The following is a 467,731-nucleotide window of genomic DNA, read 5'->3' as shown; positions in this document are numbered from 1 at the left end:
AGGATTAAAAACAACTGAAGTACTGTTTACTGTTGTTAACTATGGGTAGTGGAGTTAAATGTGGACACTAGGTGGCGCTAGGTTTAAGTACACGTTTCATTTGTTGATAGTTTTACTTGTTGGCTACTGTAGTAAGGTCTGCCCAATAGTTGCCTAATCCCGATAATATTGAGAAATTCTTACCCAGTACAGGTACTAAATTTGATTTGCACTGAAACATATATCGTCGTTTAAGTTTAATTACCAATTCACCACGTAAGTAATTTTTTGTCAGTTTTGACAATTAGATGTCATTGCCTCATTGGCTAGAGAATCGAAAGACGAAATTGAAATTGGTCTCTTCTGAAACGTTGCTAAAAATGACTTACGTGGTGATAGAACTTAAACAACGATAATAATATGTGTTTTTGATCGCAGTGCCACAAAGAACTAAAACAGGCTACGACATAATCTTGTAAAGTTATACAAAAATGGAAAGAAGTTAAACTATTGTGCATATAAAATCGAGTGACGGTACACTTAAACACTCTTAAGCCACTGTCTCCTACATAAGTGGTCACGCAATGCTCTATGGGAGTGCTAATAACGGTAGCAGTTAACGTTGCGAGTGGCGCCCTCTTACGTCTTACTAAAAGGAACAAAGACGTGAGCGGAGGTAAGAAAAACAATCGTTTAATGGCGTCCATCGTTGTCTTAATGTGTAAAAGCCATTGTCTGGACTGAACTGTTATTTAGAGTGCAGTGTGCTCTTGGGATTACTATTTATGTGTTAAAATGTTCAGGTACCTACACTTTTGACTGTCCTTTAGTCTGCTGTTCTCGCTTAAAACCGCTTTGTCGGACGACTAATCATTTACATACATAATATTACTTCAGTTTTTCCCGAAGGTATAGGCAGATACGTATGTTAAACACCCGCGTACGTATTAGGCTAGGTACCTATGATCTTATGGCCAGTTATCGGGCTCTTTACCAAAGTCCGTGTTGCTATCGAAAAATATTGTAATACAAAGTAGAATCTCCGGTCTCCACTTCGTACAACCCGGGAATCGAGCTCGGGACCTTGTGGTTCGCTGTCGGATAGACTACCGACCGCGCCACGGGGGCAATCAAAGAAGTGTTTAAAGAATTACGGTATAATTTCGTTCTATGCGTTCAAAGAATTTAGAACAGTCTGATTGCACTTACACAACGCCCACTGAACAAATATTGTTCTGGTTAAGTCATATTTTAATGAACTCTCATCAAGATTGTTACGAGAAATCAGTAGCTCTACCATGAGTTGGCGTAGTTAAATCATCTTACTTAACTAGAGTAGTTAACGTGAGAACGCAACTACAACAGTGGGCTTAAATGTTCGTACCATGAGTTGTGTTGACGTTAACTACTCTCGTTATAGTTAAAACTTTATCATTCGTAGTAAGATTTTTAATCTGTGGTTTTTGACATAATGTCAACATTCAATCTGTAACTTGACTAAGCTTGAGTGTTGTAGTTCTATCTCCTTCTATTCACATAAGACAGACAGAGAGAAAATACGACACACGTTTGAAATTGATATGGTAGTATTAACCAACAAAAATAAGAAGTCGTCGCTTACATATAATTTGGTACGTTTTCGTGTATTTTTGATTTTGTGTTATTGCTTTTTGTTTATTGTCAGCCGGGGACAAAAGAAAACACCTCAGTTACGTTTTAGTGCTAGTGCAAGGATTCTAATTAACAACTAATTTTATTTTCATCTTTGTTTAAATAATCCTCTTTCCTGCCGCGTCCTAGGAAACTTTATGAACATGTTTGCAAAAACTGCATGGTTTAAAGCTGAAGTAACTTTTACAATGATCACCCTTGTGGCCTCTTGGGAAAAAATGGCTCGCCTCCCCAACAACACGCTGATACAATATACATACATACAAATCAAAGGTAAGCTTAACAGGCTTACCTTCGATGCTAATGAAACTCTTTGAAATGATTTTAAACCCGTGTGTTGACATAATAAATCACAAAATTCTATAAACACTTCTTTGTTAGTCGATATAGTTTTGTAAACTTTGTTTTACAATTATTGAGAGATTGAGGGGATTTCCACTTAATTCCCGCATACCACTTTGAAATGTCTTTGTTCACGTCGTTCATCTTTGAATGCAGCAGTTTCAAACATATCACAACCAATATTTGTTCTATCGAACATTTTTTTATTGGAAAATAACTTCAATTATTTGTAAAACAATACGCTCTCACGAAGCTAAAAGTCGGTGAGTGCCGTAACTACTATAGTAATAGTTCGTTACTACAGCATCTGTCAAATTCGTAACTCATGGTACCATTATCGTACGGAAAGAATGAACGACAAAGCCAATCTACATTCACTATTGTTTAATTTAACTACACGTTACTAACTGTGGCAACTCATGGTAGCAATGTTGGTACCTTAACTATCCGCTAGAGGCGCTGTTCAAGTTTTCATACATTTTTTCAACTACAGTGTCTGCGGGAGACTATAGTTGCCAACTCATGGTAGAGCTACAGAATAAGCGCTGTCGACAGATTCGACACCCACGACGTGACTTTTTCGGTCACAAAAAATAGGTGTGCTTACTGAATTCAGTGCTTCTGAAAAAGGGTATAAGTCCGGTTTTGTCGAAAATGACCTACGTATACAAAATGTTCAGATAATACATTTTGTGTAATTGTATGTGTGGTGTCATAACAGAAATACATAATTTGTGAAAATTTCAGCATTCTAGCTATCACGGTTTATGAGATACAGCCTGGAGACAGACAGATAGACAGCGGAGGCTTAGTAATAAGGTCCCGTATTACCCTTTAGGTACGTATCCCTAAAATTGATCTATCGATTGGTGAAAACAGATATTGTTTATCATTAAAAATGTGAAAGTTAGCAATGTGCAAAAGAGGTTAACTTACAATAAAAATATTGCAAACGTGAGATATAAGTTTAGTCTAATTTCTCAAGAAATTTTCGTCAAAATTGGACTTATCCCCTTTTTAAATTGAGCTACAGAATTACTGTTTCAATGTATTAAAAGAGATAACATTACGACAGCATGATGTGATCAGGAACAATGTTATCAGCGTCCCGAATTCCCGTGACTGTTGCATCACAGCAAGACGTGTAGAGGATGGTTAAATTGTGTCAATTTTCGAGATTCAAACAAAACAGTTTATGAAGATTTGATGAATTGTTGTTTATTATTATATTATCAAAACATTATGTCAATGCTCATGAAATCAATTCATAATAGTAATTATTAAAGGATTACATATTGTTGAGAAGCAGAGACTTAACAATGTCGTCATAAGTAATGTTTTTATTTTGTAAAGAGTTAAAAAACCTTTTTGAATTTTTTATTTTCATTTTCAAAATATAAATTGACACATAGCACATTCCCTTGTACAGAAATAATTGAATATTACATAGTCTATTATTATATTTTTCTTTTGTCGTTTTGTTTTTATATTTTTGTCTTATTATATTTTTGTTTTCGAAAGTTGATACGTACCTATAGAGACAAGGAAAGTAGGTTACTCTTTACCTGACTAACTCTAAGGTTAGTCAGTAAACGGTTGTCTCAGTGCCCTACCTTTCCCGACATAAATCAAAACAGTTAATCGTAGAACTACATTTTAATTGCAAAGCCATTGCTTATTTGCTAGGCAGTATAGTCAGCTACAAAAGCAGTTTACAATATAAATACTCTCTATTTCGAAGTAGATACACATGGTGCTACACCTTCAGAAAACAATTGAGATTCATTGAAATTGTTTATTGCAATATTGACATCAATTTTAGATGCCTTTGTTTACATATAAAAACTGCAATGAAAATGTGTTAAGACAATACTGAGTAATTGAAAAAACTGTGTTGATGTTTTTGTCGTGCGCTATAGTAAAAAGGTATTGTGAAAATTGAAAAGTGCTGCATATTAGATCGTTTACAAAGCTGTAGACTTTTGTTGCACATAAATGTTCCTGATTAGTTATTAAGTTCTTTCATCTTTGCATTTTCTATGTGTGACAAAAAATAAATATTTTAAATAGTTTTAATTCAGCGACTCTCGTTGTTGATTGTACATATTCCTTTCTTCAGATAGTAGGTACAGTCGACCTGAAATCAGAAATTAGCGTGCGAATAACCAATTTGCTTCCACAAAACGTATTTCGAAACCCAATTTGGCGTTCATTGAACATTAATCAAAACGATATTATTTGCCCAATTTCTGTTTTTGTTTGATATTAGGTCAACGAGATCTTAACTAAAGCAGTTGATTGGTTAGAAACAATATAGGTACTCTTTGAGAAATCTACGTTAGTAACTTGAAAATTAATATTTGATTAAATTGTGACTGTCGGAGATAGGTAAAAACATATATTTCTTCTTGTACTTAAGTCCGTAAGTAACTTTTTCGTTTTTGCTTTAACTAAGTAACATATTAACTACCATGAACATCTCGGTACCTACTCATAAAGGCAGGTACTGTCACGACCTAACGACTAAGATCTGAGCTGACTTTATGTACAAAACAGGACATGTATAGCGTGGTTGAAACAGTGTTTGTTTGTTTGTCGTATGGTTAGTGGTCAACCTAGTGTCAAAGTTGTTCAAGCCGCCCGAGAGGTCTTTGACAAGACTTAACAACTGTTATCTTAGTAGACTACAGCCGGGACCGACTTTTTACGTGCCCTCCGAAGCACGCCACCGGTCACTCATCTATGGAATGACCGCGCCAAGGGTTGCTTAACCCACAGATTGTTTACCGGTGAACGCAACTGGCTATGGACGCCAGCTGAAACAGTAGCAAGGATAGATCTTTATGTATTTTGCTTTCGAGCACATTGGTTGCTATAACCATACCCTAACTTAATTATAGGTACAAAATAGAATTTTTCACATTGATTCAATAGTCGTGTTTTTTACTAAGTAGAAGTTATTTCAACCATCTATTCAATCTGTGCCAATCAATATCTCTACAGCGCAGTTATTACATATCTATTCGAAATACTCGTGCCGTTCGGGACATATCAATAACACTAATAAAAATATCGTACACTCAATGAGGACTCATTGGTGATAAATTTCTCTACGGGCGAACACTTGTGCAATTGACACAATCGGCTCTGCCTGACCTCTGACACCACTCATCACCGACCACTTGGGCTGTGGATTGTGTTTTCGTCTAGAAATATAGACATTGTAAAATTATAATGTTACACCAGGGTCTTCGTTTTCGAATCTATATTAACCCCTTCTTAATATGTATTAATAATATATTATACTGTTATTTTATTATACGAAAGTCTGTCTCTCTGTTGTCGCTTTCGCGGCTTTACCACTAATGACTAAAATATTTTTGATAAAATCTGACTTACAATTGGCCATAGTTAAACGGAAACGATCCAACCCACACAGACGTAGTTTCGAGATATTTAACTTTTAAGTTCAGATCGTATTCCGTCATTGATTCTCCACTTTAACTTTGGGGACTAACTCAGGACTATAACTTCATGGTGGGTTTGAATTAAAATTTTAACTTCAAGGAGTGTTTTGGTATACATAACTCATTTTCGGCCGTAGTGTGGGTTGGATCCTTTCCGTTTAACTATGGCCAATTTGAAGACCCAAGTTTGAACGAAAAAAGTGAATTAAACAATCACAACAAACAACTTAGTCCAAAATTATCCCATAACTAGCTGAAAGAGAGGATGAATTTTAAACGTAAGTGGTGCTGCGCGAGTCACCTAGTTTATGATAACTTTTACAGATAGAAATTGGAAAGCAGAAATCAACAAATCGATTTTTTTATAACTTTTACATAAAAATTGTTTGGTAAGCACGGATCAGCTTATTAAACGAGTTCTTAATCATAGGAAGGAAATGTTTATATAGCTCTTTAAGTAAATAATCAATAAACAGTGAAATAGAATTGGGACTGGGAGGTGACCTAAAACGAAACACAGTTCATTTGACAAATAATTTAGGTCACAAAAGCTGACCAACGATCCGGAAAAGTGTATTGAATCATTGAATCGGATTGATTAAGTTTATCTTACATGTTTAATATTAAACCTCTTTGTTATTTTTGTGTTATAATTGTCTTTTGAAGAATATTGGCAATGGTACATAATGTGCCTATGTGTATGAAATTATCTAATCGGGGAATCACCAAACAGTTTAGGTGTAGCGCAGCCCAGGCTCTTCGCGGAGCTCATCTAGAGCGTCTCAGGATAGAAAAAATTGCGTGATTGACTAACGAACTTCCATTCAAACTTTCGCATTTATAATATTACCTAACTAGCCGACCTCGTCCGGAGATAGTATATCCCGTAGATTCCACACTTATGGGAATTTTGATCCCATTGATTCCATACAAACCTTGTTCCGACAGTAACAAGCACATTAAAAATGAATCTTCTCATTTGGTTTAGTTGTACAAAAGTTATGCGTATACGTACTTAAATGATTCATTTTTATTTATGTAGATATAGATTTCACTAATTAGAAGGAATTGCAAAAACGAAACAAGGCATTGTTATAAATACATGACTTTTACAATTCTGCTGTTCGTGGTACATAGGTATAGGTATATCAGTTAGACAGTTCGCAGTACCTATTGTTGTTTGTACTCTACGGCACTAATATTGCGTTTGGCCGTCGCCGCAGGGAGTTCGGCACACGACAATATTGCATTTCTGCGCTCACAAACTATTTGTTTTCAATAGCCTGGACTATTGTTCACTATAAAATATACCCGCTGCGCTTGTAGAAACAGATTACTGTATATTCTTTCATCATCTCAGCCGGGAATCGTCCACTGCTGGACAAAGGCCTCCCCCATCGAGTGCCAATAGGACCGATCCTGGGCCGCCCTCATCCATCGGACTCCGGCAACCCTTACCAGGTCGTCGGTCCATCTTGTGGGGGGCCTGCCAACACTACGTTATATATATTATACTATATTCTTTACTTGGTATCTATTGCTACATTGTAACAGGCTTTTAGGGCTTATCTAATGCTACTTTTCTACTACTTTTCCTTTTTACGGGAATTCTTTTTGCATTGGAAAGTTGCTAGACGGATTGATAATATGGATTTCGCAATTAACTTTATTTTATCGATATTTAATAGTTTAATCTCAGAATCTATGCTTTCTATAAAGGGTATTAGAAGTACTACTACACACTACTATACAGTACTATAATGTAACGAGTCTTTTGCGCCATTAGAATGGGGTGATTAGTCAGCCCGTGACCACGATCAGTGTAACTCGATCGAAACGTGGGGTAAACAAATAAATCGTAACCTTTAATCGTTAAGGTTAGTAAATGTACTTTTATTAAGCAGACTGCTACTTAAGACTCCAACGATACAAGGTGTCTTTCTGTCCTAACCCTATCCACAAAGTAACAAAAAAAACTTATATTATTGTTACCAAGCGTGGTGTATATTAAATTAGTTTCTTCCCTCGAGTTTCAACAGAGTAATATTTGTTCGGGCGATTGAACGTGGCCCGCTGTGTGCCCGCAAATACTGAGAGTCAACTAGATAATTATTGTTTGCCTACGTCCTGCAAATAGTGCGTAATTGTGTATTAATAGAAAGTAGGAGAGCTCTCGTTTTGATTAGTGCAGTGCGTCATGGAAAAAAGATGGAGGATTACATCATGGTGTGTTTAAAAACATTGCTATTATCAAACTTTAGTAGCAAAAAGTACAAAAGTCTGGTCAGTCGCAAAGAGAAGCTTTTGAAAAGCGTTAATTATTAGCTAGAAGAGATTTTGACTTATTGCGATGTTAGTACTTATGTACCTAGTTTTAAAAGATTGTTTATAAAAATCAAAACTTGATGAATTGCTTTTCCTTACCCTTGCTAGATTTAAAATCCATAAATGTCCAAGTATCAGTTCAGACACCAAAGACTTGAGGTTGATATATACAGATATAAAAACAAAACACAATGACACTATATCTACCTATCAAAGAAAAGTGCTTCAGTAGCCAAGGTCTGGTATTTACGAGTACGGAAGTAGTTATTCGTCGCCGCCGCAAGATGCTCGCAAAAAGCAGGATGATTTGACGTTCCCAGAAAGAAGGCAAGAAAAAACGTCCGAGATTAATGCGAAAACACAGGGAGGCCTTTGTCCACTCGTCCACATAATATCACATGACTCCTAGGTCAGGAACCTTAAGCTCAAATAGTGCGTAAGTTAGCAATATGCGTAACTGTGTACATAAACAGATAATGAGATATGGCAACTATTTATTTTTGCATTAATGCACAGATAAGCGTGGTTACAAACACATGATCTAGCCTTTGTGGTCGGGGCGGCAGTGTACATGACTGTTGACTAGTGCTGACGAGGTTCCGGGTTTGATTTCCGGATCGGGTAATCTTTTCTAATTGAGCTAGAAAAATATCGTCGATAGTAGCCTGGAGTTTGGTGTCGCGACTGATAGATGGCAATAGGCTCTCCTCAAATTACGGGGCTAAAATTGTAAATTACGAAACCCGGGTGTATTTCATTTACCTCTTGCTGCCTACACTTTTGAATATAACAGGCGTGATGTGATAAAAAATAATTTCATCTAGTCTTAAACGAGATTCTTGCGTGTGTTTGTCTGTCCCATCATGACTTATAAACAAGCTGAATTAAAGATTAATGGATCAAAGTAAGCCGCGTATTATTTGCGTCAGGTTTTATGAGATGTTGTAATCATAAAAAAATAGGTGCAAAGTCGAATTGTTCAGTCATGTGATTATTGTTTGAAGATTATTAGCGGAAGATGAGACTAATTAAACGCAAACGTAAATGCCTGTTAAATAGTACTTTAAAAACCCCGCAGCTTCGCTTGAGTACTTATACCATATTTCATCACGTTATGCCGATTTTTGGAAAATTATGTGTCAATGTTTGATTCAGGATCTTACAGTGTCCTCTTGCTACGTTCCAATTGTTCCAGCGTAAATGGGTAGACAGACAAGCTTTTATAGTTATATTGTTATTTGTGGACTAAAAGGTTGAAAAGGATAAGGTAGGCCTTTGCTCAGTAGCGAGACACAACAGAAGACTAATGAAAGTGATAAAGAAAGCTGAAGAAAATAAAGTGATACCTAATTTACTTTTAATTTCAGTTCTATCTGACAGTCAAATGACAGGAGATCACAACTGTCAAAATTCCATTTGACTAGCTATATGATACTTATTCAGAAGTATCTTAAAGCTACAAAAAATATGTTAAAATACAATATGGAAGATCTAAGCAACACAGTTAATATTTATAAAATAGTGTCGATAATATTATCTTGAATGTCATCGCGATCCAATTTTATCTGAGTCAAAGAAATCAATAAGCTCTTGCGTCGGTGGCACTCGTAGCCTGAGATAAAGTCACCCTTGACCGCAGTGATAGTGGTAAGTGTGTATGTTTATTGTTATAGCGAAAATAATCTCGTATTCGTTCCGGGGTGAACGGTTCAAGATAAAATGTGTGTGTAACATTTAGTTTTTTGATTTTCATTGCGAAAGAGTGCTATTTCATCAGCCTAGCTTTTTTCCAACTATGCTGTAATCGGCCTTAGGCCCACCGGATGCAGTTAAAGTATTATACATAGAACGACTGCCTATCAAACCACCACAACTCAGTTACCCTCGTAATAACACGAAAAATGCCATCTAGTGTTATATTGGCGAAATTTTTACCTTAGTTTTTGAATGAAGATTGTTCCACAGTAGAAAATTTTGGTCATGTCCGTGGTGTAGCAGTTGGTGGTCCTGAGTTCGAATATTCACGGAACAAACTTTAATAAATTTTTATTAATTTTACTGTGTCACCGTTGTTTTTTATATTTGTTAAACCTAAATAGCAATAGCGAGATAATATAGAGTGTTGACCAGGGTTGATAATTAACGAGCGTAGCCCAAAAGAAGATGAAACTGCAGATCGTACTTTAGACTCCAAACTCGCTGAAAAATCTAGACTAATTGTAAAGATGAATTAAGCAACGTAGGTGTATGTTAGACAATATGCTAGAGTATGATCTCAGTTAATAATAGTCACATCCCACGATGTAAGAGCGACTAATGGAGCGTATTCAGTTTCCACCTAGTGCTTGCTATTTTTAATATTACTATGACAGACCTGTATCAATTTTTAAACTTGTATCGACAGTTTGACATTTAGAATGTTCGTAAAAAATACCTGGTAAAGGGCACGCTAGGATCAAAGTCAAAGTCAAAGTCTTTTTTTGAAATCGTCAAAATATTTTTTATCTACCACCGTTTCGGAAAAGCTGTTGCTCGTGAGAAGAAACGGCAAGAAACTCACGGCTTGCAATAAATTTGTTTTTCACAAAACATTTCTCAATAGCCATTCAGTAGTTTTTTTTACAGTTATCGTTGTTGTCGAGAACAGAGGTGTTGCGGCGAGATATGAAGGCATGTGAGGTTGAGGAAGACGTCGTCAAGGATAGGGCGAAGTGGAGAGAGAGTATCAGTTGATTCCACCACCATGGGACGAATAAAGAGGAAGAGAGAGAGAGCTAGTCCATAGCAGTTTTCTTTGCTGGATATTAAAGCAAACACCCAAAAACGGGAAGATATTTTTTAAAATATACCTTTACATACAGCTAGGCATATTTTATTTGGATATACTATTCAAGCACATTACCAGAGTTAAAATATTTAGTAAACAGCTTGCCATTTTTTCGTTAGGTACCTATTTAAAAATGCTTTGTAATTCCATCCGGGTATTACCGGGGGTAAGTACATAAAGTACATTATGCTTTACTGTATTTTTTTACCTATTATATGAAATGTCCAGTATATTATGTAACAGAGATGGAAAGGTGTCTTATGTACGTCAGGGTATCTATACTAATATTAAAAAACTGAAGAGTTTGTTTGTTTGTTTGTTTGTTTGAACGCGCTAATCTCAGGAACTACTGGTCCGATTTGAAAAATTATTTCAGTGTTATATTGTTCATTTATCGAGGCTATAGGCTATATATACATATATCATCACGCTACGACCAATTGGAGCAGAGTACCAGCAAAAAATGTTACCAAAACGGGGAAAAATGTCACCCATTCCCTTTTATGTGACAGGGTCAGCTAGTATATTATAAAACCTACAAAGTTGCACAATGTAGCTTATTATTTCGTATGTGACATTCTTTAGGGACGCTTGCAACTATGTAGAAGGGAATTACTATTGCGCTTCTTTGTAGCCCACAACGGTTGCTATTACGAGTGGCCCTTATATCATTGTATTGTATTTTTTTATATTCTATTTGGAATTTCACAGGTAGATCAAAAATAGATACACTATTTTTGTATTCTGCTTAGCAAAAAAAAAACATTTCTTTGCCAATGGGCTTTGCACAAAATTCAAAATTATAATAGTCCAATAATTTATATTTTAAATAAATAAATACTTACTTAAATTCGGGAAATGTCATTACTGTAAGTAATCAATGTCCCAAATGAAAACCTTAAATGTAAATGGCTCTACGTTCACTCATCCTTAACTAAATCGCGCGACTTGAAATGTTTTTACGATCACCCATCTAAAACCAAACCGCTTAACGACTACAACACTACACTCTCATAACACACCGAAGAAATGAACCTACCTTAAACAACAAACAAAACAACATCAGAAACAAAAGCCAAGATAGCAACACAATTCTTTAAAAAACCCACTCACCCATTTAAACCCCAGTTACATCATTGAGGATAATCTGAATGTTTAATAAGTAGAGCTACCCCATAGTGACCCGCTTCCAAAGGTTGTTGACCGGCGGGTCAGATCGCCTCGGTATAATAACCCCTATACGATTCCCATGACTGTTAGGCCGTTTGCAAGTGAACTAAGATGTTATGTAAGAACGGTAACTGCAGTTTTGTGGGGTTTTATGGGGTTCGGTTAGACTGTAGGTGAAGATGGAGGTATGAAGCGAATGTGTGTGGATGATTGTTTGAACAGTGGGTTATATTGATTAGGATTGTGCACTAAGATCGAGAGAGATCTTCCTATATGGTATCTTATTTCATCACTTTTATAAGATACTAGTTTTCCGTCTGCAGCTTCACCCATGTAGAATTTCACCCCCTTCGGGTGGAATTTTTTCTTCTTCCGGAATTTTCATACTAAATTTCAACTTTCACGCTCAGTAGTTTCGGTTGTGCGTTGTCTATATTCATCCATAGTCAGTCAGTCACTCAGCAACGGAATAGTTTTTTTACATTTTTATCTATAGAGATTGCTGACCCCACTCTCTCTTTAGCTTTATTTAAGAAACCTCATCATCTAGGTTTTTATGTTTTGTAGCATCATCAAGATGAGTCTTCGACTTGAATTTGAAAGTACAAATACATACCATAGTCATTACAATGTACTAAGTAGATATGTAAGTTACTCTTATCGTTGTAGGTACCCGTATATAATATGTATACATAAAATAAAAACGTAAATAATAAGTACACATTTATAAATCGGCATGTATATTGTAAATAGCCTAACGGTGTTTATTTTCCAATGTGGCCGGTACTATGACGCCAGACGGCTTCACCCGAGCTGCCAAGAATTCTCATTTCCTTAGTATGTTTCACATTAATACTTATTATGTGTATCTGACGGTATTTTTCCGACTCGGAGATGTATTAGCTGAGGAATTAGAACGTTTTAGATGTATAATCATGGAGATGTAAAGGAGATTAGAATGGTGTTATCAATTTGTTGATGGTGACTAAATCAAGAAAGGAAGTGGATTAGTGGCCTCTTTTTTGGTTAATTGGATATGACATAGCATCGAAAGTAATTTGAAACTATTTGAACATAGTATCCCATATCCCATTTGAAAGTCTGACAACCAGTCTCACCGAAGGGTATTGTGCTATAACACAAGTAACTGGGTTGTGGAGGTCAGATAGGCAGTCGCTCCATGTAAAACACTGGTATCCAGCTGCATCCGGTGAGACTGGAAGCCGACTCCAACATAGCTTGGAACTAAGGCTAAGCTAATATATATCCCATACATTAGTGTTCAGAGTATCTACACTCACTCGGACACTGTATTGAATACAAGCTAACATGTATGGCTCCACTTGTGTACAAGCTTTAAATGCTAAGTATACCCTTTTTAAGTCCCATAAAAACTCGTTTTTTAAAAACGGGCTTTATGAAGCCCCTGATCCTCCACTATAGTGATTGGTCCAGCAATTCAGTGTAACAGCCGACATAAAGTCTTTCGTGTTTGTTATTGTTAGTAGGTAAAGTAAGAATTCTAAACTTTAATGCTGGTTTCGACTGAGAAATTGAGCCAAATATCTTTGTTTTGTTTGTTTGTCGTATGGTTAGTGGTCAACCTAGTGTCAAAGTTGTTCAAGCCGCCCAAGAGGCCTTTGACGTGGCTTAACGACTGTTATCTTAGTAGATAACAACCGGGACCGACTTTTAACGTGCCCTCCGAAGCACGGAGACGCCCAGTTTTAAATACCACTATGCGGTCACCCATCTATGGAATGACCGCGCCAATGGTTGCTTAACCCACAGATCGTTTACCGACCGGTGAACGCAACTGGCTAGGGCGCCTCTATCACTTCTTCACATCACATCTTTGTGACCTTCTATCACTGTTTCTATGGAACACGCGATTACAAAGTGCTCGAGTAGGTCCTAAATATTGTAACTAAGTACGCTCTAACTTATTCTATGAATAAATAATTAACTAACTAATGCTTTACAACTAATGCCTTTGCGTGACTGATCATTGAAAAGTCAAGTGTGGTCCTTTTTATCTTTATATCTAATGTCAATTTAATGATATCTAGACACCAGTAATTACAATAAAATGGTGGTTTTGTTTCTTCATTATTGTTTTCAATATGAACAATTTGATACCTTTGAAAAATAAATAAATTACGAACAAGCTACCTACTTAACAATGTTAAATTGTTTGTTTATTAGGTAGATGCTATTTTAAACATATAGGTATATCTGGCTCACACTAAAAATGTTTTATAGTAATAAGATTAAGTATTTTACAATATTAAACATCATCACGGACTTATTTACATAGCAAGACACCACCAATAAATCAAATAAAGTTTTAAATCAAAACGTTTCCACGAAAAATTAAGCACAGGCGTGGCGTAATAATAAAATAAATTAATTTCATTAAGTGAGATCCCTAGAGTAAAACACCATTGTAATTTCTCATTCTCTATGGAATTATCAACGTATGTACAAAGTTATTTAAAAAAAAAAACAAGACATAACTTTATACTGAGGACAAGCGGCCAATTACATGAAAATTATTCCTCTAAACAAATATACCAGTCCCTAATCCTAAATAATGTTACTGGCCAATTTTCAATAGGTACATATCAGTCTGCCCAGTAACAGAACAATAACGAACTCTATTCATGTAAATATCCTTAATTTTGTCCAATAATCACATGCCAATCAGTTAGTAATTCATGAGAAATCAAGAATAATGGATAACTTAAGACATGATTATACTAATACATTGATATACTGATAGAATAATACTGATTGTCGTATTTGTTGAAGACATTTTATTTCAACGACTATGTTTTTCTTGCTATTAAATATTTATTGTGTCCTTGTGCTTTGAGAGGGTGAATACTGAATAGTAAACCTACTTATCTATTATTTATATCCAACATCGTAAGATTTTAAACAATTCTTTACTTAAAAAATCCTACGTCTATTCTCTCAGGTATATCTTTAGGTTATAAACAAGCCCTAGATTTGTGCATCATAGACAGTTCGGTGCCATTAAGTGATTCCGAACGATCATATTTACTGCAGGTAACAATTTCATCTTAAAACCAGCTGTACATCCATAAAATGCTAAAACGCAGATAAAAAGTATAAAATCAAATCAATGATGCACTGAAACCGTCTTATCTTAATACAAACAACAAAAAAGTATTTGTTTAAAGTCACGTTTATCTGGCTGAATCACGAACGTATCTGGTCCTCATCTGAAAAAAAAGAAACGTCAGTTTTCCCGCGCTCGGTGTCGCGTCGCGCGTCCCTCTACGCATGCCTCTCCCAGTATTGAATGGACACGCTCGCATCACAGACGGGTGGACTAAACAGAATGCTACACTTATCGATCGACGCTCTAGTGTAAAATTTTAATAAAATAAACATGTGCCAGTGATTTTATAATCTAGGAAAAAACACAGTGCCTTCCGGGAGTGTTGTATATCGCTATATAACTCGGGTAAGTAAAGTAGGTCATTATCGATTACTCGACGGAATTAAATTGTGTACAATCGAGATGTTTTTGTGTGATTTTTTTGTGTTTTCAATTTGTTGGGTTAATGACGGTTCGAAGGAGGTTTTGGAGGTTCAGTGTTATTATTGTTTACGGAAGGAATTTTGTATTGATTGTGAACCAGACAGCCTGTGCCTGGCACAAGGGATTACGGTTTTTCGCGAGTTTTTCAATCACTCATAGGTGTAGCATCAATCATTTGCGGTTTATGAACCAAACAGTCCATTAAATTGCTGGTTGTCGGTAAATTTTGCGTATCAGGGAATAAATTGAAGCTGCAATAAATGATACAAATAATAAACGTATATTTATTTACTTTTCGTGACGCGATTTTAGTAATGTTTTTAATAAATATCAGCGTATTTTATCTTGGCTTATTTACAAAATAAGATTTATAATTGCGATGCACGATTACGTTTTAATTGAACGAAAACATGAGATAAGATGATGTTTTGGTTAAAGAATTTCGAAAACAAATCATTAATCTACTATATTACGTATTTTGTGATTAAATTTATTTCTACAGTGATTTAGTATTCGCATTCAGTTTTTCCTTGTCAAATATAATATTGATTATTAGGTATTACGTATTCGTTGTTTATTTAAAAGCATTGTTTCTGACTTTATCTGTTTATTTTGTTATATGTTATCTACAGGTCACGTTATTATGTGCAATGGCCATTTTAGATAAAGAAGAAGATATATTTTATTTGTGTGTTTAAATTCTTTTTATTTCTTTTGTGTTTTTCGCGAGTGAATATTATCTTTTGTTATTTGAGTCTGGGCGTAAATACTTTCAAAAATATATCTGAATTAGGTATAAATCAATTTTTGGAAATTTCCATAACTAAGAAATGTTAGGTACTCTAAAAGTGAGATTAGTTTTTAGGTAGAGTAGAGGTTTTTTTGAAGATAGTCACATTAATCTTTTATTATGTCTAGCTATGACTAGCACCGTTCATATTCCACAAATTTCTTTACTTTTAGTCAAGTAGAGACATATTTATTAATTATTTTTAAGGTCATTAGCCTTATATCAATTATTTTGCGAATACTAGAAATGTTAATGTCACCCGCGATGCTAACGCTACGGCGTAGCTGTCTACGATGTAGGACACAGGCTACGGCGTAGCATGATCCTTGGAATTGTGTCAAAGCCCTCTTGGGTTTTTAGTGTATCGAATATCAATACTATTTAGGCATATTCTGGAACCTTTACTAAAAATAATCTAGTATAGGTATTCAGCTTTTCGGGAACTTTAGAAAGCTGTTTCTAAGAGAGGATTGTACCTTCAGTTTCGTAGCTAGTTTTCGTATTTCGATTTCGTTTTAATATTGATGGTTAAATTAATATCGAAATCATTTTTATTGGGCTTAAATGAGACTTATTCAATAATTGTGAACATAATGATTACTTTTACGTTAGAAACCGAATATGTTTCAGAACTGGCTGTTACTAAGCCGTTCTTATATCAAAGCTAGTAGTCATTAAAGTATTATTGAGTAGATCTAATTCATTATAGAATATTCCGGGTATATCGTATACTTACAAAATTAACACATCGTAAAACACGTAATACGAATTTACACAACGTAGGAAATATTTTGTAAAATCCATTCTTGAAAACTCACCATCCAATTCCAAGCCGGAGCAACGTTACATAACTTTATATTGATACACTGTCTGTTTCTTCAGTGGTGCATCCACAGTTCGCAAGTTTGTCAGGTCGATCACTATAGCCTATTTGGCAGGTTGCCAAGTTTCTGATTAAAATTTCAGCAGAAAACCCTTCTTGAATGAAAGGAACTTGAAAGACTGATCAGACGTTTATTAATTTACTTCCCTATAGTATATCTTAGTTCTAAAACTGTTTAAAACCCTAGACGACTGCTGGTTTGATGGAAGTTACCGTATCGACAACAAACGACAACAAATTACAGAAACGTTTGAATGAAATTTTGTACTAAATACTAAGCTGCGCTTTTATGGTATACTCATTCAGTCTTTTCCTTTTTAATGGTCAATATTATCAACATTTTTAAGACCGCCCAAAGCCCTTTGACGTGATTCAACGACTGTGATGTTTCTCAACATCAATCAGACCGAATTTCACGTGCCCTCTGAAGTATGCTTCAAATGCCATTATGCGTGTACTCATGTATGAAAACGCGACGCAAAAGGTTCTTTACCCCACTATACCATTATAGTAACTAATAACCAATTAGTGTGTGCAACTACCTATAAAAACCTCTTAAAGAATAATGAGATGTTCATAAAGTAATATCAGTATATTCTCGACAAAAGATTTTATAATACGCTACAGAAAATAAAAACTCGATCCTCCTCGCTTTATGCATCAACAAAGAGGTACTTCGAATGAAATAAACCTCTTTAAAACATCTCCTGTTTTAATTAGAGCTTGATATTACTACTTTATTGTAGTTCGACCACTTACTAAAGAGCCCTAGTATGCGCTATTAATCTAGATTATAATAAATAAATATTTTTGGACAACTCACACACGGTCATCTGATTCCAAACTAAGCAGAGCTTGTACAATTGTAACCAGACAACTGATAAATATACTTATATACTTCTTAATACATACTTATATAGATAAATTGACATAATAATTTCCATAATAAAATGACTATAACACAGGCAGCCTCCAGCTGCATAAGCCTACGGGTCACTGATGATTTTGAAATTTGTATACCTCAATCAGTCAGGTACCCTGTATACAAGGCTTTCCACAAACTTGTTAAACTATAGTATCTGTAGTTCAATTCTCTATTACTATCGACAACCGACAACCGACCTGTCATCGAGAAATTTTGTATGAAAATCTGATCAGCGCCTCTGACGGGCGTCGTAGAAACTTTTTTTTGGCAATACATTCTAAATGTTATAATGTCGATAGCTAGCCAGTTGTCGGTAGTCGATAGTGGTAGAGAATCGAGGTACTGTTCCACAGGACTTAATTAAAAACAATACCTATCTGCATACTTTATATTAAAACTTTTCCAACTCATATTTCAGCTTGAATATAACCTATTATGGATTCATTGAGATAAAAAATACTTGGAAATGTTATAATACCTTTTGAAAAGCTGTTGAACATTTTTCATTTCATTTTCCGATGAAATGTGTACGCTTCACTCGCTTGTTATAAGTGGGACTTTAATATGTAGCGGTACGTGGGTTTAATCCTACCCTTTCGTTCATATTTGTGATTTTATATGTGAAAATGTGTTGCTTGCTTCGGAGGGTACGTAAAGTCAATCCCGGTTATTGCTATTAAATATAACAGTCGTTAAGCCATGTCAAAGGCCTTTCGAGCGGCTTGAACAACTTTAACACTAAGTTGACAACTAACCATACAATAAAATAAAACAATATGTGGAACTATAGGTATCTTTGTCTCGTCTTATTCATCATCATTGTTCAAATAATTTGGGATTGGAAACTAGTGAATTAAGATTGAATTTAAAATTGTTTACGGTGTAATTGTCATCAAGACTTCGGTGTTAAAAAAATGTGATTTTAGATCGACTGTAAATGCTTATGATGATTAGGTTTCTGTCATATATTACTGCTTATACTTTGGCGGCTTCACCTGTAAAATATCTATCTGATAATAAAAATCTAGTCAACATAAAGAATACGGTTTGATATTGATATAAGCTTTTTTAATATCGGATCGGTAGTTATTGAGATTGACACGTTCAAACAAAAATACATATTAAGCTTTACCAACTACGATAATATAGAACTTTAACTTAATCAGCTTACAATCAAAATGACTAATTTAAAAGCTCATTTATACTAAATTATGTTCGTAACCAACTCATTAATCATACAAACCCATTCGTTTTAATTAAAACTATTCGACGCGTGAAATATTATTAGGTCGTTCACATAATGACAGCCGTGGTGATATGGAAACGATTTGGATACATTTACCTAATGGTGGATACAATTATTTATTGATATTTGATGTGTTTATAACGGAAAGGCATATTAACTGGCTGAATCATTTACTATGGTATATTTTGCTTTTTCCTGATAGTAAATGTTATTTATGTATATGCATATCCTAGCTGATTTTGTATTAACCTCACTTGTTTGTAGGTATGGATGTTTGTTTGTGTCTCTTTAACAAAAAAACTACGGGACGGATTTTAATAAAATTAAGTTCATTGATGACATATAATCCTGATTAAACATAGGATTTATACCTCAGGAAATCTTTATACAAAGTTGCGGGCAGAAGCTTGTAATATTATGAAGTAACTATCTTAATACTGTAATCTGTAACAGTAGTTTTCTCTATAATATTATAAGATTTTTGCCTCAAAATAGGGCTCACTTGAAACGTAATTTACAATTTGAAGTATACATTTTCGTTGTTACAACTACTACTTGTACACAATTAATATTTTGATTTTTGTATCTAAAGTAAGAAACATAGAAACACAAGGTTACGGCCAAGAAAAACCTAAATAGTAATCTAAGAAAATTGTTGATCATAAATATTTAGTAAGATATCAGGTTTCTTTCAATTGTCGACTATCTTATCGCACTAGTCGTCAGACTCATGGATTTTCACTTTCAGACAATGCTAATAGTGACATGATAAGAAAAGGAATTTCCTCGTTTTGTAACGTAATGACATAAAAGTGAAAATGTATTGAAGTGCGACGGATTTTGAGGTAGTAAGTTTCTAATTTTTTATCGAGGTACATCTAATTTATAAAGTTCATAGATATTTGAAGGAATATGATGACAAATTCTGTTCATGTAGGTTTTTAAAACAGTTTTTTGTTTCATAATTGGAAATTGGTATTTCCTTCAAATAAATTATGAGCCAAATAAAAATATATGCGAATATTTAGCCTTTGATATTAATAGAATGAGTACTCTCAGTATAAAGTTTCCATAGAACTTCTATACTTACGCCCAAATCGATTTCAGACTAGCGACCTTTCAGCCTTAAGTTCTAACTAAAAATAAATCCATTTAAAATTCATCAGCCCACCCTTTCACTGGGCACGCCGTAATCTACTCAAGATACGTACACGGGATGTCAATAAACTCTAGCTGCAGGAGCCTGTCCTTTTCACTCACCTTGCAAAATGGCTTTGCGAGAGCGAGAGGTGCGAAATTCGATGAAAATTTGTGATGGTTCTCTTGCTAGTGCATTGAAACTATCCTCATAGACCTTGTTACTAAACCTCGTTTGACACCGCTTGCATTGCGTGGCAAAGTCACGTTCATGCTATGTAAATTAAAACCATTTTTCTTTCATAGTTTTCACGATAAAGTCAAATTGTGAAGGTCAGTTATAAAGTTCATTTGTTCGTGTAATTTATGCTGAAATTAAATTGTGTTTTTTATCTAAATAATGTTGAAGAAAGAAAATAAACAAGTTTTTAATTAATTTACAGTTCAATGCATTATACGTGATGCACGCTAATTGATTAACTGATGGTCTGTTGCGCATTTAGTCAACTTGATGTATTCTAGCCAATTTATCCACAAAATCACTTTTTTTAACACTAGGGCCGATTTTTCACGCATTAATTAAAATACTAAATTTCAATTGAGTACTTGACAACAGTCAAGTCAGCTCTTAATGAAGTCAAGAACACATTTTAGTACAGAAATACAGTGTAGTGACGTCACAATACCGTATTTTCGTTGTAATCTAAGGAGTGCTTAATAAAATGTTTCACTCTGGAATAATTACAATTTCAACATTATTTACGAAAAAAATAACAAAGCGTGAGCATTTTAGATGAACCTTTTACGAGTATGAGTTTAATAATTTTCGTAAACATAGTCAAGTATTAAATTTTTTGATACTCTATAGATATAATATTGTAACAGCAATTTTAATCGAATATATTGCTTTACTAAACAAACAGAATTGGTCAACACTCACAACTAGACAATTACGTCCACTTTCAAACAACCTATTGTCAACATATACAATTATGGTTGAGACAGTAATTGGTACATGCTATGTTTAATTGAACCTTGTACACGCAGGGCCTATTTTTGAACTTTCCTCATGAATTATGCAAAGCGTCTACAACAATATAGTCTCACAACTTAGTAGAGAGCCTTGTGTGCAACGTTCGCGGCTGTCGGAGCTATACAAAATTCAGAATTTTTAACATCAGTGATAGCCATATACAACTGACGGTTGCCTATTTGATACAGCAGATATATACATACACAAAATCATGGTTTCCTCCCATAGGAGTAAGCAAAGACCAGATAACGCCACTTGGTACAATCCTTACATACTTCCTTTGCTTCATTCACATCCACACATTTTGTCATATAGATATCTTTTAAATTATCAGAATTAGGAATTATAATCTAGATGAATTGTGGATGCCCATTCTCTCTATTAAATTGTCGGACTATATTTGACGTCATCCCAAAAGAAAAACTAAAAGCAATTGATTGATTTATTTTTGTTCGACATTGAAGTTTTTTATGTCCTTGTAACCTTGTACGATTTATATTACAAGACGTTCGAACCGATTTGGCAATCAAAAGTGCATCTCCCTGATCGTAAAGTTGATAGTTCTATTTTTTCGTTGAGTCTTTTGGAAGTAGTGTTTTTTCAATAAGAATCACCTCACTTATTTTACTGTAAATGGAATGAATTCAATCTAATCAAATCACTTATTCATTTAGGTAAATACTGACAAATATTTTGGTCAAGAGTTGGAGTCTTAAACTGTGCTTTATTTGTGAACTATGAGTGCTAATCTTATCAATAGTGCACCTTGACTAACCGATTCATAGTTTTTTAAAAACTTATCAAACCTCTTAACTATGGATACACTTTCTCTCAGTCCTTCACCAAGACAACTTCAGTGTATTAAAATCTATTTGGTTGAAAACACTTTATATAAAATTCTAGGAAGAACACTACCTACGAATACATTAAAAATGAACAACCACTACCTTCCAACCTTCGTCTAAACGGATTTGCACCCCAACAGGGTACATTTAAATTGAATTTATTTATTTCAAAACACTTTACCTGCCTTATCTCGATGTTTTCTTTCTAAAGGAAGCTGAAGACGGAAGCTGATTTCCTCGCAGTATTTTTTTATAAATAAATCGACGTTGCAAAGGTCTGTGCTATAAAATTCAAAGCGAGGTTTTATTAGGTTTCCTAGGATACAAGCTCCTTTGAGGCTGTTTGCGCTCTTTTCATATTTTCTAAAGATTTCGTTATATTGACTACGTCTGTAGCGCGGTGGTGGTGTATCTGTCTCTTGATCACAAGGTCTTGAGCTGGACTCCCAGATCTAAGTAGTTTATAATTTATATTAGAACTAGCTGACTCACGCAACTTCGCATGCGTCAAAGTTATCCCTGTCTTTGTAACATTTATTACTGGTTCTCTGCTCTGGTCGTAGCGTGATGATATATAGCATATAGCCTTCCTCGATAAATGGGCTATCTAACACTGAAATAACTTTTCAAATCGGACCAGTAGTTCCTGAGATTAGCGCGTTCAAACAAACAAACAAACTCTTCAGCTTTAAAATATTAGTATAGATTTCTCAATAGTAGCCTGGAGTTTGGTAACGTGCCCAATATATGGTAATAGACTCGCCCCCTATTACATAAGACTCGGAAAGTTATTGGTGAAACGTGGGTATATTTCATACAACTATGCATACACCTTCAGATACAACAAGCGTGATATTATAAAATACTTTTAAGTCTATCTGTGTTATAGTGTTCGTAATTAGAGTGAATAATGGCTAGATTGACAGTAATTAATGTAGAAATTATGCCGTGATAAGTTATCGTTTAACGTGTAGATAACGGTTTGATGTTTGAAGTGTAAATTAGGTACTCAAATGATGCCTTGAACTTTTTTTTACTCTGTGGTTTGAGTAGTATTTCACGATATATATTTAACGTGAATTGTCGAGTAGGATAAAGACAATATATTTTGACATTCCAAAGTTAAGCAATTAAGCATCGTACTGTTATGTGCAGTGACTTTTTTCCATTTTAAACCGATTTAAAAAGTCAGATTTCACGCGCGAAAGAGTGTAAATGCACTTATTGAGTATTTTTATTGTTTGAAAGGTGGTGCTTTCAGATTTGACAATAAGTTTTTTAATTGTAATTGCGTGATTTGGTTATGGTTGTTCATGGCGACCAAAAAGATATTTGGCTTTGAAACAAGCAAATTGGATTACGACTTTTTGAATGTCGTTTTTTTGTTTCAATTTGTCAATATAATTTATGGTGATAATATGTAACTTTAGATTATATAAGAGAAGGTTTAAGTACCAACACCTTTACATTCCAGAATAATAATATTAGTGTAGAACACAGTCGTGACCTTTGGCAGAAGCCTTGCAATGTCTAAGGCTACCTTGTACACAACGCTAAATCTACTTATATAGCTTGTTTCTTGACTTAATACAACTAATTATTCGTGGTGTGAGGTGATGACGTATGTAAAATTTATTGGTTTGAAAGGTTAAGAAGTGTTGTGTAATTCTAGATGTAGATGGGTGACCGTTTTATGTAAATACAAGCGTGTATTTCTCAAGACTTTTTCTGAAATGTATTACGATTGATGGTGATACTGCGTTCTACTTCGTATCAAGTGGTCGCAAAAGTACATTCCTCATTCTGATTCATTTTAAGTCATAGATAATTAAGGTTCCGATTATAAGCCTAAATTACTATATATCTTTTAGATAGATGTCCGGAATCTTCGAAACATATGTTTGCATTCACGTCATACTTTATCTAAGAGTTAACTATACATACGTAAGCCTAAATAAACTCACAAAAAAATATATTACTCTACAATATAAACACAACATTTCATCAACTTACAGGTGACTGACACATTGACAAACAGACAAACAGACAAACAGACATATTCCTCACTTCCTTGTACTAAGATAACAGCTGACATTGAAACAAAAAAGTTGTTCAGTTGTTCCTCCCATGGAATATAACATGCAAATATAAACTGAATATGCGATCTAAAAAGATTTTATTATCAATCCCGGTTGGATCGAAGGTTGGATAAGACTACGGCTTTATAAGCGCGGAGTTATCAGCGGGTCGGTGTTCTTGCGGCTTCCATTTAACTGTTGGAAATATTCCAAAAATGGAAGCCGGATCTAGGTTGTGTTATTGACTGGATCTGTGGTTAAATGATTATGTCGTTTTTAGGAGTGTGATTAGTATGTTGTGTGATTTTTGTTCTTTTTGTGTCGTTTAGATAGCCGTTATAAACATTATTTTATGATTATTTTCGTGTCAAATTTCTAATTGAAAAAGAAAAGTTGTTACCAAGTTAAAAACAAAATATGAAAGCGCACCAAAACACAGTTTTGAAATTTAAAATAGCAATTGGGTACCACTTAGATTTCTTAAACGATTTTGATAATTTAAAACTATGTAGTCACTTTATTTAAAGTTATCAGATGCTTCAAATCAGCCCTTAGGAGTAATGCGGCATTTCTCTATCGTTACGAATGCCTCGTGCGCTACCTACTTAGCAACTCGATAAAAATACCTATATCTCATAAAGAAAACGTTTACTCTAAGTAGGCACCTCACACGTGTTTATTGTTACGTGAAAAGCACGTGTACAATCGTTAAGCCGATTGATACTATTGTAAACAGTTAGTAATTTGATCAACGGAAGCCGGAATTTAGGTGACAAATATACGTCACTTAATGTTATATGACTTGCAGTTTTGTATTTGAGTGCAAATATTTATTAAAACGTAAAATAGGCTGTTGACAGTTCGTAAGGTTTTTGTTTATTTTATTTTATGGTTACTTCCTTACCATGCTAATAAAATATGTTCCCTAATAAGCGTAAAGACCAATTTTTAAATTGTCAAATAACTTTTGTGAGAAGAAAATGTTGACTTTTTGACAATGCTGAAATTACTACGGATAAATACCCACTATGGAGGAAACAATGGACCCTTAATGTAAAAGTTCGTGGATTTGTTTGAACCTTGATAAATGAATGAATGAATAGTTAAACAAAGCCATATGGGATATTTAGTTTTTATCACCGCAATTGTTTCAAGTTTTCAAGCACAACTGCAAAATTTGTAGTAGTAGTCTTTTCGCTTTCGTAGCCGCTCCGCTCGACGCTCCGTCTGTCTTAAATGCCGACCTTGTTGTGAATAAAAATATTTTCATAAGCTATAAATACATGGTTTAATGGGCAGTTGCTTTTTAGGTAAGTGAACACATTCTTATATGGGGTGTTTGTGCATCTTGTTATGTGTATCTGTTGGTAGACGTGCTCTAGACATTGTTTGTAATTTCATTACGTGGAAATTATGGAAAATCGTTAATTCCAAAATGCCTACAGACTTTCTACAAACAAAAAAGGACAAACACAATTGCAACATTACGAACTTCTATTTGTGCGAAATTCATAGCCAATTACTTTTAAATCACTGTTTTGAGTTATTTCTCTATTACTCAGACACAAATCAATAATATAAATTTACCGAGACGGGGCAACAATATCATTAAAACGAAACATTTCTAGGAATGTCTATATTCCCTCTGAAATACAGTGAAGGGGAGGCAGAATGCCCTCTCTTCGCCGCAGGCAAGAGCTAATTAAAAGGCTCCCGATTTGAGTACTCCCCAGTATTTCTATCAAGCGTTCCCTCATTTCATTCCCTCGGGAAGGCATATTATTCTTTAATTCCTCGGCGCCGTATATATTTGAATTATAAACAGCATACTTGCGGTTTCCTGTCGGCATCTCAAATTATCCGTCACGTGTGGCTCGGATTAAATTTAGTAATTCATAAAGTTCATATTGTATACAGGATATTTGTCTGTCAGACGGCTGCCTCGTTTCTTTTGGTTGAAGGAATTCCGTTGGATATTTTCTTTATGTTGTTTATTCATTTTAGATGAGCTTACGGGTACAAAATGCTGGTGAAACCCGTATAAGGAATATTAACACAAAAAGAGAAACGTAATTCAAGTATTTACGTACAAAAATTATAAGATTGGCTATAAAGAAATTGTTTTTTTGTTGACAATATACTAAAAAAGATGACAACTCGCGCGATTTGTGTCTTCGGACTTATATTATGATAACTTAAAAGCCTTTTTCTTTTGTTGTTATGTAAACAACACCACAACATTGTACAATATAGCGTGCAACATAATTACAAGTTACAGCTCACCTCATTTGTCGCTATTAATTAACCGATCGATTAACCACACAGCACTACACACCTTTTATCGTGCGACCTTCAGACAAACATGTGCTATACTTGTGTATACGTAATTGTATAATTAGGGGCGGCACTTGGCAAATATAGGGGTAGCGGAGGAGTAGAATTTTTTTCATGATCGAGGTTGAGGATTTGAGTACGGCATGTATTTCTTATAATTGTTGTTTAAAAAGACAATTCACGCACTAAGAATAGTTTTTTTGCTGCGGGGACTTTTAAAAACATACAAACAACAGATACAAAGTACAACCACAGTCAAAAAACTATTTGTGGATCGCACAAATGGTTGCTCCTTGCGGGAATCAATCCCACGACCTCCCGACGCAATGGTAGTAGTGTGGTGACCATTTTAACTACTGTGCCACGGAGGGCGTCATTTTATTAAAATTGTATGTAAGGAAAATGTCGAAGGGAAATCATGTACATGGAATTTGTTTAACAAGTCATCTTGGGTAGACAGGTAGTGGAATTGTTAGAAACAGTTTCCGAACTGACTGTCGAGTGGATTTAATATTAGCTGGTAAATCTTATATTTATTTATATAAATAGTATTTTTATGTTAGCTGGCAAATAGATGGTGTCCTTTTTTATATTTTTCCTGTTTAAAATTATAGTGATTAAATAAACACTGAATAATTTAGATTATAATATTTTTAAAATATAGCGTTATTATCCCTAAATGATGCAGAATTTTATTTTTGTTTCTATTGCTTTTTTCCTGTGTATGTTAGTAATCCGTTTGCTACTGGAAATATCCGAAACAGAAAATACGCAACGCTTTATTTGATTTGAAGAACGGAACTCAGGAATTGAGGAGGTCTTCAATTTATAAGTTTTACATATTTATACATTATTATAATGATTCCCATTTATTATGATGTGCAATGTGCATTCATTAAATTAAATAGAAAATATAGTCTTCCTTGTTACCTTGTGAGTAGTTATCCTTCCTTTTTTACATGTTAGAATATCTTAAAAAAGACAAATCTTTTTAGGGGTCAAATTTCAATTTACCCAACCAGTGATGACACGATTCATACCGTTTTGAAAACTATTAAATATCGCCTCGTTTTCTTTTCATTTTAATTCCGTATAACTAGATCAGAATACAGCTATACAAACAATACAACATATTAAAAAGCAATCAAACAATATCAATATAGTAATAAAGAACAACTTATCTTCTCAATTAAGAGAAATAGGCTAATGTCAGTAGTGGGCGATAAGATGGCGATCTGTCAGTACATTGTTATATTCACTAATGTATTTATTGTTGTTATTTATTGGAAAGATTGGTAGGGTCAATGAATTGGTAACAGACCACTTAATGCTAGATTCTGATTTGTGTATTTTTCAGTGGCGCTCTGATAATCACTTAGATGTCTTACCCCCGGTTTCTGAGGTACATTTAACGGTTCTTATCATATCTTTTCAATAGCGTCAAATCAATCAGTCATTCAATCCGTATAAATTTCATTAAATAATTCTCTCTGCCTGCTCAAGCTTTGCATACTTTTTGGCTAGTGTTTATTTTCCATACTCATTGAGATATTCAGCAGAGTGATAGATAATATCCCAAATAAGGGTATATATAGAAAGACATTATTCTCAAAAGTCAAACGAAGTGAAGCTTGGGGCAAAAGCTAGCTACTATAAAATTAGGATGACCATAAAACTATATCTATCCGTTACAACTTATACTACACTAGCTGACCCGCGCAACTTCGCTTGCGTCAAATAAGAGAGAATGGGTAAATTTTTTCCCCGTTTTTGTAACATTTTCTACTGGTACTCTGCTCCTATTGGTCGTAGCGTGATGATATATAGCCTATAACCTTCCTCGATAAATGGGCTATCTAACACTGAAATAATTTTTCAAATCGGACCCGTAGTTCCTGAGATTAGCGCGTTCAAACAAACAAACAAACAAACAAACTCTTCAGATTTATAATATTAGTATAGATATTATTATGAAACTGCTGTTACGATTTAATTGAAATTTCTAATGAAATGTCTTAAAAAAATGTCGTTTAAACTGGCGGGTAGACTACAAAGAAGAAAATAACATATTGTTTCAAAAAATTACGCGGAGAGAGTCAGGCAAAAGTGCAACATTATACGTTATAAAAAGCATATGCTTAAGTTATATAAAATAAACGATTAAATAATAAAGCTTGGTGGTTTGTTTGTCTCGACAGTTTCGTTTGTATTACCACATCATTAGCCCGGGTTTGTGGTTGATATTTAAAAGCCGACCCATTCTGCGGTTTACGGTCTCATGAGCTTTTTAACATAATGTGTGGTTTATATACGACTAAATGATTAAAGTATATGTTACTCATTAAAATTGACAATTTGTCACAACTAGACGTGAAGATTTGAGAAAAAAAGCTTTGATTTGAGGCTGTGAGTGCAAAAGCGGCCTAATACTCAATGTTTCTAAATTATTCACTATAAAATTTTAAAATCACGCCTAAATGTATAGCAAAACTGGAGTAACTCTTGTTTTGACTATTGTTAAGGAGGATATTAAAATTTGCCTGTCTGTTTTAGGATTAGGCCACTTTGGCGCTCACAGCCTGATTTCTCAAGCCTTTTCTTAATATTAGCAACTCTACCACTTTCTAAACATTGCTTAGTCCTAAAAATAATTCAGTAAAGCTCTGTGTAAGAAGGAAAGAAAAATATTGTTTATTTTGAACAACATACACACCACGCAAACATGTAATAGTCATTATCTTAAGAAAGTACATTTGAAGTTTAACCTAATCTGACATTTTATCGTCACAATCAATGTATTTTCTAACCGCCGATTCTACGTTCGCAAATCTACAAATCTATCTACATTTTGAGCTTAACGTATATCATCCGAGAATACCTATTATCGAAAAAGGGATTAGGTACTTTCAGAAGTAGGAAATCTATAAAAATATATACGTAATATATTTTCATTTGAAACCTTGAAACCTATTACATATTGAAATAACCTTCATATTTATAAAAGCTAATAAATCTGATATCTCAATGGACGGACAGAGGTCATAGTTAATACACATCTGAACTGAAATATCATGTTGATAGTAAACATCGGTTTTTTTCTACTGCGTAGTATGAGTCATAACATAATGCTTGCGGAGGAGATTTAAAATTCTTTGTTTAATAACAAAGAAATGTGTTGTTTTTTATATAAATAGTTCGAAAGATCTACTTACATCAAATTTTAGATTGAAGATGTCCAAATATTTGCAGATATAGTGGTCAGTTTACCTTTGGAAAGGTACTTTTGAAAATAAATAGGTAACATGTGAGTTAAAGTATGTTTATAAAATGTAGATTTACTTTTTCTTCTTCTCTTCCTGAATTTGAGCGAGGGGATAGACCTTGAATCCACCTGACAAAAAGTTAGAAAATTTTGGTGTCGTGAGAATTTGTGAGAATTTCCTGTAAAAGCGCCGTCTCCAATAAAACTCGCTGAAAAAACAGGTTTCGATTTAAATATTAGTTTTCTAGGATGAAATATATTACCTACTAGCTGACCCGCGCAACTTCGCTTGCGTCACCTAAGAGAATGGGTCAAAATTTTCCCATTTTTTTTTAACATTTTTCGTTGCTACTCTGCTCCTAATGACCGTAGCGTGATGTTATATTATAGCTTATAACCTTCCTCGATAAACGGGCTATCTAACACTGAAAGAATTTTTCAAATAGGACCAGTAGTTCCTGAGATTAGCGCGTTCAAACAAACAAACAAACAAACTCTTCAGCTTTATAATATTAGTATAGATACTTTTTGTTCTTAGTAATATAAGTTTGTGCTTAACAAAGATTGATTTACAACAAAAACCACTCGTCAATCGGGACTCGAATCCCACCTAGATTTCCATTATTCAATTGTTTCAAGGGAGCTCCTTTCCATCTCATTTATCTGAATGATAAGGGTTAAACTACCCGAGAGGCGAGGAAAGTGTGTGTTTATGTAAAATCCATAATATTGAATATTACATGCGGTTCCGACGTACTGTCCTGCTTGTGGTGATACATACATATTTAACTGTTTAAGACGACTAGTCCTATCGTATCTTATCACTCAAGTTAATAATAGAATACCTACTTAGTGTCTTACTAATAAACGCAGTGTAAGCTTTTTTTAGTTATACAGCGTTTTGCCTCTTTCACTCATATACAATAACTAAGTGACAAAAAGTGCATAATTACTATAGCGTGATTCTCTAAAACTGGAACAAACGAGCATCGACAGTCTCAGTCTCACTACAAAATGTAGCAGGTTCTGCAAAAATAGTTCCTACTGCGTCCGCTAGAGGCGCTGATCTGATTTTTACAAAGATGAATTTATTGCGTAACTGTGTACATAGGATGTTACAATTTATCCATAGCGTATGTGCAATTATTTTACGTCAAATATCGACAGTCGATAGTTGCAGGAAGTTGTTTATTAGTAAGGTAGTTAGATATTATTTTTCGTTTGTAGAGCTTTTAAACTCTACTATAACTAAGTGTTTAACCCCCAATAGATCGATGATTAGTTAACTTTGATCGTTTATTGTCAGATTAACCATTTGTACCTAAAACACCGATTGATATTCCGTTCTATCAAGGACGATCGAATCGACGATCGGTTTGTTGTTGTTTTTATATTCGGTACAATTACGGTCGATCTGTCGCTAATAGGTAATCGACAGCTTTATATAAAACTACGTGAATATCTTCGAAATTTTAGGCCTTAATTACGAACTTCGACTTCCTGCATACAACTCTGTTGTGTGCTGAACAACTAGGTTATAACTGCTTAAACAAACACACAACTTGTCATAATATAGGACAGTATGTAGATAGTTTGAACATGTTAAATGGACAAAGTTTCAATCGAGCGAAGTAGGAAGTAGAGTTGTGACAACTAAATCAAAACTAAATACTCGTAGTATGCTAATACTCCACCCAGTTAACCGCAGTTATAACGCGAGGCTACACTCCAAACTCACCCTCACTCGCTACTCAATTTGTTGAAGTACTACATAATTTATTACCGCTTTTATACTAGACAATGTTCCACTAAAAGCTCCATCAATTAATTTCGCATTCGTTTCCACGAAATGAAAATAGCTCGTCGCTAACTGTCTTCAGATACCTACAACCTAAATATATGCATAAACATGACACACACGCGAATACCAAGTAGGTTCTACGACCCCTTTACAACTAGATTACGTGTTTTCCGCCACGAATCACATTTTACAATGTAAATCAATAAGCTCAATCACATACAATAAGACAATCTGCATCGACGTCTATACATAAATTTTGCATGCATGCACGCATCGCGACACGCGACGTACCATCTTGCACGCGTGCAAACACATGGAACACGCAAACGAATAGCGGCAGAAGCCATTAGAATTCGCAACCGAGACATCACGTCAACTCGGTCAGGACATAAACAGTCGTAATAAATACCGAGCACGTAAGGCTCTATGAAAAAGAATCACGAAAGTATTATAAAAACGTCGTTCAGAGGTAATCGTGCATCGTACATTCGCCAAATTTTATGCGCATCTTTATTTAAACGGTGATTCGGAACAATTGGATCGATCGGCCGGGCACGCCAACGCGATAAATTACTTTTTGCTAGAGTTTCGAAGAGAGCGGTGCATGGTTTGCAAGCAGTCACTCGTGTTAGCACGCGGCCGCCGCTCGTCTCGAGCCCCACTACTGACACGTGCTCTCGATACAATCGATTCACGATAGCTTCCCGCGCTCGTAAAACTGGCAGGTGTCCCCAGGGAAGCTCGCGACATCCCCTTGCGGGCGAAAAGTGTTTGTCTGGCGGAGAGGCCGCGCTCCAAGTATGTTCGCGCCGTTCGCAGTGCTGATCCTAACCGCTCACGTTTTACTGATAAACAGTACTTTAGGAGCCGGCCTCCCTCGGCGGCCGATATTAAACGACGACAAAACAGTGTAGCTAACGTGGTTGTGAAACAACAAAATAGAAAAGTGGTGGAAAAAGTTCCGTTCGCGGTTTCCGTACAAACTTTGTCAATACCTATGAAGTACGCGGATGAACCTCAACCTAGGCGCTCAATCTCCAAACCTCCTCAGAACCAAAACAATCGTCGGATCGATGTTAACAAGACTAAGCATTATAATCCTCCTAAACAGGTCAGCGACAACAAGAGGCTGTGTCAAACCGTCGGCTGCGGGAAAGAGACGCAGAACAAACTGTTGGTGCAGATCAGTGAAGCCGAACAAGTGTCTGACTTTGAAAGGATTCTTAATTCTAATGCAATACTGTGCGAGCGAGTGCGCGGACACGTGTGGCAAGGTTGTGTTGCCGCGCAGAAACGATCAGCATCTGTGTTGCCGAGGCCCCGCTCCGCCTACTCGCTGTACGCCGTGAGCCAGGCCTACCACTACCTGTTCGGTCAGCACGAGGAGTCGCTCGAGCCGCTCATCGAGCAATACCGCCAGGGAAACACCGACGACAGCAAGACTCAGCCCAGCATCTTAGAAAATAACTGGTACGAGAACCTACGCAACTTATCCGAATTTTATGAAGACGACCAAGTGCTGAGAAAAGAAGTCGATAGTATAACAGATCGGATTATCACTGACAAGGTCAAGTCTGCAGAAGAACAGCAACAAGCGAGTCGAAGAAACCGAAATTTTAATGTTAATTTAACCGATTTGATCGGTTTGCATTTGACCGGAGAAGGGTTATCTCCGACTCGCGACGATCACGGGCCGTCACCCGACATAGACAAGACAGACGCAGGAAACGAGGAGGAATGGCTCGCACCGAGTATGAGCGCAAACTCCGATGACCGCCACCCTCAGAACGACAACAACGTGGACTGTTTGGCACAAAACTTGGATTCTGTGAAAATTGACAGTGATGCAAAAGTACCGACGATAACATTCAGCAATTGTTGCGACGGGTACGCGAGGAGCGACCTGCCGAACAATAACGGAGTCGACATTCATCTGGCCGTGCCCGCCATTGACAGTATTGATGAGACGCGCCCGCCGATGATGTGATACACCTTTATTCTGCTGACAATCACACAAAGAAGTAATCAAGCAAAATGATCGCTTTAGAAGCGGAACAGTCCATTGCGACTGAGGAGCGGATGCCTAAACCGGAGCCAACCACATCACACCCACAGAGAACACTGACGCGATCGAGCGCCGTCAGCCAAAAATCTGTAGAAATAATGGTCCACCCGGAGGGCTCAAACAATCCCTTACATAGGTCAAAACTAGCTCCAACTAGGTCAAGCTCAGAGACGCAATCCTCTGGCAAAAAAATGCTTAATTTGAGAAAAACTAAAAACTCATCAATAGAATCAACAATGAGTTTACCCAACCAGAAGTCTCTAGAGAAAAAACACGGGGGGCTGAGGCATCAGAAAGCTGTGGTGGGAGCTCATTCTGACATAACTTTAAGCACTCAGCCTTCCATATCGGACGACAGGAAAGCGCTGAGGGAGGCGTTGTACCAGGGTATCTTCCACAGGCACAGGAGGACGATCTTCGCGGTGGGCTCGTTCCTGAGGATGCTGAGGAGCAAAACGTCCAACTATGATTCCATAAGGTCGGACTCCGACGAGATATAGCACCCGTGACTCGTCTAAGTGTATTTTTAGTAAAAAATGGTGCCACAGACTGATTGTGCTTTGTAAGGAGAGAAAAAATGTTATAAATAGTATATAAGAACATTGTGTTTGTATTAAAATGTTCCTAATTAGTTGTGACTGAGTTTTTGTTGACCCCGCTTGGAGAAGCAGTAGTATACGTATATAATGGTTGTTATTGCGTGTTCGCAACGCGTTCGACTGGGGTGACATTGGTTTCATTATGAAATACATTATTCAAGTGTGAATACTTTGTTTGTAGTCGTTACTGTTGACGCAGGTCACTATTGATTATAAATAACGGTAAACATACTGTAATAGCACTCGTTGAACAAACAGCTACTTGACGTATATGTTCAGTTAAATAAATGATGTTTATAAATCCTGTTTTCCCGAGCGTTGTCGTCATGTGTCTTATCTTTAAGAAAACATTATTCACAATGTTTTAAATCACGCGCAACCTTACATTACTTTGTCAAATGATCTGCTAGAAAGCTCCGAGACGAATAATTTTACCATGTTTCCATATAAATGAGACTGTGTTTAGAGGGGACGGTATCTGTGAGGGGGCCTTGGTGCTCGTATAAATCAGAAAAATCTGAATGTAACAGGGTACATATAATATGGTAATAAATAGTTGACAACTTGACATGGTATTATCATATCGCGTGAGTCTCGTTCAAGGGCGCTCGCCATCCGATCACCTTGACTTTTTCAGGCTCATAAATTATATGAAAATCCATTTTCGTAAAAATACGATACTTAAAGCTCCGCTCACAATAGTTTCAAGTCTGAAAGGTATTTTACGGCACCATAAAGTGTACAGATAAAGAAGCTAGCGAAGTTTTAATGAACCAAATGGCTTTGTGCCGTGGTCTAGTTTTTGGCTATAATTTTGTATCATTTCTACTTTGTAAATACTCATTTATTGCATCTAATTGACTTAATTTAGTTTCATGGATGTAACTTTATAACAACATTTTAAAAACTCGATTCTTCTAAATGTGTTTCGAAGTAACTAACAGTAATATCTCATATTTAAGTCGTATCATGATGTTACCGACTCAATAAATATAAAGATATTGAGTTTTATTATTTGAAATGAAACAATGAAATCAATGTTATTCCACGGTCAAAATGTTATAAAATATAAGTAATGTGCGTTTAAAAGAAATATTTGATGGTTGATTCGTCGTAAACTCGAAATATTGTTGGCTATAGTGCATACAATTATGCTATAAACGTATTTTAAAAATAGCACGAAGAGAAACTAGCAAGAAATGTTGAGGTAATGGTCTACAAATACAAGTGTTCGGAACGCCGGCGTCGACCTACAATAATTATTCAAATCCAATGTTTGATTGTCAGACAATAGTTGGCTCGACCTGAATACTGAATACAACCCTAATGTGGCTGACGAGGCGTTAATGCACTGTCTATTGACTGACATGATGAATTGCATTCAACCACTATACTACCCCTATTCAAACCTTTACACAATGAGCGTCCCCATTCAAATATTTCTTTGAAACGAAGTGGCGCTTTTAAACGAATAGAGAGCTTAAAAGTAGAATCCATACATATTAAATATTATTTAGAGTCATCATTTGTTTTGCAATGGTTGTTAGTGATATTAATATGTAGTAGTTATCTAGTGGCGGAACAATGGATTGTTGAATACACATTTTTGGAACATTTTATGCACTTTTTTATATATTTGTACATCCGAAATGAAATTTTGTACAACATGTTGTTGTGAAATGTAGGAAATTTATTAAAATGTATACGTTAATCGATGGCATGTGGCGATTATTTATTATACCTTTACATAAACCATCCTCTCCTTGTTTTTGTTTCAGACCATATAAATAAAGTCAGGATAACCGGTGCCCTCTAAATCCGGTTAAATTTTGTCTCTCGGCACTGCGGCTATCAACTAACGCAGTTATAATTGGGTGTCAATTACGTTTTCGATGTGCGCTGCGCCATCACACCTACGCTATTTGGAAGCTCCATTTCTGCGACAGATATCATTTTCACTGTAGCACAGCTTTTACTACTGAACTTCGGTTTTTCACCGTATACAATAAAAATATCGTTTTCCTTCAACAGGTTTTTCCCAAATTTCACTCATGTTTAGGTACTCGACGTAAATCTCTCTGAATTTATTATAACACAAAATGTTCGTAGCACTCACGGACATTTGTAATACAAATGAAAGTTTACTCGCGAACGGAAAATTACAAGATGCCGACAAAAACACAGGTAACATAAACTGTGGGCGTTTTTGTGAATAAGATTCAGGTCATGTTAACGTGTGTCTTGTCACATTACTTTCTTGTCATTTTAGCGATATAAAACACGTTATTTCTTTGCATAAAGTATTCACTTTGAGATTAGGTACACGTAGATGATATTAAATTCCTTTCGATCGAACCCATAAAAGGTGGACTTACAAAGCATTCTCCCATAAAAAACACAAGAAAAATGTATCGTTATTGGAAAAATATTTGAAGGAATTACCGAAAGGATTTTCGTATCTCACAAGTAGATCGGAAGCCTCCAGAGAGAATGCCTTCAAGTTGAGTTTGGTCGTCCACTTGTGGGGATTTGTCCCGCGATCCCCTCTGTCCCGACTCATCCCACTTGTGTTCCGTTTTATCCGGTATTTCGTAGACTTATTGAGATCGATAGATGCTTAAGAATTTTTATGTAAGACTTCCATTTGATGTGGTATTTAGATGTCTTCGAACTCATCTCCTGCCTTCGGTCCTTTGAGGTGAAGGATTCTCACAATATCCGCCATTTATTGAAAACACGAGACGACATCGATTTAAATTATAATGAAACTAGGAAATACGTATTGAAGCGAATAATTCCTGTCATTTCATTCCTTTGATAGAAATTCTTTTCCCGAGAAGCTTTACAAGAAGAAAAAGTTTAATTGAATTGTGGAAAAACAAATGTAGATGTCACCGTTTTATCAAAAATTTCTTACAAGTTGTTAAAGTCACTATGCCATCGTAGAGCGTATGAAATACTTGAAAACATGAGCTTTGTAATTTTATTATGATAAATAGCTTTTTTACACTAGACAGTTAGTTTTAATTTTAATATTGTATCGTTTTAAGCTAATGTAATAATTTTGCGCAGGTCGTATTTATACAGTTAGGGGCTGTGATAGGGAGGAGGGTATACACATGAACCAAAAGGTTAATTAGTAAAGAAATAGACCCTTTACTGAAAAGATTTCATTGAGAATCATCCTCCATTGTATGAACGGGACCGTATAGAAATTTATTTCAATTCTTATTTGCAAAAGGCTTGCAAGCTTTTCAATTTAGTTGTAATCTCGTAACGCAATTCAGTCTGTAGAATTTATTTGTATTTCTGTATGTTTTGTATTTTTGTTACTAGTATTAATGTTAAATATGTATTTGGATAGTTATTGTTTGCATTGTCTATATTCATAACAACTGTGTAAAATACTATAATTTTTGTGTAAAATATTTGAAATAGCGTTTTTCACGCTTCAAAGGAGCTTGAACGAAATACGGACATAATATCTACCATATGTATTTTTATTTGAAAAGACGTAGTGACGTCAATTCATTTTTTTCCCTATTATTACTGTTAAATTGTAATAATAATTTGTTAGTTGCATTATTTGTTAAAATTGTAGATAAGTTAGGTAGGATTAACTAATAATGTTTACATTTAGTTTGTAAAATAGTTTTTAATTTAAACTGTAAAATAATTTCGATATTATTTCGTAATGTAGTTACATTCCGTAATGCAATTTTCTGTAGAAAAGTGAATAAATAAAAAAACGTAAATTAATCTGTCCGTTTTGAGAACAGTAAATATATAAGACTGCGTAAAAATTATGAAAAAAAAAATTGTTAGCCATTAAAAAATTATGTTGTCTTCTGTATATTTTTTTTCATTATGTGATTACAGTACTGGTATTATATAAATTGTTTTATTTATTCCTCTAGCTCAGTGGTCCGCGGACCACCAGTGGTCCATGGAAGTCAAAGTATGGTCCGCGAATTATTTTAAAATTAAACATTTTTAGGATGATTATTACACTTTAATTTTAATATCATTTTTTTTTTTTTTTTTTTTTTTTCATTTTTAAAAGACAACTCCCGCACTAAGAATTGCTCTTGTGTCGCGGGGACTTTTACAAACATACAAACAACGGACACAAAGCACAACCAGACCCGAAACAATTATTTGTGGATCGCACAAATAATTGCTCCGTGTGGGAATCGAACCCACGACCTCCCGGTGCAGTGGTGTCGGCGTGGGGACCTAAACCACTGCGCCACGGAGGCAGTCAATATACTTATGAAGTAGTCCCTGCTAGCAAGAATAATATAAAAGTGGTCCCGGACTAAGAAAAGGTGGGGAACCCCTGCTCTAGCTGCTCTGTAGTCCTATGGTAGAGATGGTAACTGCAGACCACATGGTCTCGGGTTCGAATCCCGCGAACGGTAAAGTGCTACTGAGTTCATTTGGGAAACGATCTAAGTTCTCAGTTGGCCATAGGATCGTATATCATGGGGCCAAAATTATACAAAGTTTTGTGTATATTACATCTCTGTTTACGTCTTCCAGTGTAACAGGGGTTATAATAAAAAGGTAATTATTATTTATTCCTGTGTTAGAAGCTGACCCTGAATGGAATTAATAGAGTAAGTACCTATGGAGGGGAGAGGTGACTTTGTAACCTTCGTGACACGATACATAGATACAGATCTGTAAGTATAATAAAATGTGGCTAACTATTGGACTTGGAAATAATAGACTATTATAAATTATTCTATTCATATTTCATAGAATGTAAATAGAAATCGGACTATTCTTCCCTTTATGTAACTGAATTTAAAATTATTTAGACTACTGAGATCTATTTTTTAACTTGTAGAACCTACAAAAATGTCTACAGATCTAGTTGGAATACTTAGCTATAATTAAAAACCTTTACTCTTAAATAAGGTAGTATAAACGAGACAGTAGTTACATAATTATAGCAATAATTGTATAATTCGTTAGTTCAATCTACGAGCAATTCCATTTACACACCCATCACTTAAAACAATTAGGAAATTTAGCAATTTGTGAAATTGGATAAAGTATCACAGATAGTATGTAACAGGTAAGTACTTCACTTATTGCACACACTCGCAAACACACACTCGCAAACACACACACACACACACACACACACACAGACGCACACACTCTCTCTCTCTCTTTCTCACACACATACACACACACGCTCACGTACACACACATTTTCTCTCATACACAAACAGGCACAAACCTTTAGCTTTTTGTAAGTAGCAAACGAAATTGATACCTAAATGCATTTTAACAATATCAAATTTACTTTCTAGCATGTCATAAAAGTTAGACAACTTAGGTAAGCTAAAAGGCTATAAATTACATCGTAATTTGAAAACTAGGCTTGATAGACATAAAACATGGTACTACGGCATAGAGTCCCGAACAAAACAACTAAATCGTTCTCTTTTTATGGCGCAGTCACGAGACCTTACCGTCAATCACTCTACGTCGACGTATAATTGGAAATCTTATCGTTTCGACATGACGAATGCGCATAACTTTGTCGACAAATTATGATATTAGACGAAGTATAGCTGGCTGGTTGGATACACGTAATATGTTAAGTAAAGCTTAAAAAGAAAACATCTTTTAAACTTCGAACTTAGCGAGACTACGGTTTAGAGATTTTTTCTATGAGTTGGTAGAATAATTGATTGAATAATTGATACAATAAGCAAAAATAATTTTAACTCACAGGCACAGAAGGTGTAACAACATTGTTATATTTAAGTGTAACGTCTTTTATAAATTATTTGAGACGACATCTTAAACAGAATAAAAGCTAATAATAAACCACTTAGCTATCTTAAAATGGAATGCCTCATTACACTAACTTGATAAAGTCTATTTTTGTCATGGAATTCATGTGTAATTCTGAATCTAATTCTATATCGCTTTTCTGCTTAATTTCCCACAAAGAAAACTTATAACAAAAAAAATACCTACCTATATCAAGATCACAAAAGTAAACTGCGTCTAACAATAGGTGTACATATAATAATATGTAGCTTATATACTTAGTATAATACGAATGAGAATTCCATTAGGATGGTGAGCATAGCTTTCACGTAATGAACGAGAATGACCGGGAACGCCCTGACAAATAATATAATTACTGCCAGTACTGGCACGTGCGAGTACATTGTACGTATGGTCATACAAACAGAGCGAAAAAACAAACCAAACTCTGATGGTAGTTAGTTTTTCTTATTAGTAGTCTAGTTAGTAATAAAGTACCTAGTGATAAAGTTATTTAAGTTTTAAAGTTTTTGAAATGGCGTGACTGATATCATAATTTATATCAATCAGGACTGTAAAGGTGTCCCAAAGCACGCAGACGTTCACCACTATGCGATCACATCTATAGGTTCTCTACGCCACATTGTTTTGCTACTAATTCTTTAGTTAGGAATTTTTAGTAGCGAAATGTATTGTGAACAACACGAACATATCTCGCTTCAATTTGCGAGCACTCATTCGACTGAAATATATGAAGTTTGTTGCGTTGGGTAGTGCCTAACAATTGTCACATCAATCTATGTCCGTAAAAAAAAAAACGACGAAAAATTCCAGAGTCGAAAATACGGGAATCGTGTCTAGAACCGAGGGTTTTTGGTTTTAGTTTCGCCGTATTTGTTTCACTGCATAGTACAAAGTCTGTACATGCAGGTATGCTGTCTAATTTCGAGTATCCGACAGCGGAAGCGGAAGGAAGGTGCATTGGAAGTAATTGAATAAAGGTACCAGGTCCTGTGAGCGTGATTTTAATATTGATGTGTACTAAAATTCAATTAATAACTAAACTGTAGAGTCACTTTAATGAAAAACAATAAGAGTGATTTTTACGTTTATGCTTAAAATTGTTTTGTTAAACGAGTATTAAAGGAAAACCTATTAAAGAATATGTACCTATTATTATTAAAGATCTTATTTGCTCTTACCAGCCAACTAAATTGTACCTATCCAATTCTTGCGTAGATATTCTCACTTTCAGAAATGCAATAGGCAGTATTCCTTGTAGGGGTGTAGACAATATCTTGTCCAAAGAAATACTAAGTCTAGTTTTACTGCACGAAGAGTCACGATTTAAATAATTTCAAATATGTGGTTTCGGTTCTAAGCCTTTATTAAAATACCCGACAAAATAATTCAGCAAGCTAAAATGAAGGCCAAAAAGAATTTACTAATTTCAGAAAAGATTTTTACTCGTTCAAATAGTAAACGAAACCTCAATCAGTGAATTCCAGGAGACATTTTCATTTCGTACAAACGACGTATTTACGTTCTTGTAGAACACATATTGACATATCCGTCGTTTATATAAAAGCTTGCCGTACAAAGTTTCCGGGAAAACAAGCCTTTGACCTGTGATCATACGTACATTCATTTACAACCACATGTACGAAATATTGCAATGTCATTAAATGTGTACGAAAAGCCGGTTCGATTGTAAATATTTGTGGCTTTTGCAGTTGTTTGAATTCAGGCTTTTATTGAAATCGTGCTATGTTATTCATTTGTGGTTTCGACTTTTGTGTAAATATGGCCTATGTTAGTGGTTAAATGGTATGCTTGAGTTTCTCTTTGTCTGAAGATTACGATAATTTTACCGATAAGTAGTAGTAAGATTGCACGAGTTGTTTGAGCCTGTTTTCGTAGATTTTGTAAAGAAATACTAAATTTTTTTTCGCGTGGTCCCATGTGTGTCTACACGATCTCAGGTTCGATTTTCGTATTGGTCACTATGGTGTTGATCGTCAATCTTCTTCAAAATCTTTTGGAAAGAAATTGGTTTATATTTCAAGATGGAGCAGGTGAAATTCTTTAAAAAAATGTGCATTATCTTTGCCTAACCTAAAACAAATACCTACTTAGGTCTTAAGGCTTATTACCTTAATTGACATTTCAATATGGATATGTCGCAGTAAGATAGATAAAGCCGTAACATAGTTATATCCCTAGGGATATAATTATATGCCGTAACATACTTAGTTATAATGAGAGTTTGAAGATGTCGCCGGAGCCCCGCTTCGCGGGGCTCCTCCTTCTGGGTGGTTTAAAAAAAAATAACCACGAAGGCTTCTAACCTAACCTACCCATGTCGGTTTGCCCAAAACTTCTTCTTTATAACTATATTACGGTATATAATTATATCCCTAGGGATATAACTATGTTACGGCTTTATCTATCTTACTGCGACAGATACAAAGGGATAAATAAAAGATATAAATAAAATAATCTGATTTTATTTGACGTAACTTCATTAACTATGTCCAAGCATTATTGGCGTAAACATATATTATACATATAGTAACTACACAACAATATAATTATTTTTTTTTACTCTATCAGCCAAATACAAAACCTTTGGTTACTAGCTTATTAGAAAATTTACATTAAAATTGGTGTTTCTACCTTGAGTATTTATTTCTAGTTTTGTCTGTTGAATTATTAAACAAAATTATTAAAAGCCAATATTATTCATAATAATAATTGTCGCATTCAATGTGTACATTAATATATTTCAGAACGAATACTTTTATAATCTGTGGAACTTGTCAAAGTTTAAAAAAATTGCTAGTTTGAATTGAAATAAACGTTCGTATCAATAACATACAATAGTTTTGTCAAAATATTATTAATGATTACTTTCGCATTATTTATTTCAAGTTCTTACGAAAGCAAAGCTTTAACCGAAGTCCATTGTAAACGGTAAGGACTAGACTGTCACGTTTGCAAGCATTTGTTTACACTTAAAAAGTTAATACAACAAAATTATACTAGGATACAACAACGTAATGATTATCACATTATAAAGAAAATCATCTATGATGAATATTTACATTGCTTAAGGCACAAATTATAAAATGGCTTTAAGCCGCTATAATGTGTGAATGTTGAAGCCAACGACGGGAATACGGGACCAAGAAAATATAACTATAGTTTGACAACTTAATAAAGAATCTCTACTTTCATGACTTATCTGGATAACTATTCAATTCTGTTTTTTTTTTCAAAATAAAATAGCTTTATCAAACAGGCCACCGTTGCAGCATAAGCCTGCGGTTCTCTGACGTTCCGAATTCGCTTCAAACCTCTCTACTAAGTTGTTGGACTATAGATAAAAGCTTTATTTTTTGTTGTTTGATCTCAAGTTGATCCCAAAATGAATGTCAATTTGATCCCCATCGCTAACTTCTCTCACCCAGGACTCCTGTACAAATAATTTGCCCCAAAAATAATGCTGTTGATAAAGCTTTAAATCTAATTTTACATCACACTGAAATGTTCATCTATTTTATTCAATTTCATGGCTTAATTTTTTAGTAATCCACCTATTTACCTGTACAATTAGTTAACTATGTAAATAATAATTTAATGAAAAGGGTGCCAAATACATTTTGGATAATTGTTACTCTACTACATTCGGACCGACATTTCGTGCGATGTGCACACAAAAATATACAAATACAATCTATTTTTTTGATTTTAATATTTTTTCTATATAATAATATTATTTGAATATATTATTTACCTCTAGCCTCGGACAGTCTTTCCGTACTATATTGCTTCACAATCACAACTCTCATTCAATGATGAATTTTGGATAAATTTAAAATAATCAAATGTCACTTATTTAAGATAGTGTGACTGTCAGCGACAATGTCAAGAAAATATAGAATACAAGTAATCGATAAAGATGTCTGAACTCATAAGAAATATCAAATAAATAATACTTCATGTGAATGCAGCAATATATTTGCGAAATATGGCTTCATTACCTAAGACATAATTAAATAGTCGTCGTTATATTATCTACCATCTATAGTAAATTCACTGACAGTCAGACTATTAGGTATACATTAAATATAGTAAGCAACAGAGATCATACCAAATATCTCCAAGCTCCACTTACTACTACAACATCGTCTATATATACAAAATAGAACATCCTCTACAATATGTAGTATAGCACACTTTTCGTACATTTATTAGAAACTAGCGTGTTTTATTACAACAACATACCCTTTGGAATGATTGGTTTTTGTAATTAACGTTAACTTGTAATATATTGCTACTGCAATATCTATTTTAACTTGATGATATTCCGTGAGAAAGTCTAGTTTAGACACTACAATGATGATAATATTTTAACAAGAACCCTCTTATTCATAAAAACATATGAAGTTATGAAAGGCTTGTAAAGTGTTTTATTTCTTTCACTCCTTAGCGATATGAAAAAGAGAAAACATATTATAGTAGCTTTTTAACTAAAACAGCTTTATAGTGTGTTTATGAATAAGAGGGTTAGTATTTAATTTCTTTATAGAAATGTAGATACAATTTCTCACTGATGTATATGACTGTATATTTTGGCATCTTTGAAACAATAACCAATATGGAACACTACCGGTAGGTCGTGTGTGTAAAATCACGCTGTTTTCATACCCTTGCTCCCGTTGTCCGGGAAGATATCTTTGTAGTCTGTGAGAAGAATGTCGACGACGTTGTTCTGTTGTATGCAGTCTATTGCTATGTTGTGGGCTTGCTCTGCCGGGGCCCATAGGAGTGTTGGCCCGAAGACGATCGCTAGGTTTGCTGTGTGCATCCTGTTTCGCTCGCTGTATTTTGTTACCCTGTAATAATTGAATTTGATATTAATTTTTGATAAAAATCATACTGATTGCTAGTGATGACGTCTAGAGTTCGATTCTCGAACTCTAGACAGCATGCAGCATGTTAGAATATTTCTCTATAGTAGCCCAGAGCTTGGTAATTAGGTATATTGGAATAACAATTTTAATGGATGAAAAGTGGGTGTATTTCACATATCTTAATTAAACTTCGGGTTTCTGCGTAAATGGATCATACAAAATTGGTACAAACTTTACACGGAATTTCATTTCATTAGCATTATATTAAATCAATACTTGACAACAGATTTGGATAAAAATAGGCAGAGATTATGACGTAGTTACAATTGGCATGATTTATATCTCATAACAATACAGGAAACTGTAAGTATTCAAGATTCTTAACGCCAATATTGATAACAATAGCGTATATGATGCTTATTATCAAAATTTACTATCATTTAACAAAAATAATGATAAAGTTCATAATCTACGGCAACAGAATTTTGGCAACTATAGTACAACCACTTTGTAGAGAGCCTTAGCATGCACAATTTATCTAGTTTATAATTAATAATCCTGTATATTTCCGATACTAGGTAACTGTATTAAAAATGCCACCATCAACTGCATAAGCCACTTTCAATCTTACAGATTGTCTAAATTGGGTAGTTGACTGGGTTAACGAAAAATAATTAAACTTGTATTCGTAAAAGGTTCATATAAAATGCTCAGGCTATGTAATATATCTGGTAAATAGTGTTGAAATTGTAATTACTACAGATTGAAACATTTTTTTAGGCAACAGTTTCGTACTTACGTAGGTATCAAATGAGTATTTGATACCTACGAAAGTACGAAACTGTGACACTATTTCGTATTTCTATACTAAAATTTATTTTTGACATTTCATAAAGAGAAATTGATTTGACTGGTAGTCATCAACCCTATCCTAAATTTCATCAACCTTGCATAAAAGACTCTGTACAAAGTTGTCGGAGTTGTCTATACATGTAAAGGAACTTACCTCAACAAATGCTCTAATAGATACTGTAGTGTGTCTCGATTACATTGTGGTAGAGCTTGAACTATCTTCTGAAATTCTTTGATCCTTGCTTCTCGCGGCTTTATTGCTGTAAACAAAAAATACATTCGTTATCTACTTTGCTTTATAAACTTTCCATTATAATTTGATATACTAATCTATGTATATAAATAAAAATGAATCACCGAAATGTATGTACGCACATAACTTTTAAACTACTAAACTAAATTGAATAATTATTTTTTTAATATGAAACTGTCGGGACATGGTTTGCATGGGATCGACGGGATCAAAATTCCTACGGGAACAGCATCAATGGGATAAAGATAGATGTAGAATACTATACCCGGGCGAAGTCGCGGACAGCGGCTAGTCTATGACAATAATATAAAACTGAAGAGTATGTTTGTTTGAATGCGCTAATCTCAGGAACTTCTAGATCGAATTGAAATTTTAGAGTTTAATAGTCAGTTTATTGAGGTAGGCTATTGGCTATACGTCATGCTATGACTAATAGGAGTAAAGCTATAAACTAAAGCCCACGTGAACGATATCTTATATAATTTTAACTTTAATTATTTTGTGATTCATCAATTCGTTCCTTATCGTGTTTTGCTATTCGGTTGGTGTTATCCAGATTATCTGTTAAGTATCATCAAAATTGTTAGGTGGCAGTTTTGAGTGATCGAAAACATAGTTTATCATAATGTTCATAATTATTGAGCAATATTACGTATGTATTTTTACTATTTATATGTTATTTTATGAGTATTGTCAATGCGTATGCTTGTAAACTATTTTATTCCTCCTGTAACAGAGTTTTGTATCAACAAGTTAAAGTTTGGTACTAAAACGATTTTACAGTATTGACAATATTTATGGATACACAGATAATATGAATAAGATTTCATCCATTCTGAATAAGTAACGATTAGTAAATTAGGTATCGAAAGAGCTGCCTAACTTTAATTTTGACAGGTGTTTTCATTGCTTGTAACCACATCTATCGGATATACAACACTTATACTATAAAAAGCAAGCTTTAAGAATTAACTTCTCAGTAGGTACATAGAAAAAAAACCTTATACAATATCTTGGTAATAATAAAATTGTAGGAAGGTAACTTACAGCAAGCGGCGAGGACTCTGTCGAACATGTTGCAGGGGATCAGTGGTTCCTTGAGCTCGCGGAAGAACAGCTTCAGTGAACCCGTCAGTACGTGGATATCTGTGTTGTTCTCTATTACTGACATCTTGTTCTGGTCAACCTGTAATCATCAACAAATACTCATGGTTATTGAACGGTACTACATGATAAATAATCGCTTGATTTGCTTTTATATAGCTAAAGTAAGATTAAGGAAAGATAGTGTTTACTAGGGTGTTTCGCTGCAATTTTTTAATGAGCATCTTTAAACCGTATATTTTACAATTTAAGTAATGTTGTATCAAATGAAACGCTATTTGGTTGTGGAATACTATGGTTATAGAAAAGAAATTGATAGTTCTAAAATTACAGTCAAATTGAAAACCTCCGCCTTTTCGAAGTCGGTTAAAAAAATCTCTACTTCTAAAACAGTAGGGTATAAAAAAAGTTTATAAAAGACAACTTCAACGTACCTCCAGTCTGATCTTTTGCACCTGGCTAAGGTTCCCACTGGCCCGGTACAGTCCATCGGTGCACATATTCTCCTCGCTGCTCTCGATCTCCTTGACGCACGCCACCACGAACTCCGGCACGCGAGGGCTGGAAACTGGACACACCTCGTCCAGGTTCCTCCCAAATACTGGCTCATCTGGAATACAAACACTGTCAGTTATGCTGAAGGAAACTAAGGACTTTATGAGGATGAAGAAACTCTATAAGAATTACTGTCTAGTAAAACAAATGGTCGTTTACAATTGGGTGATGACAATTTATGATGATCGTATTTATTTACTGGCTTATTTGAGCAGTCAAAATGCTCAGAATAATATTTTTGGTAAACAAATAATAAATAATGAGGTTATTAGTTCTGTAATCTGAAACTGCGATCAGTGACAAAACATAATAAAAAATGAATCGATATGATATCGTTGTAGTTTACGCGATCAACGTTTTTGAATTACGAGGCACGGCACACGCAAAATATGATGAAAGGATAATCATTACACAAATATTGCAGAATGAATGAAAGAGAAATTGGTAATAAAAAATAATACCAAAAATAATCGAAGAACCACGATGGAGACGATATTTCTTTCTCACAAACGGATGCCAAATAAAGACGGATATTTTCATCGTCATTATCAAAACAAACTTAATATAACATGACCGAAAACCACTATTGAAATCACTGTGCTAACTTTTAATTGTTCAATGAACGAAATATATTAGCTACAGAATATGTTAAACATTATAATTCTACAATTTACGTTTAAACCAAACAAAATTGTAATATTTTGTGAACATTAGGACCTAAGAAATCATTCAAAACAATTGCGTCACTATAGGACGATGATTTTCTCAAGAATTGTCACGTATTTCATTAGCCACAAATTATTTTATATTGTGAAATCCAGAAACGTTTGATATAGACGTTCTATTTTGTACGTCACGTCACACGTAATGTAAAGGGTTTTCATGAGAAAAACCACAATGAAGATAGGTATATAATAAAATAAATGCACCTAATAAATTAATACGGATATTTTACTGATTTCCAGCGTAAATCTACGTACTGTTAATACGTTGTTTGTACTAACATATTTTTTTTTATAATACTTTATTTACAAGTCTAAAAGTACTTAAAATAATCTTGTACGAACTCGAAAATAAAGTTACGATCAACTTTCGAGCGAAACCATCCAACAACATGGTTAATATAATTTTCAGATTGTAGCAAAATTAATGTTATTGTTAATTCTAGGACTATTTCAAGGGACGTAATTATATTAGGTAAACGGCAAACCTAGCTTAGTGCAATGTACAAAAACACAGAAATATCAAACCGAAACGAATTAATAATATAATCAGTATGTCCATAAGTATTTGTAACTTCCAGACGCACATATAGGTACAAATAAAACACCAATACAATTTACATAGCTAATTGTTATAATACATATGTGTGAGGAAACAAATTTACAAAAATATATACAATAAACATAATATGCAATCCAAACGAAAGCACTTACCTTCCTGTTACAAAAGCACTGAGGAGAATTTTGAGTTAAATATAACTGTATCAAGCAGGAAAACCAAGCAACCTTGCAAAATTCCAATCTAAAAAAATCACTCCAAACAAGATTTCAATTATAATACAGATTTTCCTCTGGTTAATCGTTTTTCTTCTAATGATTCAACCATCCAAACAGTCACCGTTTTAGCGTTAATATCAAAAACCACTTCATCCACTTTGTTTAAATCTAGCGTTAATTTAAAACCATGTGTCTTATCATCTAATTCTAAAACTACGTCTATAACGTCTACTCCACTATTTGTGCTACACACACCGTCAAAGATCAAATGTCCGAACCTTTGTAAATCCCTTTCTTGACCAGTTGCTCCATTGCAGGTCTTTTTGCGAAGAACTTCCTTAACCTACTTCTGACATGTGATCTCTGTGTGGCTTCAGTGGAGTCGCTCAGATCTTCATTGCTGCTGCCTCCTGCTGGAATGTACAACATTAGAAGTAGAATACGACAGTTAGTTAGCAGACAGATAGAGGTTGAAAGTGAAGCAGGAGAAAGGCTACTTTTTGCAGTATACTTTGGTTTTAGTTTTGCTGAACATTTGAATTAGTATTTATTAGAGTTTGCTCCAGAATATTTGAAGCGATGAGCAACAAGAATTTGTATAAACAATAGCTTTGCGTATACTACACTTGGATATAGTCAAACTTGGCAATCATTGAGAGAGTTTAATTCAATTAAATATGATATGTTTATTCTTTATCTGTGTAAAGCCAAATTTGACGTTGCAATAAAGTAGCCTAATAAAAGGTAACGGTTACATGCTGTCATTAATGATAGTATGACAGCGCAAATGTAAATTAACAGAAGCATCTGCGATGAAAATAAAGAAAAGCGAAGGCCTGATTGACAGAACTGGAACAAAAGAAATATCGACGTATGAAAATAGGCTGAACCTAAAATATGCATAGGAACTATTCTAAGCGCTCGGTTCATTTCTTATTCATCGCATATGCTTTGTAGACAGTACATTATTGATAGTACCCCATACCATAGCAAGATAGTTGGTTTCAAAGCCATAACCAGACAGGCGAAATGTATTTCGGATATGGATTAATATTACGATAGAGTTATGAGGCACAGAAGTTAGAGTAAATTAAAGTCAATGTACCTACCTAATAACACATAACACGGATATGTGTTAAAGAATAGTTTAAAGAAATATTCTGGTGTACGTATTTTACATGAGACTCGTCCCGTTTGGTGTTAATGTAACGACCAAATTGGAACGAGTGGCGTAAATAACACAGATAAGGGTAAAAGGATAAATAATATAGTAGGTGTCAAAGTAGCACATAATGGTTAAACAGTGCGTCACTGATTGAACCAATAGGAGTTTTTAAACGTAAAACAAATATAACAAGAAGAATTCGACTTTATATTTGAAGATGAAGTTGTTATCAAATGAGTTCAACATTCAATGACACATACGAGTTAGGGAACAGGCAATCGACGTACACAATATTTCGGAAAATTGTTTCATTTTTATTTACCTTCATTGCCTGACTCCTTTCACACCATTCTTTAATATACCAGCGAATAACTATTAACTCTTTTATCCACATGGAATCACTAGAATCGACAGAATATTTTAAATGTATCTTGTTCATAAACATATAGTTTATGGTTTGGAGATACTGAAATTGAAATTCGTCATGCCGTAACAGATAGACGATAAGTTATCGAACATGAATAGATACGATAAGATGATATCTGCACTTTGTTAATTCGCTGACGATTAGAATATACCGCCGTATATATTATCCGCTCCAGAGTGCTTCTATTTATGTTAAAAACGAGTCTGTGGAACGTCGATTAGTATAAACACGTGAGAAAACAATTTGGTGATGTTATACGTGATTTTTTTTTCAATCTTTTCGAATTTTTTACACGAAAAATACACATTGTCTAAGTAAAATTTAACACGTTTTTGGACTAAGATGTTTTTTAATAATGTCACAGTGATATTGGTTGAGATAACTATTGTTTTTTTAAGTCCGGGATAGTGATAGACAGTTGAGATCACAAACACAGTCCATGCTCCTTATTATCTCTTAGTCACTAACAACCACACCCAAGGGAAGCAATGGACTGAACTATTGTCAGTCAAATCACAATTAAATCACTCTGACCGTCTACAATAGATCATTATATCGGCAGGTCGTCCGGGTAACAATGGCGACCACAAAGCCACTTGTAAATAACAATAGATAAAACAAACGGATTAAAGGGAACATCGATTAGTAAACTAGGTGAAACGAGCTATAAAAAATATACAACAAAGATATAACAGTGCCTAAAGAAAATATTCATAGGTACTTGATTATATCTCTATGTAAAATCTATAGCAAAAATTACGTTACGTTTGTGACGCAAGTCGTGGTGTGATCCGAAGATATTTCTGAATCTATGCGATTTCTCGGTGGGGCTTTTCTTTGGTGTCATCACAATATCAGTCTTTTTCCAATGCAGACAGTTGACCGCTTCAATTAATTGATATTCCATTACAACGGACATAATTAAACACTATAACATTCTGGTGAAGTTCACACAAACGATAAACGTCTTAAGCCACACTTGATACATTGGTTATTCACAATATTGCACAGATTTTAACACATATATTAATTTAATTGTAAGATTATGCCATTGTGTCTGTGAACACTGAACGATTGGCGTATTAATGATTGTTCGTTATCAGTGTTCCGTGTTATCAGATAATGGTTTAGTTGGCGAGCATTTGCGAATGTTTGTTGATATAAAGTGATAATTCGTACGAAAATTACTTGCTATAATTAAGTAAGTACAAGGATGTGGAGATATATGTTATCTGTTTTGATATTGGACAATTTTGAAAATATATTGATTGAGTAAAGTACTGCAGACATTTGCACTGCAGTGATATAAAGTTATCATAATGCTGACGAGTAACGACTATCAAATTAATCCGATATCGGGAGATGTTAAATCGTACGCAGGTCGGAAATGCCATGTCTGTTTTTTGGAAATGTATAATATATGTAGATTTTTTTATAAAGATCATATCATTTTACAGCCGTGTGAGTTTAAGGAAGTAAGTACTAGTTACTTACTTCCTTAAACTCAACGGCTGTAAGAAATATATCTAGATTTCGACTAGATATCGAGCTCGTATTGCAATTTCTCAGTTAAGAACTTTTTAACTTGATCCTAGCTCGTAAAATGTATGGTTTAGGAAGCTCTCGGGTTGAACCAAGTTGGAATGAGTGTGTATACACAGGTCTCGTGTTGAACAAAGTCGTGATGAGTGTTCTCAAAAAAACACGTGTATTGTATTTTAAAGAAAATTATTCAAACAAAGTTCATCTGTAAAACATAAAGAGCGTGGGTGCGCCTCCACGATTTGCTATGATTCTTCGAAGCGGAGATAAAAATACATAAATTCAGTAGTAATTGGGAATACCAGTCAACAAAATTCGCGTTAATGCGTAACCGCGGTTCATACACAGTTGTATTGGCAACAAGATGAGGTTTTTAATACAAATCATTATTCCGGGTACTTACATGAGTACTTAAAGCTAAATTTAGATTTTATTTAGTAAAGATTGAATTTGAAATCATAAATAGGTTAGACGTGGATTTGAATCAGAGTTTTGCACAATGATTTTGTAGTTCACAAGACAAAGACTTAAAGATTAGTTTTCGTGTATTTCACCTGCTGGGCAAGGGTCTCGATTTCAGAGTGAGAGAGGGGCAAGACTTAAAGTTTATCTGACTAGCCAAGTGTCGATTGGGAACTCGGTATCCTTACATGATTTTTTTAAAGGACACTAATTAGTTATCGAAGATTTCCTCATGATGCTTTCCTTTGTTGTCAATGCAAGTGATCATTATTCCTACATAGAAGTATACCTATGAGACAGTCTTAAACTTCTACGCTTGTTAACATCGTATTACTCATACAAGCATTGGTTTAATGATTGCTATTACCATGTACATTTATGTGTCCCTGAAATGACGTCAATCGAAGGAAAACGTCAAAATTGTAGACCGCAGAATTAATTATATGATTACTTAATATATTGGTAAAGGTAATGTGTAAGTTAGTAAGCAAATATTGCATAAGCTACTAAAGATCATAGTAAAACAAAATTTGGATCTGCTTGAAAAAAAAGAAACGGGGTGTGATACCAAGGGCTTGCTTCGCCTTCGAGCCAACTTACTGCTTTCTGAATTACATTTACGGCACCTATCTACTATGAGAACTTGTGAAAAAGTTGTTTTGCAGTACAAATACTTATAGAAATGATAGACTTATGCCTCGTTTCTAAGGTACATTAAGTGGTAGTTTATCAATTCAATAGCGTTTAAACTTATATAAAAAACTCTATTGAATAGATAAACTACTGCCAATTAATTAAGGTACTCAGAAAGCGGGGGCCTGAGCTTAATCGCTATAGTACCGATAAATGTACCTCAGAAACCGGGGGTTAGCAATATTTCCATGCCATCGAGTCGTCTTCATATGGAGCGTTTGACATGAATGACATGACAAAATTTTAGTTCTCTCGAAATACGCTAGGGGCGCTAATCAATTTTACCTGTAAAAATTGTTAATTCCTACTTAATAACTGGCTAGATTTTATTTAAACTACTACTACTTAGGACAAAGTACAAGAAAATTAATTGAACGGAATAAAACAGATGTTTGTTTTTACCTATTCAGGCAGTAAATAAATAAAACGAACCGCAATTAATTGAAGTAGGTACACAATAAGTACATGTGTATTTAATTACATCATCCATTTTTTATTTGCGATGTATTTTTTTCCTAGTAACGGTATGCAATGTATAAACATTTATTGTTCTTGAATCTTAAGCTTGATTGTGATCAATAATTTCTATTGTCAACTAACCCCCGGTTTCTCAGTACATGTAGCTGTAGTTTATGTATTAGGTCGGGGAAAAAGTCTTTTCGCATTATAGTATGTATGAACTTGTAATAAAATCTTTTCTCTACTCAAAAAAGCTCGATATTTGGGTACCTCACGAGCTCACTGAAAGAAACCTAATGAACCGTGTACTCATTTGTGATTCTTGGAGCCAAAGAGATTTTATCAAAGTTCATAATACTAATGCTAAAAGACTTTTTCTCCGACCTAATATCTAATTGCGTTTTTTTGTATGAGTTTTAACGCTATTGAATAGATAAACTGCTCCAAATGCACCTCAGATACCGGGGGTTAGTCTCTGAACTGCACTTTGCCAGCATGGTGGACTCAACGCCTTCTCCCCTTTTTTCCGAGAGACCATAGCCTAGCAGTGCATTAGTAATACTCTCAATAAATAAATAATATCAGTAATTAAATATACCGCGAAACACAGTTTTCCTCAATTCTTTGTTAATGATAATATACCTTTTTCTCTTTGATTGCGTAATTGATGATGTCAAAACAATGAACGCATTTTAAATATTGTTTAACGTAGGCATACTTACAGCGCCTGAGCGTCTTATCCTACCACAAGACTGTAAACAAAAGACTGACGCCGATGGGAAAAATAGCCGGTTAACGTATCTAAAGATAAATTGAGAGAAAACTACAAAAATACAAACACTTTTTGAACCAATGTATAATTAACACGCCGATATCGGGAATCTTGCTTCAATAGATATTTACCAAGTAAATTATTGTAATAAATAAATAAAAATGTTCCTTACATGAGCTCATACGACTGTAGGTGTTCGATATACAGCATAACACAGTCATAGTTCACGGAAACACTGAATATAAAGTTTATAAAACTCACTTTTGAACTTTGTTCATCATAACTTTGGCTTTAAGTTCAAACACGAGCAGTCCACTTTTTTACGTCTTAATACACGAACAGTTGCTCACGAACTATCAGCTTAATACACGAACAGATACTGTCCACTTTAATACACGAACTATCACTTCAGAGATGTAAATAATCACCTTGGCATTTAAATAAACCGTCGTTTACTCGCTTGCAAAATGTTTACATATACGACTGAACGCAGCTACTGTGAACGAACGATTGAATGAGGAAAATGTGTAAATACTAACTGGTTGCATATATACCGGGATTGAGTTAGTCATGGCTAATCTGGGAAAATGGTATAATTACTTGGAAATACGTAGTTATGTTAGCGTTTACTGACCTTAGACCACACCGTATATGAAAAAACCTTATTGCCTTTAAATATACTCTATAAGGAGTGTATAAGGACCTGATAGGCTTAATAAAGAGTCAAATGCAGTGAAAATCATAAATTTTCTGGTTTTGGGTAAAGTAGGTTTTATTTAAATTGGCGCTAGTCTGTTGGATGTTTTTCAAAAATGTGCTTTATTTTAAATGAATATGAATATCATTTTGTTTACTTAAACTATATTAATATGAGCCGCGATTGGGTCCCGGGCACATTTAATCAACTTTTTGGGGAAAAAATGCGTAAGAAATATAAAGATTTTCATACTCCAAATGGTGAATATGAGTTTAAAATAAACTCGCCCCTTTTCATAGGAGATAAAGTGCCTGATAAAGGGTTATAGATAAGTGTTTGAAAATCTATCTGACAGATTGATAGCAAATGTATAATAATAACAACTGTGAAATGAGTGAAATGAAATTTCACCTGTTAAGCTAATCGGTACTTATTCAGAAGTTGAAATCGGGGCTAAATTATTCAGAGGAAAAAAGTATGTTTTGTAAAGAGTATAAATACTTAATACCAATTGGTGTTTTAAAGTTTATATTTAAATAATGTAAATTTTGCCCTTATGGCTGATTCATTCGTAAGACAGCCAAATTGTCGACGGGGTTTTTCGCTTGGAAATATTGGAAGCAAAATTTCTTTATTTAAGGAAATGACGTAAAGAATAATTGGTTTACCCATTTAAGTAATAAATAAGAAAGATTACACACTAGCAAGGTCTTTTTCAAGGCTTTTATATCCATTTTTACTATATTAAAAACTTTAGCGCGATTTGCAGTTAGCATCCAGTAACCAGCGTTTAAAACTTATAAATAGTTCTTGAGGAACACGCTAGGGGGTTTTCGAACAAAATATTATTCGTAACTTTTCTGTTGTCAGTTATCGATGGTCTTGGGAAATCGCTCCTATGAGACAGTAGGTAAAGCAATCCAAATTTAAAGTCCTCAGGGTCATTGTTCTAAAATATTTTGTACTTGTATTTGTTGCCTAACAGTATAGTGAGTTTATGAAACTAAATGAGTGCCGATAGCAAGTAGTGAGGTGAGGTAAAGCTCAATTCTAATTCAATTGCTAATTGCAAAGCAGAAAAATAAAGATAATTGCACACAAGTGCTAATTTTTGATAGGTTCTATTGAGCATTGACTAGAACAGAAGTTTTTATTATGTTCATAGTTTTTAAGGGCGATTTCGTTTGAGAAAAGAAACGTAGAGTTGCTTTAAAATTTGTTCTTTACAAGAAAAAATCATAGTGTATTTTGTATTATGAATAATCTCAAACACTAGTCAGTTAAATATTTTCATATTTGGACGATACTTTGGTATTTAGTTAATTAAAAATAAAGGCAATTAGTGGCAACGACCAACATAATTTTTTTTATATGGACTGCAACCTACCCTTAAAAGTAAAGTAAAAGTTTGACTTTTTATTCATTTTAATTATAATTGTACGAAAATTGGTCTAATAATAATAAATTACACCTAAATTATGTATTATGTGTTTTATATGTCATAGTACCAGAAAGTACCCGGCTAGTATAAGCGGTGAGGAGGTAGTTACCTTTCTGTTTGTTCCTGTTGGCGTGTCGCGCGGCGGGCGGCGTGCGTCCCAGACTCTCCAGGTCGGTGTTGCTGCTCTGGTACGTGGAGGGGGGCGAGTCGCCTTTCTGTGGCCGTGGGTACTACACAAAACACCATTTTTCTATACAATACTTGAATTTTACTCATATCAGATATGAATTATGTATTTAATGCCAAAAACGCTCCGGTATCGAAATCATTTAGAATTCAGTGCTGTTATTTTCATCATTCATAGTCAGCCAGCTTGGTAGACTTAAGGCCTAACCCCTCTCCTTCGTTTGGGAGAAGACCCTTGTCCAGCAGTGGGACAGTAATGGGATAAAAAAGAGTCTAGTTCTACCTACTACTGAGTATATGCTCCACCTGCCATCACCTAGCTGTACGAAGTGATAGCCTATTTTAAACTCATCATTCGAAATTACTTGAAATAAAATAGTTCTTGCGGAATACGCTAGGGGCCAGAGAAAACCGCACCTGTCTTGCAATATAAACCAGGTTCTTAAAATAAAGAAAAACTTACTTTCATTATTTTAAGAAACTGGTGCGGGCGAGAATTTGCACCAAATGGATCAGTTTTATTTTGTATGCCATGAAACCTTAGCTTAGAGACTTGTGATAAAAGAAGGCAACATACTAATCATATTTTTGAAGAAATACTTGTACTAGTTCTCTAAAGTGAGTAAAATTGTAAGCCACGTCAAAGGCCTCCGGGCGGCTTGAACAACTTTGATACTAGGTTGACCACTGACAATACGATAAGAAGAAAAAGTAGAATAGTAATGGTAGTACTTACCAGGTTATAAATGACTTTCTTGATCTCCTCAAACCACATTTTGGCACCGGTATCTGTTGCATCTTGGATGAGGTACTGGTCACAGCCCACGAACAATAAAATTGAACGTTGATGCCTGAGAACACAAAAGGTAAGATTAGTAATGTATTAAGGAAGAAACATTATTGTTTATGTAAAAATCTGTTTTTTAGACATTCATTATAATTATTTCAGCTCTATGTTGTATCGATTTAACTAAAATAACTACATTTACTTAGCGTTCGAAGCGCGATTTTTTACAGTCGGTACTATCGAGAGTTTGACACGTAAAATGTACCTAAAACTAGTTCTTCTGCCACCCGCTAGAGGCGCTGATACGCTTTTCATACAAAACTATGTCAGTAACTGACCGGTCCATAAAAATAGGAAATAGTGCTACTGTCGATTCTGCTAAAACAGTTCTTGAAGGTATGCAAAGTCCCTAACCCGCAGTGGAGCCAGCGTGGTGGACTCAAGGCCTAACACCACCCTCATTACGGGAGAAGGCCTTTGCCCAGCAGTGGGACAATAAACGTTAAATTTATTTATATTTATAATGTTTACCTCTTAGTATATTTCTGTGGGCACTCATCAGCGTGTGCATTGCGCAGTGGCAGCACAAGCTCGGGTAGAGGCGCGGACGGCGATGGAGGGGTCCCCGGCTTTGATACTTTCTGTAAGGGAAAATAGTCATTAATAACTACCCAACTAAAATAACCTTTAAATCGGTTTACTAGTTATAAAATGACGTACGCTTTTGAAGATCTTTATGAAATATAACCGTTTCAGTTTCTAGCACTTTTAAGTACATATTCTTAGATTATAGACTGCCTCTGTGGCGGAGTGGTTAAGGTCGCCAAGCCGTTACCATTGCGTCGGGAGGTCGTTTCGATTCATACAAGGAACAATTACTTGTACGTGTGCGACCCACAAATAGTTGTTTCGGGTCTAGATGTACTCTGTGTACGTTATTTGTATGTTTGAAAAAGTCCCCGCGACACAAGAGCAATTCTTAGTAACACTACTCTTATTTTAGTCCTCACTCCACACCAAGTAACACGTATCTCCGAGACTCCAGGGTATAACGTTTCATCAAAAAGTTTTTACTTACACCGGCATAATACGTGTTCTGATCTTTGTAGAAGACTAGCGCCGTAGATGTGAGCACCGCGTAGCACTCGATCCAATTCTTCTTAGTCTTCTTAGCACCTTCCAAGAATTTCGTGCGCTTTATCGGACCCTCCATAATCATCTAGGAAAAAGGGAAAAAAATGAAAATTAATCTTTTTTGACAATTTTTTTCAAAATTATAGGGCAGCCAAACGACTTTGTGGTTCTTTCCTTTACTGTTAGGGGAAATATAGGGAGTTAAGTCATATGGATTGAATTTTAATGTTAAACAGCAGACAAGATAAGCAGATAGTTAGTGTAAACTCTATCTTAAAATATTACACAAAATAATTAGGATAAGTTAAGTTTAGAGAAATATAAGATCTGCATGCTATATCCCCGTCACAAGGCAACAAAGACAACTATCAATTAACTTATGTATCAGTTCTAGTAATTGTTCTACAAAAGAACTAAAACTTGGAAAATTAGGAATATACCATGAAGGATAACTTACCCCCTGAGGCTGTAAAGTCAACCTCGGTGCCGGCACAGGTGATCTCATGCGATGTTTGGGAGCTACCATCGACCGTGACTTTCTATTCCTTGCGTACGCTGGCTGACGGTCCCTGATCTCCACATCCAGACTGTCTCCTGAAGACGAAGGTGGAAGCATAAGGTGACTTGGTCTGCGAGGATTTGCCAGCAAATTTTCTGATGAACCGCCTGAAATATCAACAAATAATCACTTAGTTTCTTGTTTTGTTCGTCGTATGGTTAGTGGTCAACCTTGTGTCAAAGTTGTTCAAGCTGCCCAAGAGGCTATGGCTTAACGACTGTTATCTAAATAGACAACAGCCGGGACCAACTTTTTACATGCCTTCCGAAGCACGGAGATGCCCAGTTCAAATACCACTATGCGGTCACCCATCTATGGAATGACCGCGCCAAGGTTTGCTTAACCCACAGATCGTTTACCGACCGGTGACTATGGCAACTGGCTGTGGGAGCCTCCCTAACTAAGTACACTTGCGTGTGCAATGGGTCAAGTCCTGCGTTTACTAATCAGAAAAATATTGTTATTTCAATGCCTAATAAGGATAACACTTTATGAGTCATATTATTATTTGAATAGAGTAATTAAATTTTTAGTCAAGAAGGAAAATGTTGTAAAACTTACACAGTGAAAGACCCTATGTGGTTGTAACCTCATAACAAAACCACGAGACAGCTAGTAAATAGTTTTCAGACTCAAAATACAGTACAAAATTAATTACTTTGTCTTAAAAGAAAGACCTGGCAGCATAGGTTTAAGGTTTTACAATAAAAAAAAATGGTTGGCACAAAATTATGTGATTTTGTATGTGAAGAATCTCGGCAAGTTCTGTCTTAGTTTACCTAAGCCAATATTAGTACTATAATATTTGGCACCATTTGCATGACACACACAGTACATCCTACCAATCTTAAATCCTACTAATATTATAATGTGAAAGTTTGTAAGTATGTATGTATGGATGTTTGTTACTCTTTCACGCAAATACTACTGAATCGATTACGATGAAATTTGGTATGTAGGTAGCTGAAGACCCAGAATAACACATAGGCTGCTTTTTATCCCAGAGTTCCCGAGGGATCGGGATTTACACGGGAAGAGTTTCCACGCGGACGAAGTTGCGGGCGGCCTCATAACATAAAAAAAACTGTAATATATGCTCACCTAGCCGCCTGTTGATCCTGACCAAGCCCGCCCTGCCATCGGAACTGCCTTTGCTGTACGCGATGTCGAAGTCCACGGGACATCGCTCCGAGGTTGGGCTCCAATTGTTCAGTTGCTCGTACCCGCGGCCCTGGAGCGAACCTTGCTCTGGTATATTCTCCTGGAATAGAAAAAAAAGACATTAGTATATCGGTCTGATTCACTTTTATGTTACCCTACGTACCCTACGTACCCTACGTTCACACGTCACTGATGTTCTTAAGTCTGAGTTAAAAACCTTGTGTTGAAGGCTCTCTACTAAATTGTTGACTTTAATACGGGCGACATCGTGAAATGTGTAGGACTAGAATGGATGAGAAAGCGCCGGTTCGTAAAAAATGGCGTATTGGGAGGCCTATACTTAACAGTGGGTAGAAATAGACTGAATAGATAATAGACGATGATGGAGGCGATGACTCTAGGCGCTAATTTCCCCAAAGTCTGTCCTCTAGCCAATTTGATGAAGTTAAATTTTTCACGAGATTCGAGATACAACGAATATCACAACAGTAATGTTTCGAGTTGATGTATGAATATTATCGTTTGTGACTGTATCTACAATAAAATGTATTTTAATGAAGTGAATTAATTGGTGTCAGTCCGGCTTTTGCGGTAGTAGTATAGATAACATTATTATTTAGTACTAGACGAATACTCGTAGCACGAGACCACTAACAAACATCCCTGATAAATAACTGTTATAAAAAACTAGCGCAATGACAAATTATTTTTATGTGCAAGTATGAAAATCATATCTTCGAAATTCTGACGTTCTATTCTGACATTTGAGACATCTAATTAGTTCCTTCGAGGTACGCTAGAGGCGCTGCATGATTGTTTACCTAATCTACGATTGTTAGGGACAGCTCACAGCTTATGAATAACTATCAGATAGCATATTTGCTAGATATAGTGACAGAAAATGTATGAAAACAACAAAATATAGTGAAACTGGGCCTTTCACGTTGAAAGAGCTGCATAGATTTGTGCTCACGCAACAGTTGATGGTGAATTAAAATAAACAAAACGGACAGGTCATTAGCATCGGAAGTCACTTATCTATAAATGTTAATCGAAAAGCATATATTTAATTTACTTTTAAATAAAGTCAAGGCCGTAATAATACGTATTATTAGTCAGCAAAGGACCCATTCAACTACCTGTGACATTATAATATCTTAGGCCTATAAAATTCGTAGCTGTTGTTTTGCTTTGACGAAAAAAAATACATTATATAGGAAGGATTTGTATGTACAAAAACATACGCAAAGTAAACCACAGCCGACGATGTCTGTAATAGCTACTTACTACTTTTTTTATAACCTACAACTCAGTGGCGCCACACAGCGGTAAGATTTTGTAACTTTAGATAAAAATATACGAAATATTTCCCATCGTTTGATCTCTATTACCAATTACCGCGATTTATTTGCGCTTTTCTTTGATTTCACACTCAAATAACGCTTTATGTTTATTAAGAATCATTAATAATATTTTTTTACCTAATACGTGTCACAGTAACGTTGAATTTATGAGCAAATAAGGAAAAACGGCGAGTTACCGTGTCCGGTGCAGTCTGTAAGCTGTTTTATCGTCCGTACAACATAATATCGTGCTAATTGGACCTATTACCAAGCATATTTTAAAAATATTTGCTTCTTTTTAACTACAGATTAACGATTTTGAACTAGGTACATAGAAAATTCAACATACGTAATATTTCATTTTGTGTATACGCTTCTCAAACTTCAAGTTGCATAAGCGAAAATCACAGAATAACTTTCAGTAATCGGTCATTTTTAAAACATCATATGAGAGTATAGACGCGTTTCTAACTAATGATATGAGTTTCCTCGTATATTTTAGGTAAATATATACCTATCGAATGATGGGAAAGTACATAGCTATATACACTTATAGCTTTGCTGAGTAAGTACATTTGATGTCCCATCGGTGTCAATGGCACTAACAGCTGATTGTGAGATCGATACCCAAGTGCGACAGGAAATCTTAGCGTGATGTTTGGAGTCCACCGATAGATGGCGATGGGAACGCTAAACATCACTTGTAACTACATTAAAAAGCGATATTTGATTGACGTTTCTTACTAATTTATTACTAATTGTGTTATATTGTACACAGTTAAAGGTATTTAGTCATTTTATACAAAGTTTCCTGTACAACAAATCGAGCGATGGACTTCGGAATGCTTTGCCTACCCCACCCTGTTGTTACACGTTTTTACCGTAAACACTACAATTATTTAGCATTTCTACATTTTATTTAATAATACTAACAATGATTTAAACGAATAGTATGATGTAAAGTTAAATTGTCGCGTAGATAAGTAGGTATTGAGTGACGGAAACACATGGAAATATTCACCACATTAGTAATGTAATGTACATTGTTTTCTATAAATAAACGTGATAATAAACCCATTACCTCTCGCACCCATGTCTTGCCGCGTTGCAATCTGAACAGATTCATAACTCAAACTTATCACAAACTTTTATCAAACTTGTACGCGCACTCAACACTATGTTCTACATTCTTGCATTACATTTATTGAATAAGGTTCACAAATGAGTTAAATAAAGTAATATTTAGAAGGAAAATGTGGATTAATTCGTGTTGTGCTCAGAACGGGTGACACACTAACTGAAGTTGTGTCATTTGAATTGATATATTGTAGTGATGGGAAAACGTCGAGGGTAAATATCGATACACTATACTCGTAGTTTAAACTGAAATTGACTTACGTAATATTTTCTTTATAAGGAAAAAAATAATGCCCAATGACTACGGCGGTCACAGTGAAATATGTGAATCATTAATTTGATTGCTGTTTAACGCATTTCTCTACGCAAAATGTATGGATACTTTAAGGTAATTCAAATGATTAAAAAACAATGTTGTATTCAGTATATCTTTACAAAAAACTTCGATAATAAGTGGTTTCATAAACAAAATCATTATTTTATGATATTATAGTAGATTTATTAAGATTGCTTAATTTTGTAATCAATAATTCAAAACAATTTGGTATCAGGTGGACAAATTTAGAATCGGGGGTGGTGTTTCCTTTACAATTTCCTTCCTCAACCTCAACAGAAAAATATAAGAATAAAATAAAAAAGTAACAATTAATGAACGTGAATCGCGTTTTTTTAAATAAACCTTCTATATAAAGCGATATTTTGTATATGTATATTTATAATTAATAAAGCATTCAAAGTTATATCTAGGTTAAGCGGTGTTAAAATAAACGTTTAATTAATACACACAAAGTAGGCAAAGTTCTAATTAAAAATAAATTATTACAATTCGTATCCTTATAACACAATGACATTAACTGGGTTTAATAAACTTTAAATAAGTTTAACCAAAGAAATAATGCTAACGCCAAAGATATAAATAAACGGTAACATCTTAATTAAATTTCGAATATGAGGTAGGCATATAAGAAATAACTTAAGAAAGAAGAAGCCTGTATTATTATTTTTAGTCTTCGTAAAATATTCTATCCGCCTGAAACTTGTCTGAAGAAATTTAGCTTACATTTTTTACATTTAATTACAGATTTACAGACAGTAAGCCAAATTTCTTCAAAATCCATTCAGTAGTTTTAATGTAAAAGTGTAACAAGAATAATAGTAAGATTAGGAGAATATTAATTTCTTTTTCTATCTTAACATAATCAATATAAATATATAAAACTCTTCCGTTACTGACTTATTGATGGACAACGCACATTCGAAACTACTAAGCATAGAAAGTTGAAATTTGGTATGAAGATTACTTAGGAAGTGCAGAGAAGCATTAAAAATATTTTTTTGTAATGAGGTAAACCTCCATTTAGGCAGAGCTGCAGGTTAAACACTAGTCAATGCATACAATAAATCTGTAGAGGTGTAAATTCTGTACATTGAAAATTAAAAAATAAATCAGATACAGTATTACTGCATTATTTTGTATAGAAACACGACAATCAACTAATTAATAAAGCTAGAACGGAACAAACAATTTCCCCTCACTACTCGTTATCGGCGGTCGGTCGTCGATTCGATGTTAGGAAGTGTATTGTTATCTCGCTTATATTGCACTGATTATTGCGGTCTGTTGGCAGAGAATACACTGAAACCTGAGAACTGACATCCCACATCTGTGCGAACACAGGAAACTGTTTGCTTGCATTTCCTACTTAAATCACCGGGTAGTTTTAACTGTAAGTAATGCGTAATCGTAAATTTAGTTAAAACTAGCTGACCCGCGCAACTTCGCTTGCGTCACATAAGAGAGTATGTGGATCATAATTTTCGCCGTTTTTGTAACATTTTTCGTTGCTATTCCGCTCCTAATAGCCGTAGCGTGGTGTTATATAGCCTAAAGCCTTCCTCAATAAATGGTCTATTCAACACTGAAAGAATTTTTCAAATCGGACTAGTAGTTCCTGAGATTAGCGCGTTCAAACAAATAAACAAACAAACTCTTCAGCTTTATAATATTAGTATAGATTTCAAAAACTGCCTTTGTGGCGCAGTCTTTAGTGCAGTGGTGTTCGCGGTTTGGGCAACCTACTATTGGTTTTTTTTCAATGTATATTAGTGTTCTTTTCAATAGTAGCCCGGAGTTTGGTAAAGTGCTTGGTAAATGGCAATAGGCTGGCTAATACATAGGATTAACATTGTTAATGGCGAAACCTAGGTGTACTATAACCTCTGCCTAAACCTGTCCGTCCTAGAATAAGCAATAAGGTAAGATAGGAGTATTTACTTACAGTTTCTTCACGCAAATATTGCCCTGTTATTTTTCTTTTTTTAACCAAACAGGAGCTCTACTTTTTGCGAGAGACACGATAGCTTTGTGAAAAATCAAAAGCTGTTATACTAGGTAATATAACTTTAAATATTTTCTTCGAGTTTCGTTAATGTTAATATTGTTTTCTTATATTAAGTTATGGCCTTAATTGGAGTTCATTATGAATAAGAACGTGACGTCAAAACAAATGTTGTTTTTAGGGAACCTAATTTACTTATATCCCTGTGACTAAAGTGTTTATTCATAAACTGTTTAAATTAAAAACTGTTGTAATAAAATTGAGGTTAAAAATGTCCAAATAAAGAGCGTAATAAATTAATATTTAACGTGATTGATACGTTGTTGAAAAATAAACTAATATGCAATTTTTTCAGTAGCATTTTTTTTAAGTTAGTCTAATTTGTACACAAAATTATAGTTTTCGGTGTCGGTAAATAAACGACATCACCTGATCATTACCATGAAACTCTATACAGGTAGAACGGAGGCATATTTGGAATACATAGATACAAAGCTCAAAAAATAATTCATTAATTCATTATCATAACATGATTAGTCGTCAACCTAATGTCAAAGTTTTTCAAACCGCCCGGGCACCCTAAAGCCATTGAGATGGCTAAATAATCGTAAAAGACAACAACAGGGACCGAATTTTTACATATCCTTCGAAGCACAGAGACGCTCAGTTCAAATATCGCTATGTTGCCTCTCATCTTTAAAATGTCCGCGCTAGGTTGCTTAATCCAGACATCATACACCGGCCTGTAAGCGCCTCAAGAACCAAAGAAAGTCCATTCGTTTTATTATGCTCAAAGTAAAGCATCTCGCAAAGGCCTCAAGCTAATCTTTTGTAAACGAGCCACGTTTTAGACACGTTTCAAACGTAAACAACAGTTTTATGAGTGCATATAGCGAGTACCGGTGGAGAATAAATTATTATACCCGTGCTACACACGTGACTGATGTACTATACTACTTGTAGTCTTGTGATGATGTGGGATTATGAATGGCATATAAATCTGTATCTCTTGATGGCTTTTTTGATTGGCTTTAGGAAGGACTAGGGCCGACAATATTATAAAACCTGGGCTTGCACGATTTATAGGAAATAACATAAGAGATAATGTGCCTTTCGCAAATAAGTAAGCTTAATCAACAACCGTCAGCTGCATAAGTCTACGGGTGATAGATGTTCTAAATTTTATATTTTGTATATCTTAGCCGGCCGCGGACTTAGCTTTCGAGACTCTCCTAATAAGAATTTGGAATATAGTTTCTTCGATGTTTTCATGATTAATCAAGATAAGTTTTGACAACAGTGCATTTCAATGGTAATAAAGTTATTTTCTGTTAAATTCAATGGTGTATGTGACTAGAGAATGCAGAACCTGGGCTCCCATGCATTAGATCCTTAGCAGCTAGTACCAGAAAGTTGATAGGTAAGTACTAATGGAAATATCAAGATCCGAGATCACTATTAATTAGTTACGTTTCTTAGCCCAACTTTTGTATTTATTATTTTGTAGCATAATTAAGCATTCTAAGCATAAAATGCAGGAATGAGTCCTTCATAAGTAAAAGGATAAGGTACTGCTACAAAAACAATATTTTAAACGACAAAACTAATTAGTATTCACAGTAGGTACATATTTAATGCACAGTACCGTTCTAAATACTAAACATTATGTAAATCACGCGACTTACTGTGCATTATTTAATAAGATTTATGACTAAAGTTCTGTTGTAACATGACGTAAGTAATGACAGTATAATTCTTTTTAAATTATACCTGTTTGATTTGATTCAATCACCGTTATAAATGAGTATACGTAGATATTGTTATCAGTAAAACAATATAATTGTTATTAAAGATTTCCTTTTCTTCTTCAGTAATAAAAAGTAGAGTTCGCCCTTAACCCTTAACTGAAGTCGTGAAAAATAATCACACTTCTATAGTCGTGGGTCCAGGGGACCCATATTCTACTTTTGATGTAATAAAACAAAAAATATTTTATATTTTACGCATTTATATTTATTAAACCCTACATTGAAACTTTAAGAATCAGAATCTTAAAGAAAATCAACAATAGGAACTTTAATTCTCTCCTTAAATGGCTCTTTTTTACAATCAGTTGTTATTCAATTAACCTAAAAACATATATTTTTTTAAAAATCGTAAAAAATATAAACGTAACATAAAAAAACTAAATACAACTTTTTTCGTGTACAAAAAATAACAAATTTAAAAAAAGTTATCATAAAAACTAAAAATCTTCTTCCTAAAAAAAATTGACATATCAAACTGAAGAACAAATTATAAGCATGAATTGCATACATTCTTTGCACAAGTCATACAAATAGGTAGTTTACACTTAGGACATAAGTGTAGGCTCTTCGCTCTCTTGTTGTGTGGACAAACAGAACACCTGTTCCCTTTATTTCTCTCCAATTTCAGGCTTTCTTTATCTGCAGATGACGAAGTTGGTGCTGGTTTTAGATTGAGAGCTGTAGCAAATTGTCCTCAGTTGTGTGGGAAGTTTTTGGTTAGGTATAGCATTTTTCTTACATGTAAGCTCACACAATATTTTTGCGAGTCCTTTCGAAAACATCATCCTTGTCATCTTTGCAGCTCTTTCATGACTTTGCTTGATGATAAAAGCATTCACCGCACTCATGTCCAATACTCTAAACAAAACAGTCGTTGGAGCATTATTTCGATATATGGGTGAATTTCCACTAGTTTCATCTTCATCATAATTCGATTCTGTGTTCAACCACTGCTCTATTATATTATCTATATTTGTAGACATATCTCTTTGGTCTGACATCACAAATAACCGAAAAAAATAAAATAGTAAAATTAATGAGTAACAACTAAAAAGTTACGTTTCTATAGTCGTGGGTCCCATGGACCCACGAGCTCATCAAAACTCACCTTAGCAGTTGCGAGCGAAACGCGTCCGTTCTCCCCTGCGCGCACCGGCGTGCTGGCGGAAGGTACCTAGAAGTGGGAGTCGCTAAGGCACGCGCCTTATTTTTTACACGCGTTTGAAGATTGAATATGGGTCCACTGGACCCACGACTACAGTTAAGGGTTAAAAGTTAAGGTTGCTTCAAACTGGACATCGTGTTTTTTAAGGTTTTTGATCGTACAGACAAAAATTGCGATGACTTATCTATTTATTTATCACTAATACGCACCATAACATAGGATACAGGCAAAATTCTAATACTTTCAGCACTTAAAAAAATCTTCGGCTTAATTTTCAGAATTTCGAAATTGGCGTTCTCACAATCCCAAGAGTTGCCGTGTATAGTAACTCATCCAACAACAAATCAAATAAGAAAATCTCATTACAGAAACGTGGCAAGTCTTACTCAATCATTACCATAATGAATCCCAACTATCTACAATCTTAAATGCAAAATAAATTCACCATTGAGGTCTGTTTTCAATGAAATCTGTCCATTTGAATTTGGCGAATGAATCGTGGCCATTGAATCGATACATCGACAAGGGCGCGCCGGATGCACGTCATTGGACCAAGAACACGACGCCATGTTACATTATTATAATGCAGTTGTTTTACAGAAATACAATTATGTCATTGATTTGAAACTATTGTAATTTTTGTGCTTATATACTATACTATATGATAAAAAGGGGTATTACAAGTTTCGATATGTTTTTTATGTGAGTAAATGTGTGTTTGTCTGAAGAATCGTAGCTCTTAAACAAAGAACCGATTTTGATGCGTTTTCTTGCCTGAAAGTGAAGTCGCGATGATTCTAAGCTATAGTTTATTTTAAGATGTATTCAGGTGTTTTTAGAAGAGTAAGTAATAAGTAATGAAATAGATGACAACTTTCTTCTGGTTTAGTCATAGCTATTTTTCCTTTAAATAGACTAGATTTGGTTACATGTGCCGTTCGATAATTAATCTTCTGCAACTCAAAGTACTAGTATTTAGGTACAGAAGGAAGGATTGCAGAAGGAATTTATTTATTTGATTCATTAAACATTACATTCATAACAAATAACAATCGTCTTATAGTCTATTTATACACATTATAAAGGCAATTTATTTCCTTTTTACATTTAGGTACTACAATTGTGTTAATTTCAAACAAAAAAAATAGGTAAATGACATTAAGCGGTTCTTTGAACAGCTATAAATAATAGCTATTTAAATAATAAATAATGTACATTTAAACGAGAGCTAATCACATTTAGAATCGATGTAAATCAATTCTGTTTTCATTCACCTTAAATATGTTAATTACTGCCTCATTTTGAAGCTGGAGAATTTGCAAAGCAAACGATTGTGGGAGTTAATTCTGGACTGGGAGTCAGCGAACAACGCCATGAATGAAAACTATTAGAAAATATCTAAAAATAGAAAGATTGTGTAATAACCTTGCTTATCTGACAGAATGGTTCTACAAGGTCGATGGTGATGGTTGTCGGTTCTTATTTATTTTACATGCTTCAGCTTATTATTAAGAATAAAGGACCTTTTCGGGTAAAAGGACATATAGTATATGGTATAATTTGTCGATAAGAATAGGATCCAAGTGATTTAGAGAAAAAACTACAATAAATTGTCATAAGAACTGAATAGTTCGTTTACTGCTCCTTAGAGTTACGAGTAAGCATTTCTATAACTGACATTGACATAATCAGGACTCAATCGGTGCTATGTAGCGTTTCTGCTATTTATTACGATGTATTTAAGAATATATTTCTTTATCATGCTGAATGAATTACAATAATTTACAGCAAAACATAATAGAGGCGACAGACAGTCTGTACGGACTTGTCTTTCTGTTACTCTCCTACGCACTACTGGCGGCCATATTAGATCGGGTGAACAACACATTGTGTGCGCACGCGCATAAATTAATGACACGACAAGCAGTAATCGGACAAATTAACACAACGCTATGGCCCTGCCGTCCTGTTCTGACTCACACCCTGGATTTCAGCCATCTTTATTTTGTATTTAAATAAGGAAAACGTGCATTCTAATAATTTTGACGTTAGTATCCTCGTGAGAATTGGTTACAACGCCCTCTAGTTGTTGTTTCTAGAATTAGTGTGTTGATTCTTGTAAACTAAATTATTTAATTATTACAATGACATGTTGTGTTGTCTACAAGGCTTTATAAACTGGTGTGATTAGTTATACTATGTAATACATAACAGGAATATTGTTGAATTTGTCATTAAGCATTATAGATAATAATAATACATAATACTATTATAATTATTGTAATAGCAAATTAGGTTTACCTAAGTTAAGGTATATTATATATTATATAGTAAAAGTATATTAAATCTGTTGGGGAGAAACCACGGTTGAGTATTTTAAAGATGAGAGTTAGTAAATGATAGATTTACGTGTAATATGAACAATTGTTATAAATTATTTATTAAAACTTATTACTTAAACAGTTTCAGCTCACTTTCAAATTATTGTTATTTCTCGCAACGGCGGACTAATCAAAGAGCGAAATCTAGCTCACAGCGGGCCTTCCATTCTATGGACCTCAAAAATCAAAAGTAAAGAAATGGATAGAGAGTCCCCGCTTCGGACAAATTTCCTCTCTGGCTACTCTAGTGAATAAATGATAATAATTATATTCCTACTTATATTAGTAGGTTACTGACCTAAATCCTAGGCTATTATTATATTTCAATCTATACTAATATTATAAAGCTGAAGAGTTTGTTTGTTTGTTTGAACGCGCTAATCTCAGGAACTACTGGTCCGATTTGAAAAATTCTTTTAGTGTTAGATAGCCCATTTATCGAGGAAGGCTTTAGGCTATATAACATCACGCTACGACCAATAGGAGCAAAGTACAAGCAAAAAATGTTACAAAAACGGGGAAAATTTTGATCCATTCTCTCTTATGTGACGCAAGCGAAGTTGCGCGGGTCATTAAGTATAATTGTGATGTATTTGTACCTTTACGTAGAATTACAATGTTGTAATCAGTTCCCGTTATCAGTGGTTACGTTCGCTAAATATATCTGCCGGTAAATTGTTTCATTGTCGCTGTTCTGACTAGTTGTATTGTATTTGTAAATATAACTTTGATAGATATGTACTTAATCATGTGTGGCTGTAACAGCTTTTAACTATATGTAATTTATTTTTTAATTTCTGTTTATTTTTACTACTGATTTTGAATCGATATGTGCGAGTCAAAGGCACTAATTCGATTCAAAGACTCAAGTTCTGTAGCTCGATTCTCTACTACTATCGACTACCGACAACCAACTTTTCATAGAGAAATTTTGTATAAAAACCTGATCAGCGCTTCTGACGGGCGTCGTAGAAACTATTTTGGTAGTACATTCTAAATGTCAAACTTGCGATACTCGACATTGCCGACTGTACAAAATCTCGCTACTACACTCTAAAAGTAATCGGTAATAAAAATAAACCAAACTAAAATATATAATGATTTGTTATCATGTTTATAATATAGTAATACGCCCATTTTCCGCTTTATTTACGATTCTGCATTGAAATACTTGAATTATGTGCTCTTTATTCAATCGTATATTTCTGTTGATTTGATATAAAATAAAAGAAAACGGAAAATAGATAACGGAGATCAAAAGCTTGGAAATACCAAACGATATGTTATTTCAGGAAATACCGTTTTCGAGTCCATTTCTGGGTATTGTACTTTATGTGGGGTTTTTATTCAATATTATGAGTAAAAGCTGTGAGTTTCACTACTACTTTATACTGCCGTGATAAAGAGATCCTGAGAAGAAAAAGGCTACAAAAAATATGATGCGACAATTTGGACATTACAAGGGTAAATAAAGTATGGTTACTTAAGTAAAAGGTCCTTGTATGTGTACAAGGGACCCCATACTTAATCAACAGTTTAAGAGACCTTCATCTAATAATGAATAGGACTGTTCATGTTTTATACATATAGGTACTATAACTGTCTCTGTTGTCATTTCTCCTTACCTTACCTTACTTAACGAACCTCTTTAATTGATTGCTGAGTAAAGAACAACTCGTAAGAATTTTTTTCTATATTCTTACCTCATGATAAGCCTGTATGGGCGGCTGTCTCGGCCGTGGTGTCCTGTACTGTGTGATACGAGGGATGACAAGCGGCGGCCGCTGGTCTCTGGTGTACACCGCGCATTCTTCCGGCGTAATCCACTGTGGACAAAGAAAGGTAGACATTAGCCACTATCACTACATAATTATTATGAAACAAAGTCTTCCTCGGCATTTGTCTGTCTCCCTGACTGACTTAAACTACCTACTGAACGAGTATTTTCATGCATTTTTTATATCACTAATATTATAAAACAAAGGGTTAAAAGTTATAAATACAAACTATTGAACGGTTGTTCTTGCAGTTTTACCCATAAATTAAACGAATTGAGTATTTTTACAGATAGAAAAAATAAAAAAGAGAGAATAGAAAATAAAAAAGTAGCAGATTAGAACTTTCTCGTTTTTCTGAATTCGGTTCAATTATTATATGAATAAAGTTTTAGAGCATAATTCCTAAGGTTTTGTGTACATTGATTAAAATGTGACCATGATTTAATTTTATCCATTCACGTAAAATATTAAAATAATCATAGAGTTACTGCGATCTTTGATCGTGATCGAGTAGAAAAAGGTCTGCCAGATGCATTAGTAACTTAAAAAGCAACTCTTCTAAGAATTATTGTTAGTAGTAAGTATTGGAGCCGTTTCCCTGAACCATATTTTTCCGCATCAAACAAAAGTTTCCTTGAAAGTGCAAGTAGTTCATGCTCTGGGCAACAGATGGCGCTTATCTATGTATGTTACAGCTGCAGTATTAAATAGTGTAGAGTGGTATAGAGTTGTTACATTATTTTAATATGCAAGTAATGTTCTTTGCGGTGGTACAATTATGGGCGAAGCATATTATTATTGCGTCGTAGAACGAAAATGGCAGGAGCGCTCAAAGTTTATTTATTCAAGTTTAATTCAAAGGTGATTTTTATTTGAAAGTACATTAGCCCACGGCTTTTGTATCGCTAGCTAACATTAAAAGTAAGCAAATTTTGTTTAAGTTATTAACATTATTGGCAAATACATTACCGTAAACGCTCTTCATTGGGGCGTTCTACCACAGATTAATTAAGTTTGGCTCTACGCTGAAACTGAAAGCGTGGTGATGACATAATTATAAATTTTAACCTATTTTTTACGTAGAAAGCCTAGGATATAAACCTTCAAATAATTTTGTATACTTACTTGGAAAAACAAAAATGTTTTTTATTTGTTATTTTTTGTTGCAATGAAAACATCTGCAGTTTAGTTTTGATTGAGTGATTTATAAAATTCATCTAATAACCTTTTTGCATTTAAACTGTACACTACATGTATTCGTCTTTCATATTTGCAAGTTAATCTGTACACAAATAAATCATATGGACGTATAATGGTGTAACACAATGATTTCCTTTCACGATCATGTTTCAACGCACTGTTCCTTGTTGCGCATCCTGTGAGGCGCCAGTACAGTTATGTAGCGAGCTCTTAATATGTGTTGCGAAATATATTTATTTATTAAATAATTGTAAGCCGCTACATAGCCGATAGTAGTAAAAAATATGGCCTTTTCTTGATTCAAATTATTATGTAACGGGTCTTAAACGCGTTTGAAAATGAATATTAAGATAACTTATTTATTTACCCGACGTTTCGGTCGTGTTACATCTCGTCTTGAATTAAATTTGTAAACAAGTTAACGCGAAATTCAATATTTCGCGAAGAAAGAGTTATCTCATGTGCTAATCATGTAATAAATTGTCTATGAACAAATTTTCATTAGAATCCGTTCAGTAGTTTTGGTTATTGTGTAACAAACATCCATAAGATCAGTAAGATAATATTTTCTTTACCTATTGGTTAAGTATAGCAAATAGATGAGATAATAATGAACTGAAAATGATAGAAATACAAAAGCTAAAGTTTTTATAGAAGTTGATATCAACGAAACGGTATTGCGCTTTTTTTAACTTCTTATTATTCCTTAGTAACAGTTAATCGTATTATTATTAGTTTATCAAAAATAAATGTAATAACTATCATTTTAATTCGTTCCAGATGTAGTCAGAATCTTATAAAACATTAACATGTTGATATTATAATAATAGCTAACAGCATGTGCCATTTTTATAGTATTCTTTGGAGGTCAATGACATTGGAGAAGTTATTTTTACTTTATAGTTTTTAAGTAAAAGGATCATATAAATAATTTCAATACATGAAGATTCTAAATAATATAATGCTTCGACTTATAAGTTTACATTATCGAATCTATTGCTTCATAGCTTTAGCACTTGTTTCATGGTTTTAGAATTAGACTAGGATTTAAGCCATTTTGCCCATCTTTCAAACATGACAGAATTATAGATCTTCAATATTACCCAGTTTTATAAAAAGTAACACAGCCCGGTGCGTAATTAAATATAATATATATTATCTATATTATGCATTAAGTTATTTATTAAGACCAAAACAGTGCATTTCAACATTCTTAATGTCAAGCTGACGGAAAAGAAACCGCTTCTTGAAACCTCAATACGTAGATGTACAATATTATTATGTATACCAACATAATTGACATGGAAAGCTTGTCTGTACCTCAGTTGCGTAATAGTAATGATGAGCGTATAACTCATGTAGACTACAATATAATTACAATAAAGATCACAGCGGCCATTACCGGACAAGTTTCAATAACGCAACCATCTTCTGACATTTAAATCACTTGTAATGACATCAGGAAATTGCGTAACTTATTACAGATGATATTTTAGCTGTGTACTTATTATGAATAAGCCTACGCTTTTGGTAGGTGCTCTCGTAAAAGGCCATGATTTCACCGAATTGTTAAACCAATTTTAATTAAATATAGTGCAGTTTAGAGGAGATTTTAGGCGTTTCAATCTGTGTTGATCTTTATTCCAAATCAACCACTCAGTTTTTGCGTAAAATGTACTTAAATAAACGGAATATAAGTAGGAAGATAATTCCCAGCTGTCACCCTGGGGGACAGTGTTAGAGGGAAACTGAGAATATACCAAATAAACAGACGTAAACATATATTATTATCGAACCCATAAACATAACGCAGCTACGAACTTCTATATGACCACTAAGTCTGGCTTTAATTTAATTCAGTGAAGGGTTGTCTAGAGTTTCAATTATCAGTTACAACGATGCATTTTCTGTTTTGCAGTAAGTTATATAGTGCAATCAATGGAATATAATACAAATGATGGCATCATCAGTTATAGCGTAATCGATGACTGTCAATTCTAAGACCGTTTTTGTACAAGCATAAGAAACATTATGCAGTCATTGTGATTTGTAATTTTAAGTATTGCAATTTAAACTTTAGAAACTAGCATCATACAGATGCAGGTAAAACATAGCTAGATATCTGAGAATTTCCCAAATTAGATAAGTAAGTTAGGATTCGAATATGGTTTGAATAGTAGGTAACTGTGTTAATTATTTTACGTTCTTTGCAAATTTATTCCCAATAACGTATCATCTCAACTTTTTATTACTGGCTTAAGTAATCAATTTAAACAAAATCCAGAAATATCAGTCAGATCCATTAATAAATTGTCGTTTAATAAATAATTTTAATTAATATAAAACAAAATAATTGCTCATTAATTTAAACTTCATAACAAGGAAGCCGGATATTTGTTTTTGTGGTTTTGACCTACTAACGTTTGTTATGACCGCTGATTCATACATCCTAGACTGAATGTGACAATACCTTTGTCGATAATGGCGTAAGAAAAAAACAACAACTGTTTAAGCGCGAAAATTACAAGAATATTTTTTGTAGTCAAGTTTTTCAATGATTTTTGATGCAATAGATCTTTTGTCATAATATATTTAGACATGACAACTTTATGTGCAATATTAACATTAATAAATTGTTTACTAATCAATAAATAGTGGAAACAAAACAATCCTTACCAACTTATTGAGCGCTCTAAAAATTAAGAGATTGTCCCTGATCCTATAAAATAGTTACCTACTACTAAGTATTACTTTAAAATATATTTAAATAAGAAGTTACATACATGCTTTATTAATATTTCGTCAATTTGCTCATAACCTTTGCCTCTACATAAAGTCATCGACGCAGCGACGCCGCCATTTCCTCACACAAAGAACGCATATTCATAAACAAGAATCAACTTGTCAAAAATTAATCATCACTGACTACATCCGGTCACAAAAAAATCGCGGGGGTTTTCTCGACATTAGACCTTACGTGTGAATGAAAGAATGTCGACACCCAATGAATGAGTCACGAACGTGAATGAGACGCATCATCAAACCGGTCTGTCTCCTTGACCCCGTCTACGTCTGTAGGCGTTTGTTTTGAATTTGGAATAGTGTCTATGGTTATTGAGACTGAACTATTGCCATTTTTTTAAAATGCCTGTACTCTTATATAGCTCTGAGTTTTGAATTTTTTTAAGGATGCGTGAAATTTACTTTAGCATGCACGTGAATTTTGCTATGACGTATCTAGTCTAAGCAGTTAATGAGATATTACTTAAGGTGTAAAGCTATACTGTTCCAATTGGCATGTATTTTTCAGTGTTCTAAAGAAGAATAGAATATTATTAAGAATACATTAGTCAACAGCTTATGTGTGTATGCGCCATCAAAATTGTTTCCAAGCTTTGTTTCTTTCTTTTTAACATCAGTATTTCTTAGAATCCAAGAAAAAGTGTTAATGACTATAGAATGTGGGCTGTATTATGAAATTAACATTCCTTTCAGTTCGTAGAATACACGTGTAATACGTTAATAACATCTACTGCACTTATGCGTGACCAGAATGTGAATTAAGAGATTAACTGAACAACATGAACGTAGGGATAATGTTTGAAGAACGATTTTAAACTCGTTACAATACGGCTATAAAATTTTAATGTTGTATGAAAATCGGTCTTTACTGAGAAATGAGGTTTTAACTTTTTACGAAAATCACTCTTACTGGCACGTTGCATAAAAAAACATTTGCAATAAAAAAACGTAGTAGGTACTCCTTACGAATTACGATAAAATTCAAAAAGAGAATTTCATTTAAACTAGTGATGGAAGGAATGGTGATGAAATAAAAAATACAATTTGTATTTTTTCTTAAATTTGAAGCCAGTGGCGTAGGTGATTAATTTCAGAGAGGTCGAATATCAGGCATAGATTCTTTTAAGAAATCGGCATTTTGCTATATCCGTTTTCCGCAGCTAATTTGTCTAGAGTCATAATTATAACTTTACATTAAGTAAAATCCCAGACAAGTTAAGTTAGCAACAAGTAACAAGCTATGACTTTCCTTATTAAAATACCCGGCAACACTACCAAATAAACTATTTTAAAATTGTGTCTTTACAATAATAAATCATAAAATGAGGAGTAAAATGCCTCTCAGTCTAACCAAGCTTCCGTACCAGTTGTTATCTCGTATGTACCTTGATTGCCAAGCCCAAAGGTCCCGACCTACTGCTATCTTCGCTCAAATGAATTTACGACAATCTTTCATTTGACATAACAAGTTTCCGTTTGCAAAACCGGACCCTGACTTGAATAGATAACTAAATAGTAAATAGTCTTTTTGTTATTGCTTTTGTTTATTCTTTACATAAACGATCTCCCAAAAGCCACATCAAACCCAATAACGCTCTTTGCAGATGACTGTACAGTTACAATTAAATGTAATAATATTCTTACATACGAGCAGGAAATAAATAATACAGTAGGAGATATAATAAAATGGCTAGACGCAAACAATTTGCGAATCAATATTAGCAAAACCGCCCTTATGACCTTCAGTCAACGTTTGGTTCAAACGCCGTTAAATATATGTCATGGTAATCAGCCAATATGTGAGACACAAACTACAAAATTTCTTGGGCTCGAAATAGACAGTAAACTTACATGGAAACCACATATTGATGCGCTCTGTAAAAAAGTCAGTAAGTCTGTATACGCACTACGTGAGCTGTCACAAATATCTAATGTAAATTCTGTTGTTACTGCGTACCACGGATTGGTTGTCTCAATACTGAGATACGGTATTATTTTTTGGGGAAATTCAACAAACAAAGATCTTATCTTTAAGATGCAGAAGAGATGTATTAGAGCTATGTTTGCATTGAAAACTACAGATAGCTGCCGTCCATATTTTTTAAAGCATGAACTTTTAACCTTGCCCTGCCTATACATACTCGAAGTAGCTGTTTTTGTTAAATGCAATCCAAATTTATTTATGTTAGCATCAGATTTTTATAACAGACGACAACGAGATGTGAGTCGACTATGTATACGCAAAACAAAAACTGCACTGATGCATAAAAGCGTTTTCCATATGGCATCTCTAATTTACAATAAACTGCCAAAATCAATCAAGGAATCTGACTTACATATGTTCAAGAAAAAATTAAATGAATTATTAATAAATAAATGCTATTATACACTATTGGATTATCTAAATGACAATTTACTCAATTATATTTAATTTATTTCAATTACAATCAATTTATTTCAATTACATTTTTTCTTTATTAATTATAATTTAGCTTTATTAACAATAGCAGAATATCTATTAATTATTCAATTCATCCATTTATTGTGACATTTATATTATTTTTAATTTTGACATCTGACTTTATGTCCACTATATTTTCCTACCATATAACATATTTCATCATTTTGTTTAGACTTTTTCTTGTACATCACTTAATAAACTCAATTCTATTTAATATTTGCATGCCACTGACAGGCCAAGATACTTGTAACTATACTTATTGTAACACCATTTATCACAGTATTTTTGCAAATAAATTTGATTTTGATTTTTTGATTTTGAGTCTAAGCACTAAATTAATATAACAATGTCAAACGCGAAATATTTAATGCTACGGAAAACATTTATTATGATTGTAGGTATAAATCAGTTTGTTATCATTGTTTATAATTGGAGGTATAGAATAGTTTGTTTAGTGCGTATATACAAGGGTAGAGAGAGATGGAAAATTTTAGACATGTGATGTTAGACTTTGACTCAAAAAAAATCTCAGGCGAAAGACAATATGCAACGAAGTTTTCTGAAAGGAAAAGGCCGTCTTCCAATAAAACAACACATAATCAGGGTTTAAAGGATAAAAGGATTTACAAAATATAGCCAAAGAAAAAAAATAAAGAAATACAAAGAAAGGCGATAGTAAAAGAAGTTAATAATGTTATCAAAAAATGGTTTGAGCGAGGAAAACGGACAAGCATTTTAGTTTGACTCTATACCTACAGTCTTACAACTATGTACTAGTTTAAATAGTACTCAAGAATTAACCTAGGTGTGGCCACAGCAATAATGCACTGACTTACAAAGTTTTTATGTAAATTGCCTTCAAAATGGAGTAAATAAATAGATTGTATGGATATTGCATTTAAATATCTCGACAGATAAGCGAGGTCGAACAAGGAGTACTTTAGGGCGTGGTACCTATGAGCCGTAATGAGATTCCGAAGCAATGAGTAGAGAACATGATTAAATATATTATCCGTCATACTATAAGTTGTACTTAAATAAATAGTCTAGTCTAGAATAAGTGCCATCATCAATACAAATTAATCAATAATAATTATGTTAGTAAGCAATTTTGTATATTGTGTACAAACCGCGAAAGTTGAAAAAATCTGTCAGTCTGTCTGAAATACTTTCGCAGTTAAAATACTGAATCAGTTTTGAAGAAATTAAGCATAGCGCATGAAAATGATTGAAGACACATTGACAAGTTCAAACACAGGCAACTTTACATTGTTGTATTAATATTATTTTTATCACTTTTACTTAATAAAGGAGCCATTAATAATTCGCTATCGTACAGTAAATCATATCAAACAGTTATCTCTTCTTTCAATAGCTCTGTCTCTTTCCCTCTAATGACCTTTGAAGTATGAATGAGCGTGACGATGCGGGTATACAATTGATGGTTAAGGAGAAGTTTTTGTTTTTCAATAAATTATTTCAACGTCTCTTTGGTTTAATATCTTGATGCAACTTAACAGGAGACTATTGTTATTAAGCTATTTGATTACATTGATTAAACTTATAATCCTTTTATAAAATAAGCTGACCCGCGCGGCTTACGTGGCACTAGTAAGTAAATAGGTTATGAAACTTTAAACCCGGGTTTTCGACTACTACCATGGTTAATTTCACCGAAATCTGTTAGGCCGTTTATCTGCTTAAGCATAACAAACAGAAATATCTTAAGGTATGTAAAAACAGCCTATCACAAAGTTGTTCATCTCAAGATACAGTAGTATTACACAAAGTATGTCTCATACATATATGTATTATGTATTTATTTACCTCGTATGGTGGTCTTTCTACATTCGCAAATAGTAAAAATAAATAGTTTCACGATATATTTGTTTGTCTTTGTTTATTTATACACAGGATACATAAAACTACGAAAGTAGAGCACGCTAATGTTTTTGATATCGAATACCTATTGCGATATAAGAAGGATGTTTGTTTTCAAAATAAGGGCTACGTAATTCTATGTTAAGATACTTATGTGTTTGTTTTTAAGGGTTTGTTTATGTAAATAGTGTTGGGAAAGATGAAATTTAGAGAGACGAGTGAAGTAATGTAACGTTTGTAGAGATTGTAAAAGGTTTTCAGTAAAATCCTCCGAATTAAACGGACAAAATACATGATTGCGATGTAGTAATATTGTGTAAATTTTCATCTTTTTGTTAAAGTAAGCTTAGTAAGAAGGGTTTGTTTTTCACGTAGATAAAGCTTAAACACAGAAAGACAACAATTTAATTCATACATTTCGTACAAAACATTAGCGACTTACACAATCGGCCAATTTATGCAAGTTACCCTCAAGCAGATACCCAAAGAGCAAGAAAATTAAGTAACATTATCCCATAATTCGTTCACATTTCCACAATATTCGTAAGTAATCATTACCTTTCACTTTCATTTTCTTTATTCTTTTAATACCCCTTAATAGCACGATATCACGAGTTGAACCACCTTATTGACCTCACAAGTCAACGCGACTGGGACTCAATGAGTTCTCCATCCCTCTCGCACACACGCGCCCGCGCATCGTGGGAACGAGACGTCAAATGTCAATGAGTGTCAATTAACCATAATTCTTAATTGGATTCGCTGTATGATATTTTCGTATTCATTGAATGGTTTTTTATGGATGTGGGAGTAAAAAGTTGACGGTTGATCCTGTCGAGCTCATTTTAAAATGGACGTGCAGTTTAAGACTTGTTTTAAAGTTGTTTCTTGCTGACCCGGTATTCATGTCTAGTGCTTAAATGGTGTCGTGGCATGACAATTTTATTGCAAGCTATTTCTTCATTCGTATATACAAATGTAGAAATAGCTTGCAATAAAATAAATATAAAGGTGTACTTAACGTACTTATCCACACAAAATTAAAGTTCCAATTCGAACCAGTAGTTCTTGAGATTAGCCGTTCTTACAGAATCAACAGGATTATTGAAATAAAAGCTTAGATGTATCTGTTTTCTATCAAACTTCTAATCAAATCTATCGACCTAAAAACCGAATTCAACGACGCGACAGAACGCTTTAACCCTTGCCTAAATCGTATAACTCTCAAGCTAAAAATGGACATAGAAAGACAATACCCAAAGTCTCTGTGCAGGAGACAGGAGCACTTAGCACTTATCGAAATAAACAAAGAGTTACTCAAAACAATGTGTCAGAGAGATATCGATAAAATTCTGTTGGAACTGAGCTTCTGATGACAGAGTTATTACATACTGAAGGGTTTATTACTTCCTAGTGACAAAAGTTGCAGTAAAATTGTGTTATTTGTCATACTCTTGTTCTGTTTCATGACAATTAAATGTTTTTTGGTCATTAATAGTTGTATTGCTTTGAGTATAGATTTTAAAATGGTAATATTTGACTTGCAAAAATGTGGTGCGTATCTACAATATTAAAATTTTTGAATAGCACCTCTATAGTTAAACAGATATACAAACTATTTGGACGAAATTCGAATATTATGTTCTATAGCTGAAATGAAGAAGAAAAGTAACCACGATTTGAATTATTCAAAATTTGGAACACCAAGCGTTCTACAGAGCTTTCTTTAGCCCTGAAAAACATTGGATTGCACTTCGAAATCAAAACTCAAACCTTCAACACACAGAAAAAATAAAAAAAAAAATAAAAAAATTCAAAAAGTGACAATCGCAACCTCTCATAATTTTCAGTATTTTGAAGAGACTTTAATAAAGATTCCAAGATGCCTTGCTACCCGTGCTGTGGTCCTCCTTGCTGTGGCCCTCCATGCTGCGCGCCGTGCTGCTTACCATGCTGTGGTCCCCCTCCGTGCTGCGCCCCATGTTGTGGTCCATGCTGCGGACCATGCTGCGGCCCCTGTTGCTGAACGGGGACGAATAGTGGACCTGAGGCCTGTGGCGTAGCGGACGCGAGCTGAGGCCTTCGACAACGTAGAGCTGGTGCTACGCTCCGTGGTACTGCTCCTCGGCTACGAGTCGAGCACTCACGTAGAGCTTGGCACTGAACCGGCACCGTGCTTCAAATCTTCAAAGAGCGCTCTGAAGCTGACAGTCCGGTGTCGCATCGCGCATGTCGGATGTCTCAAAGATGTCTGTCAAATACAAGCGCCTTATGCAGGCCTGTCCAACGCTGTGGAATTCTTTCGTTCTCGGTCAAACCATGTACTATGAATTTTGTATAAATATACGTTCAGGTCACGATTTCTGTATTTTATTTTACTTTTATCTAATCTTAATTTAGACGATGCTCGTGAGTAGTGTGTATAGAGGACCCGGAGAAGCTGCGTCTGAGCGTGTAGAGGGACCAGAGAGGCGTTTGTGTGTGTAGAGGGACCAGAGAGGCGTTTGTGTGTGTGTAGAGGGACCAGAGAGGCGTTTGTGTGTGTAGAGGGACCAGAGAGGCGTTTGTGTGTGTGTAGAGGGACCAGAGAGGCGTTTGTGTGTGTAGAGGGACCAGAGAGGCGTTTGTGTGTGTGTAGAGGGACCAGAGAGGCGTTTGTGTGTGTGTAGAGGGACCAGAGAGGCGTTTGTGTGTGTAGAGGGACCAGAGAGGCGTTTGTGTGTGTGTAGAGGGACCAGAGAGGCGTTTGTGTGTGTAGAGGGACCAGAGAGGCGTTTGTGTGTGTGTAGAGGGACCAGAGAGGCGTTTGTGTGTGTAGAGGGACCAGAGAGGCGTTTGTGTGTGTAGAGGGACCAGAGAGGCGTTTGTGTGTGTAGAGGGACCAGAGAGGCGTTTGTGTGTGTAGAGGGACCAGAGAGGCGTTTGTGTGTGTAGAGGGACCAGAGAGGCGTTTGTGTGTGTAGAGGGACCAGAGAGGCGTTTGTGTGTGTAGAGGGACCAGAGAGGCGTTTGTGTGTGTAGAGGGACCAGAGAGGCGTTTGTGTGTGTAGAGGGACCAGAGAGGTGTCTGTGTGTAGAGGGACCAGAGGGGCGTCTGTGTGTAGAGGGACCAGAGGGGCGTCTGTGTGTAGAGGGACCAGAGAGGTGTGTGCGCCTTTGAGCGTGTGAAGGGTGTAGAACAGGACTATAAAGGACGTGCATTTCGGACCCTTCATAGCAAAATGTACAACAAGCAAAATGAGCACGGCACTTAAAATGTACAAATCGCATAATGTGCAAATAGCAAAAAGAGCAAATCGCATAATGTACAATACGCATAATGTGCAATACTTAAAATGAACACTATACGCAAAACGAGCAAAAAGCAAAATGTACATAGTCGCCTTCGTTCACACTAACCACTTACTGCCGTTTCTTAGTTTGGGGTTTGTTGGATTCATATAGCATTGTAATAAAACAACTTCACATTCAATATAAGTTTATTTATATATTAATAAAGGGAACTTAATGAGGCGTGGTATGAAATCCTTGAATCATCACCAAATAACAAAGCAATGAGGACTTACACAACAACTAATTCTGTTGAAATTATATTATTTATTTAAACTTAAAAGAAAACAAACTAAAATGCAAGTCTTGTATATATCATCTGTAGAAGAAATTGTTTAACGGAAATACTTTTAATATGCAAACTGTTTAGTATTTTTTTATACTTTTTATCAAAGACGATGTCTGCTTTTCTCCTATTTTTCATTGCCGGCTCAAATATGCTTTTTTTAATTTTATTATCACTGAACACACCGATTTTAGGATACTAACGATCAAATAAAAAAATCTCCACGAGTCGGTCTTGTAAACATGCCCTAACAGTATTATGTACATTTTGCTTTTTGCTCGTTTTGCGTATAGTGTTCATTTTAAGTATTGCACATTATGCGTATTGTACATTATGCGATTTGCTCTTTTTGCCATTTGCACATTATGCGATTTGTACATTTTAAGTGCCGTGCTCATTTTGCTTGTTGTACATTTTGCTATGAAGGGATTTCGGATAGAGGGATCTGCGTACTCGATGTGAATCTATTTCCTTCTCTAGATGTGAATTAAAATTATCGCATAAAATTATCTAGAACTGGGTTAAAAGAAATTCCATATTATGAGGTCGCGGGAAATAATCAAATAACAAAGAAGACAAAACGTAAGTGTACGTAACAATTTAATTCCGTATTAGCTTCAAACAAAAGCCTACAAAATTCTCAGTGATATTGTAATTAATAGTAGATTATGATACATTTGGTTCCCTTCATAGCAAAATGTACAACAAGCAAAATGAGCACGGCACTTAAAATGTACAAATCGCATAATGTGCAAATGGCAAAAAGAGCAAATCGCATAATGTACAATACGCATAATGTGCAATACTTAAAATGAACACTATACGCAAAACGAGCAAAAAGCAAAATGTACATAATACTGTTAGGGCATGTTTACAAGACCGACTCGTGGAGATTTTTTTATTTGATCGTTAGTATCCTAAAATCGGTGTGTTCAGTGATAATAAAATTAAAAAAAGCATATTTGAGCCGGCAATGAAAAATAGGAGAAAAGCAGACATCGTCTTTGATAAAAAGTATAAAAAAATACTAAACAGTTTGCATATTAAAAGTATTTCCGTTAAACAATTTCTTCTACAGATGATATATACAAGACTTGCATTTTAGTTTGTTTTCTTTTAAGTTTAAATAAATAATATAATTTCAACAGAATTAGTTGTTGTGTAAGTCCTCATTGCTTTGTTATTTGGTGATGATTCAAGGATTTCATACCACGCCTCATTAAGTTCCCTTTATTAATATATAAATAAACTTATATTGAATGTGAAGTTGTTTTATTACAATGCTATATGAATCCAACAAACCCCAAACTAAGAAACGGCAGTAAGTGGTTAGTGTGAACGAAGGCGACTATGTACATTTTGCTTTTTGCTCGTTTTGCGTATAGTGTTCATTTTAAGTATTGCACATTATGCGTATTGTACATTATGCGATTTGCTCTTTTTGCTATTTGCACATTATGCGATTTGTACATTTTAAGTGCCGTGCTCATTTTGCTTGTTGTACATTTTGCTATGAAGGGATTTGGTTCATGTTATTTTGCATGAGGAACTAAAAATGAACAACTTGGTATCCGTTAATACAACTTTAATTATTATTATGTACCTAGTCTATTACACAAAGCGTCGAAACTTTATCCTAAATCATAAGTAAATTTTATGAGATTTTCATTCAAAATTAATAATTACTCGCTTATTATTTGCCTGAATACCTGAATTTAGAATAGAAAATTAAAAATCTTTTCATGTGTACGTAATCGTTACATTCAAGAAAAGTCCCGTAAAACGTTTCAAACAACAGTTATCAGTTCATTTTATTTAGCGAGCGCAAACTAATGTGCTATGATTCATGGCCCTACAGTGAGTACTTGTTTACTGTACCAAAAGAGCAATAACCTACATCGCTGACCTTAGCTGCTAACACGGAAACTCGACAGCGGTTGAACTTCATTCGAGATGGGGAATGAGATAAGAAAATTACTTAATAGTATAGATCGTATGATTGAGAGTATAGTGATTTTATAGTCCAAGAAGTCAGAGCCCTTAGACTTATATCATTGAGCAAAGCTGAAATTAACAAATTTAAATACGAGGTTTTCTAGCTTAACGTAGGTTTGGGGGTTCTGAAATCTTACTTTTACAATGCAATTTGAGTAAAATACTGCTGTTGATAAACTTATAATATAAGTATAATTTTATGTAATTTTAAATTATACACGGTGCCACGGTGCTCTACGTCAGCTCTCATTAAGTTTTGGTTCAAAACGCTTTCCCATAGCTACATTTTCATTTTTAAAATCTTAACAAACGAAACTTTAGCGGACAACTATGTTAAAGAAATTGAAGTACAGTTTACTATACTATCTCTGACCAGTTTGCTATGCTTCAGTCAAATTTTCTAGCGAACGAGTTCCACTGGTAACCTATTGAGTTGTTTGCTTTAACAATACAGGAAGTAAGGGCGTTACCACACGGCGTGCATTGACGTGCGCTGTTTAAAGATGCGAGAGCGCAGGTAGACGAACTAGTCACAGTATAGTGTGAAAGAGCCCTTTGTTCAAGACTATGAAACGCTAATTAGTGGTGCTAGTTTATGCAGTTTAAAGGTTTAAACACTGTAGGCTACCAATATACTATATACACATAAAATGACTTGTCCTGACTGTCCGAATGAACGATTGACTGAAAATCATCGCAGACCCTGAGCTAAAAAAAATGAAAGGGGATGAAAGCTTGTACGGAAGTTCGACATTTTCGGAGCTAGCAACATGAAATTTCATATTTAAACATGACGAATTTCAGTGTTTTTTGGGATATTTTCTCCTAGGGGGTTAAAATAGGGTATGAAAGTCAACTTTTATTTTTCTTAACTTGTAAGCTAAACTTATGACCTATACTCTAAACAAGAACAAAGGCTACTATTTTTTAAAAAAGATACAACTTGGACGGAACCGCAGGCATAAGCTTGCATTAACCGATATCTTGTAATAAGCATACATTTTGCGATAAAAACACTCACCGCTTAGCGATAGCAAAGGAATTGTTTGCAGAAACAGCGATGACGTTAACACCGTTCCAGTGAACTACAGCGACATTCTGGTGATTTCAGTGTGGCCGGCGCCATTACCATCACGTATACCAAGCGATTAAATACTTTGATTATGACATCAATCATGATAGAGTTAAAGGGACATAATGACGTATTTTTTGACAGCACTTTAACATAAATTATGCAAGAGAGTATAAGCCTTGGTAAACTGGACTTATAGAAAATAAAGCCTTAAAAGTTCATAAAGTTAGTTATCCAAATACTTTAACGTTACGTAAAGCTAGTTATCCAAAAAAATATGTTTCTCCATATTCAAGAAATTTCATTTCTAAAATAATTTAGATTCCATCTTTCAAAACTTTGTATGACATATAACTTTAATGAAATTGTTTAAAATATAACAGCTGTTTTCTTGTGCTTTAACAGATTCAAAATCAATTCTACCATCAAAAACTGTCACATCTTTGCTATATTCCAGTAGTGTTTGAACACAAAACCCTTACACACAGTAGCCAAGTAAAACAAAACTACAGCCAACAAAAAAAGGCCCCTCGCCAAAAGAAAATGTGTACATGGAAAGTGCGTTACTCAGTCGTTTGCTTTAATAATCACTGTTCACGTCTTGTACCAGTGAGTTACCAACATAGGGTATAATTAGATACTCATACTATAGTGCAGTCGGACAACTGAGTAGAGAACCTTGGCATGTTCTATTTATGTAGATTATAATGAATAATCCTACGTTGTTTTAAAAAAAGGTATTACCTTTAGTTTCTGCCTACTCCTATGGGAAAAAGGCGTGATAATTATGTATGTATGTAGTTAAAATATAAAGTTGCTGTATCATATAGGCCATCGTCAGCTGCATAGGCCTGCGGGTTACTGATTCTCTAAATACTAAATGTTGTATCAAAATCAAATTATCTTTTCATATAGGAAAAATACTGACACTTATGATACAGAGAACGAATTCACCGCCCGTTTGGAAGGTAAGGCTAATGAGAAGAGCTGGCAAGAAACTCCAGGCCACTCTTTTTAATCGCCAACTAAATTTTCATATTTCTTCATTACAAATCATTGAATGTTGCTAGTAGCTGCCACTTACATAACCAAACTCAGCCAGTATAAATAAAAAAATCAATCAGGCTAACATATCATTGTATACTTCAAGTATACCACCACGAGACGTGAACCTTGCATACAAGACTCTCTAACAAGTTGTCGGGCTATAGCAAAGCTCTGTTTATGTAAATAGCACGTTATAATTGATGGATAACTATCGGATGTATGGGAAATCGTGAAACAAAGAGTTATGTATGGATTCCGATCATGAAACGCACTTGTCTGTACATACAATACATGTATGCATTATTTATGTATGTATACATAAAATCAGGCATTTTTCTCATGGGATAGGTAGATAACACGTGTTATTACGTAAGTGCGTATTCCGTACTTCATTCCCATAGAAGTAAAGAGGCACTTAGAGCACTAAAGATGTAAAATCAATTTTTTTCGTCATAACTTCAGTGCCCGCTAAGGTTACCAATATTACCTATTATATGTAGAGGATTATTACTATTTTAAAGACCTGTATCTGACTTTATAGGGCTTTCCGTTTTAGCACTATATCCATACGCAATGTTATTAATTCAAGACTACAGGTCATCAACTCAACGCTTTTTTTATTCTTTTCTACTCTACTTCTTTATAAAAAGCAATTCAAACGCGAGCAGAGTTGTAAAATAAAGTGCATAAAAATTTCTTATGTAGCAATTCAACAGTCACCAGTATTATTAAAAAGCCATACCTCATAAATGAAATAGAAACTCTTTTTCTCAAAGTAATTCATGATTCATTGTTCGATATCAGACGTAACTGGCTTCACTGCCACCCATTGTCATGTTAATTGTGTGAAATCATACCTGAGTAGGTTGGTTATGTATGAAAGCGAGGTTATTGTGACCAATTCTTAAGACCTTATTGCATTATAGTGATACTTAAGTAACAAATGTAGTCAAGAGATAGACAAAAATTGACTCTTACCCTTAATCTTGACATATCTATTCAATAGCGTTAAAACTCATACAAAAAAAACGCTATTGAATAGATAAACTACCGCTCAATATACTCAGAAACCGGGGGTAAGTCTTTAATTGGTTTAAATGTATGTAGAGTAAGTCACAAAACTTTAATAGATTGTGCTTTAGAGCAAGCTGATACTGGTTTTTAAGTATATAGATATTAGATATTCTAACTTTTACCCGCGACTTTGTCCGCGTGGTTTGTGACTTAGGACAGAATTTTCATACAAACTAACAACGAAAAGTTTTCTTAGCGGATGCCTACGGCATAACAATTGCGATAACTCATACACAAACCAACGAAGTCTACAGCTATTTTGTAGTTAAAATCACGTCAACATTATGCCAATTATGGTAACAAAACATCACATAAAACATTTCATTCTTTATCACCCATCTTCAACTCAAAAGTAAAACCAAACAGTTTTCTATTCAATCTACATAAATAACAGTACTACTTAATAAGTTCAACACCACAATTTATTACTTACTAGCTGACCCGCGCAACTAAGCTTGCGTCACTTAAGAGAATGAAACAAAATTTTCTCCGTTTTTGTAACATTTTTCGTTGCTACTCTGCTCTTAACGGCCGCAGCGTGATGTTATATAGCATTTAGCCTTCCTCGATAAATGGGCTATCTAACACTGAAAAAAAAATTCAAATCGGACCAGTAGTTCCCGAGATAACGCGTTCAAACAAACAAACAAACTCTTCAGCTTTATAATATTAGTAGGATATCAATGCATAGCTCCTAAATCTCATTAGCACCGCGAAGGGGAAACCCATGGCATAGAAGGAAGCAATATTATAACACTGTAATACACAATGGAATATTAACATAGTGCTTAAGACGGTTACTTAGTATTCAAATGATATTGCAATGTGTTCACGATGTTCTTTCTATGGGAAGGTATGGGTGATAGGGAAAGCGATTGGCGATTGAATTACCGCTCGCTCGCCAGCGTTATGGAAAGAGAAAAGTTTTGACATGGTAAGTGCTGGATATCCTATAGCTAGGTACTAAATAGTGGTAGTATTTATCATTATTGTATGTATATATAATAATATTTTTTTCAGTTAAACTAACGTATAGAACCTTTATAAACGCGCGGTGGTAAATTCCGTAAAACGACAAATTTTATTGCAAAAGAAGAAAGGATTGCTTGTGAAAATTTTATGTTATTGATTATTGAAATATAGAAACCATTTTTTTGCAAACAAAGAGACTTAATAATATTAAATTTAATGTAGGTAATTAAACATTTGCTTTTAAACTACTTTTTTTTTTTACAAAACGTTACAAAACGTCCTTATATTTTTTTTTACAAAAGTTATTTTTGTTTTTCTAAATGCCTGATAAATAAAGCAGCACTATCTTTTATACTCCGCTTTTAAACAGCACATACTATGTAAAACAGCTCCGTCACTCGCTGTCACTTCGACCTCACTCATTCACCATACAAATGCAAAGACGTACATTATCCATATCGGATACATTAGCTATGAGCTCCATGCAAGGCGTCTGTCAGTCTGTGTGACTGTATACGTGAGTGTCGGCAGGGTTTAACTATACATTGTTTCTATTGATAAAGATCTTACTTGTTTATTAATACTAAGTAACACCTGAAGACGTCTATCGCTTGTGAACTCGCGTCCAAGAATGATTTGAGGTTTCAGTCAGAATTAATTTATTTAATAACACAAAGCTGAAGTTCTGCTTTAAACTGTGTATAAATGATTGAAGAACCTATCAAAAATGTTAAGATTGAGTCGTGGCTAGAATCATGATAGAATAGAACTCATGATAGAATACTTTCTGGTGCATGATAATAGATTTCTCGACCATAGATTTTGGTATATCAAACATTTTGAGCATCTTATACAAGTTGCCACAGTGTCTACCAGTGTGAACTATTTCTCATAAAAATGATGAAGAAATAAAGACTAACCCATGATCTAAAATAAGCAAAACGCAATATAACACAAATACATTGAGTGAGCCGAACGCATAAGATTTCAAAATTAATGTCAGTCTGTTTCAAACTAACGAAGCTCTCAACATCATTCAACAGAAAGTTTCACAATTTAACATCCAAGCAATAACTAAACGTATTAGTATTCAGGTTAACATGTAATAAACAAAAACAAACTGCATTCTCAGAAGGGATACGAACCGACTCTTGCGCAATGAGAACAAATAAAAATGCTATTCTTGAAATCAGTAATCAGTTGGAAGGATCGCAGTGCGCATGTGCAATGCAAATGTCAAATCGTGATGCGCAGATGACAGGGATTAATCGCCATCTTGTTTTATAATTATAACTGTGCGAAATAAATATTTGCACAAAGTAATCAAAGAATATTTCAAGGACTTATTTATTTCTGTCTTGGAAATAAACGGTCATATACGCGACATTGTATTTTCAAAAGCTCTTAATGCAACAAAATTGCACTAAATAATATACCTGCATTAAGCATTCACAAAACGTAGCCATTTGCAACCCAGGTAACGAATGAATGAATAAAATATCGTCCCTTTGTACAGGCCGCTAAAGAACCGTTCGGAAACAAAAAAAGTCAGGCCGTTTTAAATCTACAATGTTGATGTCATTCTCACAAAGAAGTTAAAGTTTGTTAATGATTTACTCAATATTTTTATGAGTCAGTAATGATAATTTTAATTGCTAAATAAAAGACAGTGTGTACTCTATGGATTCTGTGTCATAGAGCATGACGTTGTGTTGTGGTTTGATAACAAGGCACAAACAATGTCCATTCAGCCTATCTGCCATAATGTTTACCAATCGGGAGTAAGTAACCAGATGGTGTTACGTCATAACCTTTCGAAGAAAATCTTTTTAACAATATATAATACGCAACAGTCTTTATAAATTTACAGAAAAGCTTACTTCTTTGTAAAAGACTACTTTTATTCTGGTCAAATTCTACTAAAGAATTCTCTGAACTGTAAATTGTGTCAAGTCAACACTTCTAGTTATATGCTTCTAGTAGTTACATACGTAGGTACAGGATTCTTTTCAATGTATTATTAGAAATGCCTTAATAATATTGCTGTTGTTTATAAGAAATAGGAGAAATATATGAACTTTATAAAAATACAATGGTTGATCTTACTGAGAGTAGTTTGCCTAACAATGTTTCAAACAAGAAAGATGAATATAAATCTCTTTAGAAGAAAATGCCAAAATGCCCTGAAAGACCTACAGTATTTATTATGAATGCGAAGTTATGAGGCTGTTTGTTACTCCTTAATACAAAATCGGATTTAGATGACACTTAGACAATAATGAAACCAGTTCAGTACTTGGTAATTTTAGTTGATTCCCAGTACTACGCATTCACATAAATTATAATAAACATCCATATCGAGGCAAATGTCGATATTTGTTATTATAATGTCCTAGTATTACGACAGTGTCTGTAGCAGATGGCAGCGCGACCTACTTGCGAGATAAGTGCTGATGGCATGTAGCTGGTTATTGTAACTCGATGATAGCTGTGTACTGGTTTAAAAGAGAATTAGTATTGGCTATTTATTGATGACTATTGGCATTAATCGATGACTTAAATTAGTGACTAATTCTGAGAAAAGATTTTGTGATTAACTTTGAGTGTGGGAAGAGCTACTGCGACACCCTTGTGTAGAGACTTACGTGTCCCAAAGAAAGATTTCACTGTAAAACTTTTGTAGAAAGATTGAGATAGAGGGCAAAGGATTTCCTCACAGGAAAAATGCTAGCATTTCAACACTCATACGCGAATGACAACTGCAATGGAATTCTCTATGATTTTGCTAAGCAACCTACCTGAATCCGTGATGCAATATGTTATTTTTGATATTTAAAATCTACATAAATAGCATTTCTAATAGTTTAAATAAAGAAAAGCAAATATTTTACAGGCACCTGAAAACCTAACGATTTTTTGAAACCTTTAGTAAAAAGTAACAAAGCAGAATAAAACACTAATTTCTTACATTCACACAATATAGACAAAATGTATGTATATAAGACTATCTTAAAAAGCTTCCTACAATAATTTCCATATAAGCATCGTTGTTCAGCCCACTCGTTCGTAGTCTCAACCGTCCTTCTACTCAATTAAGCGATTAATATCTGAAAGTGCGCGATTAGATTTATCAAAGCTTTAGCCGCACGTTGTTAACCGTGAAGCGTGAACTAGCCCTTAAGAATAAACCTTTTGAGTGAAACTAACACTATTTATAGTGAAATTCTCGGCTTATTGCTTGGAATCACAATAGTAGCCTAATAAAGTATGTAGAAGCAATTTTTCGTGTAAAGTAGTTGTATATAGAGCAATCAACGGGGTGTTTGTGTGTTCGAAGAAGATATGTATAATTCGAATAACTTAGTTGGTATTCTAACCCTTAAATAAGAAAAAGAGTTGTCTTTTCTTAGTTTTGGTCAAAAACTTTTATGTTTCCAGGGTTATTTGTTTTAAAGGCCCATTTTTGTGTAGTCGATAAAAATTCAAAAGTATCTTTTAGTTGTAGACTTAATTTCTTTAAATCATCTGTCAAACATTCCTTTCCGTTTAAGTTATCTGACGAAACCAAACTCAAATCCAAATACTGCGAACAACATCATAACTGTCAAAACAGCAACACCAAACATACAAAAAACAATACACACATATAAACCCAAACACAGCTTAAAAATCAAGGTATCATTACATAACGATACATTGTCACTCCTTACAATGACGTCATAGTACATAAAGAGGAGCTCGTTGCTTAGTTAACAACAGCCCCGCGGATCGATCTCTGAGGTTAAGCTACGCTTGCTGATGTTGTTCTGTGGATGGTTGACCTTATACATATCGAGTTATATGTGTATCTTATTGTTGGAAGAAAAGGCTAGGCTGATATACGTCATAGCACATGAATATTTTGCAAAACACACACACATGCAGCAGTCCTCATTAGCAGTCAGCGATTGTCCAAACGCTTCCTGTCCTTGGGGTCCACATGCCCGATCGACCGGAACATGACTGCTACCCAATTACTCCTCGACTTCTTGATAGATTTATTGTGTGCAATATAGTGTGGAATTAATAAATTGATACTTGGAATTTTCGAGGTTTGGATTGGATTATTAGGAATGAATAGTTAAGTTAGGCAAAGTAAAGACGAGCTTCGTGGCGCAGTGGTTAAGGTGGTAGCTATGTAAATACCATTGCTTTGACGTCGTGGGTTCGCTTCACACACTGTGCAAAAAGTCCTCGCAACATAAAAACTTAGAGCGAAAAAAAGATAGCTATCTGCTCCGTCCACTTTTAGCCATTCTGTTGAGCATAGAACCTCCTCTTGCCACCAATCTATATCTACTATTGAAACGTCTTTACAGAAAATGTTTTTACGTTCAGTACTATAGAACCATGGATTACGATATTAAATAACAGAAAACCAATCAAAAATAGTCATAATAGACCTAAATATTATAAAGATTGCGTATAATCCAGTCGGAAAACAGACATGCTACATACCTATTAGTTACACACACACAAAAACAAACTAAATCCACTTAAAGAAACTAGGTCTTGTAACTACATTAGTTTTTCTCACAACATAAAAAAATCAACGCATAAACCAAGCTAATTTGCTAACACGATATACATAATGTATGTTAATATTTATGTACAAGGAATTACAACAGACTGCCTATTTATCGAGCAATGACTCCAGTATACTGTGACCATTTTTTTTTATTTCTTTTCTTGCGAAGCGCTCGGCCAACTGCACGTTTTCTACCTAATCAACAATGTAAATATCTGTGCACTGTAAATGACTTATATACTCCGGCAAATTAGTAGAGAACCTTAGCATGGGCCATTTATCTAGATTATAAGTCATATTAATAATCTATACTAATATTATAAAGCTGAAGAGTTTGTTTGTTTTAACGCGCTAATCTCAGGAACTACTGGTCCAATTTGAAAAATTCTTTCAGTGTTAGATAGTCCATTTATCGAGGAAGGCTATAGGCTATATATCATCTACGCTACGACCTATAGGAGCGGAGTAGCAATAAAAAATGTTACAAAAACAGGGAAAGTTTTGATCCATTCTCTCTTATGTGACGCAAGCGAAGTTACGCGGGTCAGCTAGTTTTAATATAAAGTTACTGTATCAAACAGGTCATCGTCTACAGTATAATTTTGTTTCATTGATATCCTGAAATTGTGAATTTAGTATACGTTTCAACCGAGAACCTTGCATATAAGACTCTTTACTAAGTTGTTGGTCTATAGTCAATAGTAAGGTGCCTTTAATGAGCTACATATTGACTTAATGACATCAATAGGTATACAACAAGATACGGCCATGCTTCATTCAAACCACAGATAAGGAATGAATGTATTTTTTTATTGTTTTCGTTCAATGAAGATATGTCACGTTTGTTTTTATTTTTTTGTTGATATCGTGTCGTAAAAACGTGAATCTGTTTTGCCTTATTGGTCGTTTAGATTAATTGTTATGGGTATACTTTCTTGCATATTGCATAGTAACTAGAAGAAGTAGAGAATGAACCAGAGGGCAATCACGTATTTCAGTTGACAACTATTTGGAAATCACTATGCTGTACATTGTTTTCTCCCTAAGATTCTTGTGATTAACACGTAACGTCAAGGCAGCAATGTACTGAATAGTGACTATCAATTTGATGTATATAAGTTGTAAACTGAAATACGAGAAAAGCTGTTTAAAGGGTTTTATTGTGTAAAAGCTGAATGAAAAAGGGTAAAGTAGACTTACACGGATATTGGTGAATGAAAAATTGGTGTATTTTAAAAATAGGTTTGTAAATAAATTGCTATTTTTTATAAAATAAGCGTTAAATTATATTGACTGTCTGCACGAAGTAAAAACGTGATATTCCCCATTTATCTGCGACCTCTAAAGTTTTCGTGACTGAAACATTACTTTCGAAATTATTGAACAGTGTACGATATTTCAACACTTTAAACCGTTCCCAATTTTATTAGGACTTAGAGAGTCGCCCTTTTATACACAACTAGCTGAGCCGCGCAACCTCGCTTGCGTCACATAAGGGAGAATGGACCCCAATTTTCCCCGTTTTTGTAACACTTTTTACTCATACTCTGCTCCTATTGGTCGTAGCGTGATGATATATAGCCTATAGCCTTCCTCGATAAATGGGCTATATAACAATGAAATAATTTTTCAAATCGGACCAGTAGTTCCTGAGATTAGCGCGTTCAAACAAACAAACAAACAATCAAACAAACAAACTCTTCAGCTTTATAATATTAGTATAGATTAGTATAGATATCACAGACTTTACGCTAGATTTATTAAATGCAATAACGCTCTACAAATGTATTTTACTGTATTCACATTCAAAAATCATAGAAACCTACTGATTACAGTATAGTAACTTTTCTATTTAAAACAAACGATAAATCAATACCGCTTCATCCCTTTCTTAAATCATCAATCAGGTAATGCTATCTAAATTACATTTTTAACAAGCATGAAGGTTAAATTTATCAATGATTACGATCGATACGAGTCTTGGCGTAAGACTGGTATAATAAAACATATTGAATATGATTGTTATTGAAGGCCTTTACAATCAAAACCCACGCATTTTGAGCCATTGTTGAAATCGATATGCACTAACCGTTTTAAAAAGTCTAGCGTTTATACAGCGTGTTTAAGAACGAGCTAAAATCAATGTCTAGAATTATGTTTTCTTTTTTCATAGAAATTTCCTTGTTGGCGTTTGCTTAGTTATTTGTACGAAGGATTTTCCGATATTTCATCAACTATTTTTGAAATTCTTTTGCCAATAGGTTACATTGAGTTAGTCAGAATATTTACATAGCCACTACGTGTTGAATAAGTGCAGAAAAGATTTAAATTTACCATTTAACTCTTTCGGAATCGGACAGAAATTTAGAAAACAGGTAGATGTTATGACGTAGACATCCGCTAAGAAAGGATTTTGATCAATTCTAACCACAAGGGGATAAAACAGTGGATTAAAGTTTGCATGAAAATTCTGTCTTAAGTTAAAAATCTCGCGGAAGCAATCGCGGTCAAAAGCTAATAGATACATAATAATATGTTATAATGTTTTAGGTACATACTATTTACACCCTGTATTAATTCTAGTTCAAAAATCTATATTACCTAAGTGACACGGCGATGTATTAGTCCGGTCAAATTAGACCAAAAAATCAGTAAACCCACGACAAATTCAGGGGAAGCTGAAAATTCTTAAAATTGTTTAAATTATAATTATAAACATTGTCTTAAAAGTCCCAACCGATCCCATGTAAGGAAAAAATTTTAGCGGGGTAATAAGGTCCAAAAAATGAGTTTTTCGCGATTTTCTTGAAAACGGTAAGTTTTATCGCAAAATTACCCCAGACATAATTTGTAGATCAGGGAATTTCCTACAAAAAAGGTATCAATAATTGCAAAAAATTGCGAGCGTCATAATACACTCATACACTACTTCAACTTGCTTTAGCAATTATAATATTAAAAGAAGTTGAAATCGATGACATCATGGATGCTGATTTAATAATTAATATCGAAAATATAGTAGATAAAATTTTTTCATACAATGATATTGAAAATGATGAAATATCTGGAGCTTTACTTAATAAACTGAATCAAAAACTTAAGGATTATGAGGAACGAGGACCAACAGCGAAACTTTGGATTCAATATTAAGTTTTTTTTTCAATTTCCGTTTCAATTCTTAAAGAGTTTTTAAGAGCTGAACGTATGGGGGATTGGAAAGCTCATTTAAACTGCGTCAAAGAAATGCTTCCTTACTTTCACGCGTCTGGACATTTTCCGTATACTAAGTCTGCACACCTATACTTGCAGGATATGCTACAATTAGAGAATTTCATAGATCCTGAAGTCTATAAAAAATTTTCAGAAGGATTCTTCACTGTGAGACGTTCAGACAAATTAAGCTGTGGCACTTCAACGGACATGGTAATTGAGCAGTCTATGATGAAAGCTATGAAGACAGATGGAGGTATTGCTCGAGGAAGAAGCACAAAACAGAGTGTCATAAGTAAATGGGTTTATAGTATGCATGCAATGAATACAGTTTGTGAAAAATTAGAAGATCTGGCTAATGTTAGGATGGATACGACCGAGCAGCATGTTGATGCAAGAGATTCACGAGTAAAAAAAGATGCTAAAGACTTACGAAAACTTTTGGAATGGTTCTCAATACATAATCCTTTTCCAGAGGTTTTGCATCGTTATATCTCAGAAGCGGTGGCTTTTAGGGAAAAAATTATTGATACCTTTTTTATAGGAAATTCCCTGATCTACAAATTATGTCTGGGGTAATTTTGCGACAAAACTTACCGTTTTCAAGAAAATCGCGAAAAACTCATTTTTTGGACCTTATTACCCCGCTAATTTTTTTTCCTTACATGGGATCGGTTGGGACTTTTAAGACAATGTTTATAATTATAATTTAAACAATTTTAAGAATTTTCAGCTTCCCCTGAATTTGTCGTGGGTCAAATGTCTAAATTGACCGGAGTATATGTATAGTCAGATAGTTTCGATTTCATTGGCACATTGAAATTCGGTCGGTTTGCTCAATGTTCGCGTGCATTGCGATATGTGCCCGCTCTAGTAATTAACGGGGACTATGATAATTGATTATATATGTTACGACATATGTTGTACTGGAGTTTAAAATGGACATGAATTTTTGATAAAGTGTGGCTTTAAAATTTAATGATAGTTGTTTCCGCCAAGTGCAATTTTTTTTACATATTTTTTCTTGACGTACCATTGTTCTTGTGTTATAACAGTAAGGTCTTATACAAACATAGAAAAAGGGACACATAACACTTAAACTACTACACTTCTTTCGCTCAAAAACCATCGACCAGCGTAATAAGTTTTGTCAAAGTGTTTTCCAGTGGTAAAAAATAAGTAGAGACTTTTTTCAACAATACAACTTTAGCATACAAAATACTGTCTTTTTATATCAAAAAACCTTTGCTCAAAAATCAAATATTTATAAATAAAGTACTTATTATTTATACTCAATGCTACACGTAGAGCGATGACATAGTACACAGACACGCCCACCGTCGCCAACTATTACAATAACAACGGTGATGTATCACAGATTACTCATAAAACAATACTAAACCGCGATAATCCTTATTTAGCACAATTTAATACGCAAAAAATTATATGACTCTTTAAGTAATATTTTTGCCAGAATTTCAACGAAATGTTTAAATAGGCAATTGAGTGGTAAATTATAAAAATGTTTTATTTTTTATTCATTTTATAAACAAACTGCTTTTTTGATGTGTGATTTGACAATTTTATAAGAGGAATTCAATATTTGAAGACTTTTGCAGATAATGTTTAAAAAAAACTGTAAAAATCTTTTTTCCGCAACCAATTTCTTCGTAAATAAGTTCTTGGCAAATGTTTCGTAGAAGAAAAAAATGCGTAAAATTAAGAATCTCCTCCCTTTTAAAGTTAGTTAATGAAAATGACAAAAATAAGCACTCATTCTACAAATACTCTTGGTTAGCATAAGCATTTTTTTAGAGTTCAATGAAAAAAGGCATACTAAATATTGTAATCATAGTAGCAAATTCACTTTTTTATCGTACAATTTTCCTTTACCGACTAATCAGTCACACATAATTTGTATGTCACAAGTACACGTCTTTAACATAAATGTAAGTATAATCACTGTGATTAAAGATGGTAAAAACTACGCCAGTTTTCAACTACCTGAACATACATAATTGTTCAAGGAAACGGTCCACTTAGGAAGTCGTAAAGCTTCAGGTAAAACCCAGAGATAATAACCCCGTAACCCAGCATTAATAGAATACTCTTTTTACATAGAACAAACCCCAGCAATAATAACCCTGTAACCCAGCAGTAATAAACCCCTCATTTTACATAAAACCCTTTTTTTGTATACGATTTCTAGTATTTGTATTACACAAATAGGATTAAGATAAGGCCCTTGAAATCCGTGTTTCAGTTTCTTAGACTTTTTGATGTGATGTGTGATAGAAATTTTCTAAGAAAGCTTAGGGTGTTAAGTAGTATTTCTTTGTTTCGTGTGTTATTGTTGTGCATTATAGACTATTTAGTGAGTATTATAGGTATACCTAAATGTACTCTATAATTTAGTTGTCAATTACGTAGTACTCGTAACCGGCGGTCTTGTATGACAAGATGTATGGATGAGAATGAAGCAATACAAGTTTGAAGTGATCGTTACAAGTAGAGTTCTCTAATCTCTGCCTACCCCCTCGGGACAAGGGGAGTTTAACTGTATTTTAAGTTCTTATAAATAACTGTTTCTACTCAATTCTAAAATGAAAACAAATCTTTAATATTCCCATATCATTAAAACAACAGTGCTCTCCATGACCACAATACTTATCATATACCATTGTTCTTAACCCATTAACACCCATATATTTTCCCCTACATAGCAATGAACAACCACATAGTATTATAGTCCGACAACTTAGTAAAGAGCCTTGTAAGCAAGCTCTCTGTATACAAAATTCAGAATTTAGATCATGAGTGACCCGCAAGTTTGAGCAGCTGACGATGGCCTGTCTGATACTGCTTCATTATTTTAAAAATAGAGAGAATTTTTAATTATAATTTAGATAAATCGGGCGCGTGAAGGTTGTCTACGAAGTTGTCGGACTATATAAAGTTTTAATTGAACTGCGCGGGCGCAGTCTATGACGTAAGTGAGACACGTCATCCAATTTTGTCGCCTTCTACCATTGTTCCGAACAAATATAGTTACGCATAATTTTTATATATTAATCATCAAAGGATACCGGTATCCTTTGATGATAAATATATATTTTGTTGTTGTTGTTCGATGTTTTGTTTGACTGAATAATAATAATATTTGTGTAATTAAGGTTGAGGCTGAATTTCGAAGGTGGACTCTATAGTAAAAGTGATTTTAGGATAATGAGAATAAAGTTAAAACTGAATTTTAATATAAATTAATATAAGTGTACTGGGAAACCAATTAACAGGAGCCTAACAATGAAGTCTAAGAAATACAAATCTAAAAGATATAGGTAAGTTTGTTAATTTATTGATAAGAGACACCGATTTCAATAATTCCTAAATTTTTAAGAAAATACTTAAAAAACTAGTCTAAAAATATGTTGCCTTCAGCCTATATCTTATACTAAACCTCAATTTCTAAAACAGAACGAGAAACACAACTGCAATTCTAATTAGAATTTCTTAGAAATTCAATATAATCAAATGGTATACGAAAATACCGATATAGGTCACAGTAATCGCAGCGAACTGTATGTCTGTTTAGTGCATCACTATCGGAAACGACTGTACCGTTGCACGTGGCTCTAATTGCCACAGCTTTGTTTGTACTCGTAACAGTTTGTTTACCTCTGATTGTAGACTTGTGTACTGTGTGTGACTTATGACAGTTATGAAAGAAAAATGTGTCGTGTTTGACATGCAACAATGTGTCAAAATATGACATAATTGTCGCAACAAAGCGCGATCGTTTGATCAAGTTGTCAAATACTCAATTTTACACGTTAAAATGTCATTTGTCATATTTTACTTATGAACTAACCTAAAGTAAACTTTACTGGCATATCGTTTTAAAAAAGCTTATTAACTAACTACCACATAACAGATTTCAACCTGAGAGCAGCCTTTAAGGTTAAAATCTCAGATATGCCTTGTCGTATGGATACCTTAATTCTCTTTTTCTATGTTAAATCTATGATACGCCTTGATATAATTACAGACAAGTACCTTAATCCACTCTTTATATTTTAGTTTCAGAAAATTGAATCTTCTATATTTTTTCTAAACCTAAATCCATTGATCTGCATAGTTGAATGCGCACGGGCAATCCCTAAACATCAGATCGTCCGCTTGAATGAACAATTAGAATCGTTTGAACGTCCTGAGAATGACATTGACATTATTTGTGTGTCCCATTGCTTCCATATGGTCCCGGTTTATGTGTGACGCACCTGAAGATGACAGCAGATGTTTTTAAAGGGGACCATATGCTCATGGTACAATTAGAATACTGTAAAGGTCATTGTAAAGGCAAAAGAAGAATAAGAAACGAGAGGAACGAAAGTTAGTAAAGTTTGATAGACTTATTTCATGCTTCAAAGAATTAACTACAGTCTATAGTCCAAGAAGTTAGTAAAAAATCTTGTTTGCAAGGTTTGCAGGGTGGCAGTGGCTCTCTACTATTTTTTGGACTATAAGAGGTAATCTTAATACTGGAAGAAAGTGAATGCATACCTACTGTATTATATGTATTTCGTGCTTGAAAAAGTAGCTCAGATATCATTTAGTGGAAATGCTTTGTACAATTTGTAGAGGTAACTTACTTTGTCATATTTTGGTATATAACCTGCATAATATGGAGCTTTCTAGAAGCTTGAAGGGCTTAATCCATGGGTACAAATGATGACTAGTTTTATACGGGCTTTGGTTTTTACGGGTTTTCTTTACCGAAATCCTATGTCTAAATTGTTGCGTGATTGTATGGTACTAAAGCAAATAGTGATATGTTAATCTAAGTGTTTATAAAGCAAGGATTTACATATCACAAGGATTCTGAAATTTTCAGGCACTTACGAAAGATTTACAAATCATATTGGATATCCAACCACGCGTATAAAGTGTTTTACTAATTGTAATTGAAAGTCGATGATGCGTTCAATATAATGCAATTAGCAGGACAGGTTGTATACATTAATTCTAGGACAAGTATTGTGTGGTCAATCTATTATGCCGAGCATTTTTACGCATTTTTCGTAGAATACACATGTATAACAAGCCTTTATTTAGTTTCATCTGTACCGGTTTTGTTTCTCTGTAAGCAAATCTTGCAAGTTTTTGATGCACTTTCCGGCTACCGATAGATGAAATTTTTATTAAGTTGTACCAAGGTTGTAAAATTTTAGGATACCATGTACCATGTGCACGTCAAATGTCACATTGTAAATATGTTCCCGATACAGGCATTTAAGAATACTTTAAAACTATTAGACCTTCTCTAATTAGAAATGCGCTTATTCTAAAGTAATGGCGTGTAATACTCTCAGAACTCTAGTTGCCTAAATACATCATTATTGTCAAACTTTATTCACGTTTTTAATTCAAGTTTGACTGGCGTCATGTAGACAAATAATTCTTTAATATATTAGCAACATGTTTATGTTATTTAAATCTGTGTATCTCACTACTTATCGTATGTACCCGGAGATTAATGATAGGTCATTTTAGTATCAAAACTATACCTACCGGGTTTTTAATAACAAAAAGATTTAAAATAATTGTCACAGAAAACAAAATGGTATGGATTTTTCGGTAAACGGTTACGTATTAGAAATAAATTAAATGGTAAAAAACATTTTGGTAAAACAGGCTTCTATTATGCCCTCATAAATAGAAAATTAGCTACGAATAAAATATCGTACCTAAAATTTTTATACTAGTAACATTTTTTAATGGCAAAAAAGCCTATTACAAGATATTAAACTAAATTACTATAAAAATTCCATCTCACAATTATTGCGTTACAAATATGTACAATTAAGTTTGATTCTCGCACGTGGTAAATAATAGTACAATTCACTAATTATGGCCTATTTCGTGTCTATAGCCAGTCGAAAAGTTCTTAGAAGAAATCTTCTGTTTCATAGTTACATCATAGTCACAATTTAGTTATTTCTATTCAAGTCGCTTTAATCTTTTTATCCTCAGATATATATTATCTGTTCATCTCGCTGAAAACAACATGCTTCAAGTTTTTAATTTATGTTCCGAATGTCTTTGGTTATTAATAGACAATATTATAAAAATAAATCAACAGAGATAATGGATGGGCGAACAAATTAAACTAACAAAGAGAGCTGCTTAAATTAGCAGTCGAATTCGATATACTACTAAAATGATATTGAAAATCGTTGTTATTTGGTCAAAAAGGTTAATTCAATACTGCTAGTTTACCTCTATAGAGGTATAAGAGGTAGACTAAAAAATATATTTATATTTTTTTTACAGTAAGCCTAGCTCCAGTCATGACAATGCTTACAGTTTTCGACAATAATTACTGCTTAAATATAAAGAATAAATTTTCTAGTGACTTTAAACTATTACAATTTTTATTTTAAGAATAAATTCTGACTATAAAACACGTTTAACATTATGATCTCGACAAAATTAGTATTTTGCATCAACATAAAACAAATTAATAAAAGTTAAAAACGAAACTTAATTTTCGTCACAAACGCCGCGCTATTTAGTTCAATCTCTTAACCCCAACTTATCTTAAAGATAAAGCTTGACTGAGCACCTTTTAATGTCTCCCTAATATTCCACTTAAGAATCCTTTAACTATTTACGACATTAAGTAATGGCGTCTTGCAAATAACGATAACTTATCATTATACAAACATAAGTGTAGACGAGACGGAACTTCGTACACGCTTTCTTTGTGGCACAATTTAAATAGTATACTAGCTTCTACTCGTGACTTTGCATGTGTCGAAACATTTAATGTTGGTATAAAATTACCATAATCTGGAAATATGAGTGACACCTGAAAATCTTTGGCAGTTTTTGCGTGGAGGTGTGACAAATGGCCATTAATTCAGACAGATTTTAGCATAAATAGTACGATGTGTGTTTAAGATATGAATTACCAATTAATTGCATAATGATATTTCACGAAAAAGAGTTACTTCAATAGTTCTTAAAAGGATATTCAACGCATTTAATTTTAGCTTAACCCTTCAAGCCTCAAGTCCCCGCGACACAAGAACAATTCTTAGTGCAGCAGTTGTCTTTTTGAAACTCAAAAATTACGCAGCACTAAAGTTTAAGGATCATTTTCAGTTTGCAAAACAAGCATCAGATAACTTATTCGATAGATAAAATGACAGCAAACGTATGAAAATAACTGTCAAAATTCCACCTAACAAGTAGTAAAATTAAGGACTGAAAGTTCCTTAGTATCCTATGCCTATTTTTGCACATCTTATGTCATTTAAAAACGATTTACCTAATTCATTATAAGGCTTATAATTAAACGGCATTATAATATGAACAATTATAATTGTTTCGCGTTAGTCATTTAGTTAGAAGATATACTACAATAATTGTTAGTGACGCATTGTGTACATTAATTACTTATCTGTACACGTAATTATTTGTAGTTCATTTAATCAAATGTTTATTAGAAATTAGTCATATTTGGGTTTTAATAATATTTGGTTTAAGAAATACATACCCTACTTATTTTGGACGTATAGATGTTTATTTCTTTTTCTAAAAAAAGTAAGTATTATTAGAGTTATATTTTGGTAATATATTAAATTTTATAACTGGAGTACTTGATCTAAACTTATGTTTTCATGTGTCAAATCGTATTTAGATACTATTTTTTAATAGGCATTTAGACACGCTAAAATACCAGCTTTATATTTGAGCATTCTTATTGGGTCTAGTTTTTAAAAAATCATTATTGCGAGGAATAATTTTGGTACGACGAAAAAATATTGAATCTCTGTCATAGAAGTGAATTACTCGAAATAGGTACCTAAAGAAGAATCAGCCCTTCTTATAAGGAAAAGGTCTATGGTACCTAAATATTATAATTGACCGTAGAAATACCAAAACTATATTTAGTTACAGTATCGTCTTTTATGTTTAATACCTATGAAGTATGGCTATTTATGTGTTCATGTACATATTAAAATAAAATATCGTTTATTTACCTTAAAACGTAGCATGTATTGTGACTGCAATTAAATGACAAACTGACAGCGCCTCTATCGGAATCTTACGGAACAAAAACCATATAATTGACATATGAAATAAAAAAATGGGCAGAAATAAATAAATATTTATAAAATCTATATGTTAATCGGGGAAGCCCCTGCCCAACAGTGGGGCAATATAAGCATATAAAATAGAGTCGTTATTGGTGTTTTAAGAGTAAAAAAATATATATATATATTGCACGGGTTTAACCTAGTAATGCAAGTTGTTTTAGCCTATTAATCGTTAGGGCTGTTAAATGGTTAAACATAAAATATAGAGAAACAAACTTCGACTGTCACTTGTGGGAAAAAGGGTAGAGCTCATAAAAGGAACTTAGCCGATACTGAAAAGGATGAAGAGGCTTTTATGCAGATTATGTTGGTATTATGAGTATCACTTTCATTATAAAAACTGTCATAAAACTCATTACTCGTCATGATTCATTCACGTTTACAACGAAATATAGAGTATTAAGTTCTCTCTCTACAACAAACATTAAACCGTTGCTAAACAAACGCCTCCATTAATCAAGCTTAAACCTTTCCGTGTTTCAAACACAATGACCAAGATATTAACACATTACGGCAATTTACATTCCATTTTAAGTCGTTCAAACAGGACGCCGACTCATTATACTCAAGGATAGCCTTTCTACGTTCACGAAACATAAACATTTATGTAAATAAATAAACACTTACTTCGTCCTCCTCGTCATCGTTGTAGTAAGGATCCTGGAGGAGATTCTTCCAGTAGATCACATCAGCAGGTATCGCGTAAGCATCATGATCCCTCAAATTCGCGTACAAGGGACTGTCCCGTCCAACGCCCTCGGAACTAGCACTTATAGAATAACTTTCCACTTCAACACTACCACCGCAAGAACACCCCTCGTCCGTGTAACTGTAGCCATATTCGATCTCCTCGTAGATATTCTCGTCGGTGAGTGCGTCCCGCACCGGCTCGTAGCCGTCGTCCGTCGGCTTGTCCGGCGTCATTGCTACTGAGCCTCTGTCAACACACCTGTCCTTACATTCTCCCACCTCGTGCAACGAGTACACAGAATACGAATCAGGTATAAAGTCGCTGGCCGTGTCGAACGAAAGACGCGATATCGTCGCGTGGTGCTGCGATAATACGCGCCGTAGTATCTTGTCGGAATTGTGAAAGCCGGTGGAGTGCGCCCACACCTCCGCGTAGGGGGTGACTTCATTCTCGTCCGTACTGCACTCCTTGTAGCTCCAACACGTGCTCTCTGAATCACTGTCAGACACACTGTCGCGGTTGTTCGACTCCATATCCGACATGGAGTTACTGCAAAATGATTTTAATCGAGTCCTTCGTGGCGCTACCGGGGTGCCGTCACCCTTATCAAATATCTTGTTTACGTTGTTCACTTTAACACCGGCCGGAGTGCTCGTCACGAACGAGATTTCCGATAGGGTCGATTCACATTCACTCTCACTGTTTTTGATCGGTTTTTCCTCCGCCATTCGCTCCAAACACTCGTCGAAGATATTCAGGATACTCAACGACACTTCCTTTTCAGACGGTATTAAATTGCGTTGGTACTCGTCGAGCTTGTATATTTCCTTGCCGAGTTGCGACAGTATTTCGTCGAACTTACTGTCAGGAGTGTCGGGCTCGTCGTCGGGCGGCGTGACTGTGATCAGCGGGTCGTACTCCTCGATCGCCTGGCGAATGTTCGTGAGCCATTCGATAACCGGCTGCGGTGTATCGGCGCGCAGTGTGACCGCGACTGCGTTCGGAATCCAACTTGCTAGTTCACACATTTTGCTCACCGTACACGATAACCGGTGTATGAATCAACACGCGGGATTCCGTGAAACTAAGCTTTGACGTTTCCATAGCAGTATTGTGGAGCGCTCGGACGATATCGACGACATTTGCACTCGACCGCGATCGCTTATCATTATTTTCCTAATTATATTCGACGAACGCATATTTGACCTCTAAGATACGCGACTATTTTGGATCATCTTAATTTTGGTGAAATAACAGCACAACATTTTGTTATAACAATGGAACTCTTTGTATTGGTACAGTACACATCAAAAGTTATTAAAAAAAAATAAAAACAAACTATTTTGACAGGACGTTGACAGTTGGTATTCGCGCGCTTTTTTATTTTTAATTTTAAAATGTTGTAACGGAAGCGTCCGCGCGCGGCACGTCCACACCGATAGTGGTGCGCCGTCCGGCAATTAATTCGATGCGTTCATTCTGCGCCTGAGTCTGTGTGACCGATATTCTACGTTATTTCTGTGGCGTGCCGAGCATGTGGCGCAACCACACTCCAACTAAATGCAATGTGCATTAGATAAGAGAGATCAGGCGCCGAGACGATGTATGTACATCTTTATTGTTATATGTCTAATATTGACACTAGCAATAGAGTCGTCAGCTTCCGCTCACAAAGATTGTTTTGTCCATAAACATGAACACAGCGCGCTCGCAATTTACTTTGCATTTTCCTGTATGTGCTGTACGTTTAATTGTTGCCGATTATCAACTTTATTTACTTGTCCGTAAAGATCATAATAGGTTTTAGAACTAGAGAACAATACTGTTGGTTCAGGATAATCATGAATTGGCATTGAATAGTAGGTACAATGTTTTAGTTTTATATTTAAAGATATTAAAATTAACAAAGGGTTAATTTTCTGGTAAATACCAAATATTTTCCTTCCCATATCTCCCAATGAAAATAAAACAAACAGATCAATTTAATAAAGTAATTATGATTTAAACATCATTAAACTCTGTCTCTATAAATTGTTTTGTTTAACAGCTAACCGAGGAGGTGTGTTCATAAAACGTTTTTATAAACGAGATGTAATTTATATTGTGTACAGAAATAAACTGTAGAACATTTGTTTCGCAATACAACACTACATCAAACGTTTTAACGTCTATAGTTTTTCTCCAAATCTTACTTTTCATGTGGTTGTACGGGAGATAGGATGACCATGATTTTAGAACAATTAAAGATATTACTTTCATAATGCTTAAGTACTTATTTGAATCACTTGCTTTTCTTGTTTATCACCATATCTACTGCTCAACAATAAATAAAATTGGTCATTACTGGCCCTCACTGGTTACTGGTCCAGGGACTCCTTTCAGAATGAGGCAGTTGCTAGGACTGGAAGCTTTACAATAATGTAGATCTGATATTTTTTGTCTTTACTATAAACCGAAATTACCTTAAAGTCAAGCAAACGTCTCGAAAATAGATGATCTTGTTTACGCACATACATTAAGCCTCGCCTATTTCCCGTAGGGGTAGGCAGAGACCAAAAAACGGCACTTGGTACTATCCTTACAAACTTTCTTTCCTTCGTTCACATCCATACATGTTGTCATACAGAACCGCGAAGTACGAACGAGTTCATTCCCATGTCATATTAAAAAACAATTGCACAATATAAAGACATATCATGCACAGCATTTCCATGAAATGCTAAAGACCTTATAATTGTAATCGATATACGATTCATGAACTTCTTTCGTTCAATAAATCTATTACATAAACAGTTCTGAAACGATTGTGTGACATGCGAATATCGATTGTTGAACGATTAATCGATTGGTAAACGATTTCTAATTACGTAACAAGATATATCTGGACTCTTGCATATGTATCAACTTTTCCTGAAAGACTTATTTGCGAAATCTGAGCAAAAATGCAATTGTCATTAAGTTCTGAATGTTTCGGGGCTTAAATTATGATTATTTTATTTTAAATTTAGTTTATGGTTTATCAAATGTACATTGTATAAAGATTTGTACTTCATATACATACGTACAGACGCAACTTTAAAAATATGTAAGTTAACTCTTTTTGGTTGACAAACTTTATTAAAAATGTTATGCATTGAAATCGTTAGATTTTATTAGGAGTCTTTAAAAACGCAAAAGAAATATGAATCTTTAGTAATCGGAGATATACCACACGTTATGCACAGAGGGCATATTTAGTTCTACGACGAGACGGTCTATGCCTCAGTACTTTTTCATTTTCTCAAAGGATGTCACAACATCTAGGAGTGCCTATTCGATCGTTTAACGATGCATGACACCACGTATCAATGAGTCACGAGATTACCGTCACATTTATACAACGTCGTGACACATTGGCCGTCATTCGAGTTTCCTTCCATCTTATTATCCTATTGCTATCTTTGTGAGCAGTGGCTGTGGGTAAAAGGTCGATTTTACTTTACGATGATTGAGTATATCTAACTTTAGTTAGAAGACTATAAAATTTATAAAAGTAAAGTTGTTGTTGTTTCTTGTGGCTAGGATTTGTACTTGAGTAAATTGATTGGTTAAAATGTGTGATATTCGTAATTTCGTAAGGACCAAATCTTCTATCAGTAAAATAGACTTAACCCAGCAATGTCCCACTGCTGGACAAGGCTCTCCTCCCAAAAAGTCATTGGTGAGTTGCTGCAGGTACGAAACCTGTAGCTCTAGGCAATCAGCGCTCTCAGTCTGTACAGAAGAACACTTTAATTTTAACAGATTCTCCAAAGACTTTCTATCAAACGAGTATTGTAAAATCGGCTCTACGTGTATACTGTAACTAGAATTACGGCTATTTAAAGATAATCTACCTATAGTATCTATATAGAGGAAAATTCCAGGATCCCAAAATTCAAGTGCAACATGGTAACACTACAATTGAATGAACAAAGTTAACTGCAGATTACAAAGCCCATTCATGTGGAATATCAAACTTGGATCTTGCCACGCGATTACCAACATTATAGCAAACTGATAAGGTTGTATTTGTAATGATAAATATTTAGGTGAGGTGGTGTGAATGGCCACTGTTTCAGGAGTTCGCACATGCGCGTTAAGTCGGTTACGCACTGGCCAGTTTGTTTTTCATTATAAATAGAATACGGCTTTCTCTTGTTTTGGTTTTCTTCGCGGAGATTTTTGGTTTGTTCTTTGTTTAAAACAATGTAGGTATTGGACAATTGTATAAGTAGACCCAAGGTAGACTGGCAGAAAATGCCCCTGGCATTAAGTCCGCCTTTATACAGCCCTGTATATAAAGTTTGAAATAAATAAATAAATAAGTGTAGCTTTTAATGGCATACCCTAATCTCGGATTTTTCTTTTCTACCAAGGGTATAATATTGATCTCCTGTGTTACGGCTGGAGTATAATTTTGTTCTTAGACGACTCAAGTCCTAGTTTCTTAGTAAAAATGGTTTAATCGAGAGGTTGTTTGAAAAATATGTAGTAAAGAAAATAGGATACTTTCTTCAATTATTGCAGATATCTTTAATGTATATTAATTTAATAGTTTAAAGAACGAATCCTTCTCCGACAATCAAAGCCAATAAGAGGCAAATTTTACGAGCACAAAATCATAGAAACATAATCTGCGGATCAAACAAATCAATAATCATATAGCCATGCCAACATACCAAACTCCACTCACTACAAAGTAAGCCCAAACACTCGTGACATACATATTATTATATATTTAACTTCAGCAAGGTAATTAGCAACTACAATATTAGCGTTTCAAAATACCTCCAAAAGTCACGTATAAAGAACTAGCTGACCCGCGCAACTTCGCTTGCGTCACATAAGAGAAAATGGCACATATGTTTCCCTGTCTTTAAAACATTTTTTACTTGTACTCTGATCCTATTGATCGTAGCGTGATGTAGTATATAGCCTAAAGCCTTCCTCGATAAATGGGCTATCTAACACTGAAAGAATTTTTCAAATCGGACCAGTAGTTCCTGAGATTAGCGCGTTCAAACAAACAAACAAACTCTTCAGCTTTAGGTATAACTAGCTGACCCGCGCAACTTCGCTTGCGTCACATAAGAGAAAATGAATCAAAATTTTCCCCGTTTTTGTAACATTTTTTATTGCTGCTCTGCTCCTATTGGTCGTAGCGTGATGATATATAGCCTATAACCTTCCTCGGTAAATGAGCTATCTAACACTGAATTTTCCAAATCGGACCAGTAGTTCCTGAGATTAGCGCGTTCAAACAAACAAACAAACAAACAAACTCTTCAGCTTTATAATATTAGTATAGATATTAGTATAGATATCTTAAGGAGAACCAAAGTACATGCGTACCTACTATGTTGTGTACGTCGCGATGATTTTCACGCTCTGCTAATAGGAAACTATGTGAAACTGAAACCAATCTCAGGTTTTTTTCTAAACTCGTTATTCATTCATACTCCGTAAACATAATGAGGCCTACTTTTTGATAGAGAACTTGCTTGTTGCCAGGACTTATGGATGTAAAACACTACCTAGTCACCTCGCCGTGACTGTCTGTCTGTCTGTTTGTCTGTCTGTCTGTATGTCTGTCTGTTCGTGATAAACTCAAAATTTACGGCACTAATTTTCATGTTGTTTTCACCAATTGATATAGCGATTCATGAGAAAGTTAGGTTAGGTTAGTAAGTAGTAAGTTATTTGTTAGGTGTATACCTAATTTGTTAAAGTTATCCGTAAAATTATCTTTAAACCGGTCAATGCTAGAACGGTCTGCTACATTTTCTGTATAAGTATGTCAATCATTTGCCTGGATACACAAGCTCTGTTTAGTTTTGAAATCAGATAACTGTGTAAGATTTTATCCAATGATATTTATTATTTTTCTGCGTGTTTAACTTTAGTTTATAAGACGTTGAATAAACGCTGTTATTGTGCTGTCACAGTGACTTAGTCATGAAATATTACGACAGCAATACTTTTGAGAACTACTTAGAAATGACGTTTTAGTACGCCGTGATGCTAGATTCACCGATGATTCAATTCACCGAAGTCCTTGGACTTATTGTATTTATTTATGGATTCATCAACACGGATCGATACCTATTGCCTACTTAACTTAAGTATCCATCCATATCTTTAGAGTAATTGCCCCAAGCTGGCCTTCCATAGAGTTCAAAATGGACTACGGTCACAGTCTATGTTTTGCTTGAATCTTCCTTACTTTGTTAAGACTTGGTCTTTTCTAATCAAACGCCTTTTTAAGACATTAACCCGCACTTAGCTAGTTCAGCCAGCGAGGTGTACTCGAGGCTTAATCCGTCCTTTTTGAAAGAGACTATTGTCCAACAGTGAGACAGAAATAGATCAAAATTATAATAATTCTACTGGACACAAGGCCTAAACTCTCCCTCAAATTTGAGTAGAAATTCTTGCCCAGTGGGACAAAACGGGTTAAAAAAAGATTCTTCCAATAAAACCTGGCTATTTTTCTCTTAGTTTGTTGTTAAAAATGTGTATAATGTAATAAAATATTGTGTGCATTTCACTAGATCATAGAACAATCATAAATGCTTAGTAATATAATGCTTGAACGATTTTTATAGCAAAATTATCTCTTTGCATTTTCTTTCACATATATCTTTATGTTTTTCTCGCACTAATAATTTCTTCAGCACGGGTAAAAATTAAAACTCCATTCGAATGAAAATTACAATCGAGCTTCAAAAAAATCTTCGACCAAATAAATTCCCACCTTTTCGACTCTCGACCATATTCCTTATCACATGACCCGCGCATTTTCACGTAAAATTTTCACCCCCTATTTACTCTATAAGCGGTATTTTTTTGGAAAAAGGTATGCCTATGTTTGATCCCGGTTTTCTGCTATCCCTATGCCAAAATTTATCAAAATCGGTTCATCAGTTTAGCAATAAAAGCTCAACAGGCAGTCAAACTTTCGCGTTTACAATATTAATCTATCTGTATATATAAAAATTAATTGCTGTTCGTTAGTCTCGTTAAAACTCGAGAACGGCTGGACCGATTTGGCTAATTTTGGTCTTGAATTATTCGTGGAAGTCCAGGGAAGGTGTAAAAGGTGAATAGATTTGAAAATGCACGGTATTAAATAAGAAACAAGAAAGCGTGAGCGGAGCTGCGCGGGTCAGCTAGTACGAAATATTTCTTAATTTCAGAGAATCTTCATAATCATATTGTAAAGTCGTTCGTAAGTGGGGTGGAGCAAGTTATTCTTGGCGTTTGTTTAAATTTCGGGTGTTTACATCTCGCCCTTCACAGCCGGTCATGGTCATCGTCCTTTCATAATAACATTAATAACACAGGTAGGTACAGAGATTGCGATGCGTTCTGCGTTCAATTTCCGGTCAATTATTTAGGAATTAAAACGTTCTCTAAATGGGTGATTACTTTTTGTGAATATATTATATACGCCATTTTTTATTCATCATAATCTTTACGCCATTTTTAATTCATCATGATCCATAATAATGTAACGTTAGTCTGTCACACTTTAAAGGCTAAATTGCTGGATCGGTTTTGATATTTTTTCAGTACTACAGCCTTTACTTTGGAGTATGACGTATGCTATATTCAAATAAATTCATGCGAGTAAAGCAGAAAATGCAAGCGAGATATGACATTATTAAAAATATCCAACGGCAACTTATGGCCTAAATATTTAGAAAAATATGCCACTATAAATAAATATATAATTGAGTGTTTAACAAGAGACTCAAAAAACGTCCTCTAATTGAACTATATTGGTTGCAATTAGAATTGTAGGAGTTTAAATTGTCTGAATTGGTGCCTCTGGGTGACTAAGGCTGCCAGCTGTCTGTCCCCACTCCCCACTACACTTCACATAGATGGTATAAATAACAACTAGACTATAATATAGCTTCGATTAAAATTTGAGGAGTAAAATGTCCAGGGTGTAGGGACATCACTTATGAAAACAAAAGCTGGTCAGTGGTCGTAGGGTATAGAAGGGATTTTGAAATCGATACCAATAAAACAACGCGAAAAATATTAGAACAAAAATGTTTTTTCTTAATTTTCATGTATCATCAGTATTGCCTGTTAAAATTAAATAGTCTTGGTAATGGTTTTTAAGTAATATAATTTGTAAATTACAATCATTAACTAATGTATTCTTTTGTTTTGCATGACTCTACGTCATAGAATAACAATAGGATATTTTAGCCGCTGGTCTTTCCCGTTTAATGTCGAACAGTAATATGTATTGATATATCAATTTAATACGGATAATACCTATTGGATCAGGGATATTTACTCTTAGCCCGGTCTGCTACAATACAAAAAATCATAAACACTAACAATAAACTTACTTACTTATCAAAGAGAAAATTTACAACGTCGCGAGCGGAAACTAGTACCTACTTTATAAGCACTTGCTCAAGTGAAATCTGTTCAGCAGTTTTGGAGATATTCACAAACAGACTGACAAACACAGAATTGGACTTATCTTTTAATACGCATTGATGCTTATAATATCACTTTTATTCGCGACTCAATCATACTTACTTTAAATAAAGATATTGAACAGTGAGTCCCCCTAAATGCCGATGCCACGAGGTCAGACCGCTGACCGCGAACCCGCATACATTTGTATCACAGATAACATATCACACATCGAACAGACCAATAACACCGACAGCTGGCACATGTGATTGCAACTATGTACTTTAATTGTATATTAACCTCTCGAGCGCCCCAACGTCAAAATTCAAATATACCGTTAAGCGTCCGGGCCAAAAATGGCGCGCGAAATTGAAATGGCGGTTGGCGTTTAAGCGTCGATTCCGTCATATTTTAATACTAACACCCTAGGGTGTTAGTATTAAAATATGACGGAGATTTAAAATATATAAGGTATGTCTAGACATACCTACCTTATATATTTTAAATCTACATAAAATTTGCTATAGATTAAAACAATAAACCACAAATAATATTTGATAGTGGTAGCACAATAGTCGGTTTAATCTGAATATTGTGTGCTTTAGGCATGTGTTTGAAGAAAGTCTAATAAATATTTTTAGGCAAAAAAAATAATATGACGAAAGGTCTTATCGTGTAGTAAATGAATAATGACATTAAAATCCAACTGTAAAATATGCTCAAATCTTTAAAATTAGTTAAAAAAAGTATTTACAATATTGGTCATAAAGGAACATGTCGTTGGGTCAGATGTTGTTTATGGTGCTCTCTGGCCTATATCAACCACTTATTCAAGTGTGTGCATTAGATCGTCGTCTCGTTTCATCAGCTTCAATGTCAAATATGTTTGAAAGGGATAAAGATAGTTTTAGTATTTCTTTTCTACGTTTTTTAAATGTAAGATCGTTTTGCCGTACCACGGTGGCGGGACGCTTGACGGGGGTAGCACATTCAACCGTGACACGGTGGCCGGGCGCTTGAGAGGTTATAGACATAGAAATAAACAGTGGCCGTTTACCTTAGTGTATTCTTGATAGTATGTTATGACTTAACTTTTCTATTTAAAAGTTTAGCTAAATATAGTAATAGCAATGATGTTTTCTCTACTAAGATATTTTTCCCCCCATTTCTATCCCACTGCAGTTTCCTCCCAAACGAAGAGAAGGGATTAAGGCCTTGAGTTTGCCAAGCTGGCCAAGTGCGGGCTGGGGACTTTGCATGCCCTCAATAATCACGCAGCGAACTAATCAGTATTAAATAGGTACTGTCGTCATTATTTTACCTTTGAATAGTAGGTATTAATAGAGACAAAAAATATAATTGAGTTTGCGAAAACTTTTGTACCACAACCAGTGGGACCTAGGCTGTTAGGAAGCGAGCCACTTCGGTGTGTGTTATTTTAATACAAGTTTATGAATCTAAAATTCACAACTTCCAGATAAATATCACATAACTTAACCAATAAATAAAGTAACTGCAAACGTTTGAAAAAGCCTGCCAGATTTTCGCAAGCTAACTATTATTCAAAGTAGTAAAACTGGCCGTCATTGTGTAAATAACAAAATCATTATACAATGTAAGCGAAAATACATATAACTAGGTTCAATGTAGTATTCCCTGTCTATTTACAAAGTAATCAAACCGTACATAGCGATAGATTTAATGGTACCCCATTAATGTATCAATTCGATAGCTCGTAAACATTTTATTGGTACCAGGTACAGTCCATGGAGTATGGACTCCATGACCATAAACCTACACAAATATCATAAAGTGTAAGTGCTTTTTTACAGGTCATGTAATTATTAGATACATTGTACGGAAATATATTTTATGTACTTAATAAAATATGTAAGAGATAAGCCGACTCAGGAAGATTTTATTAAACTCTAGCTGATGGCCGCAGCTTCGTTCGTTGACTTTTTTATGTAATCGCGCATTCTGACCCCGCGAGAATCCTGAGATGGGAGCCTGTATGATGGCTCCACAATATTTTTTATCTTACAGCGAAAGTCCCATCAAAATCGGTTCAGCCAATCCAAAGTTTATTTAAGGTCTATATAAACTGTCCTGCGACGAACCTATATGCCACATAGTGGTATTTGAACTGGACGTCTCCGTGCTTTGGAGGGTACGTAAAAAGTCGGTCCCGGTTGTTGTCTGCTAAGACAACAGTTGTTAAGCCATGTCAAAGGCCTTTGCTTGAACAACTTTGACACTAGGCTGATCACTAACCATACTATTACGATTAAATAAAAAGTAATAGTGTAATGTTCTACCGCCACTTATGTATACTTACGAATTTATCGTGAACAGTTTAACGAATGGATGAAGTGGGAGTTTATTTCTTCAGTATATGTATATTATATACTATAGTAATGTACCGAAGACTATGCAAATATAAGAAAACGCCCCAACATCTAACATTGCACAGATCATATTGGCAATGATATTCCATGTTCCATTACAATTATCTAGAAACTAAACAAACATGAAAGTGATGCGTGCAGAACTAGACGGGAATCGGTGCGTACGTATGTTAAAGATGTTACTATATTAATCTATCGACTATCGATCGATGCCATTGATTGAATACGATCGAGCAAAATTGGTGCCAGGGTTCAAATTGATAGATAATATAAGGATGGAAAAGGAGAAATTTCTAAAATCTATACTAATATTATCAATGCGAAAGTTTGGTTGTCTTTATGGATGTTTGTTACTTAATTACGCCAAAGCTTCTGTAAAATATATACGGTTACACTATAGCTTATACTCTGTATCACATAATACTTTTTACCTTAAAAATTCATGTGGACGAACTCAGACAGAAGCTTGTTATCAAAGGAATTAAATGTCTTAATAATGTAGAACCCTCATCTGCGATTACTCCAGTCTTATCGACCGATGATCGATAGAATTATATATTTCTACCTTAACTCATAAATATGTATGTATATCGGGAAGTGTATAGCACTACTGCCGTACAATGTACACCCTCATTATAAAACCGAGTCTACACTGATGAATAGTGATAAGTAAGTGTTTTTGTCTAGTAATTAGTAGAGCTTAGTACAGTTCCGTATATAATTCTAGGTATCTCATGCATTCATAATGCTTTCTTTTTTTTAAGACGACTGCGAATGGAAATATTGATCCCTTTTGTATTATTATTAACATATTTATGCCCGGTTTCTGAGGTACATTTAGCAGTAGTTTTTCTGTTCAATAGCGTTTTTTTTTAGTTTAAACGCTATCGAATAGATAAACTACCGCTAAATGTACTCAGAAACCGGGGGTTAATGACGGCCTATAATGTGCTAGGACTACCTTTGTGGCGCAATCGGTAGTGTATCCGAGTGCTGACGCAGAGCTCTCGGGTTCGATTCCCCGGTCGGGAAAAGTACTATCGGTCTTTTCAAATTTAATTTACAATATTGAAATGAAATGCCAAGGGCGCATCTTGAGAGACATATGTCGCGTAAATTATAAGACGAAAGTTAAGCATTGTACTCCCGTATATTTTGAATAAATTGAATTGAAATTGAATTGTAGAGTTCTTAGTTCCTACACACGCTTTTATTTAAGCAAAAACCGCTTTACGCTTGTGTTTTCGTACAAATATGTTAAGCGGATGATAAATTCTATTCAGTACCTTGTTAATTAAAAATAGGTGTTAATAAACAAAATTCACGCATCACAAAGTAAAGGGGATACTTTTTAATCGTTTCGATTTCGTTACACCCGCATATCTGACATCAAAATAAAATATATCACTATATTTTTATAACATAATTAACATACGGGTAATAAAATATAGACGTAATTATTTAGCTTAGTTGGGATTATGCAGGAGAGGGAATAAAATTATTACCCTTCTTGTATACCTACTTAGTTTTAAAACTGTTCTAGGACTACTCACTCGGTTAATATTATGATAATCTACTGTTGTAATATGACCTGTATCTGTCTGGCCTGACCTGTACCTGTACCTGTCTCACTTATTATTAACTTCAGTTTAAAAAGGTAGGTTTAATTCTAAACAAACACAAAAATCTAATCTTTTTATACTGATGGCATTGACAATAAGATCAGAAATATTTACATTTTTCTAAGAAAGAGTAAGTGAGAAAATAAGAGTGTTATGTAAACACTCTTATTTTCTAAAAGAGTTAAAAAAAATACTGCTATTTTTTATCTATGTATCAGACATAAATATAGAAAAAAAATATTGCTCTATAATCTGTTTAGTATCCTTCTAGCACCTACCTATAAATTTATTTAATCTTAATTAAATACTATAAATAAGTAATTATAATTAAAAGAATGCAATAAGAGCAAGTCACATGACTGTTGAGGTCGACGGCATTCTTTATAAAAGCAATGAGAGACATGCACAGAGAATACATACATACAGACATACACACATACATACTCGCATGATCGATTACTATGTAAAGACTACATTACCCGCTCTTCATACATACATAAGTAGATAAATGGTCTTGATCGGATGTTGTTGACTTACCTGGAAAAAAGAAAAATATTATTAGTTACAAGTCAATATAGAATAAGCTTTATATCTAGATATTTTATTTTGCTACAACACTGGCGATCATTTTATGGATAATTTTTTGTCATGTAATCCTAGGTAAAATTAACATAAAAATAATTTATCTATACTAATCTATACTAATATTATTAAGCTGAAGAGTTTGTTTGTTTGATTGTTTGTTTATTTGTTTGTTTGTTTGTTAGTTTGTTTGAACGCGCTAATCTCAGGAACTACTGGACCGATTAGAAAAATTCTTTCAGTGTTAGATAGCCCATTTATCGAGGAAGGCTATAGGCTATATAACATCACGCTACGGTCATAAGGAGCGGAGAAGCAACGAAAAATGTTACAAAAACGGGGAAAATTTTGACCCATTCTCTTAGGTGACGCAAGCGAAGTTGCGCGGGTCAGCTAGTTATAGTATATGAGGTAGGATGACGAACTGTAAATACATTATTGGACAAAATAAACCTTTTGGAAGAATCTTTTTTAGATATCAAAAATCTAATATATAATACAAAAGAATATGTCATGTATCGATTGATAAAATGAGTGGCGTATTTGGCTTTTAATATTCACAGTATAGTTTGTGTTATTGCGCACGTAATAAGATAACTACGGGCATAATTAAAATTAATCGCAATTTAATTCCTGTTTCAATTCAAGGACGAAATGAACCAGATAAATAATACTTACATGATAATTTTAACATGATCATGTAAACAGTCTGTTGAAGTACTATTACTTATTCTGTGATATCACGCAAAATATATTAGTATGGTTTTCAACATCATTTCGAAAAAATCCTTGGAAATCTTTGACACTTAATGCATAAATAACAAATACAATTGATTGAAATTGATACAAATACTATGTTTTACCCCCGATCTCTTTAGCTATCTCCATAATAAAATTCAGAGAAATCGGTTTAGAAATTTAGCCGTGATAGCGTAACAGACGAGCAGACAGAATTTAGCAATTAATTAATTATATGACTATTGATTATATTATAATTTGTTATAATCGATTTAAGAGTTTAACCGAAAAAGACAAACAGACAGACTTTAATATTAAAATTTAATTACATGACTATTGATTATGATAAGTTTGTTAAAATCAGTTCAGAAGTTTTCGCATAAGCGTAACAGACAGACTTTTTTATTTATATCAGTATCGCTGATTACAAAGTTCTTTATTGCAACAGCCATTATTTTTAAACAATTAGTTATTGATACTGTATGCATATTAGATATATTTGCATACAAACGTGTCTGCGTGCAAATGAGCGTACTTGACATAGTGCACACTGCAATAATATGAATATTAAATTGTAGTATCATCTCAAATATATGTAATTATCAAGGCTTTGCTCTGAAGGTTATACTGTCTTAAAGCAAACTTAGAGGCAATAAAATAAAAGCCTTTTATTTCTAGACAGTAGGAATGTAACATTTATTTTATATGTAACAGTTAAACTAGTAGATAAAATAAAATTATATACAACTAAATTAAATAAAAATAAAGACTTAAAAAAACTACTTTAAACTTAGAGGTAAGCAGTATAAATAGTGCGTAAAATGAATGTATTTTGCGTAGGATTTGCCTGAAATAAAAACGTTCGCCAATTAGTTTTGGTAGTATAATTATACGTTATTTGCTAATTAATGTTTTAGTTTAACCTTTAGCTAAGTACTATTACTAGCCCTTTATCTGAAGTTTGGTCTAAAGTTTTCTAATTTAATAAAGTCTATTGTCCCCTAACCCAGGATATGGTGGACTGAAGGCCTAACTCCTTCATCGTTTGGGAGGAGACCCTTGCCCTGCAGTGGGACAATAATGGGTTGGAAAAAATTCTAAAAATATGTTGGCTTAAAATGTCAAAAGAAAAATCATTTGACAATACAACTAAATGTAAAATAGATACAATTCTTACCTACAAGTAACGAAACGACTAACGAAATAAAAAAATATCCAAAAATGGCTGAACCTCAATCTCTCCAATTTTATCATAACAGTAATAAAAGGAACCAATGAATCTATCACGTTAAATCTATTTGTGTTGTCTATTATTAGTGCACGTCCGCTATCGGGCACGTGTTAATATAATTTATGGCTTCTATCCCCCATGGAACATGGGAATCGATCGTGTGCTCTCCGAGAAAGGATGTGGCGATTGCCCGCTATTTGGGTGGCCGAAACACTTTTTTAATATGATTAGTATTGCTATTTATAATCGCGTTATAAAACAAATAAATATTATAGAATTAATTTCTATTTTTTTTTTCATTATTATGCAGAAAGACCTTCGTAATTATTAGTCATTTATTAACAGGTACCAATGTTCAATGTTGTCCAGTCATTGACTCATTGTCCTTACTCATGAATAATATTTAGATACAATTAATTAATAAAATGAGGACAATATATTATTATTATTAAACAAGCAATAGGATAGGTAAATATTTTATTTAAGAACTGTTCAATGAAAACTGTGTAGCAGCGCTATCTAGCGGTTAAGCTTAGAACTAAGTAGTATCTTGACAGAGTAGCGCCAACGCGCTATCCACGAGGTTTTGATTTTTACTAAACTCAACTAGATGTCAGTAGTAGTCTTGCGAGCTTAAAAACACTTTTTCTTCTAGTGCAATAAGATGAATGATATAAAATTGCCATATTTTATTGTTTACAGTAGAAAGAACTAACTAGTAAGCAAATAAATGATTATTATGATTATTATGATATTATTATTATTAGTTTTTGCTGTAAAGTATTGTAAAAAAAATTTTCATTGAGATTTTTACATAAAATTACTTTTCAAAAAATGAAGATTAACTGCAATTAACCGCGGATTTTGGTTGGTATATTTATTGAAAATACCAATTATAAAAATGTTATACTTCCTTTTTTATGTAAGAAAATCTATACAATAATGAAATCATTGGAATATCAGGGTGGTCTCTTCAAAATAGCTAGACCACACCGCACTATGTAAATCCTCGATTGACAAACACATTTGGCAACACTATAGAAACGTAGCGTCAATTACAATACAATACAGGTTCAAAGCCTACTCAGTAGATAGCAATTCAGTAAGAATACCTACTTATTTCATTGGATGAGTCTAGCATGTTATGAGGAAGCAACGATTATTACGACCTTCGCTATTAGAATTCCGGTTGAAAAAACTTTAATGCATAGTTTTGATAAGCAATTGTTTTTATGAGTTAGTTTTAACTTTTTAGGTTGTCCGTGTAAGGAGTTTGACCGCCTCTGTCTCGCCTATATAATAACCTATATGAATAGGTACAACTGCAGATCGCGAGGTCCCAGGTTCATTTCTCAGGTCGGGTACAGTATTAAGGTATAGGCTCCCATTTCTTAGACTGGCATAGGACTGACATTGTGAATGACGATACGTGGGCTGTCTATAGATGCCTTCCTGAGATTATGTTAAAATAGGGATGTCTTTGTCTTAAAATCAAGTTGATCAAACTGGCGTTTTTTTTTTCGCGTTAGAAATCCGATCACCCATTAATCTGTGCTCTACAATCACACGCTATTATAAAAAATCACCAACAAAAAACACCTCCATGCTCGAAACATAGTAAACTTTTAAACCACAATACAGCCTTAGGCGCCATGACATTTGCCCTCAGTATATTCACAAATCATGCTACATACTACATTACTTTCTCCCATCAGAACGGGTCCTTTCTAACAAATAAATCATCGACCTTGCTAGGTCAACGATTGCGCAATGGTCGATCACCGGCTGGCAGCGGGCGGCGGCCAGTCGTTCCGGCGCGCGCGCACCCCACCAGCTATTTATTCAATTACTCTTGCGCAAGACAAGTAATTGATCTATAAACGGTGATTTATTTGATAATTGATGTATGTATGTAGCTGATATTTGCACTAAGTAGAAATCCCTGATATTTGCAGTTGATGAGCCGACAAACTTTCGTCTTAAAATACAGATTAACTTTGGGATTAGAACCTAACCTTAACGATTGCAAAAGATTTTATTCAAATTGGGGAATTATTACACATGCACGCTATCTAAAAAGCAATTTTATAAAAAAAAACAGTCGAAATGTTGTACCTACCTACTTATCTAACGCAAATATAAAATTTATATTCAAACAAAATAGGTATCGTAGACTGCACAATATATTGTGCGCATTCCGCATTCGTCTGTCTAAATTGTAAGGATACCTACTCGGTATCGATCCAATTTAAAACAGTAAAAAAACTCAATTTACAATTGTAACAAGCCAACGACCCATAACTAACAAATGATTACTTTTTTAGCTCCCTGTTTGGTAGCCCGTAGGTGTGGGTTTATGTGGGCATTTTAGTTTTTAGTATTAGAATACCTTGTTTAGATAGTAGTAACATAATACATGTTGCTACCTACTAGAACATATCTATACTAATATTATAAAGCTGAAGAGTTTGTTTGTTTATTTGAACGCGCTTATCTCAGGAACTACTGGTCCGATTTGAAAAATTCTTTCAGTGTTATATAGCCCATTTATCGAGGAAGGCTATAGGCTATATATCATCACGCTACGACCAGTAGGAGCAGAGTAACAGTAAAAAGTTTTACAAAATCGGGGAAACATTCTTTCTTATGTGACGCAAGCGAAGTTGCGTGGGACAGCTAGTGTGCAATTCAAAGCTATTTGGTATACACGGAACTAATTGCGAATACATTTTAATTTAAATAAGTAATCAAGAGTTTTGTAAAGTTGGTTGTGACTTGTGAGTAAGTAACAACAATCGCGCGGATTAATCTCTCAGGTCTCTTGCCGAGGTTGATCAGTGGATAGAAGATGGGTAGGTAGAGCCATGGGATTGAAAATAAAAACGAAATGATTTCAATAAGATCGACATTTCAACTTACCTAATATTAGGTAGAGTTCGTGGTAACAAAAAATATAAGTACATCTACATCACTAGTTTCAGATTACTTCAAAAATGTGGCGCATTTCCTATTATAAATATCTGAAATATGAAAAACGTCATAGAATTATGCATAGTGCAATTCTAAAAGTAATAGATCTCTACCTACATGGTTTCTTTCTATAGGCTCTATAAGGAAACACATGTTAAAAACTAGCTTCATTGATAGGAAACCGTACAAAGCCTATTATTGTTTAATTGAAAATCGATTCGCGCCGGAAATACGCAAACGTCCATGTTGTTTTCTTTAAACTGAAGGTCAATATAACTAATGCGATAAGTTCTACTTAATTCATTGTTTGTACAGCGAATATTAATTGAAGAAAATATCTTACCCCCGGTTTCTGAGTACATTTAGCGGTAGTTTATCTATTCAATAGCGTTTTTTGTATGAGTTTTAACGCTATTGAAGAGATAAACTACCGCTAGATGTACCTCAGAAGCCGGGGGTTAGTCATAAGATAGGTAAGTATTTAGTACTTCGATGCGACAAAAGAGTGCTTTGTTATGTTAGTTTGATTATTAGTTACGTTTAAATTGATAATTAAATATTTAAGTTTTCCTTTTAAGGATACATACAACATCAACTTCTCGGTAAGACTTGTTGTCAGACTTAAGCTTCTGATTTCTGTTAACGACTGTCAAAGATCTTCGAAAATGACAGTCGGGACCCACAAATTAAATTGTACACGTAGGAACTCGATGTATATAATATGGTCACCCATCCGAAGAACAACCTCGGCAAGTAGATTACCCTCAGAGATTGATCCGAGCGGTTAGCCACGAGCTCATCACGAGATTATCATTAGTAATGGGATATTATTAATATAATAAATTATATGTATGGTTATTGTTTTATGAGCTTCATTATAAACTAGCTGACCCGCGCAACTTCGCTTGCGTCACGTAAGAGAGAATGGGTCATAATTTTCCCCGTTTTTGTACCATTTTTCGTTACTACTCCGCTCCTAATGGTCGTAGCGTGATGATATATAGCCTATAGCCTTCCTCGATAAATGGGCTATCTAACAGTGAAATATTTTTTCAAATCAGAACAGTAGTTCCTGAGATTAGCGCGTTCAAACAAACAAACAAACAATCAAACAAACAAACTCTTCAGCGTTATAATATTAGTATAGATAAGCTTCATTAATATTCATTATAATAATAGCATGCTTAAGAATAAACTTTGTTATTGGTAATTCAGTTCAAAAACACAAGTTTATAATGCCATTATCATAATAAAGTACAAAGTATAAAATAATAACACAATATAACCTAATCTTGTTAGAACAAAGCGTTGCGGTTGAAAATACCTAAATAAATAGACAATATGATGAAGGAAATAAAATATAAACAAACTTTATTGTTTTATATAATTAATAATAATTTTATTATCCTACTAATATTATAAGTGCGAAAGTTTGTATGGATGTTTGTTACTCTTTTACGCTAAAACGGCTGATCAAATTTATATGCGGCACACAGATATACTTATAAGTATATAACCCGAAAGAAAGCGTGGGGTACTTTGGTACACTTTGTGGCGCAGTGGTTTAGGTCGCCACGCCATTACCATTGCATCAGGAGATCGTGGGTTCGATTCCCACACGGAGCAATTATTTGTGCAATCCACAAATAATTGTTACGGGTCTGGTCGTTCTTTGTGTCCGTTGTTTGTATGTTTGTAAAAGTCCCCGCGACACAAGAGAAATTCTTAGTGCAGAGTTGTCTTTTACTAAAAAAAAATCGCGGGCAGAGACTGTTGTTTAATAATTTTAACATTAAAGATTTATAGACTGTGTTGTTACATTTGGATCGCCAGGGAGAGATAACTACTAACTATATAGGGTTTTCCCACATAGCAGAATATGTAATGAGTTTATAATATATGTTATTCCATACTGGGTTTCACTTTGTTAATAAAATCGATATTATTCTGCATCGTCAGTAATCGTGATCATCCTTGAAATCTAATTAAGTCCTACCGTAGAAGTTAATTGGATCTGAAGGCAACTCGTGTCTGGACGTAGAACTTTCTCATTTACGGAAAGAATTTAGTAATAATCTTTACGCAGTTTTGTTGTCGTTAATAGATAACACGATTTCAGTAGTACACTTATGAAAAGTACTAGATAAACCCAATATGTAGATGACATTTTTTAACCAATTTTTTATGAGATATTCTACCATACGAATATAATAAATGTTTACATAAAAGATCTTGAGTAAATAAGGCGCACAGACAGTTAAGAACTTGGATCGACACATAGATAGAATACTTTTTACACCAACAATTTCACAAGCATTATATTGCTTGCAAAAATGGCTAATACAATAAACGTAAGAGTTAAAACAATCATTTCCTAATAATGAAAATCAAAACACCGTTCATCCATATTGAACATAACAGGCTTTCGAACCCGTTATCCTTGGGCCCGCTTTCCAACTGGCTGCACCACAAGGATGTCACAAGGTCACTGTACACCGATAGCATAAACCTCAGCATCTAATATGTATGGAGATGCGCCCACACACGAGCGACCGTAATCTACACGACGCGACGCGACGCGACGCTCTATGAAAGTGATCGCTTGCGGTTGGTATATAGAGTAGATTGGCTGTAGGAGATACGATTTAGATTTTAGTTTAAATTAAAGTTTCAGTATCTAAGTCCATATTTTTCTAAATTTTCCGTTGAAATTTTAATCAAGTTATTTATTGTTTATATTACAAAAACAATTCAACTGATTTCTCTATTAGTTTGTCATACGTCTATGCATAAGATACTTTTTTAAGAAAGCTGTAAAAATGTAACTTGAAAATTATTGGTTAATGATGTTATGCTATTTTCTTTCCCTAATTTACAATGTCCCATTTGATAGGCAAAGATATAAAACTCCTCTTATATCGAGATGGGACCCCAAAGATGCATATTGTCTAATAATTAAAGCTACTTTGGCTAATCTAATAAGAAAGTCGTACATTATACATAATTATATTCCAAGTAAACACTTCATTATACACACAAACTGAAAACATGTGTACGTACCTTTATATATTTACATCGTGATTAATTAATAATTCCGTGGATATTGATTTTACGTTAGTTATTTAGTATCATGTAAGTTGAAGGCTGTATCGTTATTTCAGTTAAGTGCTTCAAATATTCATTATCGAATTGTATTATAAGTTAGCAAAGATATTTGACTTTGCACCCGTTGATTGTAATTTAAAGTCACCTGCAAATTTTTAGCCAGACTTCTAGCTCTTCTTCGTAGCTCTTTTTTTAATAATTCTCATTAACTACAGTTCAAACCCAGACTGAAACTGAAATATGAAAAAAAAAGAAACAAAATCGATTCCCCCACACACATATATTTTTCAAATCTCCTTTAAAAAAGCTTGCTACTTAAAATACCATTCATTTAGCCACAGACTCCCTATATAATAAACAAAAGCTATTGTGGTGTAAGTCGTGTTATATCTAACGATCTCAACACATACATATTATAATCTAGTCATACAAACACGGTAGCTGTAGCCGACAACAGAGTATTACGAGGTGTTACATGGTATTACGCATTATAATATAACCCGTACATCACAGATAAGCATATAAGTACGTTATGATGTAACTGATATTCTTCTAATTTTATTTGGCTTGAATATTTTGTGATCGAATATCGAATTTTATGAATATTTTTAGCGCAAAATTCGTGTAAAATTTCCCTTGCTGTTAATTTTATTATCGATGTTTTTTCAACCCTTTTAGTTTTAATTCAAAGCTCATTCTATAATATCAATCATTTCGTATGTATTTATATATAGTAGCGCTTGTCCACAAATAACTCTACAAACAAAATACAACACGCACGCAGTCTTTATTAATTAATAAAATTAATTAATTTTATTGTTGCCAAACAATCTGATAGAAACTGCGCTGAAAATATTAAAGTTTATTGTATTTTTAACGTATTTTTGTGTGTAATAAATCAATGCAACTCAAACCGACATCCCATTAAACACACCAAGCGTGAATTGGAACATAATTCTCAAATGTTACTGAACCGAACAAAATTAGCTATTCAGAGCATTTTCCGAATACCACTTTTCCACTTTACACTACATTAAGTGACTTCTGAAAATAAAATACGTTTAACATTCCATCGATTTTATTTCTAATTCGGAGACTAGTGGCCAACTACTTGGTAAGGCGCCAAACTGTCTGTCCCAAATACTTGTCGTTTTATTTCTACCCTAACAACTTTATCCATACTTAAAACAAAGAAAAATCAACCGTAACATGTGAAAATACGACTCAAATTTACTCGACAATAAAATTTACTCCTGTATTATTCCCCAGACAAAAGAAATTACATTTTATATTCAGAGAAATACAGTTACTTTTCCTTTGCATACATATTAACTGAGTTAAAAAGTCAACAAACAAAATTGAGCTCTGTTCGTAGCAAAATACGATTCAAATTCAATAAAAAAAATCAGTAGAGTTAAAATAGTTTTGACATTTCAAAATTAGTGTTACACAACAGAAAATATTTGTAGAAATAGGATTATTACATTCGTTCGGAAATGCCAGAAATTGTATGATTTTATGTGTTCTGTAAAAAATAATCTATTTTATTTCTACTGTCAAAATAATTCAGCCTTTTCGCGGTTCGTAGTTTTGTAGTTTGAGATTGGAAGTCTAGCTTGTTTTTTGGTAATTGAAAAACTGTTACGAGGTACTCAACTTTCAATAATTTATTTAATCACGCAATACAATAATTAATAATGCAATTACGTTCATATTAAACAAACTTATCTCATTTAAGTGATCTATAATTATTATTGCTTAATATATTGCCTGCATATTTATGTAGAGAATCATAAATAGATTAAGAATTTTTATCAAACATTTAGTAATAAAATAAACTCCAAACTTGCCTCTTTCATTTATAGAAATTGTCAAATACTGCAACCAACGAATCAAGTCTCACTTCAATGAAAAACAAGTGGGCCACGAAACGGCACTTCATCGCAATTTCAAACAGCCATACACAGTAAACAATAAACATTAATAAATTAAGATTACAGTTATTGACATTCAAGTTTATCTGCGCCCACGCAAGCGAACACACAGACAGACAGACGCTTGGGAACTGTGCCATAGTTATCTATGCATTGATTTGTGCCGCCATTCAATTGAGATTGATAACATGGCGGCCGCTGCACGTGATCCAAAGTATAATTAATGTTATCTCAACTTGCATTTTGCATTTTCCACGAAAGGGCACCGCTTGTAAACAGTTTTATCGCTGTTTACTTAGAATTTGTTGCTTGTAAGTTTAGAAATAGTTTACTTGGTAACAGTAAAAGATCCGTGCTATGCTTTTGCTGTAACTACGCTTGGCAGCCACTATAGTACCTTGGCGGAAAAGTAGTGAAATAAAAAGGTACAGTGTACCTAGAACACAGATCATATCGGTGATATCTTGCAAAAAGTCAGGTAGTAACCGGTGGTCCTGTATGACAAAATGTATGGATGTGAATGAAGCAAGGGAAGTCTGTAAGAATCGTACCAAGTGGCGGTGTTTGGTCTCTGCCTACTCCTATAGAAAAAAAGGTAATTTTGTGAATGTTAGTAGTACCTATCTAAACTAAGTTCAAAACCCGATAGCACTGTAACATGTATAAGTTATTGTTATTTAGATAATAGGATCCGAAAGAACTGTTTAGTAAGCCTAGAATATCTTTTACTTAAAGCCATAATCCAATAACGATAAATGGACTATAGCCAATACAGAATAATAGAATTCTCCAAATTCCGTTCAGTAGCTACCAGAAATTTGGAGAATGTATCATGAATATTAATGACCTCTATACTAAAGTTAGGTTAGTCATAGAATAAAGACATGTGTAGGCGACAATCTTAACCATCGGCTAGTTGAAGCCAAATTGGTGTATACGTGGGTGGTTTTTATAGTATCGCATAAACGCCGGTAGCTTCAAAGGCAAAGATGTAAAAACTAGTGTATTTATTTATTTATTTAAACTTCTTATACAAAGTTGTATAAAGGCGGACTTAATGCCAAAGGGATTTTCTGCCAGTCTACCTTGGGGTGATGCAAAGATTAAATGAAGTAGGTGTTAAAAATATAAGGTGGCAGAAAAAAAAGGATAAAAAAGAAAGGGTTACATTTAAAACTATCTATTTTCTTATCACATGACTGTCCCGCTGCTGGACAAGTTTCCTACCGGACGAGGGAAGAGTTAGGGCTTGAGTAAACCACACTGCCATTGCCATACCTTTGCATGCCGTCGAGAAATGTGTTACAAAACTTTTTAAGTCTTAGTTTCATCAAAAAAACATTACAAGAAAACTTCGAAAGTTTCAGAACGTTTAAGACATTCTTACATGCCTTTATCACAGTTCTAACATCACACGGCACGCCGTGTCCTATGGTAGTTGTTGAAGTTTTACTGATAAAGTTTCTGTAGTTGGAGGAGAATTTTTACAGCTTAAAAAGGCTGGTGACAGATTGGACACCACACGATGGAGATCGTTGTCAAGGCCACGACGCAGGTGACATGATGATTTAATGGCATTTGCGGGTCCATCGTGGCGGAGCTTGGCACAGAATAGACAGGTTTGGAAGGAAAGAGGGGGGGGCCTTGTCCAGCAGTGGGACACAGAAGGGGCTGATAAAAAAAAGGATATCTTCTGAAGTCAAATGAATAGATTATTACGTCCATATGTCATAACATTACCGATTAACAATATTGGTAGGTAAGACATCAATGTCCAATATACCCAATACCGTATTTATATACCAGAAAATGATAAAAATATGTAAGCAATTCATAAATTCCTGGTTGTATTGTAGCTATGCGCAGTATTGCGCAGTTCTCCCGAATAGCACAGGAGATTGAATTGCGTAACGTCGTCCTGGTATTTCAATAAACGTAGCGCAATACCTAGCTAGCTAGATAGGTATGATTTATGAAAGAAATGGTACCTGACTCAAATGTTTACGATCAGCAGTAAAATGCTAGTTTATGTTGATTGGGAAATTGGTATTGTGTAGTGAAAACTAATTATAGTTTTCAAACGCTTGAACATCATATCATAGAGAAATTCTTTTTGACGTTTAGTTAGCTTTCGAGAGCAAAGGTTCAGCTTTATAAAAATGCCGTACCCGCAAATAGTGAATAAGGAGGAGAAGTAATATTACCAATAATAACATTAAAAGCTTGGAAAATAGATCCGCTAAACACGAAAATAACTACAAAACATTCAGGTTAAATGTAATTCAAAGCCTAGAAAACATTAAGAGAATAAAACGAACTTGCATTCGTCTACAACCGCCTTAAAAACCACTTTCATTCAAGTCCACAAAAAAATCAATATCCCTACTACACTTGCATAAATCTTGACCTTCACAATATTCAAGGTTCAAACATCAATACTAGACCGTCCTAGTGTTATCCAGTGTCGTTCGGAATCCGTCAGACATAGTCCAGAATCTTCGCATGCCTGTCTCAGCCCGTCCCACTGACCTTTACATTTCTAAGTGTCTGCTTCGCTCTGCGGTAGCGTTTATAACATTTATACGTGTTAAGAATATCTTTAAGTTAAACTAGCAATTGATTGAATAGTTTAATCGAACATTTATTTATCTCGTAAACAGAACCATTATTAATGGTAGACTTTTCTCTCAACCCATAACCGTCCAATTGCTGGGAAAAGGTCTCCTCAAAAATGAGGGAGGGGTCAGGCCATGAGTACGCTGTATGAATGGTAGATTAACAGAATATACTATAAATGGAATAAAAAATTAAACACTATTTGATTCTGGTAATCTTGTTTTGCATAAGAGCAACAATCATAGATTCTGGTAATCTTGTTTTGCATAAGAGCAACAATCATAATAGTAGATAACAGTCATAATGGTAGTGTCTTATAGAGAATTTATCTACAGGAAAAAGGGCGCTTGTGAAGCAATATAAAAAGGAATTAGTAATAATTAAAAAATTTAGATATATACGTATGCAAAGGAAAGAACTTATTCGTAAAGGTGGACTATCGCAAGATAAAATAACCTATAAGTACCCAGTACCTAGCAATATTGATATCGCAATAGTGTAATAGAAGTTCATTCAAAAGTCAAATAAATGCCAAACAATGTTTATCAAACGATTCCAGTGCGAATGCACTAGCTCGAGTGCAACGCGTTTGGCAAACATTCGACTAATTCAATACATTATGACCTACTTTGATGTGTTATTCGACTACTAACAGTCAAATACTTGTATCGATACATCTTTGTGCTTATTTCCGACGACCAAATTGACATATGAACCAATATGGATGTTATTTTATACGTGACTGGATTTTGAGCAGTACCTAAGAATATTTTGAGCCGTTTGTTGTGTATAAGCAATAAAAATATACATAACATAACACGTAAAGATACTTTTGCTATAGAAAAAATTCGTAAGATACTTTTGCGTTACATGAAGATGCTTAATAATTTGTTATTTCGATAAATTCTAGACACGTAAAAACTAGTAAGCCAAGCTAAAAAAATGTGACTAGCGACGAAGCAGATTTTTTAATTTGCCATTGTCTTAAATCAAATAACACTTTTTACCATAAAGACATATGAAGTACATCAAATAAAAAGTGCATTCTCGTATAACAGAAAATATTTATGCCCGGTTTCTGAAACACATTTAGCTGTAATTTATCTATTCAAACTGTTTATTTATATGAGCTTAAACGCTATTGAATAGATAAACTACCGCTAAATGTACCTCAGAAACAGGCGGTTAGTGCATTTTTTTTTATAACGACAAACTGGCCATAGACACAACAAAAATTCTCTAACAACAAAAAAAAAACAAATGCATTCCAAATTCAAATACTAATAAAAAGCGCATAAAATGCAAGAGAAAGTCGTTCAGTGGGGTATCAATTAAAACCTGTTGCTATGTGTATTTAGTTACATCGGCATATAACGGTGCTTTGATAACGGCAGGTTGAAACAGGTTTCATGTAAGGTGTAGGACAAGTAATAGTGATATCCCGTTGAGTGTAGGGTTAGAAAGCTGCCTTGGCCGTCTGGAATTGGAGTGCGTACTGCGTAGTGACTTAAAGTCGACATTAGTTACCATTAGGTTACAATTATAACTATAATCTAGTTTTAAATTAATTTGTGCGTGTTATGTATAAAAACTATTATATTTTTATGTTATAGTAAAAAAGTATTATTTTGAGTTTCAAAGGTTGTCAAAACGAATAAAAAAATGGGATGATAAATAAATAAATAAATAAATTGTAAAAAGTACAGCGAGTTTTGTCTATGCGTTCTTTCCGAACCTATCAATCGAGTATGTTTTGTGATAATAGGTGCAATTTTTTTCATAAACTATGATTATTTTCATGTTAAAGCAGAAATAGTTTGAAACTGTTCTAGACAGCAAAAGTATTTAGCGCCATATCATCTAAGCAAGTATTTTCAACTCACTAAAATGCTTATCGAAAACAACAAACACAAACTATTTCGCTTTATAGTTAAGCTAACATACTTTAGCTCCAAAAAACCGAGCACATTTAACATTGTTATCTACTAATATCTACACTACAAAAGTTTTAATGGCGTCGCGTTACAAACTACGTGGCCTAATTATTTAATGACAGTTCATTACAGACCATTGTATCACTGTTTCTAGGTATTTATTGTACCAATACCTTTAACCTTAGTACGCAATGTTGACTATAGTGGGTCTCGCTTGCTAGTCGGTAAACGATCAAGTTGGTTAAGCAACTTTATCGCGAATATTCTGTAGATTGGTGGTCGCGAAATCGATTTGAGCCCACTATAGAAACTACGTACGTAGCATACTTAGTATTACTAGACATATCTATACTAATATTATAAAGCTGAAGAGTTTAATGGTTTCTTTGTTTGTTTGAACGCGCTAATCTAAGGAACTACTAATTCGAATTGAAAAAATATTTTTGTGTTGACTAGACCATTCATCGAGGAAAGCTTTAGGCTATACATGTAATATCACGCTACGGCTATCAGGAGCCGAGTAGCAACGAAAAATGTTACAAAAACTGGGAAAATGATGACCCATTCTTTCTTATGTGACGCAAGTAAAGATGCGCGGGTCAGCTAGTACATAATATTTTCTTAAAGACGTCAAATTCCGCACTTCCACGATGTCCTAATGCTAAAATAACAGTCTTCAGAATCATCAAATTTCATGAGATAGAAGCACCACTCCAAACATTTAATTGCTTCAGATCGTTATGTAAAGTGTCCCAGTGATTTGATATTTTAAAAGTCCTTCACAACTCTCAAATGTTCCCTGTTCCAGTCTAATTAAAATACGAATAAGCCCTAGATTTTTCAGCCGACATTCAAGTTCATTAAATTGAATTTTTTGCTCCATTTTTGGTAGTCTTCTCTATATTTTCCAATTAACTTGGCTTTTTTCAACTGACAGTAATGAGTACATTTCCAACAAAGAGGTTTTTTATGCTTGTTACGTACAATACTTGACACAGTAAAGAACTAAAAATACTGAACACGCCTGCTCTGGGCTTGTTGTTTAAAAATATTTTACGTCTTTAGTAGCCCGAACAAAAGGTCGAATGAAAGAAAAATGTATGTTCTATATTTCTAAAAGTAGTTACTAAGATTGAAAAAGTATGATAGTTCGAAATTAATATTTTATATTAACGCAGAAATTAATTAATTTAGTCAATAAATTCAGTATAATTTTTATTCAAGTATTTTTAACGGTCGCGGCATAGCTGAAAAAACAACATATTTCCTTGTTCCTACGTACCTATTCCATTTCAAACGATTAATTATTTTTATATGCTTACGTAGGTATCATGGGATTTTTGATAAGATATTGGCAGGAAAAAATCCTGAGCCCGTTTGCAAAAAACATTTTTATTGAAACATTAATTCAGACAAATTGTAATATGGTTCAGAGTACAACAATGATTACAAGACAACAATCGCAATTCGCAATAAAGCCATAAAATTCATGTCTTACGATATTTTTACCGCCATTTTATGATAAACAATAAAAGAGATTGGGTCAAACACTGGCCAGTAATCAGATTAGCTGTTTGTTAACAAGGCCGGTCCGTTATATTGCTTTCGCATCGATGTAATTGTAGACTAAAGGTCGTTCGACCTGCCATAATGGCGCTACCAGAAAATGGCCGCTTCTTTAAACACTGCAGTTGCGTTCGGTCTAATTAAATGGAGAGTAGCGCGCGAAATTGTTGCGCCATTAGAGATTTTTTTTAATTTAACATTTGGAATGTTGAATGCTGATTTGTTTTTTTCCTTCTTTGTGTAGGGAGGTACTAATAGTTTTAAGCCTATACGCTTTTCATTGCCAAGTGCCTGTTTTGAGATGATTTTATTCAAACGATTTTTACTTTTTTATAGGCCTCTACAGACAATCTATCAAAACGTCAAGTTATTCCTTCTTATATAATTGGAGAAGTCAGGTGAGTCTTGTTTACATTTCCAAATGAAAAGGGGCGTAATATACACATCAGATTATGTCTACAAAGTTTCGACTTAATAACCTCTATATTAAGATCCTAAAATATATACGAAAAGGGCTGAGAGAGGCGGGCTATTTATCATCCCCTACGTTTCCGAACGGGGAGGCTGGGGTTGCCAGCGACAGAAATATATTGTACAAAAATATACCGACGCTCGACGGAACAAACTCTTCGTGTGAACTCTCCTGAGATTGGCAGCCAAGCTCAGTGGTAATACGTCCCTGGATAATGTAAAAAAAACGTATATTCTTCTGTCTGACTTTTTGAAAACACAAATAACAGCCCCAAAAAGAAACCAAATGCAAAATAATACCAAATAGTTGTTCCCTGTGGGAATCAATTCCACGACCTTTGCCTTAATCACCACCACAAATTAGCACTGCTACAGACAATATCCTTTTTTTAACCCATTGCTATCCCACTGCTGGGCAAAGGTTCTCCTCCCAAAAAAGGGAGGGGTTAGGCCTTGAGTCCATATCCTCACGTGTTAAAAATACCTCTATAATACCAAGCCTTTTAAAAAAGCATTTAGTTCGTCTATAGTTCTTTGTTTACAGAAATTAGGACAGCTACAAGCACTTGGAGTCACGGAAACATCCAATTCATCAATGAATTCCCACTAATCGTTTACCATCAATCATTCATTGACAGCCGTCGGCGGAACGTTTAAAACCTCGTTTGCTGTTCGTGAAACTGCCTGGTTCTGTATTTATAGGATGGTGTTGGTATGTGTGGTCACGAGAGAGGTCACAACGTTAGTTTATAATATCATCATCATGTCAGCTGAAATATTAAATTGGGCCTTAGACTGCTGGCGAGACTAAGGCCCAATTTCAACCTAAGTCATAATATTTCTAAGTTCTTTAATTACTACTACCTTTAATTTACTCCTGATACTGGCACTATTGAAAAAAGTCTTTGGAAAAGGGTGTAATTAGTCAAGGTTTTTATGAGTTGGTTATAAGATTATTGTTATAGAAAGGTCAAACGGAATCATGGTCCGACAAATGGGTTGAAAGCTCGGGCAAAATAGAATTTAAAGCGCCTATATGTAATTTAATAAAAACGTTCATAATGAGATGTAATTTATTTCTATAATCTTTATAAAACAATCACGTGCTAGTTCCACGATTTTTTATGTTTTACAAAATCTGTCGTTACCAGATACACTCTCATTAAATGCGCGGTGCTAAACCCGAGGGAATTCACCATTGCCGTAATGGATGGAAAAATAGTCTGGTTTTTCCGCTTCCTCTGATATTGTGAATATTACATAGCCTTGAAGTATATACCTGTTTGAAAACGTAAATGTGTTGTCTTAGTCCATTGGGATTAGGAGAGATTACAGGACACGAAGACTTATGAGAAACGTGCATGATCTAAAAGGATTTTCGCACTAACTGAGCATCGTACTAAGGATACTTCAATCAGTAACACTAGCCGGCGCTGTTCGGGTGCAGCCTTCTCTGCTGATTTAGCCATAAAAACTTCTATTTTCTATGTTTTTAGCCACTTGTATTTTCCGTTAAAAGATTGCATCAAAATTCGTTCGGCATTTTTGATCGATAGATTTCTCATTTATAACCACATTATGGACGAATTCCCTAAACTGTATTGTGTCGTTGTCTCAACCGTAGGTTTTAGACAAACTTTACTGGGCTCTCTTTGCACGCCGCACCCTATAAGTATATTTTTAGTCTTCAATCCACTACTCTATGTAGTAAGGAAACCGCGATTAGTTTACATATTCATTGAAATGCTCCCTGAAGAGAACGTTAAACGTAATGTGTGCCAGTTAGACCATTGCCAACGTAAATGACCTTACCACCTGCTTCCTTAGTTTACTTCCAATATGCATGATTATTGTTCCGTTTGTATGTAGGGTTTGTTATTCAAGACAACTTTAACTGTCTAACCCCCGGTTTCTGAGGTAGGTCATTTAGCGGTAGTTTAGCCATTCATTAGCGTTAAACTCATATAAAAAACGTTATTGAATAGATAAACTGCCGCTAAATGTACTCAGTAACCGGGGGTTAGTAGCGAAAAAGGGAAGTGTATGTGACTACTACTTATCACAAAATATTGAGAAACGGCTTAAGCCGAACATATTTCTTGAATGAAATGCTAGCACGTCAAAGATTGTAGTAGTATTGCTGCAATATTCTTATAGGATAATAAGTCAGCCGTGCAGAACAGTGTTTAGGTAATAATCGTCTCAAATACAAAGTAAAGGTAAAATTTAGATAATTTATATCTAACCTAAATTTAAAACGATGGTTCTGTTTTATCCTTGGTACAGAATCATTTCAAGAACAAAGCTTTACGTACAAAGCAAATTTGAAACCCAATTCACAGGCGGAAGTATACCTACATTCATAATTCATGAGCACACAATCTAAAACCGCTGAACTCAATCAATTTAACATAATAATTCCATATTAAACGTAGTATCTATACATGTATTTTGGCAACCCATGCGGCGGGGAGGGCGGGAGATTCACCCCCTCCTCTTTTAGGGGGTGGATGCTGCAGTGTGCGCCAAGGTCCCCTCGACCTTGACATTTAGCGGGGTCAGAGGAAATCCCTCCCTGAAAGCCTCCACTGTTTTTAGATAACATTGTGGCCAGTGCTTTTTGATTTGAGTAGGATCTTCGGGTCTTCAATAGTTTGTTATTAGGGATAAGTGGTTTTGAACTTGAGCTAGTTTGATACTATTTCAGAAAGAGAAAATAAGACATGATTGTACTTTAGGAGTGTAGAACTGGTTGCAAATGAGATCAGTAGCTTTCTATAGACAGATTTAAGTGCAAGGAACGGAAAGGGATTGATGATGACTACTTGAATAAGTACTGAAACTCATTTAACATTTTTAATTATGCAAATACTTCTTAAAGTATTTACATATTAACGATTTCAGTGTAATCTCAAGTTATTTTCCAACAAACTTTTCTATCAAAAGCCGGAAGTTTTTCATGTTTATTTTGCAGTTATTAATTAACACGCGTCACAGTTCGTTGACTTTAAATTACATAATGTACGAGATGTAAGTACTTTGTGCAATAAGAAGGAAGTAATGTACCTACGTTGTTAATCTGATCACTGAATCGAGTTTTATGAACGACGTAATCTGGTTTCGAACTGAAAATCTTTTTAATCGTATTATGGTAGCTAGGAAATAACGTACTAATTACGTTTAAGATCTATATTAACAAAGAACTGGATTATGCCTATATGCAACTAATATGTTATTCTTTGTTTAGATAAACTCTTTGTTTTAAATAAGAAAAACATTTCTTTTTTCTAGACCATACAACTAGTTACTGCGTCGAAAATATAGCGTTGCTAATCGGAGATTAATGCCATTTTCATTATCCATATCATAGTATTTACGAAAGGTTTTTCTAGATGTCGATATCAGATCAAATTTTAATATTATAACCTTAAGACCACCTTCAAATATAACGGATAATCTCTTACCTAATGACTATATTTGTCCTAATTTAAGCAAACAAAAGGAACTAGGGCCAAATTTTGATGCCACTAAAATCTATTTTTTTCAGGAAGATAAATAGTGTAAACAAGGAAAACTAAACGCGGAACCTAAAACTAACTTATAATTAAGTTCAGACATAATCATCACTTAATTATAATCTGTAACAATTAAGTAACAAGGTTTAACACTTCAATTTCATTAGTATAATGAGATCAAACAAATATAGTAAAACATGCGTAATATGCGTATGCATAGGACCACGATCAACCCGCGGAACGAACATTCGTAATAGACTTAATTTGATACACCATTACGTAACAATACCTTAGTATCTTATGAACCATTTTTATAAAAACACAAGCAATTTTCGTATTTATTTCAAAGGTTTTAAGAGTGATAATTGCGTGTTTAAACTTGGGTTATTAAGCTTCGCGTTTATGTACAGAAAAAAACATCTCTTGTGGACAGTTACATCAGTTTTGTGGTTAGAATTTCACTAAATATTTTCTGTCATGAGCCGTTATATAGTCACGCGTTGAGTGTCGTATATTCATGATATTTAGTACATAATATGAATAGAATATTATGTGATATTTAAAAATATCAGCTGTTTTGTCGTAATTTTGTGTCAATTTCATGATCATAATTTAACTTGCCTCTATTTTGTTCCTTAAGAAAATCATTCCGGGATATTGTCGCATTACTTACTATATACTGTCTATTTGTTATTTGTTTTGTAGATAATGTAGCTTACTTGAGAGAAATGTTGAATGATATTATTACACATTATTTAGTTTTAGTGATTTAAAGTATTTTTCCTAGGCTCGTTTGAAGGTACAGTTACTACTGTGTAAACTTTACAATTTAATGATTTGTATCAGATTAAAATGTCATAAATCTTTCATTAGAAAATACAACAAAATATAACGCTGCAACTAATAATTAAACAGAACAATAAATTGCTGAACAATTCAGAACAATACTACATACCGTACGCATATATCAACATATTGAACAACAAAAAAATCAATGAATAAAATCATCTACCCGTAAAAGGATCAGCACACGGTCGAATGGACATAACTGTAGGAAACAGTTAGGTTGCACAGGTATTGAATATTGAAACCTTGGCCAGTGGAGTCGAACTGACGGCCCGTTGATTACATAATGTGTATGATCTTGCTTATGTGCTGTTACTGTTGTTATGTACTATTAAATAAGCCTTTCATGGTACTATTTTGCATGGATGTTACACCATATTAATTTGGTACAGCCGTGAGACACATCCTCGACCATTTTATATCGTGATGTACTAAGTATCTTTCTTGTGTGTCTCTGTGCTGGTTTTACTAAATAAACTTTCTTATTTCTTTCATTCTTCTTTCTATTTGCGCGGAGTCAATATATTTGAAGCTGAAACTTAGTGGTTAATTTTTTTTGATATTAAAACTAATCAAGGTTAGTATATCTATTAGTAGTAAGCCTACGTTTTCATTTTTTATTTTTTCCAATCGGAATGATCTAAACGTATGGCTGCCCAAATGCCAAAATCCCATTCACGGAACAGTTTGGTACCTATGATGATAGTCAGATTTTTCTTAACCTACTCTTTTTTGGGAACTTGAAACTCATTCTTAACTAAGGGACCTTTAAGATAAAAAAAGTATGGACATTGCCAAAAACAGTTTTTGCGAACTCTACCGATGCAAAACTAAAGTAAACAGCTACCTCACAAAGCGGGAATAATTAGGGGCACCCCGCTATCATCACAGTACGGTATAACACGATGAGTAAGTGTCGATAATGAGCTGAATGAGTGTGATGACCTTACGCTGGCTTCCTACAGTCAATGACTGGGCCCGCCGCCGCGCCGCCGCCGGTGCGCAGGCGCAGGTGAAAAACATCGCGTTTTCAAAATACAATGGCCTCGGTTGCAGGGTTTTTTGTTTCCATGTTTCTTTGTGGTTTATAGCTTCTATTTTATATAATATTATATAATACGTTAGTTAATATTGTTATAGTAAAGTTGGTTTTGTATCAGGAAATGTAGAGTGCAAATAAGCATTAGATTCTACCTGAAATTGTCTTAATTTCAAAATCATCTTTTTGAAGTATTCCAATCTAGTATATATCAATAGGTTATTATTATCCGGTTAATTATAGCTAATCATACTGATAAATATGAACTGAATTGATAAATTAAAACTGACAAAGCAATATTCAGTTAGTATATTTTCTGACAAACATCCAAAATCCAGAAATTCTACTGGCACTACTTCTACATAGGCAATGGCAATTAATTTTAGAGACAATTTCATGGAAGCTATAGCTTCTAGGACAGTTAGTAAATAAATACGTTTGAACGACATTGTCCTCCAAAAATTACCACTTAGCAATAAGCGTGTGTAAAAAGTAAAAGTTAGTCGTTCAGTTTCAAAACTTAAGTAACATTGGTGAATGTTGAACGATTATACAATATTTGTACAGTTATTGTTAAATAAGTATTTTATTGTGATTAACAGTTCAATAAACACCGAGCCACTAAAACTTAAAAGTAAACACTGTAAAATATTTACTGGTCTTCTGAAAACAACCAAATAAATTCGCCAAATGTAAAGGGAAGGAATCCTAACGGCGAGATTAGCGGCATATTAAGTGTTTGATAGACTATGTTATAAATAAAGTGAGACCATATGAATGAATATCTATATTAAAGTTCTGGTATATGACACTTTCTTATCTCTACACTATAAATTTCACGTAGGTAAGAGAGTGAGATTAACTACGATACTCAAGAGTGCAGATTATGTAGACATTGATCAATGAACTAATATTTATCTTATTATGTGAGTGTCTGTCTGTACAGTGTACGTGGCAATGTTGTCGTTATCTTTTGATAACTTTTAGAGGCTGCAGATGCAGACAAACATACAGATAAAGCCTATTCGATAGTAAACTTTGTGATATACTAAAGTAGGATTAAGTCCCGAAAGCTTGGTTTGTTTACCAGAAATATCCCCACCAGTTTGTCAATAAAATTCTAGACGTAATAAACAAAGTACGCCAAAAGAAACAGCAACTTCATCTGTAGCCTACGTCCAATTTGAAAATATAAAAGTAACTTATAGCATTATAAAGCATAAAAAGAACTTAATACCTGATATAAAATGTACGAGCAGTATTACACTTGTTTAAACTTATGTGTTCAATAAATCAACTAATCGGAATTAAGTAAGCGCATGCTCATGTCATTTTGTGCGTGACCAAACTATCAATAAATAGATTTAATTCTAAATAATCACTGCGTTTTATTCCACTAGTACTATCTCAATTTATATAGACGCCAGTTTCAACGCAAACCACAAGGAAAATATAAAAGAAAATGTTCAGGTTTTATGTCAAAACGGACAGAACAAGTGTAGTGAAATTTGGTAGAGTACCTCTGACATATTCAGACCCGGAGAGAGACGGCAATGTCATTGCAGGAGCGGTAGTAATATCAATAGCCCAACGAGTGTTAGGTTTAAATTTCGGGAAAGATCTATTTAAAAAGTTTGGCCAACGTGATCAAGATAAATTAATTTATCTAACAGATACTACTGCATTGCATGTACTTGGACACTTGTACATTGAACTGCTACATATTCCTGCTGCAGACAATAGTGAATTGAAGTATGGGTGTATGACGTCGAAAACTTGATTATACTCGTAAGTGGTATATAATATTGGTTTATATAATTTAGGACTCAGTCAAAGAATTTCTTTAATGTAATTTATATAGTAATAATTTTAACAGAAGTATGTATTATGAAAATCAAGTTTAGTTTCAATATTTAAAAAAAGACAATTTCTTTATTTCTGTTACCATTTGTATAATCTCGGTCACTTCACACCTACTTCCAGACCTCTTTAACTCCCGAAATAGGTGTATAGAACCTCCTGGATTAGCTTTCATAGGTAGGATAGGTTTTTACAGTAGAACATAATAAAAAGTAATAGTAGCATTGTAGATAATTCTCTGTGGTGCAATATAGAGCGCGGGATTCAAAGAGCGAGTGAACGGACGGCCTCCAAACCTCTGATATTCGTGTATGTCGGCTCACCTGGCTTGAATACATCGACCATGTTATATTATCATTATAAAGTTATTGTTTAATATTCTAATATGTATGTTTGGCTTTAGGTTTGTGCTACTGAGGGTTAGGGTTAAGGTTATAATGTGTCTTGAGTTAGCTAGTTGATAGGGTCCTTGAAAATGCAGTTCGAAGATAGCATAATTGAAAGACATTGGTTGTAATTTCAAGCATTGCATGACTATTATCTAATATAATTCAAGGATTAACGGGTTCATCTGTCAGCAAGCTATCATGGCTAAAAACCGGATCGAGATTTCAAGCAAAACTAAGGAAATAATACCTGTTTCCAAATTGGAATTGAAAAAAGTAGTAAGTATTTGCAATTTTTTGTAAAGACATTGAATTATGAATACAGCATACTAGGTATCTTATGCACCCTTTTACAGTAAGGTGGAGTTCAGACGAGAGGAATGAACTTTAAAAATCATTGCTTAATTAATTATCACTTATTCTTATTTTATCTTCATGCTACTGCTAATCTAAAACACACAAAGTTGTTCTCTTCAAGGCTTCACCAAAACCTACTCATCTCTCAATATTTCTATTTCCAAGAAATAACTAAAAAGCCATTAGAATTCCTTCAGTGGTATATTGAATAGACTAAGAAGCTTTCACCGAAATCCATTGTCCCTAATTCTACACGGGTATCCAAAATTACTGGGAACAGAGATGAAATTGATTTACCGACGCAATTGAGTTACCTTCAAAGGGATTGCGGGAATTAGATAAAATCTTACAAGTGAAACTGAATTTATAAGACGTAGCTTCTTGTTTATGATATACGTGTTAAATAAAATTGTGCTTGGTTGGAATGATGCTGGAGAGATTTTGTTTTTTAGGATTCTTTACATTCGATGTAGTCAGTGCATTTCTTGTTAGACCTTCCAAGGTACAAAATACGAGAAGTAGCGTCGCATCTTAACAAATACTTAGATAACAACTTATATGCTTTAGGACTGCACCAACCCTCGGTATTGAATAGATAAACTACCGCTAAATGTACTCAGAAACCGGGGGCAAATGGTTATTTAATTATATTCCGTTATCAGATATATTCGAAGAATTATTTTGACGATAAAGAGCAGTTACTCAAAACATTATCTGGCAAAACCGTCAAAATTATTCCAAAATAGAAATAAGGATGGAAAAATCCACCCTTTGTCAAAATGGATACTTACTATAGAAGTTACACACTAAAAGCTACATAAAAGTAATTTCTTTTGAGATTCACTTTGTGACAGCAACGAGAAAATGGCTCAAATATACAGAAATGTTGTCGCAAATTCAAATACGCATTCCTTCAGCAATATTGCGTTATTATTATATTTAGAAAGGACTGTTTTTCTCCGAAGGTCCTGTATTACTTTGTAAACAAACGAAAATGATTTCCACCAACCGTTTGACAGCAATGCGGTAGTATTTGACGCCATCGAAAACGTTATAATGTTAACTTTTCAAGTTAGTATCTTGTAGATCTCTTAGATTATGTACGCTACAAAAATTTGCCGTATAATTATGATCATTGAGAGAATTTTTACCAACAATACTGCGCAACTTACACCAATCTAATAAGTAGAAAGTTAGGCTATTTCTTATTTATTTCTCACGTTTTTACCAGTTATACAATTTAGGAAATACGTAATAAAGCCAGCGAGTTATTGTATGTATCATTTATCATATTGAGCGTGTAAGGAGATTTCTAATAAGACGTATGTCCGGTGCTAATGCTAATAAAGGAAGTTCTTTTTTGTGGGAATCGCGTAGGCAAATTAAAACTACGTTGTTTTTGTCGTAATTATTAAAACACCTACTTCATTCCGTTTAAAAAAGTGCAATAAAAATAAGAATCATCATCACGAACGCAATTGTAATATGCCAAAAACAAATTCTAGTGACGGAAATGCAGAATGTGAAATTCCTTGACCAAAAAAAATAACACAACTATAAACGTCAGTATGTTCATCTCTTTCTTTCGTACTCAAACAAAGACGAGTGAAAGAGACAGAAGACATTCGAACAGCTGAACAAATATTGTGGAAGTCGTTTGTGGCGTGAAAGTAAACACGTTGGTTAGTTTTTTCAACGCAGAGGCACAGACATTTATGCAGACAGCCTTTGTTTGACGTAAATTACCTGCGTACGTCACTAAATAGTTTTTAGTTGTTTTTAGTTTACCTTCCGTGGTATAATAGCCACATGTTCGGTGTGTGTAAACTTTTGTTTATATTGTTCGTACACTGTTTAACGTCAAAGTTAATATAGTGATTCTATTTTCGGAGTGATTAGGTGACCCCGGAATTGATCGTGTATTAAACATGTTTAGATTTTCATTTTTTATATTGATACATTTATTTTATGTACATTCACATGTTATATTATGTATGTGAGTATGTAGTTATTTACCTGTAGGAATACTTACAGGTAAAATGTGAGTGTAATCCATTCAAAAGCTATAACACATACACTAACATTCTACATGTGACAGTGTTTGTTCATCCCTCTGTCACGTAAAAACGCCTGAACCGATTTGCTTAATATTTGGCAGGCTGTTAAGTTGCATTCCTCGGAAATACATAGCCAACTTGGGATGAGCAGTGACCATAAACCAGTATTAAATTAAAAGTAAAATCATTGACTATTCATATTAATATAATAAATGCCAAAGTAACTCTGTCTGTCTGTTACTCAATCACGCCTAAACCACTGAACCAATTCGCATGAACTTTGGTATGAAGATATTTTGATACCCGAGAAAGGACATAGGCTACTTTTTACCCCAGGAGAATCACGCATTGCCATGGGAAAATTCAGGTCGCGGACGAAGTCGCAGGTTAAAGCTAGTTGTCTATAATATTATAATTTGTATCTACATTGAAATATAGATGTATTGTTCTATGTGAAATGTATTAGTGCGCTATTAATCAGATTGTATAAATTGTGGACCAATCATGAAAGAACAATGGACAATGACCGTCTGGTCTCTCTTTGTACGTGTGTGTATGGAAAGCCATCAACGCTTGCTAATTTCTTCGCAAACCTGTATGGTGCTGTGATTATTAATGTAGCTTTGATATAAAGATTATTGTTTATTAGGAATTATAATTAAGTACTTACTACTATTTACGTTGTAAGATAAACTAAAATTTATTAGAGAAATAATTCGTTTTGTCACATTCTCCGTAATCTGTCAAATGTTCAATCTCATTCATGTTTTATTTTTTCCTGGCGATGCACGCAACAAATTAATAAAATTAAATTCTTATTTTTTTAAATCTAATAATTAAAAAATATGCACAGAATTGGTACAAAATAAGTGGTAAATGCTATTATTCCGATATTTTTATGAAAATTCTAATGTTTCAAATACAAATTAGTTCTTCGCATAGCCTCCCATATCACCTCGAAGTAAAAGCGTTAAAGATGGTTACTCTAAATAGCAGTGTAAGTAATTCAAAATGAATCAACAAAGTCTTATTATTTGCATAGTAATTTATCTGTGGACTATCGCAACGCCTATTCTTAGCATTTATCAGTTAATAGTAACAGCAATAGATGAATTACTATTTAGATATTTATTTTTATAGTACTTTATTCCACTAAGACAATTAAACAACGGACTACAAAACGCCAAAAATATTTCGAAACCGTAAAACAACTTATACTTAATTTAATTACACTTATCGCAACCAGGAAAAGCCTTCATACAATACTTTCCTTCAAAGACGTTCGAATTGCATAAATTCTCAGTACAGACGATACGAGGTAATTGCAATACGTCACATGGGAACCGAACACAATACCTTAGCGATAGAACAACGGTAAGGCAAGATAATACGCTCGTTAGACCAGCCGACATTGTTCGTTAAATAGAATTTTTCAACGGGATTTTTCAATTAGAACTTGTGCTAAGTGGCCAGTATGCAAATTAGTTAATCGTTTGAATTCAGGGGAAAATTCATACGGAGTTTAGAAAGTGCATGCGGCTTTGGTCATTTCATCCCACTTAAAACTTATCCCGCGGGATAAGTTGTCCACATTAATATTTTTATTATTTTTCTTTAGTCATCTCATCCCGCTTTAAAGAAAAGGTAAAAATGTACTGTATTATTTGAAATATTTGTACATTCGGGAACAAAAGTGTTGCTATAAATGTGGTCTTAAGTTTATTACAGTATGAGATGAGGTTAAATAAATATTCTTTTGTGTTATAAGCTGTATATTCAAAAATGTCTGATGAATATTATTACTCACTTATTTATCGATATATTTTATTTCCTTTCTTTTTAGATAAATATCATTGGACTCACACACGGTCATTTTATTCCAAACTAAGCAGAGATTGTACTATGGTAACCAAATGACTGATAGACATACTTATATACTTCTAAATACATACTTAAATAGATACATTGACATCCAGGCTCAGAACAAATACTCGTGCTCATCACACAAAGATTTGTCCCGGGTGGGATTCGAAAGGACAACTCCCGCTCTAAGAATTGCTCTTGTGTTTCGGGGACTATTATGTATGTTGGGACACTTATTAAGAAATAAAACGTCTTTTTTTTTTAACTTGTTGACTAGACTTAGTAGTAGCAGCTACATACTTCCGTAATCAATTCCGAATTTTAAGAAGTAGCTCTATTCAGAAGTAGCCAAAAGGGGCAGTGGCCATAATGAGTAATAGTTCATTAGCGAGTCGGTTGCCACCCTGAGAATTAGCCCTAATGCGCGTGAATCTCTTTTTTTCAAGTCTGTACAAATCGTAAAATATATCAGCGGGATGAGTTGTCCGATTCAAAAATTGTCCTAGGATAACTCATCCCGCGGGATGAGATCAAGCGGGATGAGTTGACCAAAGCCTCTGCGATGTATTGAATATATTCCACAATATTTGTTTTTTGTATTGGTAATTCTGCTTAATATTAAAACTAGGTTCTAATTGCAACTTCGTAAAATTTTACGTGCGTTATCAATTACCTGTGGGCCTTCCATCAAAAGCCATGCAATAGTTTTTGCGGGATACATCCTTACACAATTTATTATTTATAATACTTTGTAAGATAGAAGTATTCAGTTCATTAAATAGGGAAAGTAAAGAATCAGATTTTTACAATATGTAGTAAATTGTAGACTCCAAAGATGTTCCTTCAATACAAATATTTCTCTCTATCAACCCATCTAAATCATCTGCAATTGATGGCCAATGACGATGATAACCCTTATACTCGTTGAAGTACATAATAACCCTCCTTTGTATAGCGCAGTCGGGTAGAAAGAGTTAAGAAGTGTTATTCATGTGTAAACAACTAGGTGAATAAATGAATAAACTGGTAGTTATGTATTAGTATTCTACGTTAATCACATAACGAGTTACATTAATAGCTGTTAGACTAGTACTAGACAGGTTTCAATTACAAGTTCAATGTGAACCAAGGTTAACTCTTGTGTTTGACTATTAGTGCTTTCGTGGAAGTAATTTATTTATTACTTTTATTTATATCACCACAGTTGGTTGATAAAAACTATAGACAGATTTTTCATTCGATGAAAATATTTTAATTTTTAAGTTTTCTGACAGTGAAACTGTCAAAAATTACAAGATTCAGCGGTCAGGTAAATATATATGTGGCAGCTAAGCTAAAAAAAAAATATTTTGTGAAAACAAAAATAAAGCGTAATTTTCACACCGGATCAAACCAATTTACTTCTTTAATTTCTCCAGGAATCGAGGTACAGCCAGTACTTTAGTATTCCAATTGAAGCATTACCTTAAAGATAATCTCATTGTACACAACAATCATTAGAAAACAATCTATCAAAACAAATCTATAATTGGGTCATTCTCAGTTAAGAGGTAATATGATGTTAGAAGAGGCGGCATGACAAAAATGATAAAAAATTAATGTAGTATCAGTATTTTCTTACCAAAACACTTATTATCTTCATATCCAGACAACAGCCAGACAAAATCTTAATTTTTTACCATTTTATAACTGACCAGGGGAGATACTGAGGACAGGGGAGATTCATTTATGTTGTGTTATGAAATAAATAACAGTGGTAGTTTGAAAATCAACTTCATTTTTATTTAATATTAATCAGACTTAATTTCAACAGCCATCAGACTTCACTATAAAATAATCTTTCATTCCTACAAAGCAACAAAAACATGACATTATACGAAAATCAATTTGTTTGTTCTCTAGGTGTCATTTCATTCACAGTTTTAATTAGTCCTTCTTTTTTCTTATCATATTTCTTTTGCTCTTTAATCTTTTGCTGTTCCTATTTCACAGGGTCATTTTTTATTTTTTGGTATCTCAGTCTTTCCGCTACACGTTTTTTTTCTAAGCGTTCTTCACGCGTCATTTTTTTCGTGACGCCATAATCTGTAACCAAAATATGGTAACTTGGCATCGACGTTTTTCTATAAGGTAACCGGGTTAAAAAGGACTGCTCCTTTACTTATTACAAAGACAATAAGAGTTTCGAGGAACACTACCTGGTATGAGATATTTAGGATGAAAGCGACAATAAACACTCGTACAATCGACATTTAAAATAACAAGATTTATGTTTAAACTAAAACCAGACTAGGTAAATACACTCGGATACTAAATAATGGATAACTGCATCATAAGCAGGAAGCAGTTATCTCCCCTGAGCAGTAAGTATCTCCCCTGGTACCTTAAGCGGCAGGGGAAAGAAGACAGGGGAGATACTATTTCGACAAAATATCGATATAAAAGTCTAAATTTTTGTAACAAGTTATTAGACGGGAAGATTACGATTCTTTGCATACATTACAGTAATTCTAGGAAGAAAGTAAAATATTTATGCTTATAATAAAGAATAAAATCTTACCAGGGGAAAGAACACACTCACTGAACCACGACAGTTTTCACCAAGTGGCGTCTGTGTAATAGCGAACCATATGGCGGGCGCATTCGCGCCGATGGCTTGCTGTCAACTTCACGTTAGTAACTTTGTGCTCAAGGTCAGAATTTACGCCGCGAAATTAAAAGTCGTGAGTTTTTAATGAAAACAAAACGCCAGGGGAAGAGATGCTATATACGAGGGACAAATTTCAATATTAAACATTTTATGAATATCTAAATGTTACCTTTTTTATTTTTTTCATTGCTTTAATTTAGTTTGTCTAGTTTTTAAACAATACACAATTTAATTTATTTAATAATTTAAAGATAGTTAAAAATACTAATTTATTAACATGATCGGTTAAAGGACAGACCAGGGGAGATAAATTTTTCATATTTAAAGCGCTTTTGTGACTAAATTAAAAACATTTCATCGGTGAATTTTAGTGACCTTACAGAAGATACTGACTTTGATAATCTCACAGCTTTATTTTAAATAAATTATCAATTAAAAATATAAAAAAAATCATTGACATTGAAATTACCTCATAACTTAGAACGACCCAATTAACAAATGCGATCGTAAATCTTGCGATGTATCCGGTTTTTCACAACACTATTTGTATCAGCAATACACAGGACAGGATATGATGGGATTGCTGATGTTATCACCAGACTATGTGCGTCAGTTACAGCATATAACCACTAAATGCCAAGATATATAACGGTAGAGTGCGTAGTTTGCGCAATCGTAAATAGACTATCGTAACTAGGGATGCATTTATATTATTAGATAGTTTTTCGGTCGATTTTTTTTCGATTTTTTTGTAGAAAATGCAGCCTCAAACGGCGAATTGTAAATATTATTTGAGTTATAACTATTTATATAGCATTTGTTATAAAAAAACAGAACTATAACTCTTAATTTTATGTTTTAAAATTTGCAGTTAATTATTTATCTACTTCATACTTAGTCTACATTTGTAATTGGCTCAAAATAATATTGATCGTTATATAATTCTATAAAATCTATGGGATTAAAACAATAACACGTATAAAACTCATCGTTTAAATACCGTCAAACAAATAACCAACTAAATTTACTTAAAATATTCCAAATATAATTCAAGGACTACTGAAATATCTCTAAATCACTAATATCCAAAATGGCGGACCACGTAAAGGCATAATAAACTCATCAGATCTGCGCACGCGCAAAGGTCACGTGGAAACATGTACGAGATCACCAGACGTATTTTAGTAGCCATTAAAACGATTTTATTGCAATCGCCGTTTCTCTTCATATAATATAATCCGCATTTAGTACAGTTATACGATATGTATGTATGCTGCAGGTCGATAGGTGAAAATATAGTTTTGGCTAAATGACTTGGAGTTATTATGCGTCCACGGCCAGTAGACACATCACAATAATTTCCTTGACCTTTTGTGAAAATTAACTGCTTGTTTTAATCTCCTAATCAATTACTTCTGTGGTTTATTTACATTATAGCAAGAACTTGTTGCTATTTATTTTGTGCTTCATAACATCGAATCATAATACTTTTCTATTTAGCAATGAACTTAGTGACAACATAAGCCTCGAAATCACAAAACTATGCAGTTAAAATGTTACCGTCTAGTGTTTTACCGAAAGCTCTGCATTAAATCAATGCCTGCGACATATTTATTCCTGATGTTGTATAAAAACACGTTGCACAACATTCGAAAATATCATGAAGGTCAAACATCAATCTGGTTTATGAAAACAGATCAACATATTTAAATTTCAGATTCATGAATGCAAAAATAAATCAATTTATCTTACTATAGATAAACCTACCTACTTTAAATGGCAGATATTTAATAACTGAGGGGATTTATTTTATTAGTGTTTTATTATGTTATGCGACAGTCAAAACCTAGTCCGTTGCTCCTAATAGTCTAAGAAACTTTTGACCACTTTATCCCCTTGATCCAAAATAATCGCAGTACTAAGTATATTTTAATGTATGTACTAGAATTTTGACAATAACCTACATTTTTATACTGTGCTATTTATAATTTCAAATCTTATTATTGATCTATACGCTAAAAAAATGTTAGAAATAAATATACATTAACAGTATGCAAAAATTCGCAGAATATACGAAGTGTTACCACAATAAACTCTTATCACGTACAGCGAGCAGCTGCCTATAGTAGCTAGTGATATAATTTAATTAAAACCTATTGCACTAATTAGAACAAAGACAAACTTCACTGCCAACAGCTCATTGCAAGATCCATACTTGTATTTTCTTTTATCATAACTATTTGAAATGGCTTTTATACTTCCTTATGTTAATATTGTATAAATACGTATAATCTTTTGTATATCATATAAGTCATAATTATCTTTATTATCATTATCTCTTACGGTTCAAAGACTTCTACTCTGGCGTAAAAACTTTATTTTAAACCTAGTTCTATTTTTGCAGTCCTCGAGTTTGCTATATGCTGTTATGCTAAGTAGTTAACTACTAACTTGAAAGAATACCTAGAACAGTTAAATATTTATTTCAATGCCTTTAGGACCCGAATATTTTCTGGGACACGTATGTAGGACAAACATATTAGCAGTGGACATTTTAATAAACTGTGGCTTAAATCATTGAAAGGGTTTATTAATATAAACTATGATTGGATACATCGAAATTAAATAAAAAAAGCGTATTTTAAATAAAAAAAATATTTTTGTTTTTTTTTTATTTTGATTTTGTCGATAAATTTTCCCTTCACACAATGCTTTAGATCAATTTCTCTTAATAGTATCTTGTACATAAATAAGGAAATAGTTTTATCATAGTATTTATCACGCAGGTGTACATTTTATTACACACACGCACGTTACACCCGTTATGTCCAGTTATGTAATATCTTTGCAGATCTCTAATGAATAATCTTAATGTTCTTTATGCAACATTGGACATAGTAGACCGTTAACTATGAATCAGTACATGCATATTGAAAAATATATGCGACGTTACAAAGTTATTGTTGAAAGTCAATTCTTGTTTCGTCCTTTCTTAGATATTAAATCATTCTATGTGGTATTCCAGGCCTTAAAGTATGTATTCGAAAATTTGTCCAAATAAGGGCTGTACTTATAAGCATACCTACAAAATATCGCACTTTGGTTTTAAGTCGATCCTTGCTGCCAGCAATAAAAAATAGTTTTTAAGCCGAATAAGTGGTCGATTGATTTCAACAACTACGACAAAAGACGATATCGAAAGAAATAACCAATCTAACACTACTAAAAAAGAGCGGTAAATATCAAAATGTACAGAAATCTAAAGTTTCCTAAACGTTTTAGTAGTGGGAAGTGATAATAAACTATCATGAAACGAGTATTGTTTCAATTGTAATCAACATGATATCAGATTGCACTAACCTTGTACGTTGAAATCGCTTTGTGGTTGAAACTGGCAATATTTGTTGATAAAACTGTGTTTCATATTTTGTTATAAACATATACGGTTGCTATTAAATACAATTTATTTTAAACATTAATTAACAATATTTTGTTTATGTTTTATTTACATTTTATATCAATAAAAAAATCCTTAACTATACTAAAATTAACTATACTAAAAGTAACTATACGAAAATTATCAAAATTGAGACAAAGTAGTAGCGGTATAAAAATTTTAATTAGATTTTACTACTTGGGCTAAAAAAGGCAGTGGAAACTGTCACCAAGAATTCTACATAACACATTGATATGAGACTAGGAAACTATATTCACATATATATCTGTGTACAAACAGAGACCAAAAACATTCCCTGCCGTGATTTTTACCATTCATAAGGACCAATACTACTATTTCTCTACGTAATAAAACTTTTAAAGAAGAAGAAAGTAAAACTGATAAAGATTTTCTCCATCTTTTTGTGAAACGAAGGGAGCGATGCCTAACAACATCAAGCTAAGATGCAGCTCGATCAGTCAAAATACTGTTTAAGCTAATATATCGTAGTTAAACACATTTTCATAGACTACAGGAACAAATTCCGCTATTAATAGTAAAACGTGAAAGAATCCGTCTCTTCCACATTTCACTCGACGGCAACATGAATATCTGCATAATACGATTATGTGCACTTTCCAATGATACCACACTCGATCAGTCTCACGAATAAAAAACTTTGTGCTACAGTTTTGTTCCCAACGTGATAAAAAACTAAGCCTGGGTTAAGTGCTGGTTAAAGCCTATTTGAGACTATTGTTATGGGGGAGTTATAGCGTACATGCATTTTTCTTAAGATTGCGCTTGAAGGTTCTAATTCAGCCTCGTAGATTAATGATATTATAACTTAAAAAATGAAATCGAAAATATTCAAATTTCAATAATCTATGTGTTTCGAGGACGCCAAAATACAAGTAATTTGATGTTTGTGGAATAATTTGAAGAAAATTAGGTTTCCAATAATAGACTCTTTGCCCTGTTAGTAGGTAAAGCAAGATACTCTTGCCCTTGAAGACTTATCCAAAATGGATCTCTGGTCAGAAAACCTGAGCCTTTTAAATCTATTCGAAGTGTTTCACAGACAAAGAAAACAAATATACACGTAGTATGTAATTAAAATAACTGTTTGAATACCTCCCCATATTATTTGTGTTTGTAAAGTCCCCTATTACACAATGTTTTGCGTTACAAACCCAACATTTTTGAGTTCAAAGTTTATACAAGCAAACGGGGAAGTCCATTAGTTAGTAGTCATTTAGTTAGTATAGTACAAATTGCAATGGTAATTTGCTTTCCACCTTCACCTTGGGTTTCAATCAAGGCCATCGATTGTGGCAATTTGGTTACCATAACAATTTTATTGCCATTTACCTACATTACGAATATTTTAAACTAAAAGCACAGATTAGAGATCTATCAAACAACCCATACTAATATTATAAATGCATGTCTGTCACGGTTTCGCGACTAAACAGCTGAATAGATTTCGATGAGATTCATATTGATAGTTTGAGAGACAGAGGATGACAGTATGTAACCGAGCGAAGCCGTACGAAGCAACTAGTTTTAAAATATAAATACCTATATAGATATACATATATTACGTAGGTTCCCTTATTAAGTGACATTTATAATATTTTTTTTATAGTCAATAACTCTACAGTATGTATCTTGATCCTCAATTAACTACACATATTAAGGAAAAATAATAATTAATGCGTTTTGTAAATCGATAGTAGCGGTGAGGCTGTTATCACAATATTGATATAAAATAGATTATCACAAAACAAGAGGAAAATAATAAAATGTTTGCAGAATATAATGTAATTGTATTACATTAATATTTCATGATTCATCCTGTATTGATACATATATTGATACTCTTGTATTACTCATAAGTTTGTTTGTATTATTAAGATTTCGATAATAGGAGTATAATATAAAGGAAGCATTGCTTAATTATTTTATGATTGCAATCAAATTACAATGGAATAATTACAATATCCCGGATTAATGTAGGTATTTAAAAGAGAAAAACGGGGATATTAAGTAAAATATTTTGAACGTTAAACATATAAGTGTCATAATCTAGTTGAATTGCGTGGTTTAGCCCGTTTGAACGTCTAGTCATTCATGCATCTGGTCAATCATTTCTGGTCTTTAATATCACTATGCCTAAATCTTATGAAAATTAGACTGTCAGAAAATGCCTAAGGCATTAAGTCCGTCTATATACTGTTATATATAAAGTCAATACATAAACAGCTATGTATTCACATTCACCCGGCAACACGACGTAGCAAGTGCACTGTCCTCAAAATAAACAATACGTGGGTAAATTCTCAGTTCTGACAAATTTGTGCAAGTATATTGTGAAATGTTATTAATTGTCAACCGCGAAACAGGTAACCTCATTATTGTGGCGACCAAAATAATGATTCAATTTATTAAACTTGTTTTAATAATGCAATTGCTAAAGCCAGTCGAATGTATTTTGCGGTTTTGTTTTTCATTTTCGATAAGACCTACTGTCAGCACGATGGAGTCAGGGCCAAGTCACAATTTTTGAAATGAAAAGCATGAGGGAGGCTGTACTTCTCTCATCTCGGGAGAAAACCCTTACCCAGCAGCAGGACAGTAATTGGTTAATTTATATTTCAAAACTTTTCGTATTAACTATAAGACCTTGTAAACATTTTATGCTTTTTAGGCTGGTGTTTATTTGGCTTGGTGGTTTTACAGTTTTACTTTTGGATAAGTCGATTAGCTTATCAATTGGTATACTGACCATTGTTTTCATGCCACATGGCTGCTGTTACTTAATGCATCGGATAATCTACCAATTTCGTATGATAAGTGACAGAACTGTCTAAAACAATCCGTCAGACTGTCAAACTTTTAACAATGAACCTCAATCATGAGTTGATGAATGACTGAAGGTAATTGAATTTGACCTATCAGGCAATAATTCGTATTGACTAAAGTCTGCTCTTTAAATTAATTAAAGGCCGACATCTCCGTCCTCAGATAACATGGATTTCAGAATCACTTCATATTATAAAGTCCCTTCGTCCGTCTGTTTGTCTGTTCACTATAATCACAATACTTCCTGAAAGGATTTTCAGCAATAGATATAGCAATTCTTATCAAAGGTTTAAATGTATAATTAGTTAAGCTTCACACAGGATTGTTTTCCAGTCAGATAAAATAAATGTTCGCGTTATTCCTGTACCAAAGAATAGAAAAATTGGCCTAGACGCAGGTAAAATTATATTTTATTTGGATCTTATATCTAGAAACTATGTCACGAACAATACACATGGTCATCTATAGAAGTATCCAATTGACGTACGTCAGTCACGGTCAGCAGCTCCAATGAACCGTCAACAATCATGTACAGGATGATCTTCCAGCAAGGGCACTCACTCAATTGACACCATCCTGTGTCTCCCCTACATTTCCTGCTATCATCTAACAACACCACTGGAAAAAAGACCTTAGAAATACTACGTAAGGTTCAGTTTTGTTCAACAGTAACCAGTGACATGTAAATCAGAATACGGATGCTGTCGCATTGGTTTGACAGAGCGTTTGTTTATGGTTAGCTTGCGGTTTTCTATTATTTTGTTGAGGATAAATGCGGGTTTAAAAATAAATTTATCAATTTATGGTAAAAACCTACAATTGTAAACATTAATCACTGATGTATAGCAAAAGTATTCCAATTATGTAGCGCTGTTTTACACTCAGTAGGTACTATAATATTGACTGTACTGATAGTTTATTATTTACAACAGCCGGGACCGACTTTTAACGTGCCCTCCGTAGCACGGAGACGCCCAGTTCAAATACCACTATGCGGTCACCCATCTATGGAAAGACCGCGCCAATGGTTGCTTAACCCACAGATCGTTTACCGACCGGTGAGCGCAACTGGCTATGGGCGCCTCTTATATTTATTTTATTTACTTAAGGGTTTTTTTCGATTAGCGATTTTATCGATCACCCAAACATAAATTACATCATTTGTACTGACAGTTAGATATAACTTAAAAAAATAGTTCCTTTAAAATCCGGTAGAGGCGCTATGGTCAATCGCCCTTTTGAACTGATGACTTTGAAAACGTATTTATCGTTGAATGTTAATTAGTAAAAGTGTTCAAATATTTTCTAGTATCGTTTGATATCTTGCCTAATAAATAACGACATCAAATAATGCTCCGATCACAGAATTATGATTTCTTTATCAAAACTTAGAATAACACGCAACATGCGTGTTCTATCTTAACATACTGAGTCAAAGTATTTAATGTCATCATTACTAATAAACTGATAATTATATATATTATACACTTTATTGATTGACTTTCAATAGTAACCTAGTATTATCACATGGTCGGTATGTGTGTATACAATAGGCTTAAATGCCTACACGTATTTTATGTGTAAGTCTATCTCTCTGGTGCGCTTTCATGACTAAATTACTGGACCGATTTTGATAAAGTTTAGCAAGACGATTCTTAATTACACGTGGTTAACAGGTTCCTATTTTCAACAAAAAAGCGGACAGAACCGCGGGCATAATAAGCTACTTCCCAATAATCATTAGATATTTCTACTTAAAATAAGCTACGTCAATCTAGATGTTTTAAAATATAGAACTAAACCGTTATGTGTATGCCTATTTTAAGAATAATAATGAAACATAATAATATTATGTTAAATACCTAGTACGTTGTTTAATCAGCAGTAAGTTGTATGTATTTATATAAAATATTATATACAATGGCTAGTTAGTCGACTTTGAAAATTTCCCCATAAATCTACGAGTATGTTACAGCTCTTTGACTAACGTTTGTGTTAATTAAATACACACATATTAAATAACTCGATTTTTCTAACCTTGTCGAGGTAAAAATATCATAGTAAATACACTTGCTAGATTAGAGGAAATAATTAAAAAATATTTTCAAAATTCCCACGGGAACAATGAAAATATGCACGTAAATCAAATTGCAGGAGTTAACGAACAATGAAATATAAACCAAAGAAATAACAAGATAATAAATTGTTGTTATTTATTACATGTTAAATTAAATAACATCTACTTGAGTATGATGCATTGCTGCGATCAAGCGCTAACTTAAGATTTGAAGTGATTGAAAATATGGAAAATATAATAAACACATACTCCTACGTTTACGTGCAGTCGGGTAAAAAGAGGTGACAATGAAACAGAACTAAATATAGACCATCCTTAAAATTATGCTAAATTTAGAATTAGTTAATTTTAACATAAAAGTAAATATGTACAAATTAATGAAAGATTATCTCTGGCATTGCGCCGAAAACAAATTTGTTTTCATGTGAGGAAAAAATGATGGCATAATAATACAATCACACTTACACTTATTTCAATATCTGTTGAAGCTTTTGATTTAATAAGTTGACGTAAATTTTAAGCCCTATTTCAGAGGTTGATATAGTATTTATATATTTTAAAAATCCACTCTTGCTGCGTCTGTCCGTGATAATAATAAAAATAAATGCTCATGGTTGATATTGGGTCTTTATCCATGCCATACGAAATTTTATCAAAATCCTTTCTGCGGTTTAGCTGTGAGTTATAGCAGGCTCTCACATATCCATACTATAGCTCTACGAATCAATCACACAAACAACAGTTACATAAAACAAAAAGTTCAGAGTACGATCTGAAAGTCGGTGATCAAGATTCTCCACGCTCATTGTAAACTCCATTAGCCAAAAGAAACAGTCGAAAGCTAGTGTTTTAGACAATATGGCCGCGTTAAAATGAATTACTTTTACGAATAAATAACAATATTATAGTCACACAACTTAGTAGAGAGCCTATGCACGATTTATATGGATTGTAATAAAATAGCGGCCACTTGTGACTTTGTCTGTATGGACTTGAGTTTTTCTGTTTTTACAACATTTTTATTGCTAATCTTTCATATAATTTTATATTCCCCTTTTTACCCATTACGAGGGGGAAAAATCCTCTCATAGTGCTTGCTTCTCTACACCTCCTTAGGAATCTTCTTACCAAAATGTCAACTTTCTACCCCTGAGCGTACAACGCACAAACTACTGATAGTTTGTGCGTTGTCCATCAGTTAATCGGTCAGTCACTCAGGAACGAAAGATGATAATCTATACTTATAATAAATCTGTAGAGAGGTCAATTCTGTACATTGAATATATTAAAAAAAAAACCAATGGGGGATGTTTAGTAACGGATACTGATACCGAATCTGCAATTTATAATTTTCTTTTCTGTCTGTCTGTCTGTCTGTCTGTCTGTCTGTCCTCCGTCTGTATGTGTCGCTATCACGTAAAAACTACCGGATAGAATGCACTGAAATTTGGTATATGCATAGAATAAGCAGTGGAGCAATTTTTAGGATACTTTTTATAGCATAAAATTTCAAAGATTTTTAGAAAATTGAAAAAAATACGTAGAAATCGTTTGAACCTGCGTTTCCCTATAGAGACCATAGATGGCGTTACAATCCATTTCACAACATTCGCATAGTAAACGCGGCGCCTGCCGTATCGATACCTGTTGTTCGCACCAACCAATAGATGGCGTTATAAACCGCAACAAAGCATGTTTTTTCTAATTAATTTATTTTGATGGCTTTATTGTAAAAAAATACCTTTGAAACATGCTATACATTTATAAGATTTTTAAACATAAATGTTGTATGATATATTAAACAAAAATGTTGGTTTACGTGGGTCCGGTGCGATCGGGATATCCTAGATGGCAAATCGAGTAATTTCGTTTGTTGTCGTTGTTCGCCGCAACTGACAGATGGCGTTGTTGTTTGAATCACATAATAAATATTTAATAACCAAATTAATTGGTTGCATTAAGGAAATAAATTGGATAGCTATGAAACAGACTATGTGGTAAGTTTTAAAAAATAAACAACGGATGATATAAGTATAAAAAATAATTACGGGTTACGCGGTTTCGGACGTATCATCGCAAGTATACATTATTACGCGTCTGAAGAGCTCCGGCGCAGATAGGACCTATAATAATATTCTGAATCCAGACGGGTAAGCAATGGTCAGTCTATTATAAGGTATTATATTTTACACTGTAAACTGCTACGGATACAGACGAGAGCGGAAAAGAAGGTAACCACAGGAAATCAGGCCTGCCTGAGCCTGTGTCACATTGTGTGCCTTTCGGGTCCCTTTCGTAAATAACCATTAGATGACAAAAGAGTTGTTAACATTTTTATGTGTAGGTGTATCGAGTGCTTCGCAATTCGCGTGCTCAAACGAATAAGCAACAGTACGAAATTCACGCGAGCGGAGCCGCACGGGTCAGCTAGTTCTGAATATTTCTAAAGTAGCTGTATAAGACTACCCACTTTCGACTACAGAAATCTGCGGGTCTCTAATGTCTTCAATTCTGAACTTTGTGCAACTCGGATAGCCGCAAAGCAAAAGCATTTATTCTAAGTTGTTGGACTACAGACATTTCTTATGTCATGTTAACAGTAAATGGTCGATGTCTTCCGTGATTTCAGGTTTATTCTTGTAAATTCTTATGACCAGCCGTCGTATAACGTCGAAGCGGGTTGACTGACCGCTGTTTAAAGTTTACGCGTTCGTTTGTGTACTCTACAATATTATGTTTGTTATATAATGTAGGAAATATGTTTCCTGGCTCATTAGCAGCTTTTCCGGGGTTGTAAATAATTTTAACGAACTGAGGTGCCTTTCAAACCTATTTCTTACGATTCAGTTGTCTTCCTTGGGTCTAACTTTAAAGTAAAGAATTGTACTCCGCGACTGTCATATTTGCAAAGGTTAGTCTAAAATAAGATTGTTCGTGTATTATATTACAATGAGCTTCTGTCTGTGTGAAGAGATCCGGCGTCCAGGCTTTAAAGTGAGTACTAAATTTAATCAAAATCTATTCAAGAGTTTTATGTGATATAAAAACAAATATCCATCTTAAATTAAAACCATCCAAACCTTCGCATCAATTATTCAATATCGCATTTTTTAAATGAGACATGTAGGTAATTTGTCGCTTATCAAACGAATAAATTACGAAAGTAAATAATTTAAATGGGTTACTGTAACAGTAAACTGTCACTAACGAGATAAAGGTCTGGAACGTGACGATATTTATGTCAATAATTATTATGGGCTTTACAACTTAGACTGCCTTTTTATTGAGGACAAGTAAATTCAGCAAAAGTAGACATTCATTTTTATCCTTGGACGTAAACAAATAAAGCTATATTATGTCGTAAGTCCCGCCCTCAAGAGATTATCAGTGATAAAATTATGAACAAGATTAAAAGTAGTATTCACAGTACTTTTCATAAGTTAAGCTCTACAAGTAAGTTTTATAGTAGGAGGCATGAAATGTCACTAAGTGCCAGTTTCATAGGTTATAAATAAGCGACAGATAAAATATCTGCTGAATAAAGTGACAGCAAATGTATATGAAACAATTGTCAAAATTTTGCCTCAAAAGAAACCAAGCCTCATTCTTTTAAACATAGAAAACACAACACGTTCCGTCTAGGGTATAGAGATCAGGATTTAATGCCTAAACTATTGATATTTCCTTAACTAGGTAAAACAAAATATATTCTAAATAGTGCCCTATTATTGAAACAACATGTAACTTGCGTTATGGTTGAACTTTATCTGTGGTTTGTAAACCTGTTTGTGTAATATTCGACATCGTTAAGATTCGTTCGTTTGTTTAAGCATTAAAGATAAATAGAGCACGGTTCACAGTTGTTAAGCAATGTTGCTACATCACTAGAAAAAGAATAAAATATTTGTTTCTTACTCCTGATATGAGGCAATAAAACTATAAAGTAGAATTCAGAATGCTTTAACTGTTAGCCATATAGAAACAAGAACACTTTATTTTTCTAATTTATTTAAATAGGGCAAAGAATGTATCCTTGCAGTACCCTAATGTTGTTTGACTTGTTTATTTCAACAAATCATAGAAGTATTAAGTTCCTTCTGTTAACTGTTCTTAATAATATTATCATTAAGATAACTATAAGATAAAGGTATCGTATAGTTTCAGGATATGTCAAAAAATTATAAAATAAATGGCTTACAATATCAAACGCCTTTGGGAGGTGTCAATTTGCATTTTTATTGTCATAATTCGATTATTACTTAGTGGCAAAGAATAGTCACTAAGTAATGAGACTAGTATAGCATAATTAGAATCTTCAGGATACGCAAATCTGAATCAACAACAACAAACAATACAAGTAACAACATTACCTGAGCTACACCTTAGATAATTGACGACACTTAACAAAAATACAAGACGAGGAAAGTACAAAATACAATAATTTTGTTTGTCATCAAAATTACGCAATTAGAAAATTGATAGTGCGTAGTAATTAAAGAAAGTAGACATCAATCAATTATTGAAACCTTTACAAGTCGTATATCTATACAATACAATAGTTTGTAAATCCATCAGTATTGTGCCAGTAAGTCAATTTAAACGGTACGTAGTTTAATGTTTTACAATTTCTCCATTAAAAAAACGCATTAAGCGAAAACGAAGTCGCAATAGAATCTTTGAATCCATTCTCTAGGCACGATAAGATTCACTGTAACCTCGCCATTGGAAAATGAACCACAAAAACATAGAATTACAGTTGCAATTCCATAAACGTCTTCAAGATGTTTTTCGTACGATTGTTATATTTTTTACTCTAGCATTTCTTCGAGTTGATAGTGTCGTTAGTCATCTGAATAGAACGTAATTTTCCCCATAACTATTCTTATGAAAACAAAACTTATACTAGACCCCTTTTACCTTCAACAATATTTAAAATAAAACAGGAAAAAAAAAAAAAAAAAAAAAAAAAAAAAAAAAAAAAAAAAAAAAAAAAAAATTGTTTATTTTGCAATCCAATGACACACATTTACATGTTAACAGTAATAGCCACACTAGGCAGAGCCTGTATCGTGGCTAATCAATTCACAGCCAGTTTAACATAGGACTTATATTGCTTAGTTACAATTTAAAATAGTTTTAATACAATAGAAAAATTAAAATTAAAAGTAACAATGTATTAACTAAATAATTAATTGGCAAAACAAGTTTATTAGTTTATGTTTGTGTGTGTGTGTGTGTGTGTGTGTTTGTGTGTGTGTGTGTGAGTTTGTGTGTGTGTGTGTGTGTGTGTGTGTGTGTGTGTGTGTGTGTGTTTATGTGTGTATGTGTGTGTGTGTGTGTGTGTGTGTGTGTGTGTGTGTGTGTGTGTGTGTGTGTGTGTGTGTGTGTGTGTGTGAGTATGTTTGTGTGTGTGCGGGTTTGTAAAGACGTGGAACATATTAATATATCTATCTAACTATTCTCATTAGTTGCTCTGTTTCATCGTAATTTAACTTTAAAAGATATTTATTTATTTTTAGCTGACTTTCTCTTATATTGTTATGCCTAAGGTCACAACTTTTTACTATTTTGTTATACAGAAAAGGAAATAGAAATCTTTTGAAGCGTCTTGCAAAGGCAGTTTTTGTTTGGACACGTGTAACCTTAAAAATTCTCGAGCTTAACATATTTTTGTAATGGGACGAGTTTATGACATCTTTGTGTGTAGATGCTATCGCATTTAAAATATATAGTCTTCGAATACTTAGTAATTCAGCTTCTTTGTATAGTTCCGTGGTTGAAAATCTTATTGGCTTTTTTAACATGACTTTGATAATGGATCTTTGTGTTCTTTCTAGTATTATAAGATGATTAGTTGCGGTGCCTCCCCATACTCCGATGCAATAAACTAGGATAGATTGGCAGAGTGAAATATATACCAGTCTTAAAATGTCCCTACCAGTAACTTCTCTAAGTTGTTTCATGACGTATATAAGTTTTCTGGCCTTTGCTGATATAGATAGTACGTGTTCAGCGAAGGTAAGCTTATCGTCTAGTATGACTCCAAGATATTTAATCGTTCGTGTCCTTTGTATTCTATTGCAAGTGCAGGTGGTGGTGTACATCATGTTACATGTATGAATTGGTATATCATGATAGGATGTTGGTGCCGAGGAGATCGTTTTGTGAAAGCAAAGGAATTTAGTTTTTGTAGCATTAAGGGTTAGAAGGTTCTCATTTAGCCATTTAGAAATTTTGGTCATACCTTTTTCTGCGATTTTAAAACACTCGTCCCAGTTTTTGCCATTAAATATTACTGCCGTATCATCAGCGTAACAGACTATTTTTGCCTTGTTTAAATGTAGCGAGGTTAGGTCATTCAGGTATAGTAAGAATAGTGTCGGTCCAAGCACACTTCCTTGAGGAACTCCGAACGGTATTTCTATCGCTGTACTGAGCCAAGAGTTGATCTTAAGATGTTGTTTTCTTTGAATTAAGTAACTTCTGAACCATTCTAAGGCCACGCCCCTAATACCTATAGCCTCTAGCTTCTTTAAGAGTATTGGAAGCGCCACTGTATCAAAGGCCTTTGCTAAATCGAGAAATATCCCTATGCATGCATTTCCCTCATCTAGATGAGCAACGATTTCGTCTGTAAGTGATGTGACCGCATCTTGAGTTGATCTTTTTTTCCTGAATCCAAATTGGTGATCAGATAGTAAACGATTTTCTTCAATGTACTTTACTAATCGTTTATTGACAACTCTTTCTAAAATTTTTGAGAAAACTGAGAGAAGAGATATTGGCCTGTAATTGTTTGGTGAACTAGTGTCACCTCCTTTATGTATGGGTGTTATTACTGCAGTTTTCCATTTATGGGGTACGGTACCTGACAATAGACTTTGATTTATGATAATCGTCAGTGGTTCCAGAATGGCGTGTTTTATTGTTTTTATAAGACGGTTACTGATTCCATCCAAGCCAGGAGCGCTATCAGCTTTAAGGTCTAATATTATATCATTGATCTCTTTAGTGTCGGTAGGCTCTAAGAAGAAGGAATTGAGAGGTGCGTTGAATACATCTACTTGTTGCGCTAAACTATCTGGAGTAGTTTTAAGTTTTGAGAGTATTTTATTTGCGTAATTAGAACCAACAGAGGCAAAAAATTCATTACTTAAATTGATAGCAGTCTGCGGAGAAGTATTTGAGTTTAATAAATCGGATGCTGGAGATATTTTGTGAGGTTTTCTATGTGAAATTGTGTTTATGGTTTCCCATAGCTTTCTTGGTTGTTTTTTATGTGTCTCTAATAAATTTCTTTCGTAATCATTTTTTAATTTACGAAGCAAGGTATTGTAAAAGTTTCTATATCTAGTGTAAGTTATAGTTTTGATCAGATCGTCCGGTTTCTTTCTAGCCTCTAAATGAAGTTTGTCTCTTACTTTAGAACATCTAAGCAATCCCGGCGTCATCCAGGGTTTAATAATAATTTTTGAACGGCTTAATCTAATTTTATTTGAGTTGGCATTTATAATTTTATTAAGTGAGTTCATAAAAATTTCAACTTGTTCGTTAACGTCATGTATATCATCTAGTTTTGACCAACTAGTATTATTTAATTCTTCTACAATTTTATCATAATCTAAACGTAATTGATGCTTTGCTGGCAAATGAGTTTTCGTCACAGTTTGTGTAATTCCTGTAATTACTAAATCATGGTCAGTTATCGAGGACGGACAGACAATGGTTTCTATACCTACATCACCCTTGATAAATACGTGATCTAAGCAAGAACCATACCTGGTTGGCTTTGATACGGCAGGAAGAAGACCTAATTCCGCCATTGTGCAGAGATATGATGTAGAGTCAGGATCCGCCGTATTCATTATATTAATGTTGATGTCACCAGTAAATACCGTAGTACATGGTGAGAAATTAGAACTGCCTAAAACTGTGTGTAAAGAATTGAGGAAAGGGTCGATGTTTTTAAAAGAGGGCGATCTATATACACCTATGATATTAACTACATGAGGTATGGAGATAAAGATGCTATTTGCTTCGTCTATTTCGTAGTGTGAAAGGCATTGAAACCCTGCAATTGCGGTATAATAGAGTATTCATTTATCCAGCACTCAGTTAGTATAATAACGTCAAAATTAATATTCAACCTTTTAAGAATAACCAAAAAACAGTCCAAATTATGATTAATGCTACGAATATTGTAAGTTAATACCTTAAAATTAAAATTATCAATAATTTGGAAACAATCTTCTACATGATTTATGGAATGGCATTTTACATTGAACGCGTTATCGATGCAATCTATTATATTATCCGTGATCATTATTAATAAACATTAATATTATATTTTTGATTAAGTTTGTAAGTACGTTAGATGCCATTCTACAGTTAGGTAACGATTTAGATGTTTGTTTATATTTGTAATTAAATGATAATTTGAATAAAATATTCAGCATGTTATTCATTTTATGTATTGTGAGTGATTTGAACTGTTGGAGGAAATAATGTGAATTGCGATAGTTTTGTGAGATATCGAGTGAGTTTAATATGTGTATATGTGAGCATGTTGAGTGTGTATATGTGATAAAGTGTATGATAATGTGAGTTGTATTATAGAAAAAATAAAATGTAGTATTAAATCGAATATTAAATAAAAATCTAGTATTATAAGTTAACATCAATAAAGTATCAAATAGATAACATCTTATATTAAAATAATAAGCTATTGAAATATTAAGTGTTTGTTGACAAAGGTCCCATGTGTGTATCCAAGTCTTCAGTAGAGAGTATTCTAATAGCCGGGTACTTTCTATCTTTATTACTTTCTTCCTTTTTGACAAATATAGTTCCGTTTCGCAGCCAGCAGAATCGAAAGCCGTTGTTACGTGCTCTTGTCCTAGCCTCACGAAATAACAGCCTTTTATCTTTTGTAACCCGTTCGTTTATGAATATCTTAGAGTTGGTTTCGGGAACGATGTTTTCGGATGTGATGTTTTTTCTAGATTTAGCTGCCGACAGTATTTCATCTCTTTTTCCTTTCCTGGTCAGTTTAGCGACGATGGGGCGAGATCTAGTAGCATTTTGTTGTTGTTTAGGGCCTGTTCTACTAATAGTATCGATATCTGCATCATTTAATGTTACCCCAATTTTTTGCGAGATAGTTAACAGGACGTGAGTAAGGTTTTCATTGTTTGTTTCCGGTATACCCAAAATCTCAACTTCGTTCTTCATCGCGTTTAGTTCTAAGGCGCCGACGGTTGATTGCAATTGAGACACAGACATTTTAAGGTGTTTTATTTCATTATCCTTATCCTCGATGATTTTTTGGAGATCGACGAAGTGCTGGGATATGGAAGGTGTAACATTGGCTAGTTGTTCCTTTAACGCTTGGACATCTTGTCTGATTAAGCAGAATTCGTTATTTTTCTGTTTTAATTCCTTGAGTTCTTGTCTAAGTTCGCGTATCTCCTGGACTAACTCATCAAGCGGAACATCACAGTTTGTGGAAGATTTTACTTTAGAGCCGCGAGTAGTGTTTATGTTGGAAGATTGGTGTTCTCGCTCCAAGACCGGTTTAGTTAGAGGTGTGTTGTAGTTACCCTTTCCTTGTATAGAACTTGAACGAGTGCAATTTGAGCAAACCCAGTTTAATTTAGAGTTCGCTGAGAACTTTTTGAAAGACTCAATGTCGATGTTTGCACATTGGAGATCATGTATGCCGTCACATTTGGAACATTTTATATAATTATTATTAATGGTCTTCTTACCGCAAGTTTTGCAATTTGGCGACATGTTACCGCTTTGATCCTCCAAGTTGTAAGTAGCGCTCTTAGTTTTGCTTGCTCTGGCCGGAACCGAAGCGTAGTGATTCACTCAGGCACACACACACGCACACAGACTCGCCACGGGTTGACCAATCACAGGTGTTCCGAGCCGTCACCGACTAACAAGACTCGAGCAGCGGGCGATGCGCGGGTTGTCGTAGGTCAGGGATAACGGTTTGAGTTTTAGAATTTTAGAAATGTTTTTGCTAATATCTCTTTAAATCCTTGAAATTTCTTTATAAAACTTTCACAGAATCTTCTTCGGGTGATAGGCTTTCTGCATATGTAAATGTACTACGGGAAATGTAATTTTTAACCACTTTTTGGATTTGTTTTCGCGGAGAGAAATGAAACAGTAGCGTCCTATTCGAATATCGTACGGCGAATGATACATTACTACTACATACTATATCGTACGGAAAACTAGCAATGAAGGTAGAACCTAAAATAAACAAATCTAAAACGTATTCAGAACAAATAATCTACCTACATATACTCAAACTTTAGCACATGACAAGGGTTTTAAAATGTATCATTCCGCTTTGTACGTTGTTCGGCCAGTTCGTGTAATGCTTTGAATTGAATGACTAAACGTAACAAAACAGTCACCGAGGTGGTTCTCATGAATGGTCGCAGAATCGCTGAACCGCAACCGACCGGTTTCCCATTGTATTGAATATCTGATTCCAATTTCATACCTTCTCTATAAAACGTTTTCTTTTTGCAATTGTGATGATAAATCTTTACTAATATTATAAATCTGAAGAGTTTGTTTGATAGTTTGTTTGAACGCACTAATCACAGGAACCACGGGTCCGATTTGAAAAAAATCTTTCAGTGTTAGATAACCCATTTATTGAGGAAGGCTTTAGGCTATATATCATCAGGCTACGACCAATAAGAGCAGAATACCAGTAAAAAATGTAACAAAAACGGGAAAATTGTTGACCTATTCTCTCCTATGTGACGCAAGCGAAGTTGCGCGGGTCAGATAGTTCTGTTATAAAATCATAATTTCTGATTCAATCGATGATTCCTTTTGTGTTCCTGGAGAGGTACAAATTATTTCGTAATCGTCACTTAACTAGTACATAAAAAAATTTAAAGTTATGTAATGCTAAAGTTTGATCAGATAACTATTTGACTTATAATGGTCTCATTATGGAAGGTATAATGTTTGATTACTGAGTCAGCCAAAGTTCAAGGCAAGTATGAGATGGGTTAGAAATCGTAAACCAATTTGAAGTAACAGTGGAGTAATAGAAAGCATGGAATAGAATGATCGACGGTTTGCAACAACATGCCAAATAAGTATACACGACCAAACTTAGAAACTGGTCATCATGTTCAGTAGTCACTTACCCTACTAACTACAGGGACTACACACTTTCGGTGAAGGTATATTGGTGGTAAGTAATTTCTACCAGTATTCTTAAATATTTAACTACGGATTCCAATTCCTAAACATTGTTCCTATAATTAATCACTAACTACGTCACTTTAGAAAAATACTAGCGACCCGTCGCGGCCAGCAGAAAAACCTTTACAATTTTTATAAATGAATCTTTCTCTTGAATTACTCTATCTGTAAAAAAAACTGCAACAAAATCCCTCGGGCAGTTTTAAAGCTCTATGCATACGTAGGGAGAAACAGCGGAAAGCGACTTTGTTTTATAAACACAGTTTTAAAATGACATTATATTCGCATTAGTAACTATTATCAAGACTTATCTAACCACCTTAACAAGCATTTTCTTCACTCTATAATTAACAGAAAGTGCAAAAAAGATCTGTGCTAGCAACTTGACCCCAATCGAAAGATTAATAATGCTAAAAAACAGCTAATTACTAGAAGCTAAAGTTAAATCATCTCGGAGCTAATCGATAATAACAACGGCGTTTTATTATTAATTGTTGTTGTAATTGCCATGGAATAACTGTTCAATGAATGTCATCGTTGCCTACTTTAACTATTTTTAGATGCAAGTACAAATTCTGTGGTTTCCAACATTGATAAAGACTTTTCATATGCTTTGTGGTGTTCAACGGACATTATGTCTTCTTCATTACATATTCTTTTTAGTTACTGGTTCCGTTTCTTAAAGAATAAAATCGAAACTGACAGTGGGAGGAGAGGTTTTATAAACTGAAGCGTGTAATAAATACTTTGCGCACATACTTTTATATCCTATCTACAGGACAAAACTATCAACGTGGACTGTCAATTCTTTTCAAATGAAAAAAACATAGGTGTAAGTAAAAAATTGCCTAGCTAGCTACCTTTTACAGCTTATTCCGGGTTGTTAGATAGATATAACATAGTCTTCCTATGAACTACGATATACGAGAAGAAGGGAGGTATTTCAAGCTAAAGTAAACTGTGTTTAATAAAGAAAAATGTCGCTTTCGATTAGTGAAATATCGATACGGTAATCTGATAATCACCAAAATAAGTAAAGTTTACATCATCACAGATAAAGTTACTGAAAGTGTGGATAAATATTGATATAATATTACGTTCAAACAGCAGTCAAACATGCTGTATATCCTATTTAACACTCAAATGTCAATTTTAATCAAGAAATCTATTATAAATAGTATCCATTAATTATATTGGATCTCTAAAAGGTTGAATGCCGACACGACCTCATTCTGTTTTCGAGATCGTCTTTCCTTTCACAAATCATAGTCTTTTTATTCTAATAAACAACTTTACATCTACATTATTAAGAAACACTTTTAGTGCTGCTATTGACATTTAGATATGCAAACGCAATCGATATTAGATGCACCGTAATGAATTTTTAATTAATGTCCTTGCGAATGTCAGAAAACGTGATTATGTGCATGTAGAATTAAATTCTTATCGTAGTTCTCTTTATTAATCTGTTTTAAGCTGAAATTAATTTTTATCTCACTTATTTTGAATCTACGTTGAAACTACGTTTATAATTTAGTCCGAAACATTATTTTAAAACGTACCACTACCGAGGTTGGCAAACGTAAAAACTTTTTAATGAACGCAAAAAACGATTTCACTGTCCGTCAAATGTAAACGTCAACATTTCAGTCTTGACCTCGTGAATTAAAATTCTCAGTAAATAATAAATTCAAGAGTATTCAATTAAAACATACCGGTGTGAACCTTTCCTCCTCAGCATTAAGAAGATCGCCAACTGACGATGCCTTCGCCTGATTCGCCAGATGCTTTCTGTTATTCAAAACATAGGACAACTCATCCAGGTACCTTAGCGTCAAGTTGGCCATTTTTCACACAACACAATCACACTAGAAACTGATCATTTACCGTCACAAACACAACAATAGTAGTCGTCAACAATGAAATAGGAAACAGGCTTATTCACGTAAACAAAATAGTCGGTGTCGCGGCGTAGTTCGGACGTGCGTTCTGCGCCATAGCAAACTCACTACTGAACGAGGAGACGGCTGCGCTCTTCGCCCGTCATAGAGTAAACACTCGTAGAAAGTTAATCGGCTACGACCTTATTACAGATTTTAGGTAAACACTGTTAATATCTAGATTAGAGCATTGTTGACTCACAGTGACGGAATAGCTTTTAGTCAAGGTCTTTTGGATCCGTCACTAAGTATCTTTCAAATAGTCCTCAAAATTTTCTAAACTTAATAAGGTTTAAGTCCCCAACCCGCACTTGGCCAGTGTGGTGGACTCAAGACCTAAACCCTGCCTCATTCCGGGAGGAGACCTTTACCCAGCAGTGGGACATTGACGTGTTAAATTTTATTTAGATTTTATTATATTTAATAATGCTCTACTTTTTGACATTGGCTTTCCCAGAAGATCTTTCATTGTTCTTACCAAACTACAAGTAAATAACGACTTAAAGTTACCATTGTTATGTTATTTGTATCGTAATAGGGCCTCACAGCCCTCTTATGTAGGTCTCATGTTTCACACAAAGATATCATAACATTTAACCTAAGACAAAGATGAGTTTATAATGTGCGTTTGTCCTACTAATATTATATATGCGAATGTAAACCTAGATTATTTTTACTTTTCCCAAGATATTGATCAATACGTATTACTACTTAAACTTACAGCGGACAAAAAAAGACAATTCTCGCAATAAGAATTGCTCATGTGTCGCGGGGACTTTTACAAACATACAAACAACGGATACAAGATACAACCAGACCCGAAACAATTATTTGTGTATCGCACAAATAATTGTTCCGTGTAGGAATAGAACCACGACCTCCCGACGTAATGGTAGCGGCTTGGCGACCTTAACCACTGCGCCACGGAGGCCGTTGAATTTATTCTAAGTCTGCGGTTAGATTAAGAAAAGACTAGAACCGTTGACGTCATAATTATACATAACAACATTTTGTAAATTCCAGTACATTAATTAAACAATACAAATTTTACATGTTATTTTTGTTATATTATGTTGCCTAATTTTCAATACCACCTTATCCGCTTTAGTGTGCAAAACAATGTTCTACGTATATTTTGAATATTAATTCTAATCATATTATTTTGTTAAAATATTGTGACACGTGTAATTGATAAAGTTACAGCTAGGTAATTAAATTTAGCTAATAAAAATAAATTTAACCCATTAATGTCCTACTGCTGGGCAAGGGTCTCCTCCCATAAAGAGGGAGGGGTTAGGCCTTGAGTCCACCACGCTGGCCAAGTGCGGGTTGGGGACTTTGCATGCCCTCAATAAATGTATTAAACAAATTTTAGGCATGCAAGGTTTCCTCACGATGTTTTCCTTCACCGTTGGAGCATGTGATAATTATTTCTAATACACACATAACTTCGAAAAGTCATTGGTGTGTTGCCTCGGGTTCGAACCTGCGACCACTTGCGTGGGAGGTACCAACTTATACCACTCGGCTATCACTGCTAATAAAGCGTCAATTAAAATTTGACAGATTTTTAAACATATTTGGGTATGTTTACGTACAATAGAGAGAAACTTATTACGTACCGTACCTGTACTGGGTACATTATGCTGTGCCGGTAAATAAGAAGACTTCTTGCGGTTTGAAGAAAGTTTATTTTCAGATCCTTATTGTTTCGATGCTAGCTGTGGACTGTGTTGCTAGTACAAATGGCCACCATATTTATACAAAATCCTCAAAATAAATGTAGGCCCTCTTATTGGCCGATAAAAATGGACCAATTAGAATCCCCGCATTTTAGCCAATAGGATTCCAGTAAGACATTTTGGACAAAAGCTTAAGTACTAGGAAACTTGACTGCGACGAGAGCCGCTTACATTAATTAACAATTTTTAGTGTATTTCTGTACAATTTCTTAAATAAAGTATATATATTTACAATTCTTGTCTTATTATCTACCTTATAAAAATACAATCAGTCGAATATTAGAAAATAACATAACAATTCTTAAAACTTAACGCTAAGTGTCGTGCTCAGTGGCGCCACCACGCACATCTCTCCCGCCGTGCGAGGTCGTCGCATCTTCTGTCGGTGCGGGTGCGTCGTCTCCCCTGAGCGGCAGTATCACCAGCTTGCGGACGGGTCGGCGAAGAACTCCTCCTTTGGTCAGGATGTCCACGGTCCTCACGACGTTGTCCGGGCCTGGGTAGACAGCTGTCACACGACCTCGTAGCCAGATGTTGCGTGGCAGGTTGGGGTCAACGACCTGCACTAGGTCGTCGACTCGTACCGCAGGTCCGCGTCCGTGGGGCTCCCGCCGGTTTTGAAGTTCCGGTAGATATTCTCTCAGCCACCGCGTCCAGAAAACGTCGGCTAGTCGTTGCGCTGCTCGCCATTTTGATGTTGAAAGTTCGTCTCGTTCTGTGAATGTACCGGGTTGTGGTACTCGGCCGGGTCCGCCCAATAGGAAGTGGTTGGGCGTGAGAGCTTCAGGGTCTTCTGCGCTAACTGATACGTGAGTCAGCGGTCGGCTATTCACGGTGTACTCGGCTTCGCTAAGTAGAGTAGACAGGACTTCCTCCGTAGGGTTTCGCTCGTGCAGTGTCGCTGTGAGGGCCACTTTGACTGACCTCACTAATCTCTCCCATGCGCCGCCCATGAATGGTGCACCGGGGGGTATGTAGCGCCAGGAGATTGTCCTCTTCGCTGCTTCCTGCGATGTCCCTGCGTCGATTGCTTGTCTGAGTTCCTTGTCTGCTCCCTTCAGGTTGGTACCGTTGTCCGACCAGATTTCTGTTGGACACCCACGTCGCGCGATCATCCTGCGTAGCGCCATAATAGCGGAGTCGGTTGTGAGTGAACCCGCTATTTCTAGATGTACAGCTCGTGTGGTGAGGCACGTGAAGATTGCGACGTATCTCTTCTGTCTTGTTCTGCCAACAGCTACCGAGAGAGGTCCGAAGTAGTCCACGCCTGTATACGTGAAGGGTCGTCGATGATGCGCGAGGCGACAGGCTGGCAGGTCTCCGGTCCTTGGGTGTGGCGGTACTTGTGTCTTCATTCTACAGAACAGGCATCTCTTCAGTATAGCTCGGGTCACTGGACGAATGCGTATGACCCAGTATTGTTGTCTGCACTCGTTCACTGTAGCTTCGACTCCGGCGTGATGTAACTGTCGATGTACTGAGTTGACCCACAACTTTACGGTCGGATGGTTTCCGTCTAACACCATAGGGCTTTTGATGGCTTCGTTGGCTGCTCCTATCGCGTCGATTCGGCTCCTGAGTCTGATGACGTCGTTGGTTAGCTCGACGCTTAGGTGATGTAGACGGCTTTCTTTGTTGATCGGTTTGTTGTCTTTTAAGTCTTCTATTTCTGTTGCGAAGGCTTCTACTTGCGATGCACACATGAGAAGTTCTTCTGCTTTCTTGAGTGTTTCAGCTGTTACCGGGATAATCTTGTCGTAGCTGCGTAAGGAAGTTGCTTTCTTGACCACCTCTCTCTTCGTTGTTTTATTCCAGTTCGGGTCCTTCACTGTGTTTCTGATTGTCCTTTTGTAGTTGACGTTATCTGTCCTGTTTCTACACAGTTGAATGAACTGTAGAACTCTCGCTGTTGTGTATCGAAGTCGATTCCAGTCTGAGAAGCGTGATACATCGGGTAAACCTTGACTTAGTTTCAGATCTTCTTTGTGGCGTGTGAGGTGTACCTTCTCTTCTGTCGAATCTTCCGTCTTCTCGTTGTGCTTCTCTGTTGGCCAAAGTTCTTCATCGGTGAGCAGGAAGTCAGGACCTTTGTACCATCGGTGGTGCTTGTCGAAGGCAACAGGTACGTCTCGAGTGGCGTCGTCGGCTACGTTCATCTTGGTTGGTATCCAACGCCATTCGTTTACCTTTGTACTCTCTTCAATCGCTGCTAAACGGTGAGCCACGAAGGGTTTGTATGATCTTGATCCCGTTCGTATCCAAGTTAACACTGTTCGACTATCTGTCCAAAATACTCTCTTGTCGGGTTTCTTCTCATGTTCTTCTATGACTGTTTCAGCTATTCTGGTTCCCATCACTGCTGCTTGTAGTTCTAGGCGGGGTATCGACGTCAGTTTAAGAGGTGCTACCTTCGCCTTAGCCATGATGAGTGACACTGCTACGTCCCCGTTCGGCGTCTCCGTTCGCCAATATAGGACCGTTGAGTAGGCAGACTCGCTCGCGTCGGTGAAGACGTGAAGCTGAAGCTTAGTCGCATCGCTGTAGCCGAGGTATCTCCGTGGTATGGTCACGTCTCGAAGTCTTTGTAGATGTTCCATCCATATCTTCCATTCCTCTGCGAGATCCTCTTGTATTTCAGCATCCCAGCCCGTTCCTCTGCGCCAGACTTCTTGTAGTATTTGTTTCGCCTTGATAGTCACCGGTGATGCGAGTCCTAGTGGGTCGAATAGAGACATAACGATCTTGAGTGCTTCCCTCTTCGTCGGCGTCTTCCTTTTCAGTAGTGGCGGTTCAATTCTCGCCAAGTTGAGATTGAACGTTAATTCGTCTGTAGTGATCTTCCATATGACTCCCAACACTCGTTCTGTGGTTTCTGTCGACGTATATAACTCGAGATCTTCCCTTTGTTCTTGTTCTCCTAATGCGGCTAATAGTGATGGTGAGTTCGACTTCCATTGTTTCAACTCGAAGCTTGCGTTTTGATGGATTTGTCGCACGTCCTTTGTTATACGTATAGCGTCTTCCAATGTTTCGAAACTGTCCAAGTAGTCGTCCACGTAATGCTTGTTCTTGATGGCTAACGCTGCTTCTGGGTTTGACACTTCGTATTGTTTCGCGTTCAAGTTTTTGACGTAGATCGCTGTTGATGGTGAGCTCGACGCGCCGAATATTAGTGACTTCATTCTGTACTCTTCGGGGGGATTGTCGTCTCTTCTATCTCCTCGCCATAGGTAACGTAGCGCATCTCTATCTTGAACTCGTAGTTGCACTTGCATGAACATTTCCTTGATGTCGGCTGTGACGGCTATAGCATGTTGTCTGAACTTCATCACGACGCCTGGTAGAGACTGTAGGAGGTCCGGACCTTTGAGTAACATGTCGTTGAGAGACACTCCCTTCGTCTTGGCTGCTGCGTCGTGTACCACTCGTAACTTCTCTGGCTTCATGGGGTTGATGACCGCGAAGTGTGGTAAGTACCAGGTTTTACCGGGTGTTGTTTCTCGAGGTGCAGGTTCTGCGTATCCCTTCTGTACGAGTGCTTCCATCTGTTCCTTGTACTTCGTCTTCAAAACTTGATCTCGATCGATCTTCTTCTCGATGTTGTGTAGACGCTTCAAGGAGTTCTCGTAGTTGTTGGGTAAGTTGTAGTCTTCTTTACGCCATAACAGACTTGTTTCATACCTTCCATCTTCAGTCTTTTTCGTAGTGTTGTCTAGGATTCGAAGAGCTTGTTCCTCTGGGTCTGATCTAGGTCTCTTGGGGTTCAGGCAGATCGCGTCCATCTCGAAGTACTGCTTGACTAAGGTTTCTATGTGGTCTTCATTTGTTTCGGTCATATGAGATACGAAGTCGATGCTCTGGGTTTTGTGCTTCAGCAAACTGCCATGGAGTACCCAACCTAGTGACGTGAGAGATGCCACAGGTTGGTCTTTGTTTCCTTTCCTTACGTCCGATGTCAGTAGGAGATGCCAGTTGTCTTGTCCGATCAGTAGCTTCGGCTTCACGTCTTCATATGTCAACTCTCCCTGTATGTCCCTCAGATGTTGACACGCCTTGATGTGTTCCCTAGATACGCGTTGCGACGATACTTGGAAGTTTCTTACTGTACGAGCCTGTATTCTGTCTTCAAAGCCGTTCATACCTCTAATCGAGAATGTGACTCTTCTAGAGGCTATTTCTGACGTTTTGACGTCACTAATTGTCTGTATTTTCAACGGGTCGACGGGTCCTGTCGCTCCTATTTGCTTGGCTAGGTCGTTGTCGATCAGGGTCACTGTAGAGCCGTCGTCCATTAACGCGAAGGTGTTAATTAGACCTGTAGAACCTTCTACTTGCACTGGTATGATTTTTAAGAAAGACTGTTTCTTTCTAGGCGTCCACGTAGAGGTGATGATTTCCGACGCTTCGGACTCTTTCTTATCTTCTTTCTTGTTACAGTGTAGAAGCGCGTGATGAGTGTATTTACAGTCGTTCACGCCGCATTGTTTCGTAGCACAACGGTGAGTAACTTTCCTATATCTCAAACATCGAAAGCAGAGTCGTTTGGCCTTGGCTATGTCCCATCGTTCATCTTCATTCATCTTCTTAAAACGTCCACATTCTGTCACCAAGTGTCCTGTTTGTTCGCATACCGGACATCTCGGTGTGTACGGTTTTTCCGCGACGTTGTGAACTCTCTGTGGCCTCTTCTGTGCGGTGAACGGCGGTTGTGTTGATATTTGCTCAGGTAGCGCGTAAGGACTGCATAGCGTTGATTCTCTTCTCAGGAACTTGTCTAACTTCATCAAATCTGGGTCTTCTTTGGGTTCCGCGGCGGCGAAGTCGAAGAATCTGTATCGCAGGGTAGGCGTCAGCTTGTCCACTATTGTCTTGCTCACTTCCGGGTTGTACATGTAGTTGATACAGCTTAAGGTTTTTAATGTAGCGACGATATTGGAGATTTTCGTGGCGAATATACATATGTCGCGGGGCGATTCCGTGAGACGTGGTAAAACTCGTAGCGCTTCCATTTGCATCATCGCTATAGACTCTGGTCGTCCAAATCGAGATTCGAGTGCTTGCATTATCTCGGATGGGTGAGCGTCGGTGATAAGCAGACCCTCAACTGCTTCCCTGGCTTTTCCTTTAAGATTTCTTCTCAGGCGGTTTATGTTTTCTACTGTACTATACACACTTTCCGTTTCATAGTAAGCGGCGCGAAAAGGTAGCCAATCTTGATACGAACCATTGAAAATAGGTAGTTCGATGAACTTAGGTCGTTGACCCGCTCTCACTGCTGACGTTATGGCCTCCGCAAGTTCCTTGAAGTCCTGTCGAGCTCCCGCCGGTGTGAGAGTCCCGTGCGACTGATGTTGATCTCCCTGCATAGTGGTTCTTATAACTGACGGCTCTTCCGGCTGATGTGGTTCGTTCGTGATCGCCAAGATTGGTTGCGTGTTTTGCCTCTCTAGCCAGCTGTCAACCCTTTCGTTCACTTCCTCTTTCGTACACACGGATATCTCTTCTTGTTCTTCATCTGAGTCCTCAGTCTCTAGGACGGCTAAGCGCGCGGTAGCCAACTCCACTTGTAAGCGTAACAACTCTTCCCGCGCTTTTGCGATTTTAATAGCTTTAACACGACTCGCGGTTGATCCCCCTTGCGCCCTTAGCACTGGCGGGGGGGAGGGGCACTGTGGTTTGTTCGGTTGCACACTAATGTTCACTTTCCTTTGCACTGTCACTGTCTCACCTGGTTTCGTAGTTTCCTTATTGCGGTTCGGAAGAGGGTCCGTCCTCCCGCCGGGCGGCTGCATGCACGCGGCGTCCATCCGGAGCGTCGGTGCTGTTGAAGCGGTTACCGAAGGTGTTTCGTCTGTTGGTGGCGCAAGCGGTGCCGAGGCTCGTCCCGAGGGCGCTGTCGTCGCGGTGACCGATGTGGTGGCTGCTGTGTTCTCTGTGTTGTCGGTCGTTCCTGTGACGCTGGTGCCCGTAGCCTCGGTGGTAGCACCGGTCGCCGAGGTGCTGGCCGTGCCCTCGGACGACGACGGTGTTTGTGCGGTCGTCTTGCGCCCCTTTCCTTCTGAACGCGTAGTCGGCATGTTTTCGTTTTGTTCACGTTTCTATCTTCAGTTTTAATAATTTCTTTCTTCACTATTTTTCAGGATTCTTTCTTCAATGTTTTTCAGGATCCTTTCTTCGATAATGTTTCAGGCTTGTTTCTTCACTGTTTTCAGGATCCTTTCTTCAATAATGCTTCAGGCTTGTTTCTTCACTGTTTTTCAGGATCCTTTCTTCGATAATGTTCAGGCTTCTTTCTTCAATGTTTTCTTCCTGTATCCGGCTCGAAGGACCATTTAATGTACTGGGTACATTATGCTGTGCCGGTAAATAAGAAGACTTCTTGCGGTTTGAAGAAAGTTTATTTTCAGATCCTTATTGTTTCGATGCTAGCTGTGGACTGTGTTGCTAGTACAAATGGCCACCATATTTATACAAAATCCTCAAAATAAATGTAGGCCCTCTTATTGGCCGATAAAAATGGACCAATTAGAATCCCCGCATTTTAGCCAATAGGATTCCAGTAAGACATTTTGGACAAAAGCTTAAGTACTAGGAAACTTGACTGCGACGAGAGCCGCTTACATTAATTAACAATTTTTAGTGTATTTCTGTACAATTTCTTAAATAAAGTATATATATTTACAATTCTTGTCTTATTATCTACCTTATAAAAATACAATCAGTCGAATATTAGAAAATAACATAACAATTCTTAAAACTTAACGCTAAGTGTCGTGCTCAGTGGCGCCACCACGCACAGTACCGTACGAATATCATTGATGCGATTATCGTTTATGTTTTTATAATTTTTTACCAAAAATTGCTTATTTTTATAAAAAATGTTTTTTTTTACTGATTCAAATCTGTGACAACTAAAAAAACTGACGAAAATTTGTACACGAGCGGAACCCTGCGAGATAGCCTGTCTTAAAATAAACGTACATATATTGCCTAGATATTATTCTAGTATGTCTATTTACTAATCTTTGGCTTCAGTTGCACTTGTGATCCATTTCTTGCGATCATTTCGTCGCAAACGCACACATTTCCTACGTATTACGTAAATACACTCGACTAGTAATGAGAGAGCAAGTACGATGTAATTATATCTCTATCTTTATCTAGCTCGTTACGCATTTGTGCATTAAAATTGCATTATTTTAATTCAGAATTAGACACTAGAAGCTGCTACTAATTGAGTAAATAATTGTTAAAGTTAAATTTTTAAAAGGTCAGCCTATAGATGACCGCAATTATTGGTAAACTTAACTATTCCGTTTTGAGCCGACTGTACGATGGAAAGGGAAGCTATTTTCTGAATAAATTTGCGAAATGACGCTTGGTAAATTTCTACAAACACGCGCTAAGTAGATGTTAGTATTCTGTTAAATCTTTTGCGAAAAGTGGCGTTGTTAACTACCAAAATAATTTACGACAACTTTTTTATTAAACCTAACCCTCTTATTCATAAAAATTGATGAATTTATGAAAGGCTTATAAAGTGTTTTGTTTTTTTAACTCCTTAGCGAAATGAAAAAGAGAAAACATATTATAGTAGCTTTATAACTAAAATAAGGTTATAGTGTGTTTATGAATAAGTGGGTAAGACTCTAAAGACTCTTCTTTTCCTGTCCAATCTGTCTTATTGTGGAACGCGCTCCCTCTTGAAATCAGGATGTCCACTAACCGTCTTACGTTTAAGAGCAAAGTTCGGGATCTCTTGTTAAAACAAGTTGCAGAATTGTCACACTTATCATAGTTTGTATTTATGAATTATTGTATATATATATTTTATAAGTATTATATTTAGTTTATAGTATGTTTTAATATCATCCATTTATATAATATATTGATTTATTCGTATTTAATATTTTATCGTTGTTAATAATTATGTATGTATATACTTATCTATATTTATGTACACATGACCACATTGTTATTTATTTGTAAACCTCTTTCTCAACTTGATTTTCCTCTTTTATTATTTTAGCACCTACTTCATTTAATCTCTGCATCACCCCAAGGTAGACTGGCAGAAAATGCCTTTGGCATTAAGTCCGCCTTTATACAAATTTAAATAAATAAATAAATAAAGATAAAGATACATTTATTGTATAACTGTGTACATAGGATGTTACAATTAGTGTTGAATCAACAGTTTATCCATAGCGGATGTATTTATGTATTTATTTATGTATTCTAAACCCACCCCCTTATTCATAAACACACTATAAACCTATTTTAGTTAAACTAATATGTTTTCTCTTTTTCATTTTGCTAAGGAGTGAAAGAAACAAAACACTTTATAAGCATTCATAACTTCATATATTTTTATGAATGAGAGGGTCAGTATATACCTATTTAATAAAGTACACCTGTTTTCAGTCACTTTAACTTACATTTAGAAGCAGCTGCAACGCACAACGCGGCTCAGATCGCTCGCCGTGATCGTGGTAGGTCAGGTAGAGCCCTTCGATCCTTTCACTTTTATGTATCACAATCACATCTATACAACTATGTGGAACATGCCATGACATTCAAAATACCTTCGTAGAAACGTGAAGTAGTACAAAGTCTTGAAAAAACCTTTAACCAAATTGTATCAAATGATTTTAAAAATGCTTTATTGTTTGTGACTTATTAATTTTAATTTTGGAATCAGGTTTTTTACGAAAGAAGGTGCAATTCGTATAGTTAAACCGTTTTGTTAAAGTCCTGCCACAGATTCTGCATTAGACACTTGACAAAGATCGAGTTTTATTTTAAGTATTCTCCATGCGCAAATCTTATAATACGTCTGTGGGTATATTCTCTATCTATAAGTGATTGAAACCTTAAGCAACTGTGTTTTAATTGTTATATTAAATATCTAATTATGTGTTTGAGCAAGTAATTATAATTCAGATCTAAAGGACCCCTATATATCGTCTGCTTTACCTTTAAAATAATATAAGAATACTATAATTTCAGTCATTGATAAGTAATTAATGTCACTTAAAATCCAACGTGGGTTGATAAACAATTTCAAAATGGTCTCACAATGGATACAAGTAAACGTCGCTAATCGCTGTTTCCACACGCGGCGGTCAGCGGCGCGTATTGTGAGATACGTACAAGTTGCGTGACAATACTAGTGAGGACACGTAGGGCACGCAGACAGACAATCATACACAATTATGCAATATTATAGTGCCATAAAATAGCCATTCGTTTTTGTACCTTAGGTAATTGCTTGATGTTAAATTGCATTATAAGCTAACATTATTACAGTTTGTTTCTTATTAGAGCCTGTACTTTACGAACAAACACTTCATACGTAATAACACGCATTTTCCAATGGGTAGGCAAAGACCAAAGAACAAAGCCTTAATTTGCGTAAAATTTGCGGTCAATATGTTTAAAAAAATACATTTTCCTATTTTTGCCCTGCATGTCTTCTTGTCTTAAGTATATCTTAAGCAACAACGTCCCTATTTAAATGGTGGTGTCGTTCTGTCCGTATCAAATTAAAAAATAAATTGTATTCAATGGTTTTTAGAAATAACAGAACTCTTTTTAAGTTTCCTTTTCCTTGAAAAAAATTATAACTTAGCAAAATTCCTGTACAACTGTATAATAACTGTATTAAGTACAAATTCTCGTGGTATATTCATCTAGTCTTACCCAAACTGTTACGTACAGCGATGACAACAGAGATACGTGCTACCAGCGATATTGTTTCATAACTGCGGTCGTTACAGCCGCGGCTCTTTCAACTAAGATGCCGAGCTACTGCTGCTGTGCTCTGTGCTCTGTGCAGCGGCGACAGTCCAACAAACTATACTGTTTATTGTGACCTGATTTATAGGCACACGATCGATATTTTTCAAGATCTTGGCTGTTAAATAATGATTTACGTGTATATTTTTAATAAAGATGTTGATAAACATACTGATTTGGTTAATACATAGTTTTCTAAGCAATGGAAAAATCTTGTCTCCACTGAAATTAACCACTGGCCCACTTCCGAACGAGGGGGAGGGGTTAGACCTTGAGTCATACATGCTGGCCAAGTGTAGGTTGGGGACTTTGCATGCCCTTAAGAAATTGTTTAAGATGTTTTTACATTTTTAAAATATTTTTTAGCTTTCTTATGTGCACTTTGAAAGTCCTAGAAACATTTTGAAATAAATAATTAAGCCATAATTAGGGACCCGAGTTTCTTCACTGTTTCATAGCTTCATCCTAAAGCACTATTACTCTAAATTATCACCGTATCGGATCGTTATCTCGTTACAATTGTTGTGCATCTTATAATTATAGCATAAGCTACTTATTAATTAATGTTACTGCTATTTACAAATGCTTTACGTTACAGAAAACTGCTGTTTTTCGAGGTCGGCCGTGTTTTTATGGCGTGTAATGGAAAATTACGTAATTGCATTGCATCGAGTCGATTTCCGCGTATATGTTGTGCCGTATGTACACTGTTGTTATAAAAACTAGGCGAATAGTTACAAAAAGACAATTTCGTGAAGCCTCTGCCAAGCCAGGAGGAGAGGCAGGATCTAGGAAATACGACAAATTATGCCATTTACACTGTACTTAAGCTTTGTCCACCTGAACTAATAAAATACAGAAATATTATCTGACGCAAAGAAGCTTAGAAAAATACATTTATTTCTATAAAGAAATCATCAATAACACCATAGTTTCAAAATTATCTTTCGCTACGTCTATACTACACGTCTCAGAGTGCAGACAGTGTATGCTCAGCATTAGAAATACGAAGCCATTGAAGTCAGATGTATGTAATTAAATAGCATCCACATAACTTTTATGATCTTGTAGCCGCAAACCGATAGTGTACGGACATGAAGACGTTCGCGCATCATCTGTTAAAACGCAACAGTTTTTAACTAAGTTGCCTTTACTGATATTTTTAACCCAATCCTGTACCGCGATTCCCTACAGTAGGTACTATCGAATATAGATATTTTACATTTAAAATCTACTCCGAAAATAGTTTCTACTGCACCCGTTAGTCGATAATAGTAGGATTTACCCTTCTGGAATGAATGGACTCAACTTATAACAACATTTATTCCCGCATATCATTTACAAACTGTGTTTTCATCACAAATGTACAATTTTAAAAGGCTATTAACCAACAAATCGCAATCTACATTGCACTTCCACCTTTCAATCAACGGGACGGGACATTGTTGTTCTGAAGTTTTTATTTTTTTAAATTAGAAAAGCTAATCCAATTATAACCCTTTATTGCGTACAAGTGACAGTATTGTGCCTATAATACATGCAAACGTTATCCAGTGCATTGGTGAAGTGTAAACAATAAAAAATCTTAAAACTAAACTTAAATATAAACTCTAAACAAATTGTGACTTATAACTACCTTAAACCTAAAAAAAAAAAGTGAAGTACAAAGTGATTATACAATTTTCTAATAATTATTACATTGATGAACCCCGATATTATCAATCTTACAAAATCATTCCATAAAAAATCGATTAATCTCCCCTTGCCTCAAGTATATAGTCGCCGTTTACAACGCCATCTATTGGAAACCTGGGCTAACGCGAACTAAAATCGATAAAACTCAGCTGATCTTTAGAAGCGTGTAAACATGCCGTCCGTCAAATGCAATGGTTGCGCCAAGTTCCTTTCATCGCTAGATGCCGCTAAATGTAGCAAATGTGTCGCCGTGTACCACCGTTCTTGCGGAAAAGCACCAGTTTCAGGTCGCGTTAGCCCATCATGGATATGCCCGGAATGTGTAAAAAAAGTGACGGTAAACACCCATGATTTGGCGCGCTCCGATAACGACTGCGCATCAGAGGGTCAAGTGGACTCAAGTCCGTTGAATAGTAGCACGGACAGCAACTCTGATTTGGCCGGCCTCCTCAGGAAATTTAAGGAAGAGATCAAGACTTTCGTTAAAGATGAGCTGCTTAACTTGCGTAAAAATGTCTTAGATGAATTTAAAAAAATACAAACCGATATTAACCAGCTCCAAATAGACAATGAAGTCTTCAAGAAATCCTTGGAAACCCAAAAATCCAAAATGGATGCAATGGAGGCGAGAGTCTTTACTCTCGAACAGAAATTGGCCGAATCTGTCAACGGTAACGCAGTGGCCCAGTTGCGACTTGAATTAAATGATCGCGACCAACAGTTATTAGCAAATGACATCGAAGTTAGTAACTTGCCTGAATGCAATGGGGAAAACTTAATACATACTGTTAAGTTATTAAGTACAAAGCTCGGTATTCATTTGGAGGATCGAGATATCGTGAGTGCGGACCGGATCGGTGGGAGACGTATTGACGCCACAAGCGCGGCCGGCGAGATGGAGATACGTCCCCGTACAGTCATAGTACGACTGGCGCGTCGCAGCCTGCGTGACGATCTTATAAATGGTGCGCGCGTGCGGCGGGGGGCGACTACAGCTGACCTCAACATGGCAGGTGCACCGAGATGCTTCTACGTTAATGAACGTCTCACAAAGCTGAATCGTCTTTTGTTTCGTCGTGCGAGGGACGCGGGACAACGTGCGGGATGGAAGTACGTGTGGACCAGGCACGGCCGTATTCTTGCCCGTCGTGGGCCTGGAGACAAGGCAAGTGTTATACGTAGTGAGGAAGATCTTATACGGGTTTTTGGGCCGGCTGTGGTTGAAAGTCCAAATAAGTAAATGTTATTATATAATTGATAATTTGCGTATTTATTTGAAGGTTTATCAGTATGTGTGTATTTCTTTTTATTGTGATTTTTTTTATTTCATAAACATGATATTGTTTAACGCTTTGGTATGGCAATTTTCTAATAGCAGTATCCAAAATAGGTGTGTTTTTAAAGTGTGTATTTTTTATTGTTTAGAGAGCCCGTTTATAACAACTTCATATCAATGTAAAATGGTATGCTGTGTTCCTTATCCAACCAAGATTGATGCCACGCAATAAAAATATACTATTTGGTTTTCATAATGCTGGCTCTCTGGCAACGAACCACGACGAATTTCTTATTGCCATGAATAATTATCGAGTTGATGTTATGGCAATAAATGAAACTTGGCTTCGTGAGGGGGAGGAAGGTCGTGCACCTGAGGTTCCCGGGTATAAGTTTCGTCATATTCCTCGTCCCGCGAATGTTCGCGGAGGCCGTGGAGGGGGGGTTGCATTTTATACCAGACTTGACATGAGCACGCGAGTCAAAGCTCACCCTATCCACCCCTCAGTTGAACAAATGTGGATGAGTTTAACGGTGAATACAAAAACTTTATTGATTGGAACTGCGTATCGTCCTCCTTGGTTGGATCTGGATACTTTCCTTGATGCTGTTACTGATAGTATTTGTGCTCTCGCTCCTTATGACAATGTTATCCTACTAGGAGACTTTAATGTTAATTTATTAGACTGTGGTAGTATCAACACTAAGCGCATATTAGATTTCTGTAATTACAGTGATATTGACCAGATTGTTACCGTGCCTACACATCACGTAGGGGATAGTGCAACATTAATTGACCTGATCTGCACAGACGCAAACTATCGAAGTGTAACCGTCAATGATATAACCGAGCTGGGTCATCACGCTTTTATTACGTGTGAATTACTTTTTAAAAAAAATAAGCCTGAGGCGGTTGTCAAAATTTACAGACCCTTACGGAATATAATTCTTAATAACTTCTTGACCGATTTGGATTCGATCAGGTGGGAGGCATTAAATTGTGAGGTTGACGTGAATGACCTGGTGGGTATGTTTAATTCATATGTTTTAAGTATTTTTGATAAACACGCGCCAATAAAAAAAACAACGTTTCGGGGTACACCAACGCCGTGGATTACAGATAACATTAAATTAATTTTCAAATTACGCGATGAAGCCCGCTGTCGGGCTCGAACAACTAATAATGAAGCACAAAAACGTTACTATTTAGATTTAAAACACCAAGCCGCCGTTGCATTATATAACGAAAAAAAGGCATATTTCACCAAAAATATTACTGACAACACAAAAAAGCCTAAAGTTTTATGGTACAACATAAAAACGCACGTACTGTCCACTCCTACGAAGGACAGTACATTTTTAGAACAATGTGATGACCCAGACGGTTTAAATACTGCGTTTCTAGATATACCCGGCAGCTCAAATGTAACGATTTCGGACTTATCATTTTTTGAATTCCATAGATACAGCTCAGCTTCTTTTTCTTTAATTCCTACAGATTCAAACACTGTTTTAAAAATAATCAACAACATAACGTCGAACGCTATAGGTATAGATGGTATATCTAGAGATATGATCCAATTAACTCTTCCGCAGTCCCTTAATGCAATAACTAATGTAGTCAACAAATCTATCAACACACATACTTTTCCGACTTTATGGAAGTTCGCGAATGTACGGCCACTGCCTAAGAACAACAACCCTCAAAACTATAAAGACCTCCGACCCATAAGTATTTTACCGTGTCTGTCCAAGGTTCTGGAAAGAGTAGTGTATACACAGGTGGTAAATTTTTTAGAAACAAATGGAATTCTGCCGGATTTGCAGTCGGGCTTTAGACGGGGCAGGGGCACTGCAACCGCACTGGCAGATGTTGTTGACAACATACTAGAGGCAAGAGACCGGGGCGAAGGCTCGATATTAACATTATTAGATTTTTCCCGCGCTTTTGATAGTGTAAATATAAATTTGTTACTTTCAAAATTGTCGTTCTATGGTTTTGACTGCGACACGGTCAAGTGGTTTGAAAGTTATCTAACTAATAGACTCCAGCGGGTTGAGATTAAAAAGAAAGACGGTACTACTTTGTCTTCCACCCCTAAAGCAGTTCCCAGGGGAATTCCCCAAGGATCACTGTTGGGACCGCTGCTTTTTATTATATATAGTGCAGATATAACAACCTGTATACGAAACAGTAAATACCATATTTATGCCGATGATACACAATTGTATCACTCCATGACGGCAAACAACGTATCGACTGCTGTGCAAGCTATAAACTTGGATCTGGAAAGACTTGTATCTTGGAGCAATAAAAATTCGCTATCACTAAATCCACAGAAATCCAAGTTTATGATTATGGGCAGCAAGAAACAAATAAACTCATTATTATCATGTAGACCGGAAATAAAAATTATGGGGGTAAATATTGAAAGAGTTGATACAGCTAGAAACCTAGGCCTACTCTTTGACCCTGAACTACGCTTTGAGGGACACGTAAACAATCTGGTCAAAAGCTGTTTCTATAAATTAAAGGTTCTGTATAGGATCAGGAAATTCCTTAGCATACCAATGAGAGAAATGCTAGTTGAATCCCTTGTTCTATCAAAGCTCAATTATTGTGATGTGGTTTACGGGCCTTGCCTGTTGTCACGTACAGTCCGACTGATTCAACGGGTACAGAACGCTTGCGCTCGATTCTGTTACAATATACCCCGAAGGAGCCACATCACTCCCTATCTGAATCAATATAATAAATTAAAAATGGAGGCAAGGAGAGAACTTCACCTGGCTACCTTATTATTCGGGGTTCTAAGTAATAAAACACCGGAGTACCTCTATAACAGGCTGGTTTGGCGACGTGATCACTATTCGTACTCCACAAGATCGTCATCGAGGCCGCTTTCCGTACAAAATCACAAAACTGTGGCATTCAGGGGATGTTTTAGGTATGCCGCCACTCACTGTTGGAACAATATACCACCGCCTGTAAGATCCCTAAAATCAAAATTTAGTTTTAGAAGTAATATGAAAAAAATACTTCTCAACCAGCAAATAACACGTAGTAATATTTAGTATAGATAATCTAATATGTAATTGCTTACTACTTACACTATGTTTATGATCCATGCACATCATAATTTTGGCATAAGCTGGTTTTTCTTACTGCTCCTCATACAGTGGTGGCGGTGATTTGTTATCTTTGTTGTTGACGAAGTGTGGCTGCCATTTTTGTTTTGCATCTTTGTTAGTGTCCACGGAAATTTTTAAAATCAGGCTGTCGAAATTATGTTCAATATCGCGTGACTCGTGCGCTGCTGTCGCGCCGGCGCGTGTTTGTGAGTAATTCACGTGATGGGACCGGCGCGGCGGCGGCGAGCGAGACGGGTCTTGTGTGAGAGAGATAACTACAAGTATGTACGACAATAATTTGTGTACCTACATAATATTTATAATGATACAGTTTATTTGATGAATGATATTGTTTATTATTTACTTATTAGTATTTTTTTCAATTAATATGTGGGTATTTTTGTTGGTGATGGGTATACAAGTAAGTTTGTAAACAATGGTTTTTTGTTTTCTGTTTCTGCTGCTCCCGTAAATGGCGTCATTTAGGGTGGTCACTGAAAACCAGCGCTGTGTTGTGGTTTGTCACAACCAGCATAATGCTGAGTGACCTCCCTGTTGGCACACAGGACGCTGCTTATTTAATATTAATATTATTGTGTTTTGATATGGTTTCTGTGTGTTTCAATAAATACTATTTTCTTTCTTTCTTTCTTCTTTCTTTCTTTCAAAAGCAATCAATATCAAAACATTTGCAAATCAAACAGCACAAAAAATACAAACAAAAGATGAGGCAACAGTAATTTGTCGACGAATTAATCTTTCATAACGACAGTGTAAGATTCTAATACGCTATTGTTTATTCCGTCGGCCATGTTGCGTTTCCGCTCGCTTTCACTGCGCCGGCGATGGCACACACTAATTAAACTCGATACGTGTTGCGAATATGACGATATTATATCATATTAGAAATTGCAAGTGCATCTCCTGTGTTATGTTTGTTTGTAGGAAGTCTCTTGAGACGTTGACAAATGAGTTGCTGATTACTATCTTGATGTTATTCATGCAGGGTTTAAAAGAAAGGTGTGCATAATTTTTTATATGAAACTATTCGTCCAAGTCAATTCAAAGACCATTCCCATAGAGTTGCATTGTATACCAAGTTTCTAGACTTCACTTTGTTCAAACTAAAATAAAGTGCGATTTTTATGTTACACTTCAATCATCATCAGCCTATCCTGTCTTCCAACTATGTCAGAGTTGCCTTGTAATTTTACTAGATGAAGCTGAATTGCAGTATGTTACACTTCACTGTTAACAAAAAATGCTTAAATATCCAATAATCGAGGCAATTGTCTGCAATATACACTAGTATTCTAACAACTAAAAGCATCATCAACTATACAAAACACTTCAAACGTAGCATTTCTTCTCATTTATATTTAGCCTTACATAACACCCCTCCCATCACGTCCACCCTTCTAGTCGTCATTCATAAATAATACCCTTCCATTTCCTATATTTAGATCCCCAACTAAAATAGCCCAAACTAGCCCGAAGGCCGTATGTGACGACTATTGTGACGTCATCAGTTTTCCTATGACGTCAGCTGGCGGGTTCAAGGCTGGTATAGTTTCAACATGACTGATGGACTTACTTGATGCTCTTCGGTTAAATGTATTAGATTTTTCAAGTAAATGATGGACGGTTTTCTATGCCTAGACATGGCTAAATACAATATGAGTTAGTGTGTGTGATGTGTGTGTTCATTAATCACTTTCATTCGTTTTGTTTAAGCAGTTTACACTTCAGAAAATATGAAAAATAAAATGTTATTTAAAAGATTGTTGATCTGTGTTGTGACCTGAATATTCTTAAACGTATATTTTATTTGGGTAGTTCCATTAGCAAGATAAATGTAAATAATTTACTACCTAGGTATATAAAATTATATGATCATGAACCGACTTGATTTTACATTTTTGTTTCGAATGTGGAATTGAATGTTACGAAACTTAAATGTTTTTAGCTTCTTAATGTGACGTGTGACAATCCGAAATCATAGATTAACAAACCTATTTGCTCCTATTTTATTATTATAATATTTGTCTTCTCAAGAATCACGCTCAAGCGGTGATCATCTACAGCAAATCAAAAGCACAATAGAGATTTCCTTTTTATCACATTTCTAACAGTAGAAAAAAAATTGAACAATATTAATCTGCCTTCAATAACTGTCCTGTGCGTCAACCTGTCCCAAAAAAACCTTATTTCACGGTACATTTCCTACGAAAAATCTCTTATTTGGGTCGTTTTGTTGTCAAAGAAATGGATTAAGTTTTGTGTGGTCCGCAGTTCAATGACCGGCACACTTGCTTGACACAAATTAGATGAACTTGAGAGATGGGTACAGAAATAGTAATAGACAGCAATAACTCTCCTACACAAAAATGTTTCAAAGCTGTCCGCGTATTGGTCTGCCTATTTCCTTTCACGGAGTCTGCCAAAATGTATCGTGTTCAGTTGACCAATTTTGGTGTAAAACGCATTTATAATAATAGCCATTTCCATGTGTTTGGATTAATCACAGAAAATTTTAATATAGTAGTATACAAATTTTGATATCTTTGCTATTCGTCATAAGGTGATAAGAACGTGTGGCCCTGAGATTAAACACTTGAGATCCTGACGTTAAATGAAATTTACTCGACTTTTTCGGATACCGATTTTAAGAATGTTAACATTATAGCCTGCTACTTATATTATGTGTCCCGTCCAATAATGCTCACGGTAATTTTGTTTATACCTTATTCGAAAGATGGTTTAAATAGTCAAAAGAACAGTCTTTCTGTGAACTATTTCTTTTAATGGGAGTTCCTAAATCTAGAAAGTTAAACGCACTGTCAAACAAAAAGTACGTTCACATAAACCTGAGGCATAAAAGTAGCAGTAATTCAATTGTTGCGAAAGAAATCGTCTTGTAAACCTTGAATTTAGTTACAGTAGCGAGAAATCTATAATGACAGAATGTTTGTAATAAAACGAAGAGCTTTTTAATGCTCGTTTTGTTAGGGGACTGTCGTTAAAACTTTTCTTTACTAACATAAACTTAGAGACGCTAACTAGTAATTTTCCCTGACCTTGTCTTTCTAGAATATGTTATTCATAATCTGCGCCATTTTCTATTGAAACCTTTGTAGATAGTTGTCTGTGACGCTAAAGCCCAGCTCATAATTATTCAGAACTTGAACTTTAAACTATGTACGAATTCGTGTCATGAAGATAAAAGGCACTTTATTGTTCCAATTTTAATGATCACTTAAAACTTTAATCGACCTTACAGCTGTGTGCGTTAAGCCTCCTCTTCTCTCCAAAACTCCAGAGGCACCTTTTTGTTCCCTTCTTGATTAAGTAATATCCCTTAAGACCTATTTTCCATCAACACTAACATTGACAGTGGGAGTATGAACTAGCTTAACTTTACTCTTATATTTATTTACTGTTTCTGCCAAATTGACTGACACAATATTCTAACGGACATACTACTCATAACAGAAAATAATTTGACAGTAACTATAAAAAACGGGTCGCTCGATTTGTGCTCCCAAGCATACTAAAGTATCTATCACAAGACGCCAAATTCGTTCCTCGAATATAGAGTCAACTAACTATCAAATCTTAATGCTGTAAATCATCTTGCTTCATTGCGAGCGAATGTATCAAATACACTATAACTATTGCAATAATATGGTGCAAATTATACATTGCACAGTGTCTATACAAAGTCATGCATGTCCAAAGTATTGAACATTAATCTCAAATGACTCGTTATTCGAAGTAAATCGAATCATTTCGTATATAATTATGTAGTAACATAGTCATACGGTAATTTGTTTCTTGTCATTGTGTTTGTATGAATTTGCAATAATATTGGTGTAATGCATCTTCAATCACTTGCGAAACTGTTCTTTAGAAGTAATGAGGTCGTTATGTCTACATATTGAGACGGAACTGACGAAAGATTTAATAATGTTATTTACTGCTGAAAACGTTGATTTATAGAAGGATGTACAAATAAAGTCCTTTTTTGTAATGGTTTCATAAACTATTTTGCGTTTCTCAAAGTCGGGCAAAAGGTTCCCGTCTTTTCTTCCACATCTTTCCAATCTGTCCAATTACCAGCCACGATAAACTATACACTGAATGAAAAGATAGAGTAGACAAATGAACAGCTTGAATTAAAGTAAATTATCCTATGAATTCTTCTTAAAAGGCTGATATATAATGAGGAACTTAATGAAAATTATTAAAGTTAAGGTTAACATTTATTGAGGGCATGCAAACTCCCCAACTCGCAATTGGCTAGCGTGGTGGACTCAAGTCCTAACCCCTCCCTCATTACGGGAGGAGACTCTTGCCATTAGGACATTAATGGGAAAAAAATATTAAGGTAAAGACAGTATTTCGAGTGAGAATCACTTTAAACACTTTACAAAAGTTTTATTACACTTGAGTCTTCGTCCATGTCGTGACGAAATGTCTGAGATGGACAATAGATATTGTCGTCGTGTATCTATGATCTTTATAAACGCTTCCTTCGCTACCGACGCGATGGTATCGCACTGGAGACACGCTATAAGTGTCTTTCAATCACAGTCTCGGTAATAGCTGTCGATTGCGAACACGCGAACTAGAATCATTGATAACTTTTGCTTCTTTTCAATATTAATATATTTATCCACCATTTGTGCCATTAGGACAGGAGTTAGTAAGGTTTTGCATAGACGCAAATGCAATATATTGTAATTATTAAGTTTGACCTGGTAACCCCCTGGTTTCTGAGTTTATATATTCAAAAGCGCTTAAGCTCATACATGACAGTGTGATAAGGGATATATGCAATCTTGGGCAGTGCGTAACTTACAACCATAATGTAGCAACTATATATTATGTATGATTGTATTAACTGACACAAATAATAATATGCCTGTGTATCAAGGGTGATAAATTAAGGATATTTTGATATTTTCTATAGGTACTACACACATGCAAGAGTAGCGTAAAAAGAGACCCTCTATCATTCAGCGCAGAAAAAATTCAGAACCTCTTTTTTGGTTATCGTAGTATGGAGTTATATCCATCTTCTTTCATTTCTGCTGTTCTCTACCAAACGGAAAAACATTGACGATTTTGATTAGAACATTGATCGATTTTATTCAGACTATATTTGTGTTATTCACGAGTATTTACCGAAGGCCCGCATGGCAGGTAACCCGACCACTTCATTACCCACATCCGTTGCATTGTCGTTTTTCTCCATCGATTTAAAACTTCACTAAAACCAATTACTATCGTATTTTAATGTCAATAAAGTCTAAATTTGATTGGGTAAGGAATTTTTCGCTTGCGGTTATTTAGAAGTGAATGGGGCGATGTAATAAAAGGTACGACGGAAGTATCGAATGTCGCGATGAGTTGGTCATTTTTGTTCCTTTGTGATTTACTAGATTAATACACGAACAGGCTATTGTATCACTGTTCAAATCTACTTGATAGTCATTGTGCTGTACATTAGTATTTTGGCCTTAAATGAAGAAGAAGTTACCTACGTTAGAGTAGCAATGTACTGCATAGTGGGTATCAAATTGTCGTACACAAGTGATCAATTGGGATACATAATACGAATGCTGACAATATACTGTATTGTACATATGTGAGTCACCAGTCCAACCTTATTTCCATTGGATGAACTTGACCGTGGTGTTTTGGTTGATTGGGTACCGTTATAATTGACATTTAAAAGTGTAATACCATTTCCTGGTCCCATGGGTATACCAGGACATGCGTTTTATATTATAACTTCCTTTAAAACTTAATATGTTGTGTTTTTTGTTATTTATTTAGGAAGTGCGTACAAAGTTGACGGTAAAAAGACATGAAATAAAGACACACTTATTTCGACCTCGAATACCGTGGGAAGAGACAGACAGAGATTTGCAAAATTTAATGATAAACAACTTTTAGATACTTAAGTTTGGTTTAATTAAAAATAACACACTTTAACTGCACGTTTGGCGCAGTGGTTTAAGCGGTCACCCCGCCGCATCAACCGTAGCGCCGCGTGTGGTGGGTTCGAATCCCACCCGGGACAAATCTTTGTGTGATGCGCATGAGTATTTATTCTGAGCATGTTGGTCAATTTATCTATACAAGTATATATTTAGGAGTATATAAGTTTGTTTAATCAGTTATTTGGTTACCATAGTACGTGCTCTGCTTGGTTTGGAATCAAATGACCGAGTGTGAGTTTGTAAAAAGACATTGTAACGTTAAAAAATCTTCAACATCCTAAATCGCTCTAGGAGACCAGATAATAAGTTATCCAAAAATACTTCTTAACTTTGAACTGTTTCAGAAAAACTTAAAGAAAATAAGTAATTTTTAGACTCTTGAAAATATAATAGAGAATTGAGCGATCCTTTTTACGAAACAAACAAAAAATACATCTTAGCTTCGACTTTAACTAAACTACAAAAACTTATTGATTCACAACAATTGCCACTGAGTAGATTTCATTCGATCGGTATACTTAGATCACGTACTAAATTAAATATTACAGGCAACGCTATTACAGCAAATATTTTAACTTTAATTTCCATCACGCTTTACAGAAAAACTAGTTTTACATATATTAATCGCGAAACAGGAGCTTCCTCCCGGTTACGCCGAGCTACTTTTTATTGTGTGTCTTGTCCTGGTCTTCCGAAGTTCCGACTCTTGATGTTCAAGCTGTCGGACTCCTATTAGTCAGAGATCTACTCCATCTTTCTTATGAAATAGACTGATGATCACCGCAAAGTCCCCTTTAAATTTATTGCTGTCGCTCCCAGCCAAGTCAAAGGCCTTATTTAGGCAAAGGCCCGCTCATAGTTAGTTGTGCTCACCGGTCAGTAAACGATCTATGGGCTAAGCAACTGTTGGCGCAGTCATTCCATAGATGGGTGGCCGCATAGTGGTATTTGAACTGAGCGTCTCCGTGCTTCGGAGGGCACGTTAAAAGTCGTTCCCGGTTGGTGTCAATTAAGATAACAGTCGTTAAGCCATATCGAAGACCTTTTGAGCGGCTTGAACAACTTTGACATTAGGTTGACCACTAACCATACGATAAGAAGAAGAAGTCAAAGGCGAACGAAATTGCTAATTCCTATTATACACATACCATATAACATAAATCAGTCTATAACCATTCGTCTTCACAAACAGGTTCATCTCTCATACATTTAGTAAAACCTATACAAAGTAGTAACATTTGTCACTTGTATACAAGATGTATCGGAGCTTTCTGTGTCATGTAATCGTCTAACCCGGTCACGAGACCCACAAGACAACAACTTGACGACTGTCCAAGTGACGTACTTCTAACGGTAGTTTATACTAAGAGAGCATTCACATGGTGTGATGAATACGCACGTATCATTCTTGTTGATGTCGTAGATGCCCGAAAAGTAGTTGGAGCGTTTGCATTTGAAGCGACGATACTCAATTGGTTAATTGAGGAGATTGGGATTGAAGCATATGTTAAGGAATGATACTAGTGATAGAGAGGTCGGAAGTTTAAGCCCAATCGATCGCATCGGCATTTTTCTGTCAAAATTCGCAACCCCATGCGAATCGCACTAACGTATAAGCATCTATGCGGAGATGCGGTGTATTATTTTAAAAGCATTCTAGTCGCATATCTTATTTGCAGCACTGAATTCTAAAATCAGTACATAGGTTTATTGGTTTCGATAGACTCTCGTAAAAAAATCGTTTACTGCGTTACATCGCCACTGAAAAGATACGCCGTGTGCACGCTTCCTAACATACACAAAAAACTGCATTCACGATGACCGGAGATGTAATTTTGGTGTTCGTGTAATAAATAGTGTGGGTCAAACTTATGATTGTTTTTATAAAGATTTCTAACATTATTCTAGCTGTTTTTGTGTAGTCCAGTTTTTTGCTTTGTTTAGTTTTCTTGGATTCGAAAGGAGGGTAAAGAACTAATCATTTTAATACTCTGATTATATAGTTCTTCCTCTTATATTTATACTTTGTCTAAAGTTGTAGGTGGTAAAACCATTTATTTAGTTACCTCAGTTGAAAAAAGGTGATTCCAACTCCTACGACGAAGATAATATTTAGCTGTTGGAAGAACCCATGGAAAACCGACTACATACCTAATTATTTTATTTTCTTAAACCTGTTTTAATCCAAAAATGAGAGGTTTATTCCCTGAGTACCCCAATCCCCAAGTCACCCGTCCCGGAGGACCCCGATTTATTTTGAAAATAGTTCGTTAAGATAAAAATAAATCGGGGTACTTAGGGAATAACCCAAACGAACATCGTGTTGAATTTTGTTACTTTCGTATAAGGTCATTAGGTCATTAACAGAAGGTAATATTTAGTACGGCAGTCATTTTTGACTCATATACGGATGGTAAACGCCAATGATAATGATGTCATTCCATCGTTTAATAACGAAAGGTTCAATAACCTGTACCATGCCATGACCGTATCCGTTCCTACCAGTGTTTGATACCTACTTATTACTCATCGGATTTGATTAGATCTTTCTCTTTTTCATCCGATTTGGAGGTTAACCTACAAACAAGATTCGACAAGTGATGTTTAGATGATACTAAAAAGTACAGTTCTTTGTCCCTTTTTTTTCAAGTTCTTACTGAGTAGTAATTTCTGGGGGCACGGAAGTGCCCCCGCAAGTCGAGCAAAAAAAAGCGGCACGGCCGTACCATCCTTTTCTCGAAGCAATTCGGGCTATTTTTGACACCCCTATAATTTCGTTGTGGATAAAACAAGAAGCCTGAATTTGCAGCAACTAATCAGTCATTGTATAAACACGGTATATTTAAAATTTCAGTCAATTTGAACCAGTAGTTTAAGAATAACAACTTGTTAAAGTTTCTGAATTTTGTCACTCACTGATTCACTGACTCACTGACTCACTGACTCACCGATCATCAAAAGTATAAGGTACTTCTAGCAGACATAGAAGCTTCAAATTTAGAATACAAATAGGGTTTAGTGTCTTAATCATGGGAAAATTCAAATATTTTCTCATTTCGGTCCAGTTTTCTAAATACATTAACTGCATAAATAACTTTGTAATCCGATATAAATATATAGGATTACAAGGTTACATTTGCAGTTAGTAAATCATTATCACTGAAGTAATAGAAAATAATAATAATAATAGGTCTAGATGGGTACCTACTATATGAGGCATAACTTAAGGGTGTTTAGCCCTGAAACTGAACAACATTCATAGGAAAAGATGTTGAATTATGGAAAGAAACGTGTTTCCATACAAATTGGACTTATGTTCCTAGAGAAAGGTTGTTCAGTTGCCTGGGTTGAACAGACCCTTCTCGTGTCCCTTGTATGTATTATGTAAAGATTACGAAAATCACATGATTGGACATCTCTTTAAGTACCAAAATCTAAAAAATAAATATACCAAATTGGTCGAAAATACCACGATGAAAGAAAGAACACTAATAATAAGTATATTACTATATTCCACCCGCGACTTTGTCGGAGTCAAAAGGTTTTGCCGTAGTTAAAAGTATCCTATGTGGGGATCTAGATTAATTTCAGTTCAATCAGTCGAAAATCCTAAAAGATTTCTACAACTTTCACACCTATTTTATCCCCTTAAAGGTGAAATTTGTTAAAATCCTTTCTTTGCGGACACCTACGTCATAGTAGCTTTATGCATGCGAGACTCAGTCCAATCAGTTCAAAATTTACAAAGTTCTATACAAATTTTCATTCCCTATTAATTTATCCCTTGAGGGATGAAATCTATTAAAATCCTTTCTTAGGGGATACTAACGTCATTGTAGCTCTTTGCATGCAAAGTCTCAGCCCGATCGGTCTAAAATCTAGGTCAGTCAAACACCTTTGAGTTTTATATATTTATAGATAAATTTATTAATTTAAAAACAAGTTTGATTAATTTAAAAAAGATTGAGTATCTATTGTCGAGTCTAGCTTGAAATTTTTACTCGAGATTAAAAATTCGATTCTATTTTCGGTTTAGTTTTTTAAATACACTAACTGCAACAATAACTTTCTAATCTCTTATAAATGTATAAGATTATACAAAGTTACATTTGCAGTTAATGAATCATTATTACTGTAGAAAATAATAAATAATAGGTGTAGATAGGTACCTACTATATGAGGCATAACGGGACGGGATATAGGGTGGCTAAGGGTGTTTAGCCCATGAAACTAAACGACATTCCCATAGGAAAATATGTTGAATTATAAGAAAAAACGTATTTCCATACAAATTGGACTAATGTTCGTTCTACAAAAAGAAGTGAGATGCCACCAAAAACATTCTGTAAAAACCTCAAGTCTCGCAGCTCAGTCTTTCTGGCGTAAAAAGTGGTGAGATCTATATAATACCAAGTCGATTAATCTATTTCGTCTCTACTTAAAGGACCTGCTGTCTTAAGTTATAACATATGTTATTATCACGCCAGTATTAAAAATATTTTACGTTTAAAACAAATAGATCGACTTGGTCATCGCATGAAAACACAAATTCGCCATTAAAATTTCGGGAGCATTTAACTTCTCGTCGTGCTGTGTAGTGTAATACATACAAATCATGCGATGGCCAGGTCGATCTATTTGTTTTAAACGTAAAATATTTTTAATACTGGCGTGATAATAACATATGTTATAACTTAAGACAGCAGGTCCTTTAAGTAGAGACAAAATAGATTAATCGACTTGGTATTATATAGATCTCACCACTTTTTACGCCAGAAAGACTGAGCTGCGAGACTTGAGGTTTTTACAGAATGTTTTTGGTGGCTCTCATTTTCTCCCAAGGAAAAGTTAATTTTCTACCTTAATCCAATATCTCTTATCTCTGCTTACCCTTATGAGAAGAAGAAGGCGTGCCGTAAGTATTTGTGTATGAATCGATACAAAATAAAATATCTCAGCCAGTTATGGCTTTTCAAAGGAAATGTATAAGTGTCATTCATATCACCTTGATTTGCTTGACGTATTGGCACATGCCGTAACCTGGTATTGTGACCTGATATTTTTGTTAGCCGACTTCAAAAAGAGGAAGCATATTCTTTGTCTCTCGCTTATTGCTGTCGTTTAATAAAAAAATACATAGCAATTTTCAATATTTACGCAAAATTACATCCAATGAGCAACATTTTCAAACAAAGCGATATAACATGAATATGTAAACAGCTATTGGAAGCCGACCACAACACACATAACAATATGTACTCTATCATGAGGACCTAGATTCATAGTACCACAGCTGACCGCCGACCACGAATCGGTCACTGTTCTGACCACTGGAGCGCGATTGAATTTATATTATTGTTAGTTAGTTATTTTAGCTATTTTACCCCGGTTTTTGAGGTACATTTAGCGGCAGTTTATCTATTCAATAGCGTTTAAATTCATATAAAAATAATTGTAGTGTGATTTTAGAATAAACACATTTTCTCTATTGATAGATCATTACCATTTAGATTTAGGGTGTACAAAAGCTTTTTTCCTTATAATACGGTAACTAACAGATTATTTTAAAGACATTTTTTTATACCTGAAGCCTGTGTTTGTCCAGATTTTACGTTAAAACGACAAAACTAAAATAGCTATACTTCGCAGGCAGATTATATTTGGTAGATTAAGTCCTGGAAACTATGTTAAGAATGCAAAAGTAAGTGTATAGATTAAAGTTAAGGTTAAAATGGGCCTCCAAATAAATAAAGATCTGAAAAAAAACGTCCCGGAAAAGTTCAAACATTTATAAATTTCCGCACTTGGAAAGTAACATCGCAACCATCAGCATCCTGCAAAGATCATTAGGCACCAAGCAGAGGTCATTATGTCATCAAACCAAGCAAATACTTTCCCCGATTAACTTTACAAATAAAGAAAGACAACTAAAACGTTAGCTGATAGTTCAGCAGTTACATCAAGTCATCAAGTGCTACTCTCATGACTTCCTCGCTAAAAACGCGTCCATTACTTGTGTGTTATGTCACGTTAGTTGTCAATGATGAAACGAGCAGTTAACCTAGTAACACTCGGACTTACTGTCGATAAAATACCTATCAGATGTGACGAACATGTTACTAGACAAGTTGAACGTGTACTATGATGTAGAGTTCCGTAGAAAACTTTTCAAAAATGCACTATTACCTATTGTTATTCTTAGATTAATTTTTTACCTATTATTGATTTACTCGATTCTAAAACTTAGAAATTCTTGTCTATTTTTTAATAGAATGATGAATACATAAGACCAGAATTTCTAAGTAAGTTTTCTAAGTAAGTTCACTTTGGAAATATATTTAGAAAAATAAAAGATATGTGACCCGGAAAATAGAAACTAAAAAAAATGTGAAAACGAAAAGTGTTTTCTTTTTTAATGAAATATGATGGGAACAGTTGCATTATACCAGCTATCTTTAAAGAAATAAAGTTGTATTGTAGATTTGGTTACATTTAAAATTATAACGGCACTTATTTAGACCCCCAAGGTACACTGTCGTCGGTGCCTTTTACTACATAACTCTAAACTAACTCATCTCAATCATTACATACTTCCGTACGAACGTAAAGTTTTTGTATCAGATCGTCAATGTGTCATTATCCTCATGTGTAGCAATTTAAACTGCTCAACTATTACAGTTCATGACAACGCGTTATACGTACTATGTACCTTAAATACAGCTCATTATTTACTTAAATAGCGTATATTAAAGTAGGTAATTACAGCTAATACTACAGTAAAATCATAGGTAAGAAATTATTTTTGTACTTTAGACTACAGTTAAGTTTACATAGGTGATGTCCTTCAAAAAGGTTAGATCCGTAGTACTACCAGTGGTTTTGTGAGACAAGATGTATGAATTTAATGAAGAAAAAGAGGTCTGTAAGTATCATGGTCAGTGGTGTTATTTGAGTATGTAAGCTTGAAGCAGTCTCAACTTCCATTAGTAACTTTTTTGCGTGGCAAAGTATCTAGTAATAGACATGTCCCTGACCCCACCATAAACTTTTCCGTAATAGAAGTAGGATTATCCAGTAATTTCTAGACTTAGCTATCACACTTAACGTTAAATAAAATCAATGTTGTCATTCACTTTCAATATCAAATACAATAATATCTTAATGATTCATACAAAAATCATTTGTATTATCGGTATGAAATCTTCACCTTTGGATGGTGATTAATCAGATATAACAATGAGCATCGCGGAAACGATTCTTATAGACCTTTTTTTGACGCCGATATCTTGCTAATATTACTGACTGTGTAGTTTTCACATACTGAAATAAAACTTGCTAGAACTTACCCGCGAATCAGTCCCCGTGGACTGTTATTATAAGTCTTATATGTCACGCGCAAAACCACGGGCAGATACTAGCATTTCAATAGCCTATGTTATTTTAGTACATAAGCTATTATGTCGCCAATTTTCATCAAAATCCGTGCAGTAGTTTTGGCATTATTGAGTAGCAAACATTCAAACTTTCGTATTTATATTATTAGTAAAGGTTGATCAACAGACCTGACACCCATATAGTTACATGTCTAGCTAATTTATTTGCTGCTGAGGTAATTCCTCGAGGATTCGGTTCGTACTTATGTTTGTCTAGGCCAAAAAACCGTATTCTTTAACTAAATCGTTCAGTCACTCAAAACTAATTGTTTGTTTGAATAACCTGTAAAGTTGTTCGTGGCATCGTTCGATTAGTTATAGTCTTTTATATTTGGGTAACTCAAGGCAACGGAAAATACTAAAGCATTTCAAATTATTTTACAAAGCTATTTGAGATTTTACTGAATGAGAATTAATTCTATAGACAACATTACGCGTGCAACAAAACGTTAAAAATATGAAAGAAAACTCTTGTTTTTTATTTTCAGTACAAAATAGTCATTTTCTGAGTAAGTAATTTTATAAGAATAAGCCTCTTTCTTATATCCATTGTAACTAACTGTTTCGTTATCTGTAATATAAAGTGACGTTTGTCTGATAGGTACGATATCATTACTATAATTTTCACCATTTACAATTTTCGTCCCGTGTAATAGCGGCCGAGACTATTGCTACATACCGGGCACATTTTCAAACTCAGACTACCTACTCTACTAGGTGTACTTAATTTTTATAAAAAATAGAAAAAATGGTCTACGCCCGACCCGAAAATTGAATCCAAACCAGATCAGCAGTCGCATACAGATCCACTGAAGCTGATAAACTACAGTTTGTTAATATATTTTAAATTAATATTACATGTTCCGACAATGTAACTACCTATAAAACAATCAAGCTCATTATATCTTTAATTCCGAGTGTAACTGTGGCAAGCGCGCAAGGAATGCAACATTATTGCTATCTCATTACCTACATATACCTACTTTATGTAATATATGTATTTGTAACATTTATACGAGAAACAAAGGTTTTGATGTATAGACGTCTACAATTTCACGGCAACAAGATTTTGCACTCAAGCAGTTGACACAAACTGCGTCATCATCCTCTTGCCCCTTTAGGCGTTTGCGTTGTTTCCACGGAGGATGTGCGATGTAGAGAGGAGAAATCCCGCAACATAACTGGTAGCGTATGTTCCTTGCGACGCAATAATCTATAAGATAGCTTAGTAACTATTTACTATCAGCAGAACAATTAGCGGCTTAGTATGTTAGATTTTGGTCTTACTGTCTTTTAATGCGTCACGTTACCGGCATTTTTTTTTTTGTACTATTGTCGGCAAAGATAACTCCCCCACATCTATATATCAAGTATATAATATGTCTTTACTAGAGGCCACCCGCGACTTTGTCCGCGTGGAAATCCTTCCCATTTAAATCCTGATCCCTGGGAACCTCGGGGATGAAAAGTAGCCTGTGTGTTATTCTAGGTCTACGGCTACATACTCGTACATACCCAATTTCATCGTAATCGGTTCAGTAGTATTTGCGTCAAAGAGTAACAAACATCCATACATACTCACAAACTTTCGCATTAATAATATTAGTAAGATTTGCAACAACTTGAGCCTACAAACTTTTAGCATATTATTATATCCATTGTATCGAATGTTTTTCTACTTCAATTTCGATCGTGATAAATGATTAATTACGTTATTCAAAGGAAACCATAAAGTGTAACCTTCACCTTTCAGACGAAACCTTATTAGTATTGTAATTGATTAACACTGCACGGATTCTATTAAATACTCCCTATTGATATCGCTACGCTTTTTGATGGAATAAAATAATCCTCCCAGTAAGAAGAGGAGAACTGTTTGTTAGAAATATTATCTCAATAGTCAATACGTTATAGCATCATCTCGTTTCATTAAGTATTTCGTATTATCTGTTCAGGTTGACACGTATGATCAAAGACTTTATTAAGTACTTGGACCAAATACAGCCCCAATACCACGCAGTAAACATAAACCACATGAAATTAAAGTGCTTTTTACTACATAACAATATCCCAATCTGTTGAAACAGTCAAAATTTAGTTCATCAATCTTCATACGTCCCAAGTTTCAAACTTTGTAACCAAATCGACAGACAAATATTACATTTGCATCAGATTCAATTTGCAGTTCAGTTAATTACATTAAGAAATTCAGAAAGTAAAATTAAATTTGTTAATCCTCAACAAGTTTGAGAAACTGCATAATTGAGAAAGGTGTAAGGACTTATTTCAATAAGTTATACAAATCGAAAGCACGTTACGTAATAAAAGATAAGCTTACGGCTTGAAACCAAATTAAATTATGCTGAGTGCCATGCATTCTTTCTTAATAAGAACATGTAAATACATACATTACATCACGGCTTTTACTTGAGGTTACCGAAGACGATGTCTAGGACAGAGCGAAGTGGAGGAGAAAGACCAGGAAGGCTGACCCCACTACCATATGGGACTCATAGCATGGAAGAGACAGAGACATTACATCACGACTTTTGACTTGAAGGGGTAGGCTAGATGTCAGACACCTTTATTATTTAATAGAATTAACGCAAGCTAGCATTTTATCAATGATCCTGCGACCACGGCCAGTGTAACCTGCGCCGAAACGTCAAGTAGTAGTCAAACATGAAATGCGCTGTAATTACTCCCAGGTTTCGTCATTTTCATTTTTCGTCCTAAATTATAGAGGGCGACAAAGCAGTTTACATTGCTTGCTGCTTATCTACGGGGTCCCACTGGAAATAATCCAACTGAATTTAGGAACGCCTAATAATACTCTGCAAATCCCGAAAGTCGAACATGGGACATACATAACCGATGAAACCAAATACAAACTTTAAAATACAACAGCTATTCTTTTAAATCCACATAATAAACCCTTTCAAAAGGCAAAAACCGAACCATTTCCTAAACCGAAGTCCATTGGAGCCAAATTGTAAGAGGCGATTAAAAAGTAGCTCGTTTAAATATAAAGACCGTAATGAACGAGGTGTCTTAGTTCGTATGCTCGTCACGCGTACGGTGGCTTTGAATAAATTGTACTACCGGTGACTGTACATCACAGTGATAAGCGAAGCGAATTGACGAACACACTTTCCAAATTATTATTGAGAATTGAAATCCTATGTGCCAGAAAATACACGATGGGATTGACCGTGACAACTTTTTGACATGTTTTAGGTATAGATAAATACTGACGTTTGACCTATCGTAAATAACTTCTCGTTCTAAAGAAAATGACTTTAATACGTAAAACGTTAAGGTAAACAAGATAAATGTATTTTTAATTTATAGATAAGTTTGAATAATCTTAATTGAATATTACCAACGATTGCTGTGGGGAAGCAGATAATTCGGCGTAACCTAAGTTTATCTTCTTTATAAAGACAAATATTAATTTATAATTGCAATGGCGCCAATGACGGTAAATACATGCAAAATTATTCAACCGTTTGATAAATTTATCAATCAAGTACCTATCTATAACAGACTATTACGCGTTATAAATTACCATAAAAATTACAATTTTAGCATACATAAAGCTCATGAATCTCCTTTACAAATAAATTCAACTTTCTTCGTGTTGTAATAATCCTAATTTATGTCGACACGACACGGCTGTCAAAACTTTCGCATGAACGTAATTGATAAGATTCTGCATATCTGATCATTCGCACTACATATCTAATACGTCACATTCAGAATTATCTTATAGAATATGTAAATAAACATGCCAAATATTAGAGTGTAAAATTCGGCGCAGAAAATTTGCATATTTGTTGTTATTGATTCGATATAAAATGTAAATTAGATGCATTTTTAATACAAACTTAATATATATTAGTACCGAAATAGAATTTACAATGTCACAGGTATCATGTTTCATTAACATTTCTTGACACTACATAATTCTGGTAAAATTAAGATTTACATTTTAGCACCAGTAGCACGATTGTGTACTACTATCCGACTGCAGACAACCGGCTAGCTATTGAGAAATTTTACACGAAAATCGGTTTAGCGCCACTACCGAACTCCGTAAGAACTATTTTGTCAGTACATTTTAATGTCAAACTCTCGATACTCGACAGTGCCGACTGTAGAGACTTGAGTAGTTGCCAGGGTTAACGAAAGAAAATTAAACTTGTACTCTTAAAAGGTTTATCCAAAATACTCACGTCGCAGCGTCGTGAAATTGTAATTATTGCAGATTGAAACGTTTTATTAGGCACTTATTTGATACCAACGAAAATAAGACACTGTGACGTCACTATATCACGTCACTTTATTTCATAAAGGGTGGCTGATTTGACTGGTAGTCAACGACCGTATTGCGCTACAGCTAACTAGATGAAAATTTATTAGAAACATTAAAATATTTCCAAAAAAGCTTTTAGAAGATATCAACCATGAAATCTACTAATAGACAATCAAAGGCAACCGGATCCGCTGAACGCATCACTAGAGCTCACCCTAATCAAGTCACGGAGCACGATGCCGCACACGTGCTGTGTCGCATCCCGGACGCACGTGCACACTGCACACATGTCATTATCTACGTCACTACTTGTGTACTGTGTATTATAGACCAACAACTTAGCACAGACTAGTACGCAACGTTTGCGACTGTCTGAAGCCAGTCCAGACACTGCGAGTGTTACATGAAACGTTACACTAGTACAGTACACTAGTCTGAACCCGACTTTTAACATAAAAAATCAGGAATTATAACATCAGTGACCCTCAGGCTTATGCAGCTGAAGGTGTCATGTTTGTAAAGTGACGTTATTTTAGATTAGCTTTTGTCCGCGATTTCGTCCGCGTGGTAAGTGACTTAAGGCAGAATTTTTATACAAACTTTCATGCCCTATTTTATCTCCTAAGGGGTAGAATTGATCAAAATCCTTACTTACCTGATGCCTACGTCATAACATTTATCTGCTTGGTAAACTTCAGCCCGATGCGTCCAGTAGTTTGGGCTGTGCGTTGAGAGATCACTAAGTTAGTCAGTCAGTCACCATTGAGTTTCATATATATATAGATGTTTTGAGTTGTATATAAATTTTGAGGTATGATAATGTGACACACGGAACAATTATTTGTGTGACCTACAAATCAGTCACCTTTTAAGTTATTAAATAGTATATTTAGATACAAGGCAGTGTTAATTACAATCTAGAGTCCATTCCAAGGCTCTCTACTAAGACGTCGGTCTATAGTGTGTACTGGAACAATACGAGACAACGTGTGTAACTGTTTAGACGTGTAAACTTTGCTTTGACTTGACAAACATTAGCGGCGAGTGTAGTACGCAAATGTTTGTAAACGTTATGTTCTACATTCTACGAGTTGTGAACAAGGTTAGTTAATATCGATGCGAGTCACGGAGCTTTACATTTGATTCAATAGTTGAACAATATGTAGTTTAGTTTAGATTTTCCTTTGTAGTCCGTGGCGCAGTGATTAAGGTAGTCTCCACGCCACTAACACTGCGTTGGAAAATCACGGGTTCAATTCCCACATAGAACAATTATTTGTGTGATTCACATATAATTGTTTGGGGTTTGGTTGCAATTTGTGCCCCGTGTTTTTATGTAAGTTAAAGTCCCTGCGAATAAGGTGGGCCTGAAAACCTATAATAAATTTAACCCATTAATGTCTTACTGCTGGGCAAGGGTCTTCTCCCGTAATGAGGGCGGGATAAGGCCTTGAGTCCACCAAGCTGGCCAATTTCGAGTTGGGGACAAACCGAATTGGTCAATTAAGCGGAATATTAAACCTGTTATATTTAAAGTAAATACAATTTTGGTATATAATACTCCTTAAAATCAGTCGTTCAGATAGTGATTTATGCAACTTCGTGATGCGATACTACTGTCACCAGTGTCAGCTAATTAAATTTATACGTGTATGTCAGATTGTATACTTTATTATCGTTATTTATTGAGTAAAGAAACTCTTGTCAACTGTCACTTATCATGCTCACCTGTCAATTTCTCTGAAAAATAATTTATAGCCCACAGAAGTGAACATAAAAAATTAATTGCATTAATGCAATGAATTTTTATTTAGAGAGAGAATTACAAATTGTTAACAATTTGTAATGTTTCAACTGAAAATACATAATTTTGAACGCTTATGAAATATGGACTAGACACCCAAACTATCCAAAAGAATGAACCGTGGGTTAACCCTGATAGGCTGATAGTTCGTGATCGACAAATGTATAATAAGTAATTGTATAGAAAAGGTATTCAATCCTAAATCTGCATTGGGCACTATTAAAACTCTATTTTGTTCCGAATGAAGAGATTGTTGCCAAATTCCGGGTCCGTCACTTAACTACTAAGAATTATCCAATTTTTTGTGATGAACAATGATTGTCTATTTTTTCATCAGTCCATCGCAAGTGGGTGTAAGTGATAACATTGCGTTTTAACTGCGTACACGGCGTCACACCGTCGACAAGTACCGAACGGTTCGTGATATTGTTTCATTATTAGTTGCCGGCTATCCGTGACTGGTTCGCACGACTTATGACGGCATTACTTTCACCCCGCCCGCGCTATTGTCGTTCCCGAGCTAATACTATTGAGACAAATTGTACGTTTTCAATTTTATTGTATTTGTGAGAAAGGATTATGGTCTGCGTAGCCCGATATATGCGATTTAAAACCCTTAATTTAATTATGTTAATCGAAAAAAGTTACTATTATACTCTCCTACAAAGCTATACAGGAAAACCTTTTCGTGAGGCCGCAAAAACTATTAAAAAACTACGTATTTTACTATTAATATTTATGTCTAGTTTGTACTTCAGAACTCCGTGCGAATAATTTTCGAATCTATCATATTTTACAGGACTCAATTTTCTAAAATTTATTGATTGAATAAATCCATAAATTGCAATTAAATATACATAAACATCCGCACGTTACAGGTAAAGCCATTAGAAAAATTAGTTCTTGTCAGAATTATAAGCACTCAATAAATCATTGAATAAAAACATTTAATAAATTACTCTATTGCATGCCTATACTCTGCAATTCAACCCTGTACTGTGACTATTAACATCAACACTATTTACTATCTTTTGCCCGCAAATTCGTCCGCGGCAGAAAATTTCCAGGGGTAAAAACTATCCTATGCGTTAATCCAGATTATAACCTATCAGTGTACCAAATTTCGTCAAAATCCGTCTAGTAGTTTTTACGAGAAAGAGTAACAAACATACATTCATCCACACATACACACTTTCGCATTAAATTTATAATATCAATTAGGATTTGTCATTCGGTTATAAAATATGGACATGAAATTGAATTATTTATTAAATGTTTTTCTAATGAAAATTGATTAGTTCCTTGTTGTTTCCTTATCCGCATTAAAAACATGTTGCTGCCGAAATGCCAACCCACAATAGTATTTAATTTGTTAATGAGTAATTAATTAGTAAACTGACTTAATCAGTTGCCTTCTTTTAGTATTGCCATTTATGTTCTACTGCTATTTTTCTTTCAGTGTAAAAAAGCATTGACTTATATCCATCATGTTGATTTAATAGGGATTTAAACTTTGTACATATTCTACCAATTCAATAACTTACTGAACTGTTTGACTTGAAAGTTTGTCATAAAAGCTTTTTAGAAAGAATTTCTTCGCGTTAAAGCAAGTGGCCATTGTATTTTTTTCTTATTGCTAAAAGAACTGTTTGAAAGATAGGCAAAAATCAATGGAGAAGCTTTACATGGTACAGACACCATGTTCGTCTATACAAATAAACAAAAAAAAGTAACTCGCTCATTATTAAAATAATCTACTTTCGAGAAGCGAAAGATTTCGATAAGATATCGAAAGAAAACTATATCAAACGAAATGAAAATACATTAACCCTATTTACCAACACATAACATAACTGTAACACGTCTAACACATTCAGAAGTACATTATGTATTATTATGCGACTATAATGACATTACTTTCAGACACTCGACGACCGAGAGACCGAGAGTAGAGCACGTTTGTGTACTTTGAGCTCTTACGTTTATACTAACCACTAACATGACTCGTCAACTTGTTTCAAACATATATACGTAACAGCACACCTATTTATCTGAATATATAGTCAGGGATGTAAAAAATACACGCGAGTTTCGCCACTTACAATCTTAGTCACAAGGGGGCAAGCCTAATAGGTAGAGGGCATACAATAGGGGGCGAGTCTAATGAGCCTAAAATCGTATACCGGGCACGTTACCAAACTCCGGGCTACTATTAAGAATAATCATATACAAATTAGTAAAGTTATAGACATCTTCGTATTGCCGTATGCGGGAATCAAACCCGAGACCCCGTGTTCAGCAGTCGTATAGACTGCCGCTAAGACTATTTGTTGTCCAGTAACTTGTTTTGGATAGGTTTTATAACACGGTAGAGTAAAGAAGTCGTAGTTTTACATAACATTGTATTGAATCCTTGACATCATAATTTTACGCCTTTTGTCAAGTGCTTTTGACTGAATGAGGCAATTTTTAAAGATGAATAGAAATGTAACTATTATGTTTTAAAAGATTTGACACCGCGTGAGGCGAATGGCTAAGGTAATCGTCATAACAACTAGGTATTATGTGATTTTAATAGGAAATAAACATTTCTGTGATCTATAGACGTTTTTTTGTTTCGCGGCTGTTTGTAGCTTGTGTCTGTACAAATTGTAGGTACCGTAAAATAGGATTACTTATGGAAAATTTGGGGTTAATTTGATTATAGAAATAAGTAAATAGCTCTCATGAAAAGCTAGCAACGAGATCAGTTTTCTGGTTCTTGGTTTAAAATAACGCTATGAATTAAAATTGTAGCATTTCAAATAGTGTACTGACTTTAAACATGCCCATTTCTTTCCATTTTTAAGTAACCCCTGTATTCAAAAGTAACCCGGTACCGGTACCTTTATATGTTTCCAGGGTAACTTAACGTCCCATTGATATAATTTCTCTTGTAAACCTAATATTACAATAAGTATAGACGTCGCCAAACAACTTGAACATAATTTGCTGTATTAGAAAGTAAACAGAATGTAGACCCAGTGCAGAAGACACTTGGTTGGCTGTTATACCTACCAGTCGGGTGGTCGAGGCTACAACGCCCTCGCCTTTACGCAAAACTATTATATCTAAACTGACCTAAAAATCGTTCACTAAGATGTAGCGAAATTTTTCAAGTTGTTTGGCGGCACCTATATCATAATTCTTAAACAATACTGTCGAGTGATACTTATGTAACGAACGCTAACGAGCGGCGTCTTTGTGACAAATACGCCGAGTCTGTAGTTATGTATTTGTTAGCGATGTACTAACAATGACTGTATTTAAGTAATCATTTGAGCATAACCGTGATAAACGCTGTCAATAGCTCGGATTTTGTGGTAATTTGTCAAGTGTCACAGTCTTACACTAGTAAATAATTATTATTTAATCATGATATTGTATATGCAGGGAGTTACACTGCATATACAATGTCTAGAAATAATATTTAGATATTGTATTTGTAATTTCGAGATAAAAATATTAGGAGACTGTTTCTACCAAATTAACAGACGGATTTACTATACTTAAAATAATACTCAGTCACACTTTCAATTAATTTAATTTAATTGTCAATAAATCAATTAGTTAATTCTCGTTATACCTGGAATACCTATTTTTTTTTAAAGTTACTATTTCGTGCCAGATCTAAGATATTTCAAAATTTTCGCATATAGGTAACTCACTCGCTAAAGTTTGTTGTAATATGCGACATAAGGACTGTGATAAGTCATAAAAACGTGCAGGATTTTCATGTACCTTGCAGTTTTTAACTTACATAGATTTTCCAGTATCATTATGCAGTAATTAGTGTAGTGACTTGCAAATGCGCTGCACTGGCACGCGGCTGCCCATTACCATTTATTGCCTGCACTTTACATGCATTTTAACAAGAAGATTATATACTGATGCTCTTATTTCATTCACTGATTGCTTATTTATCTGAAGAGATAGATTAGAGCCTAAGTAATGCAATAAGGAAACCACGTTATGCATCAATCCGTAACCGACTTTTATTGTTTCAATTTTATCAATATTCGTAATCTTTAGCGTCTTTGCAATTATAAATTACCGCTTTAAAGACAGTTAAAACATGCGTATTAGTCAATGATCGTTTGAACAATTTAACAACGACCTTATGGAACGATTTTTATTAGATCATTTTTTCAAGAAAAATCTACCTACCCATAATTATCCAACTGCCACAGGCAAGATAAAAAAAACAATTTATGCTAAGACGCTCAAATCAGCCTGGGGTTTGACAGGTGACACTTCAGAAAAAAAAAATACTACGCATTATTAAATACACCTTTTTCTGACATCCGGTTTCCCGCGCAAATCAGGTTCTTGACCCTCCAGCGCCATTAAGACCTGTCATGTTTAAACGTGACAGTATTATGACAGACATGTCATAATTACAATGGTTTGTCGTTACTGTCGCTTTCATAAAACACGTAACGTTTCCCGCCTTTCCACACGTATTGTCTTCCATTTATGAACGCTGATAGTGATGCGACTTGTCTCATGTCTAGTCGACTTGGCTGAATAGTTATGCAATTGATTAATCGATTATTGTTTTTGCATAAGATGTAACAATGCTTACAGCGGATTTGCATCGGTTTGATAGCGAAGATAATTTTAACAGTGATAATAATAAAAACCGAATTGATAAATCACATAAATTTTACGCAGACTAAATATTTCAGTGTATACTTTTTTCAAACAAGGTTAAAGAAGACATTATTCAAAAAGGTAAAAACGACGTAAAATTTTCTATTTTTCTTAAACATCTACTGTTTTATGAAGGTTTCATGCAAAACACGTACGTGGCGCCAAAGTACACGCGTTGAATATTCACGAGGAGTCAACAACACAACGCTTGCACCTGTTTTGCATTTGTCCCACTTTAATAATACTATTTATTTTCCGATAACCGAGTTTCGAATATCCAATAGTCGATTAAATTAATTTAATATGTAATTGGCACATCACTACTAGCACGTCAGTTGCACATGCACTTTCATCTTTTATTTCAACTTTCTGTAATAAAATATCAATGACTGTATAGAGAGACTGTTTTTTAATCACAACTGTTAACCATGTGCAATTGGCAAGTAGGTAAAAGTGGAATTTCCCTTTAGCTAACACTCAGTATTGGAAATTATCATGATGACCGTTGGAGAAGTTTGGGGGAAACCTTTGCCTAACAATGGGACAGAATAGGTTAAAAAATAATATATTTTAATTGATCATTATCCAGATATGGGTTAATCAAAATCGTAATTAAATTCGCAATGACAGTTATCAATCATTTTGAACCCTGCTTTCTGCCCTCTTTCAAAAACTCTAGACCTTTACCAAATTACCTGACTTTAATCCGATAAAAACATAATAACCTAACTCCTGAACTCTTCACAGGCATCTTCACATCATTTCTAACCTAAAATAATCAAAATATACAGAACTAGAGAATGGTCTACATAAACTCATTCTTGCAAGTTTATATACCACTTGCAGCTATATAATTGTGTCTGGATCTGCTCGTAATGGCTCCACACAAGATTAATGGTGCTACGTCATCGTGGATTGTGTAACGTACCTTACACTGTTAACGGACTTACTACATAGAGTTACTTGTTGTACGTAAAATGTTATAAGAAGATACTTTTGCGTGGATTTAGCTAGTTTAAAAAGCAAATATATAAAGCGTCTATTGATGAAGGATTCATGAATCAGGTATTTTTAAATAGAATAGGCTTTATATGTACAGAATAACTGATCTTTTGAAATTCAGGCCTACTTTTAAAACGTGTTCTTTGAATATTTTCTAGGCGCGTTTTCATAATAGGTACGCTTGTTTATATTCTATCGATGCCTGTTCGTGAACGTTTTAAGCTGAAGTAAACTAAATAGAGACAATATAATTTATACATACAAACTATGTGTGCATGTTTCTATGTACTTCTTTACAACCTTTAGCAATTACAACTTAGCTAAAAATAGAGTAATTGTATCGCGATTTTTACGACTACGAACTATCGACAACCGGCTAGCTATCGAGAAATTATGTTTGAAAACGTGATTAGCGCCTCTAGTGGGCGTCGTAGGAACTATTTTTGTAGTTCATTTTGTATCAAACTCTCTATACTCGATAGTACCAACTGTAGAGAATCGCGCTACAGTAATCTGCATAGTAACGTATAACAACTCATCTCAACACATTGATTACCACTTTCACCTTCAGCGGCGCACGCGCATCGCCCAAATTATAACAAAGAAAGTGCTTTGTTTCCTAACATTCATAAAATAGATACTATCGGTGTCTAGATAGTAAGAATTTACTGTTTGATTTAATGTTTAATATGTTCGTCTATAATGTGGGAACTGACTGTTATGTGAATAGAATCTGAAATGCCATTCCCAGATAACGACTGCCACTTCGACATTATTACGACATTTTGCTTTATCGATAACTAGCTATACGTTATAACGCCTAGTAACAAATAACGAGAATTTTATTTAAAATGTAGATATTTTGGTAATGTAATTTCAAAAGGGTAAGGTATGTGTACTGTACTTAACCGGAGATCCTGTATGACAAGATGTATAATTGTATAACTAGATGTAAATTAAATAAATTACGTTTGTAGAGATCGTAGAATTACGTTTAGTAGTTCGTAGCGTTCTTTGGTCTCCTACCCTTATGGGAAAAGGACGTGTTTTTTTGTATGCATGTTACATGTTATACGAAAATCACGCCTTTTCATCGGGAAAGTATTTTTTTTTTAAAAGATCCCTCGTAATTCCATAACTAAGATTACTTACAATCTGTTCAATGGTTTCGAAACATGTAAAAAGCAAACATCTAAAATAATATTTTTATTTTATCTAGATCAGTGTCTTACACACGTCGTCTAACAATTTTGATATAAGTTCCGATCTATAGATAGACCAAGTTTCCTAACAGGCTATTGGATTTAGGTGTTAAGAAGTTAGAACTTATTTGTTCGATATACGGCTAAACTTTGCTGGCTATTACGTGGGCACTATGAACGAACTTTGACCTTTTAGGACCTGGCAAGCGTTGAAACTATTGATATTTCAGTGCTATTATTGTATTGAGAATTTTATAAGATAGATACGTGAAAATATTGATTTGTTGCTAGTAATACTCTTGCAATTAAATATTGTTCTCGATTTACTTACATTTTGGGTACCTTATTTGAAAAGAACAGTTCCCGATCCGCATTTGGTTATCGTGATAGACTTTACCTCGTTCTGAGAGAAACCTAGCAGTATTATTTATTATTATTAAGATATTAAAAAATATATAAGTAACGTAACAACACCTGGTATCTAAGTCAAGACAGCCACTAGAATAATTATAGTAGACACAGTTCACAAGCGTAAAAAATAACTTAATAATTAACAGTCAGACACACTTGCTCGACTAATTACTAGTTTTCTTCGCTCTACGTCACAGAACTCGCGCTATGTCACATGTACGGTCAGCGTCTATAATATGTATACGCTATCACATTTTACAAAGCAATTTTACCAATGAAAATCCTAAAATTTCTATTACATATTATCATAAGTATAATTTTACAATATCTGCGTATTCTTTTTGCCATGAAGCAAGTGTTAAATTGATATTTAAACAATAAAAATCGTGAAATTACTCCAATACCTATAAAGTAATTCTACGACTTCTGTGAATTGTTTGCTAACTAAACTTCTACAGTTGAAAATGCGCCAATATATACGTATTTACGACACTGACTGTAGTTATAAAAGTCTCTAGAAACGTATCAATTAATGCTTCATACAAGGCTTCACGTGGCGCCTCCTCACCCGTGGCTAAATGTCGCCACTTAGTAGTCGTATCTAGGGTAGAAAGCCATTGTACGAACACCATTGTTCCTCTCAAAGAGGATCATATTTCATGTAACTTAGTGTTTAGATTAATGCTTTGTTTGTCTAGATTTTGCTGGTACTATGATATGGATATGGACCTTTTTCATCACATTTAAAAAACTCGATTCTTTTGTTGCCAGTATTCTCTTTCGACAGAATATTTTTGCATCAATGCAATGACGAGTTTGATTTACAATCATATTGAATAGATTGCGTCTCCACAATCCCGTTTAAAAAACATAAGTTGTGTAACTTCAGAAGATATGTCTTAAATACACTAAAGTCAACTTAATTGTACTCATACATGGTAAAATCATTGTTTATAAAATCACCATCTTCTTATGAATCGCCGGGTCATCCCATTTTTTTGCTTCCATAACTACTTCAAATGTAATACCAATTTCAACGACAACGTCGATAACTCAATTTCCACATTAAAGACGGTAGTCTCATATATCACGTTAGTTTCTGAAATATCATAAGCTATATCATAAACTACAGCAGTAAAGCTAAGATCGATACACCTCGTTAGCTGGCAGAGTCACTAAACGCCAAGAGATTAACCCGCAAGTGATCCGAACTGCACTAAATGACAGACGATTAACCCAGATATATGGCCGCATACATATCGTAAATTCAGTACCGAAGTACTCAGTACCTACTTAATTCAAGTAGAGTAAGTAAGTAGGTAGGTACTCGCTTTTACGATGGTTTCTTAGTTTGTGTAAAACGAGGCACATTTTGGTGTGTATTTCATGTTTGTGCGTAATTTTTGTAAACGATACATGACGTTAACGGAGTACCTATGTCTTCCTGTGCTCAGAAACTCCCCAATTATCGTTGTCAAAATATTACTTTTATGTCTTTTTGATAGTTAGAACTCTCTACCTAAACTTAAGTCTATCGGACACTAGTAGTACTGTGACACTAGTGTTGATACACAAGAATATTCTGAGATGATGGGCCAATAAGGACAGTTACTGTAATGTGGCAGTTAAAATATTTTTTGCACTAGAAAGTAATTATCAGACACCAAAACATAACTATAAAGAAGTCATCTTCAGAATCTTCAGAATTTTATTTGCCCATAGTATCTCCTTCTTTTAGAAGTCGGTAAAAAGGCTAACGTACCTCGAGTGCTTACACACTGCAATAGTAAAAGCGAAACTGTCGGTCTGAGAGACGCAAAGCTATTATTCAGGGCGGAACGCATGTCGCCTTTCACTGTATGCGCTCGCGCATCGACGTAGGCGCTGTGCGGCGTGCGCGTAGGGTATCGGGTTGCATGTCCGTGTTGCGTGCATCTACTTACATTTTTATATGTTATTTATCCCAGTTTTTACTATTTATTTGAGGAAACAAACACTGACCTGAAACTGCATTTTTAAAGTCTTATGTTATGAGCCTTTTCTGGCACATTTTTTTGTCTTAATTACATTTGATCGAATAACCTTAAAACTGGGTACCTATATTTCAGCTAATTTATATTTAACGCAAATCCTACAACTTAGTTCTTTAATTAAAATAAGAGAGACTGAAATCTCGATTGAAATGTAAAAGCATTTAATTGAAACTAAAATGAAATTGGCTTTAACAAATTTGCGATAATTACAATAAGTCGGAGAGCATTAGAAAACCATAAAGCTAAGTCCGTTTCGAAATAACTTAAATAGGCTCGAGTAAACTTTACAATATTCAGAACATTTAAGTTTACAAACAATACCCTTTACGAACATTGAAGAACATTATTTCGACACTTAACTGGGCGTGGTGGTCCTAGATTAGGGTTGGCAAATATATCAAAATTTCAATTAATCGCTTTATTTGTCTATTTTATCTGTCTTACAAACTAACAAGAAAAGAAAGGAAGTGTATAGGTTTTGAGCTTAACTTGAGGTTCTCAGAAAGTATTGTTGTATTTCTATCAAATATTCATAATTAAAAAGTGAATAATGTACTAGGTCAGTGACAAGGTAACTATTTTGTAAGACTGATTTTAATTTCTAAAAATTATAAACACTTTCTAGTTTCCTGCACCATCGCAAAAGTAAACAAATTAATGCGTGTACATTATTAATATAAGATTACTCGTAGTTTCTACCTAGTCTCATGGGAAAAGGCAGTGATTATGTATGTAAGGGGATTAACTAAATAAATAATAATTGCGTCCGGGACGGCACGGCCGATTCAATGCTCCGGGGGATTTGTAAGTCACGCGTAGACTTTCTAAAAATGTCCGGGCAGCCCTATTGTGGGAGGGAGAGGGGGGGTACTGGACTCGAATGGAGTCAAATGCCACCGTTTGATCCCACGACCTAACAATTGCCACTTCTCTGCAAGCTACAATATAAATGTCATGATAAATGGGTGACCGTTGCACGCGCTGATTTCAAACATTCGATTCGTGTTGTGAAAGTGCATGTTTTGGGCTCTTTGCTTTTGATTGATACTGACGATATGCATTTTAATACTACTTGAACGAATATAATAAATAGAAATATAGCATAACTATTTGTAGTCAGTCTTTCATGGACTATAGATTTTATGATATGATTGAAAAGCGATCGACTGGTGATGTAAATGTGTTAAAAAATTCTAGATTTTTGTCAGTCAAAGTAAACTCTGAAAGTAAAGTCAATACTTTTTGTTAAGGATACACTTCTTGCTCACATTTTTATACGTTTTCGGTAACAAGAAAAATACTTGTTACCGATGCACCTTACTTAGTTTATGAATTTAAATTTATTTTTGCAAATGCCCAGCTCTCACATTTACAAAATTGTTTATAAAAACCACACTCAATAAATATAACACCTGATAACCATTTATTATGTGATCGTATCAACGGTAACTTTCATTTTTGTCCTTTTCCGGTTTACTTAACAATCATAAAAGTGAATTGAGTTTATGACAGAACCTGGTCCCATTTGATCCGCATATTCTGGCTAGTGTCGGTCCTTTAACTAGAGGTCTGTACCCAAAGGATAAAAACGGGACACTATTACTGATAATTCGCTACATTTGTCACCAGGCTGTATCTTGTAAACCGTGATAGTTTGACAGTTGGAATTTTCACAGATCATGTTTTCTGTTGCCGCTACTATAACAACAAATACTAAACAACAAAAAAATAATAATATTTAAGGTGGAAACAAGAAACGTGATTTGAACATTTTTATGGTACGGAAACTTTCGTGTGCGATTCTAACTCTTTGCACTTGGCCGGTTTATTCTTATCAAAGATCAATCTTTCCAATTCTCTAACTACGTTATTAAGTCACACACAAAACATCTTTATTATGTAAAACCTAATCACACCTGATTCATGTAACAAGAATAAACGTTCAAACTACAAAGTCCATTTTATTGTAAATCCACTAAACCACAAATGATAATGTTCTTGACTAGCTATTGTGATAGCGACTTTGCCCGGGTAGATATCAAACTAGACAACTCTATGAAAATTGAACGAGTAAAATGAAGAGTTTGTTGGTTTGTTTAAACGCGCTAATATCAGAAACTACTGATTCAAATCGTATTTAGCAGTGCTTTATCTTTTTTTTTTCACATCTTTCACACTATGACTAATAGGAATAGAGCAGCAATAAGAAATGTTGTTAAGATGTACCAATTTTCGCCACTAAAGTCCACTCAGACGAAATCGACGAAACATGTGTTTGTATGTCGTGAATAGACTTCACGTAATCGATATAGCTTATTTATAGAGGTATTATAGAGGTTCTATAGAACGCAGTCTTTGTGATTGACACAATAAAAAATAGAAAATATCAAATACAGTTGAAATGTATACTATAAAGATAATATAAAGATCTCGTTGACATTTAAAAAATGCAGGTGCAGAAACAAACCAATACATACACATAATTATACATAGTATATTATATATAGTTTCTTTAGATTGAGATAATCATGATATATCCATATACATAGTCGCTCAGATTGTATAACTCAATGTTAGTGCCGTGCAATCATCTCAGCTTGGTACCACAATCTTAACACGAGATAAACGGGCCATATCTCTTATCTGCACGTATCTGATACCTACTCGATATATTCATGTCGACATCTCGCAGAAATCTTAATGATATTGGACTTCTTTGTTTTAAAACAAACAGAATAGTAGCTAAATAATAACTTGGACAACATCTATAGGTTGGATATCATACCTAACGATCTGGCTTTCTCATTATAATCATGATTTACAGCTTTTCTCAGCAGGTCATAAGCCTATCCCCGTGGCTATTTCTCTCTTATTATTGCGTTTCGTATCCAATGACTGCCTTACTAACTAATTGAAGGTCGTGTAAGCTGATTAGTTTTCAGTGTTTGTCACTTTGAATCGATTTAAAGACTTAAAATGAACGATAATAATCAAAGTTTGCCCGATTTTTTATGTAAAACACTGCGACACTAATGGTTAATTATTATTTAACTTCAAAATATTCCTAATGGACTTCCTATACCACGGAAATTACAAACCAACTCCGAAAAACACGAGAGTGCAATCGCAAATATATTAAAATATCTCCCCTCCTTTTATGCCGAACAAATGCTGTCGTGTCTTTAAATGTACCTACCTACCAAAAACGACATAATATCTATGATACTCTACAATCAACACTCTCAGATCAACTTAAAATAAAGTCATGTGGATGCATTCCAATAAAGTCAATGTACTTATTAGTCAATAGATATGCTAAGAATCCTCAACATGTGGTAATGAAATAGTTATACGTAGTTTAACATATGATAGTAAACATGCGTAACGACATACGTAATCAATATTGCACAGGTGGGAATTTACGCACAAGCTGGTAATACTGGTTAGTTAATTATGTATAGTAGTTTACTGTACCATGTTCCGTTTAATGAAGGCCAAGGATGAAGTTCATGAAGAATTTAAATTTTAAAAAACTCTTCAAATGTATCTGTAGCATCATACCTTGCATATTTAAGGGCCAGTTTTATCGCTATTGAATAAGTGTCATATCCGATAGATAAAGTGGCAGTTAAGTTATAAGAACAATTATCAAAACACCCCCTGATATTATTGATACTTAATGTTCAGAAGTTGTGAAACTAGGGCCTTAGGATGTAAGAATAATGCTAAAAATACTGACACCATTAAAATTTATCCAAGACAAATTACAATAAAAAAGAACTTTAGTTGTATTCTTTTTAAAATACTGAAGAAACCTTAATTTGTAAACAAAATATGGTTTTATGAAGCGACATATAGCAACAGATTCTGTTCCGAAATTACGTAATCCATGAGTGTAAAATATTCAGTGTCATCTTCACGATTCACAAACAAATTCGCTGAAACTGCTCATTTGGGCAGTGACCTTGTCGTTATGACATATCAGTCAGCCTTGAGCTTGACAACGCCCACTGATTTGCATACATACATACATACACACATACATACATACATCGTGGACTAATTTCACACTGGTTCTCGTTTGATGGTCACTGTCAACTGTCATGCAATCAGCCAGGAAATTCGTTTTGATAAAACTGAAAACGTTTTTTCTATACGTTACTTGTAAAATCGATCTGACTCCATTTAAAAATTATGTGAAAGCTGCGCTCTATCTGTGCTTATGTTTTATTGAAATTGCATATTTTTGAGATTATTGTCGAATTTCCTGTCGAACATCTCTGTCTAATTATTATCATTCTACAAATGTATTTTTGTAAAGCAACTTTATTCCAAGAATAATCGGCCTAAAAATACACAACAAATTTTATCTAATACAATCATTTAAGAAATATCTTCTTCGAATCTTTCGCCAAATGGCGTAACCGAAACCCTATCTCTACAAATCCGTAAGAACAAGTAAATACGAAAACAAGACAATAGATAAAATCTATGATTAAGGTAAATCCCCAAAAATATCTGTGGCTAAAGCCATGATATAAGCTATTAGCGGCCCGCCTGGCTTCGCACGGTTTGAACAGTTCGCATCTTTACAAGAATAAATAATCTTTACAAATATTTGTTCATCAATAACTTTAAAAGAGAGCAATTTTGAATATTTAGTTGATAAATAAGTACTAAAATTTTGTCAATTTCAAGTTTACAGCAATTAATGTGCTTTCTGAAAATAAGCAAAAGAAAAACACCTATTCAATTCAACAATAATAGTGATATTGAATAACAAAAATAACGTTTTTGAGATGTCAAGTTGATCTAGTTAAGAGGCGAGTTGTTTTACAAAAAAAAAACCTTTACAACTTTTACACATAAACCTTCCTCTTGAATCACCATATCTTCTCTAATCACCAAAAAAACCGCATCAAAATCCGTTTCCTAGTTTGAAAGATTTAAACATTATGTACATACAGACGCGGGAAGCGATTTTCCTATAACTATGTGATGATGCAGTGTACAAAGGATGTGTGTGTAAGCATCTTACATTATAATCCTTACTCGTTATCAATGATGCCGTTATCAGTTTGCAGTTGGCTGATGCTCAGAGATACGTTTCCGGCGTATAATGCTACGTAAACAGATACAATGCCTTCAAATCTCGAATAAAGCCTTCATCTAAGATATGTATGTGAAATACGCTTGTAATTAAATAGGTACGTATATTTTGATCGAAATTATCCCGTAATAAATGATCTTAGGAAGTTTAATGGGTTGTGATAATTGAGCAATGAGTTAAAATTACAAAGTAATGTTTCTATGTTCAATTTAGTTTATAAATCATTCCTAGAAAGCACTTTTGATTTCGATGTTTAATTTTTAAATGAATTCACTTACATAAGTAACCTAATTATAATGACTCCAATGCAATTAAGCGGTTTCGCTCTTCTGAAGATATTGGATATCGCATACCTATATCGATCTTGAATAGTATTCACAATCTACATAAAACAGAAATGAAACGCCAAATCTGTTGCAAAGCGCAAATCTGAAAACCCACAAACAATTTTTTTTGGCCATATTTTCTTCAAGGCACTGGGAATATTTTTATGAAAAAAAAACATCAATATTGCCACGAAAATAGTAAAAGAAAATTACACGTGCGTGTGTGAGTTAGCTAGCAAAAACATAAAATCAATGCAGTTGAACCGGAAAAATCCGGTTCGCGTTGAAAACAAATCATGACGGTTCACAGTCCATCGATAATCGTGATGACAGATGCTTTTATCTCCGTCTTGTAACACATAAATCTCAGCTCAGTTCGCTTTTACACAGATTTACTTATTTATTTACTTGAGAAAAGTAATGGAAACCATTAATTTTGGTATTTTCGTACCCGGAAAATTACTAGAAATAGACATGTGAAATAACGTACTCATAAAAAGCTATTATTTTTTCACGGCTTAAAATATTTAGCATCTTATTTATCAACTAATTGTTAACTCATTTCATGTTAAGGTCAAAGTGGCTTATTAATTTTACTCTCCTATTGTACTACTCTCATTATCTTAAGAAAATGAGGAAATCCAGCCTCAATTCTTGCAAAATCAACCTTGAAACAACGTCCTTTTTTACATACCTAAGACAAGTAATAAATACAAATGTTTCGCATGCCAATCTTACTAATCACCTCATCGAGCGTACTTTCCGCGTCACTTTCAGTCCCAGTCAATATAAGAAACGATTAGCTATCGACCTACTCACTACTCCTTATCATAAAGCTGATAAGACGCAAATTAATCTAATTGTTGTAATAGACCACGGTTCGCTATTTTATTAGCGAACGTATTTAGAACAGGGAAATGGAATTCGAGTAGTTGATTTCGTTTTCATTCCGTGTGTATTATATTGATAAATAATGATGAAATTGTGAATTTGTTATGAAACAGATTCGCTTTGAGTAGTGGCTCGGAAATGATGGAAAGCTATTTCTAAAAATACTCTTATTGCAAATGGATGGTGCAATACGATCTATGTTTATTGCAAATAATAATATGTATTCCTATAAAGCACTTCTATACCTTAAAATTGTAATCGTTCTAATATACTTAACATAACTATCATTCATATGCCTACTTAACATAAATGTGATTTAATAAGTACGTTGGGTAATTTTCACAGCAAGTTAAACCCATAAATAGTATTACATTGCCTTGAAACCCTTACAAAAAGGCATTTATCAATGATGAAACGTTATCGATACATGCAACGTGTTGTTATATCTAAATGATAAGGAAAAAATCGACTCACATATTTGGTGGAGCTCATTCTTCTGACCCTGTTGACTGCCTTCTTCTGTCCTCTCTTGTACCGGTTCGCCTCGTCCACCTTCTGGTCCTCGAGCACAAACCAGTCGGTGACAGACCCTCGCCTGCACGAGCGCACATCACGTTTCACACTCAAAACTCTAGACAACTCTTGCCTGAAATCCTCACTGACTTCACTAACTTTATTCACTTGCACCACTTTCGGAGACGGCAAATTCGAGAACGATGAACTCTTCCTTTTCTGCTTGATGGTCAATTCCTTAGATTTGGTATACGGCTCACAGTCACTCAAGTACACTTCACTAAACAACTCGACTGCTTTGTTGAATTCGTCGAAGACATTCTCGACTGATGCAGTTTTGAGGAGGTTGTCAGCGTTGGCACTCGAACCAGATGTCCAGGTGGATCCCGTCGAAGAGTTGTAGGAAAGATCACATGGGATTTCTTTGAAGCTCTTCAGATAGACGCCATCGTCGCTGTCATGATATACGTTGGCAATATATTCGAGACTCTCATTAGAGGTCCACGCGTCACCCATGGTGTCGCTGCTCCCACCAAATGATGCACTGTTCTTAACTTTTAGTTTAGGCTTTTCATCTTCCTCCTCTTCTATGGCTCTGGGAAGGAACTCAAAACTCTTACTTCTTTTATAAATGGGTTTATGATGTTTCTCTCGTTTTTCTACGTCCTTATTTCTGAAAAGCCAAAAGCGCTTGTTGGTTTTATAATCTTGTTCCGCTTTGTTGTTTATGAGCGGCGGTTTCTTTGATCCATGATTGATGGCTGTATCCTCGTTCTTCTCGTCCTCCACTATGGTCTTCCATTTCGGTTTATCTTTGTCTTTGCCGAAGAAGCTAATTCTTGATAGTCTGTCTCGGAAACTGAAGGACTTTTTCAGTGGGGAGCCGACTTCTTCGTCCGAGGATGAGACCCGTTCCGAGGCAGGTGAGTCGGGGATGACGGGCAGACATGATGACAGGAGTCCTGAAGGTTTGGCGACATCTAGCTCAGTGCACTGAGCTCTAGATGGTACCAGCGGCGGCGGCCGGAGCTTGCTGGGTAGATCGCCGAGTAGACCTCGCTCTATCAGGTACAAATTGTCTGCGTTGAGTTTTTTCAAGACGTCAGGTCTTCTAACAATGGGCTTCTTATCTTTGTCCATGTCGGGACGTCATCACCGGCCCGCGGTGTGTTTTCGACTGTCGCTTATCACCGTTGATATCTTGAAAACAGATAACAGCTGATAGTATTCTCTCGTGTTTTGTGTACCTGACTAATATTTCTGTTTGATAACTTGCGCAAAATGATAGACGAACAAAGGATGTAATTTATTGTATTTTGTTAGGGATATGAGAAAGTGCACTGTAGGTATCACACCGTACTGTTATGCATTACTACCCAACTATTTATAACGCATGGACTGCGAAACGTTTAATGTCAATTACTTACATACTTTTGTTCACTTGTGGTTTTATCATAACGATATCCTAATCATTTAAACACACCTTCTGTGACTTGTTAAAATGTATAAGGCACATAGAACACCAATAGCCGATTTGCTAACTCTCGCTTTGTCATATCGTGATAATAGATAACAATAATCGAACAGGGAGCGTCGAACGTTTAACTTTATCTCAAGGAAACGAGTGACTGCGCTGAATTATGTTTGTTGACTACTGTGTAAAGTGCACGACTTATATAAATACTAACATTAGTGTTTAGAAATAGTATAACATACGTCAGTTAAATAAATAAGTCTGTAGCGTCCTCAGCCTTGACAAATGGCGTGCAATAAGTAAACAGTTTAAGTAAATACGTTAGCATTAAACATCCTCACGACACAATTACTTGTATGAAAGAATGTTACGTGACGCCTGAGGGCATGCCACTAAACGAACGTCAAGGAAATAATCAGGAAGTCGCCCGCCACTTAACTAAATAAATTGCAGCAAAAATTATAATTCACTTCCACTTGCGCGAAATGATTACAATTTTGTTTAATGAGCATTAGGAAACGTTCATACTTGGCATGTTGGAACGATGTTTTTTTTGTATAGTACAAAATTACAGCTTTTACAAAAAGTGAAGGGATTCTTCGACAATATCGACACAGTTTCTATTCTTCGTAGTAATGGTCGGTAGCTAGCTGTTCCGCGAAATTTGGACGATTCCTTAACCGTTCGACTTCAAGGCAACATGAATAAATTCCAAAATAACTCGGTTACAAAATTTTACGTATTGTATTCGTTTTCATATTGCGTTAAATGTAATGCAACGTATGTTATTATGGGCTATCATCAACCTTCGGTTATTTATTATTACGGTGAAGTAAATTTGTTAATTCGTTTTAATTAATTTTGCAATGATTTCTCGAGGTTACATGTTTGATTGAAGTGATTTTACTTTACTGAGGGATTTCATGCAATTCATTTGTGCTGTTGTGTAAAAGTATTATTGTTGATTTAATTACAAAATATCATAATTTTTATGCCTTATCTTAAGACATTTATAAACCACCATTAACAAGTAGTATGTAGATAGAAATAAACAATAGATTTCAAGCGACTTTTACGCGTTTAAGAATTTCAACAAATGAGACTATTTAAATCCATTTCGTTAAAAGCATCATCAGACTCCTTAATATCACTGTATTAAACTGCTTAAAACTTTAGTTATTAAACTTTTATTTCACTAAATTAATCACTGTAAACTTTTAAACCACAAACAGTTTCACACAACAGAAATAAATTAAATCACAATCATGTGAAATGAAGTCACAGTTGCATGTTTATCTCACAATGAACTTGTAACCACTGCACTAAGTAAATACATTAGATATTTATACACTTATCACTAATAATTACCACTTGCTCTAATGACGAAAGAAAACATCATGGTACAAACTTGCATGCCTAAAAGTTTTTAAACACTGTTCTTGAAGGAATGCAAAGTCCCCAATCCGCAATAGGCCAGCGACTGAAGGCTTGATCTTTCCCTTATTCTGGGAAGAGACCCTCACCCAGCAGTGAGACAATGATAGGTCAAATTTGTTGTTTATACACTAAGATACCTATGTATAGCTCTAACCTTGAAGGAAACTTGTTAAATCAATACGTACTTACCGACCAAAAGTCAGTTCAGTGTGATACTTGTTTCAAGTTAAAGCTTTGTTTCTGAGCGTAGTAAATAGATTGAAAATATATTTTGTATTTTAAGAAGTGTATGTGTTCAATTTGAAGTGTTGTTTTCGAAGTTGGTTTGTTCGAATAAGTTTAAACTATAGTGTGAATGTTGCAAAGCATAGTTTGAGTTAGAATGTAAAGCGTGTGTGTAGTTGAATAACTGTCATGTCTCTTGGCATACTAGGAAACTGGAAACTAGGTTTCTTCCTTTATGTGTGGCTAACTTAACTTAGTTTGGTGATGTTTGGATTTGGTTCGCCTCAATTATTCGGCACTAATTCTTAACCAATTCGGTGTGCGGTATGATTCCTACAGTCTGTATAGAATAGAAATTGACTCCGTCAAAAGTTGCTGACCGATGTATGGATGCAAGTGATGCTATATGGAAATGTGACCGAATGAGAAATGTGCTTGACAAATAAGATGTTAATGTAGAAGTAGTTTCGATATCGATTTGGCAGATAGTTGGTGATGTATAATGTGCGAAAAGAGAGTTACGAAAGCTGAGAACAGCCTCGTAGTAATAAAACAGGTATTAAGAAGATTCATGTTAGAGGAGTACTGAATGTTTACTTAGGAAGATAAAGTAAATACTCAAAGTTTTCCAATCGTGTTTTTTTATCGGCAAAACAAATATTTGTATACTTTCCTTAGCAACGGACGTCTATAAAATCTTTCCATGACATTGAACCATGAATCGATATCTCCACGTGTACAGTTCTTTTAGTCTTTCATACATAATAATAAGGAATAAAATAAGTTATTCAGCATGTTTTATGACTTTTTGTGCTCGAACAAACTGACTTTTAAAATCATATAATATATTCACGTACCACATCCAGGAAACTTGTTCTGCTCCATTTACAATTTATATAATATTACTTTGCATGATACTATCAAATATCTGCAAACTATATAGAAACACAAACACCCCACTGTTATCAATTACGCAAACAAAACATTCTGTTGCGAAGGTACCTAGTAAAAAATGTGTTAATATGATTTGTCAATATATAAGTATCAAATAACTTGTGAAGTAGGTGGGTATCTGCAAAGCAAAAACAAACAAATTAGTCAAACAACGAAAGAAGTAAGACTATAAATCAGATCACCACTACATAAATCTTTACGACACAATAAAAATGTTCACAGCTCTATTTTCCACAAAATGACATAACAATACCCTAGATAAATACCTTCGGCTCGTATGAATAGCGTAATTTGTTATAACAGTTGCCAATAAAGTGTTTCCCACGATTGAAATAAGAGGAAGCATTCAGTAATGGTGTTTTGTTATAAAATAATAACAGAGTCGCCGCGGCGTTCCGCCTGCGTGTCGCCGAGGAAAAAGTCTGCGTCAACAACAGCTAATAATGGTAAAATGGACTTTTAATATTCTTTTACTGAAAGTTGTAGGCAAATCGAATTGAATTTGCATGGTATTGACCCGAGAAAGGACTGTTTACATTTCCGGCTTTTTGTGTTTAAATGAAAATTCCATCGACTCAGGGGTCCGATTTGCACTGGTTGACGACTATATTGAAGTTGCTATGTTATTACAAAATTATTAAAATAGCATAAAACTCATTAAAATTTTAATATTCGAAGTGTAGTGAAAGAATCTATTACATAAAATCATTTGCATGTATTTAACGCCTGATAAAACTACATCTGCAAGTAGAGCAGAGGAATCATTTTATAACTTGCTCACAATATTTTTGTAGGAGTTACGAATCTTTAAAGTTTAGTGTGATCCTTATCTTTAACTTCCAGTGCCCAGCTCCTTATCTCAAATGCTATTCTCCCTGGACTATGAGACGGGTAGTGCAGCCTTCCTGGACTCGATCCCTGAACGGGAGTGGCGACTACTGGCCGCCTTAGCAAGGAAGAGAGAAGAAGATGACGAGAGAGAGAAACTCGCGGACCAGTTCCGACGTCTGTGGCAGAAGGAGAAAGAAGAAAGGGAAATAGTAAGAGATTACTAGATAATTTCTTTGATAGTTGTAACGCGATTATGGTCTTAGGACTATAGTGTTATGATTGCTTAGAAAACTGCGACATCTTTAAGTGCTTACGTTAAGCGTAGGCTCAATATTAATACTTAAATATGATACAACCTTCATGATTCAAGTTTCAAAAAGCTATATGAGCCTGAGACTTTTCTGTTACGATAAAAAGAATTAACCTTGAGTGGGCTTCTTCATTCAGCGATCACGTAGCTAATTCTAACTTTAAGGCAATACATTTCGTAGGTGGAAGCAGAAACGAACGAACAATACAGACGCTACATCAACCGAAAGCGACGTGAAGAACAAACGTGGCACGACTACAGACAGTATCAGAAGGCCTTGGAATCCCAGCTGAAGAGGCGACAGCTGCTGGACTGCATCAGGGATAAGGAACAAAGGAGCGCAGAACTTCTGGCCTGGGTTGATGATAAGAAGGTAGCGCAATCGTCTTTGTTAATAGTTGGCTTAATAGTGAGATATCACTTAATTTTTAGCAGTGTTGTGGGTTACTGTTTATAATTACACAAGTATTAGTGAAAGACAGGATGAGTTAAAAGGGTTGCTTAGGCTTGGCGACGTATCGGCTAAATTTCTTAAAGGCGTGATAGTTTACTGCAGATTAAATAAAGCGTATAATATTTAATGTGGAAACAGAATTTTTAATTTAATAAGTCCATGGTATAAAGGTAACTTAATGATCATTTTAAAGAAATAGCTTTTGGAGCAGTCACTTCTATAAAATTGCATGTTTCAGACAAACGACCTAATAGACAAAGCTATAGAAGAAGACGCTCGGGCCCAACTAGCGGCAGACAGACGGATCCGCATCGGCGAGGCGGAACAGTTCCGCAAACGAATCCAGCTCATTGACACGCAGAAGAAAGCTGATGACGCGGGGAAAAGACGGAAAGCTATACTGAGAGACGCTTCACAGGTAACTAAGACTTTCTTAGACCTTGGTTAGACATTGACTTATCAAGGCAACGTTGAAAAGGTGTTAGATAAAGCTTGTGATAAAATGGCCACCACAGCCCTTACGACTTGGTAGTCGTCCGCTGCATCGTTGTAATATTGATTGCGTAAAAAATAGATAATTTTGTGATCAACAATTTAACCTTTTAACTATATAAGGGCACTAAGACTTCCCAGAGTTAAGTATAGATAAAATTTTAGTAGGTTCATCCATCAAGTCAAACAGACTTTTAGAGGTCAATCTAACAAGTTTTAGGCACAAGAAGAGATAAGCAATTCGCAGTATCCCACTGCTGAACATCAGCAATAAGCTGTTCTAAAAAGTTGTTGTACTTCTTTTAAATATCCTTACAATACTGACTTTACATTTCCTTACAGCGTGTAGCAATATCCAACGCCCTCTCCACCTGGGAGAGTTCCCTCCTCCGTCAAGAGGTATCAGCGTTTGACGCAGCTCGGCGCGCTCACCACGCGGCGCGGGCTGCGCTCACCGACGCGCGCTCCGTCAAGCTGCTCCGAGCGAGAGAGGCCAAGCGACGCCACGGGAGGAAGCTAGCTGCCTTCACTGAACAGTTACGTGAAGCTATACGATCGGGAAGGTCGGCTCGTTAGACGATTTAAGTTTATAATTGAACCTACAATCACCTTTTACTAAATAGTTAATTCAACTTCACGGTGATCAGCAAAAACAGTATTTATCTACTTGGAACTTCTTTATAATCTTTAATCTAGATATACTCATTTGGTAGAACATAAAGCAATTTAAATACCAAAGAAGACAGGATAATTATAATAATACCAGAAAAGCTTAATGGTAGTTACACATCAGATTTTCATCGCCTCCGTGCAATTTCATATCTTTTTAACAGTACAATCGGTGATTTACAAACGTTAGACATCCCTTATCGAGTTAAAAAGTACAAAATCACTAAAACGTAGCCATTAGATGACAAATAAATGTATAATTTAAGCGTGTAAATGTATTATAACTTGTGTGACTTATGTTTTAATGTATTTGTAATGAAAACTACCTCTAAAAGTGTCTTGTAATTTAATTAGATTAAAAGCCTTAACGAGCTGTCGACAATGACTGGACAAATGAGTCTCTCAGCTAGAAATAATCTAACATCAAGAAAACTGTAAGAAAATAATTGATTACCAACATTCAGTCGACGGTTCTTAGTGGCTTAAATACTCTGTTTTATAATGTTCAAGCAAGTAATACGTAATTAGCCGATAGTAAAGGATCTTCCCTTGCAAAATTATTTATTTCTTACCATCTTGGACAATTTGAAACGGAAAATAAAAATAAACGTAATTTTTTGTAACGTGTTTAATAACTGCACATAAATTATTTACTCTCTGTATTTTGTTTTACTTCTCCCTACTTCTTAGGTCCCAAAGTATCACCATACATTGCCATGTCGTTCTCTTACTTTTGGCAAGTTATTGCATATTGAAGAGTTATCATAATATATTTCTCATACAAGTCAAAACCCACATCTTTCTTAACATCTTTTCATTCCCGACAACCGGCCAGTCCACTAGCATTATCATCAGTATTCTTCACGAATCTATAACTGACCAGACAACCCAAAAATCTTTTCTCTTCGTCTCTTTCGTGAAGCAACAATCACGCGTGAAAGAGCGTGCGTGTAAAGGGTGTGCAAGGGGAAAGGAAAGAACGCGCGCCGCGCTCATCTGTCAAGCCCGCGAAGAAAACGTGAGCGAAGAGCGCGCCGTCTTTCCCGTGCGTAATCCTGTACGCTCCTAAGAACGCGCGAAAGAGCTTGTGTGTAAAGCTTCACAATTACACGAAAATACTTTTCCATAGTTCAATGCACCTTTTCCTACCCATCACCTTCTCCATGAACATCCCCAATCTGTTTCGTAGCAGCCGCAAGCCTAGCTCTCGCTTGTTTGTACTTATGTAGTGCTGCTTCAGCTCCCCTCAGGAGTGCTGATGCTGTACTGGCTCCTCCAGAAACTGGGGCTACCAGTGTCGTGCCCATGTTACCTATATGGGTCTGTGAGATGATGTTCCAACGGACTTTGATAGAGCCAGTTGTTATGTATGTGAAGTTTGCGTCCTGAAAGAAGTGTTTTGTTTTTCTTATTGGGATTCAAAAACAATTATGAAGATATGTATTAAATAGATAGGTTGCCGGGTTGCCCTATTATTACAATTGCAAGATCTACCGTCTGTCGGTTACTCTTACACGGTTAAACTGCTGAACCGTTTCAAATGTTTGACACGGAGACAAATTAGTAACGTTTTTGTTAGTTGCAATATCTCGTAGTTATATTGAAAAAATCATACAACATGGTCTTGGTCTATCTAGTACTTATTCATAAACTCGTCACTTCACTTCAACTAACAATAACCAACATCATAAATCTTACCTTTGTCTGAGGTTCAACAAGCACATTCAAATCCTTAATCAAATGACATCCTCCTAAAAAGAACCGTCTGCTCTTAGCCTCCACTGAGTTGATCTCCTCTGGTCTCCGGCACGTCAGCTCCTGAGTGAAACAGCCAGGTTCCAGAGGGAGAGGCAAGTAACAGTACCCTTCGGTCCGGTGGCGCCCCCACCAGTCGGTTGATATCGCTTCCATGAAGAACTTGAGAGGAGTCGCTTCTGAAATAAGTATTCGGTATTAAAAATATTGTTGCGCTCAAATAGGTGAGTACTTGATAGTTTCTGTGACTATAACTAAGGTATCGTAGAGAACGAAGATTTTCTAAAGCGTATTTCAATGTTGACAATGAAGCTCAACTTGAAAAAATTAACCTGCGCGCCTCCCATATAGAAGATCAATATATGCAAACGATCACAGACCTAAAAGTTAGTATGATTTTACTAAAAACAGTAGGTAATTATTAAGGAGACATCTATTTTTTATTCCACCACACTTTTCCTCTTTTGCGTAAAACATTACACACAAAGTAGGTATCTATTGTCTTTTAATTACTATTTATTTCATAATACTTATTGAATAAACTAACGCATTTATGAATGATGCGTCACAAAAAAGCGATAAATCAGACACGCATGATTGCGTCAGTCAAGTCAGACAGTCTTTGTCCTGCATATATTATTTGATTTGATAGGCACCTATTTTTTGTATCTAAACCTTTATTATTATCAGTAGGATTTAAGATTCTGTAAAGAGAGGTTTTAATTTAGACTACTCTGGACTAGGTGTCATATAATTATGCTGCAATGGATATACTGTATGAAGTGACGTTCTGAGAAGAGGCCACAGAATACTTTGGTCTATACTATGTGGCTAGTAATGGACTGGTTGGATTGGTAAATGTTTAGAGTAACAAACCTGTTCCAGAGTCCATTTCTAAGCTAAATTCTATAACATGTCCAAAACTCCATTCTTCAATGTTATCTACAGTAGCAGCCTCACTTATATGTGTGCGTCCTTGCAAAATATCTTTACATTCTAGCTCCTCTGGTACCTGAAATTACCAGAAACAATGGGATTGCATATAAATGATTAGACTTAAACATAGCACAATAAGCGAAGGTTGCAAGCTAGAGACCACCACTGAATATTTATAGATCAAAATGTTCTTTGAATATGCAATTTGTTTTTTCGTACAGTAGACCCTCCCACTTCACAAAATTTTCTTTTAGTCTGGATTTCTCTAAAATGTAAAGGAAAAATATTCTTAAAAATGCTTCAGCTGGATTTGGATAAAAAAATATATTTAAGAACGCATAGATTATATAACATATGCTTTTAAAAGTATTTAATATTTACCTTTATATCAAATTCGATATAAAGATTGTCCATGTCAAATCCTGTAGCAGTCAATATTTCTAATGAGATGTAATACTGCTTCTTGCCAAGGGGTGGCATGTAGAAGTTCAGCAAGTGTTTCTGTTTCCTCTCCCATCTCTTGTGTAGTTTCTTTAGCTGGAAATTATTTTGAAATGTTAAATAAAATATGATAATAAGATACGCGTAATTGTTTCAATGCTTTTGTTTAAGCTATCTAGCATATGGTAGCATATAAGTACCTACTTGGTGCATTAAAATTCAAAGTTATATGAAATAACATATGATCTATTTAATTATAATTAAATTTGAACTCTGGAACTCAGACACCCCTACTGTGAATCACAACACTCAACAAAAATTTAAATTACAAATCAATCGCCAGGGTTAACAAAATTTAATTATTTTAAAAATACTTGTAGGTCATGCAGCAGTCTTTGAAATGTGCCCTAGCCCTAGCCCCATGAAATGACACATAAATTGTAATACACCTACCAACAATACCAACTCCTCCCCACTCTCAACATCATTGAACTCAACTTCCACAGCATACTGGTAGCCCAGCAGCACTCCGGACAGAGTCTCCACACAATAAGGATTTAGCTCCAAGTTATTAACATCTGGAGTAATTATCAGGTAGTTTTGTGAGATGTTGTGGTATAGCGATAGTAGAGTCACCTCTTGTTTGAAGATTAGGTGCTTGTCCCTTAAATTTATACAAAGCTCTATTATAAAAACGAAAAAATCCGGATAAACCTATCTTGCAGCTGATATAACTGGATTGAATATTAAAGTTAATACCTTATTTGTTTACCTGATGTTCTGATCAAATTGCTTTGACCACTGTCACAGGCAGACTCCAGTAATTGTAAACTGCTACATTTGTTACTAATTAATCATCAGTCAATATTGAAGGCCGCTAAAACCCTATCAAACCTTGCAAATGCCCACAAGTTAGAATTCAAGATTTTCAAATTCCTTGTTAATACTTTATTCCTTTCTTTAATAGACTTTAAAGATGAAGAACAAAAGGATACCTAGCAAGAATAATAGGTAAAAGTATTGTCTATGATAATGTGACTACTTACTCATTATAATCAGAGCTATCATACACAACATGCATAGCTATCCATTCCTCCTGATCCACATCTAAGTTTTCTTCACTCTTGAACAAATGTGTTGTAGATATTGTCTCACCACCAAAAACTCTGGCTATTGGGTCATTCAAACTTAGTTGTTCCATATACGAATCTAATTTCAATATACCATCTTTTTTTTTCTTACAGTCTAATGGCAATGGCAAGTAATAATCTTCATGGATATAAGTGAATATTTTACCAGGTTTATAATCTATATCATTTATTTGTTCATGGTAGTTTAATTCTGTCTCCGTAATGCAGTTATGGTGGTCCGTATACCGCTGCACTTCCCAACAACTAAAGACTTTTTCTTGCCATTTGAATGTGTACTCTTCTGTAGTGTTTTCTAAGTTCAAAGCATTCGAACCTTTTGAATAATCCTCGAATTTAGGTAGAGATATAATCCCATCTTGTGGTTTTAACTTGATCCTATAAAATTAGAACAAAAACAAGGTGCTTACAAAGATAATACAAGTCAAAAATTTATCGCAGCCGGCAACTGATTTTGCATTCATAACAATCACTTACTTTATTTTGAGATCGCTCAAACCTTTTTTTAGCCAGTATATCCCAGATACCTTATTAAAACGATTAAAGTCATTCATTTTTCGATTTTTTATAGCACCCACTGTACACGTTTTAGGTTATTTGCAATGTTTTGATTAATTTGACACTACTGACATAATCACCATGGTAACGAACAAGGGAATACGACGCTACGATCCTGCAACCACTATTAACAATATAAAATCACAAAAATTCATATTTCAAGTCAATATTTTTATCTTTCTTGAGTGCGTAATGAAAATAGTGAGAAATTATAAAATCAACATTAAAGTAGAAAATACTTAATGTTCAAACGAAACTACCGTGGAAAGGAATACAATGACACCAACGCCAAGCGAAGTATAAACGTCAGTGTCATACACTGTTTGTCAGTCAGTTGCTAACGGTACTGCGATAGTGTTTGTCGTATTTATTAAACGAAATAAACACGACTTTGTTAAAGATTATCGCGTAATATCAAGTTTTTCTTAAAGACTTTATCTTATCATATATTGTCGAGGGTTAATCGATCATGCTCGATTGCCATTGTGCCTTTTATCCGGTTGTGTTATGATGTTCTAGTTAGCGTAATAATTTTCACATTTTCGTAAGTTACGTGAGATATTTTTGAGTGAAAATGCCTTCAGGACAAAGAGAGACGACCGTTTCAATGCCGCTGACTCCATCACGGTCAGACTTGTACTGGCGGAGAATTTTTGATAAGGTAAGTTTGTGATAATTCAACAAGTCCTGAAACACTACCGTTCAAACTTTACTTTCGTTTTATTTTGATGATTCACTCAGTTCACCGTTTTTATCCGTCGACGATTATACCAGTGTAAAAGTAAAGAAATGTCAACCAAATTCCAACCAAATATTGGCTTTTTAAAACCAATATTTATTTGCAGCAGAACATGTTATATAGGACGTGATTTATGTATTACTTAACAACATAAACATCCGGTTCATGAGTAACAGGTTTGTTTACTTTTTTCTGGCCTGTACACTGGACATTCACTCATTCACTCACTTTTTAAAAATCCATACTACCTACCTACTTAGTTGGTAAGGTGTGAAATTAAGGGCCTGAGAAAGATTTGTTTTAAATACCTACCTAGATTTAAACTTATAAGTTATATAGCATTTAATACCTAGTAAAACAAATTTAGAAAAATAGCCAAAACTAAAATATGCTGAATAAAATGTGTGCCAAAACATATTTTTTTCCTACTGCATACAAAATGATGCATGGTAATTTTAGTTGGCTATGGTTGACTACTAGACTGAATAGAAATGAAACTGTGAAATTATCTGACTTTTGTTTTATTTTTCATTCATGGTTATTTTAGAAAGACACAAATTGTATGTTTTCTGACTATAATCATTTCATAAATATTTTTCAAACATCACTTAATTTGTTAGTAAAGATTTTAAAATATAAAAAAATATATCTTGTCAATGACAGTTAATTATTTGTATGTACTAAAGTACCTATGTAAGCACATTAAAATAAGTTTCAAACAATAAAATTATCACATCACAGCCTAAATTATTATTTCATGCCAGTTACATCAGTACATAATATTTTTTTTGTAACAGTTGAATACAGTTCTCATTATTCTATTTTGGTACGGCAATACTATTGGCACAGATTCAAAGTGTGTGTATTTATTAGTGTTGATAATAAATGTTTTCTCTGATAAAACTCTTCCTTGATTGTGTAACTAGAGGTTGAGTCATGAAATATGGTGTCAAGGTTAACTGAACATACACAAAAATATATTTACCCATGTATGTATGTTTAAAGTCACATTACTGTATTAATAATAATTATTTACATAGTTAAATACAGCTATAGTATACCTAAATAAAAGTGAATGAAAGGATTTTTAACTGAATCAACAGCTGATACTCCTACATATTGTGACATTCTGCCTTAAATTTTAAGAATAAATCTAGTCTGTAGTTTTATCAGAATTTGAATGCATCTCTGCAGTTTAGATTTCGATTTTTTATGGTATAATACTAAAAACTATTTTTTTACCTATACAAATGAATGTTACATAATATAAACCTAGTTACTTAAAGCCATACTTTAAAGCAGTTTACTAGTCCACCTCCTCATTTGACGATTATCATTATGATTTATGCGTCTTATTAACCGCCACAAATGACCCGATCGGCGCCGCGGCCTACAGAGGTCAACAGACTGAATATAACAAATATTTAACTTAAACATTCAAAGTATAAACCACCAACTACATATATCATATGGGGCTAAATAACATATTGAAGTAACATGCTTCTCATATTAGTATGTAGTAAACTTTCACTTAAAAAAACGTGATCCATCGGTTTTTTTACATATAAAATGCGTTGTAACTATTTTAAGAGCCTATATTTTGCGATAGCATAAGTCATAGCAACGATACTAACATTTATAAATAATTAAAACTTGACCCCAGATAGACAAGACTTTTCGCCATTTCATTGTATACCTATACCTACCTACATAAAAAACCAGAAATGTTTATCATATTCGCAAAGGTCAACCTATCGAATATTAAGCTTTTTGAATGATGGTCTAAACCTCGGTACATTCTAGGAGACCTCGAATCGAATTTGCCCTAGAAGTACTAAACTAATACTACCTACTTAACATTCAAATCTGTTTCATTTTGTGAGACTCCCGAAAGTTGTAATCAACGAAATAAGTAACTAACGAAAGTTTAAACTACGAGATTATCTCCAGACAGAACAGTCTCCAATATAATCATTATTTACTTTGTATCAATTAAGATATATTAGTGACAAGTGACTAATTCGAAAACCACAGTGTTAAGGAAATCCCTTGCGTATTTTACACTCGTCAGCTTCGTTTTCGCAAAGAATTTCCATAAATAATCATTATTATTCTCCTTTGGTTTATACAAAGCCGGTTTGTGACTAGAATTATGCAAATATGTACAGCTAGCCAATATCTTTTGCATTTATTAGAATAAAACTATTTTGAGCACGATTTTCCTTAATTTTAAAACAAGTTGTAGATGAAGACGTAGAATATAGGTAATACAAACTATTTCTATTATTCAACTTTTAATAATAATGGTACGGTATAATTAAATTGTTGATTCTCCAAAAAGCTGAATTATTTGAAATTAAAGGGCCTTTGCTCAGGAATGGGAACCAGACACAACACAGACAAATTTACGCTATATGTATTTTTTTTATTTGCGAATGAGATCAAATTCTGAAAAACTACTTGTAGTAAACGAGCTTCGTGTCTCTCATTCATAGCTCTTACATATTAAACCTAAGAAGTATCTACACTCATGCCACTAGACAGGTTCTGCAATTATCTGTATAAAATGATTTATTAATTATTTGTCCTTTATTAACATTACTTACCGACGCTTACATTACATTCTTACGCAATGTTGTGGTCCGTGCCGGATTACACGTAATCTTTTATCATATCGATCTATCAATGATTCAGTTACATTTCTGGTTTTCCACAGCATTAAGTACCTACATTGATAACGACTATATCGTATCTTACCACGAAAATACAGCTTCAGCTTTAAATAGAAGAGTAATTTCTTGTTATTTGCTATTAAGGTCACTAAGATGGAAAGTAGATACACGTGTAAAGTACCATCAAAATATCAAAGACGTACTTTTAGCGAAAGTGATTACATTACACCTACGCAGCGTAGTAACCTAGTAAATCGATGTAGGCTCATATAGGCACACATACTATGTAGCAGTTAAAAACAAGCTAGGTATATTCAAATAGCGTTAACGCATCGTGTTATATTTTACGGTTCTTAAAAGCTCACTATCCGTACGCGTTTATACTGCGCTCGCATCAGCAAGTAAATGAAGTGTAGATACATGCAAACAGAGCTTAGATTGTCTAGTGTAGCGTTGCAAGACGTCAGCAAGCTTATAGGGTTGTTTGAGATCGGTATAATATGTATACAGATGGTATACATACATAGTAATACATATACATACATACAAACGTCAGCGAAGTCAAGCGTGCACGTATACGTCGTATACGCTCATTTACGCACGTATTACGAGCTTTCCTAACGTGCCGTAAATATGCCCCGTGTGTTTTATCGATGTAAAGCTAGACCTTTACGCGTAGATAATGGGTTAAATTGAATATTTTAGAATAACCTTTATGCTAAGAATTGATAAACCCAGAAAATATCTTGTAAAAAATGTTGGTATGTTTACATAAATACGACATTTATTTACGTCGAGTTTACAATGTTTTGACATTAACGTATGCTCTGCGACGGTTCACAGAAACATACTGACAATTCAAGGTGAACGTGCAATATGCAGTTTGATGATATTTTATGTTAAAAAAACATGTTTTTTCTCTCAAGTCTCAAGTACCATATTGTCTATGTTTCAGAATATATCTGAGACAATAGTTAGCTGCGTCACGTTACAGTATAGTATTTGATTTGTAATCCATTTATCATAATTATTTATTGACTTATTTTCATATTACGTATGTAGTTGTCCATTCCAAGCAATGCCCTGCATTTTTGTGTTATGTTATTTCTTCACGATATAAGTGAACACCGTTTTATTTTTAAGTGAACGAAAGTGCATTTATTCTACCTGACGCCACCCTAATCATCTGCAATGATATAAGATGAACACAGGCCAATGATGATCATTTCCTCTTCCATTTCATTTAAAACATCTAACGCGTAATTCTCATTACTTTAATGCATTATTTAATGACGGAAAATCCGTGCCAAAAACCACAAAACCAAAGTAATGGCTGTTGAAAAAATGTTTCGAGTTCATACAAGTATTTTATTGCGCCATAACATTAAAGTGTTAAAAAATACTTTTGTATTACTAACTGATCCGCGCACCCCCGCTTGCCCCACATAAGAGAGAATGGGTCAAAATTTTTCCCGTTTTAGTAATTCTTTACTGGTATTCTGCTCCTGTTGGTCATAACGTGATGTTATATGGCCTAAAGCCTTCCTCATTAAATAGGCTATCCAAAAGTCAAGGTTATTTTTCAATTCGCACTAGGAATTCCTGAGATTAGCGGGTTCAACCAAACAAACAGACTCTACAATTTTATAATATTAGTACAGATTTACAATAGCGGTAATGATTAAACAGTAGCTTACAGTTATGTAATAGTATGTAATGTTGGTATTAAATAATAATATGCATGCTCTCAATAGATTTTATTGCTTCCACAACGACTATATCACGGTAGCAACTGCAAAATTACGCTAAGTATCGTTCACTCTCGTTATAACGTATTTACTAGTGGTATCGTTATTATAAGGTTAAATTTTATTAATGTTCTGGTTAATGGTTATAAAGCTTTGTTTATAGGATGCGTCAAACAATGAATTAAAATGGATTGTGGTTTTTATTTATTCTGTATTTCTTAGACAATAATCATTGTAGAGTTTTAATAACAAAGTCGGGAGTCATGCGATATTTAACCCAAATATAAATATCTAAAGCAAGATTTGCAACGGGACTGTCTTGCCCATAATGCACGCTAAAGTGATAAAATTGGTATCTTTACCTACACTGTAGAGGGTGGTGCAGGATTCCTTATCTCTTGTAAAGGACACTAAAGGAATGGGTATTCTATTAAATGTTGGGGATGATGATGATGTAAAGGGTGACTGCTGACTTAGTTAAATCACTAATCGACCCAATTTCAAAGAGTTTACTCATCCGTACAAATAAAACACGAAATCATACATTCGAGGCATTTTGCCAACCAACAATTGGCACTATTGGTATCAGAAATATTCAATGAGCTAATAGAATATCCACTGATATGAGTGCATGAGCCTCATTGTTTTCTACGAAGCATTTTCCTACGCTGAATCATCAGATGACGTGTGGTGATAAGCACCCACCCACATTTCCCTTTCATTGAATTGAATAAATAATCTGTACATTTTCCAGCAGCTATGGCTATATGACCCATATAATAATAGGTTCTAGCTTTTGCTCGCGACTTTTCATACAAACTTTGATCTCCTATTTTATCCCCTTGGGGGTAGAATTGATCAAAATCCTTTCTTAGCAGCTGAGCATCTGCATGCATGCTGAATTTCAGCCCGATCCAGTGGTTTGGACTCTGCGTTGATAGATCACCATGTCAGTTAGTCACCTTTGAGTTACATAATAATATATTTAGATGTATATGAATATTTAGCGTCGGGGATGTCCACAGGTCATTGACTTATCGGTATGATTCAAGCGTGGAACGTCCCTTCACTGAGGGTCAGCGCATATGGCCTTGTCAGATGACCGATGGCTTGTTTGATTGTTTTCTATCGCTGCACTCTCGGCAAACAAATCTTTTATTTACATGATAAGGAAAAATAAAGCATGTAAAATGCTGGGTCATTTCGTATGAAAGCGTAGAAACTACAAGCGTGATCCATGGAACACTTCTTTCAAAACGCTTTCCTGTCAGCTTGGTTATATTTTTTCAAATAGATATGTTTTAACCCTTTTTTTATATTTATGTATTAAACCCTTTATATACAGGACAAATTGATAGAGCCAATTAACTAAGCCTTTTCACTTTTTGTCTCTACCTGTTTTTGAAAAGTAGGTAATTTTTTATGTGAACAGTCTAGTAAATGTGGTTTTACGGTTATAATTGCCTTGGAATGTGTTAGGTCACACAGTAAACACGGATGAGCGAACATATTTACACAACCAACCGGTTGATTTGATCCTTTGGAATATAAATATAGTAGATTTTTTGGCGAAATGTGTCATTTGTGGACTAATAATTTAACAGAAGCTAAAAAGTATTTGATTGGTTTCCAATTTATTGTCCTTATTATGGAATAAAAGATATCTTCCGTTTATGATGTCATGTTTGCGCAATATATTTCGCAAATTGTGATAAGTATTGAGCAATATAGGGCTACTAGAAACTGTCGCTTAATAAAGAGAGGCCTATATAATTCATAATGGATTATTTATTCATACATTAAAACTTCACATCTTATATTTTAGTTTCAATCAGAACAGTCATTCTTACGACTTCCTATCATAATATTTTTTAAGCAATCCAAAGTAATGATACATTGCTACCTTATTTCCACCATTTGGACAGTCTCATAGAACAAATAACGCAATATATGATGTAACCACGGGAAGTATTCAACACATAACTGTTCATAAAACGTGAACAATGACAATATTAATGGATAGACATCTTAATTTACGCACATTAACTCGCATTGGACATCTATACTAATATTATAAAGCTGAAGAGTTTGTTTGTTTGAACGCACTTATCTCAGGAACTACTGGTCCGATTTGAAAAAATCTTTCAGTGTTATATAGCCTATTTATCGAGAAAGGCTTTAGGCTATATAATATCACGCTACGGCCATTAGGAGCGGAGTAGCAACGAAAAATGTTACAAAAACGGGGATTTTTTTTTTTCATTCTTTCTTATGTGACGCAAGCGAAGTTGCGCGGGTCAGCTAGTAATATATATTATACGTAATCAAAAACAATAGCGGATTTATAAACCTGTTTTTGACAGAAAAGATAACCCCAAAAGTCATAATATCATTCTACTTTGATGCACTGAAGGCACAAAATCTCGGACCGGATCGAGTCCGACTAATTAGTGTTTAAAAGTACGGCTATACGTACTTATTTTTTATTTAACTGTTAGACTAAATTGGCAAGTTACTCGCTTTAGCAGAGAAATAAAAGTAAAAAACTGAGACTACTTATTACAACTTCTATATTGCTATCTAGCCTGTATCGAAAGAAATATGCACTCATCACTCATTTAGGTTACGTTGTATATCACACTTCCTCAACACTAACACAATCCTTTACACATTCTTCGTCGATTAACCATGTTTTAATTATAAAATTGGTTGGAACATGTGTTTCGTATTTGAACTTTGCATAGTTTCACGTTTCTTGCGGTGTACCAAGTGGGTAAATCTGGGTATTTCCTGCAACGTCGATACTTGGTACACTACTTACACCTATTACATCAGGCTATATTGACTTTATCCGGTTGCCAGGCTTGTAAATGGTAGCCGTATAAGGTTCTTCAAGATTTCAGTAACCCACATATAACTTTGGCAAAGCTTAGTCTATTTAAGAAGACGCTTCGTAAAACACCGATTGTTAAGATTCCTGATGATATGAATTCTTACTCCAAAAATATCAACTGTGAATAATACTAGGCCCACGGAAAATTACTGACATATTATTATCAATTGTGCAACCTCGGGAACAACCCATTCATATCGACAAGTACTAAACATGTAAGTGACCGGAGATGCATGCATAATATCACGCCGTTATGCGCGAAGTAGGCAGAGGTGTATGAAATACGTTTCGCTATTAAAAATCTTAGTACCATTTAATAGTGAGCTAGCCTATTGCCGTATACTGGGCACGTTACTGCCGGCAACTATGGAGAAGTGTTCAAGTATAAATTAGAAAAGAACAATAGTACTTTGCTTGATACGGGAATCGAACCCAAAACCCCATGATATCAGCAGTCGGATGCACTACCGACCGCGCCACAGACCATGACTGAAGATATAACCATAAAATGAACAGAATGAGGTTGAAATTAGACAATACCTAGAAATTGCGAAGCCGAAGGCCCACTTAGTGTGTTAGTAATCAAACGCTTAAAAATAGATGACACACTCACCCAGAGAATTTTAGGCACAAAAATTTCAAGCGTGACGTAAACGTCGTGGTTTTTATAACTCTAGGGATTTGCAGTGCTCTATTTTATAGTGTCCTGGCGAAGATAAATAAATTTGTTGCCACCAAAACATTAGTATGTTCTTTTATGACTTAACAGAGGTGACTAGAATACTAATTGAAGGGAATATCAATAAAATGTCAAGGATTTATCGGACTAAAATGCTGAATGTCATTGGTGGCGAATTGGCGATTGAATTGTGAATATCGGTGTTAAATGAACGTATGTTCCTTTAGTTATTGAGTATTATCTTTCTGTATATGTAGAATTTATTAATATCCACTCCATTCAATTGCTAGAGTAGTACATGATGTAAAAATGATAGGTCGTTTGAATGTGTTATCGTTTGTCATTCAGTTTACATTAGTACGTAATTTGGTAGACACCAAATACCGTGATTATTCAACAGGGTTCGCAAATATGTCTAGACGTGTTAGTCACAGTCTATTTGTGAGCTGTCGTCAATTGTTTCTGCTACCACGAGTGTCCTGACATCTAGGAAATATTCCCCTTTTATGACTCATGCGGTTCCTAAGTATTAATATAAAAGTCATCAGCAGATTTCGAAGTAAATTCAATTTATATGACATGTCGTTTGTCTATTGAAAAATTGCTTTTCTTTGAAGAAGTAAACATTGCCTTCGAGGCATGAGTTCCAATTTAGATACTGGAAAAAAAGTAGGTACATAACTTTTTAAACCTGTTTTCTAAAGTCAAGAAAAAAAAACATTGTTATTTTAGAGCCTTTTTTTAAGTTCTCAATTGCAGTTTTATTTGGACGCGGTCCAAGTAGTACGCAATTGTAAGATCCGGCTTTCTTGATTTTCCCCGTAAGGTGGCTTTGTACATGCCGAATACAAGCAATTAGAGACTCGCGTTGAAAGTGTAAATTACGCGTCATATTGATTGATGTGTGTATTGTAGGGCAATGGGCATAGTTGGGACTCTACTACCTACGAATGTAGCCACGAATGATCGATTGAGGTGTACCGAGATATTACAGAAGGAATGAGGTGACTGAGTTGCCGTTCTCACATAAAATTACCCCAAGCTTTGTAGGGCTAGGGCAAAGTAAATGTCCGATTGCAATACCGACCGTAACAAGTATTGGAAAGTACAAGCCGTATTACGTAGTATGGAAAGAAACATTTCATGATTTACAAGCAATGTAATCTTGTGAGTAACGATCATATACTAAAATTAATATTGATTTATCCGCATTCCCGATATATCGAATGCAAGATAACAACGAACAGCTGGCACGAACTCGGCTTATTAAATCAAGGGGTTTATACATCGTCCGGTTTCCATCATATAACAATAAACTTTGGATTGAGTCTTCGTTTTCTCCATCTGTTAGCGTCTGGGAACATTAATAAGAGCATTTGGTGTTTTGCGAAACCATGTGGGGTATCAGTTTTAGACTGTACCTATATGTATTAGACGTATGTGTGTACATGATTACACTACTCTATCACTCGTAGATTTTATATAGGAACAATTAAACTACAACAAAAATTCAATGGTTAGTAATGATAACTATCATAGTTCACTAGAACTGTCAACGTTTCATTTGCTATGACTAGAAGTCAAAACGCAGCACGTGACAACAATTGATGGTCATCACACGATTGTCTTTGATTTGCATGACTCAGTCACTTCGGTGTAATATCTAATTTGTCTTGTTTTTACCAGACAAGGAGCCAATTGCACAAATTGCGTCCAATTTTAGTAGCCAGTCGTTATACAACAGGTGCTGCGAAACTTTTTGTTCGAAACCGGTATAGCAGTTTTCGCTGTTACGTGTTTCCAATCCGAGTGCAGAATTAATGCACTTTTTGTTATTTATTTTCGATGAAAGGCTCGCTTGATTGTGTGTTGAATATTCACTGGAAACCGTTAAACTATCGATTTTAGTCAAGGTCACTTGGATTCTGTTTACTCACGATAGTATTATCAGATAATGTTTCTTGCTGGCTTTAATGGATATATTCGGGGTCCGTTAGTTCTGCTGAATTTTGTATGTATTTACATAATAATATGTCAAATAGAATTGTATGAATACATCTTTTTTAAGATCGTTTTTGTCTATAATATAACTGGAAGAACAGATTGTAATTAACAACGAAATTGCAACATTCATCAAACATCATGTAATATGTTGATGAAATAATGTTTCGAAATAATAACTTCAGAATGGACGACATTGACCCTAGTAAACCAGAGTCTAGATATTAAAGCACCAAGGAGGTCACAATATTCGTGTATTATATTTATAAGGTCAAACGGCTTCAATCTATTTTATAGGACCTACCAATTTGAACGTGGACATAATGCCCTATTTTTAGAACTTGTCAAATAACATTTCCTGTTACTTACAATAGTTCACTTCTAACAATCTACGTGCCATACCTAGAAAATTTTGCTCACCTACCAAAATGTATCATTTATAGCAGCTAGTAAAGCGATTGTTTCTGATGAAGATTATAGTAGCAGTACTAACAACTGTACGCTTATTTGCTTCGAACACAATACTTCTAGGGTTACAAAAAGTTTATTTCTGCATCCTCAAAAGCAACTAATTTCGAGCAAATTTCCGCTATAAGCGTTTTCCAAAACTATAGGAACATCTGCCAAAGAAGGTCATGCAGCTAGCTCAATAACATCAGAAACAATCTTGATCGATGCGTGCTGAAAATAAATGATTTAGCCACTGTTTTAACTGCCTTGGCTTAAACACCGGCATTACCTTGAAAGGAAACAAGGACTAGTAAACTAGGACTTTTATTCGACGATAGACGTTTATAGATCTATACTAATATTATAAAGCTGAAGAGTTTGTTTGTTTGTTTGTTTGTTTGAACGCGCTAATCTCAGGAACTACTAGTCCGATTTGAAAAATTCTTTCAGTGTTGGATAGTCCATTTATCGAGGAAGGCTTTAGGCTATATATCATCACGCTACGACCAATAGGGGCCGAGTACCAGTGCAAAATGTTACAAAAACGGGGAAAATTTTGTGACGCAAGCGAAGTTGCGCGGGTCGGCTAGTATTTTATATCCTGCCATAGTGATTAACTGATACATGGATGTGTATGAAGCAGGGGAAGCTTGTAGGGATCGTAACAAGTGGTGTTCTTAGGTCTATGTTTACACTTATGGGGCTAGTGATTTTATGGTTCTAAAATATTGTTGGATTTCTCGGTTGGCGAAACGGTCGTAGGTTTTCAATCTACATTTTGGTTTGCGTAATAAAGTCTTGTTCAATAAATAGCACCCACCTGGATAATTAAGTAAGCAAGGATATAAATTAGGACCTTACGTGACACTGTCTCGTTAAATTAGTCAACTCATTACCCACACCTAGGTTTAAAACAGTACACTTAAGTTAGTTACTAGTTATAATAATTTATGTGGTGATAGGGTTTATGATTGCATTAGTCATTTCAACAAATTATGCGGTAAAGTTGGATAGAGTATAATTATGAATGAGAGAGAAAGAGATGAACATATCTACTAATGTTGCGACCGTTTATTAACTTTCTTATTAAAATGACCTATTTTCTAAAGAAAATGTCCGAACGTGTGTGAAAAGAAAACAAGCAGTAGTTACTTAGAAACCCGTATTACTTCAGAACCATATTTTCCGCGTGCCCTCAATAATAATCAACGTACGTTTCGTTTGCTTACAATATTCGTTATACATATTTACATTCAGTTCTGCAAATAGATATTCGTATCTACACAAATATGTATTGAATCAAATTCGATTCAGTTATTTTTGGGATACATATTTTAGGGCCAATGCCATGAGCATTGAATAGGTTAATAGATTTTGTTACAACTTTCATTTTAAAAAACCAACCCAAACTCAGGTATCTGGTACTCACATCATAATCTTCACAATTAGTGTATGACGATTATTGTCGATCTATTGCAGACGATTCAGGAGGCGTCAGATTAAGGGACGAAAATGTTCTTAAGCTACTAAAGCTACAGACAGATACTGCTGTAATACTTTTCACCCTTGTTCTTTGCTTAAACTTGATTCTTAACCATCTAAAACTATATTTTTCTCCTCTTTTCAGTACGACAGAGACAACGATGGACGCATCTCTTACGTGGAGCTTAAAGGCATCATCGAATCGGTGGAATACGACCACGATCTCCCAGACAACTTAGTGGAAAAGATCATGAAACTGGCTGATAGAGACAACTCAGGGTATCTGGACTTCAAAGAGTTTGTCGATATGATGCACAATCCCGACTTGAAGGCAGTGTTTGGCCACTTTGTAGCCAGATACGTGCATTCGATCATTCCGAGACGAGGGCCCGTTGATACTACAGGTAACACTCATGATGTCATTTATTCTTGTAGCAAGCTGTGTAAATAGATATATAGAGAGTATATGTTCGTAGTTTTGAAAATAATTCTGCCTGTTTAAAGCTTTTTCTGTAGAGCGTGTAAATAGCCTCTTCATTTTACAAAGTCAAAATAATTCTCAATTTCTACCATCAAAAAGATCCGATGTAACTAAAGTCTAGTACGTAAATACTTGACAATATAATTATCACATAGTTGTGGAATGATAAAGCTGAACTAAGCACTCACTTGTATATGAAGCACAAGTGCACCGAGACATGTTTTCGACCTAGATTTCACTGGTTAGCACTTATTTCTAACCGTACTTCTATTATACGAGTGTCTGTGTTTGTCACCAACCTAAATGTCATACAAATTAGCGTGCACTGAAGCATGAAGGAATATAGCACTTTATTTTCATTCACTGGAAGATGCGGGTACTAATCAGGAATCTCATTTTGCAAATGGGTCGGAATCACAGATTTTCATTTCCTATTAATTCTTTCTTCACTTGAATTCCACTATTCTTCTTTTTTGAGGTCTAATCGGGATTTTTCACTCCTAATTCAATCATTCTTTATACAAAGAGCATCCAATTAATGCGTGGAGTAGTAAATAAGTTCAAGTCTTAACTAACATTTCTTCATTGACTCTTCTTCCAGAGCGATTCTTTCTTCTTACATTAATTATATTACCTATCGATACCAAATATCCTGAAATGTGGGTCAGATGCTGAAATATTAGTTGTAAAGGGATAAGTCCTCACACTTAATGGTAAACGTGGTATTGTAGAATAAAAGAATAGATGAGATTCTAATCCATTTGCAAAATGCGATACTGAGGGCAAGGGTTAGTAGTTTACTATTTGAATTTGTATAAGTTGTAGGTGTTATTAATTACATTTACTATTCAAACTACTGCAGTTAGTTAAAATGAAACTGAAACACTGGTGCAAAAGAGGCTGTAAAATATTATAAACAGAAAAACTTAATTAAAAAGTGCATAGATAAAGCTGTTTTAAATGTGTGCTGTAGAAACGCTACGCAGGTGTATGTTATCTAGTCTTCTAACTCAATTAACACGTATGCGTGTTGTATGATGATAATTACTAATTTTCTCACTACAGACAGGTGGTCTGGGTTCAGAGCTGTGCCCCCAGCAGATACCGGTACTTTTATTTTTGTTTTTTTTTTTACTTTCATCGTCTATGTCACATCGATCAGGCTTATCATTTTTGTGATTGAACATACATACGTTGCTTTAAGTCAAGTAATCTTGAGGCACGGATCTTGTATTGTATACTACAAAAATGTGTGTGTTCTTTGGCCCTGTTAGGTAAAGAGAGCATTGGACCTAATTATCTAATGCCCGGTTTCTGAGTACATTTAGCGGTAGTTTATCTTTTTAATAGTGTTTTTTATATGAGTTTAAACGCTATTGAATAGATAAACTACCGCTAAACGTAAGTACCTCTGAAACCGGGGGTTAGTGTATGATAAATTATACCCTTATTAAGGCTTAACGAATCGCTATTTAAGTTTGTATGTCAAGTGCTTATATTATGAAGCAGGACCTTAGTCCTGCTTCATAATATTGATGTATAACATCAATATTAAATTTTGTGTTAAACGTATGTATGTTCGAACTGTGCGTTATTTCAACATCAATGGACGTCCTGTTGAATTTCGCTCAAAATTCATTCCAAATTCATTGGGCCATTTTATGTTTGTTTCGTTAATTGTTCGTCCTTTAGAATTTAGGTAGGAAATTCCATACCTAATATTTGTTTATAGGTACAAATTTACTCAATATCAATGTTTTGATACCATTTCTATTATTTCTTAATTAAGTAATGATCATAGTTGCAATAGGTTTCGGAAACATACCAAATCCGTTTATCAACATTAACTAGTCGATACAAGTCGATTTTTACTATTGACTCATAACATTCTACACCACAGCTATCCACTGTAACAACAATGGCGAGACAGGTACCATAATTGTTAATATCCCTTCGAAATAAAAAAAACACACACAATATGAGGATATGAAATTTTATACCATTTTACCATGACACAGAGTAGTACAATCGTCAAAACCATCACCCGAAGGTCTTATTATTTTAAACAGTAGCACATGGTTCATTATTATTTATTACTACTATCGCATAGTACGTGACAATACTTCATATAATGAAGTAAACATACGATTGCCTTGACTTCATGCACTTACAATTTGAGATAGGAAAATGGAGAAACCTTTTCCTCGTTGTTATGTGCATTTGTGGCTTATTGACCCCTGAAATGGGTGTTTATCGTGAGTCTAATTGGGTAATAAAATGTCGGCCCTAATAGGACTAATCTCCCTCTTTTGACAAATTAATTAAGTTTAGAGCTTTTTAAACATTTCGTTAACTGGTCGTTCTGAATTTATGTGTTGCGTCGAGCACTGTTTGTTAATAAAAACCAGCCCAGAATTCCATGCAAGTTTAATATAAATACTTGGCGAAATTTATTCCAGTTCAAGATTTGAACAAAATGACAGTTAAAGAAACGACTTAAGCAGTATTGCAGTTTTATAGTTGTTTATGAGTAAGATACATTAATAATACAATAGTTTTTTTGCTGAAACGTATCACAATCTATCGTTTCAGGAAACCTTTATCAGGTTGATTGGCACTTAACTTGAGAAAAACACGTAAAAACCCTATACGGTTAATAGTAAGAACGAGATAAAAAATACAATGGACAGATAAATATATGAAACTAGCTGACCCGCGCAACTTCGCTTGCGTCACATAAGAGAGAATGGGTCAGAATTTTCCATGTTTTTGTAACACTTTTTACGGTTACCTACTCTGCTCCTATTGGTCGTAGCGTGATGATATAAAATATGCTTTTTTTCACGAATAACGTACGTACGTATAACGAAGTCGCGCTAAGGCATATCCGCCATTAAAACAGTTGCCATGGCAACGGAATTTTGTTAATTCAATGTCATTATAATATTGACTTTTCGCGACTTCGTTGAATTTTCTGAATTTTCCTGGGAAATGCGTTGTTTTCCCGGGGTAAAAAGTAGCCTATGTCCTTTCTCGGGTATCAAAATATCTCCATACCAAATTTCATGCAAATTGGTTCAGTAGTTTAGGCGTGATTGAGTAGCAGACAGACAGACAGACAGACAGACAGACAGACAGAGTTACTTTCGCATTTATAATATTAGTATGGATATTGATATTACATCATAAACATAAGCTTAAACTTTGAAGTAAGACGTTTTTCATTTGATTTTACGACTGTTTAGGTATCTAATCAATTAGTAAGCAAAGGCTATCTTAATCTTATAATAAAGTAAAATAGCTTATCTTTTAGATCCTAATACACATTTACACACAGGCATTAAAAGTATGTGTCACACGATAATTTCACACCTGTATTCTACTGCTACCTCCTGCCTACATCTGTACTACAAATAGGACATTGTTTTAGTACTTATACATTGTATTTTTATTTATTCTGTAACTAAACTGAATTACTTATTACCTACTCTACGTTGAACATAATAATATATTGATTTGAGATTTTTCCATTGTTAATTCTTGCCCGCGGCTCCGTCTGCGTTCCCGTGGAATTTCCGGGATAAAATCTATTTAATGTCCTATTCGGATTTTAAACTATCCTACAACATTTCACCCAAATCGCTTTTGTGGTGTAGCCCTGAAGAAGGGAAAGACAAAAAATCAGAGCTACTTTTCCGTTTATAGGGGTTCATATTTCGTGCATTCGTAATCACTTAACATCCATCCTAAGTTTTATATCGCGGCCGATACTGAAGCGTGGTCCTTGTATGAGTAATAAACTAACATGAGAAGTCCTAGACTACGTCCTTCGGTTTAACTAACATATTGATAACATCAATAGGTATGTTATTCTCTTATCTCTACATATCGCTGATAACGATAAACCCCATCGTAAAATTATAAATACTTTGTAGACATACGTAATTTATTAAACGTTGTTAAAAATTATTCGATCATTATATTACTCTGATCTTTCATCAGTTACAGTCAGTAAAAGTGCTAGACTTTGGACTAAAAGAAAAATAAATCGAAGCATTTATTAATTAAGGTCAAATATTGACACCAATGATAGTCGTTACAATTACTGAAACTACTACTAGCTCGGAAAAGGGTAGAGCCTTATGAGAAGAGACAGCAAGAAAATTACGGCCACTCTTTTCAAAAGTATTTGGTTATACTCTATACTATACTTACCCACTCAAAATATGTGAAGGAAGCTTCCCCATTTACATTAACGCTTTGATCTTTCTGCTGTTGTATTGACTGATTATCCATACTTATTTACTTATCCAATCACGCCTAAACTACTAAACCAATTTGTATGAAATTTGGTATGGAAATATTTTGATACCCGGGAAAGGACATAGGCATATCTTCACGCTACGACCAAAAGGAGCAGAGTACCAAAATTTCACCCATTCCCTCATATTGGACGCAAGCGAAGTTGCGCGGGTCAGCTAGTTAAAAATAATCCCTAGTTAGCCAGAACTAATACTAAATCTGTTACTGTTCAACAGGTTAGTACAAAATTAATTCCGGAAAAGTTTCAGCATTTCATATAATTTGAATCACATCCTACGTAACATGAAACTTGCCTTCTCAATGACTCCTTGTATGATTAGTGATAAGGACATGTCGGGTGTGATCAATAGGCACTAGGTACGTTAAGTTCATGCGATAAAAATGCACACTTCGCTCCATATCTTATCCAGTGATTAAATTATCTAGACCTTGTGTTTATTATTTGTTACTCACGATATATTATATCATCGAAGTGTAATTTACGTTAAGTACTAAGACGTATTTAGAAGTCATTATTTATAGAACATAATTTTTCTAAAAAACTGTTCAATATTCTCCATAGACTTGAATATACTTTATTTCTTGGTAGAAAAAGTTGGCAACCATAGTTATGTCGAGACCGTTAATAACTACCAGATCAGACTCAGAATTTACATATATACTTACTAGCGGACCCGACAGACGTTGTCCTGTCTAATAAATTAAAAATTAATTAAAAAAACATTGTCCAGCGGACAAAATTGTGGATCTAAACCATTCTCAGATCCCCTTTCATCAAAATCAATCCAGTCGTTTAAGAGAAGTTCAGTGACATACACACTTACAGAAGAATTATATATATAAAGATTTACATTCTTATTTTAATGTCAGGGAAAATTTTGCATGTAACATTGTACATGTACATATTTGTTTTATTAAGATCTTGTACCATTCATACCGAAATGAAATAAACAGAATATATCATGAAGCTATTCAGCAATGTAAACGTTAATATGCCATACCGTACATATAATATTATGAGTAAACAACATCAGAGTCCTCCAAAATTAGCACGTACTCAATGTCACATTTAATTTTTTGCGTATTCTGTTGATGAAGCGAACGAGCCGTATCAATTGACTATGTAATAGACAGACGCCAGTGAATTAATGAATTTATTATTCTAATTAAAACTAGATCTTACAAGAACATATTTATGCTAATTCTTGGCACTTGGTAACGTGAAAAAATTATACCAAAATAGAACCGATATAAAAATAACGTATATAAACTTCTATTATCAAATATTAGTGGATATCAGAGATTATTAATCATCAGAATTCTGGTATCAATCGGTTTTGTAGGTATGTTTTATAATTAGCGCCTTTGTTACACCTAAAGATTAAAATGTTCAAGGACATAACATATAAACTCTTTAATGAGTAAACGATCTCAATTAAATTGCATCGAAAGTTCCTGATCTCTTTGTCCATTATCATCAGTCTAGCTTTACTCTGGAGTCGGCTTGCAGTCTTACGAGAAGCAGCTGAATACCAGTATTTTATATGCAGCGAGCCTATCAGACCCCCACAACCCAGTTAGCTGGGTTTTGACACGATACTCCTCTGAACTCTGTTCATAGGCTGATATTTGTCGTAGTAGATATTTGAGTCAGTTTGTATAAAACATCTCCTTGCTTTAAAGATATAGAGTTAAAAGAGTAAAACATAGTTTCCAAAAGTAAAATCCAATTTTATTCGTAGACCATCAAACTCGTCGTCCCTCAAAACATGGCCAAGTATTTATAATAGAAGATGTCTTCAACATTCGTTCACAAGCGTCCAATACAAGACCGATACGATTGAATACAAGAGCCACTCAGACTGAGTCACCTACACGTAGGTAAAATGTTTTGTTAAACATTCCATTCCCCTTGTTTATGAGTAGTTACACTACAGAAGTAAACAATATAACTTCACTATAGGGTATAAATATTTACGCTGTGGTCGAGAATCGAAAACCGAAACATACTTTATGTACAGCAACGACTACACACTTTTGTCTAAAAAATATTTTGTCTCTGCCTATCCTACACCTTCTTTTATTTTTTTTATTAGACCCTTATGTGTCCCACTGCTGGGCAAAAGCCTCTCCTCATCCCTTTTAAACCTGTCTGTTCTGTGCCAAGCACCGCCACGATGGACCCGCAAATGCCGTATATCATCATGCCACCTGCGTCGCGGTCGGCCTCGACAACGATGTCCATCGTGTGGTGTCCAATCTGTCACCAGCTAACCAGCCTCGCCTGTAGTAAAATATAAATATAACTCTAAATGAATAGCTATATCAATGGATCACTCTGAAAACATAACGATTCTACTGAGTCTGGTCTCCGTTCAGCAAAGTTCCTAAAGCAGTACCAATATATAGCAATATATAGCAAAAAGCAGTCGGTTCTTTTTCTTCAGCCTGTATCAGAGAGAGACGTGCATAGTTTCAATGTTTATTCGGTATCAAGGAAGCGGTAATTCGTCTTCAGTATAATTACGTAAAGTAGGCATGAAGTAGGACATTCATTGTTCGGCTGCCGTGAGCCACATTCCACGGCACGAGGATATGAACTTTATTGTATAACTTTTCAGTTTCATTCGTAACCATTATACCAATAAATATTATGAAGAATGACCGCTCTTCCTAGTCTATTATTTTAATCCGTCAATGTTTCGCTTCCATGTAATCAGCCAACTGTTTACAATCAGTTACTTACATAAATTGATCGTTTTCATCAAACGTGTTATTTTATGTTTAGCTGTTCTTTTTCGTTAGATCTAATGAACTAATACATAGTCAAAGTAGTATTGCATTGAAATGCATACATATATGACAATATATGTATATTGTCAATTGGTAGATCTCTCATCTTCGGGGTGGCTCCCGTTGAAAACTATACTAATAACTACAGATTTTTGCGACAAAATGGTATCTTATTATTTGCTAAAAACTTTGAATCGAGATTTTTCAGCGTACGTCATAATAGTTTAGTAAGCAGGCAAACTCTCTATTAACAAATTTGAACATTGTTGGAACCTAAACGACAAGTCTTTATTACAAAACATTCTAAATCCTAGTCTTATTTATATCAATGCAAACGAAATTACCCCAATTTTAATAATGCTTTAAGTATTTACTTATGACTCACTCACCAGGGATCGATGACAATGATTCAGACCTTCAGGTTTGAGGATTGGTGAGTGAGTCATTGTCACATAACTTATTTTTATAACGTCGAGGGAAATTTGATGGATACGTAATCCAAACTCATTATTTTGTCAATGACTGTGCGACAGGGTCGTAGCCTCAACCTTTGCTATCAGTCCAGTCATCAAATCGTACATAAGCTACATATAAATCGTACGCTGCATATGCAGTGAATCCTATTACTAGCATACTATGTACAGAAAATTATTGTTAAGATACCTCTGCATATTAGCTAGCTAGCTCAAGAATACAAATTGGTGTATTAGAATTATTTTGTCAATTTCTGCAACTAAACGAATTAATACTAGTACCAAATTAGCACCTACTGTTTGACTCAAACTGCCAGGCAAGTTAAAGCCTGTAGGTATTCTAAGACCTCTCATAGTAAAGTTGCTTCTCGTCGATTCATTTTTGTAGGCGTTTTGTATCTTGTTTGTGGTTTTATGAGTCAGCAGACGCGGGGAATGCCTAGTTATCACTAGGCATTCCCCGCACACGTTTATTCAAGAATCATTTGCATTATAATAATGCCAGACTTTAACTTACAGCATCTTTTAATGACGTAACGTCCTAATAAAATGTTTGGTTTGATCAGCTCTACCTAGCCGGATTGATCAATGGATCGATCCACAATGGCAAAATCTCCACGATTAATTGCTATCTTTTTTCGTTAAGGTAATCAAATTATTTAATGTGTAGATACACGTAAGGACCGGAAATGTAAATACTACTCCAGTCTTGTAAATAGATGTCTTCATTTGACGTCTTCAAAGATAAAACGTTCCTAATTGTTTGTCCCTAATAGCCTTAGTGACGTGCGTTTTATGCGTAAGTAACTCCTTATCCCAAGGAAAAACCGTCATTAAAGAACCGAAACAATAATAAATTATTTTATTGTCATATTGTTTAACCGCAGATTATTCTGAGAAAAACGTCAGTGGCCTCGATACAGCACAACCGAGTCTATTCTCTTAATATCATTTGTGTACCGAGTGGTTTTTTGACTGCCTCTGTAGCTCGGTCGGTGGTGTATCGGACTTAATCAGAAGATCCTGGGTTCCATTCCCAGGCGGGACAAAACGTTAATAGTCTTATTTCTAATTTATGTTATTCACAACAATAGTCTAGAGTTTAGTAATGTCCAGGTATATGGCAATAAGCTCGCCCTCTATTACTTGAGGCTAATATTGTCAAACGCGGGAGTATTTCTTACTCCTCTGCCTACACCTTGGGGTATAACAAGCGTGATGTTATGTATTATTCCTGAGATTAGCGCGTTCAAACAAACAAACTCTTCAGCTTTATAATATTAGTATAGATGTATTAACGTATTTAGGCAAACAATTTGAAGTATACCAATTCATATCGAGATTATGGATACCAACGTGTCTAACATTCAATCGATCGTGTACGGTTTCGAATTGCGTAGTTTGCATCATAATAATATACAAAAGGAAAAACACAATCGGTGCATTTATTTAAGGGTATTCACGTAGACAGCGGTCATTCAACTCATTGTCATTGACAGGGTTGTCAAATACTGCTAGTAATAGGCTAGGCAAATCAAAAAACCCAGTCCATTTTTAATAGCTTCTCTGCAACACTTGAAGCTATTTTCTTAATAACTGAAACAATAGAAAAGCCCTCTCCCTAGCAGTGGGACAATAATGGGATAAAAAAGTAGCAGGACGAAAATTTAAAAAACCTCTTTATAAAATAGCTTTAATGTCTGGTAAAGTCGTCGTCTAGTAAAGTAATCCATTCATTAGTTTAACAGGAAAATGATATAGACTGGTGCGCATATTTATATGATTCACAATCGGAGAGATTATTGTCATATCTGAACATTCAGGTAAATTATATTGTATATTGTCGAGCTGAAGGTTATTTCTAATTACGTTTTTTATACAACTTTCCTCCTAGACAAGCTAAGGAAAAACCTTCACGTCCTTAGTGGCCGTCGTTTTGAATTTTCAATTAAATAGGGGATTTTACGGTTCTAATTTTATTGCTCTGACTCAGTTGTTAAAGAAACCTTTGGGGAAAAAAGGACATAATGACAGTCACTGCTCGATTGTTATGCAATTTTTAGCACGAGTCATAATCCTGATTCAAGCGTTAAAGAAGGAAATAAGTACTTGTGGTTTATCGATAAAGAGAACTGACAATAAAATAGCTATAAGACGAATGGGTCCTCTCTACACTAACCATCTACTCCATAATAAATATACCCTAAAGTACAACAGCGCTCAATAAATTAAGAATTATTCCATCATAGCTTCCGTCCAAGCCAAACTGAAATCATCCTCCCGTCGGCTGATCATAAAAATATGTCTGGAACTTTACACATACAGTTCCTCATAAACTGTCCACTTGTGCGATAAAGCCGGTGGTCCATTGAGTCCTGACGTCACAATCATCCGTGCATAACATGGACCAAGCTAGCAGCTCAAAGGTTTATCCATAGTAAGTGACAATCATCGCGACCAGGTGCACGTTTGTGCGACCTCCTTGCACTGTTTTGTAAATAAATATTGTTACTTCCCGACATTCTACTAAAGAGACAAATAAACTAGCTTAATTTAGTGTACCAATTTACTATGCTTAATTAGAAAAGTGGTTGTTGTCTAATTACTTCGTAAAAATGTAGTTTTAATGACTTGACAATCATTTCTAATCTATAGTGACAGTGTAGTGGCCGAAAATGTGGCACAGAATGTGCAAACGCACTAATAAGTGTAACTATGAAGTTTTAAGTGAACAATCCCATGATTTTACCGTGTCCAAATATTCGTGGAATAAGACTTTGGGGTATATTAAACAAGTTGTTGAATATTTTGGTATGTTTACTTATTAATAAAGAACTAAACGCACTTTAGATAGTACTAAAATTAGCTTAAATTGATGTAGAATAGTTACAACTCTTAAAATATATTAAAAAACGCTTTTAAGTTCGCATTTCTTTACAAAATTATTCTAAATAAATTCACATAAATACAAGTCACAGTTTATTCTCACACTTTCACTAACAATTATCGCCTCATAATCAGTTCACTGGCTTGTAGATTTTTCGCATTAACGCTCATACATACGCTAGGACTGTACCGTCCTTGTTCCTAATCACGGTTCAGATGCTGGCTTTAGAATGTATCATTATTGTATGTGGAAGTCAAGGCTATGGGCTCATGGTGTCGGCTTACAGAGCAAATAAAGCTATGTATATACATTTAGGTAACATTGCATGTTGTTGTTGTTTACCAATATAATTTGACATTGATGCCGATTGTACATTAAAATAACTTGACTGTTATGCAGTAGAATATTTAATGCATCTTACCGATAGTAGTAATCATGCCTTCTACGCAATTAAGAGTTTTCTTTACTTATTTATCTATCTCGTGTTGTAATTAAAGAGAAAAATAAAAAAATAATCGGCATTCATGTTGTCACAAGTTGCATAATAAATTATATTGATTCATAACTCGTTTAATTAATCAATGTAATTAGTTGGTAAGCAATGTCATTATCGATGAAATTCTTACATTTGCACTTGATATTAATCGGTCTCATATTTGTTTATATTATACTCTGTAACGAGACATAATACCTTCAAGATAAATTCCTAGAATTTTATGTAACGTAAGATAAGATTAGCTATCAACGATTAATATTGAAATGCAGATCCTGTTGGGCAAGTGCATACTAAATGCATAGTAACTAACTTTAGTTTTAAGAGTGAATGCAAATGACTAACAAAATCTTTTCTGTGTTTTTTTCCCTCCTCTGTTTTTGTTTTGTCTTTCCCAAACCTTAAACCATAAAACATTAAAAACAAAATGTTTATATTTGAAATATAACTCAATAATCCTTTTTTTTATGTGAAATGTCGGAATATCCGAACAAAACTGGTGGCAATCCAATTAAATACAATTTGCCCTTTTAACGCAACACATCTCCTTAATTGGTTAATACACCCCGCGAGTGCTGTCGCAATTCTAATGGCTGTCACTCGGTCGTTGCGTGCTCTATTTCTATTCCCTTTGTTGGCATATTTAACCACATTCTAATTATAACTGGCCACAAATAACCTGGATTGTGACCTGAAACAAACTGCCATTTAATGTAACGAAATATGGCACAATAAACAAAATGAAACTCCCGAAAACGATGAATTTTACCCGTCTTTTTATCCATGTCCCATACTCCTTCGATCCCATTCGTCTTTGTACGTTACGTTACCCAGGCCGTAGCAAAACTATCTTCACATACTCAGACGGCACATACGAGGACCAGTACAGCTGCTGGCCGCCCGCCATCTGCATGATCCTGATCTCCCTGGTGGAAATCGTGTTGTTCTGCTACGATGCTGCTGAAGGGAACACGCAAGCCAATGGAACGATCGCGAAACTGTTCATCTACAATCCCCACAAGAGGCAGGAGGCCTGGAGATTTATTACGTATATGCTGGTGCACGTTGGGTGAGTAGATACCAATTAACTTACTTAAAACTTATTTAAACTCCTTATGTCCTTTAAGGTATTAGAGGTTACTTATTAGAGTCTGATAAAATGTTACTTGTTGATTGTAGCATAGGTCGGACAATCTGCGACCGATTTGAAAGTCTTTGAAAAACTCTGGAAGGTGGTTATCTTTTTGATCAGATGTGTTTTGTGTACTAAAGCTGAATAAAGCATTCCTTCCAAAATTCATTTGTAGACGATAGATACACAATTATACATCTAAACTCCACAAGAATAGTCTTTGTCTTTGAACCTCGCCCACTCAATCGTCATTGCCTAAACGCCGAACATTTATGGACCAATAACAATTTTAGTGCTAGCTTCCTGTTAATGCCTTGTTTACTTCGTTACGTAAGAATTAAAGACCATCATCCACATCCATTAAGGACGGTGAGGTTAATAGTCGAGTACGAGAAAAACTGTCACGTTTCTTACATGTGGAGAATGTATGATGTTGTGAACCCATATGTGTGTAAGGCTTGCTGCACGTATTCTGCTACACGTGTTCGGTTCGGCAGTATTTATCGAACAACAAAATCGACTCTAAGCAATTATTGCACTTGTTCTATGCCAATCGGGTAGTTCCTTCGAGTTGAAACGTCACAATTAGGTTAAAACTTTGAAAAACAATCAACCAATCAATTTATAAATTTATTTGTGAACATAAGTAATACAATGGTCTAACAACGGAATTTTTCTTAACCTTTCGTCTACACATATTTCGTTTTACCGCTTGAATATCTATTTAGCAAGCCTAATAATTGATACCTTACTGCATCATAGGTTTAATACCATGTAAATGTTTATCCTACGATTCACCTTGAGCTGATAATGAGATGGTCAAGTTTATACTAGTATCTTACTGAACATAATATTAAATGTAACTATTGTGGACCAGTCACGAAGAAATAGTGATCGATCTTTTACAATATTAATGAATTAGGTACTTAGCAGAAAGTTGGTAGTAAATAACAATTATCTTGACATTATTTGAAAAGGGAATTAGAGGGAATTTTCTTGGATTATTGAATAAAATCGCTCAAAAATAGGAAAGAAAAAACAACGCAGCTCCAAAATTTAGAATATTTCGGCTAAACTGTATTTAAGAGTACTCTTAAATAGTGTTTTGTACTCTAAATCATGTGGGCGTACTCTTTTATCTATAACACTAATAGAGGACTCTTTTATTTACACAATGTTTACAGTAGAGCAAATCACCAGATTGATGTTTAAAATAATTGGTGAGTTTTTGTTAGCTCTTCTCATAAGGCTCTACCCCCTTTCCGAGCTAGTGGTAGATCCAGTAATAGTAACGATTATCATAGGTGTCAACATTTGACCTATATGAATAAATAATTACATTTTGATTTCTAAAATAAGATACACTATTTCAGCAAACAAAATGTGTTACCTATAAAACAATCTTTCCTTTTTTTCCAGTGTGGTGCACTTAGTAGTAAACTTACTAGTCCAGTTGTTCCTCGGTGTGCCTTTAGAGATGGTACATCGATGGTGGCGTGTGGTCCTGGTCTACCTCGCTGGAGTGGCCGCTGGTTCCCTCGCAACCAGCTTGACAGACCCTAAGGTGTATCTTGCTGGAGCTTCGGGAGGTGTATATGCGCTGATCGCAGCTCATATTGCTACTATCATTATGGTAAGATTTTGTTCTTGAAAGTTTATAATTGTATGATAGCGGAATAGTGTTCGATTTGAGGAGCCTATTTTCAAAAGATGTGTAGGTCGTCATCTGCACTTATAAACCAAGATTTGTTATTCTGTCCCAAGGAAACCTGTATCTATTGTTGGAATAGTTACTGGTCTATCTATACACTAAATCATACATTTCATTGTGTTCATAATATTATAATGCAACGGGTCTTAAAGGCGATTGAAAATTAAAGGTTAGGATACCTTATTTTGATTTTAAGACCCGTTGCATTATAATATTATGTGTACTAGTCGCGAGAGTTTAAAAACGTTAATTTCATTGTGTTATTATTAAGAAGTAAGTCTTCAACCCGCACTTGGACAGCTAAGTGGAAACAAGACCTAGCCCCTCCCTCATTCCAGAAGAAAGCTCTTGTCTTGGGACAGTAAGGAGTTAAACTTACGAGTACTTCTCTCATTATTAGTAACATTTCATTATTTTGTGCGTCCTCTTACTTATTTTGTTTGATCATGTTTCCAGAACTGGTCAGAGATGGAGTTCGCGATCATCCAGCTGCTGGTGTTCGTCTTACTGGCCGCAGTGGACATCGGCACGGCGGTGTATGACCGCTACTGGCGACATCTAGAACAGAACATTGGATATGTCGCGCATTTGGCCGGCGCAGTAGCCGGTAAGAATATGTTCCTTCGTCCCCTCATAGATTACAAGAGTGCAGAAGTCGGGGCTCCTCATAGCACTAGCCTTGGACTTTCATATTAGCGTAAATTTTACAGTATACACTCAATTGAGTTCTTAATGCTGTCTTTATGACCTACAATGGATATTTTTTTATTAAGTTAGTGTTCTGCTGTCTGCGCTGTTTGACTGACTGTAAACCATGGACTCTTTAAACATTCCGGTCTTTCTACACTTATACCTATCGTATCTTAACATGTTCAAGTGCATGTAAAAATGTGCCATTTATAAGAAACTTATAACTATTATTGGCTTAAGATAACTTATAACTAATAAAGAAAAATACAAGATACGTTTACCTTCATTTGTACTTAGAATTATTATCAGTGTGGGGTGCAGTTAAAATTTATTGTGTTCTTTCTTTTCTTTCAGGTCTACTCGTAGGCATTGGTGTTCTCAGAAACCTAGAGAAGAGAACATGGGAGAAGCGGTTATGGTGGGCGGCAGTGGTGATCTACATGTCACTGATGATTGGCGGCATCCTCGCCAACATCTTCTGGACTGAGCGGTTCAAGCAACAATGAGCTTTAATACATAGGTCATAAGCTTTTATTTATTCTGTTCTCTAAGATTTTGAGTAAATTGCATGTTTGAAGCCGAACCGTGCGATATTAGCCGTTTTACAAACTATCAAATTCTCTTCAACAGTGGTGTTTTCTTAGTCTAGTAAATAACAATATGTCTGTTAACACATTATGTTGGCGAAATGTGGAACCTACCTATTTATAAAAATAGTACTAGATACAGTAAAAAAAAAATTAAATATTGTAACAGAGTTTTCTAACTGGCAATTTATTTCATAACTATTAAGAAAACTTGTAGATTTTTTTCTCCATACATTGGTTGGAATTTATAATGCCTAAGTATTCGCACGCTTTGGCTCATCAACAGTATACTCAAATCTTATCTAGGGTACCTGATATGGATGGCTTCGTGTGATCGTAATAGGCTTCGGCTAGCTTCGGAAATGTTCGTGTTCGTTTATAATAAGGGACGTATTTTTACAATATTACGTACATTATACTAAGTCGTTTATATTTAGTGAAACTTTGCATAATAACTGTTTGAAAAAGTGATATTTTTGGAACAATCTTGTAACCTTTCGCCCCATTGAAAATAAGTCAATTCTCTTACTATTAAAATAGCTACATAATATAGATAAAGTAAGATTTTATCGTTATTACTATGAAAAATATCACTTGGGTTATTCCTATGGCTTTAGTGTGCAGCAACTATTTTAATATAAATGTTCTATTCTGCTCATATTTTTATAAGAGATGTATTTTAAATGCTTTACAACCTTCCTTACACATTGTGCCTTATGTATGTCAATGTGTTTTATAAAGAAGGATTTATTGAAAGCTACTAGTAATAAAAGAATAAGATGCTTGAGTAAGGATTCGTTTTCTCCTACGCTGACATTGGTTGCTTACGTCGGTCTCATATCACACAGAAGCAGCGTTGGCTAGTCAGCGTCGCTTTGCAGTGTCCTATAGAAATCGTAAAAGATTGACGTCAAACAACTTGGACATCTTAGTGAACAATTTATTAATCCCGTTAGAAAGTATTTTAGGGAGCTACAGCGTGGGCATTTGCGTACTGTTCTATCGATCGCACGATTGATAAAACAATCAACCGAGAGTCTTCTGAGTCTACGTTCTGTTTGCTTTCTAATATAGCAACTTGTGTTCAAATAGTTTGGCTTTCACATTATACACGTATGTTCCACCGTCGTCAGCGTAGGAAGAGAGCAAGCCTACGGAAATATTGCATCTGAACATTTGTGAATTGTAGTCGAGAAGAAGTTTGGAGTATAAATTGTAACAGAACAGTTATTGCATGGTATTATGTCAGTATTTGTAGCTTTGGTTAAGAGTGATTGGTTTTTGTATGAATTGTGAAGTATTGCGGCGTTTATTCACTGCAACGTTTACAGAGATATTTGATGGCGAATTATCACAAAAATGTACGTACTACAATATTTTTGATCGTCTTTAATAAAAAATAGGGTAATGAAATATACAAACGAATAGAAAGCCTTGTGTCAGTTAAGAACATAAATAACAAAACGATTTAGCTTATATTTTGGAAGCTTATAAACTATTTTAAATGTGTAATGTGTTTTATAGGGGAATGATTTAACGGCTGGAATCATAGCTTCTGAATAAGTTTCGGTTAGCTTATCACGAAAAATATTGACAGCTTTTTTTGTGATTGCTGTCATTTTATCTAGTGGATAGGATAACCGACACTTGTCTATAAGTAGTGACACTGGCTGGTATTGTGTTATAGCAGTATTGTTGCTGTGCCGTCCCTAATGTTGCCATAGAAACGATATTAGATTTTAAGTTATATTTGCACGCATATTTGAGAATTACTGGTCCTATAAAAGAAAATAGTTACAGGTTTAAAAGTATACGTAGGCGTTACGTATACGAGTACGTAACGTATATGAAAAAATGTTGATTGTTCGCATAAGGCCGCCCCTAGACCTTCAATTATGTTAAAATTAAACGCCATCAGGTGCCTAGCCTTCCTCCCAACTATGCTGGTGTCGGCTTCCAGTCTCACCGGATGCAACTGAATACCAGTATTTTACAAGGAGCGACTGTCTTTTATCGCTATCTTGTATGGTGTCTGTCTAAAACAATATGAATCCTATAATTTTTTGTACTAAAGACAATATTCTTTGATAGACTAGGGTTGGTTTAATGTGGTCATCGTATCCAGTGATGTTATTTGGAGCTCTCCTAAAATAGATGTGTTTTTGTATTCTCTCAATAAATGTAGCTACATATACGTCATTTGTTTCTTGCGTGTAAATATTAAAGACATATTATCATAATATTTTTGTATAAGCTTTTTAGTACTATTAATAAAATACGAAATTAGAATTTATTTACTTCAGCTAATGTTATAGAATATCAATAGACCAGAAGCCAGAGAATAATCAAATATAAAGCTACTTTTAAGAGTATGTTCTCTCTCTTTCTAGCTTATGCTAAACAGATTAAAAGAAAGAGACAAAAGCTTTTATAAATGTTCACGGGAATTGTTCCTTTTGTATGTAGATGAAGATACTTTTTCGCGCAAATTAGTTAATGAGCTATTTTCGTAAAGATATACGCACAAATTTTAAAGCGACCTCATCATAGTTAGACTGATTTCATACTGATATACAAATACTACAGAGAAATATAAATATTATTATGGAACATTGAAACGTCTAGAATTTCTAGTAAACATGTTTCTAACGGGTAAAATACTGTGACAGATTAACGCAATGTAGCATCTATACATACATCTGTTTATACACTTTTTGGTATGCATTTCAGAAAAAGTCCTGAAAAGTTCTGTAATGTATCTGTCAATCGTTATATTGCGTGAATCTGTATTCACCGTTATAATATAAACTTTATACACAATATTACATATAAAGAATGTTTTTTTATAAAATAGCAGTTATAATGATGTTGCAGCAGTCGCCGTGTTAACAGTCGTGTGTGCCTTATTTATAAATGTATAGTAGCATACTTCCTAGTTTCTATGCATTTATACTTCTAATATAATATAGTACAGTGTTCGTATGTTATTATTAAGATGTAAAATTCAACTGTGTCGCTGTTTTTCATGTTTTAGTATATTTGCTGAAATTATTAAAATTGGTAATTAAGAGACTAGTCAAAAGTCTAAAGCTTTGAAAGTCTAAATTATATATTTTTGCTAAATACCAAGCCTGGTTTTCATTGGCAAATGACATAACCCAAAAAAATTACAATCGTTTATTTTTGCTCAACTGCTACTTTTAGTTCCTCTACTCGCCGCTAAGCGCTAGCATCGCCAATAGACATTTAGTTTTGCCATTCTTCCACTGCACTGTACTTGCCATTACAATATAAATAGAACATATCGAAGTTTTACATACAAAGAGTTTTTGTTGTGTTCATCATAGTTTTATTTCGTATTTATTAATATAAGAATAAATGTAATTGTGGATCAATGGTGCAAGAACAAATTTTTTTATCTGTAATCTCTACATAGGTACTTTGAAAACAGTTATTTTTATATGTATAAGCTTTAATTATTTTAAAAGTAAAACTTGCTACACACATGTTTGAGTCGGCATTAATCGGCCCAGCCGGTGGTAAAATCGAATATGTGTAGAAGAATGTTGAGGAGAAAATATGTCCCTCGACATCTACTCATCATCTCATCAATTACATCGCCGCGCCGAATTCTAGGCTAATTCTACCGAACCGAACGTGCCGGCCCTAATATGTGTGTAGCAAGTCTAATGGACAACTTATATTTTAATAATAAATAATAAAGTCTTCAATATTTTAAGCAGTTGTGTAATGGCCGGTGTAAGTCAGTAGCAACACTTCTAAGGATTAACTAGAGATTATTTTTACATTCTCAAACAGGAGTGTTTATTTCTAAGTGAATTTGTTAGAATAAGTTCCTGTGTTACATGTGTACCTATTGTTTTATTTGCACAAAAAATTTAAATCTTGTTGTAATTGATTATGTTTTTAAATGGCAGGAATGAATGCAGATAATAAACTGCGTTATTTTAGTTTTGTTGTATTTATTTTGCCAATTTACCCCTCATGAAAAATAGTCTTAATCGTTAGTGTAACTGACTACTGATCATACAATGCTATTGGTCCTTTCTAATTTATATCACAACATTTTTCAATAGTTGTTCGAAATTAAGAAATGTGCCCATTATCTGGCGATTAACGTTTGTGTATACTTAACCTTTGAAACATAACAGGCGTGATATTAAGAAGAATGTATTTTCCATATTTTATATAACATTTTTCTATAAGTAAAAATATAATCCGATCTACGGGTTTCTAAACTGTTCTCAAACAATCATGGACAAAGTACCGTATAAATTCACACGTGAAACGGAACGTAACAAACGACACGTCAAACACATCTTTGAGTGTAAATTAATAATACCAGCCTAAACAAAGATACATTTTTAATGGGTTAAATTTATTACATGTATGTATTTTATTAAATTGTGAGTAAAATAAATGTAGGGTTATTTTTGGGCACTATTTTTATCACTGCATGTTCCAATTTCAAATAGTTTTAACTCTGATCAAGTTGAAAAAGTTTTAGGAGGTCAAGAAACCTACAGAAACCTTCTTTTGTTTTGCCATTAAAAATATTATACTATTGCCGAAATTCAGTTAAAATTTATTTGAAAAATACCTATCAAATAATACAATCAGTTTAAATTATACATTCGAATAAATTAGGAAAAAATGAAATCTTACGCTGGCAGCCCCGGTACTTTCATTATCGAGTCTCCCAGTCTCCCACATCGAGTGCAATGCGTCAGCTGTCACGGTACCGCACAAATACCTATTGTTGCCGTTCTTATCATTTGTTCTAATTAAGTTCAGTTTAATCGCTATACCGCTTGCCATGTTTATAGCGATAAAGTAGTGTTTACCTCGTCATACAGTTTATAATCGGTACATCCCCACGGGCACATGACTGTGCCCTGTTTTAGGACCAAACATGCTACTCCTCCACACGTGTTTATTTGTGTTATTTTCTGTTTTAATTGATCATTGTGCGACGCGATCTTTGGAGGAGAATGTGGAGGAGTTTCTTGTGTCGCCTAAGTATACCAGTTACGAGGATTTGGTCAAGTTGACGGACAAATGGGAGACAAAGTATCCGGATCTTGTGAAGTCTTATTCTATAGGAAAGTCGGTAGAAGGACGAGAACTACTAGTTCTGCAGATGACTGAGGATGTGAAAGAGCCTCATTATGAGAGGCCGTCGTTTAAATATGTGGCTAACATGCACGGAGACGAGTCTGTGGGTCGGCAGCTCATGATCTACTTGGCAGAGTATTTCCTCGCGAACTACGGTAAAGACGAGCGTGTGACGAAGCTTCTCAACACGACGGACATACACCTGATGCCTTCACTGAACCCTGATGGATATGCAAGCAGTGAGGTAAGAAACTTATTACATTCTTATTAGGTATGTTGGAACAAGTTGTGGCCCATGTGACCAACAACTGGTTTTGTTACAATTACATAATTAGTAAAAGTGTACTTAAACAAGAGCTTAACTGGCAATTTATTGTTTCCTCAATGTAGTCATATTGGACTCTATTTGATTTAATTATAAAATATATCCTGTGACTAATTTTGTAGAATAGTTCCTCATAATTTGTTCCTTTATATTGTCCTCAAATCACAATTAATTTTTCCTCAAATATTATATTATTATGCAAATAAAATTCTTATGAATCAGACAGACTTCTAATAATCATTAATCATTATACTTATATCAAAATCATGATTGTTAAATATCTAAGCAATCACAAGATCTATACCATATCGGTGTATGATTTAAAATTAATATTTTGATTTGTATTTAAATTGTTATATATGTGACCAACACACTAATGTTGTTAAACTATAAGTAGGTATAATAAGGTATTGTATCTATGTATTATGTGTATGTATATCTAATCAGATAACATCACTTGTATGGTTAGTCTTCGGTCACAGAACCACTCCTAACTTGTTGTGTATTAGTAAATCATTGACACATATTCCACTTCATAATAATAACAAGTAGGTATAATTCTGTAAAGTACAGGGTAAGGGTATATAATGATCCTTAGGATAGATTTTTTTGTTATGCCCTATGACTGTCCCACTGCAGGGCAAGGGTCTCCTCCCAAATGAGGGGGAGGGGTTAGGTCTTGAGTCCACCATGCATTTATTTAATACTTGCATCTTAGTATGTTCTTCCCCAAAATTGTAGGTATGTATTGTATCTCTGGGAATTTACTCCTGCTACTTGACCTTTATACCGTAAACTTATTTAACAACAATGATTTGTAGTAAACATTGTTATCTTAACCATTTAAAAATTTGGTGGGTTTATGCCATAGTTACTTACATTTATACATTTCTAGCGACTTAAAAAAAGATGACTATTGTGTTATTTTTGTGTCGCCAACTCCAATCTCAGACATTAAAGTATTTATTGTCCAAAGATTTCTCTTTCTATATTAGCAGGTAAATAAAAATGGTTAATTTCTCAAGAACCCTGTGATATCTTTTACTTAATTGAATGATACCTGATATTTTTTAATTGTTCATTCATATTGTCAAGTTTATGCAAGAGCCAAGTACCGCATTATATAATCCTGTAACTTGGTCAAATTTTAAAAATTAAAATCATGTGACTGTCAAGGTTGCGTAATCGCCCGGCATTTCCTACAACTGTAACATTCACTTTTTCTATTTAATCTCTCTTCGATACTGGCCGCCGGCGCAATGAGCTGGAACGTAACTCTTTTTCTTGTAAGGGCTGAAGATTGTAATCGTTGTTTCGGTTTGGTTTACGGCGCAGCGTAATTTACATTTTTAATTTTTTTTGCCTGCACTCCGCTCTCGATAGTTCTTCCTGGCAGACATGATTTGCCTGATGCTCAGATAGGTATCAAATCGACCTTTGAAGTCCAATAAAATAATTTTAGTAGTTCAGCAGATGTTTAATGAGAAACAAAGTCTTTCTATTAAATGTTCAACTGTTCCTGTCAGCTACAGTCAACTCGTTTGTGTATTTGTGCAAAAGCAGTTTATCAATAAGGTATAACAGCACAAGTTTTATACAAAGGAAAGTAACTGATAAGGGAAATGGTTTCTTGTATAAAGTTTTGTTTGTAATTAAGACCATTGTGCCACATAAGCATTGCTACTTTATAAATAAAAAATGCATTTACGTAACATTATGTTTACACTCGCAACGTTAAATGCAACAGTATTCCTACCCTTACAAAGTATATCAGATCTATTACTAATCGTACGTATTTGCCTAGAAAACTAGTTCCATCTCGCTTTTACTAATATAGCCAAGTACTTCCCTCATTCCCATACACAACGATTGTGCCAGCAACTGCATTCTATGACGCACAATATAAAGTATTATTAGTAGGTATATTAGTTTTTTCCACCTCGGGACTATGGAGTCCCGGATTTTTTGAAGGTTGCGTGGGGCCCAATCCAACACGCAGAGGATGTAAAGTGACTCAATATTATTGCAAAATATTATATGATGGAACTGTTGACAATACTTCATTGTGCATTTACGTAACTGTTCTCGTCTCTATTGTCTGATCTAATGCTGGCCGTATTGAATCTGTGGCAGATTCATTTACTTATAATGAGGTGAAGGTCTACCGAGATGGAGTAGCAACCGCGCCGTTGAGAGGTTCCCGGTCAAGTCCATTTTGTACTCATATTAGATAGGAATTCTTCAGACCACTGTTCTTGCTACGATACTAGATTTGATGTTGTATTCTGTATTTATATGCATACTCAGGCATACTGCTAGGTAGTACCAGTATAGTTATACGTGGGCGAAATCGGCCCGCACATCGTACCTTCATGCCCATTAGTGTTACAAACTTCGTCAACCACTTTCTTTTATGCCTACCTACGATTGCTTAAGGTTCAAATCTAAAAGAGGTCCATATATTTAAAAAAAGGTGGCTGCCGAATCGCAGTAGTTATAAGAGTAGGTATGCCATTGAACGAAACTGATATCGACATAAATCACCATTGTGCAAATTGGTTGATTATTATGGCCCACTTCGTTGGTACATTTATTCATAACCAGTTTTGATATACTGCTAATGATAAGGCGTCAACATTTAATTCAAAAACCTAACATTTAACCCATTGCCGAGCCCTTTAATGCATGGATTTAGGGAAGTTAGGGTTAGTTCATCGCGTCAGCTAAGTGCGATTAGTGCCTTAAAATTATGAACGATCAGCCTTTTCCCCTGTTCCTCAGACCTTTTTTAAGCCCCAGGACATGTTTAAGAGGCGCCTTTTCATGGTTTCGTGTTTCATACCACGCTGCTAGTTTCATTCACATAATATATTTTTTTCTCTGAACAATTTTACCGTGACCACAATAGCTATAATGTCCAACTGTCTATGTGTACTTATGTAAATTTTCCACACAATGAGCATAATAGATAGAATTAACATAACAAAACGTATAAATTGTACCGAGAGCACTCAGCGCGGTCACTGTTTATTTTTCCTGAACTCATCATTATTATGAGATAATGGTGACTGTTGATACAAATTAAATATGATTTAGTTATAATGTATTTTATCTAGCATAAGTTGATCAATAGCAGTAGTGATGACATGACATGTGTATGTATACTATTGAAAGGTCTTTCAGCTAGCTACCATATTTCTCTTCATGCCTTTATTCCCCCTTACACCCCCGATTTTATTTCGATTCTCAAGCACGTAGCGTAGGTACACAAAAAATGTGACGCAAAGACTATGACAGACTAGACAGTTCGAAATGTCTTATTAGCAAAGCTATTTAAGCTTTCGTTAAGTAGGTAACTTACCAATATATTGTCCGTCTCGTCGTTCGAAGGTCAAGGCTGAATATTACTTTATAATTGAAATACTTGTTTTAGGTGACATCTTATATGCAAATAACTATCGGATCCAATGACAAAGAAATCACCAACTAGACATTTTCATCTTACTCTTATTCCTAAACCTGGAATAAGAATTTAGGCTATATTTCCACCATGAACCACAAAGTTATAGCCTTTGCAGCCGGTAGTTACGTCACTCGTGCCTAAAATATAAACAGATACGTAAACAATGAGGTATGCGTGCACTTATATGCAAGGCACTAGTACATATGTACTTACATATATTATATTTCCTCCTCGTATCATCCAAATGGTCACGATCATCGCAAGACGTAAACAATCGTCATGAGTACAAAGTCTTCAAATCTATACTTCTATACTAATATTATAAAGCTGAAGAGTTTGTTAGTTTGTTTGAACGCGCTCATCTCAGGAACTACCGGTCCGATTTGAAAAAAAAATCAGTTAATAGCCTTCCTCGATATATGGGCTATCTAACGATAGGCCTTTACTACACATCATCACGCTACGACCAATAGGAGCAGAGTACCAGTAAAAAATGTTACAAAGAACGGGGAAAATTATGACCAATTCTCTCTTATGTGACGCAAGCGAAGTCGCGCGGGTCAGCTAGTGTACTATCTATACTAATCTATACTAATATTATAAAGCTGAAGAGTTTGTTTGTTTGAACGCTCTAATCTCAGGAACTACTGGTCCGATTTGAAAAACTCTTTCAGTGTTAGATAGCACATTTATCGAGGAAGGTTATAGGCTATATATCATCACGGTACGACTAATAGGAGCAGAGTAGCAATAAAAAATGTTACAAAAACGGAGAAAATTATGGCCTATAATAAACTAGTCCCAAAAATTAAGGGATATAAAAAAAGAATCTAAATTTTTGGGTGATTTTCAACAAGCTGTAACTCCGAGGAAAATGGTCGTACAGAAAAAATAAAAACAACAAATTGTAGCTCCAAGTGTCTAGTTTTTAGATATGACCATGAAATTTTTTTGTCATCGCCAGGTCTGGAGAAATCCTACGAAAACTACCAAAAAAAAGTTTTTCCAATTTTTTTCCCTCCTAAAAAAAGGTCCACGGGCTTCAAAAATTTTTTTTTGATTCTTTCGTTCTAAAGCTCTTTTAGAAAATTTAATCCTCTTTAATTTGCCGTATTCAAAAAGCCTGTACGACGATTTGCCACGGAGTTATCGTCAATCAAAGCAAAAAAGTTATTTTTGACTTTGATATTCAATAACTCCGGAAATAATGATTGTATAGGAAATCAAAGGAGGGTTTTGAAAACTGCACAATATTCTCTATAAGAAAATGTAAACATCTTTTAAGAAAAAAAATTTTTTTGAATTGAAAACTCTGACTGAAAAAAAAACAAAAATTCGCAAAATTAAGGATATTTGGATAACTTGGTATAACTTTGGATAAAATGGATGAACGAAGGATATCGTCGGTAATTTTTCAACCTCAAAGTGTCCCCTAAAATCCCTCAAAAATTCAAAGCGCTGCGATTTTATTTTCATTGTGCCCCGAAGCTTCAAATTCTTTGTCAAAGTCAAAAAAGCAAATCGCGTGCCTATGCTCACTCCACGACATCGTCGAGCCCGATTGGCTTATGCGCATGACCATCACGATTGGGGTCGTAGACAGTGGACCAGTGTCTTATGGACTGACAAATCTCGATTTTGACTTCATGGCAGCGATAGACGATCTCTCGTTTTGCGATTTGCTTTTTAATCGAAAAAATAAAGATTTTAGAGAGAAAAAAAAAAAAAATTAAAAAAATGAATAAAAATCACAAAATTGCTCACAATGGTGATTTTTGCAACAACAAAGAATTTGAAGCTTCGGGGCACAATGAAAATAAAATCGCAGCGCTTTGAATTTTTGAGGGATTTTAGGGGACACTTTGAGGTTGAAAAATTACCGACGATATCCTTCGTTCATCCATTTTATCCAAAGTTATACCAAGTTATCCAAATATCCTTAATTTTGCGAATTTTTGTCTTTTTTTCAGTCAGAGTTTTCAATTCAAAAAAATTTTTTTTCTTAAAAGATGTTTACATTTTCTTATAGAGAATATTGTGCAGTTTTCAAAACCCTCCTTTGATTTCCTATACAATCATTATTTCCGGAGTTATTGAATATCAAAGTCAAAAATAACTTTTTTGCTTTGATTGACGATAACTCCGTGGCAAATCGTCGTACAGGCTTTTTGAATACGGCAAATTAAAGAGGATTAAATTTTCTAAAAGAGCTTTAGAACGAAAGAATCAAAAAAAAATTTTTAAAGCCCGTGGACCTTTTTTTAGGAGGGAAAAAAATTGGAAAAACTTTTTTTTGGTAGTTTTCGTAGGATTTCTCCAGACCTGGCGATGACAAAAAAATTTCATGGTCATATCTAAAAACTAGACACTTGGAGCTACAATTTGTTGTTTTTATTTTTTCTGTACGACCATTTTCCTCGGAGTTACAGCTTGTTGAAAATCACCCAAAAATTTAGATTCTTTTTTTATATCCCTTAATTTTTGGGACTAGTGTATATTCACTCTTATGTGACGCAAGCGAAGTTGCGCGGGTCAGCTAGTAAATTATATAATGGCTAATTTATTTGTTTATAGTATCAAAATAATAATACATACTGAATGTAGGTCATGTAAGTGTATGAAGGTCGAAACTAATGCACCGGAGATCATTGCCAGTTTTCGTCATGGATGGTGTTAATCATTTCTGTTGAATAGAGCTACGTCATACCTACATTGGCTACTTTAGTTAGGTAATTGGCACCTGTTGTTACTACACGAAACTGCATGGAACACTGGAATTTGTATTTATAGCTATAAAGTGACTATGCATTCCTTCATAATACCTTAAGAATAAGTAGTTACCATACGTCGTATATCACAGAAAAATAATATTACTTTAAAAGTGCTTTTGGTAATGCGAATATTACGAGGAAAGAAAGTAAGGCACTAAATCTATGGGTCTACAATTTGTTTAAAAATTTCGTGGTATAGATTTATACCATGTTAAGTCCAGAGGCCTATGTTTTTTCTTGTTTGATTCAATGACTCGAATACCGTTAAGCCCTTCTCCCATTACGATACGCCCGCGCGACTCTAGTCTCGGAGACTAGTCGCCACGAAGTATCTCACATACATTTGTATGGAGACTCTCACATTACGATACTGCTAGTCTCCATACAAATGTATGTGAGATACTTCGTGGCGACTAGTCTCCGAAACTAGAGTCGCGCGGGCGTATCGTAATGGGAGAAGGGCTTTAGACAAACATGTCCAGGGACAAACTCACTCATAATATCGTCAATATTCTACGCGTTAAACAAAACAAATATTATCATTATTTATCTTAAGCTATTTACCCTTTAACCTTTATAGGAAAATGTGAGAAAAACACAATTTATTTTATCATTAATTGACCGAGAAATTGCAATATAATATCAAAGACGCCAACGCATATCCGCTTCAGGTCATTGACTCCATTATTGATAATGTAGTGCAAAATAAACTTAGTACACATAAACATTGCTACTTTGAATCTATACAAATACTTTCAACTATTATCAACAGAATAATGAGGCGCCCGTAGCCAGTTGCGCTCACCGCTCGGTAAACGAACTGTGGGTTAAGCAAACCTTGGCGCGGTCATTCCATAGATGGGTGACCGCATAGTGGTATTTGAACAGAGCGTCTCCATGCTTCGGAGGGCACGTAAAAAGTCGGTCCCGGTTGTTGTCAATTAAGATAACAGTCGTTAAGCCACGTCAAACGCCTTCGGGCGGCTTGAACAACTTTGACACTAGGTTGACCACTAACCATACGACAAGAAGAAGAAGAACAGAATAATAAACCTTAATTATCATTAGATAAGGTACAAAGTAGAATGAAATACTTACACCTGTACATACATAACAGCGATGTAATAAAGGTAATATGATGAATAACTATAGGTACATGACTTAGTCCATTTGTATATCTAATTAAGCGATTTGTTCAATAATAGTTTGAAAGTAATCAAAAGATGCACATTTATCAATTAACGATAAGGTAATTAGCGGCATTTCTAAATGACTACTTACACTATCAACTTATCTAATCTATTGGATTATTTAAATCTTATTTAGTTCAATCGCATTTTTGCATCATCATATCAGCTAACAATTAAGTACTGCTGGACTGTGGGATCAAGATAACATTCACAATCTTTTGTTTTTTGAAAAACGTAGAAAATTAGGTAAAGGCAAGAACAACCTCTACAAAATAAAGATGATATTTTTTAGTACAAAATTTTCTTGTTGTGCTATTCTTTAGGTTTAGAAGTAAGTGATGCAGACAAACGTGTGTAGATTTTCCATTAGTACGGAGAAGTGAGAATTATAACATGTCTTAGCAAATTTCTCTAAGGCCCAATGCAAGCTAGCGGAGACGCGGCGAAGATAAAATTTACAATGTTCGATAGAATTACAATGGGGCATTTACATTCTTATGGAGTACGCGTAGAAATCAATTACACATGAAAGGTACATGTTGCATGTGGCTGATGACTTTAACTCGTAGTAATTTGCTTTAACACGTCTATTCGCGATCTTACAAAGTAGAAGTACCGTTATTTACGCCAGTGTATTGATTGCCGTATAAAAGTTATCTTAGTTTACAGAACGGTATGCGATGGATATGCTATAATAAAGCTTACTAAAATTAGTCTAACATTAGTCTTGAACTAGGCGAAATCTATACAGGAAAAGACATAAGTAGGTAGACATTTCAATAATTCATTTATTCTTCGAAATTTCTTCCGGCATGTGTGTTACCTATAGTCTGCTGCAACATAACTACATTGTTTTAATGTCAACACGATATCCAAGGACACACCTTTTTAAACATTGTTTAAAACAATATTAATTAAAAAAGATACCATTTATTTCAGTATTTCCACACATATGCTTTGAACGTGACAAAATATTAATTGATGCTCTGAATAACAACTCTAATAATTTCTTTAAAACCTAAACCAAAGCGTTTATTATATATTTTAGTCATTAGAAGAGAAAAGTCCCTGTAAAACAGAGAAAAGACTGCATAACAACTAATTGAAATGAACCTACTTCAGAAACTCATAAAATACAACGTTTGTTTACAGGAGGGCAGCTGTGAATCCCTCAAGGAGTACAAAGGTCGCAACAACGCTAAGGGAGTGGACTTGAACCGTGACTTCCCCGACCAGTTCGACTCGCACAAGTCTGATGATGACGAGTACATGTACGGCGGCCGGCAGCCTGAGACCGTGGCGCTCATGAAATGGGTCACTAGCAAGCAGTTCGTACTGTCCGGGAACTTACATGGGGGAGCAGTTGTTGCTAGCTATCCTTATGATGATTCTAGGTTTGTTTTATTTTACTACTTATTAATACGTACGAGTCGTGCTCCGAACTGCTAAATCCAAGTATGGTCACTATTGACTTTCTACTAATGATGCTGATTAAATGTGTGTTTCATTTTACAAGCGAGTGAAAGAAACAAAACACTTAATAAATCGTTAAGTATTCGATTCTTTGGTTTCTATGTCTTGAGTCTTTTATTTTATCATATCCAACAGTACCTCCTCAATTTTTAAAATTATTGTATCCAAGTAAAAATACGCTTACGCTTAAATAAGTTAGTTTTAATCACGGTAAATAGTAAAAAAGTTAGATTACCACCTAATCTAGCACTAAATCAATAAGTCTAAATTTTCCTAACTAGTTATAAAACCACTAATCTGTTGTTTCCTTTTTCCAGTACCGGTCAAGACTGTTGCGTGGAGTCCCGTTCTCCCGACGACAGTTTGTTCAAGCACCTAGCGAGGACGTACGCAACACGCAACGCGGATATGTTGGCGGGAGACACCTGTCCACCAGAGAACTTTGATGGAGGACTCACTAATGGAGCCCACTGGTACGCTGTCAAAGGTAAGGAAGATAACTTTTGAACATGTGTCTTGGTTATTTCATATTGTAGGGTAATAGGATAGGGATAATATGGATTTTACTTGTTGCTTGAAACGATACGCGTAGCAATAACAAGGGAAAATACATGTTTGTGTAATTATTTGGTAGTTATGATTATGATTTTGATATCCTCCTGTGGTATATTTTGCCATGGCGGACAGTTACACTATAATGACTAGGTTACAGTGCTATTATGCCCTCCGAGCCACGAAGACGTTCATCTGAGATACTACTCCAGACATCATCTATACTTAATATAATAAAGCTCAAGAGTTTGTTTGTTTGATTGTTTGTTTGAACGCGCTAATCTCAGGACCTACTGGTCCGATTTGAAAAATTCTTTCAGTGTTAGATAGCCCAATTATCGAGGAAGGCTATAGGCTATATAACATCACGCTACGGCCATTAGGAGCGGAGTAGCAATGAAAAATGTTACAAAAACGGGGGAAATTACGACCCATTCTCTCTTATGTGACGTAAGCGAAGTTTCGCGGGTCAGCTAGTTTGATATAAAAGGCTGCTCAACCCATTTATCAGTTACCAACTCATCAGTCAAAACACTACAAACTGAAGCTCTAACCTTGTCAAGCAGTAAAAAGTGTAAAAACAGTATTGGGTTTAACTTACTTCTATCTGTAACACATTTAAGTGTTACTACAACAAATAAGGAAATTAACAGTGTTTAATTCAATAGGTCAAACTTTATCCCTGTTCAAATGAATCAGTTTTACAATAGCTCGTATCGCGGTTCATTGAATACAAACGTTTGTGTTTCAGTAATCAACTGTGTAATCACGTTTAATTGTTACACTATTTTATTGACTGTGATAAAGCTTGCGATAAAATTATTGAAATTAATTACTCTTGTGGTCTATGTGTGGTGCATTTAACATGTGAAGGAATCACCGGTTTCGTACCGAAACTATAGGGGTATTTCATTTTTGTCCTATTGTTTCCAATTACCAATGAAAATAACATTTTTACAATTATATTTCAAGAATTAAATAGCATTATTTTATCTCCGAACAGAAGACAAAAATGGGTTTAAGAACATCTCTTTGGTTCACACAACAGCACATCACCTACCCTACCTACTATAGTGTTTAAACTCATATAAAAAAACGCTATTGAATGGATAAACTACCGCTAAATGTGCTCAGAAACCGGGCATTAGTGCTGTCACTATTGGGAGTTACTAGGAGTAATTTTTTTTGTTTTTTTTTTGAAAATACAACTCCCGCACTAAGAATTGCTCTTGTGTCGTGGGGACTTTTACGAACATACAAACAACGGACACAAAGCACAATCAGACCCGAAACAATTATTTGTGGATTGCACAAATAATTGCTCCGTGTGGGAATCGAACCCACGATCGGTCTGCAGTGGTATCGGCGTGGTGACCTAAACCACTGCGCCACGGAGGCAGTCAAGAATGCCAAAGATTCTATCCACTTAACACACAATTTTGTTTTTACCTTCAGGTGGTATGCAAGACTTCAACTACATACACTCGAACTGCTTCGAAGTGACGTTCGAGCTGTCCTGCTGCAAGTACCCTCCCGCTGAGGAGTTGCCCAAGTACTGGCATGAGAACAAGGACGCGTTGATGGCTTTCATAGAACAGACCAATATCGGCGTCCAGGGTGTCGTCACTGATGATGATGGGGAACCTATCAAGGTATGTACGATAACTATAATATACGGTTTTAAGATTATTATAAACTAGAGGCCGCCCGCAACCTCGTCTGCGTGAAAGCCCATCCCGTGTTAATCCCGAACCCTTGGAAACTCCGGGATACCTTAGATGTTGTCTTCCAGGTCTTCAGCTACCTACATACCAAATTTCATTGTAATCGCGTCAATAGTATTTGCGTCAAAGAGTAACAAACATCCATACATACTCACAATTTTTTTGGTTTAATAGTTTTAGGCCAACTTAATAAAACATATAGGTATTTGATTAACTATTCTGTGCCCGTTTTTACCAAAAATATAGTTTTGAACTACGGAATATAGCGTACAGAATAGTAGCTTTGGAACTGAAAAGCATAATTGTATACGTAACAAAGATGTAGTACGAACGTATACGTATACTTTTATTAAACGTAGGTAGTGTAGGTACACACTTGATAGTTAATACTTTCGACTCATAACAAAAAACGCTTCTAGAGCTGTTTAAGCGAATTTCGAGTCTGACAGTCTTTTTAATAGGGCTTGGTATTCTTACAGGATGCTCAAATCAAGGTGCAGGGTAACGACCACTTTGTACGCAGCGCAGACAAGGGTCACTTCTGGAGAATGTTACTGCCTGGACAGTATAACATTACCGCCGTCGCACCTGGGTAACGTATCATTTAACCTGCAGGTCTTACTAGGATCTACTGTCTCATAACTAGACTGCCTCCGTGGCGCAGTGGTTTAGGTCGCCACGCCGATACCACTGCAACGGGAGGTCGTGGGTTCGATTCCCACACGGAGCAATTATTTGTGCGATCCACATATAATTGTATCGGATCTGGTTATGCTATGTGTCCGTTGTTTGTATGTTTGTAAAATTCCCCGCGACACAAGAGTAATTCTTAGTGCGGGAGTTGTCTTTTTTAAAAGAAAAAAATAATAATAATAAAGTATTGATACATTATCGATTAAATGACGTTTTTTGACTTACGGTAGATATCTAAGCTGTATCTTATTACTGCAGTGACGTATTTTATTATTGTAAATGATGTCGAAATCAGCCAGGCTTTGCGAGGCAACAGAGTATAAAACGCATTCATAGGTAACACGGTATTACTTACTGTGCCTTACTATTTTCCTACTGCAGAAAGTCCTTTATTACATACTTCTTATTACTTGATAATAAATAATAATAATAAATATATAAATATCATTGGGCAACTCACACACGGTCATTTGATTCCAAACTAAGCAGAGCTTGTACTATGGTAACCAAATAACTGATAGACATACTTATATACTTCTAAATACATAGTTATATAGATAAATTGACATCCAGGCTCAGAACAAATACTCGTGCTCATCGCACAAAGATTTGTCCAGGGTGGGATTCAAACCCACCACACGCGGCTCGACGGTTGGTGCGGCGAGGTGACCGCTTAAACGCAGTTAAATAAATATTAATACTTATAATCAGTGTTGGGTCAATCAACTAATTTTTTCAATCAATTGATTATTCATGACTAATTTAGTCATGAATTATTTAGTCATGATTGAATTAATCATGAGTAAAAATAATAATCATAATCATGATTAAATAAATTAGTCATCAATCATTTAATGATTAAATGACTGATGACTAATTCATTGTATTTTTGTATGATGATTAAACTAAAAAAATTAAGTCAGGTGACTTAATTTTAGTTTAATTGAACACATCTATAAAACTATAACTGATCACCACCTTAAGTTGACTGAAAGAAATTCCATTAATTATAAAATTTTATTACCAAAACGCGTAGTTTTAAAAAGCAATTTAAATTATTTTAAACTAAATTAGCCCGAACTTATTTTTGCAAATGTGTACCTGTGTAAATAAAAAAATAAATAAACTGATTCTGTTGTAAAACTAGCTTTAATTAAAAACCTGTGATTAACAAATCAACATTCATGGAACGTAGACTTGAAAAGCTTAGTTTTATTTAACTATTATTTTTAGTCATTAAAATTTTAGTCATGATTGAATAACTAACACTAACACTAATTAATCATCAATCACGACTCATGATTGAATTTTTTTAGTCATTATTCATTAGTCATGAATAAATAATTTAATCTTAATCATCAATCATCAATCAAACTAAATTTTGCCCAACACTGCTTATAATAAATCAATCTATCAACAGATCTTGCCATTTCTAATAAGTCGTAGATTTTAGTCGGTATTTATAGTTTTGGTTTTTTATTTATAAGTGTTCGTATATTTTCAGATACTCAATCCCACCGTACACAACGATAACCATCCCAGCGAACCAATCAGAGCCAGTGGTCGTCAAACTATCTCTCCACCGCCGCAGCCGGGCGCTCATCGCGGGTAAGTGGCAGTCCTACCACGACAACTCCGCCGTCGCACTCACTCACTGTTCCGTCATTGTGTTCAACCTACTGCTTGTCGCTCTGGTCGATAACTAATGAACAAGGGTGATACTGGCCTTTGTGTTATGCCTTTACGTTTAGTCAGCTCGTGACCACGGTCGATGTAATTCGATGAAACGTCGGGTGAACATATAAGGTATTCTAACCTTTAATTTTCAATCGCGATTAAGACCCGTTACATTATAATATTATGCCTATACGATTCTAATATAAACGGTTTATGTTTTTACAGTAGTGTTATAGCGTTTTAACTTCGAGTATAACAGTTACTTTTAAATACTTAGGTCAATTTAGCTACTCGTCGTAGCTCCCTATTTAAAAGATTCTTTTTGACGTTTTTGATTGATGCTGCTAACATTATCTTTGCATGTATTTGTCATAAACGTTGAGATCTAAGGCATATATTCGTAAAAGCATAATTTCATTTACAAATTCCGTTAACACCCTGAATAAATAAGAGAATTGATAAACACTTTTAGCTTGATCTTTCATTGAAAAAGAACACAGACGAAATCGTTAAATGGCTAAAGAAAACTACTACTATTACAAAACGTGAAAAGAGTTATCACAAGCAAAGTTTTTAAAGTTTATCCTTTCTCGTTGAGCAATATCGTCTATGTAATACAATATAACGATGTAAAATTCTATCAATATCATAAACTTCTCTTCATACAAAAGATTAACTGTATTGATTTTCGTTATTTCGCAAATAACGCACCACTAAAAAGTGCTTTATTAACTTACAAACGTACCGTAAACATAAGTTACGGTATCAATACTTTTAAAAAAAATTATCGATAGCGTATCAAGTGCAATTGTGACAGTTAAAACGTTGTGTCACTTTATCCATCGGGTATGGTATCAGACACTTAGTAGCTATGAAACTGGCCTTTATTCTCTTGTATGAAACGAAGTAACAAACACACATTTCATATTGACCATTTAACTGTACATAAACGATCTTCAAACATTTACTTGCACATAGTCAATTGAAAGCACATCATAATCATAACTATTAATGACTACTTTACTTCCAAAACTAATTGTCAATTTAATGTATATTCCTCTTAGTCCATTGAAATGTTACAATTTGAGGGCCGAATATTGCATTTCTTAGAGGACGCAATTTTATTTTTGGAACATGTTGAGTGGGTCGTCTTACAATAAGTTATGAAACATAACATGTAGGCAAAATAATTTGCTACAAATTATGCTTTAACAGTTTCATTGTAAGACGCATAGTTTCCGAGATATAGCGAAAAAAGGGTTTTCACTCCCTTTTCCAAGATGGCGGCCGGGGGACAAGAGTGGCGACCCCACAAACTTCAAGTTAAGCTTCTATTGACCCTCCCTACATGTTCCAAAAATACAACGGCGTCCTCTAAAAAATGTAAAATTCATTTAACATTTCAATGGACTATCTGTGTAATCTTTCCCGGTAATAATTTATTACTATAGTATGTTATAATCGACTATTCTTTGATAGTTACCTATGTTAAATACCTATTTATTTCATGCTATTCTTTAAGAAAGAAGTAAAATTTGACAAAAAATGGCTTTAAGTTTATTTTGTACGCAAAGATATGCTCAAATTGAATTTTAAGTGCACGTTTCGAATACGTATACTAGTTTTCGCGGTCGTATTTTGTCACTGTATAAGTAAAGACATGTCAATTGAAGAACTTAATTTGATTTGAAGTAATTAATAATGAATTGACTTTATTTATAAGTAAAATCAGTCGTCTGTGTCAATTGCTATAATATTTAATTCCATTTTAAATAACTATTAAATTATCGACTTTCTATGCAAGTAAAATCAGTCATCTTTCATAGCTTATAAGATGTAATATACTGCTGCAAACACCATAAAATTAATCTAGCTTGTAGATAAACACTCATCGTATATAACACACCTATTTATTCATATACTAACTTTAATCAAACATGTAATTGTGATCTTAACATAAAAGCAATAAGGTCTAAAATACATAAGCAATAAATTGACTAATTTATACAATTATAATAAGTTAAGAAGAAAAGTCCTTTGACTGAATAGATATAGAAATACAAATTCTAAACTACTTAAAGAAAGAAATATGTTCTAGTCACGTGAAATTTTACTTTATTGACAGTTATTATTAAGGTCGAAATTGCCTTGTCTCATAAAAAATGCATTTGTATGAAAAGTATTATTTGGATTAAGATGAATTTTCGGAAAAAATTTTTATTGTGAAATGACTGAATCAGTTCCTTTCTTTTATATTTATTTGGCATATTTTTTGTGCAATATTTTAGTTGTAAATGTGTTTATATGTTTAGTAGGACTGTTAGGATAAAAACAGACTGGTTTAAGCTTTTCCTGTGCCAAATCACTGAAATGTACATACAAGTATAAAAATAGATCTCAAAAAATGTATTCAGTATTTATTGTAAAAACTAGCTCAAAGTATCGCCATTTGACTTATGCATATTATGGTCTCCTATTTAGTTGGTAATTAAATACTTTGTGAATTGACTGATTATTTTGACATATAACCCTCTTATTACGAAACAAAAAGATCACGAAATCGATTCATAAGTGACAGAATTCCGAAGTTACACATTAAAAAAATACCGATATCCGAAATAATTATAGCCGAATCGAGGACTTCCTCTTTTTCAAAGTCGGTTAAACATTATTAAAACAAAACCTTCTTAAAACCTTTTAAATGTTTTGTAATGAGGGGTTAACAATTGTGACTATATCATATAGTCCAACAACTTAGTGGAGAGCCTCAAGTACAAGATTCCCGTCACGCTGACTTAAGTAAATTTCAGAGTTTAGAAGGTCATTGACCCACAGACTTACGCAACTGACGGATGCCTTTTCGATACATCTACTTTTAGTTTAAGAATTATTTATAATCTAGATAAATCATGCCAAGGCTCTCTACAAAGTCGTCGGACTATAGTAATTGGTTGTATTTAGTTGTAAGAAAACATTTCATTATATTGAATGTACTAACGGTAGTTTATATTATTTATTAAGTATGTTGTATGTACGTAGATGGTCTCAGGCGATGTAAATGAACAATAAACACAGCAGGTATACAGTATGTTGCTTTTCAATTAACACCTTTATATATATGTAGTACGATTCATTTTGTCAAACATTTATTTTTATCTTTGTTTCTATTAGCTATTCTGTGTCTAAGTCTTGGCTCCTACAATTTGATCAAATGGCTGATGAAAAACCTCGTTGACAAGTCAATATCGGCTAATTTTGTTTTAAAATCTGATCAGCGCCATCTAGTGCATTTTAATGGAAACTAAACTATGTTATTTGCGACTCGATAGTAGTCAATATGTATTCGTAGTGCGTACACAGATGAATTACACGTTCTAAAATTTTACGTGCTAAGATACGCGCCCGTAGAGATTTGTATAAACAGTTATCGTTGATATTTTTTTATGGTACAGATATAAGCCTAAACTCCACTTGATCAATTTGTACGGAGCTAAGAACAAGGCATTGAATGAGCTAAATTGTTTTATTCATTTTTATAGTTTTAATTTTGGTTTAAACGAAATAATGTTATTCAAAAATGAATCTTATTACACTTTTCTGGGTTTCTTTTGGTTTTATATTTGTGATAAAATTTTATTTCTTTTCTATATTTGGTGGTGGTTATTTCGTTTTTTCTTATGTAGCGCTGTTGATTTGCCCGTATTTCTTCGTTCAATGCTTCTTAGTAGCACTTTCTAAAGACAATTACTCTTCACCCACACACTCGGCACCGTAGTGGGGTCCCGGTATTTTCTGCTTTTGTGTGCAATAATAAACTGTACGAAACAGTAATTTGCATGTAAACTTATTTTACAACACTTAACTTTTGACGTGACTAAATTTGAGAGTTATTTGAAAATGAACTAAAAAATCGTGATTCGTGTCAACCAAATTAACTTTTAAAATCAAAATTCTAAAGTTAATCGAACACAATCGAAACGCCAACTAATAAACAAAACACAGCACACACAAAATCAAAATGGCGTCCAATATGGCGTCGTTTTTTAAATGGCAACGGGCAAATCTCCAGAGCATGTAAGGCGCGCGCGTCACGACACCGACGGTATTTCCGCAGCCGACTTCGTCCACCATGACTTCGTGAAGATGGAGAGCTTCCTCAAGGACCTGAACCAGCAGTACCCTGAGATCACGCGGCTGAAGAGCATCGGCAAGTCCGTGGAGGGCAGAGACTTGTATGTGCTTGAGGTGACGAAAGATCCTGGACATCATTTACCGGGTAAGTAAAATGATTCATTTAATCGTCAGCCCCTTCTGTACCATTCAGATAACTATATTTTTATCTCTCGTGAACCATATGCAAAATCATGAAGAAGTATAAAACATACATAATTATTATGACTTATTATTTTATGACTTATTATTAGAGGTTATTTAAGAGTATTTATGTATATAAGACTATAGTGAATCGAGTTTGTAAAATTAATGCACCTTCTACATTGTATAATTTCACTTGCCAGTAGTCCATCCAACGTACTATTATACCTTTCTATATAACGATTTTCATAAAAATCGGCAAGAAAGTGATAATAATAAATATCCTTAAAAAAATCAGTTCATCTTTAATAAAGCTTCAATCTTTCAGGCAAGCCCGAGTTCAAGTACGTAGCCAACATGCACGGCAACGAGGTAGTAGGCAGGGAGCTGTTACTTCTGCTGGCCAAGTATTTGTGCACGCAGTACTACAGCGGAGACGAGCGCGTACAGAAGTTACTGAACACGACCAGGGTACATCTGATGCCGAGCATGAACCCTGATGGCTATGAGAGGGGGCACGTTGGTGAGTTGAACCACTTCATTTCCAGTTTCTGTTTGCTTTTTTTTAAATGATTTAGTCTATTGTTTACCTGTATAATAAGATGCCAATTTTTTGCTATATGCTCTGAAAAATACGTATGACAGTGTAATAAAAGACTTAATAAGGCTGTATTCAGACTTCGCTCGAGATTTTACGAAAAAATATTCTTCGGGATGTATTGCATCTGTTATCTACAGTAGTTAAAGTTAATATAAAGTCCTGGAAAATAAATTAGTGGCCTATATCCTACCCTGGGATAATAATATAATCTATCGTCGTGAAAACAACCTTATCTACCTTGGCTCAGATATTTCTTCAAAAAATAAACAACCAACGTCTCCGTTTTTCTGTAAAAAAATACATTTTTAATATAAGGTATTAATTTTCAGGTGACGCGACTAGTATAAAGGGAAGAGCTAACGCACATGATGTTGATCTAAACAGGAATTTCCCAGACCAATTTGGCGATACAAAGGTACAGTAATCTTCCTTTATCTTATCAACCAATTGATAAATCATTCTTTATGCTAGTAATCAACCTGTTACCAAGGTTGGCTAGACAACTTTAATCGATACCTACTGCGAATGTAAGAACTCCAAAAAAGAAGACATTCGGCTAAAATACCTTTAAGCAGTGGAAGGTCACCGCCAAAGATAACTCAACCCACTAATTATTTAACGACTGGTGAACACATAAATTTATAAAAATAAAATAAATTTAACCCATTACTGTCCCACTGCTGGGCAAGGGTCTCCTCCCGTAATGAGGGAGGGGTTAGGCCTTGAGTCCACCACGCTGGCCAAGTGCGGGTTGGGGACTTTGCATGCCCTCAATAAATGTATTAAACAAATTTTAGGCAGGCAAGGTTTCCTCACGATGTTTTCCTTCACCGTTTGAGCATGTGATAATTATTTCTAATACACACATAACTTCGAAAAGTCATTGGTGTGTTGCCTCGGGTTCGAACCTGCGACCACTTGCGTGGGAGGTGTCAACTTATACCACTCGGCTATCACTGGTGAACACAACACCCTAAAAATAACATACATTACTGTTTCACAGGACAATAGAACTCCAGAGCCAGAGACATTAGCGGTAATGAACTGGTCGTTATCCGAGCCGTTCGTGTTGTCGGCCAACTTGCACGGCGGTGCATTGGTCGCCAACTACCCGTATGACGGTAACCCTGAGATGAGGAGCGGGCACGAGTACCTGACACCTGATAATGATGTGTTTGTACATCTTGCACATGTTTATTCTGATGTGAGTAACATTTTAAACGAATCTACATTAGCCTTTAATCACACTTGGGCCTTGTCCACATAGGTCAGACTAAAATAATCAGGCCCAACGTAAACCAGAAGAGACGCGGCAAAGATACTGAGAATGAATCAATTTATAATAAACCTTAACTTGTATGACATATGGATTAAAACTGCATACCAAAGATCGATTATAACTACGGCGCGTGGCGCCTCGTAAAGCTGCCATGTTTTTAGTTCCCTCCTTAAGTGTCTACAATTCTATATATACCACAAAAATATAAATTAGGTTTCTATGGACCCTTGAAAAATAGATTAACTAAATTAACACGTTTTCTTTGGCTTTCAGGCTCATCTCAAAATGCACTTAGGTCAACCCTGTAGAAATGTTCCCTCTGAAAAGTTCCCCGGTGGAGTCACTAATGGCGCTAAATGGTAAGCTAAGCTATATCTACATATAACTGCACGTTTGGCGCGGTGGTTTAAGCGGTCACCTCGCCGCAACAACCGTAGCGCCGCGTGTGGTGGGTTCGAATCCCACCCGGGACAAATCTTTGTGTGATGAGCACGAGTATTTGTTCTGAGCCTGGATGTTAAATTATCTATATAAGTATGTATTTAGAAGTATATAAGTATGTTTATCAGTTATTTGGTTACCATAGTATAAGCTCTGCTTAGTTTGGAATCAAATGACCGTGTGTGAGTTGTCCAACAATATTTATTTATTTATTTATTTATTTATTTATATGTTCATTTGTAATTTTATACCTCCTTTAGTTACTATTGATGATACGAAATGTAACTAAAAACACATACCTCATTAAAAAAAAGGCTTTTTTACTTTCTGACCTCGAATAAATAATTTAGGATGACTTTTCTACTCTCAGGTACGTGTTAGCCGGTGGTATGCAAGACTGGAACTACCTGCACAGCAACGATATGGAGATCACTCTAGAACTGGGCTGCTTCAAGTTCCCTCCAGCGACTGACTTGCCTACCTACTGGGACGATAATAAAGAAGCGCTTCTGCAGTATATTGAACAGGTAATATTCCTTTAAGTCACTTTATTTTTGACAAAGGAAAAGAGCGAAAAAAATACATCAATCTAGTCTGAATGCACCGTTATTTTTTCGTCTATGACTTTCTGCCGTTTGTGATTGCGACTGTCTCACCGCTTTTATTACTATGTTTGGAGGTTGTCAATTCCATTTCGGTAAAAAGAATTATGTTTATATTGTTTTTGAAATCCAAAAATAGTCTTATTGTATTTCGTAAATAGCAGCAAAGGTAGCAATCTATAGAACCAATGCATAAGCTGCAATTCTTCACTACCTATATACGTTTCAGATTTTTATTGACTTCGGAGTCGATCCAGGTCACTTCGAAAGTTATGGCCCATTTTATTTAAAATCTTACTTTAAATTCAGGTTCATAAAGGCGTGCATGGTTTCGTGAGCAGTCACATCGGTCACCGACTAAGCAACGCGACCATCACCGTGAGCGGAGTGCGACACGCGGTGTCCACGGCGAGGGACGGAGACTACTGGCGACTGCTGGTGCCCGGCACTTATAATATCACTGCCAGTAGGGAAGGGTGAGCAACTTCATGTTGTACTTATTAACTTCTTGCTTAGAAAAATAGTTTGAACGGCCTTCGTGGCGCAAGGTGTTTGCCACGCCGCTATAATTGCGTCGGAAGGTCGTGAATTTATTTGTGTAATTTACAAATAGTTGATTTGGGTCTGGTTATACTTTTTGTCCGTTGATTGTATGTTTGTATCCCCGTGATACAAGAGCAATTATTAGAGCGCGAGTTTTCTTTTAAAAAGAAAAGTATTAAATGGACTTGTAGAAATTTTAGTATCGAATATCCTCTGTCAATCTAATATAACGTCAATCAGTAACATCTGAATATTTTTTGTTCTAATTATCAAGATCAAGATTTTCCATAATTCTGTTTTTCTTTTACACTTTTTAAATCACTTTTTAAATTACCTCTCTTTACTTACAGTTACGAAACAATAACGGAACAAGTGACAGTGCCTCCCGAAGGTTCCATCAGTGTCAACTTCACTCTCATGCCGGACGATCCTCAACACTGGTCCTCAGCATACGACTTCCGGTGAGTCACATGATAATCGACCTTAATGCAACCGGTTTTATATTGACTCGCATAACATTTTAAGTGCAACTTTGTACGTCGCTTACGACCTTTTGATGTAGTAGTTTTATGTTGTAATGTCTTGTTTAAGATATAAGCTGTAATTTTATTTCATATTTGCTATAGTAATTATGGATACTATTAGTACTTATAAAGCTTTTAATGAGCTTGCTCCAAAATAAAGAATTAAAACTATAAATAATTGTGTCCAGACTATCCTTCAATAATACGAATGCCGAATGAAACTACATTTTTTTTATTTGTTTTTTCATAGATATTTAAATATTTTTTAACGCGTAAGACAATTTCGATAATCACTTAAACATGTGAAAATGTATGCCTTAAAATTTTGTGCGAGTCAAAATGAACCCTATTTCAATCATACCACGGTCTTGTTCGCTTTGTGTTATGCTTGACGCTTGTTACCTTTTGTATGTATGTATTTTGTACCTGTCATGTCTTCTCTCATAAGAAAAGAAAATGGGGTTTTTAATATTACGCATTTTCCTTTCTTAACTATCGTGAAATATTGTGACATTTTCTATTAAAGAGATTTTTATTCTGACTTGTGGCTACATGATGTGTTTATAGCAAGTAATAATAAATAATAAGTTTAAAGTCATGATAATTAACAATGACAGTGGCAACATTTTATTTAGTTTAGTGTTGCCAGACTTTTTTATTTAGTTGACAATGTTTGGGCTTTTACCCCAAATAAATTTAAGAATACTTATTATTTATTATTACTTATATTATATGATACAGCACAATGTGCCTTTGCTATGTTTTTATATATGCACCTGTCACCGTGCACAGTGGACTACTCAATGCATTGCTTGTTTTAAACTTTGTATACTACTTACCCTTCTAAGATCTGCAGCAATGTATAAACAATACCTATGATTATGCCACTATTCTAAAAATACAGGCATTAGAAAATGAATGAAATTATAATACTCTGAAGAAACTCAGTTCTTTATAAAAGTTAGTGTTTATATCTAAGAGCCGTCCATCGAATTTATGAATAGGTTTATAATTAATATATTTTAATAAGTCGTTTATTTCTTAACGTTATTTGTTCGCATATTGTACACTGTTGCTGTAGTTCAGTTTTGTTTTAACTTTTTGTGTCAAGAGAACCTCTGCCAAAAGATTCAGGCGCCTAAACTCGTATGCCTTATTCTTAAACTTAAAATATTTGCTAGTCTTTTTGGCATGCGTTTTAAAGACATATATTAATATTCATAACATTACTTCTGCGATTTCTCCTACTCTTTTTTGTACACAACTCCATTTATATTTTCAATTAAACATCTCTCCTTTAAACCTATTAAATTTATACCTTGCACCAAAGAGTATAAACAAAATTGAGCTCCTTTTAACTCAACTTTGCTAATACTTTAGCTTTTTAATACTTTTACACAAGCTTTAGGCCAAATCAATGACCTCTGAAATATTTTTTGAGATTATCTTACAAGCACAAATACAAAATAGGGTATTTTCGATATTATCTTTTATAGTGATATTTAATTTTATAATTATTCCTACTTTCTATGGCTTACTTTAACTTACATGTAGCGTTAGTACTATTTTATTTGTATGTCACAATGTTAATATTTCTTATAAGCTTTTATTAATAAATGTTTATGCACGCAAGTGTGTTGTTCATTGCACTAACTGTATGTCTTCACTAACACTTTCCACATAAGTAATTAAAACTACCAATTTAAAGTGCAATTAAACTAAGGAATCGATTGATCTGATTGCCCGGTTGATCAATATATCTTTATAAATTAGAACATTTTAAATTTTAATGCTCATTCTAAATTATAGCTAACTTATTTTTGTAATGGGAGTTACTTTATGATAGACTTGTGAAAAGGCACTCTTTCACCGCAATGAAAAAGTCTATGATTTACTCAACCATTTTTTACGAACCTCTTGCAATCGACACCATTTTATGCATTTGCTTTTTACAGTTATTTGGGGAACGGTATTAGTAGCTTTGTTTGTTACGACTTGCGAATTTCTTGTGCACGTTTCTAATACATTCATATTTAAATATTTTGGCCTGAAAGTAACACTGCATGAACGTTTGCTTGTAAAAAAACTGTAATATATATAGGTATAATATATATACTTGTGAAACAGTAAGTACGACCCTTGTTATACTAATGTGCTCAATTTTCTAATTTTCCCTGTCTATTTCATAAATATTATAGAGATAGAAAGATACACTTCAAAAAAATTATCGTTATTTTCTATTGCCTTGTTTCAGTGTACTGGATAATATAATAAATACTCGCTACCATACTCGGTTGGAGCTGTATGCAGCGCTTGCCGAACTCGAGAACAAATACTCCAAGATTACTGAGTTTAATGCAGGAGATAGCATGCTTACGGCTACTTTCCATCAATTGAAGATGACTGATGAGGTAAGTTAGACTATTCATGTTCGGCATACCTTACTAAGATGGATATTCCCCAGCAGTTTACTGAAAATGACCGGAAATAAGCTGAGGAAAATGCCAAAATTATTTCAATATCTATAAGGTCTTTCCCTCTATGTGTGAAAATCGTCGATTTGCGTTTCTCGGGTTATATACAGAACACAGACTGAAAAATTAAATAAAGGTTAATGCTAAAAGAAAATTTTGACTCAAACAACTTATTCTATTTAAAAGTTATTTGACCAATTATCTGTTTATCACAGGTCGGTTCACCAGAAGAAACTAAATTCCACATTGCCATCACGAGCAGCTTCTACGGTTCACAACCATTAGGACAAGAAATGCTTCTAAACTTCGCGCGTCACGTGGCCACAGCTTACAGCATCGGAGAATTCATACACATACGCCTATTAAAGAACGCCGTACTACACTTTATACCAAACATCGACCCACTGGCCAACAAAATGATAAAACAATACGACGGTACAGACAAATGTAACCTTGAAGCCTTAGAAGAAGAATTCGGAGATAGTTTATACACTTACTTGACTAAAAATGACCTGAATCCTTTGAGTAATTACACGAGAGAGAAGGCTTTTATTAGCATGCTTGAGTCGGAAAGGTACGATTTGGTACTTGAACTGTCTTCCGGTAATGAGGACTTGGCGTATCCAGAATTGTGTAAGAATGTGTATGAGAAATATGCGCAAGAGTATCAACAGAGTAGGAATATAGACAATAAATATCAATGTAGTAAGAGTAATTCTAAGCATGGAGATCTTATTGATGTGTTGTATGAGAGGTATAATACGCCGGTCATCTCGGCTGGCTTGAGCTGCTGCAATATGCCCGTGGAGAGGGAAATAGCGTGGGTCTGGAGGAATAACTTGAGAGGAATCATGAATCTTATACTGATGGCTAATACTGGTGAGTGCATGTTTTATTTTGGTAATTACGTTTTAATTATTAACGTAATGTAAATGCCATTTATTCCGAATTTTCTAACTTAGCATATATAACGATGATTGGATAGATCGATATACACTTACACTCCCTCGATTCGGTATAAATATGATTATAAAACAATATAACATCGATTATATCAATCCAGCATGCTGAACGTTCATGGCAAATGGTTCTCTTCTTGGTTATTTGATTTCTGTTTAATTATCTATAAATTGACCCTGTAATCGTTTCTTTGGTTAATCGATAAGCTATGAAATCAATGGATAACTGAGCCACCAGTTGTTAAAATAACTCTTGTATACGGCAGGCGTGTCCGGGTTCGTCCGCAACGAGGAAGGTCTGCCGATGCGTGACGCCGTGGTGGCCGTGACGGGCGTGCAGCGCACCGTGCAGGTGTCCCGCAACCAGGCGCACTACAAGCTCATGTTGCCGCCCGGCGTGTACCGCGTCATCGTGCGCTGTCACAACTACCAGGATCAGGTACTTATATTACTTGAAGAAGGCTTCTTCTGACTGCCTCCGTGTCGCAGTGGTCTAGGTCGCCACGCCGATACCACTGCAACGGGAGTCGTGGGTTCGATTCCCACTGACACACCTTCGACACCTTTGTGCGATCCACAAATAATTGTTTCGGGTCTGGTTGTGCTTTGTGTACGTTGTTTGTATATTTGTAAAAGTCCCCGCGACACAAGAGCAATTCTTAGTGCGGGAGTTGTCTTTAAAAAAAAAGGCTTAAATCATGCCTGTTCCGTCATATAAATTGCTCAGCTGCTCCAGTCAGTGATAAACTTACACAAACGCTTTTGCAGTCGTAGCCGACAGCTTAAAAAGCTGAAATAGATAACTGCTGAACAAATCTCAATTTTACACTCGGAGTCACGGTCGCGCTCTTGGAATACTAAACATGGAATTTATTTGAAAATTATTTATTCGAATGCGACTTCAATAACTCCGAAATGAAGTAAAGCACAAGCTTTTCATTGCAATACATGTTTTAAATTACTCGTAAATCTTTTTCATTGTACAGATGCTGAAATGGACCGTAGAGGAAGGTGTCCTCAAGAGTATGGACATCGTGATGCGTAGAATCAATGCGGACAGCATCGCCGGCGGCCAGTTCGCGCCTCTACCCATAGACAACAACCCGCAGATGGTGTACGTTACGGGTAATGCAACCAAAACCAATACTTTATTATCTGTTTTAGTGGTATTCTGTGTTGTATTCTTTAATGGTCAAATTATTCGTTAACAATAAAAGAAAATAAATAGCATTCCTTTGCGTCCTACCTTATACAAACTAAGTCTTTTACACTGCTCAAAATTATAAAAAGCATGTGACCTTAAGCTAACCGTTTTTTCGTGACTTTGTCTTTATTTAACTAATTAATTACCAAGTTTTAAGATCGAGTAAAGTTAGTATAAAGAATTACGCAATATCTCTCGTTTTTTCAAAATAACATCAGCTTTATCTGTCTCACATATCGCCCAAACACACACGATGAAACCATATTAAACTATGTTCCATTTTTACAGGTTTAACCCTAGACCACAACAGCAACCCTCTCTCATCAGTGGAAGTATCAGTTCGTCCAATAGGCGCCAAGTTAGTCGTAGCTAAGAACACCAGTGACGCGAGCGGGAGGTTCGTGCTGGCGTTACCGTTAGACTTTAAAGCGAAGGAAGTAGTCGCGGCCGCGACCGCCGGCGGGTATATTACTAAGAGCAAACATGTCGTGGTGAGTTGAACTTTACTTTATTTTCAAGATTTTCTAAGCTTATTATGGTTATGCTTAGATGGCTGTACTGTCACGCAGGAGCTAGTTTCTTGAACAGTCCAGCTGTCAAACGAGAAGAGTTATTATTTGCGTAACATATACATGCACGTACACCCGTGTGTGCATGCATATACGTATACCACCGTATACGTTTACGCATGACAAGATATGCCCCATATTAAACATCTTTAACACTATAAACAAATATCGACAAACTACAGGCCTTATCAAGTTTTGAAATTACTACGATCCCGGTTACTCTAACTAATTACCCTCTTATTCATAAAAATAAAGTTATGAAAGGCTTATAAAGTGTTTTGTTTCTTTCACTCTTTATCGAAATGAAAAAGAGAAAACATATGTGAAAGCATAGTGTGTTTATGAATAAGAGGGTTACATTATATCCCTTCCTCATTCGCATAAAATATGGTTAAAATTGGCATTATTGTTTTGTGTATGTTGTAGATAAACGGCCAAGAGAACTTGACTCCCAACGTGTTGTTCAAACTAGAGGACGATGACTATGTACTTGGAATGCCAAGACTCGTGTTCGTTATGTTAGCAGGTACGTTACATTCTTAAAGTTACATGATAAAACTTATATTATTAATTAATTTTAACTGCTTTACAGCTATTAAAATCCTACAAATCGATGCCATATTTTTAAACCCTTTCCACCGCACGAATGTATAAAACGCCTTCTCTTTAAAATCACTTAAATACGAACAGTTACTAGGAAGAAACAGTATTAAGTTTATTTAGAAACATCAAAGACACTTACAGATTTACACAGAAACGTAATAAAAAGGCATATTATATTTAATTTATTATTTTCCTTTCAGGAGTACTAGGTGTGGCAGTAGTGACGGTATCAGCGTGGTGCTTCAGTTGTCGAGAGAAGGCGAGAGACTCCCGGCGACAGTACATGTTCACGCAAATACCGTCCGATGATAAGCGACCGCTCTGTGATGAAGCACCTAATTATGGTAATTACCTTCAATTACACATAAATACTATAATAGTAGACGATAAATGTGGTAGACTAACTTATACAGTTGACAATGCCTTAATTAAATTTTCTCTGTGTATTGTATTTTCATCAAGATATACAGAGAACCTATTTTATATTTAAACTAACTTGCTATTGATGAAAAGGTTTTAATAAGTAAAGTTACTTCAGGCAACATTTTTACTACGAAGACTATACGAAAGGTATTTCTCGTAAATACTTGTGGAACACACATCATAGTTAATTTTAATGATTCAACACGACTTAAACTAAAGAATACATGAGCTATATTACACTGCAAGAGCAAGACATTAAAAAGACGTGAATTAATTTTGGTTTTTCCCCAGACATAATCCGCAAGCCGTACTACGACAACGAAGACCTCCCGGTATCAGAGACTGATTCAGAAGAGGACATAGTGTTGCTACGATCTGACAGAGAGTGGAAGCAAGTTAGCGAAGAATAAACATATAGTATTATACTTACATTTACTATTACTCAAACTACAAGTAAAGTAAGCCCAACCAGAAGAGATAAAGAGTGCAAACAAAGTTTCAGGGGTTCGAAACATTTTTATTTGAATAAATTATTATACAGTTCGAATTTTAAACAATAAATCAAGCAAATACGAAGACGAAAAAATATGTGTCACTTCGAACGCAATCCAAACAAGAATGATCGTAAAATGGCGGACCAAATGTTGACAACTACCGTGCTTACTGTTTCGTGTACCACGAAACGCACAACGACATCTGTCGTCACCGTTACTGCGCGTACGAGTGATAAGGACAGAGATAATCGCTCACTATCGCAATGTAACATAGTATCGGTCCGCTTGTTTACGTTTTTTATCTCGTATGGTTGGCCTTACTTTAGTACTGAAACACGGTTTCAATGTTGTTCTATCAGCTACCTTAGTATGTCTTTTTGTAATCTTACCGACTGACTACCCCTTATCCGTATGTTCATAGTTTAAAAGACTTGTGATCGACAATATTATTTGCACATAATTATTGTGTATCTGGCTCAATAAGATATCATATACTTGTAAATTCACGCTCAAATACATACAGTACGGTATAGCAATGATTCAATATCAAAAAGTATATGACTATACTAAACGTGTTAATTTCCTTGGATATTTATTTTGCTATGTCCCATACTTTAACAAAATAAAATTATGATTTTGAAGTTTCTAAACTATCCCGAGCTGAACACATAAAACTAAACTGCTAAATGGGTATTTTTTAGAATTTTAAAGGTTACGTTACCATATTTTGTTAACCGACGTTTCGGCCGATTTACATACTTGGTCCCGGGCGGAATGTCGTACTGACTGAAAGTAAGGTAACAAATAAGGTACTATACCTTTCAAATTCTTAGTGCGTTTAAGACCCGTTTAGCAATTGAAAACTATGATTCCATTTCGACATGTAGTAATTTCTTTATGATATTATTAGCGCTTTTTGATGAAAATACACCCATCCTACAGAGAGGTATGTAAATGTTCCCTTAACCCTATGAACAGCGAATTTAGATAAAACAATGTCTAATATTTATTTAACGAAACCAACATCAAACTAGTAAGAAACTAGCATTGAATGTAAGCAGATATTGTTTTTCGAATTATATTAAAATAATAATTGAATATACAACTCGAAAAAGGCACACATCTTATACCTTTGTGATGTGAGTTATGTCCTTTTGAAATGGTGTACTCGATTTAGTTGAATGGTTGTCTGTTGTTAGTAATAATTATTTGTGAATGAACGATTCGTTTGTGTAAATGGTGTATAAGACTGGCAGGCAAGGTTTTTAAACTGGACCTCGACGCAAACATATACCAACCGACATTGGAATTATTGGGTTTTAACATATAAGACGCTCGAATATTGTATTCTATTTACTCAAAAAGAAAATGGGTTTTGTTTAACTAATAAAAACATTATATACAACACTGTATCTTGCGCAATGAACCCATTTTAGCAAAGATGTCTAAATTTTTCCTAATGTGGGTTGATTCTTGTTTGCTTAAACTGGTCCAACTGTGTATGTTAAAAACTTGCCTATCCTAGTCTCAAATTACAAAAAATATATTGCTTAATATATTATTTTTTATTAAAGATCTCTAGATAAACTTCCATTCGATAATTTATCAGTATTAGATAAATATGTATATTTTTCTATTTTATTTAATGTTCACTGATTGGTTCACATTCCTTCTTATTTATTACAAATAGAATATAATACAAATTTCTACAAATTATTTTTACATACAAAAATTGGCAACATATATGTTTATGGTGAAACCTAATTTGGTTAATTTTGTCATGTCATCTCTTTCACTCATATGATATGATATGAGACAGAACTGTAAAGACAACTAGTAGACACATACGTAACAAAGTTTAGAGTGATTATCAAATCAATAACTTGCCGATAAAGTTAAATAGTTGCTGTAGTACGTATAAGTTCGAAGATAATGTCAATTTGTATCGAAATAATTATAAGCAAATAAGTTTATTTATTCCTTTCCATATCTGTACATTCCTTTCTTTATACCTGATTGTTTTTCTAAATATTATTATTGAAATCAAGTGCCTTGAATTTTTCTACGTTTTTGACAATAAGTGAATAAAACTATTATTTTTATACAATCAATATTGGTGCTAAATCAATTCTTAATTAATATTAATTAACATAATATTAATTTAAAATTAAGGAAATGTAATGTTTTATTTATGCTCAGTGTTTAGTAGTAAATTACTAAAATTTATTTACTTTTAAATTATATGGCAGCTAAATGATTTGGTTATTGGTACAATTATTTTGAAATAATAAAATACTAAATTAAATTATTAAACACTTCTTTATGCTAATATTGTTTCGTTAACTGCTTGCATAAAATAAATATAAGTACCTATATATAAGCATATCAATGTAGTGAATCTCTTAGATCGCAATAACATTATAAAAATAATATCCATATTCCTCCAATAATGTCAATTTTATGCAATATAATTATATTAATACTGATAATTAAAGTAAAACTGTAAATTATTTTTTTATGTATTTAGAATGTGATAGATTTTTATTGATATTGTAATTAATAAACAATGTTTCTACTAGTTTAATAGCATTTTATTTCATATACCCTCTTCTTTTATTATAGTGTACATTGATATCATAGTTATCGTTCGTGCGTCGTTGAAAGACCGTATCGTCCAAGTGCCGAGAGGTCGAGTAGTTTAGTCAGCACAATATTTTATTCTAGCGGTGATAAAGTCGGCTGTTAAAGGGTTCAACGTAAGAAAGTTTAAATATCAGATAACATCACTGGTCATCGTTTGAGGCACATCTTGTTCCAGCAGAACAGATCTAATGTGTGATAGTGCCAGAACCTCCCGCGCAACGGGCGCTGCTACGCAACGCTGTTATCGTAAACAACAGGTAACGCCTAGAGGCTGTTCGTTAAAAATATAGCTCAAATTCTAAAATTCTCAACATATCCTGGTATTCCCAAAATTTTCCCGTAATCCTGAGAAGTCTAACAAATCAGAGATCTCGGAATAAATCCGGAGATATGGTAACACTACCAAGCACCCGTTGCCATAATAACCTTACTACTGACTAGTGATGGGCGCCTGTGTAAGAAGTCATTGGTCAGGATCAATTTATCGACTAAATCGTAAAATACTGAATACTGTTTGAAGAATAATTCTTTCGAGTGATTTAAACATCTTTTTACTTATTATATTGTATAAACGAAATTACGAAGAACAAACAACAACTATAAAATAATACAAAAATATAACTGAAAGATGATGAATTCAAGTCTTCTAAATTACTTCTTACTAAGTGTCTCGTCTAAAGTGTTATCCGTTTACTGTTTCTTTATCACTCTATCACAATTCCATTTCTAGTTCCAGTTGCAGTGTAGTCAAATTGTCCGTCTGTCAAATAGTGGCTTGCCAAATATTATTGGCGTTGGCAGATAATAAAATAAAAATCGAGTCATGCATTACGTGTGTATGAATAATTAGTTGAATTATTGCTATTGGCACATCACTGCGTAAAATATTTTGCTCTTTGGTGCAAGTCAAGTGATTTTGTTCCGTGTATTTGAATAAATAAAAATACAGTTCTTGTTTTTAGTAGTTTTACAATGACATTTCATGATCTCACTTGAACGTGGTTGCTGAAAATACAATAGATATAGCTGAAGCTAAAAATTGTAATGGAAAGGCTCGGTGGCGACGTCGCAGATATGAGTCGGCGCGCCGGTGATGTTTTGAGGCGTATCAACAGATTTGCCGACGGCCCCATGACAAGAAAGAAAATAGTGCTATTAGTACTTGTTGCTATATTCTTGATCTTATATGTGGGACCTACTCTAATGAGCTGGCTGTACGGATCAGAGAGTGCGAGTGGCCATCAGAATGTATGTCAAAAGCATTTCATGAGTCCTTTCGAGTCTGCTCTACAAGAGTACGACGTGTATCTCAGGCAAGAGTCGTCAGCGTCGCTCCTTTCACTCAGCCACAATTATGTGCCTTATGTCGGGAATGGCTTGTTGGGCATGGCGTTGGAACATGATGCTCACTTGAACATCAAATATGGCAGGACTTTATCTTTGCCTATGTTTTATCACCCGCTGTACATCATAGACGACTACGAAATGAAAGAATTTACAGTAGCTGAATACAAAAAGGGCATTGTTCATAGATTTCAATGTTCAAATTCAGGTTTACATGTATCTTATCAGTATTATGCTCACAGAACAATCCCTTCACTATTTGTGCAAGAGATTTGGGTCAACAATCCGACAAATGCTGCGAAAACTATGAAGCTGACCTCACCAAGAGTGTCTGACTGGCCTACGTCAGTGAAGCAGACTATAAACTTACATCAAGGTGTTGATATGAAGGAGTATGAAGTAGTGACAGGTATGATAGCAATACCAGACAGTGAAAATGTGATTGCTGCCTCTGTAGTGTCCAGGAAGATGAGTAATACAATCCAAGTGGAAGCCAGAGATGGACTAGACATATTAATTCTTACTACAGTTCAATATAGTAAACCAATAAGTAAGGCTGATTATGCAAAACAAAAAGACATTGTGGAGAAAAGAGCTATTGATGAAATGGAAAAGATAATAGCACTAACTGGTGACAGGGCTGCTGTGAGGAAACTCAGAGAAAACCATGCTAGAGTATGGCAAGGACTTTGGTATACAGGATTCTATATTTCAGATTCAAAAGCAGAAGGTATCATTAATGGTGATAGAATCAATGCAACTATTTATGCTATTCTATCTCAAGTCAGAAGCTATGAACATGAAGAGAACATCAAACCTAACACCAAGTCAGATATTATGAGAAGTTTAACTTATTCCGAGGGCTGCTATGAGGGACATTCAACATTGGATGCATTTAACTTGTGGAAACCTTTAAATTCATTGTCAAACCTGAACTCAGTGGCAAGTGTTTGGTTATTAACATTAGAAAAGCAGGGGTGTCACAATCTTCTTAAAGCAGGTGCAAGTGGTGTGAATCAAGCTATGATTTTAAGTTTTGGCAGTTTGCGTTTCAGTAATCAACACTTAGAATATAATATACATCCATCAAAATTGCACAGAGACTTTCTGTTCCGCCGAGTCAACTATGGCAATATGACTCATGTTAATATCAGTGTTATTTTACAAGAGGATAACAAAGCTGCTATATTTGTAGCTCTAGATCGCTCTGACAAAACATACTATGCATGTGATGGAGGATGTTTGGACTCTCCTGTGCAACTGGGGCCTTACAGAAAGTATTTCCCTGTGAAACTGACTGAGCCCCTCACAGCTATACTATACATCACAGCCGATAAACAGCACATGGAAGATCTAAGGCATGCTATACATGTGAGAGAAGTAGTTGAGGCTCCAGCTCATGAGAACCATGTGATAGCACTACACAAACATGGTCACAGTCTAGGAGGCCTCAACCCACTATTCTGGATCTCAATAATAGTTCTAATAGTTGTCTTCCATTTATTCTTGTGCAGGATAATCATGAATGAATTTTGCGACAGTGGTGTGAGTTACAGAAGGTTATACAATAAGCCTTGAAGAGTGGATGCCTTATATAGGTGGCTGCGCCATCTTGTCCATTGCTTGACTGATTTGTACGCTTTCTTGCACAATTGACCAAAAATATAGTTCAATTCCAGCTATAATATGGTATTGTTTACAGCCACTGCCTACTTAGCGTACCTAAAGATGTTAATTATCATAGAAGATTGCAATCTTAATGTGATTGTATTTCATGTAAGTGTGGAGTATAATGTGTTATCTCTTGTCTTTCTATTAAAAATCTCCCTTTGTGCAGCTATCTTAGTAAAACAATAAAGCAGCACACAGAATTATTCATTATTTTATTTCCATTTGTTGTTGAGGCTATAACATGACATATTTTTCTATGACTTGACAATACACATAGATATACATAAATTTTGTATTGTTTCTCAGTAAAAATTGATATCCAAAAAAATGGTTGAATTATAGAATATCCAATCAAGTTATATTTGTTAAAAAGTAATTACTTTCTAGTAATCACATTATGATTTGCAATTGAAAACTTCACAGTTATTTGCACAGGAATACAAAGCTATATTTATGTCAATATAATCACATGTTTTGAGTTTATTTTCGTTTTCTAGTATAAGCAGTATAAAGCACAATGGTTTGTGATCTCTTAGTAAATGTTAAAATGCTGAAAAATTGTGATTTAAAGTGCTCATCTGTGCATAGAGCTAACAAAATGTTTATCACAATATTTATACTGTACCTTTCATAGATTTGTTATCAATATAATAAATAAAAGTCTGATTATATCTCGAGTGCTTGATACGGACTTGTTAAAAGCTTTGAATGCATGTACAGGTTGAATTTATATATATATAATAGTTAAGTGGTGCTTGTAAAAATGTTTATTCAAATGTTCAAGGTTTTAATAATTTTGTAAATTTTCAATATTCAGTTAACCTTGAACTTTGGCTAGTTAAATTTGACCAGATAGTGTATAACTTGTGTTCAACTAATTGACATTCAACAATGTATATTTACCTAAATTATTTGTATATTTTTTAAACTTTGGAAAGACTAGAGCTAAGTTAAATTATTTACTAGAACTTATATTAATTGCTCAGTATTTTTAGGTAATAAATAATAATGTATAATTTGCTGAACACGCGGTTTACAACTTCATCACAAAAAGAGAAAATAAATTCAGCCTGTATTTGTGAAGTGAGTGAAATCTATTTCCATGATAATTTTGTTCTCCATGAATATAATATATACCTAGTTATTTTGTTGATACAATAGTATAATTCCTACTTAGTCATTATTATTACTATAGGTATTTGCAAAGGACTTTGCAAGATATTTATTTAAAAGATCCCTTAACAATGTTAGACTGTACATATTACATTGTGTATGTTTATATATTGTTATAAGATTGTGGTGTATATTTTTGAAATTAAATGCCAAGTTGTATGTTGGCTTTGTTTTTCATTTTGTAAGTATTTAAAAAAAAAAATTGCCCTTCCTATGTGACCTTAAAGGCTCTATGGCCCTGTCGTTACATGCTTTTCTAATATTTTAACTTAGTTGCAGGTTTCATCTTGCAACACTTGTATTTTGGCAATTTGACATGAAATGCTACCCACACAGTATAATGGGTAGCTATTATTTCAGAGTACGTATCTAAAAATATAGTAGTAATAAATGGTGTAATAAAACAACTTCATAAAATTGACTATAAATATATTTACAAAATATAAAATTTCGATTACAAGGCACATTTACTTAAAGACTTACGATATTTACTTGATTATAATCACAACAATTATTTATTCAGAGAGGCACAAATACATATTTGTTTTAGTTGTATGATATCTACATTTTATTGACACAAGTAGTTATATTTTTGGAAATATTCATGGGACACCAAGGAATATAAAAGTGGCATTTCGTGATAGGATCTATTTCACTTCTAAAATTGTTTCAAATTGAACCTTGATAAGTGAAACAGCGCCCAATAGTTTGTCAACTTATGCATACTCTAGCTTTAAACGTGACCATGTCACGCGATACAAACCCATAGAAATTTCCATATAAATATAAGTAGGTACAGTCAGCCGCAGAAAACTATCATTCACTTCGCAAAAGTGTATAATAAAATGGTAATAGACCAGATTGTAAACTACATAAGTAGTTATCTTTAGCTTATTTTATTGGTTTAGTAACATATATAGCTATTCCGCAGCCAACTGTACGTTTTCTAGTATATAGTCCAATGACACGTACCTCCCATACGTCCTTATCAACACGAACAGGACAAACTTTATCGTTTATTTCCAAAAGTAAACATAGGGAAACATTATCGGGGCTTTTGTGCCATTATATTACATTGTTACAACTATAAATACAATACATATAGGTATTATTACATTGTGTACTTTGCTATGACTTAATATCTACAGTTTATGAACTTACCAGCTAAACAAATAACACTGAACAACTTATACTAACGAGGCTGTGGCTTGTGCACACTATGATTAGGCTGTTGACTTAAGTATATAGGTCATGATACCTAACATCGTTCTTGTAATTAACGTAGAAATAGGCAGAAATGATTGCAAAACAATGTGCATAAAAAAGGTTGGTTTCGTGTGAGAATCAAACCCGCGTCCTTTGGCACAATAGGAAAGGGGGCAATCTTTACCGTCGCGCTTTAGGCGTACATACAGTATGTAAATTGGCGCCTAAATCCATTTTCCTATAGAGGTAGGCAGAGATCGAAGAATGCGACTTACTATGATATTAACAAACTTCCCTTGAATCATTCACTTCCATACTTCTCATATAGGACTTTTATTTGAAAAAATAATTGTATATAGTAAAACCGTTAAGGAAACTGATAAGATACATTAAAGCATTAGGTTTTATGAATGTTTCCAAACGCGGCGTGTTTACTTTTTTAGCTAGGTTCATTCACTTTCATTGTTCAAGGCTAGGCAGCACCAAGGCGGTGTTATGCACCAAAGAACACCGATATGAACTTAAATGTTGCGACACAACAAATACTTTACAATAAGTGAATTATGTCAAGCGTACGCGCATAGAATTTCGAGGTTTTTTGTTTCGCAGTACCACTAAATTTGAAACTCGGTGAGTAACAAGTGCAGGTTCGCCTGCCAAATGATCTGCCCTATATATTAGGTATAGAATATACAAAATATCTACCCAATACAATATATCACTGGACATACTAAGTATTAGCTGTCCGTCTGTCTACCTGGCTGTACCTCATGTACCTACCGTAATAGCAGTCGTTTGCAGATGATGCATTTCTGCGCAATGACAAAACCCGAATAAAAATTATTCGTATATTTATACTTGCTAAGCCTTTTTGTCCGATAAAAGTTATGGCATGAAACAAAACTGGTTTCGGTACTGTTATAAATGTGTCCTATGGTTTAGAATGTGCCTCTGTAAGTACAATCAGCTGGCGTATTGAATATACTCGTGATTGTACTAGAAACACATTTATTAGCAGTAATTTATAGTCAAGTGACAACTGCAGGTCTTATTTATTAGGTATAACTGAATTCAGGATCACATGAGTGACTAAATGATGACGATTCAATACAAATATACAATTGCTTTTTATGAGTTCTTATTGTGACTATTACCTAAAAACGTATTTACTCTTGAATTACACTTTTCAATGCCGAATTACAAATCGCAATAGAAGAATGTTTAAAATCTACCCCACTTAGTATGAAACCTACAACATTCGACAAATAATTAAATTTAAAAATATCATTATAAAACGTTTTTTTACGAACAAAAGCAGACAAACTGACTAAAGGACCAGGAATACAACTGCGCACCGCCTATTTTATCGCATATTTTGCATCAAAAGTTCATAAAATACCGTAAAACGGGGTGAATAGAATTCGCGGGGTGAATAGAAAAAAAATCAGGAAAGTTTTCAAGGCTAATATTTGAGTACTTCTCGTTGAAGAATTTTGTTCAAATTTTAAATGATTACACGTCGATATTACTTCTCTGCGGTGTTATAATTGTTTAAATGTTTAAATTGATATTTATACCCAAAAAATTGCTTCAAAGTCTACCGTCCTTGAATGCCTTAATATCGACCCTCAAAACTTTGGATTTAAAGTTGGATTTCTTTTCTAATGAGTTGTTTGAAGTGTTTATCTCTTTAGGTGTATATTAATTTATAAAGATACAATATTGTTAATTGAAGAAACGTTTTTAAATATAAAAAAAAAATATGTTTAAATCATGGAAATAGTAATTTTTTTGTATAAACGGGGTGAATAGAATCGTTTGAAGGGTGAATAGAACTACAGTATGGGGTAAATGGAAACATAGCAGGGTTCAATAGAAACACGTAAGGAGTGAATAGAAACGAGTGAGGGGTCAATAGAGATTAATAAATAGGGTTGTCAAAAACTGTAAACAAAATTAACATAAATAATGAAAAATTAATAGACATTAATCTTCTGAACTTCACAATTATCATTGTATCAAAGTTATAACGGCAAACTACTGCATATAGTATGAAAGTTAGTTAGGTTATCTTGCTATATTTTTTTAGTTAAAGTAATTATCAACGGTTATTTAAATTTTTAAACACACAACCTCCCTTTTCAGTATGTTGGATAAGTCGTCTTTGGCAGCCCTAACAGTTTTTCCATTCACCCCTTTGGTCGTTTCGATTCACCCCTATCGCTGGGTGAATAGAAAATGACCATTTTTTTAAGGAAATATCGTAAAGTTATGCATATTTTTGGACAAATATGGATTTAGCTGTTTCTCCATGGCGCCGGACATGATATAAAAGAACCCGACAATAAAAATAACAAGTTATTCGCAACAAATTTTTAGGACAATGTTGAAAATCGTTTCTATTCACCCCGTTTTACGGTACGGCACGTTTACGCTTTGTTGTAGAACATCATTTCTAATAAGTACCTACACCAGCGCTAATCAGCACTTAAAACATGACCTACTAGTTTCATTCATATATTTTCTAGAAAGCCCTTATCGTAATGTAGACAAGCCTCACGCCCATTAATCCAATGACTAAGCCCCAGATAACTTATCTATTATCTATCAGGATATCGCGGCACTAAATCATTTATTAAAAACATCTACAAGCGTACATTTTAATTTTATTTATAGTCATTGGAGATATATATTATCATCAATATCAATAATTCAAGTTATGAAAAGAATAACGTAGGTACTTGTAACTTCAGCCAATCGCGAACGAGTAGGATATATTTCGCCTTGTCTCTTTCACTCATATAATATGACATGAGAAAGAACTGTCAAATTTCACAACTGGCAAACAATGAAATACAACACTATAATAGTAGATTCACCTTTCTAAAATGGTATTTGTTCATTGCTGTGTTAAGACGTCATTATTTTCTAAACTCGAATAACATTGACTATGTACACAAAAACATATTGTCGACCAATTGCAAATAATTAATTTAATAATTTACTTAGCAATGAGGGCCAAAGAGTGCCCAAAACTTTAACAATTTGGCACAATTGATATAACATTTTATTTTTCTACATAGCCATAACAATCTACTATATATCTACTAAACTGTAGATTCAAAACTAAACTGTTGATAGTCTATTGAAAACGATATTTGGACATTCAATAAACGGTTATGTGAAGATATTACCTACGCTTATGAATCGTTAGTGCGAAGAATACCTTAAACTAAGTGTGTACAGTAAAAAAAAACATTTATTAAACTAAAATAAAGGTACGTTATAGAATGGTCTGGTATAATATTTGAACTGTATTCGTTATTATACTAAAATACACTCAGTTAGTTAGTTCACAAACGCATTGTACATTTTCGAGACGATGATGCAAGTTGTAATGAAATAGAAAAATACAGGGACTTTTTTAAAATAAAAATCATCATGAAGAGAACGGCTTAATGAATAATAAATCTCAGGACTGAGACTACTAATAAGAAGTAATAAATGAAATACTAATGGCTGCAGAAGTAGCGCCATCTACATTCAAATATGAGCCGTCCTTTCTATGAAACAAGCCAAAACAAAAGTATCTTTTGAAGTTGAAATTAAAACATGCTGGTCGAACATCTGATTGAAAAAACTAACATTTTTAGACTTCAGGACCAGTTAATTTCCTCACAGTCCGTAAATAAGTATTATCAAAGATTTAAGCGTATGCAGACATTCCTAAATATACACATACGAACATCGTACATGGAACAAAGATACATAAGACTTCATATTTATTACCTTTGTGCGTCAAACACATAAAAAATGTTATTAAAATATAATATATTGAACAACATCTACACAGATCTTATTTTATTATTACAACTAGATTTTCGTAAAAAGCGTAAGCATTATTTTAACTTTTACGATGACTGTCTTTAACAACAGATCGAGTTAATTTTTGGTTGAAAAAAAACATAATTTTGAACACAACATGATCTTAAAAATAATAATATAAAAAATATAATAAAAGTATTTTGAAATATTTTTGTGAACAAATATTAATAATATCTTAGTTACTGAACGTATATAAAAATTTCGTCGCAAAATAAAAATGAGAGAGATCATGTTTTACAACGAAAAAGTAAAAAAAGCGACATTTAATTAAACTATAATATGATAATAATGATTAAAATACAAAAACATTTATTTATCCTAATATTTATAGAGTATTCACACGGGGTGTTTTTCAACTCACATACTAAAGTATGCACAATTTTATGTAAAGGAGCATAGAAAATACAGATATTCGCGAAAAATAAGTACACCGTGTGAATACATCCATTAGTCCGGCAACTTAGTAGAGAGTCTTGTTTGCAAGATTCGCGGGTGGTAAAGGTATACAACATTTTAGTACATCTATGAAACGGCTTATGCAGCTGACGGTGGCCTGACACAGCCACTTTATTTTGGATATAATAGAATCATTAATAATAATCTACATAAATCGTGCATGACAAGGCTCTCTACTAAGTTACCGAACTTTTAATTTTCTTCATAAAAAATAAGGCACATTTTTATACTCGATGCTTCATAATATTTTATGTTAAGGCACCGATGTCTATTTACATGTTAGGAACTAAGAGTTTATTAATTGTTTCCAACAACTACATATACAAACACTCAGTTTATGTATATCGACAATGAAGTACCAATACCTCTTAACTACAAAATCACCATTTTACAGGAGGAGAAAAAAACGTAAACACGTTTGCCGCTGTAGTTAGGAGATTTTGGCATCAAAAATTTCGTTAAGTAATTTAGAAGCTTTTTACACTTGAATTTAGGATGTAATGTCAGCAGGTCTTGCTAAATGAATGCATACATTGACTTAGCAGCTATTTCTATTAGCATTTTCTCTCAAAACTATCAACATATTTAGTTAGGTGTCTTGACGAGTAAACGCAAAATGCAATTTTATGTCCAACGCATTAAAAATCAAAAATCGACAAAATGACAGTTAGGAGGTATTGGCACTTCATCGTCGATATTTATATTAACGGTTTAATATCTCATTATTGTGATAAAATATGTCCGAAATTGTTTCCAACATTATGGTATATTGGTATATTAATATCAAAAATCAGTGTTTTCTTTTGTTTGGTTTAATATCTGAATATCATAATATCATTACATTGTTAAGAGCTAGTTTCACAGCTCGGGCTAAGTGCCGGAAAACCTAACCGCCGGCAAATGTATGAAAAGATCGATCATTATTAGTTGTTTAAGCTGTTTATAAGCTGGTACTGTCTCTTTAATAGACTTTCAAAAATTGCAAAGTTTACACCGATATTATTTATAGCTAAAATATTCTTCATATAGTAAAATTTAGCTTCTCAGCGACTATATTGGTGGAAAAACGTCATAAGTGTATAATCTGTAATGATACGGCGTTGATTTTAATTCATTGAACGTTATTACGCGTGACGTTTTGATAAGATTAAGAAATACATTGTACTACACTCTTTCATAACAATTTGTAACTAGTTTATTGCACTGGAACAAGTTAACTTTGATTTTCAACTTACAGTTCATATTATTACGGTTCAAATTTACTCAAATCGGTTTGCGTTTTGATTGCTTTAGTATAATTTTGTTTCTAACGTTAAAAACGTCAATATAGTTCCGTGTAGTATCTAAAATATACTTCAAACAGTTCCTTTTTCTCCATAAAGATATACTTTTTATAGCACATAAAACGCAGTTTTGCGTATTTAGATATCCTGAAATATCCGTAGTATCTCGATATACTTTAGTTCTGAATATAGTCCTTATTTTATGTTACAGATGTTACTGCATAGTACACCCGCTGTTCTTTTTTTACTTCATAAACTTCATGTAACTACTTTCAAAGGAGCGATAAATAAACGACGAATTGCTCTCCCTCTTTATAAAATCACTCACCTTTTTAAAATTTCAATTTAAAAACTCTTCAGTATATTATATTTCTAGTTTTTTCAGTTATTGTTCTCAATTGAAGAACGTTTGTCGTAATTAAGGGTATTAATTTCGTTGTGCCAACAACTTCGTTTTCGCCGTGGTGGGCTCGTGGCCTTATAATTTATTAACTAATTTGTATTGTCATATCATCACCTAATTGTACAGTAGATTTTAATTATATGTACCTGAAAGAAAAAAGATGTATTTAGAAACAAATCTTAAATTGAGTAGTTACGGCGATAGTGGCTCTAAAAATATATTTCTAATTCAATGAATACTAAAGTAACAAATTAAAGTCAAGTTGCACTAAGTGAAGATTAAAAGAGATTTTAATAATATAATTTTATGACGAGTATAGGTATAAGCTTTAAGAAACTTAAACTGTCATTACATCATTACAAAAATGAATATATGAAAAAATATAAAATAATAATAAAAATGAATATATATGGAAATTTTCCACCATTTTCCTCTTACACATAGCAATATGAGTAATAGTGGTATTACTCATATTGCTATGTGTATACTACTATATTCAATATCACTTTACTCATAACAGTAAGCAGTACTAAAAAAATAATGAAATGAGTCATCTTAAATAAAACTTTGTAAAACCTAAACCTACTCACTCAAAGCTCTTCATAGAAGGCGACCCTGGTCTTCGTGGAGCCCTGCTTGAGCCGCCTGAGCGTGGAGTACTTGTTGTCTCCGGCCCTGGTCTGCTCCTCGTGCAGCCGGTCTAACGTCGCAGTAGACTGGTCTACTCGCAGCACAGAGAACTCGCAGCGTAACTCGTCTAACTGCTGCTGTAGGTGCTTTGATTTCGCTAGGTATTCCACTCTGCAATTAGATTTTTTTGTTTTATTATGTGCTTGTGTTATTAAGTATGTGATTGTAGCGTATACGTACGAGGTAGTGCACGCTCTAATATGTATAAAACTGATGGAAAAGGCACTTATAGTAACGAATTTGAGGAAAGTTTGGTTATTCTGTTAAATAATATTTTCCATAAAAAGGAGAGAAGTCCTTTTTACGGGAAGAATTGTGTAAATTGCAAGATAAACGGCTTTTTGGGATAAATACCTGAAATAATTAATATAATACGGGACATCAGCCTTAAAATCTATTCTATCTTTGCTTGCTACTGCTTCGATTATAATTTTTTTGACTCTATTATAAAAATAGCTTACCGTTCTTTTTCAATTTCTAGTGATAATCTATGTATATGTGGGTCGGAGTCATCAGGCACAAGTTGGTATGAGTTGAGCTCGGGCTCCGTGACCGGCGTGTTGCCGTTCTGCAGGACTTCGCCCCCCAGCTCCGCTGGTAACGAACACGTGGACGGGAACAGACTGGACGGGACTGTTGATGACTGTGGAGGAAAGATTAGAAATGGTTAATTGAAGTTTGAAGAACCTTATGTAAGTTGCTATAAGCCTTTATTAAGACAGCAATTTTAAGTGTAGGCTTAGTTTTGTAAACCTATGTGACGGCTTTCAAAGTACACGTGTACGTGCACGTGTAAAGCAATAAAGCTATAAAGTTAAACTACAGTAACAGCTAATCTGTACAGTATAATCTTTTTTAATAGTATAGAAATAAAATGAAGTGAACAATTTTCAAAGTAGGGAAAGATCTTTGAAAATCTAATTTAATCTCGAGAAGAAAAAAAAATTTTATGACTATTTTATAGAAAACAAAAATGTTCCTTTCAATGCTTAACTTTCAATGTAAAACATTTACTTACCGGTGGTAAAGATCCAGTGGAAGTCCTACTGAGGAAGTTGAGTAGTTTCTCCTTGGCTTGTTTCTCAGCCATCCTGGCGGACACCAGCTCGGCCTTGAGGCGCTCGGCCTCGGCCGCTCTCTTCTCTGACTCCTCCACCAAGCGGGCTGTGAGGTACTCCGCTTCGCGGGTCTTGCGCTCTAAGTGCACCTGGGAAATGCTTAAACTGTTAGTAATAGCTAAAATATCGACTAGTTTTTCTAGCTGAAGGGGTCATTTTTTGTAAAAAAAATTCGTATGACCTAACTAATACTTACCTAGTCCTTATGTAATGCGCGTGAGTATGCCTCTGTCGTTTAATCAAGTCGAGTTGGCAAAAGTTTTAATTTCAGCTTATTGCTAAAAACATTTAAGGAGTCAGTGAGCGCTGCGAGTCGCAACATCAACTAACTTAATAGCCAATCTTAATTTTACATACAGTGCCATTATCTATTCTTCAAGAAGTAAAAAAGAGAGTATATTTATCCAAAATACCTTTTCTTCTTCAGTCTTGATGGCAGACAGTCTCAGGCGCGCGTTCTCTCGCTCGGCGTCAGCCGCCTTCTGCGCCAGCAGCGAGGCCTCCTCCTCCGCCACGCGACCCTTCTCCGCTAACAGTTCCGCCGTCTCTTCTGAACGACGCTGTATAAAGTAGAGGGCGTTAGTACGTTAGTATGACGCTTTTGAATGTATCTGATATTGTTACTTTGTACTTAGAGATAACGCTATCTAGTAAAAAAAGATGTTACATGTATAACAGTTCATATTAACCTTTATAGATTTAGTATTAAATATTGCGTTCCCGAAGACATTATTTACGTAGCACACAGAATGCTTCGGATTTTCTTATAATGTCTCACATATTGAGTTAACTAACACGTGTGCATGCGTACACAAGATTGTGCGTGTACGCAAATAGACGTACGTTAGGCGTAATATAAGAGAAAACTTTATGATAACGTTTTATAAAAACAATATAGACAAGAAACGGCACAAGTAAGTGTAGACGCACCAGCGCCTCGTTGGCCAGGCGTATCTCCTCCTGGTACTGTCGCAGGCGCTGCTCCATGGCCTGCCGCTCGCGCTCCGCCGCCTCGCGCAGCTGCTTCTCGCGGGACAGCTTGTTGCGCTCGATCTGACGACGCTACACCACGCACCACATGATAAGTACATTAGATAAAATATAACATAAAAAAAATTACCCATTACCGTCCCACTGAAAGAGGCATTTCCTCCCAGAGTGAGTAAGGAGTCGGGTCTTAAGGCCACCACGCTGGTCAAATGCGGATTGTGGACTTTATATTCCTTCAAGGACTGTGTTAAAGATTTTTTGCATGCAAGGTTTCATCACGATATTTTCCTTTACCGTTGAAACATATAATATGACAAATATTTCTAATACACACATAACTTCTAAAAGTCAATGGTATGTTCCCTCGGGTTTAAAGTGTTGATCACTTGCTTGGGAGGTGCATACTTAGACCAGTATATTCCGAAAATTAATCTATAGGTCAACAGCTTAGAATGTAAAATGTTGTAATGGTTACCTGTTTCTCTTCTTTGGCCTGTGCCTTCATTTGCTGTACTTCCATAGTGTCGGGCTTGCGTCTGCGCATGTACAGGTCGTGGTTACCGATACACAAGTCTAGTATCTGAAATACACAATTACTATTTAGTTAATACATATTTTAAATGGGTGAAATAGTCCATACTGTTAGTGGTTAAATAGAAACTTATAATGGCATTCGAATATGACTTTGAGCTTATTTTCAAATGAGTGATAAACTACACCCAGTCAAGATATCAAAACGGGAAAAGACGTATTCAAAATAAAAACTATTTTTTATAAATTTAATATTATTATAGAAGTCTTTAGTAGCCTTAATCATTAGCAACAAATTATTAACATTTTCATAATCTTCTTCAAAACTTTAATTATCTCTTACTACAGTAATAATAGAAAAAACATACTAAACAACCTTCTTACCAACTTATTCATGCCTTTAGGCGAGAAGAATATAAAGTTATTGGTGGTTTTCTCAACGAATTTGATGACAAACTTCTTATCGTCGAAGCTGATGTGTTTGATCTCGGACCAGGGGAACGTGGTCTTGGGCGTCAGCTTGTTGTCCTTCTCATATATGTTGAGACCTAGCGCCGTCACGCCCAAGTACAGGTCGGTGTCTTTCTTGTTCTGGAAAAGAGAATATTAAATATAACAGCAGTTTACTTAAGTTTTCTTGGCTATTTGCTAACTGCCTCTGTGGCGCATTGGCGATTGTGTATTCGACAGCCGCGCAAGAGGTCTCGAGTTCGAATCGTCGTCGGGCTAAAAAGTATTTTCTGAGTTTTTCTGTTAGGAATTTCTCATAGCTTGTACGGAGTAAGGAAGTTAAGGTTATAGACCTCCGTGCCTCGGAGATCACGTAAAGTTATTTAAGGTAAAATTGGTCATGAGTCGTCGTGTACTGTGCACACACTTTGACACTTTAAAGTCCTGCACAGTAGGCTGGTTTAAATGAAACTAGCCGCCGTAGGCGAATATCAGCCACGAGGACATTATTACATTAGGCTATTTACTAATAAAATACACGATTTATTAGAAATTTGTTACTTATGTTGACTTACTTTGATAGCGAAGTAATTAACACCATACATGTCTAAATCCTGTGCTATTTTCAGATATTCCATTTCAGCCTCGTCACGTGACATGCCTTTGTGGTCAGCGTACCTGAAAACCAATAAAAAATACAGTAAATCTAGAATTATAATAGAAAAAAATATAAACTATGAAGAATCATGAACACTCGCATGAGTAAATGAATGCGTGCACGTACACGCTCGTATACGTGCTTTTATGTCAAGTAAAAATAATTCCTTTTGTTAATCTGAAATAATTCTACTTTTCTACCTTTAAAACTAAAATATTCCAATTTATATTACATTATTTCTCAACAAGACTGAGAACAAGGTAGGAATATGGTCCGGAGTAAGTTGGTCCGGCAATAAGTTGGTCCCCTATTACACGGAACTAACATAGTAAACAGTGAAATTTAGAGTATTACATACACTTCTACCTACATTCTTGGGTATAACACACATGATATTATGTACTTAACTGTATATATACGTATGAAAGTATGAACAACAATGACATGGATATACAATGAACATCAGGTCGTATGCTCACAAGCTAGCGTCAGAGTTTGTAGCCACCTCGCATTTCACATCAATTTGGGTCACGTACCATATCTTGATACGGTCCTCCCACATCTCGGGCGTCATCTGGTACTGGTCGATGACCCGCTGAGGCAGCAGGTCTTCGCTTGCCAACATGCCTGGCTTGTATGCGCTTTCGTCGTAATCGCCGTACTGAAAATAAATAATATTGTTAGATACAGTAATGAACATTTAAGAGACGGTTAAAAAATATTCTATTGTTTCATAAAAATTGGTTAAGAATAATAGTCTGCATCTTCAGTCAACTTTTCAGTATGTTTCAGCAAATTCAAATTATGAGTTAGAATTTGTTCGTCTGGCAACTCTTTACCGGTACGCCCTGGCGCCTTTCATCGATGACGAATATTTTAAGCCTGATCCGAATAGAGCTCTTATAAAGTGTTATTTGAATCGAGATAAAATATTGTAAAAAACAATTTGGCGTTTAAGAAGAAAGGTCAAATTTCACGCTAATACTTGTCAACTTGCCTTGGCCCGTAAGGCGATTGAATTAAATAAACAATGAATTATAGAAAGCTATTATATCTTTAAAATATCTTATACATCAGTAGTACAGATAAAAATCGCTATTTACATATTTCACATCATCGACTACCTTCTACAACAACATATCCAAACAAAATCTACATTTTTTTCTAGTAAAGAAATCTTACCTTAGCCTGTACAGCATAGCTAGCCAACAGCACGGAGGCCTCAGGCGGGCAGTATATATCCATGCTGAGTATCGCCTGTTTCACCTGAAGGAACAGCAGGTGCTGCGTCACCTCCTGTATCAGCTCCTCCGCCACATCTTCTGGGTACAACTTGCAGAGCAGCATGAATGGCGTCCCAGGCATTTGGGAGACGCATTGATCTTGGACTGTGGAGATTTATGATGTGATGCTTATGATGTTATTAAAGAAGGAAAGTTCCAGAATGGTTTTCTCATCTCTACGTATATATTGCTTCATTCTATTTATATTATAAGTGTGAAAGTTTGTAAGTATTGATAGATATGTTTGTTACTCTTTCGCGAAAAACTACTAGACCGATTTTTATGATATTTTGTATATAACTGGTAGCTTGTAAACTTATATTGTTACATTCTTGTTCCTCCTAAAATTTTAAAATTTCATACTATAAAACTATCAATTCCTGAATAGTGTTTGAATGCTAAAAACATATCATAATTAAGTACCAACTCCGTTTTTCCATTTCTTTAAAAAAATTGTTATGCACATACCAACATCAACACAAATTAAATGTGTAACAAATTCCTCAAAAGGTATGTGGAACATGCAAATCATTTGTTGGACTATTGACACCTATAATAATGAGATTCTTCACTCCTATTGTATTATTATGCACATATTATACTCTATATATGAGCAGAATTAATTCACTACGCATTCCATTCTATTATATAAGAGAGCTATTGAAAGAATTAGTAGTACTATAATTTTAATCTGTAGTAAAACGGCATGTAATTTAGCTCAAGTTTATTTATAATAAATTAATTTTTTTCTGGTGAAGTTATAAGGAAATAAATTCATTATGTAGTAATACTTAAATATAATTTTATATGAAGTCGTGAATTAAAGCTAAATGTTGAGTCACACAGTTTTATTGTGAACAAGCCTCCTTCCGCGACTTCGTCTGTGTGAAACAGTATTGGTACAAAATATCCTATGTAATCTAGGTTATAGACTATCTGAGTATCAGAAAATTACAAATTACCTTAAAATCCGTTTAGTAGTTATTTTGAAAAGAGACACATCTATCCTCACTAATTTGATATTTATAATATTAGTAACACTTTTATTAACGAAAATATCAATTAAGGATATACTTAGTAAATGTACTGAGCTTTTCCAGAATTTTACTTAATTTGAAATAAAATAAAGCAATTAAATTGGCATAGAATTGGCAACAAATCATTTCTGTAACCAAAAGCATTAACTGAAACTACATTAGGGTGATGACCTGGCAAATTACAGTCATACAATTAACATAAATAACAATTACTTATTCATTCTCACATTCCAATGTTAAATGAATATGTATATAAGTTTATTTACCTCTCTTATCCAACTTCAGCCAACTTATGAAGTGTTTTGTGTCTTCAAACTGCAACCCAAAGAACCATGTTTCTCTTAAACCGATTGTCCTGCATACTAAGTCGAAAAGATCTCTTCCAGTTGCCCGCCACTGTAAAAACACATTTAACAATTAACATACACCCATGCATACGTTAGAACACATAATATATCCTCCTGATTGTTATTTGGCTACACCAGCCAGTTACATTGACATTGGCCAACAGTGCAGGTCTTAGACATGACCAGTGAGAGTTCAGGTGCAGGACTGATAGCTTTATGTGCTTTGCAGAGACCATACGACTTACAAACTACTTTTGCTTCAATCTCGTCTCCACATCTTGTCATACAGATTATGGGTTACAAGTAATACACACCTGACCTTTGAGAACACCAGACACTAGCAGATCAGGAAGGAAACTAGGAGGCTTATGCTATCTTTTGCATGGTAACAAAGTGATTCATAGCTTGTATTTAAAGAGTATGAATCAACCTTTTCTGAGTAATTTTTCCTTTACTGTTTAAACACTCCATTCATTTTTATAAATAAAATACCAAATTCACAATTTCACATCATTAGCATGTGTCCAAAAACTATAATAAAGGGTTCGTATTATCATATATTTTATTTGCCACATAACAAAGTGTTTACCAACAATAGTGTAAACATTGTTATCAGTAGAGTTCACTTGTTATCAAATGTCAAACCACACAGTACTGACCGACCATCCTGTGTTCAATATAGCATTTATTACAGTTAAGAATGTTAAGTAGTTTATGCATTGCATTGTTGCACTTTAAAAAGTAAATTTAAAAAAGTATCTTGTCAATCTGTCAAATCACATATTGAGGTGAATTCTATAAATAAATTGTATACAGATTATTACAACATTTGCCTTTGATAACAGTGATAATCCAGCTGATAAAACATTAAAATTATCTGTGCTCCAATTAATCGTAAATAACAATGTACACAATACATGCACGACGCAAGCATCGAACGCGCAACAAGTACCCACCGCAAACTATACCTAAATAGAAAATGATGACTAAACAAGGCCTCAATTATCACAACTATGTATTATTAGGGTAATTCACGAGTGCTGCGGTTGACGGTGACTCACGCCGGGCTCGGAGTCAGCCTCACAACGCGCTTACACACCAAATTACATACAATAAACAATAACATTGATAAGTATATGTAATATAACATTTGTCAAAATTCTCACCTCAAGGTTAAATTCCAGTTCAGCGTCTAGCGTACATACTTTAACTGGGAACGACTTCGACGCCTTTTTTCTCCTAAATTGAGGCATTATCTTTATATCATAGCTTGATCACCTCATCAGATCACGACACACAATAGGTTAGGATATTTCTAATGCGAATAATACAATTACTAAACGATGTTTGGCGTTTACGTAATGTGCAATCGAACGAGGAATGCGTACAATTTCACATTGCGTACTATTTCCAGCAATTATTATTTACAAACAAGAAAAACGTCAATGAAACAAGTAAAGCGAAGGTGAATGAAGAAAAATTAATTGAACTACGTTCCGTTACGCCTTTGCCTAGAAAAACAGTATTGTAATATAAATAATGAATCAACGTAATAATATGCATGAATGGCAATGTTGTTATGGTTATTTGGAAGCGGAAAAAAATATTCTTTTATATTTTGCATGCTGCAAAGTCTCTGTAAATTAATTGGTGGTTTAAAGGAGATAAATAAACGTTAAGTTAGGAAGAAAATTAAGTTATTTAGGTCTTGCATAATTCTTCTACTATAGCTACAATATGTTATAGTTGGCTATACTGTACTTCTGTCAATGTCAATTTGACATTAATTTGTTGCTAACTTCATTGCAAAATTCGTTCACCACGTGCAGTGTATTATTTAGTTGAAACTCGTGCTATGAAATAAGAAAGATGGGCAAATTTAGATCAAAACTTAAGGGAAAATCCAAGGGCAAACGATGGCAGAAGGGTCAGTCATCGAATTCCAACCCGAAGATACAAAAATATCGGGAGATGGCCAAGTCCCGGTTCTTCCAGGAAAATCTAGGTATTTCACCTTTATCTTCTGATTATATTTTGTGTAAAACTATTTAATGTGTACATTTATACATGAACTTCAAAATATCGAGCTATCTGAAGCATTATCAAAACAACAGCATGTTTTTTTTAACCCATAACCTAGAATCAATAACAAAACATTTTTTGTATTATTTATCGAATTACCTCGTTGTCAATTATGTCCTTAGCTTTATATAACTCTCACCGTCTAACAAGCTTGTTAAAAAATTACAGGAAGCACAGGTTTAACACAACAGGCTGTGTTGAAACACGATGCTATGATGACATACGGGCATGCATCAAATAAACAGAAGTCTGAGGCCGAGAGTGAGTTGGCCATAGCTAAGGAGTTAGAGAACATGTCTATGAAGAGTGGGGATGAAGGCTCAGACACTGAATACACTGCTTCTATGAGATCTGGCACTTACAAGACGTTCCAAACATTCGCGTCTGATTGGAGCCAGTGTTCTAACATCAGTTTTAGCAAGTAAGTATTACACTCACCTCTAAAAAAATATTAGGAACTGTTTCTGTTAATAATTAAGATTCACTTATACTTGTTGAAATACTTTTTCAACAACTAATTAATTAACAGATTTTCTGTGATTACTAGAAATTTGTGTCACAGCTTATATTTTCCAGACTAGAATAATTATACTACTAAAAATATTTATGTATAAAACCACAATTGTAAAGGCAAAGTAAATATAATGTGATAATTGTTTTTCCAGGTTGCTGAACAGATTTGATTCCAACAATGCTCTACACAAGGAGATGTTGGCAGTATTAGCTGCTGTAACTGAAGTTATCAAAGAGCAAGGAGGCAAGGAGTCTACTACTGAGTACTTTGCTGCACTGGTAAACTTAACTTATTACTTACCATATTAAAATTTAATATTTTCAAGAAAAAATGCAATCTAAAGTAGACCTAGAACAAGAAATATTAACTTTAAATGACACAATTACTTGTTGTCTGAACTACCAAACCAACAATTTTTTTAAAACCACTGCCACCTCTACTGTCTCATCCAGGATTGACCAAAGGGCTCAAAAATCCTTTCTGGCCCATAATACTTAGTTTCAAGCTATATGTTCAATGTAATAGTATAAAGGTTGTGTGGAGGTCTCTATTATCCTACATCTATGAATCAAAATCATTAATTTGCCTGAAATATAGTAGGAAATAGGTGTTAATCATGTTTACAAACAAAATAATTTTAGTAGATCTTGTATTCAAACATTTCTTTTTTACAGATGGAAACCCTAAAATCATCAGAAACAGATGAGAACCTAGTGGCAACACTGACACTACTCTCTATGGGCATAAAGTCTGTGCCACAAGGAGTCCTAAGGAAGCAGTTCTCAGATTCGGCATCAACATTCACTGATATTTTAGAGAAGAATGAACAAACAGAGAATGGAGCATTGTTGAGGAGTGCTATAGGATGTTTGTCTGTGTTGTTGAGAGCTCAGGAGTACGCTTCATGGGGAGATTCATCTACTATGAGGGTGTTTGAAACTGTTCTTGCTTTTGCATTGCATTCTAAACCTAAGGTATGTTGCTAAGTATAAGTTTAAGACATTTTGGCTAGAGATTTAAATAAATTATAGTAGTTTTTACTAACTATCTATTTTGATAAACCAAATAGTGCAAAAAAAGAACATTTATATCATATTTAAGTGGTTTTGATACTTTTCAAGTAAAGTATGCTTTACTTCTAATGGTAAACAATTATTTGACAATATTATAGGTCCGCAAAGCAGCACAACACGCAGTGACGTCTGTACTACGAGGGAGTTGCTTCATGGTACCTTCAGAAGACCAAAAGACTAAAGTAAGTGGTTTATAGTTTTTCCTTTTAATACCAACGAATTTGTTATTTCACTATTAAATATTACACTGAAACAAACATAGATGACCTTGCTAGATAATCTGTGCCGAAACGTCAAGCAAGCCATGTATAATAATGGTATATCATTTGTAAATATGTTTTTTTCTTAGGTACCTAAATTACATCCTGGTTCTAACCGCGTGGCGGAATACTGTCTGTCTCAAATCAAGGCGGAAGCTTTGTTGGCCGGACATCGCACTGTGTTGCACACACTCACTATGCTTAGAGATATACTGGCTGTGTTCAGCAAGGATTATATTAAGGTAAATAACATTTAATAATTGTTTGTATTAAATCCAGATCATTTTTAAAATGAATATACAATATTCTAACTAACTTTGAAAAAGTACTATTTAATTCATATTAATCTAACCTGAAATAAATGTTTTGTATTTTAATGTTCCATTACCACTTTCTACACATTTTCACTTCTGTAAATTACTATAAAAGATCTTGAGTTATTTAATTTATTTAGCAAAACAGTATGTAGGTCTCATATTTTGATCTCTTTACACTTCATAACATGTGGAAGAAACTTTGTATATAAGTACTTAATATATATTTTTTTGTCTCCAGGCGGTGTGTGAAGCCATCCTCTCGCTAATGACCCACAACAACGTATACATCAAGACGTGTTGCCTGCACACATTACACGCGCTATTATCCTCTCCCCCGGAGATCAGTAACATGACAGCAGCACTAGCGGTGCAGCTGACAAGAGCACTGATGGCCGCGAGACCGCCTGCCAATGATACAGGGCAGGTGCTGGCCTGGGCTGCTGTGTTGCAGCAGGGATATGGATGTTTGGCCAAGTATGTATTGATAAATAGTATGATATTATAAAGTATAAGTAATATATGATAATAATATACTACTGTTTGTTTATCTTAATAAAACAAAATGTAGTCTTGAAAACTGTTTTATACCCTAGAATACGAAAGTTTTGTTCACGATGGCAGCGCCACATAGCGGCCCCACTAGCTATGAACTTGGCATATGGCTATTCTTTAGTAAGTAGTTGTGAAGTCCCCACCACCAGCTTAGCACATAGAGAATATAGTAATATGTTTTAGAGAAATTGCTAGGGAAGGCTAACCTATTGCTATATGGGATTCATAGCATGGTAGAGAGAGGTTTAAACAAATTGCATATCTGCGTTTCATGTTCCAAACGACCATGTAAAAAGTTTATTTCCAATAGTCAGATTTATTGACTAGTTGAGTATATTTTTAGGATAATATAGTAGAAAACGAACAGTGATGATAAAAATATAATGGCTTTCTTTATCTTACATAAGATATGCTTATATGCAGGTTTGTTTTTAAATAACATCAATTCAAAGTTAATTGTTGTTTACTCAGCTTGGATCTAAACCTGTGCATGCCGAACTTGCCTGCGTTTGTGAACATCTGCGTGACGGAGCTGTGGCACTCCGACATCGCAGACATCAACTCGGCCTCCACCAACGCTTTGAAGGTAACATATTTTATTCTCCCATAATTTTTTATTGTTGTGATAACATAGTACCCTTGAATAATTAGGTAACCCACATTTTTGTTATAAAACCACAGTTGTCATAAATAAATATGTTGTTGTTTTGGATACTTGCCAAACTAAAACACCTAACATGTTTTTGTGGATTTATACACACAATAACCAAGCATAAACATGGATGATAATATTTTTTTCTATTTTATTACACTTTTAACTAAAGGAGCGCGCGAATGAGCATTAATGAAAACGCTTTTTTCAAATATATTATTATACTGTGTACTTTTATCTAGTCTTAGGTATATATCTATTTATCTGTAAAACTAACTTTACGCCCGCGGCTTTGCCTGCCTGAAATTTCACCCGCTTCTGTATGAAGTATCTAAAAATCCCCTTTTAGTACTACCTTTACACTTCCTAAGGAATCTTTATACCTAATTTCAACTTTCTATGCTCAGAAGTTTTGGCTGGTCGGTTTTTATCAGTCAGTCACTCAGTAACAGATGAGTTTCATATAATTATATTGATTATCTAATGATATATTGTTTCAGGCGGTGCTACTAGACTGTGTGAAGCTCGCGTTAGAATCAGACGAGACGTATTTGAAGCACAAGAGTCACGTAGAAGCCATCTTCAAGTGTATCGGCACGGGGCTGGACAACCCCTTCAACCAGGCCATTCGACATGTTATACTCACTATTGCTGTTTGTTTTGAGGTAAGCAGTTCAGTCTCAAATAGACTATTGACAAAATATTGCCGAAATGCATAAAATAGCAAGGTTACTATGCTCGATGGGATCAATATTTGTACAATTTTTGTGATGACTTTTGAAACATGTGGAATAACTCCTTTCTTTAGCATAAAAAGCAAAGTTCGCAATCTTTTTTTGAAGATGTATACGGGCGTATAAATTTTGAAATTAAATTAATTATATTTCACCAGGTATTATTCGAATTATTCATTAAAAAAAACTATCACCATTTTAAAGTCCTATCTTATAGTTTCATTAACGAAGCCACATATTTATGATCAATGTGGACAATTTGTTTTAAGCGTAGCTCGAAGTAATACTAGACCAGATACTAATTAATTAAATCAAATTTAATTGTTTCCACAGATCGGCAACGCAAAAGTAACAAACGTGCTAGGACCCCTACTCAGGAAACTGAACGACCGCCGCGAGAGTCACAACTTTGACAACGACAAGGAAGTAGAGTACGCCACTGGATGCGCCGTCAAAGCGCTCGGGCCAGAGTTTGTACTCAAAACTATACCTTTACGAGATGGCCCCGAGAACATAAACATAGAAAGAACATGGCTACTACCAGTATTGAAAGAAAAAATACAAAACTCAAACTTGAAATTCTTCGCAACGGAAATTTTGGAAATGGCAACATTTTGCAGGAAAAAATCGCGGGAATTGACCCAAGAAAAGAACGTTCCTTTGTCACATACTTATGACTTACTTTGCAATCAATTCTGGGCTTTGTTACCTAGTTTCTGCAATAACCCTGTAGATGTGAAGGATAATTTCAAATCTTTGGCGAGAGTGCTAGGTAGTGTGTTGAAAGATAATCCGGAATTCCGTCTGTCTGTAATGCAGGCTTTAAGAAAGTTAATCAGCTGTTCTGAAAGTGATGATGATAAGAATGAGCTAGGAAGGTTCGCGAAGAATTACTTGCCGATATTGTTGAATATTTATATGTCGCCGGCTAAAGGTAGCAGTGCGGAAGGACAAAGGCTAGCGGCTTTAGAGACGATACAGGTAAATAATTAAATCTACTATTTTGTGCTTTATGTTATTGACTATTTTTGAAATTGACAGATATTCCGAAAATCATTTTGAGTCAATTTAATGTAAGCTAGAAAGTCGAATAAGTTTTCTTATGGATAGCTTGTTTCTCTATTAAAAACTTGCTCTTTGTACCCTTTAGATTTGCATCTTAGCTTCATTTAAATAGCAGTACTTTCCCACTCCACTTCGTTAGCTTTAAATTATTTGTATATGATAGCCGATAGCTGTATCGTGTATTCATTTAAAATCCCTCTTTAAAAACTGTTATTAAAAGCATTATTTTACTCAGGTATACCTCACAATCAGCGACCAGACTCTACGAGAGGAACTATTTACAAACGCGTTACAACAGCTCGAAACATCTAAAGACAATCATTTCCAACGAGAATCTATATTAGACATCATTAGGACACTAGTTTTATACCAAGACAGTGATAAAATAGCCAAATTGTTCGACGATTGGGTCTATCCACTATGTGAAACGGTTCTCGAAGACCCAAAAAAGCATAAAAAGGCAAGAAAAGAAAATGGCGCAGAAGAAAACGGGGAGAAAAAGAACGAATTACGATATAAAGAAAAGGCTAAACTACTTGAAATGGAACATAAGAAGGCTTATAGAATATTGGAAGAGATTTTCAAGAGTGAAAATGATAGTTGTAAACAGTTTTTGAAAGATAATTATAAGAAGATTAAGAAGTTGTTGATGTCTTCTTTGAATAAGGTTGCTGATAGCAGTAAGGCAGCTAGGTTAAGGTAAGCAATTTTAAGCTCTAACTCTATTTACGCTTAAAATAGTGCCAAAACTATGCTTCCTGAGGAATCATTATACAATCTTTACAATATTACACAAATCATTTGTATTGTATTTAATCTCTCCGTCTCTCTTTCTCTCTCTTCCCCTCTCCCTTTGCCATTCTGGTTGGCAATAAAGGTTTACTTTGCTTACAACTAGATCTTTTTATAATCATACATAGTGATATATATTAGTAGTATTACATAGTAATTAGAATCTACTTTTTGGGGCTACTAGGCACATTTGTTCGTGTTAATCGCACGTGGACGTACGTATACGTTTAAAGTAAGCATGTACGTAATATTCATTATATTTTTTCATTTATCCACGAATTTTTGCAATTGTAGATCAAACTTCATAAAATATTTTCCCAACAGATGTATAGAACACCTAATCAAGTCAACGCCATTCCTGAACGCGGAGAGCAAGCTCCTCAAGAGCGCGATCGCCGAGTCTGTGATATGTACTAAAGATATCAATTCTAAGTGCCGGCAGTGCGCGTTCAACGTCATTACCAGTGTTGGCGAAGTGCTCAAGTCACAGGACGGAGGTACGTAGTACAACTTTACTTGTATAGTTGAATGTAATTAGATTTTTGAAAATACGTGGTATATTTTTTCTAAGCGGTTCAGTGAGTCTTGTAGATAGAATTTCGCATGTGTACGAGTATTTCTGTCTCTTCGCAATAAACATTAAAACTGCAAAACAGTTTCTAATACATACTTATTTATACGGTTTACAGTGGATTCATAATAAAGGTTTAGGGTACATAACCAATTAGATTTTGTGAAAGGTAACTAAAATAATGATCAAATTTTCAATAAAAAGAGATAAGTTTGGTAACGTGCCCAATATTTGGTGATAGACTCATTATAACATCGAACCAAAATTTAAATCGACGTAACGGGTCTGTTTCTTTACACCCGTGCTGACAACTTCTAGTCAGAAGATCAGAGGATCTTCTGGTAAGATCTTGGACATCAAAATCAATAGACATAAAATCAATCAAATAAATTATCATATTATTCTACAGGTATGCAAGCATTCGTAGCCATGTTAACATCGGGTCTATCAGCGCCACTACCTCGTATCGTGAGCGCGACTCTCCGCGCGGTCGCGTCCGCACTCTTCAACTTCTCAGAAGACATGGGGCTGGAGACAGTCCAGGCTCTGCTGGAGACTGTCGCTGAACAAATGTTGAAGAATAATAGGGAAATTGTCGCGGCTGCTTTGAGTTTCTTGAAGGTAAGATTCGTAGATTATTCTCCTGTCCTAAACTTATCATTATGAATACCTCCTAAAGGATCTATCTGATCAGAATCTAGCATTAGCCGCTACCGTTGATGGAAGCGGAACTTTTCTTACAGTAATAAGTCGTGTGACTAAAGCATTGGTGTGTGAACTATAGTTATACCGAATTCGCTTGCCAGATGCGGTAGCTATCAACGATTAGTTAATATCTGAACAGGCCTTTCGTATATTATTTTCTTCTATCGTTCACAGCTGTCGCCGTAGTGTTAACTAGCTTTGTAGTTCACTACGGCGTCACTTTAGTTATAATTAATCTTTTGTCGCGGAGATATACAAACAAAAATAACGTACTAGAATAACTACTAGTGCTTAAACAACTTTTTATTCCTTTACCATTTCACTGAGACAATTCTAATCAATGATTAGTAACCAATGGTAAGTTGATGATCTTTGACATGCCATGGCCTTTTTTTTCAGGTATATACTAAAGTACTCCCAACAGACGTCTTAGCAGGCAGTCTGCCAGTGATCTTTAAAACACTATCATCAATGGACGAGGACTGCAAACGTCACTCTCGGCTAGAAATAGGGTACTTCTTAACTCGAATGTTGAGGAAATTCGGCGCCGATACTGTGGAGAAACTCATTCCAGCTACCGATGAGGTTATGCTAAGAAGGTTGAGGAATATTAGGAAAATGGATAATAGGAAGAAGAGGCAGAAAGAAAACCAACGGTAAGTAACTAAAGTTAATAGGATATTTGTTTATGAATTAGTGCGTGAACGTATAAATGGCTATTGTAACGTGCACGTATACGTTTTTTAAACAAAAGCCTATAGCTCATTTTTTAATTCGTCTCGAAATTAATAACGTACTCAAAGTATCGTACCAAGCGGTATAGGATTCATGAGTTCAAATTGTCATCTGATTTGAGCAAATATAAAACAGCACAATACAAATCAGAATGCCCTTTTCGAAATTGCATACTCGGTACGGTATTTGCTAACATTTAGGGCATTTCAGTTTGTACGTTTTGACTAAACAAGTCTTTATTTTTATTTTGCCATTTTGCCATCTGTTATTATCATACCTAATATTGGCAATTCTTTCACAATACAAGTAAATATCCCTGTTTGGACCTAATTAAAAAAAAACAATTAGACCCAATTCGGCCGATTGTCTACAAGATACAATTGAAGACTAACTACTGATTATTTCACAGTGGTCAATCAGAACAAGATTCGGACGACGACATGCCAATCAGGGGCACATCGAAGACGTTAGAAGATATTCTTAAAGACTCAGACTCCGAGATGGAGTTCCTGGACGATGAGGAGGAGAGACCGAAGGCTAAGGCTAAGACTAATAAGAAGGGTAAAACTCAAGCCTGGATCCAGGACGATCCGGAGAATATTGTGGATCTGGCTGATGTTTCTGCTTCTAGAAAGATTACAGGTAAGAAGAATTATTATTATTATCAGCCCATATTGTCCCACTGCAGGGCAAAGGCCTCCCTCCCTCTTTCCATCTATCTCTTTCTAAAGCTATTTGGTGCCAATCTTTAGTATGAGAGTCCAACTCATCTCGCCATCTCTTTCTGGGCCTTCCGGGTTGTCGTTTTCTGTCAACTAGGACCCATTCAGTGGTTGTTTTTGCCCAGCGATCATCCGACATGCGGCAGATGTGACTGGCCCAATTCTATTTTAATTTCGCAGCTGAGTGGCCAACATCAGCAATTTGTCGGTCTGTTAAGAAGAATTGGTATTTTCTTATTCTTTGATGACGTTCACCCAGTAGCCAAGTAGATCGGGTTAGCTTTCCATTCGGCACAAAAAGTTGTGACATATAAAATCCTTGCGGGGAGCGTTCGTTAAGTCCTCTTAAAACACATCTAAGGTTGTCTCTCTTGGATGATATACGGCATGCTTCGAATTCAAGATCCAAGCATGTTTTTTATAATTCCTTGCCAAATCACTGTCCACAAATATTTGTTTTCGATTTACTTCTACTATCAAATTCCTTTTATGTTTGCAAATGTCTCTTCGACACCAGATATCTTCTGTAGTCTAATTGTAAAACTGCTTAAAAATAATAATTTATTAATCTAGCTACGGACCCGTCCCGCAAGAAGGCGACAGAAGTAAAAGCACAGAAGAAGAAGGACGGCGGCTTCAAGACTGCGCCGGACGGACGACTGATCATCGCTGATGATGCCTTCGACGATGATGGTGATGACGAGCCCAGGCCTAGCGGGGACATTGATACTGATACTGATGACACAGGTGGGTAAATTGACAATAAGGTCTTGGGTACTTGTTTTAATAGCTTTCCTAAAGACCTAAGAAGCTTAGTTAGAGTAGTCATCCACGAAAAGAATAAGAATTCGTCTTCCAGACAAGTGAATGTGGGTTCTAAACTTATTCAACGTACGAATTCCTTCTTTTTAAGATAAGGTTCATAAATCTATGTAGTAGAATTTTGCTGATGTATAACAGCACAGTAATGACGTAATGTTCTAAGCTATTAAAATTAATAATTCTCCTAAAAGCCATATATACATAATTTCACATAATATCCTTGACTTACTGTCGGAATCTCATGTTTACTGTACCTATAATTTTGTTGGTAGTTTAGTTTCTAGATATATATTTCGATCATGTTCTTTTTTAACATTTTAAGATATGTACAATAATTTAATTTAAGAAGTATATAATTAAGTTTTTTTATCTGTTATTTGGTTGCCATAGTACAAGCTCTGCTTAGTTTGAAATCAAAATAATGACCGTGTGTGTGAGTTGTCCGACGATTATTATATGAATTATGTTTTTATATAATAGATATGGAAGACGACCCATCAAAGCCGTCGAAACTAATAAAGCCGGGCGCCAAGCGTCGTTACGACGACATCCTCAGCGTGAAGAGTGGCAAGTCAAGTCGCAGCCGAGCTTCCACCGTCACTGTGGGATCTAAGTACAAGGCTGGAGGGAAGGGTATTCACAGGTATGACTATACTTTAGACTATTTAAAACTATTATTAAACTAGCTGACCCGCGCAACTTCGCTTGCGTCACTTAAGATAATCATAATTTTCCCCGTTTTTGTAACATTTTTCACTGTTTCTCTGCTCCTTTTGGTCGTAGCGTGATGTTATATAGCCTATAGCCTTCCTCGATAAATGGGCTATCTAACACTGAAAGAATTTTTCAAATCGGGCCAGTAGTTCCCGAGATTAGCGCGTTCAAACAAGCTTCGACCAATAGGAGCGGAGTAGCAACGAGAAATGTTACAAAAACGGGGAAAATCAAACGCATTCTCTCTTATGTGACGCAAGTGAAGTTGCGCGGGTCAGCTAGTTAAATATAGATTTTTTGTCAAACTCTTTTCTACTTTTCTACCCATAGGTATATTTAGTCCTACTTAACTTACTTACTAAAGATGAACCTGTTTAATCGCTATTAACAAAAACTATTGGTAAGATTTCCAATTATCGCGACTTGTATGCAGAATATTACAGTGCAAAGGGGTCTTATCGTTTAAACAGTTATGTAACCCGACGTTTCGGCCAAGAACCACCGGCCTTTTTGCACTACTAAAAAAATATACATTCCTGAATCCTGCGGGATATTCACTGCAAAAAATTATACCGTAACAAAAAACTTTTTGTGGGAATGCCCCCCATAAAGTTTTTCAACGACAAATAAACTTATTTTTGTTCCGCAGGCCGCTAGGTTCGTCTGCATCAGTGGTATCAGGCGCGGGCACTGACTACAGATCTAAGAAGGCGAAGGGCGACATCAAGAAGAAGGGCAAACACGACCCCTACGCGTACCTTCCACTCTCCAGGACTAATCTTAATAAAAGGTAACAAGCACTGAAATTTACAAACTTCATTTGTACACTTCAAAATGCGTTCGGAGTGCTTTTGCTTTTATAAAGATTTTTAGTGCGAAATTACATTAATGTAGGCTTCTCCTGACAATATTTTAAGTACAAATTGAATAGCAATTTGTAGTTTTGTTAACCCTTTGACCGCCAAGGACGCTATATTTTTGTCGACATTTGCCGACGAAAGCGTCGTGAGCACGTTCTGATTTGTCTAGTATTGCCTACCGTGGCGGTAAAAGGGATAACAAACTAATGTAGTTATGTTGTTAGTTGTGTAAAAACGCTAGCATAAACTAAGTCTTTTGGATTGGAACATTAACATTTGGACGTCGTTTTAACTTTGCTAGTCGTGCTATGACTAGGAAGATAATAATTTGTACCTTATCTTTACAGGAAAAAGGCTGTCAACACAAAGCAGTTCAAGGGGATTGTGAAATCTAAAACAAAACTGGGAAAGAATAAGAAGAAATCGTAAATACGTGTAACTTTCAAATTTAGGATTGAATAAACAATATCCTTCTATGTGATCTATCTTATATTTATTACTTAAAACAAGCATAATATACAACTGTAACTTGAAATTAATTCTGCTATAGGAAAGCAAAAACAACGTCATGAATTTGCGTAAGTTTCATTCATTTTGTATTTAAAACTCTAATATCATATGCCTAAAATACAAATTGCTTATTAAAGTTAGTATAACAGTCTTTTTGTTTGACTCGAGCAGTAAGAGAAATATATTGGACCTTGATTTATGTTAAAAATCATCTCAAATTGTAACGCATTTATTATGCTAGAATCGTAGAAATATTGCTGTAATAATCGTAAGGATCTTTTATATCCTACCGTAACCTATCAGATAACTGTTAATGAGCCCAGCGGCTAAGCTTTTGATAGTTTTTCGCGCCCATTTCATTCTCAAATGCCATGCCATGCGAGCACTTTGCTCACTCATGGCATGAGTCTGAAACTGGCTTAAGTTCAGTAGTCTCTACTCTCTTGTGTTAATTAATTCTGTCTCTTATTACAAGTAAGTATGTGAGAGAGAAAGAATATAGTTTCTCTGATTGTAGCATAGTTTATGTTATACTTTGGTCTAGACGTTATTAAGGCTATCTTAACGCCTATCACTTATAAAGATTACTTATTGAGACTTTAAAGTTATCAAATAAAATATATAAACCAATAATTTTTGTTTTACTCCACAGTCCACAGTAAATATTCACTATTTACCTTTTTAAATATGTAAATAAATAAATGTTATTGGGAAATTAGTCCGAGTATTGTCAGAAATTTTGTAAGTAAGCGATTTATGTTGGAAAATAGGTGCTTGCATATTCGTTTAATTATTTAAAACTATGTCGTTAAGGTCTTGTATAATTACTGAATTTCTTTTAAAATCTTTTGTGCTTAATATTATAAATGCGGTAGTTTTGATGTATGGATGGATGTTTATTACTCAGTCACGGCAAAATGTACGTTTAGTGGCCGGCAGGATACGACTAAGTCGCCGAGGCGTTCCTGCCGCTGACCGGGGGCGGAACCGCTACAATGCACGCGTGATTGAGCGCCTTTTTCAGACTTTTGGTCTCGAATTTATGTAAGTAAAGTCTAACTTGAAGTACTCGTAGTCCCATCCATTCAGCCAGCCGATTGGCGTCACCGGTCGATAAACGATCTGTGCGTTAAGCAAACCTTGGTGCGGTCATTTCATAGATGCCTGATCTCATGGTGGTATTTCAACAGGGTGTCTCCGTGCTTTGGAGGGTAGGTAAAAATTCATTCCCGCTGTTTGTCAATTAAGATAACAGCCATTAAGTCATGCCGAAAGGCCACTAAACATACAGCAAGAAGATCATACATAAGGTCTTAAACTAATCTGCACACGCCTTTAATGACACTGAAATATAATAGTGACCAATTTAACATTGTAGTCACAGCAGGCTAGCTACCCCTCTCATAATATGTTATCTAGTCGTAGGTAGGTACAACATAAAGCGTTCAGTTTCCTTCCGCGTGTGGTAATAATTATTTATAATTTTATTGTCATATACACCATGACTATAAATTAGATTATTTCCTATTATGTATACAGTTATTTACCCACATGGCTACATATCTATTAGGTTGCTCGGAAAGCAATTTCGTCTTTTTGAGAAGATGAACCACAGTTTCGAGCTTCGAGGATAAACTCAGGGCATTTAAGTGTTAATAATTAATCAGATTCAATGTGAAAATGTTTGTTCATTTGTGTTTTTTACATCAAAACAGAGAACCGATATATATTACCTTCTGAAGAGTGTTAGTTTGTATCCCAAAGAAGGCTAGAACTACTTACCTTTCTTTTGGGCTGCGCCGCGGGCCTACAATACAATTAATATGCCGTAAATGTATTTACAAAATTAAATATACCTAACTACTCACTACTCAGTAAACTAACATAACAAAGGATTTCGTGCCTAAACAGGCATTCTATAGAATCTTTTGTTGATGTTCAATTCTATGAAGAGGTCGAAAGTCAATAGATGGTACGATATTCGTGATATCGTAGTATTTACAGATGTTCAATATGCAGGTACACAACTTACTTATCTTGTAAGATCATAAGATGCTATGTACAATAGGCACCTACAGGTAGGTACTTGCAAAGATAACTTACCTTACTTACAAACACTGCCTTGGTACCTTTACTTGTACTTACATTGTAGATCGAAGTTTAGGGAGTTTCGGTATACATGAGTGTCCGGGGTTCTATTTGAGAGTAGTTGAGTCGTTTCTATCCGTGAGTTCGTTTACCGTCCAAAACGAGCTAGTGTATGTTTCTGTGATTTCCACCTGCTTTTTTATGAAAGTTCTTTAGTATCTGCTTACCCTTATAGAAAAAAGACGTGATTTTATGTATGCATGTATTATTATGATACATACAGAATCTTGCACCAATTTTTAATTACTTTGCGACCACTGCATCTATTGCGTAGGCTGTCGAAAAGCTGTAAAGCTGTCTCTTTGCGTTGATAACAATTCGGTTTCTAACGAGGAATCGAACCTGTTACACCTTCACTGATTGACGACATTTTTACACTGGAAAGTGCATACGGTTTATTAACAGTAATATATAAAGAAATTTCACCAAAATGACTCATCTCGAATGAGTCGTAATAGGTACCTGTTACATGAAATCGCATGAAACAGTATTGTTTATAGGTCATAAATTTGGACGTACAATATTACTTCATTGCCAACGTGCACTTTGTAGTGCTGTATGACAATACACTGACACTCTTACATTTACCTCATGTGTTGCAACTATGCCGTACTCGACATATAAGTGTAAAATCACGCCAGTTTTTACAATGTTTGCTGTTCACTTGCTCGAAGACCTTCGCGTGTGTCCTCGTTCGGCTCGTGGGACGCGAATCAAGCAAACATAACAATTCACAATACACATCTGTTCTATTTGTCTATTAGACCACACTAATACTATCAAAATATTTAAGCATTAGTTACGTGCTAATTACAAGTGGACAGCAAACACGTATAATATGCGCATATTCAGGTTAAAACAGCACAATTAAAACAAGGTGTTTTAGTTATTGAGGTATTTGCCTTTATTTTCAAAAGGAGGCGATTTATTATTACGGATATACTTATTTTAATAGTATTTATATTTTTACATGGAAATTTTCATCACATTAAACCATTATTTTATCCTAGGCCATTTATCAATTCAGTATCAACAATGAGTAATAAGTCATTTCGAAAAAATACAACCATTCTGTAATAATCTATTTTTAATTCTTCATTGACACATACCGACTCTCGTATCGGAGAAGGGTTTAAAAAAATCTTATAAAATAATATACAAAATAATACAAACATTAGTTCGCTTGTCGATGAGAAAAAAAAGAGATTTAACATTATCGTAACATTAAATTCCGTTCGGGAAAAATTCGTGATTATTTTACATATCGTGAACCCGATTCGATTCTTTACAGAAAAATAAATATACATTATTATGTGACTACACAACCGGTGATTGCTTATAATCGCGCTCAGCACTTCTCGTCGGCGAGCAGCGGGTCGAGCGAGAAGCCGAGGTCGAGCACGGCGGGCGGCGGCCGCTTGCCGGGCGCGTGCTTGAGCGACGGCGCCCGGCCGCGCCGCTCCACGTGCCCGTTGAGCGCGTGGCGCACCTCCGCGCCGCCGAACAGCTCGCTCAGCGTCTGCTGCACCTCCTTGCTGCCCGCGCCCAGCCCGCTCGCGCCGCCCACCCCCGCGCCACTACACGTCACTATGAGTTTACGCACTTCAGGCTTATTAGTTTTACTAGCGTTCATATGTACACTTTTCGTTAACGCCATTGCGTTCTGATTGTAGTAGTAATTGTTCGCGCTACCTGACGACTTGCACTGTGATCGCGACAACGACGACTTTATATTACTCCGAACCGTCGCGAATTTTTTACCTAACGTGATGGCGCCACCCGCGTGCGCCGCGTTGAACGTGCAGAGCGCGAGCGGGCGCGGGCACGACGAGTACCAGCACACGTCCGCCGGAACCAGCGGTACGGGCCCCTCCTCCACCTTATCGTCGGTTCGCACCGGTGTTCGCTCCAAAGGTGATGATATACTAAGTATGGGCACGTCTTGCGGAATTTCTGCATCGTCAGGCATCAGGAATGGCTCCGCACCGAGGGGCTGGCTTAGAAGAGAGGTGATGCTCGTCGTGTCCGGTAGCACCGAATTGGGATCGTCCACGTTAAGTAGACTCGCATAAATATCGTTGACCTGCTGCTCGGGCGTGAGACCGTTGTAAGGGCCCAGGTCTATCGCATTATTGACTAGGAGCGGTGGGAGATTGATGGGGACGGCTGCCGGGGGCACGAGCGGCGGTGGCGCAGGAGCGTGGTGCGCGGGCGCTGGGGGAGCGGGCGCGACCGCGGGCGCCGCCGCCGCGGCCGCGCCCGCGTCCCGCGACGCTCGGTGCTCCGCCAACAACGTGTCGAAGGGCTTAGAGCGACCCTCAACCGTTCTTCTGAGAGAGAGCGCGTGCGCCTTGCATGTGAGTGACCTCGTGCACGGCTTAGGGTTCTCGGCGGTGACTACGCCGCAGTGCTTGTTCGGATCGTATTCTCGGAGATTGAACTTAGTTTTACTTGTTTTCGGTCTAGATTTAGTGGTCGGCGTGGCGGGTGCCGGCGCCGGCTTTAAAGCTGGAGTACTGAGTACATTAGTTTCTATTACTGTAGGCAGCATGGGAGATGACGGCACATTTGGTGTAAATTGTATGCTAGACAGATCTGTATCTGTTAAAGTATATGCCGCTAGAGATGGGGTATGTATTGGTGCATATAAATCTGGCGTTTGTACATTATCAGTCGGTTGGGTAAAATTAATCTCTGACATGTTTCCTATATCTCTGATAATATTTTTCCAATCTGCAGCATTTGTGATATCATCTGCACTCTGGATGCCTTCAGAATTCATTATTGCAAAAATATCATCTGTTATATTCTCACCAAGAGCAAGATCGTCCTGTATACTAACAACTGGTAACTCTCCACTCTCCATACACACCTTGACCTCTGGTGTGACAGAGGAAGATGTGCTGGCCTCATCCAAGTACTGTAGGTCAGGCTGCGGTAAGACTATCCTTGATAATGGTGGTGTGGCAGTGTGTACTGGGGAAGGATCCATTTTCACTGGGTGTATATCTACAGGGATGGGAGGTGGAGGTGCTTCCTTTTTATGTCGGCTGCGACTTTTGACTGTGGAAGCGGGCGGCGGGGGCGGGAGTAGAGGCTCAGTCCCACTGTGGGACTCAAGCAAGTGTCTATAAGCCGCACTACACTTCACTATCACTCCACACATATGACACACTGCAGCGTTCAAATTGTCCATCTGAGGGAACAGGCCGTGCAGGCTCATGCTCTCATACTTGAGGCGGTTGAGGCCCGCACGGCGGTACCGCGCGTGCCTCGTCTCCGCCTGCTTGTAGGGATGCGAGTCGTGCACGCGCCGGACGGACGCGCTCCCCTTCGCGTCCACCGCCGCCGGCGACGTGAATGTGGCATCATCGTCCCGCCGCGGCGACAGGTGCCCTATTTCACTGATCCACAGGTCCCAAGGCTTCTCATTGCACTTCACGGGGCTTACAATTTTCGCCGCGAACGGGTAGTCGCCGGACATATTTTAACGTTTTCCGATTATTCAATCCTGAAACTCGTGCTTTCGTCTCATGGGAGCCCAGCCATACCGTGACCAGCCTCACTCCACTGATAGGTTATTACCCCATATCTGCTTCGATATCGCTGCCTGTAGCGAGCGCAACCAGGGTCACATTGTAACTCGATTGTTTACTTCATTATATACACATATCAAACTAAAACGTGTTGTGATTGTCTTAGCTTTTATATTTACAGGGACAGATGATCTATCTCACTGACAGCTGATTATGCAGATTGTAAGTTTTTCTCGACCACGGAACACTTCCATCTATTAGGGATTGTTTTCAGATCACTTCCCGAGTCCCGATTGTTAGAAACATGTGTTTATTTATCTTAATTCAATTGATATTATACTCGCTACACACAAATAAAATGTCCAAAATTTCTGTTTGGTTGGTTGTAATTTACTATAGAAAGCATCAACACTTTTTTGAGTATTTGTAAAGACCGAAAGTGTTCTCTATGATCATTCACTAGTGAATGAGCGTGACGTGACAGAGAGGACATTCTCGTTAGGCATATTTCTAGACTGCTGACACAGATAACAAAGAATCAGTTCATAAAAAAGTTACAAACCGTCTATAGTTTATGTATCCGTATGTTTCTCCTGTCATAATTGTCATGTCACTGACATTTCCAAGTTCTAGCAAAATTGTTACATACACATACCTACCTCTATTAAAAATAGACCAAAATGTTATGAAAACAGTAAAAAAAACGAAATAATCTGTATACCGACTATGCTCGACACATTTCTGCTACGAAATCGTGTACCGTTGTATTCATGTGGTTCAGAAGTGTGTGCAAGTCCGTCATTTTGGGTGTACCTATCGGTATAACCTTTCTTGACACCGTAGGATATGTAGCCAGAGTGGAAGGCATATCTATGCAGCCAGTGCTTAATCCGGACTCCAAGAGCAACAACAATGATTATGTATTCTTGTCAAGATGGGCAGTCAGAGACTATAACCTGCAGAGAGGTGACGTTATATCATTGGTTTCGCCGAAAGATCCAAATCAGAAGATAATCAAGCGTATAGTAGCGCTACAGGGCGATATTGTGAATACTTTGGGCTACAAGTCGCAGTATGTCAAGGTGCCTGAAGGCCATTGTTGGGTGGAAGGTGATCATACAGGTCACACTCTAGACAGTAATACTTTTGGGCCTGTTTCCTTAGGTTTAGTCAATGCCAAGGCAGCCTACATTGTTTGGCCACCTAATAGATGGCAAAGATTGGAAGCTAAGCTGCCAAGCAACAGGAAACCTCTAAGCCAACCAGTAGTAATCAGTTAATATAATTATATTATTTTAAATAGTGATAGGACTCTTAAGTGAATTGTTTTCATGGCATCTCAATAACTTCTCAATTAAATTTAGTTATTTAGTTGTCCATATAGTCTAATTGTTTATTTTTTTCTATAGCTGTAAATAGTACATAGAGAATGATCATAGATTGTTTTCATGTCAAATAGCTCAATGATGTATCTCATTAGTCTATCCACTCCTCTTACCTACTATGTGCTAATGTATTTTCTTTTGTACTTATTTAAAAAGATGTAAATTACACACTTGGAAATATGTAAATTAAAATAAATTATATTACTTTGATGAATATTAGCAATTTTTTTTATTTTCTAGAATTGAAATGCTTATTTATAATACTTTACAAGTTGTTCTTTAATAATAAATTATGCTTGTTCCAAATTGAATATTTAATTACTGAATTTAATGAAAAATAAAATTATTCATACACTGTCCCTTATGAAATTATAGTTGAATAAATACACTGTACAAAAATTAAAAATCAAACAACACTAACTTTTTAAATACATCAACATTTATTTCAAACATTAAGCTATCACAGGAATCAAATAAATTAAACAGTACTTTTTAGTCCATAACTTTCAACAATCTTCACAACTCTATCATATGAAATACCTCTTCTTATGATCTTGTAAGCACCAGCCTGAGACAAGTCAATAACTGTAGACCCAGTCCTGTTCTGATCAAGGCCTTGACTCAATACTCCACCATCAAAGACAGCACCCAAATGTCCAAAAAGATGTTCAAACTCCTTTATAGATAAAGTAGAAGGCTCATTACTAAAGTTGGCACTAGTTAGTGCTACAGGCTTATCAAATATTTTGGTCACCCTATTCACAAAGTTGTGATGAGGAATTCTGATCCCTATTTTAGTGGTGGTAGGGTTGAGAAATGGATTGTCAAGGAGTTTAGTCTTTTCTAACACAACAGTCACTGGTCCTGGAAGTAAATTGTTCAGTAGATCGTCAGGTAAGTGGTCAGCTTCACCCCACTTTCTGACATCTGATACATATGTCACACATATTGCTACAGGCTTTGCAGAATCCCTGCCTTTGATGGCATATAGTTTTTTTATTGCTTCTGGACAGTTGGCACTACATGCAAGTCCATAAATAGTGTCTGTTGGTACTGCTATCACTTGACCCTTGGTCATAAACTCTGCAGCTTTCCCACAGGACAGGTCTTCAAAGCAAGATATTATCGGAGCCATTTTGTCTATCTTCATTATTGTTTGTAAACTTTTACTTCTAACTAAGGAATTACGAATTAAGTTTAGTTTTTGGAAGATATTCATACTCAATCACTGAGTATGGTATAAATACTTAGAGGTATAGGCATAAAGTTCAATAACACTAGTCACGCCAGTTGTGAGCACACTTATGGTTACAACAGCGGTAAAAGGTAGTCATGGGTTCATCAGCCGAGCGAGTTTGTAACTGCATGAAGAATGCTCTGCCGTGACCACACTTGGGGCAAACGGCGTCAGTTGAGTCTACGTTTTCCCAGGCAGCTGCTCCTCCCATAATATAATCTAGCTCCTGAAAATTGAAAAAAATGATTAAAGAAACATCTATAGACTTGGAAAAGTTACTTGTATGATTTTTTCTAATTTATTCAATAATACAGTGAAAATATTTTTCCTGGTATGTCTAATTGCGCTCTAGCTTATTAGTACCTACATTCGAATGATGCAATATAAAGAAACTAACCTTTAATTTGGGGAAGGTCCGTGAAGATACCTTCTTTTTAATATTGTACACATATGGACAAGTGTTGCACGCGTACCGCAGTCCAGAGTCTTCTTCCACCATAAGAACGTTGGCACACGTCGGACAAAATAACATTATTGAATCATAACAGATTGTCTGGATCCGGTTTCTGCTATAGTTTCAATGGGAATAACCGAGATATTTTGGATTTATTCCTTTTTACACTTGGAACCTTTCTATATACTCATTTTCAGATAATATTATTTTCTCATGTGATAATTATGAATGAACACTGGTAGAGGTTATGTTTGACGATAAGTCAAAACACTCCTCTAAGCTGTCAACTGTCTCGTTTATGACATTTCAGGTTCAATGTTTCTAGTTAGAAATTAAATATATCCCGAAACATATTTCAAATCCGGTGATGATAAAATATTTCACTTTGCATATTTATTTAGGTAATACACACAGAAGAAAAAAACATTTCCTTTCAACATCAATGTCATCCATAGGTTTTCATTTCATGACCTTTATCAGTTTATGTGATTGTAAAAAAAACATAATATCAAGAACTAAAAATAAAAGTCAAAACGAATAATGAGCACGAGTATTTGTTCTGAGCCTGGATGTCAATTTATCTATATAAGTATGTATTTAGAAGTATATAAGTATGTTTATCAGTTATTTGGTTACCATAGTACAAGCTCTGCTTAGTTTGGAATCAAATGACCGTGTGTGAGTTGTCCAATGATATTTATTTATTTAATTTTGGTACAGCCCAGCCAGTAATTTTTATTTTATTTTCTATATTAATTTTAACCTTTAAATGGGGACTTTGGTTAGAGTAGCAACACTGGGTATTGTGTCACTTTATTATGAACGAAGAGAATGAATGAGATATCTATTTGTTTATGGTTATGATTTCTAAAAAAATAATTATCTGTTGCATGATTATAAACACAGAGAAAGGTAAGAACTTTAATTTCGTTAAGGGGAACAAAGTATTTATTGTGCTATTTTCAGATTTTAAATTGTAAAATAGCCCTGAGACTTAAGGGAAAGGACCGGAACAGGCTAGCAAGGACATAGAGACCTAGTGTCACAAATAGGCTCTTGACAAGTTAGTAGGTACTGAAGTTCGTTCTGGAATTATAAAATTTTCATACGACGTAAACCTTCGCTTTGAAAAATACAAACGCTCAGTATCTTTTCCACATTGAGACCCAATTTATAGAGAAACTCTATTTCTATTGCACACACCGTGTTAATACTGATTCGGCCTAAAAAATAAAAGAATATAGTATGAAGTATGGTTAAGCATACTAGGATTAAATATTAGTATCGTAATAATTACTATACTTGGTGTACATTTTTAACATCTCAGTAAATTAATTTATCCTTCTCTTCCTATAAAATCAAACTTATTTTTTTTTATCTGTACCCTGAGTGTTTGTTATTTTTTGTAGTAATCTGTGCCTACACAAATCAAATCTGTGTCATGTCGGTTGTCGGACGGTCGTGTCGTTAAATATTTCAGGGTGTGTTTATGGCGTGAGATTTAGTTTATTGAGTGGTTGTAGTGGTAGTTGAGAGCTGTCGTGATTTTTTTTAAAACAATGTTGTTAATATTGCGGTATGTGTTAGACACATTTTGGGATGAGCGTGTGTGGTTGCCGCCGAATACAACTTGGGAAGATATCGCACCGGGACCCGACAAAGCGGTGGTATACAATGATTACAGGCATCTGCTGTATCCTCTGCCACTGGCACTGGTGCTCCTGGTCCTACGGCGTGTGCTAGAGGTGTAAGTAAACCTATTTTTTCCAAAGAGGCACTAGAATGTGTGTCAATGCTTTTCATGGATGAATAAAGTCTAATGATGCACTCAGTGACTCAGATAGTTAAGAATTTGGCGAAAGTATAGCACAATAAGTGCTTGATTATTTATTAATAATTTCTTAAATAAATATCAATGCTATTGATTGGGGGACTAGCAATATTTTATTGCAGGGAACATTATAAATAAATTATTGTTTGGTTCAGAAAAACTTCGTTGTTACCGCATTCCAATTAATAACTCATTAACTTAACTATATATATTTTTTTAAAACTTAACTAAATAAGGAATGTCTACTTTCGAAAGAAAAATATTGAATGTATTAATTTATAAAATAAACTTCTGAGGTACTTTAGTAAATAAAAATAAACTATTTGGAACATTAATGGCCCTCTAAGGTTTAAACTGTCAGGTAACAAGTATTACAATTGTAATATTTGTTGCATGAACTCTAAACTGATTTCATTGGCACTCTGACTTTTTTAATAAAAATTTAGAGTGTTTCCTTGAAAAAAAAACCTAACTTATATTATACTATGCAAATATTATAACAATGAACCAATTTAGTGGAAACATAATATTCATAATAGAAAGTCAGGAAAACATTTAAGACTATTTTATACAGCATAATATTACTATTATTATTAATGAATTTACTTAGTGCATTTCATATCCTACTGCAAGTTAATCAGGAAAATCCAGTAAATGCTTATTATTCTTTATATAACTTATTTATCCTCTTATTAATTGTATCCCTGTATGTTAAATAAACTTATCAAAGTGGTTCTTGATAAATAACTGTTATGAGTGGTTAAAATATTTAGGTAGATAGTAATAATAACTAAATATTTTGACCACTTAAATTGCAATTAAAATAAGTATGTAATAAAAATAATTTATTTCATTCAAATAACAGTCTACACTTAGGTATATTTAATTACATTGGTAATTAAAATATTGTAATAGTCATGAAAATGCTGTTTCTTTTGAAATAGACAATTGAATTTCATTTTATTATACCTAGGTATAAATTCTTTTTTCTTTATTTATTTTCCATTGTTCTCAGAAACTGATTTGATCTTTCATGAAATATCACATTATCAACAATTTAAAAAAAAATTACACAGCTTATTGGCCAGTACTTAGTAGCTATACATTATCCCTGTGTTATCTAAAGCTAGGACCATACATAGTTTATTTATCACAACTATTTACGTCATCGAAACGGCAGTAAAAATAATTTAAGGAAACATATCGTTAATTAAAGCATTTTTAATTTTTCCAGGTACTGGTTCGCGCCATTCGGCAGGTCATTAGGTATTAAGAACACAAGACCAAAGAAAGCCCCAATCAATCCCAAATTGGAGGTTGCTTACCAGACAGCACCAAAAATTAAACATAAACAGGTAAGAATTAAAAAAATTATAACTAGAATAAACTTTAGTCTATGACTAAATTAGACGACAAAAATTTCGTCGCGCGAGGATTCGTAATTTAAAAAAAGTAGCTTTATAGCGCGGGATTCCATGATTATCGCAAATCGCGCGAAAACTACCTATAAATTTTAAAATTTAGTTAATAAGCTATGCACTCAGTGTTAGTTTATTCAAAAAGTTATTCCAGCTTTACCTGTCATGTAAGCGTTTTAGTTTACTAAGCATATCTCATGAGATAACACTCGAATCGGTTTATACCCCGACATAACGTGTTACTAGGTGCGATAAGTCGATAACAATTATCACAATATATTGAATTTTAGTAGTATTCCTAGTAAAATGATATCTCTATGAAATGTTGAGACTTTCTAGCGATGACATATACGAGAAAATATGGTCATCATATTAAAATACCTATGTGAAATCTATGGTTAATATTATGGCTGCCAGGTTTACATTTGCGCGCGAAACTTAGTATGGAAAATTTTAGTAGACTCTAGTTTTATATCATAGGTATGGTACAGAAATAAGTAAATGATTGATTTTTGACGCTAGTAAGTGATTTGGTATTGATTTGTAATAATTGCATGTTTGTGCCAGTATGTGTGGTGTGCTTGAAGTAAATCATACGATTTTGTATTTAGTTTCACGATAACCAAAGGGAAGAGATTAGAAAATACTTTTGCTATAAGAAATCATTATATTTATTGCAGTACTAATTATGACTAACCCTCGGTAAAGGGAATAATCGCTATATGAGTTAGTTCGAATCTGAATTCCAAAAAAAAATATGCGTCGCATCGGCCTCGCTAAAGCTGAAATGTTTTCATACATTTCGTCCCAAAATTATGAATGACAATATCTTAGTACATTCTATTAAGATACTTTTTTGATTCAGTGACGAGAAATGTTTTGAATCGAGTTTTTAAAGTGTGTCAATCTATTTTCGCTACGAAAATACTATTAAAAATTATGTTAGGTTTCTTATTACGTGGTGTGCTGCGAGTGAAGTAAATGTTCTATGTTATAAAATTAGAATTTAGTCGTTTGTATTAAGTGGGAGGAATATTAACGGCACACGGATACGTCGTAAATTTAGAGCACATAGTAGACCCCCAAGGTTAGTGGGTTATGACATTTTTGACACATTTTCCACAAGATTTCCGTCAGTTTATAAAAAAGGGTTTTTAATGATTCAGATTGGTCGTAAAATGATGTGGTTCAGCTGGCAAAAATGTCATATTCAACACTCCTGAGCCGTGGCGGTCATGGCCTCAAACGAACCAAAAAACGTAAATCTACCAAGTTTAAAAATTTATGATAAAAAAAGGAAAGCAACGAAAGCAAATGAAAACATAAAACTTGGTTTTAAGCAATAAAATGGTTACTGTCGTTGCCTTGACCGCCCTCAGCGTCCTTTAGCATAAATAATGTTTAACCCGGATTAATGTTAAGTGTGCTATGTGAAGCTTGTTTAATCCTTAACTGTGCTTCCTTTCTTTTCAGTTCTTTTTGAACAAGGATGAGGTAAATGTTGCACAATAATACCTATGCACGTATTATGTAGAATGTAGATATATAGCTATAGAACACTAGCGTACACATACATAGACTTTAGACATACAGCTTGGTGTAAAAGCCAGCGATTTTCTAAACATTATTTCTGATCTCACTATTTCTCTTCTTGATTCTGAAACAACTCACACTTTTGACTCAAATACCTAATTATTATGACAGAAAAACGAAAGCACCTATTTACTGTAGTCTTATTTCTTCTTCTTTTTATTTGCAATTCTGCTCTGTTTATTAAATCATTGTCACCTATGTAATAATTTTCGCAGCTTCAGTAGTAGGAGCACAATATGTAACTATATTGATTGGATATATCAACTGGGCTACAATTGTCAAGACATCATACAACACTAGTTTAAATCCCATCGAAAATTGCTTAGAAATCTAAAAAAAATATTATAATTCAATCTTTTGCAAAATGATCTAATATTTACGTCAAACCGCTATATAATAATGAGCAAATATAACGTGGATCGCTCGCGAACATTCTGTCCGTTCCTTACATTTCACGCTTCACAGTACGCTTGCTCGATAATTAATAGATAACAGTAAGTACCGTATAGATTTTTTATTTCTCTTACAATCATTGACTACAACAGCTTGTAAAACAATTCAATTGAAACGACCTCTTCATCAATTTTGTACCACATTGAAACTACTTTCCTTCGCGAGGTTCGGTAAAGATCTTTTAGAAAATCTCTAAATAAACGTCCTGTGTCACAATTTTCTTAAGGTTTTTTGCTTTTGTTAAAAGATAGCTTCTGGCTCAATTTACCTTTTAGTAATGCCTGATAAAAACAGTTCCCAAATATATGACAGATCCAGCACCCTAGAGTATTATGATTTGTTTTGTAACTATTTCTCATACTCTGTTACTATTGAAAGAGGATCAGTATTGACGACAAGAAGAAGTTAGCCAGTTACTTTAAGTATCCTTCGATTGAGACACAAAATGATTACAGTCTTTCTTAATTGACCTAGCCTTGTATTTAATTTGTACGTTAAACATAGCTTCATACAATAGGTAGGCTATCTCCGCTTTGTCTAGACACACAGAGTAAAAACAGATACAGAGAGTTAGCTTCGCTCACGTAGAAACTCAATTCCTTTCAAAAAAACTTCTTAAGAAAAGAATGTTGAAAAGGGTCTTATTCGAAGTTCCCGTACTGTAAATTACTCTGTGTCCGGCTTTCGTATAAGTAATGTTATTCGTCTCACGTGTGGTACACTACTATGGCTGAATTGAGTCGGGCCTGAAACTCTGATTACTGAGTCCATTACAACAAACGTAGGGGGCTTTGGTCACGGAATAAGTAATTGTGCTTATTTCGGTTGAGTAAGTTTTCAATTACGTGCTAAAAAAAACATTTTATGAGTAAGTTTCTTTCAAAACTCTTATATTTTTTTAGAGTTTTCGGTTAAAATATTTTAACAAACAGCGCCATAATATGACAGAATCTTGTATGTCCATAGCAGATACGAATTTCTGAATAGTATAAGTAGAAAACTTGTACTACATTAACGAAAGAAGATCTTTTTACTCCATATCTTTTGATAGCACCTAATAATTGCCCATATTTAAAAAGGAAACAAACAAACATAAAACAATAAAAATGTAAACTAGTCACGTATTTCAAAGTTCCTTGAAAATGTAACAAAAGTACAACAGTTATAAGAATATATCTTATCTAAGCTAAGTGTGGATTTTAGAAAAAGTCACGGAACTGCTCAACCCATTTTGATAATTATTTAACAATTTACAGTGACATTGAGAATGTTACAGCGGTCATGCAGCCATAAAATAAGAATGAAAAAAGTGTTTCTCGTTTTAAAAATGCAGTTAAATTTAACTTTGTTGGTTTCATTTCTAAAATCATAGTAGGTATTGTATGTTAAATTATTTAATGCTGGTACATGATCTTTATTTAACATGATTTTTTTTTTATTTTACATGATCTTTCTGGAAATCATTTTGATTTCCTTTACGTGGAGTGTATAACCACTATTTGAAAAATATGATTTAAACAATTATAAAAAGAAATTGCTTAACACATACATCTAGAACTGTAGAAATGTACTATGAAATTGTAATTAGCGATTGTCACAATGATTATTGACATCGTAAACCCAGTTTTTTGAAGAATTCTTTCCGTGTTTTTGCTACTATCTAATCAATATATTTCGTGTTTATCTGACAATTTATTGCTATTTCCAGCCTTTGATATCTACGATGATATTGAAAAATAATAATCGAAAACAGATATTGTGATTTCTGCGATTTGCCGTGAAACAAAACAGAATTAAATACAGTAGGTACTTTGAACACACATCTATTAGCCTATCAGTGATTACAGCAATTGATACTGAGGCTTGTAGAAAATAACTTATGTCATATCTCAATTAAGATCCGGTTTATATTTGTTATTCATAGTTGAATATAATGGTCTCGGGCCCGTATCCTAGTAACCCATTAATTGATCTAATAGGGGCAAGAATTCGCCGCTTACTTATATCGTATGATGTGTTAAGTGGTTATAATTTGGTCTTTTATACGGCTCCTTGGTTTGATAATTGTCTTTGACCTATTTGTCCAACTTCTACCTTAGGTTTTTGCTTATATTTTTGTATCAAAAAATTGAACAATGGGTTAGATATAACTTATTGGACAACGCTAGACCCGTTGCAACGACCTAGAGTCTGGGTTTTTAAAAAAAGGGTTTCCACCCGGAACTATTTCTATTATTCATAGATATCTTATTAACGCATTATTTTCCGAACTTCTAAAACCAACTCCTTCGGTTTCATTTTTGGCCCCCAACGTCGAAGTTGCTAACAAACGGGTCACGATATTAAGTACTTCAATAACTTAGTATAGTAGGTCCATTTTTTACCTCATAGCCTTATTGACATCGCACTATTTGCATACGCGTATCGTGCTAATCTCTAACTGAATGATAAGGATACAGATAATGTCACATCGCTCTTCGGATCAAATATAACACCAAAGATTAGACAGTATTTACACCTACAGTTTACTCGTTATGAATTTATGATTCATATCAACCGGGACTGAGGTCATATTTTTAAAAAGATGTTCCAAAAAGCCACATGTCTGAAAAAGAAAAACGTGACACAAAATATTTTGAGGAAAAACTACTTAATGATTGTCGTCTTAGATTTAAACATTTTGGACACTAGTTTTTGTATTTGCCAATGCTTTCAAGCACTTGGATATCAGTAGTTATTACGAAATTTAGTCAGTTTTATCCTGCAATGTTATTAATGCTACAAAGCCTGCCAAGTTGCATTTGGCGTAGTTACAGTTTTCATGTTATAAAAACACCTGTACCCGAAAATAACGTTATTTTATTGACGTCAGCGGGCCCAATTAAAAACAACTTATCTATAAAGTCGTTCTAGGCATGCGCATCACTTTATTGAATATTTACCTGTAAATTAACGTAATGCAATCCGGCGATAACTGCCTGAATTAATGTACCTTTATGACGCTTCGGCCGCACCCTTCCCTCCCCTACGTTTAGTCAAACTGCCCTATTTATCACTAGTTCACTATTGGGGCTGAAGCAAAATAGAGAAAGCTGACGCCGAACTGAACGGGAAATACGCTACGAATATTGGAAACGCTTTGCCAGTTGGTTACATTTATTTTAATTAAACTGTAAATTCTCTGGCATTTAATGATACAAGAATATTTTATCACAGATTCAGATGATTCGGCTAGATAATTAAGGTTTGGATTTACTTAATTACTTATCTTTTATTGACCAACATCCTAACTAAAGTCAATCCAAAGTACTTTATTCCCCAAAAAGCAAGTCATACTTAAAGTAATAATATAAAAATTCTGCGCAACCCACTGCATGAGTTAACAGCATAATTGTATTCTTTGGCAAAGCGGTAATACTGGCATCATTACAGAAGTTCAGTGCTTGAAGTCGGCATGAATGAGCGATCTCTTTGAGACTACGCGCCGTGAGGCCGGACTCATTACCGTTTCTAACTATATGTATAAACATCTCTATACGCGGATAGGGCTGAACAACCAAACATTACTTAGTTTTAATTAAAAATGCCATCCCTTATTCTGGCAGACCCTTTCCCAGGTCAGAGATAGTCATGTAAAAGTTGTTTATATCTGAAAAACTGTATATTTAAATAAACTTTCTTATTAGTTTAGACAAATACGAAGTTCCGTGATCTTTAGTCTTGTGATTCTGTAAAGTAAACATAAGAAGAACTTTTAAGAAGACTTTTTATTTAGCTACGCAAAATTTCCGTGCTAATACTTCCATACTTTTCAGAATTGCAATAGCCGAAAAACACTGAATATTTGAGAGATTCCAAATATAGCAGTTTTTATGTAACTCACGTAACAATGTCAATAAGATCGATATACATTAAATGTTACTTAGAATCAGAGTAGATCTCTAATAATATCACAGCCCCCTTTGAAATTTGATTGTCTCCTACCTCCCTCCTGACCTTGTTATAATAGAAATTGAAGGGCTTGATATAAATTTAATGTCAATGACTCCTACAGAAATGGAAGTAATTGTGCCATCGCGTGTCCACGACGCTTATGTACATACTGATTTGGTTTACTTAAAATAGATGCCTGTATGTGTTTTGGAGGTATAATCCTTATGATTTTTGTTACAATATATTTCAACAAATCGTTTTGTCGTGGACGTGTTTATAATGAAAAGAGCATTTCTCCTATGTAAGCTATACAGTTTTAAATTTTCTTCAAAGGTTAACACGAAAAGCTCAGTCGAACAAGCGGACTGAAAACATACCAGACTCACTCTAGACACGTAATATTATGTAACGATTACACTAGTTCAGTTCCCGACAACCCTATAAGCATACATGTAGGCGAGTATGCAGCAATCTGTGTACGTTTGTTTGAGACAATAAACGTTCATTGAGTGCGCAATTAGCGCCTACGGGTCTAAAACAGGCCTTGGGCTGACCGACCCAGTTTCCTTTGCCTAACACTAGCGTTTTTATGGTGTTTTCACTTTTTTCATAAACGCTCCGACGATTTCGATCAATGCCGCAAGGTCATGAAAAAGTTATTACCTATACACTGGTTTGTGCAGGATTATGATTTTTAAATCTAAGTTATTGATACGTGGTTTATGATGTCATGTTATTTGTTTGGTAATTTTATATAATTGAAAATTCAATTTTATATGAGGGTAATAATTTTAAGTAAGTAGGTAATAGAGAAATATAAGTTTGATGTTTATATTATGACGATTTGGTCATCGCATTCATTAGAGATTCAAGGTTTTTATATTTTACTTTTTTGTTACTTCTCAACTTCTTAGGGAAGCTGTGACGGAAATATTCATTGTCATCTCTCGTAGTTGAATGTAACAAGAATTCAATAGCTGCGGTTACTATTTTCCTGTTTCCTATACTTTAAAAACCTACATTTCGCTTAAAATAATAGATTATAGATTGTTAAGTTGGCTGGAACTGAGTGATATAGTGGTCGCATTTGAAACAAAACTCCATAACATTTTCATTTAGCACGAACATTGTATTATATCGAAACCGTTCCAGTGAACTATTTTCGATAAGTTATCTGATGTTCCACTAGGCTCACGATAAAAACGACTTATCAACCACGTGCTCTGGCCATTGTTTCGTCACAGATTACGTTAAGTAAATAGATAATGTTCTACGGAATTAAAGGTATTAGTTGAAGACGTTGTTGTCCCCTTATTAGCCTTATCTCGTAATTTATCGTTAACTGCCCGCTTTGTGTTTAAATGATAGCTAAGGAAATTAAGATAGGACGGCTCAAAAAGATTCCGTTTTTCTTTTAAGTTTTTTGATCTGCTGGCGATGCATTTAATCTCTCTCAAGCTAATCTAAAATTTCATAAATAATTATGTCTAGAATCTACCTTCTATTGAATATGAAAAATCGTAGTTTAATTGCCAAGTCAATATCTATCCTAGTTTCGACACAACTCAAATTGAGTATGTCTTCAATTAGTTTGAATGATTTCTCGCCAGGCCCTTATGTTTCAATTTTATAGACCCTTTGACCTTTATTAACCTTTAATGTCAGCTTCAACAGCGTGCTGAGTGAAACCTTACTATGGAAACAGTTAATCGACCCCGTGATTAAATAAATAGCGTAGTAGTACCGTGGTTTATGTGTGAAACAAATTGAAATCTACAGTGAATTACCATATCATTATTTTTTATAGGTGAACTATTGTTCGCTAAGTAGTAGGAAGCATTTCCTTGATGTGTTTTGAGTACTTCAACAGTTATCTTAATCTTTCGCGATTTATTCACCTACATCTATACGTAATTCTTCTCCAGGATACAATTTATTATTCTTGTATGCTCCTCTTCGACTCAAAAACCCTACCATGACACCATCTTACCTAGTCATGAATACTTCAATACAGCATATTATTTGCTCTCTGAAGCAATTAAGCCATTCATTTTTATGTTAAATATTATGCAATTACGCCATCAACTAGTATTAGCTGTCAACGGTTATAAAAAGTACACATAATGTCAATAACGCTACGAATAGACGGTAAACATTCAGACAAATTGCCTGTCAAGAAAACAGTGCTTACAAATTTTGTGAACGCCCTAAAGCTAAGCTGATTGATGTCTTCGGCATTGTACAAATCTAAATAAAAAAGGTTTTTTTTAAATATAGTCAAGTAATAAAATAATGCAAACAGCATGGTCAGATCGTGGCCAAAGGTGCGGAAAGTACAAAGACATTGCGTTTTACTTAGTTTTGAATTACAATATTTTCATAAGAACGTTTTACTAACTCATTTGACCACTATTATTATTTCAAGGACGCGATATAGCTGTTGTATTGTGGGCGGTATACACCTTTATACACTCCACAAATATTTCTTCCGCATTGTGCTTTATAGCCATAATCTTAAATGTCACATCTATCAAAAGGCCCTAGGTCGTTACCCTGTGTCAGTCCACTGTCCTAATTTAATTTGCCGCAATTAATAGGCACCTATGCATAAGTTTAGTAAGTGTGGTATCTTCCTAGCATATAAGACGTAAGTTGAACTCCAACATATACTTCCGTATTTAATCGGAGTTATGTTATTTTTAAGATGTGTTACTGAATCGAACGCTTTGCTTAGTTGTGACTTTTAATGTTATCTTTTATAACAGGATTTTCTATGTTACGACCTATATATTTTACAGTATTACTCAGAATTATGCAATGCGTCTTGCATCAACGAGTCACGTTGTTTTCTAATAGATAAAACAAATGTTCATTGAGTACGTTATAACTGATTGGTTTCACGAGGACGTCAGGTTCTTTAATAGAAATCGTTTGTTGTCAATCAGCTTGAATTCACTTTGTAGATTCGAATATATTTGGTGGCGGTAGTTTCCATTATTTCGTATGTCGATAAAGTTATTCAATTTACCAGAGTGATGCCAATTTTCAGCAACACAGCCACAATTCTTATTTAAATCTTCAACTAAAGCAAGATACTTTCAAACTTACACTCTACTAGAACTGAGAATTTAACTGAAACAACGACTGCCTAGCTATTAATGGGTCTTAATAATATTTGACACAGAAGTCATCAACTAACAGGCTATTAAGAAAAGGCGTAAGTGATGCACTATGCATTAAGTGGTCTAGTCGATGTGTTGATACAGTTTTCTACTTTTAATAAGTAACTTTCCTTCGAATCGATTAAGTCATCAATAATACAGCTGCCATTGTAAGGCCAGGGAACAGTGAAAGTTGAGGGCTAATTAATATTAAAGGGAAAAAGTATGTAGACATTATTAGTAGCATAGAATAGATAATGGTACACGTTTTAGTAGTACAACACGTATTATACGTATTTATGTTTCCAAAATAGATTTCAGTACGCTCTAATATGCTATCATATTCTTAGAAGATATTTTTTTGCTTTACTTTCGTCAGAGATCCTAATTTCTTACCAATTTAACGATTTACGTAGTTTATCAGCAATTTAAACCTTTTTATATATTTTTATCCATTATCTTTCTTTAATTATTATATTACCTAATAACAGTAAAAGAGCGTAATTAATTGTGCAACTTATACATCTTAGTGATGTCTTAGCTTATAATCTTCTTAGTGGGGGCAAGGTCGGTAGGATTGAAGAATCGTCGGTAAATCATGGTTACGTCATTATCACTGACAATATATGTATACAATGGTATTACCTAGATGTAATACGATAACTACAGCTTTCCTTGGTCTGTATAATATGGGGCGTACGGGTCCTTTTCACGCAAGAAAAAGTAATTTACCAAAAAAAAATTGAGTCGGTTTCATCGTATAAAAATATTTCAATTTTATGAATAAAATAATCAAAATAAAAAGGAAATTTGCCGGAACCAACTTACAAACTTTGCAGAACTTAACAATTAAGTTCGCAAGAAACCACTCCATTAATCGTACCTACTTTGCAATTTCTTTACAACAACAATATAATCTCGAAATGTATGACTGGACGCACTAGTCATAGCATGACTAGTACTCTACTTTTACTTCATTGACAAATTGATAACACACATTCACCACCTTAGGAAGTACCTATACAAGCACTTGAAAACTTCCCTTTAAATGTATTAATTCCATGAATCATACCACTGACAAGATATCTAGCATTTCTTATCAACATAACGCGTATTATCGTTAACACATCACAGTTATAAATAAATAATCTGATAAATATTTAACGCGCCTACATATTTAACGTTATCTATGTTATTTGGCTCGGTAAATCAATTTTAATTGCGAAGTATTTACTATGACAGGTGAGTATGTCGTAGATTAAATATAGGCAACAGTTGGCAATATTTCGAAGTTCCTAACTTCCGTCCTATACGTGTGTTTGCTATACAGTCAATATAATTAATACACCTACACACAATCGTTCTACAAACACCGTTGGCTCCAGTTATTGGTTTGATTATAACGAAAAACACTTCACGGCGAAAGGATATCAAAAATTCAAAAGCCTTTGGGGGTAGATATCGTTCTATAAAAGATTTTCAGTTAATAATCTTCACGGTGTGGTCCCCAGACGAATGAATGGGAAACTAACCGTCCGAATCAAACGCAATGTAATGAATTTTCTAGCTACTTCATTGAATTTTCTTCATTTCTGTTTTTCTTGTAGGTCTCGTTCCAACTGTCGACGACTAAGTATCATTGACACTTGCTTCAAGTCAGAACGCCATATAAAATAGCTTGATTTAAATTGAATCGCTCTTTTAGAGTTCCGCAGTCGTCCAATCCATTATCTTTAGACCCGCTAACGTTTTGTTAATTTTTCTGAGCCAAAAGGTTTTTACTAATTTCTAATGCACTTATTGGATAATACAGTGAAAGTACAGGAACCATTTTTTTGCCTCTACAAGACTGATACCTACTGATATTGCTCGCTTAACTACTCGATCTAAGAATTTCGATCCTCCACGAGAACATTATCTAACTTTTTGAAAATCTGCTGGAAATTAGGCAATAGAGAATTGTATTGTAATTATCAATGACTTAAGAAAGTACGGAACTCTCTGGCTACAGGTCTGATTCGTACTTGTTTCTTTTTTCCTAGTTATCGCGATCAATGCACGTGTATGTGTCATTAACCCCAACCCACCATGAGTCACTTCATCAAACAATTCATAAGTGCATGGTGCACATATTTGTATAATAGATTAATAGCCCCTTGCACCAAGATAAACTTAACCATCGACGTCGTTGGAAGTTTTATGTACTACGTTACTAGCTAATGGTAACAAATATGTACAAAGTCCGGGTAATTATAGCTCAGTTTAATCACACGTATGTATTTATTGAAGTATTTCTAGAATTTGCAGTAAACTAGATGCAATTTTTCTACTGTCTGCACACTTGCGTGTCTACCATTTTGAGATAATTACACTATCTATCTTGATCACCTTTTGACTGATGAAATAATCTAGATAGGTCTCATTTATCACGTCACTATTTTACAAACTGCAACACTGTTCTTTATAAATTAATAAACCATGTCTGAAGTCCAGATCACATTAGCGATTGTACTTAATTATTTATTAGACAATAGAAGCAAAAGTTCAGCGAGCTGTATCGAGGATTTGCCTGTATGTCATCCTACAAATAAAAACAGAATTGAACTGAACAAATGATCTTCTCTATAAATATTTTCTGATTTGATGACAATTTCACCAGCTTAATTAATTCTGAAAACTTTCTAAAGATAAAATATTTAGTTTTGAAATACCGCTGCTTGCAACTGCAACCGCTTTTACGCTTTCTAGTCTGTATAAAATATTATTTATCCATATACAATACTATTCTAAACTTTATTTTAAAACACGTTTCTTTTCTGGATCCACTACTATCTTCTTAAAGTATGACTTCTTCAGTTTTTTCAATCATCACATTGGTTTTTTCAGATATGTGCTCTAGCAAAACAGTTGGATATGACGGAACGTCAGGTGGAGCGCTGGTGGCGGCTCCGTCGGAGTCAGGACAAACCGTCCACACTCGTAAAGTTCTGCGAAAACATGTGGAGATGTACCTTCTATCTTTACAACTTCTCGTATGGACTCTTCATCCTGTGGGACAAGGATTGGCTTTGGGATATCGATCAGTGCTACATTGATTACCCTCATCAGGTACTAAATATATATTTTTTCTATAGTCAGCGTTTTGTTATTATTTACGAATTTTAGCGTTGCGTTCAAGAACAAAATCAAAATGCAGTCTGATATAGATCAATGGAAGAGGACGTCCTGCCTTGACCCTCAATAGGAACAATGGAATGGCAGAACGTTGATCTATTTTAATGCGTTTGCAAAAGGAATATGAATGGGAGAACAACATGTAGTAACCACCTTATATTAAGTATGAAACGGTGAATAGTAGTGATAGCCGTAAGAGCTTCATAGATATAAATTGTGATATACCTAACCAGCTTCTGTTTAATGCTACATATCGTTGCTATTATCGTACTAACGCCAACATAAGTGAGGGACGCTCAAAATAGCGTTGTTCGAATAGGTCTAATGGATGACGAATTTCAATTATGCAAGATTTAACGTGTAGATACTTCATACGCCTACCTTGGACTACTATTATAACATACTGGTTTTAATACAAGGTTCTCGAACTTTAGTTTTATGTAAAACTTTGGTAATTATGGTCATAATTTGGAAGGTCTTGATTGAAGAACCCATGAGTAGTCAAATCAACTTACAAATTAAAAACAAGGTAACATAGGGACTGTCAGAATCTTGATGTAAATTATCTTAATGTTATTAGGTTACAGTACGATTGGACCGACAGCCGGTCTAATCTTACTGTTGTCATGTACTTTGTCAGAGACTTTTTTATACACACTAGGTTTAAGGCACAGACTTAAGACTCCGTAACCATAAACAGTAAATAAAATAAACATATCCATTTCCAGGGCGTTACAATGGACGTGTGGTGGTACTACATGATATCAGCAGCATTCTACTGGGCGTTGACCCTGTCTCAGTTCACGGACGTGCGCCGCAAGGACTTCTGGCAGATGTTCGTGCACCACATCGCGACCATCGCGCTGCTGTCCTTCAGCTGGGTGTGCAACCTGCACCGCATCGGTACCCTCGTGCTACTGCTCCATGACTGCGCTGATATCTTCCTCGATGGTGCTAAGGCAGCGAAGTACGCTAACTATCAACGTTTCTGTGATATGGTGTTCGCTGTGTTCACTGTGTTGTGGATTGTGTCAAGACTTGGAGTTTATCCCTTCTATATTATTAAGAGGTGAGGAACTGGTACTCCTAATATTTTGTTCAAGCTTTGTATCCGGCTTGTGATAATAAAGATAGACGACAGCAGTCGTGTCAAAATTCTAGGTGGTATGCCTAAAGTATCTCTGCCAAGCTGGCTTTTCTCAATGTTTGTAAAGGAATTTTTAGAAAAAACGTGGTTGTTTTGGTACGAGTATCATTAACACTGGTTGGACAACATTTCGTTACGGTACACGTTTAGTACAAATGAGCTTTAATTTTCGAAAAGTAGAATTGATTTTCCTAAAATATAGAGTGTTGTGTAACTATTTTCTATTCGACCTTAAAACTTAGTTCAAATTACTGCTTCAACTAACAAGGCTACTACACACTCATTAAATACAGATGACTATATTTATCCATCATTGTCTCATACGAGCCTATAATTGCAGGCTTAAACACCACTTATTGTATTGTTGATGTGACCTTGCATTTATAGTCCCACGTTGGGCGTCAACGGACTATTGATCGGATTCCTCTATTACACATAATTATACACTCGTTCTTTTGAAAATACGCGATTGCTAAAACCTATTATGGATCGTAGTGGACATTTGAAGTAAGGTTACATGATTTGAATAAAAGAAAACATTCTAAAAAAATCTACTTAGATGAATTTAAACATGAGGGAAGTTTGGGCTAATTTAGTGTTGTATTTTATTATGTATATCGGTTCGCTGAGGAACTCGTGGCTAGGTGTAACAACCGCACGGATCGATCTCAGGTTAAGCTAAACTTGTCGAGGTTAGTGGATGGGTGACCATATTAACCATGTTGGTTCTACGCTTGGTAGTTAGCCTTCTAACACGTTACATAAATAAAGAAAATATCTTTGTGTTCTTAGTCCTATATACATTTTTTATCATAAAACAGATAATATAAATATGTTTTATCGTTCTTGTTTCAGTACGATGATCCGCGCCCCGATGTTGGCGCCCATGTTCCCGGCGTACTACATCTTCAACTCTCTGCTGTGTTTACTGCTATGTTTGCATCTAGTGTGGACCTGGCTCATACTGCAGGTCGCATATAAAGCCATCAGTGCCGGACGGGTAATTGTTACGTTTTTTAACTAGCAGTATAATGACGAAAAAAATCTCTATCTTTCTCTAAAGAAAGACTCGAAGGAAAAAGATTTTTGTAAGTGTGTAATCAATTTTAATTAAATGTATTCCCCTGTCTAAATTTTAAATAATAAATTTGACATTTTCCCACTGAATCTCAGAAAATATTAAATATTTATCGTTTATACGAAATATACGAAGAACGCAAAAAATAATTTGTTAATTAGTCGTTATAAGTATCCGTTATTAGTTTATTAATTACAGAGCAAGCTCTAATCGATTATTATAACTATTTTGATGATACAAGTTATATGCATTATTTCATATTACAGTTAAGCACATTTTAATTAACCCATAATATCAAAATGACTTATTGTGGCAACGTGTTAGAAGAATTTTTACATTACATTTTCAGATGGAGGGTGACATTAGGAGTTCGAGTTCAGAAATTAGTGATAGTTCCCATCAGTCCAACCACAGCACGCCGAAACATGTCAATAACAAAAAGTAAGTACTCAAGTCACACACGGTTGTTTGTTTCAGCTAAACTTTTCTTATATCTGGGCTCTCCTCCCAAACGAGGAAGGGGCTTGAGTCCAACAAGCTGGCCTAGTGCGGGTTGAAGACTTTGTATGCCCTCAAGAAATGTGTCAAATAACTTTTAGACGTACAATGTTTCATCATGATGTTTTCTTTTATCGTAAGGGCAAATGATAAGAGGTGTGTTACCTCGGGCTCGAACCGTTGACCACTTGCGTGGGAGGTGCCAACTTATACCACTCGGCTATCACTGCCGTAATCATTATATTAACGATTGCTTTTATTTTCAGGGAAACATAGGGGCGGGCTGAACGACCGACTCAGCTGAACCTTCGCAACGCCCTCTGTCGGCCGCTCAGTGAACCAACCACATCACTCCACGCCGGGAACTCGTAAAGCCGTAAATATGCACAAAACAAAACTAAAACGCTACACAGTGGAAATAGGACAAAAGAGTCCATTTCTATTGGACAAATATACGCGTGTCTTTCTTATCGACAAAGGACTTAAACGACACTCGTCTGGGTGTATGTTTCTTACGTCTTAAAAGAAGCATGCCTATGAGTGCTACAGTGGCGTACTACCAAAAGTTCGGGTCAAATTCTTATTTTATAGCGGCCTTTCTGCACAATACTTTACCATATTGGCTGTGCTAGACGGAGTATAAGTGGCGTATTTATAACGCGAGTTTGAGTAGTCGTTTGTATTGATATGTCAAGAGATCCATAGTGGGACTTAAAAATAATGGTAAAAAATTAATGGAGCAGACAATTTTATATAGAGGATTGATTTTTCGATAGACAACTATACCTGAGGAATCATTTTGACAGTCTACATATTATGAAAAAGTTGTTAAAATTATCCTTCGTTATTTCATCAGGCTATTGAATAATCGGTCTTTAACGAGAAGAAAAAGAAATCATTGTTTGGCTTTGAACAAAATGTGTTGTGGAAGATTTTACTGACATTGAAATATCAAAAGATTATTTTTATTGTGTGTACTTTATTTTATGAAATTGTCTTATTGCGTCCGTCAATTTGCCTGGCCTTAAGCGACTTCTAGCAACAGTTTACAATAAACTGGTTAAGTGATTTCTGATTTAAACGACAGGTTGTGTACTAATTTAAATGTTGAATTTTTTCATAATGGTTGTAATATATTTCCAATTTTTATTATTCATATTTTATATGATACAGTTGCCGCCAAATAACTTGAACAAATTCGCTATATCATAAGGAACGATTTCTAGGCCCGCTTTGAAAGAATAGCCGAGCGCGACGGTTAGGGCTATAGCGCTTCGATCGCTTGTTTGGTAGAACAATCAACCAAGAGTCCTCTGCACTGGGTCTACGTTTAGTTTGCTTTCTAAAATAACTACTTGTGTTCAAGTCGTTTGGCGACACCTATAACAATATCATTTCACCGTTCAAATAGTTAAGATTTTCATAGTTTATTGTATCGCGCAAAACGGAACACGGAATTGACATTCGGCTTATTTACTTTTTTTTTAAATATTATATTTTTTAACTAATTCATAAGTTGACTAAAGTACATAAATTACGTTTTGTTGCCAGTTCCCTTGGAATATTCCTTTTAAATTGAAAATTGCATTTATTTAAGTATTAGTATTGTGTTTAGTACTTATTGTGAACATGTGGTGGTGAGATTATGGTGAAATTAATTATTATAGTTTTATAACTGGAGAGCACTTATCCCAAATAATTTATTGGTTTCTGTTAGTATATGGTTGTAGTTTAGTATAGTAATTATTGAGCTCTGATTCTTTATGATCATGGTAATAATAAAATACCCAGCACTATTTACCTGTTATGACGTGGTGAAAGCTCCAATACTTTTTAATATTTGACAGTAAACCGATACTATCGAGAGTAATCGATCGATCGCATCGAGTAATGGAGAATGTTACCTAATTTTGATTTTTAGCACTCCATATTCTCGTTTAAAAATAAAAAATACTGGTGAAAGAATTACTTCGATACGTCAATTAGTTTTCGATTTATAAGTAAAACAAGTTGTAACCGCACGACGCTAGCTCTCGGTGACGGTGTGACGTCACTCTACACTTGTTTAGTCTGGCTCACGTCGCGCGCTCGGTGCGTTGAAATTATATCTAAATACTTTTAAAAATGTTCAATTCAAATACTAGGAAATCATATGTTGTGCCTAAATGTAATTTAATATTATGTAGGTAAGTACATAAGTAATAATAAATAACTACATCTTATAATGAAACAATTTCTAACCGAATTGATCGCGAGTTTATTGATTTTACTGTGGCAGGAAAGATGTAAAATCGATAAGTATGCGATTATTTCGGTTAAAAACTGTTTCATTATAATATGCAGTGATCGTAAATATCTAACATTATTACTTATTATACCTATGTTATTTTATACATAAGCGGACGAAAACACAACAAAATACTACGCAAGCTATTACACCTACAACAACGATTGGCGACTTAATACTAAGCGGGACGCGGCCCGCGCGGCGCGGTAATGTAGTATGACGTCTCAGCCGCTCACGCGGCTGTTAGCGGGACTCGATATTTTTCGAAACTTTGAATGCTTATAAAATCAAAACTATTTGGTATTTTTGACTAAAACAAAAACTAGTTTATATGTATACATAGAGGCTATACTGTGTCAAAATTTCAAGCGATTTGGCATACCTAGTAACATTCTCCATTGTCGTGGTAACTTTGCCATGATCATAATGAATCATAGCGGCTAGCGCAATGTTTAATTTCAGTTCGGGATTACATAATAAGTCGGTATTACTTATATTGTAAGATTATTTAGTTCCTTTCGTTATCGTCACGGAGTCATAATGATACGTTCCTTGTTTTTATATTTCTTATTTAGTACATTCTTATTGGTTGTTATAACGAACAAATCCCAATTGTAATTGTTGCCATTATAGAGTCACAATTTATTGAGATTTTTTGGGTTAAATACGGTATTACTATAATCAAATTTAGGTATACTTTTTTCTTTAGTTGGGTTATAAATTGAAGGTAAATGAAAAATAAGTTTATAAACACAAATTATTTAGGGACCACGCAGTTGGCTTGTATAAGTTAATTATAATAAAACAATATCAGTATATATTTTATGTGAAAATACTTAATTCTAAAGCTATCTTTGACCAAATAATATGCTAAGTTATTGAAAGTCGCAAAGTCCAAGTATTATTTTGTATCAACCTAGTCTGAGACCTAATTACTTAATACAAGAGTATTCTTCAGAGGATGTGGAGTTCTAATAAAATATAATAATGATCTTATATAAAAGAAATAATGTAAAATTACAATATATAGGACACGCTCGCTGGTTGAGGTCCACAATACAATTTTCAAAAATGGTTTTCATATATGAGTTTTACATTATTTCTATTATAAAAAGTTCAATGTAGTCGGTCACTTAGATAGGATAATATTAATTATAATGATAGTTAGTGCCTGACACACGCGTGCATCACTTATCATTGAAATTCCAAATTTTACGACTGAAACACTAGCTGGTTACCGTCATATATTTTTGACGACAGCAGTGTAAAGTCTTTAGATAGTAATTATAGCGTTGATAGTTCGCTTTGTAATCTTAAGATATCGTGATGATTTTCAAAAAAACCTTTTACCTCGTTCTCTAAAATTATCAAGCTTAGTCTTAGATTAAATATGCGGCCGGTCGCATACATCAATATATTTTTGATAACGAATAGAACGGACATGTGCGTGTCTCACTTGTCATGTTGGTGCCTGCAAGGCCTTTCGCGATTCGCATAGTAATACGACGGCTTAGAGTAGAAAACGCAAAATGTAGGCATTTTTAAAAGTTCCAAATTAAGTACATTTAAATTTAATTCTACACGTGACTGTAGAACTTTTGACTACTTCCGCCTGTTTCTATATTGCAAATATTTCTATAACGAAACTTTATGCTTGTAAGGTGACCAACACATGCCATTAATGGTTTTAATTTCCTCTCTTTTAATCAATTTTATTTTATAACGGTTTGGTAATCTTATTAGCATATAAGTTTCTGTAATAATATAAAATTGTATATAAAACAAAGATTTATTATTTTTCCCGCCTATTCTGCTGGTGAGGCCAATAAATATTTGAAATTATTATAATAAACTAACAAATTATTATCCATATCATTTGTTGTAATGTACATTATTAATTGCACATTTGTTAGATAGTAAATTAGTTATATACAGACTATTATTTAGTCGGAGAGTCGATAGTCGACTATCGCGCCACGATTAGTTTGTTGACTTGAGAGCGCAAGTAGTCGATTTTCGATATATTGTATGAAATAATAATTAATAATACTTAAAAAGCGGTACTATCGAATACACCCAAAGATGCTTTATGAAGCTTAAAAATAATAAATTTTATTAGTAATAAGGATGTAATTATATTATTTACAAGTGTACAGATGTAGTAACTTGTCGGACTACTTACATATTTTATTTAATAATGTTGATTGTGTTTGGATGTTTAAACAAATTGATTTATTGAAAGCCGGGCGGGAAAACAAAAAGAGAGAAGTGTTTAAGAGACCAAATATATTCTTAATTGAGATAAATCTTTACTTCAAAATGAATTTTATTTCTTTCAAAATGTGTTTAGTCTAAACCTAAACTTTTTGTTTTTCTTTCAGGCACAAATATATCATAATTCTGTTATATTTACGAGCCTGTTTTTTACAACTGTATTTATAATTTTTATATAAAGGTGCGCACTAATTCGAGTGATATAGGTTAATGTACCTCCGGAGTGATACACAGCTGATGTGACTTAGCATTTATATGATAATCTGCGGGATTAGTACGGGCTTATGACGACTCCTACTTAACATAATGAGTAATCAGACAAACATGCGCAAATGATGCAAAATAATGGTCTGGCTGTAAAAAATTCATACTTATTTATAATCGTAGAAATGTTACAAAAAGTAACATTGGCTGTTGGCAATTTTCCGTGGGCCATTAGGAGCCATCGATCTAAAAGGGCTACGAGAATTACGACATTCTTTTTTTTTTACCTCTAAATTGTCAGGGGCCTGGGTTAGTAGCGGAGCCCCTGCGTATTGCGCCTTATTATAAATTATGTATTGTGTATTCTTATTAAAGATAATGACATCAATCTATTACTTTTTATGTTATTTTGTGTCAAGCCATGTCAAGTCAGCGTTGTGTAGCAATGATAAAAAGTCCCATAAGTCCGTGCTAACCTGATGAAGTTGTTACATACTAAGAATAAGACCTTTAAACGATAATAATAAGTATTGTTATACTTTTATAAAGTACTGACGCATCTAGCAACTTCGTTGTAAGAATTAGTTTCGCACATTAGTTACCTGATAGTGGAGTTAGACTAAAGAGAATATATGGAAAAATCTGCCGCCTGATAACTAAAATACTGGTAAACTCTCGCCAATTTTACTCTTAATATTATAATGCAGAGTCTTAAATACGATTGAAAATTACAGGTTATGATAGCTTATTTGTTCACCCGACGTTTTGATCCAGTGATGAGCCCATAACCACGGTTTATGCAACTCAGTCATATTACCCTATAATGGAGTATAAAAATCCTTTGTCCTACTCTCATTCTCTGTCGTTTATATATAGGAAAAACTATGAGATTACATTTTCCTACAGTTATTAAGGTCCAGTTTCGCTACCTTTGGATAACTATCAGATAGCTTTTTAAAAGAAGTTCTGACAATTGTATTCATACATTAATGTAGTGTAATACATTAATTTATCCGACACTGACCCTAACTGGTCTTTTTATTTAACGGGCGGCAGAAATGTTAACGTGACTTCCTACTTCACTAACGCCATCTATGTTGAGCTTTCAAATTAATTCTTATGAATAACTTTTGTTAAAATCGTTTCTATTTAATTTGATCTCCACGTTGAAAGTTTATGGAAAATAAATCTAGTTGGTAATGAGTACTTATGAAATGTTTGCTGTGAATGTTATTTTTTATATTCGGGCTATTACAAATGCGCGAACTACGTAATTTGAATGTTTGTATGGCCCGAATATACTGTAATTTATAGCACACAGAGGTTTAAAGAATGTCAATAGATGGCATTACGAGACACTGAACTGATTGAACTTTCAACCGTATTGTATCAGAACAAGGTCTAATTTCAAATGGCAACTAAATGAACCTTTTTAATGCCTTACAAACGTCTTGTAAGTTTGGATAAGTTAGTGTTCTGTCTTCGTCACTCACAGGTACTTTCATACGTGATTGAAAGAGACAAAACATATTTAAACTAATCCGTGCTTACACCGCGTTTATAAGTAAGGTAGTTTCTTATTGTGCTGTGTAGCTATCCTACCTTGACGACGTACAAATAACTCATTATCAGGATATTTTGGTGCCTTTCACTATATTTTAAATGTTGTTAATAACTAGATAAATTAAGAATGGAGAATGATTACAGATTGTGAACAAAAAGTAAAAAAAATGTATGCGTTGATATAATTACATTAAATTTGTCATTAAAATTTTATTTTTAAAATGGTTATATTTTTTTAAACGTGCGTATCGTTGTTGTTTTTTGGTGTAGGTCTATGTTCTGTTGTATTCTCGGGATTATCACGGGTGTCGTATATTTAAAAGTTTTTGTATGTGCCTTGGAAAACACCAAATACATTATTAGTATGTATTACTAAATTATATTATCATCAAGAATAATAATAAATCTTAATAGTATTCGCACAAAATATTGATTTAAAATGATCATTGTTTTAAATGGTACGTTTTTTATTGCCCTTAAATAGCTAGTTTTAGCATATTTCATCCTAATAGTGGACTAAGTTTTGTTGTTGTGTTTGCGTGTTTGTCAAACTATAAATGTCTCATGTTATATCATAAGAGTGACGAAGACAGCATGACCTATACGCAATTCTAACCAAGTGATGAAATTTTACTTTAATAGAAATTGTTATAGTTATACAATGAACAACAAATAGTAAATATTTGTTAACCCACGAGGCAAAAAGAGGGGTGTTATAAGTTTGACGTGTCTGTGTGTCTGTCTGTCTGTCTGTGGCATCATAACTCCCGAACGAATGATTTCCAATAAGTTTTTTTTTTATTATAGTGTATACGACACCCGTGACAAATTCTGTTGAGAATAGTTTTATTTAATTTATAAAGGTGTATTGTACACGTGTGGCGTGTAAAGATTTATGTGACGTGTTTGACGAGTGTGACGTATGTGGGACCGGTGTGCGTTGACGTGACGTTCATTTGCAAATAGTCTCTTTTGTATGCGATAAAACAATAAAATGATACGAAATATTTACTAGCTTTTATTTATATTCCTGACTCTGTTGACTAGAACTACAGTCCAAAATTCCAAACGGTTGTATTCGTGACTAAATACAACGAAGTTTCGAATTCCGATTCCGTGTTTGACAAAGTTGTATCTAATGTTATCGATATCTGTTTTAAAGTTTTGAATTATGGTGACTGGTGTATAATATTTATGTGGCCAGTGGCAGTGCTCAGTTTTTGACAGTAGATAGCCCCTAAAGCTATTTATTCGGTTTTGGATTTCCGAAGGGACACCAATTTCGGCAAGGACATTAGTTATTAATATGCATTAAAAGAAATATAGTCCATACAGCTCCCTACTGAAATATTTTCTATAAATATACTTATTTGTGAATTTAAAAACGTTTTCGTGACCTTGCGTCACTCTTGTTTTTATTTTGATATGCACCGGGAGTTAAGATTGTTACCTGCCGTTAGATTTATTTATTTATATTTATTATATAAGCCAAACGAACATAAAAGACTTAAACTTACTAACTAAAAAGCAAATAAAATATTAGGGCCCTATCTAAAGTGCATTTGAATGTCAATCACTCACTGCTACTAATTACAAAATTATTTATTCCAAATAAATTACTTAAAAAAGAAACGGAATACCTAAATCAGTAATATATTACAGTCATTAAGCGCTTTACCTTAGTATCAATCTAGACCTGTATTTCACCAAACATTAAAACTTAATATAAATTATAACATTAAAAAAAATTGTGCCTAATAATAATAAAATATTTTAATTTAAAACTTTTTTTCAAATAAGTTTTTCAAACAGTACTTTCAATTAATCATGGGTTCTTTATGGGAGTGGTTATCAGATGTTTTCTGGACGGATAGTTTTTGGTTAGTTCCTGGGTATACATGGGCAGATGTCACCAATGGACCCGACAAAGAGGTGCTGTATCCTGAGACCAAAGACTTTCTATACCAGATACCGTTAACTCTGATGTTTTTAGTACTCAGATATACACTTGAAAAGTAAGTAGCTTAATAGCTTATTTTTTAAAACCATTATACTGTTTTGTCCCGAACCAGGGAGGGTTTGGCTTTGTATGCCTTCGAGAAATGCGTAAAAAATTATAGGTATTGTGTGATTTAATTACATATTGGTCTGTATGTGATTTAATTGAAGGGAATTATACACAAAATATCACTAGTTAGTGTTCAATTAATTACTATTATAGTGTTAGATACTTTCTTTTCCTAGGTATTGTTTTCAAGCCTTAGGTCGAGCGCTTGGTATAAAGAATAAGAAGCAAAGAGTCGTTGAAGCAATACCATTACTTGAATCTGCTTACCGCAAATCGCGCAAGGAAAAGGACGTAAGTAAGAAAAATACTTCCAAAATATATTATGACATATGTCCCTCTTAGGGATCACCCAACTACTAAAATTTCCTCGTTTATCAGGTAATAGCTCTTGCCAAGCAGTTGGACATGACAGAGCGTGAGGTGGAGCGCTGGTGGCGTCTCCGTAGAAACGTGGACAAGCCTTCGAAGATGACTAAATTTTGCGAACACGCCTGGAGGGCTACATATTTCGGTTGTAACAGTCTAGCAGGTCTCTACATCTTGTGGGATAAGGATTACTTCTGGGATATCAACAAGTGCTTTATAGGATATCCACATCAGGTAGGAACAGGTCAAATTATTAAATGGCACGTACCTATGTTCCTAGATCATAGCGGTACTTATAAATTATAGAGCACGTCGTGGAAGTAATTTTTTACGTAGAGGCCTTATTTTTTGTAAGGAAAAGAGACAAGTAATTGGAAAGCACTTGTAAGCTGATATTTTTAATCAGGGTCTCACGAACGATATATGGTGGTACTACACGCTGTATTCTTCACACACGTGGTCTACCGTCATCACGGTGTACTTCGATGTTCGTCGCAAGGACTTCCTACAGTCCGTCATGCATCACGTGATAGCTGTTCTACTGCTCACCTTTACTTGGATTACCAACTTCTACAGGATTGGAGTCGTGGCGATACCTTCGCAAGACGGGTCCGGGGCGATTATTGAGGTACCTGTCGAATATTGTATATTTTATTAGCTTTTACCCGCGACTTCGTCCGCCAGCTTAATTTTCCCATACGTCATTTTCCCGGGGTAAAAGTATGCTATGTCTTATCTCGGGTATCAAAATATCTCCACATTAAATTTCATGCAAATTGGTTAAATAGTTTAGGCATGATTGAGTAACAGACAGACAGACAGAGTTACTTTCGCATTTATAATATTAGTATGGATTGACCATTGTCCCACGCTAGGTGGGTTCGGCATAACGTGTTTTCTTTTTCAACTCATACCTTTCAGGTGTCTGTTCCACTTTATTGTGTACATTTGCTTTCTCATAATCCACTCATCTCTTTTTTGGGCTCCCCTTTTGAGGTTCCTATTGAATGAGTTTTTCAAATTTAGCATCGCTTTTTATTCCGTTCCTAACTTACGTTTTTTATTAAGTCACAAAGTGTTAATGTTCTATTTCTATTCCCCAGCTGACCAAAGCTTTCAAGACTGCGAAGTATGACTTCATCAGCTTTTACCTCTTCTTCGTTTTCATTATTGTGTGGTTTTATACAAGAATGTACATCTTGCCATTCCAGATTATGCATGGGTACGTATCTTAGTTACTTGCACCCTTACGCAGTACCTAACGGTTAACCTCGGGAGCGACAAACAATTAATGGCGGTTAAGGACGCACAACCTTAGGCGGTTGCATACTAAACTGTAACCGCGCGGCTAACCGTTAGAGGGTTTAGTTATAGTACCTATATGCTTGTAAAATCTAGCCCTCCCATTCATAAACACACTATAAACCTATTTTAGTTAAAAAACCACTATAATATGTTTTCTCTTTTTCATTTCGCTAAGAAGTGAAAGAAACAAAACTCTATAAAAGCCTTTCATAAATTCATATATTTTTATGAATAAGAGAGTAACTAGACAGACTTTTAATCAATCTACGATGTGTACTTATTTACTTACAGTACAATGTTTACGACACATCGACTTTTTGATGGTTTCCCGATGGGTTACATTTTGAATGTAATTCTGCTAGCGCTTGTGGCATTGCAAGTCTACTGGTCAATTCTGATTGTTCGTGCGTTACGTAACTGGTTGAGATTTGGGGTAAGTTCAATTGAAATCGTTTTATTGAAAAAGTAAGTATAAGCATTTTTTAGTATACTATCATTAATAACAGTCAGCGCCATCTAAAGGCAGTGACAGTTTAGTCTGCAACCTTGTAAAAGTGGGAATCGCAACACGCATTCCTTTTGACTAGCTTCGAAAGTTTTTGTAGGTACTTAATAATGATGCTTCTTATTTAAGTATACCGACGAGCTAGAGACGGTGCTAACTTTTCTGTTTATTTTGTTTTTAGATTGAACGTGACGTTAGAAGCTCGAGTTCAGAAGCTTCAGATGATGATCAACCGAATATTTCTAATCACTGTGTACCGCGAGACATGGTCATGGAAGCTAAACTGCTATTATAAGATAAGGTGGGGAGCATTAAGCGCAATTAAAGATTTGTGGGAACATTTGTGTGATGATAATGCATACGAATATACAAAATGATACGAAGTATCTGTGACTTTTATTTTACTCCGCATGCGTTTTAAACTTTATAATACGAGCAAAATGCTATTCGGTTATATAAAATTCCGTAACTTGCATATAAATCTTAACACACCGTACCTACCTACCTTCTATGTGTAGATATCTCTTACAAGTTTTATTTTTGTTTTTTTTTATTTTTATTTTTAAAACATTCATAAAATTTTATTTGTGATGAATATTAAATACAAAAAATCTTGCAGTTATTAAGATTGTTTTTCTTTTTATTGTCGGAATCACAGAGTATTCTATAGATATAAAGATATTGTTGTTCATATCTTGTTCGACTTATTATGAATTTATTCACCGTTACTAATTACAAAATTATATATTCCAAATAAAGTGTTCAAATAAAAAAGAATAACTAATAGGTTAATTCTAGCTGCTAACTTTAGTACGGTATCGAGTTAGATCGGCGTAACACCGAAAGTAAAGGAATAATATAATCTATATCACATTTCAATGGCCAAAGTCTGATGTACTGCTCACCTTCACTTGGATCACCAGCTTCTACAGGATTGGAGCCGTGGCGATACCTTCGCAAGACGGCTCAGAGGCGCTCTTTGGGGTATTGAATGATCATCTAACTTTTAATGTTAAAGAGCAGAGAGGAAAGAGCCAGATTGTTTGATATGCTTATTTTAGTGACGTTCTGTACTGTCTTTTCTTACAATAATAATAATTAAGTAATATTAAAATGGTTATTATTGGTTTTCCAGATGGGAAAAGCGTTCAAGACTGCTAATTTCCACTTCATAAGTCTACAAATTTTCTTCGTTTTCATTATTGTGTGGTTCTATACGAGAATGTACATTTTGCGCAGATATTGCATGGGTATGTATTATCTTAATTAGATAATCCGTTTCGCTTAATATTTGTTAAAATATATTGCTGGACGGTGGACACTGTTTTGTATAACTAAGTAATTGTAAAGAGTGTATTTTTTTTCAGCACAATTTTTACCGGGTGCCGTCTATTTGATCCCTACCCGATAAGCTTTGAAATTCTGCTAGCACTTGTGGCACTAGAAGTCTACTGGTCAATTTTGATCGTTCGCACGGTATACAACTACGTGAGGTGTGGGGTAAGTTTATACTTGTAAATATAATACTATACATTATGCATGTTAACCTGATTTTATTCCCATTCTAACCAATAATAGCGCAATTTTTTATAATTATTTGTGTTCGATTTCATAAATATGAAAAGGCAATCAACGCCATCTAACGGTGATCATAAGAACTAGTAACACTTATGCATGTCCTGCACAGTGCAACGAAAAATTAAAAAATAAATGATGCTATCCCAAGTAGGTTTATTGCACAATATATGAAATTCTTATTTATAAATCGTTACTAGATTGAATGTGACGTCAGAAGCTCTAGTTTGGAAGTGTCAGATATTGATCAACCGGATACATGTGAACATCGGGTACCCTGAGAGATGGAAGCTAAACGTGCGGCGCTTAAACAATTTATAACTACCAGTTGTAATAATACAGAACACAGACGCCGGTTACAGAGTGTTTACTAAAAGAAGGAATTAATATTCATTTACGGCGACGTCAAATATCACTCTGAGCAAAATCCAACAAAAGTTAGGCTAGAGAGCTCCACGACTAGAGCTACTACGTAAGTAGTACTAGAACATTCATTGGGCTAGGCCTTGAGCCCTTGGACACTTGGACTCTCCATTGCTAGCTTACCTTCTGCATTTTATAATAAGTATAAGTAATTCCCTACCTAACCTGTAATCGAACCTGGGACCAAACGATTCGAAGATGACTGCGACAGAAATCTTAATCAAACATTTTATTTGCGTATGATTTTAGCTGCGGTCAAACTTACGAAAATATAATAAAGTCAAAATGTATTTTACAGCAGCTACAGCAGTAGATAGCTGGTGGCACATAAAATATCATGCCATTTTATTTTGTAAAGCATTTGCAAATTGTATGTTTTATCTGTGGAGGCTTCTAAATTCAATGTTGCCAGTGTTTAGCATTTTCCCCTACTTGTGGTATATGTGTATTGATAGATTTCTGTGGCGTTGTTTTGACTTTAATGTTATGTTTGGATTCAAATTCAAGCTGAAACCTAAATTAGCCTAGGTCTGATAGACCTAGACTAACTAAGGTTTAAAAACAAAATCCGTCCGTTTTTAGCAAATGATAGGCCGACAAATTAAAGAAACTAGCCGTAGTAAATAATGTATCTTAGCTTTACACTTATTTACATAATACAAACGATTAACTAATATTGTTTAAGTAATTAATATCTTTTTTATACTCAGTAAATATAAGCTGCAGTTTATATGTTAAAATGTTTAAGGTGTGATATAAAAATTATTGCGAAATACGTTGGTGTTCTAAACCTCATCGATGGCAACATTGAATCAATCTGTCACTTTTTCTCAATGAAGTCGTGAGGTGCTCGTACACATTGTAAACTAGTAATAAATTCGGATTCCAATTGAAATAGTAATCACAACAGAATCTTAGTGCCAAAAATGTTGCGGTATTTTTTGGATAAATTCTGGAATGAAGATGTGTGGTTGCCACCGAACACAACATGGGCAGATATTGCTCCTGGTCCCGATAAGGCGGTGGTTTACACGGATTACACGCACGTTTTCTATCCTATACCGTTAGCGTTGGTGTTTATATGCTTGCGCTACGTGTTGGAGAAGTAAGTAACTCAATTTAATTTATTATGCTAATGTAAAGTGATGCGAGGAAGCTTGTGTGATAACCTAATCGTCGTATGTAACATCGCGTGAGCGGTGAATGCCGTGTGACGAGGAAACATTGACTCATGTTTTTTTTTTGTAATTTTAGTGAAACCTACTATGAATATTTTTTACTTTCAAAATTGCGGGTCATTATCGCGGTAGTCAGTTATTATTCAGTCCGTTTATCAAAGTTTTTAAAATGCGTAAATCCATAATCGGCGTTTTGAAGTACAAAACGTATTCCTTATCAAAATTATTATACAGATTGTTGAGACACATGGTTTATTATGATCATTTATTTTTTATGTAAATGTCTGTGAGAGACAACATGTTTATAAAAAATATGCATTTTTTAACTGTGGAATGTGGTAACTGATGGCCATTAATGATTTCCATAATGAGTTTGGTAGTAGAATGTCATTGACCAGTGGTATTTGAGTTGTAACTCACATTCATAGGCACAGATTGTGTTATTGATGTAGGTGTATATAATTTTTACTTATTCTGTATGACTTCCTGTATGACCTCATACAGCCAAAAAAGTTAGACATTCAACTACTTCCTAACTTCCTACAATATGTGCAATATTATGTACAGTCATTTATGTAAAATTGTACACTTACAATATAGAGTTAGGTACAATGAAATGGCTTATCTTTTACCTACCTAGTACATAGAATTATATACCTAGGTAGATAAACTGGTACATAATTTATTACTTGTAGATAAATATATTTACTAGTTCTTCAAAGAACTACATGTTAAAAATACTTAACTGTTTCTTGTTCTTTTTAATATTATTAAAATATATTTATTAGAAAAATTAACACAACAAATTTTCCATTTATAATTGGCTATAATACCTCTTATTATAATTGGATAACTTGCAATTAAATAGTAATTATCCCTACTTATTTAGTATTTTAAAATAAAAATTACATGCTTTATACAATATTTCTTAGACAATGTATAAAAACCCTTTTATATTTAACTAACAAATTCTTTTATAACACAATAGAAGTATATACCATATTATACCTACTAGCTTCTGCCTCAATTTCCTGGAGTACAAAGTAAAATCTATTCAATAATTTAGTGTTATTGAGTAACAAACATCTATCCAAAATATTTTATTAATTTAGTAAAGGTGCCATACACAGAAATTTGATATTCAAAGGAAAAAACTCTTTTCCTATTGACCTAAAATAGAAATATTTTGGGTCAGTTACATTGAAACATAATAAATGACATTCATTTATGAGTAAAATGATTCACTTTTCGAGAAAAACCCTATGTTTGCAGTGAAACTTGTTTCCTCATGCAATTTTAGCTTGAAAGAATATTTGTTGATTCATAGAAATTTTTACAAGTAAATATAAAGAAACTATTGATTATATTATTACTATATTCTTATGCTTAAAACAAATGTATCTATATCTAATGGCTGAGTTATTTCTTTAGGTCTCATTGAATTGTTAATGATGTACAAGCCATTCTTAGATCGAACACTATTCCATAAATTTTAATAAGAGATAATACACACATAACTGCTCTTTAGATTATAAGCGGGAAGGAAAACTAATGTGTTACAGCATTGATCCAAAACTATTCAAAAGCCGGATTTTCCTAATATTATCTGTACTCTGGACTTCTGTACTAAAATGCGAAATTATTATTTACACTTTTAATAACTGAACTACTGATTCATATTAATATTGCTTGAAATTGTGAAAGTATGTAAGGATGTGTTTGTAACTCTTTCACCGTAAAACAAATGAATGCGTTGACAATTTTATTGATGAAAGTACTCAAATAGTTCAAATCTTGGATTGACACTTAATCCTGGAAAATCTGTTCATATGGACTAGGTTGGCAGAAGCTAGTACATTACATCCTAAGAAAGCAAATAAACTGATTAATTTCACAAACAATACACGCAAGCTAATAATTTTAAATGATCAAGTATGTAGTTAAGCACTTATATTTGACAATTTATCAGTAAACAGGTACTTATATTATCACAATACCTCATTCGCTTGAATGACACAGTGTACAGTTATATTGTTGTATTAAGCCCACATTTTCGGCTGTAATGTATAAAATCCTAACAATAGCCGTCTATACATTTAAGCGTTCACAAAAACGTTCGTCTTTTTCCCATGGCTCCGAAATACAGTTACGATTGTCACTTTATTTACACTTTTTGTCAAAATGTTTGTGCACTGAAGTTTTTTGTTACGCAAAGATAAATAAAATATTCTTCCGTTGGTTGAACAGATTTTTGGACGGCGCTCTACCATTGCCCAAAGCGCAATCTTGGGTTCGATTCTTACCTTCCAAATAGGTACCTACAGTTGTTTCAAGTCTAATCATTTGATGGGATTGCGTTCGTTTATTGTACGTTTCTAAAAGTCCCACTAGTTAAATTAGGACTGCAAGACATATTATCACGTCTTTTTCCCATAAGGATAGACAGAGACCAAAGAACGATCGTTGCAAACATTACCTACATGGCAGTAGGTTTCTTTCAAAATAAAAGTATAGGTAATTTTATAATCAACTTGCCTTTTCAAGTTGTTTTTATTTTATTTATCCTTGGAAAATATCTGTACGATGCATTGTCACTGATAAATATAAGATCTTCGAAGGTATTCCAATACTATCTCTCGTGAATACCTACCACTGATCTCAAAATAAAAAACGTTTTTCTTTTCCTATCACATCACATGTTCATTATCACTTCTTTTATCGTTATTGTTACATATTTAGTTACATAAGGCACTAATAAATTGTGAGTAATCTTAAATTAATAAAAAGCCTATCACGTTCTTTATCAAATAGTTATACAACATGGATATCTGAATCATAGGTGTTATCGTAATTATCAATTATACAGTTAACAATACTACAGTAAAAACTTCCTTCATTGAATCGTTATAGTTTTGTAATAAACACTGTTTTTTGAACAGCCAGTGAGTCAACTCGTGGTCTAGCTGGTCCCTTCAAAACATCCATCCTAGTATGATAGTTTTATGCATAAGAGAAAGGAAGCCGTTTTTTCAAGGTAGTTTTTATGTGAAGGTCTCCGCGGCGCCGTGGTTAAAGTGGTCGCCACGCCGCTACTATGGTTCGGGTCGTGGGTTCGATTTCCACACGGAACAATTATATTTGTGTGATCTACAAATAGTTGTTGTTTGTATGTTTGTAAAAGGCCCCGCGACACAATAGCAATTCTTAGTGCGGGGTTGTCTCAATTAAAGCAAACAATCTTTTAAACCTTGCCCGTCTTCTAAAATACATTTCGAACAGATTTTGATACAAGACCAGTCTAGATCCACTTCCATAATACTCATCTAGAGACTAAAGTTCCTAATTGAAAAGCTACAATAAAGTTTCATATTATAATCTTTACTCGACGTTCAACAACGGTCAACTGCCATAACTCTAGTAATATTATTTCAAACATCATCACTATCACCGCTTATTGGTTTCCGATAACATCTATTGTGGTATAACGCCTATAATGTCACTCTTATCTATTATTATGACTATCTGCCTGTAATTGATGTACATTGGCTCAACACAATTGAGTTGACATACATATGCCCTTATTAACCTGTGTCAATAACTCAACTGTTTGTGTGGTCCGGATTTACGGACGTAGATAGTGAATACATTTTATCGAATGTGTACTTTGTAAACATACTTGTTTAGATAAAAGTAACTTGTAAAGTAACTTGTTTACTTATACTACAAGCAAACGTACTATTATATTGGAAAGGTATCGCCGCCGTATCGTATTTACGCCATTTAACTAGAAATCATAGTTTGTCGACTATTGGTTGACGCTTAGCCGTCAACGCATCGATATCTGCAAATCGAGGATATGCAGTTATGATGTATCGTAATTTGCAAAAGAAAATTACAATTTCGTATAAGCAATACCTACCGCGTCAGGGTTATACACAGAGATGGACGTTACAACGAAAAGCAGTTGAAAAAAGTCTTCTAGAAAATTAAGCGTCGTAACCCGAATTTTAAAAAGAGCATTTAAAGCTTTTAGCCTTCGAAGACAAAAACAATACCATCCAACAAAATTTCTAATAACCCCCCCACCTATCGGTAAAAACTGGACACTAAATCAATTTCAAACTTATACAGTGTTTACGAGTTGAGTTGAGATCTGTGCTAAATAAATACCTAATGGACCAAGATCCCAGAGCTGCCAGACCTACGTGATTTTAGCAAAGCTGAAATTTTGAGGATTGTTAGTATAAAGGGTCTGTTAAGAGGTATGCACATCCACTACCTTGAAAGCGGGGCCGTTTCTGAGGTAGCGCGGAGTGAAGGTGCGTAAAAAACGACCCAACCCACGTTATACGTGGGCCACTACTTATATTTTGAGCCTAACTATGAAAAACGGTAAATATGTAAGTGAAAACTAGTTTATCGTGTTCTCGGGTATTCCTATGCGTGATCTAGATAGATTTTTATCTGATAGAAATATTTTTTTAATATTTTTTTTTCTTTCGCGAAGACCCCTCAAAAACAGGGTGTTTAAAAGCATAACCTGTTTCTTGTGCCGATGAAATATCAAGGTTAATGCTATTTATTCTTGACTTTTTGGAACTAAATAAAGTCATTTGATATCAAACTGTAGTGTATGGCGAGAAACTAATTTATTCGATTATTTTCGTGCACATAACAGCCGGTTGTTTAGCGAGATGCGTTATGGCCGGCACTGTTTTTATTTAGCTAGGCCTGTAGGATTTTGTGATTTTTCCATATTTTAAACCAGTCTTTAGGTAAATTTTTGGTTATAAATCAATAAGAATTAACCATTCTGCATTTTTCTTAAGGCACTTTTCACCGTAACACAGTTTTTATAAGAAATCAAGGGACTACTTGTTCCGAAGTGCTTCAAACGCGAATATTTTTTTCTGGATTTGGTTCATCTTAAAGTTTCCATAAAGTCGACTGGTGTTTATTTTTGGGCTCATGCGCATTATATTCTAGATCCCTGTTTTATTACAATTTGATACACGTATTTTGAAGCCAAACGATGGACTTTTCAAGCATTTGTTTGCACTAATCGGCGCGAGGACCTTATCGAACTGTAGTAAAAAAAAATTGGTTAATTTAGAAAAAATCTTCTAATCGGAAATGTTGTTCCCTAATATTTTATATCTAAGAGTGGAAATAATTTTTAGGATTGTGTCATTCTTTTCTTGTATCAGGAAACTAAAATGCATAATTAATTTTCGCACAGCATCAATTTTTCCAGAGACAACTGGTGACCTTGGACGACCTTCAGGAATTTCATTGGTGATGGAAAAAAAATAATGATAGAACTCTATTTATTGGCGTTTTAAATTTTCAAAGGATTAGACTTTATCACCAAAATAATAAATAAGTCGATATAGACACGATTGTTTCTATAAGTCACGTCGAAAGTCGTAAAAAATATTTGCACGAAAATGTTAACATCCTAATGCCATTTTCCCGCACACTTACAATTTTCGATCGACGATATTAAAAATATTTTCAGCGCAGATTTCAAAACTTTCTTAGGAATGTAGTAGTCAAAAAGATCAAACTTTACGATGAAAACGCCAAATGGGGTCTAAACCAATCAGATTCGTCAAGGCTCAAAATATAAGTAGTGACCTAAGTAGTAGCAAAGTTGGTTTTCAGATATGTTATTAATGATATTATGTAGAATTAAAATTGACTATTGCCAGACCGTTTCCATGTTAAAATAATGTTACTTATCTTCCTAAACATTCCAAGTACTTTTAATCTATACTAATTTTATAAAGCTGAGAAGTTTGTTTGTTTGTGTGAACGCGCTAATCTCAGGAACTACTGGTGCGAATAAAAAAATATTTTACTGTTGGATGGCCTATTTATTGAGAAAAGCTATAAGCGATATATCATCACGCTACGACCAATAGGAGCAGAGTCCCAGTGAAAAATGTTACATAACCCGTTTATGTAACATTTTGACCTATCTCTCTTAAGTGACGCAAGCAAAGATGCGCGGGTCAGTTAGTATTCAATAATTTTTCAATTTTTATTTTTTTAATTCAATTGTTTTTCATTTATGCGTATGAATAATGCTCTTACTCTCGCACTCATAGGGAAAGTTTAATGGCGTCTAGGGGACGAAGGGCCCCGTGGAATGGTCTGTCCGCATACAGGGGGTCTTAAAATTGTACCTTTAATAACATATATAAAATTTAGGCTTGCTACTATGACGTAGTTGACCTCATTTTTTTATAACATTTAAGGCGTCTGGCAGAAGTAATGGCCCCGGGAAACGGTCTGGCAATAGTCAATTTTAATTCTACATAATATCATTAATAACATATCTGAAAACCAACTTTGCTACTATAACGTGGGTTGGGTCGTTTTTTACGCACCTTCACTCCGCGCTACCTCAGAAACGGCCCCGCTTTCAAGGTAGTGGATGTGCATACCTCTTAACAGACCCTTTATACTAACAATCCTCAAAATTTCAGCTTTGCTAAAATCACGTAGGTCTGGCAGCTCTGGGATCTTACTCTATAAGTTGTTATTCATTAAGTAATGTGCATAAAATCATACGATTTGAAGGAGAGGTACTTAATTTAAATACTTGAACCTCTTTTTGCTTAGCTAGCTTTGAATATTCTCGTGGCAAGCTACGGCGAACGTAGGTCGAAGGTCGATGTCGATAGATTTAATTTTATATTAATAACTCATTAACAATTTAAACTTATTGATCAAACATTTCTGAATTTAGAATAGAGTAGTACCTATATTTTTATGTTATGATCGTAAATAAAGAGTAGATATTGTTTTCCTTTAACGGAAAAACTAGCTGTGTTGTATGGCGGCTTATGTTTTGCAGGAAAAACAAGCCAATTCATATTATTTATTTTTTTATCTTTTTTTCACCAATACCATTACGTTGGGAGGTCGTGGGTTCGATTCCCACACGAAGCAATTATTTATGCGATTCCAAATGATTGTTTCGGGTCTAGTTGTACTTTTTGTTCGTTGTTTGTATGTTTTTAAAAGTCCCCGCGACACAAGAGCAATTCTTAGTGCGGGAGCTGTCTTAAAAAAATAATTGTAAATTGTAATTGTATTTAGTGAGAAGATAAAATGAGATAAAGAGAAAGAAAAATCCTTATTCCACACATCTTTGAGTGAAAATTAGCCTGAGAATGTAAGTAACGAAATCCCCGGTCTAAAACGATAATTCCAATTCTGGCTGCAATACTTATGTAGTGAAATTGATACGAAGTAATCAAAATAATTATAATTCAGATTTAAAGTATATTAGCAATTGTTCAAAGTTTCACATGCGTGAAGCCATAAACACCGTCTGAATATCGTATTTACAAAACCATTTTTATATTCACTACTTTTTCTTAGGTATATCTATGACTCAGACCGTATCTTAAAGAGGAAAGCAGTTTTATAGAAATGTTTACACATTTGAACAAAAACATTGAGGGTATCGTCTGTTTATCAATTTCTACAGGTCGTGTAGGAGCTTTTTATTGTTTTATAAGTAAATATTTACATTGAAGAGTTTCTAAATATTTTGAAATACCAAGTAGAACTGTAATAGGTAATCAAACATTTAAGAGACTTATGTAAAAGGCTACTTGTTAGGAGCACTATGGCGCGATCGGTAGTGTATTCGACTGCTAATCCCGAGTCGTGCAAAGAACTATTGTTCTTTTCTAGTTTATATTAGAAAAGTAGCCCGGAGTTGGGTAAAATGCCAGATATATCGCAAAAGGCTCGCCCCTGTAACATAAGACTAACATTGTTAATGGTGAAACGTCTATAGCATATACCTCTCTACTTTAGTGAACATCAGGCGTAATTAAAACAGCCCATGGAGGCGGATATGAATTAAAAACTCACACAAAGAATAAAATAAAAAATATCATGTTGTATCAACGACCAAAGTTTCTCTTCACATATTAACGACAATAAACAGACACTTAAAAATCTTAATTAAACCTTCAATAACACACAGTATTACTGAGCGTTATCTTACGAGGTTGCTTCCAGACGGAGATAATCGAAGGGAAGCACTCATGTACGTAATGGGAGCGCCCTACATACCGCTCAGAACAATATAAACAAGCAAGATCACTCTTAATTATATAACATCTGCTCCCGACTGCGCCCGCATTCAAATACTGGTCGGGATAAAAGAGTATACTATGTTTTTATATATGTTATTAGCTTCTGTCTGCGACTTCGTCTGTATGAAAAGATCCGAAAAAAGTATCCTATTTGTTAATTTAGGCTTATCATCTATCTATCTACCAAATTCCATCGAAATCCGTTCAGTAGTTTTTGCGCGAAAGAGTAGCAAACGTACATTGGATGGATGTCCTCATAGACTTTCGCATTTATAATATTAGTTGGATAAACTATCTTAATGTCAATTTTTTTTCATCAAAACCTTTTCAGTAGTTTTTGTAAAAGAGAAAAAAAAATCACACGATTTATTTTTAATAGGTGTTATATTAAATCTATTCTTTTACTGGTATGAAGCACTTTAAGTCCCGCATACCACAGCAATGCAGCAGTTTATGGATTAAATGGCTTAAAATATGTTTATAGCGTGCTATAAAATAATCCGTTCCGTCATCTACTTGCTTCCTTTGCTGTTGAATCATGAATCAAGCGTCTCACCACTTAGATAATTAAGTATTTTGATAATTGATAACGAAATGGTGACTAACATCTGCCTAGGCAAGTTTTAAAACAAACACAAAATATACGTATAATAATGGATGTAGTTACTAAGGTAATCTTCGCCATTTGTTGTCTGTCACACATTCAGAACCAAATTGGCATACCGATTTGAAAAAAAAAAACAGCACCATTAATCTTCTCAGAACATCTCAGAAAAGCAAACGTTAGAATATAGAACACCATATTTATCTAGTAAAAGAAAAAAGTACATTTTTCTTCTAACATTAACATATCAATAACTCTCACTACCATATTTCATATTTCTTTATCGTAGCCTTATTCAGCTAGTTCCAAGTTTGCCGGCGACTATTGATTAATTCCATGGGAACGAATATAATAACAGCATGATGCTAATAAAGATGAATTGTACGTCAATGTGTCATTGCGCTGACCCAAAATTATCACAAGGGCACTAGGATAGCGATAATTGGTCAAGTTCATGAACCTGAAGCGTGGAGCCGTGAATAAATTATTGAACCAATACTTATAGGGGCGTATCTTTTACTATACTCGGGCCATTTAGAAAAAAAAGAAACTCCCGCACTAAGAATTAATTGCTATTGTCGCGGGGACTTTTACAAACTTTCAAACAACGAACACAAAGCACAACCAGCGGGCTTATCACGTATCTCAGTTGACAGCTAGTGTACGTCAAATTGATGGTCACTATACAATACATTGCTGCTTTGATGTTACGTGTTAATCACTATATTCTAAGAGAAAAAAACAATATACAGCATAGTGACCGTCAAATGTTTGACAACTGAGATACGTGATAGCCCCCTAGACCCGAAACAATTTACTTTAGTTAGTATGTTATACGACACGTAACGACGTTAGTAATTTATTTGGTACACTGTCAAGTGTAAAGCGATATGAGGAAATAGTATACGAACATTAACTTTGGATTTACGGCCAAACGGATGTATAAAGTATCTTGAAATGAAAATTACCTGATTTTACGCTAGGTGGATCAAGACAAAACATTTTTAATTGATTCTAATTTTATTAGATGTATGAAGAAGAAGATCTATACTATTACGACAGGGTCTTTTACAGTAATTCTAGCCTTAAAAACATGCTCTGTATAAAAACCCTTTATTGCGTAGACCTAAATGTCTCGGTGTGCCAAAATATGTCTTGCGTACCAAAATCGCTGGATGATATTTAGACGACCTAGTGATATTTTCACAGAAATTAGGGTTTTCTACACACACACAGTATCGACATAATAATAATATACTGTATACTCTTGTTGGGAACTGAATAGAGTGTATTTAATAAACTTTTGTTTGCTTGTTTCAGAGTCGCGATAGCTCCGTTTGGTTTATACCTAGGTATAAAGAACTCAAAACCGAGGAAAGCTCCCAACATTCCTAAGTTAGAGAAGATTTATAAAGCCACGCCTAAGATTAAACAGGTAAGTTAACTTCTTACAGAATGACAAAAAATAACAGAATTATCCAAAAACAGTTTTTTTTCCATATTTAACATTTTCCGATGGTGTTTATGTTACATCAACAGGCATTAGTAGCGAATCGTCGTCTCAAATTGCCATTATTATGATAACTATACCTTGTTTGAAAAGTCACAGTTGACCCATAAAACATTTCCATGAACCACAGGTCCGAACTTGAACAATTAAGTAATCATTTCGCATTTGAGTTTTATTCAGACGAACTTATCAAAACATTAATGCCCGATTTCTGAGGCACATTTAGCGGTAGTTTATCTATTCAAACTGACTATTTATAGGAGCTACCTAAAACTTAATTACCGCTAAATGTACCTGAGAAACCGGGGTAACTTGTATAAGGCATTTATTAGCATAAAGCAAAACCAACAGTTTTTGGAGAGCCTAGTGCAATTCAGTCAAAAATTACTTCATTATGTACTCAATTATAATTTTCTAGTCACAAAAGCTGAGATAAAATTACAATATTTATTCTACTGATATGATGAGCAATCACTGTCAAGTGGCTGTATATAAACGTATTATAAACAGTACTGTTGCTATCTTATAACGTGCATAAGATGATAACGGCCAGATTATGTGGTAGTGGTGTTTCAAAACCATAAATATTGGAAAGTGGGCCGAGTAAATATGTGATGATTGTCGGGACTGCTGACACATTGCCCTGTATTTGATAACTTTTATTTAGATAAGTATAAAAATTTAATTTATGAGATTGTATTTTACGAGCCCATATTTTGTTGGTAGTAGCGTTTTTTCCTTTGCCATTTTATGAAGACGGTCGGGACAGTATTTCATATGTACATCGATTAACAACGTTTGACACATTAGTGATGATTTGATCTATGAAATACAATAGGTTTTCTAAGATATCACGAACAGTGTTCCTACTTACAATTTGCGTCTAGGCTACAAAATAAAGTACCTAGTTGAAATGACGTGTCGTTCTTTTAAAACTGTGATATTATTATAAAATACAGTCCGTAATTAATACAATTTGTAGCTTATTCAATGCTACAAATACCGAAACAATTGATTTCTATATCTTCTTCGGGACGAAATATCTCACTGTTTCTATGAAAAGTAAACTTAAAATCTTTATATCTGAAATAACCTTGACATAGTTGGCAAATTACTTAGTTGTGATGACAATAACTGTAACCTTAGTTTATGTTACGCTACGAATACAATACTAAATAATATCTCAGGTAAAAATGTTCGGAATAAATCATGTAACTAAGGCACTGACCACGACATTCCAAGATTTTTGTGGTTGAAAATGATGTGCTACGTATAATTTGTTGTTAAAGGGAGAAAGGCCTATGAAAAATGACCAAAGACACCCGATCAAAGTCAGTTTTATTTTTGGCTTTATTATGACCATACTTGTGACTGTAGGACTAAAAAAAGAAAACAAATATTAGTATCGTGCAGAATATAATAACTACGACACCTTAACCGTCGGTAATATTACAGCAAAAGTAACAATAAGTAAAGAAACTCCGACCAACTGTTTAACTGTCGTGTCTCTCACATAGATGCATACTCCAATAAAAGTTTATAATTGCACTGTAAGATCCATTTAAGATTATGATGAGTTCATCTGTGTATCTGTGACCCTTCCAACGTTGATTCGTGGTTTCCGAACAGCATGTAGGTTTCTTAGCGTCGACTTGTTGAAAAAATAAATAATAAATGTTTCCTTTCAGCCGCAACTCCTAGCCAAGAAGCTAGAACTGTCTGAGCGCGAGATAGAGCGCTGGTTCCGCCTCCGTCGCGCTCAGGACAAGCCCTCGACCCTGGTGAAGTTCTGCGAGAACGCGTGGAAGGTCTGCTTCTACGTGTGCAACTTCTCCTTCGGCCTGTACACGCTGTGGGACAAGGAATGGCTTTGGGACATCGACCAGTGTTATATTGGGTATCCTCATCAGGTAAGTCGACATAACTTGGACTTTACTGTTTTATGTGACTAAAGAGTTGAAGACTGAGAGTAAGCGATCAAAACGCAGAAAGTCAGGCTAAAATTGGGTTGAAATAACGGTTGACTAAGTTATGAATAGTGCAAAGATCAATTTTTTGTGCCTGATGATCTCCGAAACTGCTGAATCAACTTCGAAAGTTATATTTACTGTTAAGATGTTAAGTAATCTTTGTTTTTATAGACTTCTTTTTACTTTAAACTAATCGGGAAAACCAAGATAAATATTTTACACCAATGATCCTTATTATATTTTTCCATGAAACAATGTAACTAGTAGATAATGGTGGCATAGATCGTGATAATACCTGCTTAGAAACGTGTTAGCCGAGCTACAATATGTCCACTGTTTGTCTAAGAGATGCGACGGCCATTCATGTCAATTCTGACCTAGATTTACGTTAAAATAACTGCTAGTTTCAGTCAGTTACCGACGGTTTAAAAGTATACTGATATTACGGATCTAAGATTTTTAAACTAACGAAAGCAAATACTTCCGAAATAGTTAATAAAAAATACGTACAGTTTACTAATTGAGCGACCAAGCGTGACGATTAAATGGCCTACATTTTATTGTCATTCATTCATATAGTTGGCATGGCCATTCGAGGCGCCCGTAGCCAGTTGCGCTCACCGGTCTGACATAGATCTGTGGGTGAAGCAACCGTTGGCGCGGTCATTCTATAGATGGGTGACCGCATAGTGGTATTTGAGCTGGGCGCCTCCGTGCTTCGGAGGGCACGTAAAAAGTCGGTCCCGGTTGTTGTCTACTAAGATAACAGTCGTTAAGCCATGTCAAAGGCCTTACGGGCGGCTTGAACAACTTTGACACTAGGTTGACCACTAACCGTACGATATGAATATGAATGAATGACTGTAAAAACCGTTACGGCTGTACATTTTTTATAGCATGTAGCAATGGGTGGCGTCCGTAGCTTAGTGGTTAAAGTGGGCACTGAATTTGGGTCGTGGGTTTGATTCCCACAGGCCACACGGAATTAGAATATGTATTTGTGTGGTCAGTAGTGTTGTCTCGTTATACTTTGTTTCAGTTTTTTTTAACCCCCTCCAAAACGGAGGATATTATTTTGACCCGTATGTGTGAATGATTGCCCGCGATTACATTTGGGGACTGATTTAGAATCGTATGTAAAATTACAACATATTTTTTTTACGAAGTGCGGTACTTTATGTTAAAAGAAAATTTGGTGTAAAGTGTTTTCAAATTAGCAAGCAGACAGTGGCTTGTTAACGCCGTGAATAATTAGTACATGTTCAAAATACTGATAGTTGTAAATTGAGTTAATTGTTACGCTAATACGCGAGCCAGAGATATTCATTATGCTGTTACCGACACTTCTCTGTTTCGGCACTATGCTCCTTGAATATTATAAATGTATTACTTTTATAGCCAAATTATAGAAGCACGTATTTGCTATTTTTTTTTATTATTTATGATAAAAATGATCTCCACCTCCTCCCAAGGTTCTTTTGTATTTGTATAATTGTTATAAATGCTCGTCGTGAGGTCTCAGTTTTAAAACCCAGACTTAGCAGTGTATTAGTAGATTTTTTGAAATTGGCTGTTGACTTTACTGTCATCATTTCTGTTTGACGACCCCCGTAGCGCAGTGGTTAAGTCGGTCGTAACGCCACTACCATTGCGTGGTCGTGGGATCAATTTCCACATAACTGGTTATTTGCGCTATTCGCAAATAGTTGTTTCAGGTGTGGTTGTGGTTTGAGTTCGTCGTTTGTATGTTTATACGAGTCCCTGCAATCCAAGAGCAAATCTTAGTGCGGGAGTAGTTCATAAAAAGAAAAGTTAGTCCTGTTTATAGCAGATAACTCAAGGTTTAGGAATTTTTACTTTAAGCAGTTATGTGTCGTAAATTTAATGGTTAATTTTCCGATACGATAACAATTAACTGTTAATGAACTGTAAAACCATTCGTGCTGATATGATTATTGTAATTGCTATAACAAGTGTTAAGCCATTGTTTTGTACAATGAATATTGTACGAAATAATCTTACGACCTCTGCGTGTCCGATGCGTGCATGTACGTGCACGTGCACGCAAATTGTGAAATGTAAGTATGAAACTATAAGGAAAGGTATTAAATCTAGGGTCATTTCAAGTCTTGTATGACCTTAGATTGGCTTAGATCAAGCATATCTTAATGTCTATGCCATCGCCAAACTACTAAGAAATATGTATAGTTATGTTTGGTAAGTTAAGCTTTGTTTTGCTTCCAAATTAAAAGCGAGCAAGGATCAACATCCACTAATCCTAATGGTTCAAGATAACAAACTTGAAAGTAGCTTTATTTATTTATTTCCTCTTTCAGGGTTTGACCAACGATGTGTGGTGGTACTACATGATCTCGGCTGCGTTCTACTGGTCGCTGACAATGTCTCAGTTCACGGACGTGCGCCGCAAGGACTTCTGGCAGATGTTCGTGCACCACATCGCGACCATCGCGCTGCTGTCCTTCAGCTGGGTGTGCAACCTGCACCGCATTGGGACGCTCGTGCTTCTGCTCCATGACTGCGCTGATATCTTCGTTGAGGTATATCCAAATGTCGACCTTGCTCTATTTATATATGGAGCTTGATAGCCCATTATTGAGAGCTTTTGATTTGGCATTGACTTATTTAGACCTATGTCTATTAACTCTTTTTTTATAAGTCAATAGTTTGTGTATTTAACGATGCGCTTTTAACACGAATAGTTTAAAATGATTCATTTTCATGCAGTCGTACCTTTTCCGCAGTTTTACGTGAGCGTATACGTTCGCGTCCTTTACACTTAGGTAAAATCGGATTGTTGGTCACGCAGTTTCGTATACACGCAACTAAAATATTCTCTCATTTCTTGGTTCTACCAGCTCTTGCCAGTCATAGTCTCATTGAATTGTAAACCTAGCTAGCAAGTAAAAAAAAATATAAATCTTATTTTGCAGGCTGTGAAGGCATCGAAGTACGCGAAGTACCAGAAGCTATGCGACACATTGTTCCTGATGCTGATCGTGGTGTGGATCGCGACGCGCGTCGGCATCTATCCCTTCTACCTCATATGGAGGTGAGTCATACTATTCAATGCTAATTAGTCACTTTAAGGGCAAAGTTCAACATGAAAATCAGCTGATCTTGTAAAAAATCACACCTATTGTGTAGAAAATGTATGAGTAATAGTGTTATGTTAATTTTATAACTACTTACTGAAGGTGAAATTTGTTTGTAACGATGTATTTATGGTATTACAATACGTAAAGGCCATAGTAATTTTAGACATATATCTTTATATTCATACTTCAAGAATTTGCTTAGATTATATTTAATTATTTACCGTATTTCAATTAAAAAACGAGAGGATCTATGACTACTTTTTTCTATTTGTTGATTTTACTCTAAGACTGCGTATTCAAGCTGCGCGTATGAAGATTATTACGATGAAGCAAACTTTTAACATTATTGTATAGCTATGTATTTTGTCTCCGTTGAAATACAATAGTTATTACTATTTCATGGTTTTGTCGTGTAGCCGCTGTCCTTAAAGTCCACAACGTAAATGTAACAAAGTAAGTGCTGAATATGACTCAAAATTTGAAATGTTTTATTTCCAGTACGTCAATCCGTGCGCCCATGCTTCTACCGATGTTCCCTGCGTACTACATCTTCAACTCTCTGCTGTGTTTGCTACTGGTCCTGCACATCGTGTGGACCTGGCTCATACTGCAGATCGCTTACACCGCGCTACAGGCTGGACAGGTATATACATATTACTTATATTATCAATGTGATTGTTGGAGAATGTATGTATGTATGTCCGTTTGTTTGTTTGCTTGTTTATAACAATTTCACGCAAAAACTATTGAACGAATGTTAAATAAACTCGATAGTGTTGTTACTTATGTACCAGAATAATACGGGCTATAGAAATACTAGCTTTTGCTCGTGGTTTAGTTCGTGACTTACTATAAAGTTAGTTAGTCATTTGACTATAGTCATCGCGGACGGATTTGCCGGCAATAGCTACATTTATATTGTCACTTTCATTCATGATCATGACAAATAACAGGCGAACGACTACGACTTGTGCAATAGATCACAGTTTAATGATGGTCTAAACAATCTTACTCTAAACTCAATTATTGTTGTGTTTTCCAGATGGAGGGTGACATAAGGAGCTCCGGCTCAGATTTCAGTGATAGCCCTCAGAACTCAAATCACAGCTCACCGAGCAGGTCCAAGAGTAGAAAGTAAGTGATTTATTAATTCAAGAATATTGTTATATTATTATACATGCATACTTATACACTACTGCATAACCTTACCATTCTTAATTAAAAGTTCAAATATTTAAAAGGTTCAACACCTTATACAGGGGGATTCGATTCGAAACATACGTTTTATTCTATCCACAAATTTTATATAACCCTAGAATTGGGCGGACACAGTCCCAGATTCAGTCAGCCTGTGAACTGACTGCCAGTGATTCCAAACTATGATGGAATTAGAATGTAGCTGTTGAACTTATGTTTGTGAAAGTACCCACAAATTTTCCTTTTATAAACATGTGTATTTTTGTTTTCCAGGGACACATAGATATAAAGTCATCAGACAATCACCAAACACATCTATCAGGTATTTAATACAATCTGTACGACACATTGCGTAGATACAGCGCCATCTATTATCAACAATACATAACCTGGTCCTATACAAAGCTGGACTTTATTACTCGCAATATAGAAAGAAAAAACATCCATATTATCTTGTTATGTATTTAAATAATAAATACTATTGTAATAGCTACAAGAAATAGATATTTTAACCTGGTCAGAAACCGCTAGCTAGGCATAATAGTCTAAGCAAACATGTTCAAGAGACAAATAAATGTCTTATGTACAGTTATATACACGTAAAAGCTGCCTTTGTCATGTCGGGATCGAACTTCTAACCCTGTCACGTAACAGGCGGTCCACGTTGCGAATCGTACTTTTAAATCTTCGTAATCAGTGAATATCGAAGTACTAAGAACCATTCTGTTCCGTCACGTTTATGGTCTGACACTGAAGTTTATAAATCCTGAACAAACCAGTTAAAAGCCGATACTACACCCTAGCGACTAACCCCAGTTATTTTAACTATAGTTTAAACTATAATCGTGTAGAAAAACACGTGATTGGATATAAAAATCACCAAATAATTCACAATATATTAGTGTCACAGATTAGTTTATATGTCGAGCGGTATTCGAACTTCATTATAGTGTAAATCGCACATTAAATCAACGAAATTATTTGAGCCCACACGGCTTGAGAAATGCCGCGAAATTATCAATTGCAAGATGCTTAAAAACATTGCTAAGTTTCATGAACCATACCTAAGTTTGAAATGTCCTTTTAGCATATTATTAAACAAGCTAAAAGATGGATTTATCGATAAATTTCTGTGTTAGCAATAAGTGATCATTAAAGTTTTTAAACTATCGCAGTTTGTACACATAATACTAAATTAATAAACGTAAATATATCTTTTTGTCACCCGACGTTTCGATCGAGTTACACGATCATGGTCACGGGCAGATTCACATCAAATGATCACTTTCTGAATACACAAACTGTGTGATTGGTTATAAAAATCAAGTGATCTTAGCAATATGAAATAATGATAATCAACGACATAAGTCGACAGTTTGTCAATTTATTATGGTAATTGATCATTTCGCGGCCCTAGAGAGGAAGCATTGGTTATATAAAACAGCCTTTTAATATTGGCGCTAGTGGATATGTGAATGTCTTATAATCTTATTGTGAACTTTAACGGTTAACGCTTCATTCATATTTAGACGTATAGTTTTATGTCTGTACTGTTCTAAATTAAAGGACTTAGACCTATTTAGACCTGAGCGTTGGTATTGTTTAGCGGAGTACGCTTAGATACTACGGTTCATGTAGAATACCGAGAAACCGCTTATATTATCTGATCATGTCTTAAAGATATGAATGGAGCTACATATTATTCTTTATTTTTTTATTGTACAGTTACTAAACTAACGAAATGTTTTAGCAACGATACTGGATATTTTTATGTTATTTACCTCGCGATAAAATATAAGCTTGATTGTATGAATGTTACGAATATTGTGTAGTTGTCGTACCACTAGCGCCATCTATCGGCTAAATGCTTCATTAAGACTCGTTCGAAAAGTATATCACAATAATTTGGAAAAGAGTTATTACTATTTTTATTACACAATGTCATACATGGTTTTTAATGTTTATGGTGCGATTCAAGCAATGTTACGTATGTTCGTAGTTCGTAACGTGCACGTGCTATGTGGTATACGATATACCCCCTCAGCATCAATTTTTCAACAGCTTTTTCTATAAACCTTATGAGTTTGCCCAGCAATTAATAACACTACTTGAAATTTTTGTGATTTTCTTTTCGAACGATGCCATAATGTTTAAAAATTACTTGTTTATAATTAGTATAAGCTCAATGTTTAGTGTAAGTGTTGTTTATTCTACAGTTAGATGGACCAAACATCGTTTTGAGTTCATTTTGTAAAGCCAAAACGTAGCTGTTTATAGTGGGATAATATTTATTGTGGGCCAACTTGGGTCCGCATGAGCTCATTGGTTTTGTGCAGTCGAGTAGAACAAACGAAATAATGTCATATGGCAATAAAACGAAAAATATAATCTATGTGTATGACTGAAACTAAAATTAAAACCGCAGTGAGTTTATAAACCAGGAGGCTTACTCCTGAAAGGATCGAATTTGTAAACGGTCGATTTGGGTTCGAGGTAATGCCAATCGTGCCCTTAGTTCACATCAAATTACAAACTTGAACGAAAATACAAGACCCTGAATTAAAGTGTAACTAAATTGATTGTTTAATTCACATTTTGTTCACTTTAAATCAGCATTCGGACATGCACTAGTTTGTAATTTAAGAGTACGATTTGATATAAGCTCGAATCTGACTTGATCAATTTAAAATTCAATGCTGTCCAGAGTAAGCCATCAGTTTAATAATTAATTGGATAAGGAATGAAAAAGTCTTGTTCATAATAAATATTGCTACCATTGCGTAGCTATAGTATCTTTCTAAACTACAATAGGTTTTCTACACTGACTGCACCTTATAGTCTTGTAATATAATTTGTAGTCTAATAAATGTGTTAGGTGTAATCTAGGGTCTAACTCCTGGCCCAGACGTGTAACAGGGACCATGTAGTTGGATTGTAATAGAATGTTTCAAACAGTTGACACCCGACTGCGAAAATAAACACGAAATTAAATAGTAATAGTTCCACTTACATGAATATGTGATTTGATATTACTCGGAAACAGTAACATAACATACACAGTCGGGTTGCCACATACAAAATTATATTTTATATATTAAAAGTATTACGCGCTGTACCTTTATACTAAACAGTTTAATTTCTACAACACCAGCATTCCGAAGTCTGTACCTTCTTACAAAGAAATATCTTTTTTATTAATTTTAAATTTTGATGAAGCAGGTAACGATGATCTTGCATTTTATTTCTTCACCTACTATAAATATGGCAGTTGCCAGTATATAAAAATATATTTAATTACATTTTTGGAACTCTTTACTGTACCTAAATCTATACAGTGTTTGCATATGTATTTACTAGATATAAGAGAATGTAATTTCGTTATCTTGTGACCGTTTCATATATTTCTTGTAGTGCAACAAATAATATATTTTATATGTGTATTTATAAATGTATACTCTAATCTGAAAATATATTTTCAAGGTACCTACCGACTTATAAACGAACTATATGTATTTAAAGTTTGTGACTTTGAAATTGATATAACGCTTGTTCAAGTCACGTTTTCTATTTCAATGCATATTTTGCATCAAAATTCACGTTTCGCGTGTGCGAAATTGAAGAATGTTAGCAAAATTATAGATAATGTAATTCTGTCAAGGAATTTCAATAATTGCTTCCTGAAATATACCGCAGCGATTAATTGTAAGCAGAGACTTTATAGTTGTTGTCTATGTATTTATATGTAACATTATGTGACTGCATAATCCACTTTTCGAGAAATAAATAATTATAAAATTGTATTAGTATAAGAGTTTACCCACTAGGCCACTACCATCGTGGGTAGAAACATCAAACAGATGTTAATGATTTAAAAAACAACAAAACACAATCTAAGCCTTCCAGATGATGTATGTGTGTTAATGTAAGGAGTCGTCAACTTTTTGTTTTTAATGTTATATTTAGTTGTACTTTATTTTAAGGGGTATTGCACACTTTGCTATTGCACTTTTGTTCGAGTGAAATCACGCTTATCTAGAATATAAGATGGCGTTTTCAACCAACTAATTATTTTATCTTTTTTTCTATTTTTTAATACCAACAAGAGCAGTATAAACTATTGTCGAATACTGTCAATTTTTAAAGTAAAATATGGTCTGTTCAAATGCATAAAGGCAGTTGACGTATAATATTAAAAGTGTGTGATAATATTCTCGTTCACGACGTAGCGTCACTATTTCACGTTTGTTTTAAGTTATCGCATCACAATAAGTCTAGTTTTAGTGATGAGTGGCTAGCGTAGGAATTTAGCCTTTATTTCTATACTGTTAAGGTGCATTGAAACGGGCAGTTGTATTCATGAAAAACGATTTGTGAATGTGAAATAAAAATAAAAGTAAAAGCCAGCTTCATAAACTGTCGTTTATTTAAACTTATGATTATATAAGTCTTAAGAATCATCAAGTGTAATGATAAAATTATTATTTATTTCTGGTTTTATTATTAGTTTAGTTTGCATGTGTTGTTATGACCGAGGTTTATAACAGACTGCTGTATACCGGCTAAGAATAATTTTGCTGTTTTATTTGAGGTAGATGTTAATAAACCTCGTCTCACACACAGTTATTTGTACATGTTTGTAATGCGTGTGATGTAGCAGGCTATTCGATAGCAATGATGTTTATACATGTTACCTACAAGGGACTAAAACCTCAATGTTATTATTAGGTGACTTTCAATGCATTAAGGAAGATTATCTTTGTTGTAGTTGGTGCTATTCGTTCAAGATTAGCTGAAGAACGAATTGTCTGAATATGTATTTGAATACGTCTTGTAAAACTCGTTTTAATTTCAAGTGTTTGCTCGTATGATATTTATTACCAATGATTGATTCCTAAATGCAATGAAATTCATCTCGGAGCGTAGCTTGTGTCGTTGAGATTTATTATTTAAATGTACGGGTTGATCTCGTTTTTTGGACGCATTTCTTAAACTTTCCACTATTTCTTCAACTTCTAACATTCTATTTTAAAACCTCATATTTATTAGTTTTATTTTAATAATGTTGTATTTAAGCTGTGAACGCTTTAGGACTGTTCGATTAACGTATTTATATTTAAAATAATTTACGCTTTCAATGCGTCGAGTATTGCAATGAATAACAGATAACAGCGATTCCTACAGCGAGTAGATAAACCCAATCGTTTGTATTTAGTATTCGCAATGTTTGAAGCTCAGTATTTATATGGAATTAAATGAATATGTAGTCGAAATTACCACTAGTTTCCGAATTAGTTTGTGTAACTAACATTTTATATAAATTGCATGTATATGTTGTGTATATACGTGTACTGTGTATATTTATGTATGTTATTATACTTGTGCCCACGCGGAGTGACGGTTTGTTGAACTTTAGTTGTATGACGAAGTTCTAGTCAAGGAGTGCTGTAGCAGTCGGAACCTACGCGGGTTTATGTATTATATTGATGGAAATTATTTATTAATGATCGCTCCGCCTGGACACAGTTACTGGTTTATCGTAAAGTGCTCTCTTTTGTACACAAATAATGATGTTATCGTATACTCCAATAATACTGTGTTGCGTTTGAAAAATAAAACTCCGAATTTAATTATAAAGTCTATCTTTTATTTTTAATTCAAACGTCCTAACATCTGTATACAAGCGTCTCCACGTCGCTAGATATGCAATACTTATTGCAACGATGACCACCGCAGCGGTCCTACGGTGGGTAGTGTTCTCGCACTATAAACTGTCCACAACTGAACACTAAATATTTACACTCTGTAAGGCATTGGTTACAAAACACACAGGCTTATCCGTCGCTCGTGGATCATGTCCATGTGTCGCGTCTTAACAGCGCGCTGGGCATCGAAGGGTGTGCGGAAGGCGACCCTCGCGTCGCCGGTGGGCTGTCCGCGCTCGTTGTAGCGTCGGATCACATCGTCTTGCGTCAACTCAAACTCCGAGAAGAAACTCATGATGTCATCGATGGAGGCACGGAAGGGCACGTTCTCCATAGACACGACGCATCCCGGCGCCCCGAAGTCATCGAGTGCTGGGTCCTGGTCGTCGTCGTTACGTCCGTTGTCGTTGAACCCGCCGCCGACGCCGCCTCCACGACCGAAACCTCGGCCACGGCCGCGACCTCGATCGAAACCACGACCTCTGTCATTGAATCCGCCGCGACCTCTGAAATTTCCGCGGCCGCCGTCGAAGCCACCGCGGTTGTTGAACCCGCCTCGATCGAAGCCTCCCCGGTCGAAGCCACCTCGACCTCGGAATCCGCCTCTGAATCCTCCGCGCATTGGATTCGGTTCGAAAAATTGTTGCTGCATTTGTTGCGGTGGCATAGGGCCGCTCCCGAGAAGACTTTCTGGCTGCTTGGGCCCTTCTAGGGCTTCCTCGACGACGCTTCGCGGCACCAGGTCTATTGTAACGCGACATCCCTCCAGGTTTTTACCGTGTTTGGTGATAGCCATTCTCGCTTCTTGTATCGATCTAAATTCGCAAAAGCAGTCTCCCGATGGCATACCGTTTGTATCTAACATTAAATGTATCCGAGCGGGCACTGCACCCGTGTCTGAAAGGAAAGTTACGATAGTTCTATCCGTAGCATCTCGTGGTAAACCTTTCATCAAAACGCAGTCGAGAGGCTCGTTGTCCATGTCCATGTTTGCTTTAGGTCCCGACATTTGATCCATCTGATTGGGGAATGGCGGGCGGTTAGCCCAGTTTGTGGCGGCAGTGCGGGGATCCATCGGACCGTTGCCCGGATATCCACCAAATTGTGGACCTGGGAATTGTCCCGCAAAACCTTGCTGTTGTGGAAACTGAGGCGTAAAGAAAGGTGGTCCCTGTCCTTGACCCTGCATGTGTCCAGGACCGCCTTTATGCATGGGTCCATTGTCGAACATACGACGCTGGCGCGGGTCACGCGGCACCGACATGTTGTCCTGCATCGGCTCCATCTGCGACGAAGCTTCTTGCGACTTATCGTTATGTGCTAATTTCTCTTTTTCATATTCTGCCACGGATATAGCAGTGGCGATAGCTGTTCTTCTACCAAAAATATATCTCTCTTTTTTCTCCAGGGCTAGTCTTGCATCTTCAGGTTTAACAAATTGCACATAAGCAGTTTTGGTTCTCGTGAGCCGACAATCGATGAGCAAAATGGACAGAAGTGAAAAATCACTAAAAGATTTTATAATATCATGTTCCTTGACGAAATTTGGTACTTCCGACATCTTAATAACACTGAGTGGCGGCTGAGGCTTATTATCCATGCTGGCGATAGTGAGAGGAGGCTCCTCCTCATCGTTTTCCTCGCGGTATGGTAAGAACGAGTCCACCGCCGACTCATACGCACCGTCGTCAAGGGCTTCAACAATTACTTCTGCACCTTTCAACTCGTTGCTCTTACGCTGTAAAGCTAGCTGTTTCGAGCGAGAGTCACAAAATCGTACAAAAATATTTCCCGTTCGACGGCCCATATTATCATTGATCATTTTAATGCCGTGTTTGTCGATTAGGAATGGGAAGAATCGACGAACATCACCGTAGCTCGTGTGGTTTGGAGCGTTTCTAATAGCGACACAGCAATCACGCTGTTGGTCGGTTTCGAACCTCGTGGGACGGCCGTCACGACGGAAGTTACCGCCGCCACGTCCCATGCCGCCGCGGTTGTTTGGACTGTTCATTCTTGCGCCGTTACCATTATGTTCACCCTGGAATGCATTAGGATTGCGCTTCTTGCCGAGCTCCTGTAACTTGTTAAACGCTTCGGCGATAGACGGATCGTTGAAACGATTCATCGGTGAGTCATTACGTCCCATGGGACCGTTTTGCATCATGTTGTTTTGCATCATATTATGAGAGGGAACATTTTGGTTCATTATTGGGAAATTAGGAGGCGTAGGCGCATTAGGCGCCTCTGGCATGTCGAGGACTTTTTCTTGTGAGCCTGTCAGGCTGCGTTCGTTTCTACGATCGCGGGAACGGCGGGATGGAGATCGATCTCTAGAGCGACTGCGATCTTTTCTGTCTCGCTTACGGTCGCGGCGTTCTCTGCTGCGGCTGCGGTCGCGGCGACGAACCCTTTCTCTCGAGCGTGACCTGTCTCGACGATCCCTTTTGCGTTCTTTCCTTTCGCGGTCACGGGACCTGGATCTAGACCTAGATCGTCGCCTGTCTTTTTCTCTACTGCGTTTTCTCTCTGGTTTATCATCATCTTTATCATCGTCCGCTAAAAGCGAGTTGGACGTGGGGCTAACCAGTGGTGCAGGGGGCTCAATGACCGCCGGCTGCGGAATCTCCTGGGGGTTTCCAATGCCAGGGATACCAAAACCAGACATCGGGTTGTTGCCGAGTGCAGCGGAGAAGGGAGTCAATGCGGGTATTATTGGTGGTTGTACAGAGATGGTGGCGGGAGTGGGGAGAGGCGAGGGTGTCGGCACGGGCGCGGGCGCAGCGGAGACGACTGGCGCCGGCGCGGGCGCTGGCGTGGAGAGACTGAGCAGCGGCACACTCTGCCGCGCCGCCTCGATCACCTTGTGCATCTCAGAGCGAGAGCTCAGCAACAGCTTCACCTGGATCTCCTTGATCTTCCCACCGTCGAGCATCATCGCTTGACGCGCGTCCTCATCCGTACTGTAACAATGGAAAAATAACTTTGAGTTCGATTTTTCTATATGCTTTGCTTTTACAATTCCTGAAAGTTAATAACTTCTGAGAGCTTTCGTTGGCGTTCGCAGAAAAGTAAAGATTATTCATATGCAAATGATGGTATTCTAAAAATTCAGACAAACCAACATTAGTTCTTATAGTAGTATAAGCAGGTAGAGAAGTAGCTAATACATTAACAGGCACTTAATACTGCCTCGGTGGTTTGGGTGGTAGAGTAAGCGACACAAGCTCTCGGGTTATTAGTATTTTGATCTAAATTATATCTTATATTCTTAAAAATATCTCGGAATTTGGTTACATGCCCGATATTTGACAGTATCAGCTTGCGCTGTACTACATAGAACTAACATTGTACATAGCAAAATGTGGGCGTATTATACCTCTGCGTACACTTTAGGTACAACAGGCGTAATATTATAGGTAATAGGTAGATTTTAACAAGGTAGTTATGAGTATCTTCAATTAACGTATCTACAAATCCAAGGTCCAATATAAAATGATAGCAGTACCTACCCATTGTCAGAATCACGGGCCTACCCTGGCTGAGTGCCGGGTGCCGGTGGCATATGGATTTTATTCAATGCAGTCATGCAGCTGATAATATCGATGGACTAGCTGACCATATTCTGTTGTGTAGGTACGTCTTCGAAAGAAGATTGTTAAAGTTCTACACCAACGCGTTATCGATTAGCTTAGATTTATTTATCTATACTAATAATATAAAGCTGAAGAGTTTGAACGCGCTAATCTCATGAACGATTTGAAAAAATATTTTTTTTATTCATTGTTAGATAGCCCATTTATCGAGGAAAGCTATAGGCTATATATATCATCACGCTACGACCAATAGGAGCGGAGTAGTAACGAAAAATGTTACAAAAACGGGGAAAATTATGACGTGACGCAAGCGAAACTAAGGGCTAGTTTCTTAATATGAATATGTGTCAGATTACCTATCTGCTACATTAAGTAGCAGCAAATGTATGTATGTCATTAAATGTGAAATAAGTATCATTGGACAACGCAATAACGGTCGTCTGATTTCAAACTAAGCAGAGCTTGATCTATGACAATAAAATAACTGATAAACATACTTATACAGAAATATACAACCAGGCTCAGAACAAATACTCGTACTCATCACACAAATATATGTCCCGGGTGGAATTCGAACCCACCACACGCTAACCACTGCGCCAATAATTCGCTGATGAGTCATTCGATACATATCCAAAAATAGTGCAACGTGGCTGTAATATTATTGGGTATTATTTAATCCACATAACTTGACGAGTGCTAAGCATGGAACCTTAGGTTCAATACCCGTGTCGTATAGGTAATAAAGGTATACTGGTATAGCAATTCTGGAGCATTAATAACCTAAAGTTTATTGTTTACATATGGATATTTACAATTTCGTTCTAAGTAAATTATACTTTACTAGCGGCCCGGTCCGACTTCGTCCGGGTATAGACATAGTATGTTAATCCCATTCCCGCGGAAATAATGATTCCGTTGATCCCGTGCAAACCTTGTCCTGACAATTACCAACATTTAAAAGAAATATCCGACTTGGTGCTGAAGATGTAGTAGGTACATACCTACCTACATTTCTATGATTAGGTAATTTTTATTTATACAGATTAAGTAAGTACATAATTGAATAGGTATTTTATGTTTATAAAATGCTGTTTTTAAACACGTAATTCTAGAGTTAGTGTCTAACTTTTGTACCTACCTACGTTTACACTAGTTTTATTTGTTTTAAAGTACAACAATCCATATACGCTCATGATAATTTTATTTAACTACTTACTTTATATTATCTAAGTAATAAACAAAATCCTATACCTATCATAACTTCGATTGTAAAAATCACAAAAATGTTTTAAGTTGTTGTCTGGCTTGATTCCGTTATCTCTCTGAAAGAGAACTGAAAACTTTAATCGCGACAACAGTAGGTACCTTTCTACGTTGATTGCTGATGCTCTGCTCAGAAGTGTATACTTACTTGCGAAAAATGTGTCACAAAAAGTTGTCCTAGCGCCACTAACGAGATAGCGTCTATCTATCGGATAATATTGGCTAATTCGTCGCCTATATAATAAACTGGTTATACATTTTAGACAGATTCAGTGTCAATCATAAGGATCAGATAGATACATTGCTGACATTGCCGTTCGGAAGTTTCTCCTAATTTGTTTTTCCCTACTTTTTTTTATTAATATTCTTTAAAAAGTCTTCGACATGCAATCAACACACCAGCTCAAAGAAAGAAGAATTATCGTTGGATTGCTATCGCTTAGAAACTTACTACACTTTCAGTTGGAATCGGGCAATAGGTTTGGTGGGACTACACTCTTACTGTCTAACCGATCTACCTATAGCTTCTCGATATCGTCTTCACAATTACAATAGTCTTTAAATTGCATTAATTAAGGTTTAACGATTTTACAGCTATGTATTACGCGACAGACTGCAAACTGCAGCTTGCTCAAACCCTCTGTGTATGTATTTTGCATAGAAGCCAGCCAACAGCCTTTTGTAAGAAGTCATTCATCTGTTATCTACTTACTACTAGCACTAACAGTTCGATCGCCCTTTTCTGAGTCGCAGTTAAATTATAAATGTGTTTAGAATTTAGTTTAATTCAGAGCGACAAGAATTATTGACCTAGTTAATCCTACTACTTATTTCTTCATTTTAGTTCATTATTATAAAAAAATAAGTAGATTACGGTTTGAAACCTCATAATTACCTATCCGAGCACTAGTAACGATAGATTAAAATAATATGATACAGATAAGGAAAGAAGCAGTGATAGCCGAGTGGTTTAAGTTGGCACCTCCCACGCAAGTGGTCGCAGGTTCGAAACCGAGGCAACACACCAATGACTTTTCGAAGATATGTGTGTATTAGAAATAATTATCACTTGCTCTAACGGTGAAGGAAAACATCGTGAGGAAACCTTGCATCCCTAAAATTTGTTTAATACATTTATTGAGGGCATGCAAAGTCCCCAACCCGCACTTGGCCAGCGTGGTGGACTCAAGGCCTAACCCCTCCCCCTCGTTTGGGAGGAGACCCTTGCCCTGCAGTGGGACAGATATGGGTTAATAAAAAAAAAAAAAAAAAAAAGATAAGGAAATGAATGGATTGAATAGACATAGAATATGTAGTATGCATAATACAGTGATAGAATTTTGAAACATAACTAAGTGAAAATAAATATAAGTAAGGAATGTTGCTTGATGTTACTTTAGCTCCTACACGTTGCCGGAAAATGTATCCTGGATCAAGTGAATCAAGTCTTAATAATATCGGAAAACTAAGTGCAAGTGAAGAATTGAGTTAATTTCTAAGCATAATCCCTAGAAAGTAAAAACCGTATTTTGTTAAGTTCATTCTGTAGGGCAGGAGGAAAATATTTTTAGTGTATTAAGCGTAAATGTGTCCATAATTTCTGGTTAAAATCTCGGTGTTAGATGATCACGATGCTTAATCATTTATAGTTTAAATAAATATTTAAGAGAGTTTGCCAATGGGTTGTCACTTGATACCTGAGTCATGTTCATAAAATCTTTGTTCTAAGTATACTTATTTCAGTCAGGTACAATTTTGTGTTAAGTTCCATATCAACTGCATGTGGTATTAAAACATGTAGCTTAACTAACTATCGCGCGAGAGCAGTATCTACATTCTACAACAATCGTTTATTTTTCCCGTTATCACCACATTATCCAAGAAAGGTCAGAAAACTTTCATATAAAAGTTTTTCCCCCTTTTTACCTCCTGGGGTGACAGTTCCGACAAACCTCACTTAGTGCTCCTCTGCACTTCCGGAATCTTTGATCGTGATCGATTCAGTACATAAATCAATATGTATTGTGTTACCCCCTACGCTACCACAAAAAGCTTAGGTAGGTACCACTACATACTGACGACTAAAAATAGTTACAAGTTCAAGGGCCCTTATCGACAAGTTTCTGTCGGAATAATGTCACGAGGTTTTTGAGCGGACAATACGTCCCTATACGATACAATCAATGTACTATACCTAAGTAGCAGTATCAAACTCTACCTCGTAACAGCTAGCAGACGTTTAGCAATAGTGCTTAATTTAGAAATATAACTTCAGCTGTCTTTCCATCAGGGATGTGCTAGGATGCGTAGTGAGAAGTATGTTAATGTAGAATCACTCAGTTTCGTTTGGCACAGTTCTGGAAGAAACACCTCGGCAGAGTAAGGATTTTGCTTATTTAAGACAAGGGAAGGATGTGTTGCGATTGATTGAGTATCTGAAAGAAGCCCGCCAACCGTCCTCGTGCCACTCATTTGCTCTGTTTAGAGATTAGCAACGCGTACCTAGTCACACTACGTATTTGCACACAATGCACCGTTTTAGTGAGAACACTCACTTTCGTCTCGAGTGGAAAACTAGCCATAGGTACCTACGTTGCAAGCTAAGACTTGCATCTGCAGTAGTGGACTGGACAGATGTTCATAGAATGATAAAAATATATAATAATTAATCATGTACCCGATGATGCTTCCATTTATGTGTGCTTAACTGTATACCCATTTTTACGATCTTACAAAAGGAGTGTGACAAACTCATATGCCAGGCTACGCCGCTAGTGGTCTTGATTCTTAATTTATTTTTTTATGCGTGTATGCAGATGGAGTTTAAATAACTCAATAGGCTCATAATCTTAAGCTTGTCAGTCCCTAGGTATAACTCAGCATTTCGTTTTTTTTATTCAATTAATTTGCAGAATTCATAAAACCTTCGATCAGGAGCTGGATAGCTAAAAGGCAAAGATCCTGAAAAAAAACAGTAACTTCCTACAACAACGACGGCTTCGCGCTGACAGTGAAAGAGAAACATGTAAAACGAAAATAGGAGGAGAAACCTTCGTCTTCAGAAAACTGAGCACCGACTAAGGTCACCTGGTTACATTAGCTTTAGGAATAAAACCTAAATTGTCACAAGCAGCTATTTACTTCAGCCCAGTTTAAATCTAAGCGTGAATTTGCTGCCTATGTACATATGTATTTATGAGAGTCTATTGTACCTAAAGAAATGGCGGAAAAGGCACTTAGTGAATCAAGCTTATTTAAAACAAACCACTATGTAGGATGATTGAGGAATCTATTGGATATTTCTAGTTTCGTCTTTACCTTGCGACGTGTTTGATGCTGCTGTCCTTACTTAAAATAAAAAAATCTAAATTAGGTATGCTCAAGTTCAAGGTTATAAGTACTGGTTAAGTAGGTAGCTATAGTGCTAACTAGTTTGTTGATTTGAAAATCACAGACTGCCTGAGGTTTTGAAAGTAGTCTCTATTTTCTATCAGTACCAACCTAGATACCTGCAACTTACCTATAAACAATTTACTAATTGAAATGAAATCCCTTGCACGGTACATTAAAGAGGAGTAAGAAGTAATTTGAAATAGTACCTAAGTACGTGAAACAGAAATTTTGTTCTGTCTTATTACTTAGGTATAAGAACGTAAAAATGCCAAAGCGTCCAGATCTAACGATTGGTTGAGTAATCGCACGCAAACTACTCGCGAACGGTGTAGATGAGAACATTATCAAAATTGCAATAAGAAACCTGTTACTGACATCATACTTATTTTAATGTCAGCGTAAAAACCAATGCCAAAGGTAGTCGTGTTTAGAGAGTTTAAGTCCTGACCATCAATCTAAGAGGAACGAAACTATTTGGATTAGATGCGCGGGCGCATCGTGCCTTCAATGAAAGCTTAGCGGACGCTACTTTATAGAGTACACTCATTGCACATGAGCACCTCCTGCACAACTCACGTAGTGTAGTCCTGTACATAGCGCATTTGAAGCAGATCTGGACGGGCAAGAGTGGACATACTTTTTCAGCACTAAGTACTTACACGAAAAAATAATCAAGTCACACGATGAGCGCCATGGATGAGGCGTTATGGTATTATTAATAGTGATCAGTTTCACATATTGGTGAGAGACATTAAATATATTGCGGCTCGAAGCACATGATCATATAGCAAACGACAGCAAGCGCCTGTTCGCGCTCAGGGGCAGATATCGAAGACGCGATCCAAAGTGCGAAGTTGGAACGCGAGCTATCCACGACAAATGGTCCGCGATCACCGGAACGCCGATCCAACATGGATCGCTCGATCTGGATCGGGCTGATAACATACCGAGACATGTCACTATATTCAGACTGTTTATCGATGACCAAGATGACCAGGTTTTAAGGTTACCACACGGGAAGTTTCTCGACTCAAAGTTCACGGAAATGTTCGTACATTACCTCTTTAAGAAGATGCATTATATGTTTATATCTTAACGCGAAACCAAACGGTTTTCGAAGTTGTTTTTTGAGCTAATTATTATTAGTCATTAATTAGATCATAGTTGGCTACTTGGTTTGTTTTACGCACAGTGGTATTAAGAAAATAATAATAGGTGATCACTTATTTGTTTTTTTTACTACTGTAGACTGGAAAATTTACACTGCACCTGTCGATGAGTAAGAGAGAGGTAAGTAGGTGGGATTAAAAGGGAATTCGCCTTGTAGTGAGTAGAGAAAAGCTGTGGCTAATTTTGGTAAAAATGATGAGAAGCTTTCTCTATATTTTGGCTATCTGTTTTAGATAACCATTTGACAATATTGCTGACGTTTTTGATACAATTGCCCAATCGCAATGCAATATCTTTTATGGAGTTATGTGTAACGAAGTGATGTGAAGTTGGACTTCTTTCAAGACGTTCCTCCTGATAAAGGACCTGAAAAATGGGTACGCGAAGTGCCAGGAAGCTGTGGTTTGGGATTTTCGATATAGAGATGGTATTTTCACTGTTTATGTCCACTAAATGTGGTGTGGTCGCAAGCGCAACTCTTAGTACTTAAGTACAAGCAAATAAAACTTACTAACCCGCATAAAAATAGAGGTAGCTACTCTTAATGTAAATTCCGTACAGCAATGCACATTTATAAAGTTAGCACCATCATAAAATTATCTCATTTCGGAACATTCATAAGTGTTATTATGACTATTATAAGTGTTAACACTTGAACAAAAATATTTGATTTTGTTTTGGGAGAACAAACCTACAACACTTTGTTGTGAAGTCATCACCGATCTTACGTGTATCTAAAACTGCGCCTGCTTTCCCCACTGGCACCAAATAGCAGATAATATCCCAGCAAAGGTGCGTAAACAATTTTTTTTAAGCTTCAAGGTGTTTCAAACGAAATAGACGCAGAAGAAAATTTTGCAGCATGCATTATGCTATTGGATTTGCCGTAACTGCCGATCCACTTTGGTTACGTAAGCGATTACCTATGTACGTAAAGTTTAAAACAAATCCAAAGGTGAGGCAGACATGATTCGTTTCCGAGGAGGAGGCGAGGAGCACGCGACTAGAGTCTAACCACGACTTAAGCTCAGTGTGCGCAGTCTGTATGTGAACTGTGAAGGACCTGTTTTTACGCTAACCTTCACAAAACCTTAACCTGACCCCAGCATTGGACGGCTGCATCTTGCAGCGGTCAGGTTCATTGGCAGGCTTGATCCGTTAAAATAGCCGGTGTCTAACTTGTTAGGCTCTTGACATTTGACCAGTATGTGTATGATTTCTCTTCCACGGCCTTCGTCATTCATAAGTACATCAATATGTTGTCCAGCTCTTTTATAACGGTTAACTACCAAAATATCAGGTTTTGGTGTTAACAGTTCGACAAACAATCGTATTTATTACAGGTGGACAGCTGAGTTTTGCTGGTGTGTTCGTTAAATTGGATAAAGATCTGTGGAAGACCTCTAACCCTTGCCTGAAGACCAACCAGAATTTGAGATAATATTCCGTTTACTAGATTTCCTATGGAGTCCAATATCAAGTAGAGAAAATGACATTGTCAATGCGGGTACAAACGATGAAATTGACATGATGACATGTGTTAAATTATCGATTCCTACACATTATAAACTCTTGCATTCGCAAACTGCAGTCGCAGTTTGGGCATCCTCCTTCGAGCATACCTACACATCACATACATGTTATTAATTGGAGCAGAATGAAAAAATCGGACGAGCAAAGCATTGAACAAGGAAATACAATTTTTTTGACATTATTTTCAGACAGTTTGGACTAACCGTGTAAAGTGTTAATTGAGGTATACCTGAAAACGAATATTGTTGTGCAAACAGTGTTGTTGTTACACCTTGCGCTTCGAGTTCATTCCTAGTATATTCCTTTGAAAAGACAATTTTCTGAGTAAAAGTGCAGAAATGTTTATCGCTGCCTGTGCTGTTTTGATAGAGCCTATCCATTTCCAAGAAACGTTTTGGTTCCACTAGTAGAATAAATCCTCCATTCTAGAAATTTTGGCTAGCTTCATATTGTGATTTCACAAAGTAGGTTAAGCTACTACGATGTCATAATTATTAATTAGATTTTTTCTAGATAAAATGGCGGAGTTTTCTGTAACAATATTTTTTAAGATCCAGTTAAATGTTTATTGGTTTGAGCTAAAAGACAATTCATATTGTAAAGTTGTATGATGTCTTCGTAGACTTGCCGAAAATTGCATACCATTAAACATTTCACCGATTGTACCAGTTTTAGATTCCCACAGCAACATTTTTATACCTATATTACCTTGACCACATCTCGGTAGTTAGTATTTTAGCAGGAATTACTTATAATGAGTTCATTAATTTACTGGTTACTTTCTCCATAGGTAAGTACGCATTTCCTTGATTCTTAGGCACATAAGCAAATTTCAATAATCAGTTCGATAAGCATCATTCTACTGAGTCCCTAATGCGCTTTGACTAAACATTAACCTTTTTGTGATATAGTCACCTTCACATACATTTTTTAATTCTAGCATTCAGTTTTTTCTGTTTAAGGCAGAAAAATCTCAAGGCATCCCTTCACGTTCATATAACTTACCTCTATTGAAGAAAGATCGTACATTTTTAATGAAAATGCTAGGTTCCTACCCATTTGTGGACTACCGCGCCTGCTCACAATAAAATAAATCAGCGCCCCTTTACATAATAGTTATACCAATTTTATATTTTTTCAGCGCCCACTAGGGGGCAGAAAAGCTCCCGTTAGGAACCTGCTTTATTTTCAGTTATTAACAAATCAGAATTTTAAGATTCTTATTTTCAGATCAAAGAAAGCTTTTCCCCTTGGAACATACTATGAATTATTTAAAAAAATCGTAACTAAAAATTTGAGAATGAAGTTGCTATTATGTTTTGACTTGCGTACCTGTATCTAACAGTAGTGATTTTCTTTTTTGTCATTAGTAAAAAGGCGTTGAGATTTATTTTAAAGAATGTCACTAAGACAGTGGACTATTTCTGGATTTGTTGGCCTTACCTACAGCATTCATCATCATATACAAAATCTATTTACGTAACTACGACTGTATCGAAGATGCACGAACGAAATAATAATAAAAAAAAGTTGTAGGTATGTAAGCCTTTTCGTCATCACATCCCATCAAGCCGATCGGTGTCCTATATAATTCCCTTGTGTAAGTGCAACGCGTATTAGGTAAGGTCGTAGCATACATATTCGACACATATACAGATTCACCACCATTCTATCATCTCGTTTGTATTCCCTGCACGTATGAAAGTGTTTGAAACTGGCCCCGCGACCAATTCAAGTTCGTAAATCGCAAGCAAAACAGAACATTTTGAGTAGTGTCTGCAGATAAAACTACGTCGCTGTTCACATATCACATCCTTTATGTCTGGATTGCTCCCTAGACTCTAAAATGATAGCAGATTTCAAGTAATCCACTATGTGACGACCCGCAAGCGTGACATCGGTGACGTAAAAAGCCTTAGCCGAAATAACAACTCCTTTGGGCATACGTTAGGTTAAAGGGAGTCAATAACTAGGCGGTGACGTTCAGTGTTTCTGAAACGATGTGTTTGCTACGACTATAGAATTAAGAATGTTTCCCAGAAAAAATGCACGGAAATTGTTCAAAGCATTCGTCTTTTTGTCATACCTCAGCTAACACTTTTTAAGAATACCCCGTCTCGCCATAAGGACAATTTTCGTCAAGTTCCTATCCATATTTGCAAATAATTAGGTACATACATAAAGTGACTAGACATAACATACAAAACTAGTCATCCATGTAGGTACACATCACAAATGCAAGGAAAGCCTAAACTTTGATATCTGGATACATACATTAAGAAAGTCCAATTATAATTAATCTTTGTTTCAAAATCATATTTACGCTTCAGTCGATGTTAAGAAAATAAATATAATAAAGTATGATCAGGCGCCACTAAGTCTCGGTGTGTAGGGTAGTGAAAACTGGAAGATAAATTGATGCGTGGGTTGAGCCTTTCACGTATTTCTGTATCGATAGAATTAAATATAAATGTCAGAAGATAGCATCAATCTTCACTAACCGAGCTATGAAATATCGGCTAATATTCATTCATCATTTTGGGTAGGTAACTGTCGTATTTCAGCAACTAAGGATTAGTCATCGTCCGCATTGTGTACCAAGTCGTGTTTTTGTCCCGTGTTTATTTTGAAAGTACCTAGTAAAGCTTATTCCTACCTACCTATACTTCACTATTAATAATGTTATAGAAAAAGTCCATTACGCCCTCATTCTTCGAGCAATTAACTACTGTGATTTAGTTGAATACAAGTAACCTACAGTCTGTTTTAAACTAGTATCTTTCACCAGAAATTTCGCTATCCCGAGTTGATGCAATAATTATTTCAAACAGTTCTAATGAAAAGGAAACGCTTTTAGTCGTCAAATTCTTCATTCATTCATTTAAACCGCAACATTTTCATTATGTATTCAATTAGATTATAGCTAGGCACCATTTGGTGTATCTTACTGTCGTTTCGAAGGGTTAGGGTGCTAGACATAATATATCATACGGGTTAATGCAAAATTATTTGTTTCGTTCCTTACAGCATTGTAGAATGACCAGGGGTATTCCACTCCGCAGAATAGGTATGATCAGCCGCCGGGCCGCATATGCGGCCTATCTCAGTAGGTTGCCACTCGGCGCGCTCGCTGACCGCGTCGCGCGATTGGTGCTAGCTACAGTTATCTATTTTCTTAATCTGTTTTCTGTTTAAATGAACAAAATGTCAACTAAACAACAAAAATCCCGCTTCTTTGATTTTACCTATAGTAAAGTTATGTAGATACCTATATCTATTTAATGGCCAGACAGCAATTTAATTATAATTTAATTTTATAATGGTTAATGGGTTTTTCAGAAACTATTAGGAACAGATTAACATGTTTTGAAGTATTGTATTTGCATAGGTACACACTGTTCTCTTTATTGATTTATTTTAATATTTATATCGACTAGTGATAACCCTGTGTTCCGGCGGCGGAACCGGAGACGCGCGGCGATACCCAACGGAGTATGAACGCTCGCGCAGCGCGATAAGTTTCAATTTCGTGTGGCAGTCGTTAGTGTAGGCATTTTTTTATGCCTAAACTCCACTTTTGTTCAGAAGTGGACCTTCTGTACGATAGTACTATTACTTATTCTGTGGAATGACCGCTGGTTCGTCTAACGGCGAATGATCGGACCACCAAGCGAATATCACTAGCAAATTATTTCAGTTGTTGCAGCAACAAACTAGTGACATTTTTCTCGCCAGCCAGCAGTCTGAACACTCTGAATAATAACCAAACAACTATTATAACCGACTATTATTACGCATATCTGAACGCGTAAACTGTATCAATTTTATGGAATACTTTTAAAGTGTGAAAGCAGTCTGCTCAGTCCAGTTTTAGTCGGGAGTAATGCAGGTGCCTTACTTGAGCCAATTTAGACGATCAATAGGTTTCTGCGAACTTATCTTTTTAGGCTTATTATTGTCTAAGTAGAAATACCTCTGTGTAACACACACGAAATTTGAAAAGATTTTTGTCAATAATAGGTAGTAAGTAATAATGCCGAGTGTTCCTAAGTGGTGCGTAGAGATGGTAAACCATAGCGATAGTGCGAAATAGATATTTTTTAAATGTAAGATCCTAATTTCTACTAATTGGACAATAGCCATCATAGTGGGTCAAGTAAAAAATAAAGGGGAGTATAATCCAGGAAGTAATTCGGCGAGAAAATATTGTTAAACTCAGCAATACTTTTCAGAATAAGCATAAAACCATTTTTTTAGTACCATCAGCCAACTCATTGTAGTTAAATGTAGTTAGTATTAGACGTTTGGTACGACTATAGGTACATTCGATATTTTGCCTAAGACATTTATCAGACCTTTACAGTCCCCGAACTTACTTGTCTATAAGTAGTTTCCTCCACTCCATCACGTATGAAATGATTGGTTAAACATTATCACTGAGTATAAATATAACAAATTTAATATTGCATCGTTTGTAAAATGCAGCCGACAAAGCAATGGTCGATGAAAAGTCGATAATGGCGTTGAGTAATTAAAACAGCACCATTAAATTTGTAATAGGCTAGTTTCGCTAATACGCCCTAGCACATTAAAATTTAATCTATCTCATGACGATATTGGTGTTCCTGACTATGACATTTAAATAAGATCAAAAATTGCCTCAAAAACTATTAAAAGTGCTATGCGAACATTCATTCTTACTCGTCCCTACTGAAATATTAATTTGTAACGCGACTGAAAGTAGATCCAGCTGGCGTTGAGCCGAGTCAAAACATTACATATTATATAATCAGATTTTAACCAAATTAAGTTAACATCATACCAAAAACCAAACAAGAAAAAGAACGTCGAAGGAAAATATCGTGATGAAAACAGTGCATGCCTGAAAGTTCTTCATGTTGAGATGAACGTCTGCCCCACCTGCACCCGGCTAGCATGTTTAATCCAAGATCTACCCCTCCCTGATTCCGGGAGGAGACCGTCATCCAACAATAGGATAGATGGGTTAAATTTATTCGGTTGGCGTTTATTTTCAATCAATGTATAAATTAATTAAGTTTTGATCTCTGATCTCTCCATCCGCGAAACTTAACTATAGTAGAATTTTTTATATCGACTTCAAGTAGTAATTTATACTCCAATCTAATGTTTTCATTTAGTATAAAGTTCTCATATTCTCCGGCCTAAATGCCCTTAGCTTAACTTAACTTTGTACTATGTGTTCTCAGGTGTTTCCGAACTCCTACAAAAATGTCTTAGCCTAGAAAATTTTCTACAGGTTTGTCATCTAGGACAGCAGCTTCACAAGGTAGGACGAAAATATAAGACGTAACGAAATATCCACCATCATCATAGCATATCATCCCTATAGACATGTTTTAGTGGTTATGAAACTCCGTAAGATAAATAGAAAATCGGTAAGAAGGAACAACAGTAACAACAGATCGATAGAAAATATCCCAGAACTTCAAATGCGACAAAACTCACCTAGTTTAACTATAAAATCGATACCTACAACTAGAGTCCCAGAGCAAAATATACCGACTTTTTTCATTGTTATTAAAAAACTTAAGACGTAACTAGGTCTATCATGCCCTCTTACTACACAAAAATTGCGTAAGCTTGCATTTATTTCTTCATATTACGCGAACCTTAAAAAGAAGCCTATAATCAGAATCGCACACGATACAATATACACGTAACTGTAGACTTCCAAAAATAGATTTTTCAGTAGATACTTACTGAAAAAGATTCCAGCCTAACAGATAATACTCAAAAGCATTTCATACTTTCAGATTAACATAGATAGTCATTCGAAAAAGAGGTCGAACACGCGAATTCTGAAGAAAACACCTTCAGATCTTGTTAAACCATTTTACCAGTCTGATGTATCACCGTTGCATCGCGTTCATAAGAGTCATGTAGTTTTATTTCTTGTGAAGATTTTTAGTAAAAATCAGTGAATTTTATCCTGTTTTAGTCACATTAGAATATGAGTTTATTAACATTTATCTCAACTGCTTAATTCGTTTTTAGTATTTAGGTACTAACAATAGAGGTTAATTATTTAAGAAAACCTAGCAAAACTAGTAAATAACTTCAGACCTAGATTTTAAGACACTTTCCTGAAGGTACGAACCTAATCATGAAGCAGTTTAGATCTGATGTTCAGCATTACTTTAACCTAGCTTTTAACCGCCATTCATTGTCCAATGATTGTCATGTCAGGCAGTCGCATACTAAATTGTAACCACACCCGTGGTAAATGGCTGGAGCTGAAGGGAGCTAAGGTACTAGCACTATGAACACGCTCACTATTAATCTAGAAAGTCAACTAACAAACTAGCTAGCATCTTTAAGCATGGTGACAAAGACAAAACTTAAGAATAATGTTCTGCATACTGGGTAGACTGCTCATCTATATACCAGAGCAATTGGGTAGCCTTCAATTGCAGTATGTAGTTGGTAGTAAGAATCTGCAACTTGTGCATTATTTTATCGCTATTCTAACCATGTAGGCTAGCTGCCCACAGGCTTACCGAAAATTAGCGAAATAGAAAAATAATCAAATACTTAAATTCTGAAGCCTTCTGTGTCTTCTATCTTATGAAATGCAGATGAAGATTTCTAATAAATAGGATTTCTTTTTCATTCATTCATCAAAATTGTCTGTTTGCCTATTTGTGTGTTTCGCACACTTGCTTATTAGTATTAAATTTTTAAATGTAAATATATTTTGGATAAAATTGTTCAATTAAGTTAGTATGTTTGTAGTATTTTTACATGTCTGAATTGTAATTTAGGAGAGCTATTCATTATAGAGAGTTATACACTGAACCATAAATTGTAACGAAAATACATTTTTAAACTAAAAACTTTTAACATACCAAAATGCCTCAAAAGGCACATAAAATAGTGCTGTATTCATAAAAGCAAAAAAACTGATCTCAATGTTGCAAAAACAAAAAAATGAAATAAAATACTTACCATTGTGGGTGAAACTATTCCAATGATTTCTTCCATCAAAGTGCTAATATAAATAGTAACTAATAAAAAAAATACTACTACTACGTTTGAGTTTATAGCTTACTCCCTGAAGCATAAGTATGGAAACTTTTTGATATACTCGGCATAATAAGTTGTTGAAGAATAAATGCAAAAAAACATACATAGTTTGCATTTGACAGATGCTGTCCCTTAGTGGAAAGGTCAAATAAGTTGTTCCTCAATCAAATAATGTGATCAATAAGCTCTATAGATAGTGTAGTTGATATAGTGACGATTCAGTGTCAGTGATCGTTGAAAATCTGACAACAGATTTTTCAGCAGCATTTTTCATTGAATGTGTAGTATCCATTTTTAATATTATATGGGGTTTAAACACCATCATAAACTCGTCCATTTATTAAAAATAAATATAATAAATCTTATAAACTAATTGCTTATAATCTTTAATGAGATCAAGTCCTGATATATTTTCAATGAAATTATACGTTCAGAGAAAATAACCAGATACAGATGTAATTTGAATGTTACGTATAGCTACCTGAAGGCAATGAACGCATCTCCAAGCTCGCCGCCTACGATGTGTACTCCTCCCTCTGGGATGGAAAGGCCTCGAAAGAAATTCCTAATGTCCAGGGCATTTGCGGACCATGGTAGGTTTTGCAGTCTTATGATGACACTCATGATGGCTGTTCACAGTATTAGGACCTACAAAATAAATGAAAACACCTGTCCATTTTTTGATTTACAGAATTTGGTAGTTGTAAAGTACCTAAACAAAATCTCTTCCATAAGATTTTTTGGCAAGGAGAAATTTATATCCATTAGCAAAGGTTGTGCATTACTAAACATATCAAAGCAATACAATGACATGTATTTGTCTGACTACACCTTGAAACCACTGGTTACCATGAACGACAACATATCAATACCTACTGCTGATAAATTACTACGTAAATATAGGTTGCTATCAATTTAATTTTAACATTTAGTTGTTTGCATTGTATCAAAATTGTAGTTCATCTAATACACTTGCAGCAATTGTAGCCATTTTACGACTACAATGGAACGTTAAATTGCAAATGAATGCTATAGCCTATAATCAACGTTATCAAGAGGGGCTGCACTAGATGATATTTATATGCCAGTTATCGACACTTTAGTTGAATGTTAAGGATATTCTTGATCCCAAATAACACTATGATCATTTATATATCCGGAATACACTATAGCAAGAAAAAATAAAACGATTTGCATCAACAATGACGCCACCATAAACACATTTTACACTTTGCACTTACCTACAATTTGCTAAAGCCTTTCTTGCTAATTATTAACAAGACATTTCTAGGCACAAACCGTTCACAATACGATATAAATCACATACGCATTTTTATTATTTATCATTCCTAAATAAATACGAAGAAATATACACGAAACTACGCAAAGAACAGTACGATCCAGTTTGATAACCAAAATGGCGGACACGTACGCGTTCCGTTCCGTTTCTTGTTCAGAGTTTATGGATGTTCCATTTCATGCGATGCATCACGTTCGACGCTGAGTTACGAGAACGACACACTATGGCTCCACCGGGTCCCACAATCTGCACTTGACAAATCTTAACTCCGGCTTGTTTCTTTCCAAAACACATTTTTTTCTTCTAATTTTGTATTATATACTTATTTTAGTTACAACTAGATCGATTCATCTAGATCGTTCGAAATGAATTACAACGGTAACTTTTACAAATCATCGCTAAGTGCATTACTGGGCACGTTCGAAACAAGAATAAAATCCGGAGAATAACAAAACTTATAATCAGTTACAATCGTTTTGTTACTACAACCATTTTAATACGTCCATGCGGCAACCCAAAATTGTGAACGATTTGCAGAAAGAAACTGAATTTGAATGAACATGATTGTTGAACGAATGAATTAGTTTCAGATCTGTCGGCTGTGCTTGTCACGGTATTGTTAAAATTTGCTGAAAAATTCTTACAAGATATTTGATTTCAAGTGCGAAAGAAAATCATCATTTTTCAAACGTACAAACGTAAGTATAGTTGAGACGATTTCATTATTTACTGATATTTGAAATAATAATTTCTTACCACGCTGTCAAAAATGGTCAAGTAAATATTCTGTTATTTTCTAATATTTTGTATAAAATATTTATAATTTACCACTATTTAGGGAAAATATTGCAATATATGTTTTTCTTATACCTTTACTCATGCAAAGTGGTTTACTTTCCAGCTAGAGACTAAAAATATTTTTGTAAGGATTCTGTAATTGCTTGAAACCAAATAAAAATAATGGTCAATGTTCTCTATTTCCTTATTTAATTCACTAAATATTGTTGCATAGTTTGTGGAATTTGGATCGAGTTTAAAATGTAGCATACAAGTGTAGTAGAATAGAAACAAAAACAACAAAAGATATTTCCTTTGAACTAAATTCATTATGGTCTGATGTTATATTATTATTATTTTTCTGTTTTATTGGAGTCATTGACACTGCCTAGCGCATATTGACCTCTTAGTTTGGGGTCAACACTGTTTGGAGCATTGCATTGTTATATATCAAAATCATTCTCATTTTCAGGTACTGCTGGCAGACTATAAAAATAAAATAGATAGATTTAAAATTAAAAATACAATAAATGATAAAATGAAGTTGTTATAAAGTAAAATTGCTCAATATATAAGTAGGAGGTAGTGTTATTTGTTTGAAACAGTGTTTGATAAGTGTAATAAATGTGTGAGAGATACCCGGGTTATTTGTTCGGGGGGACTCCTGTCAGCAGTTGGGACAGGAGTTTCAATTCACTGGAAAATGTAAGTACATATTATTATTTATATAAAAGTTGTTGTTGTATATTGTAATTTGTTGTTTATAATAAGCTTTTGTCACGGTAAATACTTATTATTAAGCATCCATTTTCTAAAATGATGTGTAGATATCTTTCCATGATAGAGATTAAAGTCTATTTTGAACACTTAACTAATTATCTAAGGGTGTATAATATTGCTTCGATATTATATTAAATATTTACTGCAAAAAAAAAAATCAGCAAAACAAATATGTTTGGTAAATAGCCATGCTTTTGGTGTACACACACACATGATTAAATATCCAAATAGTTTTTTTTTATGAATTGATATAAACTGTAACTGTAAGTTTTACATTATGTAAGATACAAATGGATATATAAATCTATCAACTTTTGTATTATCATCGTAATGCATTAATATATACAAAACGATAACTTATTCATGTTAACTTGTGTTAGTGGGGTCAAAAGTCAGCATGTTTTATGGCATGTGATATTCCTATGTGTTATTGAAGTTTCAGAAGCATAAATTATAATAAAAATATAGAACAATGTTAGGCATGTTGATGTATTGTTATTAATTTGACATTTTTGTTCCAATTTGTTCTGATAAATAGGTGAGAACAATATAAGAAAAAGTACTATGTTTTAAAGCCTAATGTTTCACAGAAGTTATTATGTAATCAAATAAAAAAAATAAATAGATTTTCAGTATCTCTTGTATTGATTTTGGAATATGAACCACATAGATTTACAATTCAATCTAGTTGGTCTCCAATTTGAAAATTAACAGTTTTTGTTATTTGTTTCAACGGAGTGAGCTGAAATTTTTCATTCTTCTCTTTATTTCAATTTTAACATTTTTCCATTTTTATTCTTGTGATTAGTTATAGTATAGTGTAGTATTATTTAAAGTCAAGTTGGTACTAAGTATTCTGCAGGCATATTCAAGTAAGTTTTTAAACAATATTTTTTTTTAATGTACCTAATTATTCCTTGAAAATATTACCAGTATTCTTATTAGATTGATTTAATGCTACGAAACAATAGTTTGATAGTTGCCATAATTGAAAAAAGCTAGGAAGCTTTTACTTTTATTTCTCTTTGAAGAATTTAAAAAGTTAAATTTTGTAGTAATCTGTCCACACCCTTCTCGACTATTTGTTCTAATACTCGCGCGCTGAACCGTCGCCGGATTTACTTTAGGCTTAGCAGTTCACAGCTATGTTTTAGGGTCGTAATCCCATAATTTAATTTTCGCGAGTCAGCGCCTACGAAATTCGTATTCAAAAAACCTACCTAATGACGCTCTCAACAATCCATTATTAATGAGCTCTGTAACTAACGCTTTAGCAAAGAGGCAAGTTCCATTTTACATTGGAAACATGCCAGCGCGCTTGTCGACACCAAACGCCAGTGGAAGATGTAGGGTAGCTAGAAGTTGGCCTGTAAACTGGATTTTTCATCATAAGCATTGTTTCTGCTGGTTTACGACCTGTAAAAGTTGCTTTAACTTTTCACAGTCGTATAAAAATTACGGTAAGAACTGCAACACAAGTCAGCTGTAAAGATTACCATGTGTAAGCACTCTAGGTTGTGTATTACGACTGAAGTCCGATTTTGAATTGCTACTCCAGCTAAGTTTGAGATTCTATCTGGCTTTACAGTAGACCAGCTTACAAAGTTGATCCTGGTTTGCCTTTCCCGTTCCTCGCAGACTGTATTGTTATTGTTAATTGTACAGATAACGCCGGCGAATAGCGAAACTTTGTATTTCGCATTTAGTCTGTTCGAAAGACGATAAGTTATTGCGATAGGCTTGCCAATCATACTAATAGTCGCTACGACTGCGATATCCCGACGGGCAATATTTACATTACCATTATTAGACTATTTAATACAATGGATGAATTCAACCTCGATTTTAGACAGCTTAATGTGCTGTTTAGTCTTATTAACGGAATTAAATGAAGGAATCTCCCCACGGAATCCTACGGCTGTATTCCTTTCACTTGACCAACAATATCGCCTAACGAGCTCCTACATTTCACACGCCAATATCACTTAAGGGTCCATCACACATAATTGGGTACTGGATTTAACGATACAGTAGTGTACAATGGCAAATTCAACACGGCTCTGGGTTATCTACTCACCACACGTGTTAGTTCTGCGATAATATGAATCTGCCTTTTGATTTTTGTGTCAAACATGTTAATAATGTAAAACACTCTTGAGTTATCTAACACGTTAAGTCAGACCGAAATTTCCCTGAAGATTACGAAAGGAAGTAAATACTGAAGTAACGGCTAAAAGATATTAACGAAAGAATACATAATGCGCTACCACAAATATCATTGGATAATGGCGTCTTCAAATTAGCTCCACGACAACGGCGCGCTTCTGTCGCGGCTGCTGCGAGATTTTAATTTGTATCATTTTGAAGACGCCCTGAAGGCAGTTCCCCTGTTTCAGTTTGCATCCACATTACACTCTAAATACTATACGGTTGTTTCAGTTATTTCATAAAATTTTCCACATGTTTTCGTATGATATCACCATGAAAATTATTGTATGTAGTTTCATGTCGCCTTTTTTAATTTATTTGTTTGTAATTTGAATATACTTGGTCATGTGAAATATTCATTTACAAACCGTTGTTTGTGTGACATTCCGTGCTGGGGCCAAGCCAATAATTTTATTAAAATTTTTGGCACTGATTTCGCAAAGCCTTAAATAATGGTTTGCATATTATACTGGTCGGTTAAAAATCCGCAAGCGAAAATAGAAAGGTCATGTTTGGACTATTAACAATAGTACGTCCGCCATGTTACCGAAGCGTGTTCGACCTACATCTTAAAAGTAACTATTGCAGTTGAATATGTCATCGATTGCGGGACCTTTTATCATATTTGTGGCCAGTACTACGATCAGATAATGCACCAGTTTCATTTTCAAATGCAGCAAACAATCATTTATTTTTAGTTTTGGGATGCTTTCCAGTTACAAAGACATAGTTTCGTGGTCTGTTAAATTGTTGAGAGAAAAATCAATTTTCGATACAATGGACAGGGTCAAGTCATCTATGTTTTAGCATTTTCCACGTAGCGTCGATGTAAAGTAGACAGCGACGGGAGGTGTTGGTACTTTTTATTTTGAAAAGATGTTGCTCTTACATGTTTCTGTAGCGCTCTATTCTTTATTTGGTCATTATCTTCTCAGATTAAAAAAAAAATCCTCTATTCACGATTAAACTTGCAACTAAGCATCAATACCAATAGTTAGATTATCATATCGATAAACATAATTTCCCCTGTAACTCTACACAACTTCAGTTACAGTTTTAAAAAACACTAGACCGCCCTACTGCAAATCAGCTTTACTTCAATAGCTGTTAAAACTAGAAAATACCAACCCCGTTTACAGCACAGCCTGAAAGAGAATGCAAATTAAATATAACTTCACATTCTTCCCGGCAAATGCAAGAGTTATGTCGGGGAAATAGCTAATTCAGGGAATTAAAGCGAATCGCTATGCGAGGTTACTACTTGTAGGTTTTTCAGTAACACAATACTACTAAAATTTTATCTTCTAGTCCCATTTCTTTTTCGGCAATTATTTCGTAGTTGGTAGCATCCATTGATTGTAAAACATTTTTTTAACTAAAGACATCAAATATTTTTTCGTGGTTTTTTTTTTGTACGGGTTGCTAACATCTATTTGATTTCCGTATCATAGTAGCTATCTAAGATAAGTCTGGGGTTTTAAAGATTTTAGCTCTACCGTTTCATGTGGCTTTTATCTAATATTACAATCTATTGAATTTCCCTAATATCAACATTCATTTTTCTCTTAATTCACCGCCAGGGGAGAAAATTCAAGGTCGCATTATTAATATAGCGATCCATTATTACGTAGTCTCGTCTCTACAACGTGAATTATGATTCTATCAGTGTTGGTAAAGTTAGGGTCCGTAAGTTGTAATGCTCTCCACAAGTAAGTTCCTTTCGAAAACTAACTTTGCGGCGTGTGTCTTTTGAAGTCATGAATGCTTTAGTAAGACGGGAGTAGTTGTAATGACATATACGACATCGTCGGGTTTATTTAGGACGTGATGCCTTGAAACATTCATTATACGACAGAGATTTTTTGTAGCAAGCCTTCAAAACGTGTAGACGTAATTTAAACAAACCTTGGAAAAATTATTCTTTTTATTCCTTGCATGTTAATGGACATTTTAGCAAATCTTTGTTTTCATAAAAGGCATGACTTTAGTTAGCCTTATTCAAGAACGTAATTTACAAGTGTAAATCGAGTGAGTTAATCTAGTGGTAGGTACCTTATGCAGGTTTTTGGGTCACGGCCACACGTATTGCCCGATTTTTTCGTTTGATTGTGAACTTTTACTGGCACTTGTTTGTTTGTTTTAAATTGACACAGCCCGGTACCGGCCTGATGAATATGTATCTTCAGTACAATGGGTACTCATTTTTGGCCATAACGGGCCAAAGGTGATTGTGGCGAAAGGTTGTTTGTGACCGTTTCCATTTTTTATTCGGAGCGCCAGAACCGATTTAATTTTCTGGCTCTGTTTAAACAGCTTTTCGTGGGTTTTATAAAACTTTATTATTGGAAGCGGGGCTGTCGTGGGCGGTTTCAATTGTAGAAGTTGAATTTACTTTGCAACCTTGACCACGATTTCTTTTAGTACTTTAGTTTTATTGATCTAGTAAGTGAGCACGTCTGAGGGTGCGATTCCCAGGTCGGTTATTAAAATTCAACATTATAGCGTAGGACTGGATTTATGTTCGATAAGTCTCAATAAGTTCACCCTCCTAAAACTGCGGCCTAATATCGTCGGCAAACCGTGGGTAGACGGTAGTATATTTATCCCTAGGGGGCGAAGTTTTTTCCTTTCGAGGAACCCAGTGATTTGTAAATCCGTGAATATTTCTTCGTGTTGGACAATAATAGAGTTAATACAGTATGAAATTGTAACAGCTTCTTAAGATTGGGGAAGTATATAATAACGTCGTCGGAAAACTGGAGCATCTGCCGAGATGGCTCGTTACGAGGCGCCGCATTCATCTTTTTGTGTCTGCTATGATTAAGTGGTTTATTTTTTATTCAATCGATTATACGAACATAATCATTGTTAGCATTTCGTATTCAAAGGCTAAACACGGTATAATTTATTAGGCTCCTGTACAAAAATATGAATATAAAGAGAAGAACCATAAAAAGAAGACAATATTATTATGTACAGAATTCATTAATTCTTTAATGCGTTGTTACTCTGATAGCATTAAAAGCCACTACATGTTATTACATTTCTTAAATTGAACAATAATATAAATACGAGACTTGTAGCTTCGTTATTTTTTACTCGAACATCTGTTTCTAAATCCAATATATATCCGAAGCACGTCCACAAATAAATAAATTATGAGTTTTAAAACATAAATTTTCTAGTCTATACTTGGAGATAAAACTTTGTTATTTATATTAAAGCGAGCAAGTTTAAGTTATCGCATTATCCATGTTTATCTTGGAAAGAAAATAAAAAGAGGGATAGTATGAAATTAATCCAATGGATAAATTCCGGCTAGACATCATTATTGCCATCCGGTATTTCGCAGAAACTGAAACAATACTCTTTTCCACGTAAATGTTGTTCGTATTGGAATCTCAGTAGTTCGGCACTCGGATATGGCGCATTTTGTAACTAATTTCTTGGCTCGGTAGCGCGATAAGATTTACGCTGCGAGTCTGTGAGCCCAAATGATTTTCGAACGCGTTCGGAGACGGTCAGATCTCGCAGTTTATGTAACCTTTGCTATTTTTAGAAACATTACTTGTATTAGGGTTGCTTTTTCGGCCCCTTACTATGTTACTCAGGCGTAGAATTTGTTGTCGATTTTGCAAAGAAAGAATAATACCTTACATTATTGGAGTACCCCTATTTTACTGAGATGTTATTGCTCATTCTGTAGTCGTTTCTTGTAACAACATTTTGATAACGTTTCCAATTTCTTTATTCAATTAAATTTTCGTCTACTTGAACCGTTACATTTTCAGCATTTTGCTAATAATATAACGAATTCGAGGCAAAATATTTTGGGTTGTATATTTGTCGTGAGGGACTAAGAAAATTTTCTTTATGTCAACTCTCTCCTTATGTATTACATTGGCCTTGTACATATTTTCCTTGTGAGTAAGCCCATATTTATCCGTCCCCTTCAAGGACTAACTAGCCGTAGGTATATGGATTTTACTTCCTTGGAAGTGGCCCAAGCCTAAATATCTGCAACGAGCAGTTAATATGTCTCTCACTTTCGCTCATGTACTCATGTAGTATGTATGGTGGTAGTCAAACAGAAATGTTGTTATCATGCAGATTTTTGCTGATCACATCTGTTTATTTTGTTAATTAAGTTGGATAAATTATTTGTGTTTCTTGATAAGTGTGTGTTGTGTTACTAAAAAAGGGAGAGGCGTTTGTTCCATCATGGAGTTCTTCCAGGTTGGTAATCAACATTAAATTCCGAGAACCGTAGTGAGATCTTTTTAGTTTGTGTTCGTGTAGTCTTTAGTTGTTTTGACTTTTATATACTATTGTGCGATTGTGCGATTGTCAGTCAGTAATTAAATAGTTCAATTGTCATGGTTTAATAAGGATTCTCAAGAATAACTTGAAGCTAGTAATTTTCATATTAAAAATTAATTTGATTTTACATAATTAATGATGATGTATAAAAGTTTGAAGCTGTTTTTAATTTTGTCTTGATTGCGTTCCACGTAGTATTAGATACCTTTTGCCGGATCTCCGTTAGTTCGACCTATGGTATAGTACTCTGATTCCTAGTGCTTCTTCAATTCGACCCATAAAGGAAAAGAACATAGTACCTATTTGTATAGTGTCGTAATTTTAAAATTACTTGTAGACTAGGATCTCCTCACACACTGAAGGAAGAATAAATGAGTTCCTTAAGTCTTGAATTATCGAGTCACTGCAAGGTAAATATTTAAAATTTGCTTTTACACCTTTCATAACAAAAGTATTTGTCTAATTCCAGCAAATCCAACAACAGTACAGAGGGCGCGCGGGCGCTGGCGCTCGGTGCTGGGGCAGCATGTCGGAGGGGGGAGGGGTGTCCGCCGCGGGCGGGGACTCCTGCAAGACCAACCTCATCGTCAACTACCTGCCGCAGACCATGACCGAGAAGGACCTGTACGCGATGTTCATGAGCATCGGACCCATAGAGAGCTGTCGGGTTATGAAGGACTTTAAGGTTTGTCTACTTTTATACCTTCTTTTCTATAGTGCCAGTCTATCTAGTAGTTTTGCCTAAATGAAGAACACGATTAGAGTGCCATTATTTTGCCGGAGACTTAAAACAATCATCGTCATATTTAACCAGTTTGCAAAACATTTATGAATTACGCACCAATTTTTTCTTATAAGTGACACCTGCCATTGGTCGCACCTAATTTCCTCATTAGTGATAGCCATTGGTGAAAACGTGCAAAAACGTGCACTAAATTCTGTTACCAACATTTTTGAGATTCTCCAGTTCTTTCCTAACTGTTTAAATACCTTACAATGAAGACTTATAGTCAGTTATTCAAATAGATCTTGAATCAAATACCAAGCTGTAGGTTTTCTATTTAAATGTAAATAAGAAACACCTTCTTCTGCAGCAAACTCTAAATATTGGGCCAAGTAATTAGTAAGTCGTATACACGAGTGTCGTGCGACATTGTTCGTTGTCGTGCGTCAAGACCGGAGGTGGTCTTTATCGTTGTATCGAGATTGGACAACGTCCGAGATTGTAGGGCCTGCACGCGACCTACGCGGGCGTAAGTCACGCGACAGTACAAAGCTCACTCACTTTACCACCCTTTTATTACCCTTCGTAAATGATTTGGAAATTAAAACGTTTATTTTTGTATCTACAGTTATAGTTAGACAAGCTTTGTTTGCGTGTGTGCACGGAAATTATTTGACTAGTTTTTAAAATGTCGTAAAACGTAGTTTTCCTTGGAAACATTATTTTATAACTGAGTAGGTTACGTGGAAGGTTACGTAACTTGCTTGTTCAGAGAAACAGCAATAGCTATTACACCCTTCTCTATATCTTTTCTTTAAAACACTTCCCCTATTGTTCAAATATGCTTTGTTTGTACATTTGCAGACTGGCTACAGCTACGGGTTCGGGTTCGTGAACTTCACGCGGGAGGAGGACGCCGCCAGGGCCATCGACACCTTCAACGGTTACCAGCTCAGAAATAAACGGTTAAAGGTACATATTCTGATGTTCAGATTTTTGTTCAAACGACGCCTATGATTTAAATAATTTACAAGTGAGGTGGTAAGGTCTGATATCCGAATGAATGGACTCTATTCCACTAGACTAGACATGGACTAGGAGTTTCATGACACTCTTATTAGACTTGCGTTCTTTTCGAGTTAGAAATACAGCTTGAGAAATAGTAAAGTATACACAAAAAAACGTGGAAGGGAAGAAGAAAGTTTCTGAAAGTTAAGAGTGTTACTTAAGTAAGAAGCGTAGCGAATGTAGCGAAGAATGTTACTTATTTCTAAACAAAGAAACCTTTTCAAGCCAGGATTTTATTGAAAAACTATAATATTATTTTTATACATTTCAGGTGTCATACGCGCGTCCATCGGGCGACGACATAAAGGACACAAACCTGTACGTGACGAATCTACCGCGCGCCATCACGGAGGAGCAGCTCGAGACGATATTCGGCAAGTACGGCCGGATAGTGCAGAAGCACATACTCAGGGACAAGAGCAACGGCACGCCTAGGGGAGTCGCTTTTGTTAGGTATGTAATTAAATAATTAAATTATAAATGTGAAAGTCTATCTGCTTACGGATAAATCCTTGAATAAATGTTTGATAAAATTGAGCATCTTTAAAAAGGAACTTTATAAGCATACATGGCCGCACGGGTCACCTAGTTTTTTTTAATAATATACTACTAGCAGTACCAGTTTTATTTATGTTTGGCGAATTCGTTCTGAGATGAAATAAGAACAAATGTGTGTGACATTTAATTTTAAACTGAAAGGGGATACTTTCTACAATGCTGGCGTTGACTCTAATCTAATGAGATTTGTATCGAGTCTAGCACCTATGGCTCATTAATAGTCATTAAGTTATATTTATATTAGAATAGTTTTAGAGCTAATATAGTGTTTAAGCAAATATTTTCAATTTTTTGGTTCTGTCTTTCAGATTCGACAAACGTGAGGAGGCACAGGAGGCGATTGCGGCGCTAAACAATGTGATACCAGAGGGCGGCACTGAGCCACTAAGCGTTAAGGTATGTGCTGCCATCTACCGGTATTAAACAGTATTTATCTATGTACAAATCTAATTAAATGTTGTGAATCTGTAGATCAATCTATTATTGTAACTGTCAACTCTCCATTGTTGTATATCATCTTCTTGTCATAGTTATAGTGTTATATAAACATAGTACTGCATCTTTGACTGAGTAATTACTCTTCAATATGTAATCTTCATTACCTGTCCTTCTTTTCTAGTATTTACCAAAAACTAATTCTTCAAACTCAAAACAAAATTCTACTAAAAGAAAACTAACGAACTATCGTGCAAGGGGTATGCATGTCTAATTGGCTGGGGTCGGGTCTAAATTGTTGTAATATGTTGTTCAACAGCCGACGGGGAGCGACGCGGTATACAGGAGGGCCACCTCCGTGACACGCACCAACAGTCGCCTGCGACTCCACAGTGACACAATGGTGCGACGGCGGTTCCAGCTGGGGGCACAGTGTCGCATTTCTGTGCACACGATACTCGTGATACCTTTAGAAAGACAACCCTGTGTCTCTAGTTGGAAAGCTGGAAAAGTCTCGAAGGCTCAATTGATTTTGTTGAATTTTTCGTATCCGTCACGCATTTTATTTTGTTTTTTGTCGATGTGTTTCTTTTGGTGAATGTATCGAGTTTTGTTGTAGATTTTTGTTTATGCTTGCCTTTAGGGCCTTTACACAGATTTTTAATTTTGAAACTGTGCCTCTATCAATGTCAACATTTCAACTTTTTCAGTCAAGACTTTGATAAAAGCATAGTTGTGAAATTGGGTGTAGTTGAGGCTTCAAAATTTTGCGTCGTTTTGTAGTATGTGACAGTGATAGTTCCGTTGAAATATATTTTATTTTGAATAAGAGACCATCGAAAGTAGTGTACAGTGTGGAAAAATAGATAATGCTGACAATATAACTGATATTACAAACGGATTCCAAATAACGGAAACAAATAAACAAGTCAGACTTAAGATAATTGTCTCATAGCACTAAGCGCGTATTTAAATGTACATCATATTCCAGCAAACAAATTACGTGCACGCGTACAGTACGTACACGTATGTGCCCATATGTGCTCGTACAAAACACTCCATCGTGTTTAAATCTCAATAAAATTAACATTCAAAGAATGAATTGTTCCACCACCACTACGGAACATGCTCGTACAAATATAGCACAGTCAATTGGGTTTAAAGCGCTATAAAACTAACGTTCCAAAAATTAGTTATCGCCGTTTCTATGTACATAAAGTCCAATTATTTGACAACAACCCGCAAACTTCGCTTCTAATATAATCATTCATATTTCACAAGTAGATGCTTAAATCAAAAATGTATAAATTCAATCCGACTCGTTGGGTAGTTGTGTCGTTTTGGTAGTGAGCGAGTTCTTTGTACTCATAGTACAAAGAACTCGCTCACTACCAAAACGACACAACTACCCAACGAGTCGGATTGAATTTATGCTTTAGATCGTACGATAACCGGTATAACACTAAAAGTCACGCAATTGAGTAAATTATATTTTCTGTGGAGGTTGTTAAAGGCAAGCATTTATTAACAAACACTTAAATTAGTTTGTTAAATAAAACGGTAGCGAAGGTCTATCGTGGTTATGAAAATGATTTTATATTGCCTTATAACTCGTCAGAAATAGTTTTGCTTTGATTAATTGTTACTGGTCTTTGGTTGAGTGAAATTAATCCCAATAGTTATAGGAATAAGGTCCAAAATAATATTTACAATCAATTATGAACTCAGTAATAAGGTCTTGTTGTAATAAAGTACCTTTATTGGCAATTATGAAGAACAATTTCCACACAATTAGATTACGTAAGGATTTGACATAACTAAGGGCGAAAGAATACACTACAATCCTTATTTATATTCTTCACCAGTTAGGAAAGTACCTTTTCTTCGCGTTGTAATCACATATTAGGTATGTTCTGACGAGTTATATGTTAGTATAATATAAATGTTTATAACAAGTCATTGAACTGTACATTTGACGGTTGCAGGTGGCCGAGGAGCACGGGAAGCAGAAAGCAGCGTACTACGCGGGATGGGCAGCGGGGTTCCATCATAACCGAGGTGAGGGTTTATTAGACTTGATACTTTTCATCGTAGATTCAATTTATTTTAAGTTTAAACATAACTTAATTATGGTTTAGAATCGAAACCATAATAAGGTCGACCTTATGAATCTAAACTTCAGACGTGCTGTCGTAGTTGTTTTTTATTTTATGTGCGATATAAAAATCAAGAATATAAAGAGTTAAGTAAGCGTGATATACTATTCGTAGTAATCCGCCCGTTTTATAATTTCTTGATTTTGCTTTGTTGTGTTTATAAACGTTTGCCAGAACGAAAGTTATTTTGTGTTTTTCGACATTTTTATTTTCATTGATAAAAAGACACTAGGAGAAACAGTTATTGACCTACCTAGTAACTTTATAATTTATTGTTAATTACTTAATTTTAAACTAATTTCTCTAAAATAGGAAATTATTACTTATATATTTTGCACAATTATGGTTTAATTTTCGTTACGAAATAGAATATCATTTAAAATATTCGTATAATCTAAACCATATTGCAACCGTTCACGCTGCTATGGACACAGCATCAATCGTCCCACAACGTCACCACAGCCTCGACCAGCTCGACATGCTGCACAGCCGACAGGACTACACGACCAATTACGGAATGTACAGCGGCCTCTCCAACCGCTACCTCCGCCGTGACTATTTCAACCAGCCGTCTTATATGAGTCACCATCGTCCGTTTTGAAAAGGGCTTTATTGTAAAAAGTTCCGTCTATCCGATACCAGGATATGAGACGGAAGGACTTTTCATTTTAGTAGTGTAATATAGTGATTGTGTTACGGTGGTTATGTGAGTTCGTGAGATGTTTTGAGTAATGTTTATTTTTTTTTTGATTTATGCGTTTTTTAAATATGCTCGCTTCGTATTACATGAGACTAACATTGCTAATGGCGAAACGTATGTGTATTTTATACACCTCTCCTTACACCTTCTGGCACAGGCGTGATATTATATTCATTGTTTAAAATGTCGACGTAAAGTTGTTTGAGTTGGCTACATTTGTGGGCAACACAATATAGCTGAGTTTAACCACTACTTCACTGCTGCGATTCCCGCACAGTTTTCAAATAAATGTCGGCTTGCATTTCAACTAGATGGATGGATTTTTGTTGTGGGTCACTGTAATAGAGATTAGGCGTTGACATCTAAGGAAACGTAGTATACTGGTACATTTTGTATTTGGTAATCGTACATATAAAATGGTTTTTGGTGGTTCATTTATGCTTTCGACTATTTTCCGCTTGATCCAAAATGAATAGAAATGTTTTTGACGGATTTTAATTATTGATTTGTTGTAAATAATCAAAATTCACCCTTCCTCTTTTGTAAATATTTCTCTGGCATAGTATTTTTTACTCAAAACGTCTCACAAACTCACTAGTGTAAAAGTGTGGTATATTACTTTGCATGTAGTTCCCTCTCCATTGTTAAAATCCTATGCTTCTTATATATTATAAGTAATAGACAATGACTCCTATGTATGGTGACGTGTGGTAGTGTTGCCAATCAAAGAACTATGTTTGTTGCCAGATGAAAAAATGGAAAACACTGGCCACGACTGAGGCGTTAGAGATAATAAAAATAATATTGGAATGTTAAAATGTTGACTGTAAAGATAACTTGTGTTGAATTGAAATGAAATATATATTTTCTATCTTAAAATTACTTAAAGAATTTCTTTAAAATTTATTTCGAAAGTAATATGAAAAATATTATGTATTTTCTGGTGATAAAAGTCTATTTTCTCTTAACGTTCGTTCTTCAATTTGTTTTGATTCAACACACGGTAATTAAATTTAAATGTAATGTTAACCTAACCTGAAATTAAACTTTCAACTGAGGGACCCTGTCTCAGCACAAAATCTTAGGACTGTACACGCTATGACACTAGAAATATCAAGTGAAACTTTATTCATAGAGTCTGTCCTTCGAATGCAGAGTTGTCCTTAAAAGTTTCGATCATGATCTTTTGTTTAGGAGCTATTATGACGTTACGACTTATTACGACTCAGTTTCCAATGGCTAGTGCTTGCTGTGATTGAGGTTTACTGTCTTTTCTCTCTTTCTCATACTTTTTACTGATAATTATGTAATTAAATTGTTAATTTCTGAAGTTGGGATCTGGAGTTCGGCCGTGTAGATCCAGAAGCTTGGCACTACATAAGATGGGATATCGTTTTGACAAGGCAAACCTTATGTGGTCATCTTGGGAACATTTTACATGAAATGTTTTTGGTTGGATCAATGAGTGTCTTGTTATTCTAATTTCCAGGATATTCTGTTCTTAGTATGTCTAATTAATGGGACGTGATTATTTTTAAAGCACTACATTTTCATACATACAGTTGTAATATTTTCAGTCAAGTAATATCTAAAAGTATAAGACATGTGTTCATGGGGAATAACTTGATGTATTTCTAGTGTCAAAGCGCTTAGTACCCTGTTATAAAATTCTGAAATGTTAGATTAGACGTGTCATAGTAAATCGCTACATTTACCCAATAGTTACTGTATTGTATTGTAATATAATTTAGATTTGAAATATAAACAGACTTGTTAATGCATATGCAAATACCCGAATGTTTTCACACGTTTAACTTATATTTTGGTACTATGTAGTAAGGCCATCGAGATGGGATACATAATAATATAGTCAATACGCCGATTACTAGGCCAGTACTAAATTGAACCATTAATATTCTTGTTAATTTCAAAACCAATGAAGAAAACCTTGTCTCAATTAAACTTGGTTGGAGTAAGAGCCAGGAGAACATGATACAGACGATATTATATAAATGCGAAAAAAAAACCGATGAGTTGAGCACGACTTCCTTTTTTAAAGTCGGTTAAAAAGAAAAATGTTCTGTAGTTTTGACTAAATGATGCGTTCAGTAATGGCTGGTCTCGTTTGCCTTACTTCATATAGATAATTTATTTTGATTATTTCTTCCAAATTGTGCTTTTTAAATACATTTTGTTTACCCTTAGACTATCTCTCGTATTGTACATTGTTGTTTACAGAATATTCTTGTACTTGATGTCTGACACGAAAACAAAATTATTTAAATAACATAAGTTGTGCAAATGTCAATTTATTAATTTTATCTATATTTACATATGTGTGTGATGGTGGTCGCACTAAATAATTGTGCTTAGGAACTTGAAGCAAAAAAAATAGGCATTGCTTTTGCTTTATAAGAAAATATTTTCATAGACAACGAATATTTAATTCAAAGTATTAATAAATTAGAATATAGTTGCTAAATTGGAATAAAATATAGAAACAAAACTTAATATTATTTAACTAGCTAAACATAAAAAAAGAAATTTACTAAAGTGTAAATGTGTTTTTTTCATATGGCAATTTAGTGCGACCAGTGTTACCATTTATCGGCTTATGAAAACATATAATGTGCTCAATAGAAATAATATATTTGTCTGTTAAACAGTCGTAGCTAGTTGTTTGTATAATACAAAAGCTTTCTCATTAGTGAACGGTGAAATATTGTGATCGTAAATTATACCGGTTATCTGTTTAGTATTAGGCGTTATGTATATTTGTTAAGAGTATCATTTGATTGATTGTGCTATTTTTTCTTTAGGCTTACTTTTCTGCTACGCTAAATCAGTCGCGTACTACAGTCGGCACCTTCGTTTGCCCCTTCCATAAATCGTCGCTGAGCCTTTTAGGCTTGCTATACACATATTCAGTTCGGCATTAATCGGCCCATTCGGGCGTCAAAACCGAATATGCGTAGATGAACCCAATCGGTACGAGGCGAACAAGTGAGTCGAGGATATATTCAGAGTTATCCCCTTTAACACTTTCCTCCGGGGTGACAGAGCGTAGGGGGGACAACTGGGAATATACCGAGTCGAGTCGGTTTTGTTGTTTGATAAATATTGGTGAACCAAACCTGCCGAACTGAATATGTGTGCCTTACATACAACATCGTATATACGTACGCTCGATTACCGTCCGCGTCAGCGGATTACCGTACGCGTCCGATGTCAGCGTAGGAAGAAAGCGAGCCTTAAGGTACTGGTTCATTATGAATGCAAATTGACAATATACGACATTGTTTAAAGTGGCGGGAAGGCAGATAGCGGTATTTGGCATATTTTAAATTATAAACGAGAGGAAATAATTAGCAAAAACTATGATAACTAACTTCGTAACTATTCATAATGAATCAGTATCCTTAATAAAATATCTTAGTACATTTTATTTTAAGGCTCCATTTCATGCTTTTAAATAAGTGTTAGATAACTTATCTCCTGGATAAAGTGACAGTATAACAACTACTATTAAAATTGTATCGAATAAGCTATCACTTATCTAAAAGTAGTGAAAACGGGCCTGAATGTGCTTCTTATTTATTTTTCCTTCGTCGAAGTCTTTAAATACTGGTCAGATACTAAGTGATATTGTTCTTGTGTTACGCGCTATAAATATTTACAAAGTTGTTGCACTAGATATGTACAAAATAATTTATATCACCTCGGTGTTAGTTTCTTATATATTTGAAGGACTCTTGGCGTAATGAACGCGTTAGTACAAATATCTACTCGTAAAAATAAATAGCTTTAATTTAATAGGTGTAAGCTTTGAATCTTGAATAAGTGATTATTTACAATATTATTTTAAGTCTATTTAAATAGTTACTAGGGCTATCATTTCTCCTCTTAGCAAATTATTTTCTTACAAAATTCGATTTGAAATTCAAAAAGGCATTTATAACTAAGGATGTTTTAGACAAATAAAACACACAAGCTTTCGCTGCGCTATGACTCATAAGAGTTGCACTAGTTCGTGTATTAATCTGATAATTTGCATCTCTATAGTTTGTGAGTCTAAGGATCTGGCTTTCCGGTAAAAATACCTCTTATCTTTAATTGATGTAATACTACATATCTCATCGCTATTTGCTCAACATCTATGGAATCTAGTCAAATACAAGCCTGATTCTGTGTATGGACACGCTATTGTAACATAATAAACATTCCTATATAAATTCTAGTCTTCATTTATTTCTATAACGCGTTCATTACGCCACAGAGACAGTACATTGACAATATGCAGCGGTGATTCGTACGTTCAGTAGATGTTTCGGAGTCTATCGGTGTTGTTCGCGTTCCCGTAACGAATACGTTCCTATTCAACCGTGTGATGGGTGGCCGGACTTAGGTATAATGTTGATTGTAAGTAGGCAGATGGATAGCTACGAAGATGTGTAAGAACAGTTCCAGTAAGTGTTCCCTCTAGCGATTGATAAAGCTACTAGTATGTGGCCGCGACGAACGCTGGCGTGAAAGGATATTGTTTAGTGCTTTTAAAGGTTGATACAGTGAATCTTTAGTTTTGGTGCCTGTTGTAAATATATTTCGATATGATGTAATCGAGTGCTTCCAATCGCATCTCCTGGCTTAATGTGTGACTATTTTTTTTTTCAGTAATAGGCAATTAATATATTTTGGCATTCAATTTTAACAGGTTATAAGCTTTATTAATTCTTATGCTTAGCACGACCGACGTAACGGTCAAACCAAAAATATGATCTGCACCTTCTTGTCGATGGGTAAGAAATAACACATTTGAACCAATAGAGTAGCCGTATACATAATAATTCACTTGCAAATTGCAAAAATGACTCAAATGTTAGTAATCATACATTTACGTGCACGTGCACTTGCGCAACGTGCACTTGAGCAATTCTAACGTAATTTGTGCAAACCGATTGTGAGAGTTGATTTTTAGGTAAATGGTATATAGAATGTAGATAAGTAAACATAATTTGTTATCGGTAAGTGTAAATCAGAGAGAGAGCACCTGGCCTCCCATCACATAACTCTGTCCCTCTCTAGTATAGCGACTGTAATGTACTGTACATTATTATAACTGTAGCGATTCTGTTAAGTTACTCTGTGTCGGTGGGGATAATGCACTTTTGCACTTAATAAGTGGTTTTTTTCTTATGACAGATTTATTTTAAGCTTTTATTAGAATACTACTTTCTTAATAGGCTTATGTGAGTTATAATACTATTTTATTTATGTAAGCTAAACAATGATAAGTATTTAGTTTACAAGTTATGTAATTTTAGTCATTTTCAAGGAACTGTTTGTTAGTATTACAAAACACTTTATGTATTGTTTAAGAGTAAAATACTTTGTTATAATTTAATTTCTAAGTATTCCTCACTGTACATGGAGTGTAGGTATAGAATGCTAGAACTAGTTTTCCAAATGTGAATTGTGCCTAAATAAAGCGTAATTTCTAAGTGATGTACTATCGGGGTTCACGAAGTCTACTGTTTGACAATTTTAAAAACTTGTTAAAAGTTATATATAAAAAACGTGTGTAAGTAGGGTGCTATTCACAAATACTGGTCGAATCTAAGCTTGGAATAAGCCGTATGCTTTAATGATAGTGTTATGAAGGCATTTTTATCTTACGGATAGCACCCAATAAATAATTAAGTAACAAGATTAAGAATGTGATTGTAGGAAGCGTTACTGGCATGTAGAGATAGATACGATTATGCATTTCCTTGTATTGTTTTCTTACATTGAAAACGACCAGCCTGCTTCTACTAAAGCAGAATTGTGAATACTAAGTGTTAGTTCGTCACACGACGTATGTAAATGAAAGAGTTTATAAGCTTATTAGTACTTTGTGTATATTTTCATGAACAATGTGACAATCACCTTCGGTCTTGTAGTGTTACTGATTTAAATAAAATTAATTAAAAACTGTTAAAAACGCCGTGAAATGCTTGTTATTGTTATGTGGCGGTATATTAACAACTGTCGTCTACAAAGATTTAATTGTAATATTTTATATGCATGTGATAATATTTTTGTGCACTGAACAAACTCGACTAAAAGTTACGTAGGATCTAGACCATTATATTTACTACATTATTGGAATTTAAATACGCGTTTTTATCGTTAAATTGAATAACAAAAACAAGGAACTAATTTCGTTTCACTTAGTCGTGTTTAAAAATGGAAAAATCTATAAAAAACAATAAATTAAATTTAGTAACCTCGTTGTAGTGTTCGTATTTTTAGTCGAGTTTCAATGTCTTAGCTATTAAATATTATATTTGGCCTTATGAAGTAAATTATTTAAAATAATTTTAAGTTTTAACTTATGAATGATAATAATTCAATTATTATTGTTACGAATATTTTAGCTCTTACAATATTTGTAAAATTATTTCGTTGTGTATTGTGAAATTAGAGGTTCATTTTCTTGTATGTGTTTCGCTGTAATATAACGTTACTGTTCTAGTTCTTGCTTGTCGAGTGGAAAATAATGTCGGACAATGAATATTAAATATATTAATTTCATCCTGTTTCTTAAATACTGCACATTATAATTCATTTTCATGTATTTCAAACTAGTAATTATCCAACAAATGTATTTTTCCCCAATTTCAATTTCACCCTTGCTGTTTTGCATTGTCAAATAAATGTGACTGATTCGAAGAAATATAAGTATCTACGATCAATCAAGGAATATTTCTTCACATATATTTGACTTTGTAAAAGGGCCCTTGCATTAGTGTTAAACTGTTTTAATATATACAAAAAAAAATATTAATACTTTTTAATATTACAATATAGTATTTTGTGATTGTATTAAAGTGTACGTAAAAAAACTAAGGTTAGGTCGAACGAAAAATGCAAAAGTATTCTTCCAAACTCTGGCCAAACGATAAATAGTGATGTATAAATAAATATTATTCATGAACTTGGTATTTTAATCGATCACATTTCAAAATTTTTGTTTAACAACGATCACTATTTACGATATGATTTGCAGGTGATTATTCGTGGCAGTGTGGTAACTGTATGTTGCCAGATCCATGGGAGCGATACTCATCACCACCTTTACCCGGCAGTCATCCCACAACGCCTCGCAATGGTTGTCGGCCCGGAGTTTGCGTCAACACGCGGGTATACCCCAATTATCCAACCAAAGGGACCCCTCGATCGAACCGGGGTCGAAACCTCCCATGGGCTCCAAACTTCGCCAATGAAGAACGTTACAAAGGTCAGCGATGCAGGAACGCTCCATCGCCATATTGGTAACGGTTATTTATAAACAAAATGGCGTCTAGTTTCACGTTTGAATTTCAAACGCTCTGTGCGGATTGTTCTGAAGTCTGATGATGTAATGTGAGAGATTGACTGGCAGTTATTTAGTTGTAGATATGCGACGTGTTACTCAGTATTATGTATTTTAAAGGGACATCTTCCTGCAATGTATTGGACATTTGCAGGAGCATTTTGTAAGGTATGGTAGTTTGAGAATGTTCTCACAAGTACAATGAAATGGTTATCAATAGTACGAGAGTGCTATGTAGCGCATAACGTTGTGATTTTGATCTCAGTACTGTGTATATAGTGTGAAGTTTGAGTGTATTATTTTAGTCTACTACGACTACCTGAGTCAAGAATTTGCAATCGTAAGTCCATACAATATAGACGTAATGAAATAGTCTATTAAATTTGATACACCAAAAGGTTAGTAGCAGGATTACGCCTTTGTGGTTCCTAAAATACTTGAATTTGTCAAAACTACTCAATGTCGAACTAGTCTTAACTTATTTAACGATACGTAATTATCGTACGTAACTGAAGTAATAAGAAAATGCCCAGATATGAGACTGAATTTGTTTTGATGAAATGTAATTCTCATTGTATGGACTATGGTTGGTTGCAGTTATGTAAATAATGGTGTAAAGAGAGTGAATGCGTGTTTTATTTTAAAACTTTGCATATCGTAGTTGCAAGAGCGAAGTATAGCATTTTTATACTTGCAATTGTAATAAATAGAATAATTGTACGATGTGCTACACGCATTCGGTTAGTTTTAATTTTTATATGGCAACATTTTGGGAGAACGGTGTTGCAATGCCATTAACTTTTTGTCATTATTCGCTAAATACATAGTCGTCTGATTTTCTCTATAAGTAAAATACTATTATTAAGATAAGTACCGAGTGTATTTAAGTTCCCTCTCCAAAAATGTTGCCATGTAAAAATAAAAGAATACATTTTCATTATTTTTTTCACACAAAAACTCTTCAAAAGGGTTTGTATGAAGAGATTTGTTTAGTTTTCACATATTTTTTGATGAGCATCATCATTTGGTTTTCGTTTTATGAATTTCTGGTTTATTTTGTTAGAAAAATAACTTTAATATTTTAATTTCAATTAGTCTAAATGTTTTTCAAGTCATTAATGCGATATTGTTTGCCTAATAATTGTAAAATGAACTTTACGTCGGTTAAGTAAACTGTAATTTAAAATGGTGGTAACATAATCAAGCAAGAAAAAAGCGGGCTTTGTAAAAGATTCTGATATATTGCTCAATTAGATAATATTCAGCATAAGAGTGAATTGTGTAAGTGCTTAAACTGCGTGTCTGACGTCAGTGGATTGTGTGTTAAATTACAATACTATGTCATAACGACTCGTTGGACCACCGTGACCTGCGAGACAAGGCAGGGAGAGCTAGAACTGGACTGCTTGTATTTTGGTTCTTCATCACCCGTATAACACGCTAGAGCTAGAATTAATTTCGGTACCGTATAGTCAACGCCCTGTGTGGCCTCCCTCTAACAGTGATTAAATGAATGTATTTCTGAAATATATTAGGGGTTGTAAACAAATGTCAACGCCCTGTGTATACCTTTAACAGAAATTAGATTAATGTATTTTAGAAATTATTAGGGGTTATAAACAAATATCGCATTGAATGAATTGAATTTATTATCCTATGTTTTTATAATTGTCTCCAATGTAACGTAAGTTTTTTTGTACATTTATGTATTTTTTTGTAAGTATAGCTGTTTTATTATTACGTTGCATTGAGTTTGTTTATTTCTACATGAGTTTCTTCTATTTGTAACATTATAAATGTTATAACAGTCGCTTTGTTTTATTCAGTTTATATTATACTTCAAAACACTGTACCTACTGGGCTATACGAAGAAACCTCTCTATAGTCTGTGAGTAACGCGTGTACGTTGCTGACTAATGTACGTGCACGTGTACGTTCACATCATAGTATATAGTAGATCAACAGGCGTAACGTGTACAGCCGGGTCCTGACTGAGCGAGCAGCCTCGCGATACAATATCTCGGTCCCGCTCATTTCGATCTGAAAGCAAAGAGACCTACATGTTGCCTCGCGAGAATGCTCGCTCACTCAGGACCTGGCTTATCACAGTACTTACATTTTCATACCATTTATATTTTATATTTTAAATAGCCTTGTCAAAGTATTAATTTAAATTCAATTCACACGCCGATCCACTACTAATTGCTAACAGTAAGGGTTTAGATACCAGGTAAGTAGCAGGTGGGTAAAATAAAACTACCAAAATCTTATAACACAATAAAAAGTATATTTTTGAATTGAGATTGTTCGTTATTATTCAGTCTATAAATATTGGATACTCTTTTTCAAATATTAATCACATAATTGCATTTTCTTAAATACTTATCTTAATGTTTTTTTACGTATAAAATTTAGCTTACAATAAGTACCTAAGGGAGCATATAAAATATAAAATCCAGCGGCAAGAATAGAGGTCAATATAGTGAAAATATGAGTAAGTGTTAATAAATAATTCTAGTTTTACTCATTACAAATAAATATTTTTCTATCAGTGTAGTCAGAAAATAATTTCAGTAAGGACGGTTTTTTGTATTAAAAATAATTCTTAACAATTTTGGATCACATTCTAGTAATTAATTTAAACTAAAATACTAGCGATATTCTAATATTAATCAAAATGGCGGGTAATTACAATTAATAAAGACTAATTTAGCTGCGATTTGAGCAATAATGATGATTCCGTTGCATCTATGTGTATATAGATCGCTTAGGTAGATTTGTATGTTCCAGCATATAAAATACCTGTCTTTAAAATTTTAAGAACAAAGTCTCTATAAATAATAGCCAATACCAATATAATTTCTTCAGGAAAAGAATTCTTCGGCATCCATTAATGCAGGCGCATGCCTTTGAAAACCATGCCTTGGTCTGCTGCAACGGTTATAGGGATGTTGAACAGTCCAACATTATTAATTTCTCGAAAATGTCATACTAAGATATTGGTACCGGCTGTCATCAAACTAACTTTTCTATAAAAAAAAAACTAAATTAGTCTTCAATTACTAACAAAATTAATAATCATACAAATTGTTTTTGAGCCACGGCAAGAATTTAGCTAAGTCAGTAAATATGACGTAGTGGGAAGGATCACAGCGGTACTCGTTCTGTCTGGCGACGGACAAGGAGACCAGACCTCGGAGGTACCAGGTGCCTGAGCTCTTAAACACCATGCCGCCGCCGCTGTCACCGTTGCAGACTGAGGTTCCTGAAAGAGTAGATAAAATTGAGTATAAGCAGTTATAATAATAACATATTTCAGTATTTGGAAAGGTATAGAGGAATGCAAAATTCCTATCAAATACTCGGTCATGGTGCTAGACTCGCGGTCCAGTCAAAGACCTTTTAGAGCAAGACAGTTGTCGCTACACTCGCCAGAAATAGGATAGTAGTGGTTTTTAAATGGAGATTAAAGTCACTTTAGTGCCCATAAACTTTCCAAAGCAGAGTCATTCATTATTATTTACTACAAAAATTAACGTTACTCGAACACTCACATTGTTAGAATGTTTGTTTATTTCTCTACACGTAAAATGTCTTTCGAGATCGTTTTTTTTTGTTTTATGAAGAAGAATTTACAGAAGTAGGTATTTTAATTGTTTAGAAGTTGCGCGATAGAGTGAAAAATGTTAGTTGAATTGATTGTTGGTTTTACATAGTTAAATAAGAAAGGAACTATTTTTATCATGCTTTATAAGTAAGTTAAGTATTATTATTGTGTGTCATGCTATTCTACTCGTGTTTTAAAATTTAATGTTAACATAGATATTTAGTAAGTAACGGTAAGGAATATTTAAATTTAATTTTGAATTGTTTGTTATCTGTGCATGCGCGGATGTTGCAATAGAGGATAAATATTTTTTTAATTAGGTACGTACAGTTTACTATTAAAAATAAGTATCTAAAAATTAAGTGCATTAAGCTACTGTGCCTGTATACCTAAAGATTACAGTTAGTTTCGTGACAAATATTTTACTAAACATACGTTCTGTCATGCCGGTTTTTTCATCGTAGATTCCTGGAAGCAATTATGTATTTTATTACCTAATCGACATTTTAATTCTAACCATTTTACCCTTTATGTCAAAGCTAAAGTATTTGGAAAGAGTTAAAATAACGATTCGCTAATTTCTCAACCCGCAATTGGTCAGCGTGGTGGCCTCAAGGCCCCCCTCCCTCATTACGGGAGGAGACCTTTGACCAGCAGTGGGACATTACTGGATTAAATTTATTATTATAACTTACTTAACTACCCTATTAAGTACATTAGATAAAGAAATTAGGAACATAAAGCAAAATATTTACACCGTATAGTGACGCCACGTTTATATATTCAAACTTATCTTACCGTCTCTAAATCCAGCACAATATGTGTAAGAAGACGTGAACCGTGAGAAGAACTCGTTGTATGAACGTAGGCAAGTTTCCTGGTCAACTACTGGCATCTCAACTAGGCTTAGTTCTTCAGTGGCAACGCCTGTATCGTCGAAACCCCAGCCGACCACCTGGAAAAGAAGAAGATAACATGCTGAATATGTCTGATATATTTTGTCGGTGTTGGATATTTTTGAGTCTACAGCAGAATATAGCACGCGCTAAAAGCATTGTGCCTGTTGGTAGGAATGGTTGCTCCTAACTAACAACACGTCATGTGCTGCACAGTGGCTGCATACGTGTTTTGGTGCGTTCTATACATGTTGTTTCACCGTTTAATTTGATTAATATAAAAACTTTTTAGACAAGTTCAGAGTTTTTTTTTGCAGTAAGGAAGTAGTTTCTACATTAAGTAGGAAAGAACTAAGTTCAGAGTATAAATCGGTGCACAAAAAAGATTTGCTACTACTGTATCTATCTGGTATAGCAGCAATCAATATCAACATTTTTCACAAATACACAGACAATAAAACAAATAGCAGATATCGCGAATTGATGAGCATAAAAACTGCATCAAAAGTCGCGGAGTCAGGAGACAACAACATCAGGAGCAGGGTCAATTAGCAAGTTCATTATTCGCTGAGTAAACGACCGCTATCAGTCCGGCACTCGGCATTAACCTGTGCAATCTGCACTGAACTTGCACTTTTGTTCACTAATTGGCTCACGTTTTGCTAATTCTCTGTTCCATTAACGACTGCTTTCCTTTTTGTAAAGATTGATGGTTTTGTTTTATGGAATGTCGTTTAAGTACCACAAATCAACGCTTAAACGGTGTGCGTAGTCAATCAGTTATATTGTATTCAGTGTCTCTATTTTCAGTGCCCCAGTAAGGTATTAATTTTTATGTAGGTACTAACAATAGGCATTGTGCTGGGTTTTGAAACATCACTAAATTGGTTGAGTGTTTGCATTTGATTTTTAAATCAACATTAACAGTCCTGTATCAAATCAACGGAGTCTAGGTAGTAAAGGCAAAATCAATTATCATTTATCCGAAATACATAAGACAGTTTTCAAAGGATGTAAGATAAGTAGCTAGTACTAGCTAGTCCCCAGCTAGTTTGTAATAATATTTTCGTGCTTATAAATAAAATACATATATTACATACCGATCCACTCAACCCGATGACATTCTGCAAATCCACCTTGTTCTCGGGCCAGAGACAGGCGGGCCTGACCCAGTCGCTGTACGTGACGGGGTCTCGCAGCTCCAGGATAGCCAGGTCGTGGCTGAACGTAGACGCGTTGTACTCCGGGTGTACTGTTATTTTGTCCACCTGAAAAGTTTACCACAAAGATGTTAAAATGAGATAAAATGTAATTTATTCATGATACGCAGAGGTTAGGGTATCGCTACATTTAAGAGGGCGGGAATAGATATTTTGTTGGTTCCATGTATTCGTTAAATGTATCTTCTGCGGCATTTTAATTTGCTGGTAAATGTGCCATGTTTGATTTAAGTGTAAGAGTCGTCTTAAAAAGTGGCGTCATAGCATAGGCTTTTATCCCTTTTCTCTTCGTTCAGAGGACGATAATTTAGTAGTTTACATACTTAATTTCTTCATAACTAACACTTTCTCTAACCTTTCCTAAAACCAATATAAACATTTAGCAACTAACACAAGAGATTTTTTCAAAGCATACAACGAATCGTCCATTATTTTACGAGCGTAGTTAAAAAGGCTCTCGCGCCGCAACAACGTTTAATATATAGCTGCGGTATTTGCGGCCACATGGTCAATATATTACTACAAGAGAACAGCCCCATGTGCTATTCACAATGTAAATTTTACAACATACAAGCAAGCATTTTGCAACAAAATTTGCTTTGAGAATTTAGACTGCTGTCATTTATCAGACTAAATAGGGCTGCCTGGATGCGCTGAATTATTTTTATCATTTCTTCGGTTTTTAATCAGTGTACCGACTAATTGACTAAACTAACTACGATATATTATGCCTAATTACGGAGATCCGTAGCAACTATAACTACGACTATTTTTAAAGAAAAAAAAAGAAAAGAACGATCTATGACTAAGTATTAAGCTAAATATAACTTAGCTAAACGTACTTAGGTTCTTTTAATTTTGAAATAGCTAATGTTCAATTTATATTTCAAAGTCTCTTACAGTATTCAAAATATCCGGAGTTTAACAAAAATAGGTATTGTTATAATGATTTTCTTTGATAAAATTGACGTAAACATTTTCCTGTCGGTGACTTAAAATCTATAACAATTTTGTTACAGTATCCCGTCCGTTGATATTTTCAATTTCATCGGTGCTCTATACAGGGTGAAGCCCCAGTTCTTGCTAAATCTAAAATAAATTTATGGACGATCTAAAATGGAAATTCAGTGTAAAATATACTATATTATATGGGTCGAAATAAACATTAGATGCGGTATTTTAATATACGCTTTCCTCGGATGTTTGTCAGTTTTACGAAAATAAGTATTCTTAAAGCATTACACATACTGCTGCGTACTTTTAAATATCTACCAATTTAAAATAATCATTTTCATTTATTTAAAAAGTCGTCTTACCCCATACTTCTAAATCAACAATCATCTTTATTCAAGCAAAGTTACCATCAAATTCAAAATACCGTACCATCCTTTTACGGTTCTAATCTGTAATAGAAACCCCGAGACGTTCCCTCACCCACCCTGTATTGAGGAAACAATCGAAGGCTCTTCAATCAGATCTATGTTAAAATGGATTAGCGTTTGCGACAACGGACGTTGAATATCAAAACAGGGCGAGTCGACAAGTTTAATTAACTCATTGTCAGAACTTCCATCTCGTGTCCAGTTTCTGTTTACAAGCCACCCTTCCAATGGCATGCCTTTGATAAACCTGCTGACGTGCCTGTCGCTGATTTATTGGGGATTTCAATAATAATAATTGTACTATAAATAATGTCTTTGAAACTGTTGTAATTCAAGTAATGTTTGCTAAAATTTAGTCGTATTTAATTTCGTAATACGAGATATACATAGGTATATTTACTAGATAGAAGGTTTGAAGTAGATTCCTTAGTATGAAATTGCAGTTCTGTATTAAAAAGTTACTAATTATTTTTAAGGTGTATATTTTGTCTATTCCTATTAGTCAAACTATTTACCCAAGTTATGAAGGCATCTAGCCAGCGTCGAAATAAATTGGATCTTAAAGAATCTACTTGGAAAAGAACAACTAAATCTCGTTAAATAAAAAATAAAACGCGTATTAACCATAAACAATGGTAAAAATACTTCAACTGTTCAGAATCACACAGTTATCAGGACAATGTAACGCGTTTGCGGCGCTCGGATAACGCGCGTGTTTTTGGTAACCGATCATCTATCTCTGGAATGTTCGCTAAAATGAAGCTCAATACTACACTCGTATGATCCTAGCGGAATTCCGCTGGGTTTTAGAAAATCTGTGGCAAAATTGGAGATACATTTTGGTTAGAGATTTGGCTTTGTTTATTTTGTTAAAGGGACTTATTTTCATTTACTGGCTAGTTCTTTGTTTTACTTAATTGTTTTTAGGATGTTTGTTTATCGCATAGTTAAAGGTTATTTTAGAAACTATATTATTACCTATTTTCAGAATAACGACACATTGAAGAACTTTTTATCTCCATATGCAACAACATAATATATTTTCTTACAGCCTTACTCAACATCTATAAAATATTCCCCATTACATAAAAGAAGAATAAGCAATAAGTATTCTGTACCAGCAATATTAAGACAAATGCAACAGCAATAAAATGACCAATTACGATGAAAACTAATATAAGAGAACTTTGAAACAAACAATTGTGCAGAAATTGCAGCTGCGATGCTCTAGAAATAGGAATACGATGAGCAATGAACAAACAAAAGTTATGATGAGTATTAACTGTCAAAGTTCCCGGCGGTTCATTAAACAAGTCATGAAACTTTCACGCTGGAAATAAAATAAAGTTTACTTCAGATCTCTTGATATAAATGGAGTTCTTTAAAGTATGTAGACTTATAGTATTTAATGGATAGAGTGGATTATGAAGTCTCGAAAAACAATATAAATTGTGTATGGTTTGGTAGAGTTCACAATTTTGCAATAGTTTACAATATCGCGAGATAAATAATAAGCTAATGGTGTGGTGGTGGTGGTGTCATCAGACGATGAAATATATTTGTTTAAATCGTTCTTTCTTGAGATTCTTCGAGCATATCCGTATAAATATGTTCATTTGTGGTCGCTAATGCTACGCGCTAAAATCGTGGGTTTGACTGCCACAAGGAACAACAATCTCATAGTTTTGTCAGGTATGGTTCTACACTATGTCCCTAACTTGTAAAAGATCCCACTCCATTAGACCAGTTTAGTAAGGGAATTCTTAGTGCGTAATATTTTAAAGAAATGGTACTTACAAACTTGATCTGCACTCCATCAACAGAAGTTCTAAGATTGTGTTTCCCCAAGTAAACCGTGAGGGTCTTCTCGTTGACGATGCGGTGCGAGTTCTTCTTAGTGACGCAGTGAGCTGCCGTGATCACGTGACGGTGGGACACCAGCGTACCGCCGCAGATGTACTTGAAGTCTACCGTCTGAAAGAACAGAGGAAAGAATTAGTAAAGTTATAAAAAGAGTTAGAGGTGAATCCAGAATTTATTTTTTTAGGCATGTGATCACCAATATCTAACTTAATAATTACTTTTGTAGATTTCTAAAAAGATCATATGTAAGGCACAACATGTTTACAATGAATACTTTCTTTAATCAATACTTACATTAGTATATTTACATTACACAAATATATTTTTTTTATTTGAGTACCTTAGTGTGCAAATACACAATGAATAGAAAAGCACTTTCGCTATTTTAGTTAAAACTGCCAGTTTCATCACTACAGCTTTCTGGATGCGTCTTAACCATAGGATTGGAGAACCATGACAAGAATCTTAAAGCTCTTAAAATTCTTAGGCATTACACTAAGTTCATCCATAGTTTGTACGTGTAGTATATTTGTGATGACCAGCCGATTTACCGCATGAGTATCACAGTTTTTTTCCTCACCTGCGATTGGTACAAAGCGATCTGCCACGGCCACTGCCCCTCCTTGGTGGGAGTACCGTTGACCACCAGCGGGATGGGCTTGTTCATCGTCACTTTGCCGCACTGCCCCTGGCTCTGGCTCTGACCCTGCCCTTGGCCCTGGAATTGAGGTTGTTGAGAACACATTGTTAATACATTATAATGTAAAATTATGTATTGGCAACTTTTTAACCAAGGCTCTGTTTATTGGCATGTGTGGTAGACTATTGCCAATTCATTCATTCTGTCATCGCGTGAGGTGACTTGTGCACTTGGCCAGATTCTCAGCTTATGCCTAAGTGTCAAATAACCAATCTTGTGGATAGGTTTGGATAGAATGACAGCAAGTGTATGAAATTGACTGTCAAAATTTCACCTGCTTAAGTTAACGATAAGGTACTCAATCATTAGTAGTAAATCTGGACATTATACACTTTTAAGATATCTTGGTTAAAAAGATGCCAATATAAAAAAAAACATATTAATTATTCATATTAGTGACGTGTATTCTACTGTGCTTACTTTTGTGGTCACGATTGTTTTGAATCGATTTTGTGGTCAGTGAAATTATGAAACTGACCAGTGCTAGTGTGAGTTAGAAACTATTCGTTTATGAATAACTAATTAAAATAACCATTGTTAATTCTAATTGAGTGATAAATAAGGTTATAGTGTGGCTGTGGTCGATGACATCAAAAACTTTTAACTTGTTTTTCATTTTATTTACGGTATTTACTAACACACGAAGTTAATCAATGTTAAATATCAGTGTTTGTATGTTTTTATGATTATTTTTAAGTAGAGTTTTCGAAAAATATTCCACCACTCAATCTCATTTATAACGAATTAGAGTTAGATATATCTGGAAATGAGCCATTTATAGATTTCTATTTTTCTTAAAATCGCTATCATTATAACCACAGCTTATTCTCAGAAAATAAACCATTAATGATATAAGACATTGTATTTATCATAATAATGATCATTATTTCACGACATATGTGGAAGTGAACGTAAAATTTCCAATCATTGTTCCACCGCAATCATTAGCTTAAACTAACAATAAGTGTTGACCACAAATTGATGAATATTTACTTTAATGACCACAAAATACCTCTACATAGACTATTTCGAATGAGCAAGTTTCGTACTAATGTTTTAAAGAACGCATGGCATAGATTATTATGTGATTAAAATAACAAGTAAAGTCAGTGTCAAAAATATGTGTATACTGTAATTTACATTTACAAATGACAGTATATACTTTTAACTGTAAATTGTTCAATGCATCTCTAGACTTTTGTATGAATCTCACTCATTGTGCTTTTTCTACCGTACCTACTACCTATATTTAACTACATGTGTATGCTAGAACTACATTATTTAAGTTGTGCGTTAAATAAATAGGCAAATAACTCCTTATCTCGAATAATAGACGATAAACTGCTGAAAATTGTAAACACAGTTATTATTGAAATGTCTGTCTGTCGTTGTGATAACGTGTATCGTACAGAAATAAGTCATGACATTTAGTAGTAGAGCTAGAATAACTTTACTTTAAATTAACACAGTATGTTATATAATATTATGTATGTATAGGTTGTATCCATAATCGTATATCAAGAAATATACCTGAAGTTTATTATTCTAGAAGATTTATTTCCCAACAAACTACCTATCCTTGACATTTTGACAGTTCTTTGACAGGTTTTTATTTGACTTTATCTTTTTTAGACTAGTTCCCCTGTGTTTTTTAATTTACCGTTTCCGTGCGGATGATGCTGCACAGGCAACATGTAAAGATTCCTAGACCTCCGCACGAAATCGGTTATTTACATGACCATTAATCAAGTAGTGATTACAATAGATGCACCTACATATTATGTATTGGGTATTAGCATGGTAAATAATATTAGCATTAAATGTAAGTATTCATTGAACTTGAACCGGATTCCGTGAGACACGATACTTGAATGTGACGGGGGATTACACAGCTTGTTTATTATTATCTAACCGGTTATTAAACGCAAAAAATATTATATTGTTGTTCTATTATACGTGCGTAAAGAACAACTAAGTATTTTGATACTAATACATAAGTATTAATTAAGTACTTATATAGCAGCTTTATTAGAAAAAAAAAATTCTATGTTCATTAATGTCACGATGTTTCTTGTACATGGAGCAGTTCTTTCGCTTCTTTTATATAGGGATTCAGCAACCTTACGAAGTTTTGTGTCATTTTTCTATTTTGCTTTAGAGAAAACCAGAAATATTTCAAAGTAATAATGATCGATATTTTTATTTACAATGTCATATTTTAGATAATTTTCACTTCTGTTGTTTAAAATGTAATATTTCAAAATATATTAATAAAAAATTCTATCGATCTCTATGTTGCAAATACCAATTGTAACATATTATTTATTTATAGGGAAAATATGTTATATATCTTTGACCTTTAATCTTATATCAGTTATGCAATACTAATATTATGTATCTATTTATCTGTGTCTAATATGACATAATCTTGGTCAAGTCTATTCATATATTAGGTACTCCTTTTTTTCCGAGAGGCTTGCTCAAACACTGATAGTTGTCAATTATGCAACAAGTCATACTTTTCAGTTTATGAATAAGTGTCATATGAAATACTCGATGACTAAAGTGACAGCAAATGTATAAAAACAATTTATGCTACAAATGTACCCGATAAACTAGCCAGATGTTAATTATCCAGATGTAGTGAGATATATCGACCATAAGAGACGGTAAGAATATTTATATTATCATGTTAATCGTTTTGGCAGAAATTCATACATTTTTAGAATAATGCTATCTCGATAAAATTGAAAATTATTTCCTAGCAGCTAATTAGACTTATTATTATTGCTATGTGCAAATACATACATGTTTATTGAATATTAAAAAAAATGATAACAATAATTGACAATAAGAACCGTCCAGGAACTCAGTTAAGGTCAAAACAATTGAGTCGGATTACCAATTGCATTAAAATTGGCCTAACTTAATATTCATACATACCGGTTTTTACAAAAGTCGCTTCATAAGGTAACGATGTTACTGTGTCGCGTTAAATAAATGTAAAAGAACGTTTTAATATTTTGGTAAATAGGTAAGCATATCTGAACTACGCTTTACGCCAGGTTTAAAAATATATGCAGTGTGAGCAGATTTTTAAAGCTGATTTTTCAATCAACCGTTAAAGCCCGATAAAAATGCATAAGGATATTTACTACAAAGTAATAATAAATAAATAGAAACGAGAAATCACTGATACTTAAATCGGTATTCTAATGACATACTTATATGTTAACGCCGTAATTATCCTCAAAGTAATTGTATAACGAGAGCGATTCCCTTTAAAATATTATAAAAAATATAACAAGAACATATTAGTGTAATCGTTTAACTAGTAATAAAGGTTATAGGGTCACTTTAGCTGTCGGTAAATGTCATATCGTACTACGGTACTTAGCAAACGAGATAAGATGTTTCAGAATATGATACCGAAAGATTGAATATTAATAATATGTTTAGCGACTTTTGGTGATGACTGTATCTATACTACACTTATAATTTTTAACAAAATTAAGGCATTGTTGAATGCTTTTTACTTGAGTACAACTACCTTTCTACATTTTAAGTCAAAAGTCGAACAAAGCACGTGTAAGAACATGAAACTCGTTCTCATATCCGTATAATTAACTGCATAGAGATACAAAAACAAGATACTTTTCATAAATTCCTATACATTTAGTGAAAGTTTATTACAATTTGAAGGTAATTTTACTACTAAAGATGATGGATAATTGGATGTTGTTTCAGATTATTTAAAAAAGCCCTTGAATTTGACGTCATTGAAATAATTACAATTATAATTAAATGAAAATGTGTTTTTTATCCTTGTGAAGTAAAGATTAAGAATTTTGTGAATGCAATTCTTGTGTAAATTGTTTTAAAACTTTGTTTGTAAGCTGTTTTCATATTACCTGACCTACACCTATTAAAAATATAAGCAAATAAATGTATGTATTTAATTTGAATAGGTTTAAGATTAACTTTTCGCAACAGACTACGACTCACCGCGTTGCCACTTGGTAAGAGGTCGAGCTAATCACGAATAAGTTAAAGGCTCGTTTTCGTTATTTGTGCTTCAGTATCAGATAGTGTATAGATGGAATTTGGACAGTTGTATCCTGTCATTTGCTGTCACTTTATCTAGCAGATACTTTATTTATCACTTATTCATAAGCTGTGTAACTAGCGCTCAGGTTATCAAGCAGGAGAGCTTCGCGACTGTAGACATACTGTGTTAAATGACTCTTAGCATAGCTTTAGAAACACGGCCATTAGCCCTAATATCAACGATGTCCATACAACATTAATTCACGCATCATGTACTAAAATGCCCTAATTACGAGATATTTGCCATATAAAAATCAACCTTAATGCAATACAAATAAGGTTCTTACCTGTCCACCGTATTTTTCGTTGTTAGTAGAGCCTGAATTAGTTGGTATTGTGAATGTGATCTGACCACCGGGGAAGTAGTCGTCGTTGTTGTCGTCGTTACTGAAAAAATTTAAAAAAAAAACATAAAATTTTGCATCTCCCTCCTTTCCTTTTGGCTTTCTGCAGGTCCCTATATTTTTCTCAATCTTTGAATGAGCAAATTCTGTGCCTTTGTGCCAAATTTTCGTCAAAATCGGACTTAAATATACCTTTTTTCACTAGATGCACACAATTAACTTCACTTTGACTTACAATAAAATATATTTGCTTATTTTTGACAGGTTTTTTTGTCTAGGATTGAGCTAACTGTTAAATTCAGTTGTCTTTGATGGGGATTGGACAAACAAAGCAAGCGACGGAGACAGTTGATAAAACATGGGGGAGGTTTTTGACCAGCAATGGGACAGTATAGGCTATTAATAAAAAACTAGTTTAAAGTGGATACTAAAATTATAATATCCAGCTTTCAGAGCTATCGCTGAACGTAATCTTATTATAAAATAACTTGATTATATTATTTAATTGTGATCTAGCTAGCCGTGACTAAGTTTGTGTATTAAGAATGTCTGCGGCCTGTGATTATCATGAAACGTGAAGTGAAAATTAATATTGCTGTAAAATTCTAATCGCTTGGAAAATGATTTTGCATTTCAGATTAAAGTAGAGGTGGGTAGATCTCCCGTTTAAACTAATAATCTACTAAGGTATCTGATAATGAACGAATCTTATCTTAGAGTATTAATTCTTTTGATCATTAACCATACGACAAACAAACAATTCTTTTATCGTTTTAGAAAAAATGTCTATTTTCTGTTATACTAAAGCCAAATAAAATACACACTGCGTTGGTGACGCTATCTACGGCAGGAAAATTGACAAAAACAAATACATTCAGTTTCAAAGAATCGAAATTATACCACCTACTGCCACGCCTTAGGTAAGGCTTATGTAACGTGCCCTTTACATAAAAATAGATCGAAACATTGCCTATCTCGGCATCTATCTTATGTATATTTTTTCAATAAACCACTATCTGTTTTTCTAAGCTATACCAATATAGATGATATCAGTGTTGTCACATTGAACCGCGACTGAATTTAATATCCGGACGAATATTTTCTATGTTTATCAATAGGTTAGTAGGCGAGATAACTATGTATTTATAAATGGGGAATATTATTATAATATGATTCTGTATTATAGATGTAGGCCTGTCGGTATAACACAATAGTTTGTATGTTTATCTGTGTCACTATTTCTCATAGACTTCTAATAGTATCTTTTTTAATTTAATGAATTATTCTAAAGTAATGTTACTAAAAAAAAACTTTACAAACTGGTTAATAATTCGGTTACTCCATTAAAATTTGATAAGATTAAAGTATTGATTTTAGTTATTAATTTGAACTCAATAACGTGTTAATAATATTTCCTAAAGTCTTATTTTAAGAAATATTATTTTAGTTTGTCAAGAAAATCAGATTGTTGGTAGTTCCTTACCTTACGGAACCGTCGTCAAAGTCTGAAGGTGTGTCTGGTCTCCTCGTGGGGTTTCTTCCAGGTCCTACCGTTGTGAGGGGGTATCCATTGGCCCCGGGCCTTCTCGTAGGCTTCACTCCGAAGTTTATTGAATCTCCACCGGCGCTAGTGAATAAATAAAAGGAAAAAATGTTTAACATTATCTAAATTCTTATTAACTGCAGTTTTAGCAAATGATCGAGGGTTCGTACCTAATGCCTCATACCCTGACTTTTCGTACTTATATGTTATGAAGGAAAACATTGTGATCAATCTTTCATGTCTGAGAATTCTTTAGGACAGTTTTTAGTCGCCAACCCACACTATACCAGTGTGGTGAAGACTTAACCCTTTTCCTTTGGGCACATTTTCATGTATTAAATGTAACAGTATAAAAACTAAGCATTTATCTAGACTTGTGCATAGATATATTTGGACTTTTGAACTTATGCAGAACATGCAATGTAAAAAAGTTAAATTTGACCTTTATAGTTAGATAGACTACATAGATCTAAGGACAAAAATATTACAAGAAATGCTGACGTCTCTAATTACTTTTTTTACGTCAAAGGAATTAATCATCCGGTTGGTACAATCTAATTTGTGGACAGCGTACACCCGTACCACAGATAATATTAATGAATGTAGTAATCAAATGCTCATTACGCGCGGAATCTGACTGATTATTATATTATTCAGTAGATGTTTCTTGTTTTATATTTATTGTTATGTTATGACGGACTAACGATTGGGCTTGTGATTTATTAGAAAACTATCTCATAGATATGTTTCTCTACTTGCATTATTTGGCAATCATTATCATATTTCAGCCGAAATAACTAATATAAACCTTCCTACCAGTCACTCTATGTTATGGTGAAGAGCGCATGAAACTCAGTAAAGCAGTTTTTGAGACAACCGTGACAGAGAGTGAGAGAGAAAATTATCTGATATCATCCAGTGATTAAATATGTGCCCGAAAAGTATTATAAATAAGTATCTGGATACTAAAACGAAGAGATAAAATACAAAAGACTCACATAATCAAATCTGTAACTTTTTTTCTCAAAAAGAGTATTTTACTTCAAATATATACAGAGAGCTAGCATATTATCATAGAGCTTAAACTACGGTTGCGACTGGCCACTATCCAGTTATTTAAGTAGCAGACATAAAAAAAACAATATTCAGTGTCCGAGCGGATTCACGAGGGATAAAAAGTAAGCTCATGCGCTTTTTCACGAGCTTACTCTTTGAAAAATACCGACTATGTCGCTTAAATTTAATATTAAAGATGAAATACGGATTTCGAATTGAATATGTTTGGATATAACTCAATTTCTAAGTCGACACTATGTCTTCGTAACGTGGAACAACCTTTTTCGATATTGCACATCTATTTATTTCTGAACGTCTTACTTTAATGTATACTTAAATGCGAAAGTTTGAATGTATTGCTATTTAATCACGCCAAAACTACTGAACAGATTTTGATGTGGTACTCACATAAATAAAGAATTTGTGTTTTCTAGGTATACAAATAATAGTATACTAAAATCTAGAACCCACTTAAGCTACTTATTATCTCGGGAAATCTTTTCACGCAGAAAACTATTCATGACCAAGTCGAGGTAGCATAGTAACATATGTATTTATATTTTACTAGTAAACATCCTCTTGATATCTCAGTTATAGTTATTATTACAGTTGAAAGTTGTTTGCGTGTTAACGTAGTGTCATTGTAGTATGCAAATAACTAAGTACGAGTATCAAAGTATAGGACGACCTGTGGCGAGGCGGAACGATGTCCAACTCTCATGCAGTTTCTGAATCATTTATAACTAATAGCACTTCTAACTTTTCTTTTGCTTACTTACAACTCTGTTATAATTATCATCTATGTATTATAAAAAAATAATCACCAAAATACAATAACATTACAATTACAGCTTTGAAATGACTACACCAAACTCGATAGATGTCTTTTTTATACGTTTATTACAGTCAGGTTAAAATTTCGTCGGGTAATGACTGCTACAACTAATAAATAAATTAATTTTGATAATAGGTAACATGACGTCCAGAGCAATTCAATTATACCAGGAGATTTAATAATGAAAAAAATAAGTTTAAAAATGTTTAGAATATATTAATTTTAGTTTTACATAATGTTTAATGCCTTATATTTGCATGTCTTAATGACAAAATATGTGATACTGTATTATTTTGATAACCAACTTTTGTACCATATTTTCTGCGAATAAAAATAATTTGAATTTGAATTTTAACATAATGTTAATCAAAATTGCCTATAACAACGTCACGGTTTTTGACAGTTACTGTAAAAGAACAGTAAAAGCGCTACGCATGTATTAAAAGAGATAACACGTATACCTACTATTAAAGAAAAGATACTCACATGCTAACAGGATTAGGATTAGAGTTACTAGGCCTGACATACACCGGCCCTTGTTCAGTAGGTTTGCCTCTAACTGGCGTAGACTGCTGCCCCTGTCCAACCTGACCTCCACCAGGCCTGCTAGTACTAGAGCTGGTCGCTGGAGGCCTATTGTTCGGTATCTGAGGGCCTTGCGGTGCAGGCTGTGGGGTATTCGCATTGCAGATCTCCCTCCCGTTCAGTCGAATAGCTCTTAACTTCGGTGTTTGGCTCAAAGAGTTGTATTGGACGAAGAATCTGACGGCTACTGCAGGCCCTGGGTTGATCCTCATCTCGGTGTTTTCAATCTTGAAGTCTATGTTGTCTGTTGTTGTCACATCGCCTACCCAGTTCTGGAATAAAATGTGTTGTTGTACTTTTTGTACATTGAGTAAAGGAGTTTATGAGTAAGGTTCTTATACAAACGGTTTTGATTTAGTTAGCACATGTATTTAACTGTAGAGAAGTTAAATTGGTGTTTGGTATTTCAAAAAGATGTTCAACAAAATGACAAACTTCTAGTCAAGGTCTCACATGTTTCGTTTTGCTTGGGTAAAAAGTGCTCATTGATATAAAAAGAGTTAATTTCAAAAAAGCATTTTTTGTTGAACCGGCTGTAGAAGCCGTAATTCTCTTTTTGGTTACGATGATGATAAAAAGTTAGGATTGTATTTTTTAGTATATCGTGATACCTGTTCCTATTTCTACTATTTCGTGTGCGTTAATAATTTCAAAGTGTACTTTATAAGATTCGACCTACACGATAAAATTCTGTGTTTGCGAACATTGAAAACATCAAAAATATACTTTATTATTACTTAGTATTGTATATTAAATTATCTGTGTGAATATCACGGGATATTCACACAGATCTGTGTCAATAGCCATTTACTGGTCGATGGCACTTTATTACCAATGAAATAAAGGTTGAATTCATAAAAATTATTAATATGATTGTCATTTTCTTTCTCACGGTGTTTTTTTATAAAGCAATTTTTGGTTCCATTTAATGCTGGACCACTAACCGATAAATAGTGATAGTTAAACATCTTTCTTTACGTTGTCCTTGCCACTTTGATGTGTATGGAAGAGACCAATGGAATATGGGTGGGTATTTTAGTTTTTATCTAGTAATTTAACTATGAAAGCATTGACAAAGACATTTTGGGTAGTAACTTAAGGATTCTAGTGGTTGTCAATTCCAAGAGCAGTGAAGTTCTCAACAGTTTTCAATAAAATAGATTGACAGCAACTTACCCCCAATATATCCGCCTTCCTATCCAGCACGATATTCAGCCACAGTGAGTGCAGGGTGCTATCAGTGGAGAGGTTAACGACCCCGTACCATCGGCCGGGCTCTGTGCCTGGTGGCTCGTACTGAAACACGTTGGGACATGGCGAGATCGGCGTGGACTGCGTGTTCTGCTCGAAGCTCGGCACTGATAGTGCTATCACCATTAATAGGGCTGCAAACTGGAGGAAGAAATATAAGTTGTTAATCGTTTAGGCCTGATTTACAGTTGTTACCAGTGATAAGTTAGTCGGTTAAAGTGGTTATCATGTTGTGGGTCGATTCGGTATGGTAGAACTATTTGTGTGATCAACAAATATTTACTTCGACTGTTCTTAGTGTAAAAGTGTCCCATGCTTGTATGTTTGTGAAAGTCTACTTAAGATAAGACTACTTCCTAGTGTGGTCTTTTTAAGTTTTAAAATTTTATCGCGATTTTTTTTTATAAATCAGAATTAAATACATTTAATGTTAGGTTATTACTAAGTAAAATAAGAAAACTGTGTTTTATTGAAATTATAGACGAATAAACGATAAAAATATCCTCACTACAAGTTCTTTATTTCATTACAAATATGTAGTTGTGACATTGTCTATCGCAATATGATGCGTGTAACGATCAGTTAGAAACATAGCAGTTATGTGGCATGATACAATCATATTATGTATTTACATACCTCACTCAAAGGTTATTTATATCTAAGACATTACACGTAATAACTTGACGCATTTGTTCCACAACTGTTTCATGAATTATGCAGATCTTGTTATGTCAATGAGATGTGTAGCTGTGGTGCTTGACACATGTGGTTGAGTTAATTCTTTGTCGACGATTTGTAGATAAATGCGCGTAGGTTTCTAATTGATTAATTACCGATGTAAAATTAAGTGATGGCAGTTTAAAACGTGGAAGAAAATCGTTTATTATTGCCCGGTTTCACTAGTTGTTAATAAGGTAAGTATCGGTAAGCTTGTCAAGTGGAATATTAACAGATTTTTGGATAAACTTGCTGTCACTTAATGACTTGTCCAAAAGCCGTGGAATAGACTGGCTCTTAGGTAATATTGTAAGCTTTATTAGATCAGTTTTGTAGGTTGCAAAAGCATCACGGACTTTCGACTTTTCAAAACGCTTCTGTAAACACTATATATTTTTTGTAAAGATAATCTTATTAATTTTACAAATCAAGCCTAAGGCCGAAGATATTACTTCGTGGTATATCTCTAACGCAATAAACTAAATCGTTAAACATAATCCTTAACCATATTACGCATTTTTCATTTTTTTGCCTATAACTTACACGTGTATTAGATACTGTTATTGTAAGGTGATAGAAATAAATAAATTTTATACGTAATACACATAAATGGCATAAACTGGAGCAGAATCATATACGAAGCGGATCCATTTCGGCAGTGCCACAAGACTTATGACCGGTCGTGGAGCGCCATTCTTGAACACGGAGTAAACAAAGGACCGGCGTGGATCACGACAGGTGGGCGCGAGGTGACAAATACCGGTAAACAATGAACTGGGAGAGCTAGGGGAGTGGTCGTTATAAATGGTGTTAACACTCATTTGGTTAGTTATAGAGGGTGTTTAATGTGTGTGTTGCTGCAAAAATGAAGTTTTATGCAGGTGCGGTCTCGGGCTGATACTTAAAATGTAGCCTCAAATTTGATTTTAAATGAGCTTGACTTATAATGTATCACCCAAACTAAGAACCTAGACTGTGTGTGTCGTCCTGGACGATTTATGCTATGGCGGCCAGTTTCATTGAAACCAGCCAACTGTGCAGGACTTTGTTTATAAATAAATAAATATTATTGGACAACTCACACACGGTCATTTGATTCCAAACTAAGCAGAGCTTGTACTATGGTAACCAAATAACTGATAAACATACTTATATACTTCTAAATACATACTTATATAGATAAATTGACAACCAGGCTCAGAACAAATACTCGTGCTCATCACACAAAGATTTGTCCCGGGTAGGATTCGAACCCACCACACGCGGCGCTACGGTTGTTGCGGCGAGGTGACCGCTTAAACCACTGCGCCAAACGTGCAGTTTATAGTAGCCTAGAACCCAGACTACCTATTACTAAAGTAGGTGAAGTCAGTAAGTCAAAAAATTTGATAATTGCATTTTTACATAATCATTCCAAACTTGCTAAACCTTAGAGAAAAGGGTTAAAACATCATCTCAGAATTTGTTCTAAACAAGCAAGCAACACAAAAGCTTATTAAATACTTAACAAGATGCTGCTTGCGACGCCTCACCCTATAAGGCTGGTACACATTGTCACATTTACCAACAATAGGCCGACAAAACAACAAAGCTTCGCAACGCAATTAGTAATCCTATTAGCCTTCCCCTAGCGGCGGAAATTACCTAATTACCTGGTTAATTTGCTACTGAATACACCCTCCTGTAAACCTACCCTTTCATTTACTAAGGGGCGCTTTCGACTGGATTATAAAAAGATACATGGCTTAAAAGGATTTGCCGACATTTTACTTTGTTAAAGCCAAAACAGAGTTTCATTTTACAATTCTTAGTAAACCAAAAATGTTTGCAAGATCATTCCTACTAACTAAATATGAGAATTGCTTAGGTTATATGAATGCGTAATTCATTCATGGATGACTCTATCACGCAAAGACACACATTCCTTGACAGATTTGGATGATACACGGATTTTAAGCAGCATCAATGTTGTCATATTTTTTGTGCTGGTCTTATTCCTTGCGATGCTAAGGTATCCAGTCTAACCGGATCAGGCCGTACATCAAGTTCTCATGAGCGACTGCCATTAGGGCTCACCAACCTTTTGGTAGTTAGACTAGTGGACAAGTATAGAGCAGAGTACAGACTTGTTAGATTACAGGAATAATGACGGCCGATAACGCAAAGTTACTTTTTTGAAAGAAAGACAACTGCCGTAATAAGAATTCCTCTTGTGTCGCGGGGACAAACAACGGATACAAAGTACAACCAGACCCGAAACAACTAATTGTTTCGTATGGAAATCGAACCTATGACCTCCCAACGCAATGCAACTGGCGTAGCGTCCACCACTGCGCCACGGAGGTCGTCAAGGTTTTTCAACGGAATATGAGAACGAATGGAAACCCATCCAGGAATTGACCTCAGCTCAAACACTTGACGAATAGGGTGGCTAGCTTTTTGCTGGAACTGCTATATAATTTTCGTAGTATTTTTTATGAAATGTCTGCGCAACTTGTTTTAAAATGCATCCGTATTAATCTACGATATAGATTATAATTGTTTTATGCCTAATATAAGGTGAGTTAGTGAATCGAATCAGTGTTTTTGTGATAATTTGATACAATTATTATGTTCAAAGAACGTCTGTTGACGTCTTGAGTTATTTTTAGCTTTTATAAGTTCACGTTTCGGTGTTTAATTGATTGTTTTTATATGTTTTACACATTTTTATTATAACTTTATTCATCCGACGGTGATATTATACTTTTTGGTATTGTTAAAAATGGTGTACGAATTGTTACAACGAACCTACAGTAACCTACCTACCTACAAGAAGGGCGTAAGTAATGTTGTATTTTGGAACTTATGACTTTTTTGTACTGAACGCAACGAAAAATGAAATATTATTTTTTGAGTGCTTAAAACTTAATTATATTTGTTTTATTTATTTTCTCACATCTCTAATTAAAATGTTACGATGAACGATGTGTTGCACATTAAGCTATTATAATTTTCTAGTCAATTTAACTTTACATAGTTGTACATGTAACGTTGACTTAGAACAGAACTCAGTTATCAAACCATCACAGATTTTATTATTAACTATATAATTGTTGGACGGAAAAACACAGACCTTGTGTTCGCATGTGTATGTCTGTAAAAGTATACGAGACATCCTCTGTGTTAGTGTATTAAACAAAAAAATCAAAAGCCGCAAATCTAAATTTAGTTGTAATAGTCGTGTATAACAACTATCTCTTTTTGGTAAACTGTAAATTTTTTAAACGATTAATTCACCCGTACCTTTCACAGAGTATAAAGAAATAATAAACAAATGCTCTGTCAATATTTATATACAACCAGTAGGTAACTAAACGGACATGATCTAAGAATTAGCAAAACTTAATACATATACACATAGACACCTACCAATGAAACAAACGTAAGCACATTTATGTAGTTAGTTATATTTCATCAACATTGTTCGAGCAGATGTTATTTCTGGTGTTACAAGTAAAGATGTGAATAACAAGCCGTTGGCCTCTTACATCCAAGGAGGTTGTTATTTCAGTACAACCAGTTATGGCCCGTAGCAGACGCTCTTAACGGAACATGTGTGTAAAGGACGCGAGGTGACCTAAAATTAAGGAATTGAAACCTTCGGAATGTCAGTAAATGAAAAGATACAGTTTCTGTGTTTGCCGCTACGTTTACTTATATTAAATTTTATTGTATGTACATAAATATACTGCTTTTAGTAAAAGCATTTAGGTAAGTAAAATCGTTTTTATGGCCGACTTTAAACAAAACCCAAAAAATATAGCCTGATGTTCTTCCATAAAATGTTTGTCCTAAGGATAGTAAAATCTCATATAAATACGTAACAGACTGACTTCTAACGTGCCTCTCTATAAGCTAGTGTCGCCTTATAGATAGTTCGAAGACAAAAATAAATTAACTTCTGTTCTTATAGGCAATTTGAAGGTGAATCCCCGGATGGTTCATATTTTTTTCACGTTATAAAACTTGTTTTTGGGAGTGCTTTTTAATAATTTATTTAAATGCTACTCGGGTTTTGGTTTTAAGATAACATCTTAAAAGTAACAAGCTGAATAAACTCGATGTTTGTTTTACATGTAAAATGTGCACTGTAAGGAAAGCTCCACAGTTATATAATATACACAATCCTAGGAATTATTAATAAAATATTTTTTTTAAAAACTTTGTCGATTGACGAATTTTAAAGTAACTACATCGCGTATTAGATAGATTGAAGGGTGATGTTTGATAGAACTATTATAACTATACAAACAGGCGTAAAGACATTTTCAATGACTTTTAGACACTAACAATCAATCTTTAAACGCACATTGTATTAGTCTAAATAGACATAAGAATTAACTAAATCTTGTTTAGCAAACATCCTAATGAGTTATAACAAACATAGATAATTAATATGACGTTACGCGAAACTTGACCGTATAACGAGAGGTAAAACCCAGCGTGGCCATGACGTAGTATCCTATTAGCAATTCAAAACGTCATTATCAGCTGTTTGTCGGTATATCCTAACTGTTTACTCAAAAACTCGATCAAACACTGGAAATGTCCATAGATAGTTGCGATCACTGGGCAGCAAACGGTCTGCTGGTTAAGCAACGCGGTTGGCACGGTCATTCCATAGATGGGTAACCGCATAGTGCTATTTGAACTAAGCGTCTCTGTGCTTCGGAGACCATCTAAAAAGTCAGTCCCGGTTGTTGTCAATTAAGATATTAGTCGTTAAGCCATGTCAGAGGCCTTTCGGGCTGCTTGAACAGCTTTGACACTAGGCTGACCACTAACCATACGATATTATTATTATAACCGGTAACTTAGCTTTTTGGAGAGAGCTATACATTTATGTTTATGCCATGTTATAAGGTGAGGAAAAACCTCAAGTCCAAAACAAAAATATTGAATGCAAAATATTCAAAGTTCTGGAGAATTCGTGATGAATCATTTTATTGACATTTAATATCATATTAGGTTATTTGTAAATTATATATTATATTATGTATTATGTATGGTGTTTTAATATAACAGGTTATGTAGAAACTTGTAGGGAACTATCGTTATAAGTGGACTTTGGTTTGTGGTTTATTATTGTATTCATGTTAATTTTCCTATTGAGTTCAATGGTAAAAAAAACTAGGAATCTCAGTTCAAAGATCGATTTTTCTGCTATTATAGTCCGGCAATTCAGGAGAGAGCATTGATTTAGGTAGATTATATACTTCTGTGTATGGCCAAAATAAGGTTCCTGAACTAAAACGAGCCTTACTAAACTGTAGTCACTGATGTTCTACATTCTGTTCATTTGTTTTTCGTCAACCGTTGATGGACTATACTAGTTCTTGATAAACATTAGCCAGCAGACATTTTTAACGCAATTTAAGGCTGCTTATTTGAAAGCAGTCACTTTAGGCACCAGCCTGGTGACTTGAAATAGGTAAATTGTACATACATAAAGACAAATTAACCATTATAATAAAATCTGCTATAGATGGGAAGTGCAAAATACTGACTACAATATTTTCTAACGAATCAACATAAACCAAGTTTTGTAGTTGTTTTGTTCCAAAAATAAGTACAACACAAAATTACAATAGTACCTTTGATTCTATTTATATTTAGATATTTCTTATTATTTCCTGTAACTCTTTAATTTAGTTACAAATTGATCTTTAATGCGTACGATGGTTAAGGAAAAATACTTCTGCGAACAAACGATAACGAACAGCAAAACAATTAAATATAATTGTTGTAGAGATTCTCATAAATGTGTTTTATACAAAGAGATTGTTCAGTAATAAGATTACAATCTTATCCTTACAATGGATGGGGTATAGAGGTTGAGAAGCGTGTCTTTTCATGACAAGGTTCAATTACCATCCCAGTAGAAAAAATAAATTGAAAAAAAAAATCAGATCATTTTTTTAAACAAGATATTTACGTTTTATCACCTGGGCAAAGAGTCCCTTTATGTATAGCTATTTTTTTTATTATATGGGAACATGCTCATAAAATCACGAAGTTGTTAGTAAGTCATCGATGTCCACATAAACCTCAGGACGCCTGTGGTGACAATAATTTGGGTTAGTTTTTGCGACACCTCAAGATAAACCAAAAAAATTTTTGTAAAGCCACACAGTTCATTTTTTCATAAGTTTTTACATGCTAACCGAATCTAGTAATCGTTTTTCGGAATTTCTCAAAGATGAACTGAACTGAAACTTTAATTGGAATGTTTATGAAATTCAATGATAGCTATCTGAACAGTTTTATAAAACGACTTTCATAACTATTTTGATAGTTTTTAATCTTCGTTGTTTACATTAAATAGTTAATTAGTTACTGTTTCATTATTGTAAGCAAAGGTCATTATTATACAGAAGACGTTAATATAATCTTTTAATAAGTTTATTGCAAAGTAAACATGATTTCAACCATAATTTTTTACTTAAAAGTCAGACCGCAACCATGTTTTTGCACTGCCAAATTAAATGTGCGGTTTTTTGACACACTAAAAAATAACAGATGTAGCTTTTAATAAGAACTCTGACGTATTTTGTAGCCTGTTTAAGATCGAGTTTTGATACCATATTCTTTATATTTGTTTAAGAAAACTGACTAACATTTAATTTCCATTTTGGATATTTTGTAAAAGACCTCTCCTTCTTCTAAGAATGTCTAAATCTGTCGAGAAGTTTGCTTTAACATAAAGTTCAAGACCCGATTCTTGACAACTTATCTGATCGTGGAATCCATACAATATAAAAATGTTTCGTTTGGGAATCGAACCCTATTACCGCTGTGGTACGTGAAGTTAGCTGCTATAACTTTAACCTGTACTAACGAATGTGTGTGGTGAATCACAGACAAGTCTGTTTTTTTGTGTCTTGTAGCTTTAGATGGTAAATTGTGTTCGTATTTTCTAGTTTTGAACCCAGCTTTTGAATGATGATACACTACTATGCTCCGTTTGATAAATACACCACTGCAATTGCTAATTTTGTGTTCTAGCCATACCTGAGACTTTTATTAATATTTGTTATTATTGTTTATTGTTATTATTACTGGTTATTTTAGATTTAAAAAGCCTATGTTTTACTACCGATATTCACTACTTCCTTGACAAATGTTATAAAAATTAGTCTGATAGTTAAAGCATGGTAACGTGATAGACAGACAGATTTTCACAGTACTGATTAGTTAGTATAGATTCAACATTAAAAGTTTATTTAAAGTTTCTCAGTACTTATAAGGTTTCCAGTACAATCTAAACAGGTTTTCGTTTATCTGAATATAATATTCTTAATTGACACCAAATTGTTTTGATAAAGAAGTCCATTAAAAGTTTTCTGCCGTTATTTGTTCCGTATTGTTTCAACGAAATTAGGCTCTAGGCTCGGTTCAAGATAAATTTATCATTTACTGAAAGCTTTATTTTATCAAATTATACCTCAACTTGAGTTCTGTTGATGCCCAGCTGTATATAAGCGTTCTATTTTCTCTATGTAATGTTTATTCTACTAATATTTAAATTGCAGATAGTTTGGACATGGTTTCTACTCTTTTACGCAATTCCATATGCATTTAGAAGAAAATTGGCACACAGATAGTTTAAAAGCTGGGCTGGATGAACTTGTGATGCCGATGTAGCCGCATAGTACCTATGCAAATATAAGTTTTGGAGGAAATTCTCTAAATTCTAGTGAAGTTTTATATCAAAATTGGTTATGTTAGCTTAGATATAAAAAACTTTAAAACAAACCAGATCAAAATTTAACTTAATTTTATATATATTTTTGTGATACTTATATGTGACACTCATTGAATACTTCTTGTAGGTAAATAAACCTGTAAATCCTTGACTAATAAAGGTTTTCAATATTAAATAATACAAAAAGCCACCTCGGACGTAAGACAAACCGGTCCACCACCATTTTGATCACCACACAAATGACATTCGACCACAACACTTGAAAAAAACTTCCTACACGAATTAATTACACAGAATAACATAATTGCACATTAATAACGGTCACAGCACATTGTTTTTGCACAATTCTTACCATTTTGAAAGGAATTTTTCCCGGTGATTATAAAAACGACTATTTGTATGTTGTTCACACAAAAAAATGTTTTTTTATTATTTATCGATTGGCGACGAGCGCCACTCGCGCCGGAATCTGTGAGAATGACAAAAGAAAATCATAGCAATATTAATCTTAGAGGTCAAGTTTACGATAGCCAGTAGAGTGAGATGGCTATATATCATTAGTAGGTGTGAGTAGGACAGTTATATATTTGTCATTGCGTCGGTGAAGTGAGTTTAAGCGAGGGTGAGCGCACACGCAAACAAGTTAGCAATGATCATCGGAACTGAGGGAACTATATATTCGCTTAGCCTTTGTTCCAAACTATGTTGGAGTCGGCTTTCAGTCTCACCGGATGCAGCTGGATACCAGTGTTTTACATGGAGCGACTGCCTATCTGACCTCCACAACCCAATTACTTGGGTATTAACACGATACCCTTCGGTAAGACTGGTTGTCAGACTTTCAAGCTTCTGACTACTGTTAACGACTGTCAAAGATCTTCGAAAATGACAGCCGGGACCCACAATTTAACGTGCCTTCCGAAACACGGAGGAATTCGATATGTATAAGATGGTCACCCATCCACGGAACAACCTCGGCAAGCGTAGCTTAACCTCA

General features: G+C 34.8%; 19 protein-coding genes across 35 annotated transcripts; 11 read left to right on the top strand and 8 right to left on the bottom strand.

The window, feature by feature from the left end:
* Positions 1 to 33,720: 33,720 nt before the first annotated feature.
* On the top strand, positions 33,721 to 38,246 carry LOC142981445 (uncharacterized). Its single transcript, XM_076127375.1, has one exon. It carries the CDS (start codon positions 33,721 to 33,723, stop codon positions 34,249 to 34,251), a length of 531 nt encoding a protein of 176 aa, XP_075983490.1. The 3' UTR covers positions 34,252 to 38,246.
* Positions 38,247 to 42,634: 4,388 nt separating this feature from the next.
* Positions 42,635 to 227,820, bottom strand: LOC142981926 (uncharacterized). Of its 4 annotated transcripts, none has more exons than XM_076128073.1 (13): positions 226,627 to 227,820; positions 72,684 to 72,806; positions 60,748 to 60,907; positions 59,545 to 59,753; positions 59,032 to 59,172; positions 58,485 to 58,594; positions 57,903 to 58,017; positions 57,090 to 57,210; positions 49,601 to 49,735; positions 47,703 to 47,878; positions 47,212 to 47,350; positions 46,066 to 46,171; positions 42,635 to 45,041 (listed from the first exon to the last, which is right to left on the bottom strand). In XM_076128073.1, the coding sequence occupies exons 1-13, from the start codon at positions 227,803 to 227,805 to the stop codon at positions 44,837 to 44,839; spliced, it is 2,919 nt and encodes a 972-aa protein (XP_075984188.1). In that variant the 5' UTR covers positions 227,806 to 227,820; the 3' UTR covers positions 42,635 to 44,836. The 4 variants fall into 4 exon arrangements, with proteins under 4 accessions (XP_075984188.1, XP_075984189.1, XP_075984190.1 ...); XM_076128074.1 differs by having other exon boundaries at positions 49,601 to 49,732; XM_076128075.1 differs by lacking the exon at positions 226,627 to 227,820 and adding an exon at positions 107,445 to 108,946.
* LOC142981928 (uncharacterized) lies at positions 173,012 to 234,071 on the top strand. Of its 5 annotated transcripts, none has more exons than XM_076128081.1 (6): positions 173,012 to 173,166; positions 231,136 to 231,201; positions 231,599 to 231,795; positions 232,078 to 232,269; positions 232,589 to 232,768; positions 233,185 to 234,071. In XM_076128081.1, exons 1-6 carry the CDS (start codon positions 173,106 to 173,108, stop codon positions 233,416 to 233,418), a joined length of 930 nt encoding a protein of 309 aa, XP_075984196.1. In that variant the 5' UTR covers positions 173,012 to 173,105; the 3' UTR covers positions 233,419 to 234,071. The 5 variants fall into 5 exon arrangements, 4 of the variants coding, with proteins under 4 accessions (XP_075984196.1, XP_075984193.1, XP_075984197.1 ...); XM_076128078.1 differs by lacking the exon at positions 173,012 to 173,166 and adding an exon at positions 187,476 to 187,683 and having other exon boundaries at positions 233,185 to 234,065; XM_076128083.1 differs by lacking the exon at positions 173,012 to 173,166 and adding an exon at positions 209,666 to 209,783 and having other exon boundaries at positions 233,185 to 234,060.
* A 164-nt stretch (positions 234,072 to 234,235) lies between these two features.
* On the bottom strand, positions 234,236 to 238,579 carry Mks1 (Meckel syndrome, type 1). The gene is made up of 7 exons (XM_076128077.1): positions 238,269 to 238,579; positions 237,690 to 238,169; positions 237,097 to 237,307; positions 236,584 to 236,739; positions 236,143 to 236,278; positions 235,210 to 235,445; positions 234,236 to 234,896 (listed from the first exon to the last, which is right to left on the bottom strand). Exons 1-7 carry the CDS (start codon positions 238,343 to 238,345, stop codon positions 234,657 to 234,659), a joined length of 1,536 nt encoding a protein of 511 aa, XP_075984192.1. The 5' UTR covers positions 238,346 to 238,579; the 3' UTR covers positions 234,236 to 234,656.
* Positions 238,580 to 238,687: 108 nt separating this feature from the next.
* rho-4 (rhomboid-4) lies at positions 238,688 to 270,554 on the top strand. Of its 4 annotated transcripts, none has more exons than XM_076128085.1 (7): positions 238,688 to 239,010; positions 251,159 to 251,417; positions 252,560 to 252,601; positions 263,328 to 263,532; positions 265,015 to 265,228; positions 265,763 to 265,913; positions 266,351 to 270,554. In XM_076128085.1, exons 1-7 carry the CDS (start codon positions 238,924 to 238,926, stop codon positions 266,500 to 266,502), a joined length of 1,110 nt encoding a protein of 369 aa, XP_075984200.1. In that variant the 5' UTR covers positions 238,688 to 238,923; the 3' UTR covers positions 266,503 to 270,554. The 4 variants fall into 4 exon arrangements, with proteins under 4 accessions (XP_075984200.1, XP_075984199.1, XP_075984201.1 ...); XM_076128084.1 differs by having other exon boundaries at positions 263,298 to 263,532; XM_076128086.1 differs by lacking the exon at positions 252,560 to 252,601 and having other exon boundaries at positions 238,689 to 239,010.
* Positions 270,555 to 271,308: 754 nt separating this feature from the next.
* LOC142981935 (carboxypeptidase D-like) lies at positions 271,309 to 303,195 on the top strand. Of its 2 annotated transcripts, none has more exons than XM_076128101.1 (22): positions 271,309 to 271,963; positions 280,621 to 280,862; positions 281,259 to 281,428; positions 282,949 to 283,145; positions 283,697 to 283,809; positions 285,415 to 285,518; positions 289,702 to 289,863; positions 290,230 to 290,424; positions 290,832 to 290,917; positions 291,506 to 291,706; positions 292,055 to 292,140; positions 292,593 to 292,749; positions 293,134 to 293,300; positions 293,718 to 293,828; positions 296,146 to 296,302; positions 296,581 to 297,244; positions 297,591 to 297,763; positions 298,311 to 298,449; positions 298,817 to 299,019; positions 299,524 to 299,623; positions 299,901 to 300,044; positions 300,415 to 303,195. In XM_076128101.1, the coding sequence occupies exons 1-22, from the start codon at positions 271,517 to 271,519 to the stop codon at positions 300,531 to 300,533; spliced, it is 4,137 nt and encodes a 1,378-aa protein (XP_075984216.1). In that variant the 5' UTR covers positions 271,309 to 271,516; the 3' UTR covers positions 300,534 to 303,195. The 2 variants fall into 2 exon arrangements, with proteins under 2 accessions (XP_075984216.1, XP_075984215.1); XM_076128100.1 differs by having other exon boundaries at positions 289,657 to 289,863.
* An 878-nt stretch (positions 303,196 to 304,073) lies between these two features.
* On the top strand, positions 304,074 to 307,612 carry LOC142981563 (uncharacterized protein KIAA2013 homolog). Its single transcript, XM_076127565.1, has one exon. The coding sequence runs from the start codon at positions 304,305 to 304,307 to the stop codon at positions 306,180 to 306,182; it is 1,878 nt and encodes a 625-aa protein (XP_075983680.1). The 5' UTR covers positions 304,074 to 304,304; the 3' UTR covers positions 306,183 to 307,612.
* Positions 307,613 to 307,860: 248 nt separating this feature from the next.
* Positions 307,861 to 323,244, bottom strand: Mer (ezrin/radixin/moesin family protein merlin). Its single transcript, XM_076127430.1, has 13 exons — positions 322,952 to 323,244; positions 321,705 to 321,834; positions 320,301 to 320,506; positions 319,655 to 319,779; positions 319,036 to 319,138; positions 318,395 to 318,601; positions 317,955 to 318,059; positions 317,420 to 317,551; positions 316,903 to 317,049; positions 316,390 to 316,578; positions 315,833 to 316,014; positions 315,272 to 315,482; positions 307,861 to 314,827 (listed from the first exon to the last, which is right to left on the bottom strand). Exons 1-12 carry the CDS (start codon positions 323,036 to 323,038, stop codon positions 315,272 to 315,274), a joined length of 1,824 nt encoding a protein of 607 aa, XP_075983545.1. The 5' UTR covers positions 323,039 to 323,244; the 3' UTR covers positions 307,861 to 314,827.
* Positions 323,245 to 323,571: 327 nt separating this feature from the next.
* LOC142981480 (RRP12-like protein) lies at positions 323,572 to 336,098 on the top strand. The gene is made up of 19 exons (XM_076127428.1): positions 323,572 to 323,790; positions 324,036 to 324,288; positions 324,533 to 324,659; positions 325,056 to 325,355; positions 325,553 to 325,636; positions 325,804 to 325,956; positions 326,270 to 326,505; positions 327,055 to 327,169; positions 327,736 to 327,900; positions 328,303 to 328,950; positions 329,270 to 329,733; positions 330,151 to 330,323; positions 330,807 to 331,018; positions 331,502 to 331,758; positions 332,247 to 332,479; positions 333,133 to 333,306; positions 333,862 to 334,024; positions 334,745 to 334,885; positions 335,303 to 336,098. Exons 1-19 carry the CDS (start codon positions 323,655 to 323,657, stop codon positions 335,382 to 335,384), a joined length of 4,116 nt encoding a protein of 1,371 aa, XP_075983543.1. The 5' UTR covers positions 323,572 to 323,654; the 3' UTR covers positions 335,385 to 336,098.
* A 2,395-nt stretch (positions 336,099 to 338,493) lies between these two features.
* LOC142981630 (uncharacterized) lies at positions 338,494 to 341,591 on the bottom strand. The gene has a single exon (XM_076127665.1). It carries the CDS (start codon positions 341,095 to 341,097, stop codon positions 338,962 to 338,964), a length of 2,136 nt encoding a protein of 711 aa, XP_075983780.1. The 5' UTR covers positions 341,098 to 341,591; the 3' UTR covers positions 338,494 to 338,961.
* Positions 341,592 to 341,746: 155 nt separating this feature from the next.
* LOC142981634 (mitochondrial inner membrane protease subunit 2) lies at positions 341,747 to 342,753 on the top strand. The gene has a single exon (XM_076127671.1). It carries the CDS (start codon positions 341,920 to 341,922, stop codon positions 342,427 to 342,429), a length of 510 nt encoding a protein of 169 aa, XP_075983786.1. The 5' UTR covers positions 341,747 to 341,919; the 3' UTR covers positions 342,430 to 342,753.
* Positions 342,754 to 342,951: 198 nt separating this feature from the next.
* On the bottom strand, positions 342,952 to 343,753 carry Tcs1 (Threonyl-carbamoyl synthesis 1). The gene has a single exon (XM_076127670.1). It carries the CDS (start codon positions 343,751 to 343,753, stop codon positions 343,013 to 343,015), a length of 741 nt encoding a protein of 246 aa, XP_075983785.1. The 3' UTR covers positions 342,952 to 343,012.
* Positions 343,754 to 343,811: 58 nt separating this feature from the next.
* Positions 343,812 to 344,517, bottom strand: Polr3K (RNA polymerase III subunit K). The gene is made up of 2 exons (XM_076127672.1): positions 344,169 to 344,517; positions 343,812 to 343,997 (listed from the first exon to the last, which is right to left on the bottom strand). The coding sequence occupies exons 1-2, from the start codon at positions 344,301 to 344,303 to the stop codon at positions 343,812 to 343,814; spliced, it is 321 nt and encodes a 106-aa protein (XP_075983787.1). The 5' UTR covers positions 344,304 to 344,517.
* A 1,136-nt stretch (positions 344,518 to 345,653) lies between these two features.
* Positions 345,654 to 369,846, top strand: LOC142981537 (ceramide synthase 5-like). 2 transcript variants are annotated; one of them, XM_076127532.1, is made up of 8 exons: positions 345,654 to 345,972; positions 347,291 to 347,411; positions 348,948 to 348,968; positions 359,501 to 359,722; positions 360,517 to 360,857; positions 361,791 to 361,935; positions 362,363 to 362,454; positions 362,778 to 369,846. In XM_076127532.1, the coding sequence occupies exons 1-8, from the start codon at positions 345,785 to 345,787 to the stop codon at positions 362,785 to 362,787; spliced, it is 1,140 nt and encodes a 379-aa protein (XP_075983647.1). In that variant the 5' UTR covers positions 345,654 to 345,784; the 3' UTR covers positions 362,788 to 369,846. The 2 variants fall into 2 exon arrangements, with proteins under 2 accessions (XP_075983647.1, XP_075983648.1); XM_076127533.1 differs by lacking the exon at positions 348,948 to 348,968.
* Positions 369,847 to 370,666: 820 nt separating this feature from the next.
* On the top strand, positions 370,667 to 373,586 carry LOC142981887 (ceramide synthase 2-like). Its single transcript, XM_076128027.1, has 7 exons — positions 370,667 to 370,854; positions 371,084 to 371,198; positions 371,286 to 371,507; positions 371,680 to 371,901; positions 372,377 to 372,495; positions 372,870 to 373,011; positions 373,265 to 373,586. Exons 1-7 carry the CDS (start codon positions 370,667 to 370,669, stop codon positions 373,376 to 373,378), a joined length of 1,122 nt encoding a protein of 373 aa, XP_075984142.1. The 3' UTR covers positions 373,379 to 373,586.
* Positions 373,587 to 375,910: 2,324 nt separating this feature from the next.
* Positions 375,911 to 398,410, top strand: LOC142981727 (ceramide synthase 5-like). The gene is made up of 8 exons (XM_076127822.1): positions 375,911 to 376,186; positions 386,304 to 386,418; positions 388,182 to 388,403; positions 390,800 to 391,021; positions 391,415 to 391,533; positions 392,078 to 392,222; positions 392,622 to 392,713; positions 393,050 to 398,410. The coding sequence occupies exons 1-8, from the start codon at positions 376,008 to 376,010 to the stop codon at positions 393,057 to 393,059; spliced, it is 1,104 nt and encodes a 367-aa protein (XP_075983937.1). The 5' UTR covers positions 375,911 to 376,007; the 3' UTR covers positions 393,060 to 398,410.
* On the bottom strand, positions 398,399 to 417,944 carry LOC142981726 (uncharacterized). The gene is made up of 3 exons (XM_076127821.1): positions 417,743 to 417,944; positions 416,983 to 417,149; positions 398,399 to 401,441 (listed from the first exon to the last, which is right to left on the bottom strand). Exons 2-3 carry the CDS (start codon positions 417,123 to 417,125, stop codon positions 398,591 to 398,593), a joined length of 2,994 nt encoding a protein of 997 aa, XP_075983936.1. The 5' UTR covers positions 417,126 to 417,149; positions 417,743 to 417,944; the 3' UTR covers positions 398,399 to 398,590.
* A 436-nt stretch (positions 417,945 to 418,380) lies between these two features.
* On the top strand, positions 418,381 to 440,690 carry LOC142981471 (sex-lethal homolog). 4 transcript variants are annotated; one of them, XM_076127417.1, is made up of 8 exons: positions 418,381 to 418,499; positions 419,051 to 419,283; positions 426,356 to 426,571; positions 427,475 to 427,582; positions 427,950 to 428,131; positions 428,545 to 428,632; positions 430,657 to 430,729; positions 438,655 to 440,690. In XM_076127417.1, exons 2-8 carry the CDS (start codon positions 419,203 to 419,205, stop codon positions 438,855 to 438,857), a joined length of 951 nt encoding a protein of 316 aa, XP_075983532.1. In that variant the 5' UTR covers positions 418,381 to 418,499; positions 419,051 to 419,202; the 3' UTR covers positions 438,858 to 440,690. The 4 variants fall into 4 exon arrangements, with proteins under 4 accessions (XP_075983532.1, XP_075983530.1, XP_075983531.1 ...); XM_076127415.1 differs by having other exon boundaries at positions 438,576 to 440,690; XM_076127416.1 differs by lacking the exons at positions 430,657 to 430,729; positions 438,655 to 440,690 and adding an exon at positions 428,991 to 429,362.
* A 456-nt stretch (positions 440,691 to 441,146) lies between these two features.
* On the bottom strand, positions 441,147 to 467,240 carry LOC142981710 (uncharacterized). 2 transcript variants are annotated; one of them, XM_076127792.1, is made up of 11 exons: positions 467,087 to 467,240; positions 458,196 to 458,411; positions 456,921 to 457,291; positions 454,484 to 454,627; positions 452,944 to 453,043; positions 448,430 to 448,567; positions 447,784 to 447,960; positions 444,485 to 444,652; positions 443,287 to 443,443; positions 442,924 to 442,956; positions 441,147 to 442,146 (listed from the first exon to the last, which is right to left on the bottom strand). In XM_076127792.1, exons 1-11 carry the CDS (start codon positions 467,087 to 467,089, stop codon positions 441,953 to 441,955), a joined length of 1,701 nt encoding a protein of 566 aa, XP_075983907.1. In that variant the 5' UTR covers positions 467,090 to 467,240; the 3' UTR covers positions 441,147 to 441,952. The 2 variants fall into 2 exon arrangements, with proteins under 2 accessions (XP_075983907.1, XP_075983908.1); XM_076127793.1 differs by lacking the exon at positions 442,924 to 442,956.
* Between the last annotated feature and the right edge of the window lie 491 nt (positions 467,241 to 467,731).

Source organism: Anticarsia gemmatalis, chromosome 20 (assembly GCF_050436995.1).
Source record: "Anticarsia gemmatalis isolate Benzon Research Colony breed Stoneville strain chromosome 20, ilAntGemm2 primary, whole genome shotgun sequence".
NCBI classification, from domain to species: domain Eukaryota; kingdom Metazoa; phylum Arthropoda; class Insecta; order Lepidoptera; family Erebidae; genus Anticarsia; species Anticarsia gemmatalis.
Note: the sequence above shows the minus strand (reverse complement) of the source record. Positions and strands in the feature narration are given on the sequence as shown.

Coding starts and splice junctions, on each gene's coding strand:
- LOC142981445 (XM_076127375.1), top strand. CDS start 33,721: ATGATCGCTTTAGAAGCGGAACAGTCCATTGCGACTGAGGAGCGGATG.
- LOC142981928 (XM_076128081.1), top strand. CDS start 173,106: ATGCCTTCGCCTGATTCGCCAGATGCTTTCTGTTATTCAAAACATAGG. Junction 231,796..232,077: donor AGAAAGAAGAAAGGGAAATA/GTAAGAGATTAC, acceptor TACATTTCGTAG/GTGGAAGCAGAAACGAACGA. Junction 232,769..233,184: donor TACTGAGAGACGCTTCACAG/GTAACTAAGACT, acceptor ATTTCCTTACAG/CGTGTAGCAATATCCAACGC.
- LOC142981926 (XM_076128073.1), bottom strand. CDS start 227,805: ATGGACAAAGATAAGAAGCCCATTGTTAGAAGACCTGACGTCTTGAAA. Junction 58,595..59,031: donor AGAACACGTATTATGCCGGT/GTAAGTAAAAAC, acceptor TTTCCCTTACAG/AAAGTATCAAAGCCGGGGAC. Junction 57,211..57,902: donor AGAAAGTCATTTATAACCTG/GTAAGTACTACC, acceptor TGTTTTGTGTAG/TACCCACGGCCACAGAAAGG.
- Mks1 (XM_076128077.1), bottom strand. CDS start 238,345: ATGAATGACTTTAATCGTTTTAATAAGGTATCTGGGATATACTGGCTA. Junction 238,170..238,268: donor TTGAGCGATCTCAAAATAAA/GTAAGTGATTGT, acceptor CTAATTTTATAG/GATCAAGTTAAAACCACAAG. Junction 236,740..237,096: donor GGGAGGAGTTGGTATTGTTG/GTAGGTGTATTA, acceptor AATAATTTCCAG/CTAAAGAAACTACACAAGAG.
- rho-4 (XM_076128084.1), top strand. CDS start 238,924: ATGCCTTCAGGACAAAGAGAGACGACCGTTTCAATGCCGCTGACTCCA. Junction 252,602..263,297: donor TGTGCCCCCAGCAGATACCG/GTACTTTTATTT, acceptor TACGTTACCCAG/GCCGTAGCAAAACTATCTTC. Junction 265,229..265,762: donor ATATTGCTACTATCATTATG/GTAAGATTTTGT, acceptor TCATGTTTCCAG/AACTGGTCAGAGATGGAGTT.
- LOC142981935 (XM_076128100.1), top strand. CDS start 271,517: ATGCTACTCCTCCACACGTGTTTATTTGTGTTATTTTCTGTTTTAATT. Junction 280,863..281,258: donor TATCCTTATGATGATTCTAG/GTTTGTTTTATT, acceptor TCCTTTTTCCAG/TACCGGTCAAGACTGTTGCG. Junction 290,425..290,831: donor CTATGAGAGGGGGCACGTTG/GTGAGTTGAACC, acceptor ATTAATTTTCAG/GTGACGCGACTAGTATAAAG.
- LOC142981563 (XM_076127565.1), top strand. CDS start 304,305: ATGGAAAGGCTCGGTGGCGACGTCGCAGATATGAGTCGGCGCGCCGGT.
- Mer (XM_076127430.1), bottom strand. CDS start 323,038: ATGCCTCAATTTAGGAGAAAAAAGGCGTCGAAGTCGTTCCCAGTTAAA. Junction 318,602..319,035: donor TTAATTACTTCGCTATCAAA/GTAAGTCAACAT, acceptor TCTCTTTTCCAG/AACAAGAAAGACACCGACCT. Junction 316,579..316,902: donor TCAAGACTGAAGAAGAAAAG/GTATTTTGGATA, acceptor AGCATTTCCCAG/GTGCACTTAGAGCGCAAGAC.
- LOC142981480 (XM_076127428.1), top strand. CDS start 323,655: ATGGGCAAATTTAGATCAAAACTTAAGGGAAAATCCAAGGGCAAACGA. Junction 328,951..329,269: donor CGGCTTTAGAGACGATACAG/GTAAATAATTAA, acceptor TATTTTACTCAG/GTATACCTCACAATCAGCGA. Junction 330,324..330,806: donor GCTCAAGTCACAGGACGGAG/GTACGTAGTACA, acceptor ATTATTCTACAG/GTATGCAAGCATTCGTAGCC.
- LOC142981630 (XM_076127665.1), bottom strand. CDS start 341,097: ATGTCCGGCGACTACCCGTTCGCGGCGAAAATTGTAAGCCCCGTGAAG.
- LOC142981634 (XM_076127671.1), top strand. CDS start 341,920: ATGTGGTTCAGAAGTGTGTGCAAGTCCGTCATTTTGGGTGTACCTATC.
- Tcs1 (XM_076127670.1), bottom strand. CDS start 343,753: ATGAATATCTTCCAAAAACTAAACTTAATTCGTAATTCCTTAGTTAGA.
- Polr3K (XM_076127672.1), bottom strand. CDS start 344,303: ATGTTATTTTGTCCGACGTGTGCCAACGTTCTTATGGTGGAAGAAGAC. Junction 343,998..344,168: donor GGACCTTCCCCAAATTAAAG/GTTAGTTTCTTT, acceptor TTCAATTTTCAG/GAGCTAGATTATATTATGGG.
- LOC142981537 (XM_076127532.1), top strand. CDS start 345,785: ATGTTGTTAATATTGCGGTATGTGTTAGACACATTTTGGGATGAGCGT. Junction 348,969..359,500: donor TCTTTTTGAACAAGGATGAG/GTAAATGTTGCA, acceptor TGGTTTTTTCAG/ATATGTGCTCTAGCAAAACA. Junction 361,936..362,362: donor AAGCCATCAGTGCCGGACGG/GTAATTGTTACG, acceptor TTACATTTTCAG/ATGGAGGGTGACATTAGGAG.
- LOC142981887 (XM_076128027.1), top strand. CDS start 370,667: ATGGGTTCTTTATGGGAGTGGTTATCAGATGTTTTCTGGACGGATAGT. Junction 371,199..371,285: donor AATCGCGCAAGGAAAAGGAC/GTAAGTAAGAAA, acceptor CTCGTTTATCAG/GTAATAGCTCTTGCCAAGCA. Junction 373,012..373,264: donor GTAACTGGTTGAGATTTGGG/GTAAGTTCAATT, acceptor TTTTGTTTTTAG/ATTGAACGTGACGTTAGAAG.
- LOC142981727 (XM_076127822.1), top strand. CDS start 376,008: ATGTTGCGGTATTTTTTGGATAAATTCTGGAATGAAGATGTGTGGTTG. Junction 386,419..388,181: donor CCACGCCTAAGATTAAACAG/GTAAGTTAACTT, acceptor GTTTCCTTTCAG/CCGCAACTCCTAGCCAAGAA. Junction 391,022..391,414: donor GCGCTGATATCTTCGTTGAG/GTATATCCAAAT, acceptor CTTATTTTGCAG/GCTGTGAAGGCATCGAAGTA.
- LOC142981726 (XM_076127821.1), bottom strand. CDS start 417,125: ATGAGTGTCATCATAAGACTGCAAAACCTACCATGGTCCGCAAATGCC. Junction 401,442..416,982: donor GATGCGTTCATTGCCTTCAG/GTAGCTATACGT, acceptor CCATTGTTACAG/TACGGATGAGGACGCGCGTC.
- LOC142981471 (XM_076127415.1), top strand. CDS start 419,203: ATGTGTGAGAGATACCCGGGTTATTTGTTCGGGGGGACTCCTGTCAGC. Junction 428,132..428,544: donor AGGGGAGTCGCTTTTGTTAG/GTATGTAATTAA, acceptor TCTGTCTTTCAG/ATTCGACAAACGTGAGGAGG. Junction 430,730..438,575: donor GGGGTTCCATCATAACCGAG/GTGAGGGTTTAT, acceptor TATGATTTGCAG/GTGATTATTCGTGGCAGTGT.
- LOC142981710 (XM_076127792.1), bottom strand. Junction 453,044..454,483: donor TTTGACGACGGTTCCGTAAG/GTAAGGAACTAC, acceptor AAATTTTTTCAG/TAACGACGACAACAACGACG. Junction 443,444..444,484: donor TCATCGGGTTGAGTGGATCG/GTATGTAATATA, acceptor CTTCTTTTCCAG/GTGGTCGGCTGGGGTTTCGA.